Raw genomic sequence first — 574503 nt, 5'->3', positions numbered from 1 at the left:
TCAGCTTCTTACTGGACTGACAGTTTTCATGGGGGATGTTAAGAGCGATGCCAATGCTGGTTGAAAGAGAGTCTCCCAGCGACGGAGCTATTTTTGCCACAGGTATGCTGATACCTGTTTGGGACAATTCGTCTGTCATTAACTCCTGAAGTGTGGGAAGTGCAGATTTCAGGATGCCGCTAGAAACTATCTGAATGATTTCGATTATCATATCAGCCAGTAATGCTTGGAGATCAGAGTCCCAGATTCCCTGTTCAATCATTCCCCATTGTACCTGGGAGAACTGATCGAAACACTTGGTTATAGCTGGTAAAATATGCTCGGGAATAATGGGGATAGAGCCTGTAGTCTGAAATTCAGCCATTGTGGACGTTTCTGTTTCAGTACAATTATTTGAAGGACTTTGAAAATCTAAGATTCTAGAGTGCGAAGATCGCGGTCTGTACATCTCATTTACTTAACGCTAAGTAGATTGTGAGTCCTGGCGGGGTCTATATATAGGCTCAGTTGACTGTAACGTCACGGGCACGTCAAAGCGTTCGCTTACGTCACAGTCAGGCGATCAAAGCGTTCGCTACTTCACGTCACACGCATGCGCACTGTCTGTGTTTTGAACTCCCACGCATAGGCTTCCCGACTTAAACCGCTAATAAATTCTTACATACACATCGTGTTGGTGTAAAATACAGTATCTGGAAGCGAAAGGACATTTAGCCTCGTTATTTACTCTCTTAAAATGCACAACACCCATATATAAACTAACCGCATGCGTGCGTGACGTGAAGTAGCGAACGCTTTGATCGCCTGACTGTGACGTAAGCGAACGCTTTGACGTGCCCGTGACGTTACAGTCAACTGAGCCTATATATAGAACCCGCCAGGACTCACAATCTACTTAGCGTTAAGTAAATGAGATGTACAGACCGCGATCTTCGCACTCTAGAATCTTAGATTTTCAAAGTCCTTCAAATAATTGTACTGAAACAGAAACGTCCACAATGGCTGAATTTCAGACTACAGGCTCTATCCCCATTATTCCCGAGCATATTTTACCAGCTATAACCAAGTGTTTCGATCAGTTCTCCCAGGTACAATGGGGAATGATTGAACAGGGAATCTGGGACTCTGATCTCCAAGCATTACTGGCTGATATGATAATCGAAATCATTCAGATAGTTTCTAGCGGCATCCTGAAATCTGCACTTCCCACACTTCAGGAGTTAATGACAGACGAATTGTCCCAAACAGGTATCAGCATACCTGTGGCAAAAATAGCTCCGTCGCTGGGAGACTCTCTTTCAACCAGCATTGGCATCGCTCTTAACATCCCCCATGAAAACTGTCAGTCCAGTAAGAAGCTGACAAAACTGATTGAATTGGAGATCTCAGAAAAGGTCGACTCAGCTGTGACTCTACTCTTGAACAACCCGGATTTACGGTCAGATCCTGCCGTTTATGTCAGTGGAAAAATGACAACCACAAAAAACCTTCGACGCATGGTCTCTCACGCAGCCTCGTGTTTGGAAAAATGTGCAGCTAAGCTAAGCAGCCAGTGCATGTCAAAGGGCGGCGCAGCTAGTTCCCCTAGCCCGTCTAATTCAGAGAGTACTGAATCAAAGATCTCTGAGAAGGCAATGGTTGTTGAGGAGGTGAGCAGCGCTCTCACCAAATGGAGCACAGACACAGGAATCACAGAGGACAATAAGGATGAAAATGACATGACGCCTGTAGAGATAAAAGAAAGTGAAACTGGAGAGATGGCGGAAAGTCGTTCCAGCACCACAGGTGAAGTGATCGTGGCTGATGTTGTCAGTGCAATACTTGACACTCTGAAGTATTCGAATGCCGAAGATGACACAGAAATAGAGAAGTGCACAGATGCTGAGACAGCTGAAAGTCTCCAGCGTCCCAGCACGCCAGCAGAAATAGCTGCAGCTGACATTGTAATCACAATAATTGATAATCTGCAGTCTTTTGATGGTGAAGATGTCACATCTAGTGAGAAATGTGACTCACGCGAATCTGCTTTTAATGTGCAGTTAAATATCCAAAAGGTGAAAAACTTTTTCACGTCATGCATCCCATCCAGAAAAAGCAATGACCAAAAGCTGCACAAAGACCACTTCTGCGCTTTTGCCAAAAAGCAGTTTTACAAAATGATCAGAGAGATAAAACACCTGGTGAAGAAAAACAAAAGGTTCTTCATCTGTCTCCACGAACCGGTCAAGTCTCTTGATGATCAGAGAGCAGATTGTATGGACAGCTACAGTTCTTTTTGTAGCTATGTAAACACACCAGTGATGGATAGCATGTTTAAGAGTTCTTCCCCAGTTGATTATAACACCATCAAACCTGTTCTTGAACAAATGTTTAATAAATTAAACGGGCCAGAACATTTGAACCGTATCTGGAACCCCCTGGAAAAGATAAAGGAAATTGAGATGTTTTCCAGGGAGTTGACAGATAAAGTGTATGACCATCTCCAGTCAACTGAAAGATATGTACTCCCTGTGATGCTATCAGGAAAATGTCTTTCAGACTCTGTCATCTCTAGGTCTGCAGAGCCAACAGATGAGTTACCCTTTTCGCCCGAGGTCCTCTATGTGACTGTAGAAGACTCAGTGCAAAAGTTTTTGCAAAACACTCTTCTGTGGTTAGAGAATGATGCTTTGGATCAAACTGTTCAAAGTGACAAGATTTCTGGTGCCGTGGGAGACATCCAGGATGTGATTTTAAGAGCACTGACTCCAACAGAGCAAAAAGAAAATGACAGACTGTCTGAACCAGAGTCACGTCCAGATTGTCCTCCCAAAAATGAAACAGTCTCCTGCGTGAGTGTACTAGAGCAGGGCCCACCCCCAGAAAACAGCCCTGAGCCTGAACCAATCACTGAAGCTGGGCTTACAGAAGCTCAAAGTCAGCCATCAACCTCTGAAAACTTACAGGAGGAGTCTGAGAAAATTGTCAGAGACTTCAGTAACTGTCTGTTAGATGAGCTCCTGGAGAAATGTCTTTTCGACACAAACTATCTGAATATAGAAAATTACGAAGCGATCACCAGGCGTCTTACAGATCTGCTTCTAGATAAGGTCAGAATCCCAGGATATCTGAGTGCTCTTAAAAATAACAAACGGCGGATGCTAAAGAAAATGAGTAAGGCCCTTATAAAGGAGCTTGACTCTGCAGATCAGTTTGTACATTCGGCTCTTACACCAGATGATTACACTTTTGATGAACTTTTTCTGGATCTCCTGGACATGATTATTGAGGTTGCTTTGGATCAAACTGTTCAAAGTGACAAGATTTCTGGTGCCGTGGGAGACATCCAGGATGTGATTTTAAGAGCACTGACTCCAACAGAGCAAAAAGAAAATGACAGACTGTCTGAACCAGAGTCACGTCCAGATTGTCCTCCCAAAAATGAAACAGTCTCCTGCGTGAGTGTACTAGAGCAGGGCCCACCCCCAGAAAACAGCCCTGAGCCTGAACCAATCACTGAAGCTGGGCTTACAGAAGCTCAAAGTCAGCCATCAACCTCTGAAAACTTACAGGAGGAGTCTGAGAAAATTGTCAGAGACTTCAGTAACTGTCTGTTAGATGAGCTCCTGGAGAAATGTCTTTTCGACACAAACTATCTGAATATAGAAAATTACGAAGCGATCACCAGGCGTCTTACAGATCTGCTTCTAGATAAGGTCAGAATCCCAGGATATCTGAGTGCTCTTAAAAATAACAAACGGCGGATGCTAAAGAAAATGAGTAAGGCCCTTATAAAGGAGCTTGACTCTGCAGATCAGTTTGTACATTCGGCTCTTACACCAGATGATTACACTTTTGATGAACTTTTTCTGGATCTCCTGGACATGATTATTGAGGTTGTACTCAATCCCCCACTGAAGTCTAAAATTACAAGGTTCTTTCGAGCAGTGGGAAAAGCTTTAATGAAGCCGTTTAGGAGCTGCTGTAGGGGCAGCAGCGATGACTAAAAGACCAGCTGCACCCCCCCCCCCCCCCACACACACACACACACACTACAATGCTTCTTTAAAGATCTCGAAGCATTTAATAATTTATTCAAAAACAATGTAATTGGCCAACAGAAGTATATTTCATCTTGTCTCCCTATATTGTCTCTCCATCACCCCCAACCGGTCGCAGCAGATGGCCGCCCCCTCTTGAGCCTGGTTCTGCTGGAGGTTTCTTCCTGTTAAAAGGGAGTTTTTTCTCCCCACTGTCGCCTAGTGCTTGCTCAAAGGGGATCTTTTGATTGTTGGGTATTTTCCTGCTAATACTGTAGGGTTTTCACCTTACATTATAAAGCACCTTGAGGAGACTCTTGTTTTGCTGCGATGCTATATAATCTTAGATTTAACTGAATTTTAAAATCATCCATTATAGCATCAAAGTAAAACAAAATGAAATTTTAAGAAAATTGATTTACCATCAAATAAAAATCCTAATCTCAAACATATTCTGATTTTTCTTGTGTTTTATTGTGTTGTCAAGTATGAAAAAACAATGTTGCATTTGTGCACTCTGGTCATGAGTACTGGTATTGTATTAGAGCAGAATTTAGAGTAGAATTTGATAAAGGTGGTTTGGGTATGAGATGAACACAATTCATGAAACTATTAAATGTTGTTATTATAGACACTAAGTGAATATCTGTGGTAAGTTTAACAGTTTTCAGGGTTTTAGGCACATTTCTGCACATAGATTGGTCCAGAATGGAAAGTCTAAAGCAAAAAGCCTGAGTGAGGTGGACATTTTCATCATGGTCTCCAAGGCCTCCTTTGCGACTTGCCATTTTCTGTCCCTCTCCTCCTTGTTGCGGTTTCCTGGGTCCTCACCCTCCAAACTCCATGGACCTTTCAATTAATCTTTAGGAAATGAAAAATAATAGCAATTAAACAAAAAACACTTGGGAGGTTTAATGTGTTTATTTTAATTTGTTTTTCACCTGTTGTACATGTAGTGGAAAATGATTCTTTGCACAAACTGACAATGCTGAAAAAGCCTGGAGGTTGTGTTCTTTTGCAGGAAAAAATTAATGCTTTCTGAATTAGGGTCATGATCAACTTGTAATGCTTTTTAAATCTTGCTTGAGTCAATATTTACTCTCTTAAAATGCCGCACGCGGTTACTTTATATATGGGTGTTGTGCATTTTAAGAGAGTAAATAACGAGGCTAAATGTCCTTTCGCTTCCAGATACTGTATTTTACACCAACACGATGTGTATGTAAGAATTTATTAGCGGTTTAAGTCGGGAAGCCTGTGCGTGGGAGTTCAAAACACAGACAGTGCGCATGCGTGTGACGTGAAGTAGCGAACGCTTTGATCGCCTGACTGTGACGTAAGCGAACGCTTTGACGTGCCCGTGACGTTACAGTCAACTGAGCCTATATATAGAACCCGCCAGGACTCACAATCTACTTAGCGTTAAGTAAATGAGATGTACAGACCGCGATCTTCGCACTCTAGAATCTTAGATTTTCAAAGTCCTTCAAATAATTGTACTGAAACAGAAACGTCCACAATGGCTGAATTTCAGACTACAGGCTCTATCCCCATTATTCCCGAGCATATTTTACCAGCTATAACCAAGTGTTTCGATCAGTTCTCCCAGGTACAATGGGGAATGATTGAACAGGGAATCTGGGACTCTGATCTCCAAGCATTACTGGCTGATATGATAATCGAAATCATTCAGATAGTTTCTAGCGGCATCCTGAAATCTGCACTTCCCACACTTCAGGAGTTAATGACAGACGAATTGTCCCAAACAGGTATCAGCATACCTGTGGCAAAAATAGCTCCGTCGCTGGGAGACTCTCTTTCAACCAGCATTGGCATCGCTCTTAACATCCCCCATGAAAACTGTCAGTCCAGTAAGAAGCTGACGAAACTGATTGAATTGGAGATCTCAGAAAAGGTCGACTCAGCTGTGACTCTACTCTTGAACAACCCGGATTTACGGTCAGATCCTGCCGTTTATGTCAGTGGAAAAATGACAACCACAAAAAACCTTCGACGCATGGTCTCTCACGCAGCCTCGTGTTTGGAAAAATGTGCAGCTAAGCTAAGCAGCCAGTGCATGTCAAAGGGCGGCGCAGCTAGTTCCCCTAGCCCGTCTAATTCAGAGAGTACTGAATCAAAGATCTCTGAGAAGGCAATGGTTGTTGAGGAGGTGAGCAGCGCTCTCACCAAATGGAGCACAGACACAGGAATCACAGAGGACAATAAGGATGAAAATGACATGACGCCTGTAGAGATAAAAGAAAGTGAAACTGGAGAGATGGCGGAAAGTCGTTCCAGCACCACAGGTGAAGTGATCGTGGCTGATGTTGTCAGTGCAATACTTGACACTCTGAAGTATTCGAATGCCGAAGATGACACAGAAATAGAGAAGTGCACAGATGCTGAGACAGCTGAAAGTCTCCAGCGTCCCAGCACGCCAGCAGAAATAGCTGCAGCTGACATTGTAATCACAATAATTGATAATCTGCAGTCTTTTGATGGTGAAGATGTCACATCTAGTGAGAAATGTGACTCACGCGAATCTGCTTTTAATGTGCAGTTAAATATCCAAAAGGTGAAAAACTTTTTCACGTCATGCATCCCATCCAGAAAAAGCAATGACCAAAAGCTGCACAAAGACCACTTCTGCGCTTTTGCCAAAAAGCAGTTTTACAAAATGATCAGAGAGATAAAACACCTGGTGAAGAAAAACAAAAGGTTCTTCATCTGTCTCCACGAACCGGTCAAGTCTCTTGATGATCAGAGAGCAGATTGTATGGACAGCTACAGTTCTTTTTGTAGCTATGTAAACACACCAGTGATGGATAGCATGTTTAAGAGTTCTTCCCCAGTTGATTATAACACCATCAAACCTGTTCTTGAACAAATGTTTAATAAATTAAACGGGCCAGAACATTTGAACCGTATCTGGAACCCCCTGGAAAAGATAAAGGAAATTGAGATGTTTTCCAGGGAGTTGACAGATAAAGTGTATGACCATCTCCAGTCAACTGAAAGATATGTACTCCCTGTGATGCTATCAGGAAAATGTCTTTCAGACTCTGTCATCTCTAGGTCTGCAGAGCCAACAGATGAGTTACCCTTTTCGCCCGAGGTCCTCTATGTGACTGTAGAAGACTCAGTGCAAAAGTTTTTGCAAAACACTCTTCTGTGGTTAGAGAATGATGCTTTGGATCAAACTGTTCAAAGTGACAAGATTTCTGGTGCCGTGGGAGACATCCAGGATGTGATTTTAAGAGCACTGACTCCAACAGAGCAAAAAGAAAATGACAGACTGTCTGAACCAGAGTCACGTCCAGATTGTCCTCCCAAAAATGAAACAGTCTCCTGCGTGAGTGTACTAGAGCAGGGCCCACCCCCAGAAAACAGCCCTGAGCCTGAACCAATCACTGAAGCTGGGCTTACAGAAGCTCAAAGTCAGCCATCAACCTCTGAAAACTTACAGGAGGAGTCTGAGAAAATTGTCAGAGACTTCAGTAACTGTCTGTTAGATGAGCTCCTGGAGAAATGTCTTTTCGACACAAACTATCTGAATATAGAAAATTACGAAGCGATCACCAGGCGTCTTACAGATCTGCTTCTAGATAAGGTCAGAATCCCAGGATATCTGAGTGCTCTTAAAAATAACAAACGGCGGATGCTAAAGAAAATGAGTAAGGCCCTTATAAAGGAGCTTGACTCTGCAGATCAGTTTGTACATTCGGCTCTTACACCAGATGATTACACTTTTGATGAACTTTTTCTGGATCTCCTGGACATGATTATTGAGGTTGTACTCAATCCCCCACTGAAGTCTAAAATTACAAGGTTCTTTCGAGCAGTGGGAAAAGCTTTAATGAAGCCGTTTAGGAGCTGCTGTAGGGGCAGCAGCGATGACTAAAAGACCAGCTGCACCCCCCCCCCCCCCCCCCCCACACACACACACACACTACAATGCTTCTTTAAAGATCTCGAAGCATTTAATAATTTATTCAAAAACAATGTAATTGGCCAACAGAAGTATATTTCATCTTGTCTCCCTATATTGTCTCTCCATCACCCCCAACCGGTCGCAGCAGATGGCCGCCCCCTCTTGAGCCTGGTTCTGCTGGAGGTTTCTTCCTGTTAAAAGGGAGTTTTTTCTCCCCACTGTCGCCTAGTGCTTGCTCAAAGGGGATCTTTTGATTGTTGGGTATTTTCCTGCTAATACTGTAGGGTTTTCACCTTACATTATAAAGCACCTTGAGGAGACTCTTGTTTTGCTGCGATGCTATATAATCTTAGATTTAACTGAATTTTAAAATCATCCATTATAGCATCAAAGTAAAACAAAATGAAATTTTAAGAAAATTGATTTACCATCAAATAAAAATCCTAATCTCAAACATATTCTGATTTTTCTTGTGTTTTATTGTGTTGTCAAGTATGAAAAAACAATGTTGCATTTGTGCACTCTGGTCATGAGTACTGGTATTGTATTAGAGCAGAATTTAGAGTAGAATTTGATAAAGGTGGTTTGGGTATGAGATGAACACAATTCATGAAACTATTAAATGTTGTTATTATAGACACTAAGTGAATATCTGTGGTAAGTTTAACAGTTTTCAGGGTTTTAGGCACATTTCTGCACATAGATTGGTCCAGAATGGAAAGTCTAAAGCAAAAAGCCTGAGTGAGGTGGACATTTTCATCATGGTCTCCAAGGCCTCCTTTGCGACTTGCCATTTTCTGTCCCTCTCCTCCTTGTTGCGGTTTCCTGGGTCCTCACCCTCCAAACTCCATGGACCTTTCAATTAATCTTTAGGAAATGAAAAATAATAGCAATTAAACAAAAAACACTTGGGAGGTTTAATGTGTTTATTTTAATTTGTTTTTCACCTGTTGTACATGTAGTGGAAAATGATTCTTTGCACAAACTGACAATGCTGAAAAAGCCTGGAGGTTGTGTTCTTTTGCAGGAAAAAATTAATGCTTTCTGAATTAGGGTCATGATCAACTTGTAATGCTTTTTAAATCTTGCTTGAGTCAATATTTACTCTCTTAAAATGCCGCACGCGGTTACTTTATATATGGGTGTTGTGCATTTTAAGAGAGTAAATAACGAGGCTAAATGTCCTTTCGCTTCCAGATACTGTATTTTACACCAACACGATGTGTATGTAAGAATTTATTAGCGGTTTAAGTCGGGAAGCCTGTGCGTGGGAGTTCAAAACACAGACAGTGCGCATGCGTGTGACGTGAAGTAGCGAACGCTTTGATCGCCTGACTGTGACGTAAGCGAACGCTTTGACGTGCCCGTGACGTTACAGTCAACTGAGCCTATATATAGAACCCGCCAGGACTCACAATCTACTTAGCGTTAAGTAAATGAGATGTACAGACCGCGATCTTCGCACTCTAGAATCTTAGATTTTCAAAGTCCTTCAAATAATTGTACTGAAACAGAAACGTCCACAATGGCTGAATTTCAGACTACAGGCTCTATCCCCATTATTCCCGAGCATATTTTACCAGCTATAACCAAGTGTTTCGATCAGTTCTCCCAGGTACAATGGGGAATGATTGAACAGGGAATCTGGGACTCTGATCTCCAAGCATTACTGGCTGATATGATAATCGAAATCATTCAGATAGTTTCTAGCGGCATCCTGAAATCTGCACTTCCCACACTTCAGGAGTTAATGACAGACGAATTGTCCCAAACAGGTATCAGCATACCTGTGGCAAAAATAGCTCCGTCGCTGGGAGACTCTCTTTCAACCAGCATTGGCATCGCTCTTAACATCCCCCATGAAAACTGTCAGTCCAGTAAGAAGCTGACGAAACTGATTGAATTGGAGATCTCAGAAAAGGTCGACTCAGCTGTGACTCTACTCTTGAACAACCCGGATTTACGGTCAGATCCTGCCGTTTATGTCAGTGGAAAAATGACAACCACAAAAAACCTTCGACGCATGGTCTCTCACGCAGCCTCGTGTTTGGAAAAATGTGCAGCTAAGCTAAGCAGCCAGTGCATGTCAAAGGGCGGCGCAGCTAGTTCCCCTAGCCCGTCTAATTCAGAGAGTACTGAATCAAAGATCTCTGAGAAGGCAATGGTTGTTGAGGAGGTGAGCAGCGCTCTCACCAAATGGAGCACAGACACAGGAATCACAGAGGACAATAAGGATGAAAATGACATGACGCCTGTAGAGATAAAAGAAAGTGAAACTGGAGAGATGGCGGAAAGTCGTTCCAGCACCACAGGTGAAGTGATCGTGGCTGATGTTGTCAGTGCAATACTTGACACTCTGAAGTATTCGAATGCCGAAGATGACACAGAAATAGAGAAGTGCACAGATGCTGAGACAGCTGAAAGTCTCCAGCGTCCCAGCACGCCAGCAGAAATAGCTGCAGCTGACATTGTAATCACAATAATTGATAATCTGCAGTCTTTTGATGGTGAAGATGTCACATCTAGTGAGAAATGTGACTCACGCGAATCTGCTTTTAATGTGCAGTTAAATATCCAAAAGGTGAAAAACTTTTTCACGTCATGCATCCCATCCAGAAAAAGCAATGACCAAAAGCTGCACAAAGACCACTTCTGCGCTTTTGCCAAAAAGCAGTTTTACAAAATGATCAGAGAGATAAAACACCTGGTGAAGAAAAACAAAAGGTTCTTCATCTGTCTCCACGAACCGGTCAAGTCTCTTGATGATCAGAGAGCAGATTGTATGGACAGCTACAGTTCTTTTTGTAGCTATGTAAACACACCAGTGATGGATAGCATGTTTAAGAGTTCTTCCCCAGTTGATTATAACACCATCAAACCTGTTCTTGAACAAATGTTTAATAAATTAAACGGGCCAGAACATTTGAACCGTATCTGGAACCCCCTGGAAAAGATAAAGGAAATTGAGATGTTTTCCAGGGAGTTGACAGATAAAGTGTATGACCATCTCCAGTCAACTGAAAGATATGTACTCCCTGTGATGCTATCAGGAAAATGTCTTTCAGACTCTGTCATCTCTAGGTCTGCAGAGCCAACAGATGAGTTACCCTTTTCGCCCGAGGTCCTCTATGTGACTGTAGAAGACTCAGTGCAAAAGTTTTTGCAAAACACTCTTCTGTGGTTAGAGAATGATGCTTTGGATCAAACTGTTCAAAGTGACAAGATTTCTGGTGCCGTGGGAGACATCCAGGATGTGATTTTAAGAGCACTGACTCCAACAGAGCAAAAAGAAAATGACAGACTGTCTGAACCAGAGTCACGTCCAGATTGTCCTCCCAAAAATGAAACAGTCTCCTGCGTGAGTGTACTAGAGCAGGGCCCACCCCCAGAAAACAGCCCTGAGCCTGAACCAATCACTGAAGCTGGGCTTACAGAAGCTCAAAGTCAGCCATCAACCTCTGAAAACTTACAGGAGGAGTCTGAGAAAATTGTCAGAGACTTCAGTAACTGTCTGTTAGATGAGCTCCTGGAGAAATGTCTTTTCGACACAAACTATCTGAATATAGAAAATTACGAAGCGATCACCAGGCGTCTTACAGATCTGCTTCTAGATAAGGTCAGAATCCCAGGATATCTGAGTGCTCTTAAAAATAACAAACGGCGGATGCTAAAGAAAATGAGTAAGGCCCTTATAAAGGAGCTTGACTCTGCAGATCAGTTTGTACATTCGGCTCTTACACCAGATGATTACACTTTTGATGAACTTTTTCTGGATCTCCTGGACATGATTATTGAGGTTGTACTCAATCCCCCACTGAAGTCTAAAATTACAAGGTTCTTTCGAGCAGTGGGAAAAGCTTTAATGAAGCCGTTTAGGAGCTGCTGTAGGGGCAGCAGCGATGACTAAAAGACCAGCTGCACCCCCCCCCCCACACACACACACACACTACAATGCTTCTTTAAAGATCTCGAAGCATTTAATAATTTATTCAAAAACAATGTAATTGGCCAACAGAAGTATATTTCATCTTGTCTCCCTATATTGTCTCTCCATCACCCCCAACCGGTCGCAGCAGATGGCCGCCCCCTCTTGAGCCTGGTTCTGCTGGAGGTTTCTTCCTGTTAAAAGGGAGTTTTTTCTCCCCACTGTCGCCTAGTGCTTGCTCAAAGGGGATCTTTTGATTGTTGGGTATTTTCCTGCTAATACTGTAGGGTTTTCACCTTACATTATAAAGCACCTTGAGGAGACTCTTGTTTTGCTGCGATGCTATATAATCTTAGATTTAACTGAATTTTAAAATCATCCATTATAGCATCAAAGTAAAACAAAATGAAATTTTAAGAAAATTGATTTACCATCAAATAAAAATCCTAATCTCAAACATATTCTGATTTTTCTTGTGTTTTATTGTGTTGTCAAGTATGAAAAAACAATGTTGCATTTGTGCACTCTGGTCATGAGTACTGGTATTGTATTAGAGCAGAATTTAGAGTAGAATTTGATAAAGGTGGTTTGGGTATGAGATGAACACAATTCATGAAACTATTAAATGTTGTTATTATAGACACTAAGTGAATATCTGTGGTAAGTTTAACAGTTTTCAGGGTTTTAGGCACATTTCTGCACATAGATTGGTCCAGAATGGAAAGTCTAAAGCAAAAAGCCTGAGTGAGGTGGACATTTTCATCATGGTCTCCAAGGCCTCCTTTGCGACTTGCCATTTTCTGTCCCTCTCCTCCTTGTTGCGGTTTCCTGGGTCCTCACCCTCCAAACTCCATGGACCTTTCAATTAATCTTTAGGAAATGAAAAATAATAGCAATTAAACAAAAAACACTTGGGAGGTTTAATGTGTTTATTTTAATTTGTTTTTCACCTGTTGTACATGTAGTGGAAAATGATTCTTTGCACAAACTGACAATGCTGAAAAAGCCTGGAGGTTGTGTTCTTTTGCAGGAAAAAATTAATGCTTTCTGAATTAGGGTCATGATCAACTTGTAATGCTTTTTAAATCTTGCTTGAGTCAATATTTACTCTCTTAAAATGCCGCACGCGGTTACTTTATATATGGGTGTTGTGCATTTTAATAAGAGAGTAAATAACGAGGCTAAATGTCCTTTCGCTTCCAGATACTGTATTTTACACCAACACGATGTGTATGTAAGAATTTATTAGCGGTTTAAGTCGGGAAGCCTGTGCGTGGGAGTTCAAAACACAGACAGTGCGCATGCGTGTGACGTGAAGTAGCGAACGCTTTGATCGCCTGACTGTGACGTAAGCGAACGCTTTGACGTGCCCGTGACGTTACAGTCAACTGAGCCTATATATAGAACCCGCCAGGACTCACAATCTACTTAGCGTTAAGTAAATGAGATGTACAGACCGCGATCTTCGCACTCTAGAATCTTAGATTTTCAAAGTCCTTCAAATAATTGTACTGAAACAGAAACGTCCACAATGGCTGAATTTCAGACTACAGGCTCTATCCCCATTATTCCCGAGCATATTTTACCAGCTATAACCAAGTGTTTCGATCAGTTCTCCCAGGTACAATGGGGAATGATTGAACAGGGAATCTGGGACTCTGATCTCCAAGCATTACTGGCTGATATGATAATCGAAATCATTCAGATAGTTTCTAGCGGCATCCTGAAATCTGCACTTCCCACACTTCAGGAGTTAATGACAGACGAATTGTCCCAAACAGGTATCAGCATACCTGTGGCAAAAATAGCTCCGTCGCTGGGAGACTCTCTTTCAACCAGCATTGGCATCGCTCTTAACATCCCCCATGAAAACTGTCAGTCCAGTAAGAAGCTGACAAAACTGATTGAATTGGAGATCGCAGAAAAGGTCGACTCAGCTGTGACTCTACTCTTGAACAACCCGGATTTACGGTCAGATCCTGCCGTTTATGTCAGTGGAAAAATGACAACCACAAAAAACCTTCGACGCATGGTCTCTCACGCAGCCTCGTGTTTGGAAAAATGTGCAGGTAAGCTAAGCAGCCAGTGCATGTCAAAGGGCGGCGCAGCTAGTTCCCCTAGCCCGTCTAATTCAGAGAGTACTGAATCAAAGATCTCTGAGAAGGCAATGGTTGTTGAGGAGGTGAGCAGCGCTCTCACCAAATGGAGCACAGACACAGGAATCACAGAGGACAATAAGGATGAAAATGACATGACGCCTGTAGAGATAAAAGAAAGTGAAACTGGAGAGATGGCGGAAAGTCGTTCCAGCACCACAGGTGAAGTGATCGTGGCTGATGTTGTCAGTGCAATACTTGACACTCTGAAGTATTCGAATGCCGAAGATGACACAGAAATAGAGAAGTGCACAGATGCTGAGACAGCTGAAAGTCTCCAGCGTCCCAGCACGCCAGCAGAAATAGCTGCAGCTGACATTGTAATCACAATAATTGATAATCTGCAGTCTTTTGATGGTGAAGATGTCACATCTAGTGAGAAATGTGACTCACGCGAATCTGCTTTTAATGTGCAGTTAAATATCCAAAAGGTGAAAAACTTTTTCACGTCATGCATCCCATCCAGAAAAAGCAATGACCAAAAGCTGCACAAAGACCACTTCTGCGCTTTTGCCAAAAAGCAGTTTTACAAAATGATCAGAGAGATAAAACACCTGGTGAAGAAAAACAAAAGGTTCTTCATCTGTCTCCACGAACCGGTCAAGTCTCTTGATGATCAGAGAGCAGATTGTATGGACAGCTACAGTTCTTTTTGTAGCTATGTAAACACACCAGTGATGGATAGCATGTTTAAGAGTTCTTCCCCAGTTGATTATAACACCATCAAACCTGTTCTTGAACAAATGTTTAATAAATTAAACGGGCCAGAACATTTGAACCGTATCTGGAACCCCCTGGAAAAGATAAAGGAAATTGAGATGTTTTCCAGGGAGTTGACAGATAAAGTGTATGACCATCTCCAGTCAACTGAAAGATATGTACTCCCTGTGATGCTATCAGGAAAATGTCTTTCAGACTCTGTCATCTCTAGGTCTGCAGAGCCAACAGATGAGTTACCCTTTTCGCCCGAGGTCCTCTATGTGACTGTAGAAGACTCAGTGCAAAAGTTTTTGCAAAACACTCTTCTGTGGTTAGAGAATGATGCTTTGGATCAAACTGTTCAAAGTGACAAGATTTCTGGTGCCGTGGGAGACATCCAGGATGTGATTTTAAGAGCACTGACTCCAACAGAGCAAAAAGAAAATGACAGACTGTCTGAACCAGAGTCACGTCCAGATTGTCCTCCCAAAAATGAAACAGTCTCCTGCGTGAGTGTACTAGAGCAGGGCCCACCCCCAGAAAACAGCCCTGAGCCTGAACCAATCACTGAAGCTGGGCTTACAGAAGCTCAAAGTCAGCCATCAACCTCTGAAAACTTACAGGAGGAGTCTGAGAAAATTGTCAGAGACTTCAGTAACTGTCTGTTAGATGAGCTCCTGGAGAAATGTCTTTTCGACACAAACTATCTGAATATAGAAAATTACGAAGCGATCACCAGGCGTCTTACAGATCTGCTTCTAGATAAGGTCAGAATCCCAGGATATCTGAGTGCTCTTAAAAATAACAAACGGCGGATGCTAAAGAAAATGAGTAAGGCCCTTATAAAGGAGCTTGACTCTGCAGATCAGTTTGTACATTCGGCTCTTACACCAGATGATTACACTTTTGATGAACTTTTTCTGGATCTCCTGGACATGATTATTGAGGTTGCTTTGGATCAAACTGTTCAAAGTGACAAGATTTCTGGTGCCGTGGGAGACATCCAGGATGTGATTTTAAGAGCACTGACTCCAACAGAGCAAAAAGAAAATGACAGACTGTCTGAACCAGAGTCACGTCCAGATTGTCCTCCCAAAAATGAAACAGTCTCCTGCGTGAGTGTACTAGAGCAGGGCCCACCCCCAGAAAACAGCCCTGAGCCTGAACCAATCACTGAAGCTGGGCTTACAGAAGCTCAAAGTCAGCCATCAACCTCTGAAAACTTACAGGAGGAGTCTGAGAAAATTGTCAGAGACTTCAGTAACTGTCTGTTAGATGAGCTCCTGGAGAAATGTCTTTTCGACACAAACTATCTGAATATAGAAAATTACGAAGCGATCACCAGGCGTCTTACAGATCTGCTTCTAGATAAGGTCAGAATCCCAGGATATCTGAGTGCTCTTAAAAATAACAAACGGCGGATGCTAAAGAAAATGAGTAAGGCCCTTATAAAGGAGCTTGACTCTGCAGATCAGTTTGTACATTCGGCTCTTACACCAGATGATTACACTTTTGATGAACTTTTTCTGGATCTCCTGGACATGATTATTGAGGTTGTACTCAATCCCCCACTGAAGTCTAAAATTACAAGGTTCTTTCGAGCAGTGGGAAAAGCTTTAATGAAGCCGTTTAGGAGCTGCTGTAGGGGCAGCAGCGATGACTAAAAGACCAGCTGCACCCCCCCCCCCCCCCCCCCCCACACACACACTACAATGCTTCTTTAAAGATCTCGAAGCATTTAATAATTTATTCAAAAACAATGTAATTGGCCAACAGAAGTATATTTCATCTTGTCTCCCTATATTGTCTCTCCATCACCCCCAACCGGTCGCAGCAGATGGCCGCCCCCTCTTGAGCCTGGTTCTGCTGGAGGTTTCTTCCTGTTAAAAGGGAGTTTTTTCTCCCCACTGTCGCCTAGTGCTTGCTCAAAGGGGATCTTTTGATTGTTGGGTATTTTCCTGCTAATACTGTAGGGTTTTCACCTTACATTATAAAGCACCTTGAGGAGACTCTTGTTTTGCTGCGATGCTATATAATCTTAGATTTAACTGAATTTTAAAATCATCCATTATAGCATCAAAGTAAAACAAAATGAAATTTTAAGAAAATTGATTTACCATCAAATAAAAATCCTAATCTCAAACATATTCTGATTTTTCTTGTGTTTTATTGTGTTGTCAAGTATGAAAAAACAATGTTGCATTTGTGCACTCTGGTCATGAGTACTGGTATTGTATTAGAGCAGAATTTAGAGTAGAATTTGATAAAGGTGGTTTGGGTATGAGATGAACACAATTCATGAAACTATTAAATGTTGTTATTATAGACACTAAGTGAATATCTGTGGTAAGTTTAACAGTTTTCAGGGTTTTAGGCACATTTCTGCACATAGATTGGTCCAGAATGGAAAGTCTAAAGCAAAAAGCCTGAGTGAGGTGGACATTTTCATCATGGTCTCCAAGGCCTCCTTTGCGACTTGCCATTTTCTGTCCCTCTCCTCCTTGTTGCGGTTTCCTGGGTCCTCACCCTCCAAACTCCATGGACCTTTCAATTAATCTTTAGGAAATGAAAAATAATAGCAATTAAACAAAAAACACTTGGGAGGTTTAATGTGTTTATTTTAATTTGTTTTTCACCTGTTGTACATGTAGTGGAAAATGATTCTTTGCACAAACTGACAATGCTGAAAAAGCCTGGAGGTTGTGTTCTTTTGCAGGAAAAAATTAATGCTTTCTGAATTAGGGTCATGATCAACTTGTAATGCTTTTTAAATCTTGCTTGAGTCAATATTTACTCTCTTAAAATGCCGCACGCGGTTACTTTATATATGGGTGTTGTGCATTTTAAGAGAGTAAATAACGAGGCTAAATGTCCTTTCGCTTCCAGATACTGTATTTTACACCAACACGATGTGTATGTAAGAATTTATTAGCGGTTTAAGTCGGGAAGCCTGTGCGTGGGAGTTCAAAACACAGACAGTGCGCATGCGTGTGACGTGAAGTAGCGAACGCTTTGATCGCCTGACTGTGACGTAAGCGAACCGTCACAGTCAACTGAGCCTATATATAGAACCCGCCAGGACTCACAATCTACTTAGCGTTAAGTAAATGAGATGTACAGACCGCGATCTTCGCACTCTAGAATCTTAGATTTTCAAAGTCCTTCAAATAATTTTACTGAAACAGAAACGTCCACAATGGCTGAATTTCAGACTACAGGCTCTATCCCCATTATTCCCGAGCATATTTTACCAGCTATAACCAAGTGTTTCGATCAGTTCTCCCAGGTACAATGGGGAATGATTGAACAGGGAATCTGGGACTCTGATCTCCAAGCATTACTGGCTGATATGATAATCGAAATCATTCAGATAGTTTCTAGCGGCATCCTGAAATCTGCACTTCCCACACTTCAGGAGTTAATGACAGACGAATTGTCCCAAACAGGTATCAGCATACCTGTGGCAAAAATAGCTCCGTCGCTGGGAGACTCTCTTTCAACCAGCATTGGCATCGCTCTTAACATCCCCCATGAAAACTGTCAGTCCAGTAAGAAGCTGACAAAACTGATTGAATTGGAGATCTCAGAAAAGGTCGACTCAGCTGTGACTCTACTCTTGAACAACCCGGATTTACGGTCAGATCCTGCCGTTTATGTCAGTGGAAAAATGACAACCACAAAAAACCTTCGACGCATGGTCTCTCACGCAGCCTCGTGTTTGGAAAAATGTGCAGGTAAGCTAAGCAGCCAGTGCATGTCAAAGGGCGGCGCAGCTAGTTCCCCTAGCCCGTCTAATTCAGAGAGTACTGAATCAAAGATCTCTGAGAAGGCAATGGTTGTTGAGGAGGTGAGCAGCGCTCTCACCAAATGGAGCACAGACACAGGAATCACAGAGGACAATAAGGATGAAAATGACATGACGCCTGTAGAGATAAAAGAAAGTGAAACTGGAGAGATGGCGGAAAGTCGTTCCAGCACCACAGGTGAAGTGATCGTGGCTGATGTTGTCAGTGCAATACTTGACACTCTGAAGTATTCGAATGCCGAAGATGACACAGAAATAGAGAAGTGCACAGATGCTGAGACAGCTGAAAGTCTCCAGCGTCCCAGCACGCCAGCAGAAATAGCTGCAGCTGACATTGTAATCACAATAATTGATAATCTGCAGTCTTTTGATGGTGAAGATGTCACATCTAGTGAGAAATGTGACTCACGCGAATCTGCTTTTAATGTGCAGTTAAATATCCAAAAGGTGAAAAACTTTTTCACGTCATGCATCCCATCCAGAAAAAGCAATGACCAAAAGCTGCACAAAGACCACTTCTGCGCTTTTGCCAAAAAGCAGTTTTACAAAATGATCAGAGAGATAAAACACCTGGTGAAGAAAAACAAAAGGTTCTTCATCTGTCTCCACGAACCGGTCAAGTCTCTTGATGATCAGAGAGCAGATTGTATGGACAGCTACAGTTCTTTTTGTAGCTATGTAAACACACCAGTGATGGATAGCATGTTTAAGAGTTCTTCCCCAGTTGATTATAACACCATCAAACCTGTTCTTGAACAAATGTTTAATAAATTAAACGGGCCAGAACATTTGAACCGTATCTGGAACCCCCTGGAAAAGATAAAGGAAATTGAGATGTTTTCCAGGGAGTTGACAGATAAAGTGTATGACCATCTCCAGTCAACTGAAAGATATGTACTCCCTGTGATGCTATCAGGAAAATGTCTTTCAGACTCTGTCATCTCTAGGTCTGCAGAGCCAACAGATGAGTTACCCTTTTCGCCCGAGGTCCTCTATGTGACTGTAGAAGACTCAGTGCAAAAGTTTTTGCAAAACACTCTTCTGTGGTTAGAGAATGATGCTTTGGATCAAACTGTTCAAAGTGACAAGATTTCTGGTGCCGTGGGAGACATCCAGGATGTGATTTTAAGAGCACTGACTCCAACAGAGCAAAAAGAAAATGACAGACTGTCTGAACCAGAGTCACGTCCAGATTGTCCTCCCAAAAATGAAACAGTCTCCTGCGTGAGTGTACTAGAGCAGGGCCCACCCCCAGAAAACAGCCCTGAGCCTGAACCAATCACTGAAGCTGGGCTTACAGAAGCTCAAAGTCAGCCATCAACCTCTGAAAACTTACAGGAGGAGTCTGAGAAAATTGTCAGAGACTTCAGTAACTGTCTGTTAGATGAGCTCCTGGAGAAATGTCTTTTCGACACAAACTATCTGAATATAGAAAATTACGAAGCGATCACCAGGCGTCTTACAGATCTGCTTCTAGATAAGGTCAGAATCCCAGGATATCTGAGTGCTCTTAAAAATAACAAACGGCGGATGCTAAAGAAAATGAGTAAGGCCCTTATAAAGGAGCTTGACTCTGCAGATCAGTTTGTACATTCGGCTCTTACACCAGATGATTACACTTTTGATGAACTTTTTCTGGATCTCCTGGACATGATTATTGAGGTTGTACTCAATCCCCCACTGAAGTCTAAAATTACAAGGTTCTTTCGAGCAGTGGGAAAAGCTTTAATGAAGCCGTTTAGGAGCTGCTGTAGGGGCAGCAGCGATGACTAAAAGACCAGCTGCACCCCCCCCCCCCCCCCCCCCCACACACACACTACAATGCTTCTTTAAAGATCTCGAAGCATTTAATAATTTATTCAAAAACAATGTAATTGGCCAACAGAAGTATATTTCATCTTGTCTCCCTATATTGTCTCTCCATCACCCCCAACCGGTCGCAGCAGATGGCCGCCCCCTCTTGAGCCTGGTTCTGCTGGAGGTTTCTTCCTGTTAAAAGGGAGTTTTTTCTCCCCACTGTCGCCTAGTGCTTGCTCAAAGGGGATCTTTTGATTGTTGGGTATTTTCCTGCTAATACTGTAGGGTTTTCACCTTACATTATAAAGCACCTTGAGGAGACTCTTGTTTTGCTGCGATGCTATATAATCTTAGATTTAACTGAATTTTAAAATCATCCATTATAGCATCAAAGTAAAACAAAATGAAATTTTAAGAAAATTGATTTACCATCAAATAAAAATCCTAATCTCAAACATATTCTGATTTTTCTTGTGTTTTATTGTGTTGTCAAGTATGAAAAAACAATGTTGCATTTGTGCACTCTGGTCATGAGTACTGGTATTGTATTAGAGCAGAATTTAGAGTAGAATTTGATAAAGGTGGTTTGGGTATGAGATGAACACAATTCATGAAACTATTAAATGTTGTTATTATAGACACTAAGTGAATATCTGTGGTAAGTTTAACAGTTTTCAGGGTTTTAGGCACATTTCTGCACATAGATTGGTCCAGAATGGAAAGTCTAAAGCAAAAAGCCTGAGTGAGGTGGACATTTTCATCATGGTCTCCAAGGCCTCCTTTGCGACTTGCCATTTTCTGTCCCTCTCCTCCTTGTTGCGGTTTCCTGGGTCCTCACCCTCCAAACTCCATGGACCTTTCAATTAATCTTTAGGAAATGAAAAATAATAGCAATTAAACAAAAAACACTTGGGAGGTTTAATGTGTTTATTTTAATTTGTTTTTCACCTGTTGTACATGTAGTGGAAAATGATTCTTTGCACAAACTGACAATGCTGAAAAAGCCTGGAGGTTGTGTTCTTTTGCAGGAAAAAATTAATGCTTTCTGAATTAGGGTCATGATCAACTTGTAATGCTTTTTAAATCTTGCTTGAGTCAATACCTACTAGACTGCAGCACTCTAAACCTTCATTTGTGTAATTTAAAGTACCACATGGGTTGACACACTGAATCAAAACATTGATTTGAGGAGAAATGTACAGCTTTCACACACATACAATTCCACCTGACATAACTCTCACGTTATTTAATTTTTTTAAATCGCCTTTTAAAGTATTAACCTAAAACAACAAAAGGAACGGGAGGCAAATGTATATGCAATGAAGTGTCAATTCCATGTGCACGTAGCAGAAATACAGCTGGCCTGTAAACCTGGACCTGCATTTTAGCTGAGCCATATGTTCCAGTAACAGTTGAGGTCTTTCTTGAATGCAAGGTACATTTGGGGTGGTATGCACGCACAAATTAACTGATCCGCTGTACAAAAACCACTAAAAGATCCCGCCACATATCATTTTGGGGTGCAATAAGACACCACATGCACGTCTTTGTACCAGATCTCTTGATTCTACAAATGCTATGTGATCTGCTCTGTGATCTTTGAGAGTGACATCATAATGAAATGGCTGCAACCCTGCTTCTTAAACAAACTGACATAATGTGCTTTAAGTGACGCAAATTCTTGAAAAGCTCATGTTTAAAGCCTGTTTTAAAGTGTTTTATAGTGACACAGTTACATGGATGATTAATGCCTTTGACTTTTTTCTTTAACTTTATCAATAAAACAAGTGCAGCTTTCACTGACAGTACATCATGTGGTACTTTAACCTATGTACTATTTTCATCGGTTAATTTTGGAGTTGCTACAAACTTTGTAGCAACTCCAAAATTAACTGATAGGAAAAGTTTGTGTGTCTGTGTGCGTGGTTAAATTGTGGAGTGGATTAGCGGCTAAGGACGAACAATGTCCAAATATCCAGAAATTTAAATCAATGTGTAAACATATGATTTTCATGCAGTTCAAGGATGGGGCCAGTATTAAGCTACAGGACGCGTTTTCAATATAGATATGTCCAATGTGATAAGTTAGCATTGTTATACAACATATTACATACACTCAGCACGAAGCTACATAACTTGTCACAAAGCTCAAATCATGCCCAAGGTTCTTGAACATAACAACATGCTCACTGCACTCAGATGACCTCTACAGTCACCAGATCCCAGTCCAATAGAGCACCTTTGGAATGTCATGGAACAGATTTACATCACAGATGTGCAACAACCATGCGATGCGATCCTGTCAACAAGGAGAAAATTTCAAATTTTTCCAGCACCTTGTTGAATCCATGCTATGAAGAATAAAATCAGCAAAGGGATCCAACCCTGTACTAGCAAGGTGTACCTAATAGAGTGGCCAATGATTGCATTTATATAGATGGGATATGTTAAAGCAGATACGGACAAGATGAAATAATTCTGAGCAGACACATTAAGGATTACATACATGTATAAAGTGATTTATTTGGTGTCAGCTTTGAACATATTAAACACTTTATACTCATCAAATCAAAACATGTCTTCCTTTGCACAACAGAAGACACATGCGAAATGTATGTACATAATATTATGTAAAAACAATATTGTGGCATTTTATTAATTAACTTATCTGATTACACATCAAAAATAAAGCGTGCCTTTTCATTTCATTCCATTCAAAAACTAAAATGTTCATTAGGACAGTTTCAATAACATGAAATAAGCCATTTTATCATTTTTAATAACATTGTCTTGCAAATGGGAGCTGTTGGGGCACATGTACACAATTCGGTTTGAATAATTAGAGAAGAGCCCAACGTTCCAGTACCTATGAATAAATTAGAAGCACTGCGTACAATAATTGAAATTTACAAGAAGCTGTTGATCTTGACTGATGCAGCCGCCCCGAGCAGGTGATGCTGGGCAGGAGATAAGGCCTTTTTTCACTTCACTGCCAGCTAGATGCATAAATAAGTTGAGGTCACTGTTCTGTTAGCTCATAGTGGTTTGTATTGGTCCTCCTCTTGGTGCACTTGTATCTCTATTCATTGGAGAAAGTAATGACATCATAGTGGATGCCCTGTTGCTGCAGCTCTTCCAGTTGCTCAGGTGTAGCCTCAGTGTAGACTGTCTGGGTCTGTGTCATGGCTGCGTCTGCTACGGCTGCAGGAACAAAGATCAGAGTTCATACTTTTCAGCTTTATTTATACTGAAGCTAATATTAGAAATAAATTATATTTTGGCAAGTTTTAAACCTACTGATGATGTTTGTTTATCACTTTCAAAAATGTCTGCATTTAAGGAATTACTTACTGGCTTTCCTGAAGAAACCTTATCATATATTTGGGACAAAATTATAAGAAATTCATAAAATCCAAAAACTTGGAACTGAACATCAACTGAGCACTCTCATAAGAGCCAACCTGTGACAGCAGAGTGGGCAGCAGCCTCCAGATCTTCAGCATTCACGATTTGTTGATCAGAGCTGACAGGTAGGTACTGGATCTGACCATCGTGACTTACAGCAATCTACAAATAGAACAGAATAGAGTTTATTTCAAACGTGAAAATAACTGAGTTACAAGAACAAAAACTTTGTAAACACACACAAAAAAACCAAGATAAAGACATCAAGTTGTCATGAATATCTCTGAATCCCACACAATTATTATGCTTGAAAAGGAGTAGGATGAAGTTTACACTTATTTGTTCCCGCCCAATTTGCAAATCAATGTTCAGATAATATACATGTTTAACTATATACAAGTTTACACTCATATACAATACACACAAAACAGTTTGAGCTCACAAACCAAAATGACTAAATAATCTCTTTTATATTTGTTTTTAAATTTGAGTTATGTTTGGACATAATGACATTTCATTTGTCTATAAAGTTTGACTTAACTTTATAGACAATTCCATGTATATGATTGTGTATGATTCAGTTGCACTAGTTGTGAAGTTGCTCAATGTAACCAGTTAGATACTGGTTCCCATCACTTCAATTTAAAAATACAAAAGCTTCTAAATTTGGATGTACAGATGATTACACACTGAGAACAAGATTGTGAATACTTTATTGGATTTCTCCAAACAGCTCCCACTCCATCCTACACAGAGGTCCTTTCAGCATGTTTTAGATCTTAGACCTGTCTCACCTGTTGCTCCTGGACAATGGTTCTGTCATGTTCGTACTGGATTATCTGTCCGTCTGGCATCTGAGGGCCAGTCACAGAACCAGTTACAAATGAGACAGATATCCTCACTATTAAATACTGCATATATATGCACCGTTTAGGCAGTTAAACACTTACCTGTATGTGGTTGCCATCAGCTACTACTACATACTCTTGAGGAAGTAAGTGTTGAACTCCATCCTGTGAGATGATATACTGGACCTGAAAGTGGACATGGGACAAATAAGGTGAGATTAAATCTAACATTGATACTGATTATACAATACCACAAAGAAGCCTTAGGCACTTCCATGATTATTGTGTTCTATCACACACAAGACTATAAACCACCTCTGAGGCCCCAAATTTATCTTGATGCATGGAGCCAGAATCAGACCTTCTTTTTGTACAAACATTTTTTTTTTGCCTTTATTTTATAGGACAACAAAGCTTTTCAGACAGGTAAGTGGGGAAATATAATGGAGGAAGACACAAGGCAAAGGGCACTGGGTCAAAATTAAACCCTGAACCTCAACCAAGTGAGATAAACTGACACCCATGAGTCAAAAGCAAGGGTGGCCATACAAACACGTTATACAATAAGTTTAAGCAAAAAATATACATTAAAATACTTTAAAATCACGTTTCCTAAAATTTTAATCCATACGCATTTTACATGCACAGCGGTAGAATGATTAAAATGGAACTCACCTCAGTCACCTGGTTGTCTCCCGTCATCAGATGCTGGACCGTCTGACCGTCTATGGTGGTTATCTGCTGGATGTATGCACCTTCCTCCTGATTAATGCACATTTAAGGGTTCTTATTTATAAAATGTTTAGCAGTTACACGTGCAAAATCAATCCATTTTGGAGAGTACATTACATACATATAGGCTGTACTGTGTGAGAGCTGTTACCTGGTCTGACAGTGCTTGTTCCTGAGCTACAATGATGTGCTCCTGTCCTAGAGCCTGCAGCCGCTCGGGAGTGATCACTGCCTGATGTCCCTGCAGGGCTGATGTACACACACATACACACGTTAAAATATATTAACTTTGTGTTCATTTTTTATCTGTTTTACACTGAGGCCTCTGTTTATGGACTTTTGACCACTGACACCTTTACGTTTACTGTTATTATTACTTTTAAGCACAAACTGTAAGTCTTGGCTTGTATGATCCTGCGTTTCTTACACTGTAGTGTGGCTAATGCCTCCTCATCGCTGTTAACTATTATAGTTTGCTGAGACGCAGTAGTTCGACTTTTGCGAGCAGGATTATCCTGATTGTGAAGACGCTCCATGTGAAACTTCAGATGGCCATTGCGGTTAAACCTGAGTTAAAAAAAACAAAAATCACTCACATTAATAGCTGTTCTGTACCTCTAATGCCTAATGAATACAGATGTGTTAGATGCTCCCACCTTTGTCCACAAAGTTTGCAAGAAAATGGTTTCTCATTGGTGTGCGTCATCATGTGTCTGCGTAGGTCTTTCTTGTTCTTGGAGGCAAAGCTGCAGTTTGGACACTTGTGAGGACGCAGGTAGGAGTGCTGTCCCATGTGGGTCTAACACAAAACAGAACGTTAATCACAATTCAAAGGAGCAAAAGTTAGGAGATGTTTTTCAAATGTCATTAAAATGGCTCAGAGTATAAATGTCAAACTAAATGAATATGGGGGTGTACACCTCTCAATTATTGTTTTTTTCCCCCATTTATATTAATATGAAGCTGTTTATCAATTTTAATTGTCCTCACTGCCTCCAGTGGAAAAATCTAGCTAACGTTTGCCAACTTTCCACTGATAAATCTGGGGTTTGGAAGGACTCACCTTGACCTCAGGCCAGGAGGTGGAGGTGAAGTCACAGTCAGGACACTTAAAAGTATTGGCATCCACGTGCGCCCTCTTGTGGTTCTCCATGTCCGAGCGTCCATGGAAAGACTCCATGCAGATTCGACAGGAAAACCTCTTGGTAGTGAGACTGGGAGAGCCCACTGCAGAGGGAGAAGCTGGAGCTTCGCTGCTCAGCTAACGGAGAACAGACAACACAGTCAACGAGTGGAAGACAGAGATAGTAAATCTGTTTATGGTATAAACTACACTTGCTAGTTACCTCCACTTGTTGCAATACACCATCAGCCAGTGCTGATGTAAGATAATACTTGTCACTTTTCAAGCTCTCTGACCCAGAAACCTCTAAAGCTTGAGAAGGGCTAGACTCCACATTACTGAAAAGAAAGCAGTTTAATAAGATTAGAAACTGCTGAGACACCAAAATGTCCTTAATATGAAAGTAATCTCTTGCTTATGAAATATTTGAACATAAGCTACAAATTGGACTGTGTGTGCTATGTTACCTATATCCAGGACTACGGATTTCTTCAGCTGCCTGCTCCACCACACTGAAGTCCCCTCCCCCCTCATAGCCTTCAATGGCGATGTGGGTAAGCTCGCCTGTTTCAGAGGTGGCAGCCTCGTAGGCCTCTTGTAGCACTGTCTCGCCATTCTCAGAAACATGGAAGGTCAAGATCTTTTGGGCCTGACCGGACGCTGCTGTCACCGTGCTCCACGTTCCCTTCTCCAAAGCTTTTCCATCTGACTTCAGCACTGCTACCTGAGAAAAACAATCAAGATATATTTTACTGTTATTATTTTTTTGTTCGTTTATTTTATAGAATACAATGCTATCTTTCATGTAACCGTTCTGAAATTTTGATGAGCTGACCTGTAAGGAGTTCCCAACCAGCTCCCGTGCATTGCTCATATTCAGCAGTAGGTCCAGGGCATTCTGAGCAGATAGGTCGCTGGATTCAGCTGAGGAGAAGCACATGGAGAAAAGTTCAGAGCTTGTCATTCAGGTTATATATATAACACCATAAATATTTAATATGTTTTCAGAGAAATCCTTACTGACCTTGTTCATAGATGATCGTGGTGTTTCCCAAAGCGTCCTGGGACACTGAGGCGTTTTCCATGCCCTGCATGGCTTGCAGTGTTGCAGAATCCACAGTGACCTAATAAGATCATGTTAAAAAAAAGAAATAAAGACAGAAAGAAAAAATAAAACAAAAACTATGGTTATTCTTTAAGAGTAAATAATATTTCTAAATTTTGCAAATTGCTGAATTTTCATGCATATGGACATTTACAAATAAAAAAAACAACAACAATATACAATCTCATTATTTTGTTATTTTCATGTTTTTTTCCCTTCTCACCCCCCATTGGCATAAAAGTAACACAAGATAACAACAAATCAAACTTACAATAGTGTTCTGCAAGCTCTGTGTGTCTTCATGTTGCTGTTTCAACTCTTCTATTTGCTGCAGGGTGAAGAAAGGTCTGCGCCGCGTCTTTACAGGCTCTTCAGGGTGAGCCAAAGACCACTCTTCAAATGCCTCAGCGTGGCGACACTGCACATGAAGGCGCAGGTTCTTCCTGTGCTTAGTCATGAAGTGACACATATCACAGGAGAAAGGCTTCTCGCCTGGAGAAATTTAAAAAACACACAACATCAATAAGTGAATTCAATAGGTGAATTTAAACTCAAGCTGTTTAAATTTAGCGTTATTGTCTTTCTGCTGCACTGACCTGTGTGTTTGATGGCCAGATGGGAGACGAGAAACTCCTCTTTGGAAGTAGAGTATTTACAGTAGTCGCACTTAAAAGGCCTGTCGTTGGTGTGGGACAGCTGATGGTTGAGCAGCAGCTTCTTGTTGTCACAAGTGTAGTCACAAAACTCACATTTGAACCTGTCACATTAACACCAGAGGGGCATTAGTTATGATATCACACTCACACCTAAATTACTTATTCGACCAAAAACTATTAACTATTGTGATAGCCTTGTTTTTAAAAGAAGACGGACTGGTAGATGACAGAGTAAAAGAGGAGGAATAGAAGTCTGAGTACTGACTTGTTGTCCTCAAGACTCTGGATGTGGGTTAGGAGGTGCATTTTGAAAGTGTAACGCTTCTTGAAGGATTTTCCACACTGCAAAGACAGAAAGGCATCTTAAACAAGAAAGTAAGCAAACTTCCTAGTGGAAGAAGAAAGCAGGAGAGAATATTCATTAGTACTGGTGACACACCTCTGTGAGATAGTGAGATTACCCTCTTTTTTGTTTGTTTGAGTTGCCATATTTAATTTAAAATGATAAGAATATGAAAAGAATAGTTCTTGAACTGCATAATCCTCTTTCTGACCTTATCGCACATGTGTGGTTTCTCTGAGCTGTGGGTTTTTAAGTGCTGAGTAAGTCTCTTTTGCATGGGATACACCCTGTGACACACAGGGCAGGGGAACTCCGACGCCTTCGGCACCTGCAATAATCAGACTAAAAATCACAATGCTGACCTCTTACAGTAAGTAGCAACCAGCAAACAACAGAAACTGAAATTCTGTCAGATTATTTTGTAGAATTATTCTTAAACCACATATATGCCAATAAGTATTGTAGATGGCATTCAAATATAAATTCTTACCGACTCTGTCTTCCTTTTCCTGCAAGAGGAAAGAGAAATAATCAGTTATATCATCAACAGAAAACTTTATGAACATGTTCTTTTTCAGGAATAACTGAGTTTGACCACAGTTGCGACGCTCATACCGCTCTTTGTTGTGGACTGCCGAATGCCGAATAACATCTTTCTTGTACACGCTTGTGTAATCACACTCCTCACATTTGAATGGCTTGGTGCCCTCGTGGTTGAACATGTGCTCCTGTAAAAAAAAAATGTTTTAGGAAACTGTGGAAACATGCAAATAAACTGAGGTTAACTTGAGTGTGTTGTGATCTGTTTTATTGCAACTGACCTTGAGCGAGGACCAGCGCTTGCAGCGATAGTTGCACTGCAGGCACTTGAAGAGCTCCGGATCATTGCCTTCATGTGAGTCGATGTGGAAGCGCAGGTCTTCTAGAGTGAGGAAACGTGACCCACAGATGTAGCAGTTGTGAGGTCTCAGCAGTGGTTTGAGAGATTTGTAGTGCCGACTGGGAGATAACAAAGAGAAAGAAGAAATTAGTGCATTCTAAAATATTTTAATGGAATTTATAATAAAATGTTAAAAAGACTTACTTCCGATTCATATACTTCTTATATTTCTTGCGAAGGAAGCGCCGGGATGGTCTGCCACGTTTTCTTGGGAAGTACTCCACCTCCGTCCGTTGGTTGGATGAAGGATCTTTGTTCTCAGAGTCTGACTGGCTAATTACTGCCTCAGGTGCATCTCCATCAGTCACCGTGGGTGCACTATTGTCTAGGCCTGAAGAGCTTGCCTCTTCAGACTCATTAGCATCCGAACAAACCCTAGGCTTCTTAGCAATACTTTCTGCTTCTGCAACAAAAGCGGAAAAAGGAGAATATATTTGCCTAAGGTTTTGCATGTAGGCTCTCTAGGCTCGCAGTGATAGGCTGAAAACTCACCTTTGCTGCTGTAGCCTTCATCTACAACTGAGTACTTCCTTGGACGGCCAGCTTTACGTCGGGGACGCCCTTGAGGAGAAGAGGAGGAGGAAGTGGGAGTTGCTGACTTTTTCAGAATGGCAGGTGGTCTTCCTTTGGAATCTTCATCAGCTGGGTTGTAGTCGCTGTCCTCTGGAGACAGATTATTTTTAATCAGTGTGAGGGATAAGTGGAAATGACAGTGAGAGCTATGTGATTGAGTAAATGCTCATTAACAAGAAAAGTATTAATGTTATAATCTATTCAAAGACAGAAATTTGCATATTACATCTATGTCTTTTTCACTAACTTTCAGGATCATCAATAGCACCATCATCCACAACGTCATCCTCCTCTTCTTCTGCTGCTTGCTGGGACTCTGCAGCCTTCATCTTTGCTGCCTCCTCCCTCTCTGCCTTTTGACGGGCTAAGGTCTCACTTTTAGGAGGTCGTCCACGTTTACGCTTCTTTGGCATTTCCCCTAAAATTGTAAAAAAAAAAAAGAAAAAAAAGAAAAAAAAAAGAAAAAGACATTTTATCTATATACTACCAAGCTTGGTGAGATAACAATGTCATGGCTATTATTCTGCTAGCTTACCTGCAGGTTTGAAGTGTTTGTCTCTCATGTGGTTGATAAGAGTATCTTTGGAGGCACTCTTGTATGGACACATTTTACACTTGAACTGCTGCACGATCACTACCTCCATCATTTCCTCTAACTCAGCCAGGTTTGGTGGTCGTTCTCCAGAGCCTTCTGCTACAGTTGATGTCTCCATGTCCCTGCCGAGCCCAGCTTCATCCTGAGAGCCTTGGGGCTCCTCTTTGCTGGGTGAGCAGTGCTGGGCCAGCTCAGGTTCTGCATTAGAGGTATAGGTCCCACTGCTGCTGATGAATGGGCCCGGCTGGCTCTCGCTGCCTTCCAGTGCCTCTGGAAGCCCACCTGAACCTGCCGTGTCTGCCAGAGGATGGTCTGAAGAGGAACTGTCGTCAGTATAGAGAGAAGCCTCTGGGCCATTGCTGCTCTCCATATAACAGGAGTGCTGGGGCTGCTGTTGAGAGTGCTGTGGCTGATCTGGATCCTGGTTCTCATCATCATCTTCATCATCGTCGTCCTCCGCTTGGTAACGAGAACAACCTGGCTGCTCAGAGTCTGCAGCTACAACACATTCCCCACCATACTCAGCCGCATACTGACGACTTGTCTGAGTCCGGTGATCTGCACTACTGTCAATGTAACTGCGTGAATGATGTGGCCGCTCCCCGTCATCCACTGCACGCCCAGGATACCCAGCACTGCACTCCACCACATAGTGACTTCGGCTGGTAGGATTTGAGTCAGCTCCACTGCACCCCACATAACCAGGCAGATCCTGGTCACTGTTATTCCCACTATAGTCAGGGAAGCCTGAACGGGAGCGTGTCTGGTCAGGTTCCTCGCCTGAACACTCCACATAGGAAGATGAAGATTCCTCTGTCTGGTCTGGACCATCTGCACTGCAGTCCATGTACTGGGAGGGGTGGGAGTGCTGTGGCTGGTCAGGCTGGCTGCTGCTGTCTTCTAAGTAACCTGAATGTCCAGGCTGATCATCGGGCTGGTCAGGCTCAACATTGCCTTGCAGGTCTCTCTGGTCAAGACAGGTGGATGTGGGACCTTCGGCAAGAGCTTCTATTGCTATACGATTGGACAGGGCAGAAGATGACATCTGAGCTACCATAGGAGCACCTGCACCAATAAACAAGGAAATGATTAAAAAAATATTCCTGAACTTTGTTTAACTTTGTTGTCATCAGCCTAAACAGATTTTAAGTATAACAATATAAATGTATATTGCTTTAAAATATAAACACATTTCTAATGTAAAAATTATTTTGCTAGTGGATAAAGATCAAATTAAAGCATTCAATTCATACATACATGACATTTACAAGCACTGTAAACAAATATAAAACATATAAGAGTCATTTATCAGAATTATTATTTTAAATTATTCTGGCCAATTGAAAGATAGAATAGAATAGAATAGCCTTTATTGTCATTGTACAGAGTACAACGAAATTGGAGTGCCACTCCCTTGGTGCAAGTTTCAATAATAAATATAAATGTAAAATATAAAAAGTACAAAAAAAACAATCTAAGTACTGAAACAATAGTATGTACAATATATACAGGATAGCAGCATTAATATAATGACAGTATGAATAGCAGCATAATATAATGACAGTGACGGTATGGAATAGGTTCAATTGTTTTTGTGCTTATTTACTACGGTGATAGCTCTGGGAAAGAAGCTATCCCTGAATCTGTTTGTCCTGGTTTTATGTGACCTGTACCGTCGGCCTGACGGTAATAGTTCAAACAGTTGGTTGCTGGGGTGAGAGTGGTCCTTGATGATATTGCCAGCTCTGCTGAGGTACCGAGAGTTTGCAGTGACCTCCAGGCTGGGCAGAGAGCAGCCAGTGATCTTCTGGGCTGTGTTGATGACCCTCTGCAGTACTTTCCTGTCTGCAGCTGAGCACCCTGCATACCATGTTGTTATGCCGTACGTTAGGATGTTCTCTATGGTGGCTCTGTAAAATGTCACCAGCAGCCTCTCCTCCAGGTTGTTCCTCCTGAGCACTCTCAGAAAGTGGAGACGCTGCTGGGCCTTTTTAACCACCGCTGTAGTATTTGCAGTCCAGGAGAGGTCATCAGATATCTGCACGCCCAGAAACCTCATGGAGTGTACCCTCTCCACACAGCTCCCGTGAATGTAAAGTGGGGCCGGGTCTGCTCTGCCCTTCCTGAAGTCCAAGATAAGTTCTTTAGTTTTCGTGGTGTTCAGTTGGAGGTTGTTAACTGAACACCACTCAGTCAGTCTGTTGACCTCATCTCTGTAGTCCGACTCATCCCCCCTTGAGATGAGTCCAAGCACAGTGGTGTCATCCGCAAACTTTATGATGGTGTTTGAGAGATGGGTAGGGGAGCAGTCGGATGTGTAGAGCGTAAACAGGAGGGGACTCAAAACACATCCTTGTGGAGACCCGGTGCTGAGTGTGATGGTGCTGGACCGGTGGGGGCCGAGTCTGACAGACTGTGGTCTATTTGTCAGGAAGTCCTTGATCCAGAGGCAGATGGGGGTGGAGAGTCCCAGGTGAGACAGTTTCTGGACCAGGATCTCCGGGATGATATGATTGAATGCTGAGCTGAAGTCCAGAAAGAGCATTCTCACATAGCTTCCTCGGTGCTCCAGGTGACTCAGCGCAGTGTGGAGCGCTATGGTGATGGCGTCCTCGGTGGAACGATTTGTCCTGTAGGCAAATTGGTGGGGGTCCAGAGTGGGAGGCAGACCGGCCCTGATGTGCTGACAGACCAGTCTCTCAAAGCACTTCATCACTACAGGCGTAAGTGCCACAGGCCTGTAGTCATTTGGGCTGGCCACAGCTGTCTTCTTGGCGATGGGGATGATGGTGGAGGTTTTGAGGCAGGGCGGGACGGTGTTTGATGACAAGGAAAGGTTGAAGATTTTAGTGAAGACTCCGGTCAGTTTGTCAGCACATGCTCTGAGAACCTTTCCATGTATTCCATCAGGACCTGCCGCCTTCCTGGGATTCACTGACCTTAGAACACACCTCACTTGGTGCTCCCTAAGTGTTAGTGTGCCAGTGCTGGGGGCGGGTGGAAGTGGTGTGGCAGCTGAGGGCTTGGTCGTCTCAAAGCGGGCGAAGAAACGGTTTAGATCCTCAGCCAGTGAGGCATCAGTCCTAGATGTTGCCTGGTTATTGCTTCTGTAGTTGATAATGTGATTGATCCCCTGCCACATTTTTCTGGGGTCGTTGTCAGCAAAGTGATCTTCAATCCTCCTCCTATAGGCAGCCTTAGCTTTCCTGATGCCTCTACTCAGGTCTGCCCTGGCCGCCCTATACGCAGCCCTGTCCCCTGACTTGAAGGCAGTGTTGCGGCTTTTTAGGAGGGATTGCACTTCGCTATTCATCCAGGGTTTTTGATTTGGAAACACCCTGACCCTTTTGTTGACGGTGACATTGTCAACACAGTTCCTGATGTACGAGAGTACAGTGTCCGTGTACTCCTGGAGGTTGTGGCTGGAGAATAAATCCCATACAGTTGTTGAGAAGCAGTCCTGCAGTTGAGAAAGGGCTCCTTCAGGCCAGGTTTTTATTGTCTTTGTCTGGGGCTTTGTTTTTCTCATGATAAGAGAAAGATGATAAGTTAGCAGGAACACCCCACTTACCGTCATCTGGACCTTGTAGTATTAGATACTGGGTTGTTTCTGCACCCCCATCTTCTGCACTGGTCACAGCTATACAACCTAAAAGAAAAAGATATAAAATCTCATGCCATAAAGTTTTCAACATAAGACAAGTTCATCGTTCTCTTGTCAGGACATGATGGAAAACGAAGAGTCATTAAAAACATATACCATTCATGATATCGGGGCCGATGGTGGATTCTATGATCTTGTCAATGGCAGACCCCAGATCTGATGAGGTAGAAGCAGTTGAGTCAGAAACCATCATAGCCCCTTCAGAGACAGCACTCGAGTGGACCAGCACTTGAGCTGACTCAGACACAAGCACCGACTGAGTCACCGTGGAGACACTGGACACACTGGTGGACTGGGCCACTGAAGAGGAGTCTGGAAGATGGACCGATGAAACTCTGACATCTGTGCTAGAGCTTGTTTCTGGGATGAACACCTTAAGAGTGAGGGAAAGAAAGGATGACATCTGGAAACTTACAGATTAAAAAGCTACATTCATCGCTGTTGTTTTTTTTGTTTTATTTTGTTTTGTTTAACCACACTGTATTTTTAACTTACCACAAGTCCCTCCGAGCTCTGTCCAACATGGCAGTCAGACTCTGGGGCCTGTGCATGAGAAGCAGCAGCATCACTGCTGTCTGCAGACATCGCCTCTGATGACTCCATTCCCATGCCACTTTCAGATGGCTCCTCCATCCCTGAGGGACCTGCATCACTGCTGCTCTCCACCTCATTCTCCTCCAAATCCATAACTATCCACAAGAATTAAACAAAAAAAAATTAACCAAACCACTCCACCTATTTCTATTTTCCAAACAAAATAGATCTACACTACCATACTACTGTACTGTAAATCTAAGGTGTCATCTCTTAAACATACCTTGAATATCCATAAAAGTGCTGTATATATAGATATATGCAACTTGCACATAGTTTAAGTACGAAGGAAGATCACTATTTGTTTTTAAAATTTAGACACTCTAAGCTATGTTATATGGAGTTAAACAGCAACGTATTTCATAACTTTAAAACCAGTAAGACCTGCGGACATTAGGGGCTGAAAAAAAATTGTCTAACTTAATCAACTGTATTTAAGTAAGAGTGTATTTGCTGAATAAGGCTGTTGCAGTGGATCATAACTTGTATACTGCCTAACTCCTGTCAATCAGAGCCAACTCTAAATGACCTCTGAAGGTTTTGTGGTCACTTCTGTTTCCAAGGTCAGATTGAACTCTCTATAGTTTGCATTTAGTTGGAAAGACCAAACTGAGCAGTGCACACTAATAGTTTACTTAGGTGTAGTTCCGATAGATTGTCAGTTTTCATAAACTTTATACTTCTTTACTGGTTAGAGTTAAATATGACTTCATTTGTTATAGCAGACTATGTTCAGATCATGTGTACTGTAGTAGCTTTCCACTGCAGCAACCACTGCAGTGCTTGATATTGTTACAGTTTACTAAAAGGGATTACGTGCAAGTGAGTTTGTTTCTGAGCATTTACCCCAAAGCCTTTTGCTTCTGTTAACATCGTATCTTTTGACTCTTAATTTTTAGTAAATCTCATGAGTATCTTGATTCAGGGAAAGAAACTCTTGTGATTTTCACACTATCATAATTTGTTGAAGACCCAGGAACAAAGTTTTTTATAAACTTGCTCACGACCAAAACAGCTAACTGGCTAGCTTCATTATAGCTAACCAGCACTGCTGTTCGCTTAACGTCGGGCTTTTGTGGGGCTAACAACCGACACTTACAATCATAGAACTTGTGTTTGAGCAGCACAGTACAGTTATAACCTAAATGCTGCTGCTAAGTCGCCATATCGGGTGTTACGTGATGCAAAATAGCATGCGTTAGCCTTTTTTAAACGGGCCTAGCTGCCCTTCATCCTGCCTGCTCCGCGTCGCCATTTTATACCAACTAACCCACTTTTCCATTCAGGCATTCTGAAAGCTCTACTGGGGACCTCGAGGGCCTCCGCTGCGGCAGACCGCCCAAATTCTCTCCCTGAAGAAAATAAAAACAATTTCCATCTTCGGCAGGAGAATCGCAGCTCTTTTTTCTTACCGTATATTTTCGAGTAGTAGGGTGTCCTTTGGTGTGGAGGCGCTAATTCGAACAGAAGTTACTAACCGATAATTGTTGCTTCATTCTAGTCGGGCACCATGAGTATCTCCTCGCTTCCTGTCCGTGCAACCGGATCTTATTTATTGTTTTTATTCAAAACGGAGCTTTTTGTTTTAACCAGTCATAATATTTTTTTATTAACTTCAACATTTTATTTCTAATAATCACTTGACCGTTTTTCGTTGTTGCAAATATTCGTGAGATATTGCTATGTTTTTACTCATTGGGTGGACTATTGTTTTTAAGAGGAAGACGTATTACGTAATTGGGTGCGGAGTAATATGCGTACACACTAAACCTTTAAGTTTCAAAATGCAAACTAATTCATTTAAAGCGAAATGGTTAACCAACTTACTCAGTGTCAAAGATGTGATTTGGAACACATTTCTAAAACATGTTTTACCATGTTTGATGGGTTAGGTTACATTTTTGCTTAAATGTGATTATAAAACAGAAGCTACCTGTGAAATGTTCTAGTTTTCATAAACAAGCTCTTCTAGTGTGGAATCTTGTATGCAAGCATAATGTCTCTCCAACCAGTCAAATGGAATAAATTACCAATACTGATTTGTGATGGCAGTGTCACTAAAAAGCAATATTCCTATAAAGGACAAACACTGACCCTCGATATTAATTATTCTTGTTGTGTGTGTGTCAAAATGTTTTGGAATGATGTACAGCAATATATTGGACAAAAACCGAGGAAATGATAATTACAAACCTAACATACTTCATTCAATTTTTGCTGCTTGTAGGAAAATTTCATATTCATAAATCAGATATGCTCCAAATCAAGTATTGACCACTTCTGTCAATACTTCTACTTCTGCAGCTTCTTCGGTGTTACTATTGGTCTCTTGAAATTCTCCCTGACCAGTTTTCATCTTTGAATTAATTTTAAGGGGGTCATTCAGTTCTTTGCAATGTCAGTGTTGTCCCATATTTTCTCCGGCCTTATTTTTGTATTTTTATTTTTGTAGTAACTGATACTTTTCACCAGTGAGATCCCTTTGATGCTTTGTAAGCTCTTTACAAAACATGACTTTTCTTACAACTGAGTAAATGCCAAGAAAATCCTCCCAGGGCAGCTGAACTTTAATTGGGGTTAATCTGAGTCTTGATGGGGGGGGGGCGTGTTTACTCAAGACACTTCAACCAAGCATTACTTGAAGGGTGTCTACACTTATGCAATAAGCTCATTGTATTGTTTAGTTTTTTAAAAAATATTTTTTCCTGTAACATATTTGTTTGTTTTTTAAAATTGAATTGTTTGGTTTATATGTCACATTAAAGGTAAGAAAGGTTTTGAAATGATTTATTGTGCTCTTATTTTTTCTGGCATTTTAACACAAGTGTGTACACTTTTCACTGTGTATGTTTTAGCTGTCTTGAATTGTCTTCAAAGCATTTCAGTGTGTTTTTAGTGAATGATTAATACTGCTCACAGGGTTAAATTGTTTTCACAGAAAGTTTATTGCATTGATAGGCAAGACTTTGATAGAAACATTTAGGGATACAGCAACATATTAATATCGATTGATATCAGCCTCATTGACTTCCACTGGCCTATCACAAACAAGATGGCAATCACTGATACTAGTTCATGATATCTCTTGTATCACATCAATTTTGATGGCTAAACAGATTAATATTCAAAGATAAAGTAATGAACTGTTATTTTTAACAATGGCAGTTCTTTGTTTTCTTTGCACAAAGGGTGAATAAATAATAAACCAATACAATCAAAACAAAAACATCGGCTATTGGCAAACTTCAAATTTTGATCATATCAGTATCAGTAAAGAAAATATTTGGTGCATCCCTACAAAATGTATTAAACCTCTTAAATAATTTATGTGTAGGAGACATACCTTGTCTTCCAGTGCAAGTAATTGGCTCTGAAGCCATTTTCAGAAAAACACACACAATAATCGTACAAAACAAATAAGTTTGAGACAAAAATAATATTAATGTTAGATATTGCTATAAATATCAAAATAATCTAATACTGTTAATAGTCTGAGCCTGTCAGACATGGTAATTATTTTGCAGCTCCGGGGTCTGAGCCAGAGCGCTGTTAAGAATAATTACGTTTCTGTTATAGGCCACCATAACCATCAGTTCACAGACAATCAGACTGAGGGAAGGCAGTGCCAAACATTGCAATTTGCTCTAGTGTACTGGGACTTTGGCACATTTTTAGGCCGGCGCTACATGTTTTATAACCAGTATGACTGAAAGACAATTATTCACATCCCAGAAAGCACGTAAATCAGCACAGCAGGTGCTACACAAAAACACTGTCACATTCTGCCAGACAGCAGCTGGGAGAAATGGGTACCACCACATTACAACTCCCAGCTCAGTATGTGTGTATTCAGTAGCGGGTGTCTGATGAGCACTTGAGCAGGTCATATTTGACATAGCCAACACGGTCCACCTGCCTGCGGGAATTCATACGCCAGTAGAAGCGATCCCGGCAGAAATAAGTGTGACCTATAAGGAAAATAATGAAGTTAATATAAATTAAAGCAAACACCCTAAAGTGCTCTACTGCTGTTTTTTCTGATGTTTTGGGGGGTTTTTCCCCCTTAAACTTAAGAGAAAATTTACATTTTGTAGTTTATTTACCTTGGTACTGGAATACATCATGAGCATCACTGGGGATACCACCAAAGACAACATCAGTAAACTTTGGATAGCCCTTGTCGATTGTCTGGGCCTTCACATCCAGCCTGTTTAGATCAAACAAAACAAAGAGAGAAAATGTCATTAAAATGGCAAAAAAGTAGCAGTTTTCTCTTAAATTCAGGACTGTAAAGGCTGAGTTTTAACCTACCTCCAGAAGTTCTCCCCACTGAAGAGCAGAACTTTGCCTTTCCCCCTCTGCAGAGCTCCCTCCACTTTCTGAATGTTGTTGGGCAGGCCTAGTTTCTCAATGCTGCGGGGACCCAGAACATTCTGCCCTGTGTAAACCCAGAATCTGCTCCCTGTAAACAATAAAATGATCATTATTAGACCTGTTGGCTAATACAGGCTGTTAAACATTGCATGAGGGTTCGTTACCTGAGAAGAAGTACAATTTCTTGGTCAGACTGTCCTCAAAGGCAGAGTCGATGACAGCTGGAAGAGCAGGCCACTTGTTAGAAATAGAAAAGGGCCCTGCATTGCTGCTCCCGGACATCTTCCAGTAATGTCTATAAAATTGACACACAAAATTTAACATTTCATGTGCTTGGAAATCTTGTTTTTACTTGTTTGGAAAAGAAGAATGCAATAAAGTAGGATGAGTAAGCTGCTCACCCATCCTTGAAGAAATGTAGTTCTCCTTGAATCACAGTGATGGTGTCAAATGTGTCCTGCTTGCAGGCATCTTTGGTTGGATCCACAGGTACTGCAGTAGTGGTGGTGGTGGGATCAGTGGGCTCAGCGGTAGGCGGTTTGGGGCTAGGTGGGGTGGGCACAGGGCCAGTTCTACTTCCTGAAAAAATATATCATTTCATGAGAGATATTGCTGTGAAGTTAGGGACATTAACACTTTAATGCCGCATGCTAAGAAGAAACTCTTACCATAGAGATACTGAATTCCGCTAATGTCATCGCTATGCAAGGAGAAGTCTTCAGCATAGCTGTACATGGGGTACATGAGAGCTTCTCTAATGTTGGAGTGATCCAGGCCAAGAGCATGTCCAAATTCGTGGGCAGCCACCAGGAACAGACTATAACCTGTGACAAATATATTAAATATTATTAATGATTAATGATTCATTTTAACCTCCACTTTTTTTCTGCCTTGTGTTTGTTGCTCACCCTGGTCAGGACAGAAGCCCCATTTCTGGTCATCATCATAGCTGTCAGTGGTGCTGCACCACAGCTTGCCATCTCCTCGTCCCTCACTTGTGCATGAGTGATACTCCTTACCCAGGAACACAAAGGGGAAGTGGCAGGGATCTCCCTCAGAATTTCCACCAATTACAGCTATATCTGGATAAACAGAGACATAACAGCAGCAGTTAAACAAAAATAACAAGGCACTGTGGCAGCACTGCACTGCATTTATGTGTTGTGGTTTATGTGTTCCCTCACCACGACTGGGACAGAATCCATATTTCTTATCCTGGTCAAAGTTGCCTGTGGTGGCACACCAGCGGTAACCATCACTGCGGCCCTCTGTGGTACAGCTGTCATACTCCTCCCCCAGAAAGGTGAAAGGGAAAACACATGGAGCTCCACCAGCATTTCCATCAAAAGTGTATAGAACTGTTAGGATGAAAAGAGAATAGAAGTCAGCATGTCACAAAAGCAAATCCGCTTATCTGGGTGACCTGTGACATGTGATTTGCCTTGGAGAATACAGTGTCAAGCTTACGTTCACTTGGGCAGAAGCCATATTTCTTGTCCTTGTCGTAGTCAGCTGTGGTGGAACACCATGGCAGATTGTCTGTGCGGCCCTGTGTGGTGCAGGTGGAGTAAGATTTGCCCTCAAAGCTGAAGGGAAAGTGGCACGTGGCGCCATTCGCATTTCCAAAGTGAGTCTTCACAACTATATAGACAGAAGAGACCGGACATTTAATTACATTTAAAGTGAACACTAGGGGGAGACAAATGCTTGTTGCCGGTGTTTCTAATTACCTGCTCCTTTCCCCAAGGTCCAGAACTCATCATCGTCGAAGTGGGCGTCTCCCTGAATACCCTCACCAGGGGGGTAGGCATGGGCTAGAAGGCCATCCTTACCATCAAATGGGTAGGGGTCTCCGTGGTCTGAATAGAAATGTGCACTTCACATTAGTGTTTGGTTTTCTATGCAACTATGTTGCGTCAGCGCGCATAAAACAAATCAAACGACCATCGTAAAGCACATTACCCTTTTTCCCAAACGATATCATGATGTCAGCCGTGCCGTCATAGAGACGGGTAAAAGTCAGAGGGGTCACATCACTCCACACCTTAAACGCTCTGGCAAAAGCATCGTCAATGATAGCGCTATCCATGTCTGGGGAATAGTTAAGGATCCTGTGGAGGAGATAAAATAACATACACAGTCAGAACTTCGTTGCACAGTCCGCCCCTTACATAGTGAACTCAGTGACTTTTTTTTTCTTGCTCACCTATAAGTAACATCTTTGTGGTCCCACTTGAGGTCTCCTGCAAAGGTTTGATAGTTGGCCACATCAGGAACTCCGCAGCGAGGTTTTTTCATAGCATCCAGGGTTTCTTTATCCAGCACCCCAGTCTCCTCCAGCCCCAGCTGATTCTGCATCCTCTTCAGAGCCTTGGAGGTGGACACCATAGACTGGAAGCCACTGCGTTCCACAGTATTCATGTAGCCGAAGTTCTTTAGGTAATTCTGGAAGGAGAACACGACAAACCAACATTACTGTGTTACTGTTACAATCCTTCTGCAGAAATTAACTTTATCTGTATTTACACTGTCTTTCTGCATAGCTTGGTTAAATATCCCACTTATGCAATTTTATTCTGTCTGAATAAAATAGCCCTCATACTTACTTCTGCCAGCTCCGAATCAGTCATGTTTTTGGGAATGTCTCCTGGAAAGGTGACAAAGACGGACTTCAGGGGAAGGCTCCATCCGTTTTGTGTGCTTATGCCCAAAAGTAAACACACAAGTAAAGTACAGCATCTCATGGTGAGATCTACTGTAGGCTGGCGCAAAATATAACAAAAATATTTACTAAGAGTTTGCAGTCAGCAAGGACTCAGACCAAAAGAAACAAACTAAAAAAAAAAAGCCAAAATGATTCTCCTCTGATGTTGGATTTTGCTGCAGCTTTGGCTCCCTTCTTCGTTTTGACTGGAGGCTCTTGCTGTAGTCTTGCTGTGATGTGCTGCTGGTTAAGGGTTAGGGAACCTTGTATTTATACATCAAAAAACTCTTAGTCACCTGACCTTATTCCCCTCCCACACAAAAACCGCATCCCTCCTACATACATTTTGGCAAACTGCATTAGTTGAATGAACATAGGGACTTTCCAAATATCCACTTTTAGCTTTACATATAACAGCTAATGAGTGACTGACCTAATGTAGTTTTGGGTAGATTTGTCAGACTGGAAATGAGTGTTACTGAATGACTACCTGGCAATGGCTGATAAGACCAATTTTGGTAAACAGCAATGCTTGTTTTGTGTTTTGATTAAAATAAACAAATAATGTATGATGCCAGATACCCACAAAAATAATTAGGAAATGATGAAGTACTTTGAAAGTTTTATGTGTTTTCAGCCATTCAAAAAGCACCAAAAAAAACCCAAAAACACCATAAAAACCATTCAGGAAATAACAAAAGAGATTAACATCATTAAACAAAAAAAATAAACAAAAGGTTAAATTTGAACAGTGAAGTTGTTTTTTTAAAAAAAAATTTGTATTTTTAAAGCATAACACACTCATCGTGTCATCATGGGACTCAGCTAGACACTTCTGTTATTTCTGCTCAAATTATTGATATAAAAAGATTTCTGCTTCCACTTTTTTCATAAATACAACTTGTTTCCTCTTTTTGTTAAGTTTTGAAACCAAAGGAAACATGAAACTAGGTCAAGCCAGACGCAGGATCGCATTGAAAACTTGGAAAGAAAATGTTGCTTTGTTAAGGCAGTAACCTAATGATTTCTTGTATTTGCTGCATTAAGCATTAGTATGTATCATCATAAATGGTAACAATGAAATCAGCACACACTCACATTTACTTCCTTTGCAGTTTACATTTTTGCAGTTCAGATTTTTGGGAACTAACTGCTTCATCATTGCCTGCCAACTACTGGTGCAACATCTTCAATTGCTTTATCCCCAGAATGACTCAATTCATTAGCAATTACTAACATGTCCTATTTGGCAAGAAGCACTGCGTCAAATGTTTTTGTATTTTTCCCATAAAGTTCTCATGCACGCATTGATTTCATAACAATTTGAGACATCACTGAAAAACACATAAACACAGATATGACTTAAGGAAAACTTGTTTTTTAATCTTTAATCTTTAGAGAATGCCAACTATGTGTACTGCTGTGTGAATGTTGAACCATGAAATGTTGATATTTTGGGAGATGTGAATATCAAGGTGGGAGAGGATGTGTCTCAGCCAGCATGCCATGACTCACTTGTTCTCACATGAATGGTCAAGACTACAGATATGGGGCTTTTTGTCAGTGAACACATCCTTTCTACTGTGCAAACATGTTTACTTAGTACCTTCACAGATGCAGGAAAATAAACAACTCGTTTTGCAGAGTCAAAATGTCTTGTGTAAAAAGCAGAGAGGGTATGTCTTGTCCAAGAACTTGAGAATAATGTTTTACTAAGTAAAGTGAATGACTATAAGATCAGTTGGCTGTAAATAGAACTAGACTGAGTTTTAAACTTGGAAATGCAAAGAACTGTATGCACATCCTCTGACCTAAAGCTGTTGGGTTACCTTTTTTGGTAAAGGAAATGGTGTGCATACAGTATTACTGAAGAGGAGGGTTGAAATTTTGGACCTGTGGTTTATTGAGGAAGATGTATTTCCGCATCTCTGAATTCATGGTTTCCTGGTGTGGGTGATGCTTCATACATTTTGACACATACATCCTTTGTTTGCCATTTGGTAATGTTTGTTGACATACACTAGAAATGATGTTATCTTCTCACGAAGAACATATTTTTAATTCTATGTCTGCAATTCGCTTTGTTTTCCCTTGAACAGCAGCAGTAATGATCCACATCTTTCACATATCTGTAAAACTTCCAGGCCATTTACCTGTCTCCATTAAAGTCACATGAAAAAGAAAGTGCACACTTTTTGACTTCTAAGGTTAAGTATCACGAGAATCATTAGAATTATTAAATACAATGTCATGAGAAAAATGTATTAAACAAAAAGTTTTGGCTAAAATGCAGAAACTGTGTGGAAACTAAGTACTGCTTTCATAGGAATTAAGAAATAGCAGCCAAAGAGGGAAGACATCAGCAAAAATCTTTGAGAAGTAACTGCTGCTGCTTATCAATGTGAGAAGAGTTTTAAGACAATTTCCCATTAATGTCCATCGTGTGAAAAGTGGAAAGCATTTAAGTCTTCCATACATCCCACCAAAATCAACCCAAGGTCAGACAGTGCAACACTCACATCTCACACCCTACAACCTTTAGTTAGCATGTTAAATGTTTAAGTTCATGACAAACAAAAAGTATTCTAGAGTCAAATATGAGACCATCTGTCGGCCCACATGGGGTCATGCTACAGGACAATGGTCCCAATCTCACCAGCTAATCTAAAACAGTGTGGCTGACAAAGAAAAGAATCAAGGTGTTGAAACGACCCACTCAATGTCTAGATTTCAACCTGACTAGAATGGTGTGGCAAGACCTTAAGAGAGCCACGCGTTACCAGATGTCCACAAATCTCAGTGAACTGAAGCAATGCTGGACAGAAAAAAGAGCCCAAATTCCCCCACAATGATGTGACAGACTGGTAAATCCTATTACATCACTGAAAACAATCACTTCAAGCTGAAAAGTTGCTTTTGCTGCAAAGCTGGTTCTACAAGCTATTGAGTCACATGGTGCAGTTTCTGCATTTGTTGTGGTTATTGTTAAATAACTAATGATATGGCACAAGACAGTATGCCATTCATTATTGTTCATCTCAGTATTTAAATAATTTTAGCACCTGCACAGAACCAATTTTTATATTATGTCCTGATATGTAAAACCTTAGAACTGAAAGAGGATGTACTCTGTTTTTAATGTGTATATTTTACATTGCTGTGTAAAGAGTTCATACTTTAACATATTTTAACAGAATAGCAATAAGTAAATAAATAAATATACTGCCACTTATATTTGGCGATATGGCTCTTTTTTTGGACACACATCCCTACCTTCCAAGTACATACATGAAAAAAAGGGAGGACTCCAGTACAGTATTAAAACAGATATATTAAGTTAGTCACAAAGGAGATGGAGGCTGGGTTTCAAAGTGGCTTGCAGGTGGCCAGCAACTGTAGGCACATTATATGGAACATTTGCAAGTTGAATGTGTAGAAATTTATCAGTTGAACCATTAGCCATTAGCTTATATGTGCTGGCAGTTGATCTACCGGGACTGTATCGGAGCTTGAATTCTTTGGCCTTCTTGACGTTATGCTCACTTTGATTTAAGAAGAATGAAAAATGTCAGTGTTCCAAATTTTATGACATTTGTTGCCTTTACTGACTCCTACTAACAAACCTAAACCATGTTATTGCAAATGAACTGAAAAATGTACCCGTCTAAAATGTCTCATCTTGCCAGCTACATTGTAGCACACTGCATGCCCTGATATTCTGCTATATCTTTGGGTTCACTGATTTTGTTCAGTGCAGAATAAAGCAGTTCTATTCAGCCTCAAAGCAACAGCTGACATAAATCTCTCTTTAATGTAATGCCCTTTCCTCCCTTTTTTCTTCATTTAACATGATCTAACTGTTATTTCTGCTTATTTGTAGCTCCGGAAAGGATTCCCAGATCTCGTTTCAAAACATCTGCCTCTGATTTCACATGGCGTCAAAGGTTTAATGAACATGGCTCCATGCATTTTAACAAATGCCACATTTCATTTGGTTTCACCACTGTGCTCCCAAAAAGACGTCTGGCCGAAAACCTTGAAAAATACACATTTTTGCATGGCATCATTCCAAAATTCGCCCTCATTCACAGCTCAGTCTGTTGGCACACACCACGTGACCATATGAGGTGGCCGACTGCGTCAGCAGTGAACTGGATAATATCAGAGTGGAGTTGCTAGACCCTCACAGCTAAAGTGGGTTGGATTTTTTGGATTAGGTTTACTGTGCAAATGACTAACTTATGTAATACCAAAAAAGTCATCATTTGTGGCCTCTGTGTATTTTCCCTGGGGTTGCTAAAAAACACACACACATGCAGATACTATAAAAACACCATTTTATAGCCAAGAAATGTTTTGAACGGTGGCAGCAGAACTGTGTGAGTGTTTCACCAAAGTGTAATTCATACCCTCATTTTTTTCAGCCAGCCTGGATTCAATGTTTGCAGTTTTGCAACTTTGCCCTTAATTGTTAACATGCCCTGTTTACTTTAAAACTGCCTTGTTAAAGCAAATTGCTTATGTCTTATGGTATGTTACTAGCAGGCAGTTCACTTCCTGTCTGCGACAGTTGATGTGGTTCCTTGGCTAGCTTCGTTTTTCATCTGTGTTGTATTTTATGACGACTGGCTTGCTGACATTGTGGTGGGATTCAGAGATTGTGCAACAATCAGGAGCATTACTTGGTTTGATGTGGAGGAAATGTAACCCCGTCACCACGTCCAGGTACTTTACGCAGCCTGTGCTGAGTCTGCTGAGTCTTGCAGCTATTCTGGGAATGGTTTTGTTTTTACGCATGTTTATTTTGGTTTTCCAAGACAGGCTCTGTATTTCTTTCTTTTAATTTTGATCGCTCCATGTTCTTCAGTTCATTACTACAGTAGCAGTGAAACTAAAACAGTTTTTACCCGTATGTCTCATGTATTGTCTCTGAATATCTGTAGCACTTCATAATTTGTCCAGATACTATGCGTGCTTGTGGGTGAAACTGTCACACTAAGATCATTGTAGCACAGCACACATAACAAATGACACAACCAAAACAAAAACTGATGAAAACAAGTCAATGCCAGGGGCGGAAACCATGTTGTGCCCTCCAATCCCTCAAGGGTCACTCATATAACAGCTTGTCTATAATGAGTCATAAGTCAGCGTGAAACACTTGACAGAAATATTTCCATGAACAGACTTTACACAGTTGTCATAAAGTTGAATAGAGTCATATGAATACGAGTGTAGGAGCACAAGAGGCTGGAAGTTTGACTCATGTCTCCCTGGATCAGTAGACAGGAGTAATTATTCTACTTCGTCAATGATAATCAGAATGCAGGCCATTAGTTTGGGAATATTTCTTGTTTATTGGCACAATATTTTTCCATATCATGCTTTATTGTACAAATCTAATAAAATGTTGGGATGTTAGGAGATGGGAAAAATGGATACAAAAGTGGATACAATTAAAATATACTTATTACTATCGTCAACATCAGGGATTTTATATGCTAAAAAAACAATAATAGTGATGCTGACAATCCGAACAGTAGCAATTCATCCATTATCATGTTTACTCTAAAACACACAAGACAAAACACTGAAGCTCTTCTTCTTCAACTACTCCTTCTTTAACTTCTCCAAACTGTATCTATGGTTGAGTTAATCCTGAATCTTTCTTCAGAATTCAGATGATGACAGGAGATGATGACTACACTCAGCCAAGACATGTGGAAATAAGTTTTGAAACACGGTGCAGTGCAAACCTGATCAATGCAGTTCAAATTTGCCATGTTCATGGTCCAATTATTGTGTTATTTCCCTGGCACAGAGTCCATAATGACTGCTACAGTCATAGCCTTCCTCTGCGTCTCAGGTACTCTACAGGATTGGGACACACTGGCACTGATTAATGAAACAGGATGTGACAGAGAAATCTCAGACCAACATGAGTACATGTAAACTGGTGTTTTGTAAATACTTTAAGAATCAGCTCAAGTCTTTGAGAACATGTAGCTTTGTTCAACTATCATGAAAGAAGTCACGAAGAGAGATGTATACTTTTACTTCATGTTTTTTTTTTAGATTAAAACATGAAACGGGGAGTCATAAAAGGAGAAAAGGGCCACAGCAGGAAGGGAACTGGGTATGTTGTGGTAGACATTCACGCCTTAACCCCTAGGCCACCATACGACCCCGGGGAGATATCGTTTTAAATAATGCTGCAGGCAATTTGTGTGAAGTACTGTCATTATATAATATCACTAAAAAGCAACAGAGGGGTTTGGCTGAGAGCCACTTGTGGGGGCAGACAGTGTCTGCTGCCACCGCAGAACAAGTTAAGGCAGGCGGAGTAATGTTGACTTTAAGGACAGCCATCTTTCACCACCACCACCATTAAAAGCTAATTACTCCCAGTCATAAGCAGTGGCCTTTTATGAGTGGGTGCCAACCAAAGCACAGCCACAAGGAGTGACACCATGGGCTATGGTGGGAGCTCTGATTGCCCTAAATATTATTTTGGATTGTTTAACTGCATATGGAGTAACGCCTTTGTAACTCTTATAAAGAGTTGTTTTTTTCAAATCTGCCACAAGGAACAGGGAAGGAAAAACAGTTAACCGTTACACTCCCAGAATGCAAAGCTGAGCACTGCAAAGTCTATTCAGCAGGTTTTTAAAAACCACAATCTCAGAAAAATGGGAAAAGAGTTGGGAATTTCCCTGTCCTCATTAAAAAAAAAGTCCTGAGAAAAAAGCAGCTGATAGCAGGTGGGAAGTGAGTCAGACAGCAGTTCAACTGCCTCTGCACATTTTACTTTAGACTTGTCGAGGCAGGCAATTATCCCTCCCTCTGATGTGTGTTTGCTGGTGTTTGCGCTTACTGTTACCATACGTGGGGCTGCAGGGGTTTGAACTCACACAGAGTAAGATAAATGCAGCATTTTCCTTCGGGGTAAAAACCTAGATTTGCACACAATATGTGTCATTTTCCAGCACTGCAGTAAACAAGTCGAACCCTGCCTGGTTGTGGTTATACATCTGCTCATGACTCTTCCTGTGTCACTGAAGTGGACAGCGCTGCATTCAGCGTAACATTTTACCATCACGAACTTGTTTAAAGTTGCCTGAGAAGTGGAGCAATAAAAAACACATTGTCTCTTTACAATGGGGACAGAATTTTAGGTCTAGTGACGGTGTGTGGGTGAGCTTCTGTGGATGTGGGAAGATTTTCTGGAACATACTGTAGGATCAAGGTCAGATAGTCAAGAACTTCAAACAGCTGGCTCGTGCTCAGAAACCAAAGGAAAACAAAAATCTTGTTTGTGATCAAAAAGAGAGATGATATCCTGCCTTAAAATTGTGCAAAATCTTGATTTAGTTTTTTTTTTTGCTGAATTGTACAAAGAACATTGCCAAGTTAAACAACGCATGTTCTTTCATAGCTAAGAAATCATATAAGCAGCACAGTTTAGCATGTCATTATGTGTAGCAGTGCTGTGTTTTCTTTTCCCTGTGCCCCCCCACCCCCACCCCCACCCTTTTTTTATAATTAGTTCCTGTAAGGGCGCCAAGCAGGTCTTTGGAGCTGTCATCAAAACTATTTTAGATTTAAAAAAAAAACACTGATCTGTCCTCCAGAACCTGCAGGAGATGCTTAATGAGGAAGCCGGAAGTCAGCCAAATCAGTAGCAGCTTCTCTTGGCACCACCACATTTTAATAAACTTAGTACTAAGTGCATCTTCACCAGTAGGTGGCACTCTGTCATAAGGGCAGTCAGTGAAGACAAAGGACAGCACTCTGGTATAGGGAATTAGTGTCAGAAAGAAAATGCACCACTAAGCTTTAACAGCCATACTGTCCATTGATCTCTTATTTACCCAAAGAAGGAACTGCAGAGCTAACAAAGCAGACAATCATCATTTCCTCAACCTGCTCCATAAAAATATCATTTTAAATCAATCCAGTGGATGATTTAGTGCATCTTCTCTTTAGTCTGGGTTCACACAGCAGGCAATGCCCTCCCCACATTTTACAGCCTGCTTCAAGGCTGCGTTGTCAACATCCTGGTGCAGAGATTAGCTTTTTCTTCTTTCGTTAAAAAAAAACATAACAAAAGGAGATAAAATATTGATGCTGTTCTAATTTTGTAGGCCTTTTTTGGTGAATAATTGATTTTTACTGGAAAGTAGCTTGTTTAACTGCATCGATTTCCTTGCACCGATTTATAGAAGTAGTTTCATTAATGCTCTGAGATTGCCCTGGTTTTCTGTTAAAACACCTTTATGTTTATTTTGCAGCTAAACGGGATTTCACTTAATCACTGTGCTGTAATTGCTCTGTGACATACTGCCAGTGATATGCTGCATATCATTACATCTTAATAGGCAATGTTCGGCTGATACTGAATGCAAATTTTCCATCTGCTGCAAATTTTCATCCACACATTTTGTTTTTTTGGTGGGTTTTTTTTCATCTGCTCATTTATGTTCATTGATGTGAATGTAGCCTCTCATTAGCTGCAGTGCCAACCAGGAATTGATGTTCCCAAACTGCTGCATCACAACGCAGAGGAGTCTGACACAGATGTTCTTGCAGCGGAGGCGGTATTGGTGGCCTTGTTTTTATGACTGATTGCTTCTCTGTGAAGTCGCACATGCATAACAAAGTCAACAATAGACACGAGCATCATTCTGTGCTTTACTGTATAACACATAGTAAAGTGCTGGCATGACTTTACAGAACTGTTTTGTTGGTGTTATCCTCATTTCATTTTCAGGGTCTGTTTCAGCTGCTCCCTGAGACAGATGTTGCTATCATGTATAAGTGTTTTGGTGAGGTGATGTGTTTCTTGTTGTGCAGCAGCACTGGGGGCAAAAGACACTTGCTTATTTATGATGCCTGATGAGATCCCAGGTAGATCAAACCTCTCCTCCATTTTTAATGAAAATGTTTCTTACAGGAGCGAATACGCAATCACTTCATCCTCTTTTGCTGGAGTTTAAGGGAGAAGCGGAATAGCCATGTTGGTTAGAGGTTCAGCTCAATTTATTGACTGAAAGCACAGCTGGAACAGACCACCCAGAAGAAATATTGATCCACATACAGTATTGTGCAAAAGTCTTGAGCCACACCTTGTATTTTTCTAAGACAATGGGAAATAGGTTCAGCATTTTGCAAACGTGAACAAAAATACAGAATAAAAGTCAAAACCAGAGTTTGTGCACTTCTAACCAGCTTGAAAGTCAATATTTGGAATCACCACCTTTATTCTTCTACACAGCCTGAACTCTCTTAGACAAGCTCTTTCTGTTCAATTCAATTTCATTTATATAGTGTCAAATCAAACAGTTGCTTCACTTTTTAAGGCAAAGACCTTACAATCGTATATAATGTAACGTATCTTTGAGGAATAGTTTTCCAGGCTTCCTTAAGGATATCCAAACTCACGTTTGGCTGTTAGCTTCCTTTAGGTCGGGTGGGGAGCTAATGGCCTCGAGGGCCGGTGTCCTGCAGGTTTTAGATCGCACCCTTGGTCAACACACCTGAATCAAATGATCAGTTAATTACCAGGCTTCTGTAGAACTTCAATACATGTTGAAGAGGTAATTTAGTCATTTAAATCAGCTGTGTTGGATCAAGGACACATCTAAAACCTGCAGGATACCGGCCCTCGAGGCCTGGAGTAGGACACCTGTGCTTTAGGTGATCCCACTCTGCTTCAATAATGTTGAAGTCTGGGGAGGCCAATCCACGACTGATAGTGAAACACTGTCTTTTCTGTCCAAGTATCCTTTTACTGTATGACAGTGTGGCTTTAGTACTTTTCTGCGTTCACAATTCAATCAGTTTTGACAAGATCAACAGCCACATTGGCAGAAATGCTGCTCCAAACTGTGACAGTGTCATGTGAAGTGATGTGGCAGGCAGGTTTCGAACAGAAGTTGAAAAGAAACAAACCTTTATTCTGGCTGAACTAAACTAGTCAACTGTGATCCAGACAAAATTAAAACCAGGGGATACACTTACTGGAGGAAACAGGAACAAGAAGCAGGGAAACACACAGCAAAGTAGAATGAGGGACAGCATGAAAGACTACCAAAATAAGACAGAACACAAAATAAAATAACAGAACACGGGAACAGAAATGCAGATTTGACACAAAGACAGAAAGGGAAACACACAGAGACAAGACAGACTTCATACAGTGATGCTAGGAAGGAAACACAGGGACAAGTCTAGGACAGACTGAACACAAAAAGGTGACACAAACCAAGGAACAGAACAAAACTCAGAAGTGCTCAAAGGATGAAGCAATATAGAACTAGACCCTAAATGACTTCATAAACCCAAAGATTAACCAAAAAAAACTCAAAACACTGGGTCATTGAACCAGGAACCATAAGAAACAAAAACTCCACCATGTTTCACAGATGGTTCAACCCAGACGATTACCAACAGGGAGAAATAATATATTTACAGCCAAGAAGTCGGTAGTGAGCAAAAAAACCCTATAAAATATATTCAAGGGTCCTTAATCATCAGAAACGTTTAAGCAAGGCAACTGATGTGTAATGATGGCTGTTTAAACACGTTCCCAAGATTATTTTAATTTTGTTTAAAATAAAATATTTCCCTTTGCTGTTACTGCTGCTTACTGCAACTTCTGCATGTGCGCCCTTTTCATGCTTCGGTGTCTATTACACATTTTGCCGTGATATTGGGTTGGATAGTTCTAGACATTCACTGTTCTATCTCTCTCTGAACTCGTCCATGCATACTGATGGTCATTTGAACCAAAATCAAAGTTGGAGTAATCACTCCCTAAGACCAGTTTCCACTGATTTTATGGATATGACTTTCAGATAGTGTTCTTCTGCTGCAGATAGTTCTTTAGAGTTTTTCCACCACTTGTTCACTTACCTAATTTTTTTTAGGACACATCACCATACAGCATCAGCATTTTTTTTATGCTTGAGCGATTCATAGTAGGTCAGTGTTAAGTGACTTAACAAATAAAAAAAGAATAAAGAAATTTCCCTGAAATTGTCAGACTGGGCTGGAAATGAGTGAATACACAGCCAATGTCCAAACAAATACTGGGAGCGACCTTGAGAAAGCCTGGAGAACTATTGCTCAAGAGCAAATAGTTCTCCAGGCTTTCTGTTTGCAAAAGAGTGTTTTTAAGAAAGTCTGCCTCCTAGGGCCAGTGGTGACTCAGAGCTGGCCATCTACCAATCTGAATGCTGGTAGATCACTTCCTGGCTCCTCCAGTCCACGTGTATTCTTGGGCAAGATGCTGAACCCCCAGTTGCTCTTGATGCATTCATCAGTGTGTGTGTGTGTGTGTGTGCGTGTGTGTGTGTGTGTGTGTGTGTGTGTGTGTGTGTGTGTGTGTGTGTGTGTGTGTGTTTACATGTGAATGTTAGATTAAAAAAACTGCTTAGGCATAGATGTAAACACTGTATGATTGTGTGTGTGACTGAGTGAATGAGAATTGTAGAAAAAAGATTTTTGCACAGTACTGTGCGTGTATATATGTTTCGCCAGAAAAGTCAAAGCACACTTGTTATTATGGTACTCTGTACTCTATTAATTCATGTATTATTTAAATAGATCATTACTATAATGAGCAGAACTGTCTTTGGAAATATGAACCAATCAATACAACAACTGTGAAAATGTATTATAACACTTGTGGTTTCATAAAGTCAATGATAGCTATGCTCTAAGTATCACTTTTTCTTATGAATGATGAACCGTGTGAAGACAAGTCTCTCTCCTCTTTCTCAGGCCTTGTGGTTCACACTAACATCAGCCCAAGGACAGTATGTCACTGCAGGGAAAGGTCACTGCTCTAATAGAAATACACATTCTTATCTGAAGTCTCCTTTCACTTAATATTTAATCTTTTCATTGGAGCCAGTATGATAAGAACAGGGCCACAGAGCAAACTATTATGAATCTGTCACGGACCCGGCTCTGGAGGACTCGGGGGTCCGTGACCAGTTTTGACTGTTGTTATTGTTGTTAGTATTATTATTATTTGGTGATGTGTGTTTTCTCCACAATGCTGTGTTAGTCTGTGTCCCACTCGTATGTATAGGCAGGGTGTGGGTGTATACGTGTGTATGTCTGCGGGTGTGGCTGGAGGATGGAGCACAGCCACCTGCAGGCCTGATAGGCGTGGCCCTGCGAAGGATTGGCCACACCTGAAGTTCCTGCCACACCTGTTGGTGATCAGGGCTCGTCGGGGGAGCTACTTAGGAGAGTGTTGGAGCTCCCACCGGCGCGGGATCATTGAGTTATCGTACCAAGTTAGTGTGTCAGCATATGTCTGTGTTGTTCGTATATGCCCGCCGAGAGTTAGTGTTGACGGCTGCCTCTATGGTTTCCCTGCAGGAGGAAGAGTGGTCCAGAAAGGCAGCACGCACGGGGTGTGCGGAAACACAACAGCGGGGAGCACGAGCACGAGCACAGACGTCGGAGGGAAGCACACACACGGGGTTCAAGGGAGCAACGGGGAGTTATTGTGTTTACAGTTTTTCACTGTGAATAAAGAGCACTGTTTGCATCGCAGAGTCTGCGTTTTGGGTCCTCCTTTCCCCACATCCCCACGGTCTGCCAGCCAGACCGTGACAGAATCATTATATTGAACAGTTTATTGATTTATAAAAGCTTTCTGTTTAACATCATGTCATATAAAATTGCGCACACAACATCCACTGTAGGGATTATACACATGTCATATCAGAAAGAAGCGAGTGAAGTTACTCTGTTGACAGCTTTCAAGCATAAACCCTTGCAGACACAGCACAGTCCTTATTTGCGCTGCCTGGTCTTTTTCAGAACTTCACAAGTCTTTTAATATCAAAGAAACTCACAGACTGAGAAGAAAGAAGAGAGAAGAAATGCTGTGTGAATGGTGACAACTGTCAACTGTTATCATAAAGCCACTCACGGCATTATTCTGAAAAATTAATGAGAACTCTGACAGCGCTGATAAGCCGCAGCAAGGTACCCATAAGAAGCTGAGATATCCACCGATTCGAGTGCTGATTGTTGTGGAAAAAATTACATGTCAGAGGATGACAAATGATCCAGAGGACTGAACAGACAGAAAAGAACTTGTTTATGATCTTTTAATATTACAAGTGCATCCTTAGTTAACATGACTTTATATAAGGAAGAAACATAGGTGTAAGACCTATTAGTCCAGTTCTTTTAAAAATGCATTTACTGGTGCTTTCGGCCACTTGAGAGTAGCAGAAATAAAATGTAAACACAAAACTGAAAACAGACACTTATTAACACATCCAAAGATCAATTTCACCATATAATTGAATGTTCCTGAACACCTGATGCAATATTCCCTGTCCTTAGCTCTGGTATGGTCTTCAGTGACTCCTGAGGAATTATTTTTAGACTACCAGCCCTGAAATAATGGTGTGTTTTTGAAAGATGTGAGACTGAACCTAACCAGGAAGGTTGGCTTCCGGAAAACTGAAACAAAAAGCAAAAGACTCAAAAATGACCTGCCAGTGTACCATTTTCACATATCGCTCAGCAGATACAGTACTGTGTTTGACCCACTGCTGTACTCTGATATGTGTAACTGATTAAATGAGTGGCCTGGGATTCAGCATATTTCTCAATTACAATCACTCTGTGAAACAACCCTTTATTTGAGTAAAAGAACTACATTTACGTAAAAAAAACCAGAGTTGACCAAAGTTTACAACCAAAATGTTTTTGACATCCTACACATCCAGTCGAAACCAAAGCACACAGAGAAAGATCGAATCAAAGGTTTAAAGTCACTGCTGCTTGTTTCTGTATTACTTCACAACTAAAAAACTGAGCAAAAATACATAAGCAATGTATGGAAAACTAAGTACACCCAGCTTATTAAATCACCTAGAGCAGTAAGTTCAAGTGCTACATCTTCTGTTGAATTCATCAGTCTCTCACATCATTGTGAGGCGTGACTGCAGCATTTCAATCAGACTGAGGTCTGACGTCTCTTTTCTTTTTCAACTATTCTGATGGAGATCTTCTAGTTTACTTGCATGCTTATTCTGTATAATGGCCCAATTTTCAGACTAACTTTAGCTTTCAGCCTCACACGTTTGGCTCTAGAATACTTTGACTTACAGAGAAGTTCCTTGTTTTTTTTACTTCAAGGTGCCCGGGTCCTCTGGCTACAAAACATGCTGTTATGCACTGCTAATATGCTGTGGTCAGTTTTCACCAAACATGGTGCTGTGCATTATGGAGAAACATCTCCATACAGACCTCATCTGTGTCCTATACACTGTTACAGAGCTTTAACATCTTACATGCCTGCAGATTCTGAGGTGTAGCTCTTGGTTTTGGGGGGTTTCTCTTTCTTTTTTAATTTTATTTATTTATTTATTTATTTGTGTGTGCGTGTGGGGGGGGGGGGGGGGGGGGATCTTTTGAATCTTTTCCTCATGTGAATAATCTTTGTTGGTGCAAACGGATGACAAACCTTTCCCATATTGATCGGCAACAATTGCTTCTCTGAGATTATTGCCTTTCCTCCTTGGCATTGTGTCACACCTGAATGCCCCACATCTGCACACTGCCAAACCTTCTGCTTTCATAGAGGTACTCACACATGGTGATGATCACTTCCTCAAGTGCATTTTATTAGCAGCACTTACTGCCTCCAGTGGAATTTAGAGTCTAAGGAGCAGCTAAGGGTGTGCTTAATTATATTTCATTTTCAAGGCACTGCTTCTGCATTTTTGCTTTATTTTTCTTAAATAAATAAGAAGCGGGTGCAATATGTTTGGGTTGTTGCTCACCTCAGGTTGTATTTTCTTAGGATTAGATGATGATTTATTATGTCCTGTTATGTAAAACCCTATAAATGTACTTTCTTTTTTACCATGACTGAATTTTGATGTTTTTACTGATGTGCACTGCATGGATGTTCTATGACTGATGATGGCATTCTTTATGATTGTTTCCTCTTTTTTATAAAAAAAAACAAAACAAAAAAACATAACCACATTCAATTTAAGTTTAAAAAAAAATCATATTTACTGCTGAAAATGCTTTTTACTTTATAACCATATATCATAGAGCACATAGACACTGTGCTCAGTAATAACATTCGGACTAGGAATTATACATTTTATTAAAAAACATAAAATCATGACACAAACATGTATATTTCACTATTCAGTGCTAATCAGAGCTGTAAACCCAGGTTGTAAATTGCATTAACTAAAAAAAGACACATCTTTAAACATTTATTCATCCACTTTTCCCTTAAATGTATGTATTTACAACCCACCCAGCCTCTACTTTGTAGGCATTTCACATGGGTGGAGTGCTTTACTGTTTCTGTTGATCCTGTCTTTTCAGTCAATCAAACAGCTTCACTGTCTGCTCCTGCCTGTCAGATGTTTAAGACAGTGATAGAAATGCCTTAACCTTACAGAAGAGATTGTCACCAGTTTAGGAGAATGTCAGTGTCTTATCCCACCTCTTAGTCTTTTCCAGAGACAAAAGAAAGTTAGTTTACATTCTCACACAGTCTTTAAGTCAGTGGCATTTACCATACTTACATTACTAAGCTAATGCGAAAAAAGTTCATCTTACAGCGTAGTACATACTCACCATCTTCAGGTTGTCATTTCTGGGTCAGTTAAAAGTGGAGCCCACACCAGTTCAGATAATGAATAAGGCCATGGCTGCTACTCTGGTGTTGAGATGTGATAATGTTGTTATTAATGTAAAAAGGGAAACCCCACTCTTACTACCAGATAAAAGAGGCTGGCAGGAAGAGATCCACTCAAGGAGGAGCTTTAAGTGCATCTTGGGTTTTTCCCAGGTGACTTGCTGTCTTCCTTCTTCAAGTCTCTTGCATGCAACACCTAAAAGCTCTTGTTGGTCCATCTGCTACTTTTTTTTATCCCTCTTCGTCGCTCCTTCTGCTATAGATTGATACTGCTGAATGACAGGGGGGAGGGGGGGGGGGGGGGGGGGGGGTTGAGCTCCTGCATAAAGGAGTTAAGGGGTTATAAAAAACCTTTCCATGATAACACACTACACATTGTTGCCCAGTGAAGACCCTGAAGAAGATATGCTCATTCACAGCTGTGCTGCTTTTAGTCCCATATTTACATTATTACATTCATATATTTTTAGCCACTGTCACTTTAAACTTACACACAGTTATGGAGTAGTAAGAGTTGCCGCCTCCATTGAATATATAAACGTTTAAGAAAGTTGTAATATCTGATTATCTCATACTGACCAACCACAATAACTTATATTGCACATCTTGTAATGTTTCCACCAACTGTTCCACCAAATTGAATAAAACAGTTAAAGCTCAGTGTTCTCAGTTTGTTACTAAGATAAACCAACAGTCACTGTCAGAAAAAGACTTCCATTATTTCACGATTATATGCAACCTTTCTTTCCCTCTCTCTGATCAAACTTTCAGCATATACACTCCTCCTGAGTGAAGACAATTGCTCATCCAGTGATTTAACTGGCTCCCTTCCGCTAAGCATTGTAGCCCTGTGTAACAATGCATGTTACACATTAGACAAGGAGAGAGCATATGCTTTGCCCACTGATCATTACTTCTCCAGGCATCAGCTCTATCCTTTGCTTAGGCTGCATTCTGCCCCAGTAAGGATGATTGTCCTTTATGTTTTTGAGGTGATTCGGCCTTCTGGTTTTGCTCAGACAGAGGCTGGGGTTTAGGGATTTCTGTCTGTGGAGAAAGAGGCGGTGTTGCCTGCTGTAGGTCTAACGTTGGCATCTCTTTCCTGTCACTGGCCTGGGTCTCCAGAGCCGATGTGTCCTTGCAGCAGAAGTACTGCTGCCAGATTTTCCGGAAGGCTGAGCGAAACTTCTTAATGCGGAAAGCGTAGACAATTGGGTTGACGGCAGAGTTGCCGTGGGTGAGCAGGATGGCAATGTAGAGGACGACTTTGGGCTTGTTACGCTCAGGACAAAAGAGTGTGATGCAGTTGATGATGTGGAGGGGGAGCCAACTCACAGCAAAGAGAAAGAGGACAAGAGCAAGGGATTTAGCAAGATTCAGCTCTTTGTCATAGTACCTGTTGGGGTCTGCGTGACTGGTGTTCAGTTTCTTATTGTTAAGCTGCTTGTGGATCATGTAGAAGATTTCTGCGTAGATGAACAGCATGAGCAGCAGAGGTGGGAGCACCCAGCCGAAAAAGTTAAAATAGACCATGTAGTCCATGCTGATGACATTTTCAAACTTGCACGTGGTAATGAGGTCGGAGCTGATGGAGCCGTTCTCCTGGCAGCGCTTCAGGTTGTTCCAGCCTAACATGGGTGTGAGTCCCACAATAAACGCTACCGTCCAACATATCACGACTGCCAGTGCCGCTCGCCGAGGGGTCACCACCCGCTTATACCTACAGGAGTAAACAGCAGAGCGACACGTCAGCACTTTCCCACATAGCATTGTCAGGGCATGCATGTTTTCATTCTTTGTACTTCATTTTTCATATTGTCAGTGTCCTTGGGCTGACAGAAGATGTGATTCACATCTTCACAGCCACAACCCCCAAGACACTTTGTGAAAAGGTCCTTGCAGCACATATTACCTTTTAAAATATGTTTCTGAAATTCTTATCTTTGATACTTGACCTTTGCAAGACTGTTACTTTTTAATGACTTTCTTAAAACCAGAAATGGGTTTTTTTTTAAAGAAAAGAAAGAAAGAAAGCTGCTATTACATACTGGATATTAAAGGTGTTGCAGGCTAGGCTTTCTCATTATTTAAGAAGCTTTATGAAGAAGTAGCCAGAGTCAGAGGGAGGTTAAAAAAAAAGGCAGAGGCTTAAAGATCTTATCACTGCTGTCTTGACTTGTAAGTAAAGAATTTCAGGGACCACAACCTGATACTTGCCCCGAGGCAGGGATGAAAGTAGTTATCTGATACAGCTCATCATGGTAAGCCAGTGATTAGTCATTTTCAGATTACTAATGGTTAATGTTTAATGTAGGATGTTTTGGCTGTAAAGAAAACACCCATATTACCACAGGCTGACCTTTGCTAAAGGGTAGCGTGAGGCAAAACAAGATTCTTCAATTTAGCCCAAATGTAGCAGGTGCCATGTGTAGGATGAGTATTGATTAGGGACCCAGATCTTAAGTGAGGTCTGTGTCAGAAGTGCAGAAAAAAATAAATAAATAAAATAATCGAAAAACTGAGCCTGAAAGAGATCGGAAAAGATCAGGTTCTGATCTAAAAACAGGGAGCGTGGTAGAGCATGCAGCATATTATGTAATTTATGAAAATGTTACAATGCTGTATTTGCATATTGTTAAATATAGTCTCTGCAATGTGTGTTGGAAACAAGTGACAATTCCTGAGAAACTTTCTACATGCATAACCCGAGCAAGGACGCCCAGATGCTGCTGTGACAGACAAACTTTACATGGAAAAGTCAAGAGTTAAAACTGATGACAGAATATTACTGTAAGCCTGGAAGACTTCATGGGATTTAACAGGGGACAAGGGTCTGAGGCTTTCATAGGCAATATTCTCAAATAAGTAATTTCTCTTTCCTTCTCGGCTTGTCCTTTTAGCTTTTCAACACCACTGCTTGTGCTTTTACTTTACCCCAGCATGACATGATGTGTCCACCACATACAAAGCGGGAGAAGCAAAGCTGACCACTTCTGTGTCGCTGTGCACCTCTTCAGCACATTAGAGATCCTGATGACAGAAAGACTAATTAAAGTAGTTAGTAGATTGGCCTTGCTCTATTAAGCTGTCATGGGGAGGCGGATATATATGCATATAAAGAAACTGGCAGACTGGCAGCTTCCTGTATAGTGAAACGAGACCCATACAGAAATCAATGAAACAGCACTGGAACTGTGCTGACTTCTGCTATCATTTCTGGTGAGTACCTCCAACAAATCTATGCTATTTTCATTCGTATCACTTCCCCACATTACACAAATAACGCATGACTCAATCCCGTCCTTAATTTTATCCTTTAGGTTGCAAAAAGGTCGTTACCTGGTCGGGATTTTGACCCTGAGATAGCGGTCAATTGCAATAGCCAAGAGGGCCAGGATCGAACTTTGCGTCAGGACCAGCACCGTGCACGCCACAAGCAGGCAGCTGTAAAAGTGAGTTTGGAGTCCGATGTTGATAGTAATGGCCAAAGGGATGACGAGTGCTCCCACTGCAATATCCGCCAGAGCCAGGGAGACAATAAAACAAAACGTGGTATCTCGCAACGATTTATTAATCTTCACCGCCCAGACCACCATCACATTCCCGATTACAGACGCCACAGCAATTACCACCTCCATTCCGATGTAGACTGAGTCCACTGAGAAGAGTGCCATCCTTGCAGATAATTTTGTCCTTAATAAGAGTGAGCTGCAAAATAAAAACAAAAAAGCCAACAGAACAATCCTTGACTTTTTCTTCCTGTCAGTACAGAATTTTCCAAATGCGTCCCGCTGTGTCACGGCACTCTCATCCTCCTGGTTAGCAGACGAGATTTAAGTTGAGAGAAAATCTAGTTATTCTGACGATGATACGCAGGTTAAGAGCCACAGTGTCTTAGAATGGGGTGTTTTCCTTTGGAGCAGGTGATTACGGTCCAGAGGCGGCTGTGCGTCTCTGCTGTTCTGAGTCCTGCGCCTTCACTTGGCGGAATACACCTGCTTCTTCGGAGAGGAGCGTTCTTGCCATGCTTTGCGATTTATCCGGGAGGGCGCCTCGTGTTCATCACCCAGCTTTTGTCACTTTAATCTAGCAGTTTAAAAAAACATAACACACATCCAATGAGAAACTACCTGCTACAGAAAGCCTCGCACGGCTGCAGCTCCGACGCGGCGTAATTTCCGTTCACCTCTGCCTTTCTTTCTCTCTCGCTCGTGGCGCTTTCAGTGAAAACAGAAATGCTCTTACTGAAAATAGCCGTGCGGGGTTTCTCGCCTTTCGTGTGGCATTGAGAGTTGCTTTCTTGGTTTTATTAGTCGTTTTCCCCTCGGTTCGTGCAACTCCTTCGTTTTCCACGGAGAAATGAAATGGTGCTAGCCTTCTGCAGGACCGTCCGAAAGAAGTAGAGCGAAGGGTGATGTGAACTCTCTGTAACGCCATGTATGCATTTCTCCCACGCCCTTTGGAAAACTAATAGACCTTGGTCACTCGCCCATTGTTCTGATAAGGCGTGAAGGATTGAAACTGCCATGTAACAAAGGCCATTGGAACTGTAGTATTACTGGAGGGAGGCACACAGTAGTAAGCCACTTATTTACTCCTCCAGCCACATACTAAGAACACATCAGATAGAAATGTATCTGTAATAAAAAGAAATATTCAGGTCATTCTAAATAGATCTTTATGCTGTAGACTTCAAAGGCCTGCACTCTCAGCTTGAAGCAAGCCCATCTGAAAAACTAATGGGATTTAAAATTGGAAACCTTGTGACTGATTTAGATCTATTGATCATCCTTTTTAAAAAAAACCCTTTACAGCTTTGTAAGTGGTTTCTGAAAACGGATATATCCTCCTTCAGAATCTGAAGCAGGAACAGGATCCCCATGGCACAATAACCTGCCCTGTTTCTTCCAGTGACATAAAGAACTTCGAGAAGCCAAGTACTGCATAAAATTACAAGCATCCTGTGCTACCTTTCCAAGGTTCAAAGGTCAGCACCAGGTAGCAATGTGAGTACTGACCACAACAGCCACACATGACTGTGTAGATTGGATATGCAGGTGTCACAGATGGAGAACTGCAAACACTTTGTTTCAGCTGACATTCACGGTGAAAACAAAAGGCAAAGTGAGGGGGGCGGGTGTGTGTGTGTGTGTGTGTGGGGGGGGGGGGGGGGGGGGGTGTTACTACTCTCCGGGATCCACACTGAGAGACAGAGATGACCAGGGGACCAACAGTCAGCAGGATTTCACTGGAGACAATTCCACTCTGTGAGAAGCAGCATGGTGAAAACTGTCAGCATGATGTACAGAGGTCAGCCAATAAGCAAGGAAGGAAGCAGCCATATGGCCCAGTTGCAGCAATTGGCTTGCGACTCACTAGGGACATCTTTTAATGAGCATATGTGTGGTGGCAGTGTTGAGCAAATCAATCATTATAGAGCAAATGGCATGAACTAATTCGCTTGGGTGGAAATGGCTGACATTCAAGATTCTGAATGTTTACACTTTGAAATAAGTCTCATTATCAAGGTCATATCCTCACAGTACTATTGTCTTCAGCTACTTATCAATAAATAGTGTTATGGCTTTGACGAACCCTGGTAAGCAGGAGCAAAGCAAGTTCAAGAGACACCCTCATTTCAGATTTTTTCTCCCACACTTAACATGACATACATAGACCCTTAAATGCTGTCTGATCATGTTCACTGACGCCATCTTCACCGAAATGACGTGCTGAAAGGCTTCAACTTTTTATGGCATCTCCCACTATCTAGCCCTTTATTGAATTACTTTTAGCAGTACTAACAGTTCATTATAAAATATTAACTCAGATTGAATTTGGTGAAAGAAACACATCACCAGAAACTTGGGAAAGGCTGGAAAAGTAAGTGGTACTAAAAAGAGACAGCTGGAGGAACATTTTGCATCTAATTGGGTTCATTGGCATCAGCTCAGATACATGACTGAGTATGAAAAGAGCATCTTAGAGAGGCAGAGTTTCTCAGAAGTAAAGGCGAGCAGAGGTTAACCAATCTACAAAAAAATTAATTAATTCTGCAAATTGTGACCGAAGACCGAAAATCAGTATTGGATGCATGTGATCTTCAGGCCCTCAGGCGGCACTGCATTAAAAAGGCTTGATTCTGTCATGGAAATCAATGGTTGGGAACACTTTCAGAAATCATTGTCTATGAAAACAGTCCACTGTGCCATCCACAAATGCAGATTACAGCTCTGTCATGCAAAGAAGAAGCCATGATCCAGAAATGCCACTATTGTCTCTGGGCCAAAACACATTTAAAAAGGACTGACGCAAAGTGGAAGACTTGAAATTAGTAATAAAAATGTTGTGTTACAGTGCAGACAACAAGATAGGGAGCCTGGGCTACTGCTGATCAGAAGACTTTCACTGAAAACAATATATGCGAGAACTGAACAGTCACATGTATCTCATTATTTTTCCCTGAAAAAATCTGCTCCATAGATGCTCTTAGTTTCCATGCAAACATATCAGCTTGATTGTTCTTTAAAATGAATATAAATATGATATAATTAAAGTTATTACCACAAACTATTGTGCACCAGAGAATGAAGTGTTCCACTGCATGTATTACTTCCTTAATAATAATAATAATAATAATAATAATAATAATAATAATAATAATGGATTGGATTTATATAGCGCTTTTCAAGGCACCCAAAGCGCTTTACAATGCCACTATTCAGTCACTCTCACATTCACACACTGGTGGAGGCAGCTACAGTTGTAGCCACAGCTGCCCTGAGGCAGACTGACAGAAGCGAGGCTGCCATATCGCGCCATGGCCCCTCTGGCCTAATAATATACTTTATAGCATTAAAACAATGATTTAGTGGGAATAAATACTGCACATCTGATTGTAGAGGAAATAGATTTTGCTGTTATTAAATTGTACATTATCATGTGATTTTTGGTTATGTGTTACAAAAATAGAGTTAAGCTGGCTTTAAGTCCTGACCACTGTCTACAGCAGCCTCACTGTGGCTCAGCCCCTGTAGATAATCATATACTGTGAATTGAAGTGCTTTAATATGTTTTGATTTCCTTTTTACACTCAAGAAAAACAACTTTATGGGCACTATAATTTGGTGTAAGAGCTCCTCTCAGAGCTGCCAGCTGGGTGCTCCACACCATTCAGCCTACTCCACGCAGCTCACCTGCTTCTGACCCAGAATGTGTCCAGGAAATTTACCACCACTCACACTCGAAGAATGAGCTGACAAGGTGAAAATGAAAAATCTCAGCAGCTCACATGGCAGTTTGCTGTGCAATATCAAACTGAAGCCCTCATTCGATGAAACATGGAATGTTTTGATGAAAAATAATAGCTACAAAAATGCATGTTAATTCTATATTTATTGTTTATTTAAATTGTAGTTTTTGGCAGAAAGACATACATTTTAAAAACATTAGATAACCCTCAAAAATACTGTAAAGGCAATGTATACAGCTGCACGTCACTCAAACAGCCAAACTAACTGAATCACTCCCAAGGACATGGCCTCAGTGTCATCACTCGTAGCGATCACTCAACAGCACACAATGTATTATAAATAAGCTGGCATTTTGCAATCCAAAGTAGTTTGGTGTGTAAACCAATAAAGGTCTACTTAAATGTTAGAGTGTGGGTGTAGAGTCATTGGTGTAGTTTCCCTAGTGATCAAATTCAAATTCAAATCAAATTCAAATTTTATTTGTCACGTACACAGTCATACACAGTACGATATGTAGTGAAATGCTTGGACAACTGCTCGTGACCTAAAGAGAACAAAAAAGGAAAAGGCTATGAATAAGATAGGAAATAAATATGAAAAATTAAAAAGGGTAAATTTAACTAGGAAGGAATAAAATATAAATTAAGGTTAAAAATGAAATAACTGTACAACACAAATTAGAATGAAGGGTAAATTTAACTAGGAAGGAATAAAATATAAATTAAAGTTGAAAATAAAATAACTGTACAACAAAATACACAATACACAATATAGAACTATATAAGAATGTATGAAGAAATCTAAATATAAATAAATATATACACAATAACAGCAGCTGTACAAGTATTAACCGGAAATGAAGAATATAGTGACCAGTGTTGTGCAAAACCAAAGTCCAGAAAGTCCAGTGTGTGTGTAAGAACCATATGTGTGGGTCAGTACTGTGTGGTGGTGTGATTGAGAGACCGTATCGCCTGCGGGAAGAAGCTCCTCCTCAGTCTCTCTGTGTTGGTCTTCAGGGAGCGGAATCGCTTTCCTGACCTCAACAGAGAGAACAGTCTGTTGTTGGGATGGCTGAGGTCCTTCACGATCTTCCTGGCCTTGGTCCAGCACCGCCTGCTGTAGATTGAGTGCAGGTCAGGGAGCTCGGAGCGGATGGTGCGCTCAGCTGACCGCACAACCCTCTGTAGAGCTCGTCTGTCCTGCATGGTGCTGTTCCCGAACCAGGTTAAGATGTTTCCCGCCAGGATGCTCTCTATGGTGCACGAGTAAAAGTTCCTGAGCACCTTGGAGGGCAGTTGGAAGTCTCTCAAGCGTCTGAGGTGGTAGAGACGCTGTCGGGCCTTTTTCACCACGGTGTTGATGTGACAGGACCATGACAGGTCCTGCGTGATGTGAACTCCGAGGTATTTGAAGCTGTCCACTCTCTCCACTGGGCACTCGTTGATGACGGGGGTCTGGTAGTTCCTCTCCTGCTTAGTGCTGAAGTCCACTATCAGCTCCTTTGTCTTACTGACGTTTAGAAGGAGGTTGTTCCTCTGGCACCAGTTCTCCAGATTCCTAATCTCCTTCAGGTAGGCCGTCTCGTTGTTATCAGAGATCAGGCCCACCACGACGGTGTCGTCAGCAAACTTGATGATGGTGGTGGAGCTGGTAGTGGCCACACAGTCATATGTGTACAAAGAGTACAGCAGGGGGCTCAGAACACACCCCTGGGGGGCTCCAGTGCTGAGAGTGGTGGAGGCTGAGACATGTCCGCCCATCCTTACTGCCTGTGGTCTGCCAGTTAGGAAGTTGGAGATCCACTGACACATAGATGAGCTGAGTCCCAGATGCTCCAGCTTGGTGGTGAGTGTGGAGGGAATTATGGTGTTAAATGCAGAGCTGTAGTCTATGAAGAGCATTTTAACATAATTCCCCCTTCTAGTGTCCAAGTGAGTGAGTGATGTGTGGAGGAGATGAGAGATGGCATCGTCTGTGGAACGATTTGGACGGTAAGCGAACTGTAGTGGGTCCAGTGTGTCTGGTAGTGAAGAAATGATGAAGTCTCTGACCAGGCGTTCAAAGCACTTCATCACTACTGAGGTGAGGGCTACAGGGCGATAGTCATTGAGAGAAGCAGGGTGGGGTTTCTTCGGGACAGGAACAATGATGGACTCTTTGAAGCATGTGGGGATCACCGACTGAGATAAAGAGATGTTGAATATCTCAGTGAACACAGGAGCTAGCTGGTATGCGCAGTCTCTTAGGATACGACCTGGGATGCCGTCTGGTCCTGCTGCTTTCCTGGTGTTCACTCTCTTGAAGGCTCTCCTTACTTCATGCTCGGAGATGACGAGCACGTTTCCGGTGCTGGCAGTATCTTCCTGTCTGCAGCCGTTAGCGCCGCTAACACTAGCATTGTTGGAGACCTTAGCTGCAGCCTCGAAGCGAGCATAGAAAGTGTTCAGCTCGTCTGCCAGAGTCACGGCCGCGTTCGTCATACCGGTTGTTGGTGCTTTATAGTCCGTTATTGTCCTTAGTCCCCGCCACAGGCTCCTAGAGTCACTCTGTTGGAGTTGTGACTCTTGTTTCCTCCCGTAGCGCTGCTTCGCCTCTTTCACCGCCCTCCGCACGTTATATGACGCGGCTTTGTACGGGTCCATGTCCCCCGTCATGAGTCCCGTGTTGTAGGCAGCGGTGCGGGATCTCAGAGCGTCGCGGATGGTTTTATCCACCCACGGCTTCTGGTTGGGAAACATTGTGATAGTCTTTGTCTCCACGGTATCATCCGCTAGTTTCCCGATGAATCCCACAACCGCTTCCGTAAACACGTTGACGTCATCGTCGGAGCTGTTTCTGAACATGCCCCAGTCTGCGTCATCGAGTGCGTCCTGTAACGTGGCCACCGATTGATCCGTCCAGCGCGCGACCTTCCTCTGAACCGGAACTTCCTGTTTCAGCCTTTGTTTGTATTTTGGCATGAGGAAGATGGCGGCGTGATCAGATTTGCCAAACGGGGGGCGGGATTGTGCCTTGTAGCCGTCCTTGACCGTAGTGTAGCAGTGGTCCAGTGTCCTTTCACCCCTGGTGGGGCAGGTGATGTGTTGATAAAAGTTCGGCGCTGCGCGTTTGAGGTTGGCGCTATTAAAGTCCCCCGTCACAATAAGCGCAGCGTCCCGGTGTTGTGTCTGGTGCTGTGTGAGTGCCTCATGCAGCTCGCATAAGGCGGTGACCGTGTCCGCTTGTGGTGGAATATAAACGGCACTTACAATGACCGATGTAAATTCCCGAGGTAGATAAAAAGGACGACACATGATGGACAGTAGTTCCAGATTTGGTGTGCAGGAGCGTGTGAGAGGAACAACGTTCGCACTGTTGCACCAGTTGTTGTTCACCATTAAACACACGCCGCCTCCCCTTGACTTCCCCGAGTCCCGTGTCCTGTCCATGCGGTGAACCGAGAAGAACTCGGCCGGCTGGATGGCGTGGTCCGGCACCGCTGGGTTCAGCCATGTCTCGGTGAAGCAGAGGAGATTGCAGTCCCGAATGTCTCTCTGGAACTTTATCCTGGCCCTGAGGTCGTCAAGCTTGTTCTCCAGTGACTGGACGTTGGCGAGCAGGATGCTAGGCAGAGGTGTGCGGTGTGCACGAGCTCTCAGCCTGTTCCTGACGCCGGCTCGCTTCCCTCTAGGCCGCCGCCGCTTCCCTTTGTTCTCCCTCGAGATCTCACTCGGCCAGCTCGGATCCGGAGTTAAAAACTTCGAATTGTGAGTACATTGTATACCAATAGAAACAAGAGTGTCACTGTCATACCTAATGTACCCAATGGTGATGATTTTGCCGATTTAGAAACGCTGAAAACTAACTTAAAAAACAAAGACAAAGAAAAAGTGGTCGGAGCAGTCGTGACGGCCTGCAAAATGTAAGCTTCCTTCATTTATGTTTAATTTTCTACTTAAAACCCATATTAATGTTTCTTAACTACTGCAAATATCTATATTACATGACGGGAAACTGCTATGTGGAAGCTGCTGTCACATGCTGACCTTTTTTTCATTTTATTAATAGCACAGCAAGAACAAGGCAAGAACACATTTCATCAAATTTCATTGTCTTTCATTCACACCAGCAGAATAGAACAATACGTTTTACGGAGATTGTGCGCTGTAACTTTTTAATGGCAAAATATTGAAGAGTCTGCTTTAAAATGACATCATTTGCAGCTGCCTCCGCTGTGTTAATTGGTCCATTGTGTACCATTCCTCCTGACAGAACTACTTGCCTCAGCTATAATGTTGGGGTGTCTGCTCTAAATGTGTCTCTTGAGGTCAGGCGGCAGGATTGGGCTGAACTCAGAGGTCCGACCGGGCCACTGCAAAAGTTTATTTTATTATTTTGATTTTTAGTGTTATTGTCCTGCTCTATCACTCAACTTCCACTAAGCTTCAGGCTGTTGCAAGAGCCACACCTGCATTATCGCGTGAGATGTCTTAATAAAAGTGGGAATTTCACCCTCCATTCCATCATGGCAAGTCCCCATCAAGGCCCCCGAAATATGATGGTGCTGTTTCTACTCTGGGATCATGTTTTCATAATTGTGTTGGTTTACAGTTGTTAATAAACAGTTGCTGCGTGTCAAGGCATGCAAATGTAAGTAAGATGATCATGTGTTTAGAGAGGAGCGGCTTGATAATGTATGCCCTGTGATGGATAGCATGTTCTGTGTAAGCGAGGGCAATGATTTGGGTATGATTTGGGTATTTATGCATATGTAGTCATAAACAAAGATGGTAAGAGCCACAGTGGTACTACATATTTTCCATAATCATCATTTGTAGCTCCAAATCCTACTATGTTTTCCAACAGCCTCCACTGTGTTTGTTTGAATTAGCTGGTCATTATGGATGAGAACAGCAATTTGTGTGATATTATTTTAAATGGAAAGAAAAAAGATGGAACCGTTTTGTTTGACTAGTTTACACAAACCTGGTGTCACTTCCACAGTCTCACATGCAGATGTTTGCCCTGGGCCTTTCGGCATACTCTGGGTGCTCAGTGAGTCACAGTCACAGTGAGTGAAAACCAGTAAGTGCAAAATGAATCTTGAAAAGGGCACACAAACCATGGTCTCCTGCTTAATTATCTTGTAATTACAGCACTTTATCTTATATATTACAGGACCCGCAACCCACCGTACATCTGTTATTGGGCCACACAATCTGTAATTTAAGTACTTCCCTTTTAAGTGCTTCTCTGTGTAAGCAGTCAAGTTGGCCTCTCCTCTTTTGCATTAAGTTCTTTATGCAAATCAGAAGCGCTCAACATGACTCACCTCACCTAAAAACTCCCAAAAAAGCCTTTTAAACTAACCACTGACAACCGCACACAAGGGGAGCTTCAGCCACTGCAAGAGTTACCTCTCATCACAGTTTTTTGTTGTTTTTTTTTTCAAAACCAGATTTGGCTGAACTGTGGGAGCAGGAGGGCACCAGTCAGTCATGCACTGGTACACTCTACAAACATCCCTTCACATATCATTGACTTTATCATTAATTCAAACAGTTTGTTTTCTCTGGTAATCCAATATCTCCTCAACCATCCAGAGACTGACGTCAAAGGGCACCTTTTGTGTATCTTTGGAAGCCTGTGGCTTTGAAAAAAATGGCAGTATTTACTGTATCCACTGAACAAGAGAATGGCATTGTTTACATGTAAATACAGATATTTTGAGAGTTCACGCGTTTGCAGACGCTGTACGTCTGCAAACGCTGTAGCCAGTTGGCTTAGCTGAACAATTATATTAGTTACAATATGACAAAAGATGCCGAAACGCACCTCCAAAGCTCAACAACTGATACATAATATTTCATACTTTTAATAACCTAAGGATGACTTGACAGCATCATTGCTTTTTTGCTTAGTTAAAAAAGACAGGTGCATTTAATAGTAAGCATTATATCCAAGGTCTGAGAGGAAGGGTGATATTTTATTAATAAGATAAATCCTCGCACTCCGTGTGTGTGTGTGTGTGTGTGTGTGTGTGTGTGTGTGTGTGTGTGTGTGTGTGTGTGTGTGTTTACACAAATAGAGGGCTATTGGTGCTGCAGGAAATAATTACAGCAATGTGGAATGCATTATTCTTCCTTGTATGCTAGAAACCACCAGGCAATAAAAAGAGATTCCCTACCGAGGAGAGGATGAAATTCCAGTGAAATGTGCGAATGCATTATTAACATGAGAAGAAAAATGATTAGGGACCATTTTAATCTGTCATTTGAATCATCATGATTAAATTATCAAGGTATTCATCAATGCAGTGCACTCTTACCTACACGTTCAAACTGTAAATTGCTCATTTGAAGTTTCATTAAGTTGCTGTACTTTTAAATTGCTGAGGGAACTAATATTGTGTCCTTTATTATTTACACTTACACTAATGCTGCAGTCAATGCTGATTGTATTGTATTTATCCATCAGTTTACCAGTCCACCCGCCATCTCTGCTTTCATCCATCACAGATCCATCCATCTAGCCATCCTGTCCATCATCCCAACAGCCTATCACTCTGCATTCATATACCAACCTTCAGTCACACCTCCATGCATCCAAATACACATGTGACTCCAGGTTCAGGTTTTTTTCTTTCAGTGTTTTCACTTGATATTCGCTTGGATTGCTTTTTGACCCTCGCGGTGCACGTGGCAGTCTTGATTAAGTGCTTCATTTTGGAGTAAAATGCATTTCTTATTCAACGTTATATGCACCCTCCATCATTCAGCACCCTCCATGTTGGTTCCTATGGCAACAAATTTCAGTGTGGGAACTAATGCCTTTTAGAGTTTTTTACTCAAGGGAACATTTGTTTGGATATAAAGTCACTCACGTAGACTTAGAGACACATGACGCACTTATTTACCGCAGTGAGGCCAAGCATGAAGTTTTAGCTGTCAGTAGAATGGAGAACTGGAGGTAAACAGATGAGACTGCTTTTGAAAAATCACCCAGTGAGCATTTTCTGCTCATTTTCCCTAAATCCTTTTAACCTGAGGCTTTGAAAAGCAAACAACTCAAATGTTTTACGCATGGCTCAGTCTACGTAATTCTGAAGACACTAATACTTGTGACAATAAGGTGAGGGTCCTCAGGGATTGAGACCTCCTTTTTAAGAGTGTTGGACTGGGGTAACCTGATAGCTGAGTGGTTAGAGTACACAACCCATGCGTGCATGCCCTTCGCAGGGAGTCCCCCAGTGCAGCTGGCTCTTATGCTTCTAAGACTGCTTCCTGCATCTATTTACTACGACTGTCAAATAAAGGCTTACCCACACTGTGGGTGAATGGAAAAGATACCGGGACAACAGGGTCATATAAGGACTGCTGGCTTTGGGATTTTAAAAACCTGCAGAATGAAGTGGCGTGAAAATGTTTTTTTTCCTCTAACATCTCAGGATTTACTTGGATACAACTTTGAGAAGAATTACCCTGGAAGTTTCTTAACTTGACAGATGCCTTTTCTGGTGGCTATTGCAGTTTCCTGCGTTTTATCACACAGAAATGGAGAGAGTAAATTTTAAGAGTCACAACAAAGATCTGCCGAAATGCATTAAGGACACTCGTGGCCTCAAACGAATAACTGTCAATGCTGGCAGGGCACAAACTGCTGACAGACTCAGTGCTAGTAAAGCTGAGGTGTTACAAGACTGTGAAACAGCCAGTGGCACCTTCTCCTCTATTAGCATATTCATGCACAAGAACTGATTCTGAATGACACAACCCAACACACACGAACTACAGCTGCAACCCCAGGCTTGGTGCTAACTTTAATGATATATGAAATCATTAAACATCCAGAAACGTTAGATCAGCAGGCCACAGTGCTGAGAGGCACCTTTTTTTAAAAGAAAAAAAAAAAATCTCTGCTTGTTAAATAAAATGCTGAGATCACAACTGGGAAAAACTAAAAACCTTTGCAGCCAATTTAAGATATCATTTATTTATTAGTTCACATATGTATTACCACGTTGGGCAATCAAATACCAGCTGCAAGAGCCGTTGCATCACACTAAAGACTGATTTGAATCACTGAGTATTTAGGTTGCTGCACATTAATCACACCTGATGTTAGTGTGATGCATTGCCTTAAAAAGGTGATTTTTCAATTCAGGTTAAACACAAAATCATTTGTTAATAAATGTTCAGCCCAAAACTCTGACACTGAATCCATTTAATCTTTAATCTAGAACAGTCACAAACAAACATTGATAAGTGATCTGAAATCATATACAATCTGGAGTACTGTAGATTTTGTTATGCAGTATTGTTATTGTTATAACTCTGAAGGTAAATTTCACTGTAATCCACTGTAAAAAGAGGAAAAAAACTGCAGGTACTGTAAAGTTGTGCAAAAAATTAGCAATATATAGAAATGAAACAGTCAAACATATGAAATTTTTTTCATGCATAGTAAGTTTTTTGGTAAGTTCCTGAGCTTTATGGCTGCTTTTAAAATCAGTCCATTCAGTCGCAGCAACATATAGAAAAGCAGTTACAGATGATATAATTTTTGCATCACAGCAGCTCAAAAGTCCATAAATAGTGGTCCAGGATTTGAACTACTAATAAACGGCTAAAGTTCGATTTTTACACTGTTCTGGTTCATCTTAACATGCTGCTCCTCTTAACAGCTTGTGAGAAATGTACAGTAGAATTGAACAAATGGAACATTTTTGGAATCTTTACTTCATATAAAAAACGTTCACATGCATGGTTTTCCACTGATTCAGAAACGGAAATTGGATTGGGCAGCATGTATATGGTCAGAAGCCATTCATGGTCTCCTTTTCCTACAGCGGTAAACTGGTTAAAGATCCATTTAGGTGACATTAAACAGATGATAATAAAAGGCTGGCATTCACCAGGACCATTATGATGTCTCACCAGAGAATAAACAAAAGAGATTAACGATGAAAGAGCAGTCACCGCCCTGGCTCTGGGTTTCAGCTCTGAGACTCCACAAACCTCCTTATGGCAGGTGAGCTGTTTCTACCTTAAAAAGCACTTTTCGCCATACATTGTAACTACTAGCAATACTCACTACTTCATGGAGCTACTTCATCAGCTGGATGAAGCAGACTTGGCTATATATCTTATCTCCTGCTTTCAAATCCTATTCAGGACAAGCTTACCTTTAGTAACTGCAACACATAAGTGGCTTTTTATTTAACTGAACACAAAAGCTCTTAATTTAAGCACAACTATTGAAACTTCTGTATCCCAGATGACACCATGTCACCAATTAGATGACTGACCTGAACTAACTGCTGCCATGCTTCTCCATCCCCTCACTTTGCTGACTCAGGTGTAGCTATTTCCTGACAACATGCAACGTCACACATTTCACCTAAATTCACCTGGGCAGCCACTCACTTCCTTGTTAAACTGATCACTGCTGTCACCTGCCAATCCCACACTTCAGTACTAGTTCATCCACCTGCTGCAGGGTTTTAGTGCTACAGTCCAAGAGTCCTTCATTATCTTACACGTCTTGTGACTGTTGTGCCATCCTTTGCCACTAAGAGTTAATGAATGTCTTATATTTAAAGCTTGATTACTCGACTTTGCTCTCATTCACTGAACCTATCTGATGTTATCCTCCACCTGAGTTCGAGTTGATTGCCTTCAGTGTTGGCGTGTGAGATATAGAAACCTGTCTGATCGCCGTGAGAAATGATTTAATTGTTCAAACAGATTGTTACAATGGTTACAGTTGTTTCTGCTGCCCCGCTCATGCTGTGTATCCAAGTAACACGTTCATTTGATCAGCTCTGTGTGTGTGTGTGTGTGTGTGTGTGTGTGTGTGTGTGTGTGTGTGTGTGTGTGTGTTGTGTGTGTGTGTGTGTGTGTGTGTGTGTGTGTGTTATAGTTAATGATCCCCCTCAGTTCATTAACTATGTACAAAACATTTGTACTGTAGAGTCTAATCGATATCACAGCCTTTTAAAGCTCCCTGCAGGGACTTATTTTTCTGTCTCAGTCTGGAGCCACATGTACTAGCACACACCGTGGTTTACTCTGTATTGCCTTCATATATTTTGTTATTCATAAAATTCTCTGTGGCATAGTATACTGAACAGAGAGTCCTGTGAGGAGGAAGGAGATTTTCTCAGCCGGATTTATGTTGTATGGTTTACAGATAAATGAGGGCACAGATTAAAAAATACACTTACGGCTCACATACACAGATGCCGTGATGCTGGAATCCAGATAATCCCTGTGTTGTTAAGGTATCTGCTGAGATTCGTTGATCTGGTCAAGTCTACACAAGCTGCGTCAACGTTAACATCAGTCACTGATACCCAGTTAAAGAAATGCCACAGAGGAATCGTCAAAATCTCTGCTGCATTGAGTGATGTGTTTTCTGACCTAATTTGCTGTTGTTTTTTATTTTTTAAGACGGCATTAAGTTTTTGAAATGCCCTTTGATATCTCATACTAAATGCACATGAATAATACATCCCAAGGTCAAGGTCTTCCATCAGTTCTTTAAAGGATCTACTGAGGATCTGTGTCCTTACCCAAGGGCAGGGCATCTGGAGCTCGCTTTCTGTGTATGCTGATTACTTACAGTCCATAACCTTTCACAAAATGAGACTATGAACTCAGGTTTAAGCCTGTTTGGCAAGTCATATTAGATTGGTTACTGCTTACACATCATTGCTAAATGACCTCTAATATGGTTATTATCTTTTGGATGCAAAAATGTTCTTATGTGTCTAGCTATAGTAGATAGTCCGCCAACTACTCTCTTTGAGGGTGATTGTGTACAGAATACATATTTTATTGTATTTTTTAACCATGTCTTCTTTCTTCAGTTGTTACCCTGCTTTATTTTAAACAGGATCAAACAGCTGGAGACAGCAGGACTCGTGCTGTGTTGTGATTGGTGCTTAGGGTTAGGGTAGGTTGTCTCAGAAAGCATAACTGATCCAGTTAGAGAACCAACCACCAGGGCTGAACATGAAAAAGCAGTTCGCTGCAGTTCCTTCCCAACAGAGGCTCGTATTAAAATAACAAATTACACGGCATGTTTACAGCATGGTACAAATAAAGGTTTTGGTTTCTACAGCCAAGTTACTCCTTTGTGAAATTATTAAAAGAGGTGAATTTTTATAATTCACCTTTCTAAATTATGACGCTTAAAGTTATGTCTTACTGGAGACACGGACGCTTAGTGCGACACGTGGTTATTGTCTCGTCTTGTTCAGCATTCAGAGATACATGCAAAAGATGGAGAAAAGAATCTTCAATCAGATTCATGCCTGTTTATGTTTCCTGGTTGCCAAGACTCTTTGGCAACACTTCAACAACCTTTTTTCCACCTTTACTAAGTTGTGGCATTACAACATTATTTGTAAGTTGCAAAGATAGCCTCATGGCAACATGTGATGTTGTAGAAGCAACAGAAGAAGCCAACAGTGAACTGCACCTTAATAACCAAGATCGCTAACTGGTGCTAATGTTAGCTGACAACTGTGAAACAAAGTTTTTCTTTTTTCTTAAATTCATGTTCATTGTCAATAGAAAATAGGAGGGAACGTGGCAGAAAAGAAAATGTGGATATGATCAGTCATTCAGCTGAAACGAGCTCAAACAACCTCACAGCTTCTATATACACACACTGTGTTAATGCTTTCCAAAGCTGAGAGCATTTAACCTCTGAATGTTAGCTAAAAGTGACCATCAACATCATGTACAATGTGAATTTGATTTAATGTAGAACAAGAGCAATCTCATCCAGTTAAACATATACTTTATATCAATAAAGGAGCGATTTTGGTCAGTTGTGTATTTATTTTCTGTTTGAATCAAAAGATTAATTAAATCCTCCTCAATTTAAAACTTGACTGCAACACCCAAAGGTCAAATTGTTGTAATTAAACACACCACCACAGAGCAGTCAGGAGAACACTTGATCCAAAACCAAAGTAAACAGCACTCGGCAGGTCCAGTCTTTGTTGTACCAGAGACGAGACCGGAGGGGGCACACAAATCTTTTAAAGTAGCTTAACCAACTCCACAGGGCAAAACTGCTAAATTATAGATACCTGGAGAACTAAAAGTGCCAGTTCTTGTAATGGAAAACTTTAAGCAACATGAGAGAGGGAGAGAGATGCTGTTTTTGAAAATGAAGCACAGTATCACAGTGGAGAGAGGTGGGCTTGGCATTAATATTTGATCTTTCTTATCCTGTCTTTCCTCTCACTGCTTTTCTCTCCCTGTTTCTGAAGAGACCAGTTCTGCTTCAGTGTTTGTCTTTGCTGAAGCGTTTCATGGCCTTGGCCACTGCTTCAATCTCAGCCCCTTGTTCCCATCGAGACCAATCCCAAGTCACGCCTGCCAGTGTTATGACAGTCCAACACTGACAGACACTTGTATAAAAAACAGATGTTCCAAGGCGGATATTTCTCTTGCCATTATCGTTTTAATCACACAATTACATTTTTTTTCAACCGTTGATATCTTTCCTGCTGTTCAAACAGTGCATACTTTTTTATTATGTCCAGTTTTTCTCAAGTGTCTCTTCTTAAGGCGTCCACCTCACCGGCCGCTACACTTCTCCATCTGCACTGATATTAAATTCAGCACTCCTACTACCGCCACCCACAGACACGTGTTCTTGCACTCCTGCAACCCCATGTTTCATATTACACCAGCTGCTGCACAGTATGAGCATTAAGCTCATGCTGACATGAGGGCATTGTCAATTACGGGAAAGCTGTAATGTAAAACTCTGGGGTGCTCTCAATGTGAGGCTAAGCACCATTTTAATCAGAAAACAATCAAAGATGACGTTAAATTCAAACAGGAATCTGACAGCTAATCCCCAGCATGTCATCATAGAAATGCCAATTTAATGGTGATGGGGGAATTTGCGCCCCATATCTTTGGAAGTTTTCCATTTCAATTGCCAGATTATTTTGAGTGCTATAGTACTGTGCATGTGTGTTTGTGTGTTTGTGTATGTGAGTTTGTGCCTTTTCACTCATTTTCTGTCCAACAATTGCCCATCAGGTGAAATCACTTGCTAACAGCTGTTAAGTGACAAACACTAACATTTTCACCCCTGACATGGTGGCAGGTTTAACAAGCTGTGCAACAGTCCTCAGGAAGTGTGTCATGTCTCACCTTTCAGCACTAGCATTTCTAGAAATCCCTTCACTTCCTAAAAAGAAGCACTTCTCCCAAGAGAGCGAGACATGGCAGAGCTGGTGGCATGTCATCACCTCATTTCGCTGCTCTTCTCACCTGCACAGGTTATGTGGTGGATGATGTGCAGAGATCATTTAAAGATTATGTGAATAGGATAAAAATAGATAGATCCATAATTCATTTTACAAAAGCGCAGCTTTGTCATTTTGTCTCTGTTTGATTTAATTGTTCGATTTTAAATCCATTTTTAGCTGTAAGCTGTTTCGAGGTTATGATGTGTGGTCTTTGTCTTTTTTTGGGCAGGACTACATGACTGTGAGAAAGAAAAAAACTCCCTACAGCTGAACAGACAAAGATTCTGTCCGTGCACAAGACAGAATTGGTTTTGGGTTTTTTCTTTTTTTTCTGTGTCAATAATGGTGCAAAGATTGTGCCTTACAAAGGTTTCTGCCAATAAATATTGGAAAATCAGTTTGGTTTCATTGCTCAGTTTATTTTTTCACAGCATTCCCCAATTTTCAGAGGCGCAAATGTAATTTGACAGTTGGCTGCGGTTGACAAGCAGTTTTACAAGCAGGTAAGGCCCATACGCTTGCTGTGACAAATGGAGCAGAAATGATATATGAAGCCGATTCAAAGTGTTCAATTTAGGTTTCCTTGTAAATTTAAATATAAGGTCCAGAAAGCTGTCACTGCAAGGCTGAAGAAAAAGACAGAAAAAGAAAAATCCTATCTGAGACATCAAAAGCACAAAAAAGCTTGAAAAATTACAGTACTAAAGTCCAATGGACTTATCTCCACGATTAAAAAACAAACGAACAAACATTCAAAACATATAACCGAGTCAAGTAGCCTTTTTGAGGAGGTTGGTGTATCATTGTCAAGGTCTGTAGTTAAGAGATGCTTTCATTAATGTTTACAACAAGGTGCAAATCACTGAACAGGAAGAGCAGATTAGACTGTGCCAGAAAACATCTAAAAGAGCCTGCACAGTGAAAAAAAATCTTTGAACAAATGAAACCAAAATGAACTTGTGCTAGAATGATTAGAAGAGAAAAGTATGGAGAAGGAGAGAGACAACTCATGATCCAAAGCATACCACATCAAACTTGGTGGAGGCAGAGAAGCAGGTCACTTGTGTTTAATGATGATGTGGCTGCTGAAAGAAGTAGCAGGATGATTTGTGAAGTGTACAGGACTCTACTCTCTGCTCTGATTCAGCCAAGTGTAAATGCTGATAGTCACTCAAGGCAAAGAAATGGGAAATTCTTCTTCAGTCAGTCAAACAGAATGTAGACAGCCAGAAAAATGCAGCAACTGACGGTGGCTATATTAAAGCCTAACAGAGCAAATCAAGGGAAGAAACACAGCATTTAGTGATGTCTATGTGTTCTAGACTTCAGGCAGTCATTGAGCATAAATGATTTGCATCCTAGTATTAAAAACAATTCTTATATTTACAGTTATGTGTTTGTTTGTACAAAACAATACTTGAGACAGATCTTATCACCTCCATCACCAACACCACCAGCACCTTCATCACCAACACCACCACACCTTCATTACCAACACCAGCACAATGAACACGACCATCAATTATGATCAAACAACCATCAAGACAAGCAACTCAAGTACTGAAATGAACGTCAGCACTGAATCTTCTGGTTTGAGATTGTGACCACGATCTCATAAATAATGAAAGCCCACTCATGCTGCTCTCAAAATAGTCAACATGGCAGCCTGATATGACGGTAGGCGGATATCGAATATTGGATTGCATCTCTCATTCCTGCAATCAATAGCTGGCAGGTCAGCCTCTCTTCAGTCTGAGAATCTGACACATCAAAAACAAAAGGGATATTCAAGGTTAACGGGCCTGGAGTGTGCCTTCAAGCTCTGGCCCACGCCTTAGTGAATGTGTCAGGGTGAAATCACATTATAATAGACAAGAAGAAGAGACATTAGTAGTAAAGCTCTGACTCACAATGCAAATGCAGCTTATATGAAAAAAATCATGAAAATTACAGGAAATTAAGTATGACTACAGTCCTCCCAGACCCTTATGAAGAAAACATCGAGGGAACAGTTTACCCTGCCCGGGATAGGGTTACCGGGGCCCCGCCCTGGAGCCAGGCCCGGGGAGGGTGCCCGAGGGCGAGCGTCTGGGCCTTAGTCCATGGGGCCCGGCTGGGCACAGCCCGAAAAGAGGACATGGGCCCATCCTCCTGCAGGCCCACCACCCGCAGGAGGCGCCATAGGGGTTGGGTGCATTGTGTGCCAGGCGGCGGCCAGGAGCGGAGGCCCTGGCGGACTGACCCCCGGCTGCCAAGACTGGCAATCGGGACATGGAATGTCACCTCTCTGGTGGGGAAGGAGCCTGAGTTAGTGCGTGAGGTTGAGAGGTACCGGCTAGATGTAGTCGGGCTCGCCTCTACGCATGGCTTGGGCTCTGGAACCAGTCTCCTGGAGAGGGGCTGGACTCTGTCTCAGTCTGGAGTTGCCCCTGGTGAGAGGCGGGGGGCTGGGTATCGGTACGTTGGGGTTTTTTACCAGAGGCAGCCGACAGGTATCGACAGGCCAAGCGGAATGCGGCTCGGGCAGTGGCTGAAGCAAAAACTCGGATGTGGGAGGAGTTCGGAGAGGCCATGGAAAAAGACTTTCGGACTGCCTCGATGAGATTCTGGCAAACCATCAGGCGTCTCAGGAGGGGAAAGCGGTGCTCTACCTGCACTGTGTATAGTGCTGGCGGAGCGCTGCTGACTTCAACTGAGAAAATTGTCAGGCGGTGGAAGGAATACTTCAACGACCTCCTTAATCCCACTGACACGTCTTCCGAGGAGGAAGCAGAGTTCGGGGATGAGGGGAATGACCCGCCAATTTCCGGAGGCGAGGTCACTGAGGCAGTTAAACAACTCCTTAGTGGTGTTGATGAGGTCCGCCCCGAGTTCCTGAAGGCTCTGGATGTTGTAGGGCTGTCCTGGTTGACACGCCTCTGCTTAGGCTGCTGCCCCCGCGACCCGGCCACGGATAAAGCGGATGAAGATGGATGGATGGATACAGTCCTCCCTCATGAGTGCTCTTTTTGTGACATTAATTGCACAAGTCCTCTATAATGAGTCAAATGTTGGGAGGGCTGATATGGCAGTTGGGGAGCTTCGTATCGTATCCTCTTGGATCTGCGTGCTGCTCTCCCGTTCCTAATGCCTTTCAGTTAACCATTAGAGATACAATGAGGATCAATTTGACTGAAACAGGTTAAGAGGGTGAAGACCTGTGGGATTTCAGCTCTACATCTGCACACTTGACAAAAAGGTTATCAGGGCACATTTGAAAAGGTTTCCTTCAGTCTGAATGATCTCTTCCTGAAAAGCTTATGACTCGTGTTTTCACACAGCTGTCAGATTCTGTTTGTCCGCACGATAAGTGACTCAGAGAAATTTCAAACAATGCACCAACAGTCAATAACATGGAGATAAGGCTAACAGCTTTTTAAAAGTGCTGAGTTTTCACGCTGTAATTTTTTCCCCTTGGCTTTTCCCTCCCTGTTTAGTCTGCTTATCGTTTCCAGCAGATGACCGAGCACATCTCTCAGTGTACTAAAAGCTGCTGCTGATTTGTAAAGAATATCACTGGCATGAGTTGTTTCGGTGATGTAATTCATCCTGGTTACAACAGATAATAAAGACTCCCAGCTATACTGAACAGGATAATTAAAGGCTACAGCTTGGGAGGAAAATTGTTCAGGTAGTTTAGTTTTAATCAGAATCAGAATCAGAATACTTTATTGATCCCTGGGGGAAATTATTTTTTGTTACAGTGCTCCATTTTAAACCAACATTAAGACAAGACAGACAATACGCTAACTAAGAATAGTACAATATATACATATATATACATACATACATACATAAGTCACTTATAAATAAATATTTGGAAAAGAAACATGTGTAGTTGTAGCAGCAAACAGTGTGTTAAGTGGATGCGTTGTACAGGGAGATGGCCACAGGCAGGAATGATTTCCTGTGTCGTTCAGTGGTGCTTTTCGGTAATCTCAGTCTCTCACTGAACGAGCTCCTGTGACTGACCAACATGTCATGGAGTGGGTGGGAGGTGTTATCCAACATTGTCTTTATCTTGGACAGCATCCGCCTCTCCGACACCACCTTGAGGGAGTCCAGCTCCATCCCCACAACATTGCTGGCCTTACGGATCAGTTTATTAAGTCTGTTGGCATCTGCGACCCTCAGCCTGCTCCCCCAGCATGCAACAGCATAGAGGATCGCACTGGCCACCACAGACTCATAGAAAATCCTCAGCATTTTCTGGCAGATGTTGAAGGACCTCAGTCGCCTCAAAAAATAGAGACGACTCTGGCCCTTCCTGTAAAGTGCTGTGGTGTTTTTAGCCCAGTCCAGTTTATTGTCAATGTGTACTCCAAGGTATTTATAGTCCTCCACAATGTCAACACTGACCCCCTGGATTGAAACAGGGGTCAAGTGTTTCCTGGTCTTCCTGAAGTCCACGATCAGTTCCTTGGTCTTTGCCACGTTGAGCTGCAGATGATTCTGCTCACACCACGTGACAAAGGAGTCGACCACAGCCCGGTACTCTGTCTCATCATCCCTGCTGATGCATCCAACCAATGGGGAAGAAATACTCTGCTGCTGCTGCCTTTAAAATTAGCTTCACAATCACACTGAATTTACATATCCAGACGAACTGAGTGTAAATTTAGGAGCTTTTGGTTCTTCTAAAATCAATCTAATGGGCAGGATAAGTGTGTTAAAATAAGAGGAAAGTAATCCAACTTCTTGATCCTGAGCTGTTATCAGGTCCCTGCACAGATTTTGCCTTTTCCTGTCAAAGCTCTGGACATCAGGTCCCCAGAGCCCAAGCCTGAGAAGATACTAAATATATCTTGTGCCAGTGTCTGAATCCCATTTTAAATTAATTCACTTCAACAGAGTTCTTAGTCGTGCAGCACTCTGCCAAACTCACTCTGCCAACTGGGCTTCATAAAATGGTAATGAGAACGGTGCTGTCTGCTGACAATGAAATAGATGCAGCAACACAGATGCACTGGCTGTGGCTCCAGATTGGCTGTTTATTCCACAGCATTGAAAATATATTTACGATAGCCCGACTTTGTCTCACTGCATCAGTGTCTACAATACAAAAAAACCCATTGACTCTGAAATGAGCATCTTCTTAGACTGACACCGGCACAATGGTCTGGCAAATAATAGAGCTTTATGTCTTACTTCTCCTGTGATTACTTCTGAAAATGGTTCATATTTGACAGGAGCGAAATCGCAGCTGCAAATCAATCTGTCATAACTTCTCTGGTGGGGGTAATAGTGCTTTAAAAACTCAAGAGCAAATGCTCTGTTAACTCTGAGCTCAGAGTGCACTGCCTGCTATTTCTGTAGTCTAGCTGCTCTTTGCTGAAGTCCCAAGCGAACAGCAAACATCTTTTGTTAACAGTTGGAGCCCTGTGCAAGACTTAAACTCAAAAGCAACTACTGAAGATATTAATATAGCACCATCTATACACAGGATAAAACTCAGGGGACCATAAAACTGATACAGTGTGTTTATCTAGAACATCAGCTGACAAGGCAAATGGAGAGGGCGAATGCAGATCCAAGCCTTTTCCACCTCTGTATGGAAACCTGACATTCTGTCTTTGGAGAAAGATGCTAAAAATTACATTCAGTGACAGCCAGGAGGTTAGCACTTGAGCTGAGCTTATAAAGGACACGAGCAGTATTTCGTAACAACCACATCTGACCAGATTCCAGGAAACATAAACAGCTGTAATCGCTGATTTCAAAACTCATATTCATAATCGAGCCTGTGATTTCTTGGCTTTAAATTAGTCACTTGTGATGACAAACCCACAAAGAATTATTGTTCTGCTATGAAGGCGTTGCTGTTCTCTCATGCCTCTTTTCCACCAATGGGAGTGTAGTGCAGAACCATTCTGACTTTGGTGCCTGCAGAGAACCAGACCCTGTTAGGTATGTGTCAAGATTGGTGGCTTCAGAGGCATCATCTGTGGCAGCCCCTCTGATGGTCACTGATGTCAGTGGTTGGTCCTTTGTGCTGCTCTGTTGATTCCAGCTTTTTGGCACCACTGCCAGTTTGTGTGTGTGTGTGTGTGTGTGTGTGTGTGTGTGTGTGTGTGTGTGTGTGTGTGTGTGTGTGTGTGTGTGTGTGTGTGTGTCAGAACAATAAACGCACCATTTCAGCTCTACAATGTTGATCAAAAATCTGCATGTGATGTGTTTATGAAAAAAACATTTAAAAGCTATTTATTAATTAATTTGACAATTTAATGACTGTTTAAAAATATGTTGAAAAGTATGTCGTCTTTTAATTCTTTGCTTTGATGATTTTGGTGACTTTATAACTTGCAGCTTTCTGTTTTCCAGTTCCTCCTTCTTTTCTACATTTTAAATTTTCTGCTTTTGTGATGTTATCTCTGTGTTTCTTTCATCTTTATAATCATCCTATTCTTACAGTTTGTGTCTTTTATGTAACTCTAGATTGAATAGGGTTGTAATCCTCACATATATGCCTTTCGTCAGTTCTAAACTCTGACGTAGTCTTGCAAAACACCGGTTTCTTATCTTGATGATTAAATGCTCTGAAGATGCAATGTGAGTGTGTGTGATTTAAGCTTCTTTTTAACCCATGCTCTCTGCTGTCATGCTATCAAACCGCTCATTGTTGCAATGCCTCTGTGGCTTTAACATTACTTTCAACCTTTGAAGTCTGTTAAAGCAGACAAGTGTTGAAGACAATGAAGACAAATGAAGACTTGCTGTTAAGCCTCATTATTGTAAACCACTCTGCTGCATAGATTTGCAGCCGTGGGCATTCAGACTTCAGAGGGAATGTCTGCAGTTGTCTTAATCATGTTGGGAACAGCAATTTATCTCATGTTTGACTCATATTGGTAGTTTTAGTTCATGTGAATGGCAAGCTGTCTCACCAGCTCATTTGATTCACAGCCTACTGCAATCCAATGCAACAGACCTGTAATACTTTTACAGCTCATAATCAAGTTTTGCTGTCTGAAAGTAGTAAATACAGCTCCTCAGTTATTTGGATCTGTGGTGTCGTGTTGAACTGCATTTAAAGACATTTTTATTGTTTCGTCCAGCCCTGTTTATGGATGAGGAGGACAGAACAGTAGACGGGCGTTGCACACCAGCTGAGAATTAAATGCGGTGGTATGTGGCATTGGTCAGTGCCAGTAAACGTTTATTAAAATTGGAAACACTTTTCAATGCAGTGCGGTCCAAGAGACAGCACCACTAAGAAGAGCTTTAAAATGCCCATAGAGTTGAACTACCACATCTCTCCAGAGTCATAGGAGACTGAACATAAAATTTCCACTCCATACAGAGCATGTTTTTTACCAGTATACAAAATAAATTATGTAATTCTGTAGGTTGAGGTTAACAGGATGAATTCTGTTACGATTAAGTGGGTACATGGGAATCTGCAGTCTACTCTAATTTATTTTCCCTGCCCTGAATATGCCGAGGTCACGCGAAGACTTCCTTGTATGATCTTTGAAACTGTTGTATCAGCTCTCTCAGTGCTCTACCGCCGTAGCACTTAGAGTGATTCACCTTACTTTGCAGTGACTATAATTGATGCTGAGTAGGCCATCCTTAAGAATTACATATTAGCATCTGGTTGGTTCATGGGCAGAAGATAAGAGAGCGTTTGTAATTTTGTCGCCTCTCTAAGGTGGAAGCACTCTAGGATGTTTGCCTGGGCTTTTATTCCCCCATGTGCTCACATCTGCCTGTTTTAAAATCGCCGGCAAATAAATTCGATGTTAAAACATGTTCTCACTCCCCTTCAGTTTTTGTAGGATTATTATATATTTGGCTTGACTTTTTTTTTTATCCTGAAAATCCATACTAAGGATTTTATTATGAAAATTCACTATTAAGTGCTCGAAAAAAAAATACAAACGTTTTCTGACCCTTAAAACACTTCATAGAAGTCCACAGCTGGATTGTCTAAGAGATCATGCTATGACTTTGAAAAGTGAATGCAAAGGGGCTGTTAACATCCTACTTTAGGTTTCTCATATGTTCTTCTCATATGTTCTTTGGCGTTTAAATATGGGCACTGCCTGGGTTACTCAACCGTAGCCCGTACGTAGCCCGTCCTGTTTTTGGCAGCTGGTTGACTGTTGGGCTGTAGTCTCATATTGCATGAAGTGTGAGCAGTTTTTCTTGACGAATCATCTATATTTACCCATCTCTCAGTTTTGATCTGTGTTTCTGTCTCTGGCAATGAAAAGAACTTTGATAACCTCATGCTGTTATTATTATCAGAAGGGTTGCCTGTTTTTTGGTAGGAGCATTGCCCCAAATAGCTTACATGTTGCTGGTCTATAAAAGGACTGATTGATGGTCATCCTTCTAGCAGGGTCCCCCGTCTCTCAGGGAATCTTCTGGACTCAGTCTCCTCCCAGAGTCATAATTGGTCGGCTTTTCAGTTTGGCTGCATTGCTAAACTTAGAAAGAACTGCACAAATTGAAAACTAAAACCGCACAAGAAGTACACATAGATGAGTATTTTTTCATTGCATTTATGAAGCTGTGCATGATCAAGCAATCAAAGTGATTGACTGACTGATTCTATCCAGAAGCAATATCTGAATATAATCCAATGTCTTGCACACAAAAAAAAGGTGCGCGTCACATGATTATGCATCATAAAACTGTGTCAATCTGTTTTTGTATATATTTGACGCACAAAATGCACAGCTTTCATCTTATCAAGTAAAGTTACCACCATCGTGATGAAGTATAGTGTGCTACATATTGGGATGTCAGAATATCAAGTGAACTGCCATCTAAAAACATTGAGAAGAAAATTGAAGCCTGATAACAGAAACAAAGAGTTGCTGTTGAAAACACAACAAAGGCATGTGGGAGAGAAGAAAAAGGCACAAACAGAAGCATCCTGGGATAAAACCACCGGGAGATATGCCACAAAAGTTTCTTTTATGTCAGCCCAACTGGAGCCGCATAAGTAATATCAACCATTTTCTGTTGCTCTGTGCAAATCCACAATTTTCTAAATGATAACAAGAGCATAACAGAAGTGGGTTAGCCAGAAAGCCAGCTAAGGTAAACTAAAGGAAAGATTCTGTCTTTTTTTCTTTTTGTGCTGAAAAATCTGCCATCGTTTTAGTTTTTCCTCATTCATTTCATATCGCTGAAAAAACGTCCTTTTATCCACTAAGCCAAAATAAACTGTGGCATTAATGTGGTGACAACTGATAAAACATTTACAGCTTGAGTTTGCAATTTAATTTCGATTTTCAAATCTAACGCCTCGCTGAGACACAGCACACCAAACCCCATGTAATCCATAACTGCCTTGCTTGCTTGTTCTCTTTTTCTGTCTTCCTGTGCAAACTCCCTCAGCTGCCTAATCCACTGGGGGACAAAAGACTTAAACTGCTATCAAAATAAGTGGTTCTGATCTCATATTTGAAATTTACTGACTCTGCATTTAAGCGATTGCAGACAAAGGTCAAGCTCATCGTTTTTGTGGCAGGATGGATACGGGGCTATGAGTCTCTAGAGCCTGATAGGCCTTGTGAAAAATGAAGCTTCACATGACTTTACAGTTGATTCTTTCCGTAAAATGCATTTTTATGGATTTTATAAGCAATGAAAATGATGGTGTCCCTGCTTTTATACAGCAAATTGATATTGCAGACTCAGTGTATTGATTGTCTTCTGATTGTCCCATGAGAGTACTGCAACTATTTAATTTACTGCAAATCAATCTGTAGTTGCAAAGTGCATGGGGCTATCTACTAGACTGGTTGTTTCGTCAATTAGTGGATATAATGTGACAGGTAATGAGGAGTAGTTACTCACAGCCTTACAGACTGAAACACTGGCTCCTGGATTTTTACCAGCCTGGTGTTTTTCCTCTCTCAGTAAACTGTATACTAAGCTCCTGTCACAGGGATACTCACATCAACTTAACACACTTGACTGAGCTTCAGGCCCACTGTGATTGTGTGTGTGTGTGTGTGTGTGTGTGTGTGTGTGTGTGCGTGCCTCATTACCAGCAGGGTAAAGTATTGTTCTGACGTTTGCATGCTTTACCAGCCTGACTGTAGTAATAGGTATAAACAAGGTTAACCCCATTTTCTGCAGCTGCTCAGTGCCAGTTCCTCTGAAGTTTCTCTAAGCAAATAACCAACAAAACACCCCAGTTCTGCAGGCACAAACACAACAATCACAACAGAGTACTTCTGTCTATTCCCATTGGACAGAATTACTGCAAACATTGCTCAGTGCTGGATGAGAAGTAAATTCAGCCCTTTCTGTGCTATACTGTGCCATACGTGCATTATGCACATGGGAAGCACTTTGCTAAATCACGAGCAAACGCACCATTTGTCTTGCACATTGATTCACTAAAGTATATGGCAGCCCTGTGATTGAAGTTTCTTTGGGGCCTGTTTGATCAATTATTTATCATGTCTTTTATTATGGTTTGGTGTGCAGGGCACCACTGGCAAAGCTGAGACATCTGTGAAGAGTAAAAGTAAAGTTACATTCATGTCCATTAAATTAATTCAGAATGATGGTCTCTGACCTCGCCTTTCTCTGAAGCTGCTCACTTTAATCCGGTTTCTTGTGCTTGTGTACGATTGTTTTTTTCCCTTGCGAGTAAATTATGCTTTTACTGCAAATTTGCTTCACACCCATCATTTGATGCATAAGCCATTTCAGTAAATTACCTACAATAATAGTTCTCCAACGCAGGAAGGAAAAGAGCTTCCAAAAAGAAAATCCTTTTTTTCTTGATATCCACAGGACAATTTAACCTAAACAGGAAATCTATGAAATCTTGTCCCAATTTACATGAGGAGCATAATAGTAGAGCGTCAACAGCGCTGACTTGGAAGCAATTGAAAATCTGTCATCTCAGCAGCAAGCCAGTCATGCGGAACATGTTGCATGCTATGTATATAAATCAGATTCCTGAATGATCACACTCGTCTTCATCCTATGGAGAAAAATTATGTGTTTGTTGGCAGTGTATTTTTGAGGAGCTGACAGTCAGTTGTCAGTGTTAGTCTTCCTGTGGGACAACAAGAGGATCTCTCTATCAAGCAAACCTGTCTGCTTCTGCAGAAATTGTGCCAAATCTTTAAACTCTCATTTTATCATTAAATCTTTTGCTTATTGCTCGGTGCATGAACACTTGATGTGCTGATAGTAAGGAGAAATAGCCTATTACATGCAACATTACACAAATTCAGTACAGCACAAAGAAGGAACTGCAGCGTCAGTGTAGTAAACAATGCTTGACTCATCTCACCACCATCTTAAACCGCTCTCAAGTATTTAGTCGGGTGCATGTGGGGGCTGTGCACAATAAAATGAGTCTAAAAGCACGTTGGCGTTACAGCATGTTTCTTGTGCATTTTTCAAACGGCTCGTATTCTTATTCTTTCTTTAGCCCCCGTATCTGTTTGTTCCCTTTTCAGGGGAAAAAAATGCTGTTTTGATTAAATGCTAGTATGGCTGACATATTGACCATGTCCCAGCTTCTCCTGATAGACAATTAATGAGGGTTTTCAGCCCTGCAGCTTGCATGTTACCTATATTAATCCTCACTGCTGAGGATTTTTTCATATCCCTGCATCATATAAAAAGAAATTTTAAAACACTTGGAGCTCTCTGGGATGAAAATTAGAGTCATTTTTCTCTCTGTATGCAGCATTGCAATGACAGTAAGCTACGAATCATGGCTGTGCATTCTGCGGCCCTAAAACTGCACCCTTAGCTGGTCCGTGGGTGATTTCCACCATGCTTTTGTGGTGCAGCTTCTCCACCTCTATAGGTGTTATACAGCAGTGTGGATAAGAAGGTAGTGCTCAACACACAGGGTAAAGAGGACTAGACAGCAATCATGCTACTGTACTGTGGTATCATGACACTGTTTTTATGTCACACAATGAGAGCATAAAAGGTGTGACCCTTGAAACCCCATTGAGGATGATGGAATGGCAGAGGCTGAAGCAGAGAAAATGAAACAAAGAGCGCAGAGACTGGAGGAGGGAGAAGGTGAGAGATAAACAGAGAAAGACAGATGGAATAAGTGAGAGAGGCTGCCAAAATGAGGATATGTGTCCTCACCAGCTTCTTCTAGCCTGCAACTTGTTCTTAGCCCCCGAGGGACATTTTTAGCTCATCACACATGTCTGTAAATATCTCTGCAGCAGGGAGAGTGTGTGTGCAGCACCACTGCATCATCCCAGAAGGGAAAGAGACATAAGCCGCCATCGCCACTGAGTCTGACTGTACAAATTTGTTGACTCAGATGAATGGGGGTAATAAAAATAGATCACACTGGTCTTTATTACCGTGGGGATGGTTATATATTTAGGAAAAAAAACTAGAGAATTAAGAGAAAAACTTTTATGGGACCACCGAATCTCATTTAATCATCGTTGTCATTGCCAAAAAACATCAAGTTGGTTTACATCTTTTTATCTGTATTAATTTAAGTAACATTTTGTAGTAGCATTTGATAGAGGGGAATAAAGGATATGGGGACATTTGCACACCGAAATTAGCGCAAGAGAATGTGTTAGATATAAAGCATTCCTTTTAAAAACAGCAGTGGCATATCACAGACTGTGCAGCCATCTGCTTTTGAAGCATCACTGGTACTGTCTCACAGCACTTTTGTTTTTTTTTTGTTTGTTTGTTTTTTTCTTCTTCTTGCAGAACACCATGACAGGAAAGACAGCTCCTGCTGACCTCAGCAACCTTTGGCTTGATACATGTAAACAGCTGCTAATTTTAATCTTCTCCCTGCACTGACATTCCTATAATATTTGAAGAATCACAAGGCACGGTGGTTTTGTGCACGCGTTATTTAAGGAATTTAATTATGTTCGTTGCTGATTGAGAAAGAATATACTAAATAATAATGAAGTGCGTTACTGTTTATTTATGCACAGTTGCATAATTATACTTAGAATATCTATGAGAAATATTTGTCCTGTTATCAATATTTTACTTGTCTCTAGACACTGTTTTAACACTGCAGCTGGAGGTGTGAACGTAGAGCAGCATTACCCCCAAAATAAACACATCTATTGCACATCAGGGACAAAATCTTTATTAGTTACAGTTTCCCGCTGTGGAACCATCACAAAGATGTGAAGTGAATAGTAACAGGGGTTCCACTGAATCCTTGCAGAGTGGGCGCATGCGTGCATTTGGGGGTGATATAATTAACTGTAAAGCAGCGTGTGATTAATGCGCTCCTGTATGGAAAGAGAACTCATGCCGCGTGATAAGAGAGGAATGCGCAGCAGTCCCAGGTATTATCCTGAAAAGTGAACAGCGTGCAAAGGAAAAGGTGCGGGGGGGTGGGGCGCTACAGTGAATTCCTATCATCACCATAGCAATGACCCCATTTAGCAGTACCCCCTTCTCAATGTATATAACAAATAATGCATATTGGGATGATGATTTTTATGAGTGTTACATATATATAGTCATATATTAGATACAGTAAGTAAGTCTCGAAGGTTTCAGAGGGGAATCAATCCATCATCCAAACACCAAAGTCTTCAGTATATCTCTCTCTTTTTTTTCGCTAGAATTGTTTAAAGCTTTAATATATTTCGGAAATAATCAAGCGCTCTTCTCTATCAATTTATAATCTCGTAAAATATGAGAAACACAATAAATGCCCTGCAAAGTTGCCATGAAGCGACTGTTTCCGCTCTATTGGCGCCATCTTGTGGATACTACAACAGTTTGCTTACGTTGTGTATTTCTGGTAGCCTCCTGTATTGAATATATATTTTTAGAGATTTACAAATACAGTTTTAAAAATGGATATTGTTGAAATTGATTTGCTACATCCTTGGTTTCTTCCTATAAAAAGAAATTTCATTATTTTTCCTTTCCACTGTCGCCAAGTGCTGCTCCGAAGGGACCATTCGATGAGGTTTTCTCTTTAACATTGTAAGTTTTTAGTGTTTGCCTTACATCATAAAGCATATTGAGGTGACTGCTATTGCTGGGGGGGGGGGGTGTTTCTAGTTTTTCTTATATGGATCCAGCCGAGTGCCGCCTTTTGGTGGCAGTATTGTAGATAAGCAGCATGACCGCTACAATAAAGGAAACAAAGAAGAAGAAGGAAAAGGAGGCGTTGAGCGTTAAATTGAAAACAGAAATGGCGGGGCTTAACAGCTGCTGTTAGCACCGCAACTGTGAAAATGTAACGACCGGCCAGCTGTTTAAGGTGCTCAAGGTTGGGCTGAAGATTTTCTGAACCTAAATCAGAGGTCAATACGAGAAAAAAAAAAGTATGTAGCCTTTAGTAACGAGTGTTAAATTTGTATTTAGCGATTCCGTTAGCCAGAAGCCAGTGAAGGGTTTTGTTTTTTTGTTTATGTCAACACGCTGTTGTGTTTCTGCTGACATTTTAATACGCAGTTTGCTCTGTGACAACCTTAACTGCCCGTCAAACTCCCAACTATTACTTTAATTAGTCTCTAACAGCTGGCCACAGGCGAAAAGCCCGTGACATCTATCGACTGACCACACAGCTGGATGACCTCAAGCGGTGGCAATAACAATGCCCGCAAACGGGAAAGTCATTCCCCACACGCCGCTGGCCGTGGACTTCTGGCACGTGCGGAAGTGTCCGGGTACCCGGCTGTTTTTCCTGTCCCACATGCACAGCGACCACACGACAGGTTTGACGTCCACGTGGAGCAATCGCCCCATCTACTGCTCACCTACAACCGCCACTTTGTTGAAACTCAAGCTGCAGGTAAGGGAGGGTGTAGTCATTAAAAATAAAGAAACAAATGCATGTTTGAGTGTAGAAGCAGTGCTGCACGGGATCTAAAACCTTTAATTATTGAATTAGAGCTCATTAGAGCTATTGGCTACACCTGGGCTCGCACAGCACAGGTATAATTAATGATTATCCAGCTACATGATTTTCTATAGCCAAGAAGCTGGAGTTTTGGAACAGAAAGAACAGTAACAAATGTGTTTGGCTACTGTAGAGCCCGACACAGAAGCAGCAGGTAAAATGGCAGATGTTCTGTACCAAGGACACTTTGACAGATGAAGTGTCAAACCCTCAACCCTGCAGTGGACAGCTATAGTATGCACACTTATAGAAAACATTAAGTGAGCGGCAGTTCTCTGGGCAAAAATGTCTTGCTGATGTCAGAGGAGACTGGCCAAGCTGTTTCACACTCATAGGAGGCAACAGTAACTCACATAAACATTCAATACTGCCAGGTTATAAACCCAAGCATCTCTGATCTGAGTGCACAACATGTCAACCCTATACAAAATATACAATAACAGTGGTGTGTTATTTCTATAGTTTCCAAACTTTGATCTTTTATCAACCTTAAACGTGTTTCAGACTAAACCTGACCGTGATCTGGAGTAGTAGATATTCTGTTGCACCAAAGTCTTTTATAAGGTTTTGATGTTTTTTGGTTTTCCTCTGAATGTTTCCATGTCTGCTTAGGTGAAAGAACAGTGGATCCATCCTTTAGAAGTGGGTGAGCCATACCTACTCCCACTGGATGATATTGGCAAGGAGAGGCTCACGGTCACACTGATAGATGCCAACCACTGTCCAGGGGCTGTCATGTTTCTATTCGAAGGCTACTTTGGCTCCATTCTATACACTGGTCTGTTTCTCTGAAGCTTCTCAGACATTGAAAAATGCAATTTCTCAAGTTGTGTCCTGTTGGATTTAATTTCTCAAGTTTTTGGTATCACGTAAATTAACATTCCGCGCCGATTTATTTCAGGCGACTTTAGATACACTCCTTCAATGCTGCGTGAGCCATGCTTACGGACCTACGCCACTATAGATGTGCTGTACCTGGACAACACTAACTGTGACCCTAACCGTACCCTGCCATCAAGACAGCGAGCCACTCAACAGATTAAGGAGATTATTCGCAGCCACCCCAGCCACAATGTTATCATAGGTCAGTTTAAACAGCTTGCTGCAGCCCTGTCAGTTACTGTATTGTGACTGTGCATAAATGGCTTTTTTTGTATTTTTTTTATTGGGTGTATATACTGCCAAAGATTAATAGGAGTTAGTGCTGTCAGCGTTAATCTTGTTAATACAACGTTAACACCACAACCGCATTAACGCGGCAAATCCCCGTTAGAGAGTTAACATGGATCGGCCCTGGCGAGGGCTGCACGGCATCAACACACGTGCAGCCCTCGCCAGGGCCGATCCATGTTAACTCTCTAACGGGGATTTGCCGCGTTAATGCGGTTGTGGTGTTAACGTTGTATTAACGCTGACAGCACTAATAGGAACCTTAGCCTCACCACCACCATTAGGGGACAAAAGCTGATGTTACATACACAGGAGTCGCATTGCACTCTTTGCCAAAGGGTGTGTCTGACAACAGTACATGTAAAATTAACAAAAACAGCAATATCAGTATCAATGTTGGGATTGAAAAGAAGGATTTTTTTAAATTTGTTTTTTTTGTAGCTGTGCGATATTTTGAACACAAAGCTCTTCCTCAGATTTCTGATAAACACATTGTCTCACTTTCAAAGCTATTAATTCACATCCTCAGCTTAGAAGGTGATGATTTGTCATTCTTGTGTTCACAGCTTGTTCCTGCTGATTCTCAGTAGCTAAAAAAAAGGTCAGTTATTGCAGGTCTAAAGTTTTCTTGTTGCTTTATTCCGTCTTGCAGGCCTTTATTCCTTAGGTAAAGAGTCCCTGCTATTGGAGCTGGCGATGGAATTTAAAACCTGGATTGAGGTGAGCTTTGAGAGAATGGAGACCCTTAAAGCTCTGGAGCTGCCTGATGTCTTCACTACTGAGCCAGGGGCCGGCCGTATCAGAGCTGTGGACCAGTCAGAGATTTGTGCCTCTGCTTTGCACCAGTGGAACAAAGAACAACCAACTTTGGCCATCTTGCCCACCAGCAGGCCGCTGATCTCTTTCCACCCTTATGTCCATGTAGTACCCTATTCAGATCACTCCTCCTACCAAGAGCTGGAGGATTTTGTCTCAGCACTTAAACCTACCTGCCTTATACCCATTGTAGGAAAATGTGTACCTGGAAGTCTTTCTGCCTTACTCCCTCACAAAAAACGCCATGAAATCCTGGTACCAGAGTCAGTCCGACACTACATGTCGAGAGAGCCAGAGAGGCAACTCTGCTCATCAGCATACACTAGCCTTCACCGCAAACACTTCCATCCTCTTGTTCCTAAAGGAGTGGTATTTGAGTCTCCTGTAAGGGGATCTGGGAAGTCATGTGAAGAAGCCTGGGAGGCAGAGTGTGTGGAGCAGGATGGATCTGGGGAAGAGACAGAAACAGAAAGTAGTGAAAAGGACTCTGACTGTATTCTCCTGGACCTGAGCAAAGAGCTCACCCCCAGCAGAAATGGAAGAGGGGCTGGAGATGTGTGGAACCTCAACATCGTCCAGACAGTCACAGAAGAAAGAGCGAGGGAAGGGTCAACGCCACTGAGCGAAATCGCACCGAGCCGCTTCTCTCCAGTGGAGATTCTGGCAAACACCAATGCCTGCTTGAAGCCCAGTGTTACCACAACGTTGTCTTTAGAAACAAGTGCCAAAATAATCAATAACCAGCACAGTGAGTGTGAGAACAACCACACATTGCCAATTGAGAATACCATGAGTCAGCACTGCGGGATTGATCAGAACGACAGCGTGACATTATTTCAGAACAGCCCTGATAATGATTCCTGTGCTTCATCCAGCCCACTGGCTTTGCTGAACTATGCGTATATAGAGGAGCTTGAAAACAGACTTTTAAAGAACCTCCCCTTCTCAGAGGAGGACTTTAAGAGCTGCGGCCTCCTGCAGAAAGGTTTTGTGCAGCAGTTTACCCCTTCACCTTTACAGTATTCAAAAGACAATGACCTCTCAGACTGATTTTTGTTTGTGGTGATTTTGAGGTTGAAGTTTTTGCCTTCTTTTAGAGGCCTTTTTGTGTTTTTGTGTCGTCATAAGTACTTTAAAGCAGTTATCCTACTTGTTCCTGCGCTTTAATTCCTTGTGCTATTTCTATTTTTTTTTTTTTTGTTGTTGTTGGTGTGGCCTGGACGTTATTGGTTATTGAGCAGGAACAGTTAAGTGATGGTTTTTGTTTTTTGTTTCTTTAAGCTTTTCCCTCACGTTTGCATTTTTCTGTGTAAGATCGACAGAAAATAATTATTTCTCATTTGGAAGACGTTTTATCCGTTTGTTGGTCGGGATATGTTGGTCGGGGAAAACTAATCAGTGACTTTTTGTATGGACAAAGCTGAGGCACATTCTCAGTATTATGTGTTGGTCGTTTTCACACTTTGGGTGTACATGCTTCAGCTATACCAAACTATGGGGATACGTGTTAAGAAACCGCACTGCACCATGGGCCATTTTTGAGAATAGTGATGATTCTCAGTTTCTCTGTAAACACCACTGTTTATAATTTAGTTTCACTCCTGTGTCCTTGTTTGTATATTAAGATATCAGCCACATGTTATTGCTTACTGAGCACTTTTTGTTCCTTTTTAGTTTAAACAATAATTAAACTAAACAATTTAGTTTACCGTAATTATTGCTCGTGGATACCACTGATGCTGCGTGATGCAACTTAACATCCATGTGAATAAACATTTTTTCTAAATGTGAACATGTTAGTTACTGTTTTGTATTTTTTAATGTTTTTGGTAGCACAACCAAATCTTTATTCAATCTGTACAGTTTGTGGATTTTGCTGGGAAAATTAGTTTTAAGTCTCAGGATTAGAATTACATGTGAGAGAATTTGGTACCAGATTCATTTTTTTATTTAAGCTTCTGTTTTATGTTTAATTTAATGTCCTATCAGGTGACATAAGGAGTCCATTTTCACCCCAACACTTTAGAAAATGATCAACTCAATTAACAAAGCAAGTTAGCAGCGCTATTTGCAACAATAAACAAGCTGTGTACGTTACAGTCACCTCCTGTGACCGTTTAACAGCCCACTCTGACAGTGAAGCAACCTTTAAGAGAACAGAAATGATGAATCTCTTGAGCTTAAATAGTAAATATAATGTGGTTTGTGTTTTAGGCAGAAACTTTGAACCATAAAGGCTTAAAAGGCTTTCTCTGGTTCAAAATTTGGCTGTACCGTGCACCATGTGTTTTCTGAACATAAGTTGCAATGTTAAAGGTCAAATCTGATTCTGATCAATCAGCCTGCCTGAGTGATAAGCGAACAGTAACATTTTAGCAATACAAAAGCTGTGAAAAAGCAACACAAGGTTCAGTAAAATGTCATCTTTGTGGACCAAAATGTCCTGCCAGAATAATGAGTTTAATAAATTCCAAATCCCTGGATCTCTCCAGCTGATCCAGGAGAGGACAACCGCTGCCTAAGCAAAAACCCTTAGTGATCCCTCATGTGACAGGAGTATCGGGACAGATGAGGTGCATTTTTTCTAAACACAGCGTCTCCATAGTTTTTAAACCCTAAAACACTCTGCGCCAAAAGCTGGTCCACCCCAAAGATCGGGTCCCCTGACGCAAACGAAGCAATGTAGCGTACGCTGTTAAGTGCCAGGAGGATTTCCATTTCCTCTGGCGAAGCGGATGGCACAACACAGAAGAGCTAACTTGTCAGTGATTGTTTGATCAGTGGTCATGGCAATTTGCATACTAATGATGGAAGAACTGACCTCACAGCTCACTGTTCATTCAGTGGGCTAGTTTGTCATTATGCAATGAACAGTTTATACGGCACCTGCAGTGCGCTGAGACTGAAGAAGTCACTTGCATGGGTGACGAAACATTTCTCCCACTGAAAACACTACATCCACATGAACAGAATCAACCTTTGGGGCTCATGCAAAAAAAAAAAACATGTATTAAAACCACATGTTTGATAAAGGAAAGCATTTATCTTTAGAGAGATTGTTTTCTTGTGAAATAAAGTCAAAGGAACTCCAGTTATGGATGTAATTACATCGGAAGAAAAACGGATTTATTTGATTTTTTTGTGAATGTCATAATTTCCTCCTCACTTAATTTTTGCTAATAAAGCCACAAAATAATACTAATAAAATATTTACACAAGATGTATTTCTGTTGATTCAACATAATTTTTGTCATCTGTTGTCATACAGATCTGTTTTCTAACATAAATCTATTTGTTAATATCAAAATATTTAAAGTTGTTATTCACTGAGCACATGTTAATTTGCACTTTTTAAGATAACTCACTACACAAACTGTAGCACAAAGATTTTCAGCATTATGTGTAAATTTAGGCTAAATATTCCCCAGCTGTTTCTTGCTGCAGTGCTCTTATTCTTCCCTAAGATGGCAGTAGTTTGTTAAAAAAAAAAAACAGCTGTTTTTACTTTATGTCTTGCCTGTCATTTAAATGTGGTATGAAGGTTTTTTTAATTTATATATTAAAATGAATATAATTGTGTTTTTGAACAAAATCCCAATTTTCACTCTCTGTTTTATATTAATGAGCATTAAGTTTGATAGTCACAAAAAATATTTGACTGCAGTTGGCATTCAGACCATTTCTCTAAAAAATACCAGATTCCTGCAGCGCTCTTATTGTGAAAGCCAAATCTTGACTAGTTTCAGTCCTTTCCATGTTCATACATAAAAGCTTGCACACTGCACTGACTGCAGAGAAGGACTAGATGTCCTTCCTTTTAAGTACCAAACACAATGGTGTCTTGGAGGCCTATCTGTTTTTTTGTTGTTGTTGTTGTTGTTTTCTCTATAACACAGGGAGGGCATCGACTAAAGAAACTTCAGCTGAACCAAAATCCACTCTCCAAGAGGCTGGTTTGTGTTAAACTGAAACCACAGTAATATTTACATGACTGCATATAAAACTGCCAAAGAACACAGAAAAGGAGCAAAAACTCAAAATAAAAAGTGTGATGCAGTGTTCTTGAAACTCTGCAGCACAGCACAATGAGCAGTGCAATAGCTAAAAAAAAAAAGTGCATCCTATCCAGCTATATCAACATTTCTTTTTTCTTGTTGTTGTTGGCTGTGACACTAACACGTCCCATTAGGCTGGACTTTGAAAAAAAAGTGCCTTGTAAAATGTTGTCTCTGTGTGAAGTTCAGAAATCTCTGAGGTGTCACACTGTGACATCGTAAAGTCACCATCAGCGGGTTGTCAGGCTGACATGAGCAGCCAACAGGAGTCTCCTCATGTGCTCAAAAAGGATGAATGACCAGCTCCTGCATGGTGTTTAGCAGCATGTGTGGAGGAGGGAGGGCCGCTCGGGCCTTACTGTGTGCAGATAGATGTTTATTACGACCACTAGCTGATTGTGCACATCCTTTATTTAAGTAAAAGTATTAATATAGCAGTATAAAAATTCTCTCCACTTGGATTACTATCATATTTAAAGGTCCTGTACTCCCCAAAAAGCTAAATTTGCATGTCTTTCCTCTAAATGTTTACATTGTTTTGCAGTAAGTTTCCCTGTTTTGGTGACATCATCTGCAGAAATGTTTGTAACCTAGTCACAAGGGGTCACAAAACAGTGCCCTCTCTTCAATGCAATGAACTAGATGCCATTTGCTCAAAGAACCAAAAAGTTACAATTTTTAACAATAATTTAAAAGAAAAAAAAGTCATCTTGTGAATCTTTTCAGGTATGAAAATGCATCACATGCAGTTAACTAACATTACAGCTCAGCCAAGTGGGATGCCATTGACGTTTGCCTCCTGTCAATCTGTCAAAGTTTTGTTTCCTCCTAAAGTGATAAGGGCGGACAGCGTACTTTCCTGCATGAAGCTGCTCACAACCATGTTGGTGGATGTATTTGTTTTAATAACCAAATGGATTTTTGGAAACTCACATCAAAATAATCTAGATGGGAAACAGCACTGCGGGGCAGAGGAAAACATATAAATTTAACTTGGTGTTGCGCTGCCAATTTAATACTATTTTTTAAAGCCCAGACTCTACATATTTCCCACAGAATTTTGCATTTAATCATTTTCTTTGACAAAAAATATTTCTCCAGTTACTACCGCACCTCTAACCAGTGGCTTGCTGTGTTAAAAGGCACCGTGTGTTCCTCCTATACTGGTGTAAAATCTGTTTATGTAAAACCTGACATTTTTCACTTTAGTGTAGTATCTTTTGTTTGGTTTCAAATTCAGTGTGGCAACGTGTTAAGAAAGAAGAACAAAGATTGCAGCTATTCAAATGCTAACACTCTGGGCTGTTCTGCATCATTGGGTTATCATAATTGTTTTCAACACGGCAACTAATCTGGTTATTTTTTTTACATACGATAATCTCCTGGTTGATTTCAAAATAAACTGATTTGTTAGTTTAAAAAATCAGAATTATATGTCAAAATCAAAATAATCATTTAAATTTTTAATGTCTTCATGTCACAGTACTCACATCAGTTTAATTTAATAAAGAGGTATAATAATTATTTTCTGTCGAGGTATATGATCAACCTTAAATTCATAGTGTGGGACAGCAGTTAAGTAAATGTACACAGAGCTCACCATCAGTGCTGGCTACACCGCTGACAGAGGAGGAACACAGCACCAGTGAATGAGTTGCTCCATTTTCTGTGGATAACCAGGATGCAACCTGCCCCGTGGGGACTCCCAGAAATTCAGAGAGAAACACATTGTTTTGTCGAGCTCTTATAGTGCCTTGGCTTGTAGCCATTTGCAGTCTTTCATGGCAGTAAGGGGGGCAGAGTTGTGTCCTCCTAAGATTGGTTGAAATGCAATCAGGACAAGACAACACAAGATGCTCAATTTGCATTAAGATTTCTGCATATTTAACGTGAACCTGTTTTTCTCTCACTTGCAGCACCAATGCTATTTTAAGACTGTGCACTGGTATTATCAAAATAGAAAAAAACATGTTCGTGACTAAAATCCTGACAATAATTTGGGCCAGGGAGAAGAAGGGAGCAGGGTTTTTTGTCTTTATTTTTAACTTTTTTTTACACTGTGAATCTGAACCTCTGGCAGTGAGGCCAGGAAATGAAAGGAAATGGAGTGTCACGTACCCCCACAAACATCGCAGCAGGGCATTAGAGCTAAAGTAATGGATTCCTCACACACACCATTACTTCAAAGTGGAAAGCATGAAGACACTGCCACCTGCAAGGCCAAGCTCTCTTACCACAAGTAAAATAGAATGACATGGCCTCTACAATTCACTCAGCCCCACCTTCAAATCAATGATTTTACTAAGAGTAATAATCTGATTAGCACCGTCTCTGGTTAGTTCATAGTCTCTATAGTCTCTTTTACATACAGAAATAATTGCTGATCCAGGTCATTCACCCAGAATCACAATGTGGCTTTGAGTATTTAACATTTCTCCGTGTGCTGAAAAGAAGAATGATCCAGCTGTGTAATTTATAGCTCAGCTCAAGCAAGCGCTCTTTGTACATTCTTCAACTCTTACTAGGCACTAAAATCCACTTACCCTCAGGACCCACAAATAAAAAAAAGTTAATGTACATGACGGCTAGTACACCCAACTTTGGTTTTTAAGTATCAAAGCACTAAATCACAGGAATCACAGACTGTTGCCTGCAGACTCTCTGCTGCAGTTGTAGAGGGAAATCTTTGAACAAGACAGGAGTGTTAACATTGTTTTGTTGTGTGTGTGTCGGGGGGGGGCTTCCAGGTTCACCAAAGCTTCTGAGCTTTACTGGGATCTTTGCCAACAGGTAATCCAGCTGTTTTTAATGCTTCTGAAGTGGTGCAGGAGAGATCCAGTTTTGACTGCCAGCCCTAGATTGCAGCTGTCGTTTCAAAGATTTGCCTGATGTTCTCCTTTAGACCTCTCAGTTGACATCTAGCACCTCTTCTTCCACCTGTTGTGGATCTTATTTATTGCTTGTTATTAAATATGCGTGGATCTTGTGAAATTTTCCATTTAGCCTAACTAGCTGAACTGCATATTCAATCATTTCTCAATTTTAGGCAGGTTATTCATTACTTTCAGCTGATTTTTGTTGTTGTTTTGTTTTTTATGTCTGCTCACTAAATAGTACTCACACACTGTGGATATATTTTTGGCATCTGCAGAAATAACTCTGGTTGCAAATCACAGTCTTAGACAACCTCATTATGTATGTGGCTGCTTTTCAGCACCACGGACAGCACCCAGTGGACTCCAGCCCTCTCAGTCTTCCCCGAATAGAAAATGAACCTTAAATTTTTATAATCGGAGGCAGTTTTTTTCCTTATCTTGTTTTTATGGAAGTAAAAAATATTGCTAACATGAAAATGAATGCGTTTTCCACAAAACTGGGTTTTGGTGGGTTTAAAGAAGCGTTCATCCATGATGCAGAGAGAGCCCTCTTCCCCACTCAAGCATTACAACTTGACTGCTCATGTCTGAAGCAGAGGAGAGAAAAGTAAAACCAAACCTATCAGCTTGACAGACCGCTTGACTTGACACAGGACTTTCCTCCAGGCAAAACCACTGAGCAACAGGATGGCCTTTTAACTGACTCCGCAGGAAAAAAAATTTAGCCCTTATTTCATTTCCACTTTAATGTCTCAAATGCTGAATCTGTCAGTTTTCCGGAGCTCTTCAAAGACTCGGAGCTCAGCATAGGTGACATCAGAAGAGTACTGCAAGTCTTTCAGCAGAGCAAGACAGTAAATAAGAAAGCCACTGGTTTCTGCACTTTATAGTGATTTCTCTCAGTCCCTTTTTCCCTGACTGTCGCAGAGAGTTGGAATGATGAAGCAGAGCTGTGTCACACCCACACAGCAGCAGAGGCTGTTGTCTTTTCGCTCACAGTCTACTGCTATTTCTGTTGCCTGTGCCAGTGTTTCTGCATGCGGTGGTATGGCAGTGCATGTGTCTGAGCGTGTTCGGAGGGGGTGAACACACAAGGATGAGCGGGAGTAAGAGGGATGAGACTGAGCCCTGTGGTTGCAAAACATCTTTGTTGACTGGAGAGAATGGCAGAAAAGAAGGATTTGGGGAGGAGAGGTAAAAAGCTTCCAAACGCAAACAGAAATAAAGGCAATTATTTTGAGAACTGTAGTCTTACGATTCTCTTTTCCAGTCAAATGTTCATTAAAATTATGAGTTTTTCAACATTTTAAAAAGAAGCCATGCTGTGCCACTTGTGCAAAACAAAATCATTAAATATTGTTCAGGGTTATCAGCATGCGAGCTTCTGAGCGTCATCAAAAACCGCTGCACTGCAGTGCATGGACTGATTCGCTCATTGCAATATTTCACTTTAAAAGAGCCTCAATGAGACAGCCTTGGCTTTACTAAGAGAGACTTTATTCTCTTTATTTCTTTTTTTTTCTTCCAGAGAGAAGTCAGTGATCAATCTCTCTTTGTTAAAATCCCCCAGACCATAGTAGGGAGTCTCAGGCTTGCACAGGCTCTGATCCAGCTATTTGTGAATGACTCATAGGATAGTGCTTCCCTGTGGCGGGCTCTGTCTTCCTCTCCTCACTCCTACTGTACTCCCATGCTCTCTCCTGCTGTTCTGTTCTCCCTCCCCTGTGCTGTCTCTAATCTCCTTTGCTCAATATTGCAGCCCCCCCACCCTCCCTCTGTCCTTTCTTCACCTTCAGCTTTTCTATCCTTCCAGTGCTCCTCTTTAAACTCACCGCTCACCTTCCTCCCCTTGATCATCTCCTCCCCTCTATATTTTCTCTCTTCTCAGTCCCAGAGATTAGACCAGCCCCAGATCACTGTAGAGGTAACCTAAGGTGTATAGTAAATACATTTAGAGTGCACTGCAGAGAAAGCAGCAGACAAAGCAGCTGTCAGTGTGGGAATGATTATCCAAGCACTACGTGAAAACTACCACCTACTTTGATTTATTTGAAATCTCCAAAGCCTGTTACTGCATGACAGGCTGGTCAAGTCGACAACTGTGGACTTTTCAGTTTGATGCTAAATGGCACACGCAAACCAGACACTGATTCTCACTACTGAAATAATTTATAGCTGCTGAAAGCGCTCAGAAATGCAGCAGCTTTTTTATTTGGATCAGAGTGTCTTTAAATCAGACTTCTCTTGTGAGATTTATTGTATACATCAAGAGATCAGAATAGTTACACCAAAAGGGGTGTCACATGTGCCATGATATGGCTGAAAGAGAGAGTTATAAATATGAGCAGTTTTAGAGATGCATTTTTCAACCCTGGGCAATTTGCCCACAAGGCCATAAATATAATGTTGTTTGTCCGCGTCCTCGAGAACAACATATAAAACTGTGGCTGGAAATTACTTTGTCTGAGCCTCGCTTACATATTTATAAATGAATAATATATAAATGAATCAGATTTATCTATATATTATTCCTAAGACTGTTAAGGTTTATTGTTATTATTGTGCTACAGGTTTAGTTATTAATGGCTCATCACAGTTGCTGCTGGCTGATTTATCAATTAATGAGCCAGTTTAGCCTCTAATTATGGTGTGAAGTGCAGTAATGTGCAAAAGTCTTGAGTCACTCCTCATTTCTTCATATTTTGCTGGGAAACATGCACATATATGGATGGAAATACAGTATAAAAGTATTATAATGAGCTTGAAAGTCAGTGTTTGATATGACCACCTGTATTCTTCAACACAGCCAAAGTTTTCTTTTAATTTCTTTAAGCAGTCTTCAAGTTCTCCAGGCTTCTTTAAGGACAATCAGAGCTCTTCTTTGGATTTTGGCTGCCTTTTGTTCCATCAAGATGATGTTTTTCTATGTTTGTATTGCATTGACAGTGCATTTTGGATCTTTGTCATGCTGACAAATACAGCCATTGCCAAACCAGATTCTTTCCAGATGGTTTCTGTGTTCCTAATTCCCCCAGTTCAATCAATTCTGACAACATCCCCAACGTCACTGGGTAAAACGCAGCCTCAAACAGACCCAAATATCCATACATATATAATGATTTCAATTTTAAAAATTTACATTTTGTATTCTTCTCTCCATCAAACCTGTTGCTGTTGATTTTCACTCTAGTTCTTGTGTGTAATTTGGCACACACCAGGTTTTTCTCACTTCCTTAAAAAGGTCTGCTTGAACCCTTTTAAGGCTTCTTATTTTAAAATGTTTTTTGTGAACAGCACATAAGTGAACAGTAGATGCATCAATTAAGGAACGGGATAAGGCTGCTTATCTGTTATGTGTATGTGTGCTTTTTTTAATGAATAGTAGGTGAATGTTAAGTGGATTATTAAACATTCATATGAAAATGGTCAGGTTCAAGAACTGCAATGAAAATGAGTAAAATGACTGAGAGCGCAGTCCTACGACAAAATCACATTATTATGTCAAACTCCTTGGAAATAAAATATAAAGGAATGTCGGGTTGCCCGAGCCTTTTTCTCTAGGTTAGGCAGTTGTCACTTTAGTGTACAGGCAGTTAAACTGCACAGGCGCTAGTTTTATTAGTTGTAGACTGGGTTATTTATCTTCTCAGTCTTTGTATTTTGTGCTGCCATATAGAATCAAATAAAATCAGCAAAATACCCCTGACAGTTGTTTTTGTCTGTAATGGAAATGCATTTTTATGAGGAACAGGCTGTTCCAGCATGAAGCAAACAGTAAATAAGGCTCCCTCTGCAAGGGTATAATGATATTCAGTACACCGGACTCCCCCCTGAGAAGGCAGTACTATCATTCTGTGGGCACTCAGCTCATCTGCATTTTGTATTTGTTGAATGCTCATGGTGTTTTTTCACATTTTCACAATGCCTCAAGGTTAAATTGCCACTGTGTTCGTTAGTTTAACTCTAAAACAAACAGGTAATGCAAATATGAAATTGTTCTCTTTCTTTACAGTAAATTTGATGCAATAATTAAGATTATCAATCACATTTATTTTGTGAGTCGACGGCTATCTCAGCTGACAAGTCTCCAATACATTATCTCATATAGGTGGTAATGGGAAACCACCCACTGCTCCACTGTCGCTTCATTACAGTGCTCTGAAAATGCACTTTCTTTTATAATATCATTCCTTATCGGAAGCCTAATGATGATTTATAGCCGATAGGAGAACGTCTAGAGAATTGTGGCGGTGAGTGGGTTTGTGCTGTTGAGCGAGACCTGAGTTGTCGCCCCGAGGTGAGAGCAGTTCGTTTTGAATAGCAGAGCAGAAAGCTTACAAAGAGGTGTGCAGTTAGTGGGAGAAATGATTCGGAGTCCGAATCTGAAAAGAAATGTGTTTGCAGCTGACCTGAGCTCTACGCATTGATGGATGTCGTTCCACCCACCACTGCCAGACATGAAGGCAGCTCACCTTGCTACCAGAGAGAGGCTGTTTTAATTGGGAAAAGCTGGCAGTTCTGTGATGACATCTGGTTCTGGTTGGTTTCCAGGTCAATGCTGAAGCTGCAGTCCACCCTGATCTCTTATTAGAGTGGGTAAAGCATCTGCACACCTCTCTCCTCACCCTGATGAGCAAATTAAAAACAGTCTGAGCAGTATTACCTCTTGACCACACTGAGCTCTGACCTCATTATGCACCCAGAGTTAATTTGTTTATGTCGGAAATGAAAAGCTGTCATTTCTTAATATAAAAGGGGAAACTTTTAGTATTTATTTTGGCTCAGTTTTATATTTTCAGCAGTGAATATGTTGACTTTTTTTTTTTTACTGTGCCAACTTCATCATTTGACAATGTATTACAGATCTGTCCAAGACTGATGAACACATATTAACAAACTAAAGAGCCAACAAACTAAATAGATGTTACCAATATTTAATTTAGCCGTGTTAAAGAAATAGTTCCACTCCGTATCAAGTACAGCTGGCAGTAACAGTAGGAAGGGTCTCTCATTCCCAGTTCATAATATATGGATCCTTGTCAACGACCCCTTGACCTTACATGCCAACACATTGGCATCTAAGCCAAACGATCTCTTTCTAAACCTAAGCATTGGCTTTCACTGGCACTAAAAGAAAACCAGTAATCACAGCAGCATTTGTGGGGGCAGCACTAGTTCTGAGGACAAGTGTACAGAAGATCCATAGTTTCTTAGCTTGTTCTGAATTTCTTCACATCTTTTCCCTATTTCACTTGATCACTTCTCATTTAAGGACAGAAAGCCTTTTGACCACATAGTTTTAGTTTGTTGTCCTCCACTTATTCATATAGATTATATGTTTATACAGCTATGGCTGGAATTTAGAGAAAATTCATTGTTCATTGTTCTTTCCCCACATTTTGACTGGATGTCTATTATGATGGTCAATCTTTGGTTCTGAATATAAATTAAATTTTGAATGAACAAAATGAGTTAATACGTGTTTGCATTAGAGTAAAGATGTGCTGATCGCAAATGGTTTTGAGCAAACTGTCTGCTGGTAGAAAAGTAAAGAAGTAAAGTGTTCCTCTAAGTGTATTTAGTCGATGTTTAAATATCTTTTTTTCTTTGTGTGTGTGTGTGTGTGGGGGGGGGGTCGTGTTATCTGCCACAAATCCAGAATAGCTAATTGGCGTAAGATCTTCTGAGCAGAGCTCTCATATGAGTGCTTTTTTTCATACTATACATGTAAAATGTTACATGCACTGTAAGTACGGTGTAATTCTATGTCATTAGCTGTTGATTTCCCTCTTTGCTGCTGCTGCTTGGTGGTTATTGTTCAAGCAGTAAGTGGGTGGGCAAGGGAGGTGTTGCCTCTATCTTAGGCTGGTAATTTATGACTCCAGCTGCTGTCTCCCTCTCCCCAGGTGGACAGCTTGATTCCTCAGCAGTGCATCTAATTAGGAAGAGAAAAACACATTTCTGAGGGAGGCACAGTCTATGAAAGGATGGCACTCATCCCTGATTGGACAACAGTTTCTCAAAGGAATAGATGCGTAGATACAAATTAGGGAGCCTGATAAAAATAAATAAATAAATAAGTAAATAAAATGGAGGAAAAAAACATAAATGTGAGGAAAGTGGTTTTTTGTTTCTAATCTATGATACACACTGAAATTTCTATTTGTCTTAAAATAGCAGCAACTCGGTGCATTTAAGTACGGTCAAGACAGCCTTGTGAAATTCAAACCAAGCATCAGAATGAGGAAGAAAGGTGATCTAAGTGACTTTGAAAGTGGCATGATTGTTGATGCCTGATGGAGTAGTCTGAGTGTTCAAAAAACTGTGGTTTTCTGACATAAACATCTCTAGGGTCTACAGAGAACAATCTGAAAACAAAAATATCCAGTGAGCAGCAGCTCTGTGGACGAAAAGGCTACAGCAGCAGAAGACCACACCAGGTGCCGCTCCTGTGACTACGAACAGGAAACTGCAGCTACAATTCGCATGAGATCAAATTACACAACAGAAGATTGGAAAAACATCAGCTGGTTTGATGAGGATTGATTTCTATTATAACATTTGGATGGCAGGGTCAGAATTTGGCTTTATTAACATGAGAGCATGGACCCATCCTGCCTGCTATTAATGATTCAGGCTGCTGGTGGTGTAACGGTGTGGGGGATGAGTATTGTTACTGACCAGGTCCCTCTTTTCATTATCATAGTGTCTCAATACAGTAGAGCACCTCAGGATGTCGTGAAACCTGAGATCGCCCCAATTAAAGTGGCTCTGAAAGCAAAAATTGGGTCCAAACCAGTACCCGTGCATTGTAGTGACCAGTGAGTGTATTTTGAAAATAAATGAGACTGAGTCTTTTATAGTTGTGGATGGAGTTTATATGTAATCTGCTAAGTTGTTTCTGATGTAAGAGCTATAAGTTAAAACAGGTATAATTGCATAATATATATTTAAAAAGGGGCCTAATGTGAACCAACAGAGAAATATAGCCAGAATCTGCAGCTCCTATTGCCTTTTTGCAGCTTTATTGTGAGTTTCATCTCATTTTCAGTAGCCAAGGCCACAATATTTTGGTTCGCTGTCCCTGCTCTCATTGCTTTGTTTTCTCCCACAGCAGGCAGCTGTTTTCAGCAGAGCTCTAAAAAGCCACTATAATCCAGAAGCATAGCCAGATATCACATTAAGAGTGGATATAACAACATCAGATGGGCCTGACTGCAAGGCCCTAAGGCACAGTACTCTTGGCATGTAAAGTAACTTGTTCAATCACTAGGCACCCAAGTGAACAAACAGAAAATAAAGTAATTCCTGATGGAGATATTAGCCTGGCCAGATAGCCACACACCTGCAGAGGCACTGCACTTCCAGGGTTCATATGCAAACATGAAAATAACTTACCCAGAATGACTAAAGTGAAACTATTTCAGGTCAGTTTGAACAGCAGAAAATATTAAGAAATTTCACTTTGTGGGCCAATCTAAGTGAAATTAACATTTTTGCCTAAATAATAAATACCAATAGACTAATTACATTTTAATCTGTACTGCAATGCATTATAAAAATGCAGCAAATCAGGACCAAACATAAGAACATGTATTTTAAGTTTATACATATACAGTTTACAGTGGTTAACTGTTCATGGCAGGGCACTGTCACCCTCAGACCACCAGGAAATGTCCCAGCGCTCCCAGCAGGGTGCCTGCATGTATCAGTGTAACTCTTTTCCTGTCATGTCCATGTCACAGCAGTTTCTCTTCTCCTCCGTGTATGTGTGTGTAAACCCATCTCCTCACACTCATAGTGGAGCCTAGGGCAATCTTTTAGCTGAAATATGAGAACTCCTCTTCCAAACACTTTCTTGTGTATTCGCAGGAACACACCTGCTAAGTGTGAAGCAGCACAAATAAACGATTGCTTAGAAAAGCAAAGAACACTGAGACAGGCAGACACTGAGAGATAATAATAACTTATTACTTTGATGCTTATTATTATGAAATTCAGTATAATAAACTCTGGGCTGCATGACAAATACACACTTGGTTTTAGTTTTTGCATAGATCTCTTAGCCTTGTCAAATCACCCCTTCCTATTATATATTAGTATAAATTTACTAACATCATCTACTCATTATTTTTACATGATGTTATTTAATAAAGTTGCCACAAGCAAAATACACTTGAAATATATTCATTATCTATTATGAATATTTTTTCACTAAAGATGCAGCTAGTATTAGTAACCTAATGCTTAACCTACCTAAAATAGTGCCCCCCAACCCAGTGTCTGTATTTATGTCTGTTCATAATTTCCTATAAAAACAAAATGCTCATGGGATCACAGCACAGTTTTGAATGATACGTGAGTCTAAACTTCACTTTTCTGTTTCTCACATCATTAGTGTGAGAGAACATGAGGCAACATGCGCTGTTTTACCAATTTTTAGGCCTGAACCCCCCCCCCCCTTTCTCTGCTGTGAGCTGAGCAGTATACTGGAAATAGACCATTCCTGGGAGACTGCAATATTTTGCTATTGCTATTTGGGATTATAGCACTTTTAACTTCTTTAACTTTAAGTCAGTGAAAATGTTACAATCGCACGTGATCCATTTTCATGAAACCTTGGTGACTAGGTAGTTATAGTACCTACCTGCTCAGCAGGAAGAGCAGATATTTCCCCATTAGAGATGGTGCCAACAAGAACTTTTTCTTTCTTTGCAGCTGCATGCATCACATCTGCCAGCCAGCCAAGTTCAAGCTGACATCCACGTCTGTGCAGACTTGAACTTTGGATATGAAATGTCATAACATCTACATATTAGTCTCTCAAACCCACAACTCTAGTTGCTACTTGGAGCTCTTTAGCTCATCTGTAGTGGCTCCCCTTTGCAAAAAGCTACATTAATATAAAATAATTAATAATAGAAACTTAACCTTAATTGTTAAATCTATACACATAAATGGTTAGTCATGAGTCCCCTTAGCTATGGATTCAAAATCCCTTAAAAACAAGCCATGGAGAAAACTGAAGAATTTAACTGTGCATAGACAGATGTGTTTTCTGCACATTAGCCAAAATAAAACCTTTATTTTTTTCATTACCCTTGTTATATTTGAAGCTTTTTATTTGTTTGATTTATAAGAATGCATGTAGGACTCAAAGAAGCTATAAAGCTGCATGCCACTTCACGATTGCTCAATTTTGTTTAGTAATAATAATAAGAAGAAAACCGTTTTAGCTATCGACACTCTCTGATTCTATATATTTAGCAACAGCATGGTGTTAATGGCATTGTAATAAAACTGCAAAGCTGAAGTGCTAAATAATCATTAATACCCCACTGTAGAGTAATGTTACATCTATTAGCAAAGTTGATAGGCTCAGTTATACTTAATATACCTTGTAACCGTAATTAAAATGAAAGAGGATCAAATATACTTTCTCTCAAAGTTGGTAAATTCTTTTGTTACATTTTTTTGACAAAACAAACATTTCACCAACAGCTTAAATAAAAAGTCATACATGTCTCTACTGATAGTAAAGTTTACTAATCCCTGTATTAGACATTAGTGTTAAAATATCTGCATATTTAACATTTATTTAAGAGTTGCTACCAAAAGCATATTTGTGAGATCACAGTGACCTTCTAGTGCTTTCCTTATCAAATTCTAATCAGTTCATCCTTGAGTCCAAATAAGCATGTGCACCAGATGGGATCAAATTCTCTCCATACACTGTCTTCAAATAAATGTTACTTTCACAGCCAAAATCTAATCAGTCCATCCTTGAGGCCAAGTGAATGTTTTGTCACAGTTACATGCTGACATCCAGGAAAACATTAGGCCTCCAGGCATGTCTGCCAATGGTTTTGAGGTATACGAAAACATAACTTTGAAAGATTGAATACTGGACTTAGCTGTCATGAACAAACTGTTTATAAAGTCCTCGCTCAAAACATTAGACTGCATATCAATTTATGTTCACAACTTACTGGGAATAGTTATTGCACTGTGCAAGTTATTCGAGTGAGGCATGAGAACTGTGCTGTCTTCCTTCCAATTCGGTGTTACGATACCTACAGAAATACTCTGACGTCTCTGTAGCGGTTGGCTGTATTAGTGATGAGCAGGGTCAGAAGTATAAAGCACTAGTGGATGATTTTGTGGGGTGTGGTCTAGGAGAAATCATCTGCTTCTGAATGTGAATAAGAACGGAGGGATTGTAATTGACTTCAGAAGAAAGAAGACGGCTGTGTGACTTCTGTCCTTGAAATGGTTGATCTGGGCATCAACACTGACAACAGGCCGAACCAGAAGACTAACACAGAGGCTGTAAAGAAAAAGGAGATGAACAGGCGCTACTTTTTCTGTGTGCAGCAAAATAATGGAGATTTTCTATCACTCATTTGTGGCAAGCACAGTGAACTTTGATGGGGGAGCAGCATCGGCGCTGGAGACACCAACAGAATGAATAAACTGATCAGGAAGGCTGGGTCTGCGACTGGCTGCAAACTGCACACTTTTGAAGTTGTGGTAGAGAGGAGGTCACTGAACAAACTGTTATCAATCATGTATAATCCTGACCACCTCTCTGCACCGCTTAGACAGGCAGCAGAGCAGTTACTCAAATAATCTCTCATTTGAAATCTCTTATTTGGATCCACTGCCACAAGGAGAGATACAAGGCATCTTTCACACTGCATGCTCATCACCATCTTTAATCTGTCTGGAAGAAAGTCATCTGCCAGATGTTATTATTGTTATTATTTCATCTAGAAAAAAAAATCACAAATATAAATCAAATAATAAAGAATTTCTCATTCATTCATTAAAAATCCAACTGGTATTCTGCCAAAGTTGTCAATATTTTATTCATCTTAAGGCAATCCATTACAAAGCATTTCACAAACCACAGTATGACGACAATATCATGTCCAACACCTGGTTTGGAAATATTCAGCATGCAAGTCAAAGACCAAGAGAGGTATGTAAACAACCTGGGATAAAACAGGAGTAGTGGCAAGAAGAACCCATACAGTATGTGTCTCATAGGAACAGAATGAAAGAAACAATAGATGCAACATGCTGGATGGGGCCGTTTATCTCCAAATACATCCTAAGTAACGATAATGACGCACTGGCAGATGCACTAATCAGGTGAAATGAAGGCAAACTACCAAACTTCCTGCCACTTTGGCACAAACATGCACATTTTCTAAAGAGGCCAAGTTCAACTACTGAACACACGTTGGCACTGAATGTTCTTTATGCGGGGCCTATGTACATAATTAGAGTTCAGCCTCAAACAGAATTTGAAAGGAAGTGGAAAAAAGAAACAAAGCCATTTCCACCAAGAGAAACGGAATAATTCTGTTGCTGCAAAAGACATCATTTATACTGAGCAATAAAATTCAGAGGTGTCAGAGGTGTTATTGATTATTTAGCTTTTTTTCCTATATTACTAAGGATTGAAGTTTCTGATTTCACTGGGGGAATTTGTTATTATCATCTCAGAAAAACAGCAGTGCTACTTTTTAAAAATTATTATTTAAAACTCCACAGACAAAGTTTGGAAATTTGCATGCGTTTCAGGTTTAACGAGCACAGTATATGTATGTATTATGTTTGCACGTATCCTATTCCCTCCTTAATGAGTGGGACAATCTGAAAGAAACTTTGGAAGAACATCGTCATACATAAAGCATTTCTAATGTTTTTAAAGATTTATTACAAATCCCAATTCTTTGGATTTTCACATTGTGCTTTTTTCATTGTCCTGCAAATGCGATGGTTGTTCTCGTTTAGAGTTTGTTTTGTGTGTCACGTACAATGTTTTTGAGTCATCATTAAATACTGAATGAAGCATTTCAAAAAGCAGTGCAGGCCTGCATATATTTATATTACTTATATTTATAAGTTATTGAGTTCATACTTCATCTTATGATAAATGTGTTCAGTACAAATTGTTTCCCTTAGATTGACTGAAAAATACAGTACAGTATGTAGCATTTTAAAACAAAGAATCCGTATTCATTTTGGGGGGTTGTTTTCCCATATTTTCAACCATACACTGAATTTTATCATTTGACATTTATAGAAATGCCCATAAACTTCTGTAAAAGAAAAAAAAAAGACTTATCAGGACATTTTCTGTTTTTTATAAAAAAAAAATTATCATCGTGTTAAATAGCTTTCCGTAGAGGCATACTGGTATTTTTGACCATTATGTAACTCAGCCTAATTTGAAATGTGATGAACCAAGAAATCGGTCAGCAGATTAAACCCTGCTTTGTCTTCTGAGAGGGAAATGTCATCACTAATGAAAAAGTTTAAAGGAAAGAAACCCAAATATGGGGCTGGACTCATGACAGAAGGAGTTCAGCACCTCAGGACTGACTTTCTGCAGTATCATCAGACTCTTTCTGCTCTCTGAGAGCAACACAGCCATGGGAGTCAAAGAACAACAAACAAAAACTCTAAAGCAACATGAATTATGCAAACACATTTAACTCCGAACACAAAAGAAAACACAACCGAGATTCACATTCACAGAGAACAACACAAAAAAAATCTTTTTAAACGTTAGTTCTCCAGTTTCATTGAGTGAAATCATTTTGAAACACTGTGCTAACAAAACAGAAAGGAATTTCTTAATAAAACCCATGAATGTTTACTTTTTCCTTGAGGCCATGTAAATGCCACAGCTGAATTGTAAACAAGTCTTGACTTTGAATATTGTACAACAAGGCTCGATGACACTGGTAGCATTTATTACTTCAAAGATTCTTAGTGAAGAGCTGTAAGTATAAAAAAGTGCAGAGCAGTGGCGGAGACAGTGTGTACCAGCTCCTTTGGCTGAAATAGTCCTAATCTCACAAGTGTTTTATCATCTCCAACATTTTCTGTGTGTACATCTTAAAACATGCTGGCAGAATCACACCTGGGTAACTAAATTTGGATATGTTTCCATATAAATAGGCACATCTGGATCAAGATATTGAGTGACTATGTGAAAATGGCCATTATATATGGATAACTTGATGTACACAACTGGGCCACAACTGTCTTTTTTGTTTTTTTACACAATTTATACACAGTCGCCATAAAGATATATATATATATATATATATATATATATATATATATATATATATATATATATATATATAGATATATAGATATATAGATATATAGATATATAGATATATAGATATAGATATATAGATATATTAACAAGCTTAAACTAAATCTTAAAACAGAATTGTGCAATTGTGTTTTTAAGCATTTAAATAGCATCCCGATGAGTTATAAAAATGGGCCATTGTGCATTAGTATAAAACAAAATGATCTGAGAACAGTCGAGAGACAGAAGACAGCAGACAGGATGGAATAAAAAAAAAAAGGTCTGTTTTTGTTTTGCGCAGTCACTTAAAAAAAACACTCAGTGCCTAAATATATTTTTTACTCTGTTGCAAGATTTATGATTGTTCAATCTTCATTCTGGGGAAAATCAAACAAATCAAATTTAATGAGGAGAAAAATGGCTGTTAGTTGACATCAGTCTTTCAAAAGTATATCGTATTTGAAGTCTCCTTTAAAAATACTGAACTAAATCTCAGATATTAAACTGTCACCACAACAAACATAATGGAAAGAAGCAGCAAGATGGAAAATGATGGCAGCATGAGAATAGTTTTATCTACGTTTCCTTGCATACTACATGGAAAAGTGAGTATGTGCTTGTTTTTATGATAGATACAAGTTCATTTAAATATCAGTATAATAGTAGTGATAATCCTTTTTAAAATAAAAAAGACAGTGTCAAAAAATATTCAGGGCCCTTTCCATTATTGTCATTGTGGCTAGTCCTTTCAAAATAAGAGGTTTTTTTTAGCTTATCACCACTATTGCCTTTGTGCTTTTTATTTGGACAATATTTAGTGCATTCTGTAAATATAAATATAAGAAAGATGTATAAGACATGGTGCTAAAATATCTATATAGCAACAGCTCGCAGGAGGTGCTCTACTTTATAGCTTGCAATTAAAGATTATTCATAGGTGAACATGATTAATAAACTGCTGAATGGGTTTTGTCACATGCTCTTATATTACAGTCCTTATCAAAGTAGAAATGGGGGTCGTTTTTATTATACTGGTCACAAAATATAAGGTGGAAAACTTCTGGGGAAATATGACTTTAATACCCCACCCTTTAAAACCCCCTAAAATGAACAGATCATTCCTGCAATAAATAAATAAATTATTATACACATGATTTCCTAGTTTACACACATTGATTCCAAAAGGTATCACAAGCATGATACACACTGGCACATCCTAATATATTTATGCCTTCAAACAGGCCCTCTTTATGGGCTCACTTGCTATCCATTACATCACCATTTTGTCAGGTTAGACAGTGAACAACTGAAAGCTCCTTTCATACCGGTCTCTCAGCGCTCCGGTCCTCAAGCACTCAGAGAGTAAGCTCCCTCATCATAGCAGGTTCCCCTCTGCAGTCTCACTGCTCCAAACCACAATGGAGTCTCATCATCTTTGTGTTACGCTGGATTAATATTTACGGAAGGGCCTCAAAAGCATTTTTGCTTCAAAGAAGTGTTGGTGGAGACGGGTTCCCATCAATCTCAACCTTGCTCTGCCCGACGCAGAGCTTTGTGTGTGTGGGCGGGGAGGGGCTCACACGGGGTTGGTCAGCGGCTCATCACTGGGCGAATACACTGGCACAGGGTTGGGTTTAATGGCTCTGCTCTTCATGTAGGAGATCAGTTGGTCAGGGATCTCAGCCAGTACGTCTTTAGCCAGTCGAGCCATGCTCAGCACATGGTTACCTGTGCGGTCCATGTAGTCTCTGAATGGTACAAACTGTTGTGACATGAGAAAGAAACACATTACTTTTAAAAATCCCTGAATCAAACTGGCAATGTTTTCCTGGTTTCCTGGCTGGTTCACTGAAATGATGACTCAAAGGAACACCAAGGTTTGAAAATTCTTTGTAATGTCCAGAAGGGGGCGACTCCTCTGATTACAGAGAGAATTTTATAAGCCATGTAGGTCTATAAGAAAATTAATTTAGTTTTGGTTAATTTATAAATTCTGCAAACAATTTTGTGCTAAGTTTATGGTCCTGTTATTGCAAGACTCCACAGTGGTAGATTGATGTGCATACAGTCATGTGGAAAACAATCAAGTTTTCTCACAACTATAAGATGTGCTGTGAAAGACACCCTTACTGCTTCCATGGGAGTTAAGACTAAGCTTAAGGAGCACCGAGGTGCTGCTAATCAAATGCACTTAAAATGATCCTCAGCCAGTGTGAGCACCTCTATTAAAGAAGACGTTTTGGCAAGTTGCTGGTTTAAAGCATTCACATGTGTTTTAACACATTTCCAGCAAATTCACCTCAAGCTCAGACTGTGCAATACTCGGACAAATTGCAAACCCCCCCAAGAACTATGATTCAGACTCTACAGACTTCAGTTAGCATATTAAACATTAATGTTCATGACAGTACAATATGAAAAGACTGAATAAGTATGGCTTGTTTGGAAGGGTTTCCAGGAGAAAGTGTTGCATCTGAAAAAAATCACAAAAGTGCTGTAACAATGAGAGATGAGACCATAATGCACAACACCACATCTGGACAAAATCAATCACAGCATTTCAGCACAAAACCTCATACCAGCTGTCGAGCACTGTGGTAATTTAGGCTTGTTTTGCAGTCACAGGACCTGGGCACCTTTTGGTCAATGAGTGAACCGTGAACTCCTACCAAAATATTCAAATGTAGGGTATCTGTCCAAAGTATGAAACCTGGCTAAAACTAGGTGATGCAACAGGACAACGATCCCAATCACAGTAGCAAATATAAACAGAATAGCCAAAAAAGAAAAGAATCCAGATGTAGCAATGACCCAGTCAAAGTCCAGAACTCAGCCTGACTGAAATGCTGCAGCGGTACCTGCATCTGTGCATAAACAAATGCTGACTGTATGTATGAATAAAGCAGCTGGAAGATAAAGAGATCACCGATATGATTGAAATTGAAAAATGTATGCTATACTTTAAGAGATATTTTGCACTGGAATAAAAAACAGAACATAAGGTCGCCGTTGCCTAATGTTTTTATGCCTATAGAAAATGAGCTGTTCCTTCCCGTGACGAGCCGAGACGTCTCACCTGTACAATGTCTCTCTCTGCCACCTTCCCCCGTGAGGAGATTCTGACATCATCACCATCCAGCTCAACCATTGCTACAGAGAACAAAAATGGATTTTTAAACAAATCTCTAGTATACCTCAGCATCAAAATTATGTATACACTCTTTTTTAGTTCATCATGAAACTTTCCAGAGCAAATATGTCTTCATACTGTGAAGTCATTTACAATATTTATTATTCTTTGCAGAAAGTCTGAGCTGGTTTAATAAAACAAACCATCCCTAATCCGAAGAGGCAACAAAGTGCTTTCCACATATTTTGTGTGTAGTTAGTATTCTCACCATCAAACTCAGCCTGGCCAACTCCAACAATGATGATAGACATGGGGAGTTTGGCTGCCTGTCATAAACAAGAAGAAGAGACAGTCAGTTGTCAGTCACATGCCAGGAATACAATATTTTCTTTCAAAAAAACAAAAAAGAACCAAAGCCATCAAAGTTTTTCGCAGAGCATGAAAGGGTTACATTTCCAATTACGTTTATTTATCCACCAACACACATCTCATTAAAACAGTCAGTATGAACCGACATGCACAATTCCCCAGAGAAGACATAAATGATAATGGGCAAGATAAAATAAGACAAATATAAATTAGAAATAGCATAAGAACGTTGTCTTGACTATGTTACACATCACATTGTGTTGTATAGTTTTGTTCCCAAAGGAGCCAAGAGAAAACGCAAAATGCATTATTCAAACCAGGGCCTTCAAGGTGGATACAACTGTCAGCACGCACAGAATTTGTTAGCTAACCAATATACACACATTCACAATCTCATAGTAAAGATAACATAAGGTTATGCAATGCTCTTGTAGTTTGCAGAAATCCTGCAAACACCACTCAGTATAAAACCCTTTATTCAAGTTTGCTTATAGAAATGATTCAAATGCTTTTAACATCAGAACAGAAAAGGGCCGCATGTTGTGTCTATTTAAACGACAGTCAAAACAAATCATAAATCTACAAGATAAAAGGGGGCATCTTCTCAACGGTTTGTGGTGTAGAGGTTACTGCACTGCATAAATTCAGACCATGGCATTGGTGTGCAGAACGTGAAAGCCCTGGCACGAATGAATGAATGATATATGCTTGTGGTAGAAATGCATTCACAGGGGCAAAAGTAGGTCAGCTTTCCTGGAAAAACCTCTCAAGGGGAGAGGCCTGTCACAGATAGGAGTAAATAGACTGAGGAGGACCTCCCCTTTCATGGTCTCTATCGTTTTTCTCTCTCAGTCTCTATTATTTCTTTTCTCCACTAGTGTTATTCCTCATGACCTCTTGCTCTCGCACAAAATAGCCTATATATTCTATTTTCCCAGTTTCCAGCAGACCAAAACCCTCAGGTATATACTTGCCAGAGCTGATACTGTTGCTTGAGCTGCATTATTCAGTTTACACCATTTGTTACTTTGCGTGTACTGTAAAGTGTCACTCCTCCAGTTTTTCTGATGCTTCACTTTCACTGCAGAGAACCACAACAAATCTAAAGGGACTCAGTAGATATCCGCTGTGATATCAGCAGTTTCATTTAATATTAAAGGACTACAGAAATATTTTGGGACAGGAAGAATGGCACCACCATGTTTCAATCATGCCCATGAATTTAATTCTTCACAAAACTTTTACCACAAAATCTAAATATGTACATTGCCTCTGCAGTAGCTTTCATTTGATTCTGTACCAACACTGTTACGTATTCTGTATCAGGTTGCTCCATCTCACCGAAGCTCGAAGATGAAGACCCAAATTAAGCTCCCTAACAGGAAAATATCCACAGTTTTATGAGGTTCCTGAGTCAGTCTCACCCAAACAGCAAAGTGACAACTGCAGATATAATCTAAATTTCGCATACAAATTAATTTATGTCTGTTCCTCTCGGGCTAAAAGCAGGCTCTGCTTTACAATTTTATTAAAATGAAATTTTCAGTTTCAAGGAAAAACATCAAAGGAAAAGAGTTGCAGACTGTATTTACCTCTGAGGCTGTTCTGTCAGATAAGAAAAAAATATGCAGAGCTGAGTGTTGGACACAGTTACTTGTTTATGATTCATCGTTCCAGGGCAAAGGCTGAATACCTAATGAAGCTCTTCCATCCAAAGAGAGCGAAGTCAGGTCCAGTGGCTGCAGGATGTGGCAGGTTGAGGTTGAGCAGAGCGCAGAGCAGCAGACAAGATCTTAAAAGGAAGGTGTGGCTGTTCGAATGGTTTGATTAACAGTCGCAAATTCCCTTTAAACCCAGTCTGCTGGGGGTCTGAACACTGTGTTCCTGTAAGGCTCTACCCGCTCGACGATGACTGATCGTCAGCCTTACCTCTGCGGGCAGATTCCAGCCAAAGGTGAGCTGCAGTGTTGTCAAGACACATGAAATATGCAGCAGGCAGTATGGGACAAAACAAACACCATGAAACTTTAAAAAAATTGGCAACACTGTTGCCTCAGATCTCAGATCAGAGCACAGAGGTTGAATCTCAGCTGAGCCTCTAAGCCTCTTGAGGGTCTCAGAAAGAAATAAAAATATTGGACAAACTGAGCCTCTAAGAAGTGGGGTAGAAAACATCCCATAAATCCTCAAATCCAGTGCTACTGGCTTATAAACCCTCAAAGTAACAGAAAGCCTGAGAACAGTGCCACAGTAAGCTTAAAGCACCTGCAAAACCAATGTCCCGCAGAGTGGAGGAGAATGGAGAGAGAGAGGTTAATATCCTCAGGCTAGTGTTAAATCAGCACTTACATTCACTATGGCCTCCTTGGTCTGAGCCATGTCCGAAATCACTCCATCAGTGATGATGAGCAGGACAAAGTACTGAGATCCGTCCTGCACTGCTGCTGCATACCTGGGTGCAAGAAATGGTAAGTGGTAAATGGCCTGTATTTGTATAGCGCTTTAGTAGTCCCTAAGGACCCCAAAGCTCTTTACACAACCAGTCATCCACCCATTCACACACTGGTGATGACAAGTGTGTGAATGTGTTGTAGCCACAGCCACCCTGGGGCACCAGTAGGCAACGGGTGAAGTGTCTTGTCCCAAGGACACAACGACCGAGACTGTCCAAGCCGGGGCTCGAACCGGCAACCTTCCGATTACAAGGCGAACTCCCAACTCTTGAGCCACGATCGTGAAACTGACTGTGACAGAATGATTTAAGCACAACAGCTCATGTTAGAAAAAAAAAAAGTTATGAAAAGCGCGCATGCAGGAGCAACCAGAGAGAAACTCTTAGAGGAGCAGAAAACAACTGTGTGAGAGATAAAAAATACATTAAAAAATATATTCCTCAGAAACAAACTCTCTCCGCACAGTGTGTGACACAAGAGCTTAATATAGACACGTAAAGAAGAAAAATATGTTGTATAGCTCTTCACGTCTCAGAGGTCTATCTAGACACTCTTACGAAACCCATCAGAGACACCACAGTGAGTGTGGCCTAGATTCAATCGCCCATCGCTGGCTGCTCTATGAATAATTTGTTAAACTGTTTATGCAAGTGCAGCAGTCTTATTCTTCTGGAACATTATTGATTGCCTTGCATTCATCTTACTAGACTTGATGAGCAAAAAAAGAGGGAGAAATGTGGCAGATCATTGCAAGAGCCAAGGACAGGTCAGAGGTGAAGCTTCACTCTTTGCATCCTGCTTGGTCAAATTGACTGTGAGGCACCGACAGTTTAATCAAAGAGCGTGCCCTGTCTGTGACAACAGCAAAAGCGATGACTGCTGTTTAGGGGATTAAAGTGGCATTTGTCTTCCTTAGCTGACTTACAACAATGTAGGCCACACTCACTGGAGACTGTTCAGCGTATTAGCAGAGTACTAACAGCAGAGTCAAACTCAATTTGTAGATTCCTACACAGATGAGATCCTTAAACTGGCTAAAACATTAACAACTCAACATCGTACATTTACTATACATTATGCATCATGCATGAACATCTTTCCCCCTTTTATCAACATTTCCTGACTTCAATAACTTATCAGCTTTCTTCTTGTGGTGGATGGAAAAGTTGAACATGCACATTAAACACAACTACTCAAATGAACTGCATTGTTAAGATCATTTCCTGGTTATGCAAATAGTTATCTTTTCATCAGTTTTAAATTGGACATCCTTCTGAGACTTTTATTTATTCTTTTTTTTTTATTCATTGACATTATGTATAAAGGTCTGCAGGGGAATGTTTTCTTTGGTGCGTTTTAAATTAAATTAATTTAAGCTGCAGTTTGTGCTTTCAGTTATCTCAACACCCTAATCTTTAGCTTCTGCCAGTTGTTAGTGAGGCATATAACAGGATTTTAAGCTCTAAGACTGGATGATTCCAGGCTTGAAATAGCTCCTCCCACTCTACAACATCACTGGGGAAAAGGATTCTTCACAGTTTATAACTGTTATTATACAAATCAGTAAGAGATAGAGAAAAGCAAATATTATCTACATGAAAACCTGCAAAACTAATACTGAAACAAAAAGTGACATAAAAGCCCTTCAGATGAAAACAAGTTACACATTTTCACTACTCAGACTACATTTCTCTGATCACATTTGTATTTTGATTTATCTTTTTGATTAAATACAGATGATCTACTTACTAGCAGATAGGAAAAAGCTCTATTTTAGCACCATAATAGTTTGTAATTACGTAAGGATGGATATGACATCCTTTAACCTTCTGTCAGCTGTAGGGGGTGGGCAGGGCATATATATATATCTATATATATAGATATATATGTTACATTTTGTTAGTTTAAATTTTGCGCGTCGTTTTATTGAATAAATCTTTTTGCATAAGCTCTATTATTCTACTACAAGATTAATCTTTATGGGGAAAATATTAACAAATACACTTGAAACACAGGTCACAGGGACACGTTATATACATGGGACTTAATATAGTAATATCACAACTGTTTTTAGCCGCAAACAGCACATTATGTCTTCTGTGTGTTTAATATACTGCTGTCGGTTTGTAGGCACAGCTTTTTAATTCACTTTGTGCACTTACTCTATTTGCAGTGACAAGGAGTTTGTAATGGTGAATTAATGCCATGCCTCATTTACAGTAAAACTCATTAAGTGACTAGCGTGGCTCATCGATACATGTCACGAAAGGCTGCATGACCATTTACAAGTTCCCTCCCAGAGACGCCGCCTTACCTCCCCACGTTCATCACGTTATATGTCTGCAAAATAAACGTCTGGCACCACAAATCCCTGATTACCATTTCTATTTGTCTTAGCCTGGCAGCTGATTGTTTATTTTCCCTTCATTATTTCTACTCAATTCACAGAGAAACCATCACTCACTGTCCTAATGCCTCTGATGGCATGGCTGCCTGCTGAAGATTATTTACAGACTGACTTTCAAAGAAAGGGCGACTGCACTCTGTCATATATCCACTGGGACAGATGTTTGCGTTGGTACCTTGCCACATGATTAACAACAGGAGCAAAGTTGGTGGGCCCATACAGCTGAACTGTCTTAAGGCTTTGATGGTACGCTTCAAGAATCCCCTCCATACCATTACAGTACGGGTTGTCGACGTTGCCATTCTGAGGAAAAACAACAAGACATAAATGGTACAAAAACTACAACAATGGCAGAGTCAAACAATCAACAAAAATGTATTTAACCTGTTAAAATTAATCTCATGTTAAAGTGTTAAACTGTTAAAGTGATTAAAGTGATTTATTAGATTTTCAGATGAATACAAGTGGATGTGCTAAATACTCCAGTATGTTTGCTAGCTGGAAGGTCACTATGCTTATAAGCAGCAGCATGTTGGACCAAACCAGACTGGAAAGACTAGTGATAACCTGTTTTAAAGCTCTGTATTTGTATTAAGTTTAGCAGCAACCACATAGCGACACCACTTTCTACCCTCCCTGCTACAGAGATTTACTAACATAAAGGTAACACCACAGAAAATGACATAAAATTATTTATATAATATTATTATTATTATTTTTTTTTTTTTGTTTCACACATGGTACAGCAGTAATGCATTCCCATACACAACCTTCCTTTCAATTAAAGTAACACTGTTTCCATGCATGAAAAGGAGCAGGAAGAAGAATAAATTCATAAATTCATAAATATATCAAGACAGACTATAAATAATTTTTAAAAAACACGACTTGCTTAAAAAAAACCTCTAGGAAACATCCAGCAAGAGCTGCTAGTGTTTTAATAAGCTGAGTGTGTGATGATGGTGAAACTGAAGAAGAGGGCTTAAGCCACCAATCATCAGAGTGATGGTACTTAAATTACTTTGATTTAGACACCAGGGTTACTCGAGTAGAACAATTCACTAGACCATTACCTGCACATCTGTGAAATCAAACATTGTGCAATCTTTATGCTGTACAGTAAAGTTCATGTGAAGGGGACTAGCAGGTTAAGGATCATTTCAGGTCCCATCGGTCAGCGGTGCATGTATGAAAACCATTCATGACTAAAACAATACAACATAACTTTTAACTGTGAATGGTAGTGGTTAAAATGTCTTTTTCTGTGTGGGCAGGATGGCCAGATTTCCTCAATCAAACAAAAGTAGTTTAAAAAATTAGCTAACACATTAAAGAATCAAATATTCATACAGAGCTTCATTTAAAGTAGTGTTTTGTGCCAATCATAGCCACAAACTGAACCATATCCACCGCGTGCCCAGCTAAGAGACAAAATTATTTATTTAGGACTACATTTATTTAATTTTTTAAAAGCAGTGCTCTCAGTCAATTTTACTCAACTACAAATCAAAATATTTAGCAAAGAAAAAGCTTAAGGAAGTTTGTGTGTTACAAATTTAACAAATGCAACAGAAAATTTAATTAAACAACATTTAGGCTTTTTAAAAATATTAAAATATAACCAGCGGTCTAACAGCTATTCCACTTTTTGCAATCAATTTTTAATGAAGAAGAAAACAGACTCCCCTGCACTGTCTGTAAAGCTCACCACTGAGACAGGTTCACAAATTATCAGCGGGATTTAAGCCATGTGAGGAAGAAAAGGTTAGGTCATTATTCAGTCATTCTTGAGCTCTTAAGCTGCTCTGATGCTTGAGTATTGTCCTACATAAAATTCATCGCCCTCTTGAATGCTGCAGTGTTGTGTGGTATCTTCCAATAGCTGGCAGAAGGTCTGGGAGTTGCATAAAAGCTCCAACTTGCTCATCCTTAATGAGCACAGTCCATACCAGAACCTTCACCACTGTGCTGGCGCCAGTGGTGAAGTGGTGTCTGATGTCTATAAGTGATCCAGCCGCACACATCCATCTAGAGGCACTCTCATTTCACCAGTTCTAAAACCTTTAAAAAACTCTGTCTTCATACATTTCCTGGACTAATCTCAAATATGAAATTTGTGAATGTTATTTTAGTGGTGGGCATGTTTTCTGTCTATGCACTTGGTAGTTTGTACCTCAGGACAACATGTTGACACTGAAGCATCACAGGTTTCTGCTAGTTTCATGTCTTTTACGATCAGTCTTGCAACCCTCTTTACTGTAAGCCAATAGCTCTTTAGATTTGCATGTTCTGGAGTTTGGAAATGTAGAAATAACAACAAGATCAAAAGACTCACTTGCTTTATAACTGTGCATGGAGAGTCGAGGAACTTCAGGTTGTAATTTGGTCAAAGCTAATCAGTATTGTAAATAATATAACAATAGTGATGCAGTAACTGTATGTGCCACGGGTACTTCTAAAATACTGGTGTGGAGTTGAGGGCTGAATGGCGTTTTGAAAACACTGTTTTAGCCGACAGAGATGTTCTTGTCAAACTTAGCTTCAAAGGTTAGCGTCCTTGCCCATTAAGGCACAGTCCAAAGCAAACATACACAGTATAAGAAACATTTCACTCAAGACTTAACTTTACTTTTAAACCCACTTACATGAGTATGGCAAGAAAAAAAGAGAGACTTCAATTATATGCCGAGATGAATCTTAATTCACAAGTTTTAATGGAAACATGGAGTGATGCAGACATTACCCTGTAGACACAGTCCTCATTAGGCTGTACTATGCAGCAGCCAGAGCACATTACTGAGTGAAGCTAAATTGATTTAAGAAGCCGTCAGCCTTACAGAACCTAATTTGCACTATAAAAGGTAAATGGAATTCAGCCTGAGCTCCGCATGTCAGAGATGTAGCTGCTTTTATCTCAAAATGCACACATCTACACTGCACATTCAACATGCTTACCCACACGTAGAAAATAAACACACAAATGAGCACTCCCTGGGATCACCTCCAGTGGGAGGGCCAAAATCATCTTCCCACTGATTCAGATTAAGTCAATGAACCAGATGCCGAAATACAACGTCGGTGTCTAAAATAATCACATAGTTTACTCACCAGTGGAAACTCGTGGGAAACCCTCCAATCAGGGGGCAGCTTAGCACCGAATCCTAGGGCAGGGAACATCTTATCACTGTCATAGTCCTGGATGATCTCTCCAACTGCCTTCAGGGCCATGGCATAGGCATTCATCTGGTATGGGTTCATGTAGTGTAGTGAAGTGGACTGTGATGGATTTCCTTTTAAGAAGAGAGAAGTCAGAGTCACTGATGCAGACCATCAGACTGAGAGGAAACTGACAGCCGAGGCAGGGGAAACAAGAGCAAACTAAAGCTAAACTGAAGATTTGGGTTTGAGGAAATGACTGCCTTATTGAAAATAACTGTAAAACTTGATGTCTATTTATTTTGCACTATAAGGCTTCCCTCCAGATAATAAGAGCCCTTATTATCTCACAGAATTAATATGTTTGCTGATTTAGTAGTTGGATAATATTATTAAACAGATTAATGATATCACTGAATATATTTATCTCTTATTTTTATTACAACTTATCCCAGATGGATCTAATGAGTGTTCGTCAGAAACACAATAAATACTTGTGTTTGATTACACTAAAAAAGACGCTTCAGCTGAGAGGATTTGGCATCTGTGCTTGACTGGTCATCTACTTTTATATTTTAAAGCTTCAATGCCATTAAACATTATGCAGAGACAGATAACTAATTAAAATAAACACTGGTATAAAGTGTCTTCTGTGTGCTTTGGTGTTAGTTCTACTGGAGGGATGAAAAATTGCTCTTCCAAAAGATATTCCCTTGGTTTTTTGTTAGTGATGGTGGAGCAGATGGTGCCGTGAAGCACGTTGGTTTAAAATATACCCTAGGTATTTAGTTATGCTGACATCTGGTGACAGTGAAGGCCATAAGATGTGTGAGGCACTATGGGAAAAGCCAGCCCAAGAAACTAAGAATCCCAGCTGTGCACGCAAGTGGCCAAGCAATCAGGAACAGACAGACTTTCCAAAATTTCAACTGTTTGTTATTTTAACTTCACTCTCTGCAAATATCTCTCAAAACTATGTGTGGAAAATGTTGTTTATTGAGCAGTTACTTTCGCATAAACTGCTATTTAACCAACACGCTGTGTTGCCTCAAATCCACATCCTGGAAACCTCTTGCTTGGGAGGGGAAAACCCTGACTCAACACACCTGGGAGTGCAACCTGGCCAGTCAGCCAGTGAAATTTACCCTCTTAGTGATGTTGGCAATTGCCCCCTAAGCCTGTGGCAATAATGCTCTGAGGATTGTGAGTGATCTAAGGTTTCTTGCAAACCTAGTGGCGTTTTTAACAGAAGTTTAATCACTTATGAACGTGGTACAACTTATTGTTGGGATTTTCTCTCTATTATTGCAGGGCCTTTGACCTAGAATATAAAAGGACTTCGAGGCAATTGTTGATGTGAATTGGCGGCATATAAATAACATTCAAGTGAATTGAGTTGAACTAATTTATAACACAGACAGGTTGCTCTCAAAATGCAGTCAGTCTGCACCACAAGACATCTATGACACATCAGGAACTCAACTGAGCTGGTTGTATTCTGGTTGTATTCCTAAATAAGAGCAAATTGCAGAGCGTCTATGTCATTTTGCAGTTAAATCAACATCCTGAAGTAATTTTGTCACTATTTGTGGTGAAATTTCTGAATTTCTGTATCAAATCTGTGGCGTTCGGAGATTCTGACTGAACGTTAGCAGTAAATGTGAATTTCTGGGTATGTAAACGGCAACAGATGATGACACATTTGCAACCTTTCTGGATTCATTACAGTTAATCACATTATTATCATAAACATTGCATGTAATTACAACTTGAACCCCTTCAGTTTCATACTGATATCAACTGAATCCAGCTTATTGCCACTTTATCGCTGTCTTGATGCACCAGTCACTTTAAAAAGGGCAACTGACTGCAAGCAGCTGCAAACCCAGTCGCTGCATTTGAAGTAATCGTCACACAGGCAACAAGATCACAAGTTCATTGTACACGAGCGCACAAATTTTATTCATACCACGGTCTCCGGCCACTGAAGATTTTCGATTTTGTGCATTTTTATATTTGTACATGTTTGGGTATATATACTATAGCTACCATCTTTTTTAATTATCACTAATATGATTTAAAGTTTTCGTTTTATATATTGCAGGCTGGCAGGAGCGCTTAATAGCGTCTGACATGTGAACACCTTGAAAAAAAAGGGAGATCACAGGCAGAGAGGAAACTCCAGCCCCTCTTTGAATAATAGCAAATCTTCTAGTTATACATGAGATGACAAATGGAGGCAGAGCAGGGCGATGGTTGTTGTTGAAACACTCACCATTTGATGCTGTGAAATCAATGGCCACTGTGAAGTGAATCTGAGTCCTGAAACAGATGAATAGGGGAAAGGATGCTATTAACAAAAGCGAGGCAGGAAAACTCGGTGCTGCAGTTTAATGAAGCTCTCCCAGGTTTCAGCATCCTCTGTGGTCTTATTTGAGAAGAGGTGCGACAAAACTGAACCACAAACAGTGTTGACAATATATCTTTTGGAGTCAGGCTTTAATAGTTTAATTTTTAAAACAGCGAAGGAGATACATACATAAATTATTTATTGCTATACTGCATCCAGAGGACTGTTCAAGCCTTTTAATGATTACATTACTTAAAGATTTAACAGCACAACTACAAGACCATAAAAAGCAGAAAACCTGATAAGAGTACAGCCATTTCCCCAGTGATTTGTACAAACACATAATGAGTCGCTGCAGCTGGCTTAATGAAACATCCGGAAAGATATGGGGATGAACAAAGCATCTGAATAAAGTAACTCAGTTTCATTCACTGCGCCCAGGCTGAAAAAGCAACCTACAGCCAAAAAAAGAAGTCAAAAACTACTGGATATTTTTTATTCATGAGCCCATAATGATAGCCAAAACCTTGAAAAGAAACTAAACATGGCCTAACTAGTCTCTGCTGGATCTGTTTATTTCCCGAGGGAGAGAGACGAAGGGAGCGAAAGGAAGAAGGGCGTAGATCTTTCATTGCGATTAACACTGATTGCCTTTTCTTAGCTTCACCTCCATTCAGAAATTCCCACAAGCGCAGTATTGTAGATAATGGCACTGTCCTCCTGGGGAGGCTCTGACCTCAGCTCATTAATCAGCATTGAGCCGAGCATTCAGCTGACAAAGGGGAATTGTTGTGGTGGCATGTTGCCTCGATTTGAAAGTCTGATTTCTGTGGTTAGTTTGAATGTTTGGCTAGAAAAGCTAGATGGTGGGTTAGCATTAATACTACAGGACAGTAGACTCTGGGCATGTTATTCAAATTGTCTGTTGGATCATTATGAACAGTTTCATACTTAAACATTAATTGCTGAACTCTGACCTAAATTCAACCCACAACATGGTTCAAATTCTGAAGTGTTTTTTTGCATCACATAGCATTACCTTGCATCATATTTGTAAATGAATAGTTCAGTTTTGTGCTCTCTAAATGTCTCCAAATTGATACTGCGTATAGGAAGGAAGAAAACACCTTAAAGTACCTAAAACCTCTGGACAGCACTGCAGGCCTATGTTCTTGGGACAAAAAAATCAATATGCATTCATGTTGACTGATGCTGTAATATTGCCAGTTTTGGCAAACAACCAATGGCTGATCTGGAGATGTTATTTTTATCCTTGTTCTTGACAGCTGGTAATTTCTCTGTCATTTTTTTAACTTTTATGCTCCTCTTCGAGCAATGTATCACTCAGTGGACAAATTAATGTACCATCACCATTTCCTATATTTCACCAGGCGTTTTTAAATCTGACATCAGCCTTTAAATGGCCTCATACAATCTAATTCAACACAAATCTTTCAGCACAGGTAGTCCGACAATTCCCTCTTGGCACCGGTTTGTCCTTTCACTCTGCCACTCAGTGTCTCCTCTCCTTTCAGTTTTGTTCCAAGCTAAAATGACGGTTCCCCAAACAGTTTGTGGATCACCTTGAATTACAGCAACAGTATAAAACAGGCAGAAACGTATCAGTGTCATATTGACTTTACCCTTCCAGTTAGACAAACACCATATGGCAAGGGCCTGTAATGTGAAATGCCTGCAGACTAAGCAATCTGAGCAGGGTGGGTTATTGTATGCAATGCAAAACCGGGAACAAACAATGTACCTACAGTTAATTTACAGTCTCATCAGTATGCTCTGGAAACATAAACTACACCAGTGAACAGACTGCCACAACAGTAAAGATAATTAACAATCCACTGCCACCTCATTAGTGCACCTATACTACCTCTCGTTATTTTAATATTTTGCTGCCAATGAGCCAGACTCTCTCATAATGTTTTTTAAATGGCCATGAGCAAAAATTCTCAAAGGTTTTTGACAGGATATTGGAATTTTTTCACAAATTTTCAATCCAGTTCTCATACCTGACCATTTTCAGAGGAATGATTTTTTGTCTGTTAAGCCTCTTGACACTGACCTGTGCATATTTCAAGCATTAAAAGGCACCTATCTCAGGTTTGTTATGCGCAGTCTGCCCATTTTATTAGTTCAATCTGTAAAATATACTAACACGGTTAGACATTCATAACATTGTATTTTTGTACCAACGAGGGGATTTCCAAAGAACTATCTCAGCATTGTGCGCAATGCTTCCTTAACAAATATGAGGAAACTGGAAGAGTGGAGGGCAAAAGAAAAAGTTCACGACTAAATAAAGCCTATCAACTGCAGATGAACAGTATCTGAAAGTCATGTCCTTAACAACTTTTTAAAAAGCCAGCAAAGACCTGTCATAGATTAACTGGGCTTTCAGTTAATCCACCTACTATTCACTGAATCCACATCAGAAATTAGTTCACAGGATATCAAGAAGCCATTATTAAGGAAGGAAATGGCGAGGAAACAACTGCAGTATGCCAAATTACACAAGAACTGGAAATCAATGAATCCAAATTTGAAATACTTGGCTCAAACTGTTCTAAGTCTTTCCCAAGGGGGTCAGGAGAGAGGTAGAACTTTAGGGAAACATTTAAGCCAATGGTGTTGGGGAACATTTCAAAACTGATGGATGTTGAAGGTAAAAAAGCACCATCAGCGCCACTATGTTTTGCTTCACCTAGCCATGGTATTAATCCAACACCATCTGGAAAGCATCTGACTGGCAAGAGATTAATTTTTCAGCATCACAATGATCCCAAACACCATGCCAGTAACAGCATACCTGGATAGAAAAACACACAGTGGAACACTAAGTCATGGATTGGCCTCCCCAGAGCCTGAACCTCAACAATACTGAAGCAGTGTATGTTCATCTTCACAGAGAATGGAACAAAAGGCAGCCAACATCCAAATAAGAGCTCTGAATATGCGGACGTCATACCAAATATTTACTTTCAAGCTCTTAGAATTACTGTTTTTTGCCTTATATGCTGCATTTCCATTCTATTGCATATGTTTCAATAAATCGCTGCCCTTTTACTAGCAAAGTATAAATACATAATGCAGTCTAACTGTTATACTGACAGGGGTTTCTTTATTACTTTGTCCATTTATAGCAGTGCTAAGCTAGATTTTAAAAAGCACCTCAGACATTTGTAAATGAATGAGTCATTCTATAGATTACACTGAATTCGAGCGTAGTACTGTAACAGGATGTCACCACAACAACAAGCCAGTTTATAAAATTTCTTCCTCCTAGATCTTTAACTGAAAGTGGCATTAATGCAAAGTGGAAGCATTTAGGAACCACAGCAACTTAGCTACGAAGTTACAGAGCATGATCGCCACTGTCAATGTGCATAGTGTGTAAAAGTTGCCAACACTTTGCTGACTCAATAGCTGCAGAGTTCCAAACCTCCTGTGGCGTTAACATCAGCAGAAAAACTGTGCTGGGAGCTTTGTGGTATGGGTTTCCAAAGCCGAACAGCTCCAGAAGGTGTAATGTTAGGTAGTCCACTACTTCTCTATATGCTGCATATTTAGAAACTTAAAAAACTGCATGGGACATGATTGTAAAGTATTGGGGTTATCAAGCACTGTGAGAACGACATTCAGCCAGACTTTCAAAAGAGCAACAAGCTAAAAACAAATTAAAAAGCTAAGTGGGCGAATGTAAAACTGGAAAACAGCAAAGGGGACATAGACCCCATGAATATCCATGAATATACAGCATGTGGCAGTAGAAGAGGCTATCAAAAAGAGTAGCAGCACTAACACTGCTGGAAACTGTCATTACTGTTTCTAGCTGTGCCGATTCCCTGGACAAAACGTATATCTTTGTCATACATAAATTTAAAGAATTCAAAGTGAACTGTTCTGCCTCTGGTGACGGTAAACTCAAACTTCTGTATGATCACAACAAATCACCAGACTGCACAGCCTAGCAGACCAGAAATATCTGTAAGGGTTTAGCATCAGTACATCTTGTTTAGTTATCATGTGAAAGTGCTTTGATGAAGTTTATAGTCCATGACCACATTTTGCCATGACAGACAAACACATGCAGATACACATAAAGGGAACAACACTGCATCACAAAAATAACCTTGCAGAAGACTGAGTGTCACAGCTGAGAAACACCTCTCTTTCAAAAGTCAGCAAATAGCAAAGGCCAGTAAAAGAAGCAGACGAAAAGAAATTGTATGTTTCTGTGCAGTGCGATTTTGCAGTCTGACCACAAAGCTAACCTAAATCCAATTAAAAAAAACCCAGTATCAATTTCTCAGGATATTTTGGGATGAAACTATTAAACCTTAATAAGATCTCAACACAAGAGAAGCTCCCCACCAGCCTTTATATGACCAATCTCACTAGAGATTTAATTTAAAAAGAAACATTTCAATATGTGATGAAAAGAATATAAATCTTTCATTAGCCTCTCAAAGCAGCATGTGGCTTTTGGACTTTAATTACCTCTATTTGACTATATCTCTGCCACAACTGGAGGTTAATGAAAATTAATGAAAAACCAATTCACTGTGAAACCAGTCAGAGTGCAATGGTGGGTCTTGAAAAGAAATTGCTTTTTCCCCCCTCTGCTTCACATATCATCCAAAATGCACCGTGCTAGTTATCACCTGTTAGAAACGGAACAGCAAAGCAAACACACATGAAAGGAGAGAAATCAATAGCAGCGATCTAAAATATCAAATCTGATATCAGATCTTTTGTATACAGCCTGCTGCTCAGGCTCCTACTCACATTTCTCATCATCTGTCTGAATGACGGTGTTGGCACGCGTTCAAGTAGAATCTTTTGCATCAGTTGAAGAAAACTAATCTCTTTCACTAGGCAAGTACAGATGCCAAATCAAAACTAAGTGATCCACGGGACAAACACAGAGTGTTCTGTGCCTGAATCCACGAACTGCATTTTTTTGTTCTTGCGAACGAGAATACATCAAAACAAAAATGAAGCCAAAACTAAATCTTGCAAGTTTTTTCTAGTGATTAGAAGAAACTTGCAAAATGCGCAGTAACTTTCCAATGTAATCTTATTCAACTTTTACATATTTGTATTTTTCCATAATATCACAAAACTGTGGTATTTGTTCACAGTAAAAATGTTTTTGTACTAAATGTATGTAGGAAATATACCTTGTTTCTGACTTAGTTCTCACACAGCTAACCTCTTGTTTCTCTAAGCATCTTTATTTTTCACATGCTACATAATTAAATAAAACAGCATAAAAGTGCACATAATGTAGCTGTCAAACTGTACTTCTCATTTCAAATGCTCCCAAACCCCCATTAGCAGTTTTCCAGTGTTTCTCAACACCCATTTAAAGGTTGAGGCTAAATAGGTGAAGTTAATTTTCATAATATGGCTAATGCAAAACATTTTGAGACACACATTTGACAAAATTATATAACTAAATATCATCTAACTCAGTGATGACAAGTATTTGCAGTTGTCTTAAGTTGTTTCCAGTCCTCCAAATTGGCAGTCTCTTCATGTGTATCATTTTTCAACGATACAGTTAATCTTTCCCATCATGGATAGGCAACATGGTCGTTGTTTTTCTTTCAGCACTAGTAAGCCTATTCTGATTTATTTTCTTCATCAGTCTGTTATGCAATCTGCTTCAAATCGACAGTCTGTTCAAAGCACCAGTTTTTATGCACCTTTTCTTATTTGATAAATTTTTCACAATTATGGTAATTTGACAGTCGGGTGGAAAAGTAAATAGATCCTATGGAGATTTGTTTTATGATGGGATATTTTGACATGCAAACCTCTCTTATACTGTGTCTATACATAAAGGATATCCAGGACTGTTCCTGTTGTGTCTGAAAGCAGCACAGCATGGGCAGCAGCGTGTGTCGCATGATTGACAACAGGACCAGAGCGTTTTGCAGAAACCCCAAAGAGCAGACATCAAAGTCTGTGTCAACATTGGGAAATCTGCAATGGGAAACTTTAAATATATGGGAGAGCAGAAAAGAAATTAGCCAGGGAAGATGATTTTACAGAAAGACTGCTACTGGAGAACTTCCACGGGGACTTCCCTTGAAGACGTGTAAAAAAATTAAACCAACTGTATATGAAGATGAATGGTTAGCTATCAGGGAAATCGCTGGCATCTTTAAATTCTTATTTGTCACGTTTCAGACAAACTTCACCCCCAACCATAGCATGCAAGGCGCTTCTGAGAAGGAGCAGCACAGTATTAAAGTGTGAAAGGATCTCCATCAGCAGGCAAGAGATTACCCAACCTTCATGATTATCAGTGTGATAAGAATAGGATGCACTGCCACTGCCCAGAGAACAAACAGCAGCCTTCTGTCAGAAGCATGACCTAGAGCATGCTCATCATTTTCTCTCACTCAGGGGTGCTGTGCACTGAAAATCTGTCCCCAGGGTCAGACTGTCAACACCATGTTTTACTTCAGTGCTCACAACTTCTCACCAGATATTCTTCCTCTTCCCCAAAATGTAACTAAAGTGGAAGGATTAGGATTTTAACACACTGGAGGTGATCCAGTATCCATCAAAGATGCTGCCTGATGCACTGACAGGACTTCCAATGAGTGTTCCAAATATGGCAGCAGGAACAGTGTATCACTGCACGAGGAGACAGTTTTAAAGGGCAGAACAAGCCAAATTTAGATCAGGTGCAGTTTTTCATTGCATCTTGCACTGAACACAGCACAGCAAAGAAAAATACCTCCTCAATCATTCATTCAACAACAATATTAATAGATTTATTGTAATACTAGTCTTTGCCCTCAAAAGCTACGACTTCATCCTTTAACAGAAGTAACTTGCAGTTTAAGTTACTTCTGTTAAAGGAGATCTTCTGCAGTATCCATGCAAAAAATCTTCCACAGCAAGATGTTTATGGGATTTCTTGCAAAAACTCCCAGTTTCAATTATTTATTTCAGTGGGTTTCAAATATTGCCTTTCTACATCTTAACCAGGTCTTTCAGTGACACTCAGTTTTTACTTACAATGTCTTTAGGATTCAGCACACTTCACCTTTCAAACGTATGCCTTCACAGTAACTTGGAGCTTTCTTTGCTATAATGCTGAGCACATAGTTTAATCAAGCTGCAAGCTGCCCAGTCCCAAAGCAGCAATCCCAACTTATAACATTTTCATCACCATGCTCCACACTGGTTAAGAGATTCTGCTACTTGGTCTGTGCCAAACATGTTTACTGTCACTGTGACTGAACAGCTCAATCTTTGATTTGCCTGTCCAAAACAAATTATTCAAAGCAAGCTTGGGCTTTCCTTATGTGTCGCCAATTTTCTTTTTGAACAGCAAAGGCTTGTTCCTCACACTTTTCCCATATGTATCAAAATATCTCTGATTATAGTAGTAGTCTAAAAACTACCAGTTCTTGGAAACTGATCTTGTATCAAACTGTACTAAGGCTGTTTTATGGCCCAGTCACATAGGAAGTGACATGCACTGTGCTGTGCACTGAAACTCATTGTTTCTCTGTGACTTGCACAGAGCAATAATGGTTTCCCGCTGCTCTGAGCAAAGTGCAGCATAGGCATAAGGCCAGGGAGCATTCACATGCACCACAATGACATACATCTGTGCAACCTATAGAAATGCAGACAAGAAGCTGGCATATGTATTGTAGTAGGTGTGAAGGCCATGGGCAGCAGCAAAAAGTGACATACTATGAACTCAACACAAATTTTGAGTTATTGGATCAAACTAGTGGTTGGCGCAGAATTTGCTGCTTCCTATGTGAAAGGGCCTTAAAAATAGAATAGCGGCCTTCTTGCAACTAGGAAAAAAATGATGGTTAACCAGGTATTGCAATGACTTTTTTTTGCATTTGGTGACTGTTTGCAAGTAAGTACAGCAACCAACCAGTTGCCCAGAGGTTAAACATCCAATGTCATCATGCTCTGAGCAACGACTTTCAACTGCAAGGTGAGTGCACAGGTCGCCCATTTCCAATCGCGCTCTAACTGCAATCACTCTCAAAAATTTTGACAAAGGTTTGCAAATAATTGCCATCTGTGTCAATCAATCTGTGTCAGTCTGCAGCAGTGAGTGGAAATTGACACGAGCAGTGCACTCAGCCGGTTATGCAACTTGTTGTATTAAAGGTTTCCAGGTTGTATAGGTTGTATAGCAAGGTTCCCAGACACTAATGTGATTTTGCTTGGGTTACCACAACCTGATTTCATGTAATTGACAACTTTTTTTGCCATTTTATTGCTGTCTTGAGAGAAGCATCAGAATCGGTTTAAAGGTAGCAACTGCAGGCAAGTGGTTGCAGAACATTTCAAAAGCAACAAGATTGCAAGTTCACTGCACACAGTTGCAACAATTTTAGTCGTGCATCAGTCTCTAACCACCAAATGTATTTACCTTTCAATAGGTCTTAAAATCTGCACAATTCAGATGTAATACTAAAACAAAGTGCTTTATAATTTGTTGTTTATCAACTCTTTTTTTTTTTTGCTGATGATAAATTCAATAAGTGAAATAATTAATAAACTTAAAAACAAAAATTTGCAATACCATAAATGTTTTAGTGATGGAAACTGTTAAGGAATACACGAGTTCATTTCTGGATCCATGCCATCCTACGCATTAAAAAGTAGTTTGGGTACAACATTATTCATTAACATGCTAAGTAAGAATTAATGTTGTGTTACACGTGGGATATTGACTTCAATTTATCATTCTCAAATTATTTTTGACAGCTGAGTCTAATGACATCCAGAATACATCTACATACTTTACATCTGCTCTCTACCTCTCAGATGATTTGGCACATAAGCAACTTGCTGACAACTTGCAGAGCTTTATTCCAAACAGAAACAAAAAGGGGACAAAAGCCTTGACTTAACATTAGCTCTGACTTAGAGAAGAAGATATGAAACCGAAATACTGAAACTTTCTGCAGCCTGTATTTAAGTGTCGTATTTTAAGTAGTTTGTTCTAGACAAATCTTCCAGGAGAATTTAAATACACAAGCACCGCCATTGTTAACAGTATTTCTCAAAGAAATCACTGGGGAGACAACAGAAGGGACAGAGGCAAGTCTTTCATGATGATGTAAAAAACCTCAGGAGAAAAAATAAGTGCACAGATGCTGCAGAGATTTTCCTGCAGAGATCCCATATTTTTTTCAAAGCTGCCACATCTTTTTAAAGCAGAAGCCTTTGTCATCAGCCTTTTTCACAGGCACGATGGGCTTCTAACGTCTCTAAATGGGTTGTAACAAAAAGATGAAGTACCACTCCACATATTGCCTGGGTCACATTAATTAATGGGATCATCTCTTTAACTTCTGTCTGAAAGAGTTTTATGTGAAAATTACCACAGGATGACTCAAAAGCTGTTTCAAGCTTCAAAATAAAACTCAATGTTTTAAAAACGTAATGAAGCACCAGTAAGATTTGCACAGATTTCAAATCATTCAATAAATCCTCTGTAACAGAAACAAACATGTTCGTGTTCTTGGGTCCAAACACCAGATTTCTTACACACAGCAAATCAGAGTAAGGTTCCAACTAAAATAAATGCACCAATGGGACTTAAAAGGTCTGTGGGTCATCTACTAGCATTGTGCTAATTTATAAACAAAGATGCAGCCAGTTCTTGCTAATGACAGGCATTCTACCAAGAGCAGCACAAATTAGCAGGTCACAAAACATCAGATCTGATGACAGAGCAAGCAATGTGCCAAGCAAAATAAGTCAGTGTACGCACAAGTGTTGTGGAAACATTGTGGCAGTTCAGATCAATTACCTGCAGCTGGGAAACGCAGAGTTTTGATATATGGGCAGGTTCTGTACGAAATTGCTGTAGAGTGTGGATAAATGTGTGTGGTGTCTGGATAATTCTGAGTGCAAGATTCAGAATGATCGGCTCCATCACCGAGCGGGGGTGGGGGGGTCGTGGTTTGGTCCCGCCTTCGCCATTGTGGTTGATGTGGAGGTTGGGACGGGCTTAGGGCGTCTGGAGAATCCCTAGGGACGTTATCCCTGGAGGGCTTAACCCAGGGGTTGTGGTCATAACCTGGTTAGTGGCTCTGGTTGCTCTTAGAGGGTGTTCTCCTTGTGGCTGCGTGCAGCAGGCCTGGGGGAGGGTCTGTGCTGGCGGACGTAGATTACTGGCCTGGTAGCCTGGCTGCCCCTGAGTGGATCCGGGGCAGGCGTGGGGGCTTGGGGTTTGGGAGTGCTTCGCCTCCGTGCTAGGGCTCTGGCTGGGCCTTGGGGGCTTCGGTCCTTGTTGGTGTGTCGCCAAGGTTGTGGGTGGGTGCATGGGGGCTCAGCCCTGGCGCAGGGGGCCTCTGGCGCATCGGCCTAACTAGGGGGCTCTTCAACTGACAGGGAGTTTGTTCCATCCTTGCAGGAGTCCACTCTGCAGGTGGGGGAGAGTCACAGGAGAGGTGGAGAATAAACTTAACCTGGGTGTCTACTGTCTTGTCCAGTCTGGGAGATGATTGAATGTTAGGGTGGGTACAGTTTCCTCTGCGGTGGGGTCGGGTGGGCTGCCCCGGGTCCTGTGGGGCTGGGCGGTCCTGCTGCCATAGGCCCCAGTCTGGATGGGCCTGGGCCCCCTTGCCTTGGTGGGTGCCGAAGGACGAGGGTGCCTACTGGGGTCAGCGGGGGAGCTGGCCCCAGGGAGGGGCATCTTGCTCCTCCCTTCTTTTCCTCCCCATCCCCGGCTGCCTCCCTCCAACACACCCACCCACACAAGTAGGGCCTTGGGGTGCGGGTGTGTCACCAGGGTGCAGGGGAGGCACCCCCCCCCCCCCCCCTCTGTCCCCTTCTGGCCACCCGTGCCTCAATTTTATTCCACAACTTAGACATCCACATTACTCACACTCGGTCTGTGTATTCAACCCCACCTCTGGCACCGGTGCCCACCTCTCAATTTTAAATCCATGTAGACATTGAGGGTTCTCGGGAGGGGCCGTGCTAGCACCTGCTGCTCTCTGGCAGCAGCACCATGCTCTCCCGTGTTTTAAGTGCACCTTAGAACAACACGCAGCAACACTACATATGAGCAAGAGGAGGGAGGTTTGGAGCCTTCACACACCCCTGTTCTCTGCTGGCTATCGGGGCGGGGGAGGCTGGAAGGAGGTGTTGGCCGTTGGAGGCTGGAAGGAGGTGTTGGAGGTGTAACGTGGAAGCACAAAGGGAAATCACAAGGAACTACCTAAAAATAGACATTTTAAACCCTTATATGGAAGGTCTTTGGAGTGGTGTCTTTTTCTCTATATTTAGGAACCGTAGCAGTCTGACAGAAAGCGTCTCTTTAGTTTGAAAATGGCTTGGGGTTGATAAAGCAGTTTCTAGTATTCCTAACCACTCAAAGTGCTTTTTACACAAGCCACATTCTCCCATTTACAAGCACACACACTCTTAAAGCACTTTTATTCTACTGTATTCAAGTTAAGCACTTTATCTAGCACACACACACACACACACACACACACTGATAGATGCATCAGAGCAATTAAGATTCAGCTTCTTGCTCAAGGGCATTTCCACATGCAGACCAGAGACACTGATGATCAAACTGCTGTCCATATTCACAAGTTCCTGTATATGAAGACAAAATCCAAGGAAAATGGTACACTAAATTCTTTACAGACCATTTTTTAATCTTACTTCAAGACATAAGCATGTTTACTACTAATTATTCAACGCACACTTATAAATAAATGCACACAATTTTAAACAGGTCAGTGCAGTCTCTCTCACAGCTTGGTTTGAGGCCCCTTTTTTTCTAAATGTCAGTTTAGAAAAAAGGCAGTAGGACAGTGCATGTTCCCCAAGTATCAGCTCTCATATGTAGGTTGCTGTGAACTTGGATAATTGCTTATCTGGTTTGGTGAATCCAAAATGATGATAGGTTGCCCCATCATAAAAATGAGAGAAAAAAAACCCCAGAAGAACTAAAATCTGAGAGCAAATACAGCACAACATAGTTTGATCTATCGTATCAGTACTTCTAACCTCATTGTTTTCCCATTTCCCCTCTTCCTCCATTTTTCTTCGGTTTCTCAAGGACAAATTAGATCAGAGTCGAACAAGTAGAAAAAGGTGAAAACACTGCTGTTTTGACAGTGAGTGAATGTGTGCTGTGTGTGAGGGTACAGTGTGTGTGTCCGTTTGTGGGAGCTGGAGAGAGACCAACGGGACAGATCTGGGACACTCAGCCACCAGCAGCAAAGCAGCAGAAAACTAAAACCAGGGCAGCCACTGATCCACTGAGAAACATTTCCATATGTGACAGGATGTTCGCCCTTAATTAAGCCCTCAGATCTTCTCCATATTCTATCATAATCATTCATATTCATTTACTCCGGAGTTGTGGCTGTGGACACAATCGTTTCCTTCGGGGCCACACTTTGAGCTGTTATGTGAAAAATCAGAAGCACCTCAGTAACCACACTCAATAACACTGAGGAAAACATGGATGAGTGCTTGTTATGCCATGGGCAGCAACAACAGGAAACAAAGTAAAAAGGGGGAGCCAGTGTAATGCATTTTAAAACTACTGTGTTAAATCTCACAGCCCTGACTCATTTCCGTGTATTAGTCACAGCGATGGCTGTCACTGTATAAAGTTTTAACACTCACTATTGACTGTTGTTCTACCAGATTTATGCATGGCGAAAATAAATTTGAATTTAAATTCTTTTATGACCTCTTTTCTTTTATTCTTCCTCCATTTGACAGCAAATATCTGAGAGCAAACATCAGAAAAGTCCAAGCAAACCCAGGTGCTCTGCACACACTACATCACTCTAGACCACTATCCCACTGTCATACCCCTGATTCAGTGGTTACACAATACAAGCAAACAGAGGCTGAGGCTCAGCATATCACTATTTACAGTCAGCAGCACCACTATCTATGACCATGAACACAGAACAGCTGTTTTTCTTGAGCAGATGACTCACTCAAACAGCCAGAGTGCTGGGTCTCCTATAGTTATTGCACAGATGCTAAAGGGTAGCATTAAGCGTTCGTGCTGTGTTTGGCGGGCTGGAGGACATGTTGGTATGCTAACAGTGAGAAATGTGATGGATGGATGGGAAAGACTGGGATGGATGTTAAGTGTTCATATACTGGATTGAGTGGTAAATGATCATATGATAATAATGATTACGTGCTGTGTTATACTGACAATATAGCATCAGTGCTAGCATAAAAATAGCATAAAAATCCTGAAACTGAGCCTACAAATGTCAATACAAGCATCTGCAATATCGTATTGCTGTTTTATTCCCATGAAATGACACCCAAACACAACCATTAATGCATAGTTAAAGCGTGTTAGTGTGGTGAAATCTGTAATTCCATGGCTTTCTAGGTCAGTGGTTACCTGAATGATATTTAAACACTGCAGATTTCACCACCATGCAAGAACAGCTGTGCATGGATGTCACAGTGATATGATACTATGATTATGATTATTATTAGCGCAGTCAGCATTAATCTCATTAAAATGAGGTTAATACGGTGGCCCTGAGAGGCCAAACGGACTTCAACTTCAGAAAACACCTGCAAAAAGAAAAATGCTGCAAAAAGAAAAATGCTTCTTTTTGCAGCATTTTTCTTTTTGCAGCATATTTCTTTTTGCAAGTGTTTTCTGAAGTTGCAGTTCGTTTGGCCTCTCAGGGCCACCGTAGGTTAATGCCATAACTGCATTAACGCGGCAAATCTCTGCCCGTTAACAAGCTAACCGTGCTAACGTGTTGATGCCGTGCAGCCCCACGCACGGGGCGATCACGGGTAACTCGCTAACGGAGATTTGCCACGTTAATGCAATTATGGCGTTAACCTGATTTTAATGAGATTTACGTTGACAGCGCTAATTATTATATTAACTGCTATATACCTTAGCTAATATTATTTTATCAGTGTGCTTAACACTTAAATGTGTAATAAACTGCAAAACAAGATTTGTTTTTAAACTTGAAATCTCCATCAAATTAAATTTTGGACACATAAAATATTCTGACAGGAATCATTAGAGTCTTATGTGCTAAAAGTTCAATTGCCTGTCTAGGAATAAAAAAATAATCCAAATGATGAATACATTTTCCAAAGCCCCTCTTCACAGCAGTCATTTTGACATGACAAAGTGGGACAGCACAGGTGTCTCTAATGATGTTAATGAAGGTTTTGTTCTATCTGCATGTAAGCCGTAATCAATGTAATTAGTCACACCTGTGTTTAAGAACTAAAAGGTCCAGTCGACAGATGAACTACTGGAAACAATATGTTACTTGTACATGTGTTAAACTCATACTAATAGGGAGTCTGCACAGCCATCATTGTGCACAATTAAATTCAAACAGTGAACTTCCAGTATGCAAATCAAATTTTTGAGTGCAGATTTGCAGTAAATGAAACTATGTGGTCATAGTTTCTGTGAGCCACTCGTAGAGGTGAAACACAAACAGCGTGAGTACATAAACAAAGTAATGTAACTTGCACACAAATGCATGACTCACCCTCCTCTGATGTAATCCAGGAAGGTGTGCTCTGACTCTACACTGAATGACAACAAGGATACCTGAGAGGGAAAAAAAGGCCCCAAAAGATTAACTCGTCCTTTTTAATTAAACAAAATTTGCCAATCTACACATTAACACTGACCTCTCAAAATGACCTATCCATGCAAAATGATTGCGTTGCCGAAGCAGCGCCTTAGAATTACAATCACTGAGCGTCAGTGTGCCTGTGGACTGATGGATGATCAGCTTGATGGATAGCTAGGCACAAATTTTAATTACAGAGTCACAGTATACGCTAAGAGCTGTAGCAAAGCCGCGGCTCATTTATGAACTTCTGTCACTATTCTTCAGGGAAAGGACACAGACACAAGTCTCTTTTATTTAGCTTTACAGACTTGAATAATCATCCCGTTTGAGGTCATGGGAATGTTTTCCCGTCTACTTAAATTCACTGTCTGGATCATAAGCTCAGGGAATGGGAATAGAAGAAAAACATTTAACAGAGTTCATGCAATCCACTTAGTGAAAACTTCCTGCTGAATACAAAAGAGAAGGCAGGCAGGGGTGTGCGTGCACAAGGAGATTTGCTCTTACAGTATCTCAGACTCACCGTCCCAGAGTTGATGTATCTCTTCTTCTTTATTTTCTTCTTGGCATTCACCACCTGGTATGAAGGCAGAATGGGAACGAAGGATAATGATAATGTAAACTTGCAGCACAATTCTTTTTATCCACCCTTGGGCAAGTAATAAAAACATCTTTGTCCTCCTACTCTATGTCTGTAAGGGTAATGGAGCATAGGGAGTGAATCCAATAACTGTAGCAGGTGAGAATGAGATACCATTGATCATGCCTTCCAGCTAAGTGCAGATAATTCAGAGGGATTTTTATAAGCATAAGCAGTCTACTGTAAATTTCACATGCATGCTGCCAGCTGTGGTGCTTATAACCACATACAGAGTGAGTGCAAGTGCACAGTTATGTGCAGTGGGGGTAGATGCATACAGCCAGGTCCAAGCTTTTGGATAGTGACACGATTTTTGTGCTTTTGCTTCTATGTACCACCACAGTGGAAGAAAGGAAATGAAGCTCAAAATATTGCTTCAAATTCAAATTTTCTGCGCAGTCCCTCCATTCCCATGCCATCAAAAGTAATTGTACAATTAACTGGTAAATTAAACTGATAAAAGGTATGCAGTTGATTCCAAAATTTGCATTTGGTAATTAGCCTGAGAAAACAAAGGCGAGCCATCAGAGAGAGCAGAAAATATAGGAGTGGCCAAGACAACAATCTGGCTAATTCTTAAAAGGAAGGAAAGCGCTGGTGAGTTCAAGCCTGGACGGCCATGAAAAGTAGCTTAAACTGAATGATCTCAGAATTCCTTTCACAACCTCTAGCCAAATCAAGAGCACCTCAACAGGGGTAGGCGTGTCAGAGCCTGCAATCACGACAAGTCTTCATTCATGTAACTACAAAGGGTTTAGCTCAAGCTGCAAACCACATGTGGCAGTCAAGAACAGAAAGAGCAGATTACACTTTGCTAGGAAATGTCTTAGAAAATCTTGCCCAGCTCTGGAACAAGAAGTATCTGGAGACAGATGAAACCAAAATTAACTAAGAGTGCCGAAAAGGAAAGAAGCAGCTTGTGATCTAAAGGAAAACACATCATCTGTCAAACATGGTGGAGGCGGTGTTTTAGCACGGGGATGCATGACTGCCAGTGGAAGTGGGTCACTAGTGTTTATTGATGATGTGACTGCTGATAAAAGCAGCAGAGACGACAGAGCTGCACTTTCTGCTCAGTTTCAGCCAAATGAAGAAAAACTGACAAGACAGCGCTTCACAGTGCACATGGACAATGACCCGAAACATGCAGTGAAAACAGCTTAAGAGCTTTTTGGCAAAGACATTAAATATTTTTAGATGACCTAGTCTTTCACCTGATTCCATCCCAAGTGAGCATGTTTTTCACTTACTGAACACAAAACTAGCCAAAAAGAAAAAAGGCAGAGCTCCCTTAATAAGCAGTGACTGAGCGAGGCTGACAGCATTTCAAGCGAGAAAACCTTGCACTTTTTGATATGCATAGGCTGTAGCCTTCGGTATGTTTATATAGCTGACATTTTGTATTAAATTACTTTGTCCAGCTACATATGCTGTGAAAATAGAGGGACTAATAAAAAAGTCTGTAATTCCTAAACAGTTGGCTTGCTTTTCTGGTTACCCGGTGTATGGTTAGAGGTTATATGCTGCACTTCAATTAGATATTGGCTGCTTCATTTCAAATCCTGTGTGGTGGTTTACAAGGGCATGAGTGCAACACTGTGCAAACACCTATAGACTTCACTAAAAACAAAAAATTGGGAAATACTTGAGTGATATCCAAGGCAAGCAGAGTGATTACAGTCTTCAGTGCATTAAATAAAAGTTACATTTAAGCTTGCAGCCAAAAACTTGTATGCAACAGTGAGCAAAGTCAAATATCTGCACTGCTCATTCTAAAGGTCTGCACACAAACACAAAGCATGAGCCTGGAGGAAGCTGTGCAGGATAATAAAGTAAAAGGTATCCCATTCTACCCTCCTTTCGTCTCTCTTCTCTACTCTTCCTTTCTGGTTCTGTACTTTCTAAAAGCGCCCCCTGAACTCGTCTTCCAAAAATTATGCCTCACAGCGTTGTGACCATCACTCAGCCGCCAAAACTTCACATGACATCACAAAGGAATCACATTCAGTTACAGCGTCCTGTACTGACATTAGCCTGCTGTCGTCGTATGTTTACAAGCTTTCTGCACGTCACGTTGAATATACAAAAATATGCAAAGAGCTGAAAAATGTGGCATGTGACATACTGAATTTCTTTATTTCTCCATAATGAGAAGGTGGTGTTATGTCATTTTTGTCCACATCACAAAAGTCTCTGACCTTACCTGCGTTTTATATATAGAAAGGTTTGGTGAAGGGTAATGGATGCACATCCTTATGCCGTGTCAGCAGTGTAAAAGGGCACCGTCTTTCCTAACCTAACTCATCAGCTTTTCCCTTACTCTCTACCTTTACTGGCCTTATTCTTTTCTTAGAGTGCTTCTATGACTGATTCAGAGGCTAATGTAATATGGCAACTGTTTTAATGAGCAGGGACCTATTCAGACTTTCTGAGTGCGATCCAAAGGAAGGAATAAGTAACATAGTTCTGTCGCATTTCCATTTGTATTCCCACCGCAGCAGCACTCTTCTCCAGTCGATCTATGGCACCACTTAACCTCTGAGAGGCTTAATAGCGGGTAGGGTGAGGACAAACAGGGGAGGCTAGTTGTTAATCTTGAACAGCCACAACTTTGCTCAAACAAGTGAGACCTGTAGAACTTCCTGTCATGAAAGAAGACCTTGCTGAGTATAAAGGGCACGCTGATTTGTTCTCAGACCGAGGCAGGTTTCTCACACTAGCATGCACAAAGGAAGCTGAGGTTTCTTTTTGTGCCATCAGAATCGTTTTTTGGCACAGGTGCTTCCAAGGTTCATTCATTAATAATTCGCACATAGCTTTGGCCGGTCACAATCAGCTCGATGTGCTGAATTTCACTTGAAACTGCGTCTGCCATAGTGGCTTCAGAAAGTGATTTGCATTCTACTTGGAAGCAGCTTAAAGCAAACGAGCTCCCTACAGCAGTCAACATTTGCAGCTTTTACATAAAGGTCCGCTGCTCTGAAGGTGATGATGGTATTGGTCGATTTTATCTCCGCTCACCTCATACACATTCAGCTGGTTCTGACCCCGACACAGCTCTTTGAAACTTGTGGTGAATTCACCGATGAAATCATGGCTGGTGGAAAGGAGACAAAAAGCGTCATCACAGCGTTGACTGGTGGAAGATAAAAGCACATAACCATAAATGTGTACTGAAAAGAAAGTAACTATAATTTAGTAGTCAGTAAGGACAGTAAAATAGCGTTGTCTATTAGGGATGAAAATTTTTTTTTGATAAATTTCTCTTGTGCATGTGTGTGCACACGCTCCTCTGTGTATCAGTTACCTCCCATCTCTGTCCCAGTCATACACCTCCACCTTGATTGTCCTAGGAAGCACATCAAAGAGCAGAAAATGTGTTTGTTTCCTTGTGTGAACATATTAATGCCTTGCGTGAGCTACAAACTTAATATTCTTGAGGAGAAATGTTACAAAGAGCATTTTGAAAGTGACAAACCAAGTTACTTAAGCTCATTAATTGTTAGTGAAAGCTGAATTAAAGCCATCAAAGAGAGCATGCTCTGTGTTTTGCATGCAAAAGACACAAACATCTTTCTAGAGATCTAATGGTGACAACATTTGTTTTCTCTTTGAAGCTATACTGCGTGGCAGCCTGAGTCATGTTAGGTTTTCAAAATTTATTAGCTGATTATTAAGCACCAGTCTCAGTAATTGCCAACATTTAAGCAAGACTGACAATAATACAAATTCACAGAGCTTATTGGGTTTCTGTCTGCTTAATTTATGTATAAAAAAAATATGGTGCGGATTAGTAAACTAGCATTAAATATTTAAATGAATTGTTTTTGTGTATCTCACAGAGTAAAGAGCTGGGCGACAACACCAACAGTTTAGGTAAAGCATTTTCTCCCCACATGCCTAAGACAGAAAAGTAACCTCTTGGGAAATAGCATATTTTGCAAGTTCCCAAAATAAGTCGGTAGGAGAAAAAAACAAATGAGCAAGCCTGAGAGAATATAGGCAGAATGAGGAAGATGCCTCCTCTTTTCTTCTCAGACTGATGGAAACTAGACTAGTGGCTTGCCACCCCCATCTTCCCATCAGCTGCTGCTGTCAGTCACTTGTCAGAGGATCCAAGAGGCAGATAAGTATGAAAAAACAAATGATTCTTGACACTCAGGGCCACTTGTGACAGATGATTTGCCTGTGATGAGTCAGCATCATTATAATCAGCAGAGGTGGGGGCAGCTCGATCCTCGAATCAATTTCATTTTAGTTTCTGAAACCAGCGTTGTGTTGGAGTGGAAATGGGAGAGATTTCACTTTCTGATCGCTATCGAAGACAAATGATTGCAAGAGATTTATCAGATTCTCATGAGGGTGAAAAATGTGACTGCAGAGAGATAGTCAATACATCATTATTAATATATTGTAAATTTTGCTGTATATTTGCAGGAGAAAAGGGAACAAGAATGAAAGACGGTAGTGCAGAAAATACAGCACAGACCAGCCTGTCTGTGCATTTTACTGGAGTCCAAAAGAAAAGCCTGTGGGGGAGAAACCAGGCCATTTCTACTTATACAATTTAAAGAGAAATAAAACTGTCATGATTTGAAAAGTATTGGATGAAAAGACTGATAAATTGCAACAGCCGTGCTGCAGGTCTCCTGTATAGATCTCGGAAACTGTAGATATTTTAAAAGAAAAGCCAAGAGACCCTAAATGGCTGCAGATTTCTCTTGTCATCAAAATCCTCAAAGGGAATCAGGATACTTTCATGCTTCTGCTCCATCTGTCTGACCCAATTAGCTTCTCCGGGCAGGTGAACAGAGACAGGATTGAAAGCAGCGAACCTTCGCTGACACCCAGTGTAGCGGAGGCCATGGTTTGACATGTTCTTCTACACACTCGCGCGGCTGTCTGGGTCTAAACATTTTCCTGCTTCTGCACACAAACACACATAGAAGGGCTCCTGTGTTGTTCCAGCCACCTGTCAACATCTTTAGACCGACTCTCCCTCTCCTCTCGCTCTCTTTTTTCGCTCGTGTTATTTTATCTTCCTGCCAAAACTCTTCCTGCTCCTCGGGTATTCTGCAATGCCCTTCACTCTGAAAAGATTCAGATAAGCTAGAAGTTGCCACCAGAGAAACCAATCAGAAACCCTGCAATGCTCTGAAAGGCTCTCTGTGATTGTAGAGAAATCAATAAAGAGCCAGGCAAGGTGGCATGTAGTGCTAGTCAGCCTGTAATAATTGTCTATTTCAGCAGCGGATAGAATAACATTAGAAAATCAATTTGCTCTAAATCTGATAGCCCTGATCCACTTTGTAAGAGCTACACCACATATTAAAACTCTGCACCGCTTTAATTTTTCCTTAAAAAACAAACTCTGAGTGTGTGGGAATATTTGTTTGTCTTCATGAGACTCACCTGTACATCATCAGTCAACCTACCTGTCATAGTCTCCATTGCAGAGCGCTCTGACAGGGATGGAGAAGGGCTCCCACACAGGGTTCAGTGTGTTCTTCACCACCTCGGTCTTGTGGCAGATAGTGAACCTGGAGATGCAGTTAAAACAAACATCTCTAAAATATAAACAAACACGTGTTTGAGTCCATAAGAAAAGATTCATTCTTATATCTGAAGGAATAAATATATTTCAATAAATATTAACGTTAGCCCGCGACTTTGTTCCAGTTTTGAATTTTGGCCCACTGTGTATTTGAGTTTGACACCCCTGACTTACAGAGACGCAAATGCGAAAGACAAACTCACGTGCCATCCTCATTACTTCTGTAGAAGACCATGAAGGGGTCTGACTTTCCAAAGAAGTCCTTTTTATCCAGTTTGTTGGCACAAAATTGCATGGTGGCGTAATCCTACAGACAAAGGAGGAAGGCAGTCAGAGAAATGGAATGATGGAAAAGTACAGGATACTTTAAATCCATGCTACTGGCTGTGTTTGCCTCCCGATGTTTGTGTACACATGCTGTGTGCCAAGATATAAAAGCACCAAAGCACCAACTAAAAGCAAAGTGCTGACTGAATCTTAATAAGAGGACAGCAAATCCAAACAGTGGGCTCTAGTTTCAAAAACCTGCAAATGCATTCATTACCATTTCTTTATTATGCAACACCTGCATAACAATGTAGATGGAACACGGCAAATGAAAATACCTTGTGCTGTATAAAATAACAATAAGAGTAACCATACAGAGGCACATAAATGGATCCTAACACCCTGCACACAGAGAGGGGAGGGGCCTGTGTACAAAAGCATGTGGGGGGTGTGAGTGCAGCTAATGATACATTAGAAAGGCTGGTATTATCATAATTATACTCATTTAGGCAGCATTTCAATGTGTACTGCCACATCAAAGACAAAGAGCATGCTCCATAATGTTCTTGATTCCAGTTTGGCTCCCTGTGGTCACTCTAGAGTACAATAATGAAGCTGCATAATGGGCACACTGGACAGGTAAATGTCCACATCAGAAGAAAAGCTCTGCAAAGTGTTCTCCATCAGCATCTCAATCATCACCTTCACCTGAATGATGTTCAAACCTTCTTAACAGCTTTGTACCCCCCCCCCCCCCCCCCCCCAAACGTACCACATATGTAAATTGGGGGTCTTATTCTCACATCTTAGAGTCTGTTAAAGTTTTATGCCAGAAGACATTGAAGCTTTCAAGGAGCAAAAAGAGGAGCTGTCTTTACCCAGCTGGTCTTCAGGGCTTTTAGGTTTTGAAGTGCTGCTGTTAGATCTAAACCAGCATGGTGCAGAGCAGGGCCTCTATTGATTGCTTTGACCCACATCAGTCGGACACGGTCTGCCACTGACCTGCCTCTCGCTAACCCCCAAAAACATCACTTTTTGCCTTGGACACAGCACTACCACGGAGCTACTACATAATTCAAAGTACAATAACTCCTGCAGTTTTCTCCTTAAGAGGGGGATATTATGCTTGTCCTCATTTTCTGCCAGTACAAAAGATGGCATAAAAGAAGAGGATGAAAGGTGGGCGTAGCCACGCGCGGGTTTCATGCCGCAGATAATCCAACATTTTAAAACCTGGTATGACCAAGATTTTCATAATAGACTTAATTTTCTATTCAGTATGATCTAAAATGATTGAGTGAGTCCATAAACTTAGCAGGAAAGTATTTACAGAGGCTACATCAGAGAGCTGTATGTTCATAGACTTCTATAGGACCAGAAGACTCTTTGCAGCCACAGCTATTTCTATTTAGTGGCCTTCAGATAGAATGACACTTCACTGGCGTCATATTTCCACACTGGAAGCTATGTATTTTAACTGTATATGCAGGACTCCAACCTGCCTATTGTTCAAGGAGCTCACTAAAAAGAAGAGTGGACTAAATAAGAGTATTCAACAAGGTCCAATGTCCAATCCTTTCACTGTGGTGGAAATGTTGAAGCAGGTGAAGAGTAAAGCTATGATTAAAACAGTCAGCGCTGGCAGCTGAATGGGTTGCTATATATCCATTTTCATTTCCTACTGTCATTTTCAGTTATTACCTACCTTTCTATCCAGCCTGCAATATCTTTGCATTTTCTACCTGCAGTGTGTCAAGCTCTCCCTCTGTGGTTTTTTCACAAGAACGTTTAATTTTCCAAGGTGCTGTTTGGTGCATTAAAACTAACACATCATGTTGGGAAAGTTTGCTTAGGTCAGATATGAAAGCCCTTAAAAAATAGATCCGTAGTATAACTGTCCTGTTTAACCCTGACACAGCTTCTACAATTACACTATCATGGCAGCACAGTGCCCTAAGCCTTCATTAGGCATGGATAACACATACCCACATCGGAGCCTAGCAGTGTTCTCTCATTAAGCGAGGAAAAGGCAGAACATTCATTTCAGCCACTGAGGTTTAGGAGCAGCAGGGGAATAGTGACTTCAGTCTACATCCTCCTACCCGTTTCTCTGCTCTACTAAGATATCACCGCATGGGGTAAGTGGCAGAGCAACGCACACTGCCACTTACAGAGAGTGGGGTGGGTCTATTCAAAGAGATACAAAGCGATGCACACAGTGCCTGAATTCATGTTACACAAGCTTATGACATCCTTGGGATTGCAGACTGTAGTGAATCACAAAATGAATCATAAGCTTCGCGCATCACTCCATTCATCCGAGCATTCGTCTATTATGACTGTAAGCCACAGGTGAAGGATTTTTTTGTCAATGTAAGGATGAGCGTTATGTAAGCTCAAGAAGTGAAGAACGTTTGCTTGATAAATGAAAAATGTTAGTGTAATCAGGGTTTTAATGTTACCAGAGCTAGTTTAAATTCATTCAAGAGGTTTTGTGTTATTTTATTTCATTTAATTTACTTGATTACTTTTTCCATATTCATAGGACGTGAGGCTGTTCTGTAAAGACTAAAAAGCCTCTGTAGAAAACTTGTGGTGTCAAGTTTTATAAACAAAATCGCCACTTTGTGAACAATTGTGAGTCGAACTGATAACCAGGACTGAGGTTTACAGCTTCCATATGTTAAATGTTGTGTGGTTTACTTTTATTTAAATCAGACAGAGCTGGACCGTGTGGAAGATGTGAAGCGAGCCAGCCACTGCTCTGCACTCCTATGTGCCAGAGGCAACGACAGCCAAGAGGAAGCCTTTGATCCATGCGGAGGCTGTTGCTCTGTCTAATGATACCTGGCAAATCCACCACAAAGGTGAGAGCCAGCCCAGTTCTCGATTCACAGTCCCTGCAGAACTTCCCCAGTCGATTCTCCCTCTGCTCGTCTCACTTTCCCCAAACAAGAGTTGCAGTGTTTACCTCGGGCGATGCTGCAACTCAGCTGCCTCCATTTATTGGTCACAGGTGGATTATAGAATAAACAACAACCAGATGGATGGTGGCAATCCAGACTGTAAGAATTCACAGGTGTGGTGTTGTGCTGACAGCGTTGTCTTCTGAGTCACGCTTTTAGTACGTCGTTGCTTTCATTTGCCTGTTCTTTTCTCAAACCTGAGACATTTCTGTTCAGGGTTAAATTCTGTGTATACAGGGCAGGTCTGCGGTGACATGTCTAGTCGGTGTCTCTCTAATGGAGTCCGGGAGAAGGGAAATCATCATTTGTACCAGTAACGATCATTTGCATTTATATTACTGAATCGCCTCTTGAAGAGGTGCTTTGCATTGATGATGCTAACTCCTATCATTCGCAGATCCAATGCACCTGATGACTCACAGCAGCCCTCCAATGACTGTGAGCACTGACACTTCAATCCAGCAGTGCAGAATCAGTAATGCTTATCATGGTGGTTTCATTATCAGCATGTCTTATCAGTCTCACTCTAACAGGAGACTCTTTATTTGTCAGGGAATAAACAATAAGAAAAAAAAAAACACCTAGTCAGGTACAATGATTGTTAAACAAGGTGCTTTTTTAAGCTAAACAAGTATGTCAGGAAATTAGAAACCACTGAATCATTGCTTACATGTATTAGGGAATCATAAAACATTTACAGAGAAGCTCAAGGGCTTTTTGTTCAGCCTCTGAGGGAGGCCGGTTGTTCCGGTCAATAAGTCCTGCTCCACTGGCAGCAGTATAATGTGATTATTTACTATCTTCATTTAGCAGTGTGGAGAGAAAGTCAATGGGCATTAGTGGACACAGGTTATTAACGCAGACTCATGGATTAACGCACACTACATAGGAGCAAGTGCCTGTTTTAGTGATTGAAATGAAGGCGGTCTCATTAAATAGCTATTCAACCTCATAGCATATCCACTATGTACACAAGTTCCAAATGGCAAAGGCAATTGCAAAGTAACACGGCATATCCTGCTCGTTTAATGGGGACAGTTATGGCACAATATATCTCGCTGGAGTAAAGGATATTAAATATCCCACTTCACTTCAGCGGACTCGTGAACATTGCTAAACACGGATAATGGAGCAATTCCATGCAACGCAGGCGATCTCACAGTGACGTGTCACAATTTAACAATTCGCTCATTTAAAGTCAGATGTAATGATGCTTAAGGGTCGAGTTCACATGAGACAAGTGAACACTGCAAAACATTTACTCTGACACTTAAAGTGTAAACAGTTACAAAAACAAAAAAAGTATGATGGTTAAAACTTTTTGGACTTACTCGGCAGTTTCCAAGCTCCTCCGCAGACAAGATAACAGTTCCACATTTCTTCCCGGGTATACCACTGTGAAAACAAACACATATCCTTCTCTCATCCAAGTAAAACTTTCACAGCGATCCATTTTGACAATTTTTTAGATGTTAGCAGGTGAACAATTAGAGGCATTGTGTTGCATTTTGTTATACTAATCCATGATGCCAGTAAACAGCAAGAATTGTCAGTAGTTCTAGCATCCTCTTTTGTAAATTCCACTGAATCCGGTTATCTTTGGGAAAGGGGCCGAAACATCTAAGTGGAGCTGAAACGCTTTCTTGTGTCTTTCTATTCTACAAGTTTGATTTCACACCTTCTGAGCGATAGAAGAGGAAAGACCACAGATAAGATTCATGGATGTAGCGAAGGAGGACACGCACAGGGCTGGAGTGGCAGAACAGGACACTAGGGATAGGGTGAGATAGAGGCAGAAGATTTCCTGTGGCAACCCCTAAAGGAACCAGCCATATAAAGAAGAATAACCTTTTTGAGAGACAGAAGTATCAATAATTAGAAATATTTATGTTTCTAAGATTCTTCTTTGTTTGAATTGTACAATAAGGCTTCATTTCTGGCTTATTTTCACATCCAATTGTATTTTAAATTCAGTAGTATATAGAATTGCAATGTTAATTTAGTATGACAGTGTGACAGCTCTAATGAGCACATTATTCCTTTTTCTCCACCTTAAGTGAATCAAAAACAAGTTATAAATATAGGCTCCCAAGTTTTCAGAGCAGTGTGATATCAGACTGCTGAGAAGCCGAGCTCTTCCGATTCCCGATTGCCAGCACCATATTGAGACTTTAAAGCTGCAGTTGTTTACCACTGATTCACGCTCCAGCAGATGATCAAGACATATCGCAGCACAAGAGGCGCTCTCTGCATGTCTGTGTTTCCATGCATCACCTCTTCACTAAGCTGCCAATCCAGTGGCTGATTCTAACAAAAATAGAGACAGCGCTGCATCACAGTTTGTCCTAAATGTTATTTGGCTGTATTTTTTGAAGCGGAACAAAATGACTTTTTTCCCCCTGATATCCAATCTAACCAGCTCTCAGCATCCACTGAAGCTGTGAGAAGAAGGCAGAATCCATTCGACCCAACACGGAGCAATACACCATATCTGTTTTCCAATCATACAATAGCATTCCAGCTGCTACAGCTCCCATCATCCTTCTGGATAAAAAAGGAAATTACACGAGTGTCCTGCTGTGGCCTTAGCTGGAGACCAGTCATTAGAAGGTCAGACTTGCTGTGACAGACTTGTTCATCAAGCTGTGATAGCTGATCTGAATATCAGTACTACTACATACATACTGCTAAGCAAGAGGCAGCCTTTGACTATAATGGCAAAAGTTCCTTTATTCATAACATCAATCTCAAGCACGAACCTAAGTGAACTTTCAGAACTGGATTATATCAGAGAACCAGGGCCTGCCTGCACATGAGATTTCTGTAATGTTTTTAGGACGTATGGTACGAGGTGTTTTCCATTCATCTCAATCAGGTTTGCCAGGACTGCATCACAAGAAGTAAAGCTCTATAAAACCAGTTGTCATGCTGTGGAGGAATAGTTCTCCAGGCTTCTCTTGTGCTTGAAGGACATCTGGCCACTCTTCCATTAAGAATATTTCAGACTAGAAATGTTCCTCTCAGGTCTTTGCCAGATTTTTCTTATTTCCTAAGAATATGATTTGCTGTTTATCTGAGGTACAGATAAGGACACTGCAAAGTAGAGATATGCAAAGTTTTCAGCTAATGGTTCTTTGGGAATCACCTTTCAGCTAAAGAAAGGAACAACGTCTGTGTTGTTGCAAAAGCCTGTTAGTAACAAAGTGTCTAAAGATGAGATTTTAAATTGTCTGTTTGCCAATTTGTCTAAGATGTAAAGACAACACTGGTTCATCCCTTGAGTTAGGCGCCTTTGTCATGCTTGAAATATAGGTCAAAAAAGTGCTCAGATACAAGCAATAGACTGAAAATGAGTGAAAAAGCAGCCAATGCTCAAAGAACAACTTTGAAAGACCTTGAGCAAGCCTGGACAACTATTGCTCATGACCGCTTTACAAATTCTTTACATTTAAAAAAGTCCAGCTCCTGGGTACTAAAATATAAAGAAATGAGGGTCTGAGAGAGTTTTATACAGTACTGTACCTCAACACAAATCCACTTAGCACTGAATTGTGGCTGCTGCATCTGCTTTCATGAGGCAAAAGGAAAAACTGAACTCTCACGGAGCAGGTCTGCTTAGTTTTCGGGCTTTATCTTGGAGGTCCACAGAGACCCGTCTCAGGGTGAATTAACTGTCCTTGAATTATTGATGCTTTACTCCAAGTCACCACCGTGCAGTTTGATGGTGCCTTGAAAAGCGAGTAAAGCTCTAACCAATGATGCCAGTAAACCCTGCACGCTCCACAGGTCACATTATCTCCCTGAGGTCACAATAATGTTAGATATTCCTATTAAACCAGGAAATGAGATCCAGCAATTGGTAAAGTATCAGCTCCAGGCACGTTTAGATGCACCACCCTGCTCTAATCTCTGCGGCAGAGAAGAGAGCAGGTACCAAAAGGGCAATGGTCTTTTAAATCAGGTATGCATTATTGAGTTTGCAATTTCCCCTGACAATGACTAGTTAACATGAAGAGCAAGCAAGCAAGCAAGCACTGAATGGATAAATACAGTTCCTACTAATTATTGATCAAACGTGACTTTGGGGGGTTTTTTCTCTAAATTTTTCTGCTCCGTGCTGCGATGTGACTGCAGGTGATACAAAGTGTCCTGCATCAGGAGGCTTCATTCTCACAGCACTCATATACTGATGGTTTTTCAGTGGGGAAAATGCTTTGATGATGAAATTATGTGAAATTTTTGGCTGTGGTCCTTCTTTCCTGTAAATCCCCAATGAACACAGTCTACATTCTGTCAGCTGTGGGGAACCAACAGGATTTAATCAAGGTGGTCGTGTAAGTGCAAAACACATTTGTAACATTTTTAAACGAGTCCGGTACAACAAGATGAAGCTATTTTGTGATGTTTCACAGCCTGGCAATCCCCAGCTTAGCACAGCAACAATTTGAGACCTTCACTGTTTCAAGTTACACCATCATGAATGTTCATGTCAATACACAGTATTGCCCTGAATATGTTTTTTTTTCTAGCACACAGATGGCTCTGTTTTACAGTAATTCCTGGAGATTGTTCTAGATACATGGCAAAAGTCAAATAGTTGGCTTAGTAACCAAAACTGTAACAATGGGGAATGACGCAGAGAGAGAACTCTTTTAAAGAAGGAATAACAGCATTTACATTCTGAGTTACAGAAAGTCTTAATGTGGACAACTTGTTCAGAGAAGGCTGGCAGCCTGTTAATATAAAAGGCTGATTAATGCAATATGGTAATATTCCTGCAGCATAGCAATACAGGTGAGTGACTGCAATAACCGCATGCTAAGTATGTATGATGATCCTTTCCACCATTCTTAGTCCTCCATAATTCATCCAGTCACTTACAGGCTTCCCTTGGCACTCAGCAGACACAGTACCATAAGGGCCTGACCAACTAAATTCTAGTCCAGTGCAGAAACCTCAGCAGGACTAATTTTTAAAGTCAGATTAGCATCATGTCTGCTGTTCCTCCTTTTCCACAGAATCCCCCAGGATCAAACAAAACTTCATGAAGAAGAGAAACAAATAGAGAGAGAAATGAAATAGCGCCTTGTAGCACAGCAGCTTCCTTTACCCAGAAAGAAACAGAGGCAAGAAGTGCTGTCATGCTCTTAGCTCTGAAACAGAGGGTTAGCTACAGCTGCCTTGACAGAACCCCTGTTTGATCAACTGAATGGAGAGAGATCAAGCAGCATATTTCAACATTACTACAATTACTTGGCCAAAGTTTTTGATACTGCTGTTCTGCAGAATACCGATGAGAGTACTGGGTGTCTCTATTTGCCAGGGAACCATGTATGCGAACCATTTATTCCTCCAAAACGCAAGCATCAGAGATTATTAGGCATGACATATTATAATATGGATATTCAGGCTCAATGTATGGCCTCTATAATTTCCCATCTAGAGGCAGTTGCTGTCATGAAATAGTGATTCACAATCCCTGTATTCTCCATTACCTATCTGTGCGGAGGTCGGGTGGATGGAGGATGGTGAGATTAAAGTCCGAAGAGGGAGAAGGAAGCAATTGTTGATGCCGTTCACATTAGGTCATTAGGATGAGGGATGGTCTTGATATTTAACGACAGCGCAAAGTGTCACGCATAAGAGAGTGAGAGAGGGTTATCTGCTAACAACATGAGTGAGAGTCCTAGAAGAAGAAAGCGATTTTTTTTTCACACTGCAGTTTCTGCAGGGTGGGTCTGCATATATTTTTTTCCTGTGACGCATAGTGGCTGCACTGCTATCGTGCAAAGAAGTGTTATATTGCAATTTCACACCTAAATGGCAATTAATCACTTAAAACAAATTATTCAGTAAGGTTAGGTGCGAGCACAGCAAGAAAAAAAAGGATCGGTTTAACTGCATTTCACTGCGACTGTCCAGGTCAGTGAATTTAGTAAATCTGCCTGGATGACAAGGGGACTGATATAAATGAACAAATCTAACGAGTTCCAGTCGAGTCAAAGGCTAGCAGAGATGGGTGGAAGGCAGATAATCGGGCTTTGTGCCACTGTAACCATATGGGGCAGTGGGCATATCATAGCTGAACAGAATTAGCCAAGGTTGCCAAAACTCTTTGTGGGTTTAAATGGGATTATACCACTAATCCCTCTGATCTTCATATACCGATAAGAATCCATAATCCTTCACCTTCCCAAGATTTTTTTAAGAGGATGAAAAGTGCAACGGCTTATTCAAAAGGGCACCAGAATACCCGCTGTATTTCTCAGACAGGAGCTCCTTCCTACAGGTATTGCAGGAGGAGATGCTGTTTGTGTTCAAGGCTGGTAGCCACAGGCTACCTGTGCTAAGCTTTTTGAGGCTCTGTCAGAATGAGCACAAAGCTGGTAAACACGGCAAAAACTGTGGCACAGAAAAATGTCTAATAGATATTATTAAACCATCACAAGGAAAGAATGTGTTTACATTTTACCGATGGCGCATGGTGCCATGAACCTGCCATCCTTCGTTCCATTACTACTCCAGTCACGTGTTATTCACTGGGTACCACTGACGGGTAAAGACCATCACCACAATCTCCCTCAATGGAGCTAATCGTGTAATTTATATAGTGACTAATTAAACAAAAAACTTGATTAAATTAAGACTGTATTCCATTCTATGAGTATAGTGATGTAATGAGATTGGTGTTGACGTTTTGATTGCATAAATAACAGCGCAGGCTTTAATCACTATAACAATCTTTGCTTTATTGAGATTTTGAATAAATGAGGCTGTCATCAACCACCTGCAAGCTAAAAATCGCTTGTTTTGACAGCAAAAGAGAAGAAGCAGCTGTCAGTCAGAAGGAAACTTTCTCTCTCAGTCTAAAGGCAAAACCTGTTGATGACAGCGAGCTCACTCTAATCCCCGTGCTCTGCCAGTAACAGAAACTCTTCAAGAGAGCATAACGAGTCAGTTTCAATTCCCCCCTAGCAAGCAAAGAACATCTCTATAGGAAACGCCAAGAAAGATGCCCAATTTCCATTGCTTTTATACTTGGAATGCATTTTATTGCACTTTTAAACTACTGTCATGGCAGAAAAAAAAGAAAGTACACCTTCTGTCAGTTCTAAGGTTTTACATATCAGGATATAATGAAAAATTATTTGATCCTTATTTGATAAATGCAACTTCAGATGAACAACAAAACATGACGGTTTCCACCCGGTCATTAGTTATTTAACAAAAATTAAGCCAAAATGCAGAAGCCGCAAATAAAAAAACTAAGCAAACCTCATGGTCAAATAGTGCATTGAATCATTTTTTCAGGGATAATTAAGTAACTTGAAGTAATCACTTTCTGTATGACTTTATCAGTCTTTCACATTGTTGTGCAGAAGTTCTGGCCCACTCTGTGCGCATTAGAGGATGCACAGCTCTCTTAAGGTCAGGTTACGGTCTGGACATTGCAACACCTTGATTCTTTTCTTTTTCGCCTTTTCTGTTATAGATTTGCTGCTGTGTTTGGGACCATTGCCATGTTGTATGACCCAATTTATGGCAAGCTCCAGCTGTCAGACTGCCTCACATCTGATTCTAGAATACTTTGGTAAACAAGCTCAAATCATCACCACTCCACCAACACGCTTACAGTCGGTATGAGGTGTTAATGCTGTGCTTGGTTTTCTCCATACATGTCACTGCGTATTGTGGCCAGACATCTCCACTTCAGTCTCATCTGTCTATAGGACTTTGTACCAGAAGCCTTCTGGTTTGTTCAGATGATATTTTGTAAACCTAAGCTCTGCTGCCATGTTCTTTTTATAGAGAAGAGGTTTTCTCCTGCAACCCTCCCAAACCAGACTTGTTGTTAATTGTAAAGTCATTAACTTATACTTAAACTCAATTAGAGAACATATAACATGCTAACTGAGGCCTGTAGGGCCTGATGTAGCTACTGAATTTGATGCAATTTCTCTGAGCACTGCATGAGGTAAATTTCTGGGATGTCCACTCATGGAAGGGATAATAATTGACTTGAATGTTTTCCACTAGTGAATAATCTTTATCTCTTTGTAAATGGTCTCATAAACCTTCCAAGGCTGATGGGCAGCAACAATTGCTTCTTTAAAACAAACAACAGAATTAGAATGTATAGAACAGAGTTTGAATGAAAGCAACAGAATTCTAAAACAACCAATAGAATTTGAATAAAAAGAGTGGAATTAGAATGAAATGACTAAAATTTGAATGAAAACAGAATTTGAACAAAAACAACAGAATTAGAATGTACAGAACAGAGTTTAAATGAAAACAACAGAATTCTAAAACAAGTAATAGAATTTGAATAAAAAGAGTAGAATTAGAATAAAAACAAAAGCATTTGAATGAAAACAACAGAATCTCAATGAAAAGAACGGAATTAGAATGAACGGAACAAAGTTTGAATCAAAACAATGAAATTTGAATGAAAACAACAGAATTTGAATGAAAACAATGGAAGTTTAAGACCTTTACTGACGTCTTTTCCTGTTGGAATCATGTTAACACACACCTGAATGCTTCAGACCTTCAGTTAAACAAGTGAATTTGATTAGCAGCACCTGCTTCTGACTTAGTTTGTTACATAAATAATCATAAAATGAATATGTCGATTACTCTTATTATTCCGCAATAACTAAAACCATACTATTAAGGGTGTATTTTCTATTTACCATGACTGTAGGTAATATCAACTCACAGCTCATTCTGCCCTCTGTTTTCCCTGCAGTGTTACTGTTGAGCCACCTTTCGCCCCCTCACCTAGCGCTGAGCACATGTAATGAAATTCATATGATGTTGCAGTGGGTTGCCCTGACCTCCTCTGATTGTAATCTGCGCACCGACAGATTGTTTTCAGCCTCTGAATAGATAGATCAGCAACACAGAGTGCCTTTCAGTTTGCTCTCTCACCTTTGCAGCAGACACAGCTTGTGGTCATAACAGAAATTAACAGTCTGCTCTGACTGCAAAACCTCCACTGCCCTTGCCTGCACTTGCACTATTAGTAGTGTTAACACAACAATCTATTGCCTTATTACCTGCAGAGCTTTAAGAGACAATACTTATAACAAGCAGGGTATATATATATATATATATATATATATATATATATATATATATATATATATATATATATATATATATATATATATATAAAAACACCCAGCACGCCCCTGCGGGCGGTTTATCCTTCAAGCTCGGGTCCTCTACCAGAGGCCTGGGAGCTTGAGGGTCCTGCGCAGTATCTTAGCTGTTCCCAGGACTGCGCTCTTCTGGACAGAGATCTCCGATGTTGTTCCCGGGATCTGCTGGAGCCACTCGCCTAGCTTGGGAGTCACCGCACCTAGTGCTCCGATTACCACGGGGACCACCGTTACCTTCACCCTCCACATCCTCTCGAGCTCTTCTCTGAGCCCTTGGTATTTCTCCAGCTTCTCGTGTTCCTTCTTCCTGATATTGCTGTCATTCGGAACCGCTACATCGATCACTACAGCCGTCTTCTTCTGTTTGTCTACCACCACTATGTCCGGTTGGTTAGCCACCACCATTTTGTCCGTCTGTATCTGGAAGTCCCACAGGATCTTAGCTCGGTCATTCTCCACCACCCTTGGGGGCATCTCCCATTTTGACCTCGAGACTTCCAGGTTATACTCGGCACAGATGTTCCTGTACACTATGCCGGCCACTTGGTTATGGCGTTCCATGTATGCCTTGCCTGCTAGCATCTTGCACCCTGCTGTTATGTGCTGGATTGTCTCTGGGGCATCTTTACACAGCCTGCACCTGGGGCCTTGCCTGGTGTGATAGACCCCAGCCTCTATGGATCTTGTGCTCAGAGCTTGTTCTTGTGCTGCCATGATTAGTGCCTCTGTGCTGTCTTTCAGTCCAGCTTTGTCCAGCCACTGGTAGGATTTCTGGATATCAGCCACCTCCTCTATCTGCCGGTGGTACATACCGTGCAGGGGCCTGTCCTTCCATGATGGTTCCTCGTCTCCCTCCTCTTTCTTGGGTTTCTGCTGCCTGAGGTATTCACTGAGCACTCGGTCAGTTGGGGCCATCTTCCCAATGTATACTTGGATGTTCGTTGTCTCATCCTGGACTGTGGTGCTGACACTCACCCCTTCCTTCCGCATATATAGATATATATATATATATATATATATATATATATATATATATATATATATATATATATATATATATATATATATATATATATATATATAATGAACCATTTCCTTTCATCGGAGGCACAAAGCAGAGATTTTCCAAAGTCCTTGAAGAGTCATAAACAGAGCAATGTAGCTGACAATTTATCTGAATGAGTGGGAAGGCAAGGCAAACAAACAGTTTGTTGTGAGAGCTGCGCTGCAGAGAGGGGAGGCTTTTTGCTTCTTATGGAAGCAAAATGGTACCTAATAAATCCCTGTTTCATCGGACAAAAAGGGTTCTTGTACACTCAGCACAGTTGGGGTTTTTATACATCTAAGCAGGAATACACATTATTAGAGAGGGACTCTTGTTAGTGCTCAGCCTTAGAGCCCAAATTGGCATTTAGCAAGGCAGCAGAATGGTCTAATTGTGTGTGATGCTCCGAGGCAGAGAATGCTGATTAGTATAAGCCGTCTAGAACAGTTCACCTCCCAATTAAGTAAAACAGACAAACACGGGGGGCTAAAAGTTAAAGAAACACTGTACCTGGCTGCATGTACCCATCTACAGTATCAAGAATAATTGGATTAGGGATTTTCAGTTTCACTAACAAATAAACTTCTCTCACTCCCACTCATTATTTAAATCTGTGATTTTATTTCATCTCAGAGGAAGCGCCGCCAACAACTTTCAAAGAACTGTGAGTCTCTGAAGTCAAGATGAGACAAGTAATGCCCTTTGTTTCAGTGTTCCCTGAGTAAATTTATGGTAAGTTATCGCACTCTGCGAGTTTACACAGCAGTTTGAAATAATATTGCGGGCATGACATTACGTATTTGATCTTTTAGTATACATTTCAACTGTTAACTTTGAATACAATATAATGCTGCATTTCATAATTAGCTTATGTAAAAGAACCCTGTTAGAAACCATTTCATCTGTGGCTCTAACTGACCCGTCACCCAATCCATCCCTCGAGCAGAGATCGTATTGTCATAACGACATTAGAATGCAGAGACAACCTGAATAGGAAGCTATTTATTGGCTCCTCCAACAAAGAGACAATCATGTGCACTAAACCAGATGAGCCAAGCAGAGGTTCACAGACATATCTGCTGGCTATTGGAGCGTTGGAGCCATTTCAAGTTCAAGTATGAAAATCCCCTCATATTTTCTATTGAAAAACAAACACACACTATATGGACAAAAGTCCTGGGACACCTACAGCACTTGCTCAGGCATGGAAACCTGTACCATGAAGCTCCTGGCACACAGTCATTGCGCTGATGTTAATGTGAGAGGAGATTTGGAACTTGGCAATTATTGATTTAGCAGAGTTAAGTTACAGACCCTCTCTGTAACTTGATGTGGGCTGACACTTCATGGCAGGGTTAACATGGTTCCAACGCTTCCACTTTATAAATGTTTATAAAGGAAGACTGAATGGGCGGTGATTTTATAGTCGTTGGGCAATGGGACAGAAAACATGTGAATTCAAAGATTAAGAGGTGAGCAGCATACTTACTGTTTTAGATACCAGTTTTTAGATGTTTTTGAAGTTTATTTATCTCTTTGTTTATTTTTGTTATTTTATTTTATTGTATGTTCTTTTACCAGTCTTATTTTTCACGTTGTCTGCCTCAGTGTTTGGTCCTCTTTTCAGCATTATTGCTGATGAGAGCAGCCCACAGAGAAAGTAATGCAGCCTGAGGCCATCTCTGTGTGAATCAAGGACCCATTGTTTAGTAAATTACTATCAATTTCAACACACGATCTGCCTTTTTTATAATTGCAAACAGCCTGTGTGCATATAAGACTGCAAAGCAATTAAGAGAAGGGGCTCGGCAACTACTGCTTACAAACATATTTGTTTCAGTGAATTAATAATCAGGTACAACTTCATCAAACTTCAAGATGACACAGTTCTGCTCAAAGATGAGATTTTTAGCACACTGAAATAAGTTGGACTGCAGTTACAGTGTTTTTTCACCCCAACGTGCACTGATGCCCGGTGACCAGAAGGATGGAATATAAGTCTAATAAAAACCTTGGTTTTTAAGATCTGACCAGAGATACGGATGAAAATTAGCCTTTTGAAAATGAACAAAAAATATTAAATATTATTAAATATTAAATGTGAAAACATAAACCGGATCGCAACAGATATGAAAAGTTTAGAGTTTCAAAGATTTTTATCCTATTGCTGTTGTGCTAGATTGCATCAGTGTATTGCTGTTGTTGTCTTGAATATCTGTTCAGTCCTAAACTCAATTAGAGAACTGACACAATGTTTTTTTGATATGTTGAATTTTGACTTGTTTTGACAGAGAGATAACTCAGTAAATTAAAGGATTGCTGATTTGATGAAAGCAGAACTAAGCTTTATTTAAAAAAAACATATTCTCCGTTCACTGCTTATCTTTCAACATCTGCGTTGCGCTGTTGTGATCAGATATCACTTAACATGTGACAAACGCAATTTGATAAGTCTGTACTGATTGACAGATTAACATTTGTGGTGAAGTTTTTTTGCATTTGCAATAACATGACCTAGAATATCTTCAGTGATGTGATTCAGCATCAAATACACTCAAACCAGTCTGGGTTGATGAGGCCCTGGCTTGTGTCCCAGCAGCACTAACGCATGGAATTTTCCTCCTAATCCAAAGCCAACAGGAGGCTCTTTCTTTCACGTTTTCTCAGCCCCTGTGATGTTGAGTAGCATGTAGATCTTCCACAGTGACCAACCTGTGAATCCTCTGCCCCCCACTTCAATAAGCTTGCGGCATGCCTTCCAGTCTCCCCTCCTGCAGAGCCCCACCAGCTCCTGATATGTGGATTTCTTTTTTTCATTTGCCTCCTCCATGTGCTCCTCCCAGGGAACTGTGAGCTCTAATAGGAGCAACTGCATGGAGGAGACTGATAGAGGTGCCCTGTCTGGCCTCTTTGAAGTTTCTATACCTCTCCAGATCCAGTTCCAAGTCTGACGCTGAGGTGAGCAGCCACATTGCAGGTTTAGGCTGAGATTGTAGCAGTTTCCCAGTCTCTGCTGGCAGATATGTTTGCTCTTGGCCTTGGTTTTGGAGATGGTAACAGTGATGGTCTTTAGCATGTGGTCTTGCTTTCATAGCAAAGAGGATATGCATGTGAGTCGATCTTTTTGGGTTTTTGTCAGTCAACAAGCTCTCATTCTGCACTGTATGCTGAATATCCATGTAACCTGATGCTGCAAGTCCACCATCACGCTGTTCCGCTCTTCTTTGATGCCACTTGTCCTTTGCCTGACTAGATGTTACCGCGAACACAAAAAGCTTATGTTTCAGCTGGGACTCTGATGCCTCCAGGCATTCCTGGGCTCTCCATTTCCTGCCTGTCTGTACCATGATGCCTGCTGATACCACCCAGGAAACTTTGGAGTCCAGATATAGTAGAGCCTCTCAAATACAAGCAACCCTGAACTCGTCCCCAAGGCTGCTGAACAGGAGTTGTATTTGCATTTGCTTTAACATCAGTAATTAAAACTCTGGGGGCAGAAACACTGAGCTGTCCTGATTGAGATGCTTTCCTGTTTCCAAAATCAAACGGACACATAGACGCCTGCCAAAGTATGTAAAACTGTCATTGTGGTGTTTTCTAACGAACTAGGTATCTCCAGTTACCACACCGTCACAATGACGCACACACTCTGACTCACGAGGGGAAAACAATAACAGCTTTGACATTGCACCTCCCATATGAGAATGATTGGTGATTATTTAAAATAATTGTAATTATTATCATCACAAATCAGGTTAGACATGAACGTGTTGTGTGGCACATTAGCCACCGCACTAATTAAGCCACATATTCTCACAGCAGAGAAAACAAATTAATTATCAGCAAATCTGAGATCAAACTTCTTGAGATTTTGATCAAGTACTACACTTTCTTTTATCAAAGGACGCTCAAAACAAATTATATCTTCATCAAAACAAGTAAAAATTCAAGAGAAAATTTATCAGTTTAACTACACTTTCATCTTTTCTCTTTTTAGCCCTACCCATGGGATTACTTAATGCAATTTCTGCCTGTCCTTTGACTTTGATGTTTTTATGCACAGTCTGTTTAGCCAAAAAAAAGTCATTAAAGGGTATGCAGCATGGCTATAAGTACATTTATGATAAATCAGGAACATCGTCAGAGTTCGACAGTCATAAATGAGCCAAGTTCAAGCTAAACTTGAAATGGTAAGTACATGTAAACAGTGAGTTACAGCATTGAATTGACGAACTTAGTACCTCTGTCTTTACTTAAATAGTTATAATGAATAGAGAGCTTATTCATTTCCTTATAACTGCAGCTAGAAAGAGGAGCTAACACAGAACAGATTCATGTGTGAAATGCATGAGAAGTGCAACATACTGTACCTATCAGAAGGTGTAAAGATTTTTTTTCTTTGTCAGTTATCCTTCTGTATTCAGTGCTGGAAAAACATCATTATTCCTTTGAAGCGTTGGTTTTCCCACAGGAAAACAGGTCAGGTGAGCTTTTATGTGAGCTCTCAATTTATTCAGTTCCACATGCATGCCTTTGATATGTTATTTTTGTATATTTCCAGCTTTCCTCCCTCCCTGTGTGGGTTGATCGACACACCCGCGGCAGTCGTACTCTTCCTTATGGTTCATTTCCAGCTTTAAGCATGCAGCAGAAGGGCACAGTAAGGGTAGGCTAATGGGTTTAGCATGCTAATCTTGTGCTGCATTTATATGCTGTACAAACATATTGTGTGTGGTATATTTCACCATACCGACAGGAAAGGTTACAGCTATTTTTTTAAATTAACACTATTATTATGGTACCTACACAACTATATTGTGATTTGTTCCTGCAGGCAAAACAACAACAACACAAAAACAATCAAAGCTAAGAAAGCTGTGTCACAGCACCCATGTGGGGTTTTTTTTTTTTCAAAGAAGCCATTCACCCCATCAGTCACTCAGCTTGACATTTCTTCCTGCACCAATAATTTTGATGCATGCCTCTCATTAAAAACAGATTATAAACGGAAGTATTTGTACCACTATGTCTGTAATGAACCACTGGTCTGTTCCATAAAACTGCCTTTACAGGAGTTGTTGGACCTCTGTGTGCAGTAGTATGAATGACGGACACGACACATAAGGTATATTACTGTGTTTGCATTTTGATTTTCTGTAAACTCTCTTTCTATATAGCAGCATGCATTAATGTGCTAATCTTAACTCAGATATGTGTGTCTCTCAAGCTAGCAGCACTCCCTGAGAAAGGAAACAAAAGTGTTCACGGGTGTTTTGCACCCTTGGCAAGTGGAGGGAAGGATGTGATGTTATATTTTATTTAACTGAACTGTGAAGCACCTATATGCAGTTTTTTCAGTTATAGATAAAATCTCATATTTCTCATTTTAAGGAGATCACTCTGTATATTAGCCTGCTATCTTTGTCAGAATACTGACTGACTATAGTTTTTCAGCTATGGAAATACTGGGAAAGCGAGGCTAAATGTCAACGGCTGGCAAACCAGCTTTACTCCTCATCTCCAGTGTCAATGTTCTCTCTCTATCCATATTTTCCATCTGTCTCTACTATCTGTCAGCATGGGTGAAAATGCCAAAATTGCTTGCCTCTATCCTCTTGCCAGCCAGTAAAATACTACTGCTATATTGTATAGCTGTAGAGGAAAGAGTTGAAGCCACATGTCTTCCAAGCTGATTGCATATGAATCTGTAAACACGCAGTTAGGTCCTAAAAAAGTTTAAAAAAGGGAGGCGGAGGAGTTAGAATTGCCTTTAGATTTAAAATCAAAATTATGACTGGATTAAACTTTGGGTAAGTTTTAGGCTTTGATATGTGCTTGCGTGCTGGTTGGAGCAGAAAGAAAAAGAGGGAGAGGTCTGGAAGAACAAAAGGAATAAAGAACACGATGAAGAAAAAAGGGGTCAAGCCAGAAGAAAAGAATCTGGTAGATGGAAGGAAGACGAATAAATGAAAGATGAAGTCTGGAAAATAGGGAAAGGGGTGCTGATGTGCTTCTTAAGCAGGTCATTGAATGCAGCGTGCCTTGGGAGGGCTCCTTTAAGCATGACTAACAGATTTCCTCAGTCCCTGCAGGAGCTGTTCCTCAAAGCTATGGCGCAGAGAGACAGTGTCACTTTAGGATGTATGACAAGGAAATGGAGCACAAAAGCCATTAAACAACTTTTGGGATTTCGTCTATCACAGGAGGGGAGAACAACTACGTTTCTCATGCACGTTATTTAACTATTCAAATAAAAAAAGAGGGCAGATGAAAACTGCACCCTTAACTGAGTGTCATGGAGTTGAAAAGAATCAAAAGAAACCTTCACTGTTCTTGCGCTTCGTGAATTGTTACTTCCAAACTTGAAAGGAACAGCTAATAGCAACCCAAGTGAAAGTTTTCACAGGGGCTCATTTCTTGACTTTCTAATAAATTGTGGACTGTAACATCAAACTTATGATCATCATCACCCTCTCAGCAATGATCAAGGTACCCTGCTGAGGTTGTGGAATCAATACTTTTCTCCATCATGTGTGCCTGGGGCTCGTGATCCTCCTCCCTGTCTCTGATGTGAGGTGTGAAGCCTAGTTTATGTGAAGCCTAGTTTACAGCACACTGGTGAACACGGTCTCTTGATCCTGCTCATCCTCTTATTCAACACCGAAGGGCACCGAGCTCTGTAATCCACAACCCCCGGTCCCTGGCTGAGTTCATGGTCGACACCAAAGCCCTGCTGTTCTCACAAACCCCCCCGCTGCCGGGGCCAGCACCGCCTCATACTTCACATAGAGGCATATATTTTGCACTCGTGGTCTCACACACCAACACAGGCTTCACAGTGTGTCAAACCCTCCTTCGCACTCTCAAAAAGACACATAACTCAAAGAGCTGCACACAGGTCTGTGGGTGCCAAGTGCTTCAGGCTTTCTTATTTCCCAGTTTACACTAAGGAGCTGATAGTGTCATGTGTCTCCTGCTGACTTCAATCCACTCTTAGAGCTAGATCACCTCCCTAATGACAGTAATTGTATTGTGGAAGCCCCTGGTCATGTTCAATTACCCATTCCCATCCAAGCACATTGGTCTAATCTCGCACTGTAATGTACAATAAAGATGGCTCTAGAAGGGAGATGTCAGCTTCGCTGGCATGGATGAAATCCAGCAGAAGAGCCATGCTGTGATTGAATAGGCTGAGAGGTGGCACTGAGTTTTCATTATCTCATATCTGAAAACTTCCAAATTAAAACTGCTCTTTGTCTACTTCCATTTAAAAAACACTGAGAGCCTACCATTCTTGTCACACAACTCTGCAAATTGAACACTGTGAAATCTCCACTCACCCGAGCGGTTTCTCCAAGCGACTGGCAGGTGAGCCCACGATCTCTCCCAGCGTACAGAAGACCTGTCCCAGGAAGTCCTGCCATGGGGAGGAGGGCATAAAGTGGGATCGAGAGAGAGACGTAGGATGGGAACATTCAAATGGATCACGGGGGGTAACAAGGAGAGGCCGTGAGGAGTTAAGCATAATTGTAAGCATTGTACAGTTATTAACTAGGACGTCTGAGGCAGACACGTACGTTAAATTCGGTTGGCTTCCGGGGTGAAGAAGGAGGAGGAGGAAGAAGAGAGAGAGACCAGGCAGCAGCAGTGACACAACAGAGCATATCATGGAACAGAAGACACATGACTCAAATACCAGACTGTCATCAACCAAGTGCGAGAAAGAAGAGCAAAAGTGAAAATGTGAGAGAGCAGAGAGGCAGAATGAGAACAGCAGAGGGTAAAGAGTCACAGAGCCTCACAGGAAGCGAACAGGAGAGCGAAAGAGCGCAAAAGAAGGAAGGTGACGGAGACACACATCACACAGGTTGTTTCCAGAGTATGGAGCACAATGCAAAAGCGCAACAACAAAGCGTCACGTGACATATTTGATGATGAGCATTTTGGCAGTATGCAAACCAAGTGCTGCAAATATATTGTTTTGTGTCTGCATTGTATGAGTTTATCTATCAAAGCTTTCAGCATAAAAGACGACACTAACATACATTCACCTTAATGAGCTGTTCTCTTGAATGTATGCTGCACAACAAAGGACCTCACCTTTCAGACAGTCCTGCCATTTTAAAATAAATAGATACTGTTTAGAAAAATTGTCGGCTGTCTTGGAAATCAAAATTCGCAGCTGCAAAGAGCACCACGGCGCACACAGGGAAATGTGTTGAATAGCTTTGATAATGATGTGCAATGCTTCATTTCTCATTTAAAAGAAAAAAAAAGTAATGAGTCTATGCCAGATGCAAATGAAAGTTTGATTATTATCGCTCCAGAGGAATAATATAGCTCATTTTAGCTGATGAAAGACTAAAAAAATGTCATAATAATAACAAACAACATTTTGGCAGATGAAGCACAATTCACTCATTATTTCTGAATATATTTGAGCATTTAGATGCTACAAACTTTGGTTTGCATAGAACCTAAATATCACATGCACTGACGACTAAAGGGTTGTGTATGAAGTAAAGCTGAGCTCCCGACTCTTAGAAAAGTTTTTCACTTACGTGCTTTGCCAGATCTGGACTTTTAGAATCAATATCATACCTGAAATCACAAAGAGACCACAAATGGCAGAGGTTAGTGCGTGGGCACGACAACAGAAGATTTTTTTTGTGCTGGTGCTAATTAAAGGAAAGTGACTGCGGTGTGGACACTTTTTGTCTGTCAATCACACACCGGGGGAGAGCCGCCTAGCCCAAAAAAAAGAAAAAATGGGGAGGGGGGAAGAAACACGTAAGCAGTAATGTGACAGTTAATTAAGGAAGTCATTCTATAGTTTATGAATGTAATTTCCACTCTCTGCCAGGGGGCACATACTGAAACAATCCACCAAAGGAGAGTGGGTTTGGAGCATCTGCCAGTCAAACTTAATGGAAAAGTAATTAAATCTGAGCACGCCCTGCCTCCCACCTCTGTGATAAAAGAGAGAAGTAAATGAGTAACACAGATTGTGAGGGAGTGCACTCCCTCCTTTACTGTCCCAGTCTTGCACCAAATTAATTCATTAAGTGTCTAAAACTCCTCAGAGACCTTCAGTGCAGTCCTGGAAGGAAACATCCTAGTCCACCAGGGAATTCATGCTTTGGCGGATATGGATTTTTGTAAGAACATCTCCAATCCTGCAGGAAGAAGGGGGTGGAGAAATTATCCTGATTCTGTTCTGGGAGACCTCAAAATGAAGCTGCACCTTCCTGACCCTTTCACTAGTCAGACCTTTTCAACAGAGGAACGCCAGGACAGCGGTCTTTGTGAGTTTTATGGGACTTGCTTTCAGACATTTGCTTTTCTTAGCAGCAGGAAGATTAAGGATAAAACTTTATATGAAATATTTATCACCTTATACCAATCTCCACTCAACGAATGACTACTGAGACACTGCACCAATGAATAATTCCTTGGGAGAGACTCAAGCTGATGACGAGCAAGAGAAGATAGAAAAAGAGTGACTTTGAGAGAAAATGACAGGCAGGAAAAAGGGGAGAAGGGATGATGAGATAGATGGGGGACAAGGAAGCACGGTAAGGGAGAGGATGTTAAGAAGATGCTGCGTTGGAAATAAATGAAGAACTGGAGAAGAGGGCGGCATAACTAAAAAAAAAAACCTCAGTGTGTGTCCTCAGAGAAATGGATCAAATAGAATAACTCACACGTCAAAGCGCAGATTCTGCTTCTCCTCGAAGAAGTAGTCCAGGATGTACTTCCTGACAAAGTCTGGGTTTAGCGTGTTGTCTATCACCTCTGTTCTCCCAAACTAGAGACAAGACAAGGTAGACGTGAACAAGAAGCTTTGAGAATCTGTATTTACTGCTCTATTACCTCACACCATCCCATCTATCATGCTACCAAACAGCCATCTGAATTAGTAGCTTTCATTGAGATCAGAACAGGAATAAAAAAATCAGAAGGTTCTATCTTCTTCTTTACCTTTTCACATTGTGCTGGGCATGCATAAGCTTGCAGAAGGCATTTTATTGAGTCCAATTACACTAATTTTCTTTAATACCACATTCACGCCTCCATCATTCTCTAAAGCCACTTCTAGGGTTCCCCTTTGCTTTTACAAAGGGGAACTAACAACACTCCTGCAAAAGGAAGAAAAAGTAAAGCTGCCAGGGCAGACACCAAAAACCATTACATCAGTGTTACACAGCAAGACTTTGTGATGAGGTGATGTTCTGACAAACAAATCAACAAAAATGGAAAGAGTTGCACCCTCTTCCTCGTGAGCACACGCGCATTAATTGTTATCCGACATGAATAATTCAGTCAGAAAGTCAGAGAAGTGATGTCAAGCTGCATAAATAAAACATCGCCGGTAAAAAAGAGTAACCATAAACTGACACGGTGAATTAATAATAGCAGTGTTAGGGCTTAATAAGGAGATGAAACAGCGGGATTACAGACTCACACTTTTGTGATTACATCCAATGGGGTTAAGACTCAAAGTGAGTCCTAACATGAAAGCAGACAAGCCACACTACGCGAGCAGAATACGTTGAACGGATGGACGCCGATGCTAATGCAAAGACAGTCAGGGTGGATTGTGTGCAACTTATGACAGCCTAAGAGTGTGGGTTTGTTCAAGTGTAGCCTGCCATCAGGTATAAAAGTGTGTCTAGGTCTATAAAAGTTTAACTACTTTGTGTGCATGTGTGTGTGTGTGTCACTACCTCCTCTCCTGCTTTTCCTGTCAAAAAATGTGAGAGCTCTGCTCCAGCAAACGCAAAGAAGGTGAAATCTGTCACGAGCGAACAGCAGCCTATTTTTAATGACAGAAGGTGTATGTGGCAGCGGGAGGGCTATAGCATATTCACTTTGGTGCCACGCCAAACATAACAAAGGAAGAAGAATCAGCACCAGAGCAGCTAAAAAAGCCACCCGAGGAAATAACAGATCTCCCACTCCACACATTATCTCCACCTTGGCAAGTACACGGCCAACATGTAAAGCCAACGTTGCAAAGCTCTACAATTAACTGTCAAGAGAGAAAAAAAAGACCCTTCCTGCAGGGATATCCGGGTGCTGGCAGTGTGACTTCTTTCCCTTAAGTAACCCTGTACTGAAATAAATTGTGAGCCCTAACGTTAGAAGATTTATCTTGGTAAAAAGATTAACGTCAAGGAGTTTGAAAGGAATTTATGCAGGTTGTACTATGTCAGCTGCTCAGGTAAGTGAAAGTGCGAGACAGGGGAAAATCTGTCATGCACCTGGAGTAATAACTGATGAGGGAGTTGGATATTAAGACTTTAAGTCATGCTGCAGGAAAATGATGGATTGTCAGATTCATGTTGTGACCAAAAGTGAGTTAAGAGCTCACTGGTTTCTTAGGAAGCAAAACACAATGCATGTGTAACATCTGCTTTCATGTTCTTCTGTTGATGAGGTGTGTGAATGATCAGCAGCTGATGGGGAAGCTTGTCCCGTAGAAGGGTAATTGGATTACAGATGGCTGGTGGCACACTGGCTACCAACCACACTTACTCCCAGGAGAACAAAAACACATTACCTGACAGAGGGGCAAAAGAGGCACTCCGCTTTATCAATTCTGCACAGCTTGACTCGGCTGCTCGCAAAGCCAGCTGTCATCTGCAGCTGAAGACACAGGCCTATCTCCTTCAGGGAGAGGCATTCAGCCTGCACCCACAGTTTGTACGCTCGAGGTGGGGCACTATAACCCGAGGTGACAACTGTAGGAGACTTATCACGAATGAGTGCAACACTTGATGCTCATCCATATTTGCATGATAAAATGTTAAAAGTACTTTCTGGCTTAGGAACAGAATATTACTGCGTTGATACCAGTACAAAGACTTGCTTTTCTGCGAGTCAAGGCCGGCAGACATTCGTTCAGAGACATAAGAGGAAAAACTGTCAAGCATCAACCTCAAGTGTTGTTAAGGCTGCAGAAAACTTTCTTAGACTTCTTCGTCTTCTCTTTGAGATGCACTTGGCAATGCAAATCTGCAATGCATGTCTGTTGACAGTAAATAGTCTCCAGTCTGCTTCTCCTCCCAAACTGCTCAGTCTCAGTAGAGTAAAAACAGGAAGTCGATCTCCTTGCCATTAGGAAACACACTGCCAACACATTGCAATCAGTCTGTGTCAGTCCATGCCAATGAGGGCTACCTTTAAGTTTTTTTACAATAAGAGACTCAATTCAACTGTATTCTGGTTATATTTGTATATAAAAGCAAGGCTGCTGAGTGCTTGTGTCACTATTAGTGGAGGAATTTCTAAACCTCTGTTTCAAATCTGTGAGGTTTTGTTTAATGTCAATTTCTTTGTATATAAAGGGCAAAATATATTAAACAGACAGCAATAAGTAGCTTTTTTCTGATTTACCAGAGTAACCTTGGTATTATCACAAAAAGATTGCATGCGATTGCCAACTTCATCACAAAATCATAGCAGACCAACTCCGTATTTATCGCCTTCTGGATGCACCAAATCTACCTTAAAGACAGCAGTAGTCGCAGACCAGGTCTCCATGTTCGAAGCAACCGTATCAAAGGCAATAAGATTGCAAGTGCCTGTAGCATAATATGAAAACTGTGTGATGTTCAACAGCAGCAACATGAGCAGGTAGCTGTCCAGTGAATTCACAGCAAACAAGTGTATGCACGGTGCAGACAGCACCATTGCCTAAATCGAAGAGTATTTCAAGTAGCGAGAAATCACTTAGGTGTTATAAAGGCAACTTTGGACTGTGTCCTGACCTGATTCTTCCAACATGGCTGGCTTTGAATGAAAGTCAACCTTTTTTCCAGAGTCAAAGGGTTGGCCGGCAATCGATCACAACCATAAGAAACATTAAGACTCCGGCATAGAAGTACCAAAAAAAGGAAGGGAGAAGGGAGAGAGCTGAAGATGACGAGCATCTCCAAAAGTTGATTCTGTTCATCTGGACGTGGCGTTTTGTGGGAGAAACGTTTCGTCACTCATCCAAGTGACGTCTTCAGTCTCAGCTGACTGCAGGTTTCAAGCTTATAAACAGGAAATTTGCATAATGACTGAAACCAGCCCACTGAAGGAACAATGGGCTGGGAGGTCAGTTCCTTAATCATAATTATGCAGATTCTCATGACCATTGATCAACAACCACTGACCAAAACCCACTGATCAAAGACCACTGATCAATGGCCATGAGTACCATTCACAGAGAGTTGGGGAATGGCTGCAATCACAGCATTGTAAGATGGCGAAAGATGTACCCTTAGGCCCCCTCCTCGATTCAGAGATGGTCTTTCCCTTTTCACGTAAATGGCCTCCTTGACTCCGCCCTCAAACCAGCGTTCCTCCCTGTCCAGGATGTGAACATCCTCATCATTGAAAGAGTGTCCACTGGCCTGTAGGTGTAAATAGACTGCAGAGTCCTGACCTGACGAGGTAGCTCTTCTGTGTTGTGCCATCCGCTTCGCCACAGGTTGTTTGGTTTCCCTGATGTATAACGGTGTGTTCACACCGAACGCGATAGAGGCAGGCAGAGCGTCAGGCTTACATGTAAAGTCAATGGAAAGGCGCGCTGACCCGCGATTGCGGCTCCCGCGAAAATTCGGAAGCAGATTTGCGTCGCGAAAACGCCTGAAACGCCTGAAACGCGCTACACTCACGCGCGAAAAAAAACCACGCGCGTGAGTTTATGTGTTGCATTTTGTGCATACACGCGTTTCGCGTCCCCCGCTCGAGTTGGAAAAATCTGAACTCCAGCGTCAAATCGCGCCGCGACAACCAATCAGGAGCCTGGTGACGTGGCTGTTACCTAGTTCAAAGGGGCAGATCCAGCCAAAGCCCTTTATTCTTCAATAGAAAGAAGGCTAATCAATGCCGTAGCAAACAACCCGGAGCCGTACGACACCAGCTGCTTTCTGGACCGAGACAGGAATATAAAGGACCGAGCTTGGAGGAAGATATGTAAAGAGATCGGGCAACCTGGTAAGTTCATTCATTTTTCTTAAGTTTTCTCTAAAGTTTTCACTGACCCGGGGAAGCCGCACAAAAGCTAGCAAGCCACCGCTATTTTCCCACTGACGTACAAATACCGTTCTGCTTTTAGGCATGTTGTCATTTAAGAATATATTTTATTGTTTATTAATAAACAGCACACAGTGGTCCCGCTGTTCATCCGTCACTGCCTCTTTTTTCTTAATTTTCATTTTCTTTTTTTTGCACCGGACAGCATTGCATTCTGCAGCCTGATTGACAAATCTCCTGCGCTTGCCAAATTTATCATGTTTGGTTTTGATAACCATCACGTCCAATAGAAAAAACAGCACAAAAACACCCATAACTATGAGCCTCATTCGGAAATAGACACCTGCACCGCGAGGGAAAAAGGCGCACGAAAGTGGCAGGCAGATGAAGACAAACCGCGGCATATTAATACTTTTACGTTTTGCAATCTACAAAGGTTTGCACTTTGAGAATCAATTGTGAGAACTGTGACCAATGTTCATGTGTGTGTGTGGAAAACAGTGTATAAAGTGCGTGGCCAGGGGCTAGTTATTCTGAGAACCCCTGCTGCAATAAATGAGGGACCACTGTCTACTCTATGATTATTATATTCAACCTGTTAACATTTAATACTGTATTGATAGAACCAACTGATTCTGAAGCAGAGCATCCCCTGTTGCTTCTCCTGGCTCCCCAGTCCCTGAGCTCCTGCTGCTGCACCCACAGATATGTACAGCAAGCACTGATACCTTTTTAGTCGGTGGGATTGCCTGTGATCACCTTTACTAAATATCTACAACCAATCTGATTATATCCTGTTTTTGGTTTGTTTGTTTTTTTCAAGGTTGAAATTAAAATCTAGTAGCAGCCTTCTCATTTCTTTGTGTTTTGTGCTGTTTTACAGGCCCACAGGGGAGGACGGCTCCGAGGCAGATGAGGGACGGGTCCCAGGACGGTCCATCGGTGGTGGAGCTGGAGCCACACCAGTCTCCAATGGAGCATTTCCTCCTTAGCCTGGTTCCTGCTCTGGAGAGCAGCTGGTCCTTTTTATTCCTGTCTCTCTGTAAATACTTATATTTTATATATTTATGTTTAATGTATTTCTGTGTGAGAATTTTAATATTATTTCAAATAAATTTTTATAATGACTAATGTCTCAGTTCTACTACACAGCAAATGTTGGCACACGACTTGACACATGTAGAATTTATTTCATATTATACTAATGACAAAATATACTGATACAGTGGGATGCAGAAGTTTGGGCAACCTTGTTAATAGACATTATTTTCCTGTATAAATCGTTGGTTGTTACAATAAAAAAATGTCAGTTAAATATATCATACAGGAGACACACACAGTGATATTTGAGAAGTGAAAAGAAGTTTACTGGATTTACAAAAAGTGTGCAATAATTATTTAAACAAAATCAAGCAGGTGCATAAATTTGGGCACCACAAAAAAGAAATGAAATAAATATTTAGTGTATATCAATGTGTGTGTCTCCTATATGATATATGGGGTGCCTTTGTCTGGACGTGCTTCCCATCCAGAGCTGCACAGCACAGAGGGAAGTTCCAGCGCTCCTGGAGTCCCTCTGTGATGGACCGCCAGTCTCCAGGTGAAGGCACAGCCATGAAGTCGTCCACTAGACAGTCCCAGATGGCCGTCGCTGCCTGGGGGGTGATCTGGCTCACCGACTCTGTAACTGAACGCTTGGTGCTGAAGCAGTCCGCGGTGACAAGGAACCTGGACAAAATTTTTCAAAATCAGTATTATGTGTACTGCAGTTACAAAATACATTATTCAAATTCCAAAATACTTTGGTGATGTCAGATTTAAATCACAAAACTTAAATCTTACATAAAACATTTTGTAATTATAAGGATAATTACAAAATGTATATTAGATAATATCTAAAACAGTTGTGTTTTGTTTTAACTTTAATATATCATAATTTGATTGGTAGCAACTTTCACAACTACAGTGAGCCAATCACTCATAATTTCTAAACATGTCAATCAGGTAGGAATGAAGTAAGACATTAATAGAAATAAAGAGTTGTATGTTGACATGTAGCCCTTTCCTTGCTTAAATCATTAATATTTTTGAAAAATTAATCTGTGATAAGACAGCTTATCAAGATAGAACCATGTAACTAGAGATGAATCAAACTGTTCACAGTTTTATCTAACTCTGTTTTAATAAAGGCTGTGACCCCTGCTATAGAGTCTGACAGCTGCAGGGATTATATACAAATATTCAACTATCCCAGAATTAAACCAGGTCTAAATAAAAAGGAGTGAGTATCACTACAAGGTTAACTCAGTGGTCCTAATGCTACAGTTTGCTTTCAGTAAACACCGAGAGCATTCACTGTTAGCATAGCACATCCATGTTAGCAGTGTATAAATGGATGGTTTAGCATATATTAGCACAGGTGTCAATAAAGGACTACGTATTAAACACTTTTACTAACCTCACGCAGACGGACAGGCGCTCTGCAGGTGGGATTGAGCGCCTGTAGTCGGTGTCTAGGCGGGCGATTCTGGGACCGACGCGGGACAGCAGGTCCTCAAACTGGCCGAGTGAATGACGGTGATAGCGCTGGAATCGGCCGTCATCCAGGCGCAGCTCCTGGAGCAAGTGGTGAAACTCACCAAACTGCTCACGCCTCTGGAGGACCTGATGGACCCAGGTACGGCAAGGATGTCCTTTACGCCGCTACTCTGCTCTCCACAGTAAATAGAGAAGGGAGACTCTCTCTTCAAGCGCTAGCTCGACAGCTGCCATCTTGCAAAGATACCGGTCTTGCAAAACTTCCTCCCACATCCCTCCCACATTTCCGGTTCACGCGCGTTAAAATATGATATTTTGGGGCGCGATGGATTTTTCTTGGACACGCGTAGAGGTGCGAATGTGCACGCGTCAAGTTAGGGGCGTTTGGGGCTTTTTTCACGCGCCCATCCTGGTGTTTAGAAAAAATGCGTCTCAACTGGTCCGATACTCCTGACACATATGGGATCACTACAGGTTTTCGCTTGGGCAGCGGTTGTCCTTCTCTCCTGGATCGGCTGGAGCTTTCTTTAAGTGCCTTTCCAGCTTTGACAAAAGTCCAGCTGGGATAACCACATTTACTCAGGGCCTTCTTGATGTGCTGTTCTTCTGGGTGTAGCTCAGGTGGCAGAGCAGGTCAGCCACTAACCAGAAGGTCAGTGGTTCGATCCCAGGCTGCCTCCTATGCCAAATATCCTCCCGGTCAAGATACTAACCCCGTGTTTGCCTACTGGTGGTGGTCAGCACCCTAACACTAGGTGGCGCCAGTGTTCGGCAGCCTCACCTCTGTCAGTGCGCCTCAGGGCAGCTGTGGCTACAATGTAGCTTGCCGTCACCAGTGTGTGAATGTGTGTGTGAATGGGTGGATGACTGAATGTAGTGTAAAGCACTTTGGGGTCCTGAGTAAAGCGCTATACCAATACAATTTCTGCCTCCCTGGCCGCTGTGTCAGTGGGGATGGTGTTCGCTCTGTGTTGTAGCGTCCTGATGACACCCAGTTTGTGCTCCAGTGGATGATGAGAGTCAAACCTTAGATACTGATCCGTATGTGTAGGTTTACGGTAGACGTCAGCTTTTAGATGTCCCCCATTCCTGATGGAAATCTCACAGTCTAAGAAGGCTAACCTGCCACTTTTCATATCCTCCCTGGTGAATTTGATGTGTCGGTCCACCGAGTTAATGTGATCCGTGAAATGTAGTACGTCCTGAGATTTGATTTTCACCCAGGTGTCATCCACATATCTGAACCAATGGCTTGGTGGTGTTCCAGGGTAGGACAGCAAAGTCCTCTTTTCCACTTCTTCCATGTACAAATTGGCCACGATGGGTGAAACTGGGGAGCCCACGGCACACCCATGTTTCTGCCTGTAGAACTGACCCTTGTATGTGAAGTAGGTGGAATGAAGACACAGTTCCAAAAGCAAACACACTTGGTGGATGCTGAGAGTGGTCCTGTTGCTGAGGTTGGTGTCATCCTGTAATCTCTTACGGACTACCTCCAGCGCTTTCGTGACTGGGATGCAAGTGAAGAGAGATGTAACGTCGTACGAGACCATGGTTTCATATGCCTCCATAATGACATCTCTCACCTTCTCAACAAAATCCAAGGTTGTGGTGTTCAGAGCTGCCCACCAGCGGGTTGAGGATCGAAGCCAGAAACTTGGAGATGTTATAGGTTGTAAAGGTCCAGTTTTGTTTATTGATCTAAGCCTGAACAGCTACGCGTAGTGTCCAGTAGAGGGCTCTGTTGTTTAGTTAGCGGCAAGCTGCACTTCCAGCTCAGACCGGTTTTGTGGCGCACATTTCCCAGTAGGCAGCTCTCAATGAAGCGTGAAGCAGCGTGATACCGGACTCTAGCGAAACGAACAATTTGCAGCCCTTGGAATGCGGAGCGAGGTACATGTTTTAAGTTGTATTTCTTTGCTTAATTGATATTTTGTTGTATTTTCTGCTTTATTTGAGTTCATATTTGTAATAAGCGTCTAAGAAAATGTATTTTGTGTTTCTGTTTAGTTTTCACGGTGCATTGGCGCACCTGGCGCACTGTTAGATTCTGAATGAATCTCAAAGTAAAAATTACTGCACCCGTCGAGGCTCTCTCTATTTCTTCCTTGGTCCGGGGGACTGCTACATAGGTTACCGAGTTGATCATGCAGACGATCGGTCTTAAAGGTGCACCCTGTTTATGTATTTTCGGTAAACCATACAGACTTGGTGTAGACTCCCCTGGGTACAGCCTGTGGTATGAGGTCCGGTCAATAGCCTTGTCTTGTTCTAACTGCTTCAGACAGTCTATCACCCTCTTCCTGTAGCCACTTCCTGGGTCTCGTTTTAGGGGCTCGTAAGTATTTTCATCACTAAGTAGTGACAAAATCTTCTCATGATAGTCTTTCTGGTTTAGCAATACTGTGCACCGACCCTTGTCTGCCAGAAGGATGATAATGTTGTTGTCATCACTAAGTGATGTGAGTGCCTTCCTCTGCCTTCCTTTATGATCTGTCCAAACTGCATGTCAGATGGTCTGCTACCATCAGAAGCGCCCTAAGCCAGCACCACTCTGAGGTCAGATAAGGGGTGTCTGTGTCACACATTATCTGTCACTTTTGGAGATCAACAATCTGACATTCACATCCACTTCAAACTGTGATCAGCCACTGCGTAGAGCCCAGGTTTGTACTTCTTTTACGACCTTGTATATCGACTTCCCCTCCTTCAAAATGCAACACCAACGTCAATGTCTCTGTGGAGGAAATGTCTGGAGCAATGCGCCATCTCATCACCATTTTTCTAGCGATCCACCAGTAATTTCTTAGAATTCTTTGAGTTCATATCCTGAATGTAAAAAAAACGAGTGAACAGGACTACTTGGGCATAGAATCGACAATTTTCTGTTTCGAATGTAGTGAAAATTTCCTCCATCTTTCACCCTGCAAATGGCTAATTCTTACTAATGCTACATTTATTTTGTCCGTGGCACCTGTGGAGGTGCTTTATGGTTATGATCCTGGACGAGCCATTCATACAGTGAAAAATATTATTAAAAAAGGCCGATGGTATGCTTTGGAGCAGTGGAAGAGCTTTTGGTGGTTTATCACCCTGTCTCCTTGCCCACAGTGCTTTTTCAAATGGCCTGTTTGCCACACTGTTTCTGGTAATTCTTGTTGATCCCTGAGGTGGTTTCTCGTGTTATTTCTCACCTGTTCTTTGTGGTACTCATATTTTACTCATATTATCCAATCTGCTGGTAATCTTTCTGGGTCTGCTTGTGTTACCTCTGTTCTCAGTTCAGTTTTTGTTTTTACTTTTAGACAATATAATCAAACTATGGAGAGCTGATGGAGCATTTCCCAATCTACTTGTGAAAAGATGTAATTTGTGATTCAAATAAACATTTGACCTTTTCTCTGAACTCATTTCACATCTCTTCTTTGTAGTTTCTCTAAGCTAAAAAAGAGCAAGGTAAAAATGGTGGAGTGTAAAGCCATTTATACTGAGGTTCACACAGCAGCTAAGCAGAGTGGCTACAGGTATAGATTATTCTTTAGGTTTGACAGTCAAACTGAGATCATTGCTGCTTATACCGTTATATTCTATGAAATAAAGAGTAAAATTTGGTGATACTTTAACTGTTTAGCTACTAATTTGTCCAGTGAATCCTGAAATCCAAGTTATCAATCTGTGCGGTACAACTGAAACACATTTTTGCCTTTTTGGAAGCAAAAACTCAACAAAACTATATGTTTTGTTTTTATTGGGGTATCAAATCTTTCCCATTTTAAATCTGAAGTCACACCACTCACCGTTCAATCCCAATCGATTTCAATGTGTAAGCAAAGAGACTAGTTCGACTGCCTTAGATCAAAATAATAAGAATTGATTTAATTTAAGTTGCAGTTTCAGTGTATGCCTTTAATTTGTGATTACAGTGTCACATAACAATTCCAGACGGGCCTAATGTCTTACTGCAACCTCTGTCTGCTTTGATCAGAGGGGAAGCCAGAGGGGACAGCGACACAGAGGAAAATCTTTAATGATACATGTAGCTGCCACCTTAATCAGTCACAGCTAACACAGTGCTGACCAGAGCACCAGCATTTACAAGGTCAGTCAATTGCAAGTGATTGGCACTCACAGCATTTACCTTGAGACAGAGGAGGGTGGGGAGGGGATAAGCGGGATAAACAGAGTAAGATGTCACGGAAAAGAGACGGACTGACTGAGCTGTGTTGACAGGGAAACGGCGTGGTCGCTTACCTCTCTCCACTGTTTGGTCTCTACGCCCTGGGTGTACAACACAACCACTGAGAAGTGATGAAGAAGGATGAGATAGCAGCGAAGAGAGAGGAAAAATGCAAAACAGAAGAATACGTCACCAAACAATCTCAATCAAGAATCCTGCCTCTTCAAATTATGTTTGTTTTGTTCCTTCTTTGCTGACATTCATGATTAATTATCTTGCCACGCCCTGACAACATAATGAACTGCCAAGCTTGATGGTTCTAGGTATGCTGTCCACAATCAAAAAAGAAAATCAAGATAGAGAGCCCCTGAACACAGCGACACCCATGCAATCAAAACACAATTTCTTCATTGTGGGATTCTCCTGATTCCCATTAGATCTGGCGACTTTAAATGAAGCTGGGGCGGGTGAATACCACATGACCTGTCATATATACCGAGGTTCAGCTTCAGGCGAATACAAAACAGGGTGTCAGCGCTATTTTCCCAGTAGCTTATTTACACAAAGGGCTTTTACCTCCTCCCTATTATGTTAAATGTCTCCCCCTCCATTCTCTATCCTGCAGGGAGTATCAAAGAAAATGCCTTTATGGCGTTTCCCCATGTGTCTCACCAAAAGATAGATAAGATAAGATAACCTTTATTAGTCCCACACGTGGGAAATTTGTTTTGTCACAGCAGGAAGTGGACAGTGCAAAAGTTATGAGGCAAAAATTAGAATACAATAAGAATAAATACAGTACACAGCTGTACAGAATAGAATAAAATAATATACTATATACAGTAGAATAAAATAGAATAAAAATATACAATAAGATAAAAATAGAATACGAATGCTATATACAACTGAGTAAAAATACAACGATGCCAGAAAAGATTATTGCACTTAGTGTTATTGCACATGTGTGGATGTGTGTGTTTGTTCAGTTAAAGTCTTTGTTGTGGAGTCTGACAGCAGTGGGGAGGAAAGACCTGCGAAATCTCTCCGTCCCACACCGTGGGTGCCGCAGTCTCCCACTGAAGGAGCTGCTCAGTGCTGTCACAGTCTGCTGCATGGGGTGGGAGATGTTGTCCATCAGGGATGACAGCTTAGCCGCCGTTCTCCTGTCACTCACCACCTCCACTGGGTCCAGAGGGCATCCTAGAACAGAGCTGGCCCTTCGGATCACCCTGTTCAGTCTCTTCCTGTCCCCAGCAGAGATGCTGCCGCCCCAGCAGACCACACCATAAAAGATAGCAGAAGCCACCACAGAGTCATAGAAGGTCTTCAGGAGTGGGCCCTCCACCCCAAACGACCTGAGTCTCCGCAGCAGGTACAGCCTGCTCTGCCCTTTCCTGTAGAGGGCGTCTGAGTTATGAGTCCAGTCCAGTCTGTTGTTCAGATGAACACCAAGGTACCTGTAGCTGTCCACAGCCTCAATGTCCATACCCTGGATGTTCAGTGGTTGCAGTGGAGAATGCTTGTGCCTGCGGAAGTCTACCACCAGATCCTTGGTTTTACTGGCGTTGATCTGGAGGTAGTTCAGCTGGCACCAGTCCACAAAGTCTTGAGTCAGTCCTCTGTACTCCTTGTCGTCCCCATCAGTGATGAGGCCGACTATTGCAGAGTCATCAGAGAACTTCTGCAGGAAGCACTGGGTGGAATTGTGGGAGAAGTCTGCAGTGTAGATGGTGAATAGCCATTTGTATTCAAAGGCTGGCGTTTACACCCTGCATGCATTAAGGTACTTTAGCTCTCAGCAAGGAAAGGTTGTCACATTATTGTGCAAATGATATGCAGTTATTGAAGGAACACTTTGAAACAGCGCAGTAAACTGAATCAAAGTTAAGCTCAGCAAAAATAAAAAGTGAAGCTTTGTAAATGGAGACGAGGTGTCAGCGAACCATATTCTGAGCAAAATCTCCCGCAGGAAAATCTGAGCTGCAATTATCATCGTAAAAGCTGAGAACTTACAAGGGTCAGATTTGGAGAAAGTGTCTCGGTCCAACAGATTCCTGTAAGAGAAGAAAAGAGTTGCACATCAAAATGTGAAAACAGAGTCCTGCATGTGTGTGTGTATATGCAATTTCCGTTTAACTCATTCACTGCCATTGACGTCTATAGCCGTCAGTGGCAGTGAATGAGTCAATGGGTTTAACTCATTCACTGCCAATGGCTGGCAGTGAATGAGTTAAGACTGCAGGGCAACAGCTGTACACAATACACAAATGCTTCTTCTTTCATGCTGTGAAATCACTGAATGCCATATGCAAAGAGCTACAACATAATTGCACGGTAATTCAACAACCATACTCAACTTCACACAAACCACAACGCCCCGTGGGATATCATTTCCATGTGAGTACAATAAAGTGCAGTGGAAAGAGACAGTGGTAACAGGCAGAGGTGCCTTTCAAAGTATGGACACTACCTATAAAAGCAGCCTGCCTCTACAGTGCGCTCAGAAACTGCAAATCCTTTTAAGAATATGTAATCCTTAAATAAAAAAAATGCAGAAATGTGAGTATTAAACAACAACATTTTTTTAAAACACCTGAAGATAGAATAGCATACATTAAATGTCAGATTTCTTTTATTCGTGTAAGTTTAGTAGATAACTGTAAATCTAAAAATGATGCAAAAAAACAAGTGGCATAAAAAAAAAAGCTCAAGAAACAGATAAACAGTTCAAACTAGGCATATTTATGGCTGGGTAATGTATTTAATTGTACACTCAATCACAGATTTAACTTTCAAAGATTATTAAAATAAGATAATCAAGTTTCACAATAATTTGCTTCTTTTTGTCTCGTTTTAGAAATCCTGTTCATCTTCCCCTTCACAATTGTGCCTGCACCCATTCCTATAAAAAAAAGCCCTGGAGAGCAGGCATTTTTAGCTCAGCTCAAACCCGAAGGACAAAAAGACAGTCTTTGAGCAATGGGAGAGGATAAAACAGCTGCTCGGAAACATTTTGGCTCCAAGTAATCTGAAAAGTAGATGCGGACACAAAAAATTGTCAGGGCTCTGTGTGCGGGCAGGCGGAGAGGAGGATCCAAACGCAGGACTCGAACACTGAATAGTAACTCAAAAAAAACCCCTCAGCTTTATTTACTGGCAGAAAACAAAGCAAACTGAGCAACGGTACACGAAAGTACTGAACACAAAAACACACAGGTATAAGCCGAAGGTACGACACGACACCGAGCACGGGAAAACACAGGGCTTATATACACAGGGTGGTAATGAGGGAATGGGCAACAGGAGGGAGACACAGCTGGGAGAGATCAGGGCTGACGAGACAGGGGGAGCAAAGCTGCACACACTAACATAAGACAAGGACTTTCACAATAAAACAGGAAACATGAATCACTACTCAAGGACACAGACTCAACACAGAGAGGCAGACAGAAAATAATACATGGAACTCAAACAATACATGAGACAATAAATCCCGACCACGAATAAACAGAAAGATAGAATTCTAATAATAATGGACAAAGCACAAGAGGAACAAAACGATCATTCAAAAAATAAACCAAAACATAATAAACTCAAAATGCTGGGTCGAACCGACCCAGAACCGTGACAAGAATAATACAATTTGTGCTCAAAGTTCAAATAATGCCTGATGTTTTAAAAGTTAATAGATAATCAAGTTAAATAATCCAGATCTCAGCACTGACCAAAATAATCATGATCACAGCTTCTCTTTAGCACCCATGTACAAACCAATGAGCAGCCTTTATTGACACTGAGCACAGCACCCAGCTTTCCTCATATGTACATGGCAACGCAGAGGAGAGAGTGTGGCAATTAACAGGTTAGCAGCTCTGTCGCAGCAACAGAGTGAATGTAAGGTGTCCAAGTGACTCGGGCCAGGAACCAACAAGCTACAAAACAGACTACATATGAGAATTTATTTAACCATTCAAACCAATATCATTAGACTGAATGAGTCCATCACTATCTGGTGGCCTGTAGCATTTTGCACATGCTAAACTCTCTAAATAAAGCATTCACGCTTTCGTGAAAGATCTATCCAGTTTGCTAACACCGATCATCATCAGCTGGCACCTTTTCAAGCAGCCACGCACCCTGATTGGCTTATTGACTCAATCCACATAAGAGGCGCAATCAGCAATAATATTATTCATGTCATCCTTATTTTAAGCTAAAACCCTGAACATTTTCCCTTAATATGTTCCCTCTGTGCAAATTCTAATAAGGTAGGCATCACCTTTACAACATAAAGCAATGCTATCATCATTTACCATTTTAGATGGAAGACATGTTCCCAATGTTTTCAGGGATCTCATTAGCATATCTGTAAAGTGCAAAAGCTTGTGCCGCTAAATAACTTGATCGCAATTCAGAAAAGTCCTCTTCCCTTCAGGGGACAGCAGAATTTCAATGAATATAGATGAGGGTTCAGGACTGAATCCAAGCAGCAGGGCATCGTTCGTGTACATGTAATTCCCCATTCCTGGATACAAAATCTTCTGTGACAGGGAAACGTGGGGAAATGACAGATGCGGTGTTATTGGGTATTAGCCTTGGGCTGACCTGACTACAGTTGGACGATTGTCAGTGCAATTATCATTGGAAGTAACAAAGCCATCCATGACTAACCGCCTCTTTGTATCCACCTGTTACTGTCTGGCATCCATTACCCTCAAACAATTAGCTTGTCCATCACCTTATCCCTGCTCTCAGAGCAGACAAGAGTAGAAAACATGACATCCTCTTTTAGTTTTGCTCCATGTTCCTGTAGAGCACAAGCCTTCGTTTACCTGGCTAAACCTTAATTTGTTTTTGCAGAACATTTTTATTCCAGAAAGAAATGATTAGTATACAGATTTATACGCCTGTACAAATTAATCCAGGAGCTTAATGTGCGCATGGCCAGAGTTTGCGCATCAGTGCCGTAGGACGGGTATTAACATCTCAGATAATCCGTCTGCTTTCACTGAAGTAACGCTGCCTATTTCAAAAGTTAACTCCTTCTCTTTGCAAATCTCAGTGGGATAAGAGAAGATCATTATCCCGAAAGCCAATGTAGGAATAGTTTGTTGATGAAGATGAAGTTCATTGAAAGTAGGACAAAAGTAATTAGATACAGCTATTTTTCATTCACACCATTTCATGTATCCGCCTGCTTTCAGATCCCAGCGCTTTTGTGATCACTATGGCCATCTCATTTAAAAAACATGTAACGAAAACAGCAAACTCTCCTTTTTTCTCTATTGCTCTTGATCCCGTCACCTTCATTAAAACTTTGATTGCAATAATCTCTTCTTTCTTACTTAAGCTTTTCATATTTTAGTGCGCCTGGAGTAAGAGTCAGCAGTGCATTATTAGATGTTTAACAAGAATAAATTCAATTTCGCTGGAGAAAAAAGCAGAATATAATCTTAATAGCTTTCTTTTCTCTGCCTAATCATCCCTCACAAAGTGATGTTTGTTTATTCGGCAGTGAATTAAGCTCATAGTTATTGGTTATGCACACTTCAGTTGATAAATACAATAAGCCACAACCAGGAATTTCTGTAAACGCTGAATTAGCATCGGCCCAGAAATGCACGAGCTCTTAAATCAAATCTGCAAACTCTCTCTGCTGGTATAAATGTGTCAAAAGGCGCTGTAGTTGATAAATGGTTTCACTGAATGCCCAGTGTGAAGGAGATTTGACCTCTAAAGCATGGCTGGCTGCTGAACTCTAATTAAAAAAGAATATATTAGGAAAACGCTCCCTCTCAGTCAGATCCCTGGAGATATTTTAGCAACTCCATGGTCCAAGGGGCTGATTATTAAACTAAGAAATGTGGAATTTAATTCCCGTGCCCACAGTGCCTTATTGTCACCAGTCCCTTAAGTCTCCTCTGCTTCCTTAAAGTTGTCAAAGTCCTAATTGGCAAGTTGGAGAAATGGTATCTAATTCAGTGGAAAGTGGTTTAAAATTGTCCTGAATCTAACTGGCCAATGAGCTGCTGCCTCATTGGTTTTTACGAGGACATGACAAATGAGAGCCTGAAAGTCAAGTAAGACTGATTTACAGGAAGAAAACTCTCCATAATACATTAGAGACGGCGGAGAAAGCCGGGAGGTCAAACAGAAGGATGGTTTGCATTTCAAGTCTTCTCTGTCACTTCACTTTCTATTCTGCCTCATGGCTCTCTCTCTCTTTTGACAGACGACAGACCTCGCCTTTTCCATTACGGATCATGGGGTCCGTGGGACTATTTCCTGTCTAACATGCCCTTGAGCAGATGTAAAGGGTCAAAAGGTCAAAGAACAAAAAGGGGAACGTATATAGTGCTACAAAGAAGAGGAATCCCATTATGTACAGTGAAATATTCAGCTTTTCCTTAAGGGTAATTAATTTTTTATAGCGCAAAAATTATGTATAGCATACCATATAGCAAAGCTCATCAGATAGCATGCATACAAAGGAGAACCTTCTCTGAGATTTAAGCAGAAACAAAAATGAAAACACAGCAGATGAAAATGTATGTGTGGCTTTGTTTTGCTGCATTTTGTCTGTATTTGGAGTCACGATCAGCGATACAGGTTAATGTTGCTTTTGTCGAGAGCTCTAAAACCTCCCCTCTGTTACATTAGACACACAATCTGGTCTCCTTATTAGTGAAACGCACATCTGCTGTCTTTCACTGTGATGGCACCAGGTGTCTTCTTTTCCTCCATCTTTTTAATTATTCAGTTTCTGCCTCGAATCTCTCCAGGTCGACAGTACCTGCAGCAGAGCACTCCCTGGGCAGCCATCTCACAGGCAGTGACAGGATCTCAGTCATAAACCTGCTCTTCTGCTCGTGTAATAAATGAGAAAGCACATACGCTGCAAATCCCTGTATCAGGTTGGCTTTTGCCATGTTGCTAATGTCCGATCTGGGAATAATAACGTTGCTAATTGCATACTGTGACAGCCCAGGGTTTGTGCAGAGAAAGATTCCTTTTACAAGAAGGGGAGGGAAATACAGACTGATATTATAGGGCTTATAACTCTTGGCAAAGCTCTTTGCACTGAGTCTAGTGTGAACTTGCGGCAATCCAAAAAAAGCACCAAGCTGCAGGCATACACTATCCAAATCAGCTACAAAATGGCAATATAAAGCACTCTGAATTGTACTCTAGGCACCACACTGGGCACAGTAAAGAATCAGCTCATGCATATTTTGGCAACTGATCATTTAAACAGAGAGAAGACACTCTGCATGCATTCTGCCAAGTGTGGAGTGAAAAGAAAAGTGATGATGATCATTTACAAAGAAATGATATCACTAATTGAGGTTAGTGAAGCATCAGAGAGCTGCGAGCGCACCTTATAGTGTGGAAATAGAGAACTGTGGCTGCGTAATTGGTGGTGGACACATGTTGAGCATCAATAGCTGAAAGCAACACACAGCAGGTGGGTGGTGGTAAACCGTAATGAGCATGAAATAAGAAACACTAACTAATGCCGGGAGAAAAAAAGACGTAAGACCAACTTGTGACACACGCCTATGCACTCAAACACACACTAATTGACTGGGTTGGAAACAAGTGTTCCATGTTTCTCAACAAATATCTTCCTCTATTTAATTTTATGAGATAAACGCTGTAATAAGCATGTCCATATTAGAGCCCGAACAGCATAGGGTTTAAAGACCAGTACCCACCGATACAGCACACAATATATTTTTACTTTCAGACACAAAAAACGTTTATTGCGAGTAGTTATTTGCCTGTTTATGCTCTGCCTAACTGCGCTCGGATCAGCTAATGGTTAAGTTGCCGACTGCCCTCTGGTGGACGCTGTGCGATGACAACAGTCGGAAGATGGTTGAAGGGTGTTTCTCCCAACTGTTCCTTACTTTTATTTTTCATTTATCAGCTGTTGTAAATGTTTATGCTGATAGTTCAGCAAACTGCTAATACTGTATATGGCCCTAACAAAAAGACAAAAGGTCGCGCTACAGACTTCAAGATTTATTTACTGGGAGTGGCCAGAATGGACAGGAATAGAAGTGAGTACATCAGAGGGACAGCTCAGGTTGAGCAGCTTGAAGACAAAGCTGAAGAGACGAAGCTGAGATGGGTACTTTGGACATCAGCACAAGAGGGATAGCGGATATACTGAGCAAAGGGTGTTGAATATGAAGCTGCTGGGCAGGAGGAAAAGAGGAAAACCTCTGAAGAGATTCATGTGTGTAGTGAAGGAGGACACAGATGGTTGGTGTGACAAGAGGATACTAGTGAAATGGGTGAGATGGAGGGAGATGATTCGCTGTGTTGACTGCTAAAAAGAGCAACGAAAGAAGGCAAAGAAATAGAAGAAAAGCCCTGATGGGCTCGACCCTGTATAGCAAACCTTTCATTATTTTAACAGTCTCATCTCTGTAAGTCAACTTTTTCATCCAATCCACACTTATTCCTGTTTTTATGACATCACTGTTCATAAATGTGGCCGGTTGCTTGAAGGAAGCCAGGATCCCCATTCTTATTCCCAACGAAATCTTTCTTTCTACCTAAACTCTGATTCATTAGTTGCCTCTCCACCTGGGGAAGAAAAGCAGTCAATAGCACAGCGGCAGATCTATTTAAACAAATCAGAGATGTGTGCGCTGGCCCATATCCAAGGTTTCAAGGCATTCAAGACTTTATAAATTGAAATTTTAAACATCTTTTAACAATTGATTTTTTTGTTACTTTGTTGTAGAACTTTTTACTTCCTATGGCTTTAACCTGGGTTCAGCTTACTCAATCTGCTTAAAAACTACAACCTTACATGCTCCATTTGAAAGCTTCTAACATAGAAAAACCCATTTCAGTGAAAATTTGACTGAATTCCTCCACAAGCTTATAATCATTTGCTTGGTAGCGTGTAAAAATTTGACTGATAATCCATTTCCCAATAGAGAATACTAAATATATTTGTAATTTTAAAAAAAAAGAAACACGCACAGAATTATGCATAGCTACCAAAAGCACACATTCTCACACATGTTGGCTGAAATGTCCCTTATGGCTACTGGATAACATGTCCACTCTAATGCAGAAACAGAAAAAATCCTCAGAGACGACAATAAGCTGACACTGAGTAGCTCGTTTAGCCCTTCAGCTAAGACTGCCAACGAGTGAAAGACCTTCAACATATGCAACGCAGTGTGGAGAAATCTTCACCGAGTAACCTGTCACACTTTGTGCAAATCTGCCACCAGCTCTCATTTTCCAGACACGCTGTGATATTAGGTCAAATACGCCCTCACGACAAATCCTCCAACATACTCTGCTGACCCTTAAGTTTTTCGGAAAATAGTGACAAAAGCAGCTTGATATTTCTGAGCCACTGGGGACTGCTTTGATCTCTTATTGCTACAACACACTCTTGACTTCCCCTGTCATTCCAATCAACACTTTCACATGAGGCAGGCAACATGCAGAGTGTTATAAACCTCTGGCATGGCACTGCAGTTGCGCTTCCATGGGATCCCCCTCTGCTGTCATACATCCCAAATGAGAATATATTAATAACACCGACACCACCACAAGCCAAGTGTCTGGGATCCAAATTCATTTTCACTATGTCAGGGGTTCATGCATAATTATCCGCTTCATCGGCCTGTGAGACTCGTCTGCTGCAATGTAACATCCACAAAAATGGGGAGTAAAAAAAAAAATTAAAATCTGCCTCCTCTTGGCACCCTGGTGTCGTTTAGCCTTGATCACCAAAACAGATGTGACACATCATCCACAAACACAAGCCATCCAGTGAGATAAAAGCTGCAAGCTTGCCTCAGGTCAGTCTTAACCCAGATCACAATATGAAAAGCACAAGGAAAACGCTGCAAATTGAAATTTCTCTCTTACTCAGAGAGATCTTTTATTAATATTTTATGTTCTTACACAATGCAAACTGGTTCAGTTCAAACTTGCTGCCTGCCAGAGCAAAACAAAAGCATTTTTCAACCAGAAAAACCAGGTCACAGCTTTTACTAAATGGGTATCCAAGACTGAGTGAGAGTAGCAGCTATAAGAGCTATTAACATAACAACAGCAGCGAAGTTACACACCATGCCAACACATTCAAATAAACAAACGGTTGGTTACACAGCTCGAGTCCAAATTGCTCTGCTCGAGCAGTAGCTCTTGCTGCATCGAGCAGTGACACCAAACATCCTAATCGTCCTGATGATTTCATTACGCCTTCCCCTCTGCCGCAATGATTGTCTCGGGAAGAGACCGGATCCAGAGACAAGCCTCAAGTCTTCAGACTGACCTCGCGGGGACAGCAATCAGTGGCCCTGTGCGCCAGGGGAACCCCTCCTGCACAGGTTTGCCGCAAGACTGCTGGAAGTCATGTGGTCCCTGTGTGTTTCAACAGGTAATGAATCCCTCGGGTGATGAGTGGCACGGATGAGTTACCCCCCCTCCCTCCAGCTATGGAATGCATCGATTGAAGGCATTGCTACTCTAACGAATCTATGACAGCAAATGAATGGTTACAGGGAGGCACTAAAGCAACAGCAGGGAACAGAAGGGGATGGACGAGCTTGTAGTGTCTTTGTCTTTGTGAAATAGGTGAAGGGGGCTGATAAAGTTTGTGTTCAAGCTGTCAGGTGGGAGGTGGAGCACAGTGGAAAGGGAAGGCAGCTCTGTCACCCAGTTTTACTTGTAATCACCTACCTGGGTGTGCTTTGACAAGCCGAAGAGGAGCAGTAAATTTCTAAAATTGGCCTATGTTGGCAAATGGCAAGGAAATAAATAATAAACATTTGTCCTTCTGCTTGCTGGTGCCATTGGTCTATTGTGCTAAAACAATCAGAAAAAGGAGTTTACACCTCTGAAACAGCCACATGAAAGCCCTCATTCGTGCAACTTTGTTACACAACTTGCTTTCATATAAGCATAACAAACGAAGCCAAATGTTCAGTTTATAGCAAGAAACTTTTGATTAAGTATTTTAAAAAATGACCTTGATACCACTCTAGCATCCTTGCTGTTTCCATATCCCGCCTTGAAAACACACGCATGTGAACAGTGCGCAGTAAATCACAAGTGCATATTTTTTTTGTTTTAACAAAATAGTTTTATTATTCAGTCATTTCTAACTATATAAAAAAATGCGATGCCAAAAAAGTAATCATTCAGAAGCAGGATCCCCACCACCACCCCTCCGTCGCTGTGTTCTGATAAGGGTTATAAACCTTTGTCAGGCTTGTCAAGCTTATCAGAATGATTCCCCTCCCTTGTTACAGTCACATAAGCGTAAAGGGTAAACACAACATTTACAAATCATTACTGGATTTATATGCACATTCTGATGAGCAAACGAGAAACTGGGGGTAAAAAATCTTCCTTAAATAAAGTTCAGCGTGTCAAGCCTTTAGCGGCTCTTCGGAAGGGGGGGGGGGGATTTTATTTGCTTTTTTTGTCTGTGTGCAAATTTCTTCCAGCATTCATTCCTAAAAGTGGAACCACAAAGTTAAAGCCCCAGTTTCCCTAAAGTCATTGTACATGGAAACTCTGAGACAGCCTGCTAAGCTGAGATATAGAGAGGGCACATTCTGCAGTCCACGAGGATTCACATTTACTCCTTTGCTCATAATTAAAGCAAACCACACGAACAACTTAAAAAACATTCACCAGAGCTGCTTTAATATTAGCTAATCAACACATTTATTACTGCCACATAAGACTTGGAGGGGTCAACTTGTAAAAAACACCAGGGGACAACTGGTCCTAATCCAGTAAAATGTATTCACTTGACTGTGTTTGATAAAAGGCAGATGTAGGAAAAGAGGCTACTTGAGTTTGAAGAGCCATCTTATCACTGAGTTAGAGTGCAGTCCTCGCAGCTAAGAAGCAGATGCTCGGGGTATGGCTCACTGGTTGACCTGTGAGCAAAGCCAATCAGAGCCATAGACAGGGAACAATGTGCTATCACGGTGATATGCACTTGTTTTGATAAGCGGTTGTCTGCCTGAGTCCCTCTAGTTTGTCAGACGGGCTTGCTGCAATATTGGCAGAGGGTTATGAGAATGCCTGTAGGGCTGCACGGCACAGTTCAATTCCATGTGCGCTGCAATCTCAGAGCTCTCAGGCTTGCTAAATCAATTACACAGAGTTGTGGAGCCCGGGCTTCTCCCCTCATATAACACCAATTGTTTCTGTTTGCTTGCACTGGATAGATAAAATATACACTTCCTGATAAGTGGATAGAATAGCTGCGTGCATTGGTGTGTATTCTGCATGAGTTCAACTTTTGAGATGTCCACTGAAGCAGCTGTCAGAGGTCAGACTGCAGCAATCCCCGCAAGTCACAAAGAAGAACAGACAGCAACTGAAGCCTTTGCATCTAAAGCAGACGATGCTTCAAGGCCCCAGTGAAAAAAGGAATAAATTTTCCTTCTCCATCAAACTGAGTCCAAGAGCTAGTGTTTGGAGAGAAATTAATGACAAGGGCGCTGCAGATCAGAGCCTGGGGGCATCAACATCTGTTGATGCCTGGGGTCTGCAGGGAAAAAACAACAGCGTGCTCCAAGAGGGAAGCAACACAAGTCCAGCTGCTACTCGTACCAAACGCCCCACACTGGATAAAACCCACCCTAAGCTCCATGTCTGCCTCAAACGCAATCTTCCCACACACTCGAATTTACCACAATTTTACACAGTTGACTATTTTTGTTGCATAAACAAGGGCTACAGCAGAATGCTCCCACGGGGCTTCATGCGGCTCATCATCCTCAAACAAAAATCAATCATCATCTCCTCACCTGTCCGCCCAATAAAGGTCAGCTGACACGTTTTTGAAATCTGGCTAATTAATATCCAGAATGTCACAAAAGGTCAGCTACATGCTAACGGCTTTGTTGGTTTTGTTAAGCTGTTTGTTGAACTCGCAAAGGTAAGATTACAAAGCTTATTTAAAATTAAAAATCACAGTTTTAAACAAGATCGACAGTCAATTCTCCTTCCGGGCAACTCACTGAGTAAATATTGCAGACGAGGGAAGAAAACAATGGCAGCGGGGTGTTTGGCTGATAAATCTCTCCCTTGTGGTTTTATTTACTTCATTTACATGCACATAACGATGCATGTAGCCGGGAGGTGAAAAGAGCTAAATACTGTGAAACAGGGCAACATGAGAGCTGGAGGGAGGCCATTGAAACACAGATTCACATCACATTTTATGAGCAGCTCTCATTGAAATTGCACCTCCTGCACGCTTAGGCTCTCATATGTCTCAGCATCATACTGTGCGTATACCTGCAACCAGCGCTGCCCCACCCTACCCAGTCGAGCAGGCTCCTGTCACATCCGTGGTATTTTTCCCGCTGCATCTACTTTGGGATTCAGCTGAAGGCTGCTGGGAGGAAAAAACTGTTTAGTGTTCATCTTTACGTCTCGGTGACAAACTACAGTCGTTTCGGGGGAGCCTGACAAGCAGTTGCAGAGGCTGACACATGACACGCTGCCTCGGGGGAAACCTCTCGGGCACGCCAATAATAACTCCACGTCGCTCGGCATCTCCCGAGGCACGCGACTGGGCGCGTGCACAGCACACAGCGTCGTACCCGACCTGATTTATGGAAATAAGACACCAAAGTGCAAATCTTAGGGCGGAATATGCGTAAAGTTTGCATCGCTCTGGTTTCTATCACAGCATCTTTTGCTCACTGTAACCGGGGGAGGACATCACTGCAGTTCTAATTAGTCGCTGGGTGAATTTCTAATGATATATTTTTTTAACTGCTTAAAAATAATTTTTGCTTGTGGGTTTATTGGTGGGCTGGAAAGTTTTTTGTTGTTTAGCATGTTTATACTTCTTTTTAATGGGGAAATATTAAGCAGGGTTATTAAAAAAAACAATAAATAACAAAGTAAAAACATCAAAAAGGTAAATGACGCCTTAAAATGAAAATAAAATGAAAAAATTACCAATTTAAGTGCTTCTCACAAAAAAATGTAGCCAAAAGACGCGCTAAGCTTCCCAAACCTGACGCAGACGGGGCAGCATCAGCACCCCGATGGACTCACCTGCAGGACACGGTTATCTCCACTTTGGTGGCCGGGATGCTTCCGCTGATGGGGTCGAAGTCGCGGACCGTTGCCGTGGCCTCCACTTTGTCCATAACGTCTCCCTCCATGCGTGCTGGAGACCCGGGCCAGCTCCACTGGCCGCCTGAGCCCCTTTGAACCTGGAGAGCCGAGGGTGGAGAGCCGGAGCGCGGCGGACGGGCGAGCGAGCGGGAGAGAACACGGTCCACACAAACCTCCAAAGTGCTGTCCGTCGGACGGGCAACAGCATGGAAAGTTTAATCGGGGGCTGCAGCGGTGAAGCGATTAATCTGGCTGGTGGGGGGGGTCACGTGCCCGGGACGCCTCAGCGCCAAACTCCGCGGTTTTCCAGGCAAAGACTGAGCTCTTCTGCCAGAGGAGCTTTGAAAAGTAAAAGACGTGAACTCCTCCCCTCCCGTCTGCATTCTCCTACACGCGGGGCTGCGACTACACTCTCACTCGTTGCAGATTCGAGCTGTAGATAGGTGGCGGACGCCTTTTATTCTGGTCCAGATTGCTTTTTAAATCGAGTTACAGAAAATAAATAAGCACCGGAGGGCGCAAATAGCCTCGAATTCTATAGTATATATATATTGTGAAATTTCCCTTTTGTTTCGGTTGTTTGGCTGTTCTAAAAATTAAACCCCTGCTTGAAAATTAAACCCAAAGTAAAATGTTCAAAGACAAGTGTTAAAAGGACACGGGTCCCTTCAGAGATACCAGCTTTTATTTCTCATTGGAAGGCTGTTTGTTGCTCCTTCAGCATCTGGACAGCTCCTCAAACTCCTGCGGCTTCAATCACAGCCTCTTTCCTCATTTATCTTCATAAAAACAATTACAGTTTCGTTTTTTTTTCCTCCACACCTACAGAATATTCTTCTTCAGGAGTGTGCATGGGAGGCTGTGCTCTCAGGGGAGCTCCATTTGCATTTCATCATTATTCCTGATTGAACAACAAGAGGAAACCAGGAGAAATGCAACCTGTCAAAAGCTCAGTTCAAAGGTAGACTTCTGTGTATGTGTGCATGGTTGTGCAGATCTATGGGGGAGTTATGTCACAGTAATCAGTGATAAAAAAAAAAAAAAGACTCCCTGCTCTCATACAAAAACTGCAAATTAAACTGCACATTTGCTACACAATGAAATGCCCACACGTGTACAAACTATAGCTATTTCAGCCATAGAGTCTGTATGTGGTCCATGCTATAGGCCATCCGTCATTGTGAGAGATCTACAAACAGTGGTAAGGCACCACTATTGCTACAGACTTGAGCTGATTGGGCGATGAGTGCTGCATATTTCGGACAAAGCACCACCAGAGCACAGATTCATCATTATTCATGTTCATTGTGTAATTAGGCTCCACAGTGGCCTTTGGTTGGCTGATTTCAAGCTCCCTTCTGAGCTCAGCTCCCTGCCACCTGCTGCGAGGCTCTCCTCTGATTCTGCCCGCAGCCACCCCATTTCCTATAGCTCTGGCAGGAGTGCAATTACAACTGTGTGAACCCTCTCAGCAGGGAGTGGGGAGTGTGTGTGTGTGTGTGTGTGTGTGTGTGTGTGTGTGTGTGTGTGTGTGTGTGTGTGTGTGTGTGTGTGTGTGTGTGTGTGTGTGTGTTAGAGACAGCAGTGGCACCACCCACACCTGCTCTGCATCTGAGCATCAGCAGGCCAGCTCCAGCAGCACTGGTGAAACCGACACCAACAAGAACAAAAGGCTACAAGTTACTCTGTTTTTCATTTTTGCATTTTTATTTTGTGCAGCATAAAATAACTCGAGATAATGGCGACAGTGCAGCGATCATTTTGCTTCACATCATTTCCCTGATATCTCTACTTTTCAGACACTAACAGTATTTCAAATATTTACTCAAATATAGTCATACTAGTCAACATGCACATCTATGTAGATCTATTGCAACCAAGTGGAACATTAAACAACAGTTTTAATGTTAACTGCTGATTCTACCATCTACTGTACTGCACAATAGTTTTGGTTTAGTCATAGTGACTGTATAGTCATTGATTTCGCCTGACATGTGCTAATCAACATAGATACCTAAGCAGCCAATCACATGGCAGCAAATCAGTGCAATTAAGTATCTAGACATGGTCAAGAAGACATGGCACATCAGCTTGGCATGGTTGTCTACTTTGCCGCTCCTGTCAGCTAAGAACAGGAAACTGAGGCTCACCAAAATGAAAGAATACTGGAGAAATGTTGACTGGTCTGATAAGTCTTCGTTGTGCTGCAACATTCCGATGGTAGTGTCAGAAACTGCCATTAAAGTGTTCATCCTGCCCGTCCAGAGGTTCAGGCTGGCAGTGGTGGTGTAATAGTGTGGGGATATGTTTTTGCCACACTCTGGGCCGCTTAATACCAACTAAGAACTTAAAACAAACAACAGAATTAGAATGTATAGAACAGAGTTTGAATGAAAGCAACAGAATTCTAAAACAAACAATAGAATTTGAAGAAAAAGAGTAGAATTAGAATGAAAACAAAAGCATTTGAATGAAAACAACGGAATTTCAATGAAAAGAACGGAATTAGAATGAACAGAACAAAGTTTGAATCAAAACAATGAAATTTGAATGAAAACAACAGAATTTGAATGAAAACAATGGAAGTTTAAATGTCATAATCTACCTGAGTATTGTTGCTGACCATGTCCAATCCTTTATGGCCACAGTGAACACATCTTCTGATGGCTGCTTCAAACATGTCACGAAGTTCAAATCATCTCAAACTTGTTTCTTGAACACAACAGTGAGTTTACTCTACTCAAATAGCCATCACAGTCACCAGATCTCAATCCAATAGAGCATCTTTGGGGATGTGTTGGAACGGGAGGTTCACCTTATGGATGTGCACTCAATAAATATGCAGCAACTCTGTAACGCTATCATGTAAATCTGTTACCGAAATCTCTGAGGAATGATTCCAACACCTTTTTGAATCTATGCCATCTAGTATTGGTTAGAAAGCTTTCCAGCGTTTGAATTGTTTGTGCATCCTTATCGTTATTAAGTTATTGTTCCACTATTCAGTTTAATACTAGCTTTTGCCTGTAATGGAGATAAAAATCAACCTTTAAATCCACTATTCTTACAAATGTCCTTCTCTGCTCCTCTTTTTCAATCAAGCGGCCAAAAACAACAGTTCATGCAGTGGTCATATGACACTGTAGCTGCTCTCTCGTGTGACTGTTCTCCTCTACGCCTACTTACATAGTGAAAGTAAGTATGGGGGACAGCAGTCACTGAACTGGACCTCCTGATCATGTTGGTGTCTTTTGGAGCATTTTTAATGGAATAACCATAAATAATGGCTTGCTGTGTGGTAAAGTCTGTGTGTGGTAAAGTAAAAAAGTTTGTGCTTCAGTTTGTCAAGTGAAAGTCTGGGATCTTATTAGTCAGCTACATTGCACCATTATAGTGTTTGAATGTGTCCATATTGGTTCATTCTTGTCTAAATGTGGTGACATCTGACTCAAAAAAAAGATCAACAATGAGCTTTCAAAACGCTACAAGCACATCAGTGATCTCACAGTGACTGCGTCCAACTTTAATACACAGTCTGTGGTATAGAGTTAAAAATATGATGAACATGAACACCTGAAAAAGAAAGTGTGTTTGTTTGGAGTCGAAGACGAAGGCGAAACTTCGCCATTACATAACTGGACGAATGTTTTGTTTTTGTTTTTATGTTTTAATGGTCGTTATTTAGTTAAATCTGAATGCAGACATGATACAGATCATTTTAGATACTGACTGACTGACACTTTTTCAAGTATATAATTATCAGTGCTAAATAAATGTCTAAAAAACTCTTAAACCCCACTCACAGCACTTAGCTGAGTCACCATGTTTTAGGTCTTCTTCAGTGTCAAAGTAACTCATAAATAGTTGTTATTCCATGCAGTGGCACATATGAATTAGGTATGATCAATTCAGCATACTTAATTCTCAAAACAAGGATTAAATATAATGGGCCCCAAAATGAGGCCAACAACTCACTGAATCCAGAGCACTTCATTAGCTCCAATTTCCAGTTATGGAAAGAAAAGAGGAAGGAAAACATCTATCCATGGTGACAACTCTTATTGATCAATGCAATGTAATCTATACATACAGTGAAAGAGACAGTCAAAGAGACAGAAAGTCAAATCCCATTTTTCAAACCTGTTATCCTGCCTGAGTGTGTCTACAGCGATACAGCCTTCTCCTGTGTTTGAAAAATCTGTAGTCACCATTTAGCATTCAAATAAATATTCTTATCTAAGAGACATACACATTTCATTTTGTGTTTTTAAAGGAGTAAAACCGGCTCGTCTATTCTGTTATCAGCTGCTCCAGCAGGATGCAGGATACTTAAGACTGGGTGGAAAAAACAGAAAGTTAAAGCTAGTAGTTTCTGCTCCATGAAGTATATTTTAAATTAGCAAATCCCCAACAAAGCCGCATGCTTCATGACGACTGGGGGCCGCCAAAGATTGCATGTATTTAACTATGTTTATTGACTCAAATTTTACTTTTCTGTGTGTGTTTTTATGATAACAGTGAAAAAAATAGATTTTTATTATTTAAATGACAAAAGTAAGTAATCTGTGCTGTTGAGAGTTTTGTAAAATTCCACTATTCATCCTGCTTTTTACCCCTCTGGTCTCAAATACCTTCAGAAACAGGTGATTGTACATAGAGTACCTGCTAAACAGTACAAAACAAATCATTGACACACAAACACCTGAAGAATAAACCAAAACAATGAGAAATTAAAATGCTTCATACAGCTACAGCTATGGATTTATCATAAAGGCGCCCATTTCACAAAACGCAGGCTTGTTTGATTAATTAAATTGATATTAAACAGAGCTCTGAGCACAATTTTCAGTGTGGATCTTCTGCTTGGTATTAATTTTTCTACTGTGATAGCGCTGCATTTCCTAAAGGAGGAATTTGTATATTTGTTATACCACTAAATGTTATGACATCAGTGCATCTGCGCTGCTGGCATTTCCTGTTTTTGTGAAATGACTTACAATAAAGACAGAGCACTCTCGAGAGTCTGTAATACCAACTTTTATTGTGCAGTCTGAAAACATTCCATGCATTTGTTTTGAAATGAACATCTCTGAAGCAACCCACTGTAAATTTACAGCAGATGAACTACTGGAAACAATTCCCAAGTTCCTGGTTGCTAACGGCGGCATTTTGCCTGTTTGAGTTTTAGGTCTTGATTCCATTTTTTTTGCCTCTCTGTCGATTAGCAAACACTTTTCAAGGACAACCGTGCCATCTGTGCAAAAAGTTAGTCATGTTTTAGAAAGAAAAAAAGAAACACTGAATGAATTCACTTAATTTCAGTTCATCTTTCCTTTCTTGTGGAAAATAAATGTCTAATGCAGAGACTGAGGCACAAATTTGCAGCCTTCTGGCATCAGGCGAGAGCAGCGCGAGATGGAGAAGAAATACTGACAGCAGAGCTTCTTGCAATCACCAAAATCTGTTTGTGTGAGGCTGTTTGCACTAAAAAAAATGTGTTGATGCATCTGTTTTTGTATTTTTACCTTGCTTAGTGCTGTTGTTTTCTAACTATGTTTACACAGTCGCCTCAGTTGCTTTGCACAGTGCCTTCCCTTTGAGTACAGCGCTTGTTTTTTAACCTCGTCTGATGACAAGTGTTAGACGTGGCTTTTAGTGCTTTGTACACAGGGATGTTGCTTTGTATTCTTTTTGGCTAATTATGTGTCTTTTAGCTTAAATAAAACGTCCATGCTCACTTAGTAGTCTGAGTAATCTAGGAACTGACAACTACTGATTGGTCAATCTATGTCCCTGCAGCTACAACATGCCTGTCACTTCATTTAGAATTCACGGGGAAAACCTGAACTAACAATTTGTGCTGGCAGCTCCAGAAAAGCACAGGAAGCATCTCCTATTTGTGTAGCATCTTTTAACATGAACCCTGAATCTCCTAAAAGACTAAAAGGAAAGCTTCTCCCTTTCATCACATAAATCATCGCCTCTGTGCTGAGCTGGAAACACATTTGTCATTCTCCGTTTCAGACCATCCGATCACTTTGTCAGTGCTGTTTCCTTCCTCTAAAGAGAAGGAAACGGGAGTATTAGATCCCTCTGGTGCAATGATGTTCAGGTTACACTTAGAGGAGGTGTGTGCGTGTGTGTGGATATCAACTCATACATAACAGTACAAATGAACAATTGAAGCCAACTGAAAAATTGTGTTTAGTCCATTTCTACTCTGCTGCTCCGTCCAATTGAGCTGCACTGATGTGAGGTGGTTTCACTTAGCATGCCGATGGGAACAATGAGGGATTTTGGCTCATTCATCTTCTGTGTGTCGAAGAAAACCACAGAGGGCATCACGGGACTGGTGCACTCTGTGCATATATATGCATGACATAGATGTGTATGTGTGTGTGTGCCACCATCATTGTAGCAGGGATTCATCCGTTACACCGATTGAGCCAAGAAATGTGATGTCTCCAGCCGCTCTTCCACCATCGCTGAAAATCAGGGGACAGAAAACAGGCTTGTTTTACTGTATTGAAGCCCTGCCAGTCCCCTGTCAGGGGGTTCATTATACTGAGACAGAGATGCAAGGCCCTATAAAGTGAAGGCATTCCTTATTATAGAGCACAGTTAGGAGGTTTCAGAGTCTTGTAAGTCAAGGCTGGAACCAGCTGCAGAACTCACAGATAATGTCAGGCCAGTCTCCGGTGATAACAGGTTGAGAATTACAGCCACGGATACCTTTGTAGTTACGTAAGCGTGTTTTGAAAAGCTCAGGGTTCGCAGGTTTGTGTCTCTGTGGTTTCTGCTTTGAAATGTTGCGCACGTACAGTAACACGGGGTAATTTATTCCAATCGTTTTCCGTCCAAAAGAAAAATGAACAGAAAGAAATAACTGGATTTATTGAGAGCTGTCATGCATACAGGGATCATATAACCTTTCATAATTCCCAAGTGTGATTGCAAGTGGTAGAAAAAAAATGCTTGCACATTTTAATAAAAGAAAATAATACTGGGGTCATTCCTCATATCCTCTGACAGATCTGTTCCTTAGGCAGCTGAGACAGCTGGGAGGACTCGGATGTGTGGCAGACATTTTTTCTCTTCATACCCAAAGGAAATTTTAACTTTGAACTCAGCTTGTGGATTGTATTATTAATGCAGATCATGTACACAGCCACGGCAGTTTGTAGCACAGGCTATGAAATTTGTCAGCTGTTGTAATTTCTTTTGTAATGATCCTGGAGAGAGAGGAGAGCAGAAAACAGCAGCAGCAGCTCTGCACTGCACACCCACCTTACCTCAGACACCACTGAAGGGTCACTGGGATACGTGAACCACAGCGGGCCACGGTTGAATCTTTGCCTTCTTATTTTTATCTCTCGCTTATTTGTCTCCAGGGACTCTGCGTGGTTTGCAGGTGTGCTTCCCCCCCCCCACCAACAATAGAACGACTCTGGCGGCCTTCTCTCTGGCAGCGTACGACATCGCTCCACCATTTTTGTGAAAATATGTTTCACATTCTGTTTGCAGAGCGGTCAGATTGTCCAATCAATGAATCCAGTTGCTGTATTTAAATGCCAAGCTGTAAGAGACAGAAACGATCCCTAGAGAAGTCATTTAGGGCTCGTCGGCTTGATGAGCCGCCTCCCTCTGAATGCCAAGAATGCATAAACTTGTTGGAGACATAATCTGGAAAAGTTAGGGTTCCTCGCATCTGAGTACCTCTTGAGGGTTTCTCTGAATAGCGTGGTGTTGCCGCATGCCTCCTTGCTTCACTTCACAGGCAACTCATCATCCACCAGCAGCCTGACCTAGATCCTGCCATCCCTGTGCTCAGTTCGTATACATATTCATTGGGCTCTCTTAATCATAAGACAGCCCCTTGAGCGGAAGAGAAAACTCTCTAATTAGTTGCTATCATCCGATGGCAGCTCATTGGGCTCCGTTTGTCTTGCCTGTCACATGTTTTTGTCACTGTGTGTTGATGCGGTTGTTTCGAGGCCGGTTGTCGTCTGCCATAACTGCGGTCACTTGCAAAATAAGGGTTATGATGCACCTGAAATCCAATTACAAGTATGTTGAGGCACGCTTGATACTGTCTCTTCAGTAGTAGTAGTAGTAGTAGTAGTAGTAGTGCTTCAGAGACTCCACCACGTGACCGTCATAATGGAAAGGCTAGGGTTTGTAGCTGCCTACTCTCAGAGAAATCCATGAAGGGTGCTCAGCTTCTTCAGAGTGTGTTACTCTTCTCTCCTTGTCCAGAAACCTCCAGAGTTTTCTGTGTAAATAAGACCCTGGATTTAATTTAGCTTAATTGGTTTTAATATGTATCTTGGGCCCTCAGATCATGAGTGGACACATCCAGTGCAAGCGTTAATGACCATCAAGCTGCCTTGTGAATCAGTTACATAAGCCACTTCAGTAATCCTCCTTGTCCTGACCCCACCCTAACAATGATACTGTAAAAATGTCCGTCTTGTCTTGTGCCCGCTAGCAAGTTGCAAATGACTTTGTCCAGCGAGCAGTAGCTGGAACGGGTCATGCTAAATAAACTACATGCTTGGTTCACAAGGAACAGTTGAAACAGTACTTTTGTGACAGTCTTTGTGTTGTGATTCCACGACTGAAATACAGGGACACTGAGATAGGATTAATAAACAAAAAATGAGCTTTTAAGGACCAATGCAACAAAATCCAGAAACAAACTAAGTCCAAACACTGATCCAGGATTCGTAAGGAGCACAAAATGTAAGGGGAGAACAAACCAGACAGAAAACAGGCAAAGTGGCATCTAACAGGGGGAGAAACAAGACCCTGAAAGCCCAATGGACTCAGGTGACACTATTAAGAGAGGCAGACAAGTCAGACAGTCATTACCACAATAAAATAGGAAGTCACAGTGAGGAAAGACAAGAAAACTAACATACTGGTTAAACAGAAAAGGTCAAATACAAGGAAACCCTCAGAAAGCAACACACAATGTCCATTAAATTAAAAACAGGAGCCCAAACTCAAATACTAGACCTCGACTTTCTGGTGGAAGTGATACTGAAAGCAAAGAAATCTACGTATACAATCACATTTTAAAACCAAGTGTAGGCAGGGTCTTAGAGCTGAACTTTAACCAGTCATATCAGTGCTACATCCAGTGGATTGCATCACACTGTTAAGTTCTGTGAAAAATTCAAACCACAGTGTGTTTCTGGGTCTGTAAAGCTTGTAATGTGGCGCATTATTGGAATAAATGTGACACTGAAACAAATAAAATTTGCAAATAAGAAAAACAAATTAATAGAACAAACTGAGGGGGGGTTGTCTTGGAGGATGTTAACATCCTTCTTCCCTAAAGTCGTGGAATTTACGAAAGAAGCAACAATAGAAACAGCAGAGGCCGAGCTGAAAATGTACTCGAAGCATCTTCATAGCATTCTTTGTAACATCCTCTGTGTTTAAGTGTCATTGTCCGTCAAGCTATATCTGTGTGACATTTTTCAACCACAGATTATTACAAATCATACCAGACTGGTTTTAATTTGATGTGTAGCACTTCTCTGGTTAAGAAAATGAATTTGACATGTAAAACTGCTTGAGTGCATCTTTCAGTTGCATATCATGGAGGACAAACCACCTTCCAGGAAGCTCAGGTGTGCAAAAGATGAGACACAGACGAAGAGGATGGAGACAAATACAATTCTCAACAAAAGTCAAAACACTCAGAAAGAACTACACTGAAATGTGGTGAATAAAAGAGAGCAGTTCTCCTATCAGCCTAAAGTTTGACAGAAACAGACGTGTTAGAGGGCTTAATGAAAAAAAAATCCTAATATCTTCAAAGGCTGCAAAAGTTAAAATGCCAGAAAGACAAACAAAGCTGACGGCTTCTTGTTATTTTCTGATGAAAGAATTCAAAAAGAAAAAAATAAACACACAAGTTTGTGTGCTTCTTATATATGTGAGGACATCAATCCCTGAAAGAAATGAATCCACTCTTCAGTTCCCTTCTTCTCCAAAGAGTTTTTTAGCATCTTTAATCTCTTTCCCAATTTTTATCATTTCGGTTCACTCTCGCCTCTCTTCTTTGCATCGTTTTTGCCATTTGCTATCCCATACAACACCTTCCTACTTCCAGATTGCAGAAACATTAGCCAATTGAACGTAGTGGATGTTTTGGCCTCTGGAGAGGAAGATCTGTCTTCCAGGAATTGGTGAAACCCTAAAACGTTGCTAAAAAGAGAGTTAATATTGTACTTTAAATACTAAATCTCATGTGGGCAAAAATTCAACCACAAATGATCATTTTACCCATCAAGTTTTGGGGGTTTTTAAGGCTCTCCGGTGGACTGTCTGTCATTGTCTTAAAATAAAAAGACCCTCAAACCTCAAATAGGCTGCTTACGATACAAAACACAACGAAACCTGCCCCAAAGAAATATTGAGCGGAGACGGTTTCTATCTCAGAATGAATCTTACAAAAACAGAAGTGCAATAAAACATGCGCATACACACTTGTCACTATTTGTCATCGTCCACAAAGCTGCTTTTTCTTGTCAGGGGCTGAATTGTTAGAAATTCCTGCCTGCCCGCATCCACGGCAGACGTTACTGTGTCCAGTGGAAATCAATGAAATAAAATGAATTGAATTACTTTGGAGGCTGGGAGCCTGGGAGAAATGTATCATCTGCTGAATTATAGTCCACAGCATCATCTACATTTTGCATTGCAGCGTCGTCGTGCCACAGCAGCACACTTGTTATCAGCCTGCTTCAGGATGCAAAGTGAAGGAAGTGCGCCTGTTCATCTTTAACAAAATCTGAATAATTTAGATGTTTGATAAAAATAAAATTGCCTTCAGTGGCACCATCACAGACTGGGCTACAACTTAAAGTGAGAGAAACGAGGGGCCTCCCACCCAGAGCACTTTCCAAAAGCATTTTGACCTCATCTATTTGTTCAGTAAGCACTGAGTCTATTCTCAAATGCTGCACCCATGTAGCCTTGTGCCCCTGCAGCGCCAAGAGGCAGGGATACTATTCTCTAGCACCCTGATCAAAGTTTGCTTTCCACTGTGGGTGGGAGGGACTTTTATCACAGTGTTTTCTCACAGCTATATTCATGCAAATTATTGCTCTTGTTCCCTGTGCACTGTGTGCAGAACGGCCGGGAATGACTACACAGAAAGAGTTATATGTGAACATTTGCTGTGTAAGGCTCACAACAGGTAACCACCAATGGCTCACTGAGGGGAAATAGCTGGATTCCTCCCACACAGAGATCAGACGCAGGTGCAATGGAGCACTGCTGAGCCAGAGGAGGACTAACAGTGCTGCACACATCCCTGAACATTATCAAGAGTGATCTGCTTGCTAAGTAGAAAAAAATCTGAAGAGTCCTGTGGTACGAGACTAAACACCACTGTGGCTGGTTGTTGTCTTTTTGCACTGCAGCAGCGTGCAGTGGTGTGAACTGTTTTTGGAGTGGAACCTGTATGTGTGTGACAGCATGATTAATGTGACTCCCCACCCTCGGTGTTATTCGACCCTCGTGGCTCTCACATATGGATAATGAGGAAAGCCTGCCTTGCCGGCTGAAGCAACCTCCTCCCCTGCTCTCCATGCATAGACCCTCTGGTGCAACCATCACAGCCAGAGGATGCTCCAAGCAGGATCTGCCATTATGGTTTTCCTCATTACAGGAGCAGCGTGATTTTTAAGAGTTGATGGGCATATGTGTGCACACAGGGGCCCAAGGAAGTCATTGCTGGCAGGCCAAAAAAATAAAGCACTCATCAGTGGAGAGTACTGGTAGCAGGCTTGCTGTGGACTCGTTAACGTCAACAGTCCCTTGAGCTATTCCTTACTACCAGCAGCTGCCACTTGACAACTTCCACTGAAATGACAGCTCGCTCGCCTCCGTCGTATTCCACAATCAAATGAGCGAAGAGGCGATGAAGTGAAAGGGACTCATTGCTTACTTACAGCGAATGCTTTTCTTCATTCGCACAATGTTTACAGTTTGTCCTTCACACTTTCCAAAATTTGATTGTCGCCCCCTTAGGCTAGGATTACAGAGTCAACACATTTACATTGCCATTGTACCTTCTGAGATGTCACACACATATAGAGTTCAGTGTCACATGTGTTTAGCATCTGTACACTGTAACTGCCTGTGAGTTTAAAAAAAAGGGGGGGGGGGGGACTCTGAAAATCTTTTTCTGTTTCAACAAGTGTCTGGTAGAGTTCTTTGAGCTCCATAAACAGATAGCCTATATGGTAAAGCAGCGTTTCTGCACACCTTCAGCTCCTGCCACATTACTGCAATAAATCAGCTCACAACGCAAACTTCAAGTCAAGTTGGGGTTCTGGAGGGCACTCTGTCTGTGGGCTGGGGTTCTGGCTGGTGTGTTGCCAGGGTTGCAGGTTGGTGCATGCACTGGGGCCACGCCCAGAAGCCTTCAGTGCACTGGTTGAACAGGGAGGGCCCTTTAGCTGCCAGGGAGGTTTTTACCATCTTTTGCAGGTGCTCTCTACCCTTTAGGAGACCACTCTGCAGGCGGGAGATCGATGGACGCAACCTGGGAGTCTATTGTCTTATTTAGTCCAGGAGTTGACAGAATGTTGGGTGGGTGTAGTTTTCCATGATACCACCACACATGCAGGGTGTGCAGGTGCAGGTGCATCACTGAGGTGCAGGGGAGGGCCTCCTTCTCTGTGCCCTCATGGCCGTCTGTGTCTTAATTTTACTCCACAACTTAGACACTCTCATTACTTACATTCTCATGACAAGTACATATAGGGCACTGGGAATGGACACAACAAACAACGTTCGGAGGGCTTGTTCATTCATTCAGCCAACAATGTGGTGCTGGTGCCCCCATTGAGGGTTCTTGGGAGGGTCCATGCTGATGCCAGTTGCTGTCTGGCAGGAGCTGGCCGTCTGGTCAGGGTCTGGGCTGGTGGCTGCTCTGTTGCTGCAAGCACCGGGACTGTCTGCTTGTTTCCACCCCAGAGTGAATGGGACCATTACTGGGTGTGGGGGCTGATTGCCCCTCTGGGGGTATTGGTGCCTGGACCTGGGAGTATAGAGTGTGTATGAGGAGTGTGAGTATGGAATCCATTTCTATGTGTCTCTCACTTGAGTGTTTGTGTGAGTGTTTGTGTGCATGAGGGTGGGAATGCATGTTTGTGTCTGTGTGTGCGTGTTTGTCTATGTCTGTGTGTCAGCTCAGGTCTTAAACTCCCCCTCCCTGTTGTAGATTCTCTCCTTTTCTTTGTCTATCGCTCTTTTTCTCCTCTATTTTTCTCTCCCTGTCCTCTCCTTCCATTATTAACTTTTCCCTCCTTTTCCACCCCCAGTATTGTCCGTTATGGTTGTAATAATCCAAAATAAAAAATCCTTTTTTTTTCTTTTTTTTGGCCTGTCCCGTTTGGCTCTTTTGCCCTCAGAATTGTTGTCTAAAGGCAAAGAAAGATGCCCAACGGATTTACTTTACCAAATTGACCATCCCAGCCTTGCCGTAATGGTCCATTTGATTCACCTTTTATTGTTTATTTTATTTTCACTTACTGAATACGGGACAGACTTGACTGGGGGAAAGAAGGGGAGAAAGAAAGAGGGAAAGAGAAACAGCTGAGAAGAGGGACGGGGGAGAAGGGCAAAAGACAAAAACCAACAGAACGGGCAGAGAAAAAAAAATGCATATATCAATCACCTGGATCACCTGCTGAGAAAGAAAAAAGAAAACAAGCAGAAGAGAACAAGAGTAATAGAATAAACAACATCACAATGATATATGGGAATATGACAGTAAATACTAAATATTAAACATTATTGTGCAGCACATAAGATCAACAGAACACAGTGTGCTTTGAGGTAGGAGCCAAAAAGGGTGTAGTTTGTGGGTGTGATCACCCGTGTGTACACCTGTGAGCATGGACGCGCTTGTTTTTTTAAAAGGTTCCTTCATGTAATGATCTGCTAGAGGGTGTGGGGGGCCACAGCCCCGTCCTCCAGGGCATGAAGCAGGTGTGGAGGAGATCAAAACTCCAGACATCCAGAGGCCCCCAGAACACAAGAGACCAAGGAAGACCAACAGAGGGGCAGCCGCGCCACTGTCCCAGAAAGAGCTGAGGAGAGTCCCAGATGAGGGCTCACTCAGCAGCCGCGGAGCAGAAGCCAGGGGGAGTTGCAGTGACGCGCCCGTGAGCTCCGCCGGCAGCCAGCTGTGCCTGAGTGACCCCACCTCCGAAGTGGCCCGAGCGAGCCCCAGGCTCCAGGCCCCGATAAGCGGCCGCCAAGGAGTGAGCCGGTGTGCACCTGGACGCCCATCCCCGGACACAAAGAACCACCAACGCACCGATGTCTGAGGGAGTCCGCCACTGGCAGGGGAAGTGGTGGTAGGGGGAGATAGGCCTCCAAACCTTGGAGGGCCTGAGATGTCCCCAGAGAGGTGGCGCCTGACACCCAACCTGACATATAGACACAGAAATACAGGCACACACAGACACAAACATCCATTCCCACCCTCATGCTCTCATATGCACTTACTCCACACTCAACCAACGTGGAGACAGACATAAAGAGACGCTGTACACACGATCACACTCCCCAAGCGTACTCTACAAACCGGGTCTAGGTGCCCCCGCCCCTGGAGGGGGGAACTGCACCCAGACCCAGGTGGTGTTTCCCTTTTCCCTGTGGTGGGGGGAGGCAGACCGCCCCAACTCCGCAGCAGCAGGGAGGCCCCACACTCCAGACCGCAGCCGGACGGCCAACTCCTCCTCCTAGCCCCCCCGCTCCAGCAGGTCGCAGAGAATGGGGGTGAGAGAAGACTCCAAACCTCCCTCCACCCGCTCATTGTAGTGTTGATGCATGTGTGTTCTAAGGTGCAATTAAAACCCAGGAGGGCTTGGAGCTACCTGCCAGAGAGCAGCAGGTAAGCGCATGGTCCCTCCTGCTAGCCCTCAATGTCTACGTGTATTTAAAATTGAGAGGTGGGCAACGATGCCAGGGGTGGGGTGTACACCCTGATGGTACTTTGGACTCCGTGTATCGTGCCCACCCCCAAGATCCTACATGTATGTGTAATGAGAGTGTGAGTAATGTGAATGTCTAAGTTGTGGGATAAAATTGAGGCAGAGGCAGCCAGAAGGGGACAGAGGGGGGGGTAGCCTCCTCTGCACCCTGGTGACATACCCCTACTCCAAGGTCCTGCATGTGTGGGTGGTTGTGGTGGAGCGGGAAGAGGGAGGCAGCTGGAGATGGGGAGGGAAGGAAGGGAGGGGCAAGTGACCCCTCCCTGGGGCCAGCTCCCCCGCTGACCCCAGTAGGCACCCCCATACTCCGCGACCCGCCAGGGAAAGGGGGCCCAGGCCCATCCAGACCGGGGCCCAGCGCAGCAGCGCCTCCCGGCCCCACAGAGCCCGGGACAGTCCACCCAACCCCACCACAGAGAAAACTGCACCCACCCCACCATCCACTCATCTTCAAGACTACATAAGACAATAAACACCCAGGCTGAGATCTTCCTCCACCTCTCCTGTATCTCCCCCTCCTGCAGAGAGAGCCCCTGAGGAGAGGAAAGCTCCTGCGAGATGTGACAATCTTCCCCACCAGTTGAAGAGCCCCCCAGGTGGCTCAATGCACCGGCGGCACCCTGCTCCAAAATAAAAAATCCTAATAAAGTTTTAATCAAATATGACAATCAAGTGGACCATTATAGCGAAGGCAGTAATGCTCTACTTGTGAAAGTAACTCTGTCAGTTTTTAGCCTTCAGACAACAATTCTGATTACTACAATGCCAGACAGGACAAGGGGGGCAGGGGGGAGAGGGAGAAAGGAACTTCTAGCAGATGCACAAATATGCTGTGTGTGAAGCGAACACGTTGCGAGAATGAGAAATGTCTTTGCATATGCAGAAACTTCCTTTTGAAGCAACATCCTGTCATCGCCGTTTACATGAGCTGGCATCATCATCAGTCACTGTTTCATCAGCATTCGATGCAAATAATGTTTGTTTGGATAACATCCGTCTGAGGAACCGTATTGCAAATGTGTGAAGATGAGCTAGCAAGGCACAGATGCTATACACTCATCTCACACTGAACGTTAATGCCAGCAGGGTTTTGGTATGTGTGCGTTCACAGTGGAACTCTTGAATGTGAACTAAGTCTATCAATATGCTTTCCATAGTCATTTCATATTGAAGCATGCTGCTAAGGGGCAAAAAAAAAGGTGTGGAACATAAAGTGTTGCATCATATCAAGCTTCAGCAAAATCTAATGTTGTAGTAGCATGATAGTATGTTTTATACATTAACATATCCAAAATAGAATACAATGACAATACATCTCATATAAATACTATAATAAAAAAAAGGAAATCGTGTTGTTGGTGGTGTTAGTTAAAAAAAAAAAGAAAAAGAAAACCACTTCAGAAGGGGTCACTTTGAATCTGATGCCAGCAACACGTTCCAACAACGTTGGGAAAGGGCTGTTTATCCCTGTGCTGCATCAACGCTTCTTTTAACAATGCTCTGTAAACTGGTGGAAATTGAGACCAGCTGTGTTTTTGAAAGTGAAGCTTTTTCTTCAGATCAGCAGTTCAGAGCCTCCTTTGTTTGTATTTTGTTTCAGCCGATTCTGAACCCACTGTGGAGCAGTGTTGTACTACACGGAGAAGGTGGTTTGATTTTGTCTCGTTTGCTTCAAATGGACTGCTGGGTTTTTGTTTCTGTACAGTGCTGTGCAAAAGTCTCGATTTACCCCTCATTTCTTTATACTTCCCAAGGAGCCAGACTTTCTTGTAACCTTTAGTCCTGAGCAATAGTTCTCCAGGCGTTTTAGAGACAAAACCAGTGTTTTGTTTACACATAGCACACAACTTAGCAAAGAACCAATTTTAAATTGCGTCTTTATGAACTTTGTAATGAAACTTGTCAAAGATAGCACTGTTTGGCAGGCATGAAACTGTATCATTGCACCAACAAGGTGATTCTTAAAGAGCTCTTTGCTGCAAATTTGGCATATATCAGCATGGTGTGCAGTGTGTCCTTAAGTAATTGAGGAAGACAGACAAGTGGAGGACAAAACAATATGTGTATATCTACAGCAGGTGAACAGTGTCTGACAGTCATGTCCTTAAGATCCAACAAAGATCTGACCCAGGGTGAGATCTAAAACCTGCCTGGAGTTCGACACCTCTGGCATACAGACAGGAGCAAATGGGGATCGAACCACCAACCTTCCAATTAGTAGGTGACCTGCTCTACCTCCTTAGAATTGCTAGAATTGTGCAAACCCTGTTTTTGTCTTATATACTGAGTTTCCATGTATGTTTGGACATTTCAATAAATCGTTGTACATATTTCCCATTTTCCTAGCAAAAAATAAAGATATGGAGGGGGGGGACTTAAGAGTTTTGCACAGCGAGGGGTTGTTTTCTTTGCAAAGCAATCAATAAGAAAAAGCTTCGTGATGCTGTGTAGCCATTTGAACTGCACATTAGTGTTTTTTATTAATGCAGTGCTGTATTGGTGGCGCATTATTGGTTTTCAGTCTTGTTCCTTGTGTGCAGAAATTTATCCAGGTTCTCTGAATCTTTTTTTGTTATTATCTACTCTGGGTGATGAAAGTCCTTATTTGCTTCGCAGTTTTGTGTTGCAAAATGTAACCTTTAAATAGCAGAACTATTTGTTGAAACAGTCTTTCGGCAAATCAGAGAGGGGTGAAGCCTTCCTCGTCATTACTTCTAAAAGACTCAGCTTTTCTTGTATAATCTGGTATAATCACCCAATCATGTTTGGCCTACTGACCTGTTTGCCATCTCACTTAATTACCTCTGAGATGTTCCACCAGGTGTTTTTTCTTTCTTTTCTTATTTTAAGCATCAAACAGCCTTACTAAAGGTCTAAAGGACTTCTAAAGAAAAATGCTTCCATGTAAACATGGTAATGCTGTCTTTATACTGTTTTCAATTAAATATAGAGTTCGAGTGATTTGCAGAACATTTATGTTGTGTTTTTGTTTACATTGTATATCACTTATATTTAATTAGAGCTGTTGAAAATACACTGGTTGACAAGAATTGGATGAGAAGATTATTCTTAACTTTCATGTCTGTCTATTCCAAAAAAGTCAAGTTTAGCACATGCATGCACATGCACACAGGAGGAATGACAAAGTGGCCCAAAACCATTCTCACCCACACAAATCAATAAAGAGTAGATGATGAAACAAACAAGATTAAATGCAGTAATTAGTGAGCTTGGAAGGAAGATTTTGCAATTGTTGGACGGAGCCGGTGTAGCTGTTCTAATCTCTGTGCTTAGATAAACTAATCCCCTGCGTGTTACATTTATCACAGGCTACAGAGCAGGAAAAAGAAAGTCAAATTATTCCCATAAATCACAGAAACATATCTGGAGCTGCTTGCTGCTTTCTCCTTACAACAGCACTGTGACAGCAAAAACTGTATTCTGTGAATATTTCAATGAAGAGAGAACACAGTCAGAGAGAAACAGAAACAGTAAACATCCTGTAAGCGAGCATGCTTTTTTTTGCCATGGGGTGAACTTGCAGAGAAGAAGAGTGACACGGGGAGTGGGCTGAATCTGCAGTAAAATCCTTCACAGTCCAATTAACAGCAAGAATTTCCCCACAGCTTTTGCAGCACCGCCTCGCCAAAATGTTAATGTCGGGGCGGGGTTCTGCTTCTTATTACTTCTTCTACAAGGTTGCATAATGACTGAAGCCTCAGTCACACACACACTGACTGAAACAGGCACTCGTGTCTAAAAGTGAACACATCTGTAAAAGACACACACAAAAAAGCACCTGCAGGAAAACACGGACAACATACGTGGCCTCTCCTCTGTTTGGGCCACTTGACAGACATATTGATGGTGACATTTCAAAAAGGGCACTCCACATCTCCACATCATGACTGAAATATAGGTGTGTTTTCTTTAATCTTTTGAGAGCCTCTGATATTATACACACACATACACAATCAAAGTTCAGAGGTTTGGTTCTTTGCACACTGCCGAGTCAAGCAGAGGAGATTTGAAAAGAAAGAATATCAATGAGATTCGCCCCCTGAGATAAATGTGCCTTCTTGTCACGCATGTCCTTGCATAACTGCACCCCTACCTGATATCTCATGCAGAGTGTGTGTGCTCGCAGGAGAAGCCGGTGTCGCGGCGCCAATAACAGTGTTTTCACGGGGATTTAACCTGTCAGGAGGACTGAATGATAACCCCATCACAGACTTGATATCATGTGCACATATACACACACATTGGGCTCGGAGACAAAGAAGGGCATCTGCAGGAATAAACACACTGACAAGTCAAAGAGTGAAAAATGCAGCTGTGGATTTCCTGAAGTTTTCATATCAAATGAAAACCAGTGTGACTGAAGATTTTGTAAATTAATACATCAACTTGGAAGTTTTCTGAAGCCAGTTCCCTTCAAAAAACAACACACCACGAAGGATTTGTTTAAAATACTCTTGGGTTCAAGATCAAAAGATGGCACAGGAATAGCCTCCTCTGGGAGGAAGGTATGATCTATATTGAGCTGTTCTCTTTTGTGTAAAAGCCCTGTATGTAAATGCAAATGTGTGAACAGTGAGGACAGTCTGTTCCTTGTCTGGCTGTTTGTTCGGGTGGACTTATGGGGGGGGGAGCATTGCACTCTTAATCAATCCTCTGTGCATAGACTGTAATAAGTAAGCTCACTCACTTCAGTCAGTACACTTAATGGCATACTGCCCCCTCTTGGACACTGATATTAAAGGTTTTTGGGGGGGTTTCATCAAAGAATAATCACTTTCAGTCATTTTCTGTGCTTTTATTTATTCTCTTTGTGCACAATGGCAGTCTGTTTGTAGTGTTTGGGTATAGAAAAAAAATCTCATTACTGTGACGCCAGACACACATTCCAAGAGCTGTAACCATAGCCGATGCCTCAGTTATCCCAAAGGTAGTGATGCGGGGTTGTTTGGGCGGTGTGGAGAAAAAAATTTGCTCTTTTCTCTGTTTGAAATAACAAGATGTGTCTAACTGAGGTCTGGATCAGCTCCTGCTTTCTGCTGCCAAGTCATGCCGACTCTACAGAGAAGGGATAAAAGAAGATTGGCCTCAGAGCCGGCTGGACGAGCATCCATGGAGCGGCCGTGGCGTAATGAGGGAAAGAAAACATTAATGGAGGGGTCAGGCGTCAGGGAGGAGAGGATAACATTTGGGTTGTTTCCTGAACACGAGCTGTTGCTGTGAGCGAAACACAAAAAAATGCGACTGTTCCATCTCTTGTTGTGGGCAGAGCTGCAACCATTACAGCACCTGCACTGAACTCACACGGCTCGTTATTTTAAACAGTGTCTGCAAAGAAACAAAGGCACGCTAGAGCAGGGTCAGGGCGACTGATACAACAGAAGGAGGTGTTTAGAAGGATATTACTGTACTCACAACCTCAGAGACATTAAAATGAGGGAAGTAAGGGAAAACTAGAAATGCACTCAGAGACTGGCTAGTCTTCTATAACAACCCCGCAGCATACTGATTGAAGAGGTTTATTAAACTGAATACTAAGTAGAAGACCGTCTTATTATTCTCCCCCCAACCAGCATCAATGGGCTGCACTTTCCTCTGGGCTAGTCATAAAAAAAAAACAGGGCCCGAGTTTAATATTCAGATGAAATCATCTTCATATTTAATTGGCACTGGCATAGAAAGCTAGTGTAGTGTGGTGAAAACTGGTTGTTTGTCATGAATCCAAAGTCCAGGAAGAAAAAGTCTCTTTTTTCTTACAGTCAGAAACCGGAAGATGACACATACAACATTAGTGTTATAGTGAAAAAAAGGAAAGAGTGTGATGATGACAGAATATCTGGCAGGTTTTCCAGAAAACATTATGACGCACTCTTCTCTAAGTCACACCAGCAGACTTTAATCACATCAAGGAATAAGCATGTCGCTCATTTGATGAAAGTTGGCCATAAACGTAATAAAGCTGCCGAGGTTATTAGAAGTGCCACAGGCCATTTTACAACAGCTCACACACCTTATATTGGATTATAGGGAGAAATATGATGAACCAAGATAGTAGAACTTGCCCATTTACAAAGGACCGGAGGAGGTTTAATGGCTTGTGACTGAAGCCATTCATACACATTAATTCCTACAGCAATGACAACCTGCAGTGTTTTTCTGAGCCCTCTGGAAAATCTCTGGCATCGTTTAACAAGGGCAGCAACTCAGTTGTCTGCAAAAATGAGCCAAATGCTGACTGTATACACAATATGTCACAGTATGTTTTTTTAAAAATCTGTAAGTAAGTATTTAGTTGTTTGTGGGTTGCACATATGTTTAGAGCAAGGACATCAAACTCATTTTACACCACAGGAGACATTCAGCTCACTTTGATCTCACGTGGGCGGGACCAGTGAAACGGCATCATAAAGATGAAAAACTTCCCTGTAGTTATAAAGCTTTACTTGTTTCACTGCTTTATTGTGTAAATAGTGGAAAACAGGAACTTTTCTGTCATTTATTCGTTTATCTATTACTTAGTTACTTTGGTGTGGTATGAATGGTTGGGGGAGGGGGGGTTCTTCAACAGGAAAAGCTGTAAAACTAATTTTAATACAATTTAAAGTTGAAAGTCTATGCATTCCTTCACATTTACCAAAACCATCTAGTTGGAGTGTGTTTCGGGTGGATTCTGGTCCGCAGGCCTTATGTTTGATACCCCTGTGTTTGGATTCCTGGCATTTATAAGCTGTTGAAGAGGCAACCAAATTAAAAAACAAAACTCCTAACACTAATGACTTATGAAATGATTTCCCATTATTGTCCTTTTGTTAATTACCACACTATATATTTGGGTTTTATGTGACATAGTAAACTGTATTGTTGCATGATCCACTTATCTTCTTAAGTAGAGGACAAACACACCAATATTTTCAAAGTTTCTAGCTGACTGCTGGCTGTTTGGTGCTGAAAACTTATTTTTTCAGAACATTTGTGCCAAATGTGGCTGCCTGCACCTAAAAACGGTGTCATGAGGGTAACAGAACATAACAGAAAAACAATAACGCTTTCCAATAACAAAATAATCAACACTAAACAATCAGCCTTGAAATTGCTTATTTTCTGTAATTGGTTATTTAGTGTAGATGAATGAAAAAAAGTTTCATTATATTACTTTTTCAAATGTTAGTGTCATAAGTGCTGGTAATAAGTAATTCAATGATAAAAATCCTAATTCTCTCCACCAGGGTCTCCTCCTTATCACTTCACTATCAAGGAGTCAGTTACTCACTTTAACCTGACAGACGGCTTCAGGAAGAGTCATGGAGATTGAAAAGTGCTTCCTCTTTATAATAATGAGCTTCCAGGAGCTTTGGAAAAAGTTGTATTGTTTTTCCCTAATCTAAAGTCACGCCGCAGTTTTGTTTTGAGGGATCCTTGGACGAACTGGCCTGGGTTTTGGAAATGAAATGTTTCCATTTTTAAATTTACATGATGCAGTATATCAAAATGTCTTCGCAAGTGATGATTTGCAGCATAATCTGTTGTATGACGTACACAGAAACTCTATTTAAATGAACTCTAAGAGTGTGTGGATCAGCATAGGAATAAATGAGCTTTTTTAAGCATTTTTTCAGATTTCATCACCAATTTAACACAATATATTACTCTATTACTATGCTCCAAAATAAAAGGCTTCTGCTTTGATCTGAGGAGAAAAATCTCTTAACATAATAAATTAATGTCAGACTATAACATATATGTATGTGTGCCAAGTAAAAATTTAATTAAAAAATGGAAAAACGTTATAATTTTAATGACAAAACAAAGTTGTTAACTCCATTTTGACTCAACATTTTTCAACGCAACTCCTTCCATACCTGGATGGATTATTGAGCTGGGCTGTCTATAGCATTATTTGGCAGCCTTAAATCCACCAATGCATAACATTCAAGAGGATATCACTTGGATTCAAGGGTGGGGAACGTAAGGGTGCGTTAGTGGCATCAGTGTCTTCATCATCCAGGAACTGACTACATACTCTGGCCACATGAGGCCAGGCTTTATTTTGCAACAGAAGGAACCCATCGCACACTGCACCAGCATAAGGACACTGGCTCTCAGACCATCACTGACCCACTGTCAAACTCATCATGCTGGATAATCAAAGTCAAAGTCAAAGTCAACTTTATTTGTCGATTCTGCCACATGTACAGGACATACAGAGAATAGAAATTGCGTTACTCTCAATCCCTAGATAAATAGCAAATGAACATTTAAATATATTTAAATATAAAAGTGATTAAAAATGCAAGTAAAATAATTAAAAAGTAAAAATTTAAATAAATACAATTTTACATATAACAAGAAAGCTATACAATATACAATATAATGGGTAAGTGACATTGAGTGTAAACCAGGCAGAGTAGTGCAAATAGGCAAATAATAATAAAAAATGTTGCAGGCAGCATAACATTCACAATGGCATTTCCAGACTCTTACATATCTCGCACATGTGCTCACTATGAACTTGTTCTAATCTGTGGAGAGACTGGGTGCTAGTAACGGACCTGCCAGTTTAGGTATTCGCTTGTGAATGCCAATAAAGCTGCACGGCACTGAGCTGTGAGCACAGGTCCTACAGAAGGACATCAGGACCTAATGCCACAGTCATTTTGTAGGGCTCAGCCAGTCCTCCTCCTCCTCCTGTTCCACTCAGAAAGGAGCAGATACCAGTCCTGCTGCAGGGTTGATGCCCTTCTGTTGCCCAGGTTTTGTGGCCCAGCTCTCACTCAGGTAACAACCTGACTCCTAGTATCTCCTCCACATTCTCGAGACTGTTCTGGGAGACATAACAAACCTTGTTGTGACGGTCTGTAAAACCTAAATGGGCTGCAGGTACCATCTCATACTACCAGTGTTGACAAGGAGACTAATAAGCAGCCAAACTAGAGACAAGTCAGTCAGGAGGGATAAGGAGAGAGCAACGGTCTGTGGCTGCAACCTGCAACACCTTTTCGGGAGTTGTCTTGTTGTTGCCTCTCCAGTGCACCTGTTGTCACTTTAATTTGCAGTTAAACAAGCAAATGCGATTTACACTCTGTCCAGTCATGCATCCCAACCAGACAGATCGATATCGCTGAAGATTACTTGATTTTGTTTTACACCGTGATGATCGAGTGTTTCCCTTCATTTTATTTGAGCAGTGTATTCCAGTGCTATAATTCACTGGCATTTAATTTCACAATCAGAAGTGCAGCTGCAGATAAGATTCAAATCCTAATTTGTTTCCATGGTGTCTTCTGATTAGTTTATTTTGGGTCTTCTTTATTTTAATTTCTTTTCCCTTTTTTTTCTTTTTTTTTTTTACATCTTGTGTCATCATCTTCAGACGTGCCAGACATTTGCCAAATCACTTTCACTCACAAAGATAAATTCTTTAACCAAGACAAAGATCCTCTGCTTTGTCTTTTCATGCCCCTGAGAATGAAAAGAGCTCAAAACTTTAAGGGTGACAGACACTTAGAGGACTGAAAAGCCTGGGCAAACAATGCTTCATTCTCCTCAGCCAACAGGCAGTGAAGTGTTGCTTTAATTCATGGTCAGGAGCAGGTGACAGCTCTAAAACTGCAGATGGGTATTCTTGAGTTTGTAGCGAGGTGAGGAAATGGTGAGACAGTCAAACACAGTCTTCCTACTGCTAATGGTTATATCTTGTGGTTATAGGGCTTCAGAAAGTATTTGTTATCCACCTCATATCCCTAAGAGTTTTCATTATTTGAATTTTTATAAATGAAGAAGTGAATGCAAAGTGCTGAATGAGCTTTCTTTTTCTTCAGATATTTTGACATGTTGTCAGAGGAAAGTTTGGTTTTATTAGAGCTGTAAAAGATATGGGCAAAGTTTTATTACTGGATTGCTTTTTTATGTGTGTACTTGCTTCGTTTCGTGACCAGCTGCCTGGCCTTGGCCCCTGATGGATAAATAAAATTTAAGTGTGACATAAATGTGTGTGCAACATGTTTGGAACAATCTATCTTTTTTTTTCTGTGCACATATCTTCTTCAATGAGACACTGAAAATACAGACAGCTTCCTGAAATCTTGACAAGACGGCCTTCACGGGCTGTCACATATATCAAGAGATTACACCTCATTAGAGCAGCGCTCAGAGATTCCTGAGACTGGTTTTGATTGGTCTTTTTTATCTAAACTGTGATGTCTACTTTCCATATCATCCATCTTTGTGACTGTCTCTCAGGCAGAGCTGGTGTTTTCCTCTCCACTACCCTCCCGAGCTGCAGGGAGCCATCAGGGATCCCCCGGGAACGCAGGACAACCACTCATCCCTGAATGCTGTTTCACTACACATGGCACAGTGTCACGGAGGAGGCCCTCAAGCACCTTGTTACCGACACTGACTAGTGGGTGAAGAGCACAGATGGTGGCACGCTCTGTCCGGCTGCTGCTGTCAGCCTGGAGCCGTAGTTGTTATCTCACACTGAATGTGGCCACTAGTTTGAAGTGATAGATTTTTTTAAGAGCAAGGGAGCCTGCAAATGAGGTTCACTTGTATGCTATATTTCTGCAGCTGGATTTTCAGCCCACAGAGGGGACATTTCTTTTAAAAAGGAAAAGTACCAAGTGACAGAGACCATTATCCAGAAAAAGCTGGACTCGTCAGCGTTAATTAGATCTCCGCTTTGGCATCGAGCCTCACAGAGAAGCCGGGTTTTTTTGTTTGTTTGTTTTTTTTGCTAAAATTAGTGGGCTATGAAATTTGAAGCCCATCCGCTTGTGTTTCCACATCTGTGTCTTTTCTGACTCTGACTTTACTGCAGCTAAACTCTCAACATCCTCAGCGACAATCGAAAGCCATAACCCAGCCAAGCTGCCCCCTCCCTTTATTATAATTCATCAAAATAAGATACTTATTGTGTTCCTGTCGCTGGCACTAGCTTCCAGATAAGCAGAACTCCAATAAGAAGACTCAGCTGGAACAATATTGAATTTGATATCAGCAAACCTTTATTTGAAGCTTCCTGCGCATCAGCCGCGAATTTCAGCAAACCTTATTCGTTCTGGCTCCGTATTCATGAGTTTCTAAAACTCGTTAAATATCAGATTATGACATTTAAGGAAACTGGGGAAATGGGGAGTTGGTAGAAAATTAAAACCGTAAAAATGTAACAGTTAAAAAAAAAGAGTGTTTACTGTTTATATTTACCTGTGGTTGCACTTTGGGCAACACAAGTAGCTGTTTACTTTCAGAAAACAGAATGATAGAAAAGGATTACAGTGTTAAAATCAGGCTTGTGTAGGCTTTATGTAAATAAAAACGTATAGTGTGACAAATCGATTGCCTTGATACTAATATTTGAAGCAGTGTTCAGGATAAATAGTTGTGTTTTTAAGCTTTTTAGTCAAAAGTTTGTAATATTAAACACCACGAAGAACTTTCTTTCACATTAAAGCGGAATCAAATGGATGAGTTTCCTGGCTGTGTAATAATAACTGTTGTTTATTTTAACCTCGCCTGTTCTTGCCTGCATGAAATGAATTAATTAGCTGTAACACACAGCCCTGTACGGCAGTTCATTCAAATGCGCTGTGTTAATTTACAGTAAATTAGTTTTAGTTACTTGCGGGTAACACTGCATCTTCACGCCAAGCCTTATCAGGTAGCTGTCAATCTGTGACATCAGAGAAACGTCATTAATTAGGCTGTGGTGCTCTCCAGGGTGCTGAATACTCAGCCAGTCCGCAGAACGAGCCGTGTGTGTCTGTGTGCGTTTATCCTTCCAGCTCTACAAACAAACCTCTAACAGACCTGCTTTCTTTCAAAAGGCCGACACAAACTTTTTGCGGACATGGACCTCCTTCCAGCGCAGGAAGCTGCCAAAATCTACCACACCAACTATGTGAGGAACTCCCGAGCCATCGGCGTCATGTGGGCTGTGTTTACCATCTGCTTCGTCATCATCACCATGGTGGTCTTCATCCAGCCCTACTGGATCGGAGACAGCGTCAACACCCCGCAGGCCGGCTACTTCGGCCTCTTTCACTACTGCATCGGCAACGCGCTGACCTCGGAGCTCACCTGCAAGGGCAGCATGCTGGACTTCGCTTCCATCCCCTCACCGGCCTTCAGGACTGCCATGTTCTTCGTTGGGACCTCCATGCTGCTGATTGTGGGCACCATGGTCGGCTTCAGTTTGTTCTTCTTCTGCAACGCTGGAAACGTCTACAAGATCTGTGCATGGATGCAGCTGGCCTCAGGTGAGGGACAAAGCGAAGAGGGTTGGTTGTAAAGTTGTTGTTCCCTTTACTCAACTGCAGTTGGCAGATTATTAGTATAAATTAGCTTTTCTCAACTACGTTTATTTGACACCTATAAACAGACAGATTACGAATTACATTAAAAAGTATGAGCAGTGTGAGTAATCATAAAACTGGTTTCACCTTCATCTTTAAGATGTTTGTTTGTTTGTTTGTTTGTTTGTTTGTTTGTTTGTTTGTTTGTTTGTTTGTTTGTTTGTTTGTTTGTTTGTTTGTTTGTTTGTTTGTTTGTTTGTTTGTTTGTTTGTTTGTTTGTTGGGGGGAGGGTTGTTACAAGCAAGAATATTGCTACGCATGGGTAATTGTTCATATGCGATGATTCATTAGACAGTAACCAAAGATAATTTTTAGCTTTTGCCTTTTTATAGTTTGCAGTGAAAAACTAACACTAAACTCACTAAACTCTAGGATCAGCTAAAAAATAATACCGCAGACATTTAAAGCTGATTTTAAACAGTCCAGATGTGACAGAAGTGCAGACTTTGATCTTTAATTCAAGGGGCTTATTAAAAGTATTACAGCCGTTCATAAACATATTCCAACATTTTTCGTAGCTGAAAAAATGAAATGGAAGTTGTTTTTCTTTTAATATTGATGCATCACCTGGTGGATCTGTTAATACAATGGAAACAGACAAGGACAAGGAACAAAAGTTCTTGTGACCATAAATTACCAGTTTAAATAGAAGTCTGATGAGGTTCAGTTCATCGGTTTTATTATAACTATTCGTAAGTAATAGCTCAAATATTTCATCACCTCAATACCAGAACTCAAACTAAAGAGGCAGCTGTAAAGGAGCCATGAGACCTGTGCTTCTCTTGTAAGTCAGGTGTGAAACAATGAGCTCATCCCGTCACGGGTCGAGTTCTCACCTCTCCAGTTTCAGGTGTGATGTGCGTTTGTTGTGAAGGTTGTTCTTCGCCATGGCCAATAAGGAATCCTGTTTCAGCCCAGACTCTGACACCTTCGATAGCAGATCAGTTACCTGTAACAAGATCAGGTGTTGCTGTGTCGTTAAATTTGCACCTAAAACCATACGAGGGCCAGGAAAACGATAAAAGCCTGTAAAACTTTATGGGCATGTATCTGCAAACTCACATTCTACTGTAAGTAGCTTTTGGGGAAGCCCAGAGGAGATGTTACGGGAAGAACAGCATTTAAGATTTAAGAACTTTCATAACGGTACATCGTGCAAATGGCTCCACAGAGCATCATCTGCCTTGCTGAGCCATAAATAAATAAAAACTTTGGCACTTTATGGAGGTACATCATGTGTTATCATGCACTGGGGGCTCCAGAGCACCAGATTATAATTATTTATCAAAGTAAGAGCACACAAGAGGTAATTATTACAAGGCTTTGCCATTTCCATGTCCTTCCCCCGCAGGTGTGTTGATGGTGATGGGCTGCATGATTTACCCAGATGGTTGGGACTCTCCAGAGGTGAAGAGGATGTGCGGCCAGAGGACAGATAAGTACACGCTGGGAAACTGTACGGTGCGCTGGGCCTACATCCTGGCCATCATCAGCATTCTGGACGCCATACTCCTGGCATTGCTGTCCTTCACACTCGGCAACCGGCAGGACAAACTTCTGCCAGATGACTTTGAGCTGGATGGAGCAGGTGAGGGCTGTGGGGTGGTATGCAGACTGAATGCTGGGTATAGAAACAAATATTTTAATGTGTCATAGCTGGCATAGCACAAGTATAATGTGTGACATATAAAACAGCCACATTCCTTTCAGACTGGCTTGCTGCAAGGTCCTGCTGTTGTGCATGCCTGCTCTCTGTTAAGGCTTGAGCCATCATTAGAAAAAATTGCTTCACCTTAAGAAACGTATCCAAGATTGGAGATTTTTCTGCAGTTTTTTATATGCAGTCGTGTGAAAAAGAAAGTTACCACAGGACTCTTTGCAGGCCCGTGAAAAACTAAGTACACCCCATGTTTCAGTATCTTGTAGAAGCACCTTTAGCAGAATTACTTGAAGTTGTTGTTTTCAGTTTGACTATATGAGTCTCTCATGTGTCTGTGGAGGAATTTTGACCCACTCTTGTTTACGAAAATTGCACTTCAGTTCATTGCAGCCATTTAATTGTACACAGATCTCAAGAAATCCCACCACAGTATTTGAGTCAGGTTGAGGTCCGGACTTTCTGGGCTTTCAGTTTGCCATTACAGCTGTTTTCTTGTAGATTTGCTGCTGTGCTTGGGATTCTTGTCATGTTGAATGACCCATTTTCAGCCAAGCTTCAGCTGTCAGACAGATCCACCACCGTGCTTTACAGTTGGTATGAGGTGTTTGTGCAGACATGCCATGTTTGGGTTTTTATGAACCACCAAATATCTTCACTTTGGTCTAATCTGTGGACAGGACATTGTGCCAGACGTCTTGAGATTAGTTCAGATGCAACTTTTCAAAGCTAAGTTGTGCTGCCATGTTCTTTTTAGAGAGCACAGGCTTGCTTCTAACGATCCATTCTTAATTGTACTGTCATGAACTTTAACATTTAGCTTGCTAACTTAGGCCTGTAGAATCTGAGATATAGCTCTTGGGATTACTTGTAGTTTCTCTGAGCAGTGCACATTGATGGGTAGCAACAATTCCTTGTAGATATCTTTTCTCTTTGTTAAACACCCAGTTGCTCCAGATCTGCAAACTGCTACAGCTTCTTTTATAGAGGCACTCACTCAGTTATTCAAGTTGGCCTTCAACAAATTTGTAATTAGGTTAAAAAGTTTTATCCATAAACTTTGTCAAATGAGCAGTTTTACAGTTATTTGTTGCCATAATTTGCCCAGTGTCCCAGTGGCTGAAGTCCATTAAATCTTTTTCTTGTTAAATCTGCTCCCTTTAGGGCTTACCCACAGAAAATCATTTTCCTCCATCTCGCCTGATCCCTAGCTTTCTTCTCTGTTACACCAACTCTCTCCATATCCTCCTCTGCGCTCTTTCCCCTTTACCTCCTGCCTGGTAGATCCATGTTCAACATCCTGTGTCCAACATATCCAGTCCCTTCTCTGCACATGGTCAAACCATTTCAGCCCTGGTGTCCACAAACATTTCTTCTTTTGTTTCTCTTTTACAGAAAACCCTTGATTGAATCCACAGACCTTCAGAGCCAGTGTAAAATACCATGATGCACTTTGGGTTTTCACCTCTCTTGTCGTCTAATGTTTACTGTGGTTTTGATTAATAAGATTTTGTGCTTCCTTATTTTACTATATATATTTCACAATACCCAATAAACAAGCCCACAGAAATCATGTATTGTATGAAGATCTGTTTTATTGTATGGTGTGTTGTACAGCTTTGTAAGTCGACAACTCACACAGAGTTTATGTTCTTGAATCTGACACCAATGTAAGTTTTTGTTTTTCCCCCCCATAGGTTTCGACAGATAACATAGGTTACTTGGATATGATCTTTTTGGGACACCATGACATAATATCAGATCTCACCATTTCTATGGTAAAAACAGTGACATTGAACAGTTGACCACACATACAACTGATCTCAAACACACCTTCCATACGCTTTATTAAAACACAGCTACCCAGCTAAACAATTTTAGCTAAGATATAAGATTTGTTAAAAACTGTACATAACTGTAATATACATCAAGGCAAACTCTTTGGTACAGATATATACAGTTTATTTTCACTTTTTTTTCTCCTTAAGATTGGGCTTCTTAACATGTTGTCTTGTTGAAACCTTTAAAATACTATATACCTGAATTGTAATAGGTGGATGAGAATACCAGCCTCCCATGAAAATGAAAGATCCCTATTATAATTAACTAAGGATACTAAATACCGGGTGACAACGGAATCGATATGGCTAAACATGACCTACTTTAATCAAACAGTGACCCTGCCTGAAGAAATGCATGAAATGAAAGTTACCCAAAGTCAGTGTACATGTCAGCCCAGTGTGAAACTTCCTAAAACCTTCATTACAAATACAAAATGTATTTCAAATGTTGAATGAGATTTGTTTTTTTTTTTGTTTTGTTTTTTTTGTTTTTTAAGTCACTACTGAAAAGATGTGGGAAAAGAGTTTTAGGGAACAAAAATGACCAATAACGGCTACATATCCTTGGTTTGTTCAGGTTTTAGTGCAGGAGTGTAACAAACAAGGATGAGTCACTAGCAGTACAATGACAGACTTCCTTAGAAGGGTGAACGGAGCACAGCAGTTTGAGCCAACATGAGCACAAAGTAATAATAAAAAATAAAAAAATCCACTGGATTCCTGACATCACACTGAGAACCAACTAATTCAAAGCAAATGTACACAGAAGCATTAGCTCAAAAACAAGAACAAATTCAAAACATCTAACCAAAAAAAGAAGAAAAATAAATATCCATCTGATATGCCCAAACTGGAAAGTGATCTGTTGCAGTCTCTGGAGGAGGTGGGAGGGAAGGGAGGTTCGATAGCTGGAGGTGTCCACTAGAGGGCGAGCCAGGGGTGGCGCAAGCACTCTGCGGCCGTGGCCCTTTTCTCTGGAATAAGCTCCAGCATGGGAAGAAGGAAGTCAGTGAAGCACTCTGCTTCTTCACGGGGCCACTCGTATTTGTCGATCAGCACCTCCAGCAGTCCCCACGGCTTCAACTTAGTGATGTGTTTCAAATCACCTGCAGACAGACAGCACTGCATCAGAACCACACCACTACAGAGTACAACAACTTCCCCATTTTAAACTTCACTTCAAGGGCAGTCATGTCTGCATAACTCCACATACAGTCTTAACAAATGACACTGATTAAATAGTTACCTTGTAATTGCCTTTTAAAGAAGGCCTGTTCTTTTGAACTGTAATATCCACTGGAGACATTTTTACATGTATATTCAAATGTATGAATAAGCAGCAATTGGGATTCAAGTAGGGAATATTCCAAAGCACAGTCAGTAACTCTCACTCGAATCTTGACAGTAAAGCTTCCGTTTTACCTTTCTTGGTGAAAAAATCCTTGGAATATTTGCCGGACATTATGAGTTTGCGTGGGACACTCCCCAGCAGCTCAATGATCAGTGCTATATGGTCTATACAGCAGACAGTTGCAAGAAAAAAGACAGACAAGACAAACAGATTCATCAGACAGTGGACCCAGTCACAGGCCCACTCTGGGTGTGTGGGTGGAGGGCAGAGGGAGAGAGAGGTCTGGGTGACGTCACACACACCAGCCTCACTGTTGGCAGAGGACGTGGTGTAAAACCAGAAGTTAGAAAGTTATAAAACAGAGCAGTTCATTAACCTTTAGCTCTTTTTTATTGTTCAGTTTGGGGTTTTTCCACTAAAGTTTCTCAGAACAAAAATAATTCCCACCACAAATTCACCCTGCAACTAGATTGACAAGACAGGCCCAGATAATGAAAATCATGTTTTTGTACTTCGTGTTAATTATTCATCAACTTCGCTGTCATTTCATCCGTAACTGTAACAGAGGTCTTAACATTTGCAGTAACCTTGGTACATATCAACAAAACAACTCCCACTCAGGGACCTTAAAAGGTTTACATCAAGACCGTCAGTTAATCCCTTATAGACATCCTTAATTAAAGCCATCTTACATTAATTATCATATTTCTGTAAACGTGTACTTTGAGCACATTAAGACTTTATATTCTGACATAAATACACTGACGTATAAAAGTAAAGGGTTCTTGCCTTTTTTGCCTCCTGTGATTGATTTCATTAAATGATTAAATTACATTTATAAAAAGACTGTTGTTGCGCAGTGGACTCCATGCAGAGGAAAAAGGTCATTCTGAATCTCCTCAGCAGGGACCAATACAGCATCAAGCACCTAGCCAAAATGTCTAAAGGCAGTGTACAAGGCTCTGCCAGGCAGTCTTTGGCAGAACACTTGAATCGTGATCAGTGGTTCAAAGAGGCTGGCATTTATTGGTTTCTTGCTTTGATGACGGGCCTGCACAAAACCATTTGATTGTGCTGACTGAAGTTAACCTCCTCCCTTGACCCTCCTTGTCCACCTTTCCCAGAGTGAGCCAAAGACAGAGGTGCTGGCGTACCTCTCTTGGTGAAGTATTCCTGTGAGTATTTTCCACTCAGAGCATAGTGTCGGGGGATTTTACCGAGCAACTCAATCATGAGAGCAAGATGGTCTGGAAATGAGGCACATCAGAGGAGAAGAGGAGGAGGAAGATGGAAAGTCACAGGGAGTTTGGAGAGGAGATGGCAAACAGTCAAGTGGAACAATGTATTAGGAACAAAGGATGATGATGATGATGACAGCCTAGTGTTACAAGTAGCACATGTATCAACAGCCTATATTAACCTACTGAAAACATCTGAACACATGGAGCTCATTCACTGTTGTATTTCAGAAAAATGACAACTATAAAGCAAGATGGGAAGTCTGCATTAAAGCACAGCCCTCAAAGCTATACAGTAAAACATAAAAAGCAGACTGATGCAAGTTTACTAAAAGTCTAATAAAACGTTAAACACAAAGCATTTATAGAACAGTATGCCATGGTTTATGCAGGTGAAAAAGCTGCAGGATGTTCCAGTAAAGTCAAAGTTGAAGGACAGCACAAAGCAGACATGCCAGAGCAGAATCAAGTTAATATGGAAACTTTGAGCTAAGCAGCAAGCCAAAATTCCATTTTCACCTTATGTTTCAATTAGGGCTGTTCGATATAACGATATATATCGGATGACGATATAAAAACATCTATCGTTTCATTTTACGCTATCGTTTGTTTCGTGGTGTCGCAAAATAAACTGTTTACGGCAATATTTTTCATCGTTTTGATGGTCACTGTAGTGGCTATATTAATTTCTTAAAGTTCTCTCTTTCTCTTATATTTAATATAACCACACTACGGACGGACAAGCGCCTGTTTTAATGCGTTGTGGTTAGCAACAACGATGGTAACAGCATCGCGTGTCCGCTTGTTTATGTTCCACATAAACCTTCCACAATAAAGCTCAAGATCCTGTTGAGACTTTTCAAAATAAACTGAATCACGTGAAAGAGCAGATTATTTACGGATGAGAATTAAAAAAAGAGCCGCCAGGTGCTAAAAAATAAACCTTAGACTCAAACGTTAGAACAGACTTTTCCCCGCAGCACGCCGTGTAATAAATACTCACAAAGAAAACGGCGGCCTTTACAACTTATGTCTAAAAATGTATCGTTTCATGCATCGGTTAAAACACTCGACTCCAGCTACACGACGCGCAGCTGGAAACACTTCACGCAAGTCGAGCTGCCCGAGATTCACAGAGTTTACAGAAAATGTTACATTTTTGTGATTTATATCGTTATCGGACGATAGAATTCTTATATCGGGATATGAGATTTTGGTCATATCGTACAGCCCTAGTTTCAATTAAAACTTGAGGTGAAAATGGATTAAACATAAAGTATGAGTAACCAGGAGGTGAGGAAAAGGTGAGAAGAGAATTGAAGAGATGGCCCCATCTCCAGTGCGGTAAAGAAGTGGCTCAAGTTGCTAGATAGGAAATACACACAGGAATGCTCATACTTTTCATACTTTACAATTCTTCTTCTGAATTCGAAGCCATTAATGGAGCACCTCATTAACATGTTAACACTGTGCAAAGTGCACTGTAACTGGAGCTCCAGTGAAGGTGAGGACTTGCATGCATATTGGACATTTTAAATAATTCAACAGTTCAACACTGATAACAGAAGATTTAACAACACTATGGTGCTTTTAACAGTAGCAGTAATACTAAACAGAAGTCCCACTCACTAGTGAAACACATTTCAATACATCTACTAAATCGAGCTCTGAGAATTAATGATCTACAGTTAAAACTTGTACTTTAAAAACAGAATGTACAGGAAGACCAGACAATACCTTCATCTCTGGAATAATCTTCCCCAGAATGTGGTTCAAACAAGTAGTCCCCTGTGGCAAGCTCAAAGGCCTGAGGACAATACAAACACAGGGAGGGGAAAAAACAAAAAGAACAGTATGAAGCCATCTGTCCAAATCTCAATAAATCCCTCCCACCACTGACTAGACTCTCATTACACTTCTTGAGTCTTTAAGATACAATGAGGGGGTTTTTTTCCCCCTTCAGATAAATTTTTTTTGTTCTATTCAGTTTTTGGGGGGAGTTTAAGCACCTTTTGGCTCTATATAAATAGTTTGATGCAGAGAAAATTTCTCACCATACAGGCTGTGCTCCAAATATCAGCTGGTGTGCTGTATCCAGAACCAATAAGTACTTCTAGAGACCGGTACTGTCGTGTCTGGATGTCTTCAGTAAAGTGCTTGTGCTGAGAGGAAAAAAGACAAATACGAAAACAACAACGTATATCATGTAGGTTTCATCATGTGTAGCGATAACACACTGAAAAACAGAAATATTTTACATGAGAATAAAAAATTTTGAAATTATAAATGGACTCTATGCTCTATTTGAAATCTGGATCACACTCCCATCTGGTAAATGATTTCTCATTTTAAAACCATAAAAAGCAGGAATACCGAAACATTACTTTCAGTAGCTAGATGACACTCGATGTCTCCCTGGCTGTACCGTTTCATCACTTATGAGGAAATCCCTTTGGTCATTAGCAGGCTACTCACCACCCAGCAGGCATTTCCCAAATCTGCAATCTTGACCTTGATCTTGTCTGCATTGAGTGGCTCAAGTGGGTTAACTAGCAGGGATCCTGCTGTCAGCTTACCTTTATAAAGCACAGAGAGAAGCAGCGACATTGAATAAAACAATGGGATAAACACTGAATAAATGATAAGTATAATCATAAGTAGTTCAAAGTTCACATGGTTTTTGTTAAATTTCCAAAGCAGCTCAGCTACAGCAAACAGCTTCTAAAAACCTAAACCAATCGATTTCGGTTCACTGACCATTTCGTGCATCTTCCTGGCTACTATAGTGACAGTTGGACCCATCCTCACCATCTTCTTCTAAAATGCCTTGTTCCAGCTCTCTGTCCTCCAGCCCAGCAGAAAAGCGTTTCTCAGTAACTCCACGGCTACGAGCCCCAGTTCCTTTAGTCTCTGTGTACACATCATTGAAATCTGTAGACTCAACACCGTTGTAAATGGAGTGGAGAGGAGACTCCACGTGTTGATCCTCTGGAGAGGCACACTGTTCTGTGCACTCTGCATTGCCATTATGTTGGTCTTCATCGCTATGCTGGAAGTCACTCTCCTCCACATGGCCATTACAGTTCATTTCAGACAGTTCCTCTGGTCCCACCCTCATGTGATCTGCATTCAAAGTGCTCCCTGAAAGTAGCAGAAAATGTATTTTCAGTTGATTCATATCAGATTTTTTGGCTGCTTTGCAAATTTTGCAGAACACATTACTTCTCTGATGTTAGCGTCTTACCATCTGTTTCCTCCTTTCCTATCTCCGCAAAAGACACCTGTCTGAGAGGCGCACAGGCTCGTCCCTTTTCAGTCTGTGGGTCGTCTTCATCTTCATCATCCTCTCGTATCTCTGTGGTCTTTTCCATTTCCTCAAGGTCCAAGATGCACTTCTCCAGCAGCTCCGCCTGCCGCTTCTGCTTCTTTTTTAACTTCTTCTTCTTGTTCTTGGACATTTTTACTGTCTGTCAAAGACAAAAACAAAGGAAAGGTTTGCACATTTGTAGGACTGATTTAAAAGTAAACTAAAAAACAAAACAAAACCTAAAAACATGAGGCTAATATCTAAGCAGAGAGTAAAAAAAAAAAAAAAAGTCTTGTACCTGTTTTGGAACTGGCGCTGTGCTTACTGTAAAGAGAACATGAGATAAGTAAAAACCTGTACTAAACCTATGAATGCAGATATAAAAGTGAGTGTGCATGCACATCTCATACTCGCTGAACCAGAGGGAGGAGGTGCCCCAGCCTTCTGCCACTCTGTGGCTTCAGCTGCAAGCCTCCGTACGTAAGGCTCATCTACGCTCATCAGGATGTTCTCCGGCTTGATGTCTGTGTGGATAATATGACACTTTGTGTGCAGGTAGTCCAGACCTTGGAGAACCTTAAAAAAAAAAAAAAAAAAAAAAAAAAAAATACATTAATGGAAAATGGTTATCTGATTGTGTAGATCAAATTAACCAATCACACTGACTTGGACACAAAACCTTTACCAACTAAACTTAAGGAAACTTTAAAAAGAAAAACATATTGCATCAATTTTCAGGTTTTTCTTTTCTTGGAAACAAATATACTAACTTTGCACAACTCAGAGTTCATAAATAATCCTTATTAATCACATTTGGCTTTGCTGCAGTCCGTCAGTTTATCCTCTCTGAAACACACTATTTTAGCTCTTCTCTCTTTAAAGCAAAGGAGCCAAGACTAGGAAAAAAGAAAATCTTAAAAAGAATCCCTAGGGCAGTCTGAAGCCAGAGCGTTTGGTTTGTAGTTAATAACTTAATACACAATGATACTATCATTATTTTAGCCTTAGTGCTGCTTATTGAAAATCCATCCATGTAACAAACACAGCATATAACAGAACATAAAGAAAGCATAAAAGGGTCCCTTTAAGAGAACACAAAAGCTTAACAATCTAAGAAAGTTTTAATAAAAGAAACATTTGCTGTTTTTCAAAGGACATCGAATAAAAAGCTGTGGAATAAACAACACTAATCCACAGATGAGCTGTGCAATTAACTGCTGAATTAGTCATTTGTTTAACCATGAAAAAAAGCCCCCTCAGTTTTGCCTCACTCCCAATCTGTTTTGTTAAGCAGCTTACTGTTAATATGTAAAGTTCTTCTACCCTGACTGTTTTCCATCCATCGTGCAGCCTGCAGGCTACACAACTCTTGTGAACGACTGAGCCTTAATGATGAGTCATAGGCATTCAAAAGGTGTGCCTGTGGGTCTCACTTTACCTGCCGTATGATGCTCTTCACACAAGCCAGGGGCAGTCCTTGGTAGTTTGATTTTATTATCCATTTCAATAAGTGATGTCCTAACACCTCAAACACCATGCAGACGTCTGAAGATTGGAGCAGTTAAGATGGCAAAGTAATAGCGGTAAAGCAAAACTGAAAACAAACAAAGGAAAAAACAACTGCCTAAATGAGGAGTGGCATTGATTGTGCTGAAGAAAGGACACGTAGATGTGCAACCCATACGCTTTTGTTAGAGCCTCTCGTGTTACAGCTACAGCAATCCCTCAGGCATTCAGGGGATCTTACCCAACTAAAGTGTTGTGATGGGGGTGGAGGTCTGTTTGGGACACATAAGATTCCATTTGTCACACCCTCACCTGTTGTTTACTTTCTTACTTGCGTACGGCTTTTTAGCTGACATGGACACGAAGGGAAAGAAAGTTCTGTACATTCAAAAAACAAACAAAAAAAAAAACCCCATTTCTAATAAGACTAAAGTTTTTGTTTTGGGGACTTTCCCCCTCCCAGCAGGAGGTAATTTGACAAATCAAATGTGACTAATAATAAAAACCAGGAAACATCTGTTATATCTGGCTGTGAAGGATACGAGTTCCATTGACGCCAGAGATCTTGAAGTCATCTAGAAGCTGGACTACCATCTCTCGGTTGGGATCATTCGTGTCAGAGTTTCTTACCTACAGACAAAAAAAGAAAAAGAAAAAAAAGAGAAGAAAAAAAAAATATATTTTGTTGTGGGATCCACACACATCATTTACATGTAAAACTGTGTGAACATGCGTGCTGGAAGACATGCAAGCCGAGTGCATGAATAATGTGTAAAAGCTGTAGTGTAAGCAATGCCCTGCTGTCCTTGCACCACGTTGCTGTACACTCTGATGCATCTCCAGATATCCCCACAACTAATTAGTGAACACTTCCTGCGCTTACTGATTACATATTTCATCAAAACCTACTGCATGCAATTAAATCTGATACTCACAGATCTGAGCAGTTTTATCTCATCCAGTGCTGTTTCTGTGTAGTGCTCCGCGCTCTTCACCACCTTCATTGCAACAAACCTCTTTACCCTGCAACCACAGAATGTAATGTTCACTAATAGGAAGCAAAGTAAACCGTCTCTGAGCCAGCTGCTGCTGCATCTGGAATCCAATGTCAAGTCTCAAAAACAAAACATGAATTACAAATATGCAGTAAAGTTTTTCTCATACTGAATATCCCAGGCGAGCCACACGGTGGAGAAGTGTCCCCAGCCGAGCTTCCGAATTACATGGTATTTTCCATTATAAAGGTCTCCTACTTTCACATGGTGGTAGCCACCTAAAAGATAAGAAATTCAAGCTGCTTAGATAAATAAAGAGGTGAGCATGTATGCATGTATACAGAACAGCCAGTGCATTTACATTCACTGTAATAACAGGTCACAACTAACCAAAGCGACACCATTTATTGAAACAGTCAAATCAAATATTGATTTATCTGTTTAAACTAAGGTGCGAATCGCTAATACTCTGTTATCATTTTTCTACTGGGGAAAAAAACAAACAAACAAAAAAAACTTGAAAGAGTAGTTAATCAAATACAGTGCAATATAGTGTGCCTTTGAATGCAAAAAGTAAAGAGGAACCCACCTTTGCAGTAGTCATTGGGGTCCTCCTGCTCTTCATCATCAGAGCCAAGGATCTCTTCAGGTTCCTCAGGTTCCTGAGGGGAGGCTTCAGCCTGAGGATGCTGTCGAGCTCTGGGATTGGCTGGCTGCCTGATGGGACAACAACAATTATGAAAGACGTCGATGGAACAGAGCTCTGATGCATTTACCGTCCATTTATCAAATATTAGCTCAACAATAAGGCGTGCCCAGGATGAGAGGATTTTATTACAGGACATGCGGGTGAGACTAACTGAACAAGACTGCAGCTCATTGATAACCGATGAGTTCGACTCTTCTACATAGCAAGAAAGAATCAAAGCTCAACCTTTTACTTCCAAAAACACTGCAGAAATGGTGAACAGCTGTACAGTTTAACTTAAACAGATGCATTACAAAGCAGTGGGAACGTTCTCCTGCCTCTCCTGGGATCTGACCTTAATTGGCTGAAAAAGTAAGTGGCATTAACTAGCTAGCATTAGCAACTGAGTAATTCACTCTAACACTAATACTTTACTGAACAACATAATCATGTTAGCCAAGCACCAACATAGAGTGTGCCTGCTCTGGATGATCAGTCACAGTGATGGACATAGATGTTTCAAAATCACCTCCTGTATAAACGGCTAACTAGAGACAGGAAGAACTTCCTCATCAGCCAAGTTTTTTGTTGCATAAACATAACCCATATAACACAGCATTTATTAAAAAGCCTCTCACACAAAATAATCAAACATGACAAGAACCACTCGTTCTTAAACAAACGACACCAGGGCTGATCGCAAAAAATAAATAATTGGTGCACATCTGGTGTATGTATAAAGCTACAAATAGACAACTGTTTTATAAATCTATCATAAAGGAGGGTTATAACTGTAAGCATCCACAGTCACATTTCAATCACTGAAAATGTGAAATGTCAACCACAAATAAAACTTTACTCCAGGGTAATATGTCATCTTTCATTGCAGACTTCAATTAACCCACAACTACCTCTTTAAAAAAAATAAAAATAAAGAATGTATATGTGTAATATGAAGAAACTATGAATTAACTTGGGTTGAGGTGAGGACTCCTCATGAGGTGACATGGACCTTGCTTTGTGCACTGGTGTTGGAATAGGAAGGAATCCCCAAACTGTTTCCACAAAGCTGGAAACATAACATTGTCTTGGTATGCTGAAGCATTAATAACCGTTTTCCCACTTGTACCTACTTGGGCCGGCTCAACACAGTTTTTAGAGTTTTCCATTAGGTGGTAGTACCATGGTAATAGGCAATTTTAGTACCTACTAATTTTTGAAACGTGGCAACGAGGAAAATGGAAAGAAAAGAGAAAAAACAAAAACAAAAAAAAAAAAAACCCAACAACTCCCACTGTGGTCCCTCGAGATTGGCAAAAAGTTGTACTCCGAGCAACAGGTCTATGCTTTTCCATTGTTGTGGTGATCATGACGCATACAAATACTCCACGCATGTTAAGCGGTAACTTATTGTAATTGAAAATGACCGAAACAGAGTCAAATCATGCAGGTACTAGTGAAAAGGGGCTAGAAGAGTTCCTTTCACTGAAACTAAATGGCAGAGCACAAGTTTTGAAAAAACAACGTCACACCATAGTTCCTTCCCCAACTTTATACTTGGCACAATGCAGTCAGATAAGTTCTGTTTCTCTGGCTACTACCAAACCCAGACTCATCCATCAGATTACCAGACAGAGAGAACAGCATGAGTCTTCACTCCAAAAAACTCCACTCCTCTAGAGTTGTATCTGATGCGCTGGACTGTACTTGGTGACATGAGGCTTGGAAGCAACTGCTCGCTCCTGGAAACCCAGTCCATGACGCTCTCTGTAAACTCTTCTTGAGCTAATCTGAAGGCCACGTGAAGTTTGGAGGTCCGTAGCGAGTGACTCTGCAGAAAGTTGGTGACCTGTGTACTATGCACCTCCGCATCTGGTGACCCTGCTCTGTAAATTTATGTGGCCTACCACTTAGTGGCAAACTTGGTGTTGTTCCCAATCGCTTCCACTTTATTATAATACCACTAACAGTTGACTCTGGAATATTTAGTAATGAAGAAATTTCACAACTGGACTTGCTGCACAGATGGCATCCTATCATGGTACCACGCTCAGGGCTCGCAAAATCGCTAGCCCGACGTCCCGGGGCTAGCGATTTTTCTGGTCGGGCTACCAAAATCCATCTCAGCCCTGCCCGTCAGGCTGTCATAGGAAGAAAAAAAAAAAAATATGTCAATGCTTTTGCATTCTTTCACAAACGTAGCTGTCAGTATGTGACATATTGAAATCGCGTTTGAATTTCCGCTTGTTTTTTGCTTCACTTTGCGATAGCGCAGACTGAATAGAGAGCGGCAGCTACTGACTGGTGAGTGACGGATTAATTGCGCACCAATTCCTCTGACATCGTCTTATCACTCATTAGCTTACTATTCAAACGTGACAAGTGAAATCTCCCGCAGCAAGCTTAAACATGTGATGCAGGTTGAATGCGCAGAGAATCGCTGATCATTATGCAAGTGCCTGTGTAAAAGCAGATTGATTTACGCAGGTATTTTAGTTCTGCAGAGCCAAATAAGACAGGTGAGGGTGAAGAAGGGACAGCCAAAGAAAAGCCGACCACAAAACGGAAAAGTTGTGACAAATCAGGCTATGAGGCAAAAACAAAAGTGCAGCTTTTTTTTGGTTTCATGGACAAAAGAATTTCTGTGGCTGGAATATGACGAGCTAAATAACAATGTTCTGACGGGTGTGTCTTGAGTTTCCCTCGATTTCCTAGTTGACAAGCACCTTTGTTACTGGGACCAGTAATTTTAAGAAAGACCCCATTAGAACCCATGAGAAATGCAAGAAATGCATTATTGCTCAGTCTGCAGTATCTTTCCCAGAACAAACGCCAATTGCAAAAAAACTACTAAAAATAAACCAAGCACAACAAGAAGTCCAGAAGAAACGCAGAAGAAAAAGCTGTTTAGAACAGCGCGATGTTGCAAAGCGTGAACTACCTTTGGCAAAATTTAGCAGCCTTTGCAAACAAAGCAAATGGCCTAGATCTTGGTTCCACTTACCTCTTACCCGTGACTTCACTGATATGTCAGATTCAGGATCTGACACAGACTGATCCATGTTCTACACAGTTCTTACAAGTTCATAGAAATTTCTGTTCAATTAGGGCCAAATATTTGAGTTGATGATTGTATTTTTTTACAGTTGTTGTAATTTGTGTTTTAACAATTTTTTAAGTCAATCAAAAAATTGTCCTTTTTTTTTTTTTTTTTTCAGGCTACTTAAATTTATTTTGGGCTACCAAAAACTGAAGAGTGTCTGCCCGAAGGGCTACCAGAGATTTTGAAATTTTGCGAGCCCTGACGCTGGATTTCACCGAGTTCCTGAGAGCGAGCCACTGTTTCACAAATTTTTATAGACAGTCTGCAGGTGCCTTATTTTATACATCTATGGACATGACTGGAACACCAGAATTCAATGGCAGAGTGAGTATTTTTGGCATGTAATGTTTTGGCATATGACCATAAATAAATAAAACAGTTTTGAAGTATTACAGTAGTTTGACAGTTACTTAACCAAACATAAACCCACATTAAAGGCAAATATTTGCAAGGCAAAACAATAGAGCAGTAGCAGATAAAAGTCCATTAAAGTCATAGCAGGCTGTTAATTTGGATCATGTCCCCTTGAAATTAAACCACAAGTTTCAGTGTAATTGCCTCCAGTTTGTTGCTTTGACCTTGTTATCAGTAAAGAAAGATTAATGAGCGACTGTTCCAACCAAGTTTAATTAGTTTTAACAAAATAGCAAGGTGTGTCTAAAACTTTGTTTCAAACAAATCTTGCAGCTATCTAAGCAATATTTAACTATTAAAATATTCACAAACGGTTATTATATTAATAAAGACTCCTAAATGTGTAACCGAGCGCTGGCAGTGACAAACTGCAAGCAGAAAATGGAAGCAAATACCATCTAAATCGCTGTCAATAATTTATTTATTTATTTATTTTTTTAAACTGGATTTGAACATCTGCTTTTAACCATAGTTTAAACCAAAACAAGAAGTTGGCCTGTCAAAACAACCCTACCACAATAATACCAAACTGATGCGCTTTCTGCCAAGGAATATCACACAACCAAATTAAAGAAGGCATTTAAAGAAACGCATGCTGCACTCAGCTTACTTTACTGCAGGCCTAATGTGTGCGTGTGTGTATCCGCATTATGAAAGACAACATCAACCTTGCTGAATCAGACTGAATACTGAGAAGTTTCCAGAATAAGGGGACAGAAAACTGTGGCTACATTACGAGCAGAAGTACAAGCCTGCAAACAAATTATGTTCCAAAATTACTAAGTGAGTTATACGGTCATTGTGTCAAGCAGTCAGACAAATGAAACGTCTGTGCATATTACATTTTTCAAATATAAATCGCTGTGTGCAGACTTTCATTTTGACTAAAACTCCAGCGACAGATTGATCAAACCCAACATAATGGAAAACAGGACAACCAATTCTTTTCTAAATGCATATTTGAAACATATTTCTGTATATTTTTTCCATGGCTCTGCAAGCCCTAAATAACAGAACATATTCTTTCCATGTTTATATGTGTCACCACATACATTCTGCCTTTGCCAGTAATTCAGTTCCTAATATTTACTTGAAAGCCAAACAGCCTGATGTTACTTCCTCCACAGAGCAGATTAAGCCTGCTCATCTCTACTGGAGCCAAGAGAGCAGAGATCACATTCAACTAAATTCCTACAACTGGGCTGCAGTGTTTCACAAATGAGCTGCTGGTTTTCTACATAATCCTGCAACCTACTTCTTTGTGCCTGACATGGTCAGCTGAAGCGGTGCATGTTTGTCCAAGGATGACAAAATAAACTGATTCAAATAATTACTTGATATGAATCTTGACTTTCTAATCAAGCTTTGAATCTGAAACGCATTCATTATATTTTAAATCATAAAGCTGGTAAAAACAAGGCAGTAATTTAATACTGATTATCTGTACAGTTCTCGTGTTGTCTGCTTTAACATTTACACTGCTGGATTATTAACACATTTTAAAACATTTTTTGCATCTTGAGAGGTAAATGCATGGCTTTTCAAATTCACTTCAAAATGCAAATAAATACATCGTCTAAATTACATACTCATGCATTTTCATTCACAGAGAGAGAAAGCAGATGAAGCATATTTGAATGCAGAGCCAGTCTCAGTTAGTCATCCTTTCATTATAAAAAGCTTTAATATTGGGTGTGTGCACCTTGTTTTAATGAGCCTCATCCTTTTGGGTGTGAGGACAAATGTCTGATGCACATTTTCCTTCAGACTCTCACAGCACTTCAAAACATTAACCAGTCCACTCCATTATATCCTCTGAGGTTGTTTTGTTCGTCTATACATGCAGTGCCCATTGTGCTAGGATTACTGCAGAATGCAGCTGCTCTGCTTTAAGTTGCATTTAGTTTCTTGGTATCACATGATTCTTACGGCTAATAAAACATTCAAGTATGCGCCATGAAGATAATGCTGTCAGGAGGAGAGTATCCTCAATGGTGCTGTTTTCAGTTAAACACCATGCTTCGGTGGGCTGATGTGGGCTTCTTCATTCTCTTGTTTTAAATATAGCACTGGCTGTTATGTAACGCTCTGGAGGATGCCACTGGTGCAGGCATGATTAGTAGATTGTTGGGCACACCAAAACAATCGGTACTGGAGATCAACGCTTGACAGCCCTATTTACAGCAGCTAATCATTCAGAAATATTTTCAGGTGATCACAGCGTTTAAGTATTATATTCCTGGTATGGCTTACAGAGCACCCAAAACTTGTGTTTTTTGTTTTTTTTACTAAAGCACTGTAGAGCAAAAAGAATAAGCTGTGGCGTGTGCAGACCAAAACAAAGTTTAAGTGCAAACAAGCAGTCAAAGGCCTTTAACAGCTTCTCCAATGTCAGAACAGCAGCAAATACACCAAAGTGCAACAAACAATCTGCTTTGATTGAGTACAGCTGACAAAATACTTGTTCATGTGCGGGTGTCCTGAAAAACGGGACACACATAAGAGGGAATGACATTTAAATGGAGCAGTGACTCACTTTTTGTTGGTTTTCTTTGCTTTCACCCTTTTCTTCCTCGCCTGGAGTGCCAGCACTGCAACAACAACAAAAAGAATAGAAAAACCATTGTCTGTTTGCCTTCTTGATTTCCACCTGACACTCACGACAAAACAAATGAAGCCATCTGAAATAAACAATTACCTCACTCCAACGTTCATATGCACCGTGTTGGGTCATGTTTGCACCTAACAGTATCTAAAATCAGTGTCAGTGCATGTGTCGGTTTGCCAGAACCCATCCAACGTTAAGTTACATCACTGAGCTTCCCACCTAGGCAACGCTCGTCTCAAACACGGTAATGTGGCGTGAAGTGATTTCAGCCACTACAGCGGCTAATTATGGACTCATACATGAATGCACAGTTATCGTGGCCGGTGTTACGGGCTGTGTTTAAAATGGAAGGAGCTGGAGAGCTAAATGTATCGAGCTAATCCTGACATGTCCTATTGAAGCTAAAGCTAACGTCTAGAGGGCTAGCGCTCCAGCTCAGTGCGCGACAGACGCGTTCAATTAAACCGCGTATCACAATGTATGCTGCTCGGCGAAAAATAATGTTTTTATATTTGTCACTGCACGACAACATCGACTGTAACGGCAAACCGCACACACAATGTGTTACACCAGTCACACAGCGTGCAACGTGTCGCGTGAAGATTTACCTTTCCTCTCCATGTCGGCTGGATCCGTAGCTTAGCAGTTAGCTACACAACCAGTGATCGAATGTTCCACGCATGCGCACTGGCTTGCTATGTCGAAGGGAAGCTTCTCTGGTGACGTCTCTGCCCGTGTATCAAACCGTTTTTATGGATTTTAGGGCAAACTGCCTTATAAAGAAGTATTTAAAGCAGCCTCACTGATAGCCGTGCAGCTCAGGAATTTAACCTTTTATTTACCTTTCGTGCATGTTTTAACTAAGGCAGCAGTGTAGGTAGGTGGGTTAAATGAACGGCATGATTGGTGACGTGATTCAGTGGTTTGTGCCCAGATTGGGATTAATATTAAAGTGTTGGTAACCTTTGTTATACTGGATGCTGATAGCAGTACAGAACAAGCTGACTGCATGGTTTGGTAAAAGGCAGACTGGAATTTACATAGCTGGACACTTGATAGAATTGGCAGGCTCAAATTAATAGCTTCTATATTAGTATTACCAAATATTTTACACGGATAACGAAGTGCAATATTTTTTATCATGTATTTTTTTTTCGGACATTACAACATCAACAAAGGTTTAACGTATAAAGAAAATCAATGTTTAATTTACAAGCCAAGTGCAAGATTATGCAACTGAAATTGTCACACTGCCAAAAAAAGTGAAAAATATAATTTATTTATTTTAAATGTACTGGGGGAATGCATATTTGATAAATTCATATTAGGTTTTAGGGACATAATACAGCACAGTGGTGGGCAAGTGGTGATTTGGGTTTGTGTTGCATCCACAGCACATGGATACTTTGCAGTCATTGAGGTGACCATGAATTTCTGTGTCGGTGTGTGTGTGTGTGTGTGTGTGTGTATATATATACACACTAGAGATAAATGTGAGGCTGTCTGTCTGACAGCCAAAGTTTGCCTCATGCAATACTAGACTGATCTCAAGCATAGCAGCAAATCTACAAAAGAATGGCTTATGTTGTTGCAATGGTCCAGCCCTAACTGATATGCTGTGCTGGGTCCGTAAAAGGGCTGTGCGTAAATTAATACCCACAAACCTCAACGAACTGATGCAAATTCCTCCTCAATGATGTGAGAGGCTGGTAATCACACAGAAAACTATTACTTCAATTCACTGCTAAAGGTGATTTCACAAGTCCATGAATCATGGTAAGGCATCATAGTTAGAGATAAGTGATTGGCTTGGAAATAAGGATAAAAAATTAAAAACAATACAATCTCTTAGAAATAAGTCTTTATTTTGTTAAACAAAGGACTTAAAGCAGTAGTTACTCTGCAAAATTGAAAATAGCTCAAGGGATCCTTCGATTGCTTATAAATACCAGCTCCACAAAGTATAAATACAAATCCCTCCTTTTACACATTTAAGCTGCATTTTTATTAAAAGCTATGGCACGACACTTAAATTCATATAAACCAACAACACACTAGCGAACACACACAATGTCTTGACGTACATGCTAACAGTGATTGCTTCAGAACATGTGTGAAATTTTAAAAAACATGGAACATATATATTTACACAATTTGAGCAAAGCATGTACTATGCAGATTTCTCTTCATATTTATGGGCCTTGGTGAAAATAATAATAATAAAACCCTACATAGGAAAAGGCTCAGAGTTCATCTAACTAAATTAATCAAATTGAACAGTAAAATGTGAGAAATCTAGTTGGTGAGCATTAAAGTTCAGTGACTGCACAAAGAAGGCACATTGTCCCAATTGTCAAACACCTAAAAACACAGAAATGTACGTCTGTCACAGAAATTCAAGAATCGGGGGCAACTGCTTGGAAGTGGTTCACTAGCAAACTCCTTTTTCAACTAACAGAAAAATGCTCATCCATAAATTAATCAAAAAACAAAAACTAGCACAGCAATAGGTCAAAGTGTTTCAGCATCTCAGCGTCACAGTGAGGAGTCGAAATAAAGTCTAAATATTAAATAGAAAACTATTTTAGTTGTTGGCGAGAAGGGACGTTTTCCAGCAACTGACCAACATTAAGTCATTTATAAATAAGAATAACAACTTTTTTCTTATGTTTTCTGGTTATGTTTTCTCAATAGACTAATAAGGGCTGGTGTGTGTCTGAGACTTTAAAGCATAAGTTATGTAGTCAAAAGCTTGAGTTGAACTGGTGCTGCGTCTCATTACTCTGTGTCATCCTCATCATCAAAGCTAGGTGGCTGGAAACTGCACACCTCCTCAAAGGTTAATCCTGCAAAAAAGGAGAAGATGATTTGTTTCTTTACCGAGGAATACATCAGCATGCTGTCAGTTTTAGCGCGAGAAGACGTACGTTTCCACTCATCGATCTGCAGCTCCCGGCTCTCGAAGCTCTGGTCGTAAGGCTCGGCTTCAGGCTCGTCGTCTGGATCGTGGTATTGACCGAAGTAGGGGTGGGCCAGAGCTTCAGCTGCCGTTATCCTCTTATCCGTATCCAGAACCAGCATTCTCTCCAGAAGATCCACAGCTTAAAAACGCATCCGCATGTAAACATGACTGAATCACACTCAATCCCATTGTTTCTTTATGTAAACTTTGTAAATCATAGGGAAAAACCAGGTTCTCTTTGGCATTACCGAGTGGGTTGGCGCCAATAAATACATCAGCAAAGCTCCTCTTGGGCATGTGTGGCAAGGAGCTGATGTAGTTTCTGGCCTGTGAAGACACATCAACAGAGTAAACCAAACATGAGTTCCTACCAACAGCAACATGTCGTGACACATTATTTCATTTAACTTTTTCCAACCTGTTCGGCTTTTCGATCTATCCACATCTGTGCTGCGTTTCCTGATGAGTGCAGTTTACAGTCAACAAGTTCCTCTTGTGATAATTAGAGCATCTTTAAAACTAGATTTATGAAGAATTATTGAGGAACTTGAGCTTGTATTATGTATTGCTACAGAGTTCGACTCTTTGCCTGAAGTGAGACACATGCAGTCAAAAACCCATTAGTGCCTATGAGTGCAAGTGTTTACACTGCAAACCTTGTTTCTAATAAGATAAGATAAGATAAGATAACCTTTATTAGTCCCACACGTGGGAAATTTGTTTTGTCACAGCAGGAAGTGGACAGTGCAAAAGTTATGAGGCAAAAATTAGAATACAATAAGAATAAATACAGTACACAACTGTACAGAATAGAATAAAATACTATATACAGTAGAATAAAATAAAATAAATATACAATAAGATAAAAATAGAATACAAATACAAATACTATATACAACTGAGTAAAAATACAACGATGACAGAAAGGATATCCAATTCTTATAATGGCTTTTTATTAAATATTTTTAAAGAATTATAATAAAGTTTAAAAAATAATAAACCAAGTATCCTGTAAAAAGAAAGGACTGTTGTCTTTGTCTATTAGGGAAGCAAAGAAAAAGTATTACAATCATAATACTCTTCATAAAAAACCTCTCATTAATTCAACGTGTGGTTTGAAAATAAGTGTGTTATGGTGGAAGAAGATGGCACCTTTCTAAGGGGGAAACAAAAAGAAAAAACACTGAACATCAAAATGCTGTTAGTAACCTTAACATTTAAATCGAGAAGTGCACTTTTTTTAAATCCAACTCAAGGTGCTTTTTGCAAATCACTGTTATAACCACGTCCAGCAAGCACGTCACACGACACAGGAGTGACTGAAACGGTAAAATTCTGTGTTTAATTCGAGCTTTTTGCCCCAAGAGGTCTAGTTCCTCCTTGCGCCCCACTTGCCTCAAAAGGAGTTTGAGTTTTCCTTAAACCTTGAAGCTCTTTTTAAAATGTGGCTTCAAATATTAATACCTCCGCCATGGCGGTTATCTTATTGGTAGCGTTTATGGGCGTGTCATTCTGTCTGTAAACATGATAGATCGAAAAGTTTACATCCACCAAGGTCTTCAAGGTCATTTTCATTATTTATTGAAAAAAAGTCTCATAACTTATAATTCTTACAGGTGTGGTAAAAGTACTGTATAAAGTCATATTTGACCTCTAACCTCTGCTTCAAGTTCAACAGATTGATCTGAAGGCTAAAGTGATAATATATAGCTTACTGCCACTGTTTGTATTGACAATATATAGGCATATAATGATAATGAGGGTTCAAAATATCACATTACTTTGGATCTCTGACCTCTTCTTCGAGGTCAAGTAAAATATCTTTTATCTTTAAAACTATGATTCAAATTCCACTACCTTTGTATTGGCAACATTTAAGAAGAGATACTGGTATACTGGAATTCTAAATATCAACATAATAGTTTGCATCCAAATATGTCACATTTGACCTCTGACCTCATTTTTATATGTACCTTTCTTATAAGTTGAGCCTAAAATGTGTTTTATTTTTCAAGAAAGTGAAGAGAAGGAGAATGAGCTGCCTAGATAGTTGGAAATATACTGTCGAATATTATTATATAAGAAGCTCAAGTTATTCATGCACAAGTAACGTTTGGATTTTTGTAAAACAATTGAGTGAATGCTACACTTATACTACATGCACATAAATAATGTTTAGGGGCTGAGCTGTCTTGGCGGAGGTTTGCGCTCTGAGTGCTTCTTGTTGCTTTTGTTCTATTTTAGGATGTGTTAGTGTGGAAACCATCAACATAAGCATAAATTCTGAGGAAAGTCTGACTGTCCGCCCGCTGCTAGTCCGCTCTCAAGAAAGTACCTCTGTATCCTCCTCACCTCATAGCTGGGCATCCTGTTCATTAGAGTTGCTGTGGGCGTCCCTGTCAGACGCAGTATGTGCTGAAGCTGGTTTATATCTTTGAAGTTTGTGTCAAGGGGAGTATAGTGACAGAGCAGAGTTAGTTAAGAAGCTGTGTCTGGGGCTAAACTCCAGGTCACGAGTCTCCAAGCTTTGAGCCCAGAAAAAAAACAAAACTAAAGCTTAAGCATCCTCAGAATTAGAGGAAAGACACATGACAACACTTCTCATTACAGACACACAGTGAAAGATGAAATCACCTGTGTAACAATAATCTCACAGCAAACACTGCTTAATGCTCTTCAGAGGAAGCAAAGCACACCCACAAGGCTAGAGGGTGAAAAACATGCTGTCATTACAAAGCAGATATTTCCAGCTGAACCACAGAGTGCAGAGTTTAGAGCAGAAATACGGTTAGACAGAGAGGGGGGAGAAAAAAAAAAAAAAAAAAAAAAACACAAAACTTGCACAGCTTTGTGAACTCACAGACTCTGAAGAGATTTTCTTCAAGAGCTCTGGACCTGGTTTTCCGACGAGCAGCATGATTAACTTCAACTGATCAATATCTACCAGCACACGGTAAAGGAAGACCAGACGCTGCACATGGGGACATCTGTAATCTGACCTCCTTTGAAGCTATGTAATAATCAATCCCATCATCTTTACATTTCACACACAGGAGGGAAAAAAGGAATCTGAGATGTTTCCTGTGGAAGACATTGAATTCATTTATATTGGGTGCTTTTAATAGAAAATGATTGGAGGCGGTGGGCAGCCTAGTGGAGCGCTTGCTTACAAGCTCAGCAGTTAGCTACCAAATACTGGCAAAAGAAAAGAGAGAAAGAAACAGGGTGGTGCAAGGAAAGACAGAGTGAAAGTGTACCTGAGCCAAAGATACACACTTAAAATATAGAAAGAGTCATAGTGCCAAAGTGGAAAAATTACTCAGAGGTGCATGTGTCAAGTGAGAAAAATGTGTGATCGCTCTTCATGAGAAAACGCCTCAGGCAGAGTCGTGTTGAAAAGGAAAGGCGGCTTTCCGTGTGAGGACGGAGAAAAGCAGTATTGCAGATTTATTGCAGACAAATCAGCGTGCCTCTACGTCATCATCGGTGTGTGTTGGATCAGTTTAATTTGTTATGTAAATTGTTTGTCAGCTGCAGGAGTTCATGGTGTGCACAGCGAACTGTCAGATGAAAAGGATACGGTCAGTGCCGGGAAACAGAGCACGTCCAGTGAGAAGTTCTGCCATTATGCATCCCACAGACCAAATATCCACTGAAACACAGAAGGACACAGACATTATACCCAGAACACTCTTCTATTTACAGACGGATCACAGAGGGGAGCTTCTTTATGCCGTCTACCTGTCATGTTGTAATGCATCCAGTTCAACATGATCTCTGGGGCACGGTACCAGCGGGTCGCCACGTAGCCGGTCATCTCATCGTCGGTGTGTCGTGCCAGACCAAAGTCCAAAATCTGACAACAATTTAGATGCCAAAAAAAAAAAGAAGCAAGACTTAAAAAATACAAACAAATCATTTACATTTGTAGGCAGTTTTGAGATAAACTGATGTTTCAAATAAAAGCAGCGCTTCACTGACCTTCAGCTCACAGTCTTCATTCACTGCAAGGTTACTTGGTTTTAAATCCTGTAAACCAAGATGGTGAGATGAAGTAAATCTGTTCTTTGTTAAAAGATGAGTCTTGCATCATTAAAAATTAAATCTAAAGTCAAAGCGTTATGACTTCCTTTCTTTTCACAGGATTAACAAGTCTGACTCTGCAAAGTGAAAGAAGTCAAACCCCAGGACACTTCATGTCCTCCTGTTCAACGATTGTCTGACAAAAGTTACTATAAAATGAAACAGCACTTACTCGATGTATGATGCCTGCTGAGTGAATATACTGCAGAGAGACGGGAGCAGACGTGTCAGATTACATCATGTGTTTACAGATAGACTGATTTAACACAACAAAACACATCAGGAGATACAGGACACGATGTAAAAACATTAGATAAGAATCACTGAAGGAACTCCTTGCTTAGAGGTAGATAATATAATGATACCACTCTCATATCTGTACATTAAATATATGGCGCTAGGAGAAGGTCATCTTTGCCTACAGTAGAGAATGGAAACATGGAGGGCAGCTAAGGCCTTGATTACACTCTGTTGTGGACACGGACAGCTGTAGATACAAGAGCCGAGTCACCATTCCTGTTATACTTCTTGAACCTCTGCCACCTGTGGTGCAGTTGTAGTTGGTGCTTTGTCATGCAGTCACAAAAAAGATCGGTCTGAAGACAAGATTTACGCCACTCGGACCAAAGCAGATTCACAAACACATCTCAGTTCAAAGGTGAAATCCTTTTCCTAGTACCTCAGAACAGGTTTAGTGTATAAGCACCGCCTGAATGCCAGAAAGAACTTGTTTACCTAAACTAACTATTAATACAGATAATAACTCATCTGTGACGCTATCTGCCAATTTCGTTTTTACTGTAACAACAGCAGTGAAGCTTGAGTAAACATGATTTGTAACTGAACACAGTTAAGACAATAAGTAAAATCCTCACTCCACTGAAAGTACACACAGGTGGAACTCAGGAGTGATTCTAACCTTGGCGGCCGACAACACTGTACACAATGGTAGACTGGTGACCAAGCAAATAAGACATTAAAAAAAAGAAGATTTTTGATGAGAAAGCGGTCTTTAAACACACAGAGAGACAAAGCTGTGCAGGAAGTAGGATTTTATCACAGCAGAGGTAAGAGGGAATTCATTACAATGCGTTTCAAATGTCATCTTTTGCTTCTGGTTCAGTGAGTTTTGGTCAAAGAGAGACAAAACAGAGATGGTGACTTTCAGTAAACAGAAGGGGGGCTCTGCGCTTTGTGTTTACATGTTTTTGCAAAATCTGTTGACCTGTTTTTTAATCGTTTGTTGTTTTAGCCATTAGGTGGTTGTTGAAATGGTTTTGTGGGCTTTTTGCTGACATTCTGACCTTTCTGTGAATGCCATAGGTGTCTGTGTTTAAATAACAGATCTGGCGGTACATCCCGTTAAACCAGATGTTCTCCCCCCTGATGGGGTTCAACAGGTTAAATGTTTATTGCTTAATTACTTTGCGTAGTGTGAATGACAATAAGGGAAGTTTTTATCAGTAGGAAAAGCTGTAAAACCTATGAAAATAAAGTTAAAAGTCCAAAATTTCTGCTTGAGGCTGTTTGTGGTAAGCAGCAGATCAAACTTCTTAACATTCAGGCCTGTCAGACACTCGGACACTGAGCCATGGCTCTGTGCTAAGCTTTGTAATCTTCAATATCATTGAAATGCAGCCAGGTGCTGCTCATTTTATTCATTTCATCACTTTTCCCCAACACGCTTGCATTAAAATCCGGTTGCCCCGTCTCTCTGGTTACCCGGCCTGTACCACTACACTTGTCGTCTTGGAACGTCTGCCCCCCTTCCTTCTTTCAATAATGGTATGATCCCAGTCTGTCTTTGCATGTATTTGGCCACATGGTGTGCCCATCAAATTAAAGTCCCATCCCTGCCTGCATGGATTCTCAGCAGGGCTGAAGATTAGGCTGCTACATACAACCCGGCCATTAATAACTGACATATGAAATTATCTCACAGGCCAGATACAATTGTCCACAGGCCATACGTTTGACACCCCTGCTCTAAACCACAGCAAACCTGAAGAGATTTCACTAGAATCTCCAACACAGTCTGACCACTAAGGACAGGAAAGGGAGAGTTGCATTTATTGTGAAGCACTTTCTGATTTTTGTCTGTGAAAAGTGCTATATGAATACATTTTCCTTGCCCAGGTTAGCTAGCAGACACTTAGGACTCTAGCATTTGCTAAGCTGACCAGATATGAGGGTGGCATCAATCTTTATCTTGCTCAAGAAAAGGAAAGAAATAAGCACGTTTTCCACAACATCAATCATTCCTTTAAGCTCACCTTTAATCCTCGGAGGATCTGGTATATGAGAAACTGCACGTGGTCATCGGTGAGCTTTTGACATTTGACTATGTTGTTGAGATCTGCCCCCATTAGATGAGTCACGAGATACCTGCCAAAGCAGAAAAGATTGTTGTCCCAGCTTAAACAGACAAGTGTCAGAAGCCATGCCAGTGTTTGTCACGTCATTTAAAAAAAAAAAGAAAAAAAGAAAAAAATACTAATGTCATAAAATGTATTTGCACTTCCAAACTAATAATTTCAGAGCTGTTTGCAGCCTGTGCCTAATTTCCCCATATGGCTATGTGAGCTTAAACCGGTTTAGCTGCTACTTCTTTTCACTCTCACGTCTCTCGAGAGGCACCGAAAGGCCAAGCCCTTCACAAATGGAATGTCATTTAACAACACACCCCAGATAAATGGGCTTAATAGTACTGCATCAGTGGATAATTCAAATCTAATCCCAAAGCTGTTTAAAATGCCCAAACAGCACTTGTGGAAGGAGTCTGCAGCGGGATGCTAGACGAGCACTTTTGGAGCCAAAACTCACAGAGCCACGTGCTGCTTCGTCAGTCCGCTGCACAACAAATACCCGTTTCATGAATACTCTTCTATTCTCACACAGTACAGAGAACGAGGGCTTAAAATAGCATCTGGTTGTGCTTGAACTTGTTCTCAGCTGCAGACATAAGGACACAGACACTCGCCTAAGTTCATTCGCCTGGGGGGGGGGGGGGGAATAGATACACACACGTATATAAAATATGAATAGTGACCTCTCTTCTCCTCTCTCCTAAAGAAAGAGGGGCATGGCTAGAGCACTGAGGAGTCTCAGGGTCATACCCAGAGCACCTGCACAGTTGCCATTTTTACTTATTTTTACGTTGCATGCAGAAACTTTACAGCGTTTGGCAGATATGCACTGGAGAACAGTGTCAAACACTGCAAAAGGCATGCCAGCCCACTGACTCACCCCCTGTTCTTTTTCCCACAGGGGTCCAAGCTTTACATGTGCTCTACATGTGTGACCTTGCATTGCCTCGAGTCCTCCATATCATTATGCTTTTCTGGGAGGAGGGCAGGGCTTCTTGAGTGGACGGCTCTCCATTACAACAGCACACAGATGCTGCCACTCGAAGTATGAAGACAAAATTCCAGCAAGTCATTAAAGTGTTCAGTTTCAATGAGTCTACTTCAGCAGTTTAGCGTTGTGGGCCCTCTTATTTTGTTAGTCATACATTTGTCTTCCCTTTCAAAGGCCCTGTGCCTACATTACCCAAGAAGCAATGCAACTGCAAACAGTTTATTCCACATTTCAGTGCGTCACACTTCGAGCTGCAAGCCTGCAGCAGAGATGAGCACATGTGGTTTGAAATGATGCTGCACTGACATGAATCATCTTTACATAAATAAATAAATAACGTGCAATTCTTAAAGGGGCCACTGGAGACTTAAAAAGCAAAAAACAAAAAAATAAACAAAAATAATAAATAAATATAATCCTTAAGACTTTAATATTAAAATTCCAAATTTACATACATTGAAAACCTGATGATGGCCAAGTATAAGAAAGTAGTTTTACCCTCTTTTAGTGTTTTATCCCTTTATTGCAACTTTATGGTAAATGGACCGATTCTTATAAAGTGATTTTTATAGCATTTCTTTAACTGTTAGGTTTTGGTTAAGTTTAAAAGTCCCTCTGTTCTGTGGCAAAGAAGCGCACACGCCTTAGCTGGCAACCCTGCACTCGACCTTCTCATCCAAATATGGTCACTTCTGGCTCAAAACAAATTTAACACGCTGGTGCCTAAACACCAGCAGTGATGCTTCAAAATGCAGAATTTAGAAAGCAATGAGTGATGTCATATTGGCTCTGCCCATCTTTTACAGCGGGGAAAATAAGTATTTGACACATCAGCATTTTTATCAGTAAGGGGATTTCCAAGTGGACTATTGACACAACATTTCCACCAGATGTTGCCATCAAGCCAAATATTGAAGTCATACAATCAAATCAGAACATATAAGTATACAAGTTAAACCATAATAAATAAAGTGAAATGACACAGGGAATAAGTATTGAACACACTTTATTCAATACTTTGTAGAAAAGCCTTTGTTGGTGATTACAGCTTCTAGACGCCTCTTGTATGGATAGACCAGTCGTCTGCATTGCTCAGGAGTGATTCTGGCCCATTCTTCCACACAAACGGTCTTTAAATCTTGAAGGTTCCTTGGGCCTCTTTTATGAACTTTAATCTTCAGTTCTCTCCATAGATTTTCTATGGGATTTAGGTCAGGTGATTGACTGGGCCATTCAAGCAACTTGATTTTCTTTCTTTGAAACCACTTCATTGTTTCCTTGGCCTTGTGTTTGGGATCATTGTCTTGCTGAAATGTCCACCCTCTTTTCATTTTTAGCTTCCTGGTAGATGGCAGCAGATTTTTATCCAGAATGTCCCGGTACATCTCTCCATTCATCCTGCCTTCAATAATATGAAGTCTGCCAGTACCCCTTGCTGAAAAGCAGCCCCAAACCATGATGCTTCCACCCCCAAACTTGACTGTTGGTATGGTGTTCTTGGGGTGGTGAGCAGTGTCATTTCTTCTCCAAACATGGTGTGTAGAATGACTGCCAAAAAGTTCAATTTTGCTTTCATCTGACCATACTATAGTCGTCCAATAATCCACAGGCTTCTCCAAATGCTGTTGCGCAAATTTTAACCGAGCCTTGACATGCTTTTTGTTCAGCAATGGAGTCTTGCGTGGTGAGCGTGCATGGATGCCATGGCGGTTCAGTGCATTGCTTATAGTTTTCTTTGAAACAACAGTACCTGCTGATGCAAGGTCTTCCTGAAGTTCTATCCGAGTGGTTCTTGGCTCTTGGAGAACCCTCCTGATTATTCTTTGGACTCCTCGGACAGGGATCTTGCGTGGAGCACCTGATCGTGGCAGGTTTATGGTGAACTGATGCACTTTCCATTTCCGGATAATGGCCCCCACAGTGCTCACAGGAACATTCAGCATTCTGGAAATGCACCTATAACCATTCCCATCAAAATGCTTTTCAACGATAAGATTACGAAGATCTTGAGAGAGTTCTTTGCTTTTACCCATCATGAAGTCTTTCCTGTGTGCCTTCTGGGTAATGAGGAGCCTTTATAGGCCATCAATTAGGACTAAAGCAGCTGATATCAATTAGTACTGATAGGGGACAGGATTTCTCTATCAATACTGACAGATTTCAGGTGATCTCCTGGCTTTCTATGTCATTTTGCCCCTTGTTATCTCCATGTATTCAATACTTATTCCCTGTGTCATTTCACTTTATTTATTGTGGTTTCACTTGTATACTTATATGTTCTGATTTGTTTGTATGACGTCAATATTTGGCTTGATGGCAACATCTGGTGGAAATGTTGTGTCAATGGTCCACTTGGAAATCCCCTTACTGATAAAAATGCTGATGTGTCAAATACTTATTTTCCCCGCTGTATATACAATCTGTTGCAATTCATCCAATCAATTTCTTAACCACTTATCCAACTGGGTCATCAGAGGCTGGAACATATCCCTACAAGAGGCAGGGTATGGCATCTACCCCCCTGTAATCAATTTAAAAACTACCAATACTCTCTGGACTCTGAGAGGACACTGAAGAACTGGGAAAACTGCAACACAGGAAGTGTGGAGTGTCAAACTCCACTCTGAAGGCCCCAGCCGACCCACAGGCTCAGACCCCGAGCCTTCCAGCTGTGAGGTAAGAGTGCTAACCACTGCACTGCTGTACCGCTGCAATTTTAAATGTCCGATATCATAGAGGGGGAAAAAAAAGTTTAGGAAAAATATTGCACAAAGATTTAATCAACTTTCAAAAGGTTGTGCAGACACAATACGTCAGAGAGGGGGAGATACTCGAGAAGATGATGGATGAAAAATGAGAAAACTTCACTACACTTCAAATCTCTGCATGAGCCTGAGTCATCTATCAGAAGCCTTTTCCACACTCTGAATTTAAATTGTGTTAACTGTGATCTGACTGAGCTGTCAGAGAAGCTTGAGATCAAATATTGAACACAGCGTTGTTATTTTCTTCTATCCTGAGACCAAACACAGGCTGCATGATCCTTATAAATTATTACAAGAATAAAACTGTGATATACCTCCAAATGATTAATAAAAAAAAAAAATCTAGCTTGTGTGTTGCACTATAAACACAACATCATGCAAGTTTCACGGCACTTCAAATCACATGATGCTCTTCAAAGGAGGTTTGGTGTTCCAAGGAAAAAGTCTCATTTATTCCGCTCTCTTCACATGACCCTGGATAGACTGACTGATGTTGAGATCAGGGCTCTGTTGCAGGACTCCCTGTTGCTTAGGACTCTAGTTATATGAACTTAAAATTTTATTAAAAAGCTGATGCAAAAGTAACACATAACCTTTAACAAAACTGAGGACAGACACTTTCACAGAAAACTACATAAATTAATTCATTTGATTATTGCATAGTTAGACTTAGTCACCCTCCAATTACTCACCTCCACAGAGAGCTGACTGACCTACTGTCTCAGCCAAATAATTTCCTGGGGAAATCCCAGGACAGACTGCCCAACAAACTTATCTTTGCACAAGTGGATAGAGTTTATTTCCATATTTGTTACTGCTTCTTACTTCAGTCAGTAGAGCAGTAATAGAGAGCCCAGTGCAAATGTCCAACATTTTCAAGTAATTGGTAGCAAATGTCAAATTAGAGGTTTGTGATGCAGCCGAGAACCAAGTTAAGAGTTTATATAAAGTAGGTAAAACAAACATTAAACGTGTCACCAAATATATCTGTAAAGGTGGCATTGACATGAAAATTGCACCAACAACCTATCCATGCAAACCAACCAATGAAAAATGACACAGGGAAAATGTATTGAACATGCTTACTGAAGTTTATCTAACATTTCTTGCAAAAGCCTTTGCTGGTGATTACAGCTTCAAGACGCCCCATGTATGGAGGAAACTAGTCACATGTATTGCTCAAGTGGGATTTTGGTCCATTCTTCAAATCCTGCAGGCACTGTGTGCCCCTTCAATGAACTCTGGGCTTTAGTTCTTTCCACAGACTTTCAATTGGATTCAGGTCAGATGATTGGCTACCATTCTAGCAGCTTAATTTTTTCCTCTCGTACTGTATGTTTGAGATCATTACCGCAATGAAACATCCACCCTCGTTTCATCTTCATAATCAATAATGTGTCATTACATTTCTCCAGTGATCCTTATATGAAGCGTGCCAGTGATGTGTTGCTGAAAAACAGCCCCACACATGATGCTCACTGGAACCTTCAGTATTTCAGAAAGTCTCCTGTAATCAGTGGCATCATGTCTTACAACAGTAAGGCTGCAAAGGTCTTGAGAGAGCTCACTGGTTTTACGGTGTGACACCTTAGGCCATCACTTGGGACTGAACAAGCTGATATTAATTTGCACCAATAGCAGGATTGCTTTCCAACTACTGATACATTTTAGCCGGTGTCATGACTTTCCACACCTCCTTTACTTCATGTGTTCAATGCTTTTTTCTTTATTTTTTCTTATTGTTACATATATGTGAATTTATGGACATCTATGGTTTGATTTCTTTGAATGTGTGGATTGTTGCCAACATCTGGTGAGAAATGACATGTCAATAGCACCTTCAGACTTTACTTAGAAAACTGGTGTTGTTTTCAATGTTTACTTTAGCCGCTGTATGCTCCCAGGACGTGCAGTTTGCTGCCACACTGACCTTCATGAATTTTAGATATTGGCGATAATGCTTCCAGTATCGCTTGGTTCAGATAATGAAGTAAATAGGATGGGTCAATAATACAGGGACATTTTCAGTATGAAATCATAAATAAGTGAGTGACTCTAAGCATTCACTTGTTGGATGAGGTGCTCCCTGGAATCTGCTACAGTTTGAACTTTCAGTGTCAAGAACAAATAGAAAGAAGAAGAAAAAAAAAAAGAGTGACACTCCACCAATAACAAGCAAGGCAGCACGCACAACTGCATGCTGAGTCACTGCTAAGCTGTTCACTTCCAATTTCCAAGAGATTTTAACATCAACAAACAATAACTACCTGTTTTTCTGTAAACCAGGGCATGTACTACATGTTCCACAAAACCAGAAATCAGGAAACAGAAGGAAGGAAGCTGGTGATGAAGAGACTGGCTACAGCCAGTGAGTGAATAACTAACATAGCAGAGAGTCTAAAGAATGTTTGTCAGTGTTTTCAGTCTCCTGGCGTGCCTCCAGGTGTTTTCCAGGAACAGTCGGGATTGTGGGCTGCTGAGAAACTCAAGGCTGCTGAGCTTAACATCACTGTTAAATTATGCAAAAGCCCTGATACTTTAAATTTAAGATAACATAAAGAAGCACATTCGACTCACACGTCGGTGAAGTCCTTCAGAGAGGTGGCAGGGGTGAAGACATCTAAGAGGCCAATTACCTGCAAGAATGAGACAAACACTGTTAAGCTCAAAACTGAAGAACAAAGACCTGCAGGGCTTTGCTCTCAACAGGCGGATCAAATTGAAGAGAGACAACTCACTCACGTTTTCATGTTTCATATGTTTAAGCAGCTGCAGCTCTCTGTAGGTTCTTTTGGCGTGGACGATGGACTGAAAAGGCCGAGAGAGCTTCTTCACAGCGACCTTCAAACCGGTCTCCATGTCAATGGCGGAGCTGTTTAAAAAAAGTCAAAAGCATACATGTGAGCTTAAATCTCATTGGGGAAAACACCTTAACTTTTAGCATACACCAATTTAGATCATAAAACCAACAAGTGATCAGCATTTATTTAACACTGAAAGACTGTGGCTTTAATCAAAGCAAGCCCGTCCTTTTCAGGCAGAGGAACTGAAGCGTTTCATGTGGCTCAGTCTGGGTCTGAGTTTGCTCTCAAAAAACCAAAGTAGGTTGCAGGAAGAGCTGCTGAAGGCTGGGGGGAAAAGCACGACATCAGCAGAAAATGCCATCTCTCAGCAGACTGCAAGCAGCCCTGGCAGCAGCATATCCCCCGCTCTGAAAACCAACTGTCTCTGACCCAAAAGCAACACCCACCCCACCCCTGCTTAACTCACCTAAACAGAGTCACGGCTTGTGGATGGCCTCGTGTGACTGCTGTGGGGACACCAGCGTGCCCGCAGACACATCAACATCAATCGATATTAAAGGTTAACAAAGAAACCACCTATAGCAATGCCAACCTAATAATAAAAATGGATACAGGGATTATCATCATAGCAAGAAACAGAGGGCTCGAAGCATCTTTCTAGTCTCTGGTTCAATTCCTCAGCATATATTTGAGTCACCTTAACTGTTCTTCCCTACATACACTGCTGCACTGAGCTTTTACCCATTTCAAGAGCATGCAGGAATGTAAATCCCACATACAGCTGTATTAGATATTAAATCATCCCGTCAGCTCCCTCATAAGAAGGACCTCGTGTTTGATTGAAGGAAGTCAAAACAGTGCAGTCATCCTTTGTCTTACATAATGCAGACACTATCTAGGCAGCACCCTCACTGAAACAAAACGAGTATTTTTTAAGTGGTATGAACACATCTAAAAAAGACTATGTCCTTTAGCAATTTGCGCATAACAGTGTTCAGTTGTGCAAGCTTCTTGGACAAAGACGCTCCTTAACTCGTTCGATTTATTAGGTATGATGATATGGGAGTCGACTTCTGATAAAGCCACCAACCTGCAGCAGGGTTCAGGTGTGCGTCATTGCCACACAGTTTAGAGCATGCTGTTCAGTTTCAGTTTCAAATTACTGGCTACAGTAAACTTGAAGTCATCACGTAACTGCTAACAATATAAGCCAGCGCACTGTTATAATAAAAACAATCACAGTCAGTGCAGCAGTAGCAGCGAGCTGACAGTAATCTGACCAGCAACAGATTATCCTATTGCCCAGCAACAGCACAGCTGTCCTCTTCCATTTGCAAAACAAACATCTGCTCACTAAAAGAAGTGTACCACTGACTATGTTGTGTCCCAGATCGTATCAGCAGCACAATCCATTTAATTAAAAACCTATGTAAAGGGTCCATTCAGCCAAAGATGACCTTACTGCCGCTAGGCAACATTAAGGAAACCCACCCTCAAGAGGCAAGATCTCCACTCTGCTGTGCATGCAAATACCTCTGAGCTGCAGATTTGTATATAACGTATCAAACATTAACTGCAGGGCTCCCTAACATATAACTAGTTATCAAGAGTGAAAGGCAACACTGAGAGAACATTAAGGTTTTGATGAGGCTGCCTATCAAATTTGCATGAAGACAGCAGCTGGTTTTCATAGCAACCAACTTGGGAGGTTTTAGCAGCTGTTGATCATTTTCAGTCATTATTTTTAAAGTTAGCCACAAAAGTAAAAGATACTAACATTACAGTGACTTAAACAGAAAACTGTTTGCACTTATTATTATTATAGATTTTTTTTAAATAGCCAAATAGTCAATCTATCGGTCTATTCATTGTTTTAGATTACAGCACTCTGACTTTCTTTATCCATGCAAGATCAGTGAAGTGGACATCTCAACTTTCCACTTGTGCTCCTAATAAGAAAAACATCCAGAAGCTGTGCTCACATCGTCAATATGAAGGGACTGAGTTAATTCAAACAACCTACCTAGCAGCAAGCAGCTATATTTGTTGCACTAACGGTGCAATGTGCATTAAATGTCTTTATCCAGAACAAATGTGGTCGGAGTAACCTGAGGAGACCAGAACACTTGTGTGACTCTTAACATGCACACTGATCAGTGCATGTGGATCAGACTTTCTATACTTAGTTCACAGCCAGGAATTTATTAGCACTTAATAATTACAACTCGGTAACACGTCAAAGATAGCAAGTTCTGGGCTTTTCTTGCTCAAACAGACACCGCGGCTCCACCTTGCTCGCCATTAGCTTGTGAAGCGCAGGCCTCGTCTAAATGAATGGACAAGTCAGGCTAACTTCACCTAACTGAACTTTTTGGAGGAAGGCGATTTACCAGACAGATCCGTAGGCGCCGGATCCAACCGGGGTCAGTCTCTGGTACCGCTCCGGGACTTCCCATATCGTCTTGTTCACCTCCTCTCGATAAAAATCGTGTTTCTCTGGTCGCGACATTCCTGCAGGACCAACTGCCGACCACCGACCGACTTTCTGCTCCAAGGTGGGGGACTCCGAGCCGCGCAGAGCTCAACTTTACCAAAGTGCAAAAAAAGTGGCGCTAAACGAAAAGTTTCTCGTCCCCGGAGAAACTGATGTCGTTTAAAGTTACCGTGCTGCCTTCTTGTGAAGTTCTGCAATGTGTGCACACACTTTTCAGGTCTCCACGTTATTTGTTCCTCCTCACCCTGCTGGTTCTCACGCTCGCCCGAGATTTCACCCCACTCGCTTCGCTAAACGGCGCAAAATCTCGCGGGAAAAAGAAAGAAAAAAAAGTTGGGACAGCTGTGCGGACGACGTCTGAAACGGTGCTGCGTTCAGGTAGTGCAGGAAAAATACTCGGAGAACTAATCGGTGTCAGACGATTAAAAATAATAATAATAAAAAAAATGAATGTGGCTTAAGCATTTTAATCTGCAGAATATCGAAAATAATTCCGTTTAAATGGATAAAAGTTATGAGCTTTCCGTGTGAATTGGAGAGTACTTGACTAAAGTATCTTAGTTATACCACCCGATTAAACAGGATGTAACATTAAGAGTTAACTGTGTTTTTTTTCCTGTAGCATGTTTACTTTACAATAAATTCACTAAAAACCCATATTTATCCGCTTGACTCAAAATGTACACGATAATTATCGTCCTTAAACCAACAACCACTTTATTTTTATTTTTTTTTATTTGTGAAGTGAGCTTTAAAAAAGTACGTGAAGGCAGCATCAGAGGTCACGTCCTGGTGAGAGACTTTTAATGTAGAAAATGCATTTACTTTACAGTAAAGCATAATCGTATGTTGTTAGACAGCAGAAAATGTTAAACTTTGGCAAATATAACTCACTCAACAGATATAAATTTACAACTGAACAAGATGTCAAAAAAAAAAACAAGTATAAAAGAGGAGAAAAGATATACACGGTCACGTGTACACAGGTTCTAAATAAATTTGGATCCTACAACGTCATGAAAACACCCTGGGCTTTAAAAATACACTATATCCCCCAAACAGATGCTAATATTGTATTTCAACTGAGAAACAACACTACATAAAAATATAGCAATGACCATTTTATTTATGTAGAACATTTCATTACATGTAAACTCAATACGCTTAACATAAAAGGTCTACTATGCCTTAAGGTATTAAAAACAACAAAACAAACTTTGCAAAGAACTAAAATAACACACACACAGTTACCAGGTGTAAACTTGGAAGAAATAAAAAGATATTGAGTCTCTTGGTGAATGTTGAAATAATTGTAAAAGACATCAGTAGGCAGCTTGTTCCACAGAATAGGACCACAAGAAATGAAAGCTTGGATCTAATTCTGGGAAAAAATCTCCCCCTGATGGTCTGAGACAGCTAATCGGGTTGTAGACATTGAGCAAGTGCTTCATAAACTGATAGAAGGATTTTAAAGGTGACTGTGTTGAACTGAGAGCCATTGAAATGGATTAATATGTTCAAATTTCCATCTATGTGTAAGGTGAAGTTGTTCTACTGATAATTTGGACAATCCAACAAATAGAGCATTACAGTAGTCTAACAGTAGCTGTACTGAAAGTATGGACCAATTTCTCAGTCAGATTGAGATATACATTTTTTGTGAGATTGGGGGGGTGATAATTACGAACAAATTCTCAGTCTTTACATTTTCGGACCAATAACAAATATTTCGGTCTCTGTTTAGTTCTAAAAACTTTCAAGACATCCTCAAAAGTATGTCTCTACATTCTCTTCAGTAATGCAAATATCTTATTAACTAACATCCATCAACAGTCTAACTTTTTCTGACAGAAAAAGCCGCTCTGTAGCTAAAACGTCTACATCTGAACACTTCCTCTGTGCCTTGGTAGAGTGATCTGCTCAATTTCATCATCAGAGTCTTCCTCTACTAGTCGCTGGCGTGAAGATGATGACTTAAGGGGAACCGAGTCGAATCCGTCAGATGTTCTCTGGAAACATATTGATGGCAACATGAAGCAAGGTAAGTCAGCTCAAGTAGCTCAATGTGAACGGGAATGAGGGGGTTACTGACCTCGCGTGAGAAAGACTTAATTTTGGTGAAAAAGGATTTCTTGGTGAGGTCCATGAGGTCGTCCTCTGCATCCTCTCCCTCCATTATTGCACAGCTGTCTGCGGTGGGCAGCTCGCACTCCCTACCCCCAGAGGTCATCATCAGCCTGGAGTATTTATACTGCAGCCTGCAGATGGGAGACAACAGGAACAGCACCTTGTTCTCTGTTTTGTCTTTGATGTATTTAACGGTTTGGATGTGCCAGCTGTTCTATAAACACTACAGGAAGTATAGAGTGTGATAGTCTCACTTGCGTGTCTTTTTCCAAAAATAACAGATGAGACTGATGAGCAACACAGCAGCAACGGCTCCAGTGGAAACACCAAACTTGAGCCAGAAATCCAGAGTCACGCAAGCGCTGACTTTTTGTGCAGGCAGCGGCTGTCCTCCGTAACACTGCACAGGCTGCTGCCACACATAGGTGGTTCTCTGAAACACACATACGAGCATTTAGTCCAACTTTCCTCCCTCGTCTGTCTTGAGAATTATGCTTTCTGGTGGAGAGATCTGATAAGCAGAGTGCTATCAGGCTCATATTGTTCAGTTAGCTACAGGCAGCAGGAGATTAGCATTTAGTGAAAACTAGACTTTTGATGAATGAGCTTGAGATATGGTAAGCAGTATGCTAACTGGACACACTGGAAGAGTGAGCTTAAACTGAGTGCTATCAGTCTTCTCATCTTACCTGCTGGAAATTGTAATTCACATTATGCTGAACTGACATTTAATCTCCATAAAAGATGCTTGTGCTTCACTTTAAATCACAAGGAAAAGTGCACTTTATCTCTTATCTTAATCATTGTCTAAATATTTTTTCTGTAATCCAATGCAACAAAAAATATTTTTTTCTAATTATATCTTTCCATAAAACAACATGAAATGTGGAAAGATGTGATGATGGATCTGACGCAGAGGAGGATTTTTGGCAGTATGTCTGCGGGTATGGAGCATTACCTGTATTCCCTGGATGCAAGCACTGACGATTTCTCTGTAGTGGTTTTTAGTGCAGAGTGGACACGCATGCTGGCTCTGCCACAGAAAGTGGAAAGTGCAACCATCGCATGTCCCCTCTGAACAGTTACTGTGGAGGAAAAGAAAGTAAGACAGACGGTCAGAGGCTTTAAAAACGATCTAAGGGGAGTCACTCTGTCTGCAGCTCTGAATGTGACAACTATTAGTGCAAAAAAAACGGCTGCTGTTTGTCAACAAAGCAGTCGCTAGTCGACTCTAGACAGGTCGAAGGTCGAGCTCGGTTTTTGTTTACAGCACCTTGGCAGCATGATGCGATTTTTAGCGGTCACTGTGGGATCGCATCTCATCCTGACTGTAGCTGACCGGCCTTGTTGACAAGACTGAGTTGCGTCACTGGACCTGGAAACATCAAAAGCACACGCCAAGTGAGAAATTTTAAAGTGCTCTTGATTCTCTGTTACATTTTAATTTCTAAAAGATGATCAAAGCTTCTTTTTTTTAATGAATATTTACTACTGAACCATCTACATGGATCAACAAAATGAATGAATAGCTGTGAGCTCACTTACTTGTAATAGAATAGAACATCTGGCAGGCCCAATGCTGCAGCGAACATCCACTGTGGAGAAGAGATGTTACCAAGTGTCGTCTCAGTGGTTACACCTTTGGAATTGGAATACATGTGCCATTATGATATATTAGATATACAAAGTAAAGTATATTTGATACAATTATGGCCCTACACTCCAGCAGAGTAAACACTCCACTGTTCAAAAATAGTAGCTGAAACACTTCTAGTAGCATCCTTAGGGTTATTAATTTATTAATTAATTTAAAAAAAAAGACCTGTGCTAATCCTGAAAGCAAATGTCCAGAAATTGCTTTTCTGGAGCACCAATGACCTTGAACACTGAGGAGCAGGAGAAATGCAAATCCTCACAGCCAGTTTAATTATTATCTGAACACACTTTTCAATAAATGATTAACAAACTCCTGCAAGTGTCTCATTGTATTTACAGCAAAAACCAAAAACCTATTCATTCAGTTCATACCAATGAGTGAGTCACCAATAAGGAAAGGCTGTGAGGACACAAGGCTCTGACTCCTGATGTCAGAGGGAACCACAGTGGACTGACAGACATAACCTTTGACCTCTCTCCCACTCTCTGTTACGTTATCCACACAGGAAGCTGGCATTCGGCCCTGTGAGAGAAACACAGCAAGGTTAAAATGCACGTCAAACGCAGTTCTGCAAAAAAGAAACGTCACTTGGACGGTTGCCTTCTCACCTCTGTCCCACACAGGCCCAGATTAAAGCGATGGAAGTACCGCAGGCCTTTGCTGGTGAAGCGGGGGCTGCTATGGACGCTGGTGACGTTGGCCAAAGGAGAGAAATCGTAGTGCAGCAGTGCTCCTTTGCTTGTGCGCAAATCCAGTATGCAGTCACTGAGACAAGCTGTATAGGCCTGAAGGACGAGGTGAGCGTGTCAGCACACATCATACACTGAGAGAAACACCTCACGTTCTGTCTGTGGGAAAGCCAACTATTATAGCTGGCATGTATATGGCAGAGACATATGATTTCCTTTGCTACTTTAGAGCCAAGTATTTCATATTTAATACTTCGTTTTTCTGTTTCTGACCCTTCTGTATCATCAGTGTGATTTTTTTCCCTTTGAAAAATCGAAATAAATTTGCACAAAACATTTTTTAAGGAATAATTTCCCAAAAAATGCCAGATCTAGCAAATATTATACAAATTAAAATTCATATATGCAAATGAACATTTAATTTCATTTAAAAAAAGTAGAATTTTCAAGCAATTATTTAATGGTTCGGGCTTTAAAGAGTTAAGGAATCACTGTCTTTTGAGGATTTGTTTTCTTGAGTGAAATTCTTTACATATTTACAAATTAACGATAAACTAATTTTCTTTAATGGTAGTGAATAAAGAGCGTCTTGGATAGTTTACAGAAGCTCAACAGACATGAAATCACAGAATAAACAGAAAAATCACTTTCCACAATAAAAGATGTCAATGTTTTGGGTCTTGTGGATTTCAGACAGTAAAGTGATTGATTTGTTTGAGCATGTGGGATTAATTTGTGTAGTTTTATTGTGAGATATACCAAAAGAAATGGAAAAAAGAAAAGACAGCCTGTTTTATAGTTTCTTTCCTCATTCATGCCCCAAATTACATTACGTTTTTCTCTGTAATGGTTTTAAATCCCTCTGCACGCTGCAATTCCACAAAAAAAAGGAATACTAAAAAATGTAAAATGTGCACCTGGACACATTCATGTGCTGCTTTCGGAAAGAGTTTTTTTCTACACCTTGTTTGTCGTTGTGTTTGGCCCACACCGAATACAAGCAGCTTCCCCAACTGGCTGATCAGTCCTAATGAAGGTGTTTGGCGGGCACTTCTGACACGCTCCTGTCCCGTTGACCATGTAGTGTCCCGGTGGGCAGAGAACACAGGCAGACCCGGCCTTAACAGACGTCAGAGCACAGCGGCGACACTTCGTGGCCACGCCTCCGATGGCGTTGGTGATGACGATGGAGTAGATCTTTGCAACATCTGCGCTGTAGTTCCTCTCCTGAGGGAATAGAAATACAAATGTGCCCTGCTTAACAGGAATGCAGTTTATCATTTAGCTCTATTTTATAGTCAGTATAAAACGGAGAGAAGGAACAGAGAGAACAAAGGTCATTTAGACTGAAGTGAACGCACAGCTCCAGACTGCCATCTAGAGACTCGGTACAAAGTTCTCAACAAATCAACCACAACCAACATGACACTGCAGCAGGTGGTCACAGCAAATTCCAGTTAGGATTAAAAACATGGACAGACAGTTGCAAACATATTATTTGCAGTATTTATTGCTTCGTGTTCTTGCCCTCCTGTCAAATCTCTCTGCAGGTAAATTTAAACCTTGAATATTGCTGCACTTTTAAAAGCTGACACGTTGTTTTTATGGCTGAAGGTTTGGTGTGCGTGCAAGGGGTGCGAGCGAGAGGTTGAGAAGAAGAAAGATGGGGAGTAGAGGAAGCAGTAGTAGTAGAAGAGGAGGAATAAAAGAAGATAATTAAGTACGATCCAGTTCTGAAGCATTCCCCAAACAGAAGACCGTAAAAACTCCAACATCTTAATTATACATTAATATGATGCTCTTATTTTATTCATCTAAATGTGAATAATTGAACTGATAACCATGAAGTGCATTAGTGACTTTATTGTATTCTGATTTTATTTATTCATTTACTCCACATTAAAAGGAATAACTTAAAAAGTCCAGTTGACTGAGGGAGAGATGGATGACTGAAGATAATAATGACTGTCAAACATACAGCCCGGGGACCAGAAATGGCCCCGCCAAAGAGTCCAATGCGGCCCACTGGATGGTGTTAGAATATTAAAAAAGAAAAAATAATTTTTTAAGTTTCTCTGTATTTAGGTCAGTTTTACAGAAGTACAGTTTACTGACAAAGAAATCTCTCAGAGCCGAGCATAAAACATGTAAACAGGTGAGTAAGAAATAAACCATAACAGTGAAGTTCCTGTTTCTACCCTTTTTTATTTTATTTCGTTTTATTTTTAAAAAACAGTGGGTCCAGATTTTTTCCTGTATTAAAAAGCACATTCTCTGTAAATTAACAGTAAATTTCTGTTTTTAACTACAGTGCAAAGAGTACTTTAGTCATTTATTTTTTAAAGCATATGCCCAAAAAGCCATGCTGGCGTTATCAGGCAGTGCTGTAGTTTCACTGGTCCACCCAACTTAATATGAAATTACCCACTGTGTGGATCTCAATATAAAATGAGTTTGACACCCCTGGTCTAAATAGGGAGTCTGGAAAAAATTTACTTTTGAAGCTGAAATATGAATTTGCTAAGAAGGAAATAAATCAACCTGAGTAGGTGGGATGTGTGTCTGTATCTCACCGTGCCATCTGTTCGCTTAAACGTCCAGGTGAAGCTGACGGTGCTGTTGCTCTGGATCAAGTAGGAGTATGACTGCTTGTGGTTTCTGCCATTCCAACGCTCCACCACATCATTGTTCCACTGATTGTATCCCTACAGAAACAAAAGCACATTCATTCATTTATTCATGTGCACATTATACATCCTGAAGGAGTCATGCTACAAAAATGTTGGGACACCATCCTCACCGCCAGGAAGTAAAGTTTACAGTCAGCTGTACAAATGGTCTCAAAGACGAAGGTGATGCGAGATAGCTCACTCCTCTCAGCGTCTTTGACCATGGACTGAGGCAACCTGTGAAAACCAGCGGCGTTTTATTAGACGTCTTTAACAACTCAAGCTCAAATTTGAAGAGAAACTTTTATGTTTAGTTCTTGTTTGACTTCACCTGTATCCAGGGACACTGAGCGTGAGCATTAAATAGTCTGTGTCCTGGTCCCCGGGGGTGGTGTAGATATACTCTCCAGCCACCTCCCACGCTGCCATTACAAAAGATAAAAGCTGTAAGATACATTTTATCCCAACAGCAACGTACACATGCAAACATACTGTGGATAAATTTTGAAACCAAAGCAAACTAGTTTAATTTTTAAATGAATTCCTCTAACCTACTTACAACTAAGGATCTATTACACAATTCACTTCAACCATTACATACGCTTCTGAAGCTGATGTGCAGGTTTAATTCTTGGCCTTGGAAAGTTTGCAAACTAGCAAATTATTATCTGTGCCTCAGGCTGTTTAATCACTTTGCTATCTTTCTACTTTGAGAAGTTCTTCACCACAAGTTAATGATTATGTCTATTCACCCATAGTAAGAGATCATCAGTACATCATGAAAAGGTCAGCCATTTGTCACAGGGTTAAATCACAGAAACAGACAACTATTCACACATCTTTAGACTACAGGAGGAAACCAGAATACTGAACTAAGCCAATGCAGACAGGAGGACAACATGCGCACTCTACACAGAAAGGCCTCAGACTGGATTCAAACCCCATTCTTGCTGTGTTAACCAATGCACCACCATGCCACCTACACCTCATTCTCTAATATTAAGGTTCTCACCAGTACGCCGGTTAGAGTCACTGAACACTTGATTGTAGACGGTGCTCTTCATGTTGGCTGGCATCGTGTTCCACCATTTGTACTCAAAGCCCACCACCGGTTCTGTGCCAGCAGGGCACTCGGTGCAAACTGAGCAATCAGTGGAAAATCACATCAGGATATTAGGTCATTAGTGTCAACAATATTAGACATACCACCTTAAATCTTATGACATTTCCTCTCATGCTGTCTAAAAATGTAACTAACTATTAACATGATTGCCTTATTTTTTTAATATCACACGATCAAGGCCAAAACTATAAGGCCGACATCAGTAAAACACAGTAAAAAGGAGCGGAGTGGCTCTAACCTGTGCCATTAGAGAAGGATCCGCTGGGACAGGGCTCACAGGTGGAGGAGTTGGAGACAAAGAAACCCGGGTTGCATGGCGGACAGGTTTGCTTCTCCCCTGACGCGGGAAGCTTCAGTGCTCCTTCGACAGTCTCACTGCAGATCTTAGGCTCGATCCATTTGTACATGAGCTGAGTCTGAGACACACACCAATACACAAAAAGAAGAGGCAGCAGTGGCAGCGTTACAGCTCAATCAGATCATTTATGTTAAATGAAGCCTAACATTTACACCAGTGCGATTTTTAAAGAAAAACCTCCACTGAGCCAGCAGGAGCTCTACTTCCACGTATCATTACCTTTCCCTCAGAGTCACAGGGGGTGTGGGTGTAGAAGTAGTCACTGCTTGTACATGCAGGTCTCGGTTTGCAGCTCGCTGAACCGACGACTGGAAATGTTTTTGGATGAGGAAAAACGCACAGCACACATTTAAGTCCTGAGAAAAGATTAACTTGACCACTAAGCAGTAACTGCTGCATTTGCATGTGTGTGGAACGTAGCAGTTGTAAGTCTGTAAGAACGCTTTACTCCACCTGGACAGAGATAAGCAAACGGGCATACCTGCGTATTTATCTTCCTCGCATTCATGGCAAGTAGTGGCACCTTTATTGGAGTAGGTATCAGCGGGGCAGGGGGTACAACGTGCGGACCCTGGGTTTGCACTGTGGGTGCCGGGTTTACAGTGGAAACACTCTGATGTGTAGGCCACCCCTGGAGAAAACCAAAAAAAGTTAATCATTAACAGAAACAACGTGTTGGTGGGAAAAGGGAAAAGTTTAGGCCTGCTGCACTCCTATCTTACCTGATATCTGAATGTTTCTCAGCAGCACAGGTTTGACAGCACTGCCCTGCAGGGAGTATGCTATAGTTCGCCAGTACAACACATTGTTGCCCTTATTTAGTTCGACCTGTACAGAGACAGAGTGGGGCATTCATTTATTCAAAAATTCCCCAGGGCTGGCCTTGAGTGCACTGAAGTGCTAAAACTGCTTCCTGGACAAACCGTGTATTTGCTCCAGCTGCTCTCTGAGATCCGCATCCACCGGCTGTTAGAGTCTGTCGACTGACACTGGTCATTCTGAACCTGCAGGAAGACGAGAACATTTCACCAAATACTCACACCGAAAGGTGATCTGTGTCAGCTGAAACAGCAGTCATTTACAATCCTTACAAAGAACTCAAAGTAGATGCTGGTGTCAGGATAGAAATATTCAAAGGACAGACTTCCAGGCTGTTTCAGGTTCACGGCGTAGGACAGCGTCGCAGTGCATTCATCTGTGTTTGAGGCTATGTAGTCACCCTTTGGTGTCCAGGTTGAGCTGCAAAAACATCAGCAAGCAGCAACAGTTTAAAAAGGTTTTGAAAATTGATACAGAGGGCCTCAATCAATCAGATAAATCTTGACAGGAGGAGGGAGGGGGCTTGGTACTGTGAATACTAACTTGGAGCAATCCGTTTGGTCATTCCCCTCATTCGTTATCACGCCGTGAGTGACAAAACCAGTCGGCAGGCTGTCCCACTCGTCAAAGGCCACGCTGGTGCCCAGAGAGTAGGTGCCCGCAGCACATTTCTGACACTGCTGTGACTGCATATCAAGATACTCCCCCTCATTACAAGAGAACGCTTAAAGGAGACAAAGCACATGCTGAGAATGGAGATGTGCACCTGACAGTGAGCGTATCTGTTGTGCAGATTGAAGACTTGGAGAAAATGCCTGAAATAAAAGTAGGTTACTGCTTACTGCACTGAGTCCCTTTGACAGGATCTGGGAGGCCCGTGCATATGTCGGCTTTGTTGGGAACTGCAACTCTCCATCTCGACCCGAGGACGTCACACTCTGTGTACTCAAAGTGATAATCTGACTGCAGGGATGAAACACAGGTGTGAGTTTCACACAGTTGGACATAAAAGCACACAATGGATAACTTGCACAGCCGGAAGTGGGAATAATAACTGTAAATTAAAAAAAAAAATGCAAATGTAAATAAGGATTATTTTGCAGTTTATCTGCCCATTTTGATTCCTCACATGTTCAGCATGTAAATTCCTCACACACAGGAACACTAAACTCATTGTTGCACCCTTGTTTTAAAAAAAACAAGAATTCCAGGTTGCCTTATACTTCAGGAATCTTTTCGCCAAACCAGGACAGCCTCTTTTACAAATAAAAGCGGAGGCTAATATTTGCCCAGGAGCCCGTCTCAACTGTTATTTTAATCACGCTTATCAAGGATACTGCTGCTTCTCTGCAGCCTTAAGGGTTTACTCAGCTGAGAGGAGAGATGCTGATTCGACCGGTCCCTTTGTAAACATTTAATTTAAGTGTTCTCGAAGAACTTTGAAGACAACAAAAGCTCTCAGTCGAATGACAAACACAGTCCCACCCATAATGAGGTAAATTGGGAGGAGACAAAACATTTAAATTAACCTCACTGAAACAAGGCATGAACACACAGCAGGCACAGAGCGTAAACTGGAGATTTGGTCACTGGTCAATAAAAGGATGTGATATTCCAAGGAAGGTCATCTGCCACGCCAATCTACACCCACACAGCTTCATGGGATTAATAGTTAACAGAAACACAGCAGCAGCTGCACTCCTCCATCCTTGTGTTTTTGAATTAGAGCTGCAACATTAGCTGTGCTAGGGTATCAAGTGAATGCAGGTCCTGGGTGGGAGGATTTGATGTAAAAATGCATCGAACTGGAGATGTGCTGTAGCTTAATTGCCCTCTTTAAACAAACACAGGGAAACCAGGGCAACGGGACATTATGACCGCTGTGCCACATGGTGATATAAACTGGGCTGAAAACAAGAGTCACAGAGGGGAAAGGAGCACCTAGCAGGACTGCTTTCTGAAACTGAAATAAAAGCCTAGAGGTCCATATGGTGCAAAGTGTGCTGATCAAAAGGAGTGGTTTGAGTATTATCTCAAGCTACTCCTGTTATGCAAACTGACCACAGATATGGAGGCTGTAAGAGAGCGAGCAGGCTGTGTAGTATGTGAGACCTCTAGTAAAACAAGTGTAGGAGTACTTTAAACACTTGAAGGGGAAACATATGTTCAATCTCACAAACTGCTCAAACAAACTGCTGTTTGTGCTCATTTTAGTGTTTGCTTTTAGTTTAAAGAGTGATTCAGCATTTCACTTGAACATGTGTTACATCAAACATATGTGTGTTTTCTAGACCAACCTTTCAACCTTTCATATATTTGAAAGTCTGAAGCACACAGCACATGTACCAGCATCTGTCTGCACCCCCAGAACTAGAGTGAATTATAAATACAGCTGGTTTGTCGCAGCACACGCATGAAATAAATCCCTTGGTGATTTAGAAATGACTGAAATCACAAAAACGAATAAATAAATAATATGAATCGCCTCACCTCTTTGCACATGGGCAGATCCGCGGAGGTTTGCAGAAAAAGCAGCCACAGCAGGCAGTGGCTCAGGTGTGTCAGGCCGGGCTGCATGGTCACCTGCTGTCGGTGCTGAAGTGATGGAGACGAAGGAGAAGAGGTCTGACCTGCGCCCTCAGGTGCTGGAGGCGCGGCTTCCCTCTCACACTCTGGGATGTGATTGGCTTGGTGTTTTTACTCTGAGTCCGAGTTACCTTTTAACGATCACCGTTTTCCTGTGAAAGGTTTAACCGGAAGTTTGCTGTTGCTGAGAAACCGGGTTGTAAACGTCTTGCTTTAGCTAGAGTCGTTTAAAGGCCGCAAAAAGAAAAAATCAAACAAAGTAATCTGGACCAGTGTTTGTAGATCTAAATATGTCAAACCGGGATCCTTTCCCCTCTCCGAGGGTAGAAAACGACCTCACTCTCTGCGGCTACAGGCCGCAGCAGGTGCGTTAGCTTTAATTACTATAACTTTATCTCCTAAAGAAACCTCCGGGAGGCGTTATTGATGCTTTGTGTTCAACAAGTTATACCAAAATATACTTTTTACACTAGTAGCACTTTATTATTAAGAGTGTACTATGTTTTGCTTTGTTTTTTGTTTTGTTTTTTATGAAATTAGGGTGTAATTTACTTGTAAAAGGGCAACACTTTTTTTTTTTTTGGAAAGAAGTAACAAGTTATACTGTGAGTAATTTTAAGAAGTGAGTAAGTACCGAGTATTTTAGCCGAGAAACTAACGATATTTCCAAATTTTGCATGATAAATATGGTGTAAAAAGAAGAAAGAAAGTAATTACATATTATTAAGTGTACATGATGTTTTTGATTTCACAAAAACTATACTGAAATTTTACTTTACACTGGGGGAATTACACCCTTAGTTGCAGGCTGTAGTACAAGGTCTTACTTTTTAATAAGAATACCATCTGGGCCTTATAAATATAAGTATAAATGTATACATAAATATTCTAACACATTATATTTTTGTTCTTTACTTCCAGTGTTCTGACACCTGTAAGTTTCCTATTTTCTTAGTCTAAAGGACTCTGTTCCACAAAGCTTTTTGGTCTGTTTTGAAAAACTGGGATGCTACAACTAGTGTTTTCTTTTGGACCTAATTGTTTTCATGAGAAGGTCACATTTACTCCTCAAATCTCTGTTTACATCTCACACATAGATTTTTTAGTACTAACATAAAATATTTAATTTCAACATCAGAATTGTAGTATCTATTTATCTATTTTTTTTTAAACTGAAATGAACAGAAGTACAGAGCCAGAGGAGCAAATAAATATCTTGTTGTCTGGATTGGAGCAGATTATTTGGCTCCTTTGTTACTTTTATTGTCATTTTAAAATATTAATGACATGTTTTTTTTTTTTAACTTACCGGGGAACACGGTGGCACGGAGTGACTCACACAGTCCTAGTATTCCCCTGCTGAAATTATGTATAACCACTGCTTAACAGTGTGATAAATAATTAAGGACTGAAAAGTAGATTTGGACACGGGTACCTAATCCTTATAATGTCACTTGATATGTAGGTAACTGATAAATGAAGTAAATTAAATCTAGGTATGCAGTATTTAAAAATACACGGTAAAACATTTCAAAGCATGTTACCTAGTGCACTTAGTTATTGTTATCTAATGAAGTTATTAAAAAAATTAACTTAAACAAATAAGAATTATAAAAACCATTTGTAAGATTTCATTCTACGTGGATGTCGTTCTATGCTTAAAAATGTAAATAAGTTTGAAATTTGGAATCTATGCATATTGTTTCTTTGGAAATTTGGAATTAGTCTTATTTCTTATCCTGCAGAAAAAAACATACAATAAACCAACTCACATCGCCCAGACTGAGGAACCTTGGAGTCGCCTCCACGACACAGCCACTGTGTCCAGCACCCAGCGGAGTATTTTGAACTGTACACAGGTATGTCGTCAGCATTCACTTATGAAACCACAGAAAGGCTGAAGTATCTCTACTTTGAACGACTGATCTGTACTCAACCACAGACTCCAAACGACAGCCTCGACCTTCAGCTAAACGCGGTCTACGATCACCACAAGAACTGCTTCTGGAGCAAGAACCAGATTTTGTACCAGAAGGAGACTGTCTCTGAAGACCACAGGCGGGTGTTTGTGATGTTTTGGCAGTGGTGCATCAGGTAGTTCAACTGTGTTAAGATTATTTGTATGTACTTTTACAGGAAAGAGGCAAACTTAGAGATGGAGGAAGCAGAAAATGGAATCACAGTGTGGGTCGACAAACAGAGGCGCTCTATTCGCATCAGCTGACACACAGGTAAAGCTTGGTTAAATCAATCACAATGAACTGCAAATGTTTCATCAGCTCAGAGAAACCTAATACTTCTAAAACTGCAACTCCAACCCTAATCCACTGACCCTGGGAGGAGTGTGTCTTTGTCTGGAGTCAGGTGTGTCCAAATACAAACACAATGCACTTATCTTTGCTTCACAGGCGTCTTCAGACAGGGGCTGCTCTACAAAGCACAAGAACTTCAGCTCCGCATGAAGCTTCAAGAGCTAACATCTCTAACAACTGCTGACCTCGGCCCTGAAAATAAACGAGTTCTTTCAATGCTTCTTTATTCTGTTTGTGTTTTTCATTAAAGTGAGCATTAAAGACCAGCGTAGAAGAGAAACAGCAGTACATTTTATTCAAATATATAAACACGAGCCAACTGTTAAAGACACATATGACACAAGATATTGGCTGCATAAGTAAGAAAATGTGCAAATGATGAAAACTAATGACAGATATTATGTGTGAACACTTTTCTCTTAATCTGATTTATAGATTCCAAATACAATTAAAACAAAAACAAAAAACTGCAAAAATGGCAGATTAAGGATTCTGAACATTAAGTGAAAAAATACACCCAATAATTCTTTTTAAAAGAGTTTCAAGGAGCACAGGTCATTCCAGGGGGCTCATGCCCTGGCTTTTCTTTCAAGACACCGTCTGACGAAAGCCCTCTCGTCCCACTGGTTGGGGGAGAGCATGTGGGGGCCGTTATGGATGCAAAGGATGGTCATCTCCTCGGCATACGTAAGATTCTGCAGCAGCTGTAGGCAAACACAGCAGGAAGAAATTAAGAGCACTGGGCTGTCGTGCATTCATATAAAACAAAAAAAATATTTCAAGATTAAATAAAATAAAAAACCTAATACTATTATCTGAATACACTGAGCTCTTTAGAACCCATTCTTTTACAAACATTTGTATGGCTAAGTGCTTGATTTTATATACCTGTGGCAATCTGACTCAAAGATGAAGTGATGCAGCCCAATACTTTAGTCCAAACAGTCTGACTATTTGGCATAAAGTGGCACATAAACAGCTCCTTGGTACCACTGGGACTTTCAGACAGGCAGTCTGCATGAACATAGAACACTTACTTTAGGTGTTATGAAGAAGTACTGGGACGTTGTCTCTTTGCAGGCTGTGCGGACCACAATGTCAAAGACTCTTCTTTCATTTACAGGATCCATTCCCTGCATAAAGAAACAGGTGGGCTCAGACTCTTTAATAAAGGCAATTGATGACTACTGTTGTGTGAATGCCTGTCGGCGTGATCTGAGTTCTATTTATTAAAGTTGTTAAAATGTTAATTTCATGAAAGCAGCGGCACATAAGCTGAGCTCTTTTCAAATCTGTCTGTGTGAAGTGGTTTGCACATAAATAAATGTGTGCAGGAAAAGAAGAAAATGGGCAGTAAAGAGAAACTCGTACTTGGGTTTCCCTAATAATTACACTACCTGCAGCTCATGTGCACCTTTGTTACGGTCGCACTGTTGAGACTGTGTGTAAGAACTACCTGATTGATCTCATCCACCACTCTGAAGGGACAGCGGTTGAGCTCCTGCAAGGCCATGAGGTAAAGCATGGTGGAGACGCTGCGCTCTCCTCCACTCTGATGGTAAGGCGTCAGCTCGTGGAGCTGGGTGGTGGCGTGAAACTTCACCCGGATGCGGATCCCGTACTTGTCGTACTCCTCCTGCAGTGGAAAGACCCAGTATTCTCTTTTTTTTTGTTTCTAAAGACACTCATAAAAATCTTATCCACTCACAAAAAAGTGGATAAGATTTTTGCGAGTGATATTTAATCATCAATAAATCTACTGAATTGATGTGAGTACGACCGCATGAGAGATAACTGTCCTACCGCTGATAAACTGGACAATTTAAGTTTAATTATTTTAAGTCTAGAGGACACTAATATATTCAGTTAAACTAAATTCATGCTGAATTATGAAGAAATATAATGAGAAAAATAATAAGGCAACCCCATCTATATTTTTAACCTTTCCAATTTGATGCATCCGTTAAAAATATGGATACAGTTTAATATTTCCCTCAGTTAAACAGCCTACCATATCTATTCAAAATTCAGTTTTCAATGAACTTGTGCTCAATCATAAGTGGTTAAAGGTGATGCAAAGGGAGACCTCTACCTCAGCAGTGTGCTGTGACTCTGCGATTACCTCATTCTCTGAATGCAGATCAACTTCTCCTGCACACTGCATGGAGCGAAAGAAAGCACTGAACTTCTCGTTTATCTGTTCAACCAGATGTTTCAGAGGATTAAGCCAGCGTTCCTTAGCCTGTGACACAGAAGAAAAAAAGTCCAAATATACACATCATTACACCCCAAGAGCCGTTCTGTCACACAACAAATGATAAACTGGACAATTTCTGTGAAACCAGGTAATCACTCGCCTCAGATATGTTCTGTCGGTAGGCATTCAGGGCGTTGCTCTTTTCTTCCAGCTCTTTCTCCATTTGTTTAATCTCCTGCTCTCTCCTGTTGTACTCATCGACAACCTTTCAAGTCAAGAGAGGTTCAATATTTGTATATATTTATATTTAATATTTCAAATAAGAACATAAATGGAATAAACTGTTAAGTAAAAATAAAACTAATTGTCTGAACAAAAGGGCATTTTTAAGGTCTAATGCAGGGGTGTAAAACATAAGGCCCGGGGGTCAGTATCAGCCCAGCAAAGATTCCAATCCGGCCCACTGGACAATTACAAAAACAAACAAGCTTACAATTTAAATCATGCTGATATTTGTTTAATTTACTACAGCAGCATTTCCTTATTATGCAGAAAAATAAGAAATACTGTTGCTTCTTTTTCTTTTCTAAATGTCTAGTGAAAGTTCTTTCTCCTGAAAGAAAGAGGAACTTTACTTGTCCGGCCCACTTAAAATCAAACTGGGCTGTGTGTGGCCCACCATGTAAAATGAATTTGGCATCCCTGTTCTAATGCATGCTTATTAACATTTCCAAACTGCTTTCTTACTGAAGTTACGACCACGCTGAAGACAGAAGTCCCGCAGCATAAATGAAGACCTGATTTCTATGCGTCCTTACATTTTCACTGAGGCCAGTGAAGCACTCGGCTCTGGAGCGCTCCTCATTCAGCATGGCATCGACCTCATCCAGCGTGTCGGGGAGCTTGCTGAAAGCCTGATTTAACAAAAAAAAAAAGAGCTGTGAACTCATTTGAATTTTAGGCTCTGAGGAGCTTCACTGCAGAGATTAGAATATATTATAAGGGTAATATTTTACACAGAGTGAATAGAGGGGGAAGTCTCTTTCACATATTCACCAATAAAACTGTGAAGAACACTCACATTACGCAGGTCTTCGGGTAATGACTGATCAGGCTGCATCTTACAGATCGCCTTTGCTCTCTTCAACAGCCCTTTGCATTGGTCTGTCAGCTGCACCTTTCTCTGCTCCAGACGGCTGCATTTTTGCTTAAAAAACCCCAAACATGACAAGTAAGCATAAATCTGCGATACAAAACCTCCCGATCCTCAGACGAGCAAGCTCCCCATCTAAATACTTACATCAGTGGTCCTCAGCTCAGAGGCACCTTCTCTGCAGTCATTCTCCAGTTTGTTCTTCTCTGCCGTCAGCCCCACCGTCTCCAACGCCAGATGCACCTTCTCCATCGTCAGCTTGGCTCTCAGCTGAAGGTCATGCAGACAAGTGAATAGAAAAAAATGCAATCGTGAAATTATTAAATCGTAGATGTTTTCAATAATATCTGCTATAAAGATGATATAAAAACAGAGAAGGGCTTAATGCCATTCTACCACAGCTAACACAAGCAATGCAGTCAGGTTCCCTTATTCATACCTTCATTTGGGCCATGAATGCAGTCACTATGGTCACTTTCTCAGCATTTACAGCTGCAATTTTTTCTTTAGTCTCCTCCTCAATCTTTGTCAGGTCAATAATATTCTGCTCCATCTGCTTCAGACTAAACACAGAGACAGATGAGTTTTTGAAATCTCATAACCAAGCTGATGCCTCTGTGAAGATCATTTAAGACATATGACAAAAGTCACTGTTAAGCATTTTGTCCCTTTAAATGAAGCTTACCTGTCCTGTTTGGTACTAATTTTCTGCTCCAGTTGTCGTTTTTTCCCCTTTAGTTCAGAGAGACCCTTCTTCTCTGCCAACAGCTCATTGTCACGGCGGTCCAGTGCGACTGCTTCCTTCTGCAAGGCCTTCATCCGCTCGTCGATGTCTCGCAGCTTTGACTCACAGGACTGGTCGCACAGGAGAATGAAGCACATGTTTAAAAAAAGTTTGCAGAAAACAAGTGAAAAGTATGTCACCTAAGTTTTACTAAAGTGTGTAGATACACACAAAACTTTTTTTCATCAGTTTTGCATGAAGGGTTTTTGGTAATTTCCCCCTTAAAACAAACCCGGCTCATTTTGCCTGCCTAGTATTGTCCAAATTGCCTAACACTCAAGCAATCAACCCCCTCGATCGGACATGCCCCTCAGTGTTTCAGAGCACATTTATTAACAATTTTAAAACCTAATCTTATACACTTGGTGAATTTTGTTAATCCTTGAGTGGTTTAAAGCACATTTTTCTGTTACATGACAAACTCAAAGCGCACATTTATTACTGCTTTACACGGACTTTAAGCAATATAATATACTGAAATGTCTTGAGGTGCTGCTGTCGTTCCAGCTCTCTTCACACAACTGTTTCCTACCTTCATCTGCTGCTCTAGCTGCCGTTTCTCTTCAGCATCCACAGTGATGGTGAGGTACTGGGAAGGGTGCACCACAGAGTTGCTGGTGCTTATCTTGTTTGAGTAAAAGGACCTTTTGACAGTGTACCTCTCCTCTGTTGTGTACAGCACCTTGAGGTAGGGCTCCTCAATCACCTGAACAAGACAGATCGGGGTCAGTGTCAAAGTCTTTCCACCACAAAAGCAATAAATACAACCAAAGTTAAAAGCGACGGACTCCCAGGAGATTTTGATGTTAAGGAGAACAATGTGGGGTTTTATTAGTTTACATTAAGAAGCTTTTTTTTTTGAAGACAAGCGTACCGTTTTAATCATGGATTTGGTTCGCTCATTGCCCACTGGCACGTCATGCACCCTGTACTGGTGACAGAGGTAACTCATGACCTCATCGGGGGCGTCAAACATCTCTCGGAGGTAGGTGAAGAACCCAAAACGCCTGAAAGCCAGTAAGAAGAAGTAAAAAGATGCAACAGATGCATCAGGATAAAAAAGAACAACAACAACAACAAAAAAACAATACTGTATCGATTTTTAAAAAACTGAACTAAATTTATTTTCTCTCACCTCAGGGACTCAATATTTCGGGATGGCGGTCGCTTAGAACATGACTCCTCCGGAGCACAGATGGAGTTCACCTTCAAGTTCATCTTGTCACGGACCTTAGGGTCACCACAGATCAAACACATCATTAGCTTCACTAACATTTCTAATCGGATGAAATATTTTCCTCCAAGCAGGCGACGTCGGCAGCCTGCAGCATTCTGACCTCGATCATAAACTTCTCCATGTCGTCTTTCCTCTGGAAAACGAACGCACGGAGGTCGTGGAATGAGATGTGGTTCTCCACATACTTAGCAAAGCGGTGATCCTTCACATTGATCTGTAAAATAGAGAGCGAGTTAACAAAAGTAAACCAATCCAAACACTTAACAAGGAAGTCTTCGTTTATCCTGTGAGATGCAATGTGTTTGGTGTTTGGTAGGGTGGTTCGGTATCACATCATCTGATATAATGCCAGTTATGAATTTTTAAGCGATGGAAAAGTGTCTCATCACACCTCGTGCCACTCTGATGGTGATTTAGCAGCTAAAAAAGGAGCTACTACAACAAACTCCAGCAGAGCACAACACTAAGAAAACTGTTCCCGCTGAAGGTGGAAAGAAACTTGTTTCACCACTTCAGTCAAACAACAGAGACATTTGCAAGTTACACCTGAATTATACTTCTGTGTCAGAGCTACATTATAACTTATGCCATAACCAGAATCCCATTTTAGCCCTAATCACTGAACTGGGAGTTCTGGCAGCACTGAATAGGGTGTGTTCATTCTTCCTCTTTTGCACTAAATAGTGCCTGAGCCAATTTAAAGTAGCACCTTGTATACAATATTCAAATGATAAACACACACACTAGTGTTAGGCAACATGCTTACCCTCCCATCAAGGCCCAGCTACACCAGTTCACGTGTTTTGGCACTGCCAACAATTAAACAGTACTTGGAAGAACATTTTCGAGGCCCTGCCATTGTTGCAGAATCACTGTAGTACCTCTCCATCTTCAGAGTAACTCAGAGAGTACCTTAGAAAAATACTTTCTATGCTGCAGTTAGAAAAAGCGAGGTAGAACAGAGTGAACTCTCTGTGAAACTTTTGAGTGACTTAGTCGCCATTGAATATGTTAAAAACAGCCATAAAATGCATCCATTGTTTGTATTGTGGTGCATTTAAACTGATTGTGAGTAAAGGAGAAGCCCACCCCATTCATCTGTACTATGTTTGTCTTGTGAATATCCACCCTAGTGGGTTTTTCTTTTTCTTTGTCTCTTGTAGCTGTAATCTCAGGGCTGGGTGTGGGGAACGTTTTTATTGTTTTTGTCTCTTATCAGAAAATGAAAAATAACGTTTAAGAATTTTCATGAAAAGCACCACATAGGCTACTTTCGTTCTAGTGTCACTGTATATAATGCTGTGTCACTACTATTGCACAATAATGCTGCTGGCACCCTGTGGCAATGCAGTCATGTTCTGAAGGAGCTAGTCTGCCAGCAACGACAGCAGCTTGTTGGGAAAAAAATAAAGGAAAATATATTTAATTTTGTTTATACTAATAAATTCAGCTGAGTGCAAGCTGCAATCACTGATAAAACATTATTCAGTTTTTTTATAACATCCGTGAAATATCATGATATAATTTTGAGGCTATATCACCCACCCCTCTTGAACCATTTATAAGCAGTATATGATCATTTAATAAGTGGCTTTTCTCAACTGGAAAACAGAAACATGGCTGAAATTCATCATTAAACGTGGAGAAAGAATCGTGGATTTAAATGCTTTTAGATACGAGTTGTTTGTTAAATCGGAACCGGATCTCATGAGTTTGTCTGGGGGTTTTTTTCACTTCTATAATTTAGGGCTGTTGAAAACACATTCGCACACTTCCATCTAAACTGCACGTGAAACATCTGCATAGCTTCTAAATGCTACAGAGAGCGCTTTACGTGCAGCACGTCCTGTCACAGTTCAGTGAAACTCACCACCAGCATCATGGGCTCGTGGACGTTTCCACGAAAGAGTTGCTTGTTCTGTCTGAGCCACTGGAGGGCAGCGTGTGTGTCCCTGTGACGTCCTCGCAGCTTCTCCACTTTGGCATTCATCATGTTGTTCATGTCGTTGAGCTTCTTCTCCAACACTGATAAAGAAAATAGAATAGAATCTACATGTAAAGCTGTTGCACATAATGTGCTTTTGTCAGCGAAATGTGCGCCAAAAAAAGAAAACAAAAGAAGTCATCTTTGTTTATGCAAATTGTTTTGGGAAGCTCACTTCTAGATTCAGCACAAAGGTTGTCCTTCTCCCTGCGCAGGTCGCCCTTCTCCCCTTCGATCTTGGCTCTCTCCTCCTGAATGCGCCTCAGATCAGCGTTGACGGCGTTGATGCGCGGGGTTACATCCGGCTGGTCGCCAACTTTGGCAAGCTCCGCCTTCAGGTCTTCGATGGTTCTTCTGGTGTTGCTGATTCGCTTCTGGTGGTCTTCCTCCTCCATCTGCTTAAGTCTGCATTTTTGTTTAATATCGTCAATCTGCAGAGAGGAGTGGAGAGAGCAGTCGTGTATTAACAAAAGTCTGCTTTATGTCAATTAAGTACAAGATAAAAAGCACAACGTTTTATTAATTTAGTCTGTACCAAATGTAAAAACAAAAACACAGCCGTACCTCTTTGTTTTTTCGATCCAGCTGATCTTGTTTCTGTTTGCACTTCAGCGAGGCTTCTTTGATGGCAGCAGTCTGAAAAACAACAACCTCATCTTCACCACCATCATTACAGGACTTGTGAACTGAAATTGCAATATGAACTTATTTTACAGTCTCTAATTCAGAGTTCATTTACTACAAAATCATCATCATCATCATCATCATTTATTTATATAGCACTTTAAAAGCACACCTGGTAGACCAAAGTGCTCTACAATACAAATATGCATATAGTAATAAGATAGCAGAAACCAGACATAGCAATAAAATTAATTAAAAAAAAAAAGTCAGTTACCCACAGAGTTAAAAGCCAGGGAATAAAAATAGGTTTTTAATAAAGACTTAAAAACTGGCACTGATGTAGCCTGTCTAATATGGAGAGGAAGGTTATTCCAAAGCATCGGCGCTGCAACAGAGAACGCTCGGTCTCCTCCAAGTTTCAGCCGTGACTTTGGGACCGAAAGCAGCAACAGCTCAGCTGACCGAAGGGAACGAGTGGGGACGTGGGGCTTCAACAAGTCAGACAAATAAACAGGTGCCAAACCATTTAGAGATTTAAAAACCAATAAAAGGATTTTAAAACGGATTCTAAATTGTATTGAATAAATTTAGAAAAAAAATAATGTATCCCTGCATCTGCTCGTGAAACTGGACCCGTTACAGAGTACCAGCCTTTGATTTGTCACCTTATCCTTTATCTGTGCCTCTGTTGGCTTCAGCTGCTCGTCAATCTGTTGGATCTTCTTCACCATGGGCGCCTGGGTCTGCTTCAGGCTTGAAAGCTGCTTTCTGGCCTCGTCGCGCTCCTTCTTCACACCCTCAAGTTCCTTACGGGTGGTCTCGTACTCCTAATATCACAAGGAAACAGAAACAGCTTACACAGTTAATTCAGTTTCTCTCTCCACATGTGCGCTGTGCTCATTTCTCTTGTTTACACTCGACCACTCACCACCCATGGTTTCTTCTTCTCGAGCAACTCGATTACATCCAGATGCCTCTTTTTTTCGTAGTAACGGTTTACATCGTGTTTATTCCTTTCATTTCGCTGCTTGGCTTTCTCCAGGAAGCTTGCTTTCTCCTTCACAACGTTCTACAGAGAAGCAAAGAGCCATGTTGCCGTTACATGTCTTTAAGAGGAGGACAACTTAAAAAACGAACATGAATGAATTTTGTTGCAGTTTTTTCTTCTTATTTCTACCACATCAAACTTTGCCTGTTGGATCACTGGCTTTGAGCTTACCTCCAGTTCTCGTTCTTTATTGCGGAAGTTTTTGAGCTCACAGTGGTATTCATACATCTCTGGTGGGCCCACTGACTTCTCAGTTGCTTCCAGCAACTCAATTTTGGACATCTTGGCAAATTCGCCCACTTTTTCCTGCGTGGGGGAAAAAAGCCAGTAAAACAGTGATGAAACTGTATATTTTTGCATCTGTGCAGCTTTATGTTGCAGATGTATAAACATACCTGAGGTAGAAACTGACAGAGGTTGCTGACTTGGATGCGCAGAGCTTTGACTTCCTCTTCCACCGCCTTCTGGCTGCACTGCCGATCATTCAACATCCACAGAGACTGATTGTTCTCCGCATGTATCTCTCTAAAAATCACCACATTACCACCTCTTTTGTACCTTCAAAAACAAAAACAAAGGCTAGCGTTTAGAGTCATATCACTATGCTGAACATGATAATGCAGGTGATGTAACAACTTCTGGCAAATTTTCATTTCATTTTTGAAAAGATGAGGGTTCAGAATTCAAACTTCTTGTCTGAAAAGATTCATGAAGAATTTCTGAAAACATGTAACGCTAACGGAGCAGTAGAGTAATGTAGCGTGTGGAATGTATTTCACATAACTTACAGTTCAATTTCAACATGGCCTTTTTTGCAACCACGCTTGACATAGAGCCCAACCTTTAAAAAAACAAAGCACCATTCAATAATCATCGTCAACAAATGCAGTATCTGCTATGTGAGCTCAATTCAAAGTATCATATTTTGACTGTTAAAGGGGCGGGGAGATGAGAAACAACAGTGCATGCGCTGCAAAAGAGCAATGAAAGATTTTCATAGAGGCGTGCTTATCACCACATACAGCTTGTTTACCAGTCTGCTAACATTATGTTTATTTGCTGGTCTTTTGAAAAGAAAACAAATCCGAAATACGTTTGGAGTGCATCAATCAATGACTTGCATTGCTCTGTGGCTTACCTTATCACCTCTGCCAAGAACAGCTGTCTTGCCAGCCAGACACAGACAGATGGCACACACAATGCTGGACTTTCCAGTACCATTGGCCCCGACAATCATGTTCAGATTAGGTCCAGGATGCACCACAGAGTAGTCGTACGTTCTGTGAGTACAAGGTAGACATTCAGGGGTTTCCTGCAGTGTTTTAGAGCAAAGGTGCTCCATCTCGCCTAAAATAATTGCAATCTACACTAACAGTACAAATGAACGTAATAACATAAAAGTGGCAATACTGCTATCTTACACTTCAAATGGCTGTCTGTTAGTGAGACCTGAAGTTTCCCACATACGGTACCTGTTCATCTGGTCATACTGCTTAAGCATTTGCGACAGGCAGACTCACAGTGAAATACTTATTTACAACCACTCTTATCCCTGCACAGGTTCTGCAATTTTGGAGGCTGGTTGACAATAATACAAATATGTATTACAGATCAACAAGTTAATAAATGTAGAATAGTCTGTATAGCAATGAATGTTTACTTAGTCTGCCATAATTTTCATTAAAAAAAACTTACAGGCAGGTATGGATGACAGTAAGATGAAAATTTATACCAGTAACTGACTCTTGGTTAGTTTTCTGAGTGGAAAAGAAGCTCTGAACAGGTTATCAATATCTACTTATCATCTCTGAGTGTGAACATGGTTTAGAAACAGACTGAAAAAAGGGGATGCATGTAACTCGCTGTTAAGCTCCACTGCCTTTTTATACAGAATTTATAAGACTGGGGGTACAGGATTTTTATTGACTGGCTGGATTTGACACTTTGCTTTAAGCTAGAGCTGCCTGTGATTCTCATCCCCTTGAAGTAGAAAGCAATGGAAACAGGCGTAATGATAACGAGTTCTTAATGGGGAAGCCCTTCTTTAATATATCGAGTCTATTTTAACACCTGCCTTGAATGTGACCCCTTAAATCGTACAATTAGATAGGACAGCTCACTAAAATACCTCATTTGGACTTAACTGTAGCTGCTGGACCATATAGTCGGTCTGTAGCAGCTTCCATCAGTGGGTCTACGACCTGCTCGTGTTTACAGGGCTCAGGGTTTAACTTTTAATTGCAAACTGGTGGAAAAATGTTAGCATATATGCTATCTAGGTCATCTGGCTGTAGCTATCAGCAGGTAAATCGGGGTGTTCCGGCAGTTTCACTTTACAGACGTTGACCGCTGTCAACTGGGGAGCAGCAACTTACAGGAAGTTCTTCATGGTGATCCGAAGTATGGATCCCTCCACAAATCGACCCTCCCCCTCGAGTCCTTCGTCCTGACTGTCCGTGAAAATGCTCGGTAAGCTTTTACTCGAAGTTTGTGAGCTGCTGTTAATGTGACTGAGCCTCTGCCGCTTGCTGGGTTCGGCCATGGTGACCCCAACAGGGAACCTACAAGACAACCAGGCACGTTCATGCACACGGACAGACACCTCGCGCGCTTTGCCGAGTTGCTGCTGAAAGCCGGTTGGACCAAAAAGATCACGTGTATACACAAAGGCGACCACAGCGCCAAAGCTATCGCGAGATATGAATTTTACCCATACAATAACAAACGTACAGCATGCACCTAAAATGTTTGATTTCCAAATGATAACATACTATATTAGAAAATAAAAGGAGAGTAGAAAATACTCGAAAACATAATTTAACACGTGCAGGTGATGCATATTGTGTTAGCGTTAATAAGAAAGATTTCTTTTTTTTTTCTTTCTTTCTTTTTTTTTTTTTTTTTAAATGACATCAGAAACAGCAGTATGCGACATTACGTGATGGCAGAGCTTCAGTTCATCCTTTGTCTTTTTTTTTTATTTTTTTTATAATAAATAGGACAGGGGGAATGAATGAGAGAAAGAGGGGGAGAGAAAGAAAGAAAACCAAAGGGGAGAAGAGACGGTGAGAAGGGGGGGGAAGAGAGAGAGAGAAAAAAAAGGACTCCTGGGTCACCTGTATGGAGAAAAAAAAACAAACAAACAAAAAAAACAAACAGAGGAGACAGCAAACAACAAAGAGCAACATAATAATAGAGAAAACAAAGCACCATCACAATAAACTAGCTAGTCATAGATATCAATATTTACTAAATAATAAACGATATTGTGCAGCACGCAAGATAGACAGCGCACAGTGTGCTTTGAGGTAGCAGCCAAGAAAGCTTTAGTCCGCGTCTGTGAATACCCATGTGTGCATACCTGTGTGGATCAGCATGCTTGCATTCCAAAGGTTTCTCCATGTAATGATCTGCTAGGGAGTGTGGGGGGGCCACAGCCCCGTCCTCCAGGGTGTGAAGCGGGTATGGAGGAGATCAAAACTCCAGACATCCAGAGGCCCCCAGAACACAAGAGACCATGGAAGACCAACAGAGGGGCAGCCGCGCCACTGTTCCAGTAAGAGCTGAGGAGAGTCCCAGATGAGGGCTCGCCCAGCAGCCGCGGAGCAGAAGTCAGGGGGAGTTGCAGTGACGCGCCCGTGAGCTCCGCCGGCCCCCAGCTGTGCCTGAGTGACCGAGCCCCAGGCCGAGAGGCCGGGGGCACCCCACCTCCAAAGGGGCCCGAGCGAGCCCCAGGCCCCAGGCCCCGACAAGCGGCCGCCAAGGAGTGAGCCGGTGTGTACCCGGACGCCCACCCCCAGACACAAAGAACCACCAACACACCGACACCTGAGGGAGTCCGCCACCGGCAGGGGAAGTGGTGGTGGGTGGAGATAGGCCTCCAAACCTTGGAGGGCCTGAGGTGTCCCCAGAGAGGTGGCGTCTGATACCCAACCTGACATATAGACACAGACATACAGGCACACACAGACACAAACATCCATTCCCACCCTCATGCTCTCATGTGCACTCACTCCACACTCAACCAATGTGGAGACAGACATAAAGAGACGCTGTACACACAATCACACTCCCCAAGCGTACTCTACAAACCGGGTCTAGGTACCCTTGCCCCTGGAGGGGGGAATTGCACCCAGACCCAGGTGGTGTTACCCTTTTCCCTGCGGTGGGGAGAGGCAGACCGCCCCGACTCCGCAGCAGCAGGGAGGCCCCACACCCCAGACCGCAGTCGGATGGCCAACTCCTCCTACTAGCCCTCCCGCTCCAGCAGGCCGCAGAGAATGGGGGTGGGAGAAGACTCCAAACCTCCCTCCACCCGCTCATTGTAGTGTTGATGCATATGTGTTCTAAGGTGCAATTAAAACCCAGGAGGGCATGGAGCTACCTGCCAAGGAGCAGCAGGTAAGCGCATGGTCCCTCCTGCTAGCCCTCAATGACTAAGTGTATTTAAAATTGAGAGGTGGGCAATGACGTCAGGGGTGAGGTATACACCCTGATGGTAATTTGGACTCCGTGATTGTGCCCACCCCCAAGATCCTATATGTATGTGTAATGAGAGTGTGAATAATGTGAATGTCTAAGTTGTGGGATAAAATTGAGGCAGAGGCAGCCAGAAGGGGACGGGGGGGGTAGCCTCCTCTGCACCCTGGTGACATACCCCCACTCCAAGGCCCTGCATGTGTGGGTGGTTGTGGAGGAGCGGGAAGAGGGAGGCAGAAAGATTTCTAATGAAGTTTGCAGTTCAGTTATGGGGAGTTTTAAATGTTATTATACCCTATCATGCCCATCTATGTGTGTCTATGTTGACCAGTTTCCCCTGAAATGCAAACTGATACTGGTCCAGGGAAGATTAGTATGATGGATTAATGCGAAGAGTGCGAGAGTTTAAAAACAAGTGTTATGAAGGTTTTAGATTCGATTCATTAAGTCCTAAAATATAAATTGTGGCCAAAGTGGAACATTCTGAAAATTCGAAAAGTGCCTAATGGGTTTTTTAAATTAACATCTCCACAGGTCAAAAACAGAAATGGGCGGTGATAACATTTCTGAGGATTTGGATCATCTTATCTCTGGACTGTGACTCAGTGTAGCTGTTGAGCTGGCTGCAGGTCTGGAGAACCATGGACGTTGAAGGAAATTAAATTGTATTTTTTTTAGACAAGGTCAGAAAGTTCAACTCTTTGGATAGAGTTTAATAATATTTGTAAATATAACTATTTTAAAGCCAAACCCGTTTTATTTATTTTTGGGAAAACAATTAAAGCTTGTACAGTCAATCTTTGAAAATAAATACAACAGAAGTCAGTCCTTAAATGATCTAAATTACTTGATTGAATTAATCCCGTATAGCTCTGTTCCCACTCTCCCCCTTTCCCTTTGAATCGGTCGCTTTAAGGGAGAAAAACTGCTTTTGACTAAAGAAGCAACTTTAGGACTAACACGCCTAGCTGTTTTTACCAGGAAAACGAGCGTTTGGTAAGCCTTGCTTTCCTGGTATTTTCAGTCCGAAGCCTGTCTGAACTCGTTTTAACCGTTAGAATAAGCGTATGTGACGAGCAGCCGTTTCTTTAGGTCGTGCTCCTCCACGGTTCCTCCTGCTGTGGTTAGATCAGAATCGCCTCTGTACTCATTGACCACTGCGAAGCTTGAGATGAACTCAAACTCTCACAGAGCTAGTATATCTGATCAATTCATCACCTCTAACCACGGCACGGAGCGTGGAGGCCCTGAAAGTTTCTGCCGGCTGCACATCGCCACAAAGGCTCGCAAGCGCGTTTCCTATCATCTCCGGTCAGAGCAGAGCCACCTCAGACCGGATCAAATAAGATCAGTGTGTAGGTTTTTAAAATGAACACAGACACGACACACGCACATATCATTCACGCACTCACTCAAACACACAACCATTCACTCAGAAGCCATTCAAACTATAAGGAATACGGAGCTTCCGCTTCCGGTTTAAAGCCAAAAGCCGCATGGGATTATGGGACATCGACTCCGACGATTATTTAGCGACATCACGTGGCCACCAGTAGTAACATAATATACATAAAACAAAATTATGAAACCATCACCTAAATCCTCAAATATATTTCATTGAATTAATTCAAATGTAGGCAAAGCTTTTTAAGTGTTAAAAGGTCTTCATCTTCTGGGATCACCACAGCAGATCACCTGTGTCCCTCTTACTCTGCCCCTAGCTCTATATTCATCGTCTTTTGTCTTTCATCCACTATCCCCCCTCAGCACATGCCCAAACCATCTCTAAAATTGTTTCCAACGCTCTCAGCCTGAGTTGTCCCACTGATGTTATTTATTTCTAATCATTTCCATCCTGGTCACTCTCAGTGAAAACCTTAACATTATCAACCAGGCCTCCTGTCTTTTTTGTTAGTCCCATGATCTTCTCTCACTACCATCTTGTAAACCTTCCCTTTCACTCACTCTGCTCTGCTTCTGTCAGAAATCCCCAACACTCGACCCTCCCTGCACTCTCTTCTTCGCCTCTCTGTTGCTTTGGATGGTTGATCCCATAAATTACTTCCTTTTACCATCCATGATGGGATGGTAGACGGAAGTAATGGTAAACGGAAGTAATGGTAAAAGAGAAAGAGAGTTATGTAAAATAAGTTTAAAATTTTCTTACTTCCTCCTGTTTTTGTTGGTCTTATATTATGTTATGTAATAGAATACTTTCTAACTGTTCCCTTTGGCAAATTCTGTGTGTCTTTATGAGCCAGCAGAATATAATAAGAATAAAGATTTATTTTAATATATATATATTTTAATATATATATATATATATATATATATATATATATATATATATATATATATATATATATATATAATGTAAAGTATGTAGACTAAACCCCACCAGATGACATTTCAGCTTGTATTTATACAACAAGAATTAATCTATTCTTGTTCTTGTTTAGTGTTTATGCCACAGATACATTTAACATAACTATAATGGACCTAACAATTATAAATAAATACAAAATAAATACTTTTGTAGGGTATTTGTAAGCTGAAAAACACAGAAATAGATACAGCATGTGGAAGTCTTTGTGTCCTCAGAACTGATTAAGAAAAGACTGTGTTGTGACTACACATACACTGATACACACTTAAATACATGCAGTGTGATGTATGTGTGTATCGTCATAAGTCTAACCTGAATAAAGTGTTTAGTCAGTATTGTTTTTTAGTAAAACATTCAAACCTCCCTAACTGCTACAAAAAGTGAATTTAAAGTACAAATACATCAGCGCATGGTTGAAGATGTAAAGATGTGGCACAAACTTTCGCAGCTCCTGTATGAGAGTGAAAACACAGTCATTCACAAACAACAAATAACAATGCATTCACACAGTCTTCTTGCACATTTTGATATCTGTACCAGTTTATTTACCAGTACCAGTTTCTTATAGATCTAACCAGTAAACATTCACAAAGTTTATGGCAGGACATTTCCGGTTGTACTTGGGTTTTCTATGATCGTCTCAGTCCCCAAACTGTGACAACCATCACCATATTATGTTTCTTTGAAGACCTTTGTTGCTGGACTGTCTGTCAGTGCTAATGGGCTGGGAGGAAGAGGAGTCGACTGGTAATAGTACCGTGTTAGGTTGGTTTTAAGCTGCATTTGTGTCAGCGGCAATTACCTAATCTAACATCCTATGCCGTGTGGGGGTTGTGAAGTAATCTAGAATGGCGTAATAAGATTTCAGTGTCTACTACCACTATTGACTACTGCTAGATGGCACATTGAGTCTGTGGATCTGTCATCAACAACATGCTGGCCTTGGATGCAGCAAGGAAAAAGACGATTGACCGACAGAGTGAGGACGTGCAATTCTTTTAGCAATGGACTAAAACAGGAACGCTGCTGCTGGGCACAAGACAGTGGGCCTCCACCATCCTGCCATGGAGGGGTCAGCTGTAAAAAAAGTGAGTTTTCTAGTTGTTTACTTGCAGCGCTGCCGCCGTCTAGTGAGTGAGAGGTCAGTGTCTGGTCTGATGTCCATCTGTCAAAGGTTTAGTTCACCTTTGGTCAGACCACATGTGTTGCTTCAGTGGGCTTACAGTCAAAGTTTATTGTGATTAAAGTATGTAGATGTTATGTAACTTTTCATATGATGGACACTTTGACCACAAATATATAAACTGTGCCTTCTTACAGAATCTTGTTATTGCAGATTAAATATTATTGACACTAATACTCAACAAGTTCATTATAGTTATTTTTAATCTCTGTTATTATGAAACTATATATGTTAGCAGCACAATGTCTGTTTTCATTAAAGACTTTTCTGCATTTTTATGTGTTTTAAACACAAAATTCATTGTGCATATTTTAGCTCCATGGTGGGCATTTAAATGCTGTCTCGAAGTCCGAATTGTTCTGATCAGTGAGCTGATTTGAACATTTGATATAATATTATTGCAATGTCAAAACATTGCTGTTCAATCTTTGATCAAAGTCACATCTGAAGTGATTACATAACAAGGTCATCTTGGAGCCTGGATGGTTTTACATAAGAACAAACAGCCTGAAGATACAAGGCAGCTGTGTTGAACTTCCTAAGAAGAATAAAGTATTTTAATCTGGCAGCAACATTATAATGATTAATGGTCAAAAAACGTATCTTTTGACTGATTCAGTCCAACAGACAGATTGCTTAGTATCACAGAGCGGCATCATCAAGCTAACGTCTGACACTTCAGAGCATTTCTGCAAGTAGGTGAGAGCTTCCTGTAATCCATCTGAAACCTTCAGGCCTTAATTGGAACAATGGCTTTCATCAGGCCTTACACCTGACTGGTTATCTCCCCTGCAGGGGCCCAAGAAGGCCCTGAATCTGGAGGCTTATAACTACAGCAGGAATAGTAAAAGGCACAATACCAAATACAGAGTTTGGGATCATATTTCAGCTGTTGGACTTGTTTATGTCAGCGTCTTGGTCTTATTGGCTTGCCTGACTTTGCCTGAGAAACGCAAGTCATAACAGCACCTGCCATCTGCTCCCTGGTCGCTGTAATCTGTGTCTCCTGGCTATCCGGTTTCAGTGGGTGTGGCAGAAGTAAACGATTGTGTTACAACCACATTTTCCTTCCACTGTAAGTGGCCTGACTCTGTGTGGTTACATCATTTTATTTGCCACTACAAATAAAGCTCTCTGTCACACACCAAAACTGCATAACTACCTCTCTGACAGACTGGCAGAGCTGTTATGTCACCTTCATTAAACAAAGCTCACGTACTTAAGCAGCACAGCAGGCACCGTCTTTTTTAGCCTTTAGCTAATTATACCCTCTGTCACATGAAGGGACGATCACAACAAAGATGTTTTGACAAACCAGGCTGTGTGCATCAGTGTTCACATGCAAAGTAATTAACTTGTGAAATCACTAACAAAGAGCTTCGTTTTTTCTTTTTCTCTTGTTTGACTGCATATGACATCTCACAGAAACTGGGATATGGGCTTCTCAAAAAAGGTAGTTTAAAGCACAAATGTTGAATGATAGATTAGATTTGATTGATAGCAGAATCATGTATATGTTACCAATCAAATATTGCTATCAGTCAAATATATAGTCGTTATAGTAGGATTAGAATTAGCTAGAAATAATCATCTTTTATATTAAGTAGCTTCATCCATCAGTACTGCCGGGTGAATGAAGCAGTGTATTCTGTGTTTAAAATGATCTTCAATGACACTTCGATTAAATGTTACAATTCTGTATCTCCAACAATCAAAACTATGAGGACATTCTGTTACCATGTGATAGTTAATAACAAGGTAGAGTCAAACTTGTTTTCTTTTTCACATTATGAGCTTTAAGAAGAATTTTGAGTTGGTCCATCCACAGGTGACAGCAGCAGTGAGCAGAAGAAACTCAACGGCTCCTCAACAGAAGCGCCGAGCTATCATAACCTGCACCGAGAGCTGCTGCTCAGCCATAAACGGTACGCCGAAAATTCCTTTTACTCTGTGGTCTTAAAGTCGTCACCCACTGAAACAGAGATTGGCAGGAATTTTGTGTTTGCATGTGTCGGTAAAACTGTAGCTCTGACTTTGAAGGGGTCTGCTGCTGGAGGAGAAACCGGAGCTGAAGCGAGTGTTGGAGCAGCGCAGACTGGAGCTGCACAAGGAGGCGGAGATGGCACAACGACAGCCCTCAGACCTGGAGATGGAGCTCCGCAAGAGGCAGCAGAAACTGCAAGAGGTAAGAGGCACATAACTGAGAGGGATTTCACAAAATACTAACAGAATACAACCTGGCTCTTCTCAGGCTTTCTCTTTAACTTTGTTGGGATAAACTGATGTCCTTCCCCCCAACAGTACGAGCAGGAGGAGATCAGGCAGCGAGAGAGTCAGCAGAAGATCCCAGAGTTTGTCCGTGTGAAGGACAACCTGAGGCGCACACAGACGTTTGAGCAGTGAGGCCCTGAGGCTCTCCCATCAGCCCCTGCAGCATCTCACCATAGTGGCCCTAAATCTGGATGTTCACAGTCTACAGAGCTACATCCCGCATACACCATTTTGCTTTACGTTTCTTCACAATGTACTTTGAGTTATCACATTTTGTATAAGCAATCACTCATACCAGGCTAACATGTAATCCAGAAATACACTATTTTGCCAAAAGCACTCTCTTGTCTGCTTTCACATGCATAGGAACTTGAGTGACATCCCATTCTTAATCTGTAGTGTTTAATATGATCTCAGCCCACCCTTTGCAGCTACAACAGACTCAACTCATCTAAGAAGGCTTTCCACAAGGTTTAGGAATGTGTTTGTGGGAATTTTTGACCATTCTTCCAGAAGGTCAAAAAATTCCATTAGTTGGATGAGAAAGCCTGGTTCACACTCTCCACTCTAATTCATCTCAAAGGTGTTCTGTCAGATTGAGATCAGGACTCTGTGCAGGTCGGTCAAGTTCCCACAAAGTTGGGAACATGAAATTGTCCAAAATGAATTGGTACGCAGAAGCATTAAGAGTTTCTTAAGGAGTCAAGCTCAACTCCTGAAAAACAACCTCACACTATAATCTTCCACTACCGAACTTTATACTTGGCACAGTGCTGTCAGACAAGTACTGTTCTCCTGGCAACTAGCAAACCCAGACTCAAGCGTGATTTGCCACTCCAGAGAACAGGTCAGTACTGCTGTAGAGTCCAGTGGCGGTGCGCTTCACACCACTGTACCTAACGCTCGTGCTTGGTTACGTGATGCTTGGATGCAGCTGCTCGGCCATGGAGACCCATTTCATGAAGCTCTCTACAGACTGTTCTTGAGCAACTCTGAAGGCCACAAGAAGTGTGGAGAGATTGACTGCAGAAAGTTGCTGACCTCTGCGCACTTTGCACCTCATCATCCGTTGACCCCATCCTTGTGATTTTTAAATGACCTACCACTTAGTGGGTGAGTTGCTTTCATTCCCAAATGTCCTCCACTTTGTTGTAATATCACTAACAGCCGACTGTTGAATATTTAGTAATGAGGAAATTCCACAAGTGGACTTGTTGCACAGGTGGCATCCTATCACTGCACCAAGCTGGAATTCACTGAGCTCCTGAGAGCAACCCATTCTTTCACAAATGTTTGTACAAGCAGTCTGCGTGCTAGGTTCTTGATTTTATCACACAAGTGATTGAAACAGCTAGACTGAATATGAATGAGTGAATACTTTTGGCAATATAGTGTACTTCCATAAAGTCAGTCACAGTTCTTTTTCTGATTGGGAAGTGAAATAACAGAGAAAGCTCGCACTGAGCTATGAGTCTGGATTTTTTAAAATGTTTTTCTATACTAATTATACTATTTTTTTTTCCAAATTAGTTTCACATGCTTCTTCCAGGATCAAATGAGCATGAGATATCAGTTAAGCCTGATTCTGTCCGTTGTAAAGACCATTATGCAACTGCTGAGAGGAACATTTTCAACAGAGCTGTTTTGTATGAATAAAAATTCCCCAACACTGCAAAATATGCATGTTTGTTTATTCTTCTCTGTCATGACTTGGGATTTTTTTAGAGTGTCTGAGTGCTGTGGAAATGAAAGGTTTATAGCTTGCTGTGATGTTTTGTTGCACTGGACACCATTCAAAGCACTGGGGACTGATTTGCATGCGGCTCCACTCCCCGAGGGCTCTCACGGTTCTTTCACATGGATATGGGACTCTGCTTAATTAGCTGATCTTTTCATTCCATCACGCCATGAGAGGAGAAAGCACAGGCCATCTGGAGAAGGCTTTTCATCATCTATAGACTAGGAATACCCAAGGGTCACTGATACAACCGGCTGAGGGCACATAGTAGTAGCCAGTTTGCTGTTTCAGAATTTATTTTAAGTAGTTTTAGCAATTATGTCATACACAAAAGAAACCCACATGTGCAAATTGAATTAACAGAACAACTTTAAATGTGCAATAACACATAAGTGCTGTACTTTTAAAGTTAAGATGTGAGGTAACATTATTGTATAATTGTACGCATGCAAATAGCCTAAAGGCTATTCTCATAATTAAAATTTTTTTATATAGTTTAGCATTTCATAAGTTACGCACATGTATTTTGTGTAAGAACTTGAGCAGGAGTTGGTTACAGATGTCAAATAAATGTAGTGAAGAGTAAACGTGCAACATTGTCTAAGGCAAAGTAATAATAAAAGGACCAGCATCAAATATAATAATAATAATAATAATAATAATAATAATAATAATAATAATAATAATAATAATAATGAATGTAAGCGAATTACATGGAAATGAATTACAAAGAAGATCACATGGTTAAATATAGCTTTGTGGAAACTAAACAGCAATTAAAAGTATATTTCTCTGTCATTTTAATTATGTTTTATTTATGTTAATGTGTGAATGGCTCACGCTGTACACAATTCTTCATTATCATGGCGGAGGAAAGAGGAGAGCGTGGTCTTCTCGGCCAGCACTTACCAGCCAGCTGTCCTGTTTTCTTTCTTTCTTTTAACAAAACTTTGCCTCTACCGCCTCCCTGTCGCCTTTTGTGCCTTTTCTCAAATGAAGCCCCCCCTCAGCAGTCGCGTGCTGTGTCAACAAGCAAAGCGTGTCTGGAAAGTCTGCAGCGTCGGACCAAACCAATACAAGAAGCGAGGGGGGCGTTGCAGACAGAAAAAATAAAATCTCATTCGGTTAAGCCGAAATTGCTACTATTTTACAAAAGCGTGAGCTGTGACTTAAATGTAAGTTAATTCAAAAATGAATATTTTTACATAAATACTGAAGCAAAAATCAACAAAACTCGCCCGTAGTTTGATCCAGAAAGTGGACTCGTCTGAAACAGATGTCCGGAGCTCTTCCCTCACATCTGACCAGAGAAAGTTTGAACTCTCGCTGCCTCAGGAAAGATGCTGATGTAGAGGAACAGACCGCGAGCTGAAACGTAAGTACAGACTATTTTCTGTGCGTTAGCAACACCCGCTAAAAAAGAAGAAGTCATAAAATAACCGTCGATGTTAATGTAAACAGCAAAAAGGTAGGCAAAGCTGGAAGTTTTTATACAATTAAATTTTAGAGAAACGTTACTGAGCAGTTAGCCAAACTGGCTATTTGTGCGGTATATAATGCTTAAAACAGAAATAACTTCAAGGGATATGCTATTATGACACATCTAAACATTTCTCTCTTAATCTCTCCTTTAATCCATCATAGTTTAGATGAAAATCTTTTTCACTTTTTATTTCACTGCTTGTGTGCTTGCTTATTTTTACACTCATATAAAAGCGAGCTAAGCTAAACCATAAATATAATGTGCCTTGTGTTGATATGTGTAGATTAGTGAGCAGCTATGAAATGCTTATTTGATTTATGCGTCAGTAGTAACGACCCACTAGTATAATATGGTCTGGCGATGATACAGAGTAAGTACACTCACTCTCAGTACTTGAAAACATGCAAATCCAAGACTTTTACTTGTAATGGATTACTGGGGCGTGGTGTTTTTACTTGAGTGAAGCACTGACTACTACAGACCAGAAAAAGATGTCAGAAATACAACCACCAGACTCAATAATAACTGGGCTGCTAAATGAATGAACAGGTTGCTTTGAAAGATAAACAACCCTGCAGGACTTATGGTTGGGAAAAGGCTTGTCAGTACCAGCTGTTTTGTTGTCCTCAGCAGAAGAACAAACACAGACAGGCATGAAGTGTCACTGTGATGCTGGAGACAACACCTCTGTGTCGTCCTCCACTTCTTTTGTGAGTGGTGGGCACTTGAGGGTGACAAGCTGTAACCACATCCCGGCGATGGTCTGAGATGACCATCAGTGTCCATTCAGAGGCTTCAGAAATGATGACTCAGAGGGACAAGGTGTCATGAATCATGATCACCCCCAGCCAGTGTTTCAGCCTCTGGAGAACAATGGAGGATCTCTTCTGGCCTTTGGTATTTACTCTGTCACTGGGCTGTGACAGAGCTGGTGTGTCTGGTCAGCATATGGCCTCCAGTGACTGAAAGCAGATCGGCTTGGTGCTTATTACCCCTGCATTGTCTGCCTGAAAGTGTTGTTCTGAATGAAACTTGTCAGAGGAAAGATGCTGACAACATATCAAGTTTTTGATACCATTCCTTTTGAAGCTCATGCTATCACAGCCTCTTTTACTGCTCTTTTCAAACTCAGCACTGCTTCTTAAGGCAAGGATCTCACTGCAGTGATGTCCTTTGTAATACAATACTTCATTTTTTTCTCTTGCCTGCAACTCCCCCACTCTGATACATTTTTCTTCCAGCAGCATATATTGTCTACAGAGCGGATCCATTTTGCTGAATGGATTTTGGCTTTCCATGAGACTCTGAAAAAAAAAGAAGGCATGCTGTAAAGTCGTTTGGTTTCTTCCATAGTATCAGCATTCAGAAGAGAATCTTAATTACAGGGTTCGAACAGGCCTCGGTCTGGTTTCAGGCAACCCTCACGGTCCCCGTTGGTAATTCCAGGGCCGACCACAGTGGTAATGAGCACGGAGGTGATGGCTGCAATCCAGGAGTACGCAGCTCCAGAGGCTCATGGGAAAGGGTGGTGGGGGAAGTCTGGGAGACAGTAAATCCACATTGTGATCTCTTGCCATAAACATCAACTTCCGTAGATGTTACACAGTCATGGTCCAGTGACCAGTGAGGATGGGTGGGACAGTCATCTCGTACTCCTGATGTGTTTCTAGGCAGACATCATAAGCAGTGATCAAACACTTCCCTGAATTAAGATGTTTTGACTACATCAATCAGGTCTTCCGGGTGGAGACTGTGCTATCAGCAGCTTTACTTCAGGAAATGGACTGCTATTCCTGTCACAGTCAATCGTGAAAAGTCTTGGGGTTTTTTGGCGCTCCTTTACAGCGTAATGTCAACAATCCCACGGCTCCAGGTTCTTATGAAAGCTGTGACGAATGGCATCAGCGTTTTGGCAATAAACTGCGACTTCAAGTGAGAGTTTTTCCCAAACTCATCCACACACCCACCAACTCACCCACTCACTCACTCAATCAGCCTAGACCTCCGACCACAGACTCTTGTGAAAGTCTTCAGACAGTTATGGGGTGTAAGTGGGTAAATCCCACATTACCCTGTCTGTCTCTGATTACCAGGCTGGATTCCTGTTGACGTATTTAGCTTTAGATTGCTGCAGCATGGAGCCATGTGTCTGGGAGCAAAACCTTGCACCTTAAAATCTCAGCCCTGCTCCATTCTGATACTCTCTCGCTGTCTCAACAGCCTTGTCTCAATATTGACCCGGCACAGCCGCTCAAGCCACAGTTGTCAGCAGATATTGCGCCTGCAGCAGATTATTTAGGCTGGTTTTGGGACACAGGCCCTTTGTTGCAGTGTTGTTTTACTAACTCGAGCTGCTTAGCTGTGTTCCATTGTGCCACTGGCTGCTCATAGCTGTGTCAGTTCGCATGAGTTGCTGTTTTGAATGGAGAAAACCTATAGGACACACAATAATATCCTGTCAGAGAAGGTTTTCATTCACGCAGGCTCTGTGCCTTCCTTGTCTCTACAGGAAAAGGCCTGATACAATCACCAAACACAGGAGCTAAGGATTATACACAGAAGCCTTACTGTCATGTGGTGTCTATTTTCATGGCATCTTACCTCCCCTTTTATTCCTGACCAGTGACACATCATTCACTTTTCGAATGAGGTTTGGCTGGCCCAAAAAGTTTATGAATATGTGGCATTGATGCAAGGCAAGGAAATAACATCCTTTAACCATGTTAGAGACCATAATGTTGCCTCTTGTGATCTGCTAGCTTTTTTAGAAGAAGTCTGAGACATGTGAGATCCAAAATAAATTAAATGACCTACAAAATTGAGAAAATAAAGGCAGCATTCTCTGTCTCCGCTACCCTAAGGTAATATCAAGACAACAACCACACACAGACTCATGGTCTGAATGTAAATGGCTGTCAGCTTGTTGAACGCTATTTCCAATTTGTTGTTGTCACTGTCTTTCTCTTCTTGCTGTTGTTCCACTCCACACCTTGTTTTAGTTCATTATTAGTCACATGTTTGCTGGAGAGCAACAATGGGACAGAGCGGGTCATAAACAAGAATTGTGTCGGCCAGGTTTTTGTGCTCAGCATTGCACAGGAGTCAGCAGGCACCTTGTGATCTGATGCTGCGAGTACAAGCCCAGCATTTAGACATTCTTCCACTTCAAAGCTCCCAGGGGGTTTTCTGGACACTGGTTGAATGGGAGCCGAGGAAGGGGTGCACAGGGGGAACAGGTGCAGTCCATAAGTGGGGTAATTCCCGCTGCCATCTGCTTTCTTTTTCGGGGTCTGGGCTCTTTAAACGCCCTCTGACACGCCTCATGGCGACACACTCCCCTAGCCGCAGCCGCAGCATGCCCCGTCACCATGGCACCGTGATTCAGATTAACCCCGCACATGTGCCGAGTCAACCGTGGGGGTCTGCTTCTTTTGTGAGTGAGCAAAGGGAGGGCGACAGGGGTGGAGGAGGGGGAGGGAGATGGAGAGCTGCACAGATAAGTGTGTAAAAAGGACACTTGCCAGTCTTTCACTTTTGTTAAGTGAAGCAGCAGAGACAGACTTATCAAATCCATGTGAGGGGGAATACAAGCAGTTTATTCCTAGCAGTAAACGGTCTCATTTTAGTAATCTGAATAAACTTTGTTGTTTCCAACAGGTATATATAAAAAAGTCAAGAGCAGAGAGACAAGATGACGGCCATCGAGAGTAAAGAAGAGATCAGCGACACGGACAGTGGGATTATCCTAAACTCCGGTAAGGACTGTACTGAACAGATGTCCAGTCAAGTATCTGCATCTTTCATTTTTGCAGATTTCATACTGTTACTTACAACTAAGAGTTTAATGGAATTTGAGGCTCTTAGCTATATTAACATTTGAGAAATGAAATAAAAATAAATAAATCAGGTGACATTTTGTTAAATAAACTTATATATTTTTACTTTGTAAATATGTAATTGGGACATTTTGTCTGACTTTCCTCTAACATACTGCATCTTTAGCATTTTTTTAAAAGTTTGTTGCTATTTATCAACCCACGCTTTACATCAGTACTGATGTACTATATCTGCTGTAGCTCCAGTATCAATACTGACATAACAAGATAGCAAACTTCTTAGACCGCTACTCAGTGTAAGGTTTCTGCGATAGCTGCCCTGTATGAAAAGTATTGGCAGTTTCTATAATGCTTAATCCACCAGTCTGTGCAAACAGAATGATAGTTTTAATGCTATAATATAATTAATGTTGATATTCATAAATGTTACAAAAAAGCAGAAGAAATGGCAAAGCAGATTGTTATTATTTTTTATTATTAAGAAGCAAAATTGTTTGCATTCCTGAACAGAAAGTTAAGTTTTAGTTGTTTAATGTTATGCTTGAGTAATTTCTGCCTTCTCAGAGAAGTTCATTGTGCTGGCTCAACTTTGGGTTTATTTTATTTTTTAGCTTTAAAAATGTTTTTAACAGATTTCTCAAATATTTGTATTTTCCTCTTTTTAAGCCCTCTGTCTATTTTAACTCATTATCAGCTCACATAAGAATAATACAGTTTTAATATATGTGGAAGGTACTGTGTGTCTTTCTGACTCTGTGTCTGTCATGAAACTAATTAGAGGGGTGGAGCGTGGGCAAAGAAAGACTCCATTAAACTCTGTGGATTAGCCTTTTTTGGAAAAATTATCTGTGTTTAACTATAGTATTTAATACAGTAACGTAGTGCATTTAAAAACATCTCGTCACAGCAGAGCAAATGTTAGCTTATATGACAGCATATGATGCAGACGGGAAAGTACAATACAGCTTCAGTATTGTACATAATGACCGTGTTATACGGGGTATGAGAATAAATGTTTGCACATCAGTTGTGCAGCACTGGCTGAACTGATAACAACACTTTATATACACTATATAAAATATAATAAAAAATATAAACAGTGAAATTATTTTTAAGTCATTTTAAGTCAGGTTCAGACGCAGGTAAAGCCTGATTTTGTGTGTGTTTTTGCAGGTCCCGACAGCCCCACGTCCCCAGTGAAGGACCTCACCACCCACACCAGAGCCCTGAAGCTGAAGCACCAATCTCTGGAGGAGCGTTTGGAGATCTGCCTGCTGGAGCTCCGAAAACTCTGCATCAGGGAGGCAGTAAGTGACTCCTGGATTAAAGCTTTAAATCAGTATTGAAGATTGCTTCTTTTTACATCATAACAATACTTTTGTTTTGTCCTCACAGGAGCTGACAGGTGTACTGCCCTCAGACTATCCAATGATGCCAGATGAGAAGCCACCACGTGTTCGGAGGAGAATTGGTGCTTCATTCAAGCTGGATGAAGGTCTGATCCATCTAGATAAACAGGTACAAACCACCATCAGTGTTAAGTGTTAGTGGAAAGAGTCAGCACATCAGCTGAGATGTAAGGTCAGAGTTTGTCTTTTTTTAGCACTCAGAGTTGCAAGTGCTGGAAACTGAATTGGCCCTTCAGCGGCAGATTTTTGAGGCAGCCCGCAAACTCTCGCTTGAGGAGAACCTCAGTAAGCCACAGAAGAAGGGCCGGCTGCAGCAGTGCAAGAGGGAGGAGAAGAAAGTGAAGGAACTGCAGCAGGCCGTGTTCCAGCATAGAATCAAGAGTGAGTGCAACTCACCCAGCGTCAGCAGCCAGAACAAAGGTGAGTGACTTTGCTGCCCCCTTCAGGCCAGGCTGTGCAACATGCAGTGCACTTAATGGAAATGTAAAATGTTTGGCGTTTGTGTGCAGATCTGTGCATGTCTGATGACAGCTCACTCTCCGATGTGGTGGCGCTGGATGATGGTGAGCTGAATGATTTTAAGGTTATCATGACATTCATTTAAATATGCAGTAGAAGAAAAGACAGCTCTGATAGAGCATGGTGTCACATTCAACACGCAAATCATTCTACATGTCTTTTTATGAAATTAATTGCGGGTCATGTGTAAAAACAAATATGGGTTTAAAATTCCAAAACTCACTTTAATAATGTGATTTAAATATTTTTAAAAATAGTGAATACTCTACTGACTTGTTTTCCGTTTAGAAATCATTATTTAATGTTCTCTCCAATCCTGTATAGATCTGGACATATCCAGCCCCCTTTCACCTCCAGTGTTGGACGCTTCATATTCAGATCCCCTTCAGCTGTCAGCCCAGACTGTGCAGACATCGCACCAGTCCTCAAGCGAGCTCAGTGTGGAGCACGAGCCCGCTCCCATCCAGAATTCCCCTTGGAAGGAGTCCAGTCTGGACCATCCTTACCAAAAGGCCACCAAACCTCCGTCTGCCTGCAGCAGCAGGTCCAGGTAAGGACTGAAGAATGCTAACAACTAGTGAAATACACTATTATACTCCAAGCTAGATTGTACCTTATTTTACAGTTTTCCATTTGATAGATGAACTTAGATGAAATCAGGTGCAATGTCAGCCTTCTTGTGCTGGATTAGCACATAGTAAAGCTTCCTTTTTCTGAATGTGTGCGATATCTCATGTCATGTCTCCTGTGTGCAGTAGCCCAGCAGCAGCCCAGGTGTCTGCAGAGAGCATCAGGATTCCTCTCACTCAGTTTGTGAAAAACTCTGCCCTGCGTCACAGCAGCTCCACCAGCGCCCCCTCCACCCCGGAGCTGTTCATACGCCGGCAGTACTCCCAGTCCTTCAGGTACACAGACAAGTTATGTCAGAGTCATTTGTATTATCAGAGGAATTAAAGACAATAATGTTGTATTAATGTTTCAAATTTTACACAATATCCCTTCTCAGACTTCCAAAAAGAAAGCCATCTGACGTGGAGCGTTTCAGCTCAGAGAGCAGTCGAGGTCGAGCTAGGCTGCCCCAGCGACGCTGCGTGGCTGACTTCATGGTGCGCTCCCCGGAGTACTCTCCTCTGCGTCCTTACCAGTCCAGCTCTGAGGACAGCAGCTCAGAGCACTCGTCATCCTCTAGCATTAGCTCTCCTGGCAGGGAGAAGCCGACTGAGATCCCAAAGCTCTGCCCACCGCCTTACGGGTTCCACTTTGGAGCACAGAAGAAAGGAGTCTCTCATTTCCCCAGTATGCACAAAAATACGAGCACCAGCTATGTTAAGGCAGCGGCGGAAGATGGACCCCTCTCCCCGCAAGCTCCAGACATGGGGAAGTGCTTCATCTCTACTGTGGCACGCAGCACTCAGCAACGACAGTGGCAGGAGGGGACACCTTCACCGAGAAGCATCTTAAAGCCCCCTCCGCCTTACACCAGGCTCGTGCGGACGCCCTCGCTGAAAGAGTACCCAAACCACGCCGTGAGGCTGCTGCCCCGGGAGGTCGTATCAGAGGAGCTGAAATCGTGGCATCAAAGGAATCAGCTACAGAAGCTACTGCCAAGCTGCGGGGAACAGCAGAGCGTTACGAGCCCCATTTCACCTCACCTGCCTCCTTTTGCACAGGTAGGTACAAGCACCAGCTATGTTAAGGCAGCGGCGGAAGATGCATTAATATGTTTGACTCTTAACATATTAATGCATTGAAGCTGTTACTTTCGTAAATTAGATCAGTGATTCCAAAAGTGTGGGCTGGGATACTGCAAAGGTACTCAAGTTAGTATGTGTGCCGTTATTTATATAAAAAGTCAGGTTAAACTGGTAGTAGGTGGTGGTTAGTTTGTGGTATTACTCGTTACACTGACCTAAATTTAAAGCTCTTTTATTGACGTTTGTGTCCTAGTGATATGTGGGTCACACAATGGCATTAATGCTTTGCATTTGACTGGGTAGCATTAGCAACTAAGAGCCAACAGCCTGTGTTTTTATGTTTTGGTTTGGGGTTTTTTTTTTTTCAAATACATCACTTTCTCTTGTTTTTTGATTAGAGGTTGCTTGGTCCCCATGGGATTTCTGGCAAATTGACACATTTTCACTTGAAAACAACATGAAATATTTTTTACTGAACTAGATTAGAGATCTAATGTATTTACAATGTGCTGGCTTTGTGACTTTTTTCACAGGGTTCAGGTAACCTGGTTCTCCAGAGGGCTGTAGACGGGACTCCCCTTCAGTGGTTTGTTGCCGAGGATGCTGAGATTGTGAGCCAGGTGTAGCTGACACGCCTAAAACCCCCTGCAGTATGATGACTCATTCCTTTATTTATTAAGTCTTTGGACTCTCTGTGAGATTGTTTGTTGACATAATGCAGAAAACGTGGACCTGTTGGTATCACTGATTAATTTAATGTAAGGTGGTATGCCAGTTTTATTTATTTGGTAATACATCTGAGGTGAAATAAATCTGATACAGTTTCATAGCTTATTTCAACAAAGACCATAAACTTGCTGTTGTTTGAAGACCTTTTTTTGTGGCTGGAACACATTTTGCACATGCAGTTCACCCACAGTAGATTTAAAATAGCTTTCCTCATTTCTAATATAATTTTTGACTTATATTCTATATTTATTATTTAAAGACCCCCCCCCCCTTTTGCAACATAGACTTATCACTAAAACTATGATAGCCACCTATAAGCACGCACAGCAATGAGTTTTTAGAGGTATATGTGTAGATATACATAGTGAAATTTGTCTGATAATGATGTGAAGTGAGCTGAATCTTAACATTTGAATCTTGCTTATTAACTCCTATTAACCACTGATGCCTTTAAGGGCAATTTTGGTGAAAGTTTTCACTGCGGTATGGTGTTTCTTACTAACCGAGTGATTGTATCAGTTTTGATATGTTTTGTATATTTATAATAAAAATATTACCAAAATGACCCATCTGAGTGTATCCCGCCTCTCGCTTTATGTATGGGCTCAAAGTGTGGTCATAAATATTTTGTACTTGTAAATCAGGATTTGTATGTGTAAAAAGAATTTGTGTGTGCGTAAAAAAGATTTGTGTGTGGACTTAGCCAAAAAGTACGTGTGAAACTCTGCACTCAAGTTTCAAGTTACAAGTACGAATTTTGACCCTATTTTTCTTCCTTTCATCTGATTGGCCAATGTCATGTCAATCACAAATTTAATAATCCAATAGGAGAACAGAGGGGTTTGGCTATTGGAGGGGTGCGTTATGGAGCTTCAGGTCCTAAAATGCATATACTATTATATATTGTACATATATTTATTAGTTTCAGATGTAGCCATTCTTGTATTTTGCTTGTTTACATTATTGTATTTTGCACAACTCTGTTGCTTGTGAAGCTCGCACACAAGAATTTCACTCACATGTGCTGTACCAATGTACCTGCACATGTGATGTGACAATAAAAGTGATTTGATTTGATTTGAGGGAATAAATGCTTTTACATGCCAGTCCAGCGTTTTCCTTCATCACCTTCATGGAAAACAGTCTGTGGTGATTTTTGTTTCACAGGTTTACCTGCTTAATACAGGGACCTCCAAAGCCTGGGGGGGGCAGTGTTGTGGAAATGACACAGTCTTCACTAGTGGAGATAGTTACAAAGCTTTCTTCGTTATGAATTAACGATCCATGTTTTTATTGAACATTTGAAGATAAAAAACAAACAAACAGAAACTCTCGTAGAGGACATAAGGTCAGAGATAGAAACGACAAGGAGCAGGTGCATCTAGTACAGGTAGAGCTGCTGCAAAAACCCACAGAGCTCAGCAGCCAGCGCAACTAATTCTGGATCCTTTGCTATTAGTTAGCATTAGCAGCACATGCTGCATCCGATGTGTAAGGACCTTTATGCTGAGCACTGTGACTCACAGCAGTGGTCCTGGGTCAGCCCTGACTTTGTGTTAAACTAATCCTAAAGTAACAATGGTATTTCTAACCACTGATATACCACAACTTTTTCCTTTCAACAGCTGCTGAAAGTTACGGGGACCTAGCTTCTATCGGACATTTATATAGAGATCCTCCAGCTTCAAACTGTATTACCCTTCAAGGACCTGCAGTTTAAAAAAGCGCCCCTCAAACAGCCAAACCCATCTGTTCGCTGATTGGAATGTTAAATTTGTGATTGACATGACATTGACCAATCAGCTGAAAGGAAGAAAAATAGGGTCAAAATTCGTACTTGTAACTTGAAGCTTGAGTGCAGAGTTTCACACGTACTTTTTGGCTAAGTCCACACACAAATCTTTTTTACGGACACACAAATTCTTTTTACACACACAAATCATGATTTACAAGTACAAGATATTTATGACCACAATTTGAGCCCATATTTATGACAGCTGAACTGGATGAGCAGCAGAAAATGGATGGATGTTACCAAAATGTATGATTCCCTGTGACAAACACAATGAACGACCAAAAGCAGGGCATCAAAAACCATTTTATGTTTGTTTACAAATAGCCTTCAATTGTCGACGCACTAATTCACGTGAAGCACTGATGACTGTGTTTCATGAAACTACCACAAGAAGTAACTCAGTGTTACGACACAGAAAATCACAAACGTGCACAGGAGAACCAGCCGGCAGCGCTGCAGCCAGTGAGTCAGAGGATGTTGCCTCCACCTGAAGAGAGCAGTCGGTCAGTGTTTATCCAAAGTTATCAGAAATAATACACTTTTGAAAAAGAACAAACATGACGTGTCCACTTACATCCCCACTGTGGAGATCCGTCTGCAGATATTTGCCATCTTTTTCTCCCTTCCTTTGTTGGATAAGACTGCTTTGCCCCTGTGTCTGTGCCGCAAAGTATCCAGAGAGAAGCTGTAAATATAAAAGCACATTCCTCAGTTCCAACTTCTTGAAGCTTGTGATGCTTTTTTGTTGATAAAGTTGCTAATGCTGACTTTAGTAAGAGCTGTATTTGTCAAACTAGACACAGGCCCCAGGGCCAGCAGCAACCAATACTGACACGAAACGCTTCAGAAATTGGTCAATACTGCAGGCTGTTGTGCCTCTCAGTTAGTCCACCTCCTCTGAATAGTGCCATACTTTTTGTTCAGAGTCTTGCTGTTGTTCACTGGTTTTGATGGGGGGCTCTCTGGGGTTAGGATGGGAGCGGGTCCTGGAAGAGCTTCTGATGGAGTTTCATCTGGATTGTGCGGCCTGAAGTAAGACATGTTCGTGATAAATGTTACCATGTAGTTAGGATACCAAAAAATATGCCTGTTGGCTCTAGTTCACCTGTCCTCCACTGAGTATCTGTCGTCCTTGTTCATGAAAGAGCAGCTGGACTCTGAGCTCATGGGAGACGGGCAAAAAGGGACAGCCTTCTTGCTGGAAGAGAGACGCTTTCTGGAGTCTTGCTTTTTCCTATCCTGGAGACAAAGAAGACCCTCCCTGTGGTTTATGGCTGATAACATGAGAAAAAAGCAGGAAGGTTTATTCAGGAAACCTCCCTTACCTGAGTTTGGCTGGAAATTACTGATACACAGACCCTTCTACGGATGTGCTTCTTGTTAAAAAACAAACAAACACACAGATAAAAGGCAGATTCAAGTTCAAAAGATTGCTTAAACCTACATTAGACGTTACAAGTATCCAAATATGCATACCTGCTGAGTATCTTTCTTTATGTTGTCACTTTCCTCTGGATCTACAACAATAAATCCAGCAATTACTCAAACTTTGCACACAACTGCAGAAGAAAACAAGTGACAAGAAACACACCACTGATGCAGAAACCTGTGGAGGCTCTGGGATCTGTGATGTTTCTGCAGGAGCTCTGCTGCTGCTGCTGCATCATCATCCTTCTGGCTTCTTCCAGCTCAGCTAGATTTCTGTCATATCGCTTCCTCAGGCGCTCCACGTGAGCCACCATGAGTTCCACTGCTCTACTCACTCGAGCCTCCTAAACAAAGCAGGAAATAAATAGAAAACTCCTACTCCCAGTGCTGGTCCCAATATAGCAGTAACACTTGTTTTTAACTGAGCCTGACCCATAGTGTACCTGATGCACGGCACCGAGCACCTCTGCTGTGTTAGAGATCCGTTCCACGGTGCCTCCGAGGATGTCCAGGGACAGCTCCAGCTTCTGCAGGATCTCGCTGCGCTTGTTGTCCAAACACAGGCTCTTCAGTATCTGAAATCCCACAGGATCACACTTGTATTTGCAGCCTGCTGGGACCAAAAGGACTCACTACAGATAATAGCCTGCTACGTACAGTACCTCCAGGGTCTCCCTGCCTCTGCTCAGCTCTAGCTGGATGTTCTCCTCAGCCAGGTTACGGGCGTGCTCCTCCGCCTGCAGCCTCTGCTTCAGGGTGTACTGATCACAGCGGAGAGACAAGGCGATCTGAGAGAAAGCTGTCTAGGAGAAGAAACAAAAATATAACAACTTCATTCAAGTTCTCAGCGTCCTCCTGCATTTCAGATACCAGTGGCTCTGCCTGCTGTTGAGATTTAAGGATAAATAAACTTTAATGAAACCGTAGCTGTTCAGAAATACAGAAATCTTGAACTTATAATCAAATAATCCTGTATGTAAATTTTCAAGTGCAGCACATTAAAAAACAAAGTTTAAAACCTACTGAATGGATTTAATGACGGGGAAGTGTAGACTACTTACCTCCAAATCCTTCTCTGACATCTCTACACTGTTAGGAAACAAGAAGTCTGACAGTTTGATATCACTTCTAATTAAATCTGGCGGTTATCATTTGGTTGTATTTGTACGTATGAATGTCACCTATTGAGGCCGACGCGCTCTATGATGGGCAGCTCACTCCAGCTTGCGATTGGCGGCTCCTCTTGGCTAGTTTCTGTTAAAAAGTTCAAACTGATGTAGAAACTTTTTAGACCTTTTAAAAAAATTATTATTCTTAAGCCATTAACCTTCTCCGCTGTCGTCACTGTCCGGCATGTTGGGCAGGTTGTAGCTGCTTATCTCTGCCTCTGGCTGAAAATATTTGAAAGACATTATCAGCCCTCCGAGGTGTTAAATGACTGATTAAAGGAACGGGTAGGACAGCTGGTTAGACTCACCTCAGCGCTCATTACTGCGTCAGCCTCTTTCACCAGAGTTAATCCAAATGTCAGAGAAAGCCTGATTACAGTATTCAGATTCACTTCAGAGTTCACAGTGGACTCTTCATCATTTGTGAAAGCACAAACATATTCTCACGGGTCAGTGTTTGGCTCATTTGCTCCTCAGCCTTTCTCCAGTCCTGAGAATAGATAATCCTATTAAGAGATCCACAATCAGACCAGAATAGGACGACTGGCCCAAGAGGCTCATGGGAAGCTGTGTTTTTGTATGTGGTAAATTAAAACTAGTGTTGTACCAGTTAATAAATCAAATGCACCAATTCCACAGTTCACCCTGCATCCATACTATATAATACACCATGTTATACTACACTCTATATTCTTGTAGGAGCAAAGGGAGTAGCTTGTTCACTTAATCTCATGAATAAATAATTAGGTTTTAAAGGTTTCAGCAGGACAGGACACAAGGGTACAGGGGTCCCATGAGGGGATTACATAGATCAGGAACCGTAGATCTTATTAACACTCCGCTTCCCGTTTTTCACTCTACATACACATTTGTGATCTGCATCAGTCGAATATTAGACCTTTATTTACCCAAGGCCATTGGAGGACAGTTCAAGCTTTTTGCACTGTAGAGGCTGGTGAGAAAAAGTGTTTCATTTCAGGCTGTGTCCATACGAAATGACAACAAACATCTTGAGGTCCAGCTAATGCTCGCCAAAGCAGACCGACAGAGACACCTAATGGCCATGCACCAAATATTTGGGATGAATACCCAGGCTCACTGGACTGGGTTGGTGGTTCAATCCCAGGGCACTCTGGTATTCCCGCTGAGCCCTGAGTTGGCCCTGATGTGTTCATAGAAGGGTGCATGTTGAGGGAAGAAGCTTAATGGTAGAATGAGGCATGAAAACCTGAGGCCCTTCCTGTAATTTCTCCCAAAACCTGAATTTCACTACATTATACAGACTAAAGTTAACAGAGTTATGTAACTATGTATTACACCGTTACACACAAGTGAATTTCAGATTATCAGTTAGTGATACAAGACCTCAGTAATGAAATCTAAAAAAATAAATCACTCAGAGCAGCCGACTTTGGAGAATCTCCACTTTTATTAATAGAAAAACTGTATTTAGTAGAGGCGCTGGGGTTTGCCCATGGTGCTCTTGACGTAGAGGGCACGCACGTTCTGCCAGTTCTTCTTCAGCAGCGACACCAGGAAGTTGACAGCCAGGTGGATGTTGTACACAAGTTCGTCTTCTGTCATCTTCACATGTCCTACGGCCACAGCCAGACAAAGCACCTACAACGAGCAGCAAGGTTACTCCACACTGATCAACTTCTTCAAACCAAGTGTTAGATAATGAAACCATAAAGCCAGGAAGCAGCAGAACACACCTTCTTCATCTGGAATTTGATGGTGGACTTGACTTCATCCACCTTTGTGTTCAGGTTCTCATTGTGGGTGAGCAGTGAGGGGAACTTGCCGGCCTTGTTCAGCCCAGGACCCAGGATACGAGGGATCTGCTTGATCAGAGACTCAGAGGCCAGGAAAGCATCATACTTCTTGGCTGGAAGAGGAAGAAACAAGCACGTTAGGAAGCCTTGACAGACTTTGGTCACAGATGAGGCAGTTTGTAATCTTGTGGACACCGTACCGAGCTTCTTGACCAGCTTCTTGTTCTTGTTGAGCTTCTTCAGAGCCTCGATGTCCATGTGTGGCATGTCGGCAGCTTTGGCCTCGTCGCAGTGCTGCTGGTCTCCCAGGATGCACACGGAGAACTTTGGCCTGGGGAGAGTCTTCAGCCTGCATGTCAACAAAACATTTTTAGTGACTGTGCTCACAACCACTTTTCAACCTCTGAGAAATAATCAACTCATTCAACATGTGATGATATAATTTGACCCTTTATGAGACCACCTGACTTTACTGTGGAGTAGAAAAAGTCTTACCCATACCACCACAGGGGCTGGCGTCCAGCTGACCTCTTAGGTGATACAAAGCAAAGTGGTCGGCATGAGGGCGTGAACTTAGCAGCTCAGCCACTCAAAGCCTCCCCTCATGTTTTAAGACCCAGGGTAGGGGTCCGCCTGCTTCGCCTTCCCCAGCAGAAAGCTGAGTAAGCTCAGTCAGACTACCCAGAGTACTTCTCCATGTCTGCTCCTGGCCTGTCTGGACTTTGATTTTTAATGTACTACATGGCCGTTAAACAGGCCGCTGTGATAATCAGACAGGGCTGGAGACGCACAGGGAAAAGGGTGGGTGAGACAGTAAAAGGTCGAACCTGACAGTGCCGGAGAAACGCTTGTCCTTCTGGGGATCATAGTTTTTCAGGCTGATCTGAAGCTCCACCGACTCCACAAACCTACAAAGAGATGACAGGTTACACACATGTCCGGTATTTTCAGTATTACACTTTAACCATTGGTTATCACAGCTGTTCGGATCTGCTTACTTCCTCGGCTTGGCCACGGAGCCCTGCAGGACCTCCTTCACGGCTTCATATAAAGTATCCCTGGAGACCTTACTGTAATGTAGAAAACGTCAGGAAAAAAGTTAACGTCACTAGAAATGCCACCAAGAGAAATAAGACGGCTAATGATGCTAAAGCACAGCGCTAAAAATTCACCAAGCAGCCACAAAAGTCGTGAAAAAATATGTGCCGGTTATTTAAGAGCATTAAACTAAACAGCAGAGATTAGATGAAGACTGTAAATGTATTTTAAATACGCGGATGACGACGGATTACATTTGAGAAACTTAGCGCGCTGACGGTGCACCGGCGATGAACCGGTCCCATGCCGCACCTTTAACGTCAATAAACTACAACATACCATGAAATACAAACAAAGCCGGACAATATTACGACTCTACGTATCTAGAAGAATAACACAGTAGAGAAAAGCGCGTTTAAAATGAGGTTTTTAATCATTTATTGGGAAAAATGCGGCCTGACCTCATCTTGGTAGCTCGTCGCTCTCGTCGTGCTACGCTGGAAAAGGAAGTGACGTCGTACGTTACGCGACATAAAGGCGATCCGTGACGTCATCAGAAAGCGCGAGCTTTTTTCCCAATAGAAATCAACAAAATCTATATCATAAAACAGCAAGCATAAAAATATCTATTTAGTAGTAATTGAAAAATGTGTGCCTGTGAAGAAACATATACATAAAAATAAAATACCTGTAAAACTACATAAAGATTCTTACCTACTTATAAAGCTAAATAGTTACATAATAGCTACATAATTCAGCTGTCTTTGTCAAACTTTGTCATTACAGTTTTTATGCTGTTGTAAATTATAATATCAAAAGTTGAGCTCTGGCTGTTTCAGGTACTTTTTTTTGTTCCAAAATGATAGTCCTGTGAAAAATCCCTGACAATTTCTATAAGGATAAAGAGTGTAAATGACAACCAAGTGCTGTTAATCAGATGCATTTGCTTGAACTCCCTTATAAATCAGTTTTCTTGTGTGGAGCATTTAGGTATGTTAAACCAAACAACATATCGGCACAAACACCTCATACCAACTGGTGGAGTGATGATCTGTGCTTGTTTTGCAGCCACAGGAGCCTGGGCACCTTGCAGTCATTGAATCGACAATGAACTTCTCTGTATACCAAAGTATTCTAGAGTTAAATGCGAGGCCATTGGTCTGACAGCTAAAGCTTGTCACAAATTGGGTCATGTGACAGAACAATGAGCCTAAGCACATCAGCTAATCTGTAACAGAATGACTGAAAAAGAGTCAAGATGTTGCAATGGCCCAGTCAAAGTCCAAACTTCAACCTGATTGAGATGCTGTGGCAGGATTTTAAGAGAGCTCAATGAAGTGAAGCAACTTTAAAAAAACAAACAAAAAAACAGTGGGTCAGTATTCCTCCACAATATGAGATTCTGATAAAGCAAAACAAAGCAGAAAGACTTCAAGTTATTGCTGCTACAGGTGGTTCTAGAAGCTACTGAATTATGAGGTGTGTATTAATAGATTTTGAGGCGCTGTAAGACATTTTTTGGGAACCCCGAAATTTGAATAACTTTTTTTAACCTTTAAAAAAATGGAGGCTTTGAGACAGTGTGGTCACCCGAATGCCAATCACTCTCATATCTTTTGGACGTGTACACAATTGACCTCATTTTGGGATAGTATATCCAAGTTAACAGATGACATCATGTCCTATGCATCCCTAAGGATCTCAGGATCTTCCTACTGGGTTTGCTACCCAGTGATTTGATTCTAAAAAAGGAAAGATATATTTTTTAAATCCCGTTGATCGCATTTGAAAAGGCCATAACAAGGAAAATCCTTAAGAAGGATCCTTCCCGAGTAGAGCAAGTGCTAGAGATTATAGAGGAAATACATCTGATGGAGAGACTGACTTTCTTTGTACGACTTAAATGTCATCTTTTTCAACAACTTGGACTAAACGGCATAAATATAAGCACAGGCTTGAAGATTCTGTCACTTAATTCATGATGCTTGGAACAGTGCCCCAATTTGTTCCCCTTTTATTTTTGTTATATTCTTGTCACAATGAAAATTCAAAATAAAAAGTTGCAAAAAAAAACCCTGAGGCTTTGAAAATGAATACAATTAATTGACATTATGATCTAATCCACCCATCCATTCAGCCTAGCTTCTGCTTATCCAAATTCAGGCTGTGGTGGCAGCAGGTTATGCAGGGCCCTTCTTCCCAGCAACACTTTCCACTTCCACACGGGGATTCTGAGGCATCCCCAGGTCTGAAAACAAGAAATACATGCAACAAATTTGAGGTCTACCCCAGGGTCTCCTTCTAGTTGAGTATGCCTGGAAACCATCCAATTGGAAGCCCCAATGAAGCATCCTCACCAGATGTATAAGCCAACTCAATGGAGCCAGTTATAATTTATAATAATTATAAAAATAAATACCATATAAGTAATAATAATGTTTGCTAAATGAGATATTGCAAAAAAAAATTGCAAATATTTGTAAAGACTGACCAATAAAAGTCTGCAGGTTACAGTAATTCAGTATCAACTTTGTCCTAATACTAGATTGAGTTAGATACATGGGTGTGTTGTATTCAGGAGTGCAAGGATTAGCATTTAGGAATCGTTATTGTAGGACCTGTGAACAGTCAGAGTAATAAAAAATAATATCAGCCCTGTCAGACTGGTGAATTAAGATTCTTCATTGTCAGTTTAATTTATTTATACAGGTTTTTTTTTTTAATGTAAATTAGTTGAAAAGGTGGTGAGGTCATGTGTCTGCGATTCGTTTTAAAGCAGCTTGTAGAGACTTCTTCAGGAAGGTCTCATTTAACATCAGGCAGCTGGACAAGGAGTGTTTGTGTGCAGCAGTCACCTGGAAATGCAATCATTTATACGCAGAAGGTTATCACACACCATTTCATCCACTGTACAGACGTTATCTGTGATCCCAATCTGCATACTTACATCAGTGCTGTATTTGGTGAGTACTGTGAGCATCATTTTTGCAAACTTCACAGACTTTGTGAAACGAGGAGCCTGACTGACGAGCTGTTCTGTGAACTGTGTGAAAAGTTCTTCATTCAAGACAGGCTGTTGGGGGGAAACAGGCAAAACAGGTGGCTCAGTGGCAGTGAGTATTATGACTAACAGCTCTTGCAGCTCTTTCCCATGAATAATCACCTGGATTACCTTTGAGTCTAGCAAGCTGTGGATAATAGACAGCACTGCCTCACTCCATGCAATCTTCAATGTCATTCTTTAAAAACAAAACATAAAAAAGCAGGAGTGTTAGTCATTTACTACTAACCATGTGTCCGTTATTATGCGAAGCTTCTTTGTCGCAGCAGTTACAAGTGAAAACAGAACGTAACTTTATACTTACTGAACCACCAGCAGTCTGTAGTGAGAATCCAGGCAGCTTTCTATCAGTCTGCTTAGCAGCTCAGCCTGTGGAGGCCCTGAAAACAAAACAATGTTCAAAAGGATTAATTCATGCTGGGAGCAAAGCCTGAGTAAAAGGAGCTCTATCACATCAAAGCATCTGTCCTGTTAATGTGTACTTAAACCAGAGCTCTGAATCCGTGCCTGCTCTGCTGCTCTGCAACTCTCCGATTTCCCTGAAGCAATCAGTGCACATACACGCTCACCAGCTGGGTCATGAGGTACATCTTTTCAACTGCTTGTTAGCATACATTATCAATCAGTATGAGCAATTGTATCCGTAGAGAGATGAACACATGACCCGCTGAAGTTATAACTGAGCATCGGAGTGAAGAAGAAAGGTTATTTTAGTGACTTTGAACGTGACATGGTAGTAGGTGCAAGCTGGTCTTGTCTGAGTATTTCAGAATCTGTTGATCCACTGAAACAGCTGGAATCAGAGGAGAATGGACAGACTGCTTCAAGCTGGGCACGGCAACAGTAATGTAAATAACCACTAATTGCAACCAAGGTATGCAGAAGAGCATCTCTGAATGCACACCACGATGAACTTTGAAGCAGATGGGCTACAGCAGCAGAAGACCACACTGGGTGTCACTCCTGTCAGTAATCTCCAAAAGTTGATTCTGTTCATCTGGACGTAGCGTTTTGTGGGAGAAACGTTTCGTCACTCATCCAAGTGACTTCTTCAGTCTCAGCTGACTGCAGGTTTCCCCAAATCTTATAAACAGTACATTTGCTGTCAGTAATAACAGGAAATGGGCTCAGCAACACTGGACAATAGGAGATTGGGAAAAATGTTGCCTGGTCTGATGAGTCTCGATTTCTGCTGCAACATTCAGATGGTAGGGGGAGAATTTGGTGTAAACAACATGAAAACACGGATCCATCCTGTCTCGTATCAACTGGTCAGGCTGGTGGAGATGGTGAAGTGATGCACTTTGCAGAAAAACTGATTGACATGTTGCATCACAGTATTAAGAAAAGTGCAGGACATATTTATCACTTTTGCACATGTCACACTGTTTTAACTGAGTGCTTGTAAACACCAGACCTTATTAAATCACATACCATCTTAGCATCTGACCAAGATCACAAACCCGAATGAAGGACATCATTAAGTCATTTCTGTAGTCACTTTCAGTGAAACGTTTTCCTTTCATCTCACCTATGTTCTCTTTCTCTAGTACTGGTCCGATTAGAGCCTGGCACACTGGTCTGGGATAGCGGCTACACAGTGATGTCACTGCGGTAACCAGACACCTGGAGGCCGGCTCTGACAGGGACAGCACCTGTAAGGTGAAACAATATTCTGTCAAGATGAAACACAGCAACACATGTTGCTTATTTTTCATATTCGGTGTTATACCTTCTCCAGCAGAAGGCTCTTGATGAGCGTTGCAGCAGTGCTGTAGCTGAGGTCAGGAGAGAGGGCCAAAACACTGCTGCACAGTTTAGGCAGCGCCTGGTCAGGTAAGCCCGGCAAATTCAGCATGCTGCATAACACCTCCACCTAAACAGGGCAGGTAAGGACCTGGGTTCAGTCCAATCACAACTGCAGATTATACATAAAATATTGATATATTCTCTGGAACCCAACAGAGACCAATAAGAAAATGCCTCTGATACTCACTTAATGGTCCCAACCACTGGTGTCAGTCCTATATTAAATATCTTTTATTCCTCCTATAAATATGATCTTGTTTATAGGAGTGTGTGCTTAAGATACACCCTCAGCTCAGCCCTAAGGATTTTAAATAGTATAACAGATTTAAAAGATTGCCCTGCACCTTCATTCTTTTTAATGAACAGCAGGGGGCGACTCTTCGGGTTGCAAAAAGCAACTCTGGTTTCATGGAAATGTGTGAAAACAGCTCTTTTGCACTTTAATCGACAGTTTCTATCTTGTTGAATAGTTTTATTTTGTAATTTAAGTCAAATCCACCCGTTTTCGAAGTAAAAGCGCAGGTTAAATTATTGAGGACATACTTGGTTTGAGTCACAGTTGTTCAGCACTTTGAACACATCTGTGGAGCTCTGGTCCCACTGAAACACACAAAAAGAATGACAGTGAGACTAAATGTCACTTACTATCTGCACTGAATGAGCTAGAAGAAAATAAAATCTTCTTACCTCCGTCTGACTCTCCAACAACTCTTTTATCTGAGGAATACAGACCTAATAAACACAAAAACAGTAAATCAGCTCATCGTTTTACAACTTCTGCTTCTCTAAGGACAAAACAAACATTGGAATTGGCAGAAAAATTTCAGTGTGGAGAGGGTACCCTTCTTTGTATAGTGGTTTTTACCTTTATCTGTTCAGGCAGGCCACCACACGAACTGTCTGAGGCTGGAGTTTCTGCTGCAACATCACTTTCTGGCGCTCCCAACATTTCCTTGAGAACTCTCAGTTCTTCAGCTGTGACACACTCATTATCATCCATCTTTATCCGTTTACTCTGTGATCCCGTTTCTTCACCATCAGACCCCACGCTGACAAAACTGCCCTTTCTCTTCCTCTGTGTCCCCAGCTCAGATAAATCAGATGTACTCTGGGATTCAAATTCTGCCGTTTGACCACTGAAGCACTTGGTCCATCCTCCAGTTTCAGCAGATCCGATCAAACCCTGGGAGAGCTCCTTTAGTCTTTGGCTGCACGGTGTGGTGTACAGAGGCACCTCACGGTGGGTTTCCAGGTCTCTTTCGAGTTGTCTGCACAGAGCAGTCACCCACGGGTTTGGACGAGAGTCCTGGCTGAGACATTTGATCAGATGGAGTACAGCGGTCCGAGGAAGAACAGAATGCACCAGGTGGATGAATGACAGCAGGTTTTGTTTAAATAAAGGTGGAAACAGGCAGACTAGTGGTTTACTAGAAGAGGTAAGGAAAAACCAAAGAAACCGTCAGCTGGTCTCTGAAGTTGTGTAGACAAAGAAAAAGTTCATGTTTAAGAAAAAAGCAGGAGTTAGAAAAAAACAAAACTGATTTGTGACTATCAGTATTTATGACACTTTTTTTCACAAATGTAAATCATTTTGGGGGAGATTTGTGCTTGCTAAATACTGATTAAACGGACTTCTTAGAAAGGAATTTTGTGAATTTTTCTTAATCAGACTGCAATAAAAGCAAGGAAATGTGGCAAAGGACCCCAGATCTAAAACAAAAGAGGTTAGGAAACACTGATTTGATCTTCACCCTACTTTTCACACGTGTGTGTGTTTACCCTAGAATATCTATGTGAATACTAAACTAACTCTACACTGTTTTTTTCTGTGTACTTTACTCACACGGTTAGAAACTCAGTGTCAGCCTCGGTGTGGGTTATTTCGTCTCTGCACAGTGTTTCTATGAAGCCACACAGTGAGCTCTCGGGGTTAGCCCGTTGCTGCCTGTGGAAGACGCCCAGCGCTCTCGAGGCCCCGGAGGTTCCGGACATCAGTGACCGAAGCAGCAGCCTCGACTGCCCGTCAAATCCGCTAAGAAACATGCCGGAGTTCAGACAGCTGTGTGCCCCATCTCCGGGTTTGTCCTTGCCGTCTCGCCCAGACACCTGTGGCTTCATCCCAACCTCACTATACCGCCACTGCTGTTTACATTTCTTCTTCGACACCGGTAAAGGGCTAGATGAGTTCAACATCGCCACCTAGTGGTCAGATGTGCCACTGGCGACACAGCACGATTTATCCTGCGGCGTATACTAGTTAAACAAAAGCCAGAAATTCCTGAATAGAACGAGATTGCCATCATCTCTCAGTCGTTTCCACTTTAAGTCTTTATTTGGAGACCACAGTGGAGCTACTCAACAGCATAGATAAATGTATTTTTGTTTGCTTAAAGGTTAGACTCGTCCAACTAGCCCATACTTGCCTTTTTTTTTTTTTTTTTTTTTAAATGAAAATCCATTACGTGAATTCATTGTATGGTGTGATTTAGGCACATCCTGACCCCCAGGCCATGTGGGCATACCATTCAGGGAAATGCCCCGAATAGCACAGCACCAATGAAGAAAACAACACTTTAGTGAGACAAAGTGAATCAATGTTTTATTTTTTGTGTACAGGTACAATTTGGTTAAAAAAAAAAAAAAGGACATAAAATCATTTGTTCTTGCCAAAACTGGGAAGTGTGTGACAACTAATCATTTTTATACAGATATCAGACATTAGGACAGTACACTTTTTTTTTTTTAACCCTTGGGCAATTAAAACTACCATCGACATAACACTTTAAAAATATCTAAATGGCCCAAGCTACTAGGGAAATGTCTACATTGGCACGCTCAGAAGTTGGAAGAGAAGCTGACAGTTGGCTAAACACTTAACACATAACAGCTGTAGTATTTAAAAAAAAAAAAAAAAAAAAAAAAATTATAAACCCCAACTAGAAACAAAGGTGTCTTACGCTGAGACCACTAGCCATGAGTTCTGGAGTGTCCAAGTGTGCACAGACTTGGAGACAGGTTCCTGTCTGAATTTAGGAGTCCTTTAAGTGAGATGTACTTTCCACTCGATGATCCTGAGTCAAAGCTACTCGTAGGCTGTTTCAGTAATAATTTCATGAAGACACAGGTGGTTTTTAAAAAGGAAAGAAGAAGAAGAAAAAAAAAAAAAAAGGCAGCAGCCATGCATTTTCCAGGGACCAATGATGGTTATAGACCCCATTCAGTGGTTTCAAACACTGACCAAAAAAGGAAAAAAAAAAAATAAAAGGGGGAGGGAGATGAGCACTCAAACTACACTGTTTTAGTAAGGTAAAAAAGTAAATTCAAGGTCGTCATCATCATCATCACCAAGAAGGGTCATGGCTATGAAGAAACTAATTAGATCCACTCCATCATCTTCATCCTCAAAGTCATCTTCTCCAAAATGCTGCAAGGACAAAGAGAGTGAGGGGAGAGTAAATACACCCTTATCTTAGACACACTAAGAGGGAGGAGAACGTAAAACACTCACGGATCACCATGTAGTTACCAGAAAGGACGCGCTGTGTCGACTTTTGTCATGTCGGTAAAGGCACTCGCTTTTGAAGGGGCAGCATTGGTATCGAGAATAGTAGGTGCAGGATTTCTTACTGGAATCAAACAAGAGGCAGCAGGGAGGGGTCAGTTAAATGTTTATACTGGCTTGAGATGACAAGCAATTTTAAAATCTAAAAAATAAAAAAAAATAGTGTGATTTAAGTGAAATATGCACAGGGCTTTGAGCAGTATATGCATATTTAATTTGTTGTGCATCAGCATTATAGATCCCCTTTCAATTAATACCTAGAGTTCTCCTTTGCTAAATTTTTCGTCATTACTTCTCTTCACACCGATTTCTGTTCCTTTTGCATAAATTTGATTCTAATTGCCATGTTGTAAAAATCTGTGCTGAATCATTCACTCTGTAGCTCCCATTGTTAATTAGTTAGCAATGCTACACCTGTGTTTCAGTACTCTTCCTTAGATATGACATCTGCTGCACACTCCATACTGTTAATATCAGAATGACCTATGACCTAATGAAAATCTTGAAAACTGGTGAACTGTGCCGAGTCGAGTACGTACTAATGGTAAAGGGACTTAAAGGCGCAATAAGCAAAAACAAAAGCAAGTTTTTGCTGAATGGGAGATCTGTAGCAGCTCAAGAGATTCAATTTATTGGGAGGAGTATATTTATTTAAAAAACAAAACAAACCTTTAGAAAGCAACTTTGGACCAAGTTACCATGGCCTAACCCATAGGTGTCAAACTCTGGCCCGCGGGCCAAATTTGGCCCGCAGCCTAATTACATTTGGCCCGCGAAGCCATACCAAATTACTGTTAGAGCTGGCCTACTGGTATTATACAGCTAATATATATATATTGTTTAGTATTAAGCTTTGCTTGTTCCATATTCAGTTTTCCAGCAAAACTTATTTGAGTCCATAAGAAGAAAAGATTCATTCTTATATCTGGAGGAAGATTTTTTTTTTTTCAATAAATATTAACATTAGCCCGCGACTTTGTTCCAGTTTTGAATTTTGGCCCACTGTGTATTTGAGTTTGACACCCCTGGCCTAACCAAAGGATTTAGATGAGTAGTTTAATTCAGGAACCTTAATCTACAGCAAGACTCACTATATAATTTTTTTTTTTAAATCTATCTATAGTAAGAAATCTGAAGAAAAGGCTGGACTATTGAAACTAACATCCACACAACATACCCAGGAAGACAGACTCAAAGGATTTTCTAAACTCTGCGGACATGAGATCTATTCCTCACCTGAATTTTTGCTTGAACTCAGTAATTAGATCTTCCTTTTCTTGTCCTTCAACCCAGTATTTGTGCGGCACATAAAAGGCAGACCTCACGCGGCACTGTGGGCAGCGTCTGAGAAGAGGGAAAAAGTCAATCAGAATCACTTCGAGCCCTCTCTGGTTTTGTCAGATCCTGCTGCCTCCTAAATATTACAGAAACCTACTTTATCACATCCAGGCCGAGGTCTTTGGTCTTCCTCCAGGTCATTATGCATTGTAAACAGAAGGAGTGATTGCAGTTGGGCAAGATGCCAAAGACACCGCTTTTCAGATCAGTCTTTTCATACACTTTGTCCATGCAGATCCCACAGGTCACGTCTTTGCTCCTGAGGAAGGCCTCAGTTTCCTCCTCCCTTCCCTGAGAACCAGAAGCTGCAGCGGCAGCCCCATTCTCTGGGGTTTCAGATGGGGAGATCTCCTGAACATTAATAGAAGGCTTTGGGTTCAGCCAAGTTCTCCTGCTGAATGAGCATGCTTAAGATAACGCAGTCAAATTAAATGCAAACCTCATTTCTTCCATCGCAGGCACCTGCTTCAGCAGCTTCTGAGCTTTGAGACGATCCCAGACCAGATTCTGTAGAGGAAAAGCAAATTAATTAGATCAACTTCTACGTTCAGGTCCATCTACAAACTCATGCAATACCTTCTGACTGCTCCTCAGCGATATTCGCTGGCAGGTGCCCAGTGTCGCATTGAGGGTTTGAGGTATCAGCTGCCAACTCTGATCTGCTGCACTCTTGTTCAGATGTCACCTCAGCTTGCAGAACTGCAGGTTCTGACCCTCGCCTATCAGGTGACGCGTGAGCCACACTGGAGGAGGAGACCGTAGGTACTGAAGCCCTTCTTCCTGCAACAGTTGTGCCAGCTTCAGACTGAAGAACATGGAAAAACCTAGCAGAGAAAAAATATAAGGGATTAAATGATGGATTTTCTTAAATAATAAACATGGGGGGAGAAGGCAGCTTACCTGCAGCGCTCACCATACCAGCATCCACCTTTCTGATAATACCGACATATTTGGGATGAGTGTATGGTTGGCCATTCATGACGATAATTGCATCTTGAACCAAATCTGCAAGAGCCATTTATGAAACGCCTGCAATGAGGTGAAAACCACAAATCGCAAAGTAAATTTCTGCCACAAACCTTTTTTTTTTTTTTTTTTTTTTTTAAGTAGCAAGATTGGTTTTACATGCCGCTCCAGTGATTTGAACTGTGATGACTGCTAGTGTTTATAGGGTTATTTAGAATGCAAGTTCATAACGATGAGCCGCTGGTATTTTATTCTTTATAAGTGAAGATGCTCAGATTTTTATTGAGTGTAACCAGAAAGTATAGGATTAGGAGTGGATCAGACAGCTCAGGCTGAGGTGTTTGGAGACAAAGTTTGAGAAGCAAGGATGAGATGTTTGGACATGTGAGTGAGCTGCTCTGGCCAAGCCTAAAGGAAGAAGCTGAAAAGAGTAGTCGAGCCGTTTTTATAGTTTAGTAAATTCTTACAGGTGGGAGAGAGACTGAAAGCCCTGCCTGACATTAACCAATTTTTTTTTTTTAATTTTTTTGACGTAGTAAAATTAATAATCTGACTTGAGCCTCAACTGCAGAACACATTACAAAGCAGGGGCGGAGCGTGGGGGTGGCTTACGGGGCTTAAGCCCGGGTTGTTTTGTCAGAAGCCCGGGGTATTTTGGAGTGTAATTTTTTCATAGTTAGATGCCTGGCTGACAACTGTATAAAACAAAAAGTACACACAATATTCGAAGCACATAGTGCACACTGTGGGAATTTACGACTGTGCGTGAATCCCCCCTGATATTGGTATGATCCGAGCTCAGGCACTAAGTGACTGAGCGAGGGGGCGGGGCAGCTGCTGCCTGTGTGCGCTGTTGGAGAAACGGAGCCAGCCATACTAAGGAGAGCTTAAGTTTGACCAGGCACCAAAGCAAATCATTCGTACCGTACAAATAATGTAAATATGACGGTGCATCACGAAAGATTGATATCAAACTGATCACTTGACCAATATTACGTTACTCGCTCTTCAAGTGAATCAACAAATGGCGAAATGAAAAGCCGAACAAATGCTATTTTTTAGAGAGTCTTAGCTTACGTGTGTTTATTTCATATTTTCAGTTCTTACCCTCCCCGACTAAATCGGTTTCAGTTATGTACTGAAATATAAGAATGGACATTAGAGGGTTCTTTCAAAGAAAAAAAACTCAGGTAAATGTTATTTTATATATTATGCTTTGTATGTTGTTCAGTATATTTCTATGCAAAACAAGAGGGATTTCAGTACACAGCAGGATATTCACATTTGTAACCAGATATTTACACTTTAGGGAGAAAACATAAAACATTTTTACTGTACAACATCAATTTAGAGTAAACTTTTGTTTTAGATAAATATTGAAATATATTTTGAATTAGTTAAATGTCAGAATAAAGAGAGACAGAGCTGTCTATTTTTTATCACTTTCATTAAATTTAGGAGTACATATACACTAAGTTTATTGTTAATTAATAAGAAAACTCCAGAGGATTCCATTCTGAGCTGAAGAAGCTTCTGATAGGTTCGTAGAGTCCATGTGAGTAAACTGGTGGCACAGCTGTGGATGCATATAAGGCAAAACACAAAGCCTGTTTCTGTGACATGGGAAAATCAAGAGATGTCAACCAAAACACCAGGAAAAGAATCGTGGAGCTCCATAAGTGTGGCTCAGTTTGAATACAATTTGGTGCCATTTGCAATTAAAAAACACAGACAGTTTCTCTCTTTACTCTTAAAGTTAACAAATATGTTTTTATATTTATCAATCTAAAAAAATAAACATTTAGTCTGATTTGATGTTACAATTAAAAAAGTGTTTGTTTTGATCTGAAGAGTGTGTAAATATCTGGTTTCAACTGTATATTTGATGATTGTCAGCACAAAGAGAGAGAGAGAGGAGCAGAGATTGAGATGGAGAATGAGGACAGAACAGAGATGAACAAGAGCAGGTGAGACACACATGTTAGTCAAATGGTTGCTTACTAAAAGTATCACCGTATCATAGGTACTCATGTATCTCGTACCTAGTGTTTCTTTTTAGGTTTGCTATTTTTCAAATTCTATATTTATTAAGTTCTGCAGGCTTGTTTGCACAACAAGGCTAAATAATTATATAAACTTTTCTCAATCTAAATATTGTACTTTGGTAGAATTAAATAAATAAGTGTAGTGCAGGTCTATGATGATTTTTAGTGCTACTATCATCTAGTTCTGATTCTGGTTCTGTCTTGGTTAAGTCCCCCCCTCAAAAAAAAAAAAAAAAAAAATCCTACATGCATACTACCCTTTAGGGCTAAGCCCCGGGTGTTTCAAATGTCTGGCTCCTCCTCTGTTACAAAGTAAAGAGCGAAAATTTTATACGTTGAAACAACATCGGTACTGTATATGTACATCATTAAACAGCTTCAAAAACCGTATTTGTCAATAATAATCATCGTGTACTGACGCGTTTCTGGATTAACTGACGGAGAAGGGCCAAATCCGACACAGAAGTGCGGTCGTAAATCCCACTTACCAACAGCCACTAACTCAGTTAGCTCAAGTTTTGGCTAACATTTCAACATTATATTTAGTCACCTAGCAACACAAAATTTGTACGAATGTACTCACACAGCAACATGGTCTACCACACTTTCTTCCTAAGTTGATGTAATCAAAAGTCACTATTTCACTTTAACGTGTATATTAGAACGCCACACGAAGGCATTAAACTCTGACAAGCTATTTCTCGGTGCTTGGTCCACACTTTCCTCATTTCTAACCCACTCTGTGGGACTGTGAGGGGCTGCTTACCGACAAATGTTTCTACTACGAGCCGAGTCCATCCTCCGTGTGTTTTGAACGAGCCGCCGCCAAGCCTTCACCATCCACGTTATCTAAATAGTTGACAGCTGGTTCCTCGTACCAATTAACCTGGCAACGAACCAATAGAAACGTGACGCTGACGTCAGCACGTTACGCACTCCATTCAGAGTTTATTGAAGGACGCCAATCACAGCAGGGAGCAACTTGAAAGAGTTGTATGATCCACCTCATGATAAAAAAAATTCCAACAAAATAAAAAATAAAATAAAAATAAACCGAGAAAATCACCGTTGCCGCTTCTAATCAAGTTTATAAGTGAGAAATCACTAAACTAAACGTGCAGATAGGTTACATGTGACCATTAAGAAGAAATCATTTCAAGTTTTGAACAAATATGTCAGTCCATCACTTACACAGGCATAGAGGTAGCTTACATCAACTTCTTTTTTTTTCCTTTCTGTTTTTGGTGTAATTGCTCCTTTGCCAACTTGGCACACTGCACACCAGCCAGTAACATCAGGATTTCAATGTGTAGCAGGAATTTAAGGCAAAAATAATATATGTCAAGGATTAGATGAGACAGCGGAATAATGTCACAGATCATACATTAGAGGTAGATAGGGATCAAGACAGAATAAGAGCAAAAGAGGAGACCTGTGCTCACACCAGCAGGGACAGTAACAACAGAAAAGGGGAAGAAATGATTAGAAACGTCTGGATCCTGGCTACTGTATCGCAAGGCTTTTACACTCTATGCCTCACCTTTCAAGACACATCAGCCTGTACATAAAAAGAGCATTAATCTAGGACCGTGTCTATCTCCAATACAAAAGCACCCTACGATATTGGAAGATGTTCAATTTTCATCAAGTATCCCAGTAATAATGACATGGTTAAAAATGCTGGCTTAAGGTAATTCCTGCACATGAAACCATAAAATCCAAACTCCTCATTGGGGAGAGGTTTGATGGTATTCTTGGTGATATATTTGGTACAGTCTAAAACTAAAACAGGCAGGCATGTAATATGAAAGAACACATATGAACTAATATATGAAACAAGTTGATAAATTCATGTTTTGCCCTTAGAAATACAATCAAAAACTACAAATAATTTGTTACAGAATTACAAAGAATAACCTAACAAATATATTTAAATGGAAAATTCATTATATTTTGGATATCAAAAGGAAGAAAGAAAACATGCTGTCCCTTGTACTTCAATGGGTCATGTATGTATGCGTGTATAGTGTCAGATTCAGAAATAAAATCTTTGCAGCATAGTCCAACAGTTCACACTTGGCTAGATGGCTTTAAGACAAAACCTAAATAAACTGGATCTCACATTTATTGACAAATGGCAAAATGGTATTGCACACATTGCTGCATTAAGAGAGAGCTCTACACTGCTGGAGCCAGCCCAGTTTGTGTTCTTTATACCAAATGGCAAAGTGGTGGTCAGTGATAATGATGATGATGATGATGATGTAAACAAATACCAGCTGCTGCATCTCTCCCGTCAGTTAAGTCTGAAAACACAATACAATCACTTGTTTGTTTGAACGGTGCCACTGGTGTGAGAATGTGAAATGCTTTCCCTTTGCAGCACAAACACAGAGCTGAGGGGAGCGAGGATGAGCTCCCTCTGCACACTGCTCTGGGGTCAGCTTCGCTAACAGGATGAAACAGGAGCAGCCTCATTGAGAAAACATATCATTCTTCCTGTTACGTGACCGTTGTGGGAAACTGGGACTCGCAGCAAATGATTCCAGATGCTCGTCACATGCACGCGCACACAAACACACGCATAACTGTGCTGAGGGTTACGCTGACACTGCGAAGACTCTGCTGATTGTATTAGCACTACCAGGTGAATTTGCCTCATCTGCACCTTAGAAATCCATCCCGTACTACAGTGCTTGTACTGAATGCAGTGTTTCATTATAAAATTCAGTCTGTAACAGTATTGCTAAAAGCAGTTTGTGCTGGAGACTGCTAATACATGTCCTTGTAGATCTCCTGTAGTAGAGGGTGGAGCGAGGTCTCCGACTCAGTCTTTTTGATCTTTTGGACGAGCTGAGCGTTCTCTGTAACCAGCTGACGGAGGTCAGCCATCTTCTGAAGCAGTTTTGGGAAGAGGTAGACAGAGTCAGAGTGATTTGCGTGGAGGTGAAGGTCCAGGGCCTGAAGGATGTTGTCCTGACTCTGCTCCACCTGCTTCACGTTCATTAGCCCGGGACGATCTAGTGCAAAAAGAGGAAAAAGCCTGTGATGAGTCACAATTTATGCTGGGCAAACAAGACATGCAAAGACAAGTTAAAACCCGTTTTAGAATCTTACTGGCATGTAGCAACATGATAGATAACCAGTAGCTGTTATGTGGCTGGTTATAGACAATTTCTTTCTGGTGGAACCAGCCCCGAAAACAGACACCCTCTCTACTTTTAAGATTAGCCTTAAAACATTGCTGTAGGACAAAGCTTATAGTTACAACTGGATCAGCTGAACAACCCCTTAGTTGTGCTGCTACAGGCTCAGTGATTACTTTTAAATCACTGTCTTATCTTTTTCTGGATGCTATAAGACTCGAACCTTAATTGTACCTTCTAACAGTTTCAATGTAGCACTTTCAAAGAGGTTTCAAGAGCTACAGACACACTTCACAAGATTTGAATCTTCATACTTGACCAGAAAGCTGCTCAGGCTCACCTCCACAGAGAATAATGGCAGCAACAAACAAGGCCAGATCACTGTCATCCAGCTCCAGAGCATTGAACTTAACAGCAAACTCAAACTTTGGCTCCATGATCTCACTGAAGGGCTTCCGTAAGCTGCGCAGAAACTCCCGTGTCACAAAGCCTTTGCCATTGGCCACCAACAGTCCATCTTTGTTCATGAGAGATGGCAGCATGGCAAAAATAGCCTCGTGCACACCATACTTTAACAAAGTCACCTGCAGTAAGCACACAAACAGCTGTTTATTTGTGCTTTCCTAAACTTGGATATACTAATAATTCTTTGTTATATGAGACAGCGGCTTACCTGGTCATTAAGGAAGAGGTCCACAAACCCTGGAATGCACTTGGCAAACTCTGTAAGCTCTCGCACGGTCTCCACCGTGGTGCACTGACAGCGGTAGAACACATGAACCCCAATCTCCTTGGCCAGAGGCGCACCTGGAGTTAACTGGCTCCACACCAAACCACTCTCTGCTTTCCAGAGGGTGTCCACATCGTAGATCACAAATGGCTAAAAGGAAAATGTATTAAAGGGAGAAAGGTCTGAGGGAAAAATTCACATAACTGAGTTTTGCATAAAGCCAAGCACGGCTGAAAGACAGGAACATACTGAGGTGCTGCTGGTTTTGCCCATCAAGATGCTGCGGGCTCTCTTCTTGGTCATACTGAGGTTCTTCAGGTAGGCTGTATTGACTTGTTTGGCTAAAGTCTTCAGGTCTGAGCCACCTGGTTTGCTGACGTCCAGCTCCTCTGCGAGTATGCCTGCCACCAGCTTCTTCCTCTCCGCCTCAGGCATTCGTCCATATCTGATTGCTGAGCAAAAACACCCACAGAGACGGTGTTACTCTGAGAGGATATTTGCAACACTAATGAGTTCTGAAACCTCTTTGTGTTTTGGAACAACTCAGAGCATTAACAATGCAACACACCATCTATGTGCTACAAAAGATTGGAAAGGCTTTGACATGAAAACAGCGGATTTGTTTCCTCCTTTAGACACAATAAAACTCTTGGATCTCTCAGGCAGCCCATCTTCAGCTGGTCAAGAACGTAGAAGCTAGACTGGCTTCAGGTGAAATTCAAATTCATTTTAAGATTTTATTACTAGCATATAACGTCCTACATGGCCAGACTCATTCCTGTATAGCAGATATGATAACAGCTTATTCCAGCAGTTGGCCTTTCTGATCGTCTCATCCGGGTCTTTTAACTGATCCATGCTCTTATTTTAAAGCTAGTGATGACCACACTTTTGAGGCTGTCTCCCCTAAACTCTAGAACAGCCTTCGTCAGCACATCAGTTTGGCTGAATCTGTGGTTTGTTTTAAACAACTGCCCATTATTTTTGGCTCTTGTTCTTCTAATGCGTGTATAGAAGTGCACATGCAAGAATGAATGCATGACCACATGTTTGACTTTACATTTCTATGACTGGACATGCACAGTTATCTTTAATGTGCGGTTTTACTCAAACAGTGAAGCACTTTGTAACTGTGTTTTAAAAACTGCTATACAAATAAACTGATCATCATCTTAGTATTTTAAGTGAATCTCAGAAAACACTTAAGCCCTCACCATCGTGGGACATTCCCAAAGACAGGCACTTCTGGAAGCGACAATATTGGCACTTGTTACGATTTTTCTTCTGAATCTTGCAGGAACGCTCACAGCGCTCATATTCCAGTTTCATCCGCACAGTACGCCGGAAAAAGCCCTGCACAAAGCAAAGCACATCTAGTTAAGCAACTCACACAGTTTGGGGGGGGGGGGGGGGGGGGGGGGCACAGAACTTCCCACTCAATAATCTGTTGTGGGTAAAAGAAAAAATGTTTTACCTTGCATCCTTCACAGGCATGTACGCCGTAGTGGAAGCCAGAGGCCTTGTCCCCGCAGACCTTACACTCCACACTGATCCCGGAGCTTGTGCTGTCCTCTTGGCCCAAACGCAGCTGTTCTGAGAGCGAAGGTGATGAGGTATGGGACAGGTCTGCATATAACAAAAAATAATAGCATTTCAGTTCAAGTACAGCTTCTGAAAATTTAAGACAGTGGAAAGTCTTACCTGTGTAGCTCGATGATGCGCTGCTGTTTTTCTTGTTGCCACTGTTCTCCTGATCTTCCCCTTCTTTCCGTCTCTTCTTCTGGTCCCTTTTCGGGTATTTAGAAGCAGGGACTACCTCCTTCTCCTCCTTTTCCTCCTCATCTTCACTCTCCTTGCGCTTTAACTCTTTCAGATCTGCCACCTCGGAGACGCTTGTCGCACCACAACTGTCTGAGCCTACAGACTCTGCCTGCGGTGGCGTCCACCTGACGTCAGCTGCGTCCTGGGGGCACTTTGGCTCACAGTAGCCGTTCACCCCGTCATGCTCCTCTGGGACAGTTTGTTGAAACCCGTCCATGGTTCCTGTTGCAGCTGATTCAGCAGCTCATCTCCTGTCACGTAGCCACCATAGTTGCACTATTTAAAAACAGAATCAATCTACTTGAAATACACCTTACTAAAAAAATATATCTGTTAACATGAGGTTTATTTACACAACTAGAAAGAATAGCTAATCACACTTTCGAGCCCACATATCATCAAGGGTTCCATTTAATCCAGGATGCCAGCGGTTAAGAGTCCAGTTTCAGCTTGCCATAACAAACCAACAAAGCCAAAATAGAGCCCTATTTTTTTTAAATAAGCACACGGGTGAAACTCACATAAGTCTTGTATTCAGTTTAGTATAGCAATAATAAATGAGATGAATGCTGTTCAGTAATCTTCAACAGAGTTTGTTTAGGTGCCTTTCAGTCAGTTAGGTTTTGTTATAACAGCCAGGGAATGTCTTTTAAAGAAATAAGCTCATGACCTGAGACACAGATGTTATGGAATCACGCCTCAGTTACTTCAAAGCCAACGGAACAGACAGACAAGACAATAATAAGGATATATCTACATTTTCAATCCTGATTTAAAATATCACAGAGCACTTTACAGGAATATTAACACAGACACTGTTTGGGGTAACTGTTGCTAGGTTCGGTTAGATTTAAATACTTTATTATAAATGAAAGATTGATTTGCTTATTTGCAGCACTGTCCAGAAAAGCCTGTACATACATCCAGAGATGCCATCTCAGTATTACTCAGTAATTACGTATTAGTTAGCAGCATGTAGAACGAAGCCGTGTCTAACAGTCACACTTAAACAGGGGTTTTCCTGGCTCAAAAAGGGTGGACTGTGCACATAAGGACAAGTTAGAGCTGGGCGATATGAGATTTTTTCATATCACGATATGTTTTTTTCATTTCAGGCGATAACGATATCTATCACGATATAAGCCAAATAACTATATTTGTAAGATTTAAATGTGCTGTTGCTCACAAGTAAAATGTGAAATAATCAGCAGCTTGTTTTTATTTAAATATTTATTTCCCATAATAAGTTCAACAGGGTAGATGTACTTAAGGAACATGAGACTTTTTCAGATAAATAAAGGCAAATATTGCAAACTACACAAAAGGCAGCCGCTAAAGCGTTTAAGTTTCAAAATAGAACAAACGAAACAGACTAAATTGTCAATTCCACTTAGAAACAAAATATTAATTCTAAAAATAAATCTTAGTTTGTTTTACAGAAGAACAGACAAAACTGACTAACTTTTGTCAATATCAAATAAACTGAGAACTAAAAGGAAATTCTCAATCTCTCCTTGTTGTATAGCTGAGCTTTTCAAACAGTTTTAACAGTTACTTTAGTCTGACAAAAGCCGAATGACGAATTAGCGCTTCCAGTCAGAGACTGAGGCTACGTCCACACGTACACGGGTATTTTTGAAAACGGAGATTTTCCTTTTTCGTTTTAAAAAATAATCCCGTCCACACATAAAGGCAGAAATGAAGGAAAACGCTGCTATGAACATGCCAAAGCAGCAGGTGGCGCTAGATTCCTAACCGTGCAGAAATGTTGGCCAATCAGAAGTCTAGAAGCCTCGGTGGGAAAAAGTAAACAAAGCTGGGGCATAGAAGCAGAACAGAGTCGTATGTGTGGAGGGACAGTAACTGTGTGTATATGTAAGCATTTAAACACTGCAGAGAGTAGAATTAACAGTATTGTAGAAATTCATTTCACCGAAACAATAACGTGGCGCACAGTGTGACGCATGCACCAGTTTATTGTATTTCCAGACTTGTTTTCGGCACAATTTACAGTGCACGCTACTCTGTTTTTTGTCAGACTTGAAATAGCCGAAATACCTTCACACTACGGAACTTCTATGGCTCTTCCGTTCGACAATCTCTCCGGCGTTGGAACCATCATCTGTTTTCTCTTCGGTCACGCTCGGTTGATTTTTCTAGTCGGCACACTCATTTCCTCCATTACGCGCTGGCTCCATTACCCGCTGGCTGCTTCCCAAACAAACACACGTGCGGCTTGGCACTTGTGCTGTACTAACAAGTCACGCGACGTGACGCTGCGGCTGTGATTGGTTCAGCTCTGCGCTACTTAATTTGGATTGGCTGACCTTTTTTTTTTTTTTAAGAGGACAAGAGCGGCGAGGTCTATCGCGATAGCTTAATTTCTCTATCGAGTAAAAGTTATATCGCGATACATATCGTTATCGTTCTATCGCCCAGCTCTAGGACAAGTGGTCTGCAAATAGTTCAGACGAAAAGTTTTCTGTTACCTGCATTTTCCTGTTATCTTTTGGCCTTTTTATGAACCATAAATGTATTTTTAAATAAAGAAAAATCAAACACCACTTGAATAAACATGTTAAAAATCACAGTCCTGCGAGCTTTCCCTTTATTGGAAGGTCAAAACCTCTTTGGTAACCACTGTAAGTTCAAAGCAAAAAGCTACTTTCAGCTTCTCCCTTATTCATAATAAGTTGCCACAGCGGGTAGCCTCTTCAGCAGTTTTTTTTCCTCCTCCAGATGGCAAAAGGACTGCCACTCATATAGTGCCTTTCTACTTAATTTGAGCCCTCAAAACACTTTCTACTGCAAGTATCATTTGCCTAATAACACACACACATATATATATATGTAAAATTTTGCATTACTTCACATAATAAGATGTTTAGTATATGCCTGTGGTACCTTTAACAAAGTTATTTTTTATAGTAGATTATATGGAGATTATCTATTCTTTATGCAGCTGCAACACAATGATTTTCATTGCGGGATAGAGTATCTATCAATTTGTGCACCGGTGTGGAAAAAAAGAAGCTGAAATACTACTTTCAAAATCTTCAGTTTCATAATGAATATTCATTTATTTTGCCCCTGGAACATAACAAAAGCAAGAATTTCACAACCGCTGCATCACTTTTAATCAAAATAAGGGCCCACCGCATTTCCAGCACAGTTCAGCCAGTAGATCGTAATAGTAAGGGCACTAACTTTATCTCTAACCGAGCTTGAAGACATCTGTATTATTGTTTGCCTCACTTGCGATGGGGTGCGGGGGGTATTTGGCGGCTGCTTTTAAAGGAACAGGGTGCATGCACTATGTACACACTGAGCAGTGCAGCTTGCTGATGGAGGCGGTGGGGGAGAGGGCTTTGGGTTGAGGGTTACAATTTTTTTTTCTACCCCGGGGCCCTCTAGCGGATTAAAAAGTCCTTGTTTGTAGCTGTGCCTTAACAAACAGCTACAGTGTTGATATATTAGAAATAAATGTTGTTGTTTTTTTCCATAAAGGACACACTCATTGTAATTCAAAGGCTACGCGCTGTTTTCATAATGCTTAACACCAAATTAGGGGTGTTAGGACTTGTCCAGTAGACAACCTGTCACACTGGTTCTCGGAAGTCTCTGCTAACATTACCGTGTAACTGCATGAGTCACTGACAGGACTGCCGCCAAACTTTCTTATCTCACTTAAAGTTTAAACTGTATAGGCTTTAAAACTGAGCTCGTTCAGCCGTCGGCTCGGTTAGCAGCTAGTTAGCCACTACCTTGAATTGTGACTGAGTCCTACTATCAGCTAGCCGTTAGCACGGCTGAACCAAATTCCCGTTTGTGCCTTTAAATCACGTTAGCTATCCTACCAGGTTAACTTACCTCTCCCGGTTGTGCTGCTGCTTCAGAAGATGTTTATGCCTCCCGGCTGAGGTAAACAAGCCACAAAAGCAGTCCCGAGTCCCGTCCCGGATCGATCGGCTGTTGACAAGTTTGTTTGCTTGAAGCTGGAGTTAGCGATCTGACGTTAGCTCTTGCTGTAAGCTAACTACTATAAACTTAGACCGAGTCAGGCCTCCGTCCATGTAGAAACCGGGCTGACGAGACGGGAAAAACAATGTGGAAATCTTTGTGGGCTACCATGTCACATGCAAATAAGTGGAGTTAACTAGTAATCCCTCCCCGAGTCTATCCCTGGCTTTGCTTTTACTCTGCTTTGGTTTGGTTTGCTTCACTCCCCTCTCTCCTCCCCCTCCTTCTCCCTCGTCACATGCCACAGCACAGCGCCCCCGCTGCACACATACACACAGAGCGCACAACCGACTGGATGTAACTACTGCAAACAGAAGAGTCAAGGTCTCGGTTGAGTTGTTTTTGACATGGACATATATTCAGCTTTGACTGACATTGACCGCATCTGCCTTAATGGAGACACACAAAGAGCACGTGGCTGAAATCCGTATGGGAAAATGTGCGATTTATAACTGTAGAGACTGAACTGGGCTGCACGCTTTTGAATCTGAATGAAATGGCTATTGTTACTCTCCACTACCAATCAAAGAGCCTTTGAGGAAATAAACATGCCTTACAACTAGTTTATACATATATAATCAACTTTACGCGAAACCGTAAGTGACCATGTATCGAAGAAGGGGTTTTATTTTTCGTTGGTTTATATTTCTAAATTAATTTCTGTTCAAATAAACATTAAGGCAACATCTAATATTAAGAACGACATAATATAGAAGGAGGGAGGGTAGCAGCTTATTTCTCCTCTCAGCTGACACTGCTTAAAAATGTAACACTCATAAGAAAAATAGGTCGTCTCATCAGCTGTCTCGGAAGCTTGTTTCTGCCGCAGATTTATTTTATTCATTATTTATTTATTTATTTTATTTTTGTCAGTTTGGGGGGTTATGAATTCAAAATGTCGAGTTTGGGGTTACTATCTGAAAAAAATGAGTGAGAAATCACAAAATATGTAAGGAATAACTCCAAATTTTGCCCAAAAAAGCAAAAACAGAAAACAAAGCAGTCTTTTATGCAGAAACAAGCTTCCATTTAGCACTGTATGCCAAATGAGAGACACAGCTTAGATTTTGCTCTGCTGCACCAGAAACTGCAGTGAAGAGAGATTTTATATAGATGATATCTCTAAATTAACTGTTGTTTAAATAAACAACTATCAGGCAAATCTAATATTAGGGAAATATTAGAGTGATTATTCAAAAATTGAAAAAAAAAAACAACCCATAAAATAGTCATCAATTGCTCTCACTGTGCAACCTTTTGGCAACATTTTACTTTAACTTCCTACATTTTTAAACCATTATCGGTACTTTCTACTTGTTACTTTTGGTTTAAGGCATTTGAAGAGAGTTATTATTTTGTCAGCGTGGGCCTTTAAACATCAAACCGAGTCTAAACAGTAACACATGAAAGGCAGTCCTGTTCGTGTAATAATCACCAGGGTATGTGGCACAAAAAGAGAGGAAACAAGCAAAACTGTGTGCCAAAGTCGGAGGTTAAACTGGGCTGGTATTTTTAGTTATTTATTTATTTTTTGGCACAACACGACTGAGGCTGTCCATAAGTTGCGGTTGTGGTACTTCCGGCCCTGCAAAAAAGGAGCGAACATAAAACGAGTAATTTTATTTTTAAGTGGCAGGTAATTTCAAATGCAATTTTTCTATCCGATTAACAAACAACAGCAAACACACAAGCTCAGTGGTGTTTGATAAACTGGAAGATTAAACAGTGTACTGTCAGTAGAGGATGGAGATCAGCCAGGACCACTCATGAAACATCAGCTAAATTCAGGTGTGTAAATCCACAAGGCGCAGTAAACCTCAGAGCAGCTGCAGCAGCACAGGTAAGCAGATCACAGCCTCATTTTTTCTCTGCTTGTGTTCTTCTTAACTGATTCAAGCCGAGCCTTTATTAGAAATAAAATTTTAACAGAAATCAAGCTGGTTTTCCTATCTACTAATATTATTTAATTATTACATTAATATAGCACAGGGTTCAGTAAGATTTGCACAAAAGTAGGTGGAAGAAATGTTCTTCAAAGAGCTGCTTTTTACTCTCTTACTTTGAGAATATTTCAGAGCCAGTACTTTTCCACTTTTACTTGAGTAAAGAAGTGGAAACAGTACTTCTGTACTTTTACTGGAGTATGTTTCAAAACTACTATCTGTGCTTCTACTTGTTGCCACCTCTGCTTAAAACTGTGCATTAGTACACTGGCACATACAGCAGTTGGCATGCAGTTTGCATTACCTGTCAGGGGATGTCTCTGTTTGCTCATGTGAGCCAGCTGAAGGTTTTGTCCCCGGAAGGCGTCAGATTAGTCGGAGATGACACATTTAAGGCCTCAGAAGTGAAGCAGACTCCAACTCAAACCGAAGCGGATGTGCAGTGTGCAACTTCAGCAGTGTCTGCGACTCTTACTTCCACACCGTGTGGTCTTTTGCATTTCTGTCACGTCTGCGTCACTACAACTCGTTTTGCAAACTCTTATTTAGCTTTTCCACTGTGTGAAGCACCAGGTTAAGATTTGAAACAAAAAGTTGCCTTAAAGTTTCTTTGAATTGCACAATGCACTAAGTTTAACACAGTAAAGATGCAGGTACGGCTTCAAACTTCACTCTCTTTATTTACAGTAATGTTAAATGACATTAAAAACAGGAAGGTCATGACAGTTTTTTTTTTCTTTCACGCCTCTTCTTTCTCTTTCCTGTTTATCAGGAGTGAAATTGTGGTAAACTTTAATACTGAACCAAGTTTCTAGATCAAAAAAACCTAAGCCACCTCCCACAACCTCGAAAATTGTACCAATAGAAATGAAACATTGGTATCCGTCTAAGTTACAGAGCTGCACAAAAATGAGCTTCCTGTGTGCATGTAGGCTTTTCTCTTTGAACACCAGAGCTAACCTTGTACTTTCAGGATCTTTCTTACCGCTCATTTTCTTTCCGCTGAGGTATCAGTTATGTTCACGTCAGGCCTCACACAGGCGGCAGAAAAGGATTATTTGAGAAGGGGAGATATTGGAAAACGCACTCTCGTTAAAATGTTTTTAAACTGTTGCTGTCTGTGATACGAGGTCAGTAATATTTCAGCATTTAGTAGACGTGGTAGTACGGTAAATTCAGCTATATCCCCGCCGCTTTCATATTGTTCACAAACATGACAACCATCTCTTGCCCTTCCTGTGACGAGGCAGTCTCTATGACTCATCATTTAGGGGATATCCATGTCGCCATTAGATGCATGAGAGTGACGTTTGTCTAAATCACATCCAGCTCTGCTGTCAACATTTTCTTTGCTCTCCTCCCGATCCCCCGATCCCGAACTCCTGAGACGCAGCCCGGGGTCTCGCTGCGTTGGGATCTGGAAGCTCGTGAAGGAGCTTCCCAGCGATGGTCTCTTCTCTGAAAATGAAAGCAACAAAACGGACAATTGAAATCAGACTTAGGCTGAAACAAAAACCAAAAATAAAAACAGAATTCACAGTTAAAATAAAGTATAGTATCAAATTTAAGGAAGTATATTTGCAGAAGTTCAAAATGAAATATATGAACCACCTATTTTGACCTAAACTTCACAGCCCCTGAGCTAAGCAAATGGTCACATCAGTCCTGGCTGCAACACAACAGGGCTAGAAGTGGTTAACACTTCTCTGCTGGTATAATGCAGCAAGAAACATTTGAAAATCTGGTCTTGAAACGGTGCATGTCTGTCATGTCTCTGAGCAGGCAAGGACACATACCGCCAGGTCCGATCGGCCGCATCAGTCTGTTCATCTGGACATTCCAGTGTTTGACGTTGGTGCTCGCCTGCCGAAGTTTCCTCTGGGCGGCCTGCCGGAGAAGAAGAGCTTAGCGGCTACTGATAAACAAGTGAACTGACAAACGCTTCCCAAAAACCTCGATCTGTTGAAAAGTACCCAGAAGAGCCACTAAGACGTGAACTCGCTTCCTTTTTGCTCTTTGTCTGTGACCTGATAAATAAACAAAGTGCTGCTGGTATTTTAACCACTAAAACTGGTCAATTTATTAAAAAGTTAAACTTTGCATCTCAATAAGGTTAAGGTTCACTACTGCCACTCTCAAGGCCAGATTTTGTCAAATAAAATCAAATATAATGAAAGTAATAAAAAGACAGAGTAGCCACCACTCAACAAGAGAAAAAAAATGGTGTCCTGTTTGAATCCTGTTCATAACTGATGTGCTTTTGAGGGACTGATCACGATGGCAGTCTATTTAGTCTCATTAAAGTCTCTGCCATCTGGCATCCTGTCTTATCATTATGAATTTCAAAGTTATACTTGCAGCACTTCCTGGTTATCTAACTTTATCTGATGACTAGGGACTGTGATGGGTGGGTGGTTGTTTTTTTTGTAGCTCGTGAGATGCTTTCGTGTGTTGTTTTAAGCGCCTATTTTGAACTTAACTTCTGTTTATTGGTTTGGTGTCAGATTGTCAGTGACTCTTGCGACAGGACAGCCTCTCGCTGATCTCATCAACACATTCTGTGGTGATTTATTTAAAAACGACAAGCAGCAGAAGCTCACTTATTTTTTTCCATGTTCAGGGGGTCTGCAGTGGTATTAGGGGCCTGAGGCCTGAGGGGTATTAGCTTCGATAACATGCTGTAACTGAGTCACACGGTCAGTGTCAGGGTTTCTACCTACCACAACGTCCTGGTCAACTCTGTGCCGGTTGGCTCGAACCTCCTCCAGCTGTCTCTGCGCCTCCTCCAGGGCCCGGGATTTGGCCTCCATTTCCTGCTTCAGCTCCTGCTTCTCCCTCTGTGTCTTCGCAATGTACTCCTCCTGTTCCTCCTGCAGGTTCATCAGAGCCTTCATTTTATCCTCCTCCTCAGCCAACAACCTGAGCATGATGTAGAATGCAAAGAAGTTAGACTTTGAATAGATCATTTGTGATAAATGCAGGGGGCTCATCAGCGAGGTACTTTGGACCTGGGATGGGATAAATCGAGAGTGCAATGACAATGGTCTAGGTGGCTGCAGCGTTAAACAACTTCCTCTTTGCAGCTCAACTTCCTCAGGAACATAACGCAGCAACAGAGTTTATTAAATGCTGCTTGTACACAACACAACCTCCACCACCCTGCGCTAAGCTTTTTGCACTGCACACCTGGCTAGCTGCTTAAACAACTTTACCCTGCTTGAGCATAGCGGAAGGCCTCCTCATCAAGCCTGGCTTTAATCTCTTGCTGCAGCGCCTCCTCCAAACGTTTCTGCATCTCCTCCAACTCCAGGATCCTCTTCCTCTGCCTCTCTGCTTCCTCCTCTTTCAAAGCCATCTCTGCCTGCATACTGACTCGGGCCTTGTAACACACAGAAAGAAGCAAGTTAAAGTCGATCTGCATCTTTATGCTTTTAAAATCTTTCATTCTTTGTTTCCATGCTCACCTCCTCAGCCTCACGGAGCTGAATCTCCAGGGCACGCTGAAGCTGTTCGTGTTGCTGGCGCCTCCTCTGCTCATCCTGCTCCAGGAGGGCCTGAGCCTGCTTCTGCGCCTCCTTCAGGAGCTCCAGCTCCGCCAGCTTGCGCTCCCGTTCCTCCTGCAAGGCCCGCAGCCTCTGCAGCTCCTCCTCCTTGGCCTGTCGCCTTTTTTCCCGAAGCTCACGCTGTTCACGTCGCTTAAGCTTCAGATCTTTGTGGAGGGATTTCTTCCCCTCCACATGCAGCCTGATTGCCGTTTGAATAGCTGCAAAGAAGACACTGATGTTTAACATCTAAATAAATAATTAAAGCTTTTAAAAATTGATGTGAATTGATGAATGAGAGTCTCTTTTAACCTGTAGTCCACTCCTGTCGCTGTTTGGTGTCTGACGCACTCATTTCATACGTCTTGGAGAGGGTTTTAAGACAAAACATGCATCTCTTCCCATCTCGGTCTGGCAGCACCTGTTCAAAAAAGGGACACCCAGTTTATCTCTTAATACTGAGTAGTTAACTGTGAATGGTTTTGCAGTTTTTGAGTCTATTTTGTAAAAATAAAGGAGAAAAACATCAATTACAGGAAAAGGACATTTTTCTAACAACTCTGAAAGCTCAAAAAACATCTGCTTCCTACAATATAACACAATTTCAGCAGCTTCCTTTGAAGTATCACATGCTGGGTGAAGTGATGAACTTGTGACTCAATTAGTTATTCATGCAAGAATTTATATTGCCAGGATTTTTGCAATATTGTGGTCTACACTTATTCCAAGTCACCATTGTAATGATCATAATCTGAGCTGTACTTTAAATGTCTTTTATGAACACAATGAGTCATCAGTCACGTTCCAGGCTGGAAACAATATGCAAAACTTTTTGCTCGAGATTTTTCTTAAAAGAATCCTCTTGCAATAAGATGTTCCAGTTAAAGGTGTGACCCATGCTTCGATCATAGTAAATTCCTTAGGGATTTATAAGAAGCATAAAGAGAAGCAAGAAAATGTTACAACAGCTTTGCTAGAGGCCTCGGTATTTAATCAGTCCACAATAAAATACAAGGCAGGGATATTAGGAGTGTTGCTAGTTCCCTGGGGCCTGGCGTGCTGCGGTGATCACAACAAGAGAACAAACCTGAGTATTCAAAGAGGTAAGAAGAGCAGCTAACAGCAAAGCACCTGCACAACTCTCATTTCCTTAGTTAATGTGTCCAATGCAGCATTTACACAAAACCGAAGTAGTGTTAACCCTCTGAGGTCTACATCATCTACACAGGTGATAACCTTAACCGTACCATAACCTTAAATATTAGAGAAGGCCAAAATGGAAATCAATATTTTAAGATAATGACCCTGTATCAGGTAGGCCATCAAGTTTTTGCCAAATCAAGCATGTGGTTCATCAAGAAGAAGAAAGAAATAGTTAAAGGACTCTATAAAGAAACAAGTGCTAAAACAAATCAAGTCATTGTAATGAGACTTTGTCATGATTACGCTTTGGCTTCATTCATGCTTAATAAAGTTTTTCATGCTTTATTGTATTATTCTGTGAAATAAACCCTCATTAGTCCTCATATGAGGAAATACCTTTTGTTTACAGCTGATTCTTACTGTGTACTCATCAAGTCCAACTAATCTCAAAAACCATCGTAAAGACGAGCTCATGTTTCTTGAGGACCACCTGTGTATTCTGTAATAAACCTGGGGTGACGCTGTGTGGACTGCCGAGACAAACGTGAACTTTCATGCAATGCGGGGGGGAAAGGGCACTGCACACCCACGATGAAACCTCCTCCTAATTGCAAAGCACGGTAGGTGGAGTATTGCTCATCATAGTCATAGTTTGGGGCTGTTCGGCATGCGTACTTCGCCATGATAAACGCCACAATGACTTGCACGCGTGGAAGTCCAGACACCGAATGCGACCAGTCAACAAATGGTCTGTGGCATGAGCTGAAGAGGGCTGATCAATCAAGACGTCCCAGAAATGTTGCAATATTTCACGAACAGCCACAGGAAGCATGTGATGGATGTTGTGACTGCTAAGGGGGGGATCTACAAGTTACTACACTCAGGAATTCACTTACTGCTCTGCGATTAATTACTCAGAGCTGATACAAGAATAGATCTCATTGCGCTTTTAGTCATCTTTGACTGTAACTGGGATGAATTTCAGACCACATTTTATGAGCAATAAATGCAGAGAACCTAATAACAGTTTCCAATTTCCTTCTTGCAAGTGTATTACGCAGTATGATAACTGAGGCTGTGTCCACACGAAAAGTGACCAAGACACCTTAAATAGCAACCGCTGCACTCTTACTTCTGCTTCACTTTCAGCTAGGAGTGAGGCTAGCACACTAATCACCTCAGTTCCCTTGAGCTCTGCAAGATTTGTGAGGAAATCTTGTTTTTAATATGACCCATGGCAAGCTTCAGTTTTCAGTCTTACCTTGTTTCATTATGACACCCAAAATATGAAGCAGTGCCAACACAAGTCAAAGCACTGGAGTAGAAAGATTTTGGATTTTGCAGTTATTTACTTCCTTTTATGAAAGGTAGTTTAGTCATTTGAGAGAGGCTCGGTGTCACCTTTGCTCATCCCGCATCTTAAAAGAAAATCATGAGCCACCGAGTAAAAGTGGGATTATTCAGCAACATTTCACGTTTAAATTTCTTCTCTTTATAGCATGTTTATTAATGTCGACATGACTTGTGCTGATTTAACTGTGAGGGCGGTCTCATTTTCTCTCAGACTCCAAAAAAAATTCTTTGCTCTTGTAAACGTGAAGCAATAATTTTGACTTAAAAGAAACTGAAATATATAAAATTAAAGGTATAAACTGAATGTATGAATTACATTTAATCTGACCAGATTCCAGGGTCTTGCTGGATTTTGTACTTGCTCCCCTTTTTTTGTCTTGTTTAACCTTTGGAGGGACAGGATTTCAAATTTTGTAGTAAGTTACAAGTTAAATCAAAGATGAGGGGCGTGATAAAAAATAAAACTACAAAAAAACCTTAGTGTAGCACCTTGGGGAAGTCCCCGCCCTACACTGAGAACCACTGCCTGAATGTCATTTAAACGCCTGCTTTAGTATTTCTGCTGTGGAGATTTTGTTATTAAGAGTTTCTCTAGCTGTCACAGATGATTATCTCTCCAGCTGTTTACCTCCACGCAGCAGTTCTCATCCAGGGCTATATTGCCTTGGCAGTCCTTGCGGTCCTCTCCAGTGTAGTAGGACAGGTTGCTCGGCTTTAAGGTGAACCACCGTTCCTTCCAGTTTCTCCTCAGCTGGCCTTTTTTCCATAGATAGCCCTGAACGCAGCCAAACCGACACACAGATCACTGAAATAAATCTCACCGGGGAGGAACAAAAACAGCATTCTGGAGGCACATCAGTTTCCTACCTCTTTGAGGACGTCACCAACTATTTCCCTGTACACTTCCTCTATAGCCATGCTGATGATGCTCGCATCAATTCCTCTGGTTACCTTCCCGGAGTTCATCATCTCTAGAAACGTCCAAACAGTAATTCCACTCTGCTGCACTGAGTCTTGAGAGAAGAAGTCCTCTAACTCGACACAGTTGAACTCAATACTCATAGCCATACATATTTTCTTGAGGAGGTACTCCACCTGCATGGAAAGAGACAGGATTAATAACTCAGCTGGACTGTCCCTGCATGCTGTGCTGCACTCAAGCAAGCTATATATTACACCAATCACCTTTGTGTGCAGTTTTAAGGAGTATTTAAAACTGAATTTACCATTTTTAGTGACCATCACCTGCTTATTAAGGACTAATTCACAGTAATGCTTTAATATTACTTTGTTACTACACTTTTATTTGTAGTTTGAATCCTTCTGCTTAAAACACAACTGCAAAAATTGCATCTAATAGTGTAGCTGAAAGCAGCTTTTGCTATTTCCCAATAAGGCTTTCTCTAGTAACAGTATAACCTCACAGTAGCCCTGGCTACACCACAGAGTGCTTTGCACAGTGGCTGATGTGTGAAACACGCTCCAAAATACAACTGGATAATGCTTTCTTAAACCGAGGGTGACAGAAACGACCCTGCCCTTGAAAAATTGGGGCTTTCTCTTGGCAGCGGCTGTGAAGAATACACGACAGGAAACCAAAATGAGACTTTGCAAGTGAGAAACAAGCCCACACTGCTGCGTGACATGAGCACCATGTTCCATGGTGGCAAGAAACAAACTTTCAGCTGGTGTACTCGGTGTTTGTAAAAGATCCAACAGCATTTTTAGGTCAGAGATTACTGAGTGCAATCTCAGACTCAACAACAGAGCGCGGAAATGTTGAGTAGCTTAGGGTCTAAGTTTGGAAACGGGTTTCTTTTGCCACACACACTTGTGATTTTTTTTCTCTTTCGGTTACATTTTCAATACGATAAACAATGCATCGTACTAATGATAAGAGTTAAGAGTTAAACCCACCTCGTCGGGAACCATAACCAAAGGGTACTTGTCCTCAGAGAGAAAATTAAAAAGGCACCAGAGACGAAAAGCATCTTTGTCTGGTAAAATGGTGCTGCTGCTTCGGTCTGGCTGGTAGTTTTTCTTCGCAGTAAGAGTCCAGCAGAGCTCGTCTACGTTTTCCTTAATAAAAGAACCTTCCACAACCTACAAAGACACAAGACCAGGGGTTTAAAAAAAGCTGTCTGAATTATGAAACACATGGAGCTCGCAATATGCTGAAATAAACTGAGCACACTTGTTTGGGTTTTTTTTAATCACCTTATCCAGGATGTATTTATTGAGGTAAGGCATATAACCCTGACTGGAAACTGGGCCATCATCGTCATCCCTGAAGTGCTCCTCCAAAGCCACGGGGTCATGTGGAATACACAAGACTGTGCACAGGTTGTGAGACAATACCTGAAGGATCACAATATGAGGATGTTTAAAAAAGAAAAACACTGAAGCAGAAAGTCATTTCAGTTCTCGTTGTCCAACACAGGACTGTGCAAACTGTTTTATTTGTTGTCCTGTGAGGCTGCTAACCGCATCCGCCTACAAATTAATAATTAAGTGTCTAAAAAAAGAGATTACACGTCATGAGTTAGGAAGGATGAAACTTTCTGTAGAATATAAAAGGTAAGTGACATGATGTATAAATATATTTATATAGCTGGCTGCTCAATCAGAGAATGAAGGCCAGGGAAGTGTTTGAGGAACTGAACTTTTAAATTTCTGCTGCATCGTTTTTTCTATTTTAAAAAATCTGTTTGCTCAAACATGGAAAAAAAGAGTCACCAGAGTCAGCAAAAAGCTTTAATTTTCTAGGAAAGCTGCCTGGAAAACCGTTCAGACGCACTAGTTTAAGAGTGGAACGACATCAGTAAAGCAATATGACCATTTTAAAGTTTAAAAAGATGAAAATCGAGCTCAGGAAAACATCTCCAAGTTCTATTAGAAACTTCAAGTGTTACACTTTACTCTTTGTGAGCAGTGGCATCACTGACAGCATGTGAAAAACAGTTAGATTAAAAAACGCTTTTCCTTCTTGTTCTGTTTCTTCAGCTGAAACCATGCAACATCTTGAGGTATCGTGCATTTTATCAGACAGCTAGGTTCTCTGTGTGTTGAGCCATAACCACATCCTGTCGCCAGTCTCCAACGCTACAACATCTGTCAGTTTTGAGGCCAAAGCATGCAAAGTGTTTGCCTGCGAGTGCCTCTGAGCAGCGCGGCGCCTCAGAGAAGGCTGAAGGCACGAGGGGGGATAAGCCCAGTCATGAGGCTGACTCGCTGAGAGCCAGGAGCGCCGGGCGGCACATTCGCAGGAGCGTGGAGGTGGCTGGAAATGGAGTCTGAGCCACAGCGAGACCGAGTGACATAACAATGAGATCAATGCAACATACAGTAGCCTCGTTTAGGCTCTGTGGAAAGAGACAACGGTCACCAACATGTGTCCACTTTATCCCTGCTCTCCCTGTGACAATGTCCTTTTTGACGTGTTCGGCCTCATGTTGTGAACCTACTCTATTCAACAGGCTGCTCTCTGGCCCGGTGCTGTGCCAGAGGGTCCCTTTGCACTACAAGCTGGTACATGGAGGCCCAATGTGAGCACAGCTTGGAGATGAGGGCTCCCATTCATGTACAGACTGAGAGCAAACTGTTACTCTCGTGCTCGCGCCGGACAGAGGTGCATATTGTGCCCTCTTTCAGCAGCTGAAAGCATTTTATTCAAAATAGGGGGAACAAATTTGTTCCTTGTTGGGCAGTACACGGCTGAAAAAAACGGAGTTTTACACAGGAAATGTTAATGATGATGATGTTTTCTGATAAGTAGTATCAGACGTTGCACACCATTATTTCCTGACACATAAACACATAGTAAAAGTAGTAAACCTTGAGATTTAATTTGCTTTGTTGCTGAAATTGCTTTCACCTCCTTCACAACCAACCCGCATGATGTAAAATGCAACGAGGTAGGAAATGAGGGTAAACGGTAAGAGATGAGTAAGTTCTCGGGCAGGAAAAAAAAGTTTCTCTAGTTCCATCTTCCAGGTAGACGATCCCTCACTCACCTTCAGCTGAGACTTGGACACTTTCCCGCTCTTCTCCAGATCCAGGGCTGTGAAACCATACCAGATGGATTTAAGCAGCTCAGACCGCAAGTCCATGTCTGCTGCAGCGTTATTTTCTGGTTTCCTCCTCTACGTCTCTTCTTCTTCCCTCTACTGTTGACACGGGTGACAGGCATACACCCACGCTGTGCTGCTGCTTTCAGGCAGGCATGGGGCTTTACTGTTCTGCTGGCAGCGGCACCTGCTGGATTACAGTGGTCAGTGATGAAGAGGGAGGGTCTCGCTGTTTACCGCAGCGTCAGATCTTGCCCTGCAGTGGCAGAAGCGTTTTAATCCTTAGAAAATTTTAAAAGAAAAAACTCCATTATGCATTGCCTAGAAATCTACAAGTGTCTTGCTAGGTTTAGTTATGCGCCTGTGCAAAAAGTGTTGTTATTACAGTTTTATATTTTTAATGTTCTAAAGTTATATCACTGATTTACTGAAAATCTCCATCCCCTTCCTGTGCACCTTGGACAGAAAGTAATTTGCCATTCATTATAAAGGTTTATTATTTAAGTTAGTAATTAGATGGGCTCCTGGCAGTGCTGCTTTTACTTTCATTTCTCTGTGAAGTAATCTTTCAGTTTGTTTTCAAGGTCCTCCTTATTTGGGTGATACCTGCACTGATGTGTGAACATAAATAAGGCATAAAGAGCCAATTAAGTGACAGTGAATGATAATTGGCCTTGCATGTGTATAGCACCTTTCTGTACAGTTGAGCACTCAAAATACTTTTTACTACAAGTCTCATTCACCCAATCACACACGTTGTTACAGTACTTGTATCAATGTCCAAAGGCTTTCTAACATTCACAGCACGCTCACACTGGGATTACACTGGTGGAAACTCGGGGTACCTTCCCCCAAGTGTACTTTGCCACATGGATTGATCCACTGACCTTCCAACTGGTAGAGGACCCACTTTGTTACCTGAGGCCACAGAGCATCTGCAAAACAAGCCCAAATCATCACCCCTCCACTGGTGATGTTACCCGCTGTTCTAGAAATCTTCTGGTTTGTTCAGATATGATTTTGCAATCAAAGCTGTGCTCCCATGTTCTTTTGAGAGGGAAGAGGCCTGGCACCCCTACCAAACAAGCCATACTTGTTCAGTCTTTTTCTAATCGTACTGTGACGAACTTTAATCTTTAACATGCTGACTTAGGCCTGCAGAGTCTGAAATGCAGCTCTTAGGGTTTTTTTTGCAGTTTCTCTAACCTTAGGGTGAATTTTCAGGGATGATTAAAAGATTTTTTGGGCAGCACAAATTGTTTCTCTAAGATCACTGCATTAGCTTTATGTTAAGTTAGCTTGTCTCATCGCTACTTTAGCAGCTGTCTGTTAAATGTAGACTTCTTGTTAGCTAAGTTTACCGTATATTGTTTATATTTGCATATAAAATACTAACAAATGCAGAATGGCTTGGTAGCTTGACTTTACCTTAGTGCTGTCCAATGAATTTAAGAACCTCTGACATCAATATTCAAATATGTAAATTAAAAACAACAACAAAACAAAACCATTACGTCAGTAACTGACGTGATCCCATTGATTTAAACAATGTTTATATTAAAATATCTGAAAATAAAATAAAAATAACAAAAAATCTAAAATTCTTCTAATATTCCTCATGATTTGTCAAATAAATCAAACTCCACTTACTTTAGTTCTGGAAGTCTATATCCTTGAAATGGCTCCGCTTTATGTAGATTGTATTATTATTATTATTATTATTATTATTATTATTATTATTATTATTATTATTATTATTATTATAGGTTTCTCTGAATGTCTGTACTTTGCACATAGGGGGAAGCCGCGGCGACACGCTGTCACGTGGTAAAACAACTTTCGCGTCGTTACCATGGAGTTGTTTATGAAACTCCATTTCTCATTGGTCGAAGACGTTATCCTGACTAAAGCGCACGCGGCCATTGGCTGATACGGATTCTTATTTCGACCAATGGCAAAGCGCGCTTTTTACAAACTCATATGAGTCCAGGAAGTTGACAGCCCACTGTGGTGAGAATAGACGGGGCTAGTGGTTTTTAAATCTGCACAAAACACCCGATAAACCAAAACATTTGGAGCTGTTCCGGTCTGAAATACTTTACTGGATGATCGGAAGGAAGAAACGGATACTCTGTTGAATTATAGGAACACAGAAGGTCCGTATGTAGCCAGGCTTGTGATCGGGGTAAAGCTAGCTTCTCTGGGGTAATTTTCACAAGTCAGCACGATGGTTTGTACTGTGTTACTAACAGGCATGCGCTTTTACGATTAGACAGATTGTTTGAGAACTTTAAATTAGCTCATGTTAACGTTTTAAAGTCTCGTGTTTCTTTTTTGTTGTTGTTTTCATTGCATGCTTGGTGTCTTTTGCCCATCTCCATACTACCCTTGTTAGAAGCCTGTTTAGTATTTTGGTTGCTCAGCTTTAATTTCTTTCTGTCTTTAGTTGCTTCAGTTGCTCCTCACAGCTTTATCTCCTCATCATGGACTCTTCTCCAATCCTTCGTCAACAGAGTCAGAATAAAATCCGCAGTGACTTTATGAGGTGAGACTGATGATTTGAGCCGCAGTTACTGATATAGAATTTCAGAGCTGGGACTTATTTGGTCTGTCTACAGAAGCGTGTTTATTTGTTTGTCTCATAGTAAAATATACCTTTCTAGATCTCAGGTATCAAATCAGTACTGGTATTAAAAATGTCAGGCAGCTTGTTCCTCTCCTGTATCTGCCTCCCATCTTGTCTGGTTTTCTTTGTCCTTGAATCAGTTCCCCCCCCCCCCCCCCCCTTTTTCCCCCTTTGCATGCTGCCTCTGGTGATTTCCCAGCCTCGAGCTGGGTTGTGTGACAAAGCTGACCGTTTTTCTTTTTTCAGAATGAAGAATGAACAAAACAAAAAGGTAGCAGACCCAAAGCCTTCCAAACCCATGTCAGGATCTCACCTTTCCAACAAAGATATTGAGAACAAAGATCCAGGAAGCTCAGCCACTGGTAAAAAGGCACCTCTGCAAGCAGGTATAAGCAGGCTTCCGGTGCTTGCAAAGTCCCTCCATCTTCAGACTCCCTCGGACTTCAGTCAGTCCCACTGCAGGTGGGAGGAGAAACCTCTGGCTGTAAGCATCTCCTTTTGATCCTGTAGATTTCCATATTTTTATTTACTCGGGTTAGTCTGATGTGTTTAATAAGCATTTTCCTTTTTCTGCAGCGAAAAGCGCCGAAGAAAAAGCCACTCACTCGGCCTGTACCTTTTAATCTGTCACAGCCCAAAAGCACAAGAACGGCTGCTGAAAACCAACCTCTGGCTGTCCCAAAGCTTTGGACTCATGCAAACACAAAACCGTCTAAACATCCAACCGCTTTAAAGGGCAACAAGGACTCAACCAAAGCTGCAGGGAAGCCTCTCGGAAAGACAACAGAAGATGCTTCCCACCTATCGGGACCAACTGGGCCTTCCAGCACATTTCAGACTTCATCTTTGTCCACCGCTATGTCATCCCGTCCTGATAGTGCTGCTACTTCTGCACAGTCTGCTCCCAGTGCAGAGGTCTATTTGAATAGCATGAACCTGCTCAGTCTAAAAGACCATTCAAAAACAGCACATGCTAGTCGGACCACGCAGTGCAATTCTTCAAAAGGTGGTAAGCTTGTTTATTTATCGCATCTAAGGCACAAACTTCCACCTATATTTTGTGGATAATCACTTAAAGCTTGCAGGCCGTATTTCCCTCACTCCTTTAAATCCATGGAAATCCATTTATTTTGTTTAGTGAAAATGAAGATATTAAGAGAGTTTCTCTTGGGCTTTTTTCTTTTGCATTATAGAAAAGGGGGAGAACTTCCAGCCTGACCATGCGGCTTTGCTTAGCATCCTCCGGAACGAAGGAGTGGGCGTCACAGGTCCGGCGCCTACGACTCCACAGTCCAAACCGTACAACTATTTGGTGAGTTGGATTCACAGCGGTGCATTCTTTATCATGCTTTTTTTTGTTTGCTTGTTTTTAATGCCTATAGTTGCAGCAGGTAAACATTTTTTTAAAGGTGTCCAATGATCATGTGTGCAGCCCCAGCGAGTGTCCGTCATGACGAGCCGACAGAAAGCTGGAGCCCCTGCAGGTCAGTGTAAGATGGAGAACACAGCATGTGCTTGGCACATACATGTGAACATTGTAAAAGACTTATTTTATAGTAGATGGCCGAGCAGTCCCTTTGAAATACTATATAAATATATCTCACTATACGTGTGTGTGTTCTCTCGTCCTGTGTAAAATCCCCAATAAAAATGCCACAATTATGAGTCTCATTAACTGGAAGCCAATTTTATTCAAACTAAACATCAGGCAGTGTTAGTTGGGTGTTCATAATGTTCAGTATTACACTCACGTCATATTATTTAAATGATTGTTGTCTGTACTTTTCTCACAGGATCAGTGAAGTCTGTGCAGTTCTCTCCAGACCCCGCTGCGCTGCAAAGCATCCTCCAGAACGAGGGAGTGAAAGCCGGAGGGCCCGTGGGCACAACACCCCGAAGTTCAGTCTGTCCACCAAGCAGGGCGACTTCAATCTACACAGTAAATTTGTGTTCACTTCTGTACTTCCTCATACTTGTTACATTGTTGTTATTGCTTTTTTTTGCTTTTTAAGTGCTGCCTTTGAAATAATTTCTTCTGTCTTCAGGCTCAGAGAGTGCCGGTTAGAAAAAATCGTCCAGAAGCGACTGCTGTGCCAGCAAGTAAGATGCAGCATTGCTCCACTCGTTATCTTTATAAAACCCAAAGCACTCTTATCTCGTTGTCCTTTTAATCTGATGTGACGTGGCTTTTTTCTCCTGAGCAGCAGCATCAGCAGCACTCAAAGAGACGGCGCTGAACAAATGGACCCCACAGAGAGTCCGCAACACCAGACATCAGCCCCTGTCTGCTATGGTCAGTATGTATTTATTGTATGTTGGCACTCTGTCCAGGTAGTCTGTTGTGTTGTGCACAATCACCGCGTTAACTCATAATGCTTCTGTTTGCAGAAATGGCATCAGTCGCCATACGGCACTCCTGGATTCAAGAGTTGCAAAACCAACCTTCAGCCCCAACAGGAGGTGAGATGGGAAACCCTGACTTAACCTATTATTTTATACCACTTGTGTGTGTGTGTGTGTGTGTGTGTGTGCGTGTGTGTGTGTGCGTGTGTGTGTGTGCGTGTGTGTGTGTGTGTGTGTGTGTGTGGCAGTGCCAAAAGATGTTCTTAAGTACGTAAATATTGTTTAACTAGTCACCATAAAAGGGAATCAGGAACTAATCTAAGTGAACACATAAAAAGTTTTAACCAAAAAAGCTTTTTGGTTTTAAAATATTAAGCTACAATGTCAGTATCCCAACTTTGGGAGTGATGAGCGGTGGGGAAGGAGCGAGACATCCTTCATTGCGAACAGGCCTCACTAAGCATCTCTTTATACCTTCTAGTATAACTCTGTTGAACAAATCCAGGTAGGGATGGGTATTGATAAGATTTTCACGATTCCGATTCCATTTTCGATTCTGTTTAACGATTCAATTCTTTATTGATTCTTTTTAAAAAAGGAGAACACTAAGGTCGAATAGCTTAGAACTTTGTTTTATATCTTCTCTTTGAACAAGATAGAAATTTAGGAGTAACATGGCCTCACAAACCCAGCAGTGACATCTTAAGAGATCCACAGCATACGGCTCTTCCAAGGGGTGTCACAGGGTCCCCAGGAAAAAAATTGTAAATGTAAAATAAATATTCTTCTGTAGCAATAACAAAGTTTTAACTAGAAAAAAACTGTCTAAAATTTATGCTTAAATGAAGAAAATTTGACTTATTACAAGGAAAGAGACTGAATTGTTTCTTTCTTGATTGAGTTAAATATAAGAATTAAATCTCAACTCTGAGAACAATAATTAGAAAAAAGTGCTGAGAATAAGACACCATCAAACATACATTTTGCTCTTATTTCACATTTTAATATTTTTAATGATAACATTATTAGGTTTTTAATGTCCCTTACTGCAGAATAAAGATTTCTTATGAAAGTTTTGTTTTGTTTTGGTTTTATCTTTAGCTCCATTCTAAGAAAATGACCAGCTTCAAGTGTCCTCAGTGTAGGACACATACAGGATGTCATGCTGAAATGTAAAGCACTTACAATAGAAGCCACTAGAAACAAATTATTCCAGCCTAATAGATGACATTTATGGCACTTGTTTTCTGTGCTGACTGATATGCTGCTCAGTGCTTTGCTGCCTGCTTTTAAATCAGATGTCACTCTGAACATAAACACAAGCTACATGTGATGTCTCTGATGTGTATCTGTTTCTACTCGTGCTGATGCTACCGTGACTAAAGCTAGCCAAGCAGCAGTAAATATGTGAAGCAAGGCAGAAGGATTTACTCATCAAATAAACAGGATCATAAGAATATAAGACCACGAGCACCACAAATGTAACAGAAATATGCTGACATAAAATGGCATGTTATTTGAAAGCTACATGAAACAATGACACAACTACTTTTTTTTAATTTTTCTAATTTATTTATTTATTTTTTTACAAATTGTCCAAATTAGTCTGTGATTGGCCTTAGTGTGACAGAAATCATATTTATGTACAACTAAATATGCCTCAGCAAACATGTTTTAAATGGATGCTTCCTCACTTGATGACGAATGATCCTTTTCCATATTTGCTGAGTCTTAAATTTGATGTCAGTGAACTTATCAGTGGTTGGTGTTTTAAAAAAAAAAAAAAAAAAAAAAAGCCCCCAAATCCCCTATGAGCAAGCACTTGGCGACAGTGGAGAGGAAAAACTCCCTCTTAATGGGGAGAAACCTCTGACAGAACCGGGCTCAGGAAGGAGTGGCCTTCTGTCTCGACCGAGAGGGGTTCAAATGTTCACTGACAATTTAGTTGTATATAAATATGATTTTTAGGACTTGATGTTGAGACCAATTAGGTGAAATTGGGGACGCGCACAGTTCCGCTTCTTCTTGTTCTTCTTCTTACTTGGCGGAGTCTCTGGCAGGCTCTTAACTTCAGCCTCGAGTTCAGCCACCTTGACATTGAGCATTTTCTGTTTGTCTTGTAGACTTTGCAAAGATTCTGTACAGAGAATGCAGCTGACTCTTCTTTTTCTGTCTTCTGTTGTTCTGTGGTGTCTTTTTCTTTCTGAGGCTCCTGCAGAGACATTGCAGTGGATGGCAGTGAGTCCTCTTTTTCCATCTTCTCCTGTTCTCCAGTCTCGTTTTCTTTCAGAGGCTCACATTTGTGCATTTCATTTGCAGCAGTGGAATTTTGTTCTTTGTGCTGCTGTGGGATTTTAAGTGAGGAAGCTTTGGGCTCTTTCAATCTACCTTCAAATCATGAAGGGCCTTGTTGGGGCAGAGCTGGGATTTCAGGTCACTGATTTCCAGGTTGAGTGTCTCCTGCTCCTGCCTATGTTTAACGGCCTGCTCTTCAAGCTGATTTTGAGCTGCTAGGAGCTGTTTCTGGAGCATCTCAATCTGCTCTTGCTGAATCCTACATTTGAGCTCAAATTCAGCCTCCTTAGAGGACTTCAGTCCTACAGAGTCAGTGTGTGAAGCCTCTGTGGTTGGAGTGGCAGACTCCACACACTGCTCTGTGGTAGGGTGGCTGATTTGGTCCTGCAGGGTAACCATGTTGTAAGTTGTAAGAGTAATTTCTAACAGTTTTTTTTTTTAACATGGAATAATGACAGATGCGCTATAGATTTAAAGATAATAATAATAATAATAATAATTTTAAAAATTATTACTTTAAAAAAATCCTGTAACTACAATATATTTTGGGGACAAATGCACATTTTATTTTGTGTCAGTTACAGTTCCTTTAACCTTTCGCAGGAGGTGGTCCAGAGACTGTTTGATGAAGAAGAAGAAGAGCAGAGCGCAAATGTGACAGAAAAAGATTGCGAGCAGCGACCAGTTCAAGCCTCAGCTGTGAGAATTTGAAGCGACCGATCCACATTAAATTAAGTTCTTCTGATTAATGTAGTAGCTTAACAATCAGTGTATTTTTGTTTTCTATTCATGTCTCCAGAGTAAATCTCACTGTGACAAAGAGGAGGAGAAGAGCAGGAGCAACGATGATGATGATGAGGAGAAGTTAGTGGGAGAACAGATGTTCTTGCAGGCCCAGCACAGAGAGTCTGTTATCTTTTTCTCGACTGGCAAAAAGTTGTTCAGAGTGCCGCGTTTAGAGAAGCTGGGGGACTCCGCTCTGCAGGACCAGCGCGCTCCAGTTTCACCAGAAGAGAGAAAGGGGCTGCCAGTGCACGGCGAGGTGCCGGCTGTGCCAGAACCGAGCTGTAAGATCACCCCTGCTGTTCAGCGCCCGCACAGAGGTAACTCTGATCGATCACACTCCCCTTAACCTCTTAAAAGCTGACTCGGAGTAACCATTGAAGCTGTTTTCTGAACCGAGTGGTTTCGTGGTGTGAAAACCACAAGTGTCGTCTTTATGGGGGAAAGGGTTAACAATGTTGTGTGCCTGTTGTGACATTTATTAAAGTGTAGACTAAAAGTGAGTGCCAGGAGAAAAAGAACCACAATATTTGATTTTAAAAGTGACAAAAATTGACACAATTTTCCTGCTATTAAATAATTAGATTCTTTAATTAATTTTTACGAAGGCTGCAGATATATTTTTTTTTCCTGTCGCAGATCTCGTTGGTCAGAAGACTTGCTCTGTGAGTTCTGCAGTGTTGATGTTGCGCAAGCGTTTTCCTCCCCTGGAGGAGCTGCGTTTGGACGAGGAGGTGGCCACCTACACATCAGCGTCTGTCGGGGCTCCCCCTGGGTTTGCTCCCCTTCGACCTTCCTGTGGAAATCCTCTGGCCTCCATTTTGCACTTCGAAGAGTCCACTGTAAGTGTAGCTCTGACAATCTGCAGTGTAACAAACTTTATATCACTGCTTTATGGTTTCTTTTCTTTTTTTTTTTATTGAATTGAAAATACCAGCATGCTGTCGCTCTGCCTGAGTGGGTTCTCTCCAGGTTCTCTGGCTTTCTCCCACAGTCTAAAGACGTGTGTGTTAGGTTAAGTGGCAACTTTTAACTGGCCGTAGGTGTGATAGTGAGTGTGTGTGTTTCTCTATCCATGTCAGCTCTGTGATGGACTGGTCACCTGTCCAGGGTGGACCTCGTGTTTTGCTCTATGACAGCTGGACTAGAGCAAAAGTGCAACCCTGAACTGGATCAAGGTTGAGTGGATGGATGGAAGTATTCAGTTCAGAGTGTGCTTCTAGAGAAAATGATAGTTGGCAGAACAACACAGGTTCAGATTTTTGATTAATTGTGACTTTTATTCAAATTATTCCATTTTGAAAAGCCAAGAAAAGGGAAACCATGATGGTACAAACATAAAAGAAATAGACCCTGCACAACACAGGTGATGTTGCAGCAGGGATCTGAAGGTGTCATAGGGGATCATCTTATTGTTAGGGTTGTCTGCAGGCTCTTTACCTCACTATCTCAGTATATATTTCAGCTTAACAGTCAGTTTAATAGACCGACAGCGCGCATGTTTTGGAAATGTGGTGGCACAGAAAAGCTCAAATGAAGACCATCTGGAACATGAATAAAAGTTTTAAAGCAATGTTAATGATCAGTTATAGAAATATATAATATTTGGCGGTTTGATTATTGGGTGTGATAATTATGCACAAATCAGTTGGAGATTTCACCCTCGGTGTACAAATAACTGTTGCAGCAGTGTATGAAGCTCAAGATATCTTAAAGAAGATCAATCCATCTTTATTTCACACTCAGTGGTCCAGGAAAAAACAAAGGTACATTAAACACGTCATTATTTTCTCACAAACAGACAGCTGTACCAGTGCGTCCATATTAAAGATGGTATCATTATTACCATTAGTTTCCACATGAAGAGTGGCGTAAGAAGATGTTTGCTTGTGCATTTGTATCATTTTCCCGTAAACATCTTCATCATCTGTCGTTTGATCTGTAATGACGTGTCTAAGATATGCGAGCTAATTACAGACACTAAAATCAGGTAATCTGATGAGCATGTGTCCTCTGTGGTTTTACACATCATTATAAAACCCCAATTCCCAAAAAATTGGCACGCTGTATAAAATGTAAATAACAACAAAATGCACTGGTTTCCAAGCACAGGCGATGTCAAACATTTAAATTGAGATAATGTCTCTTTTTAAGAAAAATCTTTGCTCATTTTGAATTTGAAGGCAGCAAAACGTCCTAAAAGTTGTGACGAGGCAACAAAAGGCTGGAAAAGTTAGTGGTGTTTAAAAGAAACAGACGTTTAGGTTAATGTGCAACAGGTCAATGACTTGATTGGGTTTAAAAATAGCATCTCAGAGAGGCAGAAGTTCAAACTGCATCGAAAAATTGTGGAACAAATTCAGAAAAATGTTCATCAGCATAAAATGATGAAGACTTTGAATATCTCATCATGTACAGAACTTAATATCATTAAAGGATTCAATGAACCCAGAGAAATCGAGGCTGAAAATCTGTTATTGGATGCCTGCGATCTTCGAACCCTCGGTGCTGTCAAATTTAATAATAAGCTAATATGTTCCTTAAAATGTTGAGTTTTCTTGAGAAATGGAGAGCACCTACTTTGTTGTTCCCTCATAGAAACTTGTGTAGAAACAAATACGAGTCCAATTTATAAGCTTCAGAAGAAAGCTATAAGAATTATAAATGGATTAAGGTTATTATTCACCAATTACACATTACTATTTATTTATTAAACTACATTAATTCACACTTTCTCACCCTGCACACGTGATGTACAAAATGATCTACCTCCAAACTGTATTCACGGGTTGTTTAAACCATATTTGAAAAAAATACAGTTCAGGACGATTTACAGGTGTACGTCTGCAGTACGGACACAGCAAGACGAGGTAAATAAATATTAAACTGTCGACATTTGCTTTATTTTTATCTTGTTTGGTTTTGCTTTAAAGGTGTATAAAGTATGCTGTGTAAATGGAATAAGGTGTAATTTTCTATAGCACGAATTGAACCTTTTAGTCAGTTTGTGCTACTAATTTCAGTTCTATTTGTCTGTTTTTGTTTTTTCCTTCTGTAGCTGATGTAAGATTTAAAGCACTTAACACTGACCACAATAAGACTCTGTGTGATCCGAGTGCTGCACAGAACACTCGGACATCAGGACAGCAGCTTAAATATTCTCTGTGGTCGGATGTGTTTGATGTGCACAACACAGTCAGAATAAATATTTGTCTTGATTTTGTTTTTCAGAGATTTGTCCCAATTGGCTCCGATCTCTCGTCTGGTCCGCCTTCTCCGCTGCAGGACAGTTGACTTGCACCACAGCTGCAGTGTTTGCTTTCACTGTGAAACGCCGCTGACTTCACTTTACAAATATTTGTCGAACACTGACGCCGCCAGGTCAATGGCTGCTCCAAAAAGAAAAAGGGTATATCTAAATTATACTGTTTTTCTTTCATAACTACAGACACTTGTATGTTTTTAATAAAGTAGATTAAAAGTTATCTTTTTGGGACCTAGGTCCAATGTATGTGTTGAAAAAAATATTTTTTTAAAAGGTCAATGAAGAGATCAGTGCTGTTGGCTGTAGTGTACATGTGGATCAATGGTTAGGATCTCTGTGATGTACAGTGTTTATAATAAATAGTTGTTACTGTCTGGCCATGTGTGGTTTGTTTGTTTGTTTGTTTTAAGCACATACACAATTTAAGATTTGTTGATTTGGGAAGTAATTTCAGGATTTGACCCCATGATAAAAACGAACTTTGAATAGTGTCAGACAAATATTTGTTTCATGTCTTTACCTTCAGTTATTTCATGTTTGTGAAGATGATGCTTTAAGTTTGGTTAAGATTGACAGTTTGCTATATTTTAGAGAATTAAGTAGTGGCGCTATGGTGTAGAGGTTTGCACATTCGTTTAATGCCACAAAGATCCTTAGTTTGGTCCCGGGAGGAGACACAAATCCCTTTGAAGTTGTGTCAGGTAGAATGTAAAAGTCTCCCAAATCACACATCCGGAGCTACCTGCTGTGCTCCTGTGAATAAGAGAGCTGCTGAAATCATCATTGCCCCACTCACATGTAGCACTGAGATATGGAAACGACACTTCAGTGATGCAAAATCTCATACCGTCTTGCATTCTGCACTTTGTTTCTTGGCCAGATATAAAGGTCAACCATTTTTCTTGAAACATGCAAAGCATCCTGTTCAGTCATGTGATGAGGTGTCCTGTTAGGAGTTATGGAGTAATATATGAGAAATGTAGCCAGCTGCTGAATCACCTCTGCTCCCATGGGCTGATTTCATCCCCGTCCAGAGGTTTGCATGAAGCAAGATTTGGTGCTTAGTGAGGTAACATCAAGATTAAAAGCGGTTTTCATGGAGGTACATCTCATGCTGAGCTAGACTGCAGACCTAACCTGCACAGGAGCAACAGGAGAAACATTATGGAGGTTATATGTACCTTGTGTAAATTATGCAAAGAAAAATCTACTTAAAGTTGTTTTGTTTTTTTACTTTTCCCCACTTTACTCTCACACCACTGAACACTGCCAGAGTTAAAGCTGAAACCACCCAGCACACATTAACTTAAATTTAATTAGTCCAATCTTTTATTGATCATGAATAAGTCTTGATTGATTCATTACTTGCCAGTTTCCTTGGTGACTTTCAGCTCTTCTGATAAATGCCTAAAGCACAAATACAGGTTCATACAGACCTAATTTGTAGGGCACCGCAAGTGCCAAAATTAAATAAATAAATACACGATTAAATAATTATTAAATTATTTATTTATTTAAATGTTAAATAAATAAATAATGTATTAAAAACATAATTAATTTCTTATATATGCCATTAAATGTGTGTAATGTGAAAGCCATAAATTATTTATTAAATACATAATTATAATAATAACAATAAATGATGAAATTTGTCATTATTGCATAACATATAAATTCATTTTTCCTAAAAAGAACAATTGATTTATTTCACTATTTAATTATTTTAGGCTTACGAAATTACTTTAACTTTCAGAGCATGTGATTGGTTAGCCAGTACAGTCAAGACAGAAAGAGCCCTGATAATGAGTCAATGCAGTGTCACAGTCAGTTGAATAGGTGGTGTGGACTCTTTGCATTTGAAATGAAATTACCAACAGCAAAGGCAGAGGAAAGCAGCCCAAACTGTAAGTAACATTGGGAAATACTGTTCCTGTTTCACCAAATACACAAGATTTTTTGGGGTAAGAGTGTAGTGGGATCATTTTTAAATATCTTGTTGATTTGTTGAGGTAAAGCTTATTTATTAAAGTGCTCCAATATTTTCCATTACTCCAGAATTAATGTTTTTAATATCGATCCAGCTTAATTCTAAACTCTAGCTGTGAGAATTATGTGTAAATGTATAATGCTTTACAGAGAAATCTACAGAACATTCTGTTGATGAAACAATATTATTTGATATACTGGTGTACCATATTTTTTAATGCCTTTTTCATAATTAGTCCAGTGTTTATGTCCTTTCCAAATCATTACACATTAATGGACCTTTTATTCTTAAACATCTTGCCAGATACATGATATATGTTTTAAAAAGACAAATAAGTAGGTCTGTTCTCTGCTAGTTTCATTTCATTTCATTCAAATATTATTAAATATTTATTCATGCGTACAGTGATTTTTGTGTATTTTGAGGGCTCACGCGCTCATGCTTCACAAGTAAAACTATTTTACAAATGTACATCCAAACCTGAAAAAATCTATGCACAATGTATTCAGTTCAGCTCATGAATCTGATCATTTCTCATTTCAAAATTCTTTCTGTGTGTACAACTGTCTAAAACCACACCTAACATCTTTCACTCAGTTACAAAGCCTTAAATATATGTGGACGAATCGCTTTATACGCACTTACAGGCACGTTGCATGACCACATGGGGTTTTGAGACAAATTTAAAGCAGTACAATCTACAAATGTAAGATGCATTCAAGTCACAGTGTAAATAATTATTTAAATAATTATTGAAAAATAATTTCAATAATTATTTAAATGAATGTTTTCTACGATGTATTTTTGTTATTTCATTTTGGGACTCTTGCCACTCCATACCAATTGAGGGTCATCGCTCCACGCAGCTAATATAATTATGCTTTTAAATCATGCTGCATAAATAAATAAGAGCATATTTGAAACGTTTTGCTAAAAGACAACTTTTTTTTATATAAGTTAAAAATAAATAAATAAATAAATAAAATCTTGGTTTACCTGAAAGCAAATTCTAACCCGTGCGCTTTTATTTGAGGTATAGACTTCTACTTCCGGGTCACGTTCCTTACATTTTTTTCTTCTTTCCATTCTTCTAAGCGAAACACAAATACCCCCAAAGCACAAATTGGTCCTTTTTGATAATTTTGATTTCTTGTTTTCGGTTTGTCGTTATTGACGACAAAGACAAAAGCCGGCCCTGAATTTTCCTTCTCGCTTTAAAACGAAAAAAAAAAAACTCTCTCTCTCTCTTTTTTTTTTTTTTTTTTTTTTTTTCCATTTTTGGCTCTCAGGAAACAAAAAGCGAGCTGCGCGAACATCGGACCAAACCGCTTTTATTCTGAAACTAACTTCTCCACAGGTATTCTGATTAAAGTTTTGTCGGGTTTGGGGAAAAGTTTTTGTGCCTTTACAGTTTAGCGAGGCTTTATTTGAAGAGCTTTTCTGTTATATAGATGCTTTTGAGAAAACTGATGAGAAATGAATGATGTGCGTATTTTTTATTTATTTAGTTTTCGTTTTTTAAAGCAAAAACTAAAGTCATCAAAAATCAAGTAGTTTAATAAGCATCAGGTGCAACTAAGCATAATGTGAGATGAGATCTGTGACCATGCTGTCTCACTGTGCAGAAAAGCTGTTTGGAGAATTTGCAAGCATGCTACTTCTTGTGTGTGTTTCATGTCCACACTTGTATTGGACCAGTCAGAAACTCTGATTTTATTCCTAAACAGTTTCATCTCTGAGGCATTTATTCATGGGGTTGGGTCTATTGTCTCGCTTGACGACCCACATGTTTCCCTCAACGTGGCATGTTGAATAGAAGCAGCAAAGCACCCCCACGACGGATAACCTCCACCTCCATGCATGTTTTCTTTTGGGGGATTCTGTGTTTGGTGGGGGTCGGGACCCCCCACGTCCTCCAAACACTCAAAAGTGTACTGAGTCATAAAGTCAGATAGCTGGCAGTGGTTTTCTTCTTGCTGCAGATAGTAGAGTCATAAACACTGACCTTCGCTAAGGTGAGAGAGGCCTGAGGGACCCTTTGATGGTCACTTGTTGTTGTCTTGCTTTTGGGGGAACTTTGGTAACTTTGCCTGCTGTTTGTAGACAATGGGTTGGTCTGTCTCAAATATTCCGATTTTTAGGTCATTTTCTGCTCACACACCTATGATTTGTCTTAAAATGATTTTTTTTCTCATAAATTTGAACCTTTATAATATTTCCGTTTAAGGTTTAGCTTTGTATACATTTCAGAACTCCTTTTGTTTTTGCACGATTAAATCTGAGGTAATGTTTGAACATGAATCCTGATTCACTTTTATTATACAAATCAGTAAAAATTTCAGGCTTTCATCTTAAATGATTTTTGAGATATTTATGTTTAAACATTGAGTGATATATACATTCAAACTTTGGACCACAACGTTTTAGGCTCATCAGAGATGGGCGAGCAGGAGGCCCATGATGATCTTAGATGGAGGGGCCCTAATGCCTCTTACTGTGGGCATGTGGAGGGTCTCAGTGCCTTACAAATGTCTTTGTAACCTTTCATAGACTGATTATTTTAAATAAAGCTTCCCCCAGTCACTCAGAAATCCCTGTGATTTTTGTCACAATGTGCTACTGGTGAGAACTTCTCACCAGAAGTTGTCTAAAGGGCGTCCTTTTGAAAAAAGTCTGTTTACTGAACAGGGCTGTTACCAGTCAGGCCTGGGTGTGTCTTCCAGCTTAGCTAGTCAAATTAAAACAGGTTGGTAGTATTTTGGATTGAGCAACTAAGTAGGTGTGTGGGTACTTTTTTATTTTTTGTAGTCAAACCGTTTCCTGCCACGTGCAGTGTTTTTCTCTCTTGCTGTTTATTGCAGGTGATCCCTGCACCCGATTATATTTAGTCAAGCTGTGTGAGTGAGCGGTGGAAGGGGGCAGGATCAGGAACAGTAGTCTATAAAACCAGTGGATTTACTCGGGCTCCCATGAGAAGACAGTGAAGGAAGAGCACTCTACTTTTCTTTCCCCCCTCTCATCAAGGCCACCTGTCTGCCCGGTCCCTCTGGAAACATGTCTGAGGACCTCCAACCAACCGTGGACCCCACAAAGATGGGGGTCGGACGATCCATCGCCGTGCTGACGTCAGGAGGAGACGCTCAGGGTAAGCAGAGGAATGAGGCTTTGCTTTATTTTGAGCATAAAATGATTCTCAGTGGAGGGTAGAAGAACGATCAGACAGCATCTTCTCCTGATGTGTCTGATCACTGAATCCCAGCAAGCTGTTGAAGTCCTAGTTTCTCTTTGTCTCGTGGATGCTAATAGAGTATCATTTTATGCTCTCACTGCACAGCATTTTAAATAAGATCAGAAGCCAGAGAATATAAAGGGCTAGCAACATTTTTTCCAGTGCTGAATGACAGCTGTCAGAGGCCGACGGAGTTTTGGCTGCAAGTGCCATTTGAAGTCCAGAACATGATAGGAGGATTACATCTTGGATTAACTCCACCATCAATGCCTAATGTTACACTGCTCGTAATGTCTCAGAGTAGAAGTGTGGTGGGGGTTAAAACTGGATGAACTCAGATTGTTTAAAGGTTCAAGTCCAAGGTGTTATTATCATTGCTTTTATTCAAGTAGAATAATGTGGACTACGTGAGGATCACAGTGAATATGAAACACTAATTAAAAACTTTTCTCTTTCTCTCTATTTTTTGTTTTGCTTCTCCTGTGAATCCTTCTGGAGCTTTATCTGCCTCTTCTTCCCCTTGTGTGTTCCCTTATTTTACATATTTGGAGCTAATCTTAGTGGCAGTGACCTTTTTCTGGTATGGACAAGAGAAACACCCCCAACCACAGCTGCTGTCTATTGAAACAAGAGCTGCAACATGCCAACAGCCACAACACAAAGTCCCACAGTGGCCTTTAGTGTGCCAAGATTATGCACAAGATGCACTTTTCCCTTATGGCTATTCTTGGCTTGACATGTGCCTGTGTGCACACTAAGTCACTTAAAGGTTAAGATAAGGCCCGACAGTGTTCGGGTGATATTTGATAGAAAGTTTGAAATGTTCAGTCATCACAGATCAGATCATTTGTGTGTTTTTAGGCATGAATGCAGCCGTGAGAGCCACAGTCAGAGTCGGCATCTACACTGGAGCCAAAGTCTACTTTGTCCATGAGGTATTTGAGCGGCATACAGGTGACATGTTGGCATCAGAATACAGCAATTAAATATAAGATGGAGACACATAGGAGAGAGTTTCCTGTTAAAGTCATGACAGAGGCCATCAGCTCAGGCCTGACGGTGTATGTTGTCATGTGTTGTAGGGCTACCAGGGCCTGGTGGATGGAGGAGAAAACATTTGTCTCGCTACATGGGAGAGTGTGTCTATGATGCTTCAGCTGGTGAGTGATATACAGCTGAATAAAGACCCGTATTTATTGTACCATGGAGAAGACTATTAAAAATGCCTTTTTTAATATATATTGTAGGCTCATTTCTATGTTAAGGATTAATATTTAAAGAGTCACCCTTGACAAAGAAATCAACAATTAACAGGCCAAAATTCATTCTGATCGGTTCATCTTTTGTCAGATTTTAGGATCCTAAGTCCATCCATCCATCCATCTTCATCCGCTTTGTCCGGGGCTGGGTCGCGGGGGCAGCAGCCTAAGCAAAGAGGCCCAGACCTCCCTCTCCCCAGCCACCTCCTCCAGCTTATCTGGGGGAATACCAAGGCGTTCCCAGGCCAGCCGAGAGATATAATCTCTCCAGCGTGTCCTGGGTCTGCCCCGGGGCCTCCTCCCGGTGGGACATGCCTGGAACACCTCACCCAGGAGGCACCCAGGGGGCATCCTTGTCAGATGCCCGAACCACCTCAGCTGGCTCCTTTCGATGTGGAGCAGCAGCTGCTCTACTCTGAGCCCCTCCCGGATGGCCGAACTTCTCACCCTATCTCCAAGGGAGAGGCCAGCCACCCTTCGGAGGAAGCTCATTTCTGCCGCTTGTATCCGCGATCTCGTTCTTTCGGTCACTACCCACAGCTCGTGGCCATAGGTGAGGGTAGGGACGTAGATCGACCGGTAAATTGAGAGCTTCGCTTTTACACTCAGCTCCCTCTTCACCACGACGGACCGGTGCAGCGTCCGCATTACTGCAGCTGCAGCCCCAATCTGTCTGTCGATCTCCGGCTCCCTTCTCCCATCACTCGCGAACAAGACCCCGAGATACTTGAACTCCTCCACTTGGGGCAGGAACTCATCCCCGACCCGGAGTGGGCACTCCACCCTTTTCCGGCTGAGAACCATGGCCTCAGATTTGGAGGTGCTGATCATCATTCCCGCTGCTTCACACTCGGCTGCGAACCGTTCCAGTGCGAGCTGGAGGCCTTCACCCGATGAAGCCAACAGAACCACATCATCTGCAAAAATCAGAGATGAGATTCTGAGGCCACCAAAGCGAAAGCCCTCCGCCACTTGGCTGCGCCTAGAAATCCTGTCCATAAAAATTATGAACAGAACCGGAGACAAAGGGCAGCCCTGGCGGAGCCCATCACCCACCGGGAACGAGTCCGACTTATTGCCGGCAATGCGAACCAAGGTCTTGCAACGGTTGTATAGGGATCGAATGGCCCGTAGCAATGGGCCAGACACCCCATATTCCCGCAACACCTCCCACAGGACACCCCGAGGGACACGGTCGAATGCCTTCTCCAAGTCCACAAAACACATGTAGACTGGTTGGGCAAACTCCCATGCACCCTCAAGTATCCTGGAGAGGATAAAGAGCTGGTCCAGTGTTCCGCGACCAGGACGAAAACCGCATTGTTCCTCCTGTATCCGAGGTTCGACTAACGGACGAACTCTCCTTTCCAGCACCCTGGCATAGACTTTCCCAGGGAGGCTGAGGAGTGTGATCCCCCTGTAGTTGGAACACACCCTCCAGTCCCCTTTCTTAAAGATGGGGACCACCACCCCGGTCTGCCAGTCCACAGGTACTGCCCCTGATCTCCACGCAACATTGCAGAGGCGTGTCAACCAGGACAGCCCTACAACGTCCAGAGCCTTCAGGAACTCGGGGCGGACCTCATCAACACCAGGGGCTCTGCCACCAAGGAGTTGTTTAACTGCCTCAGTGACCTCGCCCCCGGAAATTGGCGGGTCATTCCCCTCATCCCCAGACTCTGCTTCCTCCTCGGAAGACGTGTCAGTGGGATTAAGGAGGTCCTCGAAGTATTCCTTCCACCGCCTGACAATTTTCTCAGTCGACGTCAGCAGCGCTCCGCCAGCACTATACACAGTGCAGGTAGAGCACCGCTTTCCCCTCCTGAGACGTCTGACGGTTTGCCAGAATCTCTTCGAGGCAGTCTGAAAGTCTTTTTCCATGGCCTCTCCGAACTCCTCCCACACCCGAGTTTTTGCTTCAGCCACTGCCCGAGCCGCATTCCGCTTGGCCTGTCGATACCTGTCGGCTGCCTCCGGAGTCCCACAGGCTAACCAAGCCCGATAGGACTCCTTCTTCAGCCTGGTGGCTCCCTTCACCTCTGGTGTCCACCATTTGGTTCGGGGATTACCACCACGGCAGGCACCAACCACCTTGCGGCCGCAGCTCAATGCAGCAGCTTCGGCAATGGAGACGCTGAACATGGTCCATTCGGACTCAATGTCCCCAGTCTCCCTCGGAATGCTGTTGAAGCTCTGCCGGAGGTGTGCGTTGAAGATCTCGCGGACTGGGGCCTCTGCTAGACGTTCCCAGTACACCCTCACTACGCGTTTAGGTGCACCAGGTCTGTCCAGCGTCTTCCCCCGCCACCTGATCCAACTCACCACCAGGTGGTGATCAGTTGACAGCTCAGCCCCTCTCTTTACCCGAGTGTCCAGAACATATGGTCGCAGGTCTGCTGATACGATTACAAAATCGATCATCGACCTACGGCCTAGAGCGTCCTGGTGCCACGTGCACTTATGGACACTCTTATGTTCGAACAGGGTGTTCGTTATGGCCAAACTGTGATTAGCACAGAAGTCCAATAACAAAGCACCGCTCGGGTTCAGATCAGGGAGGCCGTTCCTCCCAATCACGCCCCTCCAGGTCTCGCTGTCGTTACCCACGTGAGCATTGAAGTCTCCCAGCAGGACAACAGAGTCTCCAGGTGGAGCACCCTCCAGCACCCCGCCCAGGGACTCTAAGAAGGCTGGGTACTCTGAACTGCCACTTGGCGCATACGCGCAGATGACAGTCAGGACCCGTTCCCCGACCCTAAGGCGCAGGGAACAAACCCTCTCGTCCACCGGGAAAAACCCCAACGTACCAGCAGCAAGCCGAGGGGATACTAGGATACCCACCCCAGTCCGCCGCCTCTCACCAGGGGCAACTCCAGACTGAGACAGAGTCCAGCCCCTCTCCAGGAGACTGGTTCCAGAGCCCGAGCCATGTGTAGAGGTAAGCCCGACTATATCTAGCCGGTACCTCTCAACCTCACGCACTAACTCAGGCTCCTTCCCCACCAGAGAGGTGACATTCCATGTCCCTATTGCCAGTCTTGGCAGCCAGGGGTCAGTCCGCCAGGGCCTCCGCTCCTGGCCGCCACCCGGCACACAATGCACCCGACCCCTATGGCGCTTCCTGCGGGTGGTGGGCCTGCGGGAGGATGGGCCCATGTCTCCTCTTCGGGCTGTGCCCGGCCGGGCCCCATGGACTAAGGCCCGGCCACCAGACGCTCGCCCTCGGGCACCCTCCCCGGGCCTGGCTCCAGGGTGGGGCCCCGGTAACCCTATCCCGGGCAGGGTAAACTGTTCCCTCGGTGTCTTTTTCATAAGGGTCTTATGAATCGCTCTTTGTCTGGTCCCTCACCCAGGGCCAATTTGCCATGGGAGACACTACCAGGGGGCAAAAGCCCCCAGACAACATAGCCCCTGGGATCCCTGTGACACACAAACCCCTCCACCACGATAAGGTAGCGATTCCAGGAGGGGAGGATCCTAAGTTGAGTTTCTAATTACAATCAATGTTTATGCTGATAACAAAAGGAAGCAGATACATACCTAAAAAATGAAGGAGGGAGTTTGTCAGCCTCAGTCTGACTAATCTGCAAAACACTGCATCTACAAATTGTGGAAAAATGTTCCAGCAGCTACAATCCTATGTCAGACAAGAGCGGGACAACTTTCCTCTCCCAGAGGTTCCCCAGCTGGTCTCAGTTCCCAGATGTTTGCAGACTGTTGTTAAAAGAAGAGGGAATGCCACACAGTGGTAAACTTGATCCTGTCCCAACTTTTCTGACATGCTTTGCTGTCATCAAATTCAAAATGAGCTAATATTTTTCTTAAAATATAAAATTTTCCCACTTTAAACATCTGATATATTTTCTGTGTTCTATTGTGAATAAAATATGCATTTATGAGATTTTCTAATCAGTGGATTCTGTTTTTATTTACCTTTTTTTGCAGCATCGCAACTTCTATGGAAGTGGGTTTGTGGTAACAAATGGATGCTTCTGTAAATGCTTCTGATATCACAACAAGCTGAGTGATGACATTAAACAAGTGACTCTGCCCTGTGATTTAAGGATCGTGGTAATACTGAACGGCATCATTCATAGTTATTTGTCTAAATACAGCAGTCTGGCAAGGAGTGACACACTGACATTTATGAAGTGTGTGTGAATGGCAGCAGAGGCTGCGGCAGATTTCTAAGATATCGTCTTTACTCGTGATGCAACCTCACTCCATGGGAATCCAGGCCACCCTAATGAGCTGTTATAAAGCTGACCCGATGATATCTAACTGTTATGGAAAACACTGTTGGGTTAATTGTCTGTCAATGCTGCATTAACGTTTTCAAAGCCAGTTATAAAAGCTTCTCCTCTTCCTGTGTTAGGGTGGTACTGTCATCGGCAGCGCTCGCTGCAAGGACTTCAGAACCAGAGACGGTCGTATGAAGGCCGCCTGCAACCTGGTGAAGCTGGGCATCACCAACCTGTGTGTAATCGGTGGAGACGGCAGTCTGACGGGAGCCAACGAGTTCAGGACCGAGTGGAGCGGGCTGCTGGTTGATCTGGTCCGAGCAGGTAAAGAGACAAACGAGGCTGCGAGAATCGTGAATGTGTCAAATCTTTCAGCCTCGTCTTTTTGTGTCTGACTAAATCTGTCTGTCCTCGTCTCTCTTCCAAGATTAGCTTCTAATTCATCACAAAAAGACGGGGTAGGGGAAAATAATGAAAAGCATGTGCATTCACTAGGAATATACAGTGGTGTGCTTTGTTTTGACCACTAAAAACTAAATTTGGGGACGTTTCCAAAATGCTGCATAAAGTTTAAATTTATAAGTTAAAGCCTCAGTCACACAACTCATACAAGCTCCAGTAAGGGCTAAATAACTGAATTTTACATTTTTTTCCACTCACTATGTGGTTGGCAATAAGCATTTTACCCTAGCAACCAGTAGATACCAAGGGGTTGACAACCAGTCTCTAGGCCTGTGCGTCTGAGGCTGCAAGAAAGAAAGATAAGAATAAACTTTATTGTTCCACTTGGAAATTTGTCTTGGACAAACGGCGCTAAACATAGCTGCATTCGCCTAATGAAAACCATGAAAATTAAAAAGGGGGATAAAAACAAACAAACCAATGTTTGTATCATCAGATTATGTATCATGTCTGCAGGTAAGATCACTGAGGAAGAAGCTAAGAAATCGTCCCACCTCAATATTGTTGGCATGGTCGGCTCAATCGACAATGACTTCTGCGGCACTGACATGACCATCGGTACTGACTCGGCACTGCACCGCATCATTGAGGTGGTGGATGCCATCACCACGACTGCACAGAGGTCAGACCCCACTGTGCATTCAAAAAGTGAATCTGTCAACCAAACTAATAGTTTGCACATATGTACAGGTAGAAAACTCTAGAAAAAAATGGACGTATCGCCTTTCTTATGCCTGTCAGTTTATAGTGGATATACTGATTCTGCATATTCATTTTTTTCAAAATCCACAGCCACCAGAGGACATTTATCCTGGAAGTGATGGGCAGACACTGTGGGTCAGTACTCTATCTGTGTGTGTGTCATTAGACTGAGAGACTATTATATTTGCGTGACTTATTTATTCTCATTCATGTGTGCAACAAGTAGTTACAGTGCATAACATAACGAACTCTCTCCAGTTACAGTCTTCTTATTAATATGATGCTGGTGCACAAATGACCTGAATGCCTCTGTATTGTTTGTGTCAGTGGACTGGTGGGATCTTGTGACTGTCAAAGAGGTTTTGTGATTTAAAAGTACAGCCGAAAAAACATGTTCCTGTGGCTACGTCTATGAATCAGGCTGCTTAACCGTTTGTGTTTGCACACATGCGTGCAGTTACCTGGCCCTGGTGACGGCTCTCGCCTGTGGAGCTGACTGGGTGTTCATTCCCGAGATGCCGCCAGATGATGGCTGGGAGGACCACTTGTGCAGGAGGCTGTCAGACGTAAGTGTTTCTTCATTTGAAGATACCCACATCCTCTCTTTGCATGCATATTTGTACTTTTATCTCTGTTATTATTATTATTTTTTTACTTTAGCAAAGAGCCCGTGGATCTCGACTAAATGTGATCATTGTGGCCGAGGGCGCGATGTGCAAGGATGGCAAACCGATTACATCTGACCAGATCAAAAAGGTAAGCTGTATGGTTCTTACTATTGTGCGAGTATTATTGTAAGCTATGCTGACAGTATACTGAACAAAGAGCTGGATTTGTTTGTGTCCAGTTGGTAACTGACAGACTCGGCTTTGATACCCGCACCACTGTTCTTGGACACGTGCAGAGAGGAGGAACACCCTCTGCCTTCGACAGAATCCTGGTGAGTGTCCCAGTAAAACGCAGAGTAGAATCCACACAGTACACAGCTCTACTTCTGCCTCTACTGAGGCTCCTGACTCCTGAGGAGTGTACTATGAAGTAAGAATTAATGGAGTAGTAAACCATAATGAGCTAAAAGTCTGAGTTTCTTTAAAAAAGTAGCTTTTAAATGGCTAAATCACCATGGTAACTTACCTTGAACACGTAACCTGGTCTGGAGAAGGTTTAAAATCCTCTGGAAATGCAACATTTTTAATACATTTCTTTTATTTACAGCATATAAAGCAGGATATAGAGTCTCTGCTAGGAGAACCTGTTTTATATGTACAAGTTGTACAGAGGGTGCAGTCTGCAATAAAATAAACTTGAATTATTTTACTCCTCTGTGCACTAAATCACCACATTAACAGTTTTCTGCAGCATTAATTTCCTGTCTTATTTGTAACAGTGTGTTTACATTTTACTGTAATATTTTATCTTTTTATCTTTATATATTTGTAGTCACCATTTCATTATCATCATCTGATAACATCTGTGAGTGGAGTAGGTGACGCTCATAGGGATCATTTTATACAGAAGAGTCATATAATCCGCGAAGCACCTGTTTTTATTAGATGCGCATGAACGAAGCCTGAAGGGCTGAACTGGGTCAAGAAAGCTAACGGAAAGAAAGCCTAGCTGTGTTGAACTTTCTTCGTAGTACACCCTCTGGTGAACTGGCTCTGTTGGTTTACTCTAGGGCAGCAGGATGGGAGTGGAGGCGGTGATGGCATTGCTGGAGGCCACCCCAGACACTCCCGCCTGTGTGGTCACCCTGTCGGGGAATCAAGCCGTCAGATTGCCGCTCATGGAGTGCGTGCAAGTGGTACGTCAGAGTATTTTCACCCAAGGAAAAAGATGATTAGTGTGTTGCTTTGCCTGTTCTGAGGGATATCCACTAACACTACAATGACTTTACGCTTTACAGACAAAAGAAGTGACTGCTGCCATGGCTCAGGGCAGATTTGACGATGCCATCAAGCTCAGAGGAAAGTACGTGTTTCACAGAGAGTATTAGCAATAAAACATTTAAGTGATCGACTAACTTTGCATAACTATGGAGCCTGAATTGTGCAGCTTCAGGCTCTGCCAATGTCATCTGCTCTGTGGGCTGAACAAATTAGACATTAGATGGCACATGCAATCAATTAAAAAACTTTAAAGTAAAACTTGCAATACCATTTAAATATTAAGTAATGCCTAATAACAAAAAGGAAAAATCATTAAAATACTGACTACAATAATTTTATATTGTTTATTCTGACTAAACACTGTAAAAGTCTAACAGCTGAGCCGTATTTTTAATCTAGCTAATAACCCACTAACCCTCCTTTATGATGTGTAGGAGTTTTGAAAACAACTGGAATACGTACAAGCTGCTGGCTCACATCAATCCTCCAGATACTAAGGTGAGCGACCTTCACCTTCTAAACCAGACTCGTCCTGACTCCCTGTTGTTACTGAATCATGTTTAAGGACCTTCAGCTGTCTCATTGTGTCCATCTGTCGCTGGCAGAGTAACATCAATGTGGCCATTATGAATATCGGCGCCCCCTGTGCTGGTATGAACGCTGCCGTGCGTGCAGCGGTGAGGATGGGCATCATCCAGGGTCACTCCATGCTGGCAGTCCATGAAGGTTTCGACGGTCTGGCTCAAGGACAGGTAATAATTTTTTTGGTAATCTGTTATCCTTTTAAACCAGAGAACCAGTGTCACACGTGCAAGAATCTTCTTCCTACTTCGGTTACGAAGACTAGAACTGCTTTTTGTTGCCTCTGGTGTTTTGTTCCCTGTCAGATCAAAAAATATGAGCATAAAACATCCATCAAACAGCGACGACAACTGTTATGTTATCACACGTGGTGGTCACAATGGCAAGATATTAAGTATGAATGGCGACATACATGCAAGACATAAAAAGGCTAACAAAGCACTGAAAACACATGTTAGAAGAAAGATCAATGTGTACTTTAATGAGCACCACCAAACTGGGAGGTGGTTCCACAGAAGAGGGCCTGAAAACTAAGGGCTCGGCCTCCCATTCTACTTTTAAATACTCCAAGAATCACAAATAAGCCCCCAGTCTGAGAATAAACTGCTCTTGTAGGATAATTATGGGGCCTGATTATGTATGTGAGGAGAAGGATTTAAAAAAATATCCCTACATTGTTGTTGTTGTTGTTAACTGCTGTTATTAACAACCAGTGTTCTTGCTTGTAGCATCAGAGAGAGAGAGAAGTTGCTGTGGTGAAGTTGTTGACTGGACTCAGTGTGTGTGTGTGTGCGTGTGTGCGTGTGTGTGTGTGTGTGTGTGTGTGTGTGTGTGTGTGTGTGTGTGTGTGTGTGTGTGCGTGTGTGTGTGTGCGCGCGCGTGTGTGTGTGTGTGGCATTAGTTGGTTCAGTTGTTGTTCAGTTGATTAGCTCGGAATTTATATTGGGAGCAATATAAACGCCCCTGTACCCATGAAATTGGAGCTATTCCCATTGAAGCCCTTTTTGCATCTATGTGTCACGTAAAGAAAAAAAAAACAAAAACGGGCCTTTCAAAATAAAAGACCTCTGCTTCTCTTCTGTTTTTATTGGGTGGGGTCAAATGCAGATACATGCTTTCAAATAATTCAAGTAAGTCATTGCTTTCATGTGTGAGTACTGTACTTTGTCTTCCAATAGTTATAAGTGTTTTACTTTTATTATATAAGCTCAGTTAGATCTTCCTGTTCACTACAGATCGAGCCCATTATCTGGACTTCTGTGAGTGGCTGGACTGGAAAAGGAGGTTCAATGTTGGGCACCAAGAGGTAAAAATATGCATTTTTGTTTCTTTGATTTTATATTTGGAAAATAAACATGTATCCTGTATTCCCGAAGAACTCTTCCAGGCAAAAGGTTGGAGGAGATCAGCCAGAACATCGCCAAATTCAACATCCACGCTTTGGTGATCATTGGCGGCTTTGAGGTAAGAAGTGGCAGAAGGCTTTGTTTCTCTTCTGCTCATTCAAAGTGAGCAGAAGTTCCTGAAACTAGAAGCACAGAAAAAAAAATGAATCTGCGTCTCCTCTTTTGCTGCAGGCGTATGTTGGAGGCCTTGAGCTGGTGCAGGCTAGGGAGAAATATGAGGAAATGTGCATTCCCATTGTGGTTATCCCTGCCACCGTATCCAACAACGTCCCTGGCTCTGACTTTAGCATCGGCGCTGACACTGCCCTGAACACCATCACCTCCGTTAGTGGCTGAACAGCAAATATATATGCACATGCACAAACATAAATTAAAAAGGAAGCAGTTTATCTTTTACTTTCTGGTTTGTTTCTCTGCAGACCTGTGACAGGATCAAGCAGTCTGCAGCAGGCACCAAGCGCCGCGTGTTTATCGTTGAGACTATGGGTGGATACTGTGGCTACTTAGCCACCATGGCAGGTCTGGCTGCTGGGGCTGATGCCGCTTACATCTTTGAGGAAAAATTCGACATTAAAGATCTGGAGGTGAGCTGAAAGTCGGTGAAGAAGAGGGCATGGCCATCAAGTGTGAGTTGCTTGAAGTGACTGTCTTAAGAGGGCAGTTTCTTCCTGAGGACAGAAACATAATGAATTCGTTGTGTTGCACTCTTTTGGTTTCAGTTTTCTGTCTTTAAAGTTTATGGAGTCTGAAAAGTAATTAGGTGAACTTTTGCTCACAGGCGAACGTCCAGCACATGGTGGAGAAGATGAAGACAACAGTGAAGAGAGGTCTGGTGCTCAGGTAGGTTTTGTTCTGGCAGGGAAAAGAAATGAAGTGCAACAGGAAGAAGGTAAATACCTGGTATAAAACCAGTAATCTGGTTAACTGCTACTGAGTAAATCTTCGGAATATCCAGTTGTTGTAACCCTCTAGTCATTGTGAATCACTGATTTAGCAGAGCATCAATCACAAACTCACAGCGAGTGCTTCAATTTTCTGTAGTACAAACACCAAAAACTCAGGATATTCAAAACAATAAGAACCCAGGAGACGAGTTCTTTTATACAACAGGCAATTTTAACTGAAAGCATGTCATTTCAAAATAGGAAAGTGACGGTTTAAATAATAAAACTAGTAAAGAATTTTATTTATCTGCTCTAGTTTGATTGGCTCACTGTCATAGTTGAATTCAAATGAGCCATTATTACACCTTTACAATGTCTGCTGTGAACAGGACCCATAATTCATGCTCTGAAACCAGATAAAAGTCCATTTATTTTCAGGCAACAGCAGAATAATTTACTGTTCATTGTTCAAAAGGAATGAAAGCTGCAATTCCAACTACACGACTGATTTCATCTTCAACCTGTACTCAGAGGAGGGAAAAGGCATCTTTGACTGCCGTAAGAATGTCCTTGGACACATGCAGCAGGTGTGTTCATGAGGGGAAATGTCCAAACGCAATAATTGGTTTGCTCCTCATTTTTCTGTGATTTATTCTAACTGCGTGTCCTCTACCAACTGCAGGGCGGCACTCCTACACCCTTCGACAGAAACTTTGGCACAAAGATGGGTGCCAAGGCAGTTCTGTGGCTTACTGACAAACTGAAGGAGTGCTATAGGCATGGTATGTGCACTTAAAGCCAAACTCTGTGTTATATATGATGAAATATGCCGTTGTTTAAAGTTTTGAAGTAAAGTTTCTTGAATCTGATATATTTATATGTAGAGTTAATTTCATGTTGTAAAGTCATAGCAAAGAAAAAGTACACCTTCTGTCAGTTATAAGTCTGTACATATCAAAATTAACCTTAAAATTTGGTTAATAAAACATACGATAAACAGCAACTCATGACCTGTTACATCATCTTGGGATTTATTTGACAAATGTGTGAAAAAGAAGGTAAATAGCAGCCAGTTGCTGCCAATCTTGCACTTGATTAACTGATCATCTTTAAGTGTGAGCACTTCTATAAAAGCAGAGCTTTTGGCAGTTTTCTGCTCTGCAGCATTCAAATGTGTGTTAACATGACGCCAAGGAGGAAAGACATCAGCAGAGCTGTTAGAGGAGCAACTGCTGCTGCCCATCAGTCAGATAAAGTCCATCATTCTACAGTGAGGATTGCTCTCCAGTGGAGATCACTCAGAAAAGCTCCCAGTATTTCCATGAGTGGATGTTCCAGCAAATTCACCCCAAGGTCAGACCATGCAATCCTCAGAGAAACTGCAAAAAACCCAAGTGCTACATTTCAGACTCTATAGGCCTCAGTTAGCACGTTAAATGATGACTTGGATTTGCAAAATTGCTTCTAAACAAACCACAAAACCCCTAGAACAATGTCCTTTTGAAAGACATGACCAAAGAGGGAGATATTTGGCCATAATACCCAGTGCTGTGTTTGGTCAGAAGAGACACTTCATATCAGCGGTCAAGCACGGTGGTGATTTCAGCTTGTTTTGCAGCCACAGGATCAGGGCACCTCTCTATTGAAGTATTCTACAGTTAAATGTGAGGCCATCTGTGTGACAGCTAAAGCTGGGCTGAAACTAGCTCGCACAACAGGACAATGATCTCAGTCACACCAGCTAATCTACAACACAATAGCTGGAAAAGAAAAGAATCAAGGTGGTGCAATAGTCTAGTCAAGGTCCAGAGCTGCCATAAATATGTGGACATTAGAAAGACTGATACAGTGATACATAAAACTGCTGTACAACGGGGTGAGCTTTAGTTTTTCAAACAATGCTTCTGCTTTTTAATTTAGTTTTGGTTAAATAAACAATGAAACTGTGAAATTGTTCACAGAAACTGAAAAGGGTGCTGTTTTTAAAGCTGCTGAAGACCAGATGATTGTTTTTACGTTCAATGCTCTAATATGTAAAAGCTTCCAAGTGGCCGAGCCAAACATTGACAACAATCGTGTAGCAGATCTACGTCATGTTTTGTCATTCTAAATGTACATTTTTCATACATAATCATATGTTATGAATATTCCTTTCAGTAAGTCATGTGGAATGTGAATCATGAATTAGTTAATCAGTTTGTCTTTGGGGCTTTTAGGTCGTATCTTTGCTAACACAGCAGACTCCGCTTGCGTGCTGGGAATGAGAAAAAGGGCACTCACCTTCCAACCTCTCGCTGAATTGAAGGAAGACACAGATTTTGAGTATGATATATATTTTCGAGCTCACATGTTGTAAGAATATAAGTACAATAACAAGCATCCGAGTGAATGATCCCTCCCATCTGTTGCAGGCGCCGCATCCCTAAGATACAGTGGTGGCTGAAAATCAGGCCCATCATGAAGATCTTGGCTAAATATGACATCAAACTGGACACCTCTGAACACGCCGACTTGGAGCATGTGATCAAGAAGAGTAGCTTTCTTGGGAAGTAGACGCCATCTGCTCCCTGTTAGTACGCAGTTGGACAGGGGGATTTTGTTCTTTTCCATAAACAAACTTGTGTTTTCTTGTTTAACCATCTGTCTGCCTCAGTAAAAGAGCTGCTATCTTTCCTGTCCTGATTGTTTGCTTCCTCTTTGTAGCCCTCCTCATCCTGAAAAGCTTTTCCTGAATACACAGTGCAGAAGAAAACAAGCCATTAAAGATGACTGATAATCCCCCCAAAACACTGTGTTGTTGGTGATTAATGCCAATTAATGTGATCTGTCCAGAGAAACTAGCAGACTAATTTTTAATTTACACTCTATTTTGGAAATGGTGTCTGATCAAAACCCATACAGCGAACACAGTGATTAAAAGTTTACATATTTAGCAACTGCGTGACCTGATGATCATCTAGACGTCATTTAGTGTTTTTGTTTTGTTTTTCCTTGTAGCCATAGTAAATTGTACCCGTTACACCTATACGTATGAATTTTAGGTCACTGGAAGCGCTGATATAATTACACCTAATGCATCTGAATTAGTAAGCCTCAATCACAAATCTTTAGAAAACGTCCTTTACTCCAAGAGGTTCTTGCCCCCGAAAATTTTGAACCCCAATTGAAAACCATTGATGTCTGGTAAAAGCAGCCAGCTATAATAACGTGATCCATCGGTACACATTCAGCCTCCTTTTCTTTATCCTGATTTTGAACAATACTTGAGCTGGGTGCAGCTAAAGATGGACTCATAGCGATCTGTTTAAATATCCTCTGCACATATTCAAACACAGATATATTATTCTCTGAATAAGCTCTGTTTGTATGGGTTTGTCATAAAAATAAATGTATGTAGAAAAAGCCATAACAAAAAGAGATTACCTATGTTTAACGAAGAACTGTGACTACAACTGAAGCAGCCTTTGTTTTGTTTTATTTGTTTTCAATAAATTTTGGTAAATTTTCTGGTAACAAATGTTATAACATGTTAATAAAAGCTTTGTTTACTGACTTATTCTTTTGAGGCACTTACTAATTTATGGTTTTGCTGAAATTCCCATATCGCTGTGATGATACATAGACTTGAAAAGAACAAATTTATATAGTGATTTATAGAACCCTGGCCTACTCGCTCGCCACTTTTTTAAGTACACACATTTAACTGCTTTTTAACATAAATAGCTAATCAGCCAGAGAAGCAACTTTAACCTCCTAAGACTTGAGCTCTTCCATGGCATGCATTTTTAATATTTCTTTGATATTTGGGCATATTGGGACCTCATGAATGTAAAAACAAAGAATTGCCAGATCTTTTTTTTTAACCTCATTTTTATTTCTGACAAAAATGAGATCCACATATGAGGACATTTGTTTTAAATTTTGATAGAACAGTGGCAGTAGAATGTCCTCCTAAGTGGATATCAGGCACTTGTAGAGAAATATTAGTGTTTTTAGGTCTAGACAATCCAAAATGTGATGTCCACATATGTGGACACAAGGTCCTAGGAGGTTAAATGTGATGTGGTTGTTTGTGTGGGGCTGTGTATGTCAAGAATTGCTGATCACATGTCTATGGTTTCCAGATAATGGTCTGAAAAAGAGAAAATATAAGTGAGCAGCAGTTCCCTGTGTGAAACTGCTTTGTTGATGTCAGAGGAGAATGGCCGCTTTGAGCTGATAGGAAGGCAACAGTCACTCAAATAACTATAAGTTAAAACCCAAATATGTGAAAGAGCATCTCTGAATGTATAACATGTCAAAACTTGAAGCAGATGGAGGCCACACCGAGTGCCACTCCTGCCAGCTAAGATCAGGAAACTGAGGCTAATTTGATAAAATGCAAGATTGTAAGAATCCTGATTGGTCTGATGAGTCAGAGCATTGATCCATTCTGCTTTGCACCAAGCTGTGTAGTGTGCGTCAAACTCAGGTTAAAATTCAGAAAATTCTGGGTTTTTCAGTAATGATATCTGAAAATCTTAGCAGGTCTCTGTGTCTTTTGTCAAGCACATGTTTGGGGCTGCACACAAATACCCCAAGTCCCTGAGTGCTTTGTTTTGAATGGTACATAAACACTGGAGCCATTCTCATTCACAATGTTGATAATCCAATTATGGATCCATAATTACCAGCATAATAGAATGTTACCTATCTTTGACAACCCATTTTCGGGTTAATGAAATTTATTTTAATCATCTGTTCCTGATTACATCTAGAGCAGGGTGCCAGGAAATCTGATTACGTCACAGCGCTCTCCTTTTTACTTCTGTTGCTGCCACACAAAAGGTCCCAAATCACTCATTATTCCTGCTGGTAATCAACAAACTGCCTTTTCACAATGTAATCAGCACAGTAACTGAAACTGAAAGCCTATACTTCAGAGAATTGCAGCAGGCTGGTGGCCTGTATATAAAGCTTATGCAGTGCCCAACATAGTGCTGCATTTAAGCTGCATTTATTACAAGAAGTAATAAGAAATAATGAAAACACGCATGAAGGGTGAAATGGCCTACAGCACAAAAAAGGTATGTATCCCAGTGTGTGTCTTATTATTTATGTATTTATGTCATGGATTTCTTATGGTTTAAAGTCAGGAAAATAAGTTCAGATTCTCTGGTACCCGAAAAATAACATTATATGGATTTCACCTCTTGTATTTATTTATTCTTTAAAAAAAAAGAAAAAAAAAGACAGCGACTGGGTCTCGATGTAAGTGCTCTTACTAAAGAAAAACTACAGTGTAAATCCGGAAAAGGAAATAGCGCCGTAGAGGTCACCGAGTTCTCGCGGTGGCAGCCGGGACTTCGGCGGACTGTGTGCCTGCGCTGAGGAAAGGTGCGTGTCCCCAGTGTCCGCTCCGGTCGCCCGGTTAGGAATGCGCCTCACGAACCCGGTGTGTGCTGTAGTATTTGACGAAACGCCAGTGGGGACCGCCGTTTAAGAAGAGTCATGGTTTGGCACTGTTTGTACCATTAGTTTCTCGGCGTGTGAGCTTGATTCATTGAGCTAGCTAGTCGTTAGCCCGCTTCGTTGATTCATACGCACGCTAGCTTCAGTCTGTAGCATACCCGCTAGCCGGTTAGCCAATCCAGAGTCGAGTAGGAGAGAACCAGACTGACTGCTGAACTCAGCCGGCGTTTCGGGGAGAAGCGGCGGCGGCGGTGGTGGCAGGAGGGGGCCGGGAGAACGCGACGGGGTAGAAGTGAGTCAGGAGCGGCTGATGAGTTCAGACCAGAGCGGAGAGCCGCCGCTGCTGCAGGAGGAGGCTGATCCCGGACCGAAGACCGGTGGGAAGGACGAGGCTCCGCTGGGGAGCGAGGGAGGGTCAGGCGGCATGGTGAGTGAGGCCTTCTTTAGCCTGTTAGCTTACTGGCTAAGCGACTGCCGCTTTCTAACAGGGAGACCTGTTAGCACAGTACGCCCCCTCTGCGTAATTAGCTTTGTTATTTATTACACATCTAAAATTAACTCAAACAAGATCAAGAATGAAACTTTGAGCGCGTTTGTGAATGTGTGTGAGTTTTTGCGTGACTGTTTTGTGACTATGTGAGAAAGCGGGACCAGAATCAAAGACTTTCACGACTACTTACTCTACTTGCTGCCAGTACAAGCTTTACTTTTACACACTTGGTGATGGTGGCGGTGTGTGTGTGTGTGTGGGGGGGGGGGTTATAGCAGTAGCTCTACCGCAGCTCATTCAGATAGCTGCTAACTGTAGCTTAGCCGTTGTAACCAGCAAGCTCATTAAGTAGTTTGCTGAGTAATCATTAGCCCGTAAGTTAAGTTTTGACAGAGCTTTAGGATGACTGCGGTGGTATTTGAAGCGGACACGCGCCGAATCAGTTGTTTTCCGTTAGCGGGTGAACGATGCTTCAATTACTGGCCGAATGATAGTGTTCATTCACTCCGTTATCTGTGAGCTAATCGCGGTGCTAGCAGACCTAGCTAGCGCAGTGACATGCGTTGCAAATACCTGGCCTTTGCTGCGCAGCGCAGTCAGCTGACATTGCTTGGCTCGCTGTGGCCTGTAACACAGAAGCGTGCATTGTAACCATGTGTCAAGTTGCACTGCACATAAATGTCCGCGCTTGTCTGAATGGCACAGAGGCCTCTCCTATGGGTATACATCCCGTTCTTATTGTGTGATCGGGGAGGAGAAGTGCCCTGAGCCATACTACCACCGGGAGCTGCTCTTGTCAGGCCAAGTGCTTCTGCAAAAAAGAGCCAGGATCTGTTAGCAGGTGGTGAATGACAATGTGAAGTAAATCTGACAGTTTAGCAGGAAGCTGCCATCCACTTTACACAAGATTAAAAGCACAGTCCACAGTTAGCTCACATCAAGATCACATCGGTGTCTGTAGATCTTAATGTGTCAGTGTGCAATCTATTCTTGGCCACAGATCTTTGCAGGGTCAGGATTTCTTCTGCCAGACCATAGCCGGTTTGGTATGGAGAGTCACATCAGATCTGTGGATAACATACATGGGAAATAAATTTGTGCTGGTGAAGGTAACATGTAACGTGTTCGTTTGCAAATATTTTGACTACACACAGCTTTTATAGTCACCCCTCCTTGAGGTGAACAGGGTAAGGGCTGATTTTGTTGACAGGAGATCACAAGGCCTTATGGGGACATGTGTCACTGGGATGTTCCAGCCATCAGTATAAATTTAATCAATGAAAATCAGCAGACATAGCTGTAGTTGGCTATGACCCATCTACAGCTCCTCTCTTAGTCTATTATGGTGTTGTTGAAGACCATAATTTAGTTTGGCTTTGTTGTCCCTTGGTGTCAGAATCAAAATATTTTATTAATATCAGAGGGAAGTAATTTTCATTCAGATGCACACTTAAAACATAAATGGGGAAAAATACAAATGAAATATAAAATATAAACAAAACTGGATAAAACTAAGGCACTCAAACTGCCATATTAGAACAATACTATAAACATTATAGACAGTGTATTAGTTATAACAGTCTAGGTGTCATAAGGGGGAGTTATAAAGTTTTTTGGCCAATAGTAGGGGTGATTTCATGTGGTGTTTTTGTGGTGTATTGTGGTTGAATGAGTCTTTTGCTGAACATGCTCCTATGGCTGTCCAGCACAAGGTAAAAAGGGTGTGAAGGATTGTTCAATATTGACTGTAACTTGGATTGCATCCTCCTTCCTTCAACCTCTGCTGGAGTAAGGGCAAACATGCCTTGAGACGTGCAGCAGAGGTCTAAAATTTAAAACTCTGTTTCTTAAAAAGGAATAAAAAGCAACCGGGGAAAAAAAGAAGCAAAACTCAGGTGACAGATGTGTAAATGGTCACACATTTGTTAGTCAAAAGAGCCCTTATTTGAATGCGTCTTACGTTTGAAGAACCACTAAAAGCATTAAACAGATGAAACGTTGTGTGCATTTCAGTGCTTAAATATAAACTCTTAAATTTCAACAGTAAAATTTAGATAACTGACAACTTACCTCTGCTCAAAAATAAACATCACTCTGCTTTCAGTGTTTGTCAGAACCAAATTTGATTGATCCTCCTCTTTCTGTTTTAAAGGTCACCTTCAAGGGTGCTGGTTTGAATCCTAATGCCAAGGTGTGGCAGGAGATGCCCGTGGCCCCCAGCGAGACCGTTACCAGCAACCCTCATTGGTCTCCCTCGGATCTCAATGAGGGTAAGAAATGAAAGAGAATGCTAAACTGATTTTATTGCGCTTTACAGCACGTGTTTGGAAAATAAGTTTGAAGGCTTTTTTGGGAAACTGGACATTGTGACACCCATGTCTACTCATGGGATTATTTCCCCTTTTTGAGTCAACACTCCTAACGTTGTTATTGGTGTTTTTAAAATAATTTTGGGGCCTTACTACTTTAAAAAAAAAAAAAAAAAAAAATTCTTAGATGGCATCTGTATAAGTCGCAACTTTTTTCATGTACACAAACAATAAATAGCTAAACCATCAAAGATGTGGGTAAGTTTGAAATAGACTGCTCTTTCTGAATCAGACTCTTTACCTTGTTCACAGGTTATTCTGAGCCTCCGTCTGCTGGGTGCAAGCAGTATACCGTGGGATTCCCGGCCCTGGATAACAGCAGCTCCACAGCAACAGCTGAGATAGCAGTAAATGGAATGGACCCTCCAGAGTTGGGCTTTTCCCCCGCTGAGTCTACAACAGGGACCTCAGGTCAGTCTTGACACAAGAAGTCATCTTCACACACACAGGCTGCAGCTAAAAATTTGTGTTTTTTTTTCAATACGTCTGAAAACAGGAAATTATGAACAGCTTGAATGCACTGAGGTGGCAGATTGAGTGATCTGATACCATAAAATGTATCAACAGCTTAAAATACAGGACTTTCATGCAGACGTGTTCACAAAACTCTTTGTTCCACGAGGGAAATTTGTCTGGGAGCCAGATGAAACACTGGCTAAACTGAGAGACTGCTGGGTCACACCTAACCTGTAGAGTTATTTGTATTTAATTACCACCCTGACAAAAACCCTGTCTTAATCACTTGTGTTGCTAAGCATATACTCCACTGTGGAAACTTGGAACCACTGGCCCCTGTGTTAGTTACACCTGTGCAATCTAATGCCCCCCCAAGGTCATAGATAAAGGTGTTGTTGTACACCCTGTATGTGTACAACAACACCTTTATCTGAGTTTGAATGGAGTAGAGTAAAAGTCACCTCAATCTAGCCGCTCTTCCAGTAACTCCAACTTTTCCTGTCGCGCTTATGACACGGATGAATCTGACACTGTTGGAGTCATTTCAGTCACTGCTTATAATGTGACATCAGCATATGTCTTTGAAAAGAAAAAGGTTGTGTTGGAAAAATAATGTCATTAATGCTTTTTAACAGAAAACATTTCAATTTTTTTTTTAACCATTGATTCTTTAATGTTTTACAGTGGATTCAAAAACGGAAGAACAGCCAATCTCTTCTGAGAATTTGCGAGAGTCTCTGAAGAAAGAACTGGAGTATTATTTCTCCAGGTAAGAAGCCAACACCTAAAGCAAATTTTTTTATGCGCAAAATTTAGAAAATAGTTTTCTCTTGACTGTTTGCAGAAGCTAATCTACGTGAATTTATTTATTTATTTTGATTCAGAGAGAACCTCTCAAAGGATTTGTACCTGATGTCCCAGATGGACAGCGATCAGTTTGTCCCTATTTGGACTATTGCCAGTATGGAGAGCATTAAAGTCCTCACTACAGACATGGACCTCATTCTGGATGTGTTGAGATGTAAGTGAAAAGCTGAGGATGGCTCATGTTTAAAAAGGTGTGTACTGATTGGTCTTTTGCCTCAGCTTAAATATTCTTAAACCCACTCTTCCTTCCAGCCTCTCCTATGGTACAAGTGGATGAGAAAGGGGAGAAAGTGCGTCCTAATCACAAGCGGTGCATTATCATTTTGAGAGAAGTTCCCGAAACCACACCTGTTGAGGTAAAAAAAAACAAAAAAACGTTTGACTGACAGGCCATTAAAGCACTGAAAACATAGTTATATGCTTGAAGTGAGTATGCATTGTATTCAATTCACAGGAAGTGGAGTCATTGTTCAAAAATGACAACTGTCCAAAGGTTATAAGTGTCGAGTTTGCACACAACAACAACTGGTACATCACATTCCAATCGGACACAGATGCTCAACAGGTACTCAGCTCAACTCTTCTTCATCATGTCTAAAGTATTCAGATGAAATCCAGCATCACTAATAGTCGTTTGACTCTTTTTCTTGCCCCCCTAGGCGTACAAGTACTTGAGAGAAGAAGTAAAAACATTTCAGGGAAAACCCATTATGGTGAGTTAAATTAAAATCTGACATTTTGGAAAGGCCCTTCTGTAAACATCTTGACGTCTGTTGACACATTTTCCCCTCTGATTCATACCAACAGGCCAGAATAAAGGCCATCAACACATTTTTTGCAAAGAACGGCTACCGTAGCATGGACAGCAGCCTGTACGCTCAGCAGTCCCAGAGCCAGTCCCAGTACAGCTCTCCGCTCTACATGCAGCACGTCTACCCCCAGCAGCAGTACCCCCTCTACGGCATCGTACCTCCCACCTGGACACCTTCGCCCACACCGTACTTTGAAACGCCTCTGGTGAGATTGACTGTGCTTTTGCTGCTGTGAGACTAACTAAAACCCTCTGTCAGAGGATCTACAGTCAAAGGGGCGAATTCAGTGTAATCTTAAAAGTGTATTATTAATGTTAATTTATTATTTATAGAAGGGGTTTTTGTCACAGGACTTCAGGGACCATTGCACACCTGCCGACTAATCATCCAAGTTTATTTTGCACTAATCGAAATAACTGCATCTTTACAAATATAGCCAAATACAGTCAGGCATTAATGTCTGTTCTGTGTGATTATTAAAACCCAGAAAACAGAAAGCCACACTTCATGCACCTCAAAGGCTTTTGTCTGCGTTCATCACCAGCATTCAGCACCTAAATATAATGCAGGAAATCAACCGTGAAAAATGTGTTTCGCGCCAGCTGTGGCAGAATCCCTTGTTAGTTATTGCTTCCTTATTTATTGTGATGCTTAAATTCAGATGCTTTGCTTTCTGAAATGTCAATGACATAAATACACAATGTTGCATAAGAATTGGCTGGGATGTTTTTGTTTTTTTTTTTCTTTTCTAAAGCCGCTCTACAATGAGCTTACCTATTTTCATCTCCTTGGGGAAAGCTAAACAACAGATATATGCAAAAAAGTGTTGCTTTAAGGAGGATTAGTAAATACTGACTTTTTTATTTATTTTTGCCCCCTTCCACCTCTTGAGCAGGCTCCGTTTCCCAACAGTAGCTTTGTGAATGGATTTGGCTCCGCTGGACACTACAAGACCAGCTCCAGTTCTCTTAATATCTCTCGCCCATTCAACAGAAGCCGGTAAGGATTATTGTTGTGAGCTTTTTGTTTGTTTGTTTGTTTGGGGGGGGTCTCTTTTCTCAAACATATTAGAATGTTTTATCACTTGTGTTCTTGTTTGCATGAAGTTAAACAGTGAACATTGGACCATCTCTGTAATACAGTTTGTCTAAAGTTAAAGAGGGAACTGCTCATCACTCCCTGTCTTCTTTTACTTCCCCACAGTGTACCCCTCTATTCAAGAAAGAATGTAATAAATGCCTTCAGGTACCACTGTTATACTATATAATGAGCTTCATTGCTTCCCTCATTTCTTACCATACCGCAGTAGCCAAATGATTAAATACATAACAGGCCCCATGCCTTCTGCCAGGCAGATTTTTATGGCCATAATCGTCCTTGTAGTTGTGATAAATGTTTGGTGCCTTTTTATGAGCGTCCTGGATTTGTCTTTCCTTTGATAAATGCTGGCTGCAATCTGATTTCGAGCAACTGGCTTTATTTATTTATTTTTCCAGTTAAGGCCATCTTGCCCTTCTTTGCATTTACATTATTACATGTGACAGCTTCTCTACATCACAACTAACTATCCATCATGTGTAGTCTTTCTTTTTATTTGTGCTGCTTTCATTCGTGACTGTCATCATATGCTGTAACAAAGAAATGCTGACAGGAGTTGAGTGTAGGTCATCTCTGCTGTCAAGCATCAATTCATACACTGCATTTTTGTGCAAAGAGATGACAACTTTTTCAAGCGTGTTCATCACGTTTGTTCAAAAGAAGCTTCACAAAGACATAAGTCAGACCCAGTGATGAGATCATGATGCGCATAGAGGGAAAGAGGGATGGAAGAACTGACTTTGGTTCTCTCTCTTTCTTCATCTTTTCTCTTTGCTCTTTCTTTCTCTCTCTCTGTTCTCCCTGTGGACTTTTAAAGTCAGGAATTTCAGTCCCAACCCAATGAGCGTTCAGATTATGAGATCTGAGGGTCAAAGACCGGTGGGAAGATAAGTTTATGTGAAATCATGCTAATCATACAACATCTAAAAGGTTTATTTGTGGCACAAATCCTGGCAGGTCTTGCAGGGGTGTTGTCAGCTCTGCTCAGTGAGTTAATGATTGGTTGCAGATAGCCAAACACAGTAATTCTGACATCTGAGTTTTAGCTGCTTCAGCCAATCATGACCTCAGTTGTAGTCCAAAACCACCTGCATGTCTACGTTTACTCTGAAGACACAGCATGTTGTCCCATTTCCCTTGCAAACTGTCAAGTTTAGTGTGGTTGCCACCAGTGTTTCCTTTGAACTGACTGAACCGTTTTAGCTTCTTTTCACTAGAAAATAGTTTATTTCCTTTGAAGACTTCAAATGAAATGATGTGTATAGGCTTCTAATTACCTCAGATTGCAGTGCATGATTTTCAGTGTTTTAACACAAGATTTACTCTTAAGTTCATACAGTGGTTTAGGGCTGTGCGATATGACCAAAATCTCATATCCCGATATAAGACATTTATCGTCCCGACAACGATATTTATCACAAAAGTTTTACATTTTCTGTAACTTCTGTGAATCTCGGGCAACTCGACTTGCACAAAGTGTTTTTCACCTGGGCGTCGTGTACCTGGAATCGAGTTTAAACTGACACAATTTTAACAATTTTTGTGAGTATTACACGGCGTGCTGCTGGGAAAAGCCTGTCTTAAGGTTTTTATTTATTTTTTTAGCACCTGACGGCTCTTTTTAGCTTCTCATCCGTGAACACTCTGCATACTATTTCATGTGATTCAGTTTATTTTGAAAAATCTCAACAGGATCTTAAGCTTTATTGTGAAAGGTTTATGTGGAAAATAAACAAGCGGTTTTACCTTTGTTGTTGCTAACGAAATGCATAAAGCAGTTGTCCGTCCGTAGTGTGGGTATTTTAAATATGAGAGAAATTCTACAGTGACCATCAAAACGATGAAAAACTATTGCTGTAAACAGTTCATTTTGCGACACCACGAAACAAACAATAGCGTAATATGAAACGATAGACGTTTTTATATCGTCATCTGAAATATATAGTTATATCGAACAGCCCTACAGTGGTTTAACATCTTATAGCCAACAAATTGGATTAATGTACTTGTAACAGCTGCTGAACTGCTTTCAAAGGCTCTGGATGTGTATTACACAGATCTGTTTCCTTGGAACACATAAGCATAATGTCTTGTGTATTTTATGACTGCAAAAATACACGACTAAAAGTTGGTAAATGTGTAAAAATATAAATCCTGAACGGAATAATTTATATTACGTGGACTTAAGTGTAAAAGCACCAAGCACCTTAACCAAAAGTTATTAAGTTCAGTAGGAAGCACTGGTTGCCAATTTGTATGCAGAGCATTTTAAATGCATAGTAACCTTGATCTTCACTTTCCCCTCACGACAACAGAAACCACGTGAAGCCCCAGGTGAGGCCAAACGACGTGACCTCAGCATCCGTAACACCGGTCCCACTGGAAAGCCTGACCGGACTGCGAAGCCCGCAGCCTCCTGCTCCCAACGCTACTGCCGCCGTCTCCACTACTAACACAGTCCAGACAACCACTGACTTGACCATGGCATTCTCGCATCTACCCCCCTCTTCCTCATTGGACGCCAGCGATGACAGTGGGGTAGCTGGACGTGGAAGGTAAGCCTCATCTGTTTCAAACCTGGTCGAATGTTAGAGCTGCTGCTCGTGGGTTAGATTTGATAGGTTATGATATTTCCATCGATTTAAGCAGGTTAGAGTTGACTTGACTTTAACCAAAAGCCATATTTTGAACTAAATGCAGTTTAAATGAGTAAAAGGGTTTTTAGACCTAGACATGAGTGTCATTTCAGTGGGTAGGTACTACTCAGATTTGATTTTTTTTTTTTTTGGTAAATGAAACAAACAAAACAGTCAACTTGGGAGTTCAAAATTCCACTTACAGCATTAATCATCAACTTGAAGACTAAAACTAAACTTTTTTTTTTTGCTTTTTTGGCAAGTCTCATGTACTGCTCCCTGCCAGGAGCATGCCTCACTGTGTCCCCAGTGTCAACAGCAGCATCTGTGCTTGAGCTAGTTGCACATGTTCTTTTTTTTTTTTTGTCTGTTGCTTCAAACATTTTCTTTCTGATTTATATGTAAACATCAAATGATGTCATTGAAATTTGCTTATTGACTGACGCATGCTTAATGGATTTGGCATGCATATGACTTTTGACTGACTTGACTCTTTATTCACACCTTATTTATTTGTATTTCAGACGTACGACCTACAGAGGAACACGGAGGAGGCGAGAAGAAGAAAGGATTGCGGTAAACAGCAATTACCTATGGCCATAAAACTTGTATGTTGTGTTTAAAACCATGAACCATGTAATGATATTTCTGCCCGTTGGCTCTGTTTTTAATTCCTTTTCTCAGAGGCCTGTACCCTTAACAGAGGTCAAGGTTTCACCACCCAAGTTTGACCTGGCTGCTACCAACTTCCCTCCTCTTCCGGGCTGTGTGGTCAGCACACAGGGGGAGCCAGTGTTAGAAAACCGGATGTCGGATGTAGTACGTGGTTTGTACAGGGACAAGGTAAGAAAATGAGTTTGTAAATCTCTTGAACAATGATGCATAGAAAGCATTGTTGAAATGAGGACTGCACAAGTGTAACATTCATGCACTTTGCTTTTTATAGGCAGAACAAGCCAATAAAGAAGCCACTGCGAGTCCAGGTTCAGGTCAAGTCACAGAGGAAGCTGTGGCTGTCATAAGTCCTGCCCCGGCAGCAGCAAAATCTGCTACTCAACCACTTGGACCTTCAGCCTCTGGGTATGATTGTCTCTGCTCTTAATTTGAGCATGTTTTGTTCTTACAATAAAACTTAAAATGTTAGCTTTGCTAACTGAACCTCTTGTCCTGATAGTACTGTTCGTCAGGAGAAGAGAGTCGAACGGGTGGAACCTACGACTCAAAAACCAACTCCACGCACACCTGTCAAAACTCCCGGCAACCCCGCCTCCACACAGCCTGTGCCTAGCTCCAGGCCTCAGACCTCTGCTGCTTCCACACCAGCCACACCCAGCACGGCTGCCCCTGCGACAGCCGCTCTTCCCACCCCTGCACAGGTGAGAATCTGACTTTCCTGTTGTTGCTGCCGCCACATGAGCACAGTTGTCTTCCTGATGATGAGATCTTTTGCGCATAGAGGGAAAGTGAGGTAGTGAATTGACTGGCTTTGGCTCTATCCCTCATCTCTGTCACTCTTTTTTTCTTCTCTCTCTCTCTCATTTCACCCCAACCCCACCCCCCATGCTTTTGTCTCACCAAAAGTCCAGAATTTTCACTCCTACCCCAATGAGCGTCAAGATTATGAGATCTGAGGGTTTGACTGGAAGGGTGCTAAAACTCAGTAAATGAGTGTATGTTTTACCCATCTTAAAAATGTTTTTTCTGTTTTTGTTTAGGAGCCCCGTAAACTCAGCTACGCCGAAGTGTGTCAAAGGCCACCCAAGGACCCTCCCCCTGCATCCCCTGCCCCGGCCACCCCGGCCACCTCTAGCACTGCGTCGGGCCAGCCACTACGTGAATTGCGCGTGAACAAGGCCGAGGAGCCGGGCTCCAGCAGCAGTCCTGGAGACAAGCACGAGAGAAGCCACGACAGGGAGGGGGGATGGGAATGCAAGGAGAGCCGGCCACCGCGTGAACGTGACTCTCAAGGCTACCACCGCAGCAATGGTCCCAGGGGCACCGGGGGCCTCAAGTTCCGGGACCATAGGCGTCCTCCACCACCCCGACGCAGCTCCCCGCAGGGAGGATACAGGCACACTGGAAAAGAGCAGAACATCCCACCAGTATCGCCAAAATAAAAACTTGATATCAATAGAAAAAGATGTATGAATATATACATGGATATATATAATTATATAAAAATGAATAACATAAAAGCAACAACAATTATGGTAGCCACCTTCCCCACCCCCCTGGAACATGTCCAAAGAGAGGCTTTTAAAGTGGCAATGAGACTGACATCCAGGACTTATGGGCAAAATGACACCTGAAGAACTTTGACGAGTGATTGGAAAAGAAACAAAAACGTTGTTTTGGCCTTCAGAAATACGCTTAAAAGAATTTAAGTGTGACTTACCTGAAGGTTGTTGATTCGTTCATGCTCCGCTAGGGAAAGGTGGGATGCTGGGCCTCGTAAATGGCCCTCTACCTTTTTTTTTTTTTTTTTCTTTCTTTTTTTTTTTTTAATTAAAGAATAGATGTTGGTCTGCAAGAACAATATGCACTAAGAAAAAAGAACATGCATATATGTCATGTACATATACAAAGATATCACTAACACGCAATGAGACATCAGTTTTTGTTTTGTTTTTTCTCTTGTGTGCTTAGGTTTGCAAGTATGACTGAAGGGTTGACTGATGTCTGTGTATGCATCGATTGTTAAGCTAAATGACTGAAGTGCTGCAGGGTGCTGTCGCACTGATGTAATGATATTGAGAACATTTTGATTTTTACAGCAGAGATTCTGAATCGTCCTGAAACGGGACAATGTGGTCTTCTAATGTATATCAATGAATTGTGTTCTATGGTGGTATTTTGATCCTGGTTCATGATTGGCTTAAACGCTCTCCGTCAGATTATCAGAAGGTGTTGACATGCACCGCGGTCAGATGTGTGATTTTTCTTCAAAGCCCGGATGCTCTGTAGGGGGGGCTCACTGGGCTGTTAGCCACGGTGAACCTGCTAGCCTGGTCCAAAGTTTTTCACGTTGAGTTTTACGTGTTTTGAGTTTAACTGTTCCGATGAATTCAGAATATCGTCATGTTGATTATCAGTCAGGTTCTCTGTTTACATGTTTTGTTGTGGGTTTTGTTTTTTGGGGGGATCGTGTGTTTTCATGAGGAAAAACAAATAGGTTTTCGCTAAGATTTGACTGCTTGGTGCGCCCAGTGGTTTTAGGCAAGGTTTGGCTTTTCTACATCATCATCATCATCATCACGGGATATCCAGGTTAAGCTTATCTGTGAATTTGTTCTTAACAATGGCATAATGTCAAAAAAAATAGACTGAGTGCTGTTAGCTAATGATGATAGCTATTTACTATCAGGCAGCCAAGTTGTGGATATAAAGGAAATTGGAATATTTTCACGTGCTACGTGCCAGCTGGCTGCGATTATAGTGTGCTAGGATAAAGTTTAGATTTTTATTGATGAGGTCTGCTAATGTAATCTTTGGGGGAACTCTTTGGCCCAGTGAAACTGGATTTTGAAAAAGCTGTAGAGGTGTAGTAACCTATGCTATATTGTAATAACCCTTCACTAGAAACGTGTGTGGGAGAATGTAATTGTTCTAGTATTGAATTTACGGAGGGAGGCTTTTGACCAGTCAATCCACCAGATTGTTTTGTGCTTTTAGGGTGAGTTTGCTGTTTTGTTTTGTTTTCCTTTTGTTTTGTTTTTCTTCTAAGTTTTGGAAAACAAACAGGTTAACTTAGAATTTGAAGTTTGACTCACTGTATGTATTGCTTTCTTAAATTTATTTATTTTAATTCTAATGCAGCGCTTTTCTCCCAATCTTGGTAGGCTGGTTTCCCCAAAGTTGTGTGAAATCGCATTGGCAAAAATGAAAAAAATCACATATGACATTTCTGTACCGATTAAGATGTCAGCTGAGAGAAAATACTTGTTGCGTTGACTTTGGGATTAGTAATGCAGTAAACGAGTATCCAATCACTGGAGCTGTTTTTTGTTTAGTTTTTTTCATTAATAAGTATGAGCAGCTAGTGATTTAGTATAATTAAAGAAATGCACTAACTTTGTTTTTAAAAAGAATCTTACTCATGAGTAATGTGAAATCATTTTAGAAGCATATGGTTGATGTTGACAGGCTTGCAAAAATACCTACAGGATTTGCTCCCCCCTCCCCCCCCCCCAAAAAAAAATATGTTTGGGTTATTTTCTGTTAATTTGGGTTGGGGTGGCAAATGGAAATGTAGTCATGAATCAACCAAGTGTTTGAGACACAATCTTAGAACTGTATGAAATGTCACCAAAAATAAATTATTTTGATTTGGCTTCCCAGTGTCACAGTTATTACTGTTGTTTTGTTTTAAGCACCTACACGAAACATATGTTTTCTTTTAGTGTATCAAGCTGTTAATAGAACTACAGACTGAATATCCTGCATCTCTGATCATTTGTTACATTGTTTATTTTAATTGTTTTTAAAACATTTAAAGTCAAAAAGAGCAGACAACATTTTTCCAGTCTTCCACTGTGAAATTGTGTGTATTGCAGCTTCAGTCTTCTCTTCTCAGCTGACAGAAATGTGGTCTTCTGCTGCTGTAGCACATCTGCTTCAAGGTCCAATGTGTTCAGAGAGGCTCTTCCGCATACTTCTGTTGTAGCAAGTGGTTATTTGAGTGACTATTTGCTCGAAGCTGGCTGGCCAATCTGCCACCAACAAGGTATTTTGACACAGACCTGCCACATGGTGAATATCATTTTAGCAGACCATTCTCAGTAAATGGCTGTAGGGGGAAATCCCAGTGGATCAGACATTTTGTTGGTCTCAGTTCCACCATCAGGCCAGGGTCTTTCTGTGTGGAGTTTGCATGTTCTTCCCGTGTTTGCGTGGGTTCTCTCCAGGTACTCCGGCTTCCTCACAAATTCCAAAGACATGCAGTTAGTGGGAATAGGTTAATTGGTAACTCTAAATTGCCCATAGGTGTGAATATGAGTGTGAATGGTTGTCTCTTTCTTAGCCCTGCAGCAAACTAGCGACCTGTCCAGAGTGTACCCTGCCTCTCGCTCTGAGACAGCTTGGATAGGCTTCAGCCCCCTCCCCAACAAGGATAAGCGGAAGAGAATGGATTCATGCATTTCAGCTGGTACAGGGTCTAGATTTTTCACTGCAATGCCACAGGTGGTGTTAATAAGTATTGTGTCACTCCATAAAAATTTTTCACTGCCTCCCCCCTGAATGACAAATTTCATTTGGCTTCATGCACTCTTATGATGATTCATAATTGCTGGAAAACAACAAAAATAAATAAAATTAGCACATATCTTGTGGGGGAGCTTTCCTCCTGCTGTAGAGCCTTGCCCCCTAAGCTGCCCACCTTGTACAAACTAATTGCTTGTTTGTCTAAAAGCCTCTTATAGCCTTTATTTTCTTAGGAGATAATGATACAATAAATAATTTTTAAGTGTTTTTGTCAATAATTTCTTGATTCTGTTTACGTATAGGGGATTTTGACATATTTTTCTGAAGAGGTATGTACCACCCTGCCTAGACATTTTGCCCCCCCCATGTGAAATTTTCTAGATCCGCCGCTGACGTATGGCCTATATGTGGTTCGGCTACCCATTTTTAGGCGCGTATGCTGAGAGTTGATGTCGGCATGGGACTATCAGGTTCAGGATTAGGTTAAACCTTAGGGATAAAGTAAGAAGATGATAAAAACTGCTTATCCTTAGCTAGTACTCTCCTGATCATCGGAGTCCAACTCCCCACCTCCTCTGCCGCTGTTTCTGCTAGCTGAGCCCCTAACATGGACATAAACTGAAAGAATCCGTGGCACGCCGGTGGTAGCCTGCCGTGCCGTCATACATGCTTTTATTGGGATAAGTGAGTACACTTGGCGAGGACGTGGAGTTCTGCCAGGCCCCGTAAACGTCGGTGTTCAGAGAAAATGTCAGGTTATACCAAATTACTGCGGACAGTCAGCGTCCACTCTGCCCGCGTTTAAATACCGAGGTTCGAGACAGAGGGCGTGGCCCTAGTGGTGACGTTTCGTGTTTATGTGAAAGCTAGCAGCGGTCGGTCTATACAGTAACCTGCCAGACCTTCAAGCCGTGGACTGTAAACGGTATGGGTTTTCACCAGCATTGTTTAATTCTTGTTGATTCGTGCGAGCTGTGTTGGAAGGCGAGTTTACAAGTAGTTGGTAATTATGTCAGCGGTTTTTCTCCGTCTGTGAGTGTCGTTTGTTCCTGCATCTCGAAGCTAACATTACCTCACAGCTAGCTAGCCTAGCTAGCAGGATAGTGGGAAGTGTAGCCGGGTATGATTGTTTTTCTTTTGCCTATAAACTCCTCCGGTCAGCGCGAAGTAACCCTTGTGGTTTCTACGTCAACGTTAAAGCTTTTACTTGATTGTAAACCTTGTGTCATTGTTGCAGACTTTGTTTATTTTTGCAGAGTGAGCTAAGGTTAGCTGTGTGTGTCAGTCATTTGTTAAAAGCAGCGGCGATAGCTGCATGCATATATATATATATATATATATATATATATATATATATATATATATATATATATATATGGCTGACAAGTGGGTCGTATCTACTTCAGTTAGGTAGCAACAGCAAAATAAAGTTGGGTGTCATCTCCCTGATTACAGCTGAGCCTTGCACCATCTAGATTATACGACAAGACATCGTGTCCAACCCAAACAGATAATAGTCGGGAAAGATAATTTTGAATATTAATTTTGGTATTTTAACAAAGCTGTGTGAAATTTCGGTCTTTAGTTAAACAATTTCTAACACATTCTGTATGTAAACTGAAAATATTTTGTATTTATAGCAAGCATATAACTCATCAAACCAAAGCACTGGTATACTGAATAAAACAGGTCTGCGTGCATACTTAGGCACGATAAACTGTGAAATGACTGTTTTATATTCTGTTGACTTATTTAAGATTCACTGTGTCTTAGAAGTTGTAATCAAGCAATTTTTAAAAACTGTGTTTCAGTGTGCCATAGCGTCACCCCTGCCTGGGTGCAATGCTCTTCTGTTACACATGAGCTCTACTATGTGGTACATCATGCAAAGCATTCAGAGTAAATATTCCCTGTCTGAGCGGCTCATCCGAACAATTGCAGCCATTCGCTCATTCCCGCACGACAATGTGGAGGATCTTATCCGTAAGGTAGGCTTGCTTATCTTCCAGTCAAAGTGACGTAAACAATCCCCTGTAGTGTCATGAGTGTAATGTTGATATTGTTATTTCCTGGCTGATTAAGGGTGCTGATGTGAATCGGATGCATGGCACTCTCAAACCCCTGCACTGTGCCTGTATGGTTGCTGATGCTGACTGTGTGGAGCTGCTGCTGGAGAAGGGGGCAGAGGTATGTTACAGCTGCACACGGAAGTTTTTCATATTCACTTTAGATTTATTCGGCACCTTTAAAGGTTTTGGCCTTAAGGCGGGTAAGTATGCATGCAAACACAGTCAGTGTAAGTGTGAGCAGGACAAAGGTTAAAAGCTTTCTAAATGTAAAGAAGACACCTAGCATTGTTTACACTGAAGGATTCATGTTGAGTCATGATCTGAAACCACTGGCTGTCTGGAAAGATAGGGAAATTGTATCAGTTTATTTTAGTAGTACTGTGTACATGTGGTGGGGATATGGGAGAATTTAAAGGGTTAATCGTTACAATTATTTGATGGAAACTATCCTCTGTAAATTGAGTTTTACTTTCAGGTCTCACAGCATTCACATTCATTCCCTGTTTCTTTAGATGATCACTGAGCAGTTTTCATTTGGACTATTTGGTAGACTGTCGTTCTTTTGTTTTTGATATAATTTAATGGTGCAAACAATTTCTGAATCATCTGGTTATTCCATTTCACCCTCCTTTTACATCTGTGCTGCAACACATGAGCCAAAATATCTGGCAGGCGTTGAGACGCCTACACAGTCACTTCTCAGGGCACCCTGCAGCTTTGTGCTATTTAATTAAGTCTTGTTGGCATAAGACTGCTCATTATACTGAATTTTCTCATCAGGTAAATGCTTTGGATGGCTATAATCGTACAGCACTGCACTATGCAGCAGAGAAGGATGAGAGCTGTGTGGAGCTGCTGTTGGAATATGGAGCCCAGCCAAATGCCCTGGATGGCAATAAAGACACTCCTCTTCACTGGGCCGCCTTCAAAGATAATCCTGAGTGTGTAAGGGCCCTGCTGGAGAGCGGGGCCTGTCCCAATGCCCGTGACTATAACAATGACACACCTCTTAGCTGGGCAGCAATGAAAGGCAACCTTGAAAGTGTCAAAGTGCTATTAGACTATGGAGCGCAGGTCCATGTAACTAACCTGAAGGGCCAGACCCCTATCTCCCGGCTGGTGGCCCTGTTGGCCCGAGGCCTGGGCACCGAACAAGAGGAAGAGTGTTTGGAGCTACTGTGTCGAGCAGCAGGGAGGTTTGAGATTCGACGGGCCGACGGCACCCTTCCCAGGGAGCTGAGTAAAGATCCCCAGCTGCTGGCGAGGCTGACCAACATGGTGGCTCAGGCGCCCACGCTTCGCTCTCTGGCACGCTGTGCAGTACGGCAAAGTCTCGGAGTGCAATTCCTCCCCACGGCTGTCAAAGAGCTTCCTTTACCAGAGACTATCAAAGACTATCTGCTGTTGAGAGACTGAAAATGAAGCTGTTTCTTCAGAGCTCACTGGCTCATTATTAAAGAGCTCATCACACTGCATTGCACACTGCAAGGAAGTGTCTCCACGGTATTAAAGAGTTGTCCAACCTTTCTGCAATTTATTACAATATATGTGATAGGAGGAATGATGAACTTAATGTATTTTTCTTTACAAAAAATCTAAATAAGCAGTGAGTGAACTGCAGATGAATATATTTTCATTTGTAGAATCAAGTTGGCACCAGTGCATTCTCCTCATGCGTTGAGTATCTCAAAGCCTGTTTTAAGGAAATCTTTCCCACTTTCTTTGCAGAAAGAAAGTATAACATCAGGTTTATTCAGCTCCATCATAGTAACGGTGTATGTATGTGCATCTAATCATCCAGCTGTTTTGGTTCATGAATAGTCAGAAATTAAAGTTATTATCTTGCCTGCTAAATTCACAGGAAGTATGAATGTTACTTTTTAAAATGTAAATATAATTTAAAAGAGTTTGCCACAGACAATGAGGAAAGTCATAAATTACAGAATGAGTATATGCTCGTTATACCTTTTTAGAGTGAAACAAACAGTTGATGAATGAGCACTCATGTCCTGTATTTGTAATAGAGTGTGTCGTGTGAAGGTGGTTTATATGTTGGCGTTGGAGTGGTCATCTTTCTCTCTGACACCCTGAAGAGCTCATGCTGCAGTCATTTTTGATATACCAATAGAAGTAAACACATCAGATTTAAAGAAAGCAGAGTGTGGGGGTTAACACAGCAAGAACGTCCTGGATCACTGGATGGCTGGTGCGAAGTTTTCATGTTCTCCCCATGCCTGCGTGGGTTTTCTCTGGGTTACTCCAGGTTACTCCCACGCTCTGAGAACATGCATGTTAGGTTAACTAGAGAATTGGCTGTGAGTGTTCGTTTTTCTCTGTGTTAGCTCTGTGGCAGACTGGCGGCCTGTTGGGGTTGCACCGTTCTTTTTGTCCTGTGACTGCTGGGATGGATAGCCCCACCCCACCAAAAAAAAAAGTGAGGCTCAAAAAGGGATAGAAGAAAACACTTGAGCAGATTAGAAATTATGCCAGATGGCAGCAGTTTTATTTATGTCGATGCAGCAGAAGGTTGGTAACTATTACTGGTTTCACATGATGTGCCAGGCACACTAACTTTGCCTCCATAGTCTTTGGAAGTTCTTCTGCTCTGATAGCAAGTCTGCAGTCTTGTGATTTAGTATTTATTTGGTCTATATTTTAATAAAATGAAATAAAAAGTTGCAGTTCCAGTTGCCAATAAGGAATAAAGTTGTTGTTTTTTGTTTTGTTTTTATTATCAGTGGAAGTTTTCAGTCTTAACTTGCAAAAGTTTGTGTTTCAAGGGTGCTCGCTGGTCCAACATTTTGCAGGATATTTGAAAGTGACTTTATTTTAAATTGTTACGTATTAGGACCATGATATGGCATGATGACTAAGTTTGTGTCTTTGAAGGATTCACTAACTTGCAATTTGTTAAAGCACTTGTCTACAATCTGACAATTTCTGTGCTTGATTATGTTTGCCTTTCTACAAATGTGTAAAAGTTAACCTCTAGATCATGTCTTGTGTACACCAGCAAAGGTGCTTTTTTTCTTCTTTGTAAACATACTGCAAGTAAATGCCTTTATATTCCAGCTCACTCTTTTCTCTCTGCTCTTCACAAAAATCACACATTGATAGCTCATATATATCAAGTCACAATTAATTACATCTAATAGAGAATACTTGATGTCTATACCTGTTATTGACTGCGCTGTGATTGTTTTACAATATGCATATACAACACAGGTTATATCTAATAACAAACTGTTACAGTAAGCACTGTCACTGATGACCAAACATTCACAGTGACAGCGTTTTAAAACACGAGCCATGATGTTTTTTTAAAACTTTGTTCCTGCTTCTGGCATGTCAAATATCTTTCATTAAAGAGACCATATACCAAGTGCAATTATTAAAGCTCAGTGCATGGCTACAGGCTACCATGAACTGAACATAACATAACATATGTAGCTTTGTCAAAATATACACTCATGTGTTACTTTCTTTAGATGCATCTTGCTAGTACTGGGTTGGACCCCTTTTTTACTTCCAGAGCTTCTTTAATTCTTCATAACAAGGTTCGACAGCTGGAAACATTTTTAAGAAATTTTGGGCCATATTGACATGACGACATGACATAGTTGTGCAGATTTGGGGGCCACAGGTCCACCATGTGAAGCACCCGATCCACCACATCCCAAGCGTGCTCTAGTGAACTCATTGTCATTGTACAAGAAACCAGTTTGAGATGATTTGAGCTTTGTAACATGGTGCATTTTTCAGCTGCAAGCAGCCACCAAAGATAGCTACACTGTGGTTATGAAGGGACGGACATGTTCAGCAATAACACTCAGACTGTGGCATTTAAATGATGCTTAGTTGTTACTACGTGGTCCAAAGTGTGCCAAGAAAATATCCCTTCACCATTACACCACCGGCAGACAGTTACACGGCAGGATAGATCCGTGCTTTCATGTTGTTTTTTTATTCTGACCCTATGCTCATCAGACCAGAAAGCGTTTTTCGAATCCTTTGTGCTTTGTTTTAGGCAAGCTTCACTTTCCTGTTCTCAGCTGTCAGGAGTAGCATACGGTGTGGTCTGCTGCTGCTGTAGCCCTTATGCTTTGTGGTTCCATGTTCAGAGATGCTCTTTTGCATACCTTGGTTTTAAGGAGTGGTTATTTGAGTTACTGTTCCCTTCCTATTAGGTCTAAGCAGTCCAACTATTCTCCTTTCCCATTCTCATGTGCATTTTGGACTTCATCAGGTCGTCTTCATCTCTAATTGCCAAAATGCATTGAGTTGTTGCCATGTAATTGGCTGATATTTGTGTTAATGTACAGTTGAAAAGTGTACCTAATAAAGTGACCAGTGGGTGTATAACCTAAATTCAGAAGTAATATTCATGATCTGCTGCATCTAACATATTCTCTCAAGGGCATGAATAATAAAAAATAAGAGTTTTAGTACACATGTTGGAGTGGATCACAGCGGCTACAGCGAGCAGTTCAGAGGAAACGGATAATATATTTATACTTAGTATTTGTGAAGTAATTTCTAATTGTAGTGCAAAAAAATGGCCAGAGTATCGATGGAGTTATGATAGAAGTGCTATTTACAACAGTTAAACAAGGTTTGTATTTAATTTTACATTTTAAAATGCTAAATGCTTTTTTTCTGGGGAAAGCTCTTGACAAACATATTTAAGTCAAAGAAATGACCAATTATACCGTTACTTCAGTGTTTTGGAAAGAATTTGAAAGCTACCATTAGCACCTTCAATTCTCATATTATCCATTGGGGGTCCCTCTAGCCCTGTCTCTAAGTCACCAGCTTGTAAGACTGCCTTTGAAGTAAATGTGACACTTCTATATCGGAGGAAACATTTATTGTTAAGCAACACTGGCTGTAGATTACATCAGCCAGTTTATCTGAATACATTTTTGAATGCATTTTTCAAATGTATAAGAAGAGCTACATTTACATGATCACAAGTTCAGGCATATTCATTTGTGATTTTTTTTAACCAGCTATTTGGGGCTTGTACCTTTACAAAGGGATAAGTTGAGAGTATCAGGAAGGAAACCAAATCAAGAGGGGAACGACCCCACTGTTGACAGCTGTGACATACCATGTAACAAAACTTCAATCAGTGACTTGAAAAAATGAAGATATCATGAAACTAATAACCATATGCACCACAAGTATCATCATTTTAATGTTTTATCATGTTTTTTTGAATCACACAGATGCACAGTCAGTAACTTTTTAAATTAATGACATGTTGATGATATCAGACAAATGAGACATATCTTAAAAATGTAAGTGACAGTTCAAGCTTCCAAAAAGCTTCTACATACGATGTACAGTACTTAAAAGGATGTGTTATATTCGCAAAAGTTTATTGTTCGAAAACCCATCAAATTCATACAGTTATGAGGGGAATTCTTACCCTGCAAAGCCAAATTTACCTCTTTTCACGAGTCAGTTACAATTAATATCTTAATTGCACCCACTGTATAGGTGGACTTGAAGTCAATGTTTCTCTGTTTAAGCTTTAATAAATGACACAGAAAACATAAAGACTGTTTTCCCATCTAGTCATCCTATGCTTAAAGATATATACAAAGGCTGAGGGGAGGGGGAGGGGGGGGGAATACAGACACAGAAATAGCAGCAAGAAAAAAAATGTAAGAGTAAGGGTTACAATTTCTGATGAGTCAGAAAAATATTCAAAAATTAAGTTTCGTTTCATCATTAAACTGCAGAAAATTTGGGTTGAATTTATATACACAGAACTTTCATTATGATTAAATTAAAACAAAACAAAACAAAACAAATAAATGTAGGAGCTTTCTGGTGCATTTCTTTACATGTGGCCAGGCAGAGATAGCTTGTACGAAATCTCGCGATAAGTCCGCGTCGAGGGGAGTGTCAAATTCCAAGAGAGAGGAGAGGGGAGTCAGAGAGAGGGGCGCGAGGGTGAGTTTGTAAACACTTTATTAACCTTTAAATTCACCATAGATTATTCGAGTATAGTAAATGATTACAATGTCGCGCTCGACACGACACTTTTCAGTGTTTGCTGACGTTAAAACGACACGTCTATGTAGTTGTCAAAACTGTTGTGGGAGCTACAACGTTTCATTCGGACCCACTGTGTCTCGCTTTGCACTCAAGTGTCACTCCGCCAACCAACTAAGTGCTAGCCTTTTCGGCTGTTGTTACTCTAAATACCCGAAGTGCACTTTGAAATACAGCAATTCACGTCGGATGTTATTAAATTGATTTTAATATATGTCTATTGTCATGGCAGAAAGTGGTAGCAAGTGCTGCTATCACTCACTTTTTAAGTGTGCGCTCGGCCTGTTGTTAACGCTAGCCACATTAGCTAGCCATTAGTTTTGCGTTGATAGGAAAAAAAAGTTGATTTCAAGATTTTAGCCAATCAGATTCAGCTGTCGGACGTTATTGACAGGGTTCGAACCTATGAGTGCCCTAGAAGTCGCTAACTGACGCTCTCGTGGCCAATTGCTGAACAGAATAGGCGGCATTGTTACGGGAAAAGGCTGGGCTTATGTACCCGTACGTAGCCAGAAGTAATGGAGGCTAAAAAAGACAAACCTTTTCGACACAGTTAGCGGTGTCTTCACAAAGGAACTAAAGTTTGTGGAACTTTGGGAATTCAACTTTAAAATAATCTTCGTTTATATTGCCGAATATGTGGAAAAAAGCGCGCTCGTGTAGATTTTTTGGCGGTAGGATATATTGCGAGAATTTGGGTTTGCAAGAAAACCTTAAAAAAAAAGTACTAATGATATCCACAGTATTGCAATTTGAACTGCTCAACGCTCCACGATCCATGTCTCCATCCATGTCAACACCTTCCTGAGAAATGTAGGTCATGTTTTTGGCAGAGTTGTGCATCATTCCTTCACTAAGAGAAGTGTTAGAACTGAGAAAACTGCACTATGTCTTGTCCAACCAAATACATGCAATTACTGAAGAGTAATGCGAGATGTTTGGAAGTTGGACCCAACACAAATGTTCTTTGCAGCTTGAAAATGAAACTTTTTTTTTTTTTAAGTGTATATTGCATGCTTTTAGGCATTTCTGTTGATTAGATTAGTTAAGTAATGATTGGCTTGAAAGTGTTGTAGAGCATGGGTAAAAGCTACTGGCTACATTTCAATGTGGTGTTCTTCTTTTTGAATTTATAGTTATAAATCTATATTTGCTTGTTAAAGTTGCAGACCACAATCAAATCTACAAAATGTCTCTGATTTAATTTTAGGAAGCTCCCTTGAGTCCATCCTGTATTGTCCTGCATCAACACTGATTTAGCTTTCAGGCCTTGTTGGTTATGCAGAAGTAGGAATAGGATTTCTTTTGTTCCATTTACTAAATCTTGTGCTCACTTTGCTTACATAAACAAAACACTTTGGTTCTTGCACACACCCAGCCATAAACCTGGATGTCCTGTCTCAAATGCTCACCTCTGATCCCATAATTATCCAAGCACATATTTGATTTGCATTTTTTTTCTTTCACGGTTTCTTTTTTTATCCCTCTCCCCTCCAGCCCCCTTTAGTTATTTTTCTCTTTGTGGGGTCTCCCTACCCTCTGGCAATTTAAGCCCCAGATTCCACAGTCATGGCTGCAGTGCAAGCTATTAATACAGTTTGTTTAGTCAGTTTCCTAGCAGGCGGCGTCAAACACTGGATGGCTGTGGCTGATTATAGCTGGGACTTGTTCCCTTACACCTGCTGAGTCGGAGAAATCCAAGTTAATGTTGGGACTTTGGCATCGACTCAATGAGAGAGACAGAAATGAGAACGCTTTGAGTGCTTCCATGTCACCTTGGATGAAAGGAGGTGAAAATACTTGATATTAAAACCTGTAATTGATATCAGTGATGTGCATCAGGACTGATGTAACGAGTTGACTGATTATCTCGCATGAAATTGGGGGTCTGCATGAAGTAGCTATTTGAGGGTATAGGAAAACGTTAGTGAGACACTTCTGACAGTCGCAACATTAATTTAACTGTATCATTTCTACCTGTAAAAAATAAATAAATAAATAAATCTAGGCGGTAATTACGGATGGCTTCTTAATGTGAAGCAAGTAAAAGATGCTGAAGAAAAGACCTTAACACATCTGTTTTAATCAGTTTAAGTAATTGGTTGGGGCAGCTATGAAAACAAATGGTGTTTTCCACCCCTGTCATCTGGAATTTATGGTGGATTTTCCACAAAATCAAATCCCACATTTCATGTTGGTGCCAGCCAGCCAAGTTAATGTCTAGCATGTCTTTAGTAAGATGTAAACTTTGAAATCTGTTCCTACTCCTGATGCCAGATGTGTCCATTTCCTCAAACAGTCCACACCCTCGGTATAACGAGCTAGATGGAGTATCTCGTTTGCAGACACGTCCACCCAAATAGACTCAGTAGATTGGAAGCACTTTGTGAGGGGCCTTGCACTGACCTGTTGCCTGCAAGAAATCAGACTTCTCTGTTTCATGGGTTCTTTGACGTGTGCAGAGAGGGGCAGCGTTTGCCTGCAAATATGATGCAGACCCCTTTTCTCATGAAGCAGCGAGACACAACCGTTAGGTTTGTTACAAGCTAAGCTTCACGGGAGAGTGTCTTATTCCAGCGCAAGGCTTCGGTAATCGCGCGCTGGCTCAAGGACTGCAGAGGGAGAGATGGAAGGAGGAAAATATACTGACTTCAACATTGGGAAAACTTTCAGACATTTATGCCTCGCCAAAAAAATGAATAATCTGTCCCACTCAATAATGTTAAATGACATGCACAACACATGTTAGAGGTACAGCCCAGGTTAATGTGGTCAGTAACTCAGAAATAGTGAAATGCTAAACATTTTTAATTTGTCTTTTCTTTCCAGTTTGTCAAAAAACTCTATGTACTAAGCAACTTTTTAATTCACAAACAAATTTTTGCTCAAAAGTAGGGCTGCCACAAACGATTATTTTGATAGTCGACTAGTCACCGATTATTTTTGCGATTAGTCGACTAATCAGATCATCATCCATTGGACGTAAAACTACAGCTTATTGCACCAGCAGCATCTGCTCTTATATAACTATCATTAGCTTACAGCTTTAAGTGTTTAAGGTCTGTGCTAACTAAAAATAAAGACAAGATGATAGTTTATTAAATTTTAATGAAATTTGCAGATTGTTTCGGTGAAGTTTAATAAACTCCTTGCTATCTAAAATATAACAGGACACTGGAGTATATTCTGAAGCATCTCACACTTCTGATAATCAGTTGTCTGCTTGACGTTTATTCAGCTGTGTAAAAACTATAACTTTAATCTCAGACAAACTGATTTACTCAGGAACAAATAAAATACTAAAAAAAAAAAAGCCAAACAATAACATTTTAAGTTATCTAAGTGACTCATATATATTTAACCTGAGTAGCGAAAGACGGTGGTGGGTTTGAAAACGATTTGCGGGGAGTCCGGTGTTCTCACGGCGCTAGTGACCTAGCCCCCGGCTAGCTAACGAGCTAGTGGGTAACAGATGTCTCCGAAAACGTCGGAGCGCTTTTGAAAATATGTGGTGTCCTGATAAACTGAGCAGATATTTGAGGTTTACACAGCTACATTCTCGCCTGAAAATATGTTAAACGTTTATTTTGTGACCCAGAAAGAATAATAAGAGTAACATTAAAACTAACTAGCTGCCGCCATTGTTGGAAACTGCGCTGGGCCGCGCTATGAATTCTGGGACACAGCTGCTTCTTCTTCTTCTTCGGGGTTTAACGGTAGCTGACATCCTTGTACATGCAATGCTGCCATCTTCTGTTTCAGTCCGTTATTACACTCTTAAATCCTGCCACTTATTCCTGCGTCTTTTGTGATCTTACAAAGCTTCAAACGACGCGTCGACTATTAAATCAGTCGTCGACGATTTTGATAATCGACGTAATCGTGACTAGTCGACAAATCGTGGCAGCCCTACTCAAAAGTAATGAGACTGCAATGTTACTACACTCAACAGATTTCTCCTCTTTGGTTTTTGACCCTACCTGTTGAAAATTTGTCTATGCTTGGCTGCAAACAAGATTCAAATCCTTATATCCCAGGTGAACGTGTTCTTTCATAACATCTCTGCCCTGTTGGGCTATTGACCGGGGACGTCTGGGAATGTCTCGTGGCTTCTCATTGGATGACTTTGGCGATGTGATCCCTTGGGCCGTATGGGTAGCTGTGTGGTGTGGTGTTTGCTCTGGTGCATCCCGCAGTTGCTCAATCACCTTAGGATGTTGGAAGTTGTACTCATCAGTTTTTGCATTGTAGTGGCTGCATTGTCCTGCTGAGTGGGGAATCGGGCGAGGACGAGTGACGTTACCATTGTTGTCACACACAAAAAAACCTGCGCTCAAAATTAATATTAAATTAAGATACTCGTTTGCAAGAGTATCAATGCAAACAGTGGTGTCTTTGCATCTTCCAGCTGACACACAACTGCATGCAGCACCATTGTAGTCAGGCCCACAGCTCCTCCCCTCACTAACAGCTGAAGTAGTTATTGTCCATAATACCGAACAACACTTTAGAAGGAATTTCAGAGGTCAGTAAAGCTCTAGTTTCAACAACATTGAAATATTAAACAGTTATCTAACCAGCACACATGGTAATGATAGCTGTTTAACTATTAGTAATTGCCCCATAGCCACATTAGTAATATGTTATCATTAACAGATGATAGTCGACTGTAGTTAAACAAAAGATGAATAATTATTGCAGGCTGAATGGGCTATTGAGCTGTAACAGACTGGATTACAGACACATGGAGAACTGGGCATTTTGCTGGCTTTTCAGAGCAGTTGGGGAAGCATAGTTGAACTGAGCAAAGAGTCCAGAGTGTGGAGAACTAATTGGAGCAAATAGAGAGTGAAATCTGGAGCAGTGCAGCAGAATTGGACGGGTTTCAGTCTTGAAGAGCAGAGCTGAGTATGTGAAGAGCTGCAGACTGAGGAGCAGTGTGAACTGTATTCAACATCTGCTGCCGGCAGATGTGGACCAGATGAGAAACCTGAGCTTTTTTTATTTTATTTTTAACAAATGTTTATCAAAATCTGTTTCTTGTTTTGTTGTTGCCAGCTGTGAGGTCAGTTTTAAAATCCAATCAAAGACCGGTTAGGTCTTTCAGTTTTTGTTCGTGAAGATAAATTTCTTTAACCTTCAAAATCTGTAATTTATGGAAAATTAGTGTAAAAAAAAAAAGTTAACTTTTTCACGATATCACTACTTTGACATTATTTAGTTGCAGGACGCAGAAAATCTTGCCTGTGGTATTGAAAAGGGTATCGAATATTTTTCTGTGTACAAGTGTCGAGTTTGAAATTCTAGTATCATGACAACTTTAGACTGCCTCAATGCTTAGTTGGTATGTGTCACAATAACATGTATAAATGCATAATACATAAATACCAGGGGCAAGGATTTTCCAGCAGAATGTTTTGTTGTAATGAAATAATGTATAATGTTATTCACTTTGCCTGCCAGTGGTTGTAAGGTAGTGCTCAACTGGTCTGGTCTTGAAAGACCTGTGATTGGCCCATCGGCTATATTTTCTAAATATATGTTTTCTAAAGCTGGAAAACTTTTGCTTTTTGAATTGCAATAAACTGAAAGATAATTATGGACTGTCAGTTGATGGTAAAAACAGAGAGTCTACCCCGTCTTCAAATCAGCATTTTTTTTTAAAGTAAAAGTTTAAGAGGTGAATCACAAAAGACATCCTAGGGCTTGTGTTAAATCACAAAAGTCTGACAACATTTTTGCTCAAGAGCTGGAGAACATTGAGTATAATATATACAGTATATTACATAAATACCAGTGAGTGGCTTTATTTTTCCTTTGTGTACATGTTGGTTGTGTCTGCGTGTGTACATAACAAAGTCCTCGATGCAGTTGGTGTATTTTCAGTGGGACAGTGTTGTGTAATAGCTGCCAGACGTCACTCTGGGCCAGCTGAGAATGCTAAAACATTCATGTCCGTTGCCTCTACCCCCTCCCCCCTCCCCTCCAATTTCCCGATTTAAATTTAATGAGTTATTTTTCTAACTTCCCAGTTTGTCTCCACGTGCAGTGTTGTTCAGCTGTGCAGAGCAGCGCAGGGTGGGGGTGGGTTGGTGGCATTAGAGATTGAAGCAGTATGCTTGCATTTTTTTGCCACTTCAGAAGAAGAAAACAAATAAAACATGCACGTATTTAACTCTCAACAACAGCATATAATAAGAAGGTGAGAGGGGTGTTGTGTATAACTTTTATTGGAAAGCTTTTTAGGTTTTTTAGTAGATTAGAAGGGCCAACAGTGCTGCCCACATATGCCTCTATTTTTACTTACTTTACAAAATACTGTTAATACTGTGTTAATAGTACACTAAAACTAAAATCCTGGGGCACATTTATTAGAAGTTAAGAAATACAAAACGGCGTGATTATGCCGTGAAATATTTTTGAAATAATGGTTATCTTTTGATGAACTTTTTTATGTTTAATGTGTTTTTCTTGTAAGTCATGTTAACAACCAGCTAGCAAAAGGTAGCTACACTCTAACAATATATACATATTGGTAAAAAAAAACTATACATAATTTAAAGTACTTACTAATATAACAATAAACTGTGGTTAAATGTTCATGTTTCAAAAAACTTGTTAGTTTTAGCTATGTCAAATTACCTTAAAACTCTTCATCCTGCTTCTCAGGAGCTGAACCATCCACCTTAAGATTGCAAAATTTCATAATATTTAAAATATAAGTATCAGATGTTCATTTAGAAGTAGTAAGATGACCTGGAGAACAAAACGCAGCGAGGTCAATGGGAATGTGTCCAGTGCCAGAGATCTGTTGTGTGGAAACACATGAAAACCTTCATAAAGTGAATGAGGAGGTACTTAACCTTAGATTGCATGTGCGTGCACAGAGAAACAGCTGACTCAGAGAGCGGGAAACATTGAATGAGGGGTACGAGAAGGGGAGGGGAGGCAAGGTGGCAGAGAGGTGAGGAGAGAGTAGTAATGAGAGAAGGAGGCATTGGAAGTGAGGAAAAACGAGACAGGGAAAGAGAAGGAGACCGAGATGTCTTTGTGTAAACGGTAGCTGCCGTCCTCTCGTGTAAGCAGGCTCCTCATTGGCCAGCCCGAAGCCCCCGTGTGTGTGAAGGAAGTATCACCAGGGAAACTTCTTCTCGCTGCCACTGTGCGTGTTTTCCTCCTTGCCAGGGTTATTTTTAAATACCATTCGGCTTCCTGCTCAGACTAAAGACTACAAGCCACAGCATCACTGTTTTGTTGTTTTCAGGATTTTGCCAGTACACACACCAACAAAAAAAAAAAAAAGCTGCAACAATGTTCTCTTCTTCTCCTCTACCACAGTTACATTGCAGGCTCTTTGCAAAAATGGGGGACGACCGACCTTTTGTGTGCAGTGCTCCTGGATGCGGACAGGTAAGTCCTCTCTTTTCATGTCCTGCTCTCTGTGGTAGTAATCTTTGCCTTTTGTAATTGCTTACCAAAGGTCAGTACTGCACTTCACAGTATTGTACTTCTCAAAGAAAACTATATGAAACCTAAAAATAAATAGACGTTCTTTTTGAGAACGCACTGGTTTTAATGTAGCGCTATATACAACAACCCTGAAAAGATCCGTTCTCACTGCAAGCGTAAACGGACATATTTATGCAACACTTATAATTAACATCACACCGATGACATTCATGCTAGCATGCCGTTTTGTGAGACAATGCTGTCTCCTTTTGCAATGACTCACTGGAAGCTCCAGTGAGTAATCAGCACCGTTATTGTTTCAACCTGTCACTGCTGACTTCTAAGCGCCTGCAGACACAGGTTTGAGCCGAGGCAGTGACTCAGCTGAGTGCCAGTAGTGCACTCACATGCCTGTTACGTGGTGTTTCGACGAGGCTTGGTTTGATATCATAGAATAGAAGAAGGAAGAAATTAAAAAGGAGTCTGTTCTTAGACTCATGATTATTCAACACAGGAAATCATCATGTCTGATGCTGTGTTCATTTGGGTGTGATATCCTTAGAGCTAGTAGTGAAATGGCTCCTGGGAATCTGAAGGAAGAAAGTGTTTATGGGTTTACGCAATACTTGGGATTCTTGGGACTTCTTCCATGCTCTGATCAGAAGAATGGGATTGTGGTTTGAACAGCAGTCATGTAAAGCAGTTGAACATGCATAGTCGATAAATAAGTGATGATGAGTTGTTTGGTAATTTTCTTTTCAGAACGTCGCAGACATCTAGGGACCCTTCCTTTGTCTTTCTTTACATGTTTTTGTGATGTAAATACTCTGCATATTTCATTGGTTTGATTACTAATTTATTTTACTGCTTAAGCAACAGAGACCTAAAGAGGCAAAGTGATGTGGATGACAGTGCTGGTCTGCAGCTGTGTCACTCTCAAAGCATTGTTTTAGAGCCAGACTGTTGTATAAACAGGTGTGGGATGGCAGAGTGGTGCTAGATGTTTGGGTATGTTGTCAGTATCGCAGTGCCACCTCACTTTAGAGAACCTGTACAAGGTTATAAACAAACAGTTTTCTTTCTTTTGTTTTGGTTGAATCTATGTCAAAGGGCAGAAGAAATGCAAAACAAAAATAATGAGAAAAGAAATCACATTTGCTTAGCACCTTTTTAAGAAACACAGTCACTTTACACACACTATCTGATATCACTGTGTTGGTGTTTCTATGTCATGATAATTATGTTAGAGTAGCATTATCCAAGAATTTGGCTAATGATCATATATTTATTCTATTGTACGAAAAAATAAAGAAAACACTTGAAATTCTTACAATTCTTTCCAGAACAGAATTTTATATAAACAAAGAGGAAAACATGTCTTTTTTCCCCACATTGCAAAGCTACGATAGCACAACTACATGATCGTTCAGTTGCACTGCTGATCCTGATCTAAAGCCTGAACCATGAAATAATTGCCAGAAAATTTAAATTTTTTGGAAATTGAGTGTTTATTGAACTTTCTGATGAGATAAAAAAAAAAAAAAAAATCATTTGCACGTATTAGCTTTAATTAATTTGTAGAAACTGTGTATCAAATATGATACCATTGGCTCTAAAGCGTTAAGATAATGCAGGAACTACACCAACACGGGGGTATCAGATGCACTTGCTTCACACACACACACACACACACACACACACACACACACACACACACACACACACACACACACACACACACACAAAAAGTCAAAGGCATCAGTGAAATAAAAAAAAAAAAAAAACAGGTGAAATTGAATAAAGTTGTCATGGTACACATGTAACAACTTCTCGCTGGTTAAGATTACAGAATTTTTTGGGGAGTCATGTTTGTGATCACTTAACTGTAATATTACTTTCTTTTAGCTTGGTTTTCATCTCTGCCTACTCCTGAGAGAAAAATGTGGCTCTGTAGTTGATAATGAATCCACTTTGTTAACAAGCTAAGTGAATTGTTTCTTCAGTTAGTGATGGAGCCACATCATCAGATTTTTGGTAACCAGGGTTGAGGTTTTTGTTTTTTTTTTTCTTCTTAAACCAAAACAACAAAAGACAAAATCTGTTTAGTGCTCTGCAGGGTTCTTACCACAAGTGGTCCAGCTCACATGCCACAGCAGTTAAAACAGGAGTAATATACAAATATTGATATACACAGGCTTGGTGTTATCTTAACAAGCAAGTAATGCATGTAAATGAAAATGCAGTCTAAAATTGGCAACAATCAAATTTCCGTTATAATACTGACAAGGCATTCGATTTGATGGTTTCCACTACTCTGCGGTAGTGGTCGGTATTAAAGGCATTGAGGTTCAGTACTCTATCCTGTACATTTGCCAGCACCTTCATTATATGTTTATACATTTTCTGGCCTTTAATTGCGATTTGCTGCTAATTATTGTATCCTTTATGTCCAAATACTGTTTTAATGCTGCCCTTTTAAATGCAACAGTTCTCTACTGGGAAAGTCTGAATCATGCCCATAATAGAACAAGGATGATTGATTCCTGGCTTTGCTCAGGATTTTCCTTCTACCAAGTTAACAACAACAACAACAACAACAACAGCAGCTCCCCTATTATATGATGTCCAGTATTTATTGCGTGGGGAGGAGTAATCCTAGCTGCCATTTTCTCATACATGGAGATTAGTTGGAGATAGTTTTTCTCCACAAGACCTAGCTGCCTTGTTCAGAGGAATGAGACAGATGGGACACGTATTGGTGATGCTCCTGGTCGGGCTAAAAATAAGCCCCCCGACACTTGACTGTGTTTCCACTTCACTCTCACGACTGAACTCGCAACTGCAACACGGGACCCTAAAATAGGCCTCAGTGAATGGTGAATAGGCTGGTGCCAGAGCCAAGATTATTTCTCCTACGTCTCTCGAGTGAATCACCTCACCACTTCTCAAAAGAAGTTCCATGTCTCCGAGGACGGCTGTTAATGCCGTCTGTGCGGTTGATTTGAGCTAACGCCAGGCTGCTTGTAGCTTAAGCTGAAAGCAGCCAAAAGGAAGTAACAGAATTCAGACTTTCTTTTATCATTACAGACTCACAGTTCATACATGTGTTTTACACACTAATTCATTGGACAACACCAAGTTACGTGTGCAGCTATTTCTGCAGCTTTTGTGGTCAGTTCTGTCGATATTTTTTTTCTCCCTCTTCCTTTATTTTTATTTATATATACTTCTCTATCAAGTTGTTGACATTTTCACCTTTTTGTCACATACTGCGTGCTCCACAGACTGCATGTGTTGGCCACAAAAGATTATCTATCGCTGATTTTAGCAATACAAAAAACAGGATGTCTCTTCAGAACGCAGTTGCCGTTTCTTGTTGGCTAATTCATATAATGTTCTCTTTTGTCTTGTTCGCTTTTCCAGAGGTTTACCAACGAGGACCACTTGGCAGTACACAAACACAAACATGAGATGACGCTGAAATTCGGACCAGCCAGGACTGATTCGGTCATTATTGCAGGTACTCTCGTCCGTGTGAGACAGACGTTCATCTTCACTGTGTTTTTAAATGTCCTCATGCAGCATTCAGATGGACAATATTTACCCTAACGTCAGCGTGCTCCAACACTAGATATCACATGGGGTTTTACATTCAGTGTAAGTGTGAACTAACTGTGGTGTTGTTACTTTGAATAGTTATATCTGCTCATTACATTTTCCTAGACCAGACACCTACTCCCACTCGTTTCCTAAAGAACTGCGAGGAGGTTGGCCTGTTCAATGAGCTGGCCAGTTCCTTTGAACAAGATGATGATGAGAAGAGGGCCAAGAACTCTGTAAGCAACACTTGCGGTTGATGATTTTATCTTCTTTTATCTCTGCGCTTGTGCATGACCGTGTGCATTACAGTGTACAGTAACCGAAGAAATTTTCTACAGAGACTCGACATGACCAGAAAGAATTACATTTTACTTCCTTCTTTTTTATCTCAAGTATTAATTCAGTCAAAAAATTTACAAACTTGAACTTCGTGCCTTGCACACAGTCCGTGTGTCATTTACATTTCAGTTTTTGCAGCAATTTCTTTTTAAACTGTTTGGTGTTTTATTGCACTTTATATGCGTTTCAGAGCTGGGGTTGTGGCTGTTTAGTTTGTGATGAATGCCCACTTCCCTTTTTTTTTTCTTTTTTTAATATACTTTAATCTTACACTACATATAGATCATTCTCTTTATCTGTAACTCATTTTCAGCTCCCTGCTTCCAACTCAGTGGCTTTGGACATGAGCCTGCAGACACCATCAGAGGTGAAGGTGAAACAGGAGGCACCTGTAGAAGTCGACTCTTCACCCCCAGACAGCCCTGACTCCACATCTGGGAAGTCGGACAGCAACAGGGAGCCTCTAGTTAAAGGAAAGGTACAAGAAAACTTGATAAGGGGGATTGCATAGGTGTGTAGAGAGGAGGGGAGTATCGCTAAGTGATGTTGCAAGTAATTCATGATACATTGTGGCTGCAGTGGTTGCAGAAATTTGTTTGGGGGTACAAATGATGTGTGACATAAAAGCCTAATTTATTTTATTTTTTGTTTTAATCTTGTAGGACACACCACCCAGGAATTCAGCCCCTACCCCGACTATTGTGCGTCCAGGTTCCCTCCCACTACATTTGGGCTTTGATGCTCTGCAGCCCACCATGCCATCACCCACTTCCGTCATCACACAGGCTCCACCCTCAAATCGTACTTTGGGGTAAGTTAAGTTCCAAATCCTTTGGTTGGTCTTTGCTAAACTCTTTAAGCTTAATCTTCAACTTAAAATAAATTCTAGCTTAAAAAACATGTTTTGCAAACAATGTGACAACATCTCATGTTCTTGCAAGTGAACCTTTAATATCAAAGATGCCATCATGTTCTTTCTTTTTTCTTTTCTTCTTTTTTTGTGGTCCCGACGGGTCAGCCACAGTCAAAAACAACCAAAAGCTGTGCTCTGACAAAAAATTATGCCAGTTTTGATCTTGTGAAATAGGATGTGAAGTTTTGCGAAGTATTCATGATTAATAAGAAAGATACGCAGCTTTAAAGGGAACTATTGAATTTGTTTTTCCTGTTACAGACACTATAAAATAGGTGTTAGGATTACCAGCTGTTGCAGTTTTCCCCTGTTAACACAAGTCTTTATTTTCATATACAGATGTATGTAAAGTAACACAGCAGCAATTTAGATGTTATCTTGGGATAATGGAAAAGATGATCATGGTTCACATAAAATCTGTAACATTTCACTGAAAACAAGTACACGCTAATAAGAGAAAGTTTATAGCATATCAGTTTATTTGCATTCTAAACTCATGCATTTTATAATTGGGTATAACTTATCAAAATGTTTCTCATTTATGGACATTAATGTGTTGCATAAAAGCCCAACGATGTGTAGTACGTCAATTACTGTATGGGAAGCTACAGCTTGCAATATCCTGCACAAAACTCAGCCCATGAACCTGTAACATGATTCTTCCTTATGTCTGCAGCAATATTATATGCATAGGATTTATAACCATTATAAATAATAAAAAATGATAAATTAATGTTTATATTTGCTGTTGAATCAGTCAAGTTAAGCACGGACGCTGCACAGTGTTTCAGACAAAAGTCGACAACTTCACACATTTGTGAAAATGGCTGCAGAGTGGGTAAAAATCCCTTGCTTGTCACACTCAAGGTTTCGAAGGAAGTCATAATATAAATCTTAACTTTTTATCTTTGGACATGTAAAATGTGAAACAGCATTAAACTGGTTAAAAACTGGTATTAGAGGGAATGCATATATGTTAAATCATAATTTGGAGTGTTTGCATTCAGATATATTTATATTTGACAGAATTACATATTTAAGCTAAGATCAAACAATTTCACGTCATTAATATCAGAACTACTATAGTCTTTTTTCCCCCCCATTTTGATGTTTTGTTTTTCATTCAGTTTAGTTTCAGTTTGTTTCCACTCTGGGGTTTCTTGTCTCAGTTTTGTTTCTATTGTTTGAAAATGTTTAGTTTTAGTCTAGTTTGTATTATTTTAAATTTTTTAGTAGATGGATGAATAAATATAATAATAACACAAAACTATACAAAGTCTCAGTAAACATGACCATCATTGCCTTATCAGGGAGGTTGTAATAGTTTTGTTTTTTGGCCAAACTAGCAAACAGTAAAATTCTGTTTTAATTTGAGCTTAGTTTAAATATTCATATTTATTTTTCAAGTGTAGTTTTCATTTTTATTTTAACTATCTAAAATGTGTTTTCCACACTGGTTTTAGTTTTTAGTTCAGTTTTTAGCAAGTCACAATAACCTTGAACAACTCAAATAAAATTTTATTTTTTACTGGATTATAATATTGTGTTACACACATCAACCCAGGTTTGTCATTTGATTGTGGCTGACCCTGAGAGGAACAAAATACAGTTTAGTTCATGAATCTATGAAATATTTTCTCATCATTAAGCAATGGACTGCATGTTCTATTTCTTAAAAAGCATAATTTAAAATTCATTAACAAACACAAGAGTGAATCTCCTCTTCTTATTTGTCGTCTGCTGTCTGTCTCTCCAGTTCACCGACGAGCCATTACCCTATGATGATGCTTCCCTCTGGTCAGGCAGTGCCTGTGCTGCCTGGTCCTGTTCAGATGCCTTCTGTCATTAATGTAAGGCAGACTAACAGTCTAAGTATGTTGTAACTTTACTTTATAACTTAGAAGTTGGTTTAGTTTTAACCCATGCATTTGTGTCTCATATTTGATCACCAGCTGGCTCGACCCTTGTGCATGGTACCCAACATTCCTGGGATCCCTGGTCCTCCTCTGGGAGGCAGCAGCAGCGGCTCCAACTCCCCCTCTGGCTACAGCATCCACTCAGAGGCCAAGATGGTCAGCACTAGATTAGCTCTCTATTTTTATCTATTTATCTGTTCTTTTTGTCTCCATCTTCACCCTCCAGCCTTCCGCTGCACAGGCTTAGGTCCTTCGTCATATGATCTTTTACTGTGGTTGCTTGTTTATGTAACCCTTTCACCTGACAACACAGTTTGCACTCATTTTATGATAGTGCAATGCACACACAGAGATTCATGCACAGTTTCCACCTTGCAGCTATGTCCCAGATGAAACTGAGAGAGTGCAGTCATTGTTTATGGTATTTAAAACATATAAAGTATCCCCTTTAGCACATTCCTCTGTTTACCCTAGCCCCTCACTCCTTCAGTCGTAAGAAGATGATCATCGTTGTAATTAAAGACAAACTTTAGTTTGGGTTTTTTGTTTTTATTTGGGGTTGGGGGGGTTTCGGGCTGATCTGCAGAATCTTTTTGTTCATGGCGCTTCTAATACGATATGATCATTATCGAGGTTGCTTTATATATATATATATATATACACATGCATATATAACATTTGACTGCTTGTGTACCTTCAGGGCTGCAATCACTTTTTTTAATCATCACGGCTGAATTAGTCACAACTTAAATCAAACATGATCAAAATCCGAGAACTGCTGCGGGAGCATATAAAGCCTCCAGATCTGACTGAAGGAGGTCACATGAATCTGTTGCTGAAAACAGTTCAGAGAGAGCACATCTGTAAATGTTCTCCTCGGAGAGAATCAGGCTTCTCCATGTTTTAAACAACTTTAAAACATGCCAAAAATTGGTAACTAGGGTCTTGTCCAGGTTGTTATTGCAAAGTGTGAATCAGTTAATGTAGACGCAGCACAGTGAAGTTGTAGACATGCTGTTGGCACTGATTCAGACACGCTTTGATTATGACTTTCTACAAAGTTACAATGAAGTTTTTCATGATTTTTTTTTTTTTTAAATTCCTGTGGCTGTTATTGATGTTGCTTATTTGACTGTTGTTCTGTAGCGTCTGAAGGCTGCGCTGCAAAGCCCGTCAGGACAGAGTATGGGGATCATGGCCATGGGCAGCAGCCCCATGGTACCTCAGAAGGCAGAACAGAGTCAGCTGCTGGTCCAGCAGCCAGACGCACCATCACCTGCACAACCTCAGGTACTCAATGTTAAGTATAAATTCCTGACTGTAACATGTTTTTTTTCATCCATACAAAATATGCTTTAAACTTGGATTAAAGATGATCACATCTAAGTCATCTAAACTTTCTTTATTATATATCACATCACTTGTTTTAGTTAACAGAAAATTGGGGATATTCTTGTTGTGCCGAGATGACTCTGGTGTGTGCTGGCTAAAATGAAACTGTGACTCATACTTCCCTTTTCTCGTCTTTTTTCCACTCATCTCGTCTGTCTGTGTGTTTCCTTCTGACCTTTACCCTGCTTCTCCCTCCAGGTATCTCCAGCACAGCCTACAGGTGGGCGTCGACGGCGGACGACAGACGATGACCCCGACGAACGAAGGCAGCGTTTCCTCGAGAGGAACCGGGCGGCAGCATCCCGTTGCAGACAGAAACGCAAACTGTGGGTCAGCTCCCTAGAGAAGAAAGCCGAGGAGCTCAGCACTTTGAACGTCTCACTGTCGGTGAGTGGGCCTCCAGTGGGTGGATGCTGGTGATGGGGCTTCTAACTACTTGTAAAAGTTTGAGAGGTGGATTCCAGATAAGATAAATGAGTTTGCATTAGTATTGAGTAAATTCTTTTTGCAAATGAACATAGCTGATAGATTTGAAACAATGGAAACCACTACATCTTGTTTCATATCTTTATTTTGTCAAATGGAAATTTTAGGTAATATTTACACCTTACGCCTTGTGGGAAATGTACGCTGCTCTGCAGTGGAAGCAAAACCATTTCAACTTTTTTGTTTCTACCGGAAAATCCATTAGGGAAGAAAAATATGGGAAGTCTGTATTTTAAATTACATAACCAAGCATTACTTTTTTTCCTTATTGGTTTGGGAAGTGTAATGTAATTTCTGAAATTTAGTATTGTAGTACTAATCAGTCTGATTTTTTTTCTTTTTCTTTTCCATCCTCTCAGAATGAAGTGTCTCTGTTGCGTAATGAGGTGGCTCATTTAAAGCAGCTGCTGCTGGCCCACAAGGACTGTCCTGTAACCACCTTACAAAAGAAGACTGCCTACTTAGGTGAGCCCTGCACAGCTATGCCCTGTTCACACGGTTCTATTTAAAGTTAGAGGAAACTTGAGTCTGAATTGCATGTCTTAGATATGTAGAAATATAGTAGATGTATTGCGCAAAGCATAAAGAGCTAAAATGAAATTTGAACCTCAAAGTCGCTCTCACATTTTAATCGAAACACACGGCTTTGGTGTGTAGCTCTCTACTTGTGATTGCAAGAAGAAATGAGCAGGCCTGGGTTACAATATAGCCATGCTGCTGTGGCTTTAGTATCTTCATGTGAGCTGTAGTTTTCTTCAGTGCCCACAAAGTAATTGTAATTTTGTTGAAATAATTAGGGTTCAGTTTGTTATGGCAACGGCCACAGTGGATAATAATGTGTCCAAAAATTATTAATAGAGTTGGATAAAAAAAGCAACATTTGCAATTTAGATATTGCTAAGGGCTGATGGTAACATTAAAATAATAAAACAAGAACTATAATTAAGTAGCAAAATCTTTGTTCCAGTACTTCTTGTTTTATTTATAGTATTTTTTGGGGCATTTCCTTGATTTTGGACGGGATAAAGTTACTGAATATAGCTTGATTTTCACTCGAATAAAAATTAACATAATGTCCAAAGATTTTCAGCAATGAAAACTGTGGAATGTGCTCAATATAAATGAGATAAATATCTTTGCCTGTGTTGCCTTTTTATTTTTTTGTATAGCTGCAGACGAGAGCATGAAAGACATGTCAGAGCCTACAGGTTCCCCTGCCCCGGTGATTCAGCACAGCTCTTTGGCGCCTAGCCCTTCTACGGGGCAAAACGGCCTGAGCTCAAGGGCAGCAGCTGAGGCTATGGCCATGTCAGTGCTGGCAGGAATGGGCCAGCAGCAGAGAGCTGAGAGCGGACCCTCTCACATTATCATGGCTGCACAGTCTCAATCTGCTGCCAGATGATGAGCGATGCCACCAAGGCCCACACTTGGCTCGTCACCCAGGGTAGAAAAGACTCCCACCTCCCAGGTTCCCTCATTTTTAAATTCAGAATTTCACATCTTCTCCTCTGCCCCCCCTCCCCTCTGTGGTCTTTCTAACCCTCCTGGGGAGCCATCTTGCTGGGGCCTGGAGCTCATCAGCAGCCTTCTGGGAAAGGACTGAGACTTTTAAGAGAGCTTCCTGTTAACTTTGCCATAGACTACAGGGGCTGGACTCCAATACCCCCTGTTTCCTCCTGTGCGTCCCTACTCAACTGTCCTCACCCTCAGTAATAAGGACTCTTCACTGGACTGTAGGACTGCGTCAAGTATACTGCCATAACGATCTTCCCACGTGGACACGTGCCGCACAGGTGTTTCGTAAACTTTTTTTTTTTGTGTGTGTGAATTAAATCCGATATAAACAGCACACAGGGCTCTACACTTTTTCCAGCAGGGAACAGTGCCTTGTTCTCCTCGTCACTTTAGCCTTGCACGCACACCCACACATGCCATCACAGAATGCCTCCCTATACATCCTCGGCTCCAAAGATGCGATAGTTGTCTAGAATTCTCTGACTCACATCTCAATTATTCACTCAGACCTTTAGTAAATGGTTCTCAGCCACAACACGATCTCAACCTAGACCCAAAAACCTTACCTCATGTACACCCCTTTATGATAAAGTGTATTAACTGTGTGTGTGTGTGATTGTATATTTATGTACATCAGAACATAGCAGTTTGCCTACTCCTGATCTGATGCATTATTAGCTAGATTGTTAGCATGTGACTTTTCTAATAGGGTTTTTGATACAGTATGCGCAGCTATATTTCTTTTAACTAATTGGCACGTCCTCCCAGATTGACCCATGTAACCAAAATTATGTTAGATTGCGATTTAAAAACAAGTTTGTTGGAGCAGATTTTTTTTTTTTTTCCTGACCTGAAGGGAATTGAACTTTTTCCACCTTTTCATATTTCCTGAAACAGGCAGGTGGTTTATTGGTGTGTAAATGGATGCCTCTTTCCATTTTTACATGTAACTGTTCTGGTGACTGTGTTTTCTTCGTGTGTGGGCCCTGCTGGACTTACTGTAACTGTTATTTTCACACTTTTCAGGATGGTTGCACATCCTTTGCTGCTCGTTTGAAAATGCGATGAACCCCTTGTTCTGTATGCTCTCTACCAAACCGAAACTAAGCCATAATGGATCTCTCCAAAGACTATCTGGTACTTGTCCTGGGACAGAAGTGAATACCCTGACTGTTATTTTGTGATTCAGAGGTTGCAGTGGCACTATGACAGTATATCACTGCTTGTAACTTGCACTTACACACAGTCTTTCACACAGTGTTTGATCATTTTGCCTTAAGATCACATTTGTGCCTCCGATACCCCCCCTCACATAAATATATACAGATTTGCTTGTATGGGGGCAAAAAACGGCTCTAGAGAATTATATTAGTCAGTGTATATAAATTGGGAAAAAATGAACATCAATAAATATAACATTTAATTAATAAACAAAGCTTTTTGAGGCCTTTAAGTAAATAAAAAGTGTCTTTTTAGAATATTGTTAAAATATTGAAGTACTTGTCTGTCATCTGGTGGAGAGACGGAGCAAAGACATCTCCAGTGGTCAGAGCTTTAAGGGCAGAAGACGAGCTGTCTTGTGACTGTTTCTGAAAGGCTCTAGTTCTTTTACAATATCCCCCAGATGTTTTATCCAGATATCGATATATTTTTACATGAATGCTCAAAGTGGTTTGCTTTTTTTTTTTTTTTCCCCCCTGTCCCTCTTTTGCCCTCTTTCTTAATATTTTCGCGAGATATGATATTTCAAAAACAGGATATGACTTATTAACATAAGGACATTTATGCACTAAAGTAATGCAGGTTAACTATTGCTTTGTATTTCTGTTCAATTTACTTTTTTTTTTTTCAGAGATATCAGAATGTTTTTTTGTTTTTTCTTTAATGATGGTTTTCTGTTATCTGTACTGTATACACAAATGGGAATTTGCTGAGCAACTTTAATACCTTTTCCCTTTTGACTGAACCTCTCCTCTTACAGTCTCAACGGCGACCTCGGCAATTTGTGTAAGTTGCTGGCAGTCAAATAGACGATTGTTCATTTGAAATGAAAATTCAAACTGCATTTAGCTTTTATGTTTTCTTGTATTATTTTGTTGCGTGCTGTCTTTAGCACCACACTCTTCATCATAACGCTTCTGATTGCGCTGATGAATATAGACTAATTTCTTTAACACAACAATTTGTGTTTTTGTTGGTTTGTTTTCTCAACAGAAAAATGGACTTGTGCTTTTTGTTCTTTTTTTTCCTTTTAAAAGAAATTTTACCCCCTCTTTTTCTTTTCTTCTTTTTTTTTAATACCTTTTAACAATTGGTCGTGTCTTTTGAGCTTCGTTGTCTAACTTATTGTTTAAATTGGTCAAATAACAATAATCTTTACAGTCTTTGGCCTGTTAACGATGGGCCAGACTTGTTCTAAACATAGCAATTTAGTGGGAAATACAGTAATGTGAAAATTACACATAGTGTATTGATGGTTTTTCACACTCCCTTTGTTGGACTGATAATTTCTAAAATTGTCCTTGTATTGTACATATCTGTACTATATGAATATATTTACTTTTCCATGCATGTCCAAGAGGAATACCATGAACACTTACAGTGCTGCAGTTTTAATTAAAGAAACTACATCATAATGAACATTTATACTGTTTTATCTGTGTTCAGTTATCATATCAAAACATGTTTTCTATTGTAATGTAATTATTAATATGAATGATTAAAGTGGAGACTTAGTTTGATTAAAAAGAGATATGAAAGGAAATGATGTATACAAAGGCATTGAATAATACTCTTTCAAGTACTTCTGCAATATTGTCCAAAGATTTTGAGCCCCTCCTCACTTTTTAAATATTGTGCTTGGAAAATGGGAAATTGATGCATGGATTTATTGAAGCATGCAGACATATGTGGATCTTTAAGGCAAAAACAACAACAACAACAGTTTGTACAATTCTAATGAGCTTGAAAGTCAATATTTGGTATGACCACTTCTATTCTTCAGCACAGTGTGAACTCTGTGACATAAGATTCCCCGTTATTTCTTTAAATAATCTTCAGGATTAATTCTCCAGGCTTCTTGAAGGACATTCAAAGCTCTTCTTTGGCTGATAGCTGCCTTTAGATGATCCCACACTGCTTCAATAATGTTGAGGTCTGGACTCCGAGGAGGCCAATCCATGACTGACAGTGTCTCACATTTCCCTTTCTTAAGCATGTCTTCTTGACAGCCAGCCTTCCACTGAGACTATTTTGATGAGGCTTCAGCAAACAGTTTTTTAAGTACATGAATTTCAGACACTTTCATATGTATTAGATATTTTTTAGGCCGACCGTGTCTACCGATCTACTTTTGTCCTTTACTTGTCCATACCAAATTACACTAGTGTGCAAAAGTGTTTACCCCCTTCCCAATTTCCTACTTTGTATGTTTGTCACACTTAAATGTTTCAGATCATCAAACAGATTTAAATATTAGACAAAGATAACACAATTAAACACACAATGCAGTTTCTAAATGAAGGTGTTTATTATTAAGGGGAAAATAAAATCCAAACCCGCATGGCCCTGTGTGAAAAGGTGATCGCCCCCTGAACCTAATAATGGGTTGGGTCACCCTTAGCAGCAACCAGTGTACAATCAAGAATTTGCGATAACTGGCAATGAGTTGGTTCGCTCATCTTTGCACAATTGTTGTAATTTAGCCATGTTAGAGGAATTTCAAGCATGAACCAACTTTTTAAGGTCATGCCACAGCATCTCAATCGGATTCAGGTCAGGACTTTGACTAGGCCATGTCGTTTTGCTTAAGCCATTCAGAGGTGGATTTGCTGGTGTGTTGTGGATCGCTGTCTTGCTGTAGAACCCACGTGCGCTTCAGCTTGAGGTAATGAACAGGTGGCCTGACATTCTCCTTCAGGATGTTTTGGTAGACAGCAGAATTCATAGTTCCATTTACCACAGCAAGTCTTCCAGGTCCAGAGGCAGCAAAACAGCCCCAGACCATCACACTACCACCACCCTCTTTTACTGCTGGTATGATGTTCCTTTTCTGAAACACTGCGTTAGTTTAATACGAGACCACAAAGTATTTTCCCAAAAGTCTTGGGAATCATCAAGGTGTTTTTTGGCAAATGTGAGACAAGCTTTTACGCTCTCTTTAGTCAGTAGTGGTTTCCTCCTTGAACTCTCTCATGGATGCCATTTTTGCTCAGTCTCTTTCTTATTATTGAATCATGAACTCTGACCTTAACTGACACGTGAAGAATCCGGTTCTTTAATGCCGTTCTGGTTTCTTTTGTGACCTGCTGTTGCTGTGCTCGTGGAGTAATTTTGGTTGGTGCAAAAATATGTTTTATTCGTCAGCTAGATGTAAAAGGCTGATGGAGTATTGTCCGCCTGCCAGGCTAGCAGGTGGACAGGCGGCATGGACATCCAAGTTTGTGAATGTGATAACTCAAGAACGAGGGGATGTAAGATTTTGAAATTCATATCATGGTTTAATCTGCTAAAAATCTTGGTGACCTCGATTTCAAGGTCAAGTTTTTCTCAAAATATAGTGAATGTGATAAGTCAAGAAGGAACAAACAAACAAAAATAATAAAACATTTTCTTCTGAAATGCTCAGGTACAAGGACTGGACTAAAAAAACAGTAAATGTTTAAACCATCCTGTACATTTACAGTCCATATACTTAGACATTTAACTCAAAATCCAAATGGTTAAAGAATTATAACTACCTGTGACATTACGGGTGTGTGAAGGGGTTCTTGTTGGCCTAGAAAATGCTCGCTGTGGCCCTGCTTTTAAGCTGTGTTTTGCTGTCCAGTAATCCAGTATTTTTGGAAATGCAGAGTGACAGCAGTCTGCAATTAAGTTGTTATGTTCAGTTTGCTTTGAAGCTTGTTTTCCTCGCAAGACAATGTCCATGTTTCCTAGAAGAAGAAAAAAACATTAACAGAACTTTTTGGAGAAGTCCTAAACTGCTGCGGGAGTGGCTGAAGGGAATATTTATTTTTAGCGTGGTTACAGTGAAGATGCCACACTGATGATCGTAAGTGCTCAAGGTCACTTTATGAGCTTATGCAGAGGCAGTTTTCAGCACTGCAACTGTGTGTTACATGAACTTTGCAAAGACTGACTTAAAGTCAAATTCTTCTCAACTCATGTCAGAGCCAGAGAAATGTGCTGTGGCTTTTTCAAATATCTGACTCTCTGCATTATATAGGCCTGTGTGGCACTTCCTGTTTGTTCTTTACAAGAACAGAAAAAACCCTCCAGTAATTTCTTAACAGGAAATTACTGGGCAATGTTATAAATTATTAATATTATACCTTTGCATATTTGTCACACGTACATGTTTCACCCATCTTTGTCCCTAAGCATAATAACTGGTTATTAATAATTAATAATTGGCCACCTTTGGCAGCAAGAACTGCAATCAAGCATTTCTCATAACTAGCACTGAGTCTTTCACTCTGCTATTGAGGAATTGTTTTAATTCAACCACACCGGATGGTTTTTGAGCATTTTGAGCATTAACAGCCGGTTTAAGGTCATGCCAAAACAACACATTGTGATCTAAGCATGGACTTTCACTAGTTTGCATACAAGGTGGGTGTCGGAGTGGAGGATGCCATCCTGTACCTCCTACACAGAGCCCACTCACACCTGGATGGGGGAAAAGGCACGGTCAGGATCCTGTTTCTTGACTTTTCCAGTGCCTTTAATACCATCCGGCCCTGTATGCTTCAGGAAAAACTGAACAGGATGGAGGTGGACCCCTGCCTGGTGGCTTGGATCTCCGACTACCTCACCGACAGACCACAATACGTCAGGCTGAAGGACATCACGTCTGACACAGTGGTCAGCAGCACAGGAGCACCACAGGGAACTGTGCTGTCCCCTCTTCTCTTCACCCTGTACACCTCTGACTTCTGCTACAACTCTGAATTATGCCATATTCAGAAGTTTGCAGATGACACGGCCATCATGGGGTGTATCTGGGATGATCAAGAAGAGGAGTACAGAAGTCTGGTGAGGAACTTTGTCGCATGGAGTCACACAAACCACCTGCAACTCAACACCTCAAAGACTAAGGAACTGGTTGTGGACTTCGGGAGGTCCAGAGAAGGTCCACTGCCGGTTCAGATAGAGGGGGAGGAGGTGGAGGTGGTCAACAAGTACAAGTACCTCGGGCTGTGGGTGGACAATAAACTGGACTGGTCATGCAACACAGAGCACCTATATAAAAAAGCCCAAAGCCGACTGTACTTCCTCAGGAGGCTGAGCTCTTTTAACATCTGCAGGAAGCTCCTGAGGATGTTTTACCAGTCAGTGGTTGCTGGAGTACTTTTCTATGCTGTGGTGTGCTGGGGGAGCAGCACAGCAAAGAAGGACTCATCCAGGCTGGAGAAACTGATCAGGAGGGCTAGCTCTGTGGTCGGCATGAAGCTGGACACTCTGGTGACAGTGGCAGAGAAAAGGACATTAAAGAAACTGATGGACATTATGGACAATGCTGGGCATCCTCTGCACACGGCCATAAACAACCAGAAGAGTCTGTTCAGTGACAGGTTGCTTCTCCCCAAGACAAGAACTAACAGACTTAAAAACTCCTTTGTCCCACACGCCATCAGACTGTTTAACTCCTCTCTGGAGGGGAGAGGGAGGGGAAACAGGAGGACAAAGGAGGGGGGAACAACTAAGCTGTAGTGCCTCTGCACCTCACTGTACAATACCTTGTGCAATACTTTTTGTAAATAGTCAACAGTGCAATAGACTCAATACTTGAAATGTGCAATTCACTTGTATTTTTATTTTTTATTCCTATTTATTCTATTTATCCCCTTTGTATATTTTATTTATATTTGTCTCTGTATTTATATGTATATATCTTAGACCACAACAAAACTTTCATTTCGTTATTGTTGGGTTTTTTTAGCCATTCAGAAATGTGGTTTTGTGGTAGTGAGCAGAATTCATGTGTCCATCACTTAGGGCAAGTCGTTTTGAAGCAACTAAGCATCACATTCTGACCTTAACTGAGGCAAATGAGCCCTGCAGTTCTTTAGATGCTGTTCTGTGTTCTTTTGTGATCTCCTAGATGAATCTCGAGCCTTGGAGTATTTTTGGTAGGCCGGCCACTCCCGGGAAGGTTCACCCCTGTTCCATGTTTTCTCCATAAGTGGCTAATGGCTCTCACCGTGGATCCTTAGAAAAGCCTTTTAATTCATGATTTAACAAAGGGGGTAGTTACCTTTTTATGCAGGTTTGATTGCTAAACATAATCAATACTTAAAAAATGCATTTTGCATTTACTCAGGTTATGTTTGCCTAATATCAAAGTTTGCTTGATGATCCAAAGCATTTAAGTGTGACAAATATACACTATTTTTGGTCTCCAGCAAAGTTTCTCTCCCTGATCTCTCTGGAAATTGACTATTGTTGCACCTCTGTAGTGTAAATCGGCCATTAGGTTATCTTCTGAGTCCCAGAAAGCTGCTAACAGCAGGAATCAGATGCTGCACCAGTTTCAGTTTTTGTGGTTTAGTTTTTTTTAGTAAGTAGAGTACGTTTTAATTGATTTATACATGCACAGTTAAGTAAACGATCACACAAAACATGTGCATTTCGTGCGTGAAACCTGTATTCCCCCCCCCCCCCCCCAAAAAAAAACAAACAAAAAAAACCTTCAGTCATCTTTATAAAGAAGTTTTAATCTTTTCTTTTAACCCTCTTGAACTCAATGAAGGGCGGGGACTGTGTGTCCGTGTCTCCCTGTGTGTGTCTGTTCGCCACTGAAACGCCAGGGGGAGCAGCGGTGTCGGTGAGACCCTCACCTCCTTCACCTCCACCTCCTCCTCCCTTCTCGGATGCGGCGAATCAACACACGCAGGCGAGGTAAATGCAGTCACGTGACCGCCCGTTGCCGTTGGTGAGTTTCCCCCATTATGGCGGAAGGGCCAGCCGTGCGGATGGACTGTCTCTCCCACTCCGGTGCTTGTTTTGTGTCTTGAGGGAGGAGTTTTGTTTTTAATTTTTTAACGTTTCCTCGCAACAGCCCGGTTTCTTTTCAACTAGACGCCACTCGAGTTTATCGGCGAAGCCATGGCGGACCGCGGCGTGGATTTGTCCGCCCTGCCTAAAGAGGTTAGAGACCAGTTGGCTGAGTTGGATCTGGAGCTGTCTGAAGGTAAAGGAGGGGCGGGGGGCTGATGGGGGGGGGGGGATGCTGTAGCAGATTGTCAGGCTAGCTGTGTATGTCTCAGCTGTCTGGGCTGACCGGCATAGGTTATACCAGAGGTTCATCCTCATCGTCTACTTTTCCTTTATGAAAAATTTGAATGAGAGCATGCTTCAGGCTCTCAGGCTCTGCCACCTAGCTTATTTTGTGCTAGTACAGGATGTGGGCATTTGAGCTAGCAGTGCATGGCAAGCAGCATTGTACATGAGGAAGAGAAAGGCTTCCATCCATTTCCCCTTGTTTCTGTTTATTTTGTTATATTCCTCTTTTTCTCGAAGCTCATTTAAAACTGAAGGTTGATTAACAAGATCAGAAGTCCTCTCGTTTGCTGTGTGAATGTGTGTCTTTAAACACCACTACGTGTGTGTGTGTGTGTGTGTGTGTGTGTGTGTGTGTGTGTGTGTGTGTGTGTGTGGCTTGGTTGAAAGGCGTTCAGGGCTGTACCCCTTTTCTTGTTATCCAGTTGTACTTCTTCATATTGTATTGATTTTATTCAGCTGTAACCACATGGCTCCCAGTTAGACGTAATTGAAATCTCAACTTTCATCTGGGAAAAAAATCCGGCTGATTGCTATAAAAGTGTGAGTCACTGTGAGTGGTGTTGAAATCAGATGAGCAGGCCTATAGTCATCATCCGCTCGTGGTGTCATATGAAGATACAGTCTGTCATGTATGACTGCCCGTAGTTACCACACGTAGTTTGTGACCTCAGTGATATTCACCGGAGTGATAACGTAGAGTTTACCGAGCCTTGCACACCTGTGCAGCCCTGTTATTACTGGAATCATGGGTTTACCTGCCTATGCTCCTCCTCATATACTACACTGCCCTGTGCCTGTGGTCACAGTGATGTGAGGCTTGTTGTCACGTGTGTATGCACCCCAATATTGGGACCATTCATTTATCCAAAGCAGGGCTGATATCAACCCCTCCCCCAGAGCAGCTGCTTGCCCCACTACCCCACCAATGACACACTGTCACACATCCGTGACAGTACCCCCTCCTTTTCCCCTGCTTTGTGGCCCCCATACATGCAGCTAAATCTAATCCTCCTGTGCAGTGACCCCTCTAGTTATCCACAGCGTCCATAGCATTTTGTTATTGTTTTTTCTAAATATAGCATCATATATAGCTACCCTCCTATAATTGGTTATGCATGCGTTTTGATGTAAATACATGATGATTTCATATCTGGGAGTAATAAAGGCTTAAAAAGGGGGTTATGACACTGTGTAAAAAGATACTGACTGCAATAAAAATACCAAAGTGTTCGATCAGAGTTTAATAATGATATTAGTCCATTACTCAAAGGTGTTTTCAGCTGTAGATTTAAAAAGGATTTGGTGTGCTGACCTGACCTGCTGATGAATCTCAGCAGTTGTTCTGTTTTGGTTACTGTAGCCCATTAGTGGTATATACAGTACATCCACTCCATGGAGGCAGGAGACGTTCACTGGGTGAGAGGCTGGGTACAACCTGTATGTGGAAATTTCTCATTAGTCTCGCAGTGATATGTCACATTTTTAAACAACACGCCATTAAAGGAAGTGAAGTTGTCTTCAATAGCGCGTTCAAAATTAGATGGAGGGCTGTGAGTACTACTTTCACGTTAACAGATTAAAACATCCATATATAGTAAAACGCAGTTATGTGGACTAAACATGCTGGGCCTCTGTAGGTTAGCACGAGCTCTCGTTGCACCACAGCGATGAAACGGGACTAGAGGGACTCTTGTTGGAAGGGAGTCATTTTGGGCCAACACCTTTAGATGCCCCAGGGGGAGACTGAGGTCTATAAGATCGCTATGTTATATTAGATCACAGGTTATTTAAGAAAGGTTTGCCAATTATTCCTTCATCTTTATGCTCATTTTCTATAAATGGACACGTGGTACAAAAATTAACACAAGCAGTTGGAGTCAGGTTTGGCGAATTACAGGCTGATTTTCATCTGCCCCTCTGGTTCCTTGGTAGCATTTATATAAACAATAAAAGTACAGATAAGAACCAGATACATCAGACAGATAAAACAAAGACATAACATATAATATTAAACAAGCGTTAAAATCTCAGGGTGTATTGTGGGTTAAATTTGTTTGTTGTTTTGCATCATAGCAATATGATATATGATAAATATAGCAAATTACACTGATATTTATGACTTACTAAGAGTAAAAATGCAAATATGTTTTGCCTGTGTTTGCCGTACATGTTTTAGAGTTATTTCTGATTATTTACCGGAATCGGAACTTGCTTGTGGTTAATCTTTGTGGTTAACAGCATGTCACCATTATTTTTGGTCTGTTACGCACTTGCACAGTAATGCACTTCTTGCAAACAGGAACTGCTTTTAAAACTCTGCATTTCTGTTGTTGTTGACGAGCGCCCGTCAGAAACACGAGGTTCAAAAACCGGTTGGTACAAGAAGCGGGCAAATTCCCAGTATTCTGGTGTTGACACTTAGACTTCAACACATGCTCGTGTGACATCATGGCTTATGAATGCAATGCTTTTTAAATTCTAGCTGCGAGACACTGAGTGTAGTGGAAAGAGTGGGTTGGGGGCGGTGGTATAAAGTCCGTTTCACGTCCATGTATGTATAAGTTTGTTAGTCCCTTTGTGACTGGATGCGTGCCTCATGGGCCGTCTTTCTTGAGTCCATAACAAGCCCTCATCTGAAGCAAGTGGAAATGCCTGTTCCTGTGTTGCTCGGATAAGAACACTGGCCTGCCAAATGGCCTCTTAGAAAACAACTCATTTCTGCGAGCCCCCTGTGACTGTGGTGGACACAATGAGGACCATTCAGCTGGTCTGAGCCGCTGTGGCCAGGAGCTTCTGCTGCCATTTAGGCCATTCAGCTGAACCCGATCTTTGTGTGTACGTTGGAATGAGCCGCCTCCATATGAAGAGAAGGGAACGGCCGCTGACTGGTCATACACACAAGAAGATGACACCCAGTGTGTATTTCCACTGGGAGTGCACGCCCTCCCATCTCTCTACTGGGCCAGAGGTAAAAGTTCATGTCTTGTTCATCCCTGTGTCCAGCCTACCTGCTTTATATCACCTTCCGTCTGTCAAGTTTGCTTGAGAGAAATCGCTGACCCAAGCAAAATTCTGCACAGATGAGTTCTGGTTTGTCGGCTAATGCTGATGCTCTGTGCCGAGGTGCTGTTTTGACATTGCAATACAACTGGAAATGATTGGCAGTTCCTCCCAATCTGCTTCTGAGCGCTTTCTAGTGCATGGAGTGCACTTGTTGATATGTGTGTGGGGTCGCTGTCTGTTTGCATCTCTGATCAGTATGCAGAGAGTCTTCTTTTCTGGGCCAATCCTTCAGATGTAGCAGAAGTAGGCTGTGTTCATTTGTGTATGAAGGAGAGAAGGCCCTCAGCAGAGCATGTCAGCACTAATATGGACTAAGCCTTTCTTAGCTACCTGCTTTCCTGACCTTAGTCATCAGTGACAGCATGTAGGGCAAAGTCTGATGAATCGTCAAGGAGGACTCTCCTCCCACCCTTTAAACTCTTTCATTTTTACCCGCGGTCCAGCGCTCTTTGAATGACTGTAACTCCATTACCACTTTTGCTAGAGACAAAATTCAGACAGTTCCGGTAAGAGGAGAAGGCGAGCTTTACGGGGATATTTGGTGTATCACCGTAGCACAAAGCATTCACAACGTAACGCTGTCTGAACACAGACAGAAAAATCAGCTCCGCCTAGATTTTACAGTGTGGGCTTCATGTTACCTGAACTACTCGACCATTTTTGGGCTAGATGCAAAAAATCTCTAAATTCCTGAAAGATGAGAATTATTTTGTAATTTTATAGTCAAAATGAAAAAATATTTCCAGCTGTTCTGTATGATACTTAGGTCATAAAGGTTTTCACAATGTCTCTGAGCTGTTTTTATTATTTCTCAGTGTGTTAAACAGCAAACAGTTGTTTTTGTTACAGTCAAAACAGTGCTAAATTTAAGGCAGATTGGAGACATGTGATGGACACTTCCTCAAACGGAAGAACATGTGTTGCAGTGCGTGCGTTTTTAAGGTGCCTTTTGCTCTGGTGTAAAATGAGGAATAAGAGGCTCCTTACACTGACTGGAAAGATGAAATCTTTACCCAGATTTCATTTCTCAACTTCTTACTCTAACAGGCCTCTTACTACATGCTTCTTACAGATGTTCCAATGATCTCTTGCGAATAGCAGGTGGAAATGTGGTAAAATTGATATCGTAAAGCATTCGCAGCATGATGTCATCAGTATTGTACTTTCAGCCCCAATACTTTGATTTTGTTTGTCTTTATTGTGTATTTGATTATCTAGATTAAACCGAGGGAGAGAGGAGGTAATGACATGCGACAAATCTCCCCATCAACTCAGCTAATGGAGTCATTTTTTTTAACTTCATTTATGGAAGTGTATGACATGTATTTAAAAGCTGTGTTTATCCCATCGAGTGAAATGGTTTAGTCTTGTTTTATTTGCGTACATGTGTAAAAATCAGAACCAGTACGGCGTTTGCTCTCACTGTATTTTACAAACGTCTGTCAGAACAGAATTGGAGGGGAGAAGGTTTTCTTTTCTTTCCTCTAACCCCCTTTTTTGTGGAATAATCTACAGAAAGAGCTGAAATTGTTAGAAGTGTGGGGGAGTTTGTCCATTTTAAAGGATCGAGAAAATGGCTCTCTTCAGTGTGAGTGTGATTTGTTTTGATGCTCTTGTTCTTGATATGTTGTTGCATATGATCCGAGTCCATGTTACTGTTTGTGTTCTGTACTGAATATCACTTGTACTCATTTCTTATATTTACATTTGATGGATCTCTCTTGAAAATGAGATTTGTTTTCAATCTTGATGAGATTTTCCATCTGCTTTAATAAAGGGCATATTATATAGAACAGAATGGTAACATTTCTTGTATCGCTGACAGATTTTGTTTAACAGAGCCTGGACAAATTTAGCTTGTTTTGTTGTGGAAACCTCCTCTTGGACTTGCACTGCTTTCCATTAATCTGATCACATCTAAATTCACCAGTTTCCAGATGTGAAACAACACCCCTTTCAGATTTTCACACAAATTGCAAAAGCAATCTTGGCAGGTCTCTTTTAGCACCTTTCAGTCTAATTTTTGTCCATTTGCATGAGTGAGCAGGCATGCGCAGCATTAAAGCTGCTCATGACATAAACAGTACATTAAAACGATGTCTGTTCACAAAGTACAATAAGCCTGAGATATTTGTCCGTCCCAATCCAGAGGAGAAAGCTGTCTCTGTGCACAGTGAATAGGGTGTAGCTTTGTCTCAGCTTCAGGATGGTGCACACACATTCAGAAGTACAACCGACAATGCTCGTTGCCACAAAGCATGACAACTCTTTTGCACATATGTAAAATATCACTGCTTTCTCTGTCACTGCTGTGTGTGCACGTTTAAACATGTCTGAATAAAGCTCTAAAAGTGTGACCGAGAAAGCGACTGTTGTCTGACAGATTTCTATCTCTTTTAAGAGATTAATGAAGCCACTAAAGTGTCTAAAAAGGACACATTGCACTCCGGTGTAATTATATTAAAGACGGATTATAAACGACAAAGATGGTTTATTTTCCAGCGCTGTTTGCGAGACTGCTTAAGTCATTCGTCTTGTATTTCTTACGGCATTTGAATTGGATTTGAGCAGTCTTGTGATTTTTCTTACCATGCTATAATTTTTGTGTTTACATATTGTAGTGGATATTGCACAAGTTTGTGCTTGTGTTTGATCTCTGTAGAGGACCCAGAAGGTCAGAATCCCAAAAGCTTTCATCTCCCCGCTTGTAGATTCAGAGCCGGGGCATTTCATCTGGTAAGGGTCTTGTTGTGTTTGTGTGTAAACAGTATATTTGCACATGTGAGTTTGACGTAATACAGCTTCTGTGAATAGTTAATGATGGCTGGAGTCCCTTTCCCTCCTCTGGGCCTATAGTTGGCTGAATTATTCAAACGGTCTCATTAAGTACCAGGACACTGAGTGGTGTGGGTGTGTGCGGTAAGTCAGCTTGACTTTTTTATGTTCCCCAGGTACATGTTGAGGCATGCCAAAAAAACACAAGATCGTATTAAAATTTATGCCAGGGGCTATATTGACATCCCACTCATCAGCTCGTAAGACCTGCAGATCTTTGGTGTGAGAAAGTCACTTTATATTGTCAAAGATGCTGAACTTGTTGAGCGAGTTCACTCGTGATGTGAGGTTGGATTGAGAAATCAACGACTGAATTATGCATGTGAGTTTGAGACTGAAATAACAAGATGATACTTGAAACATTCAATTTGATGTTCCTTGGAAATGATTAACAGTTAGGAACCCAACTATAGCTCAGAAACAATGAATAACACATTCACTTCATTTTTAATATTGTATTCATTGCCTTATTAATATGTTATAATATATTAATAATATATAATAATAAAAGTACAGTGCTAATATTTGGCTGAAATATCACTAACGTGGTCCTGTTAAATGACAGTATTGTGAAAAAGTCTTGAGTATCTGCTCATTTCTTTATATTTCGTTAATAACATGGGAAACAGACAAAAACAGAGTTTGTAATTTTTAACAAGCTTGAAAGTCAGTATTTATTTTTCTGAGCCTGAGCTTTCTCTCCTTTGAGTAGTTCTCCGGGATTCTTGAAGGACATTTAAAGCCCTTCTTTGGATACTGGCTTCCTTTAGATGATCCCATGTTTTTAGATGTTTTTACTGCATTGACGGCGTGTTTAGGATCATTGTCATTCTGAAAAATGAAGCCGTTGCCAATCAGGGCTTTCCAGATGGCACTGATCAAAATCTGATGGTACTTCATCTGATGGTAGATTCAACAAGACCACTGTTTGAAATGCAGCTCTAAACCACGACACAGCCTCTACTGTAGATGCCTGTAGACACTCAATGATGCACTGCTCCTTTGGCTAATAGCTCTTTAGAAATCAAGCTGTGTTGTCAGCCTGTGCTATCTTTGGTAGCTTTGGTAGATTTAACAAAAGAAACGGGAACAAATGATGCGTTACAACAGTCTGTTATTCTCATATTTTACATAGATTCTTTGCTAAGTTGTCTGTGTAGACATAAAATGATTTAGTATCTGCCTTAAAGAGCTTATATCTGGGCTGGACTTTGGCAGAAGTACTTTGATCAGCGAAAGGCATCAATAAATATATAGTGATAGCAGCAGAGAAAAAGGCTATTACCAAAAGATGGATGGAAAATGTAGTATCTACCATAAATAACTGGATTGATGTGACAGTGGAAATGCACAACGTGGAAAAGACGACTCTCTGTGTTAACCTAAAGATGGACATCTTTAAACAGCACCTGCAACTATTTCATCTCGTCAAGATGTGTCATCTATTATTATTGTGTATTCTTGTGATAATATAAGAATTTAAGACCGAACTAGTTGAAATTTATTTCTCCCTGGGTGTATACAGGTGTGAGAGGACTCTGTTATCTTTTATTTCTATAATTTGTTGGAAAACTTGAAGTATAATGGTTGATCTTACCTTGTTTAAGGTATATGGATAAGGGTTAACACTACATAATATCCACCCATTTATGTGATAAGTAGCTTGTTTATGTATGTCAAGTTAAACCAACAGTATTTAGATAACGTGTTTACAGACTAGGCTTGCCTGTTGATTTGTGAGTCACTGCTATTAGGAGTGTCCTCTACTTCAGGGCATAACAATCCGCTGCAAAGTGAGTGAACCTGTTCAAGCTTTGGCTTTTATAGACGTGATGCCAACTCTGAGTCATCATAAGGAAAGAATGAATGTTGATTTTATCATATCAGGCCATTTATCACAGCTTTCCAATGCACCCACCTTCATTTACCACTCAACCAACTTTATCTAACTGAAAGTGATGGTCAGGGACTTTTTCCCCTACTGTGCTTTTTGTGCCCCGCAGAGCCAGTGCTGTGACACACCTGGTATTGCTCAGTGATACACTCTCTGATCTGTGTCTGATAGGCTCATGGAAATTAAAGTTGTTTCTTTTCTATGGTGGTGTCAGTTTGAGAGTTAATGCAGAGCCCCTCTAATCTATCGTTAGTATATACCCACTGCCCAGTGAGCCACGTGACCGTGCCAATGCTCTTGTGAATATAAATAGACCTGGCTGGCAAGACAAATTCTCTTTCATGCCTGAGGAGGAGAAAACAAGCATCTCTTTGACACAAAAGCTCCCCCATTATTGCAGTGGAGGCCACCCTCTCGAAATCCTTCGGAGTCAGTCCTAATTTTGTGTGTGTGTGTGTGTGAGTGTGTGAGTGTCTTTGGCGCTGAGGCTGAGTTTCCTGGCTAGTAGACATCAGCCAGTGGCAAACTCATCCACGAACGACCAACTAGCTGGTTGGCTGCTACATGTGGGTCACTGTTACGCCCGTGGGTTGTGTGTGAAATACCAGAGCCTCTTCGGGGCTGTCCTCTTTAGGCCAATCACCTACTTTCTGACTCCCTTGGAAAGTTGTTAAAAGCGTGATAATTGTTAACCCCAGTGATTTTAGTTGTCTTGTTGTCCGTTACCTGCTAATGTTTAACAGTAAAGCTGAGCAAGTGCAAGTTTATTGGTGTGTGTTCGTGTATATATGTGTGTGTGTGTGTGTGTGTGTGTGTGTGTGTGTGTATATATATATATATTAGAGATGGCACGATACCACTTTTTTATGTCCGATACCGATACCGATATCATAAATTTGGATATCTGCCGATACCGATATGAATCCGATATAGTGTTTTTTAATCAACAAAACTGTTTTTTTAAATATCTTGCTGCATTTTGTGTAAGTTCATACTCAAGTTTAAAACAACAACTACACTAAAGTTATTCTGTTATACCTGTATGCAAAAAAAAAAAAATTTCATAGTTCAGCAATACTGATCAATCTAATAAACTTAAACCTGCACCATCCTCCCTATTCTGGTATTTTAAAGAGTACTTAGCGTAAATATTAAGCAACCTAACTAATAGGGTTCCAACTCCCAGCAACAACAAAAATAAATAAATAAAAAATAGGGAACCACCCCTCACGCTCCACCTCATGATGCTTAATCGACGTAATCAACCTTAATTTGATGCAGTGTGGAAAAAAAAATGCACAGAAATCAATTATTTTTCAAGAAATATTAAATAGATTCAACATCTTTCTTCAACAAAATTGCAGACTGCACAGATGGTACCTTTCCAAAGGAAAAAGTACTATAGCTTACTAGGGTATATATATTAGACTTAATAGTCACTATATACAGTAATTGACTTCTATTCATTTTACATCAAATTAAAACTTTGGGTGTCAGATAATTATTTATTAAAAGCTCGACATTTTAAATGAGAATAAGAAAGAAAAGTATGTCTTTGTGCCCCCTTTTCCCTGTTAATGCCCTATCGGCCCCCCTGGCTAAACTTTGCTAGATCCGCCCCTGCACAGTTACCAGCCGTCAGCTATGTAGAAAAAGATCCTCGAGTAGAAAGTAATATTAAATAAATTCTAACAACAGCTTATCAAGCTTAAACGTGCTGCTGTTGTTCAGCCGCTGGTTTCCTCTTTCTGGTGCAAAGTGGGCCAAAAGCAAACTAGAGACACGGACTCGCGACAGAAAAGCCGATCAGCTGATCGTTAAGCAGTTTCATGATTGAAGTAGCAGCAAGAAGAGGCAGTCGCTTGTTAAGCTTAACGCAGGAATGCTTTACAAACATTCAGAGATGGACTTACACACTTGCTTTACTTCTCTCGGGATAACTTTGTCGGAGATGAAATGCCGGGTTGCTAGCGAAGCTCCACATGCTATCCAGACCACCGACAGGTCCCGCATGCCACAGCCGCTCTATCACGTGATGCATACTGCTCCGAGTGCTAACGTTCTGAGGTGAGTTACGGCGTGTTGCAAGTTTTGTGAGGTGCTTTTGTGATATTTAATGGATCGGATTACATTTTTTATTTTTCTCCGATATCCGATCCAGTAATTTAGGTCAGTATCGGACCGATACCGATACGTATCGGATCGGTCCATCTCTAATATAATATATATATATTAGGGGTGCAACGATACACAAAATTCACGGTTCGGTTCGGTTCGATACTTTGGTGTCACGGTTCGATATTTTTTCGATACAAAAAAATGTTCATGCCTTTTTAATTTGTCATTTATTAAAATTATAAATATATATTTTAACTCAAAAGTACAGTTTTTAAATTTAACCCTAACCCTTGTGCGCGTTTTTTATTTTGACAGCGAATGCGCACCTGCGGACCACTTATGTGCAGCCCTGGTTATTTAGCTCGTCATATTGCAGCCACAGAAATTCTTTTGTCCATGAAACCATAAAGCTGCACTTTCTTTTTGCCTTATAGTCTCATTTGTCATAACTTCTCCGTTTTGTGGTAAGCTTTTCTTTGGCTGTCACTTCTTCACCCTGACCTGTCTTATTTGGCTCAGCAGAACTGAAATGCTTTTACACGCTCACTCACATAAGCTCAGCGATTCTCTGCGCGATCAACCTCTCACATGTGTAAGCTGCGGGAGATTTCACTTGTCATGTTTGCATAGTAAGCTAACGATTAATAAGACGATGTCAGAGGAATTGGTGCACAAATTATCATCACTCACAGATCAGTGCTGTCGCGCTCTATACACAGTTCGCACGATTGCAAAGTGAAAGCAAAAAAACAAGCGCAAATTCAAACGCGATTTCAATATGTCACATATTGACAGTGGCTCACCGATGCCAATGACATAATTACCCAGCTACATTTATGAAAGAATGCAAAAGCATTGACATATATTTTTCCTACAATAACCCGACGGGCAGGGAAGAGAAAGATTTTGGTAGCCCGACTGAAAAAAATCGCTAGCTCCAGGACGTCGGGCTAGCGATATTGCAAGCCCTGTATCTGATTGAGGAATTACTCATCTTTGGAAAAGAGAGTTTATTACAGAGAAATGGCTCTTTCCAAAATAAAAGCTATACTATCCGCTTCTTCTGGGCTATATTCTCAGCAGCATAAGGAGAATCATGTGCTAACAGCTGTCTAAATGACTCGGCTAAAGTTAGTAGCATGCTTGCTTTTTTTTGTCTGCTTCCACTTGTCTTTGCACTAGGATGATGTCGGCGTAAATGTGCAGTCATATTCGTTGTGTTCCCACTAGTGCATTCAGGTTAATCTCGTTGAAATGACCTTAACGCCACAACACGGCAAATCTCCGTTAACGAGCTACCGCCGATCGCCCCGTGCATGGGGCTAGACGGCCAACACGTTAACGAGCTAACTGCGCTAACACACTAGTTCACACCAATGTAATTGAGCATTGCATGGCACATCCAACATACTGTTTTACTTTAGTCCATGACTCGCTTACCTTCAGGGTCATACGTCACATGAAAACCAAAATAGTTCCAAACGCCAGATCTGAATGAGGTTCAATTTGCCTGTTGCAACTTCTGTCTCGCTAGCTTGCCCTGCGCTCTTCCTTCTGACGATGCTGTCTGTGTTGAGCGCTCAGTGGATCTGCGCTCGACAGTGCAGCCTAGGCGGAGTAGTCGAACACAGATTCACTGAGCGCTCAACACAGACAGCATCGTCAGAAGGAAAATTGATAAAATAAATTACAAATGTTGTATTGTTCGATACATATGCGTACCGAACCGAAAGCACTGTATCGAACGGTTCAATATCAATACGAATATCGTTGCACCCCTAAAAAAAAAAAATATATATATATATATACACACACACACACACACACATACACATACATATATATATATATATATATATATATATATATATATATATATATATATATATATATATATATATATATACATACATACATACATACATACATACATACATACATACACATAGCATGTTGGCGTGTTGTAAGATCCAAAAACACAAAATGTGAAGAAAATTACTATTTGATATGCTTTAAAAAAAAAAAAAAAAAAGGCTTTCCAAAAGTTGCTGTGAAGCCAGTAGCTGCTCGCAAGATACGAACACACACCAATAATCTTGGTGTATATACACACACACACACACACACACACACACACACACACACACACACACACACACACACACACACACACACACACACACAAAAGGATGCTTATAAGCCTGCATATTTTATTATCTGGCAACACGTTTATGCTGTAGTCAACAACAAGCACCAGGGAAATATTCACAGCCTGATATCAAGTGCTATGAAGTGTGAACCGCAGTGGACAGTAACATTTTCTTTAATAATGTAGCTTACATATTTTTGGCTTACTGTAGTCATGGATGCTAAAGGATCACTTTGGATATCCTCGAAGGTTTGCGTTCTTCTGTCACTATTAAAAACTGTGACTAATAATGGGACAGTCACATGATTGTTGGTTGGAAATGGTAACAAAGTACGGTATTATTAACTCATTAAACATCCAGACCACTCTGACCACAAACCCGGTGCTTCTTGTTATCCAGTATCTCGCCATTTCTGTCTCATTGACTCTGTCTTTCACTGTGGCTCTTCAGCTGATCAGCCACAGCTGATCATTGGAGCCCTTTGAAGTGGGTGTGAGGAACACGAGGTATTTTCTCAGCAGCTGACCAGTTTCTATATATGAAATCGCAGGCCTGCGTCACAGGAAGGGCTGATGGGAAACCAGAGTTCAGTGGTAATCCAGTCCTGCTGTAAATGTACAATGAAAGTTTCCAAAAGGTCAGTTGCCATGTTTTTTTTGTTCTTTTGGAAATGTGCCTCACCTTCCTAATACTCGAGCAGAGCCAAAGGGTTATCAAAAATTCCCAAAGAGTAAAAGTGCTCAGGAAGCCTCCTCAACAACCTGATGATTATCTCCCCTCTTGGCCCCACAGCACACATTGTGCTAGAGCTTGGCCTGTAGTCATAGACCCCTTTAATTCAAGTCTCGAGAGAGCGAGGTAAAACAAAGGCCCTGAAAACACACTGAACATTGTGGGTGTGGCTTAGGCCTCTTAATCCCTGACTGTCAATAGCACCGTTGGTCCCGTAAGTCCATATATTACCTTTTATTGTCTTGAAAGGAAGCGCCAGGTTTATATTTTGAAACAGCTGCTGTTCTGGCAAGTCTGACCTTAGTCATTTCCTGGAGATGAGCTAAAATTGCTTGTGAGTCTTGAAGCATTGAACCCACGTTGCTGAGAGCCTCTTATGTGAATATTGGACCATATTTTGGAATGTTAGAGTTGAGACTGCCGCATAACACTGAGTAATATTTTTCAAACATTGATCCCAGTAGGTAGCCTGGTTTTAAAGTGTCTTTGTGTCACGTGTTGCATACTCCCACAGAGTGACAACGCACTGATGACTGTTGTGATTGTGGTGATACAGTATTCCCACAATAACCAATAAAACGTCTCTTTTAGACTCTGGTCATGTGCAGACTTGATGGCGTACACACCTCGAGGCAGCAGAGTTTTTGTCAGACGGGGGGTGTCATTAAAGTTTGAGCGTCATGTCTGGTTCGTCCCTGCTGATGCATGTGTTGAAAATCTTCAGCTGTGATATAACAAAATTAAGGCGGCTTTTTGAGTATCACCACCATCAAGTCAGACTAATGTTTTCAGTGTAGTCATTTTGGCCTTGGTGGCTGAGATCAGCCCATCTGCCAATAAAATCACTGGCCACTGACTTTGTTCAGTGTCTGCCTGCTGCGACACATCACTTTCACGCTGACTATATTTTCTAAGAGAGTGTAATGTTGAGCCTAAAGACTTTAAAGCAATAAAGTGAGGTTTTATAATTCAGAAAGCCTTTAAAATATTCTGTTTTTGTTGGCTGAGCTTGAGGAGTGTGGTGGTGTTTCAGATGCTGTTTAGAGGAATCGGAACCACATCAGTTTCAGTTGCTGCTCTTTTCCTTCACTGACAACACTTTAATCCCATACCTGCCCTTGGTTTTGGTGAGTGGTTTATTGCACGCACACACAGCGCCCCACAGCCCTTCCTCTGTGACCTTCCACTTTTAGTTGCTTGTGAAGTGAGTTGTTGTCACTGCTTTTTTTGTTGTTGTTGTGGATTTTAGAGCTCGACAGGCGTTTAGACAACCTGTTTTCATCACAGTGTGTGCGCCTCTTTTACACAAGTGTTGCCCATTTGTTGAGCGCCTTCCACAGACTGAGAGCCATGATCTTCAGAGCGGCGATAGATTCGCATCTTGACGACAGCCTGTTTAATGATTGCGAGTGGTGGGTGGTATGAGGTCAGGACCGTGAGCTGTCCAGAGAGTGGAACGTAAGCAATAAGGTCTGCGGTTTCAGTGTCAACGGCGGACTCAGCACCCAGAATCAAAGCGTTTCTCAAAGGCCGCTCATGGCTTTTTATGAGATTATAATATTGATTTAATGAGGCTGTTTCCTGCCTAACATTACTCCTCCTGCATTAACGTCCTCCTTTAAACCATGAGCTATTAGGCATAGTCGATGAGCAAATTCTGCACGTGTCATCTAGAGGTAGGTGCAACATAAAGAGTATATTGCTGAGCAATATTTCTATATGTGTAGGTGAACAGAAGACTCGGATGATACTTGAGCTGATGTGCTCAGTGACCCTCGGGTCAGGTCCGTCCCACACTTCTGACCCCTGTTTATCTTCACTACGACACTGCTGCAGTGAAACCTGATACCTCTACATTCACTTTCACCACTCAATACCCTGTGGTTACCCAGCAATGCTGAAACACTAGTCTATTATGCAGTTTGCTAGCCAGGATGCCTCTGTCTAAATACGCTTCTTTTCTCCTTTTATTCTCTTCACAGTGGACTGAATTTAGGCGGAGTCAAGCTGCTGACTTGATCGCACTCACTTCATGGTGCTATCAAAATTTCTACCACTGACTCGGTCCTTTTCATGGCAGACTCATTATGACTTGTCGCACTAGAAAAAGCTGGCTTTCTTTAGACTGTTCAAGTAATTCATGTCAGTGTGAGAAAGAATTAGTGTGATCAGACACAAGGTATTCTTTTTAAAAAGGCTGAAAGTGGGCTCGGTCACTCAGGCACAGCTGGGGGCCGGCGGAGCTCACGGGCGCGTCACTGCAACTCCCCCTGACTTCTGCTCCGCGGCTGCTGGGCGAGCCCTCATCTGGGACTCTCCTCAGCTCTTACTGGAACAGTGGCGCGGCTGCCCCTCTGTTGGTCTTCCATGGTCTCTTGTGTTCTGGGGGCCTCTGGATGTCTGGAGTTTTGATCTCCTCCATACCCGCTTCACACCCTGGAGGACGGGGCTGTGGCCCCCCCACACTCCCTAGCAGATCATTACATGGAGAAACCTTTGGAATGCAAGCATGCTGATCCACACAGGTATGCACACATGGGTATTCACAGACGCGGACTAAAGCTTTCTTGGCTGCTGCCTCAAAGCACACTGTGCGCTGTCTATCTTGCGTGCTGCACAATATCGTTTATTATTTAGTAAATATTGATATCTATGACTAGCTAGTTTATTGTGATGGTGCTTTTTTTTCTCTATTATTATGTTACTCTTTGTTGTTTGCTGTCTCCTCTGTTTGTTTTTTTTTTCTCCATACAGGTGACCCAGGAGTTCTTTTTTTTTTTTTCTCTCTCTTCCCCCCCCTTCTCACCGTCTCTTCTCCCCTTTGGTTTTCTTTCTTTCTCTCCCCCTCTTTCTCTCATTCATTCCCCCTGTCCTATTTATTATAAAAAAAAAAAAAAAAAAAATGACAAAGGATGAACTGAAGCTCTGCCATCACGTAATGTCGCATACTGCTGTTTCTGATGTCATTTAAAAAAAATAAAAATAAAATAAAATAAAATAAAAAGGCTGAAAGTAAACCATATGCTGTAGTGCTAGCTTACAGGCGTGACTTGTTACTTTAGATTTGCTGTTTAGGTGCCCGTTATTTATTGTAGGCTCGTTGTATGTTGGGTTTTGTTTTCAAAAGTTTGCTTTCTTGCTCGCGGTTAAGTCGAAACATAAAACGTGAAGTTGGAGCCAAAGAGCGATTGACTCAACCTAATGTAAAGACTGGATGTTGGGTAACTTCCTGCTGGTTCTCTCAAAAACGTCTGAAATCAACCATTTCTCACTTGAGCCGGAGTTTATTTTGTAGACCTGTCTGAGCGTATAGTGAGTATTGCTAAACCTTACATAGTCGACTTAAGGTATCAGCTTATAATCCCTACCCAAAGCATCATAGCCGTCATGGCACACGAATGGCTGGAATTTGTGCATCACATAACAGCATGAATTGCCACGACTTATCCTCTGTAATGTGGGAAAAAGAAATGGGACAGCTGTGTGGTGGTTGGCAAAAAAGTCTTGGATTCAAAGTGTTTACATGTTGTCCATGTGACTGTGTGGGTTCTCTTTGGGTACTTTGGTTTCCTCCCACATACACGTTAGGTTAATTGGTGACTGTAAATTGGCCATAGGTATGAATCTGAGCGTGAATGGTCTGTTTCTCTGAGTTAGCCATTTGATAGAGTGGGAAAATACAGCCAGACCACAGGGTGTATCGAATGTTTGTGATTGGAATGATTAAAGCTCAACCTAAGATCACAACTTGTTTTCATACGTTTCTGGATTATATGCTGATTAAACAAAGGAAGTGCAAATTAATTCGTGTATAAGCTTGGCACAGCACCCATTTTAACTTGTCATAGCCAGGGAACTACAGGTCTATATCTTTCATTAAGGCGTCCCGCAACAATGACACCCTGAAAGCATCTGCTGTAAATGAAAAGCAGCCATTGAAGCACAGATGCTATAAAACTTCTTTATTAACTTGTGACAAGTCTGCCTATAAAACTGTTTATTAATAAATGATTAAGCTAGTATTCATCCACCTGCGTAGTTGCTGTAGGGGATACAGTTCATGGCAGGGGTAGCAAGCTAATCTGACCAGAAATCAGCCTGGGATGTGGCCTTGGTCTCACTCAGTTATGCAAACATAGACCTGTTAGTTGAACGCTCATTGCAGTTGTAGTCTGCCGTACAGTCTCAGTGAGGACAACCTGCATTAACCTTTGCTGCTTACTAACAAACAGCTCACTTGTACTTGCCTGACGTCAGTTTCTCTGACTCCACAATCTGTCCTCTCAGTTGTTTGCCAGCCTTATCACTTTGATGAAGTAACGTGATATGAATTTATCTATACAGCAACTGTTTGTCACTGCCAAGATTATACAGCTGGCCTGTGATGATCTAGAGGGAAATGGCGTGACCCAAATTAGTGTGCGTAGTACATTAACAGTAGTAAGATTAAAGTGAAGAAGAAGCCGTCTTGCTTATGGAGAAGAATAAAAGCAAATGTTCCGTCTTTTTTGTTTCATTGTGGTTTTCTGATAGCTTTTATTGTTGCAGCAGTTCCCAGCTCAAAACTCACAGCTGGCTCTAGAACGCTTGATATAATAATAATAATAGAAGTAATGGAGGAAGTAGGGCTCTAAACTCAAGCACAAGATGAATGCTTAAAAAGCTCGAAGGAAACACTTGTTTTATTTCTTTGGATAAATTAAGTTTCGGGATGCTGACTGTCCAGTGTTATTGTTTCTTCTGTTTTTATCTTAATCGTGCCAGCACTTTTTGTTGTTGCTGTCCTGTACAGGAAGGTCTGACTTCACTGAATGTTTCGGTACTTGACTCGGGTGTGGTTGAACTGGTCGTTTGCATATGTGTGGGTGTGTTTCTTCGCATGTTATGTGTTTCTCAGGTATTAAGTTTAAAAGGTGGGATTGCCCCACATTTGTTCCACTAAGATGCGTGTCCACATTAAGAGCTGCTGAATCTTTATTTTATCATTTTTTCTTTGCCCTTCTCTGTAATTTCCTGTGAGGCATACCTGTGTTAAACATGTCACTACAGTGGTTTCACTTCTAGTTCTCAGTATGACGCACTTCTTCCGTTACATCCTCTTTGCTTGGCATTGCTTCATTATTTATTGGAAAATGGGTTTAACACATTGTTGATCTGTGAAAGCCACGCACAAATTGTTCATTTGAACTAATCTGGGCCAAGCACAGCCCTTGGACTTCTTTTATGTCTCACATTCGTTTTATTGAGATTTTTATAAGAGTATGCCTTAGAAATGAAAAGGGAGGCATAATTAGATCTGTCTTCACAGACTGGAGCAGGCTGAAAGGCAATAAATAAAATATAAAATGAAACATTTTTCAAATAATAGTGTTGATATCTCTAATCTGTAGTGGCTATTGCATTCACCTTACACACAATAGATTGGAAATCAGGCAGAGGCACAGACCCAGCTTATAACACAGGGACTTACAAGCTAGTGTGCTCCAAGTGCCAGTGCTAAGCCCGGATAATTGGAAGTGTTGCGTCAGCGAGGGCATCCGGCGTGATTTCTGTGCCAAATCAAAACATGTGGATCCATCTGCTGTGGTGATCCTTTGGGGGGGGGGCACTGTATACTAAACTGTGTTACATCGTCTGTTCTTGTCACATATTACACAATATAATAATATAATATATATATTATTAACTTTGCTGTTGTATTTTTTTAGGGTGTAATTTTCAGAAGTCGTTCCCATACCTTTTGTCGAATTTTTATCTGTAAGTTCACTTCATTAGGGACAGCTAGATAAGACTAAAGTGACCTAATACAACACCCCTGCCAGGAATGTTGAGCTTTTGTTGAAACAGTTTTAGTGAAGTGTTGAGTCAACTGTATCTATAATCATGCTATAACCGTGCTATGTTCACTGGCCACTGTACTGGGTTGGAGGTTTTGCTTCAAAGCTTTTTTTCTTTGTGGCACAGATTCAACACAGGGCTGAGATTTTGACATGATAGCATCACTTAGTTGCTGCGGTGACCAATGAGTTTTTGGTGCTATTGTTGGATTTTTCTAAAAAGTTTTTGTGCTTCCATTTTATGTCACTGGGAGATCTTGTATTAGAATTTAATAAGTTATACCTAATAAAAGAGCTTGAGCACTTATTTTCTGCATCATTCATTATTGGAAAGATGTACATAAAAATCGTTCAGAAGGTTAAAGTGACAAATGGTAACTAGCCATATTTTGGGCACTGTTGCTCAATCGTGACTAGGCTGGGCTGTCAGAGTTGCGTTTTCCATCCAACCAAACACAAACCGAATCCAATGGAGATTTTTGACAAGAGAAAGTACACTTACTCAGACCCTTACTTACGGTATCTGGCCAGCAGTTCCCTTTAGCCGTCCAGAGATCACTTCATCCTCCCTGTCTGCCTCAAAACCCCCACGTGGACTCCCAGGGTCCCAGAGGAATTTTTGGCCTGGATTTGAAGTGGAAAAACATTGTGCTGGACGCAGGAGGTTTATGTATTAGTGTTTTTGAATCACTATTCAGACATGAACCAAGTATTTCCTGAGTGATAACTGATTGGTTTTAATACTCAAAACCTGATTTAACTGCTAGTAAACTGAAGGAAACCCCCACATTTAGTCAAGGATGCTTGTCGACTTTCTAGATGAACAAACTTTACTGCCTTAAAGTTTTTCTTTCTCCCTCCGTCTATGGATGGATGGATGGATATATAGCTAGCTAGATATTTTAAAGGATAAATAGTGACCTATAAATATTTCCCATGTTAATATATAGTTGTGTAACATTGCCTTGAATGCTTAAGAAAAATGAAGTCACACTCCCTCTTTTGTGTGTAATGTAATCCAAGTTTCTCTCCTCTGTTGTGGTAGAGAGTCCAGCTGTGTGTCTGTGTGTGTTTGTTTTGGTGTGTGGGAGATGACGCTGGTGCTCTAGTGTCACATCCAGTGGTTCTGCATGTTTCATATGTTTATGTCTATTTTGAATGTTTATATAAACAGTATAGAAATCTTTGATAAATAATCACGCATACATAGCTGTGTCACAAGTTGAGCTTTCATAAATCTAATGATAAGGGGCCTCAGGTTGTTTTTAATGCTCCAAAACTTAGAGATATTTCATTTGTGATCAGTGAAAAGCAGCAGATCCACACAGCTAACAAGCTGGATCGAGGGATGTTTTCAGTTTTCTTAAAAGAGTAAGTTAAATGATTTCCCGGTCATCAAACAACACTGTTTACTGTCAGTCAACCAGATCAATTAAAATGATAATCATTTCAAACCCAGTTAACAGTATTGAAATGAAATTAGTTTCATGGTATGCAAAAGCACAGCAGTGGAACGTTTGTACTTGCCACACTGCTTCCCTTTTAGAGCATGCTCTATGGAAATAAGCTTCTTACATCTGCTTTAACTAATGACCAGGTGCCATTAAATGGCCTTGGTGTCATACTCATTCGTTTGCATTTCCTGTCAAGTGCTATTTATCCATGTTCTCGGCACAGTCTGCCCATTGTTTTTGTGTCACTGCTCAGAGTCTCTATAAATAAGATCTTGTGGGTGACGTTAGTTCCTCCTTTCTCAGCCCCTGTGTTTATGTGTGTATTTATATGTAAATGTGCAGGCTGTGGCTGTTTTCCATGTTTTTTCTAGTTATCCTGTTTATCTCACAGTCATTTCCTCATGGTGGATTTATAGAACAGCAACTTTTTGCCCTGGTATGTATTTCTTGTGATATAGGGTAGTAACGGTGTTCTAGATTAGCATCACTCTTGTCACCAAACTGTAACCCACAGGCAAACAAAGACACTTTTATGCAGAGCAAACTGGTATCGCTGGCTAGAAGCACCACGCTTAGAAAACAGTCCTGCACTGTACAGAGCCTTGTTTCAGACATTTGTGCCCCCGTCTACACAAACGTCCAGACGGAGAGATATAATCTGTTAGGTTAGATGTAATCTCAGATTACAGATTAGGATAGAGACCAAAATGTGAGCACTGGATGGCTTTCAAGATGTAAAAGCGGGGTTTTATTTACAGCTTTCTGTGTAATCCAGCCAGTTATCCTGTTTGAGTTTCATGGTTGTGTGCATTTATGGGTTGACAGGAAACCTGTCACATGCAGGTCTCTGTGTGCAAAAGACAGTCAGGCAAGCGGAAATTGTGGGTGACAGTCATGTCACTTGCTAATCTGCTCAAAGTAATTATAGAGATCTCTCGGTTGGGGAGGGGGCTTGAATACATATGCGTAAACAGGAGAGGGTCCTTGGAGTTTGCATTCACTGTGACACAATCCATGTTTGCTGAGATTACATCAGATTGTTGCAACATCCTCTACAGAGAAGTGAAAGAAAACTAAGGAAAAATGCTGTCTCAGTGCCTTTTGTTCATATATCATGAGCATGTGGATGCCAGGAGGCTTTTCAGCTCTAATGTTGTGTGTGTGTGTGTGTGTGTGTGTGTGTGTGTGTGTGTGTGTGTGTGTGTGTGTGTGTGTGTGTGTGTGTGTGTGGATCAGGCTGATGGATGGGTGGGTGTTAACTGTTAAACAGAGATCCATAGATCAGCTGGTATCTCAGGGTTGAAGCTCAAGGCCAAGATTTGGATTTTTCATTCAGGAGAACTGTGCAGTGATTCCAGGACTGAGGGAAATCACTGGCATTAAAAAGCGCTTCACTGAGCCTCTCAGTTTTTCATGACCTAATGAATATCATTTAAAGAGAAGAAATCTTGGCAGCAGTTGTGGCACTGATTGAAAGACACTGACCTCGTTGCTTTAGTTTTATATAAATATCTCAAATGCAGTGCTGTTTCTGGGTATTGGCAGCTGGAATTAAACTGCTTCCAATACAAATTTCAGCTCTTCCCGATTGGCAATGGAGCAATGAAGAATGGTAAAGGAACAGCACAGACATAGTGGGTTGGGAGGGACAGAGTAAGGTGTGCATAGAAGATCACACTGCATTAAGGTAAAGACAATAAAACACACAAACCGAGACAAATCGCAACCAAAAACAACCTCGTGTATACGTTCAGGTCATGTGCTGACCATTAAGCGTTCTCTTTAACAGCTTTTTTCCCCTTTGTATTTGGGAAAACAAAAAGGGGTGCCGTTCATGGGTAATAGTAATCCAAGAAGCGAAATTTTAGCTGTATCAGCTACAGCCAGTCCGATGATTCAACATTTGAGCTGCTTGGAAAACCACAGGGAGCAAATGTTATGTCATGAATGCTTAATGCCCAGCCATGTCGTCAGAGAGAAATTCACTGTTCACGATGGTTTCAGTTCTTGGATTTGATTTGACACGGTTACGGGGCACACAGTGCTGTAGGCGTCCATTGACTTTATCCTCTTTCACAGGTTCATAAAAATATCTTTTTTCTGCTTTTTCGAGCGTATGTCACGCCACATATAAGTCGAAATCACAACCAGGGTGTTCTCCTGTGGCCTCCTCCCAGGGAGGCTTTAGCAAAGAACCCACAGGAAAGTAATCATCGTTGTAACAGTTTGAGGTTTTATTCACAAATGATCAGAAATAACTAGAAAGAAAATTTCCTTTGTGTGTTGCTACCTGTCTAAGACCCAATCGGAGCCTCCAGGAAAACACCCTGACAAAAAGATCAAGATGTGTACGCGTGGAGTGATGCACAGTGCACACATAAACAGTTAATCTCCAAAACCTCAAATGGCTCTAATGTGCCGGATCATAGTGGAGAATGCCAGTGCAGATTAAATCTGAAGTGCTCCGTAATCCCCTACTGTGTCAGAAAAAGTTGTAGCCCTCCGCAGTTATCAGTGTGGCTGGGAATGCCGTTCATGTGAGTGTGTTTATCCCCTCTGTGACCCTGCGCTGCCAGCTATTAGGAGATCAGTCCACTGTATGACTTGTCTTGAAGTATGAGGTCAACATCGGATATTTTAAAAGAAGCCTCACAGGGTCACTGTCATCTGGTCTTGAATGAGCTCTGAAAATGTCACAAACAGCACGATTAACACAAAAAAACAGTCAGAATGTCTGGCTGCCAAGGAGAAGGACTGATAATTGCTTATAGATGTGAGATTTGTCACACATTTTTAATATGCTCTTAAAGATGCATTCATTGGTGATACTGTGCCTCTATCACAGCATGCTGGGCAGGTTCAGCCGACCCTTGGACGAAGTACGCATTCCTGGTTTGACATACTGACACACATCTCACAGGGAAGGCCTGTAGTGCCAGTACACCTCAGGCCCTGTCAGCATTCATTCTCTTGTGTGCTGAAGCGCCCTTTAACCTGCCCCAGCTGTGTATACACACATACACATGCACAGATACATTAGCTTCCTGCACCTCAGGGACATTTTTGGAACTATGAGCATTCTCTCTTGGCCAGTTGGCCCTCTCTGTTAGTATGGTGTTTTCCAATCAGCACATTCCTCTTTCTCTAGACAGACACAGTGAGACGATTTTGGCAGCACACACACAGGGTGGGGTAATGCTCATATCCTGTCCCCTGACCTCAGATTACACACAGTTACTGTACTGTTTTTGTTCATGCTCACACTCAAAAACACCACATTCTTGCACTTAACACATACAGCTTTTTCTCTGTTTTGAACCAGCTGTCACAGTCAGTCTTTAAACCCAGAGCCTTTCAGTGTCTTTCTTCCCACTGCCAGCCACATAGCTGGTGTGCCTGTGCCAATCCGTGTCTGTTGTACTTGCCCGACACCAGCACAGACTCTCTTCTGTCTGCGTTAATGACCGACGGCGCTCCGTCCATCTTTCCATCTCTTCCCCTTCTTCCCTCCCGGCACCAATTGGGCACCAGGACTGGGCTTGGCGTAACCTTGTCTCCGACAACAATAACTGCTCCAGTCCACTACAATCAAGTTGCTGCTGATTGTCTCGCTTGCATGTCTGCCTATGAGTGTTTTCCTGTGTATAAACAAGTCTGTAGCATGCTAGAGAGATGGAGAAACAAAGACTGCAACAAGCTGCTGTGTCTGAATTTCAGCCTAGTGTGTGAACCCAGGCATGAACTCCAAGCTGAATGCTTGCCATCCCCATTTTTTTCTTTTTGCTCCCCTGCACAGAGGGAAAGACAAAGCACTCGGCACTCAGTCACACACTGCCTTTCACTCTAAAACTGTTCAACTTTGTTTTGTTGGCTTTTTCTCTACCAAGGTTATTCACTTTTACTCTGCTTCTCTTAATATGAGTGTTGTGAAACCTACAAATTGTATCGGAAGGATTAAAAAAAAGAAGTCTCATATTTAACTCATTCTGGCAGGCACACACACAATCATAGAGGGGACTTCCTTTCTGATTCTCTTGTTTATACAAGCAAATCCTACACTCCACTGGATAGTGACCAGAGTGTGAGAAAACTTTAAGAAAAAACACACTCTATCTCAGTCACACACGAAACTCCCCACCCAGCCCCGGCTTATCCAGCACACCTCCCTCCGGTCTCCCTGCTGAACCTTGGCTCACCGTTTCTCTCCTTATTTTCTTTCATTGTTGCTTAATGCACACACTGGTCTGCATTCCCTGTTGCTGCTAGTGACTCTCAGCCCCCCCCGTAGGTCCCCCCCATTGTCACTGGTCAGTGTGGAGGAGGTGTCAGGAGATTGAGGTTAAGCAGCCGTTTGGCGATTGGCACTTGACATAGCATGCGGTGTTATCGCTGCACACAAAAGAAGGCGACTAACAGAGAGAGTGTGGGAGATTGTAGCATTAGGATTGTTTGTGTTTTCAAGGGGAGTGTGTGTATGTAAGGGTGTGTCTTTCATGCATGTTTGCAGTGAGCAGACTGTGTGTTTTGGGGTCCCAGTTTAATGGACTTTGTCAGGCCTGTGCGGCTCTCTAGCACACTCTAGTATCACTGGGAATCCTGCCAGGCCGAGGCCGAATGAGGAAGGGGTGGTGCTGGGTCTACAGTGGGAAAAGGTCGGGACAGATAAATGACCGAGTCCCATGTGAAACTGGCTCACATGGCTTCCTTTTTTGCTCTGCTTACCATCCCAACTATTCCCAATGTTTTGGCACTGTTCTCTGCCTGGTTACGTGCGGCTCAGTGGAATCATACTTGGGTTTTATAGCCAGCAGGCATGTTTATTCACTGGGGCTAATGTAAGGCCAAACAATGGCGTTATCTCTTCGCCTTGTTGTAAATGGACTTAGCTGTCAGCATGTGGAGTTCAGTGGATTTGGTTTAAAGTGGATTATTATTATTATTATGACTCAACCCTCTGAAAATGTATTAGTGAAAGCAGAGGCTGTACATGTGTGTGTCTGTGTGTACGTAGTTGTCTGGAGTTTGTGTGGTAATTATGACTAACCTAACAGTTTGGTGTTGCTGTCCTCTCTCCTAGGTGACATCACGCAGAAGGGCTATGAGAAGAAGAGAGCCAAGCTGCTGGCCTCCTACATCTCCCATTTGCCAAGTAAGACCAGTTCTTCTTCTGCTCTTGGAATTTTTTCATGTTGCATTAAAGCCTTCCTTCTTCTTTTTCTCCATTTGTGTTTTTTTTTTCCGCCTCCCCTGTCAGCAATGTTATTGTTGTTCAGGCTGAAAAGCAAAACGAGGCTAGATTGCATAAGAAGATTCCTCAAATTTACATTTGAGCTGATTATTCTTTCACATGTGAAAAGAACAACGGAGGCAAAAAATGGATTCTTTATGTCGTATTGTACTTTTTTCCTTTTTTCATTTCTTTGAGAAGAAACTTGACTGACTTCTCAGTGTGAGTGTTGATTGTCTTTGTCCAAGTTAGCAACATAATTTCTGGCTTTCTGTGGCACTCTAGTGGCCAAAATGAGAATTGCACATAAGGTAACCAGTGATGCACAAATATCTTTAATAACTGCATCACCACAGGTAAGCCACGGATGCACAAACCCATAGTTCCTGTCAGACTTTCTGCTGTATTTAGTGCGTACCCAGTAAATGTGATACATTCTGAAACTGGTTTCAGTTTACAGCTGTGGGGAAGTACTAAAGCTTCTCTGTGTTACTATGTGACAGACAAACTGATTTGTCTGTCAGTTTCCTCAAGCAAGGGTGTGGTGTTTCCTTCGGAAAGTATTGCACCATGCTAGCAGCGGCATGAAAAAAACATCGTTCTCGATGTGTCACTTTAAGCTATTTTAAAAAAAAAAGAAAAAAAAGAGAGCACCACTACACTTCCCTTTCCTCTAGTTTAACCTTTGTTTTGACTTGTGCTGCCAAAACATTTATGTGATTACACGCAAAGATCGTATATTAATCTAGATTTCAGTCCCATTGTTTTTAGTGATTTTTGCTTTCGTTTGACTTTTGCTGGCAGCTTGCTTTGAATGTCAGAGCATACACCAGAAAGCTTTGAATCTCCAGGGGTGACCGTGTGCGCCTTCACTCGTCCTGTTATCCCTCAAAACCATCATCTCCTCAGGGACTCAGTTACCCAGTTCCCTCCGGGACGAAAAGACAGTTGACTAAAAATATAAATGTAACCCAGTTTCATGTACTCTGTTAGCAGTATAACTTGCATCAGTCAAGTACATGTCCTTATTTCACTGTTCACAGGCTCTGTATGAGGCTAAATTTGGAGAGCTTCAGAGAAGGTCACATAATATTTATGCCTACACGTTGCTGTAATAGCATTATGTAAAGCAACGTGTGCTCTGTTTGTCTGAATTTCCTGGATCTCATGTTAGATTGTTTGTTTTGCTTTTATTAATGGTCCCCTAAATATAGACTTTTATTGACTTTTCACATGCTGGGCTCTGTTCTGTAGATGTGGATCTGCCTCTACCAGATGTGCAGCTTTCCCCGAGCCGCAGTGCCGACCCTAGCCCCAGTCCTGAGGCCCCGGGCCCCTCCACCTCTTCAGCCTCCAGACACCATCGTTCACACCGCAGCGGAGGCGCCAGGGACGAGCGCTACAGATCAGGTATGCAGCACAAAATTCACTACAAAAGCACACAGGTACAGTTGGGGTCAAAAGTTTACATCACGGAGTTTACCTTTAAATAGTTTCTTTGATTTGGAATGAAGGTACAACAAGAGTGGAATGAATGCAAACAATTCAAGTCATTGTTTTAACTTTAATTGTTAAAACAATTATAGAATTTCATTTATTTGGGAGCTATATCCTCACAAACTTTCAACGGGGTTTAACGTTGGCGCGCTAATGGCATAACCTGGTGCTCCAGCAATTTCCACTTCATGGCAGGCGCGAGCCTCGGTGGTTCCTGGGTTGTTCCTAAACATCCTTATCATCTGAGGGTGACAGAAATTTCTCCAAGAGACCTTATCAACCTCTGTAAATCTATAATTCTCCTTGGATATAATCACTGAGTTAGTTGGATTTTTTTCATTGTCCAGAGAATTGATCATGATCACTAACCTGAAGTTCACAGGTTTTGTCCTTGTTGTTTTTCTCACTCGGGTTATTCTCTATTCTATATTTATGTAGACATCCATACAGAAGCTGTCCAGGCAGCACTGGCCAAACATAAAGAGGAGAAAATGGCTCTTCCCATGCCAACCAAGAGGCGCTCAGCCTTTGTCCAGTCTCCCATAGATACCTGCACACCTCCAGGTAAGCTTGGTTCCACCCACTCTGAGATCAGATGGTTGCTGGTGATTGTAGCTCCTAAAAAATACCCTCACCAAAACATTAAAAGTTATTGAATTATAATTTCTTTCACGTTTTCTCTTACTCTTAGACACATCTTCTGCATCAGAGGATGAAGGCTCACTGCGCAGAAAGGCAGCACTCAGTGCAGCACTAGCTCAGACCCTGCAGAGCCCCGACTACTGGATCAACCGCTCCGTCCAAAGCTCTTCCACATCCTCATCTGCTTCCTCCACCCTCTCCCATGGAGAGCCCAAGAGTCAGCCCCAGCCCCAGCCTCAGCCTGCTGCTTCCTTGTTAGCTGACGTGCTAGCCCACACACGCATTGGTAAACTGTCCTGGTGGAGAACTCCCAGCGTTGATCCATAAATCTCAGTGATGGTGTCACTGCCATTGATGATGCTATTTTTCTCCGCCCTAACAGAAAACAGTGTCCCCCCAGATGTGACGTCCTCTGCTTCTCAAGACAGAGGGTCCAGGGTGGATCTTCCCCCAGCAGTCAGGGGCATGAGCCGTGGACAGAGCCGCTCCAGCATGCTGGATACTGCTGATGGTACACTCACTTAAGCCAGAATGTCTGTTAACGTCTGGCTGTGGTACAAATATGTATAAAGTTTTATGTGGGGAGAAAAACCTCTAAAGTATTCTTCATTTTCTGAAATATTTGGAATCTGGGTGACTGTCTTTTGGTTCTTTCCTCATTTCAAGCAGTTCAGTCATTTTGGTATTCTAATCATGACATCGGACGATGTTTTACTGTTTTGCATTGACTGTGTGGTTCAAAGCATTGCAGTGAGAAAAGTGATTGAATGTGTTCCAATCAACATACAATCTACCCATGTTCATCCTCGATCACCTTCAACATCATCCTCATGTCACTGTGTGGTGAATGCTGCTAACGACCGATATTTTGTGTTCTTTCTTTTGGGTCCATTAATCCTGTCCCTGTCTTGACTTTGATTTAAAAAAGGAAAAAGAAAAGGTAATATACATCGAACCTGGGGAAGGGGAGGGATGCCGAAGAGGCCCCAAGTAGCTTGCTTTCCATCCTGATATCTACCTCTCTTTACGTTTGTCTCATGCTGTAGGTGTAGAAGTAGAAATCTTCCTTTATAGTATTTTCCTGAAAGAATTGTCCACTCTGTGTCTCCTTGTGTGCAAATTTCCCTTTCAAATTTTTCCTGCTGCTGATTCTGTTCCTGACTGTGCTAGTGCGTAGGTTACTGCCTGTGTGAGCGAGAGAGCGTGTGTTAAAGTAGAGATTCATGTTTGAATAAACTTGCATGTGTGGGTGTCTGCGTGTCATTGTTTGTTTGCATATGTTGGTGACGGCGGCTGCTCTCGGTGTTTGTCCAGGCGTGCCTGTCAGCAGCAGGGTGTCCACTAAGATCCAGCAGCTGTTGAACACACTCAAACGACCCAAAAGACCGCCGCTCAGCGAATTCTTCCTCGATGACTCTGAGGAAATCGTAGAAGGTGTGGCACATAACACAATATGTCATGCTTGATTTTCACCGTTGTGTGTACTGCAGCACAGAAATCCTCTTGGTTGTTTTGAAAAGGGTTTTCACTTCTTTAGGAAGTCACCCAGAGTGTTGTGACACCACAGTGTTACAGCGTTACACCCAGTACTCACAGTTTCTTGCTTGCCGATTCTCATGCCTAGTTCCCCAACCGGACCCCAACACCCCGAAGCCTGAGGGACGTCAAATCATCCCAGTGAAGGGGGAGCCCCTTGGGGTGGTCAGTAACTGGCCTCCTGCCCTGCAGGCTGCCCTTGCCCGCTGGGGGGCCACTCAGGCCAAGAGCCCTGCCCTCACTGCCCTGGACATCACTGGCAAACCACTCTACACACTCACATATGGTGAGCGACACGTTGCCTCGTAGGAATATTAAAGTCGATTTTGAGCACAAATATGGGTGTCTGTATTGTTGTGTCCACTCTATAAATGTCAGGTATATTTTTTGCATATGAGCTGGATCAAAGGAAGAAATATTTGTTGGCCCGAGTAGAACAACTCCCACATTACATTGCCTCCAGTGTGGACCCATAGTGGGTTGGGAAGTTAAGCGATCATGGAACAGTTATGCAACAATAATACACAGCAATTTAACAGCAAGAAATCTGGCCTGTGGAAAACAAGATGACATTTTTCTTTTCTTTTTTTTCTTTTCTTTTTTAACCTGTATAGGTAAACTGTGGAGTCGCAGTCTGAAACTGGCCTATACCCTTCTGAATAAACTGGGCACAAAGACTGAGCCTGTCCTTCAACCTGGAGATCGAGTAAGAGTTTGTCAGTCATTTCTTCCTAAGTAAATTGTAAAGTAGCACGACGAGGAAAATCATTTCCTCTGCTTCTTAGGTGGCGTTGGTGTATCCAAACAGTGATCCTGGCATGTTCTGGGTGGCCTTTTATGGCTGTCTGTTAGCTGAAGTCATCCCTGTGCCTATTGAGGTGCCGCTGTCCCGACAGGTAAATATACCTGTTTTCATAGCAGTTCTTCTGTGGGATTTCTGAAAAATGCTCCACATGTTTAGGACCAAATGCATGGTTTATGATAATGAGAGCCTCACCAGTATATTATTATTATTATTATTATTATTATTATTATTATTATTATTATTATTTCTTTTAGTTGTCACAGTTTTGTCTGCTTGCCTGTCCTTGTGAGTTGAAGTTTCCTGACCTAAGCCTCTTTTCATAGGATGCAGGGAGCCAGCAGATTGGCTTCCTGTTGGGCAGCTGTGGTGTGAGTTTGGCGTTGACCAGTGAGGTGTGTCTCAAAGGGCTGCCCAAGACACAAAATGGAGAGATCATCCAGTTCAAAGGTCAGCAAGACTAAACTGCCTCTGCTAATGCTGCTGGCTCATCAGGAATCATCTCTGGATGCTTTCATTTTATTGCAAAATTAGTGTAATTAGTGCAGCTTTTTTCCTAATGACAGCTGTAATAGTTTTTGTGTGCTCCATGCTCTTTGTGTCTGCGTGTTGCAGGTTGGCCAAGGATGAAATGGGTAGTGACCGACACTAAGTACCTGACCAAACCATCCAAAGACTGGCAGCCTCACATTCCCACTGCCAACACAGACACTGCCTACATAGAGGTAGGCAGTTCAATGCATTTCTAATTTCTGCATTCTAATTTAGATTCAGTTTATCTTTAGTAAACTGTTATATATTCAATTATGTATCTTCTGTAACTCGCACACTATTATTTGACTCTGATATTAATTTTGACACGTTGTTGACATCTGTGTGTTTGTCTGTGTGTTTGTTTCTCGCTGAAGTACAAAGCGAGTAAGGAGGGAACAGTGATGGGAGTCGCTGTGTCCAAGATCGCCATGCTGACTCACTGTCAAGCTTTGACACAAGCCTGTAACTACTGTGAAGGTCAGAGACTATAAAACACTGCATGTAACTTTGTGGACTTGAAGCTGGTGAACGCACTCATTTGCTCATGTGTTTTCTATCTTAGGGGAGACACTGGTCAATGTGTTGGACTGTAAGAAAGATATGGGCTTGTGGCATGGCGTCTTAACGGTGAGACTGGATGTTTCTGCTGCTGACTAGATGCCCTTTATTTGGTGTGTGGTACAGTATGTTATTGACACTGTTGGTTTTTATATATTTTTTCCTTCCCTGCAGAGTGTCATGAACAGAATTCACACCATTACTGTGCCATATGCTGTCATGAAGGCCTGTCCCATGTCCTGGGTGCAAAGGGTTCACATTCACAAAGGTTGAGCCAAATGTTCTTTCTTTTATACTCCATATTCTTATAATTTTACTATGTTTGCTTAGTTAATAAGCAAACAATATTAATAAGACAGAGTATTTTACAGACTGCTAGGATAATAATAATGTTAGAACAAAAGTTTTAATAAGAAAACAGTAGAGAAATGATGCTTAAGGGCTTTTTCTTACCCTCTCATAGCACGTGTGGCCTTGGTGAAGTGCCGTGACCTCCATTGGGCCATGATGGCCCATAAAGAACAGAAAGACATCAACTTGTCTTCAATACGCATGCTTATAGTAGCTGATGGAGCCAACCCATGTGAGTAACTAATGTAATAAACAGTCACTATACATGGCCATTTTAAAATGTTGTGCTGTGGGTTTAAGCTGCTTTTACCTACTTTTGTTAATGTTTTCACCCTTTGTTTACCTTCAGGGTCTGTGTCCTCGTGTGATGCTTTCCTGAATGTGTTCCAGTCTCATGGTCTGAAGCCTGAGGTCATCTGTCCGTGTGCCACCTCTCCCGAGGCCCTGACTGTGGCCATCCGCAGGTACAACGTGAACCACACGAGCAAAGAGATAAACAGAGAGACATGTGCTTTTCACACATACAGGGATAAATTTGTTCATCTCTGTGAGAACAAAATTTATACAGTTAAATTTAACCGAGACGTCCTTTATTGAAAATGCATGAAATCTGTAAATATTCATAGGGATGCAGCAATTACTCGCAAATAGTATGGGTCATGAAAATGGAAAAATACACTTTTCAGAATAAAAAGTTAAAAGCATGTACATTTTTTTACCTTGTACAGGCCAGGTGCGCGAGGTGCTCCGCTGCCAGCCAGGGCCATCCTGTCCATGGGCGGGCTGAGCCACGGAGTGATCCGGGTGAACACAGAAGACAAGAACTCTGCTCTGACTGTACAGGATGTGGGTCACATTATGCCTGGAGGTTAGCCACAACTGTTAGGTGTAATTGGCAGTGCAGAAGTGCAGCAGCTGTCACATCTTTACTGTACATTCTGACTGTATGGCCTTTCTTTTAGAATACAGAAGCTCAAGTCTACATAATTCTAATGTTTTGACCTGTTTTTGTTTGTTTCAGCTCTGATGTGCATTGTGAAGCCAGAGGGATCTCCTCAGCTGTGCAAGACGGACGAGATAGGAGAGATCGTGATCAACTCACGTGCTGGAGGCACCATGTACTACGGCCTACCGGGTGTCACCAAAAACACATTTGAGGTCTGTCACAGGTTTAATGTTGTCACACAAATTACAGCTTTGTACCAACATTTACTTTTAAAATGGTAAATGTTGATGGCTTAAAAAGGTACAACATGCTGTGGCTTTTGAATTAGTGGAATGAGACATGATATGAAGTTTACATCAGTCTCCGTACGTCCCCTCTCTGCTATAATGAGCTCCGTCCCTTCTTGTTTGACCTTGTGTATTTAAAATATGGACTCATGGAAAAGGAGTACTAGTTTTAAATTACCCACTAGATGGAGCCACAGACGTCACTGAATAATTGCTTTATTTCTATTTCCTTATTTACTAATAAAATGCTTTATAGACTTCATGGTTTAAATATTGTCCCATTATTTTTATTAATAGAACCCACTAAGTGTTTCTTTTGGCTTATACTATGTTGTACTACTACAACTGCAGTATTTTGGGGTATGCAGTATATTTACCCTTGAAATGCAATCTGTGCTGTGTTTATGACACTTGTCTCTCTCATCTGTGCTAATTTCTAGGTGATTCCAGTAAATCAAGCCGGAGCACCTGTTGGAGAAATTCCCTTCACTCGAACTGGCCTGCTTGGATTCGTGGGACCGGTAGGTCGCTCATGCACAATTACAGTAGTTCCAGTACTCTGCAATTGGGATGTCTGTGCTGAGTTAAATATGTCTGCTCCACAGGGGAGTCTGGTATTTGTTGTGGGAAAGATTGAGGGGCTCCTGATGGTGAGCGGGCGACGGCACAATGCAGACGACCTGGTGGCCACGGCGCTAGCTGTGGAGCCGGTCAAAACAGTTTACAGGGGGAGGTGAGACACTGACAGGCCGCTGTGAACCACAGTGAGGTTTCACTGTGCTCCCAGCGTGTGTGTTCATGCATTACATTACTTCATAATGCACACTGAGTAAGAATGTTCTAGCGACGCACACATGTGAGCAGGGATAATTTAGTGATATTTAATTGGTAATTAGTAAAAATCCCTTCAGCATCCTGCAGCTTCTGCTGGTTTCTTTGTCTAGCTGTGTGTTTGCACTCACTTCTCTGTTGGCATCTGTGCAGGATCGCAGTGTTTTCTGTGACGGTGTTTTATGATGAGAGGATAGTGATTGTGGCAGAGCAGAGGCCCGATGCCAGTGAAGAAGACAGCTTCCAGTGGATGAGTCGAGTGCTGCAGGTGAATCACACATCTGCTCATATCATCTTGATTAATATTATGTTATTCTGTATTAACGTGTACTTGATGCATGTTCCATCTTTAGGCCATTGACAGTATCCACCAGGTTGGCCTGTACTGTCTCGCGCTCGTCCCAGCCAACACCCTCCCAAAGACGCCTCTGGGAGGCATCCACATCTGTGAAACCAAGCAGAACTTTTTGGAGGGAAACCTTCACCCCTGTAATATCCTCATGTGCCCACACACCTGTGTTACAAACCTGCCCAAGCCCCGGCAGAAACAGCCAGGTGGGTTGTCTTAGACATTATGGAATCATGCTTGTATACAATATAAAGCTGTAGCATGAAGAGGGAGCTAGAAATAATGAGGATGTGCCATCAGCTGGCAGTTGAAAGTTTGTCGTTGTGTAACCGACTCTTGATTGTTTCTGATTTCCTCAGTGGACGTTGGTCCAGCTTCTATGCTGGTTGGCAACTTGGTGGCAGGGAAACGGATCGCCCAGGCTATAGGGAGAGAGCTGGGCGTGGTGGAGGACCAGGATCTCATTCGAAAGGTACTGCCACACAGACCAAACTCCACTGATTTCATATATATGAGGTCTAGTAGTGGATTTAGCAGAGTGCAGCACAGTTTTTCACCAGTTTAGTTTGTAGGAATTTGAATTGCCTTAATATCTAAAGGAGTCAGTGTCTATGATGTGTACAACACCTGCACAGTGAGACCATTAATAAAAGATTTGCACGCTATAGCAAAACTGCAATGGTTGCTTTATAGATGGCAGAAGATTAATGAGCAAGTGTTTTGTTCAGATTGCTGTATTGACATTATTATAAGCTTGAACTTGTTTGGATTTTGGATAAAAAAAAATGCTTATTTAATGTAGTAACTGGAAAATTATCAAATTCTTTAATCATTTTAATGTCATACAAACCTGTTCAAATTAAGCTGGTAAGGTAAACTGATGTGTAAACATGCCATGAATGCAGGTTTAATGAGATGAGCCTGCGTCTGTCAGGCAGTATGACTGCTGATGCCTTATCCTAAATCTCTGTTGTTGTTCTGCCTTTACTTTGCTTGGGTTGGGCTTTAGCTCTGTATGTGGCCCACCATGATGGTAAGGCTCTAGTCTGGCCTCCCCTCCCCCCTGCATCCCTCCCACCCGCCTCTTTGCTCATGCTGCTTCTGTCAGTCAGCTGTGATAACCTGACGGCCACCAGGTACAGCTTAGCCCGGCGAGATGACCGTGCAGGCTAGCTTCCTTGTCCAGCAGAGGTCCACACATTAAAACTAATATACAGCAGCACATTACAAATGAGGTCACATCCTACATTCATCCGGGCCTTATTTAGTAGTCCCACGTCGCCATCTTATTTTAAGCCTGGAGTTGGCCAGCAGCCTGCTGCAGCTTTGCCAGACCAAAAAGTCAGCAATGAATTAAAAGACATTGATCTCCTCTGAGTGAGAAGAAGTTTCTTATCTTTTACAAAATGTGCAAGTGCAAGGCTTAAGCAATTATAATCTGTCACTTAGCATATATAACTGCAGAAGATGTTCTAATAATATACTGTGATGCACTATACGTATATCCTGCGCATTAGTACGAACTAGAATATTAGAAGTATTTTGACGTGCACCTCTGCTTCCTGTGTTCACTGTGACGCTCCCACGTGCAGCATGGCTTTATGAGTTGCCAGGGCAGCTGGTCTGCATGATGTGACTCCTCACTCATTGTTGACCAGAGCACGACGCACAAACGATTACTTTTCCAGTGTCTGACGGTGCGATACTGCTGAATATCCCTGTACGTCTAGCTGGTGTTATCTTTACTTGTTTTTTTTAATGTTTGTTTTTTACGTGCTTCCTAGTGGTCACCTGGCTTCTGTCTTGTAAAGGGATTCTTTACTTTCAGGTCCTGTCCTTGTGTGTCTGGTGCACTGCTTCCTCGGCTTTTTGACACCACAGATTGAGATGCTAATGACATTAATATATTAATAGTTCTATTAATACTCATTTATGTAACTGCGTAAATCTTGTGAAGTGCCTTTATTTAAGAAACAGCATTCTGAGGGACTAGCAGAAACTTTTTGTTTTTAATCAAAGTTGTCATGACCCCTTTGTTTTAAAGGCCCACAGATTGTGAGCTTGTGGCTCCAGTTTGCCTCCTTCCTGGTGCAGATGGTCCCAGCATGACCTTTCGCAACTTAAAAAACCCAAATACTCTGGACACCTCTGTGCTCCTGTTGCGTCACACTGTGTCCTTGACGTACTTTAAAGTGTTTTCTGTTTAAAATGAACAAATCTGTCACAGAGAGGACTGATTATATATTTATTTGTTATTTTGAAGACAGGCTTTAAAATATTTTTCTCTTTAATCACTTTCAAATAAGTTATTATTTGCCAACAGTGCCGCTTTGTGTAATTATATCTGTGCATTAAAACATTGTTTGTGTGTTTAATCATCCATCTGTGATGCGTATGTAATGAGCGATTCCTTTCTTTGCCTTTTCAGCACCAGTTCTTGTCTGAAGCTCTGCAGTGGAGAGCCCAAATGGACCCTGACCATGTTTTATACGTGCTGCTCAATGCTAAGGTAGGCTAAACATGAGCATACAGTAAACATAAGAAACGTGCGCATACGTGGCGTGCACCATTACCTTTCTTTTACCTCGGAAATGGTGCCACTCTGTAAATGGTGATCCATTTTGTTGTATGAGATCATCTGTACCAGCACTGTTTTTGCTCTAGGGGGTAGCAGTGTGCACAGCAACTTGTGCTCAGCTACACAAGAGAGCAGAGAAAATCACAGCTACCCTGATGGAGAGAGGAGGTCTCAACACAGGAGACAACGTGGTGCTGCTTTATCCCCCGGGTATGCACGCCGTTATTATACGTTTCAACTCTTCCTAGTTTTTCATATCAAATAATATGTAAAAGTGCTGTTGTTTAATGTAGTATTTTAACGGCGTCGTAGTTCAACCAGGTTCCCGTCTCCTCCTCCTGCAGGTATCGACCTGATAGCCGCCTTCTATGGCTGTCTCTACGCGGGGGTCATCCCTGTGACTGTGAGGCCGCCCCACCCACAGAATCTGGCTGCTACTCTCCCCACTGTCCGCATGATCATTGACGTGAGTGCACTTCACCACAGCTTTTTTTTTTTTTTTTTTACTCGAGTATTTCCACAGTATAATGGAGTAATGTATGTGGAATTATTTGAGTACATTGAGTAGTATTTAAACTGTTTTTGTACTTATTCTACGCTCATTTTTCATTTTCAGTTTAATTTTTTTTCACTTAATTTTGTAATGATTTATCCAAAACTAGTAGTTCACAATGAGAACACAGTTCTGTGAGTCTTCTCTAATGCAAATACATCATTTTTCTTTGTTTTTGTTTTTAAGTGATCCACAATCACAGCTAGGGTTCCTTATTCCCAATTTCCCTGAAAATCGAGCTGTTTGAATAGACAGACAAACAGCAACGGAGACAAAAGCACAGTTATGACATTGCACTGTCCATACTGGATCACTTTCATGTACTGAAATATGCATCGCTGACCTTAAAACAAATATGAAGCTTTTTTAGCCGCCACTTTAATAAACTATCACATCAACGGAAGTGCCCTTCACTAATGAAATGAATACTTCTGTTGGCCACTATAACTGATTTCCCTGAGGCAAAGCAAATGAAATTGGGCTTTACTTTGGAGATCAATGAAATATCAATAACTGAATGCTTCACATTAATCTGTGGCTCTAAACGACCGCGTCTGTGCTCTGTGTTGTGTGCCACAGGTGAGCAAAGCAGCCTGCATCCTCACCACACAGCCTCTCATGAGGATCCTCAGGTCCAGGGAGGCGGCTGCCAGCGTCAATGTCAAAACGTGGCCCACGATCATTGATACAGGTGACTGAATTAGGAAAGCCTTTAGAGTAACGTGCAGCAGCTGGGTGTCGCTGCGTTTGTGCACGTATTTAGATGCTAGCAGGTTTGGCTTGAAATAGACACTGTTTGTGCTTTGACTAACTTCAGACATGTACAGTACGTTTCAGTTATTTTAAGCTCTCATTTCTGAAGATAAGAGTGTTGCAGTGAGTTAAAAGTAAAAGTATGGATTTTTAATATGTGCATTGAAAGGATAAAATTACACGTGAAATGATATCACCTTCCCTTTCAACCAGACTATTATCAGACTGTAGCATTAAGAGCAAGATGTATTAGCAAGAAGTATTTGATTTATTTTGTCCAATAAAGACATAACATAAATTCACTTCGCTCGCATTACAGATGATCTTCCAAGAAAGCGGCCTCCACACATCTACAAACCTCCTACAGCTGAGATGCTAGCCTATCTGGACTTCAGTGTGTCCACCACAGGCATGCTGACTGGAGTCAAGGTAGATTACTCCCACAAATCCTGTACATACTCCAAAAATAATAATAACAAACAAACAGAAATGACTGTGATTTCATTTTTTTTTTTTTTTAATATGAATTTCTCTAGCCAGAAAATGTTTAATTTTCTGCTTCTGTGTCTTCTCTTGGATGTTTGACCTTCACCCAGCTGGTCTAGTTCAGTGTATTGACAACAGAATTATGACACAGAGATTAAATATTTTCATATTTACACAGACATGGCCAAAAATATTTGGTAGTTGCACAAATTGTCTATTTAACATACTTTGTTTGTTTTTATGATATAGTGAAGGACATTTGTGCAGTTAAAATGACATTCAAATTTTTTTATTGGTTAATAAATCAAATTTATGCCTACAGTCAGTATTTACAGTGTGCTGACATTTTGGGATGCTGACTGTCCGTCTCCTAAGCTGATTCACTCCTGCCTCATTGGTATTGAGGTTGTTTGTGGGCTTCTGCTTATTCACGCACTTTTTTAGGGCTGACCATAGATTCTTGATCGCATGAACATCTGGGGAATTTCCTGGCTGTGGCTCTGAAATGTTAATTTGATGATCTCAGAGCCACTAAGTTATCACTTTTGCCTTGAGACGTGGTGCTGGAGACATCCATCATGCTGGAAAATGCACAAAGCATTAAAGTGCTCCTTTGGTGGAGGAAGAAGTTATTCTTTGAGGAAGCTTTTAGTGTGGTCAGGCAGAAGCCCACAAACTGCAGTCAGCTTTGAGCATTGCTAAAGCGGGAATTGGCCCAGAAGCTGATGTCCAACTTGCCACAGAGAACAGCAGAACTTATTAGAAGAAGGACCTCTAAACACTGTTTGCATAAATCTGATTTATTTGCCAATAAAAGTTGTTGAAATTTCTTATGATTGTTTTTCACTGTATCGTAGAAATGAAAAGAAAAACTTGTGCGATTTGCCAAATCTTTAGTACGAGCCTGTTGATTTTATGAGGTTAAAAGACATGTAAGAAATGGTTAATTTAGATCAGATTTTATATACAACAGAGGAGTGGAGATATTGAAGGTATATGAGTTTAAATACCTGAGGGTAAACCATGCAAAGCAAGAAAGAGCGGTGAAGATGAGAGTGCAGGCAGGGTAGAGTGGGTGGAGATGACACTGAATAATTACGCACACCCCACTTTGCAGCTATTTATTTGTAAAAACTGTTTGGAATCATTTATGATTTTGGTTCCACTTCTCAGGTGTGCACCACTTTGTGTTGGTCTTTCACCTGGAATTCCAATAAAATTGATTCATGTTTGTGGCTGTAATGTGACAGAATGTGGAAAAGTTCAAGGGGGACGAATACTTTTGCAAGCCCCTGCATATGAGAGGGGAGGATGCTAGAGAATAGGGTGAGATGGAGAAAGATGTTCTGCTGTGGTGACCCCTAGAACGAGCAGCTGAAAGAAGAATACACATTTTTAACTCTAACATGCTACCTGTTCTAATGGTCATCAAACTACGTCTTTATTGATACATATTGAGGTATTAAAATCATACTAATGAGGTGAAGTTTAATGGAGTGAGTCTGGTGGATTTCTTAAAAGTTTCTCTGCTTCTTCAGATGTCTCACGCTGCGGTCAGCACTCTGTGCCGCTCCATTAAACTGCAGTGTGAGCTCTACTCCTCACGCCAAGTAGCCATCTGCCTGGACCCATACTGTGGCCTGGGCTTCGTCCTGTGGTGCCTCTCCAGGTAATTCCAACACAAACATAAAGACAGAATGCCATTATTCTTGTAACACACAGCTTTGCTGTTGCTGACAGTTTTCTCTCGTTTCCAGTGTTTACTCAGGTCACCAGTCCATCCTTATCCCTCCCCTGGAGCTGGAGAGCTCGCTGCCTGTGTGGCTGAGCACGCTCAGTCAGTACAAGATCAGAGACACCTTTTGCTCGTATTCTGTCATGGAGCTCTGCACCAAAGGCCTGGGCACCCAGACGGAGATGCTGAAGGTCACAAACACACTCACATAATCTCCCAGATGTGGTTCCTCCTCTCAGATTACCGTGCTGTCATTTCTGTTGTTACTCTGACAAACAACACAGTGATAAATTACTTTATGACAGAAAATATTACTGCTGTGAAGCAGAGTAATAAACACCTGTCTCAGGCTTAAAAAATGATTCACCTATTCATTCAGACAGATCACCTGCCAGCGAGCTAGCATGCTAATTAAGTAGATTGTATGTTTACAGCGTTATGGGCCTTACATGTATCATATCTGTTTTAAAATCACTATCTGTCTCTGTCTGTGCTCATCTTCATTTTATCCTTTATCTGTCCTCATTCGGTTTTCCTTCTGCTTTGGATGAAAATGTTCAGTAATGCAGAGTCCATGTTTGCGTCAAGCTACCGTCTACACCTGTTAAAAGTGAGTGACCTTTAGCCGCTCGTGTCTGCAGGCGCGCGGTCTGAACCTGTCGTGCGTGCGGAGCTGTGTGGTGATAGCAGAGGAGCGTCCTCGCCTCGCTCTCACGCAGTCCTTCTCCAAGCTCTTCAAAGACCTCGGCCTTTCACCTCGCGCCGTCAGCACCGCCTTTGGCTCGAGGGTCAACCTAGCCATCTGCCTTCAGGTTGGTTTCGCAAATATGCAGTCTTATGAGGACATTTTGACCCAAATCAGGCTTTTTTTTTTTTGGTTCTGCTCAACAAAAATAAAAAACCATGTCATCTGAGCTGCACAAGGAGATGTACTGAATGTTAATAACTTATGATAATAACTTATTCATGTTCTGTAAGCTAAAAACCTTTATTTTTAATGTATTACCCCCCCGTGTCACTAGGGCACTGCTGGACCAGACCCCTCCACTGTCTATGTTGACATGAAGTCCCTGCGTCACGACAGGTAAGGCTGAAGACTCTCATAAAGCAGCACAAAGGCAACCACATTAGTCACGTGGTGCAGCTGGTGGACAACAACAGAAAGACTGACAGGCTTGTCTTTTCTGTGTCCCTCAGGGTGAGGCTAGTGGAAAGAGGAGCGCCACAGAGTCTTCCACTCATGGAGTCGGGCACTGTAAGTATTGATCACTGACTGGTAAAACTCACTTATGTGATGCTCACTGTGGCCACAGAACCAGAGCACTAAAAGAGTTGGTTAAAGGAGTCTTAAAGTGAAATTCTCCTCTCATTTCCTTCTCGAAGATCCTACCAGGAGTGAGAGTCATCATAGTCAACCCAGAGACCAGAGGCCCACTGGGGGACTCTCATCTTGGTGAGGTGAGTGCGCAAACATGTGCCACAAACCGTCCGATTTCACTGGCACGGAGTAAAAGAGGGCGACAGTGAAAAGATTTATTTTATGTTGATTTTTAGTCAAATTTCTCTCTTCTTGTCAAAATTTAGCAGCCAAAGTAATTCAGAAAGTCTTTTTTTTTTTTTGTGCAGATTTGGGTGAACAGCCCACACAATGCCAGTGGCTACTACACCATTTATGGGGAGGAGAGCCTGCAGGCAGACCACTTCAACACCAGGCTCAGCTTTGGGGAGCCCCAAACTCTGTGGGCCAGGACCAGTTACTTGGGTTTCATCAAGAGAACAGAGCTGCTGGATGCAAGTGGAGGTGAGAGGACATTTGATATTTGGTGACATTGTAATAATGTAATAATGACTTGGAGAAGCAATTGGTGTTGAACCCTTTAAAATGTAAATGCTTGGTTGTACTGAAAGTTCTCATCACAAATGCATCACAACATTGGACCCTAATCTACAGGTTGCACAGTTGTAGCCAGATCTTTAAAACAAGACACTTTATATTGTTGGAACTGTAAATAATCAAATAGTTTTGTCCCCGCCACAGATCGCCATGATGCCTTGTTTGTGGTGGGATCCCTGGATGAAACGCTGGAGTTGAGGGGGCTGCGTTATCACCCCATCGACATCGAGACGTCCGTGTCCCGCGCCCACCGCAGCATCGCAGAGAGGTAAGGAGCAGCAGATGTGCACTTAACGTGGCGTTGTTGATCCTCGTAGCGAACAGTAGCAGAAACCTGAACTTTTCCCACTTCTCGCTTCGCAGTGCCGTGTTTACATGGACCAACCTGCTGGTGGTGGTGGCGGAGCTTAGCGGCTCGGAGCAGGAGGCCTTGGACCTGGTGCCACTCGTCACCAACGTGGTCCTGGAGGAGCACCACCTCATCGTCGGAGTGGTGGTCATCGTGGACCCGGGGGTGATCCCCATCAACTCCCGGGGAGAGAAGCAGAGGATGCATCTACGAGACTCCTTCCTGGCTGACCAACTGGACCCCATCTACGTGGCCTACAACATGTGAACACCCTTCACCAACTGATGCAGAAACCTGAGCCAGGCTCCGAGAACAGACAACGAGGGAGAAGGACTTTGGGGACGTGTACAGTAGCAGCCCCGAAGTTAAAACCTCAGACACACTCATTGGAAATGCCAAACGGCGTGGGAACGCGAGAAACGACTCAAGTACTGTAACGACAACATGCTTCCCTCTCAGAAACTGTTCTGTCTTTACTTCCACCTGCTCGATTGCTGCAGTCCAGGTTCACTGAGATTTCTACTGTGGGGCCTGACACTTTCTCTGCTCCTGAAAGGTAGATGCACGTGTCGACTGGGAGAAATCCCATCATCCTTTTTTTTTCTGCACCCACCTCTCCCTCGTCAATCAAACTCATGTTTTTAGGATATTTTAATTACTCCCAGAAAGAGAAGAATGGAATTCTCCCCTCATTTTTCTATCCTTTTGCTTTCCTCCTGAACCATGCATGCTCATGTGTCAGATTTTTCAGTTTTTTTTTAAACCCGTCTAATCTTGAAGGTGCACTGGAACTTCTCCCCTTGCACTTTACGTCCTCGCACCTCGATTTCCTGTCTCCTGCCTCCCCCACCCCTCATGCCTGCTGCTGTCAAAAAGAGCAAATCCACATCAGTATTAAAAGCGCCACAAGCAAGCACAGCCCACAGCGGGCAGTCCTGACACAATTGCCCACCAGGTGCACAGTGGCGTCCACTTTCCATCACACGCGATGTTTGCTGGCAGACTTAGTGTCGACAATGACGAAACAAAAAAATATCTTAAAAAAATGCTTGAATTACTTGTTGGTGTGGGAAAAGAAAGACTTCATGAACCCGAGTAGTAAAGATGAAACAGATTCTTCATCTTCGGTGTGAGTAGGAGTCGGTGGGGTAGATAGCTCGTATGATTGTGATAGTACTAATCTATTTTTAAAAAGCGCCAATTTCCAGAACAACTTTCGAAACTATAGTCTGTGTTTAGGTGTGCATGCCAGCTGGGAGTGCAGGTGACGTCTACATGCGGGCTCGAAACAAAACGAAAACAAGCTTCGCGAGCCAAGGATTCTCACAGCAGTTATTTCGCTGCCTATGCTGAATGTTCAGGCTTTGTCACAGTTTTTGTGCCTCTCATGTAAAAGCATTCACAGCCTCCCGGCGCTCAACAAGAGCTGCTCTTAAAGAGGAAATAAGTACCCGGTGTTAATGAGGGAGACCAAGAATGTTCTGAAGTTATTCCCAGACAACCTTCTGTTTCTCTTCTCCTTTTAACCCATGTTTGCAGTTAACTCTCTTTACTCTTTATCTGTCAGCTAAAATGTTGTAAAGAAATAAATACGTGTGACTATAAATGACAGCACTGTTTGTGTTGTACAAATGTAGCTATAGCCAGTATAGATGAGCGTTTGGTTCATCTAAAGGTTTTGTTTTTTAAGGAAATATCTTGAGAACGTTGGTGTCTCTGTGTGAATGTGTAGTTTTTCTCACCGGGTATTTATTTTCTTTACAAAAATCTCACAAAGTAACATCAACAAACTTTTGTGACTTCACCCATGAGAAGAACTAACCGGAAGTGATTTGAAATTTGTCCGATCACACCTTCAATGTGGTCTCCTTGTGCACCCCAGAACAGCTAATGCACCTCTCACTGGTGCGTTAGACTGAACACATTTCAGACTGGATTTAGTTTTGCTGAAGAGGAAAACACCTCAGGGATACAAATCTGGCACAGCAAGTGCAACAGGGAGGCTTTACAGTAGAATTTGGCCTGGATCCTGTGGACTCATGAGCTGAAAACTATTGTTTGTTCTTTGGGTTGTACATGACAACCAGCTTGCTCAGTCTGACAGTTTTGCAGGGACATTTTTGTAACCTTAGGAAAGTAGGAGAGATAGCAAAGGCCAATTTAATCCAGGCTCTTGCAGCTGAGCTCCAGCATCACCCGACATGCATGGGGAACTTCCAGGGAGAGATTCAAATTAGAAAGTTGAGGGAAGTTTTTAAGGTTTTCTTTTCGTGGGTGAAGTCGCCAAATTTCTTTATAAAGTCAAATGTTTAGCTCTAATGTGGCTTTAATGTGATGTTAATACATCGGAGGCTTAATCTGGAGTTTGGCACTCTAGGCTCTGAAAACCATAGCAGACCAAAAAACCGCTAAACAAAATTTAAGGTCCAACTTCTCTGTGTTCAAGGGCCGTTTTGTTCGGCTTCGCCTGGCTTGGTCTGAGGTTCTGAAGTGAGCTGCTAGCTTTCAGTCTGTGTGTAGTTTTCCACCTTATATCAAAGAACGTGTTTCATTTAGTGTCACAGCTAATTAGATAAATGTAGAAAATCTGAAGGCAAGTCGGTGCCTTTTACCATGGTGACATTTACGATAATGGACCATTGAATTTAAAAAAAAAAAAAAAAAAAGCAAAACAAAGAAATCAAGAATGAGGAGCTTTGCCTTATTAAACCTGTGGAACTTCTGTACTTTTATTGCTTATTTAAAGAACTGTTTCACCGAATCTAAGCGAGAAATCGGAAACCAGTTTGTAGCTCAAAACTCACACATACATTTTAAAAAAAAGAAGGTTTTTTTAAGAGGAAGGCTGGTGTTTTATGTTCGTGCTCATACCTTTCTGATTTTAACATAACCGTCATCACTCAGATCCATTAATTCTGAATGTGGGCAACACTTAAAAAAGAAAGAAAGAAAATGAACTGGGAACAATCCGCAACAAACCTGTGATTCAAAAGATTTTTTAAAAATTGCAGAACCCTCCTTTAAAAAGTGAAGTAATAAAGATGTCTGTATACTGTATTTTAGAGGTCAAATACTGTATTACTGGTGTTAATGTGTACATGAAAATGAATCTGTAGATAAAAAAAACCAAAACAAAAAAACTTGACTTGATCTTTCATACTTGACAGCATTTTCTGCATTGTTATTATTTTAAGGTTACCACATCGCAAGCAACAAAAAAGGTTTCAGTGGGCAGGAACAAACGTGCACTTTCCCAATATCATTTTATGTGTGTGTGTGAGTGTGTGTGCGTGCGTGTGTGTTCAGCAGTGATATTTGGCTTCTATGGTGCAACAAGTTTTGTCTTTTGTAAGAATTTTCCCAAAATGGTAAACCTGTTATTTTGTTTTTTTTATTTCTTCTGGTTTTTTTTAATGTCGCCTCCACTGTATTTTTACTCTTTCCATCCAAAATTGGAATTTTAATATATTTTCTAGGGATTTCATCAATATTTTCCTGATGCAATCTTTATCTGCAAGCAGCTGGTTTGATGTAGGAGCGGCTTTGTCGCGCGTCGATTAAACCACTTTTCAATCGGTGACCGACACCGACGGCGTGTGTGCGTGCCAGTGAAATTGGAGTCACGCGTCTTCTGAGGTTTCTGAGGCTGCTGTGTGATTATTGCTTTGTCGCTACTGTTTCACTCTGACAAGTTTTAATAAAGTTTTATAATTTCATGTTGGCCTTCAAGCCTTTTCAATAGACATTGGTGCTATTCAATAAGGGAAAGTTGACAGTTTTGTTCTCCAGTGTCATTACAAGAAGATGCCCTTTTGTGTGAAACCAAGTCATTCTTTTTCCATGCCAACATGTCTTCAGTCACTCCATACTTGCATCATCATCGGTTCGGGATCTGATGGACAATGCGCTCTGAATATATAGAGTTTTCATATTGTGTTGTGACGAATGGCGAACATTTCAAACCTCCAAAGTTATCCTAAGCACAAAATGTAAATGTACCTGCGAGGTAATGAAATTAGGATCTTTTACTCGTACACGCAAACGCAAAACCCCACAAACTCAAGGGCCCACAATGTATACCTCAGCAACTGTCTGTTCACTATGCATCGTCGAGCTGCAGCAAAGACATTCTCAACTGGTTAATGGTGCGATAACTTCTAACAACAACAACAACAACATGTCTTACTTGACAAAAACACTGTCACTCTGTCATTGGATGTGTTTCATGTCAAATAATAAAAAAATTGCTTTGTCAGACTTGTCTTGTACTTCTTCTTTTCTCATCTATCTGCAACCAGCTGCTGTTACAAGAAAGAAAATGGCATCTTCCCTCCAGCAGGTGTCAGTGTTTCTGCTCTGTGTGTTTGTGTTGGGGGTGTTAAGATGCCACACTTCAGTTTTGCTTAGCGTTTCTTACAAATATTCACATCTAATAAAATAAGATATTTCTTTACTTGAACCAACAGATAGTTAATAGTTGATTGATGATCAACTAATTGCAACAAAGGTCCCGTCAAACCACTTTATATTCTACGGTAAAGTCCCGACAATATATAAGGGAAATTCCAATAATCGCACGACTTCCTACTGGCAAACATTTGGCGACAGTGGGAAGGAAAAACTCCCTTTTAACAGGAAGAAACCTCTGGTTGGCTCAGGGAAGGGCAGATTTCTGCTACGCCCGTTTGGGAGTGAGGGGCAGGGGGAGCGATAAAACCACACTGTGGAAGAGAGCCAGAGATTGATAATAAGTCATGATTAAATGCAGAGTGGAGAACACAAAGAAAGCGAAAAAGAAACAATGCATCATGGGAAGACCCCAGCAGTCTAGGCCTGTTGCAGTGTAACAAAGTAGTATCAGAAAGGAAGAAGCTGTGTATTTAGTTACTTTTTTTTTTTATTCATTTATTTTTTTATATATATTAATGCAAGAATAATTCGATTTCTGAAACAGACTAATTTAGTTTTATTTGACACTGGAAATGTGTTTCTTAAAAGAAAAGCTTTCTTAAAAACACCATCTAGAAACTCTAGATCAGGCTAATCAGTTAAAATCAGGCTGTTAATACATTTATATAATCACCTACAGACATGCCATTAATCCAGGAATTAAACTTAAGCCTTTTAACATCTTAATACAATCTGTTGCTCTTAATAAAGTTTTTTTCTGGATGTTTTAAAGCTTTTATTAGGAAAAAAAGGGAAACTTCTGGTCTTCCTAATAAATAAAAGCTCTGACATCTTTTTTGTACCCACTCAGGAGTTTAAAAGCTCTTCTCTCTTCTGCTGAGTGCCTTAAAAACTCTATGAGATAATCTAAGCAAGCTAAGTTGTTGTGGAAATGTCGCCAATAAAGTGAATTCCAAGGAAGCAGCTGCCTTTCAGTCATATTACAGCTTTCGTATTTCTAATGGACTCGTCTCTCCAAAGGAAACAACTCCTTGCAGCAGAGAAATAAAAACCATCCATTATTAGCACGTCTTAACCCTCCTTCTATTACTGATAACAAAAGCAACGTGTTAGAAAATGTGAGCTCATTTTAAGACGAAGCATATGTCATCACATACATGTGTCTCTGTCTGTATTTACATGCTGTACAAAGAAAATTAATAAACACAGATATCATGTGAAACAATCAGAGCGTTTCTGGCTTGACAACAAGTTACACCATCACTCCAAAGTAAGCTGCTGAATAAGAAATGTGGCTCTCCTGTGCCTTTAAAAAAGCTCTGACAGCTCTAACAGGGTTTTTGTTATGAACTGTATATGAAAAAATAAGCGTGTGGCGTTCAGAGCTGTTTGCTTTAGTTTGGATGTTTATTGCTGCCAGTCTGGATGTTTCAGAGCAGCGTCAAAGCAGCAGCGAGCAGAGCTGCGATGACTCCCGTGCTCGCTCTGTGGACAGATGCTGCTACCGCTGTCTGACTCGCAGTCAGCCACTTTGAAAAAATGCTGACTCGTGCGTACACCCCAGGCTTGAGAGGAAGTCCACACTCGTCTCCGAAGCTCGTCACGCCAACCTGATAAAACCTATCCTGATTCTCGCTGTAGCACTGCAGCGGGCCCCCGCTGTCACCCTGAAGCAGACACAAACAGCGTGAAGTTTTCTTTCAACCAGCCCGTAGTGACTTAATAAAAAACAAAAACAAAACCCAAGGATCAGCACCTGACAGGAATCGGCTGCTCCGCTCTCCAGTCCTGCGCAGATCATCTTCTCAGTGATGATGCCGTTATACCAGGTGACCCGGTTACATGTTTGTCTGTCGATGAGCTCCACCTCAGCTTCCTGCAGTTTGTTTGTCAGCGGGCCTGCAGTTCACACACCAAAGATGCTTTGAAAAAACTTTATTAATATATGTGACGTAATGTGAGAGTGACATTTAAAAACAGAGGAAAATAATCATGCTTTCAGTATCTACATGATATAATATATTCAAAAACAGGTCACTAGCAGCCCATTGTGACTCAGTTGTAGATTAGACTGTGATAGCCACACTTGTGCGACCTGCCCTAGAAATGACAGTTTTCCACATCTGTTGCGCTGAGTGACCGCCCAACTCGAAGCTGATGTGCCACCTTATTTGCGAGGCCCTGTAATCTGGTCAACAAATGCCTTGCGCAGCATGAACACCTGATTTGACAACTCTGCACTTCTCAGGTTTCAGAGTGCATCCCAGTGATCTCCATATGGCGTTTCACTGATTCTTTCTTTCTATTCAGTGTGATCTTTTCTGTTTCCAGGAGTTGTTGTAGAGATATAAGAGCCTGACCTGATACCCGACTTTTCCTAGTTTTCTTGAGTGCTTTCTATGGCTCATCCATTGAAATGGATATACACAGCCGAGCTCTAACTGGGACTTGAAGTTGTGTTAAAGAGGTTCTAAAACTGTTCCTTTCATCACTCAGTGGTGTCCTTCATATCTCCTGTCAGATGTCACATCATGTGGATACCACAGTTTGCCTTCAGTGCAGCAAACAAGCCTTGGGAGTCGTTCTTATCTGACAGAATCTGCAATTCTTCTCCTTCTTTTTGTAGCATCAGGAACTCCAAGTGTTTCTTTCTTCTTTCTTTCTGCGTTTTGGTCTTTACTGTGAGGAAGGCTGGTTCTGACTTTCTAGAAGTTTCTGGATTTCTACACAATCCTCTGAAAACCAGCCGGCTGTATTTGGAGTAGCAGCCTTCAAGATCTCAAGATGTTCTTGAGAATCTTCAAGAGCCAGTTCAACTGCCCTGGCAAATCTTTTTGGTAATCAGCACATGCCAGCTTCACAACATCAAGTTTTCTAGTTTTCATCTTATGAGGTAGGCTTCAAGGCTAAGACAAGCTCAGCAACGTGCATTATCTCTGTTGATAAGAACTTATGTAAGGCAGCATTGCAAGCCACATAATAGTCAAGTAGATGTTGAGTTCACTTGCCAGTGGAGTTCATTTCACCTTTACTAAAATTTCTCATCGTTCTCTTTGTAAACTTTTCCTGCTCTCACATTAAACTTCCAGAGGATGAGAAGTTTGTCTGATGCACTGATGACTTCTAAAACCGGACATACAGATAATACAGCTGCAGCTGCAGACAGGAAAGTACTGCAGAGGGTCATCAACACAGCCCAGAAGATCACTGGCTGCTCTCTGCCCAGCCTGGAGGTCACTGCAAACTCTCGGTACCTCAGCAGAGCTGGCAATATCATCAAGGACCACTCTCACCCCAGCAACCAACTGTTTGAACTATTACCGTCAGGCCGACGGTACAGGTCACATAAAACCAGGACAAACAGATTCAGGGATAGCTTCTTTCCCAGAGCTATCACCGTAGTAAATAAGCACAAAAACAATTGAACCTATTCCATACCGTCACTGTCATTATATTATGCTGCTATTCATACTGTCATTATATTAATGCTGCTATCCTGTATATATTGTACATACTATTGTTTGAGTACTTACGATTGTTTTTTTTTTGTACTTTTTATATTTTACATTTATATTTATTATTGAAACTTGCACCAAGGGAGTGGAACTCCAATTTCGTTGTACTCTGTACAATGACAATAAAGGCTATTCTATTCTACAGCTGCAAATACTTCAGAACCCCTTCACTTTTTGCATGCTTTGGTTGACATCAATAAACTCAGCTATTTCAATCATTTTCTTAACCTTTCATCTGACTTGTGTTGCCAGGAGCTGCCAGAACCCACATTCAGATGTGTTAATAAAAGATAAAAAGATCAGTAGTAAATCTGTTTCTCTACCTGATAAATGTGTAAAATTGAAGAAAAAGTTCTGCTATCTCACTCTCCTATTTCCTATTTACAAAAACAACAAACAGGTTTTATTAATTTTCCAAAATGTTCTTTTGTTGAACTAAAATTTCTATGGTAGAAAATGGAAAACAAACTTTTTTGTCATTTACTTGTTTATCTATTACTTAGCTCCTTTGATATAGTATAAATGGGTGTGGCTGTTGGTCTTTGTCAGCATGTAAAGTTGTAAAACTTATAAAAATAAGTTTAAAAGTCCAAAATTTTTAAATTCACTTTTTCCAAAAATGTAAAATGGGCCATATTGGCTCCAATTTTGCCCCCCAGACCTTATGTTTGACATCCCTGCCCTAAACTAAATACTAATTTTTCTTATTTTAAAATAGTAACTCTGGCCTTTCCCACCTTTGTAATAGGTGCTTCCCCATCCACTGACGAAGCAGTGGCTGAGGTTGAGCATGGCCTCGTGGATCACATCACCAGGAAGGCAAATAGGCTGGATGTAGTTGGTAAACTTAAAGGGCGAGCTGAGCAGCAACAGCGTCACATCGTTATCGGATGTGAAAATGTTGTAACCATCGTGCATTTTCACTCCCCTGATGGAGCGGACCTGGGCGTAATTTCCTGGAGAAGATAGCGTATTTAGTCCTGCCACCACACGAAAATAGCTCAGGCCGATCCGTCTGGACACAAAAGAAAAGAGTGTAAAAAAAACCAAACATATACATATACGTCAGCGTTTACCTTCACGCCAATAACGTTGCGGTAAGGACCCCCCCCCCTGTGCAAAGTGCCCTAACTGTTACTTTTAAGGGACTCACAGGTGGTGGTAGAAGCAGTGTGTGGCAGTGAGCACCCAGACGGTGCTGAGGAGAGTGCCACCACAGTGGTGTCTGTATTGGATCTGGATGCTGACCTGCCATGGCCACGCCCCCTCGGGAGCCTCCCGGCCACCCACGATCCGAGAAGCACCTGGAGGACCAAAAAGAGGCCGTTCCCCACAACCTAATAAAGATTAAAAAAAAGGTTTTAAGTTGACTTGTACGTAAACTTTAAATGTGTTTCTCATTTTAATGTGAAAAACACATTAAAGCTCCTTTCTAGTGTTACTCACCACTCAAACATACAGGTCATATTGGTCGTAGTCTCACAATAATATTGTAGTTTGTAGGTAGACGCTTTAACATATTAGGATACTATTACCATATAATGATAATAGCATTAACCTTAATTACTTGGACATTACTTGGATACTAGTAATATCGCCTTAACTGGATTATTGAGAGGGATCCAACATTAACTTTCTGGGGTAATAACCTGCTATTTTTATACTGTTACCTGCTTGTTTCTTCCTGTTCACCCCCCTATTACCACATTCTTGCCGAGCTGTACTAAAAAGTGCTACCGAATATTTTTCAAATCGCAACAGACATCCAAAATAGCCAATGATTATATAGGTTTTGGTGACAGCAGTGGTGATAGAAACCAAACGAATATATATAAAATATAAAAATTTGAATAAAGTAGTATTAGTTGTTTTGTCTGCTTTTGTGATAACACATAATAGTGGGTGAATGGTTTAATTTTTCTTAAAGTGCAAAACTGCGGGTGATGTGCTAATTAATCTTTCTGTTAGTAAAGAAACAAAGAAAGTACATTTTCAGCGAGGAAGTGAACTGAGTGTATCACTGAGACTTCATCATATCATAACACAAATAAAATGTTTATCAGGTAAAGTGCTGAGTCACAGTCAGCACATGGACCCAGTAAAGTTAGCTGCTCAATATTAGCCAAAAAGCTGAACTGAGACACCTGTTTAAAACAAAACAAAACAAAACTTATATTAGTTCATTAGAAAATTAGAAAAATTCACCTAAATAACACTCGGGTCCAAGAAAGAGGGGCTTTGCTAAAAAACAACAACAAAAAACCGCCAAACCCCCCCGCAAAACAGGATCTGAAGTTACTGATAATCAAAAACTGGCTGAATACTTTACTAAAAAGTGGAGGAAAAGAAGAAATAACACTAAAACTTCTGCAGGTACTCACTCTTCTGTGGCGAAGTGGATAATGCGGTCAAATAGCAGACGTTCAGACACAGGAGAAAACCTTTTAACTCCATTTAGTTTCAACTCTTTTCCTTCATAAATGTAAATATAAATATATATGTGTGTATTTTTGATCGCAAACAGAAACTGTTCCGACCACCGATGACGTCAGGTGCACGTTCAGCTCTTTTGATCTGCGTAAAAAAAGTTTTAACGGAAAAGCAGCTACTCTACAGAAACGTGAAAGCTCTTGATATATTTTGAGGCTCCGTTTGCATTGATTCACACGCGAGCTCGCGCATTACGTAACAGCAAAAAGACAGAGGGCAGGTTACCGGATTAAGAGCTGCCTATTTGCATTTAAATTTGTGCTATTAAAGGGCGAAGTGCTGGAGGAGGCCTGTAAGTGAAAACAGTCATTTGGAGATGAGGTGCTCGGCTTAAATAATATATTTGCAAGTATGTGACGATAAGTGAACAAATGTTTATAACACTGAACATGTGAGAAAGAGAAACAATTAAGGCGTTAGTTGTGTGTTCGCGCGCGCGTGTGCGTAACTGTCTTTTCATTCACTCATCAGCTTTAATGTCTTTCAAGAAACTATTATTTTCTTCCCATATCTCAGACATGTAGTGGCCTCCCCTATTTGAATGCCTACACATGATAAATTCCTGCATTACACACACATTACACACACACACACTGCACACACACAGTGCTCACACAGTGAGCCAATGCGTTTTGTCAGAAAAACCTTGAGCGTGTTTTCTGCGCACAGTCTCTCACCATGGATCATCCCTGATCCTGTGCTGTGAGGCGCTCACTGGGGGGGTTTGGAGTCTGCGGGCCTAAATGACCTTTACGATTTTACGAAACGCGCTCTCCGACACTCCCTCACATTCTGCTGAGAGTCATCAATTATGCAGGAAAACCGCTCGCGCTGAGGGGGAAGGTAGCAGCAACAATATGGCGACAACCGCAGTTTCTCCCCAAGCTTTTTCACATCTGCAGTCCTGCAACGGCTCTCTGGATTCATTGTAACGCTTACGAAGTGAGTATCCTTCGCTTGTAACCGTTGGGGAAAGCCTGGCGCGCGTCGGTAGGTGAGGGCAGATTTTCTCTCCGTCGGTAGGCTATCCCTGCGTAGCCTAAATGTCGCAGAGCTGCACACTGCCCCGCATCTTTTTTGGGGGGAGCGAGCGCGACGAAACAGGGTGTCTGCGCTCGATGGGCATCTACCGGCTGAACCAGTGCGAAGAGGGAGGGAAATATATTTAACAGCCAGTTGTTGTCGGAATTTATCAGATTAACCATTTCACCGAGGATCGGAGGTACTGATTAGAAAACAGGGGAGGGAGGAGAAAATGTCTCATAGGTTAGGCTTCAGGCAGGGCGCCGTCTGACTTCTTCGAAGCCCAGAAAACTTTGTAGGTTTTTATTTTTAATTTGGGCTTTTTTCTTTATATCCTCCGGACTAAAGGATGATGCACTTGAAACCCCACAAGGCTTCAAGAAGGGGCTGATGCTATGTAAGTAGCCCGATCTTCTTTCCATCACCAACAGACGGGAAATTTGCATTCCTCCAGGTGATTTTGGCGTGACATGAGCATTGCTGTTTTCTAATCGTCGTGTTTAACGCCGTGGTGCAGACTGTGTGTTACTTTTAGCTTCGCAGCCTGGGTTATTTGTGCACAGATAGAGCCTTATTGATTTGGCAGTCGACATGGCTTCACGGGTGTGGTGCAGATCCTTGAAGACAACGCGCAAAAGCGCACAGAACATCCCGGAGAGGACAAAAAACCCCAAGAAAAACAAAACCGTGTTTGCTGTTTCACAGGGAGGACAAAATGTACCTGATTGTTATTTTTACATCGACATCACACTCGTGACTTTGATCCACGGTTGTGCTTACCTCAGCGTGACAATTTTTAACATGTAAACCTCCCACTGCAGCAATACAGCTTTGGCCAATTTGGTTGTAGCGGGCCACTTCACTGCGCAGTATAACCCACAGCTTCTCTGTGAAGCTCAGCACAGGAATAGATTGGAAACGCAGTGGCTCTCTGATTCAAACCTTTAGGAAACAAGTTGATTTGACCGAGAAGATGCCAGAATGTTCTCCGTTTCTGTGTGACACTGATCGCACTGCTAGGCTTAGATGTAAGCAGCAGCCGATGGGACAGATAACGAGACGAGTGTTGCCACCACGACTTAATAATCGAGGAGATTTGAAGGATAAACTACAGGCCTGAAGGTGTCGGGGAAGAAAAAGAAAAAAGAAAAGAACGGAGGGTTGTGTGCACCCCCCCGCACCTTTTTTGTAGGCACTCACGTGCGCGCGCACGTGTATGAATATGAGCTCGTGCAGTGCTGAAGCGGACAGCGCCAGCCTCGCAGCAGAAGGCTCCGAGGTTCTGGTGTCCATTTTAAAACAGACCTCTCGCCTCACCTGCTTCACGTCTCCTGTGCTTTTTCCACCGAGTGTCGGGACACGCAGAGTGGAGTCTTTCCCGTGTGATGCCAGCTTTAACGCGTCGAACATTTCAATTAGACGCTGTTATGTAAGAGGGAGGCAGGGAAGTGACGGGGCCCGCTGACTCAAATATGGCCGCCTGTCCTGTTCAGGCTGCAGACACCTTGCTCCTGTTGAAATGAAAGGATTTTGCGCTGCAGCAGCAGGTGGAACACAGGGCGAAGAGAGGGGAGGGCGATGTTTTAGAAATCCTCCAAAAATTCTAATGATTTCGTTAATTTTTCAAGTCTGGCTTAACTGAACTCTAATTTCAGCTCCTTCCTCTTTGCTTCAGCACTGCCCGGTGTTCCTGCAGCTTGAACATTTGTCATGTTACCCTCTTTGCGTTTTGGAGAAAGCCTTTACTGTAAGGCCTTTTATTCTCAGCCTTTTTGTTTAACAGAGTCATGAGGGGTGAGACTTTTAAACCTGTGGTTTGATTTTTTGTGCAGGTGGAACTTGGTCTTCATTCAATTAATTATAAAATACATCTTCTTTAATATTTACATATTTGTTTGTTAACCTGTGCAACATCTGATTTACCATGGCAACGCAAATATATGTAACCAATAAAACAACACAACGTGAGTTGAAATGGCAAAACCGACCATATTCATCAACTGAAGCATATACCACTGGTTTGGAGTTCTTTCTTGGTAAAACAGGTCCTCAAAGGTTGGAAATGACTGAATATGCATGTTTTTATATAAACCTACACATTTGCCTGTGTAGGTTCACAGTCATCCAGGTCATGGTTGACTAGAAAGCTTGAAATAAGAATGCAACTGGGCTTCTTTAGGCTTGTGAAAACCTCTCATCCAAAAGGCTTCCTCAGTATATTATCTGATATTTCCCCCATCTTATGAGAATAACCATTATGCGTTGCTCTTTAACACTCTTATCTAAAATATTCTCTTTATTTAAGTCAACCACACACTCTGCTGCTTCAGAGGATCATTTAACAAATGTCTGTTAATGGTTCTCTTCAGCTCACTTCCTTAATGGAGATAAACTAGATGGAGGAGATCTGTTAGCCTGCAAATGCTTATACACACACACACACACACACACACACACACACACACACACACACACACACACACACACACACACACACACACACACACACACACACACACACATATATATATTTAACATTACAAGATCTCAACATTTTCTTGTTCTTTTGGTGCATAAAATAACATTTTGCAGCTGTATTGTCTCCTTTTTCTGTAATCTTTCTAAATGGGCACCCAGCTAACTGTTAATTTCAGGCCACCATTTTTGTAGTACGTCATTTCATGTTATATTCCCCCCTCCTGCTTCCCGCAGAGCTGCTACCGTGGATGGTACAAACCTAAAGACTAAGTAGCTGCAGGATGAAAACATGGCCGCACCCCTTCTTGCACCGCCAGGACCTGACAGCTTCAGGAAGTTTACTCCAGAATCTTTGGTGGTCCTTGAGCAGCGCATCCAAGAGGAGAAGAACAAAAAGCCACCCAAGCAGGACAGCAGCTACCGTGACGACGATGACGAGAACAAGCCCAAACCCAACAGTGACCTGGAGGCTGGGAAGAGCCTGCCCTACATCTATGGGGACATCCCTAAGGGAATGGCGGCGGTACCACTGGAGGATCTGGACCCATTCTACGTGAATTCTCAAAAAGTGAGTATTCACACACACACACACACACACACACACACACACACACACACACACACACACACACACACACACACACACACACACACACACACACAACAATGATTTTAGTCAAATTGAGCGCTGGCTTTATTCTAAAACAAAGTATCTGACATTGCTGCAAATATTGGTGCAGTGCAATGTTTCTGATGTTTGTCCCTCGCTCTCAGGCTTCCAAAATGCTCAAAATATTCCTCCCAAAAACCTTTAATATTGCATTTGGCAAGTGAAAATGTGACCCTGTAACATCATTGTTACCTTTCCATCCTTGTGCTTGGCCTGATTTGTGTTTGCACTCTTTTTTTTTCATAAAAAACTTTTCTTTTGATCTTTTTCAGTGTTGTTTTTCATATTGAGAGATTTGATTGTGATCAGTTGAGCTCAGTTTAAAACTAAAATCCAAGGCTTGCGTGGCATCTGGAAGAAATAGTTGTAGCATCTGACTGTAGTGGTTGTAGTAAATTTTAACCTGAGACATTGTGATTGTGTTGTTATCCTTCTGACGTTGTGTTACATCAGATAAACTCAGACATTCATAATTTTAGTACATAATTGGTTTGGACAGCATTCAGTAGATAAGAAACTTCATTATGTTGAAGTGAGTTACAAGTTATGACCGGAAATGACGCAGACAGCAGAGTCACTGTGGGGTTTTTTAGGGGTTTTTTTGACACTTGACTTTCAGGGGTGCTATGTTTACAGTTATTTTTAATTTTATAATTAGGCTGCGGGAGGTAATTACGTTTTCCTCCTCGAAGACCTTTGGGGAGTGTTGGAGCTGAGCTCTCGAGCTGTTGAGTGGGCCGTTGCTGTATCTCCAATGTGCTCACAGGGCTTTGGGGAAAAGGTCAGAAGCAGTTACTGTTGAAAGACCGTTGTTCCACATGACAGACTTTCCTAATTGTTGAAAAATTCATCTGTGGCAGGAGAGAGAAGCAGCAGCAGGCTGAGAGGACTCTGGTCGTCTTAAAGGAGACACGTGTCTCTCTGGGGTTTCTGTCATGTCTGACGTCTGGTCGTCCTCAGTGTGAGGACAAACAGGTGACCTTGACAGTCTTTTAATGTGCACCTGTTAGCCTAAACTGTTGGAGACTGCATTTGTTTCACTCAACTGTTTTTGTTGTGCAAAAGCCTCCGAACTTAAAGAACAGAAGACACGGCTTGCAGATATTGAAAAAGGGAGAATTAGAGGCTCAAAATTGAAAACTATAAAGAAACTGTATTGTGGAAAGCTGTAGAGCTAAAGATGCTTCTAAGAGTTCTACATTTTTACTCGTAGGAGTGCGAGAATAATTTATCATAAAATGGCTGTTCTCTCCTTTCCTTAAGCATCAGTGCAAATGCAAGGTGTACTGTGGTGAGTTCAATGCTCGTGTGTTCATAATAGGACTGAGCAGTGAAGGCTAAAACCTTCTACCATGGTAGCGTTGTTTGTTGTCTATTTATAGTCAAAAAAAAAGTTATATAACAAAATTTGCATTTTCGTTCAAGACAGTCTCCTTCGATCATATATTCATTTCAAAACTGCTGCACGTTTTGACAACAGCGTTGTGTAAACCTCGGTCCACACAGAGTATCTCAAAATATAGCAAACCCTCCCTGACAAAACAGGAGGGTAATGGCGTGTTTAGTCATCGTCGTTACCTGAACAGATTTGTTTAGATATTGTGCGTGTGTGCGTTTGGCTGCACAGCATCAGCATCAGCGTTCCTCTCCGTCTGTCTCCGTGTTATACCTCTCTGTCTTTACACCGTGCACACTGACTGTTATGTAACGCACCAGTCCGGCGCACAAGGAGACACGATTCAGATGACACGTGGCAAACATGTCCAGGGATCCACGGCACTGTTGATTGTTCACTTGCTTACATGCAGCTCACCTGTCTATTTCCCCCCACGTGTTCCATATTAATGACACACATGCGCGTGAGCCGTGCAGCCTCGCTTCTGCTCTTGCTTCTTGTCTTTGCTTCTTGGCTTCAGGCAAATCTAATTACGGCCCCTAATCTAGTGTCATTCTGATACCAAAGGGAGCCGATGCTGCAGTGACACCAGATCAGGTGGTGACCTTGATGGGAGAACGTTTGCCCTGTGTGTCTTTGTCATTTGAGAGGTGGCAGGTTGCATCTGGATAGCTCCCTTGCAGGAAGGAGGTGCAGAAAGATGAGGGGGAATATATGTAAAGGAAGGTTGCTCCTCATCTTTCAGATAAATCTAGATTCGTGGCTCTTTTAGGCCATCTTATAGCTGAGACAGAAGGCCGGGAGGCTAGCTAGGTGATGACGCAGCAACGGCCCTCCCCGCCTGGTTGGTGGCCCGAGCAGGGCTGTGCCACGCTGAGCTGAGCTAGGCCGGGTCGTGGTTGCCATCACTGTTCAAGGCCGGCGAAAGATTTCAAGGAGAGGACATAGAAGGAAGGGAGGGAGGGAGAGATGAAGAGAGGACAGAGATGAAACAGACAACATGTGCAAGGATGCATGAGCACATTTGCTGTCCTTCATGCTGCAGCCAAGATAACCAAAACATGTTTTGCTGAGGACAAAGATCTGCCACAGACACAGCAGAGCGTCTCAAAAATAAGATGACTGAAGTCACCCCGTCACAAGTTCTTGCCCCATCATATCAGTGGATGTATATCGGAGAAAACGCAGCATTTTGTCTTGTGTGGACTGGTTAAAGATGTTTACAGTAATATTACCTTACAGTAATGGTTTAATTTTCATCTATTTTAATAACATTGTCAGGAATATTTCAGCATGCCTCTAGAGACAATGCAAAAATATATTTTTTTGCACACCAAATGGCATAAACAGGGCGAAAGCACGGCAAGGAATGCATGGGCATCTCATAGGAAGGCCTTATAGCATTCATATATTAATGTCTCTGTGACTGTGGGGCTTTCGGGCTAAAGGCGCCATAAACGCAGCCCATTTATCGCTTGCCACAAGGGTCAAAAAAGGGGGTCGCCGAATGGCTGTTGAGGCCCTCACGGATGCAGATGCTGCAGCCCTGCCTGCTGGATCGAGCTTCTGTGTCGAAGCCGCTCTTGGTTTCTCTCTCCCACCCATCCCCCCCTCCTGTCCTCCTCTTCGTCTTCCGCCCAGCTTCCCCGTTCTGGCTCCTCGTGCCCTGCTTCTCCTCAGCCTGCTGTTGCCACAGTTGCTCCCTGCCTGCCTGCTTCATTCGCTCTCCACCCCCCGCCTTCTCTGCCTCTCCTCCTCGTTCAGCTCTAGATTATGAAATTTTCAGTAGCTTTGCAGCAGCACTTTTGTCATGTGTTACCCAAAAAAAAGCGCTTCATGGATAGCTGTGGAGGACATGTGTGTCAGGGTGACAGTGGTGGTTATTGATTGTGCTGTGGTGCTGCTGCTGCTGCTGCATGTGATGTGTGTAATTATGCATTTGTTTGTGAGTCATGGATGTGTACCCTGCATATGTGCACGATGGCTGTGTTTAAGAGAAATGTCATGATGGGACATTTCCAAGCGTGTGATTGTCTTGACTGGTAGATGACAGTGTTAATGATGAGGGAGATGCACTGACCTATAATTATAATAAGAGAGGAAGGTTGGAGGAAGGAAGTGGGTCCAGTCATTTGAAACTGTGCTGACGTCTCCCTTCATTTAGGTAATATTGACATCAGGGGTGATCCGTCTTATTTGTAAGTGGACACATTCGTCATTTTGTTTTTTTCAGACGTTTATGTCATAGTAAGAACTCGGGCACACACCTTATTTCTGTCCAAAACGCACAAAATACACGCGGTCATGTGACGCCACCGCCGTGAGGCGCCTTGCTTCCCACCTCCCCACCCATCCGCCCCGCTTCTCCTCTTTCCTCCTCCTCTCCCTCCCTCCTGACTCCGCTGTCGGTGTCTCTTCAGAGGCTTAGCGTGGAGTGAGAGATGCCTTGTTAAAAGCACAAGGGCCCCGTATCACTTGTGCAAATGCACAGTTCCATGAATGTTTCATGCAAATCGCCATGTTTTATTTAAACAATTATGAGGTTATCCACAGAAAGTGGCTCGCAAGCTCCTCTCGGTTTTGCCCGTTTCCTTCCCCTTAAAGACGCCACAGTGGGCGGTGCAGCACTGAGATTCTGGGACAACACACAGTCATCCTGCCAGCAGTTCTCACTTTATTTGCATTTGTTTAAAAGCAGCATTTTACTTAAATGACCAAATGCACGTTGTTTATTTATTGTCCGCATACTGGCCGTGTATGCCTTGCAGAAAATGTTTTCACAATGTTTCAAATAGGATGACATATACATTTTTAAATATTCCTTGCTATTGTTCTTTGTCTATTTATAATCTTTCTGATTGTTAACTGTCTCCCTCTCTCTCTCTCTCTCTGTTTCTTCTCTCCACAGACATTTATAGTGCTAAATAGAGGGAAGACAATCTTCCGTTTTAGTGCCACACCTGCCTTGTACTTAATAAGTCCTTTTAATCCGGTTAGGCGATTAGCTATTAAAATTTTGATACATTCATATCCTTTGAAATGGTTTCTAAACTGCTGGGACTGAAAAGGTTTCCTGTTTATGTGTATTATTCATGATGTGTTCTGTCTCTCTGCTCGCGCTGCTATCGACGTTTCCTGTGAGTGGAGGTACAGGAGAGAGTCGGTTTGTTACAGTCAAGAAAGAGCACAGAGGACGCCATGCAGTAGCCATTTTATCACTGAAGGGAAAGGCTAGCACAAATGATGAGTCATCCTTAACAGTCAGCCAAGCTAGACCTCTCGATAAGCACATTATCGGTGCATTATCTACGAATCCAGAAGGAACAGTTGGAGGATGCACCCTCGATTTGAAGCACTGTTAAAGACATAAAAGGAAACTTGTTTTAGGACCTCAGCTGATCAGAGCTGCATGTTAATATTTTATGTGATTTTTGAAATATATTTTATTTGACTTGTTTTATCTTATCTATTTGCACAAGTTAAGGGAAGTGAGCCAGCTGTGTGTCATGTGACACACGACTGTTTGGGCATCTGGTTTAAAAATGAAGCAGACTGTGCCCCACTGTGCCTCCTTCCTGCAGCAATGCAACCTGTGAGTTAGTGGTGCCCGCAGATACACGTGGTTTATTTAAAGATCTGTCCATAGATACTAAATGAGGCAAGGTGCATAATTAAAGGTTTTCCAGTTTAGGCACAAATTAATTATTTTTATAGATATATATAAAAAAGTAAGTAAAATAAAACAGAGAAGCAGTAATGTGAGTGGCATTTTATTTTGCCCACCTAAATCTACATTTGTGTAGAGTGCACTGTGTAGGTCTTTGCAACTGCTGGTTAATGCTGTACAGAAATATTGTTCAAATATTTCAAGGCACAACTAATACTGACCTCTGCAGGCATTTAAAGCCAAGTCTGAAGTTTCCCTGGTTTCCTTTGAGTGTCAGCCTCTCTGCACTGAAAGCTTTGCACCTTTAAAATGTACTGTAGTTTTGCATTTCCCCTAAATATATACTGTTTAAATATTTAATAGTAGTGGCTACATTTAACCACCTTCAGTTAAGTGCTTTGAGTTCATGTCTTGACTTTAACTGTTTAAAAATTGCTGGCTGTTTATGCGTACTCGACTGTAGGACATACGTTACCTACTGCAAGCTGTATTTTTTATTCTTATGTTTTACATGTCATGGAGGCTTGATGATGTATGTGATTACCACTACAGTCTGCGTTTTCCTTAACATGCTCCTCACTCTTTTCAGCATGATCATTATGTGTACTATTTTGACCAACTGTATATTCATGACCTTTAGCGATCCTCCTGAGTGGTCAAAACAAGTAGAGTAAGTACACTTTATCTGTTTTCATATATAAATGGGTGATAAATGTTTGTGTCCCTATGTTGGCACTACATCTGAGTCACAGATGGTCAAATTCTGTGAAATTTTAAATTTGAATTTTCTCTTTAAACCCTCTGCACAATAACCATACTATATATTTTTCACACAAGAATCAAGATTTCAGAAGAAAACACTGATGGGGCTGTATGCTGCAGTGTATTTGAAAACCTCTGTTTTCTGGAAATTTGTGTGGCTCAAATGTAATGAAGCAACATTCTAATAAAACATTAGACCGACAGAAAAGTGTTTTATCTGATTTTGCATGATTCTAATTTTATCTAACGTCGTTTCCTGGGTGTCTTAACAGTTAATGAAGGTGCAGGCACTTAGAAATGAGCGAGCTTTGATCTAGCGCGGTGAACTGATTCTGTCAACGCTTTGTCTTCCAGGTACACGTTCACGGGAATTTATACGTTCGAGTCTCTTGTAAAGATCACTGCGCGAGGCTTCTGTATAGATGGGTTTACATTCCTAAGAGATCCATGGAACTGGCTGGATTTCATGGTCATTTCGATGGCGTAAGTATTTTAATTTTGATCGAGCTCTGAGTAAATAGGATGTTAAATTGGACACAAATACGTTGCGTATTTGGGTTGGGTTAAAGTAAACTGATGTTTTAGTTATTATCTTTTGCCTGTTTCCTATCTGATAACCCGTCTTCTGTGTTTCCTCATTTGAGCCGAGACTTCTCTGGTTTTCTCTTTGGGAATCGAAGATCTCCATCTGACACTGCTCGGCCTCCTTGACAACACCCACACCTCACTGTCATTCAGTCTGATTCATCTCCCTCTCGCCATCCAACTCTTGTCATTCACATTTTCTCTCTCAGTCGTCAGGAGCCTGCAAAATCCAATTTAATGCTCAGTGTCTTCCCAGCGACTATAAGTCACCTAGTTTACTTATTTCCATATGAGCAAATACAGCCCCCACCCCTCCCCCCAAAAAGACCATCATACAAAATGTCATTGTTTCTCACAAAGCCCATCTTTGTCTGAATTGATCTTTTCACCGTTTATCTGCATGTAAATAATAAGCTGTTGTAACTGTGGTTTGATCCTGCAGGTATATAACAGAGTTTGTAAACCTAGGCAATGTCTCAGCTCTGCGCACGTTCAGGGTGTTGAGGGCATTGAAAACTATTTCTGTAATTCCAGGTAAGACAGGATGGTGCGGGGTGGGGGCAGTGGGGCGGGGTCGGTGTTAGGTGTGTGTGTCTTTCTTTCCTTTTACCTTCCACCCTTCTCCTCAGTGGACAGGCTCTGTGAGTGGCGTCGTTTCCTCCTGGTTCGGTGGTGTTGTGCTCTTGGCGTGTGTGGTTTTTGTCATCGTGTTTGTTCTGTGTGTGATCCTTCCCCTATTTCAGATATATAACAGAGTTTGTGGACCTGGGCAATGTATCTGCGCTGAGAACATTCAGAGTTCTCCGAGCATTGAAAACTATCTCTGTCATTCCAGGTGAGACTCAGTTTAAACACTAAGGCTGATCCTCTCACCCTTTCCTTTCTACTCACTATTATTATAATTACTATTATGATTTTAGCGATATTAAAAAAAAAAAATTGGAGAAAACCATTTTTTGATTTATTTTTCCTCCAAAATTATCAAAAATGGTACTAATACATTTTTGATAGGCTTTGCAGTCTCCTCTAGGGCCCTCCAAAGTGTCTGCACTCTCTTCTGCCCCGGTAGCGCTCTTGTTTCCAAGGCAGCTTTTGTCTTTAAGGAGAAATAGCTTCAACTCACTCAACTTCAAATAGCTTTTCAGAAGAAGCAAATGCCGTTACTTATGGCAAAGAAATGTGTTGTTAGAACACTGTAAACTTACAATATGCATGTTATGTTTTATGAGAAAAGAAAAATCAGACAGCTTTAATCCCTGTAGTTGTTCCTAATTGGAAATTTGAGAGGATTCCTAGTAATGGGGTCCAAAACAAACCTGTGAGCTGTATTTTATGAGAAAAGGTATAGCTCTTATACAGATCTTATAGAACATACCCATTACTTATGTATGAAGACTGCCAAGCCTAGTTTGTGAACATACCTCTTATGCTGCATGATGCTTTTCGGTCACTTGCTTTTATAATATTAGCCTACCAAGAGCTTGGCTGATTAATGGCATTGAAAGTTTGATTTGCCCTCTTTTTTGTTTTTTAGCTTGTTGATTGATTTTTTTTCTCTGTTTTTACGACCTCCTTGAATGATATATCACAAAAAAAAAAAAGATATTTGGGAATGCAGATGGAATGGTAACGCTGACCGGACATCTGACCGGAGAACATTAAACACATGTTGCAAAACAGCCACTAAAGATTGCTTTCTTTTTCAAATTACACATTCATGCTGAAATTTGAAAAAGTCTTCTTTGAGTGCAGACGATTTAGATATCAGTTTGGCATTTTGGGAAATATGCTTGTTTGTTTTTGGGCTCAAAGTTGGATGAGAAAATTGATACCATTCTCATGCCAGTACCTAAAGTTACTGCGAGCATCTGGTTAACTTAAAGACTGCAAACAGACTTCCTGGCTCTGTCCAAAGACAGCAGCCACCTAAAAGCAGCTCCAAACATCCTTATTTAACACATCGTATCTGCTTTTTTAAAATCTGACGAAACACTGGTTGGTAGGATGTATTGATCTTCTAATGTAGCGTTCAGCCACAAAATTAATAACATATTTCCCCAAAATTCTGGACTCTCTGTTAAAATGCTGGTACAGAAGTAATGAAATTGGAGCTTTTATTGATTTTTATAGATTTGTTTAATAAAGCAAACAGTAATCCATGTGAATGGGAGGGCTTTTTCCAGGGAAACATAGATCTGTTAGTTTGATTTGATAATTTTTTTCATGTGCTTGTAAATAAGATGTATGGTGATTTAAAGTGGACCTGCTATGCTTATTTCTAGCTCCACGCTTTAATTGTTGGACTCTGAGTTCTAGTTTAAGTCTTTACTGCTTTTTTAGATTATGCTGGGGCTTTGTGCGACCCCCGAATGCATCAAGCTGTTGCATTCCCCCCGTTATACAAGCTTTCTTTTGATTGGCTGTCCTTTGCAAACAAAAGGTGGGTGGAGCTTCTGTGCATTTAGATATCTTGAAATCCTTGAAAAAAACTGCCAGAAACGGAGCATTTACCTGCTTTAAGCCTGAGGTTTTTGCTCTTACATAGCATGAACATCAGCTGCTGTAACAGCACATGAGGAAATAAAGAAATTATAATAGGTCCCTTTAAACACGAGCAGCTCCTTACATGTCTGGTTTGACGGAGCTTTTAGTAAGATTATTTGAAAGTCTAAATTAAGATCATAATTTATCGAAAGCTTGTAGCAGGTCAAGCCTGCTGTACGTGTAGTGGGTGAACAGTAAAAATGGGGCGTGGGCGATCCTGCCTCCATCTTTGAGTTCCTCGTGGATCTGTGCGAATGCTGCCAGAGGAGGCTGGTCTGGAAGTTAAAGCGATTTTGTCTTTAGTGGATGAGACAGACTACAGGGTCGCGGTATGGGGAGTCAGTGCTTTCCTAATGACACCTTACACAAGACAGTTCAAGAAAGTGCCCACACCGGCACTGGCATTGAATTGCTTCTGTTCAGCCTTGGAGTTTAAATGACCTGCATGTGGTTTAATGCCCCCCTGCCTGTGCCTCTGTCCCTCTCATGGCCTCTCGTTGTGCTGCTGTGCTCTTTTCCTTATGGATTTCCTCTCACTTATAGAAAGTCTTCCCCCTCTTTTTTACTTCATCCGTCATTGGCAATGAAATGCTAATTTCTTCTGTTGAAGAGCCCATTATTTGGATTTGAGATCTGTTGCAATAATCTGAAAAGAGTGGGAAGGCTCCTGAATATTTCCTGTTTGTTGTTTCTAGAGATGTTCTGTATGTAAACTCCCAGTTTTGTCCAAAATGTATTACTACCCATATCTAAAATTTATAGTATTTTACCAGTTCAGATTTTTATTTATAAAATGATCCCTTTTGTTTTGATGTTGAATTTAGTTAAAAATGAACATTTAGTTGTATATTCAAGTCGATGACAATACATCTATTATTTCTATTTATAATTAAATTCAGTGGGAAGGTTTTCAAATGTAGTCTCAGCCAGATTTTTATGAACATCTTAAGATGCAGGGATTTACGGGCTTCGTCCCAGTGACAAATTTAAAAAGATGAGCTCTAGTAGCAGCTGACACTCCAGAGATTAACACATGGGACATGAGGAGCTCCTGCATCACCTGTGTGGTTTGTGAATGTGTGTGTGTGTGTGTGTTTGTGTGCGTGCGCATGTGTGATTGTGGCTGGCCTGCAGGCCTGAAGACCATTGTGGGTGCCCTGATCCAATCTGTGAAGAAGCTTTCGGATGTGATGATCCTGACCGTCTTCTGTTTGAGTGTCTTTGCCCTCATTGGTCTCCAGCTCTTCATGGGTAACCTGCGCCACAAGTGTGTGTTCTGGCCAATCAACACCAACGAGAGTTACCTAGCCAATGGCAGTAAGGGCTTTGACTGGGACGAATACATCACGAACGACAGTAAGTAGAGTCAAGGCGTCACCAACGGTGACCTGGCACGGAGGTCAGAGTATGAGTCAACCCATATGCTTGAATGGGGAAACAATATGTCGTTTTGGCACTTAAAGGAATTTGTTTCAAATGAACTGAAGTCAAAATTTCTGAGTGAGCTGGAGTCAGAAATGCGCTGAATGGAGTAAATTTAGTAAATCTCGACAGAATGTGAGCGAAATTACTCAGTTTGGCAGTTTTTCTTTCTTGCTTTTTTCCCCCTCTCAGCCAACTTCTACTTCCTGCCTGGCCAGTTGGACGCTCTGCTCTGTGGGAACAGCTCAGACTCTGGGTGAGTTGCCTTCTCCACCCTTCAAAAAGAGTACCAAGATTTGCTGTAGCTCCTCTGTGTGCTTATAGTCAGACTACATTATCAGTAAATAGTGCTGACTCATTTTTGGGCTGAATGCCCTGTTCTGTCTCTATGTGTCTCTCTCTCGCTCTCTCTCCACCCCTCAGCCGCTGCCCGGAGGGCTACACATGCATGAAAGCTGGGAGGAATCCAAACTACGGCTACACCAGCTTTGACAGCTTCGGCTGGGCCTTCCTGGCTCTCTTCCGACTCATGACACAGGACTTCTGGGAGAACCTTTACATGCTGGTAAAGCAGATGTGTCCACACCTTCAGCTTGTTTCACCATGTAACAGCCCTCAGTGCTGAAATCTGATTGATATTTGGCCTTTGGACAGATTTTATCGAGGCTTCAAAGGTGTTAATTTTGATGAACATATATTATAATTCAAACAAAGTCACCAAAAGCATAGATAAATAAATAATGCTAGCCTGAAGTGCAATAGAGTGGCAGCCTGCCCAGAGTGTATCACACCTCTTGCCATGTGACAGCTGGGATAGGCTCCGCCCCCAATAGTACAACCCTTAACTGGATAAATCAATGAAATGATTAAAAAAGGATGGTGCGATGGATGGTTTGTTTCTCATCCATTATTAGTGACAGCAGCTTTTTAAAGATTTCTTTTGCCTTTACTGGTTAGTTCACTGGTGAAGATTAGACAGGAAGAGAGGAAGAAATACAGCAGTCAAGGTCAAGGTCAAGGTAACTTTATTTATACCCAAAGGCAAGGTAAATTTGCTTTACAGAAAAATGACAGCATTTGGCATCCCTTTAAAAACACACATACCTAGTAAATATATATGTTCAGCTGTGTGTGTGGGCACCTGCTCAACCAGTGAGCTAAACTGGTGCCTGATGACAGCAGTCTTCAACTGCACCACTAAAGCTGAAAAACTCGCCTCAAACGGTGAATGAACTGATTTTGGATAAAAATGTGACCTCACATGTCCAATTTTGCAAAAACATTTTTTAAGCGATCCAGTTGACAGACAAACCAATCGCATGGTGGAGGTGGTTATCAGCTGTCTAGTGATTTTATTACACTGCAGCACAAATGCCAATAAAAAATTGTGTACCAAACATCCTGTAATTATTCAAATTACATTATTCAAAAACTGGTGGTGGCTTCTGCATTCAGCTCTAGTTCACCTCCAAGTTTATCCCCTGTTCTCAGTCTCATGTGGATACTGTGGCCCCGTCACCGCCATCTGGTCTGTCTTGCAGGCTGTTCCACATTAAGCTTCCCTGAAATGGTGGAGACAGCCCTGCCTCCACGTACAAGTGGAAGGAAGGAAGCATGAAATATTAAGGGCTGAGGATTACAGTATGACCAATGAGAGCGATGAGACCTGATGAGAGCATCCTGGCACATATTTCTATTTTCGCTCTCATCTTTGAAATTCAGCTTCCAACTGCAGGCTCTCGCTCATACTGTACGCCGTATGTGTAGAATAATCATTACGTAGCCGCTTTTGGTTTGGTGTAAGGACATTAAGTAATAAAACGCCTTCCTATGGATCATATTTGTTTCTCAGTACTGAGCATTTTATTATATATGTAAGATTTAGTTTTGTGCCACTAAAATAGAACGTTTGAGCCAAATGTCCTGCACGCACTTCTCAGCATCACGTCAACTGCATGCATAATTGATGGGTGAGGATATTTCACTTCTCTACCTGCTAGAGTCCTTTTTCTCTCCTTTTTGCTGCCTGAAGACGTATTTCATTTTTTGATGAGGTGCATGAGCGAGAACATTTTTAGTCAAATTTGGGATCCTTTCATGATGACTATTCGTTTGCTGGTTTATCTAAACCTAAAAATATAACAGCGCGAGAATGACTTTAACAATTGTATGTTAGCATGAAGACAAAGTGACACCAATGAGCTTTCTCCTTTGTGTGTTCATCTGTTCAGCTGTACCTCTGCTGCTCAGTCTCCTCACTTCTCATCTCCAGTGGGCATAGCGTCCAAATCTGTAGAAATAGTTTGGCTATTCACAGTGAGCGTGCAAAGTAGGTCAGTTCTTTCTGATGAACAATACAGTCTCACATGGAGGGTTTTAATGAGCACAAAGTATAAAATCATTTACTCAATTTATTTCCACACATTATTTTCACATCAGAAACAGACAAATGAAATCGTGTGAGCTGTTTTAAGTTAAGATTTGACTCTTCTGTCCTCAGAAGGTGAGAGACATTTACCCTCCTCACTTGAGGCTTGCATTCATTTTTGCCCCCAGGAATGCTCAGACCAGTGTACGTCTTCTATTTCTTTCTGATGAGTCATATTAAGAGATGAGCAGTGAGGCTGACGTTGATTGTGGCGTTGAAGTCATGTATCAGATCTCACGGGTCTGCTGTTTTCTTCCTCTCTCTCCCCGGACCTCTGTGGCACTGCCTCCTAACAGACCCTCAGGGCGGCAGGGAAGACCTACATGATTTTCTTTGTCTTGGTGATCTTTGTGGGTTCTTTCTACTTGGTGAATCTGATCTTGGCTGTGGTAGCCATGGCCTATGAGGAGCAGAATCAGGCCACCATGGAAGAGGCCGCGCAGAAGGAAGAAGAATTCAAGGCGATGCTGGAGCAGCTAAAGAAGCAGCAAGAAGATGCTCAGGTGAGTCCTCTGCAAGTTGAAGGCAAAACTTTTTCATAGATTGTGTCAAAATATCGTTCTGACTTCACTCGCGTGCTCGTTTCTCGGTAGACGGCTGCAATGGCAACCTCTGCAGGCACAGTGTCGGAGGATGCGGTTGAAGACGATGGAGGAGGGCGTCTTTCCTGCAGTTCGTCCGAGATGTCGAAGCTCAGCTCCAAGAGCGCTAAAGAGCGCCGCAACCGTAAGAAGAAGTGGCGGCAGAAGGAGCAGGAGAAGGAGAAAGGCGACAGCGAGAAGTTTGTCAAGTCAGAGTCGGACGATGGCAGCAAAAGGAGCCGCTTCAGATTCCCCGATAACCGCCTGGGCCGAAAGTCTTCCATCATGAACCAGGTGAGGAAGATATTCCCTTTTGTTAGCAATGATCAGATGCTGACATTTTGATTGAAAGGAAAATTTAAGCTAAATTATAACAAGATATAAACTGTTAGTAATTTTACACGATAAACAGAATTTGCAGCTCAAGAATAAAAACACTGAATTTGACAAACTCTTCTCTGGGGATGAGTATTTCACTCATGATCATGCTGTGATGTAGATTTTTTCACACATGTTGGGGATGGTACTAGAAGTCTTGCAGGAAAAAGAAAATCTAAAATCACCAACATATAAGAAAATATCTACATGGCTAGCGTAAAGCTGTATGAGGCCTTTTGTGCAAAAATGAGACCAAATGAAACTCAAACAACACACAGAATTAGAACAGATACCTTTTCATGTCTATGAATAGAATATAGACGTCAGTAAGTCACATGGCTGCAGGGACGGCATTCTTACTACTTTTCATTTTCAGTGTGTGAAATATAAGATTGCACTTACAGAGCAGCGTGTAGTGAAGCACATGTCCAGGGGCCTCAGTGGGGGTTAAGACTAGGCATAGATAGTGTACAAAGGCGTGAAATGGTGTGCCTTAAAATGTATGTGTGTGGATCGGCCTCATATCCTACCTCCACATGTGCAAATTCTACTATACAGTAAATGGTTGATGCAAAGGGCCTCATAATTGACTAAATCAGAAATGAGCGACCTTATTTATTTGTGATTTGCATCCATACATTCCCAGCAGGTCCCTGAGGTCATGTGACCAGGGCTTGCTGGTTGTCAAACACACGAGGCGACAGAGCTTTTGTAACTGTGGCCCCCAAACTGTGGAACTCTCTCCCTTTGAGCCTGAGATCTGTGGACTCAGTGGTCGCTTTTAAAAAACAGCTAAAAAATCATCTTTTTAAACTTGCTTTTGGTTGATTTTTATTTTTATGTTTTAGCTTCTGTGGCGCACTTAGTGATTGTTATCTTGATAGGTGCTATATAAATACAATTTTACTTTTTTTTTTTTACTAATTGCTTGGTTTTCCAGTCAAACATTCCTCTGGGATTACCTGAGCATTCATTGCAGCTCTATGTGTCGCAGCAGCATTTATTTGTTTTACAGGAATCAAGCTGACTGATTTAAAGCTTGTCAAAATGATTGTGATACCACTTGCCTGAGGATGTCATTTAAGGGTAGAAATTGATCTTTTCTTGTCTGAACTTGGCCTGCAGTATGATTGAGGCTCTGGTGAGGGTACGCATCGGCTTTATTCACAGACAACAAATTTACGTAGTCAATAAATGAGACAACCGGAGGAGGCTTTATGGCACTCACTAACTTGGTGATACGGTGGACTACTGACTCTTCTGCGGTTCTCTAATTTTGTATCATCTGTCTTAGATCTCGACAAGCAATGACATTCATGAAAATCTGGTAGTCTGATTAATGGGAGGTAAAACTATCAATGAAAGGAAGCCAGACGTCCTTTAACAGTTTGGCTCAGTCTTCTGTGAGCGAAGTTTTTAGTTTAGAGATTTTAATTACAGCTGCAACTTAAGGGCGCTCACAGAACAACTTAAAATAACACTGCTAAATACTTGGATCACTTCATTGAAGTTAATATGTGTGTTAGTGAAAAAGTGCATCATGAAGTCAGACTAACAATTGTGGTTGCTTCAGCTTAGGAGGTAATGCAGGTCATCTGTTAGTTTGATGGTTCGATTCCTTGCTTCTCCAGTGTGCATGGGTAAGATGCTCATCCCGAGTTCGCCAGTGGATACATCGGCTTATAACTGTGTGGTTAGATAGAAAGTGTTTGTGTCAGTGGATGATTGAGGCATGTCGTATTGGAGTGTTCAGATAGAATAGATAGGTGTGATATAAGAACCGGTCTATCTGCATCATTACAGATAAAAAGATTCCTCTCATTGACCACCTCACCATCAGCTTCCATTTCCTCTTTCTTGCACACGTCTCATAGGTCAACGGTTCCACAGAGATGCTCGCATTTTCCTGGCCACTTGTTCTGGATATCAACTTTTGTGCTGGAAGTAGTGTGCGCCTCATTTTGGCCTGTTTTTGTGTGTACCCAACGTTGATGTATGAGGCCTCATTTTCAGAATTATTTACACAAATCTGTAACAGGGAGCAGTCCTGCTGCTGTGCTTAGACCGTGCTCGAGCTTCGCTGACTTTTAATTTTTTTGTGTTCTATGGAGAAGTATTCAGCTGACGAGTTAACGAGGCCTACGGGCCTTATGTAACGCTTTTCTGTGAAAATCCTTCATGTGACATGCAATGGATCCTTTGCGCTTTTCACTCATCTTCTACACAACCAGAGGGCTATTGTCAAAACATTTGATTTCCCGTGAGCTAGCATACTTTGTGTAGAGCTAAAAAAAAATAGCTGGATCAATGCTAGCTACATTCCAGATTGTTGCTGTCGTGACTCATGTTCAGATTGCACTTGTCTCAGACGCCTGTATCTCTGTCCTGTGTGTGTGTGTGTGACCTTGACACTGAAGCATATCACTAACCTAATTATCTAGTTCTTGTTTATTTAGTCAGAAGAATATGGCTCCTCGTGGGAAGGAGCCCTTGCTGCATTAAATTTCCCACAGATGTTGGCTTTCATCTTGTCCTCTGGAGTTGATGGGCCCAGAAGGGCCCAGGGCTCCGTCACACAAATATCTCCTCTTCTCATCCTTTTTCTATTTCCTTCCTCCAGTCTCTCCTGAGTATACCGGGCTCACCCTTCCTCTCACGCCACAACAGCAAGAGCAGCATCTTCAGTTTTAAGGGCCGCAGCAAGGACGTGGGCTCGGAGAACGAATTCGCCGACGATGAGCACAGCACCGTCGAGGAGTGCGAGGAGCGGCGAGGCTCCCTGTTCAGCCCGTACCGGCGGAGCAGCTACACTGGCTTCCATGGCAAGAGGAACAGCACGGTGGACTGTAACGGCGTGGTGTCGCTCATTGGCCCCGGGCCCGGTGGACGCCTTCTGCCTGAGGTGAAAATAGATAAGGCAGCTACTGACGAAAGTGTAAGGAAGTCAATGAGTAGACCTATCTAGGCATGGCCCCCCTCTCGTCCGTTACGTTTCTTTCTGGCTCTCTATCCTCTACTGTCATCTTTGCAAGTCCGTATGTATCTCTTGGCTAAGCGCTCGCGCCTCCCCTCCCCCAGCCCCTGCAGTGTATGCTGCCCTCCAACTGTAGGCAAAGGATGGGAAAATAAACGTGATTATAGCATTTATACTTAAACCAACCTTTCACAAGTTAGCTTCATACTTGGTCTATCAGTGACTTCCAGGCAATTTTACTGTTTGAAATGAATGATGACTGTTAATGTTTTGAATATGTCAGCATCAAACTTATAACTCATAAAGTACCTGCACTCAAAATCATTCAGCTGCTCACTGACCCGTTAGTGTACAGATCAGAGAAAGAAGTAACACACAGTTTTGTGTTTTAAGTTCCCGTTCACACACTAGCAGTAATGAAACACAGTTTTTGTTAACAAATGGCATATAATGATTGGTTAACATGCTCCAGTGTGTTGATGTGTTCCTCCAGGCATCCGGGTCCTCTGCTAGCCTGTGTGGGTAGATCTGCAATAGAAGCCGGAGGAAACAGAGGGGACCAGCTTTATAGAGCCACAGACAATTTTATCTGCTTCCCTAATTCCCTGATTCCATCCCAGAGTATATGTATCTAGCTATCTACATAAATATATATGTATAAATATATACACACCATCCTATTAGGCTTTCGAAAAATACTTTAAGAAATGAAGGAGGGCTGCTGTCCTTGTCTGTCTATACCTTTCTATGTTTTCCAGTCTCTCCCTGGTCAGCATTAGCAAATTAGTTGTGCGTCATTCTAGTTAGCATGGTAGATTTAAACCCCAAATTAGAACAAGCATGATGTAGACAAACCAAACTTTGGTTATGATGTCTGTTATTTCCTCTCCTTCTCTTTGACTTGGAGCATGCTCATGCATGACAACTGGATGAATTTGAACTACCTGCCTTCATATGACCTATTTACAATGCTCTTGACTTGATGGTTGCAATATAAGTTGTATGGTTTCAAAATAGGAAGATACAGTAGCATCAATTTGCAAGTTTGTGTTAAAAATGGCCAGATTTGGGAGACATTTTGTAAAATAACCTCATGATTATATTGCAATGGCAGCAAAGCCTCCATTATTGCATGACGGGACTGAGAATGCATTCATGCAGAAGCAGTTCTCCTCGCACAGTGTCTCACAATCCATTTTTTATCTAATTGGGATGAGCTAATTACATTCAAACACAATTAGGTCAAGTAGCCCTAGACCACTGCTCCCACTTTGGCTGAAACCTGCATGCATTTACAGCATACACACATCTTCCTTGAAACCAGCATACAAGTAGAGGAGAATGAAACGTGCCCTGCCCCCCACCCCCAAAATTCTGATCCTCGACTACTTTTTCCTGCCGTTGCTGTCGTGCACTTCCCTCCGCCGGCCACCGGTGGTGATGTGGGATGGTGTTCATGTCCTCTCCATGGGTGCTTGATTCTTCCTCTCCTCCTGACAGCCGACTACTGAGGTTGAGGTGAAGAAGAAGCTGTCGGGCTCCCTGATGGTGTCTGTGGACCAGCTCAATACCTCCTTTGGGCGGAAAGAGCGGGCCAACAGTGTCATGAGCGTCATTACCAACACACTAGTGGAGGGTACTGCCACTTTAACCCAGCTATTTAACCTGCTCTCTCATTATTCTTTAACTAGGGCTGCTCTTCATTGTTTGATTAGTTTGACATGAATTTCCTGCTTATCTGCTTTGCATATTCAAAAGTACCAGATACATACATTGCATAAAATTTTTTTCTATCCTATTATACCATTGCATGCAGTTTGCTGAGCACGCAAGTATGTTTGGTTTTGATGTATGATCCGCGCTATGTCTTCAGAACTGGAGGAGTCTCAGCGCAAGTGTCCCCCATGCTGGTATAAGTTTGCTAACACATTCCTGATCTGGGAGTGCAGCCCCAAGTGGATTAAGATCAAGGAGATTGTGAACCTTATAGTCATGGATCCCTTTGTGGACCTGGCCATCACCATCTGTATCGTCCTAAACACCCTCTTCATGGCTATGGAGCATTACCCCATGACCCCTGACTTTGAAGATATGCTGTCTGTAGGAAATCTGGTGAGTGGATTTTTGTTGTTATTTTTATCTGGTATTCTTGTAAATGATCTTCTCTGCTTCTTCTCAGTAGCTCACAGAAAGGTGTTATTTATGGGACTGTAATTGACAGGGAAAAAAAACATTCCCAAACCCCCCGCTGCTTCCTAGTATTCGTGGATTTTTCTTTACATACATGCACACACATGTTCCATTCTTCTTCTCCCGTCTCTCTCGCTGTACTCTGGTTCAGTGGATGCACCTGCTTCTCTGCTGGTTGGCTGACTGGTTGGAGGGCGGTGTTAATAATTCATGAAGGCTGATCGATGAGCTCTTCTAAAATGGTGCCTAAATAATTTCTGAGACCTGGTTGTTTTCATTTAAAGCTTTGTTTTTCTTTAAGAAACGGAGTAAATCAGAGTACTGGCACCATTTCACATAAGTTAACACATATTGTTGTACGCTCTTTTATATACAGTTTTGTGTGTATGTCTGTTTCGTATTAATTTACAATTGAAAAAGCAGTGAAATGTGTTCTTTCCAGTTGTGGTTCATAAAAATCTAGTTGAAAAGACTAATGGGTGGTACAGGTGGAGGTTTCTAGGTCACCTTGATGCAATATGAGTCATCATCCTGCGCGCCAATGAACACGCAGTCTGACAAACTCACGAGGGTGCATACAGGTCGATTTGAGTTCGAGTTCATACCACCCGAGTGGATTAAATTCAGAGAATCAAGATGTCATGGAAGTGCAGACTTTCAGCTTTAATTCAAGGGGTTTGACTAAAGAACTACATTAACTGTTCAGGAATTACATTTTTATACACAGCTCAAAAGTAATTGGACAACTATGTGGCAAATAATTTCATGGCCGCATGAGGCTTGTTCCCTCGCTATGTATGATTATTTGAATTAAGCACACACAAGATCAGGAGTTGATTCCAAGTGTTGAACTTGCATTTTGTAGCTGTTTGCTGTTATCCTCAGTATGAGGTTGATGTTTGTGAAAGAAAACAACCCATAAAAATCTAGTAAGAATGAATGCAGTGTCAACTCAGCAACACCAAAAGACCACAGAAGATAACCGAAGTGCATGATGACAGAATTATTTCCATGATTAAAAACAACTTCACAACGTTTATTTCAATTAAAACAAAAACTCTCGAGGTAGCATGTGTATCACACTTGAGGTCTACAATCAACCCAAGTCTTCATGAAGGGGAATACAGAGAGTTCACAGCAAGGTGTAAACCACAGGTTACACTCGGGACCAGGAAGGAAAGATGCCAGAAAACGTCTAAGAGTTCAGAATTTTATTTTATTGTTTTGACAAATAAACTGAGTGCAGGAGAGAAACACCTCATGATCTGAAGTACGCTACACAACCTGTCAAACATGGTGGAGGCAGTGTTATGGCATAAGCATGCACGGTTGTTAGTGGAACTGGGTCACTAGTGTTTGTTGATGATGCGACTGCAGATAGAAGTCGCATGCTGAATTCTGAAATGTTGCAGAACTGATCAGGCAGCACTTCAGCGTTTAAACCGATAAAGCAAGAGTTTCTCAAAGCAAAGAAATGGGATATTCTTCAGTCAAATCAGTAACCAGATCTCAGTCCAATAAATCAAAGGAAAAAAATAATGCAGAAAGAGCCACAAACCCACCTGGTCTAACAGAACATCTGAAGAGAGAAAACACAGCATTTGGTCATATCCATGATTTATAGACTAAATCCAATTAATTTGAAATCTCTGAAAACAGGGGACTATAAACATAAAGATATCTGTCATTTCTTAAAAAGCAATATTTGATCTAAAGCTGAATGTCTACACTTCAGTCACATCTTTGTTGTTTTATTTAAAATTTACTGTGGTGGTTGTGCTGAGGCAAAATGACAGAATAAGTGTCATTGTCCAAAAACATGTATGGCCTACATGACTGTATGTTCGCTATGTGGTCTGTGTGATTGAAGGCAGCCATCAGTGATCTATTAAAGATGAGAACAAACAAGTGCCGTCTTATCCTCAGTGACTGCAGAGCAGCTGACACATGCACGGACATTAACTAGATGTGCTTCCTCTGTAAATAATCTATTTGTGTTTAAGTTCAATTGCAGTAGCTGAGAGTACTAACCTAATGCATTTTTCTGCAGAACCAATATGTCGGTTCTTTTACTACTCATTATGCTTTACATTCTGTTATATATGTTTAGAAGCCAAGTTAAATTTGTCCTCCTTCTCGCATGTCAGGTTTTCACGGGGATCTTCGCAGGAGAGATGCTTTTCAAGCTTGTAGCTATGGATCCGTACTACTACTTTCAGGAGGCCTGGAACTGTTTCGATGGATTCATTGTGACTCTGAGCTTAGTGGAGCTTGCTCTGGCTGACGTTGAGGGCCTCTCAGTCCTGCGGTCATTCCGATTGGTAAATATCTATCTTTGCCTAGAAAAGTAGAGTTGAGATTGTATCATTGCATCATGTTGTTGTGTGTTATCATGCACATTCTGCACATCGAACAATACTTCTCCACTGATGCAGTGTCAGTGTTTAATCTAGAGCTGTTTGCACATATTTAACTCTTCCAAAAAAACAAAAACAAAAAAACCTCCCAAAAACTGGCGTATGTGTCAAAAACTCACAGCATCGCAAATTCTCTGTAGAAGTCGGAACCACTGATGTGGATATTTTAGGAGTTACTGCAAGATAAACCAGGCTGGCAGATCTCAAACAGGTTCTCAAACCTGTCAGAAAGTGGGTTGTTTTTCGATAAGCACGAAGACAAAACCGGCTCTGCACTGGTACTGCATCTGAGGCAAACGAGGCAAAAGTAAAATCTGTGTTTATTTAAACATTGCTGTATATTTATGCTATTTTTACTCTGCTGAATCGAAGCAACAAGTTCGTAAAGATGGGATGTTATGACTAAAACATAATCCTCCTACTCTTTCCTCCCACTTCAGCTCAGAGTGTTTAAGCTGGCCAAGTCGTGGCCCACTCTCAACATGCTGATCAAGATCATTGGTAACTCAGTGGGAGCCTTGGGAAATCTGACTCTGGTGCTGGCCATCATAGTCTTTATCTTTGCTGTGGTGGGCATGCAGCTGTTTGGGAAGAATTACAAAGACTGTGTGTGTAAGATCTCTGCTGAATGTGAGCTGCCCCGCTGGCACATGAATGACTTCTTCCACTCCTTCCTGATCGTCTTTCGTGTCCTGTGTGGTGAGTGGATCGAGACCATGTGGGACTGCATGGAGGTGGCCGGCCAGGCCATGTGCCTAATCGTCTTCATGATGGTCATGGTCATCGGTAACCTGGTGGTGAGTGTCCCATGTTGTTAGCTGGAAACTGTTAATGGGAGTTCACACATGACTCAGGTGCACTGTTCTTGACACAGTTTGAGAGACGTCCAGAAGGTAGAGCAAAGCGAGTGGACGTTTCAAAACTTCAGGCAGAATTCAGTAAAGTGTTTGGTATGAAAACTGCACTTCTATTCTATTCTTTGTTACTTTAATGATGAAGGTTTAGAAGCTCTGTAGAGTTACAGGGGAGGAAGACAACAAGCCTAAACCTTTTACACATGACTTTCACTGCCAATAACTAGCTGTGTGACTGTTAAAACACACGTAAGTCTACTTAGACAGGGCTTTCCGCTCAGCATCCCAATACAAACTCACATCACTGTTGCATAATTCATAGCGTTTGGACCATAAATAAGGTCTATGACTGCGACATATGACATCAACTTTTCTTCCATTTTTGCTTTATTGGATTTATTTGTACCGCCCACTTGAATCACAGTTATCTCACTGACTAAAGTTAATCAATGGAAATAATGGAATTCAAGGTGCCCAATGAAAAAATGCCCCTTTTAGCTCTCTAATGTAATGCGGTCAGAAATTGAGAATTTAGCAACAACATCCGATTACTTGTTTCCTTTTTTCTTTTTCACACGTATATGAATTTAAAAAAAGTTCATTAGCATCACAAGTAAAACAGGAAGAAACAATGTGTATGGAATATTTGATATTCATAGCATATTACACTGTATGTAATGGGGGAACCCAATGTGGAAGACCCGCATGCTATCACTTGACCAGCAGGGGGCGACTCCTCCAGTTGTAAAATAAGAAATGAACGTATAGAAGTTTATTTATAAAAAGACCCCCCTTTTCACTTTATTCATAGATTCATTACCTAATAGAGCTCATAATGTCAGTGTGTAATTTAATCTTCAATACAGTAAATGTTAAATCAGAACATGGCATGATTTAGGGTGTGGCTTGTAAATCACAAGGTGCTACCTTACAAGTGTGCAGTTGGTTACTCGGATTCCCTCCTGCTTCCTTCAAAACTGCCACTTTTTATGTATTTGTTTTTCATTTACTCTTTAAAGGTTTTGAACCTGTTCCTTGCCTTGTTGCTGAGCTCATTCAGTGCTGACAACTTGGCGGCGACAGATGATGACGGTGAGCCGAACAACCTGCAGATTTCTGTCATGCGCATCAAGAAAGGCATCGCATGGATAAAAGCCAAGATGCGATTACTGATGGCCAGTCTGCTGAGGAAACCACCGATGGAAGATGAGCAGAAGCCTTTGGAAGACATGTACGACAAGAAACTGAACTGTATCGCTAATCACACTGGGGTGGACATTAACCGTGACCTGGACTATGCCAAAAATGGTAACGGCACTACCAGTGGTATTGGCAGCAGCGTGGGCAAGTACATGATCGACGAAGACCACATGTCCTTTATCCACAACCCGAATCTGACCGTTTGCGTACCAATAGCTGTGGGAGAGTCCGACTTTGAGAACCTCAACACAGAGGACTTCAGCAGCGAGTCAGACAATGAGAACAGCAAAGAGGTGAGTGTAAACAGCTAGGACAGGGTCACATGAAAAAGAAAGCACGTCCTCTTGCAATTCTGTGATCCAGGTTCATCAAGTACATACAACCTGATTACAAAACATGACATATTAAACTGTTCCATTGTTTAACATAGATTAAGCAAAATGCAGAAGCACTGTGTGAAAAACTAAGTGCACCCTTACTGCTTTCATAGAAATTAAGAGGATAAGCAGCAGCTGGGTGCAGCAGGAGTTTGCTGGTCTGGAGTATTCAGGTGTTTGTTCAAGGGGGAAAGACATCATCGTTACATCATTACAGATCTCAGAGTAGCAACTGTTGCTGCCCATCAGTCTGGGAAGAATATTTGCCATTTCAAAGGCCTTGCATCCAACCCTACAGTAAGAAAGCATTCAAGTGAATTGCTAATCTTGCCAGGAGTGGATTTCCCAGCATATTTAACACACGGTCAGACTGTGGAATACTAAAACTGCATAAAGCCCAAGAGCCACATCTCAGACTCTACAGATCTAATGTATGTTAAATGTTAAAGTTTATGGCATTAAAATTGGGAAAAGACTAAACAAATATGGTGGTTTGGAAGGTTTGCCAGGAGAAAGCCTTTTCTCTCTACGTGAACATGGAAACACAGCTTAGGTTAGCAAAGTCAAATCTAAACAAACAAAATGACAATTGGACAGATAAGACCACATGACCCGGGCTCCTTGCAGTCACTGAATCAACCATAAACTCATATACTGAAGTATTCTGGAATAAAATGTGCGGCTGTCTGTCTGACAGCTAAGGCTTGGGTGATATTGGGTCATGGAATAGGACGATGATCTCAAGCATAGCAGCACCTCTGCAACCAAAAGGCTGAAAAATCTGCAAAACAAGGCCCACTCAAGTCCAGACCTCAACTGCATTGCAGTGCTGAGGCAGGATCTTAAGAGAGCTGTGCATAAATGAACCCATGCAGACCTCAGTGAACTGATGTAAGATGATATGCCTCATATTACAACGACGTGAACGACTGATGAAGTCATTCAGAAAGCAATTACTTCAGCTTTAAAGTTATTATGACTATTGAATTGTGGGGTCTACTTAGTTTTTCACAGGACTGCTTAGTTTGTATCAAATAAATACTGACATGCTGTAATCTTTTATATGTATGCATCACAGGTTGTATTTAAATAATGATTAAACCTGGTTATGGCTAATTTTTCCCATCATGTCCTGATATATAAAACTGTGAAAATGAAAGAAGGTGTACTTTCTTTTTTAACATGACTGCATATCTTATTCAGGGAGATTTTACTGAAAGAAAGAACGGCATACAAAGAAATATGTCCATGATATTCAGGCCCTTTCACTGCTTCCTAATTACATTGTCAATTTGTAAAAACTGATGCTCCACGTGTTGTTTTTGTTGTGTATAATCCTCAGCTATCCAGCACTGTGCCATTTTCTCTCTCATGCCAGTGAAAGTCTGGGTGTGGCTGGCCACTCTATGTTGCTCAGACACTAATACAACCCCATTACTCAATAGAGCCATCTAGACTGGCTTGAGCAGGCAGGCACTGCGGATGAATGGACGCTCTCTGACTTATGTGTTTTGATGAAATGCATTTAGAAGACTTTCAGAGCAGATTATCTGACATTTGATATTCCATTTCAGTGTTCAAACGGATGATAGGTGATGTTCAAGGTTGTTACGAAGTCCATTACAATATGAAGAAAAAAAACACAGAAAAAAAAGAAACAAAGATCAAAGATTTTCCATTTAAAGATAGAGCTGATGTAATTTAGAAATAACATTTCCTCAGGCTCTAAGAGGCATTATGAGTCCATCGCTTCTTGGTACCGAAATAAAACGTGAAAAGTTTCTGTATTTTGCATTTTTGTATGTTTGTTTCTATGCTTGTGAGATTGTTTTTCCACATGTGTCTGTTTCTTAATGTCAGTGTGAATTTTATTTCTGTAGCACATTTAAAAGCAACGAGGTTGATCAAAGTTCTTTGCAAAGCAAACGAGATCAAATCAATAGATCAATAAAGTAAATAAAACAAAAGAAAACATTTAAAAAACCCAAAACAAATAGAATAAACTATGATTAAAAACATAAATATAAAAAAAACAAGACACCACCACATTAACAAAATGTGTTTATGCGTCTGCTTTTCTTTAGCTGGATGACACCAGTTCTTCGGAGGGCAGCACCATCGACATCAAACCAGACGTGGAGGAGGTGGTTGTGGTGGAGACGGTTGAGGAATACATGGAACCAGAGTCCTGTTGGACAGATGGTGAGACCACTGCTTCCACACCACCCATTACCTCGACTCCCCAGGGGCTGGGTGGAAACTGTAGGGCACCAGGGTTGAAGGGGAGCTTTATTATAAAATATTATTTAACCATCTGTCTATAAATCTATGGTTTTAATAAACTAAAGTGCATTTATAGGTACATTTTATATTGAACAAGAAAACAAAATGCTGGTTATTTTTGTTATTTACAGTTCATCCAGAAAGTAATCACTGTGCTTCATCGAGGTGAATTAAATTCATTTTTACCTCAAAATTCTTTGCAAATGTATTAAAAAAATGAAAAACACAAATATAATGTGTTTGCACCCTATGTTAGATAAATCTAAATCCGCATGTGAAGGCTCAACTTGGGCAAAGTTCCTTGGGTGGGCAAAATGAAAACAAAGACGTGCATTGTGGGAATTGCAGTTTGAAAATGTAAAAGCTCTTTTAAGATTTTACCAGGAAAACATGTTGAAACCTCAGACTTGAATCTCAGGGCTGGTTCATTCCATCTTGTTTTGGCTCAGTACATCTGCTGTTGTTTCTTCTCCTGTGCGTCCTCAGCGTGCGTGGCCAAGTATAAATGCTGTGATGTTGACATCACTATGGGATGGGGGAAGAGCTGGTGGTTCCTGAGAAAAACCTGCTACCTGATTGTGGAACACAACTGGTTTGAGACGCTCATCATCTTCATGATTCTCCTCAGCAGTGGCGCTCTGGTAAGGAGTCCTACGTTAGCATTTGCTCACACTTAAGCTAACTGTACAGTTGAATAAAAAGAGAAAATGTTAAATTCAAGATTCCACATACTTGAACCGATGAGTGAAGTATATATTTTAGCGACTGGGGGAAATTGGAGCAAAAATAAAAAATGAATAGAAATCAAAACCAGAGTGTTTGTGACATTAAGGAGGTAACACAAGCCTATCAGTGGTGTAGTTAAATGGGATGGGAGAGGACACAGGGGATTTGGTGAGTTTGTTAAATGTGCCAAATACAAAGCACGGGTCGGATGCAGACATATAATTCTTGTGGACTTATTTACAATTTTCTTTCTTCCTGTAAATCACAGTTAGGATTCAGCCGTCGGCTGGGCTGTGGTGCCATATACAGTTTCATTAGAAGCATCGTTAATCATCTCGTGTAATATTTCTGTCACCGTCTTCTCTCTGTAACTAATGCGTTTCCTGTTTCTCCGTAGGCCTTCGAGGATGTGTACATTGAGCAGAGGAAGACCATTCGGATCATTTTGGAGTATGCTGACCGGGTGTTCACCTACATTTTTATCCTGGAGATGTTGCTGAAGTGGGTCGCCTATGGTTTTGTCAAGTATTTCACCAATGCCTGGTGCTGGCTGGACTTCTTCATTGTGGATGTAAGTCTGGCTCTTGTTCCCTCCTGTGTGAGCTGCAGACTAGAGTAGTCACTTGCTCGGCAGCCACACCCTGGTTCAACAGCGATAGGGTGCAACAGAAACTCATGCAGGCTCTTGATCAGCAGTATCAGTATCAGATAACATATACACCAACCAGCCAAAACATTAAAACCGACAGGCTGCAACAACCATGTGATCTGCAACGCTGTTTAGGTGAGGGGAATATGTCAAAGTGCCGTCCCCCTGAATGATCAGTGTTACTCACCTCACCTAGCTTGCTTTTTAATGTCCGGACTGGTCAGCGTATGGCTTGTACCCTTTTGTTGTTGACTGGGTGTGGTTAGGTTTGTAGGGTCAGGGTATTAACTGAATATCTGCTTCATGGATTGCAGCATGTGAGCGGACATCTCTTTTAACAGTAATTCCATTATACAAGGACAGTGTTTTACAAGGCTGCACTGGAGTCTGTCCATATTGAAGGCACACATGCCCGAGCCACCTTTTACCACTCCATCAAGCAGCTATTCACATATTTTACTTGGTTTATCACTGAAATGCTTGAATATGTGGAATAATTTTCTGCTTCTCAAACAAAAAACTGCTCACGCTTAGCGCCGCAAACCTGCCCGCATGTTTTTTTTCACATGCAATAAAGTGAAGTCACACACAGATATTTGGGTGTATTGATGACAATTCAAATTAGAATCAAATCAGAGCACACCTAACGACTACAATAGGTGTGTAGTCACCTATTGTAATGATTACAATCATATTCAAGTCATGCTCAGAGCAATGGGAAGTGTCAAAGATGTGTTTTTGTTAAGCTGTCTCTGCCTGTGTTTCTGACCTTTATCCTCTCTCTCTGTGTACTGCTGTGCTCCTCGTGTCACTCAAGACTGAAAGTCCAGAACAGGAATGATTCTCCGGTCTATTCTGTGGAAGCTACACATATAAATAAGATTTAAAGGGGACCTATTTATCCTAATGTCCTACTCATTCGTTTTTAATATTAGACTCTTATGGAGCAGCTGTGCATGAGTCACAGAATAATCTTTTTGTCTTTTTATACAGGGCCTAACACAGCCCTTCAGTTTATCTTCCATCTGAAACTAGCAGTTTGGTGCTGCTTTCCTCTTAAAGCCATTTTCCTCTCGATTGGCTGCCCCTCACAAACAGAAGGTATAAACAGTAGGCGTGCGGGGGCTGCTGTACTCACAGCCAGAGCTGTGTGCCTATGCTTACAGTCACATTGGGCCAAGACTAGAAAAGGTCTGAAAATGAGTGTTTAGAGCAGTCACAGGGATTACTTCCACATAATCTCATTTTCTGAAACTTTGGCCATGTTCAATATGAGCTTTCATCATTATGAAATAGGGAAAACATAACAGGTCTGCTCTAATTTCAATGCTTTCAATTTTATATAAGATAATATTAGATGCTTCTGAGTTTCCAAATTCAGTCTAATGGGGGATAAATAAGGGTAAACATCTGGATGTAAGATGCCTGAATGATTTGAATTTTACATGTTGATTCAGGAATTAGTCAGCACCAGGTAGCAGAGCAGGATAGAAAAAGAATTTCCTGACTTCTGACTTTCTGCTTGAACTAACCACCTCTCCACAGTGTCCAACACCTCAGCCCCCGTGAATGGACTCGTATCAGAGGTTGCCATTATAAGCTTGTGTTATTCAGACCCCCTACAGCAAATACACGCATATTATATGTATCACATCCTCTAGGAAATCCACATTAAGCCTAAACAAAGCATTTCATGTTTGTACAGTTTAAAACAGCATTCAGAAAAACAACAGAAGCTATTTATTATTGATATGTTTAATGTTGACACATAAAGCTCACATAGATCTTGTATTGATAGTATTGATTATAATCATACCACGCCGTACTGATTGTGGTTCTCGCCACTTTAGACTCCCTACCTGTAAGTGTGTTGTCTCATCACACACTCTGGGCAATGTGAGGTGCTATGTTTCCCAAGTTGTGACCATGTTTCAGAGAAGTGATGTCCCTCCTCCCTTCTTTCCCCCCATCCTCCTTTTATTCCCTCTTGAAAGTGTAACCTCAGGAATGTGGTGATATTGTGCTGAGATGTAATGATGGTGGGTGACAGGCAGCCGATGGTAAGTTTGGTCTTCACTAGCGCTCCCCCTCCAAAGAAATAAACAAAAGAAAAAAGAAAAAAGAACCAAAGAACTTGTGCTTGATGAGTCTGGGCTGTGTCATGGCCTCCATGTGCCTCTGCCGTCCTGTGTTGTTAGGTGAAACCATCGCCATGGACTCAGAAAGCAGGGGTGGTGGTGGGGAGGGCACCATCATTAGACCAGCCTGTGACTTTTAAGAGTGTGGATGTGCTTGGCTCTTTCTATGAGTGTGTCCCTCTTCATTTCCCTCTTATGTATCTTTCTGTTTTTCATTTGATTTGTGTTTTACTGATTTTCATTCAAAATGTGTTTTGTATTTTTATTATGTGTTTATTATTATATTACGGCCACATTAAGTCAGTCTGCAGCATCGTCATCATTCATTTACTCAACTCGTTTTTCTTAAATCACAGAAGCAGATGTTTAATATTTGAGTACACATTAATATACCTTTTTGTCTTAAATAATCTGTTTATCATACGACAGTAAAATTAGGCTAGATAACTGACACTGGGGTGTGTGAGCATCAGGGTGACAGGGGTCATACTTCATTCATCTTTCTTTTTCACTCAGATTATTATCATTGTTTTGTTGTGTTTTTCCCTTTGTTTTCAGTTGGTTTTATTTCTGTTTGGTTTGTGCTGTCGTCATCATGGGATCACAGCCCCAGATGTCATTGGCCTTGCCTTGCAGAGCTCTCTGAGAAGGACGTTGAGACACTGAGGCCGCTACCACACAGCTGGCCCAGCAGGTGGGCCAGAGGCCAGGCACCCCAAATGGGGGCTCTCCAAGGGGTCAGGCTGAAGGTGACAATTACCCCAAACACTGTAGTGCAGACTAAGGCAAAATCTTTATTTTACTGTCTCCCCCTGAGTATAGATGCTAATTCATTCAAGAGGCAAGGTTAACGATTTTTTAAAAAGTAAGTACCACAAAGTAAGCGCTTGGAGAAATGTCAATTTCTCTGTCTATTAATTTTGGTTTATTCATTTTATATATAGTAAGAAGAAAATCTGAATACAAGCCGATACTTTTCCTGGTGTTTTTTTCCTGTAGCTTTTATAGACTTTTAAGTCTCATGTCGTCTGTGTTGATGATGGCATCAGTCAAAATGAAGATTTTGCCTGTTATAAACCTCCCTCCGTGATTTTGGTAAGCTTTGGATGTTGTGTACTTCTTGCGGTGAGTTTGACCGGTTGGTGTCGGTGGCTGGTTGGAGGTGCTTTCACATGTGTTTACTGTTGATATTTTTCCTTATTTGTAAGGAACTGGTGCGCCCCCTGTTTTAGACCCTTCAGCATCACGGAAATTGCATTTATGGAAAGAAAAGACTTCCTGAGGGTACAATTCCTGCAAAAAAAGGCCAGATTCTTATACAGCTGGATACGTTGGTTCCATCTTGAAAAATGTGCATCCATCCAAGCGATCCTTTTATCTTTGCGATGCTTTCCTGTGCTGAAGACAGGCTATAATGGCGGCTAGGGCCTTTAAGGCAACTTCATCAAGGCACTGTCAATACTGCACTTCTGAGCACTCAAAGAACGTGAGTGCAGCTTATTGACCACACTTTCCATAGTCCATTTCCTCCTTGCTTAGCAAAACAATGCTGTTTATGTGCTTAGCTTAGAATGGCTATACCACTCAGTGCTTTAAATGATTCTGTTACCAGAGCAAAATTGTATAGACATGATCTAAATTTCACAGTGATTTATTGCTACGATAAGAGTTCTGTACATTTACCACTGCTGAGCATGTGCGCACAGTTTTGTGAAGTAGTTAGTTAACTTGAGGATTAATTGCTCTTCAGCTGTGGCGATCTCTTCCTGACTGCTGCTGGGCACAATAAGGGCCCTCACCAGTTCCTTTGAGGTTGTGTGCCGTTATTGTTAACCATTGTTAACTGTGTGTAACTCGACTGTACTCTGTGTATTTTTGTCCTTTCAGTGCCATCCAGTGCTAATAACTATATCTGATGTGCCCTTAACCTCCATCCCTGTTTCTTGTGTGTGTTTCGTGTGACTGTGGCTCTCCTTTATGACTCTAAATGCTGTGTAGCAAATATGATTTGATGTCTGAGAAAGAAAATGGTAAAATGACACACTTGTACATGTTCACTTGTATTCTTTCTCTTAGGTTCCGTTAGTTTGTCTGTCTTAAATTATATGGGATTTTATGCCTCAGCCCAAGAGCGACATGGAGAGACAGTGTTAGAGGGGCAAGGGTAAGGCTCTCAAGTCTGTTGGGTTTTTAACAGGATAACCTCTCTCCTTCCCTCCCTCCCCAAATCCTCTTCCTCTGCTCTTCCAGTCCCTTCGCTTGTATCTTTACTAGATCATGTAGCACTCTTTTCTGTCTAATTGACCCTCTATTTGAGTCTTATGTCTCTACCTCCTCTCTCTCTCTCTCAACCACAAATTTCTTTGCAGGTACAAAGGACTTTTCACATCTCGTCAACTGCCCAAAAATAACAAACAATCCCTCTGGCCTACTGCTTCTAAAAATACTACGCACATAAAACCTATACTAAACACTGATCTTCTCTCTCAGTGTATATACATGTATAAATGCAATATTATACATGCATATACATGCATAGATTTATGTGTGTATGTCAAGCAACTCTCCGCCTATACCAGGGCCGTCTCTCTTCCCTAGTGAATATTCTCACTTCTAACAGTTTGGAACCTCTTTTGCTTCTCTGTTTTTGTGTAGGTGTCTATAGTCAGCCTTGTAGCTAATGCGCTGGGCTACTCCGATCTAGGGCCCATTAAATCACTCAGGACACTAAGGGCCTTGAGACCCCTCAGAGCCTTGTCACGTTTTGAAGGGATGAGGGTAAGATCCAAAGCTAAGCAGCTGATCCTTCCGCATGCCCATTCAACAGTTTAAAGCATGCTAGAACTGATCTAAAAGCAAACTAAGAAGACAAAAAAACAAAAACAAAAAACAAAACAAATTAAAAAAAAAACCTCCAAAATATTGGGAGATTGTTTTTTTTAAAAGAACAGGAAATGAAATCCAAAAAGTCACCCTTCCATGCGCAATCCTGTACCATGCCTTTGTTAGAGCGAAATAAGAAGTCATGATGCAGCTGGGAGATTGAGTAAAGTAACACTAAAGTTGTATTACTAGTAGAATAACGTGTATTTCAATTGAATTTCTTTAACAACAGCAACCAAAAAAAGAAAAAGAAAAAAAGCATAAATTGATTTGTTTCATCATTAAAATTGCCCAAAGAGCAACTGAAATCTTATTCACAAAGCTGCCTCATCACACGAGTGACAAATTGCAATTTCCGATGACTTCATTTTACTTTGTTTCTTCTTGATTGGCCAAAGTGAATGCCAAATTGGTCAAAGCTAACCAGACTTACATGCCATCTCATAGAGCATTCAAATCAACAATTAGCTGTTCATTTGGCCTGATTCTCAACCACTGCTTTCAATTGAGAACCCCTCTCCCCTCCACATGCCCCGCTCCCTCTTGCTCCCATAACCTCCCCTCTTCCTCAGCTCACACCATCCCTCAATGCATCTGGCATCGAGAACAACCAGCAGGAACCGAGGAGCTGCGGGACACCAAAATCTCTGCCTAACCAGTCACACCAAAAACTCAGTGTGCAGGACGACTGCCAAACAACCGCTCAGAGGAGCGTGTCTTATTTGTAAGAACAAACTGAGTCGGTTTGCAGAGCAGAAATTATTTGCTGCTACAGTACCTCTGGTTGCTTGGGCTGTCTCTTCCTATGATACAAAGATCTGATTGGTCATCTTTGTGACTGGCGGTAGTAGTAGGTTGCACCTGGTTGTTGTCACCCGTAGTCCCTTCTGTTGCTTTCTCTTTCTTACTCTCTCTGTCTCCTGATCTCATTCGTCTTTACCTCTCTTTATACTGGGACTGGTTGCCTTGTCTTCTAGTTTGAGCTTCTCCTCTTCACCTCAGACTCTCCCCACCTTTTCCTCAGCCCCACATATGCGGCACTGTGCAGCACCCACCTTTCCTCCCCCCTTCTCCCCTTCCTTCGCACCCTTACCCCTTCACTACTCACTCCACCTCGACCCGGTTCAGCTGGGCCAGACTGCTGGAGGGTCACCACACTCTCTCTTGCTTGTCCAGGATCTTTCTGCATCAGGGACTGAGACAGAAACCACACACTCACAGTGCTGTGGCTTTGGGAGGAAAGTATTTGTTAAGCTTCTGCCAGTGTCAGCACTTTGAGTTCTACTGTTAAAGTAAACGATCTGCTAACAGTTCATTCTGGTGGCAGCTTCTTAATGCAAATGCTTCTCAAAACTGTGCATATTAATGTATGTATAACGAGTCTTAATGCCTTCCTTTGGGAATGCAGGCAGAAGCTTTGCAAATATGTTAGGCTGCCATTTCACACAAGGCATTACTGCTGTCATGTCATGGCACCGCATTCTGTAGCGCATACAGCAGGCCCTAGCTTTCTGTTGCCTTCCACTCCCACAGGAAGTGAAACTGGGAGGCAACAACAGGCCCAGTTAAACTCTGACTTTGAGTTCTGGGTGGACGGTACCCCGTTGGTTCGCTAGCACTACAGCGTTCGAGCAACACTCTCAACCCTAGACAGACAATGTGTCGTCCTTCTTAAGCATGTCCCAAAAATGACAGACCAGCAGATAAAAGACAAAAGGCCTAGGTGGTTATTTTAAGGGCAGATTGACCATAAGTGGATTCAATCTTCAAATTTGACTCGTAGTGAAATTTCATTCATACTACATATCCAGCGACTAAAATATGATGCCGTTGCACAAGAGCAGACATCAGCGCTTTTAGGCCCTGGATAGGCTTTATGGATGTTGTCATAAACGTTTCACTGAAATTTCTTTGGTTTAATTGTGCAGTTTGAGTTTGAGCTGCACAAAGATAAGTTGTCATTTTTGGGTTTGGCACATTTGCCTAAATATAGTGAACGGCTGCCAAAACCAATGCCCCTATGAATTAACTCATTCACTGGGAGTATGTGGTAAGAGAGGTGAGGGTGGCCCAGTAATGTGAAAGGAAACAAACTTGAGGAATTTAATCCTGCTGTATCAGTTTTTTACGATAATGTCTATGTTCATCAATCGAGTTACCATTTTGTTTGAACTGGAAATGAAAAAAAATTGAGGTCAAAACAATAAATAAATGAATAGAGAATCAAATGAATAGAGAGATGACACCAAATACAGGAGATTATGGGGAGTTATAACAATTACATCTTTTAAAAAAACAGTCACTGGCTGAGTCCTGATGCAACTGAGCCGATCCGAGTGAGCAGTGAAGCTACAGTGAAATGCATTGCACTACCTAACACGCAATGGCTCTGACCTTGTACTTGGCTCTCTTTTTTTTTCGTAATTCTGCCCTGCAATTTCAGTTCCAGCTTTTTGACAAATGCATTTCACAGGAATGCAGCTTCAGTACATGCCCTTTTTTCTTTACAAATCCACTAAAGCTGAAGTTGTAGTAACCTGGCAGATTTAGCTTTTCTAGCTTTTCTAGCCTTAAATGTTATGGGGTCTTTGTATGTAACCTCTGAACCCCATTGACATTAATTTCCTGCATACACTATGGTCAAGCTATGGTCGTTCACCTCTGCTACATTAGGCTGTAGATGCTTTCCACATATCATAATGGTTTCAGCCTTGATCTCTTTAGCTGCTATCTCTCTATCCACACACTTCTCTGTTTATTTATGTATTGATTTGAGCAGTTCTTGAGATTGCACAATGCCATGTAACACGCATGTATTTTGCATTTTTGAAAGCCATTTTCCCTCTTTTGAGAATGCTTTCCACACAGCATGGCCTAATTCTTTTTTTTTTTTTCAAAACATTGAATTTTTGGGAGCGGTTAAATTGTTTCTTAGCTCAATCAAAAAGAGTCATTCTCTCAGCACGTGCATTGGCGCCACTGTGAAGGGAAATCTGGTATTTTGTGAATTGCATGCCTTTTAGTCCTTTAATGTTACTTGAAAAACTCTTGTTGTTTTTTATCAGTTTGCATTTAACAATAAAAAACAATATTTGAATAGTGTACCCTTTGCATCCCCGCTGATTCAGCTCAAGTCAGCGGGTGAAGGTCGTGCACACGCTGAGAGAATCCTGCTCTAGAGCTCCTCCCTATCTGTTTGCAATGAGGAGGGAATATGGCTCCACAAAACGAGTCTGCCAAAGACATGCATGCTCAGCTGTCTGCCTGAGAGCTGCTGGTCGGCCTGCCTAACACTGGTAGTGAGCGGTTCACTATGTGCTGAGCTTAGTACTGGCAATGACAAATACATTGGATATTGGATTTGATTGCTAGATTTTGGGGTGGTGGTGGGAAAAATGTATTACTGCTATAATGTTATATTATTTAATGGGCTAGTTGTGGGAACAAAAGTAAGCTGTATTAGAAATATTGACTGTCTACGGTTGGGGTGGTAATAGGGGACACTTCATAATGCTATGGCATTAAAACACTTTAAATTTTTTTACTGACAACCAAAGCTCTTTGATGTAAACTTACACACATCAAGTAGTCAAAAATATTGCAGATTGTATTGATGCATGCTCATCCAGGTAAGCAAATCCCAAAAAGTTGATTCTGTTAATCTGGACGTAGCGTTTTCAGTTGGAGAAATGTTTTGTCACTCATCCAAGTGACTTCTTCAGCCTTAGCTAACTGCAGGTTTCCCCAACCTTATAAAGAGTACATTTGCACAACGACTGAAACTAGAACCACTGGCGAAGAATGGCCTGTGAGGTCAGTTTCTTGATCAATGCATATTGTCATGACCATCGATCAACAACGATCATTGACCTCACAGCCCATTGTTTGTCAGTGGTGCTAGTTTCAGTCATTATGCGAGTGTACTCTTTATAAGTTTGACCTGTATAGGTCATTTGGATGAGTGACAAAAGATTTCTCCAAATGAAAACGCTACGTCCAGATGAACAGAATCAACTTTTCAGGAAATTGTATTTCACACTTGCAAAACTGTCAAATTTTTCTTTTATTATTTGATCTTTATTAGTTTTTTGTAAATTGATATAAAAAATTAATTTACGTACATGTAAAATAATAACAGGAACACTTGGCAATTTTGTGAGTCTTAACAGAGATAAACCTTGGGAAGTGTGTTTATGTGTATGTGTGGGTGCTTGTGAGTGCTACCTACAACCTAATAGGACCAAATATATTGCAGTGTATAAATAGTCTAATTAAAATGTAACAGTCACTTTAAGAAATTAACTTACTTAACTTGTGTTTTTTAATATAGAAACTGTCATTGAAAATTCTGCCATAATGTGGTTGTTTAATACTCCACGTGTAAAAGTCATGCCATGCACCAAATAATAGAAACTATCATATTAAAAAAGTGGCTTTTTATAGTGATTTTTTTTTTAAAGTACCATGTATATCGTAAATATGCGATTCTTAAATATATTTGTAAGGTTGGTGCCTTAGAACATGTGTTTGTGTTTGGATGCCTATTACCGATCTACAACCTAACAGAACCAAATATATTGTAGTGTATAAATAGTCAAGCCAGATCAACATGTTACAGTCACTTACAGACATTAAATGACTTTTATTTATAGTAACTGTTATAACATTTTCTGCCATACTGTGGTAGTTTAATACTAGACATCACATGTGAAAGTCATGTACATGTCACGTACTAAATATGAGAAAAGATCATTATAAAAATAAAATTGGTTTTTATTTTTTAAGTACCATTTATACTGTAAATATGCAATTCTAAAATATATTTGTAAGGTTGGTGCCTTGGAACGTGTTTGTGTGCGGATGCCTATTACCTATTTACAACCTAATAGAACCAAATATACTGTAGTGTATAAATAGTCAAGCCAAATTAACATGCTACCATTACTTGCAGATATTAACTTACAATCTGGTTTTGTTTTAATAAATGCATCCACATCACATGTGAAAGCCATGTGCAAAATAGTAAAAATGATAACATCAAAAATAAAAATGACTTTTATTTTTAAAAATGTACCATTTTTATCATAAACATACGACTCTTAAAGGTATTTATATGGGTGGCACTATAGAGCTATAGTGTGTGTGTGTGTGTGTGTGTGTGTGTGTGTGTGTGTGTGTGTGTGTGCTTGAGTGTCCCTTAAGCAGCTCTAGCTGCATGCTTCAGCAGATCAAAGAGCATATCAGAGTCGCATCAGTGCTGCTCTAATTAGGCTGGGACTGATACAACTCTCCTTCTTAGTAATTGCCCACACTTCAGTATGCACCACACAGTGCTGTGTTTTCATCTACATGAAGCCATAGTGGAATTTCACAGCTCCTCTTAACACACCTGTATCAAATGGTTGAATTTTACCTGTAAAGCCATAACAATATGTAGCGTCACAGGGGTGGAGTGATGTGTGTTCGTTATTACGGTTCTGACATTGTCATGTCCTGTCTCCCCTGGTCTGGTCTAGGTGGTAGTCAACGCCTTGGTGGGTGCCATCCCTTCCATTATGAATGTGTTGCTGGTTTGCCTCATCTTTTGGCTGATTTTCAGTATCATGGGGGTCAATCTCTTTGCGGGCAAGTACTACTACTGTTTCAATGAGACATCCGAGGAATATTTTCCCACCAGCGTGGTCGACAACAAGACCCAGTGCTTCGAACTCATTAACCAAAACTATTCTGAGGTCAGGTGGAAGAATGTCAAAATCAACTTTGACAATGTGGGCGCCGGCTATCTTGCGCTGCTGCAAGTGGTGAGAGCATCACACCTAGTCGCTCACAGAATCCATTTCCTTTTTCTTCTGCCTTTTTTCCCCTTTCTCATTTACTTTCATTTTTTGTGTTTCTTCGTGTTCTACACTTAAAGATCTGTTGTTACTTCACAATCCATTTGTTTTTTGCTTTTCACAGTACTATGATGCCTGTTGTTCATATTCATGGTGTATATTGGCTCGTCTCTTCATATACCTTTTTTCTTTGTTCACTCGCTTCTTTCTGTGCACAAGCTGTACCACAGGATGTACTTCAGTTTCGGTTTGCCATGATTGCAATTTATAATTTTCTTTTTATTATTTTCTTAGTTTATGCAAAAATATTTAACCATGTCTCTCTTTTTAAAAGGCCACATTCAAAGGGTGGATGGACATTATGTATGCAGCTGTGGATTCAAGAGAGGTATATCTATATATCTGTCTGAGTCTAATTTGGGATACATAACTTTGTGCAAGTGTGCAAATTGCTCTTAAAAAAGTAGTTCAACATTTTGTTTATTTAATTTGTTACATTTTGGCTAAAAACCTTCTGCTGAATTGTGATAAAGTGGCAAAAAAATTATAACTTTTTAGGGGAAATAGCCCAATTCCATGAAATGATGATTTCAGTTTTTATGTTTCTTACATAAAATAAATTACTGTTTATTATTAGTATTTAGAAGTGCTGAGAGGCAGATTTCATTACCTTTGGGCGGAGCCACCCGATCTATTTCTTGTTTCCAGTCTTGATAGTGAATTTGGAGAATTAAATTGTAACTCTTCCTTTAACTCTTGGCAAGATGGTCTTAAACTGTTCCTTTACATGTTGTGTTAATAAAATACAAAACTGCTTTCACACATGATTTCCTTTCTCCAAGGTGGAGAAACAGCCTGACTATGAAGTCAATATCTACATGTACATCTACTTTGTTGTCTTCATCATATTTGGCTCCTTCTTTACCCTGAACCTCTTCATTGGTGTGATCATTGACAACTTCAACCAGCAAAAGAAAAAGATAAGAAAATTTTAATTTCCTGTTTTGTACAGCGAGTTTCCATTTTGTTGGGATATGATTATAACCAAATCTGTCTTTGTCCCTTTACTTTGGAGGTCAGGACATCTTCATGACAGAGGAACAGAAGAAGTACTACAACGCCATGAAAAAACTGGGATCCAAAAAGCCACAGAAACCTATTCCTCGACCGCAGGTAGTATTTTTTCATTAGACAAATGTGTTAGCTTATTCAGCATATAACATGTTTGGCTAAAACCTGATTATATGTCTATCTCCTTGTCCTCTGACCATTTAGAATAAAATCCAAGGGATGGTGTTTGACTTTGTGACGCAGCAAGTCTTTGACATCTCCATCATGATACTAATCTGCCTCAACATGGTCACCATGATGGTGGAAACGGACGATCAGTCAGATGAAACCGAGATCGTCCTCTACTGGGTCAACTTCATCTTTATTGTAATCTTTACCACGGAGTTCTTGTTGAAGCTTTTTGCGCTCCGCCACTATTACTTCACCAACGGCTGGAATATCTTTGACGTTGTGGTGGTCATCCTGTCCATTGTTGGTGAGTGAGAGACATGAAAGATGAAGTAGAGAGCACATGATTTAGAAATATCACCTCAAGAAGTTAAATACTGATTATACTCTCTTCCTTTCTTCCTTTTTTCCCCTTTTCCTTTTTCTCAGGTATGTTCCTGGCTGACCTTATTGAGAAGTACTTTGTGTCACCGACCTTGTTTAGGGTAATAAGGTTGGCTCGTATTGGCCGTATTCTTCGTCTGATCAAAGGAGCAAAGGGCATCCGGACTTTACTCTTTGCTTTGATGATGTCACTGCCAGCTCTTTTCAATATTGGCCTACTGCTCTTCCTCGTCATGTTCATCTTCTCCATATTTGGCATGTCTAACTTTGGCTACGTAAAACATGGAGCGGGGATTGATGACTTGTACAACTTTGAGACCTTTGGCAACAGCATGATCATCCTGTTCATGATCACCACATCGGCTGGCTGGGATGGCTTGCTACTGCCGATCCTCAACTACCCGCCAGACTGTGATCCCAACTTGGAGAACCCTGGGACTTCAGTGAAAGGTGACTGTGGTAACCCGTCAGTGGGGATCTTCTTTTTTGTCATGTATATCATCATATCTTTCCTGATTGTGGTTAACATGTACATCGCCATCATCCTGGAGAACTTCAGCGTGGCTACAGAGGAAAGTGCTGATCCCCTCAGCGAGGACGACTTTGAGACCTTCTATGAGATCTGGGAGAAGTTCGATCCCACTGCCTCTCAGTTCATTTCTTTTGCCAAGCTACCTGACTTTGCCGATGCTTTGGAGCACCCACTTCGTGTGCCAAAGCCCAACACTATAGAACTAATTGCCATGGACATGCCCATGGTGAGTGGCGATCGCATACACTGCCTGGACATCTTGTTTGCCTTCACAAAGCGTGTGCTGGGTGACAGCGGTGAGTTGGACATGCTGAGGCAGCAGATGGAGGAGCGTTTCGTGGCAGCCAACCCCTCCAAAGTGTCGTATGAACCCATCACCACCACCCTCCGCCGCAAACAGGAGGATGTCTCTGCCAGAACTATCCAGAATGCCTACCGCGCTCACCTCATCAGGCGCGGCATCATCTTCAAGCGCATTTTTGCTAACAATAAGCTGGAGAACGGTGGGACCAATCAGGAGAAGAAGGAGAGCACACCATCCACAGCCTCTCTGCCGTCTTATGACAGCGTGACCAAACCCGAAAAGGAGAAACAGGATGATAACAAGGAGGAGTGGGCCAGGAAAGAGAAGGACAAAAACCAAAAAGATGAGTGGGAATCCAAGTGTTAGGATTCAGTGACTCTTAAAACCCAATAAACACAGTCAGATGAGACTCTGAGCCTGAACCCAACAAATGTCAAAAAAGTGATGATCATTTGCAAGCAAGAGAAATATAACAAAAAAAAAAACCCAACAAAAAAAAAAATGTTTACATATTCAAATACTGCTGAGGCAATGTGGTTTCCTATGTCGTCAAAGACAGCTGAACCAAACACAATCAGTTTACTGCTGAACTTTTTCTGCATTGAGACCAAGCTCATAGAAATGAGGAATTAAAAAAAAACAATGCTGAAAAACAGTAACTCACAGTGTGCTGGCCATTGGCACACTATTTCTTTGGGGACCAACTGCCAAGGTACAGAAATCTCTGCAAGATTATTGGACAATTGCGAAATACCTGCCACCACCGAGTGTGGAACCCGGAGCTTTGCTGCGGGACTGGATCATGCCGATCCCAAGAGAACTGTATTAGCAGTCTAAAGGAGGGTCTTAAATGCTGAGTTTACCATCTTTATCGAGGAGAAAACAGTGATCAACCAAGCAAGTTTAGCTTTGAAAGAAACACTAGTGAGGGAGGGGGAACCCAGAACCGTAGACAAAGATTTTTGTTTGTTTGTGCCGAGTATACTTGCATCTTTACATTATTTGAGCAGCAAAAAAAAAAAAAAAGGAAAGAAAAAAAAGATAACATTTAGCCCATGTCACTGGTCTTTCCATCTTCTCTTTGTTATACTGACATTGAAAAAGACATTTTCTACATGGGCTTTCACACTCACTGGGTAGGGGTCATTAGTCATCGTTTTGACTTGGGCTGAAGGAGACTTGCTCAGACCGAGTTCCAGATAAATAATAATTATTGTGCTCGTTCAATGCATAGAAATGACTTGCATGAAGGCATGTTTTGACCAGGAATCATGCATGAGTAATCATAGTCCACAAGACACTAATTCTCAGACCACTGCAGTGGCTTGACTACAAGTTAGAGGCTGTCCATGCGGGAAATTACAAGAACTTTAGATGGAAAACAAAGAGTATTGGGGGAATGATATTCCTATGATCCCTGTCACCCTTCACTAGTTTTCCTTTTTGAACTGACAGATCTTCTGATTCAGCTCCTAATTATTTTTGTTTTTAATGTGAATGAAAGATGTAAGTACTCAGATGCAAAGTCTCAGTCGGATCAGCCAACAACACGAAGTCGAAGCGTTTTTTTGCCGCTTTGGATGTTTATCAACAATAAAGAGTATTATGAAGCAGAATATCCTCATGTTGAGGCTGCACAGATTTAGAGGGCCAAATCTGGGGCATACATCTCTTTGTTTACTCACCATGGAGTCACTTTTGTTGTTTCCTGTGGTCCTTATTAGGGCAGCAAGAGGAGGTGATGTTTCACGCCAAGGAATCCATATATGGCACTAGTGCTCGTGCATCAGTTGGTGTTCCCTTTACTGCTGTAGTTCCTGCAGAGGGGACAGAAATATGGTTGTGGTTTTAGTTTTTTCTTTCCCGTTGGTTCTTTTATTTTGTGTGTGTGAGTGTATAGGGCTAGTGGGAGAACTCAAAATTGTTTGGGTAAAAACATTGAACACTTTTACTGATTCAGAATTTCCCAGTGAATGATTTCTTAGGCAGTGCTTTTCAAACATGTTGAGTTGCCAGCTTCAGGAAAAAGCCTTGAAGTCCTTCTCTGATGTCCTTTTAATGGCTTTTATCAGTGGGAATGACACTGGCCATCTGATACCTCAGAGTTAGCAGCAGAATTATCACCAGGACACGCCCAGCGTATAAGTAAGGTGGATAGCGATAGGGCTTAAGGTTTTCAGCTGTAGTGTTGAATGGATGCTGTTTGGTATTTCAGGGAGGTTGCTGTGTGATAAGCGTCACCAGATAACGGTGGACCAATAAATAGTTCGAGATCTTCCCTTCAGAGTTAAAGACTGACTGCCATGAGAAGATGAATGCAGATGAACAGAGTAGTGCTTTGGTCTGAGTCGGAGTGCTGAAAGTCCCATGTTTGTCAGTGTATCAATGTGCTTTTGTGGGACCTCTCAAAACACTGTGTGGTGTTGGACCCAGACTCGCACCATCTTTTCACATATTTGCAGCCTTTCAAAACGCTGTCACCTGCTTCAGAAGTAATTAGCCAGGAATGGAGTTAGGAGGGCTAACACTCGCCGAAAAAATACATCAGCAGGCCTCTCATCGACGCAGTTATGTTGTATAATAAGCTTTGTGGGTGTTTTTCATATTAAAAAACAAACAAAAAAAAAAAAAACAAAGACAAAAAACTGAGGCTTTGTCTGTTTCTAGACAAGACGCAACTGCCTCCATAGGTGTTCTGCCATTTGTTTTCTACACAGGAGTGATGGTCCTATTTATAAGTGGATGACCGGACTTAAATCCGGCATCCATCATCACACCACTAATGCCATTTGGTGTGTTTAACACTGCCTATACCAGAATCCCCTGTACAACAATGACTGAGGTCTGTTTACAATATGAGGTCTCTGAATCAGTTTGGCTGCTGCACACTGAAACCAAATACATTCCCAACGAGAACCACAGGAGGTGTAGGTAACGTCATCAGATTTACCCATGCTCATCTTGGATGTAATGTTTTAGAATGATGCATTCACACTTGAAAAAAGAAAAAAGAAAAACAAAGAAAAACGAGCAAAACGAAAAAAGACAAAAAATAAAAAGAACACAAAAACATATATATGTACAGTGCAGGCTCTGATGTAAATGGCACAATCGCTGAAAAAGAATGAACTTTTTGAGAGAAACTATAAATATTGTATTATATTCTTTTATTTTATCGGCATGCTTTGTTGTGTTTTTTTGTAAATACGGAATTTTAAAAATGTTACTACTAATAATCGAAAAAAAAAGAGAATAATAACAACAATATAGAATGGCTTCCAGCTATGCCCTTTGTCACATTTGTTACCTTTTGGATTTTTTGAGACACTTTTCACTTTGTTGACGGAAATTGAATGAAATATAGATATTATATAATACAAAAGATATATACATGTATACATATATGTCTATATGTATATACGTAAAACAGAAGAACACTGTTTGTCACATTTAATTTATGTGCAACACGTTCAGTGGATGTCTAAAACTGGTTGTTTCCAGCACCCTTCTATGTTGGGGAATATCTCATGTGCGATGTTACTGGATGTAGCCTAAACATGACAAACGGATAATGTTACCAGCACATTTCTCACTTAACTGTCATATCTCTCACGGTCAGAGTATACAGGACGCACCCACAGTCACAGACACACGAAGGTGACTTTTCCTCACTGCCCACCAACATCACCGGTGATCTCTTCCAAGAAGGACGTCAGCTGGTGTGACTGACTGCCTCACGCACCCTGAGACAATTCCTACCACGGGGACTTTTTAAAAAAATGTTTTCCTCACATGCCCACACATCAGTGCCATTGCAGCTCAACACACAGAGTCGCGTACTTGCTTCTCATTCTCACGTTATTTTCGTTGAATGGTTTCTTTCTAGTGTTCCACTCTATGGCATGTGCCTTTTTTCTGCTTTTTCTGCAAATTTGGATGTCAGTGCCACACTGAAAAAAAATGTTAAAGAGAGCGAGAGAGAGAAAGAAACCAAAACATATTTCGAAACTGTGGAGGGTAGGAGGTTTTGGGGGGTGAGCACAACATTAATCAGGGATGTCGGCTTAGAAATACTGCCAGAGGATGATCCAGACACCCCACTTCATCTTAATATTCAACAGTGTGTGATGTTAACAGAAAAACAGCTAACTCAAAAAAAAAAAAGTCCTGTTCTTAGTGCTATGTGTGTCACCCACTTGGCTTGTGAAAAAGCAGCTTGCCTTCTATATTTTGGTTTTCTTTCTTCTATATATTTCTGTTTCCATCTGAAATTTATTTTTGTATCAATATTTGATTATAGGACTCATTCTTTTTTTTTTTAAAGCATGGTTTATTATGGGCGTTTTTTTTCTTCCTTTTTTTTGCTGAAAAATTAAAAAAAGTGCTTTTCAAACTGTTGTTATCATTTGACACCGTGATAAAAGAGGTTATACAGTACAATATGATGGTGTGTTGCACAACCACTTGGACTCTTGGTAAGAATATATGAAAGATTGTCTTCATTTGAGCACGAACCTTTTTATTACCAATAAAGCAGCCTTCCAGTTACACCTCCTGTGCTGTTGTTGTTTCTAAATGAGACGTTTATTTCTTTTTGACTAGAGTGCCATGTCTGACTTCCTTTCACATTCACTGTGTGCACTTCATGTGGTCACCATTTTGTGTAGTTTACTTTTGTGGTGCTGGGTATGGATGGAGGAGAATCGCAGAGCATCCTGTGAAATGGAGCTGGCTTCTTGAAAGGCAGCCTTTCAAACGTAATGGACTTATTGAGTTTGTTAAGAGCCCGTGTCAACACCCCCTTGCAGGCAGAAGATGGACTATAGCCCCATCATTATGTAGTCCATTTGTGCGGTGACGCTCTTATTTGTGGTCCACTATAAAGTAAATCGCCCAGAGGTATGATATCAAAGTCTCCACCCCACAACCTCACAGTATACCGCATGAGAAAGGCACGCCAGGGGGATATTGATCATGTTTGTGTTTCCCATTAGTTAGACAGACGAGAGAAAACACTGTATGGAGCAGGTGGAGGTGGAGGCTATGTAAATGATGCTTTGAGTTGTCCTCACACTGAAAAGATGGCCAGTTCTCCGTGGAGAACCTCCCTCTGCTCTTTTTTCCCTTTTTTTTTGTCACGTTACAAAATTCCGTCTTGCTGGTTCCCAGCTCCTCCAAGTCACGTGGACTCTTCACTTTAAGCATCCCCCTCCCTCCCTCTCTCTTTCTCCCCCGCACTTCCTCGGACTCACCCTCCCTTTCCCCCTGTTTTTTGGTCTTTTACGTGCGCATATGCATTTTTACAAAATCTTGTTACCGCTGACAATCCTCCAGCTCTTTCTCTTCTAAACGCTGCATTACCACATACACCAGGGCAGACTGTGAGAGAGAGGAAGAGAGAGAGAGAGAGGGGAAGAGGAGGGAGCCAGAAAAGGGAGATGGGAGGTGCTGGAGCACTGCAGTGCAGATAAATTAATGCAGCAGTCGAGGCTGACTCAGCAGCGCGCTCCTAATTTGGCCCAATGCCTCCGTGAGCAGCCTGGTCACACTGGCTCCCCCGCGAAACAAAAAAATCACACTATAATAAAGGCATTTCATCTTAAATTAGACTCACTAAGCACATCTGAGAGCAGCAATTCCCCCTGACGGCAGCGGGCGTTGCTGCTCGCTCTGCGGAGGAGCTGTCCTTGGTGCCGGAGGTGGAACCAGGCGGACGAGCATCCTCTGCACGGGATGTGAAGCTTTCTGGGTGGGGCTGCACGGAAGAAGCGCAACCGACTAAGCCCACTGTTAAAAAAAAAAGTGTTTAGTGGAGCTTCGTATAGGTCCACACCCACCCCACTCTCTCTCCCTCCTTCTCATTGCCCCCCCCCACCTTCTGAAATAGGCTAGGTTGCCACATAGCATGTGGTTTCTCCGTGGGAAAACCTGAGTAGCTAAATTTAAACGTGCCACGGCTGGGCTTCATAGACAAGTTTGGCTTTTTATAACCGACACAGTCACGAGTGTTATTGTTTGTGTAATCATGTTACAGCTGCACTGAAACTGGTGTTGTCCGCTTTTTGAGCTTTTAGTCCCTTCTGCCTCATCCTTCACTTCCCTGATGTTCAACGTAAAAATGCGAATAGCCAGGAGTTAAAAGGGGGTGTGTTCATACTATCTGATCAACCCTTGACTAAGATCAGAGGATGATGCTCCCTCCTTCTCCCCTCCTCCCCCCCTGTTCTCCCCTGAGGAGGGAGAACGGAAACCAGAGAAGAAGTGAGTCTCATAAAACGTGAAAAGCCCCTCCCTCGATTTATTCCCAACATTACAGAGGCTCGTATGGATGAAAACCTGCACCACCATCCTCCAGTAGCTTTGGCCTACTGTTTCTCTCCACCGGTATGAAATCTGCCAGCACCTCCTTGTCAACGAAATATTGACTATATAGGCAAGTGATTTCATAACCTTGTTGTGCAACAGTGCAAATGTGTATTGAAAAAACAAAACATATGCCTTTATTTTTTATATTGATTTATTTAATTCCCAAATCAACCTGTCCTGTGCATGAACTGCGTGATTCCTTCGATTTGCCGAACAACAGCACCCACCCGTGGTCTCTGTCGTGTATAAATAGATACGAGCAGATAAAAGGCTGTCAAAGTTCTCATGACTGATTTCCAATTTAGGGAGACGGTATAAGACTGTGTCTGTTCAGAGCATCGTGCTTCAACTTGCTAATTGTTATTTTAGTGCTGGTTTGTTTTCTTTAATTGTTAAACAAGTTTAACAAATAGATTCAATCATTTTTTGACAACAGATAGATTTTTCTAATCACTGGAAAGGTTTGGTCTGATATAACTGCGAAAATAAAAATAAGAAAATGTTCCTTCAGTCTGTGCTGATCACTCCATGATATCAACGGTGGATAAATAAAGAGTATAGTGGTGGATTCTTTCCTTGTCGTCCTCATAGAGCTCCTTAAACATATGTAAAGACTAGCATCTGCTTGCAGGTCTCACTTTGGGAACACTATGTGGTCCTTTCCTTCATTCCTTTTTCATTCCATTTATTCAATACTTATTTATTCCATTTATAGTACCTGTGATCGGTCTACAGTGTCAGTACAAAACATCCCTTTATAAGATTTAATCCTAAAATGTGTTACACAACATGAAATGCATACAAGTGAATTCATAGTGCTTTGGAAAAGATCCCAAATTCAAGTTTTTTTCCTTTTCATTTGGCATCTCGGTTTATTCATACTGCAGAGATTTGTTTAAGAAAGCAGAACAAAACAAACCACACATCCTTTTCTCCCCATTTCCTTATGGAAATAATAAAAAATAATGAAGCCGAGATAAAATGTTAAATGTCCACTTTATCTTAGGATACCGGCATTGTGTTGTTTAATGCAGACTCATTGTCATTTTTTAAAAATGGTGCTAGATGATGTAACGCAGTGATGGGAACATGTTTTATCCCGGTGGTTTCATACTTCTGCCGCAATGTCGAGCAGAGCTTCACAACATCTGTGAAACATATATGTAAAAGCAAATAATTGCAATTAACATTCAACTGTGGATAAAAACTGACTAACATAGACGAATTCAAGCGAGTGACTTCTACGAAACCCTCATGAAATCCAAACAGCGTCCAAACAAATGTTACTTCCCAGCTCACCCTTCTTGTTTGGGGTCGGTCAGCCACTCCACAAAGTCTTTAGCCTTAATCTTATCAAGATAGTGTGTGAAATCACTGGTGAATGTTCCATCTGAATGCCTTTTGAGCTTTCGGACCATATGATGTCCCTTTTCCATCCGATACGAGAGCCATCTAGGAGAAGAAGTGTTGAAGAGAACGAAGAATGTTTAACTGACAAACGTATTTCAGAACTGGAGCTAATAATCCAAACATGAAACTGGACACTACATAATACCTTGATGGCCCGGATTTGTCCAAAACCACCTGCTGAGTATCTGAAAAAATACAAAGGAGCAGCAAACACAGCACAGGCAGATTCATCCTCAGGTCACCTAGTTAAAAAAAAACAAAAACAAAAGCAAAGATACAAACAGGTTGTTTATCCTAAATCATTTGAACAGATTTTTATTTTTTTTTAAATTTATTTTTATTTTTCAAGTTTAGGTCTGAATGAATCAGCTCACCTCAGAGAAACCTAACACCTCTCCAGTGAAGAGCTGTGCTTTCCTGGCTGCTGCAAGTGTAGTGATGAAGAAGCCACGGAAAAAGCCCCTTCACACCTTGAAGATACACTAAACTACAAGTACTGATTACCTCTGTCACTTTATAAAGACAGCAGGTGTCCTAGTGTGACATACAGGCCACCTCCTACAGCTGATGAGCCTGTTAGTCATTATGGTGGTGTGGATCATGGCTCATCTCAACAAGAATTGTGTGTATTCTCCAGAAAGGTCAAAAGTCAGAGCGCACTCTGACTAACACAGACAGAAGCAGGTGCGAAGAAATTGTTCTGGTGTCTGACAACGACCACGTGATTCCTAAATCGTGTCGCTCGCTTCTGAAAATTTGGAATTCTAGTCAGCTTGCTGTTTAGTTGCAGTTCTGCAATCATCCGGTTGGATTTTTTGTGCTGTCTTTGAAGAGTAGAAAGCTAATCATTGTTTGTAGGTACAAGATTATTTAAAATAAATATACCAGATATGACCATATTTGGACAAGGGTCAAGCTGACAACAACAAACCAACATAAACATGTAAACTCCACGACATCTTTTCCTAACTTATGGCAACCAACTGGACCTTCTTTTACAAGTCCGAATATGTTAGAAGTTGCTGCTCTACTCATATTTTCCACAACTATCTCTGAGGTTTACAGAGGATGGTCTGAAAAACAGAAAATATCCAGTGAGCGTTAGTTCTCTGGGTGAAAATGCCATGTTGAGGCAAAATGGAGAATCAGCACACTGGAAGTCAGCTGTTACTCAAATACCCACTCCTTACATGCAGAAGGGCTACAGCAGCAGCCCACGGTGCCATGTGCTGCTCCTGTCAGTTAAGAAGAGAAAATCAAGACTTTCCGATGTTTTTATGTCTAATATCTTTACTTACATTAGTAAATAGACTTTAGTGAAGATGATTTATGAAGGGGTTATTTATAAAATGAGGTATTTTTATGAGCAACATTAAAACCATTCTACTTTTTATTTAAAGTATCTTTATAGAACTGTGATGTCATATTTGTTGCTATTTCTGCTCCCCTCGTGACCAGAGAAAGACAGAAAATGTAACAGCAGTGTTTGCAGCAGAGGTGAGAGTATGGATCCAAACATCCACAGTATTGATACCAGTGGAGGTATTGGTATGACCAAGATGGGATCGATACTTTGTTTCTATTAGTTCTGCATGTCGCTTGAAAAATTGTGTTAAATAATTTGCTTGGAAATGAAAAAATACACCTCGAACATGCACTGTGAAAAAAGATGTCTGAACCTTTCCCTGTTGACTGCCGTGTCTGTTTGATTTGTAGCCTATTTAAACAACAGAAGTTGTCCTGAAGAGCTTTAGAGACAGGAACAATTACATTTCAGGTCTTCAAAAAAAAAGCCAACTCACTCACTGCTCTCCTACATGAGCTGCTTTTATAGGTCACAGGTATCGGTATTGATATCGGCAATATTGGCTCTGTATTTACTTGGTATCACACAGGACTAGTTCGCGACCATGACTGCAATTAAATAGGCCTCAATTAACCCAATCGCAGCCACTAGATAACAGCAAGTCTGAGGCACACAAAAACCTCTCACACATTAGCGTCTATTTCCCACAGCACACACGGAGGTGAGCTAACATGCGCTCTGTTATGGGAGATTAACATAAAACTGCAGATATTGGACTCAAATTGCTGAGAGCAGCAAAACAAACTTCAGCTCCAGTTAACATTTTATCTAACCAGGATTATTTACTAGATTTATTTACAAGTAGGGGAGACCGGGGATAGTTGTAACGTGGGTCAGTTGTAACACTTCCAATTTCTCCAATCAGGGCTAAGTTTCAAATGATGTGACTCATCCTGTGCATGCCCAATTCAGTTCTGCTATCACATGTGAAAAATCAGCACATTTTGTCAAACACAGACAATTTAACATGAAAATAAGTAATTTATATGCCAAAAAGTAAGTTTTTCTACTTTATTTCAATGTTTAATAGCATTATCTGCTTTGCAGTTAAACTCATCAAATTTAAATTATGTTATTTGTATGTCTATGGGGATATATTCTGTGTAGGTCTTTAGTGCTAATGTTTTAGCCGTTGGCTGTAATGTTAGCTAGTTCATGGCTATAGGAGTCTGGGTCAGTTGTAACAGCAACAGTCTGGGTTAGTTGTAACAATAATGCAGATGTTACAACTTACCACACTATTACTTTAACTTATATTAAACAAGTTGGGGCAACGACATCAGCAGAGAGAGGTTCACTGGTCACTTTTGTATATGCGGTTAATGCCATTGGCAACACAATTCCTCCACTGTTTGTGTTCCCCACACATACATTATGCAGATCACTGTGTCAGAGATGGACCAGTAGGAAGTACTGGTAGTGGAAATAAATCAGGATGGGTGCAAGAAACAGATTTCCTCATCTTTCTGAAGCACTTTGCAAACCACACCAAGGTAAGCCATGATAAAAAGTAATGGAATTGCGATGCTGGTGAACAACTACATTTTTTCAGCTTCATTGTTATGTTCAAAATTGGTGCAAGAGTTGTAGGTTATAATGCCCACTGAGCCAATGAGGCCAAACTCAAGGAAGACCAATCAAAATTAATGAAATATTCAGTTGCAGAAAATTCCATAATTTGTCTTTTTTGGGGGGTTGGAATATGTTCAAAAGCTAGATTTCTGCATTCTGTCACACACACAGCTACATAAATGGATGTAAGTGCATTCATGTGTTGAATAAACAAAGATTACATGTTAATGTTTTGTTAGTACCCTTATTTCATTGTGTTACATTTCACCCCAGGATATGTTACAACTAACCCAGACTATGGGGTTAATTGTAACATTTCACTCTTTGTGTTTGAGGCCATACCATGCAATGGGTAATTGTGCTGCAGAGAAAATAGCTGCACTATTTAATAGCAGAGACATGTAAATACTTTGCATTACATTTTGAATCCACTACCTTAAACGAGCTCCAATTTACAGACAGAAATGTCAAAAATGTTACAACTATCCCCGGTCTCCCCTAAATACGCTCTTATGGACAGGTGCAGTCTGCGCACCTGTGTCAAATCAAGCCACAGTATGTAGCTTGATTGCTAGCAAACTAATAATACTAGAGCAAACTATGTACACTAGCAGTACTACAGCTGGCTAGCTTTGAAGCTGACCCAGTGTAACTTCATTGTCAGTCTTCAGAATGTTTTCTTCTAGCTGTCAGGAACTTCTATTTTACAGAATTATTTAATAATTAATGGCGAGAATATCGAGATTAAAAAGCACTGGCAGCCTTGTTTTGGTGCAGGTGGTAATCTGCTCTCTTTAAAGTCATCTAAGAAACTTGCACGTTACAAATGCACTTCTCTGACTGTGTGCAAGTGTGCACTCAAGTTGGATAAGTTATCATGGTGCAGTTTACAGGTCTGGGAGCCTGTAGCTGCATTAATAATTGTGCATCTGTGTGGCTCACAATAGAATAATTCTCAGAAACTGTACTGTGTTGAGAAGAAGCCTTGATGCTGCCTGTGGGATGTGCAAAGTATTGATGTGACGTTCTGTATCGAGGCTTCAAAGCTCGTTTTTTTTTTTTTTTTAAATATTAAACTTTATTAAGAAACAGTATACAGAACATGTATACAATCAGAACAAAATTAACATATGCCAGGGGGTCTAATACAAAGAATTACAAACATTCAAATAATTTGTAATTACTACAAATAGTAATAGTTTTCATAGCCTTTTTGTTAAGTGATCCACTAATCAATTTTATGTAACATAAAACATCATTACAGTAATGTTTAAAATTAGGTTTTTTGTTACTGTATTTGCATTTGTGAAAATGAAATTTAGCTAAGATAACTAACAAGTTTATTATAAAGTAAACATCTTCTTTTTTTTGCCTTCGAAAGAAACAAAATACAACATTTTCCCATTTCACAGTAAAGTCATTATAGAGATGTCCAGCAATGAATCTACTGAAGTCTTTCCAAAATGTTCTAGCGTATGAACAGATCCAGAAGAGGTGTTGCACAGTCTCAGGATGGCTTCCACAAACTCCACAGTTCACATTTATGTCCCTTTTGAACTTTGTCATGTAATGATTAGCAGGATAAAATTTATGCAGTATTTTAAATGAGACTTCCTTCACTTTATTCATTACCAGATACTTGTTAGGAATTGACCATACTCTTTTCCAGTTAATGTCACTGACAAAGAAATTCCAATAAGAGACCACATGTGGGATAGTTAGAGATTCTGTCTGGAACAAAGCACGGATATTCTTATTACTTTTACTGTGGTTTGTTAGACAGATTCTTCCTATGTGTGAATCCAAAGGGTTGGGGAGAGAAACAGATGATATGCAAGGTTGAATACCTTTAAAAAGCATTATAATACCCGTAGGTATTGCATCAAATAATATGGCATATTCTTTGGGTGTGGCTGGAAATTTATAGGTGTTTAAGAATTCTGAATAGGACATAAGCTGCCAATCAGGATTAAACAGCTGATTCACTAAAACAATCCGTTTCTCAACCCACCTAGAAAAAATAATGATTTATTTTTATACACTATGTTCCTATTATTCCAAATTGAATACGTATGGGGTGTAAAGTTGTGTTTATATATAAGGGACCAAGCTAATAGAACTTGTTTGTGAAACATCGAAAGCTTTTCTGGAAGCTGGCTTCAAAGCTTGTGTCGAGTAATTTAGGGGGCGTTTCCGCGATGCGCGTCTCGAGGCTTGCTTCATTTATGGGAGGAGCTGAAAATGATGACGTCCGAAGCCTCGCTTCCCGGCTGTACCGCGTGACTGGTTCATGAAGTAGTTCGAACTTTGCCGCGAGCTATGACAGCGATATAAAGCCCTCAGACTTCATTCAAAATGTGGGTGTTTGATGGAGAGTTGTTAGCGAGAGTTTGTAGACAGTTTGGAGGTTTATGAGAGTGAGGAGAGAAAGTCAGGAGAGAATGGAGCCAGCTAAGAAGAGGAGGATGTCCTCCCCTGTGTGGGAACATTGTGATTTTATTCCTCTCAACAAGGTATGTAGGCCTACATTTCTACAGAAGATGTATTTTCATAATACTGATGGTGCAATAAAACTTATGTTAAGCTGTCTGTACTTTTGTACAAGGTGAAGTGTTTGCTATGTGCCAGGGAGCTGGGATATAACAACAACACCTCATCCATGCTTAGGCACTACAGAGCTTTGCATGAGAATAAGGGGAACACCGATTGTGGAGCAAGACCAGGTGAGCCATCAAATGCAATGATAATATAGCATGCAGTAATGTTACTAAATGATATAACAATATTATACAATGCAATAAGTGACGTGTGTGATATTTATATCTGTGCTTTGTCTTTATTGTCTTTCCTCAGGAGAACAATCTCAAATAGATGAAGACCTGGTTACCATGGTGATTGAGGACTCCCAGCCATTTAGCATTGTGGAGGACAAAGGATTCAAAAGATTTGTTAAATCATTAAATCCTAGCTATGTTCTGCCCACTAAAAAGGTCATAAAAGCAGTGAAAATTTAGTTTTTACAGAATAAAATGTGGGCAGGACTGAGGCTCAAAGCCTCAGTGTGTAGCTGTCCATACCTCAACGTTACAAAAGCACAACCACTGTCCACACCCCAACCACACCTCACCTCACAGTAAATGATCATTTCCATTTTAAGCATTTCCAAATAATCATTTTCCATACTGCCAGTATAAATATACACAGTATACTGCATCACTACAATATACATGTTTTACACACTCCTTTTGTTGTTGACATTTACAGGCTGTGTGCAAAAGGCCACACTCTTCAAATTCATGCCAACTAATATTTTTACATCCAGTAGGTGTCCTACTAGAGCAAATGAAGCTTCAAGAAGCTTTGCGCTGGGGTGAACCAATTGGATGAAAAGCTTCAGTGCTTCACGAAGCTTCATCTGCCCATCACTAGTGCAAAGATCTATATAAGCTACCTTTAGAACGATGACATTTACTTGATGGAGCAGTTATTTCAGGTGGGCCACAGAGTCAAGCTTAGCCAGTCCTGGCAGACCAGCTGATCCCAGTACCAGCCCACATCAGCTGATGGCTCAGATGAGACCTTACTTCACATTCAGTCGTCAGATCTCAAGCCGTGACTTAACCAGTGTCCTATCTTTTGTCAGTGAAACAGCTCTGTTCAGTGCTGAGTCTCCTTGCTGCTCGCTGCGTGCCTCAGGGTTGCCTGTTTGCACTTGAAAACATGGAAGTCCCAGAACGGAGCCATACTGTCCCCTATGAATGACTGCAGATGGAAAAGCCAATCTTCTTTGAAACATAACGGTCCTGACTGAAATGTTTCTGTTCTTTTTCATGAACGTTTTAGGCCAGCAGCTGGACTCCCTCAGATCTGCAGTGTATAACCCAGTGAAGGACTTCTGGACAGATGAGTGAACAAAGTACAGAACATCCTCTCTCTGACCTTCAAGAGCCTCACTCAACCGAGGCATCTGGCAAGTATTTTCACCCTAAACCTCAAATAAAAAGACAAATAGTGCCGACAAAGTTGAAAATGCACTGAATCTGTTGGATAAATGTGTTCTACGTTCTGTGTTCTGGGCAACTAATGTGGATGGTTTTTTTTTCTTTTACTTTTAAAGATATTAAAGGTGGGCTAGCTTTCATTAAACCCTTTGTATACTAGCTGACTACTTGACTGTCACATAAATGACACTGTATGTTGTACGATATGTACGGAGTAGCATCACAACTGAGCAGACAGTGGTGAGGACTCAAATAGTGTCTGTGTTAAATTGTTGGCTAGATTGTGTGTGTGCATACACGCTATTACCCCTCAGCCGTTAAAAGGCTGATGGTATTTTCGTCACCCCACCAGTGGTGTGGGTGGTGTGGATAGCTAAGTTTGTGAATGCGATAACTCGAAAATGAAGCAGCGTACGAGCTTTAAATTGATGCCACAGGAGTATCTACTAAAAATAGCTGACACGTATGAATCTCACTGACCTCAGCCAGGTCAGAGGTCAGGTTTTCTGAAAATCTGGTCAATGCCGTAACTCGTGAACGAGGCATCGTAGGACTTTGACATTGACACCATAGATGCAGCTGCTAAAAATCTTGGATGAGTTTGAATCTCACTGACCTTGACCTAACCCCCACCTGGCTGCAGCTGCCCCTCCCGGATCCAGGCTCTGCTGGAAGTTTGTTCCTGTTAAAACGGAGTTCTTCCTTCTCACTGTCACCAAATGTGTACTCATAAATCGTCATCTGATAACTGATTGTTGGGATTTTCTCTGTATTATTCTTATAATATAAAGAAGCTTGAGGTGACTGCTTTTGTGATTTGGTTCTATGTAAATACAATTGAATGATTATTGGCTAATATATAAATGGCTTTTTAAAAATTCCCTTATTAGTTGGATTCTACTTTTGCTTTGGCTCGATTTCCAAATTCTAGTCTTAAGGTGATTTTTTTTTTCTTTTTTAACAACCTAATGCTTAAATGTCTTGCTTAGTCAAAAGGTCATACACCTACACTTGGACACGTGTCTGTCTGATTAACAACTAAAAACATCAGGAGATAAAGCTAGTTAACTTTTTATTTTTACTAGAAGAGACTTGAGTTTCATATTTTAAGATTTGCCAGCGTTAGGATGTACTTCTTGGACCTGGCCGCTAGGTGTCACACTTGACCGGAGCATCCAACAAGGCCTCCTGCACTGGCATGTTGCTCTCCACAACACCTCTGAGCAAAGATTTGGTTTCAGTTTGCAGTTCCAAGTTACAGCTTGACTTTTTTTCCATATTTAAATATCAGATTGATTAATACAAAAAATGCTGAGACACTGTCGACTCAGTTCACTTTTTTTTTCATTCTGGTTTTCAAACCAACCCAATGTGGCTCCCAGACCCCAAGAATGACAAATGATGTTTGTGCAGGATGATGAGTTGAAAGTCCTTCGTAGTGTAAACCTTCATTGTAAATTGGATATTTAGAGCTGACATAATGAGATAAAGATGCTGATTGGAAAAGCAAATATTTGATCAGGCTGTTCTTTTGAAGAAGCTCTGTTAGCATTGGTGATATAGCATTCACAAGAAAAGTGTTTTATTCTTGGAGAAATAAACGTGCACCTGTGTCACAACTGAGACTGAGACATATGGGGCAGGCAGGGGGGAATAAATGTTTGAGTCTATATTCGATACATGTTATCATTATGAGGAGAATCGTGTAGCTGAGGGTCATGCTCACAGTGCCCGCAGTGCTGTTCTCTCAGCTGCTGCTTGATAACTTGGTGCTGATTGAGACATTAATATTGCATTGATCTGCTGCTTCACTCGCACGGGGCCACTTCTTTACAACACGTCATGTAAAAGCTTGGTAAGGGGAAGGTCTGCAACGACTGACTTCTCTGTTGCTTTAGCTGTCACTTTGTGCTTCGTCCTATATATTTACTTTTAATTTCTGAGCCGTTTCTGCTGTATCTTAATGTCAAATGGTAACCAGCAGACTGACAGTGGAGTATATAAAGAGATTTCATTTCTTTTATTCTAGCATTTGCATGCATCTGAAAAAAAGGAAATTTATATGGATAACTTCAAGGTGGATGTTATGTATGTATAATAGGGCTGTCACGATTAGTCGACTATCAAAATCGTCGACGACTGATTTAATAGTCGACGCGTCGTTTGAAGCTTTGTAAGATCCCAAAAGACGCAGGAATAAGTAGCAGGATTTAAGAGTGTAATAACGGACTGAAACAGAAGATGGCAGCACTGCATGTACAAGGATGCCAGCTGCCGTTAAACCCCGAAGAAGAAGAAGAAGTAGCTCTGTCCCAGAATTCATAGCGCAGCCCAGCTCAGTTTCCAACAATGGCGGCAGCTATTTTTTTTTTAAATTTATTTATTTATTTTATTAGTAATATTAACATACAAACAAAATGCACCATATATTACACATTCAGAGAATAACCATTCCTTACATAGTAGCAACTTTCCTACATAGGAAAAAGAAAATATAAAGATGGGGTCACATAATTTAACAGATTATTAACTCACTAAATCAAAATCTTCCACAAAGGAAACAAAAAAAGCAGCCTTTTTCTTTTTAACTAAGGTCAAAGATTTAACTAACAGGTTTAAGTCTTTTTCCCAGTAAGCTAGTGTTGGTTTGGTCTTAAAAAAATGACATTTATGTATAAATTGCTTGCACAAGATTAATAACACATTAACACCATAATTAGTTTTCTTTTCTTTCAAAAACGCTCCAAACATATGGCGGCAGCTAGTTAGTTTTAATATTACTCTTATTATTCTTTCTGGGTCACAAAAGAAACGTTTAACATATTTTCAGGTGAGAATGTAGCTGTGTAAACTTCAAATATCTGCTCAGTTTATCAGGACACCACATATTTTCAAAAGCGCTCCGACGTTTTCGGAGACGTCTGTTACCCACTAGGTCGATAGCTAGCCGGGGGCAAGGCTCACTAGAGCCGGTGAGAACACCGGACTCCCAGCAAATCGTTTTCAAACCCACTGCCGTCTTTCGTTACTCAGGTTAAATATATATGAGTCACTTAGATAACTCAAAAATGTTATCGTTTGGCTTTTTTTTTGTATTTTATTTGTTCCTGAGTAAATCGGTTTGGCTGAAATTAAAATTATAGTTTTTACACAGCTGAATAAACGTCAAGGAGACAACTGATTATCAGAAGTATGAGATGCTGGAGAATATACTCCAGTGTCCTGTTATAGTTTAGATAGCAAGGAGTTTATTAAACTTCACTGAAACAATCTGCAAATTTCATTAAAATTTAATAAACTCTCATCTTGTCTTTATTTTTAGTTAGCACATACCTTAAACACTTAAAGCTGTAAGCTAATGATAGTTATATAAGAGCAGATGCTGCTGGTGCAATAAGCTGTAGTTTTACGTCCAATGGATGATGATCTGATTAGTCGACTAATCGCAAAAATAATCGGTGACTAGTCGACTATCAAAATAATCGTTTGTGGCAGCCCTAATGTATAAGATTGAATTACACTGAAGAAAATCTCCCACACAGTGCTCCTATATAGATTTCATCTCACTTGAAGTCTGTGTGTATGTCACAGTGGACATTTCATATTAGACTATTTATCTAAAACAACAAACGCCTTCCCTGGCGAGGCATGACAAGTCTTTGAAACACTGCAGGAGACCAAACAGTAAGGCTTACACCTATAAACATCACACATGAAAGCAGTGATTCTGCCTGAGATTTTTTTTTTGTCTTCAATTTATTTGGCCTGTTAATGACAGGCTATCGGATTCCTATCTCCCTTTCCTGCTCTCCCTCCCCTCTCCTGCTCCCCGCTGTAGCCTGGAGGACTGTTTTGGCGAGCATCTGGAGGCAGGCTGTTTGAATAGGCTTCATTCTTGCAGGGCCTTGTGCTCCAGTGAGCGCACTCGGGGCATGGATGCTTGGCCGTAGTCCGTAGATGGGGGAGAGGGAGAAACAAAAGGAAGCCTGCAAAACGCAGCCATTTACACTGGTTGTTAATTTCCCCACGCTGGAGTATTTGCTTCCATGCGCAAAATCAATATAAAGTGCTGTCTCTGTTTCCTGTCTTCCTCCCTTTCCCCTTTTTTGTTTTACTCCTAATAGAAATGGGGAAAATATTTTCTTCATATGTGGGGGGAAGAAATCTTAAAAAGCCAACAGTGCTCTGCAGCCTTTTCCTGCACAGTGGTAATAGGAGATGGGGTGGTGTAGCGTCAGATTTGGTGAATGTGCTTGCGGAGCAGCTGAGGAAGTCTATTTTCTATTTTGCAGGATGCTTGTGGACAACTGTGGTCTTAAACCTCAGCCACCAAGTGATTGCCTTGCCTTTCATAGCCTTGTGCAATTTCCCTGGGGTGAAGGGAGAGCACTTTGGATGTTTACATTTATAAGGTTTTCAATGAATTTAAAAGGAGTGTAATTTGTTGGTTTAGTCGTTTTTAGTTTTTATTTCTTTCCTTTTTTTAAAATTGGAAATCTCAAAACTGTTGACCTGCCACGAGAGCAGCCAGAGATTTAGTTAAGAAATTGTTCACACGTCCTATTGCACCAAAATATAGCGGTAATCTTTTCAAAATGTTGAAAGCCCTTACTCTCGAGTAAAATCCTCTCGTAATCTGGTGACAAAAATTGGAGTGCATCGAAGACTTTGGCACTTCTTTCCTTGCTGACCGTGTGGCTGTGAATATGGGACCTACATGTGCCCTTGCTCTGTGCTGCCTCTGATTTTTGGATGAGGGTGTTTGTCTGCGTAGAGAAGCTGTGGCTCGGCCAGCGCTGACGTGTAGAGGGTAATGGGATTGTAAGTGTCCGGCAGTAGGGAGAGGTAATGAAATGAAGGACCAGCACTCTCAGAACGAGAAGTGTTCACTGACAGCCGCATGAGTTGATGTGCATTAGGTAGTGTGTGTTTTTTCACACACGTGGGAATGTTTGCGTATAATAACATGCGCTTGCGCCCGTGCAGAAATGGTGCTTTCAGAGCCTCGCTGCTCCTGCTGACAGTCTGACGGCCTGACAGGATCCTCTGAGTTAGTGTTTGCTAACTGTTATTAGCTCTGTGGGTTTGTGGTGACAGACAGAAACCTCAGGATGACAACATAACTGTAGCATGTCATAGCAGTGAAGGCGTGACCAGCTCTTCTATTTCCTCCTCTGCTGATAGTTGTTATCTCTGAAGGCAGGGTAATGCTTGCCACTGCGGCTGTCCAAACGCCCATTCTCTGTCCGCTTGCGTGATGCATGTTCCTGGGTGATAGTGCTGTAACTAAGCTTTAAGAAAAAGGATATTGGCTGCCAGAGCACAATTTTGAACTATAATCATGTCATAGGTAATGAACTTTTTGAGCTATCTAAACAAAAAAAAAAGAAGAAGAAAGAAATCCATTTTGTTGTTATATCATATTCCTGCCAAATGTCCTCTGGTCATTCTGTGAATCTCTGTCATTCTCATTTGAAATCATTATATCAGTGCATAAGCCCATCTATATGCCATTGTGATTTGGTTTGGAGAGCAGAAATGGCAGATTGGTCTCAAATCCACCCGAGTAGATTATCTACTCATCTCTAAAGCTCGTGCTTCGAGGGCTCCTCATAATTGCCGCTTGTGGTTTATAAGGCAGGAGTGCCCACCTTGCCCATGGTGAAGAGAACAGGACCGATCTGCTTGCACAATGCCAACCGTGTATGCTTATTAAAAGTGTGTTTGACCCTGTTTTTTGTTTTGGTTTGGTGTTTTTCTCCCCCTGTGTTCCTCTTCTTATTTTATTCTATCTGATTGATGTTCACTGGGGTCGCCTAAGTCTATGCGGGGATCACTGTGTAGTGTGGAGGTGGCTAAATGTTTACATGCATTCATTTGATTTTACACAAGGGTCCACTGGCCCCAGTCCAGGGTGCTCCGGCAGTCTCAGCCATATGTTGTCCTTTTTAAAAAAATTTTTTTTAACACCACCGGACTGAAGGTCAGACCACCAGGTTTAGGAGGCTGGTTAGGAAACACAAATGCTCTTTGTGGGTGGATCCTTAGTTCGTGGTGGGTTGCGGAGCATGTATGTTAGTCATGTTTCTTGTCTGATGATAGTAACCTGACAGACGTGACAGTACAATATGTTCAGTCACACTGGAGCCAAAATAACAGCGAGCTTGAAAAAGAGAACAGAAGTGACAGGAAACAGCATTTTTTTTCCTTTGGAGGGGGGGGATAGAAAGGGAGGCTGTGAAGAACCATTAGATGATTTTACTGATATTTAGCTTGCATATAAAACATTAAACACAAATTCACAATCCATTCTCATTCTGACATGCTTCCTGTGACAACTCCTCCCCCTTTTGAAGTCAAAAGGTCCAACTGGATCCTTTTGATGTGCCGGTTCTGGCCGATTGGAGGTATGTTTGTTACAGAAAAGTGTGGAATCTGAGAGCGGTGTTTTCATTAATAAGAATACTTTAATCAAACATTTTCTTGTTAATATAAAGTTGCAAGCAAAATGAATCAGAATACCTTCTTGAGGATAACACAACAGTAATAAATGCCTCTGTGCTATTTAGTTCACATATAGATACAATTTTAGTGTTCCCAAATAGATTTAACATAAAAACAGGTAGAGTGTGTGTGTGTGTGTGTGTGTGTGTGTGTGTGTGTGTGTGTGTGTGTGTGTGTGTGTGTGTGTGTGTGTGTGTGTGTGTGTGTGTGTGTGACTTGTAGTATAGTTCTTGGCGACAGTGGGAAGGAAAAACTCCCTTTTCACAGGAAGAAACCTCCAGCAGGTTCAGGTAGGCTCAGGGAGGGAGAGCTATGTGCTGTGACTGGTTGCAGGTGGAGGACAGGACAAAAAACACTGTGGAAATGTAGAGTGGTGTATAAACACATGGAGAGAGAAAAGAGCTGAGTAAAGAAAAAACACTCAGGGCATCATGAAAGGCCCCCAGCAGCCTATGAGTATTGCACCGTAACTAAGGCAGGATTCAGAGTTTGATCCATTCTCTTAAACTCTTAAAGGTAGAGAGGGTGTCTGGTAGCCTGGTAGGAAAGTTGTCTGTGTTGTGCTGATGCAGTGATTTCTTTGAGGTCAGCGCGGCAGAGTTTAAGACGGTGTGCCAAAGAGTTCCCGGGTGTTACAGCAGCAGCTACGTCTCAGCACTGTTATAATTCACTAAATGATTTAACAGCTTTCCATTGATCCACCTGGTAAACATTCGTTGCTTTCAAAAAGATTTTCCACTTTGTTCAGAGATCTCTCTCTCTGTCGCTCATGCTTATGCATTGGTGTGTGTGTTTGTGTGTGTGAATTGAAAGTTAACAGGCGGGTGGGGGTGGGGAAACTGGAGTCTGAGTGAACGAGTGTTGGCAGAATGTGGTTGAGACTAAGTGAAGAATGGGTCAGAGAACAGACAGTGTGGTAGTAAGACATAGAAATGAAGGATTGTCTGCTATTTCTCTCACCCATTAACCAGACGCGACCATTGTTGCGCTCACTTCCCGCTGGCGCACTGCTGCCCTGACTGACAGCCCAACAAGCCGCCTCTGTAGGTCTGCCACATGGTGGGCCGATGAATGGGGAATGCAAAACGTCACTGTTTTCTAAAAACGGCTTACCTCGACTCTTTCTCTTCACCTGCGCTTCACTTAACACTTAGTTTGGTAATTGCATTTGCTTCAAAGCTCCGAGCCTGAAATGAAATGTGTGCCTGTGTATTCATTGATTTCTAAGGTGGTAATGTAACATTTTAGGTCATGTTCTTGATATGTTATACTGGTATTCTTCCCTTTTTGGCATGCGTAAAGCTTGTTTGTCTCTAGTAATAAGTATATGTTTATATTTATACAACATAAAGACCATCTGTGTGCAGTACCACATGTTAAAGGCCCACAGGACCCCGTTACAAAACCCTCTTGAGCACAGCCCTATCCCCACCTCGAGAGTCGCCACATGCACCCACTACCTCGGCACAGCAGTGGGGAACGTGCAACGAGATGTGTTGAACAACTCTCCCAGGCGGAGGCCATCTCATGGAATTCCAGAGCCGGAGCAGGAGGCCGAGAGGAGGCTGCTGGGGTAACAATGGCCAGGGACATCTGTCATGCGTGGCTGCACTCCCCTTTGCTTACAATAGGTCCGGGGGACCAGCCAGTGCTGTCTTTCATTTCTCTCCCCTCCTTTCCGGGGACACTTCTGTCCCTTACAATGGGCCTTTTGTCCCCTCCCCGCTTTTTGCCAACATTTAACCCCTCGAAGCTGCTCCTTTTTCGGCCCCTTCTTTCTGTCTCCGCTAGAAAACAAAACTTATTTGAAACCGCGACTATTCATTTACCTCCCTCTGCTTCTGTATGTCATTATGACTTTTTAGCTCTGTCTCTGGCAGTGCGCTATGCGCTTTGCATGAGTGTGTCAAAACCCTCTTTGAAAGCAAGTGGGAAATTGGCAGAGGATGGAAATGATGGTCTACAAATAGGAATGAAATGAAAGCCTCAAAGTCCAGCACTCACTTAGCACCAAATGTGAGCCTATTGTCTTCTGCAGTCCTCTGGCACTGCAGGCACTGTACCGGCTCTATGTGCTGTAACCTCACTGCTGTCCCCTTCTAACTAACTTCATTGTGTTACATCCAGGTAGCCAGGACGCCAAGAGGCTGTCATCACACACTTACTGCCCGTTGATGTGACGTAAATCACTTTCCTGTGTGATTTCTGATTGATTATTAAACCCATGATGATGTTAGGGCCACAGCTCTGCACTGGCTTCAATGTAATTATGCTCAAAGCTGTCTGTTTCTCAGTGTTTTCAACACTCATCAGCCTGATGTAAATTGCAAATTGATTTTTTTCCCCAAGCCTCTCATTCTTAAGGACTTAAAGGGTTCTTGCTGGTCTATAATTGATTGGTCAGATTGCAATTTATTATTGCTGTCAGCAACAAGACTTTTCAAGGGGAAACTTGGCAGTCTGAGTAATCTGGGCTCATCACTTCTGTTGTGCCAACTTGACAAATATAAAGTCATGTCTACATTCCCAGATGCACTGAGTAGCTCCTTGGTTGTTGGTGCCAGACAGGCTGGTCTGAGTGTTTCAGAAACTGCTGATCTACTGGGATTTTTCTCACACAACCTTCTCTAGGGTTCATAGAGAGCGGCCCCAAAAAGAGAAAATGTCTAGTGAGCACCAGCTCTCTGGGGAAAAATGCTTTGAGCTGATGGGAAGGCTAAAGTAAGAAAATTAGGGATTTGTTACATCTAAGAAAGCAGAAGAGCATCTCTGAATGCACACCATGCTGAACCTTGAAGCAGATGGGCTACAGCAGCAATCTGATGGACCTCAATTTCTGCGCTAACATGACCAGTGTACCCATCGCCTGGTGGCAGCAGCCAGCGGTACTTGATGTACTTAAACGGCCTCCACAATCACCAGATCTCAATCTAGCAGAGCGTCTTTGGGATGTGGTGGAATGAAGTTGTTGGAACAAAACTTAGTTCCCCTTTCACTGGGATTTAATTCTTTAACTTTTTTTAGACTCCTTCTTTCCCACCTTTTTGATTCCAGACTGGATGCGCCCCAGTCGCTTGGCTTTTCTTTTACGCTAAAGGTTTTGTTTTGGATTCCAGCCAAGTAACATTCTTGGACAGGATGTAGCTGATTTTTGCTCATGTTTCCTGTTTATTGTTAAGTTGCTGAAGTAATGCTCTCAAATAAAGCTGCAAGACCCTGGAAGCCAAGTTTTTAGTCAATATTTTGGCTTCTTCACAGGAATCTATTATCCCATCTTTAAATCTTTCTCTTAAACACCTTTTGTGTGATCTTATCTTTGTGAAGTTTTTTCTTTTCCCCCTGGATGGTGACTGTGGAGTTCGGTGTTAGGCAATATCCTAACTGTCATTGAAGATCAGCAAAGGGGTTATCAGCGGACATCCAAGTCTGAAGAACTTGTCTCTGTTTTTCAAGACTAGATTGTTCACTGTGCATTGTTTCAGGAAGAAAGGCTACTGCAGCACTGATTGGTGGTCTGACAGCATTCTGTCAACTATTGTACTGTGCATCCTTGTTACTGCTGGTCATTGATCTTCAGATATCCTTTTTCTTTTGTTGACTGTCACAATCAGGTTTTTTGACTCCTTTAGCAGTCATTTCCCACGTACAGTCAGTTGCAGATGATCAAAAACTGAGAAAATCACGATGATCACATTATTTTATGAGCACGTTCACGCAGTTCGGTTGGTTAGAAGTAACAAATGTCCTTAAATTTTTCAAATATTACATTTTTTTTCTTACTTAATTGTGGTTTTAATGCAATTATTGGGAGAGATTAGGCAAGCATGTGATATTGCACAGGGGTGTACTCACGTCTGTTGTTTATAACTTCCCGGGCTTGCAGTCACTTGTTTCACTCGGCCCTGCACCATAATGGAGTCACTGGCTAGCTGGACTGCTGTGTCCTGTCCTGGCAGATAATTGCTGCCAGCTGCCCGTGGGTTGAGGGAACAAAGGCCTGTTTGAAAAGGTGATCTTGTTGATTGGAGAAGCTGTCCACCCTCCTTTAATAGGATATGCATCACATGAGATCTGGCATCTGTGTACAGTGCTGCCTCTTTCTCGCACACGTCCCCTGGGTCCAGCACGTTTTTGCAACGCTAGACCTTGAGTTGTTTCAACCGGACAGCGAAATTAACTCTGAGAGGGAATATCAGGGCAGTGTGAGCGGGGAGTAGGGTGAAGGTGGTGCAGGTCATTTCACGTAGTTGGAGCGAAAGCCTAGGGGGTGAAATTTTATTATTGTCACAATTCCTGACTTGACACATTTGCAGTCATTTTAGATTGCATTAATATTTGCCAAACCTTTTGACAGCGACTTCATATATTTGGGACCATCTGATGTGGGTTTTCAGTCTCTGTGCATACCTTTTTTTACTATCTCTTAAAGGAGGAGGAAGGGTTTTAGAAAGCAAATATTTCATGTGAATGGCTGAGTCAGTTGTTGGAGATAACATTCTTGTCTTTTCCCTGTCAGCATAAATATTTAAGTGAAGCTGTCAGCAGCGCTCCCTCACTTCCATCCTCAGAGGAAAGAGAAAAACAAGAGAAGAGGGGATAAGTCAGAGAGCGAGATAAAGGCCTCTGAATGATTGTTTTCTGTCTGCATGGCTGTGCTCTCTGGCTATAACCAGGACCACTCACATGCTGGTAGGACCTGTGTGTGTCTAACACCTCTCAGTGCTGTTTAGCTGATCGAACGGCCCTCCGGGCGTCCTGCTATGACAGCTCACTCTCCACCTAGTGAGACTTCATCTGGGGCGTGTTCTGACAGGGTGGCCTCTTGAAATATCTCTGATGTGAGTCGAGCACAGATTTCTCTCATTCTCCTGCTGCTCACTGTCACTCTCGCTTTATTTCTTTGTTACAGTGCATGCTGTTGGTTTGTCTTTTTGCACATTGTGATTTCATCTGGAAAAAAAAATGCCCTATTGTGGCAATAACGGAACAATAAGTTATACGTAAGGTTTTTCTTTTTAATACATTCAGTTTTATTAGAGAGATTTGATATGAGCTGCAAATATCCTTTAACTGCTAAACAAAAGAAGAAAAAAAAACGCAGAACACAATGAACGACACAAAGTCATCCCTCTGCAGCACTAGTACTGACTGACATTGTGAAGGTGAGATAAGAAAATCAGAGCAGTAAAAATGTCCTTGACTGAGCTCTGGCCCGGCCATAGTTAACCAATCAACCAGCACCATCTGTGACAACCCCAGAAGCAATTATCTCATATCACATCCTCACTGACCATCTGTATTAAAACCTTCTCAAAACACATGAGATTAATCCACCCTCTTCTGCCATAATCCCGCCTGTCTACCAGTTCTCGGTTTTTTGCGGGGTTGAGTGTGTGGGCTGGTTCATGGTCAGCCTTCACCTTGTTGTATAAATTCAGCCTGCTGCTGCCAGTGGCCTGGTCTCCAATAATAACTACGGCTGTCATAAAATGTCCAATAGCTTAAATTGACTATAAGCCCTGTTAATACAGACAGAGGCAGAGTGATGGGGTCTGTTGTAAAGGAAGCATCACGGACCTGAAGGTCAGCAGTCGGACACGACTCTCCATCTGTGATTTAACCAATCAGAGACATGTTTAATGAACCCCCCCCAGGTGAACTTCAGTTTTTGTTAACTGATGCCAGTTACGATAATATGTAGAATTTTAAGGTGGAGCTATCGACAGGAGTTCAAGGACTTCAGACAGACGATAATCAGCAGTGCTCCTGCTCTTTGACTAACTGGTTTTATCTTTGGAGTTCACAAGCTTTCAACTAGGAATGTGATCCAGTCTTCCTACTCGCTGAATACCTTGTTGCACCGGTTCTTTTGAATTCTATTTGCATTTCAAGCCTTTGTGTATTTGGTCAAGGTAGTGGCAGATCCACCCTGAATATGCCAATTCAGAATTATTCAGTGGATGTGCATCCAGCAAGACGCCCTCAACACGGAGGTGGTACAACTCCTACTAGTTAGTCCAGAAGCAAACAATCTATTTTAAAGGATGGCAGGATATTGCCAAGGAAAATGATAGCTCTGCTCCTCTGCCGTGCTGCCTCTTGGGTAATGATGTAGATCATTAGTTATTGTAATTTCAGAACAGTGTGTCTGAGCACTCTGTCTCAAAAATGGTTAAATTGCTTAAGGTAAAGAGTGATATGTCTGAGATGTCTTACTTTAAAATTCTTGAGTTGTTCCATGAGCACTAGAAGAAGGAAAAAAAATCAATGTTTTGATCTTTTCAAACACAGCTTTAGATCTAGACGCTTTGAAATGTCTTGGTAAAAAGAGTTTAATTCTTCTAAAGAGATCAGTTCGTGTATTGCCGCTCTCTGTATGCTGCGCCTTCATCTTAGAAAATAAACAGACCTTCAGAGTGCAGAGGGCTACATAGACAGCTTGCACACTTGTGATGATGTCAAAATGAAATGCTGCTGACAAAGAGCAGAGCTGCCATGGCTCATTGAAAATCGGCTGTGAATAGGGAGATGGAATTCAGTCCGTCTCATACACATGGCTTGATTGTGTAAAATGTTTTCACTCACTGCTGGACAATGCTCAAGGCTATCCTCTTTATGTACACTGCCCTTGTGTTCTGAGCTGCAGCCTGTGAAAGCTGCATCGATTTAAGCGTGCTGTATAATACAAGCTCATATGGAAATGGTGCCAACGTACTCCTTTCATCCCTCCGCGAGCAGAATTTGCTATCCCATATTGTTTCATTGTGGCTAGAAAGCCAACAAAACGGTGTTGAATCTGGGCTAGACTCCCTGTACCTCCCCTGTGCATGTTCTTTTCTCTTTGGTGGGGCCATTAAGCTATCAAAGATGTGGCCTGTAAAGAAATGAAACATTGTCCAGAGAGTGGGAGAATTCTTCTGAGCTGGGGGAGGATGGGCAGAGAGTTGTGTGTGTGTTGGGAGGATTAGAGAGGTTTTTAGGTGGAGGAGAGGGGAGCCGATGATGATGGACAGACATGGGGGAGACCACCCCCCCCACACCTCAGTATCAAAGCAGCAGGAATGTCGAACGGGCTGGTAAGACCTGGAACGCTCTCCTAAACCTCAGATCTGATGTGATGTGTGAAGTGGAGGGGTGAGTTAGAGCTTAGCGCTGCATACAGCAGCTGAGATACAAAGCAGGGACCTAGACATACAGCTGCTTACCAGACCTGCTTGTTAAACCAGTGTTTAAATGTTACTTTAGGAGTACAGTAATCAGTGTTTTGCTACGTTGATGTTTTTGTTGCTTGAGCATATGATGCACTTTGAGCGTCGTCTTTCGTGTGCTTTCACAAAGCACCGAATACCTTGGAATGTCAGTAAATCTTTTAACCCCTTGGTGCCTCTTACAAAATTCAGATCCCATATCTATTTAGCCAGAAAAGGCAACCTACAGTCAATAAAATAACAAACTGCCATTTGCCCAAATGAACATTTCCAGAGGCACCTCACAATTTCCAATTTCGTGATAAACACGTTACTAAGCCTCCAACTCTAAGAGGAACCATGAGGTCACTGAGCACCTGATTATGTAAACATTTATACGGTAACTTTAGCTTAGTGAATATGATAAAATCACATGTTTAGTTTAAGCACATTGCAATGATGTAGCTCTACATAATTTGTTTGGGGATTATCAAAGTATTCTGATTATGGTTTTCTTTTTAACCTCCGAGGACCCGAACTCTTTCATAGCCTGCATTTTTAATTTCTCTTTGCTCTTTGGGCTGATTGGGACCTGATTTTTTTTTTTTTTTGACAAAAATGAGATCCACATATGAGGACATTTGTTTTAAATTTCGATAGAACAGTGACAGTATAATGTCCTCGTAAGTGGATATCAGGCCCTTGTAGAGCAAAATGTAGTATTTTGGTCTAAACAACCCAAAAAACGTGATGTCCAAATATGTGGACACCAGGTCGTATGAGGATAATCCAAAAGAAAGAAGGAAAGAAAGAGCCTGAGAGTCGTGGATGCTGTACAATTTAAATGACAGAAAATCATAATGTGCATGAAATGGTGAACAGTCTTATAAGCTGTAACAGCTTATTTTTGCAACTTTTAAAATGTTTCTCAGACTTTAGATTGGGATCTAATATAAGGTCAAGATAATTGACCCCCTCCCCCCATCTGATGCATACATCACTGTGTAATCAGCATACATATGAAACTCTGCTCAAGAGCATCACTGTGGCATTTATTCATTTCTATATAAACTACAAAGGAGTGGGCTACGGCAGATCCCTGTGGATCACCAGCTTTAGAAGCTAGAAAAGCTGGTTTTTCATTATTAATGAAGGCACAGCGTTTCTAATTTGAAAAGATTTGAACCATTATAAGATTTTATCAGAAAATTAAAGCTTCAAAAGTTGAAGGGATAAGAATGTTGGGATTTAATTTATGAACTTAAATCACTAAGTCCGGAAGGCTAAGCCAACTACTACACGTTTCTCTGCCGATTTTAAATTTTTTTTATTCTTTTAATTTTAATTTATTTCTGACTTCAATTTAAAAATAAGGTGGCAGTCACCGGATTAATGAAGCTGGAACTCAAATTTTAGTTGATGCATAATAGTATTTGATTCATTGTAATTCATAAACTGATGAACTACGATTCTTTTTTTTATATAGGTACATTGACCTAAATTGCCTGCCTGGTCAGCTGTGCCTCACTTTAAAACTGGAATCTTAAAACTGCTTAATTCTGTTTATTGGGAATGTAGTGAGGAGTCGGAGCTGTGCCGTTTAATTGACTGGGACAACTCTCCATCCTTGCGTGGGGTCACGAGCTGGCTGGAGACTTTGTGCCTCCACACCGTTTTGCTTTTCACTAATAGACAAAGCCCAGCTCTTCCTGTGCTCAATCACAACCAGAGAGATGCACATGGAGTGTATCTCCGTGGATACGCTCATATCCCTGTGCGCTCATGGACGGAGACAGACAGGGAAGGTAGTACAGCGCTGTCTGTGTTTAGCTATTACAGAGATGCCCAAAGCTTTTACAGCATCGGTCCAATTATGGCTATACATCCGCTTCTGCTTAAGTCCATTTGCTTTTACTTAATGCCCAAACAATTCCCTGATGCTTTGTTCTTTACTCCAAATACAAATCACTCTGTCCCTCTCTTTCTCTCTCCAGGCTGAATGGCTCCTTGCACTTTTTCTCCACTTCCCACTGAACATGTAAGCTGCTTCCCACCACTGGCTGTGGGGTCATTAGACCACAGGAAATTTAGTTTTTTTTTTCATTTTTCCAATCCTTTTCCTTTATTTTATCTTTGCCTGGAACAAAGGGAAAACATTCAATAGTTATTGATTTGGAGACATCTAACTTTTACTGGAGATCCCATTTAATCACAAAAGCTGATTTATAGTAGGCTCTCTGACAATCCCATTAAATTGCTGTCTAGCTAATCAAGTCAATTCTTTCTCCTCGAGGACTAATCTTTTATAGGGACAGCAGAACAAATCCTGTCGGTAACAGGATTGGGAGGAAACTGGAAGGTTTCAGCGCTGCCTCACCTTACCGTAAATATGAGGCGGGGGGAGTCACAAGAGTTCGTGTTTGTTACTATACAGTTAGTCAGCTAAAAAATTTGGCTTCACTAGTAAAAGGAAATACATCGGTGACTTTTTTAAATAAGTATTTTTTTTGGGGGGGGGGGGGGGGGAGAAGTGTTACCACTATCCATTTCAACAGTTGGTCCATATAATCCAACAAATCTCTCCAAAACGGAGAAACTTTGGAACACTTTTTTGGAAAAAAAATAATTTGCAGATTTAGCATTACGACCAGGTGAAGTGCAATCCAATGTGGTACCAATATTGAAAGCAGTTTGCAAACACTATTGTCATCTTCATTTTATACTTTAGCCAAATTTCAGCTGTCGGGTCGAGTGTGCTTCTGTGGTGGATTAACTGTTTGGGGGGGGGGCTTATAAACCTGCACGTGTCCTTTTTTGGTGTGCAGCTTCAGATTTGAGTGAGGTGATGGCAGACCCAGAAGCCCTTAGTCTCATAATGAAATTGTTCTAGTGAATCTGTTTTCTGCCTGCTTGTCGTGGTGCTAGCACTTCTTTATGAGTCACTGACCCACTGGGATTCACCTCATCTACTAAATGAGGTGAAAACCCAAAAGAAATCATGGAAACCTGGAGACGCATGGCTGAATTTTATGATGTGCTGATAAAATTTCACTAGCTCTTGTCTCATAACATCAGGAAAGTTACAACTGAAGATGTTATTGCTTCGTGTGCTCCCACTTCGTTTCGAGACGTCAAACCCGTCTTCATTCTTTTTACGTAATTAAATATTTACTTGTCTAAACTCAGTGTACTTCACCATTTTTGCGCAAATCCAACATCACACACATAACATTGCTTTCCTTATGTGGACCCCCTCCCACCACCACCCCAACCCCAGCATCATTTCCTTGTCATTCTTTTTGTGAAAGAAAATGTCACTTCTAACATTTCCATTAGAGCAAAAATGATGTTATTCCAAATTGTATGTGGTGGAGAGCTGTAATTGCTTGCTGTCGCAGTACCTTCAATACTGTCAACAGATTGCTGCATTCTTTGTCATTTACTATTAGTTGAGCGTGCTGCCTTTTGAATGTCATTTGCAGTAAAACACTAAGTGGGCTGCAGGGTATCTACCTATAGTGTGTTTTCCTTCAGTATGATACATTTCTGTGTATTCCCCACTTCTTATTTATTTACCCACAAAAAACAAGTCTAATCATTAATTTGATTTAGGACAGTTTTGCTCTGCTACACAAATTAATATAGGATATAGTTCTGTAAGCTTAAAGTATATTGTAATGGAAGCCCGTATAATATTATCGTTGTTGTTGTTGTTATTATTGTAACCCGAGTAGATCCAGGCCTGACAGGACTCACACAGGACAGAATGTCTCCTTTGCAGCCAGAAGTCCAGCTCAGCACCTCTGGACCTCAGTGGAGCGACCATTGATTTGATCCCCTCGCTCATTCCTCGATTGACACAGATGCACTGTGTCACGGCTCCTTGGCGAGATAAATCTAAGTCTGTCTAAACAGGCCCACTGTCAGCAGACATTTTAAGTTTGTTTTTTTCTTTCTTTTTTTTTCTTCCACCCCTCTTTGGTGTTTATGTAGATTTTCAGCTCATAGTTCAATAGCAGCCTTGCTTTGCTTTGGATGGTGATTGCTTTTCTCCCTGCTCATTTGCATACTAAGAGTGGGTTCCCACTGAAAAGATCAAGGTAATCTATGTGTGGCCGGCGCTGGGCTGCTGCCAGGAAGACTCTGTCGATTCCATTAAAGGTGGGGCCAGATGTTTGTCATTACCTTTATTGATAACCACGGGGTCAATACTGTGATTTATTCTGCTGGGATAGGGCTAAGCTTTAGTCACAAGTTTCACCAGAGCCTGATCAATAGTACACAATGGACAAGTACAACATGCCCACACGTGAACTGAGAGCCTCAGCAAAGCTATAAATCTGTCACAAAGTTTTGTGCTTAGGTGCACATAGCAACCACATAGCAACCATAAAAACAGCTGGGTGGGGTGTTTTTTTCTTCTTCTTCTTTTTTTTTAAAGTGTATTTATTCCTACCTGAAAGCCCACATCCTGTGGATGTGTCACTTATTTTTCTTTCTATTGGTCCCCTTCACTGGGTGCTCTTTCAGTGTTGTCGCTCTTCAAAAAAAACAAAAACTCAACAAATTGCACCGTGGTTATTGTTTCTTTAGTTTTCTACTTATTAATCATAAAGCAGCATTTATTTGTTTTTAATGCAAGACTTAACCCATTTAAAGAAATCTGAGTATTTTCAGATTAAACATTAAATTTCACTGTTGCTCATGAAGTGTAGTGGTGAAGTCAGCGCAGCTGTTTGTTTAAGGCATTGTGACCAGCACTGGACATTCCTCTGGTGGTTGTGGTCTGTAGGAGGAGGGCACTGTCTGTACCCTCTGAATAGACGCTGAGTCGCCGAACTGGACCAAAATGTAATTACCTCTAGCTCACAATGTCACACTGCAGACCAGAGCCTGACAGCAGCCTCAAAATGAAACACGCTGGGATTGAATTAACCTCCAGCTGGGAGAGAGTGTGTGTGTGTGTGTTTTGAACTGCTCGTATACCTTTTTCATGAGTGCGATTCTGAGATTTTTCCGAGAACTTACACTGTCACACTATTATATAGCACAGTCTGTTTTCTAAAATGCTTGGGCAAGCAGTGCTGTTTTGTGGCGTTCTGTGACTTTTGGCCCAGCCAGCCAACTATAGAAATCAGCCACTGAATAGTGAAATGCAGTGCTCTGGGGGAAAAGAGAAAAAACTGAGCACACATACAAATAGTCTCTCTGCCTGAGCTTTTTAGACACATTGATATGATAAGCTGATAGATTTGGAGCTATTAGAGTCAGTCTCTCTCTGTCAGTGACAGTAATTAGCTTTAATTTCCTTTTTGTCACAGTGTTTAACATCAAACTGATTTTATCCAGAGATTTATTGAGATTGATCATATTTTCATCATGTAATATGTTCTCTGAATGTGTGTTGTATGGCCTGGCTGGAATAGAATAACGTAATGTGAGGGGGACTTAAATGAGCCATTAATCTTGCAGACCCAAGGGTGAAATGTAAATTGCATGAAGTATACAGCACATCACACATTTAATGAAATATTCAAGTTGCAAATCCTCCCTGAGATTGATGTGATACATGAGCAAATTCATCTACTGTTTGAGGACTTAAATCATTTACTCATCCTTCTTGTGTCATATTTGTGACTCAGTATTGTGTATGGTGCTGCCTGGTGTGATTGGGGATCTCCTCCCATATTTGAGCATCAGTCTGTGGTGGTGTTTGGTTGCATCACATCAGCTGATACATGATTTTTCAGAGGTTCTCCATTGAGTTCAGCTTTTGAGAATGTGAGGATGAGTCAGAGGTGTCAATGCCTTCATCAACCAGAAACTGCCTACACACTCTGGCTACATGATGCCGTGCATCGTCCTGCACCAGGAGCAGCATACGACAGACTAACACACGAGTCTGTGTGTGACACTTTAAGCATATGCCTTCCTAGGCCATCGCTGGCCCACTGCAAAATTGGACATGCTGGATGATGACAACCTTCGCAGTGGCATGTCCTGACTCCTTGATGTCTGTCGTATGTGCTCAGTGTGAAGCTGTTGTCGATGAAGAGATCTGCAAGTTCTGGTGTTCTCAGGTGAATGCTAGTCAGTCTGCATGGTGCTGGGCTGTGAGCACAAATTTGCACCAAAGTAGGTGAAGTGGATTCACAATCACTTGTTTCTTGACTGGACAGATTCTCCCTGGAGTTGATGTTACGCTGCAATGATCAAGTATTGCCTTAATTTTCTCAGAATTGTATTTATTTCATTCTTTAAATAGTACAGTGTAAACTTAAACAGCACTACAAAAGTTTAATAACATGTACAGTAAATACAGGGAACAACTTTTTTTTTTTCCCCCAGCATGTTCAATCAAAAGCACTTTATTCATCACACATAATGCCAGAGGAAAAGCTTTAAAAGGAGACACCAGGTGCTCTAAGATTAGAAATCAGGAATGGAGATAACGTTGTGCAGGAAGGGAGAAACAAAGTGATGATTTACAGTTTATCTGTGGAAGACACTGGGTATTATAAATGATCCAGTGAGACCAGAGAGAGGTCTGAGCCAGTGTGCTGTCGGGGCTTCCTGGCTGTATAATTGAAAATCATTCAGACAGCTGTACGTTTTAACCTTGGACCATGTCTTGGTCACTAACTGATGGGTTGGGATGCACAGCAGTTGAAGTGAGAGGAGTAGATGGGTAGACGTTGAACAGGTGTGAGTCTTCATGGATGTGCTGTTTGAATAAAGCTTTATCGAACACCATTTAAAAAAAAAAAAAAAAAAGTAGCCCTTTGTAGAAGTGCTTCAGTATCTCTTGACATTGATTTTTTTTTTCCCATTATAACTCTGCACGACACATTATCGAACAGGCTGAATCATTTCTATATGTGGGCCGATTACTTTTCAATCTTAACCAGCCTCCACCAACGTACTGTCAGATGTAACACACTGGTTTCTGAGGGAGCTTATAATCTTTGGGAGTGATACAAAGCCAGGAGTGAACTCCAGGAAGTAATGGATACCCCTGGCCTGTCTTAGCAGAAGCCTGTCTCCTTCCTCCATGCAGAGGGCTGGAGCAGTGTGGTCGTCTCTTCCCTCATGGAACCAGATGCATTATTGATGGATGGCCAATTGGGAACTCAATTACACAGAGATTACTGGGCTGGCAGACACTGGGACACCACTACCCTGTCAGAACTATTGAATTAGAGCACAGGAGAGGAGGGAAAGTGTCCTTCAGAGATGCTTCTTTTTTCCTCTCTCTTTCTTGGGATGGCAGATGGCCACATCCTAGTTCATACTCTGACAGTTGACCTTCACAACAACTGTAGCTTTGGTTGCGCAGCTAGCTGGCTGGATAGCGCTGTGGTGAGCAGTAGTGCGAAGCTTATTTCACACTAACCTGGATCTGGACGCCGCGGTGTGGTAGTACCTGTCGCGGCTGTGATTTGTAGCGCACACGTGCATTTGTGCATTCCTCAGTGTAATTTCATGTATCAAGTGACAGCTGCTCTTCCTTTAACACCGAAGCAGACGCAATGATGAGAGAGGCTCAGAATGCGAATGTATGTGCATAAATATTGGCATTTCACCAAATCTCATTCATATAACATGGCCTACCTGAATGAGAATCGTGCCTTGCAGGGTCGTATGCTATTACAAGTTTAATGTGAAATCTGGATGGCAGAAGATGAGAGTGGTGGAGGAGGGGGGGGGGGAGGCTCAGCATCTGAAATGGAAGCATTCATCTTCCTTTTCTGTTGGTCAGCAAATGTGTTCAATGGAAAGGAAAAGCAAGGTGAGGCAAGCTGATCTCAAAGAAGAGAAATCATTTCATAGCAGACCACACAGTGAAGCATATTTCACCCCTTGGCTTGGTGCAAGCTGCCTATCCTAAGCTTCTGGTTATTTTATTCATCAGTGAAGGTATGAACGTCTGTGGATTTACACTTCTGCTCTTGGTAGTTTTTGTTAAAGGAATCTTGATACATTTTAAAAGCCATTTCCACTTGCTTCATCCTGTATCTTTGGAAAACACATGGACGAGTTTTACGAGTTTTTTTTTTCTTCCCATTTCTCAAGTGTCTTCTTCTCTTGTTGGTATGTCAGTGTGTCAGTGAAGAGAGCTACTTTTGAAAGAGAGCATTGTTCAGGTTTGCGTTGTCAATGGAGACGAGGCCATAGCCAGGATTAGGTGGACAACAGGCAGCTTTCACCGGGCTCCTGCTTTATCCAGGTCTTTTTCCAACAGGCTGGACAGTTTAGAAAAGACACCCCGGTGAGCCATGCCCCGCTCTGTTGCCCCTGTTTCCCTGAACACTGGGCACGGGTTAGCCCCTGGAGAAAAGGTTTAATAAGGAGTGGAGAATAGCCATTAGCTCCCTACCAGCCTCTGTTGATGGAGGAGAAAATGGAGGGACCAATAGACCAACATGAACTATTGGAGCCTGTGACAATCACATCACAGAGGAAACTAATTCCCTTTTCCTGAGGGTGAAGCCTGTCCACCAGTTCAGAGCAGAAAACGCTGCCACAGTCATTACAAAATGTAATTACCTAGAGTTTGGGAAATTAGTGGTTAGATCTGATATATTAGTGCAAAAATTATCCCAGCAACTAACTTCAGCTGTGCACAGTTATCATATTGTCTGAAAGTAGTCAACAGCAAAGAAACTACTAGTGGGTGCAGAACACTAATCGGTCACTTGTTTGCAACAGTGTTTTTAACCTGTTATTTAATTAGTGGCCTAATTCACAGGTCAGATCGGTCCTCACTGGGGGGCTGCTGTGCTCATAGCCAGAGCTCTATGCATACCTCACATCACCATATTAAGGATATTCCCTCTCGTTGACATAGAGATCCAAGAGAGGGAGAAACTTCTGGAAATGGATCATTTAGAACAATCTGAAGCCTGAGTAATTGGCTCACACAGCTTAAATGTACATAAACAGACCTCATTATTTGAAAATTTGGACAGGTTTAAGCTGGGTCTCAGTATATATTGACAATAAATCTGTAAAAGCGTAATAGGTCGACTTGATGTAATTTACATTCTCTCGGTCATCTTCATCGGCCAATATCTAAAGAAGTTCTGGCTTGGTGTGTGCGCGCGTGTGTCTCCTTAGTTGCCTTGTCTCGTGTCTTTGTGTATTCGCCGTACCCCATTCTTTATTTCACTCCATATACATATGCAAGCAAAGATCCTCTTTCTTACCATCTTATTTGTTAAACGCATTTCCTGTGTTTTCTCGCTGTGATGTCATGCTGGATACAATCACACTGTTAAGGTTGCAAGCAGATGGCAAACATTGATTTTTCTCATACCTGCACTGCATTTATGAAATGGCCTCTCAAAGTAAAATCAATTTCAGTCGATGTTCTCAGTCTTTTCTATCACAAACAAATTTATAAAAACCTGCTGGTACAGCTGAGTCATTAAGTGAGATTTTATCCAAACATAGCTGTACCACGCTAGTTGCCAGGTAGAGATGATCTGATCAGCGTCCTTTGAATTATTTTTGTAGAAAGAAGCTCCGAGTTTGTCTCGGTTAACTCTTTAACGTTCGATCATGCGATCGTGACTCAGCTACTTGCATAAAGTTTGTTTCTACCAGCTGAGTAGGCTGAAAATGCACGTTGTGAGTCATTGTCCAGCCATTTGCCAAAATACTGAAATTATTGGAAGAAATTTGAAATAATGAATGCATTCATGCAATTTAAAGCTGACCTATTCACAGTGAATAAATGCATGCCATTATTTAAGGAAATCATCTTCATTAAGTAAGCATTTTTGCAAATTAATGTCAGTGACTTGTAGCATCAAGTTACAATCTGCCTCAGTAAGCACAGTTATCATTACTGATGAAGCTGCCCTCATTTGTAGGACAAAGACATGCCGTGCCTCTTTTTCTTTATTTAAAGTACGCCTCAGATTCAAATGATGGAAGTTACTACATATCACAGGAGTGCATGCATACACATAATGGGTGGAGTTGGAGCTGCACTGTGTAGTTGCTGAGATTCAATCACATGCAGATTTTTCTTCCATATAACCATATTTGCTGCCTCTTCCCATCTTCCAAATTTGTATTTTTCTTGTCAGTTGCTATCACGCAGAATCTGTGTTTGATCTATCGATTAACAGTCAGAAATAACTGGAAAATTGGAAAAAGTACATTTGTTGACATGGACTCATTACATTTACTTTCCACACAACCATGAACCTCATTGTTTAGTGGAAAGTAAATGTAACGAGTCCATGTCAACGACGCCCAAAGGCTCATTCTGAGCCAGGAAAAACACTTTTATTGACAGTAACTGGAGCTGGGTCCTGCAACCAGCGGATTCTCTCATTGTATTTAATTTCAGCTCAGAGCTCTATTTTCTCTCTATTTTGTCTACTTGGAGTCTTCTGTCCTCCTTCATTACAATAACCAACCTAAACAGCCCAAATCTGAACCTGAAACCAATTTAAAATCCAAATTCAACTCCCTGACCTCCATATGTCCAGAGCTCTGTTTCCATGCCATCAGACTGCATGCCTGCATGGTGTGGAAAGTTCAGGTTCCCAGTGTCACATGACCCTATCCAGATTAACATGCATGAACGTGACTACAGACCCTCTGACACTACAGGTTTATGTCGATCGCAGAGAAAGTCACAGGATGTATTTAGAGACGGTCAAACTGTGTGATTTTTATTTTTAAAAAATAAATGTTTAAAGACATTGTTCACTGCCTTCTTTGTAGTTACCCTTTGGTCAGAAGAGATAAGGTGTACAGAGTCGTACGTGTGTTCTTTTATAGGCTTCAGATAGAGAATCAAAGGACTTTAGTTTGTGTTTGAGGCTTTGCAGATGCTGTGCTCTCACTTGAAAAGAAACATACGATTTCACCAAAATCTAAAGCTTTAACCATCTACTATATCCTCATGCTTTTCAAAGGCTCTTCCACGACTGAAGTGCGAAGCTTTTCATCGACCTGTGAAGTCCATGAGTGTCTTATCACTTCGGAGCGGTAAATCTGATGCGTCTGTTAAGTTTTGTGAATGACCCCTGCGGTGTGGGGTGTGTGTGTGTATGTGCTGCGTCAGTATCTGAAAGCGCTGTCGGTGTGTGCAGCAATGCCACAGGGTTTAACCCCGCTGCATTGATCCCTGGGTTGCTCGGGGCTGGTGCCTAATTCTCCAATTTTCAGCTGTTAGAGATAGAATTGGAATAATAAACAGCTGAACCTCCCACTAATAATCCCACTGACTCACCCCGCCACCCCCGTCTTCAGGACAACTGGGGTCGGGGTAGAGTTTCTCTGTCCACCCTAATCTCAGCCAAAGCCTCAGCACTCGCTCCTCTGCCCTAATGAAATGATATTGGCCAGCTTTGTAAGCCTGGAAGTGATTATCGCTACACAAATGCATGCAAATTTGGATGATTTGTAGATACTTAAAGCACCTACATTTGTCATACACACTCCTCAGGATATGTATGTACGTTTGCAAAGTATCTGGAAAAACTCTTGTTGGTTTCCTCAAACAAACAAGCCTCTCTCAGCTTTAAAATTCTGCCACAGGAAGAAGAATACAGGAAATGATGATAATATATGCTTTAAAATAGAAACGGGGAAGAGAATACTCTAGTATGTGTTTTCTTTGTTTGTTCAGTTCCCTGAAAAAAGGATGTGATCATTTCTCGGAGTAGTTTTATGAGATTCACAGTTCAAAAGTAATCCTAGTTTATCTTTTACACTGCTTTGTTTTGCAGCTGCTCGGTTCATTCTGTGTCTGGAAAAAAAAGCAGGTTTGGTTCTTTTTAAGGCTTTAAGGCCACCAGCCCTTTAAGTCAGCTTTCTTTTGATTGGCTCCGCCTTGCAAACAGATGGCTCAGAGTGTAGGTGGGTGGGGTCTTTGTGCTATGTTAGAGATATCCTGGCTCTAATGACAATGACATCATCCAGAGAAAAAAAAAGTTAAACTTTTGGCTCACAGGGGATTTTTGAAATGTTTTCACACCCACCTGAGGCACGCTCGTCTTTAGCTTTTACTTTAGTGCTTGTTTGCAGTGTTAGTAATGTCATTTATAGACTATGTATTAACGCTAGTGGGAAAGTAATTGCCAACTGACAATATGTCAGATTTTTTGAATACCTCAGCGCATTGAAAACGTAATATTGGTGTGATCTTCATGGGGGTCAGTGTAGGTAGGTCTTTGAAATGGTGAAGAACTATGAATTCAGCTTTATCTGAAATTTGTTGAATTTTCTCAATAACAGCAGAAAAACATGTTTTAAGAATCAAGTTGAGTGATGCAATTCTTAAAGAGGTTATTCAACGAGTAATTACTGACATGTTGAAGCTGCCTGTCATGTTTGGGTCAGGAATAGCCAGAAAAAGAAAGACGTCACCTGTAACTGTCACTGATATTAACACCAGCATGTTTGTTTGTTTGTTTGTTTTTTTTACATTGTTTAATTATATTTTTGGGTAATGTAAGGTGAGTGGCTGAAAGTACTCATTCCACATAATTTGTTGATCATGTCGGCTTTGAGGCGTTAGGTGTGAAGGAGTGATGGATGTCTCACCTGCTGCATGCTCGCAGTGAAACTGCAACTTTGACTGACTTTGTGTCAAATGCTGATTTCTGTCCATGCAGCTGATAAGTGTGACATGTTGCTTAGCTAATCACCCTGCGGGGCTGCTCTGCATGCAGATTTTCATTTAACCAAGTTAAATATAAGCCTGATTCAACGGTTTGGCTCAATGTAAAAAGGCTGACCTGCTCCCACAGTTCATCATCGGGGTGAACAACCTGCTGAATGGAGGTGTTGAGCTGGCGTATTAGGTCAAACACTAGCGTGTTGACCTGTACCCTTTGTCCATTCAGGAGTAATTTCATCCGCCACAGCTCTTTTGTCTTCCTCTCATATCTTTCCATTAACCTTCAACCACTGGGCTTCGACGAGTCCTCCGAGCCCCGACAGTAACCCATGTTATTTACTGTCTCCTGTGCAGAAAGTCTTCAGAGAAATTTGGAGAGCCAACACGGTCACAGGTGTGTTGTCGTGTATCAACGCATGTTTGTGGCAGAGAGGCACCTGCCAAACTCTTCTGTGCCAGGGGAAGTGGTCTGTGCGGATAATGCCTGCTCTGTTTCATTGTTACTCTGTCGGTGTTTGAGTTTTTTGGCTTGCTTCAAGTCCTGGGGCCCTGAAGTCTTTGTGCTGTGGTAGTGCTGGACTCAGCATGCTGCCTGTGTCCACACACTGCTGCCTCAGCACTAATAAGGCAATAGTATGATAGAGGGAGCGCCAGTTGTCTGCTTTCAACGTCCCTACTCAACCGTACCCTTACCTAATGCCCTCCCCCACAAAGACACCATTACCAGATCTTTTAAGGATCCCATATTAGGGAAAAAATCAAGGAGTCTAATTGTGGTTCTGAACTGGGTCTCCCTGGGTGTGGTAAGTTTTGTAACCCCTCTAATGAGTTGCTGTGTTTCCTCCTATGGGTTTATTGCACTGCATTCCAATTTAAGTCATGTCACTGACCACTGGAGCATCTCCTAAAAAAGCTCAAACCACATGGTTCAAATGAGGCCAGTACGGTTTTAACACCGTACACAATAAAACGACTCTGAGGCCCTGACAACGTGATGATTTTAATAGAAGGCGGCCTAACGAGGAACATGGCAGCACAAATGACCAGATGGGCTGAGGGGGAAAAATGTCAACGTTAACCAAAAAGTTTGTAAAAGTTAATAATGGAGGTTTTTTTCTCTCTGTAATGTTTTTATTAACAATGAGGGATTTATTGATATGTGGGTTTTCTCATATTTCTTTTTGTCTAAGCTTTAAATATTAAACTCGGGGAGCAAAATGGGAACATCAGAATATTTTTTATCAACTGCAATTATTCACCAGTAATAAACGGTTATATCACTTGACAACATAATGAGCTATAATAGGATCAGTACAGTATAAATTATTACACCCACCCTCCTCTGGGCAAACACTTTCTCTAATGCCGTCGTATGATAAAGTCCATGCACGCCTAACGTGATCGCAGTGGTGTCCCTCTCTATTTTCAGCCTGCCCACCGACTGTGTCTGCTAATTTCTATATGAATATTTTTGGTGCGCGCTGTGTGTGTGAGAGTGGCATGCTGTAACATGTGTAGTGCTGAAGCTTGAGTGGAGCGGTGGCTGCATGTAACAAGAGGAGATGACTGGGCCATGTGGCCCTCAGTGTGGTGCTAAAAACAGCCCAGCAGCTGTGTGTGTGTGTGTGTGTGTGTGTGTGTGTGTGTGTGTGTGTGTGTGTGTGTGTGTGTGTGTGTGTGTCTGAGAGGTGAGTAAATGAAACGCCACCTGACCATGAGCAAAAAAAACGAAACATTGGAGTAACAGATAACTAATCAAACACGCATCAGAAATCTTAAAACGGTCATTATTGTCACACCAGTCCTTTTCTCGGCCCTGTTTCATCTTCAGTTCTGCGAACGGTCAGAAATCTGGGCATTGATTTGGATCAGTTCACCTTCGATAAACATGTTCGTTGTCTTATAATGCTTTTATCATCTTGTTCTGAAATGGGAATTATCATTATTTATTTTTGACGTGGCTCGATTGTAACATTTTGTTGTTCCTTGATTGCTTAAAAGCTGTCCAGAGTGCTACTGCGAGGCTTTTCACCCGGCCCGCTAAAAGACTCCATGTGACACCAGTTCTGTCCTGTTTTCATTGGCTCTCTGTGATACTTCGTATTCAGTTTAAGATTTTGGTGATGTCTTTCAGAGCTCTTCATGATGTGACAGGTCTGCTATGCATTTGAAGTGAGCTGATCAGTGTTTGTTGGATGTATCTTGGTCCAGGATAAGGACAGAAGTGGATTGTGCTTTTGAGGTTGTGGACACTGAAGCTTAAGACCAACCTGTGCAACTTTACTTACTTAGTAGCTCCCTTGATGCTACTTATAAGCAGTCCATCTGGTTCTGCTACAAGTGACTGGAATATTCACTTCTCAGCCACAACATGAAAACCATCTGCCTACTTTTACACAGGTTTCACTACATTGGGGTGTACACAAAAGACCTCTGCGGTTTACTCTGGTGTCTGGAACCAGGACAATGGCAACTGATTTTTAGGTCCTGTGCCAAGTAGGACTTCTGTGTATTGGGCCACTTCTTCTGGTGCATCTTGCCCCCAGATGCTGGGCTGATTTGGGAGTTAGGAGGCTGAGCTACTCTTTTCTTGCAGTTTTTGTGTTGACCTTTGCTGTCTTTATTGTAGTGGATTATGCTTTTTACAACTTCCCCTCAGATGTGGTCCAACTGCAATAATGTTTGATTACAAATAAGATGAAGCGACTGGGTATCTAAACTGTTTATCGTGTCTGCTCATTAGCAGAATGTGCTTTTGAAACCATCATTAGTGGAACATATTTTTCATGTCTACCACGACATAAATCCCACCTGCCTTATCGTCATCAAAGCAGACCTGACCTATTGTGGCATGTCCAGTGGGTTGCATGGTTGGCGGACTGGAATCTGGGAGGGGTCTGATGAAGGGTTAAGGCATTGGGTTCTTTATCGGGATCCTTAGATCTGTAAATTGTCTGGTTAGTATATGTGTCAGAAGGCTAGGATGTAACTTTTTCCAGCAGAACACTGAATTGTTATGGCCCAATGTTTTTTTGGAAGTAATATTGCACTTAATTGTATTTCTCAGTAGTCTTTGTTAATCAGACATTTCAATTGTTATAAAGGGACAATTAATTCTATGACTCTGGTGGCATCTGTCATTTTTTACAGTGTGGTATGTTGGAGCAGCAGTTTATCGGCAGCTGAGAGGAAGAGGTTGGATAAACTCATTAGGAAGGCCAGCTCTGTTCTGGGATGCACCCTGGACCCAGTACAGGTGGTGGGAGACAGAAGGACTCTGGCCAAAATAACATCTCTGATGGACAGAGTCTCCCACCCCATGCATGTAGATGTTGCTGAACTGCAGAGCTCCTTCAGTGACAGACTGCTGCATCCTCGATGCATGAAGGAGGGTTTCCGCAGGTCTTTCCTCCCTGCAGCTGTCAGACTCTGAACTGCTCCCAACAAACATAGATGTTTACAAGTTAGTTAATTAACCAATTCGCACTACAACCTGGTTTGCCTCTTACCTGTAATTATTTTTATTTAATTTAATAACTGTACAGTACTCTCTGTTTATAGTAACCATTGTCCTTAATGTAAATATGTAAGAAAAATTGTGTATGTTTCTGTTCTGTGTCCTGTGTACTGTTTGTTTGTATATTTGTCTTTTTGGCTGCTGTTACAACCAAATTTCCCCTTGAGGGATAATTAAAGGATTATTCTATTCTATTCTATTCTATTCTATTCTATTCTATTCTATTCTATTCTATTCTAAGACTGTAGTTCACTATTCAAATGTTGAAAAGGTTTAAAAATTAGTGGTGAATATAAGACTGAAGTATGATTATTGATCTATATTTGAAAGATTAGTTTTTGTTAATTGTTTTAGTTTTCATTTATTTGGTCTTTGTTTTGTTTAAATCTATTAATTAAAATGGTTTAAAAAAAAGCATTTAGAAAATTAGCAGTAAAAGTTCTGCTCTAATCTTCAGCCTACACCTTTTCAGTCAGTAATGCCTTCTTTCTATTTGATTCAGTTCTTTAACTTTTTAAACCTTTAAACCAATTTATATAATATAATTTAAGAAGGGAAAAAACCCCAAACAAAAACAAGAAAACCCCACATATATCTTCTGATGTGCATATAAAAAATGTATTGGGCCACCTGTCATAAAAAAACACATTTTAGAAATCTTTAGAAAACTTGTTTAAACCACAAATTATTTTGTTTATTAGGCAAATAACAAACTGAATGTATGTTTTCATACTCAAATTTTAGCTAAACTGCAGTAATGCAATATATGCAATACATTTAAATTGGTATCTTAATCAAAAAATGTGCTTTACTGTATTTTTTATTTATTTATTTATTTTAAACAGTGAATCTGAAAATTCATGCTAACAACAGTAACTATATTTACCTTAGCTTGTATGTACTGGTGGATTAACAATTACTGGAACATTTAAAATGAGTCTGGTAATTTACCAGTACTGTTAATTTAGTGCAGCTGTGGCACAAACCTTAAAATCGGTGGCGATCTAATAAATTAGTTCTTCCTTTTGGCTCTTTCTCACAAACGCTAAACCTCCATTTAAGATGCACATCTATCAATCAACCATGTAACCTGCATTTATAAATTAAAGACCTTTAAGCAACGCAAACATAAAAGAAATAAACTACAACAGTGCAGGAGATGTGTAGAGATCTGCTTATTGCTTTTATTGCTTGTATCGGTGGCGACTGTTGCTCGACAGATGTTTCCAGCTGTAGTCTTGCATTAATTTGTCCATAATAAATCCAATCTGTTATACTAAGGTCAAAGTTTATTGAGCTATTTCTGTTTCTGGCTCTACTCAGCTGAACCTTTGTTCACGAGGTCACCTTATCTGTGCTGAATGGTGAAGTATGGTGTGATGGTCGTGCATCAGGGCTTTGTGGAGACAAGTCTTCTGCGATGTGGGTGTATGGCTAATGTGGCAGTTGATCAGTAAATACCTCCAAGCTGGCTGCTTGCTGAACCACATTGTCTTCCTCGTGTTACATACAAGATGTTGTGTGGGTGTGGCAGCTTAGGAATTTTTGGAAGGCATTTTTGCTTTTTTTGTTTTTGTTTTTTCGGAGCTTGGCTGAAAAATAGAAAATAATAATAATACACTCATACCAGGCTAAGATGCATTATTCTGCTTTTG

At 41.3% G+C, this 574503-nt stretch overlaps 26 protein-coding genes and 1 long non-coding RNA gene across 57 annotated transcripts; 11 read left to right on the top strand and 16 right to left on the bottom strand.

Moving 5' to 3' along the window:
- Positions 1 to 22835: 22835 nt before the first annotated feature.
- LOC308407832 (zinc finger protein 335-like) lies at positions 22836 to 37497 on the bottom strand. Of its 3 annotated transcripts, none has more exons than XM_080899733.1 (28): positions 36323 to 37497; positions 34812 to 35005; positions 34413 to 34689; positions 34224 to 34301; positions 30593 to 31717; positions 30305 to 30475; positions 29977 to 30147; positions 29629 to 29887; positions 29366 to 29543; positions 29160 to 29272; positions 29035 to 29053; positions 28756 to 28872; positions 28467 to 28543; positions 28142 to 28302; positions 27817 to 28037; positions 27465 to 27564; positions 27276 to 27364; positions 26908 to 27164; positions 26664 to 26778; positions 26381 to 26578; positions 25974 to 26116; positions 25745 to 25884; positions 25469 to 25566; positions 25261 to 25347; positions 24688 to 24771; positions 24532 to 24591; positions 23794 to 23899; positions 22836 to 23533 (listed from the first exon to the last, which is right to left on the bottom strand). In XM_080899733.1, the coding sequence occupies exons 2-28, from the start codon at positions 35001 to 35003 to the stop codon at positions 23412 to 23414; spliced, it is 4758 nt and encodes a 1585-aa protein (XP_080755859.1). In that variant the 5' UTR covers positions 35004 to 35005; positions 36323 to 37497; the 3' UTR covers positions 22836 to 23411. The 3 variants fall into 3 exon arrangements, with proteins under 3 accessions (XP_080755859.1, XP_080755861.1, XP_080755860.1); XM_080899735.1 differs by lacking the exon at positions 36323 to 37497 and adding an exon at positions 36010 to 36174; XM_080899734.1 differs by lacking the exon at positions 36323 to 37497 and adding an exon at positions 35757 to 35999.
- A 352-nt stretch (positions 37498 to 37849) lies between these two features.
- On the bottom strand, positions 37850 to 42212 carry mmp9 (matrix metallopeptidase 9). The gene is made up of 13 exons (XM_080899064.1): positions 41891 to 42212; positions 41491 to 41729; positions 41247 to 41395; positions 41015 to 41143; positions 40752 to 40925; positions 40469 to 40642; positions 40193 to 40366; positions 39953 to 40108; positions 39686 to 39863; positions 39449 to 39579; positions 39222 to 39372; positions 39014 to 39117; positions 37850 to 38878 (listed from the first exon to the last, which is right to left on the bottom strand). The coding sequence occupies exons 1-13, from the start codon at positions 42026 to 42028 to the stop codon at positions 38760 to 38762; spliced, it is 2016 nt and encodes a 671-aa protein (XP_080755190.1). The 5' UTR covers positions 42029 to 42212; the 3' UTR covers positions 37850 to 38759.
- A 14470-nt stretch (positions 42213 to 56682) lies between these two features.
- adora1b (adenosine A1 receptor b) lies at positions 56683 to 62133 on the bottom strand. The gene is made up of 2 exons (XM_080899555.1): positions 61031 to 62133; positions 56683 to 59411 (listed from the first exon to the last, which is right to left on the bottom strand). The coding sequence occupies exons 1-2, from the start codon at positions 61363 to 61365 to the stop codon at positions 58634 to 58636; spliced, it is 1113 nt and encodes a 370-aa protein (XP_080755681.1). The 5' UTR covers positions 61366 to 62133; the 3' UTR covers positions 56683 to 58633.
- Positions 62134 to 92367: 30234 nt separating this feature from the next.
- On the top strand, positions 92368 to 96903 carry dclre1b (DNA cross-link repair 1B). The gene is made up of 4 exons (XM_080899034.1): positions 92368 to 93002; positions 93723 to 93888; positions 94012 to 94194; positions 94933 to 96903. The coding sequence occupies exons 1-4, from the start codon at positions 92805 to 92807 to the stop codon at positions 96144 to 96146; spliced, it is 1761 nt and encodes a 586-aa protein (XP_080755160.1). The 5' UTR covers positions 92368 to 92804; the 3' UTR covers positions 96147 to 96903.
- Positions 96904 to 115415: 18512 nt separating this feature from the next.
- cpne5a (copine Va) lies at positions 115416 to 198415 on the bottom strand. 2 transcript variants are annotated; one of them, XM_080899774.1, is made up of 21 exons: positions 198119 to 198415; positions 186056 to 186096; positions 184117 to 184163; positions 173004 to 173107; positions 171861 to 171900; positions 170877 to 170891; positions 170640 to 170716; positions 154419 to 154482; positions 150058 to 150161; positions 149736 to 149840; positions 147608 to 147649; positions 147322 to 147397; positions 144184 to 144237; positions 143571 to 143632; positions 128938 to 128984; positions 126615 to 126796; positions 123682 to 123809; positions 120996 to 121098; positions 118546 to 118603; positions 118224 to 118297; positions 115416 to 116909 (listed from the first exon to the last, which is right to left on the bottom strand). In XM_080899774.1, the coding sequence occupies exons 1-21, from the start codon at positions 198226 to 198228 to the stop codon at positions 116724 to 116726; spliced, it is 1719 nt and encodes a 572-aa protein (XP_080755900.1). In that variant the 5' UTR covers positions 198229 to 198415; the 3' UTR covers positions 115416 to 116723. The 2 variants fall into 2 exon arrangements, with proteins under 2 accessions (XP_080755900.1, XP_080755901.1); XM_080899775.1 differs by lacking the exon at positions 170877 to 170891.
- LOC308407865 lies at positions 178498 to 180483 on the bottom strand. The gene is made up of 2 exons (XR_013973736.1): positions 179786 to 180483; positions 178498 to 179055 (listed from the first exon to the last, which is right to left on the bottom strand). It is a non-coding gene; the product is annotated as an uncharacterized lncRNA (long non-coding RNA).
- lhfpl5b (LHFPL tetraspan subfamily member 5b) lies at positions 181439 to 229040 on the top strand. Its single transcript, XM_080899788.1, has 4 exons — positions 181439 to 181758; positions 225051 to 225482; positions 226930 to 227166; positions 228631 to 229040. The coding sequence occupies exons 2-4, from the start codon at positions 225074 to 225076 to the stop codon at positions 228639 to 228641; spliced, it is 657 nt and encodes a 218-aa protein (XP_080755914.1). The 5' UTR covers positions 181439 to 181758; positions 225051 to 225073; the 3' UTR covers positions 228642 to 229040.
- srpk1a (SRSF protein kinase 1a) lies at positions 228811 to 244976 on the bottom strand. Of its 3 annotated transcripts, none has more exons than XM_080899772.1 (16): positions 244895 to 244976; positions 244215 to 244269; positions 238063 to 238190; positions 237643 to 237751; positions 237414 to 237501; positions 237021 to 237108; positions 236411 to 236517; positions 235383 to 235548; positions 235271 to 235296; positions 234910 to 235132; positions 234423 to 234806; positions 234141 to 234241; positions 233720 to 233827; positions 233403 to 233472; positions 231582 to 231674; positions 228811 to 230182 (listed from the first exon to the last, which is right to left on the bottom strand). In XM_080899772.1, exons 1-16 carry the CDS (start codon positions 244905 to 244907, stop codon positions 229998 to 230000), a joined length of 1944 nt encoding a protein of 647 aa, XP_080755898.1. In that variant the 5' UTR covers positions 244908 to 244976; the 3' UTR covers positions 228811 to 229997. The 3 variants fall into 3 exon arrangements, with proteins under 3 accessions (XP_080755898.1, XP_080755897.1, XP_080755899.1); XM_080899771.1 differs by lacking the exon at positions 231582 to 231674 and adding an exon at positions 230499 to 230591; XM_080899773.1 differs by lacking the exon at positions 231582 to 231674 and adding an exon at positions 230499 to 230591 and having other exon boundaries at positions 234474 to 234806.
- Positions 244977 to 246132: 1156 nt separating this feature from the next.
- mapk14a (mitogen-activated protein kinase 14a) lies at positions 246133 to 263045 on the bottom strand. 2 transcript variants are annotated; one of them, XM_080898536.1, is made up of 12 exons: positions 262648 to 263045; positions 260196 to 260325; positions 260031 to 260089; positions 253605 to 253716; positions 251504 to 251533; positions 251230 to 251277; positions 250990 to 251104; positions 250829 to 250900; positions 250109 to 250188; positions 247497 to 247575; positions 247214 to 247387; positions 246133 to 247132 (listed from the first exon to the last, which is right to left on the bottom strand). In XM_080898536.1, exons 1-12 carry the CDS (start codon positions 262764 to 262766, stop codon positions 247065 to 247067), a joined length of 1086 nt encoding a protein of 361 aa, XP_080754662.1. In that variant the 5' UTR covers positions 262767 to 263045; the 3' UTR covers positions 246133 to 247064. The 2 variants fall into 2 exon arrangements, with proteins under 2 accessions (XP_080754662.1, XP_080754661.1); XM_080898535.1 differs by lacking the exon at positions 250109 to 250188 and adding an exon at positions 249601 to 249680 and having other exon boundaries at positions 262648 to 263043.
- An 812-nt stretch (positions 263046 to 263857) lies between these two features.
- On the bottom strand, positions 263858 to 276691 carry elapor1 (endosome-lysosome associated apoptosis and autophagy regulator 1). The gene is made up of 23 exons (XM_080897892.1): positions 276552 to 276691; positions 274684 to 274931; positions 273036 to 273156; positions 272737 to 272917; positions 272466 to 272613; positions 272298 to 272378; positions 272097 to 272202; positions 271856 to 272005; positions 271594 to 271682; positions 271255 to 271432; positions 270906 to 271034; positions 270225 to 270315; positions 270025 to 270130; positions 269798 to 269929; positions 268188 to 268451; positions 267144 to 267320; positions 266907 to 267057; positions 266424 to 266517; positions 266152 to 266253; positions 265837 to 265963; positions 265133 to 265311; positions 264844 to 265009; positions 263858 to 264760 (listed from the first exon to the last, which is right to left on the bottom strand). The coding sequence occupies exons 2-23, from the start codon at positions 274768 to 274770 to the stop codon at positions 264629 to 264631; spliced, it is 2991 nt and encodes a 996-aa protein (XP_080754018.1). The 5' UTR covers positions 274771 to 274931; positions 276552 to 276691; the 3' UTR covers positions 263858 to 264628.
- cfap276 (cilia and flagella associated protein 276) lies at positions 274956 to 277311 on the top strand. Its single transcript, XM_080897893.1, has 5 exons — positions 274956 to 275144; positions 276525 to 276638; positions 276722 to 276837; positions 276916 to 277010; positions 277188 to 277311. The coding sequence occupies exons 1-4, from the start codon at positions 275070 to 275072 to the stop codon at positions 277001 to 277003; spliced, it is 393 nt and encodes a 130-aa protein (XP_080754019.1). The 5' UTR covers positions 274956 to 275069; the 3' UTR covers positions 277004 to 277010; positions 277188 to 277311.
- A 52-nt stretch (positions 277312 to 277363) lies between these two features.
- Positions 277364 to 292029, bottom strand: smc5 (structural maintenance of chromosomes 5). Its single transcript, XM_080897891.1, has 25 exons — positions 289480 to 292029; positions 288494 to 288679; positions 287257 to 287398; positions 286907 to 286959; positions 286514 to 286676; positions 286290 to 286424; positions 285999 to 286139; positions 285736 to 285897; positions 285011 to 285082; positions 284622 to 284877; positions 284333 to 284487; positions 282563 to 282676; positions 282361 to 282455; positions 282100 to 282232; positions 281758 to 281931; positions 281127 to 281296; positions 280881 to 281004; positions 280589 to 280711; positions 280370 to 280495; positions 280107 to 280202; positions 279449 to 279553; positions 279214 to 279333; positions 278548 to 278727; positions 278129 to 278224; positions 277364 to 277795 (listed from the first exon to the last, which is right to left on the bottom strand). The coding sequence occupies exons 1-25, from the start codon at positions 289518 to 289520 to the stop codon at positions 277661 to 277663; spliced, it is 3297 nt and encodes a 1098-aa protein (XP_080754017.1). The 5' UTR covers positions 289521 to 292029; the 3' UTR covers positions 277364 to 277660.
- A 1743-nt stretch (positions 292030 to 293772) lies between these two features.
- On the top strand, positions 293773 to 297982 carry LOC308407623 (protein FAM107B). Of its 2 annotated transcripts, XM_080899411.1 has the most exons (5): positions 293916 to 294071; positions 295592 to 295619; positions 295995 to 296091; positions 296207 to 296351; positions 296468 to 297982. In XM_080899411.1, exons 1-5 carry the CDS (start codon positions 294048 to 294050, stop codon positions 296567 to 296569), a joined length of 396 nt encoding a protein of 131 aa, XP_080755537.1. In that variant the 5' UTR covers positions 293916 to 294047; the 3' UTR covers positions 296570 to 297982. The 2 variants fall into 2 exon arrangements, with proteins under 2 accessions (XP_080755538.1, XP_080755537.1); XM_080899412.1 differs by lacking the exon at positions 295592 to 295619 and having other exon boundaries at positions 293773 to 294071.
- A 1430-nt stretch (positions 297983 to 299412) lies between these two features.
- inavaa (innate immunity activator a) lies at positions 299413 to 308410 on the top strand. Of its 3 annotated transcripts, none has more exons than XM_080899039.1 (10): positions 299413 to 299550; positions 303316 to 303413; positions 304668 to 304801; positions 304890 to 305012; positions 305098 to 305323; positions 305413 to 305466; positions 305747 to 305972; positions 306181 to 306327; positions 306429 to 307092; positions 307650 to 308410. In XM_080899039.1, the coding sequence occupies exons 2-10, from the start codon at positions 303350 to 303352 to the stop codon at positions 307740 to 307742; spliced, it is 1731 nt and encodes a 576-aa protein (XP_080755165.1). In that variant the 5' UTR covers positions 299413 to 299550; positions 303316 to 303349; the 3' UTR covers positions 307743 to 308410. The 3 variants fall into 3 exon arrangements, with proteins under 3 accessions (XP_080755165.1, XP_080755163.1, XP_080755164.1); XM_080899037.1 differs by having other exon boundaries at positions 306178 to 306327; XM_080899038.1 differs by lacking the exon at positions 299413 to 299550 and adding an exon at positions 303178 to 303232 and having other exon boundaries at positions 306178 to 306327.
- Positions 308411 to 309253: 843 nt separating this feature from the next.
- On the bottom strand, positions 309254 to 313510 carry LOC308406865 (uncharacterized protein). The gene is made up of 13 exons (XM_080898136.1): positions 312546 to 313510; positions 312396 to 312459; positions 312250 to 312322; positions 312130 to 312157; positions 311731 to 311871; positions 311512 to 311643; positions 311232 to 311412; positions 311117 to 311157; positions 310966 to 311016; positions 310746 to 310879; positions 310554 to 310667; positions 310215 to 310325; positions 309254 to 310127 (listed from the first exon to the last, which is right to left on the bottom strand). Exons 1-13 carry the CDS (start codon positions 312555 to 312557, stop codon positions 310022 to 310024), a joined length of 1188 nt encoding a protein of 395 aa, XP_080754262.1. The 5' UTR covers positions 312558 to 313510; the 3' UTR covers positions 309254 to 310021.
- Positions 313511 to 313647: 137 nt separating this feature from the next.
- On the bottom strand, positions 313648 to 315572 carry rpl10a (ribosomal protein L10a). The gene is made up of 6 exons (XM_080898137.1): positions 315512 to 315572; positions 315011 to 315082; positions 314840 to 314920; positions 314213 to 314361; positions 313953 to 314125; positions 313648 to 313857 (listed from the first exon to the last, which is right to left on the bottom strand). The coding sequence occupies exons 1-6, from the start codon at positions 315514 to 315516 to the stop codon at positions 313687 to 313689; spliced, it is 651 nt and encodes a 216-aa protein (XP_080754263.1). The 5' UTR covers positions 315517 to 315572; the 3' UTR covers positions 313648 to 313686.
- A 168-nt stretch (positions 315573 to 315740) lies between these two features.
- On the bottom strand, positions 315741 to 322113 carry fance (FA complementation group E; the record flags this gene model as incomplete). Of its 3 annotated transcripts, none has more annotated exons than XM_080898133.1 (10): positions 315741 to 317905; positions 317998 to 318123; positions 318223 to 318289; positions 318416 to 318491; positions 319643 to 319766; positions 319844 to 319987; positions 320464 to 320520; positions 320608 to 320652; positions 320786 to 321347; positions 321764 to 322113. In XM_080898133.1, 10 exons carry the CDS (start codon positions 322111 to 322113, stop codon positions 317801 to 317803), a joined length of 1656 nt encoding a protein of 551 aa, XP_080754259.1. In that variant the 3' UTR covers positions 315741 to 317800. The 3 variants fall into 3 exon arrangements, with proteins under 3 accessions (XP_080754259.1, XP_080754260.1, XP_080754261.1); XM_080898134.1 differs by having other exon boundaries at positions 318214 to 318289; positions 321764 to 322083; XM_080898135.1 differs by having other exon boundaries at positions 318214 to 318289; positions 320786 to 321230; positions 321764 to 322083.
- A 423-nt stretch (positions 322114 to 322536) lies between these two features.
- mkrn4 (makorin, ring finger protein, 4) lies at positions 322537 to 328721 on the bottom strand. 2 transcript variants are annotated; one of them, XM_080899786.1, is made up of 8 exons: positions 328598 to 328721; positions 325721 to 325849; positions 325397 to 325644; positions 325260 to 325327; positions 324918 to 325171; positions 324719 to 324826; positions 323447 to 323546; positions 322537 to 323344 (listed from the first exon to the last, which is right to left on the bottom strand). In XM_080899786.1, the coding sequence occupies exons 1-8, from the start codon at positions 328669 to 328671 to the stop codon at positions 323219 to 323221; spliced, it is 1107 nt and encodes a 368-aa protein (XP_080755912.1). In that variant the 5' UTR covers positions 328672 to 328721; the 3' UTR covers positions 322537 to 323218. The 2 variants fall into 2 exon arrangements, with proteins under 2 accessions (XP_080755912.1, XP_080755913.1); XM_080899787.1 differs by having other exon boundaries at positions 323205 to 323344; positions 323429 to 323546.
- A 68-nt stretch (positions 328722 to 328789) lies between these two features.
- ppardb (peroxisome proliferator-activated receptor delta b) lies at positions 328790 to 337775 on the bottom strand. 2 transcript variants are annotated; one of them, XM_080899777.1, is made up of 8 exons: positions 337399 to 337775; positions 333409 to 333779; positions 333182 to 333333; positions 332922 to 333060; positions 331957 to 332159; positions 331651 to 331857; positions 331318 to 331561; positions 328790 to 330851 (listed from the first exon to the last, which is right to left on the bottom strand). In XM_080899777.1, the coding sequence occupies exons 2-8, from the start codon at positions 333743 to 333745 to the stop codon at positions 330604 to 330606; spliced, it is 1530 nt and encodes a 509-aa protein (XP_080755903.1). In that variant the 5' UTR covers positions 333746 to 333779; positions 337399 to 337775; the 3' UTR covers positions 328790 to 330603. The 2 variants fall into 2 exon arrangements, with proteins under 2 accessions (XP_080755903.1, XP_080755902.1); XM_080899776.1 differs by having other exon boundaries at positions 333409 to 333804; positions 337399 to 337774.
- Positions 337776 to 340181: 2406 nt separating this feature from the next.
- LOC308407166 (differentially expressed in FDCP 6 homolog) lies at positions 340182 to 351333 on the bottom strand. 3 transcript variants are annotated; one of them, XM_080898671.1, is made up of 12 exons: positions 351247 to 351333; positions 349543 to 349786; positions 347747 to 347887; positions 347447 to 347632; positions 346397 to 346624; positions 346158 to 346304; positions 343346 to 343454; positions 342956 to 343254; positions 342704 to 342870; positions 342212 to 342410; positions 341288 to 341378; positions 340182 to 340949 (listed from the first exon to the last, which is right to left on the bottom strand). In XM_080898671.1, the coding sequence occupies exons 2-12, from the start codon at positions 349636 to 349638 to the stop codon at positions 340759 to 340761; spliced, it is 1854 nt and encodes a 617-aa protein (XP_080754797.1). In that variant the 5' UTR covers positions 349639 to 349786; positions 351247 to 351333; the 3' UTR covers positions 340182 to 340758. The 3 variants fall into 3 exon arrangements, with proteins under 3 accessions (XP_080754797.1, XP_080754798.1, XP_080754799.1); XM_080898672.1 differs by having other exon boundaries at positions 349543 to 349852; positions 351247 to 351330; XM_080898673.1 differs by having other exon boundaries at positions 349543 to 349783; positions 351247 to 351323.
- Positions 351334 to 351583: 250 nt separating this feature from the next.
- On the top strand, positions 351584 to 381101 carry LOC308407089 (ATP-dependent 6-phosphofructokinase, muscle type-like). Of its 2 annotated transcripts, XM_080898515.1 has the most exons (35): positions 351584 to 351752; positions 352043 to 352141; positions 352469 to 352706; positions 352799 to 353231; positions 353416 to 353534; positions 353655 to 353706; positions 354016 to 354161; positions 354268 to 354322; positions 354427 to 354515; positions 354611 to 354682; positions 357464 to 357559; positions 357660 to 357963; positions 358283 to 358485; positions 365920 to 366040; positions 366986 to 367059; positions 367207 to 367284; positions 371759 to 371948; positions 372543 to 372708; positions 372879 to 372923; positions 373246 to 373354; positions 373449 to 373544; positions 373636 to 373728; positions 374467 to 374592; positions 374695 to 374759; positions 375112 to 375175; positions 375283 to 375429; positions 376495 to 376565; positions 376636 to 376723; positions 376837 to 376989; positions 377085 to 377249; positions 377444 to 377505; positions 378025 to 378136; positions 378232 to 378331; positions 379766 to 379871; positions 379961 to 381101. In XM_080898515.1, exons 2-35 carry the CDS (start codon positions 352080 to 352082, stop codon positions 380100 to 380102), a joined length of 4242 nt encoding a protein of 1413 aa, XP_080754641.1. In that variant the 5' UTR covers positions 351584 to 351752; positions 352043 to 352079; the 3' UTR covers positions 380103 to 381101. The 2 variants fall into 2 exon arrangements, with proteins under 2 accessions (XP_080754641.1, XP_080754642.1); XM_080898516.1 differs by lacking the exons at positions 351584 to 351752; positions 352043 to 352141; positions 352469 to 352706; ... (9 more) ...; positions 358283 to 358485; positions 365920 to 366040 and having other exon boundaries at positions 367017 to 367078.
- Positions 381102 to 382880: 1779 nt separating this feature from the next.
- larp4aa (La ribonucleoprotein 4Aa) lies at positions 382881 to 395911 on the top strand. Of its 2 annotated transcripts, XM_080898619.1 has the most exons (17): positions 382881 to 383427; positions 385643 to 385760; positions 386112 to 386270; positions 387000 to 387084; positions 387200 to 387336; positions 387435 to 387538; positions 387637 to 387747; positions 387842 to 387895; positions 387990 to 388199; positions 388890 to 388993; positions 389198 to 389239; positions 391408 to 391647; positions 392253 to 392304; positions 392413 to 392571; positions 392675 to 392808; positions 392903 to 393104; positions 393444 to 395911. In XM_080898619.1, exons 1-17 carry the CDS (start codon positions 383311 to 383313, stop codon positions 393843 to 393845), a joined length of 2430 nt encoding a protein of 809 aa, XP_080754745.1. In that variant the 5' UTR covers positions 382881 to 383310; the 3' UTR covers positions 393846 to 395911. The 2 variants fall into 2 exon arrangements, with proteins under 2 accessions (XP_080754745.1, XP_080754746.1); XM_080898620.1 differs by lacking the exon at positions 389198 to 389239 and having other exon boundaries at positions 382882 to 383427.
- A 1434-nt stretch (positions 395912 to 397345) lies between these two features.
- On the top strand, positions 397346 to 425312 carry asb8 (ankyrin repeat and SOCS box containing 8). 6 transcript variants are annotated; one of them, XM_080899785.1, is made up of 14 exons: positions 397696 to 397855; positions 398742 to 398918; positions 399013 to 399117; positions 412401 to 412472; positions 415935 to 416031; positions 416235 to 416347; positions 416764 to 416928; positions 417113 to 417261; positions 419120 to 419213; positions 419316 to 419435; positions 420426 to 420569; positions 420870 to 421058; positions 421517 to 421622; positions 422327 to 425312. In XM_080899785.1, the coding sequence occupies exons 2-14, from the start codon at positions 398790 to 398792 to the stop codon at positions 422557 to 422559; spliced, it is 1716 nt and encodes a 571-aa protein (XP_080755911.1). In that variant the 5' UTR covers positions 397696 to 397855; positions 398742 to 398789; the 3' UTR covers positions 422560 to 425312. The 6 variants fall into 6 exon arrangements, with proteins under 6 accessions (XP_080755910.1, XP_080755909.1, XP_080755911.1 ...); XM_080899782.1 differs by lacking the exons at positions 397696 to 397855; positions 398742 to 398918; positions 399013 to 399117 and adding an exon at positions 404907 to 404960; XM_080899780.1 differs by lacking the exons at positions 397696 to 397855; positions 398742 to 398918; positions 399013 to 399117 and adding an exon at positions 405378 to 405875.
- Positions 425313 to 430605: 5293 nt separating this feature from the next.
- dip2ba (disco-interacting protein 2 homolog Ba) lies at positions 430606 to 476665 on the top strand. 2 transcript variants are annotated; one of them, XM_080899769.1, is made up of 38 exons: positions 430606 to 430866; positions 456119 to 456190; positions 457523 to 457678; positions 458204 to 458329; positions 458457 to 458693; positions 458790 to 458918; positions 459722 to 459841; positions 460032 to 460229; positions 460558 to 460649; positions 460729 to 460839; positions 461072 to 461195; positions 461361 to 461470; positions 461654 to 461756; positions 461842 to 461906; positions 462012 to 462105; positions 462301 to 462420; positions 462538 to 462652; positions 462917 to 463056; positions 463210 to 463346; positions 463862 to 463942; positions 464027 to 464154; positions 464406 to 464520; positions 464606 to 464807; positions 464961 to 465073; positions 467030 to 467110; positions 467266 to 467389; positions 467524 to 467645; positions 468312 to 468423; positions 468805 to 468914; positions 470510 to 470640; positions 470729 to 470897; positions 471348 to 471518; positions 471729 to 471790; positions 471904 to 471961; positions 472090 to 472164; positions 472333 to 472507; positions 472745 to 472868; positions 472964 to 476665. In XM_080899769.1, exons 1-38 carry the CDS (start codon positions 430782 to 430784, stop codon positions 473214 to 473216), a joined length of 4740 nt encoding a protein of 1579 aa, XP_080755895.1. In that variant the 5' UTR covers positions 430606 to 430781; the 3' UTR covers positions 473217 to 476665. The 2 variants fall into 2 exon arrangements, with proteins under 2 accessions (XP_080755895.1, XP_080755896.1); XM_080899770.1 differs by lacking the exon at positions 430606 to 430866 and adding an exon at positions 445890 to 446275.
- Positions 476666 to 478789: 2124 nt separating this feature from the next.
- On the bottom strand, positions 478790 to 482340 carry LOC308406590 (transmembrane protease serine 12; the record flags this gene model as incomplete). The annotated part of the gene is made up of 5 exons (XM_080897670.1): positions 478790 to 479026; positions 479116 to 479258; positions 481612 to 481889; positions 482028 to 482211; positions 482334 to 482340. The coding sequence occupies 5 exons, from the start codon at positions 482338 to 482340 to the stop codon at positions 478790 to 478792; spliced, it is 849 nt and encodes a 282-aa protein (XP_080753796.1).
- Positions 482341 to 484092: 1752 nt separating this feature from the next.
- scn8aa (sodium channel, voltage gated, type VIII, alpha subunit a) lies at positions 484093 to 532830 on the top strand. Of its 7 annotated transcripts, none has more exons than XM_080898090.1 (27): positions 484093 to 484306; positions 487100 to 487433; positions 491840 to 491958; positions 493179 to 493268; positions 493715 to 493843; positions 494689 to 494780; positions 497624 to 497845; positions 498104 to 498167; positions 498335 to 498476; positions 500636 to 500842; positions 500933 to 501214; positions 503919 to 504200; positions 505773 to 505908; positions 506146 to 506384; positions 508610 to 508783; positions 509320 to 509676; positions 510753 to 511226; positions 513395 to 513512; positions 514080 to 514234; positions 514717 to 514890; positions 519762 to 519884; positions 525506 to 525790; positions 526158 to 526211; positions 526666 to 526803; positions 526892 to 526996; positions 527099 to 527369; positions 527492 to 532830. In XM_080898090.1, exons 2-27 carry the CDS (start codon positions 487155 to 487157, stop codon positions 528646 to 528648), a joined length of 5868 nt encoding a protein of 1955 aa, XP_080754216.1. In that variant the 5' UTR covers positions 484093 to 484306; positions 487100 to 487154; the 3' UTR covers positions 528649 to 532830. The 7 variants fall into 7 exon arrangements, with proteins under 7 accessions (XP_080754216.1, XP_080754213.1, XP_080754217.1 ...); XM_080898087.1 differs by having other exon boundaries at positions 503919 to 504233; XM_080898091.1 differs by lacking the exon at positions 494689 to 494780 and adding an exon at positions 494388 to 494479.
- Positions 532831 to 541278: 8448 nt separating this feature from the next.
- On the top strand, positions 541279 to 572979 carry LOC308406842 (uncharacterized protein). 2 transcript variants are annotated; one of them, XM_080898106.1, is made up of 5 exons: positions 541279 to 541509; positions 541602 to 541719; positions 541850 to 541887; positions 542840 to 542966; positions 572482 to 572979. In XM_080898106.1, the coding sequence occupies exons 1-4, from the start codon at positions 541408 to 541410 to the stop codon at positions 542882 to 542884; spliced, it is 303 nt and encodes a 100-aa protein (XP_080754232.1). In that variant the 5' UTR covers positions 541279 to 541407; the 3' UTR covers positions 542885 to 542966; positions 572482 to 572979. The 2 variants fall into 2 exon arrangements, with proteins under 2 accessions (XP_080754232.1, XP_080754231.1); XM_080898105.1 differs by having other exon boundaries at positions 541850 to 541986.
- The last annotated feature ends 1524 nt before the right edge of the window (positions 572980 to 574503 follow it).

Source organism: Rhamphochromis sp. 'chilingali', assembly GCF_963969265.1.
Source record: "Rhamphochromis sp. 'chilingali' genome assembly, chromosome: 12".
NCBI classification, from domain to species: Eukaryota; Metazoa; Chordata; class Actinopteri; order Cichliformes; family Cichlidae; genus Rhamphochromis; species Rhamphochromis sp. 'chilingali'.
This window is presented reverse-complemented; position numbering and strand designations above follow the sequence as displayed.

Excerpts from the sequence above, each read along its gene's own strand:
- LOC308407623 (XM_080899412.1), top strand. The coding sequence starts at position 293,930 with ATGCAGCAAGGAAAAAGACGATTGACCGACAGAGTGAGGACGTGCAAT. Across the intron at positions 294,072-295,994 it reads AGGGGTCAGCTGTAAAAAAA|GTGACAGCAGCAGTGAGCAG; the intron begins GTGAGTTTTCTA and ends GTCCATCCACAG. Across the intron at positions 296,092-296,206 it reads CTGCTGCTCAGCCATAAACG|GGGTCTGCTGCTGGAGGAGA; the intron begins GTACGCCGAAAA and ends CTGACTTTGAAG.
- asb8 (XM_080899785.1), top strand. The coding sequence starts at position 398,790 with ATGAGCTCTACTATGTGGTACATCATGCAAAGCATTCAGAGTAAATAT. Across the intron at positions 398,919-399,012 it reads TGGAGGATCTTATCCGTAAG|GGTGCTGATGTGAATCGGAT; the intron begins GTAGGCTTGCTT and ends TGGCTGATTAAG. Across the intron at positions 421,059-421,516 it reads CTTTGAACGTCTCACTGTCG|AATGAAGTGTCTCTGTTGCG; the intron begins GTGAGTGGGCCT and ends CCATCCTCTCAG.
- mmp9 (XM_080899064.1), bottom strand. The coding sequence starts at position 42,028 with ATGAGATGCTGTACTTTACTTGTGTGTTTACTTTTGGGCATAAGCACA. Across the intron at positions 40,643-40,751 it reads TGGCTTCTGCCCAAGTGAAC|TTCTATACACTTTTGATGGA; the intron begins GTAAGCTTGACA and ends TCATCCTAACAG. Across the intron at positions 39,373-39,448 it reads GAAATTGTACTTCTTCTCAG|GGAGCAGATTCTGGGTTTAC; the intron begins GTAACGAACCCT and ends TATTGTTTACAG.
- rpl10a (XM_080898137.1), bottom strand. Across the intron at positions 314,921-315,010 it reads TCCGTGGCCAAGCCGAGGAA|GTTTGTGGAGTCGGTGGAGC; the intron begins GTAAGCAGATCC and ends ATCTCTTTGTAG. Across the intron at positions 314,362-314,839 it reads CGTTTCTCCGGCACTGTCAG|GCTGAAGACTCTCCCCAGGC; the intron begins GTTCGACCTTTT and ends GTTGACATGCAG.
- larp4aa (XM_080898619.1), top strand. The coding sequence starts at position 383,311 with ATGAGTTCAGACCAGAGCGGAGAGCCGCCGCTGCTGCAGGAGGAGGCT. Across the intron at positions 383,428-385,642 it reads AGGGAGGGTCAGGCGGCATG|GTCACCTTCAAGGGTGCTGG; the intron begins GTGAGTGAGGCC and ends TCTGTTTTAAAG. Across the intron at positions 387,337-387,434 it reads CATTCTGGATGTGTTGAGAT|CCTCTCCTATGGTACAAGTG; the intron begins GTAAGTGAAAAG and ends TCTTCCTTCCAG.
- mapk14a (XM_080898536.1), bottom strand. The coding sequence starts at position 262,766 with ATGTCGCGACCAGAGAAACACGATTTTTATCGAGAGGAGGTGAACAAG. Across the intron at positions 251,105-251,229 it reads ATGAAGACTGTGAGCTGAAG|ATTTTGGACTTTGGTCTGGC; the intron begins GTCAGTGAAGCG and ends AATTGTTGTCAG. Across the intron at positions 247,133-247,213 it reads GCAGATCGATGAGTGGAAAC|GATTAACCTTTGAGGAGGTG; the intron begins GTACGTCTTCTC and ends CCTTTTTTGCAG.
- LOC308406842 (XM_080898105.1), top strand. The coding sequence starts at position 541,408 with ATGAGAGTGAGGAGAGAAAGTCAGGAGAGAATGGAGCCAGCTAAGAAG. Across the intron at positions 541,510-541,601 it reads ATTTTATTCCTCTCAACAAG|GTGAAGTGTTTGCTATGTGC; the intron begins GTATGTAGGCCT and ends CTTTTGTACAAG. Across the intron at positions 541,720-541,849 it reads CGATTGTGGAGCAAGACCAG|GAGAACAATCTCAAATAGAT; the intron begins GTGAGCCATCAA and ends GTCTTTCCTCAG.
- srpk1a (XM_080899772.1), bottom strand. Across the intron at positions 235,549-236,410 it reads TGAAGAGCATCATACGGCAG|GTTCTCCAAGGTCTGGACTA; the intron begins GTAAAGTGAGAC and ends TTTTTTTTTAAG. Across the intron at positions 235,133-235,270 it reads CAGCGCCAGTTCCAAAACAG|ACAGTAAAAATGTCCAAGAA; the intron begins GTACAAGACTTT and ends TGTCTTTGACAG.
- dip2ba (XM_080899769.1), top strand. The coding sequence starts at position 430,782 with ATGGCGGACCGCGGCGTGGATTTGTCCGCCCTGCCTAAAGAGGTTAGA. Across the intron at positions 464,808-464,960 it reads GCCCCGGCAGAAACAGCCAG|TGGACGTTGGTCCAGCTTCT; the intron begins GTGGGTTGTCTT and ends TGATTTCCTCAG. Across the intron at positions 472,869-472,963 it reads CACCGCAGCATCGCAGAGAG|TGCCGTGTTTACATGGACCA; the intron begins GTAAGGAGCAGC and ends CTCGCTTCGCAG.
- scn8aa (XM_080898087.1), top strand. The coding sequence starts at position 487,155 with ATGGCCGCACCCCTTCTTGCACCGCCAGGACCTGACAGCTTCAGGAAG. Across the intron at positions 497,846-498,103 it reads CGAATACATCACGAACGACA|CCAACTTCTACTTCCTGCCT; the intron begins GTAAGTAGAGTC and ends TCCCCCTCTCAG. Across the intron at positions 505,909-506,145 it reads TACCAACACACTAGTGGAGG|AACTGGAGGAGTCTCAGCGC; the intron begins GTACTGCCACTT and ends CTATGTCTTCAG.
- LOC308407832 (XM_080899733.1), bottom strand. The coding sequence starts at position 35,003 with ATGGATTTGGAGGAGAATGAGGTGGAGAGCAGCAGTGATGCAGGTCCC. Across the intron at positions 28,038-28,141 it reads TCTGGCCATCAAACACACAG|GCGAGAAGCCTTTCTCCTGT; the intron begins GTCAGTGCAGCA and ends AAATTTCTCCAG. Across the intron at positions 24,772-25,260 it reads GAGACAACCAGGTGACTGAG|GTCCAGTATATCATCTCACA; the intron begins GTGAGTTCCATT and ends GTCCACTTTCAG.
- adora1b (XM_080899555.1), bottom strand. The coding sequence starts at position 61,365 with ATGGCACTCTTCTCAGTGGACTCAGTCTACATCGGAATGGAGGTGGTA. Across the intron at positions 59,412-61,030 it reads AGGGTCAAAATCCCGACCAG|GTATAAGCGGGTGGTGACCC; the intron begins GTAACGACCTTT and ends TTACTCCTGTAG.
- elapor1 (XM_080897892.1), bottom strand. The coding sequence starts at position 274,770 with ATGCAGCCCGGCCTGACACACCTGAGCCACTGCCTGCTGTGGCTGCTT. Across the intron at positions 272,379-272,465 it reads GCATCTACTTTGAGTTCTTT|GTTCAGAATGACCAGTGTCA; the intron begins GTAAGGATTGTA and ends GTCTTCCTGCAG. Across the intron at positions 265,312-265,836 it reads CTTGCATCCAGGGAATACAG|AGAACCACCTATGTGTGGCA; the intron begins GTAATGCTCCAT and ends TGTGTGTTTCAG.
- lhfpl5b (XM_080899788.1), top strand. The coding sequence starts at position 225,074 with ATGGACCTCCTTCCAGCGCAGGAAGCTGCCAAAATCTACCACACCAAC. Across the intron at positions 225,483-226,929 it reads ATGGATGCAGCTGGCCTCAG|GTGTGTTGATGGTGATGGGC; the intron begins GTGAGGGACAAA and ends CTTCCCCCGCAG.
- inavaa (XM_080899037.1), top strand. The coding sequence starts at position 303,350 with ATGACGGCCATCGAGAGTAAAGAAGAGATCAGCGACACGGACAGTGGG. Across the intron at positions 305,324-305,412 it reads CGTCAGCAGCCAGAACAAAG|ATCTGTGCATGTCTGATGAC; the intron begins GTGAGTGACTTT and ends GTTTGTGTGCAG. Across the intron at positions 307,093-307,649 it reads ACCTGCCTCCTTTTGCACAG|GGTTCAGGTAACCTGGTTCT; the intron begins GTAGGTACAAGC and ends CTTTTTTCACAG.
- LOC308406865 (XM_080898136.1), bottom strand. Across the intron at positions 311,644-311,730 it reads GAGGCAGGGAGACCCTGGAG|ATACTGAAGAGCCTGTGTTT; the intron begins GTACTGTACGTA and ends GTGGGATTTCAG. Across the intron at positions 310,668-310,745 it reads AGATACTCAGTGGAGGACAG|GCCGCACAATCCAGATGAAA; the intron begins GTGAACTAGAGC and ends GTCTTACTTCAG.
- cfap276 (XM_080897893.1), top strand. The coding sequence starts at position 275,070 with ATGTCAAACCGGGATCCTTTCCCCTCTCCGAGGGTAGAAAACGACCTC. Across the intron at positions 275,145-276,524 it reads GCGGCTACAGGCCGCAGCAG|AAAAAAACATACAATAAACC; the intron begins GTGCGTTAGCTT and ends CTTATCCTGCAG. Across the intron at positions 276,639-276,721 it reads GTATTTTGAACTGTACACAG|ACTCCAAACGACAGCCTCGA; the intron begins GTATGTCGTCAG and ends ACTCAACCACAG.
- smc5 (XM_080897891.1), bottom strand. The coding sequence starts at position 289,520 with ATGGAGAAACCTTTGGAATGCAAGCATGCTGATCCACACAG. Across the intron at positions 284,488-284,621 it reads CCTTTGTGCTGAATCTAGAA|TGTTGGAGAAGAAGCTCAAC; the intron begins GTGAGCTTCCCA and ends TTTCTTTATCAG. Across the intron at positions 281,297-281,757 it reads AGCTAGAGCAGCAGATGAAG|TCCTGTGAGTCAAAGCTGCG; the intron begins GTAGGAAACAGT and ends CTGTGCGACCAG.
- LOC308407089 (XM_080898515.1), top strand. The coding sequence starts at position 352,080 with ATGGACTCTTCTCCAATCCTTCGTCAACAGAGTCAGAATAAAATCCGC. Across the intron at positions 354,516-354,610 it reads ATCAGCCCCTGTCTGCTATG|AAATGGCATCAGTCGCCATA; the intron begins GTCAGTATGTAT and ends TTCTGTTTGCAG. Across the intron at positions 371,949-372,542 it reads GGTTGATCTGGTCCGAGCAG|GTAAGATCACTGAGGAAGAA; the intron begins GTAAAGAGACAA and ends TCATGTCTGCAG.
- cpne5a (XM_080899774.1), bottom strand. The coding sequence starts at position 198,228 with ATGGAGGGAGACGTTATGGACAAAGTGGAGGCCACGGCAACGGTCCGC. Across the intron at positions 144,238-147,321 it reads ACCAGCTGAATGTGTATGAG|GTGGTGAATGCCAAGAAGAA; the intron begins GTGAGCGGAGAT and ends CCTTCATACCAG. Across the intron at positions 118,298-118,545 it reads TGGCCAGGCTGAGTTTGATG|CAATGGTTGAGCTGGATGGT; the intron begins GTGAGAATACTA and ends TGTTCTCTGTAG.
- ppardb (XM_080899777.1), bottom strand. The coding sequence starts at position 333,745 with ATGGACGGGTTTCAACAAACTGTCCCAGAGGAGCATGACGGGGTGAAC. Across the intron at positions 333,061-333,181 it reads ATGCCTGTGAAGGATGCAAG|GGCTTTTTCCGGCGTACTGT; the intron begins GTAAAACATTTT and ends TGCTTTGTGCAG. Across the intron at positions 331,858-331,956 it reads GCAAAACCAGCAGCACCTCA|CCATTTGTGATCTACGATGT; the intron begins GTATGTTCCTGT and ends TTTTCCTTTTAG.
- LOC308407166 (XM_080898671.1), bottom strand. The coding sequence starts at position 349,638 with ATGGACTTGCGGTCTGAGCTGCTTAAATCCATCTGGTATGGTTTCACA. Across the intron at positions 347,633-347,746 it reads ATAAATACATCCTGGATAAG|GTTGTGGAAGGTTCTTTTAT; the intron begins GTGATTAAAAAA and ends GTGTCTTTGTAG. Across the intron at positions 346,305-346,396 it reads TTGGTGACGTCCTCAAAGAG|GGCTATCTATGGAAAAAAGG; the intron begins GTAGGAAACTGA and ends GGCTGCGTTCAG.
- dclre1b (XM_080899034.1), top strand. The coding sequence starts at position 92,805 with ATGCCCGCAAACGGGAAAGTCATTCCCCACACGCCGCTGGCCGTGGAC. Across the intron at positions 93,889-94,011 it reads TGGCTCCATTCTATACACTG|GCGACTTTAGATACACTCCT; the intron begins GTCTGTTTCTCT and ends GATTTATTTCAG. Across the intron at positions 94,195-94,932 it reads CAGCCACAATGTTATCATAG|GCCTTTATTCCTTAGGTAAA; the intron begins GTCAGTTTAAAC and ends TCCGTCTTGCAG.
- mkrn4 (XM_080899786.1), bottom strand. The coding sequence starts at position 328,671 with ATGGTGAAGGCTTGGCGGCGGCTCGTTCAAAACACACGGAGGATGGAC. Across the intron at positions 325,645-325,720 it reads TGGTATGGTGAGCGCTGCAG|GTTTTTCCATGTTCTTCAGT; the intron begins GTAAGCTGCCTT and ends TTTCTCTGCTAG. Across the intron at positions 325,328-325,396 it reads CGCTGAGGAGCAGTCAGAAG|AATCTGGTCTGGGATCGTCT; the intron begins GTATTGCATGAG and ends TTTCCTCTACAG.